Source organism: Schistocerca nitens, chromosome 2 (genome assembly GCF_023898315.1).
Source record: "Schistocerca nitens isolate TAMUIC-IGC-003100 chromosome 2, iqSchNite1.1, whole genome shotgun sequence".
Classification (NCBI taxonomy): Eukaryota; Metazoa; Arthropoda; class Insecta; order Orthoptera; family Acrididae; genus Schistocerca; species Schistocerca nitens.
In genome coordinates, this window is record NC_064615.1 from 103,665,633 (window position 1) to 104,188,493 (window position 522,861).

The 522,861-nt window shown below is 41.0% G+C and overlaps 3 protein-coding genes and 3 non-coding genes across 8 annotated transcripts; 4 read left to right on the forward strand and 2 right to left on the reverse strand.

Annotated features, from left to right (window-relative positions):
• The first annotated feature begins 61,478 nt into the window (after positions 1-61,478).
• Positions 61,479-61,551, forward strand: Trnat-agu (transfer RNA threonine (anticodon AGU)). Its single transcript has one exon. It is a non-coding gene; the product is annotated as a tRNA-Thr (tRNA).
• An 11,384-nt stretch (positions 61,552-72,935) lies between these two features.
• Positions 72,936-236,390, reverse strand: LOC126235774 (protein FAN-like). The gene is made up of 18 exons (XM_049944576.1): positions 236,238-236,390; positions 208,678-208,911; positions 200,560-200,653; positions 200,355-200,468; positions 189,909-190,094; positions 189,589-189,660; positions 172,502-172,704; positions 172,246-172,408; positions 154,915-155,069; positions 153,093-153,271; positions 152,849-152,980; positions 150,434-150,610; positions 147,977-148,277; positions 142,307-142,537; positions 122,425-122,513; positions 118,401-118,542; positions 103,780-103,889; positions 72,936-73,359 (listed from the first exon to the last, which is right to left on the reverse strand). Exons 1-18 carry the CDS (start codon positions 236,249-236,251, stop codon positions 73,265-73,267), a joined length of 2,691 nt encoding a protein of 896 aa, XP_049800533.1. The 5' UTR covers positions 236,252-236,390; the 3' UTR covers positions 72,936-73,264.
• Positions 230,230-230,304, reverse strand: Trnat-ugu (transfer RNA threonine (anticodon UGU)). The gene has a single exon. It is a non-coding gene; the product is annotated as a tRNA-Thr (tRNA).
• A 25-nt stretch (positions 236,391-236,415) lies between the features above and the next one.
• LOC126235777 (endoplasmic reticulum-Golgi intermediate compartment protein 2) lies at positions 236,416-329,476 on the forward strand. Of its 3 annotated transcripts, none has more exons than XM_049944580.1 (7): positions 236,416-236,570; positions 242,551-242,683; positions 272,894-273,049; positions 273,166-273,382; positions 299,289-299,539; positions 319,262-319,522; positions 326,926-329,476. In XM_049944580.1, the coding sequence occupies exons 2-7, from the start codon at positions 242,578-242,580 to the stop codon at positions 327,180-327,182; spliced, it is 1,248 nt and encodes a 415-aa protein (XP_049800537.1). In that variant the 5' UTR covers positions 236,416-236,570; positions 242,551-242,577; the 3' UTR covers positions 327,183-329,476. The 3 variants fall into 3 exon arrangements, with proteins under 3 accessions (XP_049800537.1, XP_049800536.1, XP_049800538.1); XM_049944579.1 differs by lacking the exon at positions 236,416-236,570 and adding an exon at positions 236,588-236,732; XM_049944581.1 differs by lacking the exon at positions 236,416-236,570 and adding an exon at positions 237,242-237,260.
• Positions 329,477-363,577: 34,101 nt separating this feature from the next.
• LOC126235776 (uncharacterized) lies at positions 363,578-444,649 on the forward strand. The gene is made up of 2 exons (XM_049944578.1): positions 363,578-363,724; positions 442,992-444,649. Exons 1-2 carry the CDS (start codon positions 363,695-363,697, stop codon positions 444,348-444,350), a joined length of 1,389 nt encoding a protein of 462 aa, XP_049800535.1. The 5' UTR covers positions 363,578-363,694; the 3' UTR covers positions 444,351-444,649.
• A 60,823-nt stretch (positions 444,650-505,472) lies between these two features.
• LOC126237721 (U6 spliceosomal RNA) lies at positions 505,473-505,579 on the forward strand. Its single transcript, XR_007545178.1, has one exon. It is a non-coding gene; the product is annotated as a U6 spliceosomal RNA (small nuclear RNA).
• The last annotated feature ends 17,282 nt before the right edge of the window (positions 505,580-522,861 follow it).

The following is a 522,861-nucleotide window of genomic DNA, read 5'->3' on the forward strand; positions in this document are numbered from 1 at the left end:
TTCACTGTTCACACAAGGGTTGAAACATTGTAGCAACTGTTCAAGTACAGTATGTATTTAGTATCGAGCTGCATTTTGGTGTGATTTGCAGACTAAAATTCATATTGTCTACGAGCAAATGGATGCTGTTTGCCAACCATATAAAACCTATTTATGGTTACGATTTCGGCTGCGCACTGCACTTACATCTACGTTAATAGTCTGCAAACAACTAGTTGTGAACGAGGATAAAATGAGAATGATGACTGTTTTCCCTTTGCGAGTTGTCGTCAGTCAATTACTGTTTAAAATTATCATCTTACGATATTAGTCCTCACTAGCTCTTCCTTACAAACTTGCAAAGTTCCGTTTGTGTGTCCAGTTAACACTAATGGTACCGTACCGATACTTATCGTAGTAAAAACAACAAATCCGATTGTTCTATGTAATGGTGGTTTTATTTCTATTACATTTTGTACTGTTACGTTATTGTGACACATTGTAATTCTGTGTTAGAGGCAGCAAAGGACATGTAAGAACAACTGAACGGAATAGACAGTGTCTTGAAACGAGGATATAAGATGAACACCAACAAAAGCAAAACAAGGGTAACGAAATGTAATCGAATGAAATTAGATGACGCTAAGGGAATTAGATTTGGAAACGAATTTTTTAAAGTACCGGTAGTTGATGAGTTTTGATATTTGGGCAAGAACAACAACTGCTGATGGCCGAAGTGGAGAGGGTATAAAATGTATACTGGCAATGGCAAGAAAAGCATTCCTGACGATGAGAGATTTGCTAACGTCGAATTTAGACGTAGGTGCTACAAAGTCTTTTCTGAAGGTATTTGCCAGGGGCGTAGCCACGTATGGAAATGAAACAAGGACAATAAACAGTGTAGACTAAAAGAGAATAGAGGCTTTAGAAATGTAGTGCTGCAGAATAATGTTGAAGATTAAATGGGCAGATGGCGTAACTGATGCGGAGGTACTGAGTAGAATTGGGGAGAAAAGGAATTGTGGCACAATCTGATTAGAAGAAGGGACTGATTGATAGGACACATTCTGAGGCATCACGGGATCACCAGTTTAGTGCTGGAGGGAAGGATGGGGGTACAAATCGTAGACGGATACCAACAGATGAATACACTAAGCAGATTCAGAAGGATGTAGGTTGTAGTAGTTATTTGGAGATGAAAAGGCTTGCACAGGATAGAGTAGGGTGGAGACATGCATCAAACCAGCCTTTGCACTGTGAACCACAATAACAACACAGGAAAATTAATTATGGTTACAAGTTTGACACTATATAGGCATAGTACAGGTTGTTGCTGCTGCTGTTGTTGTTGCCAGTCTGAAGACTAGTTGATGTCTCTGCACTAGTGTACCCTATGCACTACTCTTCTTCTCAGTATAACTGCTGTGATCTATATTCTTCTAAAGCTAATCACTGCATTAAAGCCTCAGTCTCCTATAGGTTTTACAACCTCAGAATTGCTTCCACTACAAGAGGGAGGATTCCTTGGAGCCTCGGGAAGTGACTTATCAACCGATCCTTTCTTTAAGTCTAGTTGTCCCTCAAAATTCCTTTTTTGAGGATTTGATTCAGTGCCTCCTGTACATATATACCTATACTTTTTGGTAAGCAATCTCTTTTGTAGACTGAATGCATTTCCCTGTATTCTACCAATAAACCAAAGTCTACCACCTGCTCTGCCCACAACTGATCCTAAATGATCATTCTATTTCATATCCATACTAAATGACACTCAGACATTTGAAAGAGTTAACTAATTCCAACTGTGACTCACTGATATTATAGTCATAGGATACTACATTTTTTTTCATTTTGTGAAGTGTACAGTTTAAGATTTCTGAACGTTTAAAGCAAATTGGACCACTTTGAAATTTTATCAAGAGCTAACAGCATATTTATGTCAGACAGTATTTCATTACAGATAACAGCTTCAGCTATCAACAGTGTTCTGTTACTATCAATATTGTCTGCAAGGCAATTAATATGCAACGTGTACAGCAAGATATCCCATATAATTGCACTTTTTGATGATAAGTGTAGAATGGTACTGAGTCAAATGCTTTTTAGAAATCAAGAAATACTGCATCTACTTGACTACCTTGATCCAAAGCTTTCAGTATGTCATGTGAAAAAAGTGTGAATTGGGTTTTGCATATCAGTGTTTCCAGAATCCGTGCTGGTTGGCATGGAGGAAATCATTCTGTTCAAGATATCTCATTATGTTTGAGCTCAGAAAATGTCAGTTATATTGGATGGTAGTTTTGTAGATCATTTCTACTGTCCTTCTTGTAAATGTGTGTGAACTGTGGTTTCTCCTTGCTACTGGGCACAAGTCCAGGGATCTACGATAGCGTATAGTTAAAATAGGGTCTAACTCAGCTGCAAAACCAGTATAGAATCTGATAGGGATACCAACAGGCCCTGGTACTTTCTTGTTTTAACAATTTCAGCTGTTCTGCAACGCCACTGGCATTAACACTTATTTCAGTCATTTTTTTAGTGGTATGAGGATTAAATTGAAACAATTCTCCTGAGTTTTCCATTTTAAATGAACATTTGAAGAGGGAGTTAAGCATTTCAGCCTTTGCTTTGTTGCTCTCTATTTCAGTTCCTGTCTAATTCAAAAGTGACTGTACACTAACTTTGGTACCACCAACAGCCTTTACATATGACCAGAATTTGTGTTTTGTGAAACATAATTTGGCAATATTCTGCTATGGTAGTCACTGAAGGCTTCACACATTGCTTTCTTGACAGCCAAACGTATTTCACTTAGCATCTCTCTCCCTATAGACCTGTGTTCTATTCTACACCTATTATGCAGTTATCTCTTTTTTTTTAGAAGTTACTTTACAGTGACTGTATACCATGAAGAATCCCTCCCATTATGAATTGTTCCACTGGGTACCTACTTATCTACCCAGTGCATGGCCAACTATTCCTTTAAGCTTGATCCATAGTTTGTGTATACGCTCCTGTCCTGTGCCAAAAGTTTCAGAGTCCTCACTGAAATACGACACTACTGATTTTTAACTCTAGTTTACTGAACATGTATATCTTTCTACTTGTTTTATTTGCTTTTTGTAGTTTGGTAATCACTGTTGTGACAACCAACTCATGGTCACTGATACAAGTTTCAGTGTAGGCATTCTCAAAGAGTTCAAGTTTATTTGTTGGCAATAGATCTAACATATTTCTATTGTGAGCGGGATTCTGAACTTTCTGTTGTAAGCAGTTTTCATAGAAGGCATTTAGTAAAGTTTTACGGTATGTCTTGTCATTCCTTCCACTAACAAAAATGTTATTTCCCAATTAATTGTTGGATGATTAAAGTCTCCACAGATGGCCACAGTATGATTGGGCACTTATGTAAAAGCAAAGTGAACAAACAAACACAGTCCAAATAGCCATGGAGGCCCAATGGTACCAACCAGCCACTGTGTTATCCTCAGCCCTTAGGACTCACTGGATGTGGATATGGACCAGTGCTGCTACTCCTCAATTGATCTCACGAGGGCTGAGTGCACCCTGTTTTCCAACAGCATTCGGCAGACCTGAACTGTGATCCATCCAAGTGCTAGCCAAGCCCGACAGCATTTAATTTCTTTGACCTGATGGGAACTGGTGTTACCACATGAATGGACTGAGGTGGGCTATGAAGCAGCCATTGAACATGAGCTTGTTATGGTCACCAAATGTGGTCAACACTGTTCTTGGCAACCATTTAGCGGTGGCCATCCATCCTGGAATGCAGCTGGCTGATGGTCATACCCACATAAAATGTTGTGCAGAAATTACAGCAGAGCTAGTATATGACATGGCTGCTTCCATATGTGGCAATGCCTCTTCACTTTGCTGATGGCTCCATCCATATCTGTGTCCATATCACGCCCACTAACTGCCAACAGTACCTGCTTTATTAAAGCTGTTACTCCTTTCACACTAAAAAATCACTCCCTTTTAGCCAGGCCACATGTGGATGGGGTATCTGCAGTGATGAGAATTCCCTTACCCTGTATGTTGAAGATCTAACAGAGGCCTTCACAAGTAGGTACAACTCCCAAACCCAGTCCAGTTTCTCACACCATATCTGTCCACACCCCAAATCCTCCCATCACCCCCAAGAACCAGCTGCAAAGGAGTGCCCTCATCAACCATGTCACACCAGACTGGAGCATCAGAATCATGACCTTTACTAAGGCTTCAGCTATCTATTATCGTGCCTGGAAATCAGGGACACCATACCCACTATCCTTCCCACGCCTTCTAAAGTTGTATTCCGCTGTCCAACCAACATACAGGTCCACCTGTGAAAGCAGCCATGTGGTTTACCAGCTCTGCTGCAATATCTGCTCAGAATTTTATATGAGCACGACCACCAGCAAGCTATCCACCAGAAGGAATGGCCACTGCTGAACAGTGACCTAGAATGTGGTTCATCGCTCAGTGCTACAACACCCTGCTGACCACAACATTCTCAAGTTCAATTGCTGTTTCACAATCTGTACCGTCTGGATTGTTCCCTCAAGCACCAGCTTTCGTGAAGTATGCAGATGGGATTTAGCCTTGAAATGCATCCTTAACTTCTGTAAGTGTCCTGAATTCAATCCTCACTTGCCTACTGCATCCATATTTTCTTCTCCTCTGTCCTATTATCCTCTCCAAATCCATTCCTCCACATCATCACCATCATGTGCCCCATGAACTCACTGGCTCTGGGCCCATGTGTCACATTCTTTTCCTGTGCATCTGCTGCCTCTTCTTCCCACATTCCTATCCTGCACACATGCTGCCTCCCTCCAAGCTGTCAGCTACTCCTCCCCAAACCCTCCTCCCTCATCTCACCTCTTTCCCCTACTACTCACGCTCTGACACAACCCCTTACCCCATTCCACTTGGCAAACTGCATTTTGTGTTTAGCTGGAGTGCTGCAGCTGCACAGGTGTGTGTGTGTGTGTGTGTGTGTGTGTGTGTGTGTGTGTGTGTGTGTGTGTGTGTGTACGCATGCTTAGAAAAGCTAACGAAGTTTACCCGCAGTTGTTCTGCTATTCAGTGATACATATACTGCAACATTTTTATTTATTGATTTATTTTACAAATGTGAGACCACCTGCAGATGATTCAGAAAATAATGACTAATGACTCAGCTACAAGACTCTATGCAGTACGACATTATTTCTGCACTTAGCTATTCATGTATCTTCTTTGATAGCCTGTTGTGCTACTATTGGTATTTCATATGCCCGTGTCATTCCCATGACATCCTCAAATGGTGATAATGGTGTAAGTGAAGTATTAACTGACAGTAATAAATTTCCCAATATTAATTTGTTTAATCAAAATCAGGAAATGAGGGTGGAGGTGCTGACATTATTGGCTTGTCTTGCTGAATTAACTGTTCAGCTGTTACTTGTATAGCTGGATCTGATGCTAAAGTTACTGGTTGTTTACATTTTTCATATTTATCAATGTGACTAGATTACTTCCAATCACAATTTGTTGTTGGTTTATTTTCAGGTACCCTGCAGTGGCTGCTTCTGATCAGTAATGTACAGTGTAACTTGTTTAACACTTTCAATTGCTCTCCCTCACGAAGGTACTTACGGAATATGACGTGTGAATAAATGAGTGAAAAAGATCTCACCACCACTTTAGTTTCTGGGTCAACACTAACATTTGAACAAGAGGTAGGTGTTGGTAGGCTGTGACAACGTATTTAATCATTTCTTTCTTACATAGTAGCTTACTAACTATAGCTGGCTGGAGTGGCCAAGCGGTTCTAGGCACTACAGTCCGGAACCGCACGACCACTACGGTTGCAGGTTCGAATCCTGCCTTGGGCATGGATGTGTGTGATGTCCTTAGGTTAGTTAGGTTTAAGTAGTTCTAAGTTCTAGGGGACTGATGACCTCAGAAGTTAAGTCCCATAGTACTCAGAGCCATTTGAACCATTTACTAACTATAATTTAAACACAGGCTCTATCCAACCTTACTTAGATTACTGCAGTCAACAGATAATATTTTTTTCTGTACACCAGCATCAAATGAGACAATTTGTTCTACTGTAGTGTGTAATATATAGTAGCTCACAATTGGTTCACCTCTTACTTTAAAAACAGACAGCAAAAGGTCATTATTCACAGTGTTGAGAATGGCTGTGATGTGGGGTCTGAGTGGGGAACGGTCAAATGGGGGATGCCTCAGGGATCAATGTTGGAGCCACTCCTGTTCCTTATTTATGTTAATGATATGCCCTCTAGTATTATGGGTAATTCTAAAATATTTCTGTTTGCTGATGATACTAGCTTGGTAGTAAATGATATTATGTGCAGCATTGGCTCTGTTTCAAATAATGCAGCTCATGACATAAGTTCATGGCCTGTAGAAAATAAACTAATGCTAAATCACAGTAAGACTCAGTTTTTACAGTTTCTAACACACAATTCAACAAAACCTGAAGTTTTACTTTCACAGAATGAGCATATGATTAGTGAAACTGAGCAGTTCAAATTTCTAGGTGTTCAGATAGATAGTAAACTGTTGTGGAAAGCCCAAGTTCAGGACCTTGTTCAGAAGCTTAATGCTGCCATTTTTAATATTCAAATGATATCCGAAGTAACTGATCGTTTGACACGAAAATTAGTCTACTTTGCTTGTTTTCATTCTCTTATGTCATATGGTATTATATTTTGGGGTAACTTCCCATTCTAAATGGATATTTTTGGCTGAGAAACGGACTGTTCAGGCAATTAAGTGGTGCAAGTTCGCAAACCTCTTGTCGACCAATGTTCACTAGTCTGGGTATATTGACATTGCCTTCTCAGTATATATATTCTTTACTGTCGTTTCTTGTTAACAATATCAATATATTCCCAAGAACTAGCAGCTTTCACTCAGTTAATACTCAGCAGAAATCCAATATGCGTTTGGATCGCACTTCCTTAACTCTCGTGCAGAATGATGTGCAGTATACTGCTGCATCCATTTTCAATTAGCTACCACAAAAATTTAAAAAAAACTTAGTAGTAATCATGTGCTTTCAAATAGAAACTGAAGAGTTTCCTCATGGGTCACTCCTATTCTGTTGATGAGTTTCTTGAGAAATTAAGCTGATTCTTATGTTATATTGTTGATTGCGTTTACTTAAACTTATGGCTTGACTTTTTTGTGTTCATAAACATTTCATTTTATCGGTTATTACTTTTATGTTGTAATTTCATGACTGACACGTTGCATGACCTTGGAGATTTGCTCCTCAATTTGGTCCTACAGAACTAGATGTGTAAATAAATAAAAAATAAATAAACTGCTTGACAACACTATAGTTATTTCTACTATTAATTGAGACTACATTCATTATCTCAACTAATATTGCACTACAATTAGAACTAGTTCACTACTATGTATCACTACTATGCACTATATCCAACTGAAATACATTATAAAAAAGTAACAAAATATATTATAAAAAGGTAACAACAGTTCTTTATGAGCCAGATTCCATAAGGCTCTCTATTGCTCTGTGGACTGTTGGTGCTTCCTGCTAATTCCTTGTTTGCTGTTGAATGTGTTGTGGTCAAAACTGTCTCTGCTGTGGTCTCCTGGCTCCCTGGTGGCAGGGGATGGATCATTTGTTCTGAGAGAGTGTCACTGTTGCCAGTGAAAATGCTGCCACATGATGACTCATGTCATTCCAGTACTGGCTCATCGGGTGGTGAGAGATGGGTCTATGGCATTGCTTCCACTCTGATATTACTGTTACGTTCACCGGATGTGAAATCACATTGACAATGTGATCCAATATCAGTCATGTTGTTTCACAGTGCAAATCCACCTCACATTAGGTCTTCCACACTAATAAAGTTACTAGGTATGCCTTCTACATCACAGTCATTTTTGGAGTTTTCTCTTCTCCCAGTTTGATGCCAACAGGTGGCATTAAGAGCCATAGCAGATCAAAAAAGTGTGTCAATCCTCTTGAAGAATTCAGGGGCATCCCTTCAAGACTCTCTTTTATGTTGGGGAGCAAGCTGTACATGCACCTTGAGGTGTAACATACCACTTCAGTGAAGTGATGTATTGTACAGTGTTTATGTTACTGACAATTAATGATTGCTAAACATGCAATAAATTTTCATTAGTTGGTTTAGTAAATTTGGACACACATGTTGTGTGGAGATTTCATATGATGTGTGCATATTTGTGTCACTTGCTGGTTTGTTGGCTGCTGCATGCAATTGTGGCCCTGCTTTGAAGACATGCTGTGTTCCGTGGGATACGGCACACCATAACAATGTGCTACATCATGGAAGAAAGAGAAGAGAATCAGTCTGATCTTAAGTCTGATGGAGAGTCAGCTCTGAACTGTCTATCAGCTTGTACTGCTTGATGTAATAACTGAATCTTAAGGGCAGATAGCTGTTGTATGGTATGTTTTGACATTGTGTGTGCTGGGAGTATGTAAACTTTATGACAGAAAATAAGAATAAAATTGACTTTGAGATTGTGGTGACCTTACATAATCTGACATCAGTAATAAACTTCCCAACAAGAATTACATCTGAGTGCCAAACTATGATAGACAACATTTTTTTTTAGATGTAAGTAGACATCAGAATTATACAGTCAGGCAGGTTATAAATGGACTTTCAGATCATGATGGACAAATTCTCACTCTTTATGACGTTAATCTGTTCAAAAAAGAATTTCCTCAATCAAAATTCACAAGTGTAATGAATGAAGAGGCAAACGGAACTTTCAACCACAGGTTGCAGTAAATGGATTGGTCTTTAGTATATAGCCATGATGATGTTGATACTAAATTTAACTGTTTTATAAATGAATTCTGTGCTCTTTTTGAAGAAATATTTCCCAAGAAATGGGTCAGAAACAGTGCTTCCAATTCTGTAAGTAAGCCTTGGATTAGAAATGGTATAAAACAGTCATGTAAAACCAAAAGGGAAACTTATGCTGCAATAAGATTCTGTAAAGATGTAGGAAAATGGGAACACTATAGATTATACTGTAAAATTTTGAAGAAACTAATACAGAAATCAAAAGCCCTTTATTATGAGAAGAAAATAGATAATTCTAATAATAAAATAAAAACAAGTTGGAGCATTGTAAAAAAAGAAACAGGAAGAGATACAACAAGCAAAGAAGATGTAAATAAAATCAGATATGAAGGTACCGTCGTAGATAACCCCAAAACAGTGGCTGAGATTTTTAATAAACACTTCCTGTCAGTACCTCAACAGATTGGTTGCAAGTCCAATGTTGATGAAGCTGTAACTCTTTGTCAAGCAGTATATTCAAACACAATTTCAGAAATGCACCTTAATCCTGTGTGGCGTAGAGCGCCATAAATATCAATATTTGTTCTGTGCGTAAGTGCGCTATCTTTGAGGAGCGGGCTTTGGGCAGGATGTTGGACGCTAACGGCAGTTAGCCTCCGGACTTGTATCTGTGTAGAAGCTAAGTGTGAATAAATCTGTATCTGAGAGAATTCTAGTTGTTTACCTACAACTATTCAATATTCCCTCACTGGTGACCCCGTTTTTTGTGCAATACACGTCCGAGTTACCGCCCGAAGGTTATTTACGCGCCTACCGTGTCGGGTTTCTCCGCGATCGCGAGGGCCTTTGTTCAGCTCCAGACAATGGCCTTTCAGCATTCACCGCCGCCCGGGTTTCAGCAACATCTCTCCAGCATTCCTGCCGTCATAGTGGACATGCCGCAAGAATCTTCAGAATCCTTCAGCCAGAACATGCAGTGGAATTCATCGAGTGCCGCCAGTATCTTCCAACCGCCAACGGTCATGGACTGTGGCTTTGTTAGCATGGACCTTCCCACGTGTTCTCCACAGCGTGTTGGTCGGAACATTCCTACTCCTGTGTCGAACACACAATTCAATACAGTTCGTGGCGTCGAGCAAGGTTTTGCTACTTTGGAAAATCCAGTAGTAAATTCAAACTCGAATCAGTTCCCGCCACGTGGGTATCCTTCTGCGCCGGCTAGTCAACAGCTGTTCAATCCTCGCCAAACAGCAAATATCACACCGAGTGTGCATCCTAGTGGACATGTGTGGGATCCTTGTGTTGCTTCTAATCAAGTCAACAATTCTGTGCTGGACAGTAATTACTCCGACATCTACAACCAGCCCCACCACTCACGGTCGAGTGAATACTGTGTGCATAACGGACATTCACCGGCGTACTTAAGCATTTGTGGCTTCTCTCCGAGCTACCACGTCAATGAGAATGCACATTTTGACTACGATCCTCACACCGTTTGAGCGTCCGTGTCGCTCCTCAGCAGCGCCCCCCCCCCCCCTCCGGCGTCAAGTGAATTTCGCGATTCCCGCATTACGGGAAGCCAATAATTCGGACTCGCTATCTCCTGCATGCTCTACTTCTGTCCGAAGTAATAGGCGCACCTCCGCAGTGACTGCAATGCCGAATCTGCCGATCTGCCGAGACTACCAGACTTCAAACCCGCTCACCCGGAGTTCTGGTTTAACCTGGTTGAGCAAACATTCAATGTCTGTGCTTTGGATGACGAAGCACGCTTCGCCTGCCTCATGAACCATCTTCACGACCGTGTCGATTTAATTTACGATCTGGTCAAAGCACCCCACCCCCCTAGCAGGGAAGTATGCTGTGGCGAAGCAGACGATACGGGAGTGCGTCTATATACCAGGAGAGAAAATGTACGACAGCTCATCTACGAAGAGCGTCTCGGGGACAGGTCTCCGTCCCAGCTGTGGCGGTGCATCCGTCTTCTCGCTGATGAGCAAGTTATGACTGATGACACGCTCGCAGAAATCTGGACTGAAAAGCTGCCTTTGCCTGTCCAGACTGCAATCTCCGTGTATGAAGATAGGCCAGTAAATGAACGTTTACGCGCCGCCGACAGAGCATACTCCGCCAGGCAACGTGAGCTCCGTGCACTGCTTTTTGGATGTGACCGCACTAAGACACTTTCTGACACCACGCCCTTGTCTGGTGCTGCTAACAACAAGTTTGTTAAACTAGCCGCCCTGCCTGCACCTTCAACTCTCCGCAACGACAGTGCATCGGCCTCTGTGGAAGACTCTGGGGCACATACTCCGTCACCTAGCAACTACCCACAGGAGCACAGGCCCGCCCAACCTTACTGTTTCTTCCACGCGAGATTCGGGGAGCAAGCTCGCGAATGCCAGTCACCGTGTTCTTACCCAAACTCCAACCGCAGGTAGGCTACGGTGCCACCTCCTGCGATGTAAACAATGGGCACCATCCCACGTTGCACTCCGTTTCGGACAATAACAGTAAGTGTGGTCGAGTCTATGTTCGCGATTTACGATCAGGTGTATGTTTTCTGGTAGACACTGGCGCAGACGTCTCTTTGCTGCCGGTTCGCCTAGGAACCAATAAAGGCAACACACAAAACAGTACTTCGTGCAGTGAACTTGTCTACCCTACAGCGTTCGGGTTCCACTTTGTATACAGTGAAACTTTCGCCCGAGTGCAAGCTGGAGTGGTCATTTCTAGTGTCAACAATTGAAGAACCTATTCTCAGAATTGATTTCCTCAAGCACTATCAGTTGTCACTAGATTTTGTGGAAAATACTGTGTTTTACCCCCCCCCCCCCCCTTAACAAACATATTCCTTTTGCTTCACCGAGTGACAGTTCGGCTAACACCAAACATGTGTGCTGTGCTAAGAAGTGTGTAAACCTATCCTTGGAGCTGCAATCTTGGACAAACAAGTGACTAGTGGAGTGCGCCAAGTCTTCGAAGGTGCGGATGGAACGTACGGAAATGCTGCTGCATCTCCGCGACATACACCACGAGTTGGCCTCCACACAACAACGCCTCGTGGCACTACAAGCATACGACTTGTCGGCTACAGACAAGGTCAGTCCATGCCAATCTGGTGTTCCCGTGCCCGCCCACGTTAACGACAATGTTGTGAACTCTGTAAACTGTGTCAGCATCCCCTTTTGTAATGATAGGGTATGCCCGAGTGCTCATGCTCCTTGCGTTCTGAATGGACAATTAACTTGCCAAGCTCGTGGCAATGAACTACGGCCATCTGCTGTTTGGCCACGCCCACTCGTGCCTACAGTGCTCGTAGCGGCATGGCCCGCTACCAAGAACCAGTGTACCAACCTCGCCCATGTTACCACGTGTGCGGCCTTTACGCAGCCTACGAGCGGGTGGCACACCTGTACTTCCGTGCCCTCAGCGCCACAGCTTGGCCCGTCCGCCACTTCCTGCTCCGCTTCACGGACATCTGACTGTCGTGCCGCGCCACGTATTGCAGTAGTCACTAATGGCACAGTTCATCGGTTACGTTTAACCGATGGGCCGCCCATATCACAACGCCCACGCCGCCTCAAGCCGGAATTTATGAAAATTGCAAAAGAACAATTGGATGATCTGTTACAAAAGGGAATAATTGAACCTTCTTCTGGTTGCTGGGCTAGTCCTATCCTGTTTGACCAAAAGAAAGACGGTACTTGGCGTATGGTCGGAGACTATAGGCATTTAAATGCCCGCACCATCATTGATAAATATCCGGTCCCACACATTGCAGACTTCAATCATGTGCTCGCAGGTGCAAAGTACTTCTCTGTTTTGGACTGTAAGCACGCTTTTCATCAGATTCCTGTGGCTCCGGAGGATATTGAAAAGACTGCCATAACCACTCCCTTCGGGCTGTTCCAATACAAATTTATGCAGTTTGGGTTGAAAAACGCCCCCCAAACGTGGCAGCGTTTCATCAATCAAACTTTATCCCATCTAGGCTTTTGTTTCATATACATGGACGACATATTGGTTTTTGCTTCTACTTTGGAACAGAGTGAGGAGCGTGTTCAAGTCGTGACAGATATTTTAGCAGCCGCTGGTATTGAACTGAACAATAAAAAGAATCAATTGCACCAGTCATCCGTCACATTCCTAAGTTATGTTGTGTCATCGGACGGTCTGACACCACCACAGGACAAGATCAAGCCTGTTCTCGAGATGCTATGCCCTCAGACCTATAGGGAATGATGCAGGTTCATCGGAACAGTTAATTATTACCGGAAACATTTGCCAGCCGCTTCTGCGCTGCAGGCTCCTCTCACAGATGCTCTCGCTGGCCCACAAACTTCTGGCCCCCGCCAGGTACCATGGTCACCAAACATGGACAAGGCATGTAACGAACTCAAACAGCTGTTGGCCTCCGCTGTCACTATTGCTCACCCACGTGCGGATGCCACAATGTTTATCACTACTGACGCTAGTGACAATGCTATCGGCGCAGTACTGAGTCAGACATACAACAATGTTACGACCCCGCTGCAGTTTTTCTCAAAAAAGCTAAACAATGCGCAGAAGAAATACTCAGCATTCGACAGAGAATTACTTGCAGTTTACGAGGCCATAAGACACTTCAGAACTGATGTTGAGGGACGAGATTTCTATGTGCTCACTGATCACAAGCCGTTGGTTCCTGCCATAAAAAATCCTGCGACTGATCCGCCCCCACGACGCTTTCGTCACATCGATTACATCTTGCAATTTACAAATGACATTCGCTACATCTGAGGAGTGGACAAAGTGGTTGCTGATTTTCTCTCGCGTGTTGGTGCTGTCACAACCTTAATTGACTTAACGGACCTACCTCGGTTGCAATCGGCAGACCCTGATACCATGCAGTTAATTTCAGACCACAGCTCCTCTCTCCAACCAGTACACTCTACTTTCCCTGGCATATCTGACTTAGTGTGGTGTGATGAATCGACTGGTACATTGCAGCCATTCATTCCTAAGCCCCTTCAACGCCAGGTCTTTGACAAACTACACACATTAGCACACCCCAGTGTCAAAGCTTCCACCCGTCTGGTAGCTGAACGGTTTGTCTGGAGAGACATGCGCCATGACTGTCAGTCTTAGGCAAGGGTATGCATGGTGTGTCAACAGAACAAAGTTTCCAGGCACACTACTCCACCCCTTGGCTCTTTAGCCCAACCGCCAGGCCAGTTTCACCATGTTCATGTCGACCTCGTAGGCCCTTTGCCCCCCTCCGAGGGTTTCCGTTACTTGTTTACAGCTATTGACAGGATGACTCGGTGGGCTGAGGCTGTGCCTATTCCGAACATTACCACTGAGACAGTAGGTCGAGCATTCTTAGATTTGTGGATCTCTAGATTTGGCTCACCTGTTTACCTCACCACTGACCAGTGGCGACAATTTGAGTCTTCAGTTTTCTCTGACTTATGTAAAATGTGTGGTATTGTCAAAATTCATACTTCTGCATACCACCCCCAAAGCAATGGGCTTGTTGAGCGATGGCATCGCACCTTAAAGTCTGCCCTGCGTTGCCATGACTCACTATGGACAGAGGCACTGCCCTTCGTGCTTCTTGGCCTTCATGCGACTTTCAAGGAAGACCTCAAGGGTTCCGTAGCCGATTTTGTGTATGGCCAACCTCTGGTTTTGCCTGGAGAATTAGTCACTCCCACCATACTTCCACGGCCCTCTGAACTCCCTTCACTTCTCGAGCGGGTGCGCTTGCACTGCAGCAAAATTCAGCCGCCACCTCCGGCTGCTCATACACCTCCGCGCGTGTACGTACTGCGCACGCTAGACTCTTGTGAGTACGTGTTTCTCAGAGACGACTCAGTCAATGCCCTGCTTCAGTCGCCCTACACAGGTCCTTACAAGGTCGTCAAACGCTCTGAGTATAACATGGATCTCCTCATAAAAGACTCTGTAACCACGGTCTCACTCAACCGAGTGAAACCAACTTTCATTGAGCCTCAGGTGAACATCCCTGATTCTGCCCCTATTTTTCCCACTCCTGCTTCGAGCGGCCATCCATCTTCCCATACCATGCATTCAGGTATCGATTCTCCACAGCATGCTTCTCTGTCGAGCACTGCTCCTTCTCCGCGTTCATCTAATTCGAGTGGCCAATCTTTTCGGGGCTTCACTCCTCACAGCCCTCGCAGTCGAACTGCCAACCACTCGGATTCTACCATTGTGTTACCATCTTCGTGTGACAGCTCTTTGTCACGCCGTTCAATCCACGCTGGCTCCTCGTTGCCTTCGGTCACGCTCTCTCGTCTGTCAGCTGATCGCCCGAGGTTGTCTCCTGCGCAGTCCAGTGCACCTGCCACCCCCCTTTTAGCAGATGCTTCCTCCTGCCATGGCTTTCCCACACCTCCCTGCCTCCCTACCATTGCTCGTACAGGTGCCATCCAAGAATTCACAACACATGTGCACCCTGATGACATACATAAATTATCTGTTGTCGTAGATGGCGATACGGTGTGTGTGATACTCGCGTGTGACAATATTGAGGAAGGAAGTGCAGAATCTCGTGTGGTGCGCCACTTTAAATTGAGCAGAAGTGCTGCGTGTGGCAATTTGCGTGCCTTTGTTAGGCCTTCTGGCAAGGTGATTCTCCGCCTGCCGGCTGCCAAAGTGCTACACCTCCACCCCAGGACGGGACGTCGTCTTCAGCCGCCGGCGTCGCTTGCTGACGTCACCGTCGACGTACCGGGTTTCACCCCCCGGTCTCCCACCAGTCGACCTCTTCCGCCTGACGCAGAAGAACTGTGCGTTACCTTCCTAACTTCTCACCCCCCCCCCCCCCCCATTCACAGGGACGTACCCCATACTGCGCGGGGGGGGGGGGGGGCTATGTGGCGTAGAGCGCCATAAATATTGATATTTGTTCTGTGCGTAAGTGTGCTATCTTTGAGGTGCGGGCTTTGGGCAGGATGTTGGACGCTAACGGCAGTTAGCCTCCGGACTTGTATCTGTGTAGACGCTAAGTGTGAATAAATCTGTATCTGAGAGAATTCTAGTTGTTTACCTACAACTATTCAATATTCCCTCACCTGTAACTGTAGAAGAAATTCAAAAAATCATCATGTCTCTAAAAAGTTGATAATATATCTAGTAATTTATTGAAATATTCTTGTGTGTGGATAAGGGACAGTCTCTGTCATATTTTCAATGCTTCCAATCAGAAAGGTGTTGTTCCCAGTAGACTTAAGTATGCCATTGTGAAGCCCCTGTACAAAAATGGCGATAAAGCTGAACTAACTAACTATCGACCTATCTCTTTGCTGACAGCTTTCTCCAAAATTCTAGAAAAGCTAATACATGTAAGAATTACTGATCATCTCATGAAGAATGTAGTTCTCAGCAAGAGTCAATTTGGCTTTCACAAGGGCCGTTCAACAGAAGACGCAGTCTATGCACTTGCAAATGAAATGCTAGAAACCCTTAATAAAAAAATGCCAGCACTTGGTGTCTTCTGTGATTTGTCCAGTGTTTGACTGTATTGATCACCAGATTCTCTTGAAAAAAGCAAAATTAGTAGGAATAAGTGGTGTTGCAGGCAATTGGCTACAGTCGTACCTCCAAGACAGAAAACAAAAAGTTGTCTTGAATAGCTCGGGTGGAGTATGTGGCGCTTCCTCAGATTCTGAACAGAATTTCATTACATGTGGAGTGCCTCAGGGCTCAATTCTTGGGCCATTATTATTCCCGATTTCTATAAATGATCTACCATCATGTACAAGACTGCTGTGTAAATTTACATTATTTGGTGATGATACCACAATTTTTATGAGCAGTAGAACAGACAACTATCTTGAGGAACATCACATACTCTCAGATGTGGTTAATTGGTTCAAGGTGAATGGTTTCTCATTAAATTCCAGTAAGACCAGCTTTATTCAATTCTGTACAAAAACAGAAAATGAGAGAGATAAGTGTGACATGTGGTAATCAACCAATAGAAAGAATGGAAACAACAAAATTTCTTGGAGCGCACATTAACAAGAAAATGAACTGATCTTCACATATTATTGATCTCTGTAAGAGGCTTAGCTCTGCCACCTATGCTTTATGGGTTGTCACTACATGTGTTGAACCTAACACTGCAAAAGTGGCATACTATGGCTATTTTCATTGTCTTATTGAGTACGGAATTATTTTTTGGGTCAACCAGCCATTAGCAAGGAAAGTGTTCATTGCACAGAAGTGAGCTGTAAGAATTATATGTGGATTGCGCCTAAGAGACTCGTGTAGAAATAGCTTTCGAAAACTTAAAATATACACAACTACATGTCAATATATTTTTTCTCTCATGTGTTTTGTTTGTAAAAATATAGAGATATTTCAACCAAACAGTAATTATCATGAGCATAACACACGAAGGAAGAATTACATACACAGCGAGCACAGAAATTTGAGCTTGGCACAAAAGGGTGTCCACTACACTGGAGCAAAACTCTTCAATGCTCTTCCTCCTGAAATAAAGACAGAGATTCATAACAAGAGTAAGTTTAAGAAAGAACTAAAATTATTTCTGCTAGAAAAAGCTTTTTACAGTCTACATGAATTTTTAACTAAATAAATTGTAAAATTTTAATATTATATAATACAAGTTGACTTAATGCCACTAAGAATGTTATTTAACCTGAGCTCTGTATCTGTGTGTGCTCTGTATCTGTTTCCTGTAATGCTTTAATGATTCTAAGAAAATATGTATTTTCTTTTTCTGTATTGCTGCCCAAATAATTTACTATATAAATTTTTATATAATTATGTACTCAAATTTCTGTACATGCTATAAGATTATCAGATTGTATTTGTAAAAAACTGACTCATTCCACATCCTTGTGAATCCAACACAGTTGGACCTATGGAACACGAAATAAATCAAATCAAATCAAACACATCTTGAAAGAGTAACTTCTCTTATTTAGTTGCTTTTATTAGAAATAAATAAGCACAGTTCCGTTTTCAGCACAGGCCAAATTGCACAGGAGATGACATCCTCAGAAAAGAAGAAAGAAGATATCGAGAGAGGAGATAAACACCAGATACGTAAGTCAGTAATTTTAGATTGTTACACATTAGCATCAGAATTAATAAACGAAATCCCCATCCAAGTACCTGTCCAATACAACAGGGAATCTTCTACTCCCACTAAGCATCAGCCAATCATTTCTTCATGGGAGAATTAGCTGTTAGCTTGTGGCCTCCAGCTCCTATTATTTTCTGCAGTCTCTTGTCATCCAATAAAGTTCTGCTTACTTTTGCAACTGTAGGTAGAGTGCATATACTGCAAGTATTACATGCAATGCCTGAACTGAGACAGTGCCAACAACTGAACAAGTATTCCACATTGCACCATATTAAGTGTTTGTATTACTGTTATGAGCAGAAGCCTGTGTCCAAGCACTCACACAGTATTCCATTATAATAGTTAGGACAGCATTATGATACATCATTATTCATCAGACAATGCAGACTTTTTCAGCTGATACTTAAATCCTTGGTAACTGTAGTTTTATCTACTTTAGGCAATTGTCTAGGGCTTGTTTCATATCCCCAGGGATACACCCGTATCATTCACATAGGTAAATTTGTAATATGATTGTGTAGGCCAATAATTTTGTTGATTATCTTCCTGCCACTCGTGCTCTCTTCTTTTGAGTCTGCACTATAATTTTGTCACTGGGCATGTTGTTTTATGGTTAGCCTCTTAAAATATTCCCTTTTAGTAACATGAAAATGATAGTTTCAGGCACAGTAGACAATTTGATTCAATGGTATGACTGATGTAATCCTTGAAGGACTGTTCTTCCACAGTATTTCTGGAAATTGTCTTCATAAGAGCCATTGCATTTTCAGTATATGCCACTGCTTCTTCTCTCTGTCTCTAATGACAATATGTTAAACTCTAATCTGTCTTCCTTCCTTTTGCTCCTTCCCCTGAAATTGTACTTTGCAGGGATAACCTTCCATGTCAGGGCACAGGGTAGACTGTCCTCACAGCCAGATATGGGGGAGAGTCCCTCAAGGTTTGATACTAGTCCCCTGGTGTACACTTTGTACACAGCAGATTTGCTGTTGTGCCCACTTGTGCACCTCACTCTGTATGGCGATGACTTAGTCTATATGTACACAGTACGAGTGTTTAGCTTATGCAGCACAGTCTTGAGATTTCCTGTGTTGACATGATGTCATGGGTATCAACATTGAGGTTTTCCTTCATTGCAAGGAATAGCCAAGCACACATCATGCTGGACACCCAGTCCTCATGGACTTGAGGCTGATAGACATCATGGACAGAGCTATGCAATGGGGAAGCTTGGCCATATGCCTGGTTGTCACTCTCAATAGGTGTCTTACACGATGCTAATATCTCAAAGAACTGACACGGATTACCAACTGCATTCAGAGGTTGCAAAATTGAGCTCTCATACTCGATTTGTACCTACCTCAAGATTTTCTGATATCTGTTCCTTTAAAGAAGACCATGTTGGCCAGTACTTTTATGACTGCTTCATTATACATAAAATCTTGTTGAGTAGCAGATCTGATAAGAAGATACCACTTGTAGATCTTTTTTGTAAGACCATCCTAGGCATGCCTGAGTTGTCTATTTCTTTTGGCAAATGGTTTCTGATTGTCAAAAAGTGCTGGCTACTTATTTTACCAAACACCCTAGCAATAATTATCATTGTGGTTCCAACGTATTTAAGGCGAGTGTTTTTTTGCAAACTGTATCACCTTATTTATGGCATCTTTTGTTGACTTTCCACTTCTGAAGTCATATTGTTGGGAGTTCATTGCAAGAGGCAGTATTATCTTCACAAATCTACTGCACAGCAGCTGGTCCAGCACTTTTCCTAAGATATCAAGAAGATAAATTGGGCTTTGGAGGTAGGGGATCTTGTCTTCAGTCTTTTTGAAGATAATTATATGATAATTATATTTGCCTTAATGACTTGTTTCTTTTTCTCTTTTTCCCCTAAGAAGGGCACTATCTTTTCGTGGAATGTAACATTTGCCTTCTTCTGTTACTCATTTAGCACCAACTAGGGGGCACATGTGACTTAAGTAACATCACCGATGTGAGTAACTTTGTCCCCCTACACACAACCATATTGGGAGCTAATCAGGAATAAAGTGAGAATGGAAGCAGTAGCCAACTTTTGATCAACAGTGGGATGCAGTTCTCTAGCCCAGCATCCAATCAGGCTAAGAATACTTCCCACAAATAAATATTATATTTATGGAACTGGAGTTAGGCAATCAAATGATCTACTGATATGCTCAGGTGTGGATGCTGAAGGATGGAAGGAACCCAATATCTGTGCATTATACAGAATTGCCATAAATTATGTGTTCTAACTTTTTGCAACCTTTGCTTCATTATTACACATGCGTTTCTAAGTTATTATGTACATTTGAAAATTTTGCTTGGATGCCAGAAACTGTATATTATAACATTACTGTAACTTATGTTTTATTATTATTATTATTATTTTAAAGTAATTGTATATGTAGTTGTTAATACCTTCATGCTTATATACAACTAGATATATTATGCATTAATCTCCAGTGAAGCCATATGTAGCAATAAAAACAACCTCTGCCATTTTCCAGATGATAGATAAGCATTAGGGAAATGGAACAATCATGTATATCAGAAGTGATGTAAACAGGTCCAGAGGGTTTTTCCCCCCACAGTTCTGTGTTCATCGTACAGGGTGTCCCAAAAAGAATGGCCAGATTTTAACGTGTAATAATATTGAGACAAATGTCACTAGGTAACTGAAACAGCACTAGACGTGGAGCATGCAGCCAGTCTCATGCAATATGGCATCTGCAAAACAGAAGGTGCATGGTGTTATTTAATTTAGTCATACTCAATCAGTGATCGCAGTTCAGTGGGCGTTTCCTATTCAATTTTGTTCTAAACCACCATCACCAAAGAACATTCAATGGTGGTATAAACAGTATGAAGAAACAGGGTGCCTCTGTAAAGGCAAAAGTCCTGGCTGACCATGCATTCCTGAACAAACAGTGGAACAAATCTGACGAGCATTGGAGCGGAGCCCTAGCAAGTCTACGCGTCGGGCTAGCCGAGAACTTGCGTTATCGCGCATGACAGTGTGGCGTGTGTTACGGTGTTGTTTAGCCCTAAAACCATACTGATTACAACTGGTACAAGCTCTTTGAGATACTGACAAAGTGAAGTGAGTGGACTTGAGCAATGCTATTCTAGAGGATATGGAAGATGAGACTTTTATGTCACAGTTGATATTCAGCGATGGAGCAACTTTCCATATTAGTGGTAAGGTTCACCGTCATAATGTTCATATATGAGGGCTCGAAAATCCTCATGAAACAATTGAACACAAACGTGTTTCACCAGAAGTGAATGTTTTTTTGTGCTGTTTTGCAAAGCAAGGTTTATGGACCCTACTTTTTTGAGGAAGAAACCGTAACAGGACAATCATACCTTGCAATGCTACGGAACTGGTTATTCCCACAACTTGACTCTGACAATTTAATCTATCAGCAGCATGGAGCACCACCGCACTGGCACAACAACATGCACAGTTTCCTCAATGCCAACGTGCCTCAACGTTGGATAGGGTGTACAGGACCACAAGACCAGGCTTTAAACCCTAGGCCTCTTAGGTCCCTTGACTTAACACCATGTGATTTCTTCCTGTGGGGATGTGTTAAACAATGTGTTTATGTTCCTCCCTTACCTCATGACACTGATGAACTGAAAACCAGAATATCAGCTGCTGTAGCTTCAGTGACAGAAGACACCTTACGCTCAGTTTGAGATGAATTCAGCTATCGGCAGCCAATGGAGGACATGTTGAACATTTATGATGGATTTTTATAAACTTCTGTCTTTTCTGAGTAATTTAGTATGCAATTTGTTGGTGTTAAGCCCTTCTTCCTAATAAATAATTCTATTTAAAATTGGGTCATTCTTTTTGGAACACCCTGTTGCCCTCTGCAGTATCGTGTGGAAAGAGAGTGCCCATCACTAGTCAAGCTAGAGGGCACCAGTTTTTTATCACTCTGATTCCTACTCATTTTAAAATTGATAACATTGATGGAGGTGATATTATTTGACAGATGGTTTTATATGTTGTATCCCACAGGTCAAGATGTAAATTCTGTTCCACTAATTTGTTTCAGATTTCCATTCTTTCCTACTGCAAATGGACTTTAAGTTTCTGCTGAAGTTCCCTGTCTGTGAGCTGTTTCTTCCTCACCATGGCTTTCTTGGTAAAACCTTCATGCTCTTCTGACTTCTGTTCTCAGTCTTTGGAGGCCTGCATTTCATGGTACTTTTAATTTCAATGGCATCTTATGACTGGTGTTGTATTTTGGAGTGTAACAGCAAAGTTCTGTAGCTGGACTTAGCCAAATGATCTGTCACCCTTATGCTATTTGTGATAACTTTTACCTTAATTATATCTTTTTTATGGTCACCTTTCTCAAGGTTTCTTGACATAGTGAAACTGCTGTGCAGTGCCATAAAATCTTGCTGTTTGACTTCTTCATCTTCTGCAGAGGGTCAAGGGCTGTAAGAGAGCTCCAAACAGTGCAAGCTATAGGCACAGATAGTATTGGGAACAGAAATCTGGTTGAAACTGGACGTCAATGACAACGAAATCCTAGATTGGAATGTTTATCATAAAGATAAGCTACTCGCCAGTGGCGGTGGTGTGTTTATTGGAGTAAAAAATTCGATAAAATCTAGCGAGGTTATCATGGATTCTGAATGTTATATTCTGGGTGAAACTGAATATCAAAGAACGGTCAAAAATAGTGATCAGATGCTTTTATAGACCACATGGGTCACGATCTGTAGTTGGAGGGTGCTTCAGACAGAACTTGCAGAATATCAGTAGTAATTTTCCTTACCATGCCGTTGTAATAGTGGGTGACTGCCACCTACGGGGTAGAGATTGGGAGTGTTATGCCATCAAAACTGGTGCCAGAGACAGGGATTCATGTGGCATTGTTCTGGATGTCTTGTCCAAAAATTACCTTGAGCAGATAGTTAGAGAACCAACTTGTGAGGATAACGTCTTAGACCTCTTGGCAACAAACACACCTTAACTTATCAAATCAGTTTACGTAGAGGAAGGTATCAGTGATTATAAAGCTATGACAGCATCTATGACGATGGGTCCTACTAGGAATGTTAAGAAAGGTAGGAAGATATACCTTCTCAGCAATAGTGATAGGATACAAATTTCAGAATACCTCAGCAGTCAGCATCAAATATTCAGTGATGAGGACAAAGATATGGAGAACAAATGGAAAAAATTCAAAGGCATCGCTCAGTATGCCCTAGACAAGTATGTTCTGAGTAAGTTTTTAAGGGATGGGAAAGATCCACCATGGTTTAATAGCCATGTTAGAAAAGTGCTACATAAACAAAGAGCACTTCATCTCAGATTCAAGAGAAGTAAAAACTTAGGTGACAATCAAAAGATGAACGAAGTGAAAATGAGGTTAAGGAGAGCAATGAGAAAAGTGTTCAATGATTTTGAAAGTAAGATGTTGTCAACCGACCTGAGTATAAACCCTAAGAGATTATGTAAAATCAGTAAATGGGCCAAAATCATCTATTCATTCTCTCAGCGACCACACTAGCACCAAAACAGAAGATAACAGAGAGAAGGCCAAAATACTGAATTTGGTCTTTCAACATTGTTTCACAGCAGAAGATTGTAACACTGTCCCTCCTTTCAATCATCATGTGAACATCGAAATAACAGATATTGAGATAACTGATCACGCAATCGAAGAGCAGCTACAGTTGCCTAGTAGCAGAAAGGCATCAGGACCAGATAAGATACTATAAAGATTATGTGAAAGAACTTGCTCCCCTTCTAGCAGTAATTTATTGTAGATAGCTTGAGCAACGAAAGGTACCTAATGACTGGAAAAAAGTGCAGGTCATTTCTATTTTTTAGAAAGGCCGTTAGACAGATCCACACAATTATAGACCTATATTGATGATGTCAATCTCTTGTAGAATTTGGAACATGTTTTATGCTCAAGAATTATGACGTTTTTGGAAAATGAGCATCTCCTCTATAAAAATCAACATGGATTCTACAAACCAAGATCCTGTGAAACTCAGCTCACTCTGTTCCTCCATGAGATCCACAGTGCAGTGGGCAATGGTGCTCAGGTTGATGCCATCTTCCTTGATTTCAGTAAGGCTTTTGACACTGTCCCACATTGCTGTTTAATGAAAGAAATATTAGCTTACAAAGTATTGGAGCAGACTTGCGATTGGATTGAAGACTTTCTTGCAGATAGAACTCAACACGTTGCTCTTAACAGAACAAAATCAACGGATGTAAAGGTAATATCTGGTGTACCACAGGGAAATGTGATAGGTCCGTTGCATTTACAATATATATAAATGGTCTAGTAGAAAGCATCAAATTCTCTTTAAGACTATTCGCAGATGATGCAGTTGTCTGTACCAAAGTAGCAAAGCCAGAAAATAGTAAGAATTTGCAGAATGACCTGCAGAGAATTGATGATTGGTGCTGGCTCTGGCAGTTGACCCTGAACGTAAATAAATGTAACATATTGCACATACATAGGAAAAGAAATCCACTACTGTACAGCTACAGTATTGATTAAAAACAGCTGGAACAGCATGTGCTATAGAATATCTAGGCATAACTATCCAGAGTGTCCTTAAGAGAAATGACCATATAAAACAGATAGTGGGAAAAGCAGACACTAGACTCAGATAAATTGGAAGAATCTTAAAGAAAGAAGAGCCTTATAAGAGCCTTGAAAGAAGAGCCTTATAAGGTGCTTGTTTACCTGGTTCTTGAGTACCATTCATCTATCTGTGATCCCTATCGGGTAGGACTGATAGAGGAGATGGAGAAGATCCAATGAAGAGCAGCATGTTTCGTCATGGGTTTGTTTAATTGGTGAGAGAGCGTTATGGAGATGCTACACAAACTCCACTGGCAGACACTACAAGAGAGGCATTGTGAATCACGGAGAGAGTTACTATTGAAATTTGCACATTACTGTAGATTTATTATGAGAAAAGGTGGAGTTGCAATATTTCTAAAAAAACAATGTAGTGTATAAATCTCTAGATTTAAGCAAACACTGTGATGAACAGTATTTTGAGGTGTGTGGCATTGATTTAACAGCAGACAGTGCAACAGTTATTGTACTGGCTATTTACAGGGCAACTGCTGGAAAACTGAATGTACAGTAGAGCGTCGATTATCCGAAGTAATTGGGGGACATGGGTGTTCGGAAAACTGGTTTGTTCTGATAATCGAACTGTACATGTTTATTTGCCAAAAAGAAGTACTGTACAGTAAATTTATTCATAAAAACAGGCATCTCTTTTAGTATTACAAAGTAACATACAACGGCAACTTCAGCAGGAATATATAGTATGTGGCACAGTTTATTAAACAAAAATAGATACATATTACATACGCATTTTGCATGAACAATACACACAGTATACAAAATTAAGGTTTAAAAAATCCTTTATTTTGGTCTGTCTAAGCAAGCTCTGATACTGCCGCTACTTTTACTGCCAGTGCCAAGCCGACAGAAGTGTGCTGATTGTTGAAACACAGCGACTGGTGGCTTGGCCGGTCAGCAGCACCTTGTGAAGGCCCCATTAGAAGCAATGCTCCGCCAGCAGTGGCCCAGTGCGGCGACTACTGTGGGAAACTTGGTTTGGGAGTGAGGGTGATGATGGGCGGTAGGGTGGGAGAGTAGCAGGTGCGAGCGAGTAGACAGTTCGGTTAAGCGGTCATTCGGTTGACCAACGTTCGGATAATCGATGCTCTACTGTATTTCTGAGACAAGTAAATCACTTCTGTCCCACCTATGTAGGAAAAATAAATCAACAATTGTTAGGGGTGACTTCAATGTGGACTTCTTAACAGAAAATAGAAACAAAACGGACTTTGAACACCTGATTTACTGTTACACCTTAGTACCAGTGGTGGACACTCCAACTAGAGTAAGGGCTGGTTCTAGCACTTTAATAGATAATGTATTTGTAGATAAGGATATTTACAATAATTTAACTATGAAAAATATTATATATGGCCTCTCTGATCATGAAGGGCAATTCCTCACTCTAAACCAAATACATGTACAAAAGAAAGAAAATATCATTTGGAAAAACTTTAGGATTATAAATGAACACACCATTGAAAGCTTTAATCAGCAATTACATCTAGTGGACTGGTCTCCTGTGTATGCTGCAATAGATGTTAACTCAAAATTTAATATATTTACCAATGAAGTTACAAGTCTTTTTGAAGAAACCTTTCCAAAAAAGTCAATGAGGGAAAACCTGATAAAATCTGGAAACAAGCCTTGGATTACTAAAGGCATCACAATTTCTTGTAAAACAAGAAGAGAACTACATGCAGCAGCCAAGAGATCAAATGATCCCAGTAGGAGTATGCACTATAAACTCTAAAGCAAAATTCTGAATAAGACCATACAAGCAGCGAAGAACATGTGCTTGAAGACAGAAATTGATAACTCGAGCAATAAAGTAAAAACTATTTGGAATTTTGTAAAGAAGGGAACAAGGAAAAATGCAGTTTGTAGTGAAACAAGAACAAGACTTTTGGTCAGGTGAATACAGGGTTATGAATACAAAATGAAATAGGGGTAATGCAGGAGTAGGTTTAATAATGAATTAAAAAAAAAAATAGGAATGCAGGTAAGCTACTACCAACAGCATAGTGAACGCATTATTGTGGCCAAGATAGGTACGAAACCCATGCCTACCACAGTAGTACAAGTTTATATGCCATTTAGCTCTGCAGATGATGAAGAAATTGATGAAATGTATGATGAGATAAAAGAAATTATTCAGATAGTGAAGGGAGACGAAAATTTAATAGCCATGGGTGACTGGAATTTGATAGTAGAAAAAGGGAGAGAAGGAAATGTAGTAGGTGAATATGGGTTGGGGATAAGGAATGAAAGAGGAAGCCACCTGGTAGAATTTTGCACAGAGCATAACTTAATCATAGCTAACACTTGGTTCAAGAATCATGAAAGAAGGCTGTATACATGGAAGAAGTCTGGAGATTCTAGAAGGTGTCAGATAGATTATATAATGGTAAGACAGAGATTTAGGAACCAGGTTTTAAATTGTAAGACATTTCCAGGGACAGATGTGAACTCTGACCACAATCTATTGGTTATGAACTGTAGATTAAAACTGAAGAAACTGCAAAAAGTTGGGAATTTAAGGAGATGGGACATGGATAAACTGACTTAACCAGAGGTTGTACAGAGTTTCAGGGAGAGCATAAGGGAACAATTGACAGGAATGAGGGAAAGAAATACAGTAGAAGAAGAATAGATAGCTCTGAGGGATGAAGTAGTGAAGACAGCAGAGGATCAAGTAGGTAAAAAGATGAGGGCTAGTAGAAATCCTTGGGTAACAGAAGAAATATTGAATTTAATTGATGAAAGGAGAAAATATAAAAATGCCGTAAATGAAGCAGGCAAAAAATGAGATAGAAAGGAAGTGCAAAATGGCTAAGCAGGGATGGCTAGAGGACAAATGTAAGGATGTAGAGGCGCATATCACTAGGGGTAAGATAGATACTGCCTACAGGAAAATTAAAGAGACCTTAGGAGAAAGGAGAACCACTGTATGAATATAAAGAGCTCAGATGGAGATCCAGTTCTAAGCAAAGAAGAGAAAGCAGAAAGGTGGAAGGAGTATATAGAGGGTCTGTATAAGGGTGATGTACAGGGCTATTACAAATGATTGAAGCGATTTCATAAATTCGCTGTAGCTCCATTCATTGACATATGGTCACAACACACTACAGATACGTAGAAAAACTCATAAAGTTTTGTTCGGCTGAAGCCGCACTTCAGGTATCTGCCGCCAGAGCGCTCGAGAGCACAGTGAGACAAAATGGCGACAGGAGCCGAGAAAGAGTATGTCGTGCTTGAAATGCACTCACATCAGTCAGTCATAACAGTGCAACGACACTTCAGGACGAAGTTCAACAAAGATCCACCAACTGCTAACTCCATTCGGCGATGGTATGCGAATTTTAAAGCTTCTGGATGCCTCTGTAAGGCGAAATCAACGGGTCGGCCTGCAGTGAGCGAAGAAACGGTTGAACGCGTGCGGGCAAGTTTCACACGTAGCCCGCGGAAGTCGACGAATAAAGCAAGCAGGGAGCTAACCGTACCACAGCCGACGGTTTGGAAAATCCTACGGAAAAGGCTAAAGCAGAAGCCTTACCGTTTACAATTGCTACAAGCCCTGACACCCGATGACAAAGTCAAACGCTTTGAATTTTCGGCGCGGTTGCAACAGCTCATGGAAGAGGATGCGTTCAGTGCGAAACTTGTTTTCAGTGATGAAGCAACATTTTTTCTTGATGGTGAAGTGAACAGACACAATGTGCGAATCTGGGCGGTAGAGAATCCTCATGCATTCGTGCAGCAAATTCGCAATTCACCAAAAGTTAACGTGTTTTGTGCAATCTCACGGTTTAAAGTTTACGGCCCCTTTTTCTTCTGCAAAAAAAACGGTACAGGACACGTGTATCTGGACATGCTGGAAAATTGGCTCATGCCACAACTGGAGGCCGACAGCACCGACTTCATCTTTCAACAGGATGGTGCTCCACCGCACTTCCATCATGATGTTCGGCATTTCTTAAACAGGAGATTGGAAAACCGATGGATCGGTCGTGGTGGAGATCATGATCAGCAATTCATGTCATGGCCTCCACGCTCTCCCGACTTAACCCCATGCGATTTCTTTCTGTGGGGTTATGTGAAAGATTCAGTGTTTAAACCTCCTCTATGAAGAAATGTGCCAGCACTGCGAGCTCTCATCAACGATGCTTTCGAACTCATTGATGGGGACATGCTGCGCCGAGTGTGGGAGGAACTTGATTATCGGCTTGATGTCTGCCGAATCACTAAAGGGGCACATATCGAACATTTGTGAATGCCTAAAAAAAACTTTTTGAGTTTTTGTATGTGTGTGCAAAGCATTGTGAAAATATCTCAAATAATAAAGTTATTGTAGAGCTGTGAAATCGCTTCAATCATTTGTAATAACCCTGTACTTGAGGACAATATTATGGAAATGGAAGAGGATGTAGATGTAGATGAAATGGGGATATGATACTGCGTGAGGAGTTTAACAGAGCACTGAAAGACCTGATATGAAACAAGGCCCCAGAAGTAGACAACATTCCATTAGAACTACTGATAGCCTTGGGAGAGCCAGCCCTGACAAAACTCTACCTCCTGGTGAGCGAGATGTATGAGACAGGTGAAATACCCTCAGACTTCAAGAATAATATAATAATTCCAATCCCAAAGAAAGCAGGTGTTGACAGATGTGAAAATTACCAAACTATCAGTTTAACAAGTCACAGCTGTAAAATACTAACGCGAGTTCTTTACAGACGAATGGAAAAACTGGTAGAAGCCGATCTCGGGGAAGATCAGTTTGGATTCCATAGAAATATTGGAACACATGAGGCAATGTTGCCCTACGACTGATCTTAGAAAATAAATTAAGGAAAGGCAAATCTATGTTTCTAGCATTTGTAGACTCACGACGGTCAAATGACAACCCTAAAACTTGCCAGCAGAAAAACAACACATGGCCATTGTAACCAAGTTAAACATGTTAGATCAATAAATGCTGAATCTACTTGCTTGTTCAGAAATAGTTTATGCCATGAACAATGGGAGGAAGTATACCAGGCCGACACAGTGAATGAGAAGTTTACCTCATTCCTGAACTTATTCCTTAAACATTTTGAAGCTTCTTTCCCCCAAAGACAGATTAAAATCAAACCAACCTGTAGTAAAAGGAAAGAGTGGCTAACTACAGGCATAAAAATATCATGTAACAAAAAGAGAGACCTGTATGTACAACAGAGGACTAGTACAGACCCAGCAGTAAAGTTACATTACAAGAATTACTGTAAAATTCTAACAAGTGTAATTAAGAAGGCCATACAGTTACACTATGCACAAAAAATTAGCAATTCAAACAATAAAATAAAAACCATATGGCACATCATAAAAAGTGAGACAAATAGGAACATAAAAACCTGACAATAATAAACACAAAGCTGCAGTCTCAGATTTCAACAATTTTTTTCTCTCTGTAGCTGAAAAAACAGTGAACCATAATAAACAGGCTCCCACAGAAGCTATTGAACTACTTAACCACATGCAAATAACATCTAAAGTAGCACTTCATTTCAGAAGTACAACCCCTAAAGAAATTGAAAAAACCATAAAATTACTCAAAAACTCAGATTCCTGTGGATACAATGGCATATCAAGTAGGAGTCTAAAATCATGCGCAGATTTAATCAGTTATATATTGCGCTATTTGTGTAACCAATCTATGGAAACTAGTGTGTTCCCAGATAGATTAAAACATGCAGTAGTGATGTGAATCCACAAAAGTGGAGCAAGGGATGAAATATCCAACTATCAGCCCATCTCCCTGCTGCCAGTATTCTCAAAGGTATTTGAGAGAATAGTGTATGATAGGATTTATAGTCACACTACACAAAATAGCTTACTGGCTCCTACACAGTTCGGCTTTCGTAAGGGCTCCTCCACAGACAGAGCTATATGTAACCTAACACATGAAATTTTGGGTGAACTAAATTACAAAAGGTATCCAGTGGGGATATTTTGTGACCTTGCCAAGGCATTTGATTGTGTAGATCACAACACACTCTTAAAAAAGCTTCCACATTATGGCATTAAAGACAAATCTTTGACTTGGTTAGAATCATACTTACAGAACAGGAAGCAAAGGGTTGTCTTAAGGGGGACAGGAACAGCATTAACATCAAACTGGGGAAATATAAAGTATGGTGTCCCACAGGGCTCAATTCTTGGGCCATTAATTTTCCTGATCTACATTAATGATCTGCCAATCACAATTAACGACAGAGCAAAAATAGTAATGTTTGCCGACGATACAAGTATCCTTGTAAAAGGACCCAACTCAACAATGCAGGATACAGCCATGACAGTCTCTACTCAAGTACACAAATGGTTCACTGCGAATAGCCTAACCTTAAATATTTCAAAAACCAATATGATACAGTTTCTGACAAAAAATAAAAAAATTAAAGCTCCTGAAATACATGTTAACAATCACAAAATTAATGAAACGACACATACAAAATTCCTAGGTATCCAAATAGACAGTCACCTAAGATGGAAAGAACAAATTGATCAGCTGGTCAAGAAACTTAGCTCATCGTGCTTTGCACTAAGAGCTCTCCATCAGTTAGTAGACAGAGAAATAATGTTGTTGTCATACTTTGCATATTTCCATTCTGTACTCTCCTATGGCATAATCTTCTGGGGAAATGCTGCAGGTGTTGAAAAGTCTTCAGAATACAAAAACGAGCGGTGAGGCTAATATGTGGGGTCCCTAATGGGACATCTTGCAGAGGTCTCTTCAAATCTCTCAGGATACTTACCATCACAGGTCAGTATATATACTCACTGATGTTATTTGTAGCCAACAACAGGGAACTGTTTCAGAAAAATTGTGACATCCACAACTACGACACAAAACAGGTGAAAAATTTTGATCAAGGCTCTGCATCTCTCACTAAAGTACATAGGGGAGTTACTGAGTCAGGTATAAAGGTCTTCAGTAAGCTCCCATCAATATAAAAAAAGGAAATAAATAATGTACAGGTTTTCAAAAGGAAACTAAAATTATTTCTCATCGAACAAACTTTTTATAAAATGAATGAATACTTAGAGTTATGATGTACAAGAGTGGGGGAAACTGCCTAAGAAAAGCATTCCCTTAAAGATAAAGTGTGATGCTGTTACTTGTAGTTTAACTTAAATTGTGATGATAAAATGTAAATTTATCTGTTTCATTATGAGAAAATGTGAACTCCCATGTATCCCACTCTCTTGAGCTTTCACTTAAACCTCTTCTTAAGGAATGCAGTTAAAAATTGTATTCATTCAAACCATGACCATGAAGAAAATTTACTTCCTTATATATGTCAGTAGCATAAAAATATGCACCGTCACTTATTCTACTATTTTAAACAATCACTTAAACTGTTTTTGGTATAAAGCAGGCTTTAATACTGCATGCAAGTAATTGTTCTTGTAAAATAAACCAATGTCTGTACAATGTAATATATAAATGTTAATGTACTACTGTAATTGCATCAATTGACTTGTCCTATATTACTTGTACACTAGCTGTATAATATGTAATCAACAGGACCAAATAAATAAATAAAATAAATAAATAAATAAAAAATAGAGAAAGCTTTTGACAATGTTGACTGGAATACTCTCTTTCAAATTCTAAAGGCGGCAGGGGTAAAATACAGGGAGCGAAAGGCTATTTACAATTTGTACAGAAACCAGATGGCAGTTATAAGAGTTGAGGAGTATGAAAGAGAAGCAGTGGTTGGGAAGGGAGTGAGACAGGGTTGTAGCCTATCAACTATGTTATTCAATCTGTATATTGAGCAAGCAGTAAAGGAAACAAATGAAAAATTTGGAGTAGGAATTAAAAATCCATGGAGAAGAAATAAAAACTTTGAGGTTCGCCAATGACATTGTAATTCTGTCAGAGACAGCAAAGGACTTGGAAGAGCAGTTGAACGTAATGGACAGTGTCTTGAAAGGAGGATATACGATGAACTTCAACAAAAGCAAAACGAGAATAATGGAATGTAGTCAAATTAAGTCAGGTGATGCTGATGGAATTAGATTAGGAAATGAGACACTTAAAGTAGTAAAGGAGTTTTGCTATTTGGGGAGCAAAAAAACTGATGATGGTTGAAGTAGAGAGAATATAAAATGTAGACTGGCTATGGCAAGGAAATCGTTTCTTAAGAAGAGAATTTTGTTAACATCAAGTATAGTGTTAGAAAGTCTTTTCTGAAAGTATTTGTATGGAGTGTATCCATGTATGGAAGTGAAACATGGATGATAAATAGTTTGGACAAGAAGAGAATAGAGGCTTTCGAAATGTGGTGCTACAGAAGAATGCTGAAGATTAGATGGGTAGATCACATAACTAATGAGGAGGTATTGAACAGAATTGGGGAGAAGAGGAGTTTGTGGCACAACTTGACTAGAAGAAGGGATTGGTTGGTAGGACATGTTCTGAGGCATCAAGGGATCACCAATTTAGTACTGGAGGGCAGCGTGGAGGGTAAAAATCGTAGAGGGAGACCAAGAGATGACTACATTAAGCAGATTCAGAAGGATGTAGGTTGCAGTAGGTACTGGGAGATGAAGAAACTTGCACAGGATATAGTAGCATGGAGAGCTGCATCAAACCAGTCTCAGGCCTGAAGATCACAACAGTAAAAATATCCAAATAAAAAGTGAGGGTCATCTTGTTAGCAATCCAAAAATAGTTGCAGACACATTAAACAAACATTTTTTAACAGTAACAGAAAAAAAATAGCCATCCATCTTTTGAAAGCCAGAGTACCTATCTCAGTACAACACATGAAGGTAACAACAGTCACTGTTCAAGAAATTGAAAGAGTTATTAAGTCTCTGAAAAGTAAAAACTCTACTGGGACTGACAATATTTCTAACAAATTATTAAAATACTGCTGCAGCCACGAAAGTAAAGTCCTTTGTCACATTTTTGATGCATCGCTTAAGGAAGGAATAGTTCCTGAGAGGTTTAAGTATGCAGTTGTGAAACCACTGTACAAGAAGGGAGATAAGACTGATGCTACGAATTATCCACCAATATCACTACTGACAAGTTTTTCAAAGGTTTTAGAGAAACTAATGCATGCCAGGATAGTTAAGAATCTGAGGGATCAAAATACCCTCAGCAAAAGTCAGTTTGGATTTCAGAATGGTTTGTCAACAGAAGATGCAATATTTTCATTTGCTGGCAAAGTCTTGGAATCTATCAACAAAAAACTAAAGGTGGTTGGGATTTATTATGACCTAACAAATGTGTTTGACTGTGTCAGTCACTAGATTCTCTTACATAAAGCTGCACATCCCAGTATAAGTGGTTCAACAGGGAAATGGCTTGACTCGTACCTGTCAAACAGGAAACAGAAAGTTGTAGTGGATAGTTAAAATAGAATCCCATTATCTTCAGAATAGGGTACCATCACATGTGGAGTGCCCCATAGCTCAGTTCTGGGCCCCCTACTTTTTATTATCTTTATAAATGATCTGCCTGTGTGTATGGAATATTGTAGATTCACCATTTTTGCTGATGACATTACACTACTTATTGATAATTCAGTAGAGGAATACCCGAGGAAACAGAAAATAAGGTTTTAATTGAAACAGTGAACTGGTTTAACATTAATTTTCTTTAAGTTACACTAAAACAACTATATTCAATTCCACACAACATTCAAAGATGAAGAAATAGTAGTAAAAATAGGTGAGCAGGTGATAACCTAGGCTTGCATACTTACAGCAAACTGAACTGGTCAGGCCACATCCAGGATCTATGCAAAAGATTGAGTTCAGCAACTTACGCATTATACGTTGTTTCTTCTTATAGAAGTATGGAAATCGTGATGTCAGCCTATTATGGTTATTTTCATGCCATTATGGCATATGGAATTATATTTTGTGGTAATCAGTCACTGGCTAAAAAAGTATTGTGTGCACAAAAAAGAGCCATAAGGATAATGTGTGGAGTCCATCCTAGAGCCACATGCAGGAATCTTTTTGAGAAACTTGGAATCCTTACGTCCACTGCGCAATATATATTCTCTTTGATGTGCTTCTTAAGCGAGGAAAAATCCATTTTTAAACAGAATGTATCAGAGGTGAGAAGAAAACATGATATCCACTATGAACAGGCAAATCTAAGTATGGTACAGAAAGGAGTCCATTTCACTGGCTGTAAGATTTTTAACGCCCTCCCTTCAAGAATAAAGTGTTTGGTAGAAGATGAGCTCTTGTTTAAGAAAAAATTTAAGGCAGTTCCTATTACAAGGACCATTTTATACGATAGAAGAGTTCCTGAAGTACAGCATTTAGCATTTCTTTTATTGTTAAATGCAAATATGTGCCCAAATCTACATTTGTAATCCTGACTGTTCTTTATTGTAAACACATATTTTGCGATAATTATTGTCTGTAACACTTATTATTTTGTAATATTTATTTATATTTCAAAATTGATTTTCTGTAGTAGAACCTAAGTTACTGTAATATGAAATCATTTTGTTTTGTTTTTATGTGCCACCATAGATCTCTGACAAGTTCCATATCCTGTGATACTGTCACAACATGGATCACCAGAACAAGAAATAAATAAATAAATAAATAAAAAATTTCGGGGCAGCACTTTTCAGGAGTCAGACAATATATTAGTTCCCCTACATACATGATACATATTGACCACGAGGAGAAAATTCAAGAATTTAGAGCCGATACAGAGGCTTACTGACAATAGAATAGAATAGAATAGAATAGAATAGAATATTTTTATTAGCCTTTCAGTATTTTTCATACAATTGGCTTCATCAAAGTTTACAGAGGGTTTTAGTTTCAGTATGATATTCAAATAGTTACAGAAAGGGGAGAAAAGGAACTAAAGACCTTTTTTTCAGCATTATGTAAAACAATGTTTTATACAGTAATTAAATACACACATAAGAAAAGAATCACAGTAAATAACTAGCTTATATAATATCAAAGCATTTTCTTCATAACTTAGGTAAAACATATATTTTGATGATTAGTTTCGAAGAATTCTTCAGTTGTATAGAATTCGTTGTTTTTTAGCCAGGTTTGCAATGTATTCTTATATTCATTTAGTGGTATTGTACGAGCTGAGCATGGTAACTTTTTAAAAAATTTTATGCTGAAGTACTTGTAGTTATTATGGACTACAGCAAGTCTTGTGGAAAGCAAGTCCAGCAGGTGACTGTTTCTTGTACTGTGTGCATGCACGTCACATGTCATGTTCAATTTTTTTCAGATTTTCTCTGGCATATATTAAACAGTTATATATGTACATGCTTGGCACTGTCATTACGCCAAGAGATTTAAAATAATTTCTGCAGGACTCTCTGGGTGCTAAACCTTCCATGCACCTGATTGCTTTCTTCTGCCATCTGAAAATACATTCAGCCCCTGGGAAGTTACCCCAAAGCAATATTCCATATTGCAGTTGGAAATGAAAAAAAGCATAGTATGAGTGGAGTAGCAATTGCTTGTTCACACTGTTTCTTTATTTATACGATAAGAAAAGTACTCATGCTAGTTTACTACATAGATAATTGGTGTGTCCTTCCCATGAGAGCTTTTGGTCTGTGATTAGTCCAAGTAATTTCACTGTTTTGTTTTCATTTTTAGTTACTTTGAGATTAAATATTATTTCTTCTGTTTTGTTTGATTTATGCACAGCTGGTTAGCCTGACACCAGTAATTAGCCATTTGCATCATTTCTCTATTTTTGTCCAGTACACTCTGTAAGTTCTCTCTTGTTCTTACACGGTATGTAATTCGAGAAGTCATTAACATAGACAATGAACAGAAAAGGTCCAAGAACAGAGCCTTGGGGTATTCCTCTTTCTATAGGGAGTATTTCTGACCCCTGCTTATTTGCATATACAGGTTGTAACCTATTGCTTGGATAAGATTTGAATAGACGGAGTGTGTCATCTTCAATGCCATAGTATTTCCACTTTTTGATGAGTATGTCATGTGACACCGAGTCAAATGCTTTACTTAGGTCAATAAGTGTTCCAGACATTGATACCCTTTTTTCATACCCTTCATAAACATTGCTCACCAAAGCTTCTACTGCTTTTACAGTTGATAGGTGTGACCTGAAGCAAAACTGTTGTTCATTTAAAATTTTGTTGGTTTCTAAATACCTGTATATCTGCTTATGCACACAATTTTCTACTAACTTGGATATTATTGGTACTATTGAAATGGGTCTGTAGTTATTTGGGAAGTTTCTTTCACCTTTTTTATACACAGGCAATGTAACAGTGAGCTTAAGACAGTCGGGGAATATTCCTTCATCAAGTACTCTGTTTGATAGTGAGAGAAGTGGCATTTCAATTTCTTTTGCTATACATTTAATGATGAGATTACTGAGTCCATAATAATATTCTGTTTTGGAATTACTTAATTTGTTTATTGACTTATGAATATCATTTAATGTGATTCGGGTCCAAGTGAACTTCTCACTTCTTGTCTGTTTTGCACAAGTGAGCAATGCTCCTCCATCAGAGGCAGAATTGATGGGTGGGGTGGTGACGCTATTTACAAAATATTCATTGAGAATATTGCAGTCAATAGGGATACTCCTTTCTTTATTGGTATTATTAATTTCCCTTTTAATGACACCCCAGGCAGCTTTACATTTATTTTTAGAATTTAAAATATATTCATCATTTGCACAGCGCTTAGCATTTTTTATTTCTTATCTGTAAAGGTTTCTCATTTTAGTGTAATTTTCCTTGTCCCTATCACTGTTATGAGATTTGTCTTTCATAATCATCAGAGTATTCCCACGTACTACAGGGTTGAAGTGATCAGATAGTGGTACCAAAAGTACCCTCTGCCACACACCATTAGCTGGCGTGCAGAGTATGATGTAGATGTAGATGTAAATGACATAAATGTCTTTCAATAACTCTTATGTATTTCATATCCAATGTATAAGAACTGTGGGTGTACAGATCTTGTTTCAATTCATAACTGGCATAAATTAAAGAACAGAATGACATTTTCTGTTAAGGTTTCTTCAACTATTCCTGGGTGTTGTCATTATTGATGGTGTTTCTTGCTCTATGCCTTCCAAGATACCACCAGGTTGTAACGCCAAAATATAAGTACCCACCACTGCAGGTGGAGATGCTCAATCACCGTCGCACCTTGATGATGTTCTGTGCTCATGCTACTCTTACCACCTCTGCACATACATGCTAAGAAGACTGCAGCACTGCATTGACACCACTCATGTAAATCCTTTTTGCACTAGCACACTCTTATCAGAGATAATGTGCATTTTTAGATTAATTTCATGCCTTGTCTGTTAAACAAGTCATCAGTAACCTCACAGCAGTGATACTGCTAATGCCATCTACTGCAACCCACAGTTTGTGTGCTACACTGTTGCATTTTCATTGGCATGTTAGCATGTAAGATGTTCATAGATACTTGCCAGGTCATAAAAAATAAGGGAAACTGATTAATAGTGATGGGGGTGAAAAACTTGTGTAGCATTAAGAAAGAGAAATCCAAACCATTATCTGGCAAGAAATGTGCTAAAGCCCATAACTAATAGTGAAAGTAGGTATGTTAGCCACTGGAATATAAATGGTTTAAACACTGATGGTTCAAACAATAAAAGCTCCAAAATAGATCAATTGGAAATCATTCTGTCAGATTGTGCAAATATTAGAATTGTTTGTTTAAATGAGCTCTAGTTTACTGAGGGCACAATTAAAATTCTAAGCAAAATAGGGAACTTCAGATTAGCAAGTAGCTTTTGCAGGAGAAACAAGTCACGGGGAGGCTCATGCATACTTCTACACAGTGATACAAATTATGAGACCAGAAACTGTTTCAATTATTTAAATGAAGATTTGTGTTTGGAGCTGTTGTCAGAAATAGTGGATGTCAACAACAGGGATGTCAACAACAGAACTATTCGTACCTAAGCTTCAAATTATGCTAGAAGACCTTTGTAGAGAAAAAAAAGAAAAAAATTAATAGCTGCTGATTTTAATATTGATATCACATGTGATAGTAGCCACACTTCAAGATTCACTGACTTAGTAAAGAAATATGGTTTCTGACTGAATTTGTTTGAATCTTGTGGGGGTGAACAATCAGGAAATCTGATATCCACAAAAAACAGTGATAATAAAAAAGAATATAGGACAAAACAAACATAGAAACACGATATTCAATTAAAAAAATAATGCACCAGACTATACAATACATAAAAAATAAGGTAACCCAATTAGAATTAATGCTAAATGAAGAAACTCCTGACAATCTAGCTCTGACAGAACATGGTCTAAATGAGCATGAAATTCTTAATCTTACTGTTGCAAATTACAATATAACAGCTAGTTCATGCAGGAGGAATAGTAAGGGTGGTGGAATTGCTATGCTAACCCATAACAATGTAAACAGAAACCACATAAACAGCCTTGGATTATGTAAAAAATATAACATTGAAAATGTAGTCGAAGTAACAGGCCAAAAATAGTTTTAAGTAATTCCTCACTGTACATCTTAAACATCTACAGACCGTCAAATGGATTCATAGAAACGTTCACTGAAAACATAGGAGAGCTCTTACATACCATCCTAAGCAAGAACTGTGCACTTGAACTAGTAGGTGACCTAAACATAAACACATTGCAAGACATCAATGACAGTAGGGAGCTCCTAAACAAGATGAAAACATATGGCTTATACAATGTAATAGCTACTCCAACACGTATAGCTGCATACTCCTGTACTCAAATAGATCACATCTTCACAAATTTAAGGAACTTTCAGTACAAAAGTGAAGTTATAGAAACGGCCCTGTCAGACCATGATGCAATAAAAATATGTCTAAATCATATCACCACAAATGAAAACACACAAAAATATGAGAAAAAAGAAGCTTAAATGAACAAAACTTAACAGCGCTTAGGATAAAACTTGAAAAAGAAGGATGGGAAATATTGGAAAAGACTCTCCATCAGTGGATCATAAAGTGACTCATTTTATTTATTTATTTATTTATTTATTTACTTAGCACCCTTGTATCTCATCATTATGAAAATGATATAGGATTTGTCATACATTGCCTTACATAGAAAATAGGACATGAAAAGATTTACAATTATATGTCCATAAATAAAATATTACTACATATAACATGAAACCTTATGCCTAACAACATTCATAATATGCTAAATTAGAATAATAGATGAATATAATTTAGTTTTTAATGAGCATTTTGTGTCATTACGATGAAGGAAATAAGCTATTCTATATTGAATGCTGGTGACTTAAGTATTCCTTGACACTATAAAACTCTTGCTAATTAAAATTTTTTTTAAGTTCTTTTTTGAATATGTGGAATTTTTGTATACTTTTAATTTTCTGTGGCTGATAAAGAACACTTTTTTGATACATAGCTTTTATTGGCACACTTTCCTACCATCTCAATATTATATGCCCAGTAATAAAAACTAAAGCCAAAACCACAAATAAAAACAAAAAATGGATATCAAAAGGCATTTTGGTCTGTACGGACAAGATAAAAAATGATGCACAGAATATATAAAACTAGCATTGATGAAAACTTTAAAGAGTACTACAGAAAATATAAAAGAATGTATGCTAAAGTACTGCAAACAGCCAAATGACTAGAAGCAAAAAAGTACACAGATAGGGCTGATAATAAAAGCAAGGCTTGTTGGTCTATTATAAATATGAATCGCAAACCCTCCAACTCACAGGAACACAGCAAAATACAGTTCATGATCAGCAAAAAAAGTATAACTGAACAGAATAAAATCATAAACCTCTTCAATGACTATTTTGCCACAGTAGGCCAAAAACTAAAAGAAAAAACAAATAATAAAAAAACACAATAACACCTGGAAAAAATTTGTTAATCCCCAGGGAAAAACAATGGCACTTTTCCCAGTGACAGAAGAAGAAACACTAAAGATAATAAAAAACTTAAAACAAACAAACTCATGTGGAATTGATGGAATATCAAGTATAGAAATGAAACACTGTAGGCAGGAACCCAAGAAATCTCTTACACAACTAATCAATTCATCATTCCTGTGTGGCGCCGATGAGGTCGACAACAGCATCGATATACATTTGTCTCTAGACTTTGAGCATTGTCTTTGGATGCTAATCTAAGATTATCTTTGCTCTCTTCCACCATGAGCAGTTCTTTGTAAGCCTTGCTTGTGTAAAGAGGTGAATAAATGAACTACTGTTAAAAAGGTGTTGTTTGGTATAACTGACCCAAACATCTACCTCACTGGTGACCCCGAGTTGTAACGTCTTCCGTTTTCGCTGTTTTACTGTGTCCCTGGCCTACGCATCAGTTATTTCCGTGTGTATTACATCAACACAGCAATCAAACAATGACTTTGGCCCAACGCCTAACGCCAGATTTTGTGACTGACATGCATCGTGTTGCGGGCGATGTACACCCACCAGGACTGCAACACGATGCCTCTCACTCGACGATTTCGCCAGACATTTTCGAGCCTGCAACAATAAGTGAGGTTAGGAGTGTGCATGACTCCGGCTATCAGATGCCTTTGCTCCCATCACATGTGCCCTCCCTCATCGACGGTGCATTTACCTCTTACGGATCTCAGTGCAGTGTGGGACCAATGACGATTTCTGCAAATGCTTCGTTTGACAACCTACCAGCGCCAGGAAAATGATTTGCCACGCCGCATTCCGTGCAGTACCACGTGGATTCCTGCCACGTGGCCGGAACTGCTTTGTTCACAGGTCAACCTCCTCAGCATCCGACCACACCCGCGCCTGCCTCGGTTCGGCATCAGCACATGCCTTCCTCCTTCGATACCTCGGCCTGCAACAGGAACAATAGCTTGTTATCTGTGCCTGACCCCCATCTCCGTCCCACTGCTATGCCTCAGCATTTTGTGCCATGATATTCACCTTATCCGCACACCATTTTGAGTGGAGTGTCTATGAACAGTGAACATTCACACATTCCGTCCAACATTTGACATCAAAAATGGTTCAAATAGCTCTGAGCACTATGGGACTTAACTTCTAAGGTCATCAGTCCCTTAGAACTTAGAACTACTTAAACCTAACTAACCTAAGGACATCACACACATCCATGCCCTAGGCAGGATTCGAACCTGCGACCGTAGCGGTCACGCGGTTCCAGACTGTAGCGCTCGGCCACCCCGGCCGGCGTTTGACATCATTTTCCACACCATGCTGCTGGACAGCCCGCACCTCTGCAGCCTCCCTGCAACACAGGTGGCTCCGGCTCTGATCGTATGTCGAGCTTTCCGTGGACCAGCACGCGTTTTCAAACTTTGAACTTTTCCTCACCTGTCACCCCCGCGCCAGCTCCAGTCGAGCTTCCGCTACCGTTCTCGGCACATCTCGGTGCCTCATCCATGTCGGTCTTCTGCGACGTGTCAATCCAAACACACCCGCAACGTGTTGAGCTTCTGCAACTGTAATCGACACATTACGGTGTCTCACCCGCATCGGCCTTCCGCGTCGTGACAGATAGCACTCAACCACAACGCGTCACCTTCATGCTGCCACCCATCCAGCCATCATCACCACATCCCCTGGAGGCACACTCTACTGGAATACTGCAGCAACAACAGCTCATTTCAGGCAGTGCCCCGACGAATTCAACTCTACCTGTTCTTCCGAACATTCTACAATGCTTACCGATGCTGCCGCCGTTTAATCCCAACAGGGCAACAACCTGGTTCAAAATTGTGGATGAAGTGTTCGACCATTACAAACTCGATGAGTCAATCAGATTTCTGTGCCTTATCACCCACCTGCATGACCAGGAGGACTTGATTGCTGACCTGGTTGACGCCCCAGACTCAGATACCTAGTGCACTCTAGCCAAAAAGACAGTTCTACGTCGGCTTGGACACTCAACTGAGACAGCAATATGGCAAGTGCTCCACGTCGAGCAACTAGGCAACGACAAACCTTCCCAACTCTGGAATCGGCTACGGGCCCTGGTTAGTGACAATCTTCTTTCTGACACAGCTCTCCTTGCCATCTGGTCAGATAAACTATCTCCTCACACCCGCTTTGCTCTGGCTCAGTGGTCTCCCGAACCTGTCGAGCAACGAATGACAATTGCTGACAAACTACATGATACATCACTGCTCTATTTCGCCAGCCACTGCCTACCTGGCAAGTCTCAGGTTCAGGCTCTTTGTCCCATGGCTGGACGCGGCTGGGGCCGCACTGTACCGACTGTTCCGCTTGCTCCAGGAAGCAGTAAACAAGCAGCTGGGACGTCACCGGCTCCGCCCATGGTCACGCCCCCTCCTGCAACTGAACCTGCTGCAGCCACCGAAGCTCGGCCACTGCCTCTGGCAACGAACTTTCTGCAGGAAATGCAACCGCATTACCCATACTGTTACTTCCACACACGGTCTGGTGAGGTGACATGGAACTACAAGCCACCCTGCTGCTTCCCAAACGCCAATCGCAGGTAGGTCCAGGTGCTGCCTCCTGCACACAACATGACAGGCACCCCCCAGTGCTCCATTCTCTCTGGGAACAACCGGATAATTACAGATGACTTTATATTAAAGACATTTCGTTGGGATACTTTTTCCTAGTGGACACAGGCGCCAATGTTTCGCTGCTGCCTACGTCCTTAGTGTTGTTGAACATCCGCCCTCATCATACTTCACTGCAAGCTGTGAATTCAGCTAAACTACAATGCTCGGGTTCAATCTCCCACATCGTCTCACTCTCTGCAAACTGCAAACTCAAGTGGACTTTTTTAGTGTGCAATATTGAGGAACCTATACGAGGCATTGACTTCTTGTGACAACACGAACTTTCACTGGACCTAGTGCGAAATACCGTGTTTCATCACCCATCCAAGACTCACTTCTCCTGTGCTCCGTCGAGCAAACCCCCCCGTGACACATGGGTCTCAGCTCATGTCATCCGTACATGCTATGCCTGTGTCGACGACGTTACAAGAAACAACGCACAAGTGCCTTGTCGAGCTTGAAAACGTCGCTAGCCTATGCAAGGAAAACTTCGAGCTCTCCCTCCGGCTCCACGAAACTCAGCTCCAGCTCTCTGACACAGCGAAGGACAAAGCAAGGTCAGTAAGTGCGCCGAATCTGCTTGTAGTCCCCGCAATCGAGCCTCCGTGTGCTTACCTCCCGCTACCCCTCGCAACTGTGCTATCAAGTCTGCCATAACGTGTACTGACAGTTCCACAGGGCCACATCCCTCTAACACGGCAGCATTTGACACTCGGCCGGACACGAGTGCGCATACGCGACGAGCGTCACGTGTTCCCGAACTGACAGCTCCTACCCCTCCCCACGTGGACAGCACCTCAAACTATGTAAATTCGGCTCCTGCGCACCGCCGTGCGACCGCCACTGACAACACAAACAGTGCACTTGAGATCAGTGCTTCTCCTGCGGCCGTGCTGCCACAGGCCGCGCCCTCGGACAATGGACTCACTAACGGCTCACGAGCTCTACCGAGCTCACCTGACCTTGGTGCCACTGCTTCGGATCGGCGGCCATCTTGTTGCATTGACTCCTGGGACACTTTGCCGCCTCGGCTCCCGTCGGATCCGCCAAGTGGCTCCGAACACCTAGACGACGCCTCGCCTGCCACGCCTGCCGCACATTGTAAACAAACCACCTCCCGCAACGCCGGCAACATTTCCGTCGTCACCAACGGCACATTTCACAAACTTCGCCTCACGCCAGGTCCCCCGATCTCCAGTAAACCACGTCGACTTTGTCCCGAGCGCCTTTCAGACCTTAAAAAGCTGATTGCTGAACTTCTAAGCTCTGGCGTCATCGAACCCTTTGCCAGTAGCTGGTCTACGCCCATTCATATGGCACCCAAGAAAGACGGGTCCTGGAGCATGTGCGGAGAGTACCGTCGACTAAACGCACGAACAATTATGGACACCTACCCCATACCCAACATTGCCGACTTTACCAGTTCCCTCGAAGGTGCGACCACATTCTCTGTCATTGATTGCAAATGGGCCTACCACCAGATCCCCATGGCACCTGAAGACATCAAGAAGACAGCAATCACCACCCCAATCGGGTTATTTCAGTTTCGATTCATGCCCTTCGGTCTGAAAAACCCAACCTAGACCTGGCAATGCTTCATCAACGAAATGCTATTCGACCTAAAATTCTGCTTTGCATATCTTGATGACATTCTTGTGTTCAGGTCCTCCGTTGAGGACAACATTCGACATATGCAAACTGTTATGAACACTCTCGCGGCAGCAGGTATTGAGACCAACCAGGACAAATTGCAGCTAAATCAACCCACTTCTGGATCTCGGCCCATTCCATGGACCCCAGCTATGACTGACTCTTTCACTGCCCTCAAAAATCTTCTTGCCGAGGCCTGCGCCATCGCGCATCCTCATCCCAATGCGCAGCTTTTCATCACCACAGACGCGAGCAATACTGCCATCGGCGCTGTCCTTAGCCAGACTATTGACGGCCAGACTCCGCCTCTGCAGTTCTTCTCGCGCAGGCTCACCAATGCACAACAGAAACATTCCACGTTTGACAGGGAGTTGCTCGCAGTCTACGAAGCGATCAAGCATTTTAAGACTGACATTAAGAGACGCCCTTTCTATGTTTTAACTGATCACAAACCCATGGCTGTGGCCATTGCAAACCCGCCAGCTGACCCGCCTCCTCACCGCTTCAGATACATGGACTTCATTTCTCAGTTCACCACCGATGTCAGACACATAAAGGGTGCTGACAATATAGTTGCTGATTTCCTTTCACGAGACGACGCCGTCCATTCGCTGTTAGACCTCTCTGAACTGCCTAACCTCCAACCCGCTGACAAGGATACACAAAACCTGATCTCAGACTCTACCTCTTCACTACACTTCATCTGCACCACCTTCCCTTGCATTTCTGGTGAGATCTGGTGCGACGACGGTACGGGCACGTTATGCCCCCTCATCCCAACCACGCTCCATCGAGCTGTCTTCAACGCATTGCATAATTTAGCCCACCCTGGTGTTCGTACGTCCGCCCGCCTCATAGCAGAGCACTTTGTGTGGAGAAATGTCAACAAGGACTGCCAGCAATGGGCATGCTCCTGCATCACGTGCCAGCGATACGAAGTACACAAGCACACGTCACCCCCCCTCGGCGCCTTTTTGATCGCTCCTGGGCGTTTCCAGCATATTCATATTGACATTGTCGGCACTCTACCCCCCTCCAACGACTCTCGTTATGTTCTCTCGGCTATCGACCAAACAACTCGCTGGGTTGAGGCTGTCCCCCTCCTCAATATTACAGCAGAAACAGTTGCTCGAGCTTTCGTCGAGTCATGGGTATCGCGTTTTGGATGTCAAACGCACAATAGCTGAGTTCGTATATGACCAGAACATTTTTCTCCCTGGCGAACTCGTGAGCCCTTCTGATTCTCTCCCTCAGTTTGATTTGCCTTCCTTCGTGGACCGCATCAGACGAAACTTCATCAACCTCCACATCACTCCACCCGCCAGCCATTCCCGCCCTAAGGTTCACATCCCAAAATCTCTGGACAATTGCTAGTACGTCATGCTCCGAGATGACATTGTCCGTGCTCCCTTCCAACCTCCATATACCGGCCCGTACCGAGTTCTCCGGCACTCAGCCAACACCTATGAGATCCAGATGAAAGATTCAGCTGTCGTGGCTCACAATGCTCCAACCACTCCCTCCAGGTCAGACTTACACACTCAATCGGGTGACTTCCAGCTCCAATCGTCGAGCTCTCCTCTGACCTCACCCCCTACTCCGGTCTCACGCACTCCGTCGAGTGACCCCATGCTCCCCATGTCGAGCTTACCTATGATGACGCCCTCGCTGCCTGGCGCTTTGCCGGTCCCTTTGACCTCTCCTCCGTCACATGCCTCGCCCTGTCGAGGTTTCTCACGTCCCCCCAATCTGGAACGTGCCCTCGCTCAAGGTGTTTGTGCTTGTTCTCCTGGACATAATCCATGACATCTCTATAATACTACGTGATGATACACTGTTTGTCATGTGTTTCTCTTCATCCGGTGCTCATGACACAACCTCCACCATTCCCTGCCACCTGGTGAAATGTGTTCCGCTCTTGCCCGACGTCGACCTGGACATTCTTCGTGTGTTTGCCGCGCCCATCGGAGACATCATCGTTGTCATTCCATCCCACTCGCAAACCGCCGGCCTACCTGTCGCCGCACGACCAGCAATCCCAGTATGACGCCCGGCATGCTTCAACGACTTCAGGGTTCCTTCACGTCATCTACCCATGCAGCTCCCCGACTACGCTGTCGAACTGACCATGGTCTGGACCACCCCTGCTGACGTCTTGGTCATCCCCCCCGGCCTCTCTGAGTACTCCGTACTGTGGAGAGGGGGGGGGGGGGGCTATGTTGGCGCCGATGAGGTTGACACGAGCATCGATATACGTTTGTCTCTAGACTCCGAGCATCGTCTTTGGACGCTAAGCTAAGATTATCTTTCCTCTCTTCCGCCATGAGCAGTTCTTTGTAAGCCTTGCTTATGTAAAGAGGTGAATGAATGAACTACTGTTAAAAAGGTGTTGTTTGGTGTAACTGACCCGAACATCTACCTCACCTGCAAGGAACTTTTCCAAAGTGCTTAAAGACAGTTCTGATAAAACCAATACATAAAAAGGGGAATGAATACAATCCATAAAATTATAGGCCTATAGCTTTTTTACTAGTCATATCAAAAATATTTGAATGAGCTTATGCACAGAGACTGGATGCTTTTCTGATGAAATGATCAACAAGAATCAGTTTGGCATCCAGAAAGATAAATGCACCATAGATGCAGTAATAGATCTCATCGAAAATGTCATAACAAACTTGGATTCTAAACATAAATGTATAGGAGTTTTTATGGATCCAGCAAAGGCATTCAACTGTGTAGACCACAAAACTTTAGTAGAAATATTAGGAGTATATGGCATAAGAGGAAAAGCAGGAGACTGAATTCTCTCATACCTGGCAAACAGGAGCCAATGTAGTGAAATTACAAAAACTACTGGTGAGAAAATAAGATCTAAAGCAAGAATTTTACACTTCTCTGTGCCACAAGGCTCCATTCTTGGCCCAATACTCTTCATTCTATAAACAAATCACACCTCCAAATATGGTTAGGTATGGTAGTATAGTTACCTATGCAGATGACACAACTCTTCTGTTCACGTATAAAGATACAGAAAAGCTAGAAATAAAAGCCAATGTAGAAGTAAACAATGCTGATTTATTGAATTAAACCTGCACAACAATATTACTAAAACACTTTGTATAAACTTCAGACTTCGAAACTTTCACAGTGAAGATATCAATGTATGTGTAGATGAATGCTTAGCAGAGAACACAAAATATACAAAATTCTGTGGGATAATCGTCGATGAAAATGTAAACTGGGATAAGCACGTAGAATATATAAGGGGGAAATTCAGCACAGACCTATATGTGCTGCACATGCTCAGCTACCTAAAAGATACAGGCATTATGAAAAAAATATACTGTGCATTAATTCCTACAACATTAAGTTATGGCATAATTCTGCGGGGGAGGCACCTCAAATACAAACATTAATAAAGTATTTAAATTACAAAAAAGAGCCAAAAGAATGATAGCCAGCCTTAACTGGAAAGATTCATGTAAACCAGCATTTAAAGTTCTCAAAATACTAACATTACCCAGTATATACCTGTATGAACTCCTCTGTTGGACAAAATTCAAATATTCTGCCGATACTAGAGATAACAACACAAAACACAACCATGACACAAGAAAACAGAACCTCTTCCATGAGGCAACACACAACATCACAAAATAAAAAAAAAGCCATCATATGCTGGACCAAAAGCCCTTGAAAAACTCCATTCTTGAGAGAAATAAACAATAAAAATATTTTCAAAAAATGTCTCAAAAATTTTCTAACAGAAAACTGTTATTACAGTGTTATGAATTCATGTGCCCTACAGTTCAAAACAATTGCAATACCAATAATGTATCAAAAGAAAAATTGTACAAAATTTGATTTAATATGAATTAGCCCTAGAATAAATTTGTAATAAATTATATTTTTGTTAAACAGTAGACAGTAAAAACTATGTACCTGTCGGTGCATGAAATGAAAATATATCTTGATCCATAAAATGTACTTTGTCAAAGGATAAATAAATAAATCTGCCGGAGGCAATGGGCAATCATCAACATGGATTGACAATGTTCTAACTAATTATGTGTATGAAGATGTGTATAAATTTTGTCTAGATGTAGGTATTTCAGATCATTGTGCATTGTTCATTGAGCTGCCACAAATAGACAGGAACATTTCATGTATGAAAACCCATATGAGCAAGTACTTTAGCAAAGAAAACTTGGTAACATTTAGTGAGAAGCTAAAAGAGAAAACATGGCATTTTGATCAATGTAACTGGAGCAACAAAAACTTTGAGAAATTCCTAAACAGTTTTCTTGGTGTCTTTAATGAAACATTTCCACCTAGATTCTGCAGCAATAAAATAACAAATAAAGTAAAGTGGGTTACTCAGGGCACAAAAATTTCCTGTGTAAGGAAAAGGCAACTGCACAGAGAAGTAAAATATAATAAAGATATTGATTTCATTAAATATGCCACACTCTATAAAACAGGCTAATTTTAAATCATAAAAATAAGACAAAGGCTGTGTGGTCAGTCATTAAACCTGAGTTAGGTGTTAAAACCTGTAACCAAGAAATTTAAAAAATTGACATTGAAGGAAATACTATCATCAATCCAACTCAAATACCAGAGTACTTTAATGAATTCTTTATAAATGTAGCAAAGTCCCATGTAGATGTAACAGATTATCACAATAAAGTAAATCCCTTTGGCCAAGGTGAAAACTCTGAGAACTTAACAAAATTCTTAAAATTTCTGTGGAGGATGTAGAAAATGTTATTCTAATATTAAGAAACAAAAAATCTGCAGATTAGGATTGAATACCCACCAAAGTTATTAAAGTGGTACACAATAGAATTGCAAACCCACTAGCTCAAATAATAAATCAATGTTTTGAAGAGGGCTGTTTCCCAGAGGTACTGAAATATGGTGAAGTCAAACCACTCTTCAAGAAAGGCTTTTGATACCGTTCCTCACAAGCAACTATTAATCAAATTGCATGCATATGGAGTATCGTATCAGTTGTGTGACTGGATTTGTGATTTCCTCTCAGAGAGGTCACAGTTCGTAGTGACAGATGGTAAATCATTGAGTAGAACAGAAGTGATATCTGGCATTCTGCAAGGAAGTGTCATAAGCCCTCTGCTGTTCCTGATTTACACAAATGATCTACGTGATAATCTGAGCAGCCCCCTTAGATTGTTTGCAGATGCCGCTGTAATTTACCATCTAGTAAAATCATTAGATGATCAATTCCAATTACAAAATGATCTAGAGAGAATTTCTGTATGGTGCAAAAAGTGGCAATTGGCACTAAAAAAGAAAAGTGTGGTGTCATCCACACAGGTACTAAAAGAAATCTAATAAATTTTGGGTATACGATAAATCGCACAAATCTAAGGGCTGTCAATTCAACTAAATACCTAGGAATTACAATTACAAGCAACTTAAATTGGAAATACCACATAGATAATATTGTGGGGAAAGTGAAAGAAAGACTGTGCTTTGTTGGCAGAACACTTAGGAGATGCGACGAACGCACTAAAGAGACAGCCTAAATCACACTTATTCATCCTCTGCTAGAATATTGTTGCACGGCATGGGATCCTTACCAGGTAGGAGTGACTGAGGACATCTAAAAAGTGCGAAGAAGGGCAGCTCATTTTATGCTATTGTGCAATATGGGTGAGAGAGTCATTGATATGATACGTGAGTTGGGGTGGCAGTCACTGAAACAAAGGCGGTTTTCTTTGCGGCGAGATCTATTTACAAAATTTCAATCACCAACATTCTCTTCCGAATGCGAAAATATTTTGTTGACACTCACCTACATAGGGAGAAATGATCATCATAATAAAATAAGAGAAATCAGAGCTCGAATGGAAAGATTTAGGTGTTCCTTTTGCCCACACACCATTCGAGAGTGGAATGGTAGAGAAGGAGTACGAAATGGTTCGATGAACCCTCTGCCAGGCACTTAAGTGTGAATTGCAGAGTAACCATGTAGATGCAGATCAAGAGAGGTCATGGGAAATTATCACCCTATCTCAATTCTCCCAGTCCTAATTAAAATATATGAAAAACTAGCTGTTGCACAAATCCAAAACTTCATTGCAAAATATTCTGTTATTCTAAACAATCAATTTGGTTTTCAGCAGGGGAATAACATCATAGATGCAGTAAACAGTTTCATTGAGAAAATAAGTACATCATTAGACAAGAGAAATAAGGTGGCAGGAATTTTCTGCGACCTCACAAAGGCATTTGATTCTGCAAACCATGCTTTGCTTGTTTACAAACTTGAAACGTATGGCATTAGCAGCAGGGCCCTACAATGGCTTAAATCCACCTTATCCAACAGAATGAAAAGAGTAAGCATCTCTTAAAATGGCGCGAATTATTTTTCTTACTGGAAAAAAAAAAATATCTCAGGGTGTTCAAGGCTCCATATTAGGCCCAGTCCTATTTCTCTTCTATGTTAATGACTTATGATTAAACATCAGCTCCACAACAGTTCTGTTGGCAGATGATATCTGTCTTAGTTGAAGATCAAGATTCAGAAAAAAATCCCAGATCTGTGATCAGTACTCTCAGTACCTTAGAAACTTGGTTTCAGCTAAATGGGTTGGATGTAAACATATCTAAGACTCATGTGATGCAGTTCAAAAGCAAACAGTCAAAATGTAAGCAGATTGCGATTGTACACAACAGCCAAGACATAAAAGAAGCTGACTCAGTCAAATTCTTAGCTTTAAATGTAGATAAAAATTTGAGCTGGCAGGTACACATTGAAAACCTGGCAAACAAACTGAGCAGCTTTGCATTTGCAGTGCAAATATTATCAACTGCAACTGACATGGGCACACAAAAAGTAGCATATACAAGCGACTTCAATTCCATTATTAGGTACGATATTGTTTTTTGGGGTAACTCAACAAACATAGTGCAGATACTAAAAATAAAGAAAAAATCATTTGAAATATGTGCACTGCAAATCACAAAGAACCACGTTGACCATTATTTAGAAAACTTAAAATATTAACTCTGCTATCATTATACATGTATGAGATTATTATATTTTTTTACGCCAGACATGAATTATTTGAGGGAAACCATTTTGTCTAATCACATGATACTAGAAACGAAGAAAATTTTATGCTCTCCACCCACCGCCTCAGACTGTATGCTCAGGGACCTCAATACATGGGAATGAAAATTTGAAATAAATTAAAAGGGGACAAGTTGATGCAGATGAATTCAGGTTCACTTAAAAGAAAGCTATACGAGGTATTGACAATGAAGTCTTATTAGATTAGATTAGATTAATACTAGTTCCACGGATCATGAATACGATATTTCGTAATGATGTGGAACGAGTCGAATTTTCCAATACATGACATAATTAGGATAATTTAACAACATACTTAAGTTAATATAACAACTTTATTTTTTTGTTTTTCTTTATTTTTTATTTTTGTTTTTTTAATTTTTTTTTCTTAATTTATATCTAAAAATTCCTCTATGGAGTAGAAGGAGTTGTCATTCAGAAATTCTTTTAATTTCTTCTTAAATACTTGTTGGTTATCTGTCAGACTTTTGATACTATTTGGTAAGTGACCAAAGACTTTAGTGCCAGTATAATTCACCCCTTTCTGTGCCAAAGTTAGATTTAATCTTGAATAGTGAAGATCATCCTTTCTCCTAGTATTGTAGTTATGCACACTGCTATTACTTTTGAATTGGGTTTGGTTGTTAATAACAAATTTCATAAGAGAGTATATATACTGAGAAGCTACTGTGAATATCCCTAGATCCTTAAATAAATGTCTGCAGGATGATCTTGGGTGGACTCCAGCTATTATTCTGATTACACGCTTTTGTGCAATAAATACTTTATTCCTCAGTGATGAATTACCCCAAAATATGATGCCATATGAAAACAATGAGTGAAAATAGGCATAGTAAGCTAATTTACTAAGATGTTTATCACCAAAATTTGCAATGACCCTTATTGCATAAGTAGCTGAACTCAAACGTTTCAGCAGATCATCAATGTGGTTCTTCCAGTTTAATCTCTCATCAATGGACACATCTAAAAATTTGGAATATTCTACCTTAGCTATATGCTTCTGATTAAGGTCTATATTTATTAATGGCATCATACCATTCACTGTACTCAGTGGATGAATTCATGCAGGACAAACTGGAAATTTGAGCTGGATACAAGGTGTTACACATTCTAAGAAATATCCTTATAGCATTATTCTTTATTGTAGTGCTATTATTTACTAATGTAAAAATCATTGTAACTGTATTATAAATTTTTGACATTTATTTATTTATCATGTCAAAAGTACAGTGTTGACATAATTAATTTTTGACATGTCTCCTGTACACAAACCAAATGGATTGCAAATGTATGTCATGAGATGAATAGAACACAATTAAAAAAAAATTCATGTCACCATCTCCTTTAGGGACTGGTATTGGCAACCATCCTTTAACCACCATTTATGCTCCTGCGCCAAAATGTACAATCCTTATCAAATAAAGTTAGTGAGATAGAAATATTGTTATCAGATGAACTAAAAGAAGTGTCAGATATATGTGTTAGTGAGCACTGGTTATCAGAAAATATGTTACATCACACAAGGATAGAGGGCTTTACCCTTTCATCTTTTTTTTGTAGGAAAACCTCCATGCATGTAGGAACATGCATATACATTAGAGAGGATGTCAAACACGATAATTTAAAGTTCACTAACCAGCTAGGGGAAGAGCAAAACTTCAAAATTTCTGCTACACAACTGACAAATTTAAATATAATTGTTATTTGCATATATAGAAGCCCAGATGGAAACGTAACTACTTTCATTGAAAATATTGAGAAGGCACTTAACAGTATAAAAATAGTTAGTAAAACAACCATCATATGTGGTGACTTTAATATGATTTCAACAAGAACTCAAAAGACAGGTTAAACCTTGAGGCCTTATCAAAAACCTACAATATACATACAACTATCAAATCCCCCACCAGAGTCACCAAATCGTCAAGCAGTGCTATAGATCAGATACTAATAAATACAGATAAATATTTATACATATCTTGAAATGTGAGTACAGGTTTCAGTGATCATTATGCACAGTTTATTGAATTCCCAGTAGAGACTGCAGGAAATACTGAACAATAAATGACAAGAGAAGGTAGAAATTTTAGCAAGCACAACCTGGAACACTTCAGGCACTTACTAAAAAAAGAAACATGGAATGATATAGACAACTATGAGGACACATGTAAAAAGTTTGACATGTTCATGGAAATATTCTCCCATTATTTCAATATTTCTTTTCCAGTTAAAAACCAAACATTAAAAACTAGAAAAAGAAGTGTTATGTGGCTGACAAAAGGCATTAAAATATCATGTGCTGAAAAGAGGAGACTTTATGAAATCTCAAAAACACAAAATGTTACAGAAGAATTTCTGGTGTATTTCAAGAATTATTAGAGAGTGCTTCACAAAGTCATAAAAGAAGCTAAAAAAACAACAAATGATCACCATATAAAAATGGCGAGGAACAAAATGAAAGCCATGTGGAAGATAGTCAGAGAACAAGTAGGAAATGAGACCTCCCATAATGTAAATCTCCAGGTAATCCAAGATGGCAAAAAAATTACAAACCCAGAAGAAGTAGCCAATGCTTTTAATACATACTTTGCAAATATTAGTGAAAAATTACTCTCTGACATAAAATCTTCAAATAAAAATCCTGCTACAACACCATCAAATCAAAATAGATACTGCAACTCCCTCTTTCTTACTCCAACCAACCCTAAGGAAATTATACTATCAATTAGAGAGTTAAAAACAAAATTTTCGACAGGTGTGGATGAGATTCCAGATTATGTCATTAAAAATGTGGGTGACCTCATTGCAATACCATTAGCCCACATTTTCAACAGTTCATTAACAAATGGAGTCTTTCCTTCCTGCTTAAAGACAGTGAAACTGAAACCACTGTTCAAAAAGGGTAAGAAAGGAGACATAGCCAATTATAGACCTATTGCCTTGCTATCTACATTTTAGAAAATACTAGAAAAAAATTTTCATAGGAGGTTGCTAGATTTTCTAGAAAAGTGCAAAATATTATCCACAACCCAACATGGCTTCCGGAAAGGCCGATCGACAGAAACAGCAATATATGAATTTCTGGGTGAAGTACTCGAAAAAATTGATAGTGGACAAAAAGTAACTGGCATATGCCTTGATCTGTCTAAGGCTTTCGACATCATAGACCACACCCTATTGCTGCAGAAGCTTGAAAGAATTGGTATCAGAGGTATGCCTAACAACTGGCTTAGATCATATCTTACTGACCGCAAGCAAGTAGTAGAAATACATTTTCACAAAGAAAATAAATCAACAAGACACTATTCTGATTATAAAGCAGTAAAATATGGAGTACCACAGGGCTCGGTACTGGGCCCCATCATATTTTTGATATATATAAATGACCTAACATCAACCAACCAGTACCATAGCACTATCCAGTTTGCAGATGACACAAGTATATTAGTCAGTGGGAAGACTGCAGAGATACTATAGACAAGACTGTCTGAGGCATTAACAAATGTAAACTGGGTCAACCAAAACAAACTAATAATAAATAAAAGTAAAACAGTAGCATTAAATTTTCATAATGTCAAGAGAAACACTGAAGATGATATAAGAATTCAGGTGTCAGACACAGATATTGCAAGTGTACCTAATACAAAATTTCTGGGGGTCTGGCTACAGGATAATCTTAGATGGGAAACTCACATTGACAACATATTAAAGAAGCTAAGTACCATGTGTTATTTAATGAGAGTGCTAGAAAACTGCTGTCATAAGGACTGTCTAATGACAGTTTACTATTCTAATATACATTCTGTCCTAAAATATGGGATCACTTTCTGGGGTAACTCGCCATCCTGCCTAAAACTCTTCAGGATGCAAAAAAGAATAGTGAGAATCATGGCTGGAATAAAAAGGAACAAACCATGTAGACCATTATTTAAAAGGATGGGGATTCTTCCCCTTCCATGTATTTTCCTATTTGAAAGTGCAATGTTTATAAAGAAATATACAATAGCAAATCCTAGTATCCTCCTAAAAAATGAAAATGCTCATCATCATAATACAAGACAGAAAACTGACTTTCGTGTACTCCATACAAAAACCAGTTTGTGCCAAAACCATGGAAAAATTACCTACAATAAATTGCCAAGAGAAATTAAAGTAAAGACTGATGTAAAAAATTTTAAAGCAGCATTAAAAGAATATCTGTTGACACATTGCTTTTATAGCATGGAAGAGTTCCTCCAAAATCCTCGAGAGTCTAAGTGATGATTATGCAAACACTGTAACCATTAATACTAGCCTATAAATACATTCAGATGTAATTCTCAAGTTTCTAATGGGGTTCAAGTATAAGTTGTATACCGACTTGCCCAGTATATGAAGTAAAATTCTGTGAATGTAATTCTCTAGTGTACATGTCAATTCATAGTGTAGAAGAGTTCCTCGAAAATCCTTAGAGCTTAAGTGAGGATCATGCAAATACTGTAATCGTTAATATTGGCTTATACATGTATTCAGTTGTAAACTTCAAGTTTCTAATGTGGTTTAATTATAACTTACACATTGACTTGCCCAGTATATGAAGTGTTGTAAAATTTTGTGAACATAATTTTCTAGTTTCTAAAGTGTTTTAATTGTAAGATATACTTTGACCTGTCCAATATCTGATGTGCTGTACTGTACATGTACATTTACTGGACCAATAAATAAAATACAATACAATACAATATTTGTTGTTGCAACATGTATTTTAAGTCATAATACAAATGATCTTCTGGTTTATCATGTGTCAATAAAAGAAATATTGTCTGTGTCAATCATACGCATGTTACCCAGTATTTCCTCGACCCTCTCTTGGCTTTAACTATGAGAACAGGTTGCAAAAAAAAATGGCTCTGAGCACTATGGGACTCAACTGCTGAGGTCATTAGTCCCCTAGAACTTAGAACTAGTTAAACCTAACTAACCTAAGGACATCACAAACATCCATGCCCGAGGCAGGATTCGAACCTGCGACCGTAGCGGTCTTGCGGTTCCAGACTGCAGCGCCTTTAACCGCACGGCCACTTCGGCCGGCGCAGAACAGGTTGCAGTTATCACAATGTGCTACAGGTAAAAGAAGGGATCCGGAATAGAAACATATGAATCTGGAAAGAGGGAAAATAGAACTGGTGCACCTGCAGAGAAAAAAAGGAAATATAAGAAAAAAACTTGATAGGATTAAAGACTGATTTCCATTTCACCCCAACCCCAAAATACCCTCCCTGATAGACCCTTCAGCAAGAAGCCAAAGGATGAAGTGTATTAATCATATGCTACAGAATGGACATGTCTTGGCTTCACCAGTACATGCCGTAAAAAGTGACCCTGACTCCACCCTTATGAGTAGCCAAAAGAGATTGTGTAACAACTTGTCAGTAGTAATTAATTTTTAGTCATCAGTCTGTAAGTCAGTGGTCATAGTATTTCACCACAGTCAACATATGTCAGTCTGTGGTGATGTTCAGGTATCATCTGAGCTGTGTCTGCTAAGGTTTGGATCCTTGATTAATATGCTTGTGCCATCAGAAGACATAAGAAATTTTGCTTGAGACCAATAAGTCACGATCATAATACTCATTGTAGTGCAGACATTCAGCTTAACAGTCAAGAACTGAGCGAAAGTGTACGTGGTGTAAGAAAGATGGGCAGAGTGCTTTAAAATAAATTTCCCCTATCAATTAGGGAAAATAGAAATGCATTTAGGGGAAAAACAATCTTTCTTACAATTTTTTTCATTTTCTAAAATCCAGTTTGTTCTAAAAGTTCTTGTACTTTTAGTCTACAGTATGACTGTAGGTTTTGTGCTTTATTTTTTATTTTATAGTTGCTAATTTGCAGTTAATTAAGTTTTTAACACATATCTAATCAAATCTAGTCAACAGTGTTATCTGTACAATTTATAGTTTAAAATTTGTATTTCATATTGTAAACTGAATTTGTTCAAAGAATTTAAGCTTGTCCAGTATCCTTGTACATGTACAATTTGATGGGCCAAATAAATAAACCTCCATTTGCCTATTGGCTTCTGTCTTGGGTTCTTCGGCCGACATTCATCTAATGATTTTACTGATGTTTTGCCAGCGCGAGTGGCTGGCATTGTCAAAGCTTCACCCTCCATTGCCGATGGTGAACTGGATTTGAGCTCGCGGCCGCAGACTATATGTACCTGGCGCGCCAATGTCCGAGGGCTTCTCCTCGGTCATTTCCGGTGCAGTTCTCCACTTGCTACCTGTGACGGTCGTTTGCTGCAGTACGGGAAGCCAGGATCCGTTTACCTTAAGGCTTTCCACTTTCTTGTTGAAACTGTTTGCATGTTTTTGTATTTCTACAGCTTCTTTGAACATGCCCGTGTGATAGTGCTTCTCTACAGGCAGAACTCCTGTGCTATAATATGGTCGGTCTCACTCAGTGCGTGCTCTGCCATGGCTGATTTCTCCACCTGCCCCAACCTGCAATGTCGCTTATGTTCTTTGATCCTGGTGTTGATTGATCGTCCAGTCATTCCGACATAAACTTTCCTGCATGTGCATGGTATACGGTATAGTCCCGACATTGCAAGTGGGTCCCTTTTCTCCTTTGCTGATCTAAAACACTCTTTGATTATCCTTGTTGGTTTGAAAATCATCTTTACACTGTGTTTGCAAAATATATGGCTGATTCTGTCCGTCACTCTGGGAATGTATGGCAGAAAGGCCATATCCGGCATTTATTTTTCTGATTCCTTACTTCACCGAGTGTTTGGCTCTGTTACACTTCTAATATAACTTGTGGAGTACCCATTGCTCCTCAGAACTCTTTCCAGGTGTTGCATTTCGCGTCTGAGGTGCTGCGGCTCACATATTCATCTTGCTCGTGTTACGAGCATATTAGTTATGTTCACTTATTCTGATGTTAGTTTGGTGCCAGCGATACAGATCATTAGCAAGACCTTCTTCTTTATGTTCCATGTGAGAGGAATGCTACTGATGCTGTAACATTCTAATTTGCTGAGTATAACTTGCACAATTAGAGGCTTAGTCAGAGAATATATCAACAGTATAAATTTTCTTGCTTAGTTTTGTTAGTACTTCTGTAGAGAATTGTTTTCTCTGTGGAGAATTCATTATGAAAATCATACTCAGAGGCAGTAACAAGTCCTGTTCATTTAAATGAGTGAATATTCTATCATAGGCCACTTTCTCACTTTTGAAAGAATATCAACAATATAAGGATATCGATAGATTGCTACTCACCATAAAGGTGACCCTTTGAGTTCCAGATGGTACAACAAAAAGCCTGATACAATTTAGTTTTCAGCCAGTGCTTTCTCCAGAAAATGAAACATGCACACAAGTGATGTGTGTGTGTTTTCTTTTCTGGAGAAGGCTTTGGCTGAAAGCTAAATCATAATAGTCTTTTTGTTGTGCCCATCTGCAACCCAGCATATCAACTTCACAATGAGTAGCAATCCATCCTTTCCCTTACATTGTTGGTATTCTAACCTGGAGTTTCCATTGTTTTCCTTTTGAAAAATGAAACGAATGCTATAGGTCTGAAGTGTGCCAACTGTGTTTGGTATATGTTCAACTGTAACATGTCAGTCTTCATCAATAGTGTTGTTAATGTGTGCCCTTCAAGCTAAGGCACTGACTCTTCAGCTGGTCAGCCTGGACACTGCTTGTCAGTCACTGAGGTTTGACCATTTTTCAACTGTTCTGCTCACTAATAAAATTTATGTGGTTTCTACAACTTTCACCATACTGTAATATCATTTGAGAAAAATATTTCAGCCAGCTTTCCCCCCCTTCAAAAAAAAAAAAAAAAAAAAAAAAAAAAAAAAAAAAAAAAAAAACACACACACAGACACACACACATCACTGAATGTTGTTCAACTACTGTGGAAACATCAAGCAGACAAACAATCATTAAATACAATACTGCAACTTTCAACAAAACAGGTTTTATATATCAGATGTCCTCAGCTCATCGCAGTGATATCAGCCTAAAGTCATGAAAATAGAAAACTCCTCATAGAAACTGTGTAATTTCTATATCAATTTGTCTCTGTAATTATTGAATGCTCCTTGTACATATAAATGATCTTCCATCATATGTCCTGGAAGCAGAAGTGGTTCTCTTTGCTGGTGCCGCATGGGTTACAGTCAAGCCTCATGGAGTAATTTCGACACTTGGAAATGTTAATAATATTTTCTTGAAAAATGTAACTGATTTTCTGCAAATGGACTGTCACTGAATTCCGATAAAACACAATACATGCAATTAATTACTGTTCCAGGCTCGCCTTGGTAGAGGGTTCATGGAACCAGTTTATCAATTGCTCCACTCTCGAACAGCATGTAGGAAAAGTGAACACCTAAATCTTTCTGTCAACTCTCTATTTTCTCATATCCATGACACTCTCCCTCTGCTTCATGATAATACAAAATGAAGTGGTCTTCTGATCTTTTTCGATGTCCTTCATAAATTTTAATTTTATCTTGTAAGAATCGCATACCAAGCAACAATACACTTAGCAGAGGATGGACAAACATGGTGTAGGCCATATGCTTAGTAGATCTGTTGGATCTTCTAAGTGTTCTGCGAATAAAAGACAGTCTTTGGTTGCCTTCCCACAAGATTTTCTACACGACAGTTCCAATTTAAGTTGTCTGTTATGGTAATCTATAAGTATTTAATTGAATTGACACTCTTTGAATTTGCATTATTTATTTATCATGTAACTATGCATGTCGTTTTTGGAGATGAAAATGTCAGAAAGCTGACTTACTTCTCCTATTTTCATTCATTAATGTCTAGTGGCATTATATTCTGGGGTAATTTGACATTGAGAAAAAATTGTTTGTCGTACAGAAGTGTGTAGCAAGGATAATATGCCTCTTGTAGACACCTCTTTAAACAGTTGGACATATTGAAAGCAGCCTCACAGCACATTCATTCTGTTACCAAATTGTGTTGTCAACAGTCAGTTACAGTGTGGAAACAACAGTAACATTCATAACTGTAATACTGCAAGGAGACATAATTTACACTATCCTTCACTAAAAGACTTAGTATGGCATGAAAAGGAGAGACGTTTGCAGCCATAAAAATCTCTGTCATGTACCCAGTGATGGGAAGAATTCAATGGATAACAAAACTAACTTCAAACACAAACCAAAATCGTATCTACTTGACAACTCCTTCTCCTTGACAGAATAATATCTGAATGTTTTGTTTTGTGTGTGCTTGTGTTAGAGAGAGAGAGAGAGAGAGAGAGGGAGAGAGAGAGATAAGATTTAACATTTAATTTAAGATCTATATGATCACATGTGGTACAGCACTTCCCCATTATGTCCAGTGCTGGGGTGCTATTTCAATGTCGGAGAGCCCTGGTAATAGTGACAATATAAGGGGAGATGTGAATTGGAGTTTGTGTTGGGGAGGGTATTTGACTTGGGTAGTCTGTGCAGCTATGTTGGCCATAATGCTGTGGTGGTGTAATGGTCAGCATATCTGCCTAGTAAGCAAGAAGACCCTAGTTCGAGTCCAGGCTGCAGCACAAATTTTAATTCACTTCTTCAGCGCGTTGTGATACTGGCTGAAAAATGGGGAGTGGAATTTCAACACTGACTACTATAAATAATTTAGCCGACAGGTGCACAATTGCATTTCAAAGTTCTTTACTTTCACTGTTCACAGCCCACCAATATACACTGTTAATATGGTCAGTGCACTATTGTTTAGCTCTCGATAAACCTCATTAATAGTTTTCAGGCAGATGTCAGCATACTGCTATAGTAGTTTACTGGTGAACATCTATGAGCAGTAAAAACCTTGCACAATAATACGGTATGCATTGAACAGACATTGTCATTGTTTGAACACACAGCCTATTACACTTTTTTACAGTTAAGTTGATGCATTGTTTTTGACCAAACCAGCACAGGTTTCTCATCTGAAAATCAGCTGTGGACTGACTGACTCGAGCCCAAAAATCGGGCCTTTATATAATATCACAAAATAATAGGTACTGAAACTATACATTGTTTGATGTTAAATTTACAGAAATTACAATTAAAACATACCTCATTCAATTAACTGAATACAGGGAAAAATTGGTTCTTTTTAACAGTTTCTTCTACCATGAGGGTTAAGCTGAATTATTTGTTTAAATGATGAAATAAACAGATATAGTTATACAAACAACACTTATGATGAAACTGGTAATTACCTTGGAATTAATTAGGAGCTGGCTTTGCTAACATGTTTTCAAATAAAGCCAAATAAGTACTTTAAGAATCCTAATGATTCTTTTTCCAAATGTTTATCATTATCACAGAATTTATATTTGTTTGTAAGTCAGAATAGTCAAAATAAATTAGGAAATTAATTACATACACAAAACTAAGCACAAAAATAGAACTGGTGGTATATTCTTTAAGATTGAGGGCCAACTTTTCTCTTTTATGAAAATGCAGATTATATTCACGTATGTTAATAGTAATTAGTCAAAAATGAAAAAAAAATGAATTTAAGGATTCAGATGGCAAAACAAGAGAGGAACTGAAAAGACCCCATCTTGCTTTGACACAGGTTCTTGAAACTTTGGTAATAGACTTTCTGGGGATAGTTCAGGTGTGTCTTCAAGAATCTGCCAGTTCAGTTCCTTCCGTATCTCTGTGACTCTCTCCCATACATTAAACAAACCTGTGGCCATTTGTGCTGCCCTTCTCTATACATGTTCAATATCCCCTATTAGTCCTATCTGGTATAGGTCCCACACACTTCAGCAGTGTACTAGAACTGGTCGCATGAGTGATTTGTAAGCAATCTTTTTTGTAGACTGATCGCACTGTCCCAGTATTGTACCAATAAACCAAAGTCTACCACCTACTTTACCCAAGACTGAACCTATGTGATCATTCCATTTCATGTCCCTACAAACTGTGACACTCAGGTGTTTGTATGTGTTGGCTGATTCCAACAGAGACTCATTGATATTATGGTGATAGGGTACTATGTTTTTTTCACTTTGTGAAGTGGAAAATTTTAAATTCCTGAACATTTAGAGGACATTGTTAATTTCTGCACCATGTTGAAATCTTATCAAGATATGACTGAATATTTATGCAGCTTCTCTCAGATAGTACTTCATTATTGATAACTGCATCATCTGCAAAAAGTCTGGTTTTACTATTAATATTGTCTGCAATGTCATTAATATACAACACGAACAGCAAGGGTTGCAGCATATTTCCCAGGACACACCAGAAGTTACTTCTACATCTGATGATGACTCTCCATCCAAGATAACATGTTGTGACTTCTCTACTAAAAAGTCCTTAATCCAGTCACAAATTTCACTTGATATTCCATATGATCACACTTTTGACAATAAGCTTAGATGTGGTACTGAGTCAAATGCTTTTTGGAAATCAAGAAACACTGCATCTACCTGGTTGTCTTTATCCAAAGCTTTCAGAATGTCATGTGAGAACAGTGTGAGCTGGGTTTCAAAAGATCGATGTTTTTGAAATCCATGCTGGTTAGCGCTGAGGGGGTCATTCTGCTCAAGACACCTCATTATGTTTGAGCTCAAAATGTGCTCTAAGATTCTACAAAAAATCAACATCATGGATATTGGAGGGTAGTTTTGTGGATAACTTCTACTCTTGTAGACAGGTGTGTCCTGCACCTTTTTTCCAGAGGGTTTTTTGTTTGAGGGAACTATGATATAGTTAGAAAGAGGGGGGGGGGGGGGGTAACTGACATACACACACACACACACACACACACAGTGTAGAATGACAGGGATTCCAACGGGCCCTCCAGCTTTGTTCAATTTTAGCAATTTCAGCTGTTTCTCAACAGCACTGGCACTTTTTGTTCAACCCTCCAGTGGCAAAAGGAGCAATTTTCCTGGGTTTTCCTTTGCAAAGGAACATTTGGAAATGGTGTTAAGCATTTCAGCTTTTGCTTTGCTACCCTCAGTTTCAGTTCCTGTCTCATTCGGTAGAGAACGGACACTAACTTTGGTGCCACTGAGCCTATATATGTATCACAGGATTTTGTGAAATGTCATTTGACAATATTCTGCAATGGTAGTCACTGATGGCATCATACATTGGTCTCTTGCAAGCCACACACATTTCATTCAGCATCTACCTATCTATAGCCCTATGCTTTGTTTTACTCCTATTGTTCTATGTTTCTTCAAAAGTTTCTTTACAGTGACTGTATACAGTAGAGGTTCACTCCCATTATGAACTGTTCTACTGGATACCTATCTATCCAGTGCGTGGTCAACTACTCTTTTAAACTTGAGCCGAAGTCCCTCTACGTGCTCCTGAGCTGTGCTGAAAGTTTCAAGTTCCTCATTAAGATAAGAATCTACTGATTTTTTATCTAGTTTACTGAACACATGTATCTTCCTGCTCGTTTTGCTTGTTTGGTTCTTCTTTACTAGCATGCCAATTGCGAATGGTTTTTTTCTATTGATGGAGGGCCAAAATACCATTCGGCCTTCTGTTTCCATGTTCTTCTGCATATGCTACTGCTTTCAATTTATAGCCCACACCATATGAATACTTTTTTCCCACTATGAAACTAGCTACTAACAGAAATATTGTACTGTTACCGACAACACAAATCACTTTCAATTCAAGTTCACTGACACTGTAGACAGCAATGATGTATCATAAGCTAGACAGCGTTCTAGGTTTGTGATAGTATTTTGGGAGGGAGACTGTGTTAGTAAGCTTGTGAATCACTGCAAATCATGCTCGTTGCGTTAGTGTACTGCTGCTGCCAGTTGAATTCAATGTTGCCAGATAGAAATAATTTTCCCACAACATCAAATATATGGCCATTTTTAAGACTGGTAGAAATTTTAAATCAAACACTGGATGTTTTTACATTAATTTCAAGTATAATACACACCCAAAAATTGGAGGCAAAACTGCATCTTATAGTCCACAAAATATGGTAAATGAATTAATTTAAAATGGCAAATAAACATAAGTATGTTACTAAGATTTGCAGTAATGAGGACATGACAGTAAAAAAGTAGTGCCACCTATGTATTGCAAAGAAAGTAATTAAACTAATGTATAGTAATATCTTGAGAAACCTAGGAATGTCTGTGCATGTCAGAATACCCATAGCTAAGGGAAACAGAGCTCATGTAGCTCGGGCAACAAGGACAAAAGGAGAATTCTAAAGTGTAATCACAAAATTCAAATTTCTGAACGATGGAGCGCAGGCAGAATTATACTGTTATAAAGAAAGATAGCAGTGTAAAAAGAAATTTTATGCAAGTTTCATTTGGACCGAACATTGCTTGGTGTTGGGTTAAGTCATGAGGGGAAGTAATTGGCGAAATATGAGTGAGTTGAGGGAAACGTAATGCAAAGTCCCAGAATGAAATTAATTGCAAATAAACTTAGTATTTTGTAAAGTTACAGCATTAAACAATTTTCTGAAATTTGATGTTTATTGTAAATGCATTAAACTATTAGAATTAAGTTTATGAGCTCGACATAATTTGTTTCATTGGGGGAATATGAGGAGTAACAAGTCATTTATAGAGTGAGATGTTCCACATCCTTGACATACATTGGGTGATGAAAGATGTTCATGGGCTAAGGTAGTTAGTAAGTAGGAAACACCTCACTTTTGGAAGGATTGTTGATGGTTTCTGCTGATTGGAATTGTACTGATCCCGTGCTATCGGCAATGTGAGTCATGGTCTGGCGCTTCTACCCGCTAGATGGAGTCTTTTGCTCTGAGGGGCCATGAGGGAAAGGCATGGAGTGTAATGACCTCCATGGCAGCACAGAAATCATCATGGGATTATGTTATGTTTTTATTGTACTATTATTCTGAGTCTGTGTAGTTGATTCATTAAGAGAATTTCGAGTTGTAGGAAGTACATTGAGTTCGTCTCCTCTGAGTGGGTTATACCACTAGAACAATAAAAATCTCTTTCAGAATCTTTGATGCAAGGGATCAGCATCCACGGGGAAGAAGCTGTGTCATGGTTCAAAGGTACTGAATAGTAGGATCCTTGCAGAATTGGTATTGTGTGGTGACAATAACAAAAAAAAAAGTAAGAGAAACACAAAACCTGGTGCAAGATACAGAAGTTATTGATCCACTACTGGACTCTTTCAATCACCTATTCCAAACATTCCCATTAGGGAAATAAAGATGAAGGAAACATTCCATCCTCTGTCTGTTTGACTCCCACCATCTCTCTCTCTGCCTGCCTCTTGCTTCCTGTCTCTATCCGTCTGCTCCTCTCCCCTCTCTCCGTCCATTTCCCCATTGTCTCTCTCTATCCATCCTGTACCTCTTCCTCCTTTATCTACGCTCATTCCCTCCTTCTTCCCCCTTCTCTCTCCAGATCATATGCTCATCCCAATAGGAGGTTGGCAGTCCTAACACCCGCATTATTTTTTTCCAGATTGTAACTAATACATGTACCAAATTTGGATGAAATCGTTCCAGATGTTTAGGATGAGCTTTTTACCTGTGGCTTTGCCTGCATAGGCACATGTCAACAATATTTCACATTTATTTGAACATATTTCACACATATTTGCACAGACATTTCACCTGTTTCTTCAGCGAGTTTTGCCCTTCAGCTCTATAATTGACATCGTACCTCCTGAACTATGTGCTGTACAATGATATAACTTGCACATACACCAAGTGGTATATGAGCTTACTGCCTGAAAAATGTGTTGAGTATAGAATTAGTAGTAAAGAAGTAATAAATTAAAATGTCATTGATGATGCAGCAGTTTTGCACATATCTTATGGTTTATGATTTCATATTTCCTGAACTACGTGTTGTACAATGATGTATTTTTGTAGCTGCATTCAGCAGCATACATGGATACTGTCAGAAAAATATGTTGCAAATAAAATTAGTAGTAAAGAAGTAGCAAATTAAAATGACACGTGCGATATGGCAGTTTTTCATGCATCTCTGAGACGTCATATCTCCTGAATTATCTGTCTTACAAAGATATATTTTTGTAGGTATATGCAATGGCAGATGTAGATACTGTTTGCAAAAAGTGTTGTGAATAAAATTTGTAGCAACACAGTAATAAATTTAAATGTCTTGCATGATGCAGCATTTTTTCACAAATCTCAGTGTTTATAATGTCATATCTCCTGAACTGTATGTGGTACCATGATATAATTTTTCTGATACATTCAGTGGTGCACATGAATACTATTCGCAAAATGTATTTCAAATAACAAAGTAATATATTAAAATGTCATGCTTCCTGCAGCAGCTTTACTGCATGAACAGTACAGGGGTTTATAAATGAATGTCGGGGTTTTAACGCTTTATAATACATTAAACTTACAGTTATAAGCGATATGTCAAATGAAAGAGCAGCTCAAACAGTTATACCAAGAACCTTATAAATGTTCAAAGTGAGCACCATTTGTCACATGGCACACATCAAGCCTATAGCAGAGTTCTTCCCAAACGCTGGATAGGCCGCAAGGGGCCCAATGACAAGGCTTGCTTTGCATGGCCTCTACGTTCACCTGACTTAACGCCATGCGATTTTTTCCTTACGTACATATGTACATCCATTTTTATAAAATTTATTGACAACTCCTGAGCCAACAAGCAATAATGCAGCATCTCCAGGAGCAGTGTAGGATGGATGTCAAACTGGACCATTTAAACACCAAAGAACGAGAGCGCCTGAAAGTCGTAGCAGATAAGCATTATTATATGTGGCCATTCAACTAACTTTTATACCAGGAAAATGAAAGCAAATGGGGCATTCTTTATGCTATTATTTATAGCTCTCAATTTAGTTGCACAAATCATAGACAGTTTCACGAATGAAGACATATTAGATATAGAGCAAAATAGTGGACTGGCATTCAGTGTTTCCTTATGAAAGGATATGACAATAATGAGATTGCCCTTTCACCAAAGCCTCATTTGTTGAAGAGCTTCAGTGGTACAACAAGGAAAGGATGTAAAAACATGGAAATAAGCGATGATGAAGCTTGGTTTGAAGATGTAATATCATCAGATACCACTTTAGCCCCATCTGTAATAGAGGAGTATATGAAAGGTACTGTAACCTTTTGGAAAACTGGAAAGGAGCAAAATCTTTCTTTCAATACCTTCAATAGGACAATTATATTGTTGTTTACATACTGTTTTGAGACTGCTATCATGCTTCGTTCACTGTATTAAAATGTGTGGTTTCTAACATATAGTTGGTGCCAGCAATTACATGTGAAAATTTTTATGTTGCAGTTCACAAATGCAGTGTAAATGAATGAGTGTGTCATTAAAGAAGCAGTGTAGCACTAGTCACTTATTAACATAGCTGTTGTGTGTTATCTTCTTTGCATTGTAGATCTGACACTGTTAAATAGAGTACAAGAGTGATTCAAATGAAAATCTTAAAAGTGCTATAATATTTTAAATTTTAACATTGAACAAAAAAAATTACATGTCGTTTTTTGATGTACTGGGTTGAATGCATGTATTCCACTGCTTCAGAAGTGCATAGATACACCACGATGAAGAATTCTTTTAGTCGTGCGTGTAGCCAGTCATGCGCCATGGTTTTCACCTCTTTGTCACTTCTGAAATGCCTACCCCCCTACCCACCCCGCACCCCCAAGCGAGGTGGCGGAGTGGTAAGCACACTGGACTCACATTTGGAGGACGATGGTTCAATTCCGCATCTGGCCATCCTGATTTAGGTTTTCCATGATTTCCCTAAATTGCTCCAGGCAAATGCCGGGATAGTTCCTTTGAAAGAGCATGGCCGACTTCCTTCCCCATCCTTCCCTAATCTGATGAGACCGATGACCTCGCTGTTCGGTCTCATCCCCCAAACAACCCAACCCAACCCTACCTCACACTGTTTATTTCAGTGCATCAAACAGATGAAAGTCATTAGGCGCGAGGTCTGGTGAATAAGGAGAATGTACCGGACATCCAGATTTAATTTCCTGAATAGTCTCAACTGTCTTACAGAATGTATGCACTGAGGTGTTGTCATGCTGTACCAATACTCCTAAAGTCAGAAGTCCTCATTGTTTACTCCTGATTGTAGGGCAAAGTTGATTTTTCAGCATGTCTGAATAAAAAGAGCTGGTTATTATCACTCCTCTATCCATGAAATGCTCCAAAATTATTCCATTTGTATCCCAAAAGAGAATGAGTGTGACTTTTCCAGCAGACAGTTGAGCTCGTCCTCTAACGCAGTGTTCTGTCCATCACTGAGCAGTGAGCCTGCCCTAGTCCTGGGACATCCTCCACACAAGTTAAACCACTCTTAAACTTCCTACACCACTCATACACTTGCTGCAATGACAAACATAGAACATCGTACTGTGCTGTCATTGTGCAATGAATTTTGATCAGTTTGACACCTTCACTACACAAAAAACGCATCACGGATCAATACTCAATCCCAATGCATGTTGACAGCAAGGCGGTGTAATAAAACTGGTTATGGTGAGATAAATGTATTAACCGATCTTCAGCCATATGAAATTACCAATTCCCCAGTTGAAGACTCAAAATCCAGAAATCCACTACCATATAGCTAACTGAAAATGTATAAACGTCAACATATATAAACACTTAATATAATATAATTATGATGATGAAGATTAGCAGTGATAAACAAATATTTGTACTTTATTTTTAGAATGTATGTTTCAAATATGATCTTACACAAATAGATTGATGTATGATAATACTTTCTTTGCTACACATTGTTAGAAATAAATCTTTGTCTTTGGGCAGTTAGTAGTACGAGTTTGAAGTGCGTGAACAGAGTAAAGTTACGGGTGTTGTGTTAGTATTGTGGTTGATGTTGGTTTGTATTGTGAAGTGAAATGACTGAACATATGTGTGTTCAGTTCCAGAATGTCCGCCAGCGTTCATATCACTTAACTAAATTAACTCTAGCATCCTCTAGACCAGTATTAAAAGTTACATTTTGGAATGGACTACACGTCTACAACTTACAACAAAGAAGAAGAATAAAAGATGAATATTACAAAAACTTTTTATTCAGATTCTACCTTCACTACTATCTGCAGTGTGCCACTATATCAGTGGGCTAAGTGCTGTGAAAATGTGACCAGCTGTTCAAATCATTACTTATTTCAAAATTAATAAATCAGCTTTGGGCTACAAGAGGGTGGTGGCGGTCAGAGCAGCCATTTTGTTGTGAATGCTGCTGTCTTCTCCTGCATTGTACCATCACTCTGCTACTGGTCACTCACTTTCTGAACCTCAAGGAACATTGCTGCCATCTACCTGCTAAGTCGCACAACTTTTCGAAATTTTATGGTACTTTAAAGGTTTTCATTTGAATCACCCTGCACTATTCAACATGACTGGAATGATTAAACTGCAAAGTGACATCATAGGCAACAACTTCTGTTTGAGATAAAATGTCTGCTGACACTTCCCAGTGACGCTAGGCATTTATTATTATTGGTTGTGTGCATAAGAGGGGCTGGATTATAGGCATTATGCAGCATATGGGTGCAGGGTGTGCTGCCTAAAATTCCATCATCTTCTACATGTGAAAATATCTATCTACACTTAAGAGATGCCGATTCTTGTGTTTTCTTGTTGAAAATAGCTGTCAATATTTACTGGAGTAGGTAGCATGCAGATGTAGCACACATGGTTAGTAGACCCTGCTCCTTCTAGTTCTGTGAAGTTCTATTATCACAGGGCTGGCATATTCAATAAAAAGACAACTAGCATCATTGGGGAGCACCCGCAAAGATTTTTCCTTTAACAAAAGTTGTTCCCCATGACACGATTTATCATTTCTAGACATTTGATGCAAAGACTTTGAAATACCAGCTGTGTGTGTGTGCGTGCATGCTTGCTTGCTTGCATGCATTTGTGCATGCACGCATGCATCAATATGAGATTACTGTTAAAATAATACTGAATACACATGCAAGTGAAGTTGACATTTATGTACTTATGTTACTTAGCTCTCTTTTCACATAAAATAAAGTGGTCTTAATTAAGATTTCACTCCACTGTACCAGTACTTCATCCTCAGGCATCAAACAGCTGCAGAGCCAGTGATGAATAAACAATGTACATAAATGCTTACGATATCACCTTATGAATGTACAGGTTTTGCTGTACATCCAGAACATCATAACTGCATAATATTTTGGTCCACATTTTCATTTTCGTGTAAGATCAATTTCTAGTACTGGTATCTTAAGTGTGTTTTTTTCCTATTTCCAATATGAGGTCAAGATGGTGATGTTCCCTTTTTAGGTCCAAAAAGTTACATATCAATAAACTAGTTCATTTTCTCAAAAATGCCACCCACACTGGGATATTTAATGGAAGCAGCTCTTCATGTATTGCAGGGAAATAAGCAACATACTTTGCTACACCTTGCTCCTTCTCCATGTTGTTTGCAATGAGCCTTCTTGGACTAGCAGCTATATATAGAGCTTGGTGCTGTTGACTGCAATAATCCATCCCCATAAGGATGAAATATGGTAATCACACCACATAAAACCAGTACAAAATGTGTAGTCCACTGTAATCTCTCTCTCTCTCTCTCTCTCTCTCTCTCTCTCTCTCTCTCTCACACACACACACACACACACACAGGTGCAGTTTAATCAGCTGAATGTGTCCAGAGGTCATGCCCATTATATTCACCATATCATCAGGATATAATATAATTGGATAGTCAAATATAATCTTCTCATCAACTGGCGACAGGAGAAAATGCATAAAAGTTAACGAAACGTGCAAACTTTGGGAGCCAGTGCCTTCCTATTCTGGCAGAAGGTGAAGGAAGATGGATGGAGGAAAAGGACTTTTGAATTTTAGTTAACGGGGAGAAATATAGAGAAGTCGCCCAGAACCCTTGGTCACCGGAAGTTTACCAGACAGGATGCGAAGGAATACTCTCTCCTGACCCGTTGTTCTGGGTGACTTTTCTGTTATACTCACTGTTTTCTAAACCTGATCAGTCCTTTTTCTTCATCATGCTCCTTCAAGCCCTCTGCAAGAAGAAGGAGTCACTGGCTCTAAAAGCTTGCATTTTTGTGTGTTTCCTCCTGCTGCAAATCTTTGCTTTGTGTGAGCTATAATCCTTTTTTTTCCCTCCTTCCACACCTATCCACATAAAATAACACAAACTCCATTACAGCCCTCTCCATAAGAGAAAGAACACTACAGTGCACTGATTTGCCAGCTCAAAGCCTTCACTTACGTGGGAAAATGAAATTACACAAAGTGTGTGTGTGTGTCTGTCTGCCAGGAAAGACTTTGCATTTCTGTTATGCTCTTCTGCTACATCAACAGGCCTGTCAGATTTTCCCCATTACTACAAACTGGTTTACATTCCATGCACTTTAGCAGAGTTACAGTATAGACTGCAGAAATATTTTGCAAGAATCTCTTTTATTGACAACTGCAATTTTCCTGCTTTTATTTTTTTATGGTTTGATGTAGCTCCTCATGAGTTGTTCTCCTTTGTCAATCCCTTCAATTTCACAGTAGCATTCATCCAATATTCCTAAATAAAAAGTAATAGAAGTGGTTGGGTTTCTCATTGAATGACATCTGGCAATGTCTGGCTGCACCTGTGGCTGTGAGTGCACCCCCATGGCCTGAAGCCGTTTCCAAAGTTCCCTCTGCACACTATTCTGAATATTCTTCCACCTGAGCTAGAATACAAAAATTTCAGCTTTGTGCACACAGCAGTAGGATCTTTGACAACTGTTCACTCTATACATTTGGTAACAGAATCACTCAATGACATTAACACCAAAAACACAGAAAGAGCTTTTAAAGGAAAACAATGAAATGTTTTTTTAATGTACAATAAAATATATCAATATTATGTTTCACTTTTCCTTAAAACATATAAATATGTACAAGTACACAAATATCTGTACAGATGTTCCTATGTTTTAGTTTATTTACAGCATTTATTAAAAATCTGTTTTCACTGGATGTGGCAGGAAAAGAATAATAGCCCTTCATACACATTTCATGTAAATAGCACTGTAAAACATTGAAGAAATAATGTTCATGTAGTAAATCCCAAAACATTGTTGTTAAAAGCTCAACATTCAAAAGTCGCTTTACATAAACCAGTGTTATGTATACTGATAGCATTATTAAGGCACAATTTAAAAATATATTCTGTTGGTCCACAAGCAGACTTATGAAACTCCAGACTACATAACCAGCTGTATCAGGAAGACCTTTCCCACAACACCACCCTTCGATCTTCGCCCCCTGTGACTACAAGTGATCCATCACTGCTAGCCGCTACAGCAACAACAGCTCCTGGTGTGGAAAAAAAAAAAGAGTTAATTTTTTTTCACCCATAAGATGCTAACTTTCTATTGTACACATATGACACAGAATCATGAGCTATACACTGCACAAATATGAGGGTGAACCAAATATAAACAGGACTTTTGTTCTTCAGCGTCAACAGTTAGCAGGATAGGACCTGCGCTTATAGTGAGTGTTATAGTGTTGTTGGGTGGGGCCATTAGGAGTAGGGAGAGCCGGCTGTTACATACTTCCCACAGCTTCAAAAGTAATGCTCACAATGTCAGAGCAACGGGTGTGCCTCTTCACTGTGAAACACATAATTACAAAATTTCTTGCTTGTGAAGAAGTTCAAGCTAATGGAAATTTTCCAGAGACAGACTGCACACTTTGGTGATCAAACATTCTTGAGGAGGCATGTGTTTGTCTGGCATAAAGAATTCAAGGAAGGATGAGAACATGTGGAAGATCAGCAACACAATCGCTGTCATCAGACCAGCATTACAGATGAAAACATCCATGCAGTTGAAGACATTCTTGAAGACGACTGACAGGTGAAAGTGTCAGAAATAGCAGAATATGGGAGGTGTCAAGTGGTCATCACAAATTACACACAGTTCTGTGAAGTGTGTTCCAGCTGCCTTGTCTTTTGACTGAAAATCAGAAGTTGAGATGTTTGTCCTACTCTTACAGCGAGGTTTGCAAAAGAAGGTGATGCAGTTTGAGTCAGATCGTCACCTGCAATGAAATGTGGGTCCACCACTACACTCCTGAGTTCAAGCAAGCCAGTAAGGAGTGGCAGACAAAAAGTGAGGGAGCACTGGTGAACATCAAGACTCAACTGTCAGCTATCATGGTTCTTTCAATCTTTTTTCTTTTTCTTTTTCTTTTTTTTTCCTCTTTAATTCATAAGGCATTTTGGCTCATCAACTTTTTGCATGATCAACTCACAATAAATGCTGTGTACTACTGCGGGCTGCTGAAGTTGAGGGATATGAGACCAACTGATTCAGTAGATCGTAGTCCCCCACAACAGGCCTCATATTGCAGGTCCAAAAAGTCAACAAACTACAGGAAATGCACTGGACTCAACTTGATCATCCTCTTTACAGCCTGGACCTATTGCCCTGCAATTTCTATTTGTTTGGACCACTTAAAGAAGCTCTAGGAGGGTGCCGATTTGAAGATGTCGAGGGCATGGAGAAATATGTGCCATTGGCTCCTGATGTGACCAGCTTCATTCTACGATGATACGATAAAAAGAACTTTCCTTCTCACTGGGAAAAATGTATCTCTAACGTGGGAAACTATGGAAAAATAATTTGTAACTGTCTATTATGTTTCAATAAATGAATTTTTTTTAAAAATATAATCCTGTTTATATCTGATTACTGTACCCCCTGTAAATAATTTTAAAAATATATCCATATACAATGACTTCACAGGCAAGTTTCTTAAAATTTTTGTTACAAACAACAACTGATATGGAAAAATTCTTAATATTTCAATACTCTTCCACCTGCATCTTAATACACTCATGGTGATCCCAGCAATTTTCACTCAAACTGTAAACAGACTGATGGATGGGGAATGATGATGATAATAATACTATAACAACAACAAAAATAAGATGATGATAATAATAATAATGGTAATAATACATTATTGTCATTAGGCCATTACAACAATTGACAATGTCACTCACACACACACACACACACACACACACACACACACAGTACAATACAACCGATACTTTAAAAGAATAACAGGCTAGCTATTAACACTACAGTAATATAATACACTTGATAAATTCTTTTATCTCATAGAATAGGTGGGGAAATTACCAGCCATGCAATGTTTATTTCAACACATACCTGTAATACACATTAAATGCAAGAAAACTTCTCACTTTCTGAGAGACTACAGTGCATGTGCATGTCAGGTGCAAAGGGAGGATAAAACACAGAAAAACTACGCAAATGCATAATATCTATAATAAAGCAGTGAAATTATGCCTTGCTTGGGATTATATTAGTTATCAGCTGTGCAACACAAAAGTTAAAATAAAAAAAAAAATTAATTTGTACGGGACACACACAGTCTAATCACGTTTTTTATATATAGGAGAGATCACACAGACTGGTTAAAAGAGGAGCTTGAGATATGCCAGGCTGTATAATCCAGAAAAAGGTGTTAGAATTTGGGGAATCACTAATATGATTGACAAAACAGAAAACATGGTTCTCTAGAACTACAAATAGGACAAGGAGTACACATGAGGCATCCCTTTGATTTAATAACGAAAACCTGTCACTTTGACTTAATGGACTGATGAATAGAGCTTTCTTTAATAAATGTCATGTTGTTGTTGTTGTTGTTGGGGTCTTCAGTCTGAAGACTGGTTTGATGCAGCTCTCTATGCTAGTCTATACTGTGCAAACCTCTCCATCTCTACAAAACTACTGTAACCTACATTCATTTAAACCTGCTTATTGTAGTCAAGCCTTAGTGCCTCTTAATTTTCACCTCAGCTTGATAATAAATTCAACTGGGAGGAGCACACCACAGAACTGCTGAAGCATCTTAACAAATCTCTATTTGCAATGCGAATTGTGTCAGACATAGGGGATATAAAAATGAAAAAGTGGGCATACTATGCTTACTTTCATTTCATAATGTAATATGGGATTATTTTTTGGGGTAATTCATCAAGCCAAGTTAAGGTTTTCTGGGCACAAAAACGTGCAGTAAGAGTTATATGTGGTGTGAACTCAAGAACATCCTGCAGAAGGCTGTTTAGGGAACTAGGGATACTAACTACTGCTTCCCAATATATTTATTCTTTAATGAATTTTGTCATTAAAAATATATCACTTTTTCAAACTAACAGCTCAATTCATGGAATCAATGCTAGAAATAAGAATAATCTTCACAAAGAGTTAAAGTCATTTAGTCTTGTACAAAAAGGTGTGCATTATTCAGGAACACACATTTTCAATAACTTGCCAGCAGCCATAAAAAGCTTAACAACCAATGAAATTCAGTTTAAGAGAAGCCTAAAGGATTTATAGGTGGTGAACTCCTTCTACTCCATTGATGAATTTCTCAATAGAACCAACTGATTTAAATCTAACTTCTGCACCAGTTCAGTGCAGTAATGTGTTCATTGTAAATAAATATTATAGTAGTTGTATTACATGTTTATTACCTTACAAATAAATAAAAACGTTTTATTTTAAATTCAGTGCATTAGTATTTGTAAAATGATTCTTTCATATAGCGTTCATTAAAAAATGATGATCATGCCACTTGGGACCTGTGGGATGGTACATTAGCTTATTTGTTTGAGTTGTAAATCTTTATCATGTATTGTTGTCTTTCTGACATGTTCTACATCCTGGAGGACCTCCTCACAACGGATCAATTGGAATGAAAGCAAATGTAATCTTAAAAAAAATCTAATGAAACAATGGAAAATCGAGGATGAAATGTAACAATATTAGAGAAGGGAAGTTGCTACTCACCATATAGCGGAGATGCTGAGTCACGATAGGCACAACTAAAAGATTCACACAATTATAGCTTTCGGTCATTAGGGCCTTTGTTAGCAATAGACACACACACACACACACACACACACACACGGCTGCAGTCTAAGACAACTGAAACCACACTGCGAGCAGCAGCACCAGTGCATGATGGGAGTGGTGACTGGGTGGGGATAAGTAGGAGGTTGGGGTGGGGAGGAGGAGGGATAGTATGGTGGGGTGGCGGACAGTGAAGTGCTGCAGTTTAGACGAAGGGCAGGAGAGAAGGTGGAGGGGGGGGGGGAGGTAAGGAGTGGAAAGGAGAGAAATAAAAAGAAATTAAGACTGGGTGTGGCAGTTAAATGACGGTTATGTAGTGCTGGAATGAGAACAGGGAGGGGGCTGGATGGGTGAGGACAGTGACTAACGAAGGTTGAGGCCAGGAGGGTTACGGCAATGTAGGATGTATTACAGGTAAAGTTCCCACCTGCGCAATTCAGAAAAGCTGGTGTTGGTGGGAAGGATCCATATGGCACAGGCTATGAAGCAGTCACTGAGATGAGAGATATCATGTATGGCAGCGTGTTCAGCAACAGGGTGGTCCACTTGTTTTTTGGACATAGTTTGTCGGTGGCCATTCATGCGGACAGACAGCTTGTTGGTTGTCATGCCTGCATAGAATGCAGCACAGTGGTTGCAGCTTAGCTTGTAAATCACGTGACTGGTTTCACAAGTAGCTCTGCCTTTGATGGGATAGGTGATGTTAGTGACCGGACTGGAGTAGGTGGTGGTAGGAGGATATATGGGACAGGTCTTGAATCTAGGTCTATTACAGGGGTATGAGCCATGAGGTAAGGGATTGGGAGCAGGGGTTGTGTAAGAATGGACGAGTATATTGTGTAGGTTCAGTGGAATACCACTGGAGGAGGGGTTGGAAGGATAGTGGGCAGGACACTGGATTGTACTGAGTTACGAGGGGAATGCTCTTCTGTGGCTGGACTGTGGGACTTTGGGAGGTGGTGGGAGACTGGAAAGATAAGGCACCGGAGATTTGTTTTTGTACAACGTTGGGACGATAATTGCGGTCAGTGAATGCTTCAGTGAGACCCTCGGTATATTTTGAGAGGGACTGCTCGTCACTGCAGATGCGATGACCATGGGTGGCCAGCCTGTACAGAAGGGACTTCTTGGTATGGAATGGGCAGCAGCTGTCGAAGTGGAGGTATTGCTGGTGGTTAGTAGGTTTGATATGGACGGAGGTACTGATGTAGCCGTCTCTGAGGTGGAGGTCAACATCTAGTAAGGCGGCTTGTTGGGATTAGTAGGACCAGGTGAAGCATATGGGGGAGAAGTAATTGAGGTTCTGGAGGAATGTAAATAGGGTGTCCTTACCTTCAATCCAGATAGAAAAGATGCCTCCTCCTTACCCTCACCCAGTCGCCACTCCGATCATGCACTGGTGCTGCTGCTCGCAGTGTGGTTTCAGTTGTCTGAGATTGCAGAGATGTGTGCAAGTTGTGTGTTTGTGTGTGTATTGCAGACAAAGGCCTTAATGGTCGAAAGTTATAACTGTGCAACTCTTTTTGTTGTGCCTATTGCGACTCAGCATCTCCGCTATATGGTGAGTAGCAACTTTCCTTATCATCATCATCATCTTGGACAGTTTCCAGCCACTGGCTGGGTCTGTCGGGAACACAAGCCTCTCCATCGTGTTCTGTCTTTCCACCATTCCCCCTCTTCCACCTTAGTCCAGTCCTCTCCTCTTCTCGTCACACATTCCTTCACTCCCTTCACCCATCTATCTCTTGGTCTTCCTCTGGGCCTCTTCCCCTCCAGTTGCAGATCAAACATCCTCTTTGGAATTCTTCCCTCATCCATTCTCTTCATGTGTCCATACCACTGCAGTCTTGATTTTTCTATCCTGTCCTGTACTGGTTCCTCCTTTAGTCTTTCCCTCACATACACATTTCGCAATCTGTCTCGTCTTGTTACACTCAACCTGCTCCTCTGGAAACTTCATTTCACTAGCCTGTATTCTACTTTTGTCGCTTTTGTGCATTACCCAAGTCTCACTTCCGTATGTCAATATGGGGACAAAGTAGGTTCGGTATATAATTCCCTTGGATTTCTGTGGCACCTCCTTGCTCCAAATAAGCCCCCTAATGCATTTGTAGAACTGCCCTGCTTTTCTGCACCTTTCATTTATTTCCATTGCGTTTCCCCCCTTACTTTCAATCATGCTTCCCAGGTACTTGAAGTTCTCTACCACTTGTAGTTTTCCCCCTCCACAAGTTATATCCACATTTGGCCTATTCTTCTTCCTTGTTGTGACAATTATTTCACTTTTCCTTGCAGAGAAATGCATTCCATATTGTGCTGCCGTTGCCTCCCATACATCTAACTGCTCTTGCACCTCCTTCTCGCAATTTCCCCATAACATCAGGTCATCGGCAAAAAGCACTGCTTTCATTTTATGATCTCCAATTGCATCTGATACTTGCTGTAGGATTTCATCCATAACAATAATAAACAATAAAGGCGAAAGTGCACTTCCCTGTCGCAGCCCATTTTCCAGCTTGAACCATGCAGTACGTTCCCTCCCCACTTTCACACAACTCTCACTTCCCTCATACATTTTTCTAACTTTTCGTGTTCTCTCTTCATCTATCCCTTTTGCGTTCAGCACATCCCAGAGCTTGTCCCTACATATACTGTCATACGCCTTCTCAATATATAAAAAGGCCATGATTAAGTCCTTCCCGTACTCATAGTGCCTTTCCTGCAGTTGCCTTACCGCAAATATGAGGTCCGTTGTTGATCTTCCCGGTCTGAAACCGTACTGCTCCTCTTGCAGTCTACTTTCAATACTGCTTCTTATTCTCTTCTCCAGGATCTTTTCATAGATTTTTCCACAGTGGCACAGCAGGGTGATTCCTCTGTAGTTCTCACATCTCCTTTTATCCCCTTTCTTGAAGATCGGGACTATAATTCCTTTCTTCCAACCCTCAGGAATTCTGTTCTCCTTCCACACCACCCTCAGCATTCTGTATAGCCACTGGGTTCCTACTACTCCTGCTGCTCGTATCATATCCACTGTTACTTCGTCCCAACCTGGTGCCTTGCCCCCTTTCATCCTCTTTATGGCTTCTTCCACTTCATTCCAAGTTAGATCATCAATTTCCCCACTATTATAATCGTCTGCTGCCTTAGGCTCTCCATCGCTGTTAGTTACCCGCTTGGCGGCATTCAACAGATCTTCAAAGTACTCCTTCCAAATCTTTTTGAGCTCATGCATTTCCTCCACAACTCTTCCATTATTATCCATGATCCTCAGGCACTCGCTTCTGTCGTTCCTCTTATTTCTTACCATGGTGTAAAGTACTTTTTTATTCCCTTCACTGTCCTCTTCTAGCATTCTTGTCCATTTTTCCATCCACTTCTTCTTCTCCGCCCTTACTATGGTCTGTGCCGCTTTCTTGCTTTCCTTATATTTTACCCTAGCTTCCTCTGTTCGGGTCTGGAACCATTCTCTGAAGGCTTTGTTCTTTCGAAGTAGTGCCTCTTTACATATGTTGTTCCACCATGGGGTTTCCTTACTTCTCCTCTTTGTGCTAGTTCTTCCACACACAGTCTCAGCTGCCTCAACTAGAGCCCTCTTAAAATCTCCCCATTCTTCTTCCACTGTTCCCTGATCTTCCTTTGGCAGCTTCTTCCTGATTAGTGTCTGGTACTGGGTCCTCCGTTCATTCTCTTTCAGCATCCATGTCTTCAACCTTTTCTCCTGTATATCTGTTGCCCTCCTATCTTTTTTCTCTCTCAGGGTGGCTATCAACAGCCGATGGTCACTGTCTAAGGCCTCAGATGGAATGACCTTAACATCTGTGAGGCTGCTCATCATCTGCCTATCCACTAGTACATAGTCTACTACTGAAGTTTGGGACCAGTCTCCACTGTACCAAGTTATTTTGTGGCTACTTCTCTTCTTGTACCAGGAATTTGCGATCGCCAGCCCATTCCTCCTGCAGAATTCCAGCAACAATTTTCCTTCTCTATTTCGGTTCCCCCAGCCCTCTGGTCCCATTATCTCCTCGAACCCTTTCCTGTCTGTGCCAACATGTGCATTGAGGTCCCCTATTATAATCTGATTACCTCCATTTAGCTGCTTTTGCATGTCATCTTCAAATTCCTCCTTCTCCTTTTTTGTACACCCCACCTGTGGGGCATATGCTTGGATGATTTCAATGCTTTTTCCTTTCACTCGTACTCTGGCTTTTATCATTTGATCATTGATACCTTCCACCTCCTCCTGCAGACCCTCCCTGACCACTATTGCCACTCCATTTCTTCCCCTCTCATTCCCTATCCAGTACAGTTTACATCCTTTACTTAGTGGTTTTTCACCAACTCCTCTCCACCTAGTCTCAGCAAGTCCCAACTTTCCTTCTCTAATGTTGTAAATACATGATGGAAATATGTGTAACTGGTGTAGGCAGTTTAATGAAGAAAGGACAAATGCTTGTGATGAATAAAGATCTGGATGGCCTACTGTCATGAATGAAGACTTGACATAAAAAGTTGATGAGGCAATTCACCAACACAGGCGCTTCATTAATGTTGAGTTGCATCAGAAATTGCTGCAAGTTTCAAGATCAGTAATCTTTCAATTGTTACTGAAAAACTTTACTATAAAAGAATGTGTGCAAGAGGGGTGCCTAAAATGTTGCCAGAAGAACACAAAACAAAGCAAATGGTACATTCTTTGTCCGTTTTGGAGCACTATCACAAGGATGGTGACGAATTCTTGAATCACATTGTGACTGGTGAAGAAATGAAAATTCCATACTACACTACAGAGAATAAACATCAATTCAGTGAGTGGCATCATTCGAACTCCCAGACGAAACCACGAAAATTCAAACAAGAATCTTCAACACAGAAAATCATGGCCATGGTTTTTTGGGACTGGAAAGGCATTCTTCTTTTAGACTTTTGGCCAACAGGAACAACAATAAATATGCAGAGGTACTGTAAAATTATTACAGATTAGGTGCGCTATTCAAAATTACCAACGGCGACTGCTCTCTATCAGTATTGTTCTATTTCATGGCAATGCTCAGTCTCGCGATGCAGAAGAACAAAGACGCAACTGGACAAGTTTCATTGGGAATTACTGGATCATTCGCCATACAGCCCTGAACTAGCACCATCAGATTTTCATTTGTTTCCAAAACTTAAGGAATTTCTTGGTGGAAAACACTTGGAAAATGACGACATGTTGAAAGAAATTGTTACTAACTGATTTAACGCTCGTATATTTGCCATTAACAAATTTCTCATTTTCACAAACAATTTTCTAGATATTATATCCCCTCTGCTTCTAGCCATCATCAGTTCATTTGCTGCTCAGTTAGCAAAGTCATCTACCATGCTCAGTCTCTCATTTCCTAATTTAATTCCCTCAGAATCAGCTAATTTAATTCAACTGCATTACATTAATCTTGTTTTACTTTTATTGATGTTCATCTAATAATTTCGTTTCAAGACAATATCAATTCCTTTCAACTGCTATTCCGAGTCCTTTGCCATCTTTGACAGAATTGCAATGTAATCGGCAAACCTTATAGCTTTATTTCTTCTCCTTTATTTTCAAATTTCTCTTTGGTTTCTTATACTGCCCACTCAATGTACAGATTGAATAACATCAGAGATAGGTTAAAAGCTTTGTCTACTGCTTCTCATAACTGCAGTCTGGTTTTTGTACAAGTTGTAGATAGCCTTTTTCTCCCTGCTACCTTCAAAATTTCGAAGAATATATTCTGGTTAATATTGTCTAAAGCTTTCTCTAAACCTACAAATGATATGGATAAAGGTTTGGTTATCTTCTAAGGTAAGTCATGGAGTCGGTATGCTTCATGTGCTCCTACATTTCTCTGGAATAAAAACTGATCTTCTACACAATCAACTTCTACTAGCTTTTCCATTCTTCTGTAAAGCATTTGTGTAATAATTTATAATATTCACACCTGTCAGCATCTGCTCTCTTTGTAACTGGAATTATTACTTTCTTCTTGAAGTTTGAGGGTACTTCCCCTGTCTCATACATCTTGCTCAACAGGTGGAATAGTTTTGATGTGGTTGACTCTCTCTCCCAAGGACAGGACATCAGTAGTTCCACTGCAATATCATCTACTCCAGGAGCATTATTTTGACTTAAGCTTTTCAGTGCTCTGTCAAATTTTTGTCACAGTACCGTACCTCTCATTTCATCTCATCTTCATCTACTTGCTCTTCCCTTTGTATAACATATCCTTCAAGTTCATTTCCCTTCTGTAGCCCTCCCATATATTCCTTCCATCCTTCGGCTTTCCATTCTTTGCTTAGCACTAGCTTGCTATCTGAGATGGATTAAAAAGAGATAGGTTGAAGTTAGATATAGTGGGAGTTAGTGAAGTGGTGTAGCAGAAAGAGCAGGACTTCTGGTCAGGTAAGTGCTTGAGTATAAATATGAGGAGCATCCAGAAAGTAAAGAATGTTTTGCCATATCATGATATTCTTTAGTAATGGTAATGATGATGTTAATAATAATAATAATAATAATAATAATAATAATAATAATAATAATACAGAAACTGATCATAACTATGGAAAATCCAGAATGGAATAATGACAATAATATGAAAAGGATAAATTACTTATAGCGGAGATGTTGAGTTGCAAACAGGCACAACAAATAGACTGCAGTCTTTGCGACTCATCTGTACTATACGGTAAGTAGCACTATATCCTTTTCGTAAGAAACTGAATATACAAAGGCACATACTTTGTTGACTTTTCCACATAGTTGCCATTGACATTAAGGCACTTCTGGTATCTTCACACCATTTCGTGTATATATTCAAACGGGTCATGACACCATCCTTCAGGCCACCTCATTTGCTTGCCATTTTTATACATTATGCGCCACTTTTGGACACTGATTGCATTCATTACATCTTCACTATAAATTATGATAAGTCTGTGTTGAATGTCACAGGGTCCAAGATATTACACTTGCAGAAAATGAACAACACCTTGCACCCCACAGTTGGCAGGATCCCTCCATGGTATATAATCACTGTAATGGAACTTCAAAAGAACAGAGACTACTGTGTAATACATGTAAAATGACACACAGGGCCAAAGGGTAGAGAAATACTGAATGAAACACATTTGGCTATCAAGAGAGCAATGTGGGAAGCTTCAATGACTACCATAGCAGAATACTGTCAAATGATCTTTCACAAAACTCAAAGAAATTCTGCTCATATGTAAAGGTTGTTAGTGGCACTGAAGTTAGTGTTCAGTCCCTAGTGAATGAGACAGGAACTGATATTTACGAGTATCAAGGAAGAGCTGAAATGCTTAACTCCATTTACAAATATTCCTTTACAAAAGAAAACCCAGTGGAATTGCCCCAAATTAACCCTTGAACCGCTGAAAGGATGACTGAAATAAGTGTTAGTGTTAATGTTGGTGGTGTTGAGAAAACAGCTGAAGTTGTTAAAATTGAATAAAGCTCCTTGGTCCGATGAAATCGCTATCAGATTCTATACTGATTTGCTGCTGAGTTAGCCCCTCTTCTAACAAAAAAACCACCGTGCCCAGTATCTGTAAGAAAGCACAGATCACACCTGTTTACCCTCTTCCACGAATTGATGATACACTAGATTGTCTGAAGGGGGCTAAGCTTTTCTCAACCATGGACATGTACTCGGGATACTGGCAAATCGAAGTAGATGAGGCTGATCATGAGAAAACTGCTTTCATCACCCCTGAGAGCCTGTATCAGTTTAAGGTAATGCCATTTGATTTGTGTAATGCACCAGCAACTTTTGAATGGATGATGGATAATCTTTTAAGGCACCTGAAGTGGACGATGTGGCTTTGTTATTTAGATGACATTATAGTGTTCTCAGAGACATTTGATGGATATATAAAAACACTGAGGGCTGTTCTTAAGTGTCTCCAACAAGGTGGATTGAAACTTGGTCCAAGAAAGTCCCTCTTTGGAGCAAAACAATCACTTGGACACCTTGGGTCAAATGAAGGTGTGTGGCCAGACCCAGCAAAGGTGAGACCTATAATGGAATTTCCTATTCCTAAAAGTATTAGAGATGTGAGAAGCTTCCTCGGATTATGTTCGTATTACCGTTATTTTATCAAAGAGTTTTGTATCAAAGCCAGGCCGCTCCAAGAATTGCTAAAAGCTGATGCTAAATTTATCTGGGGGTGGTGCTTAACAAGATGCTTTTGATGTGCTGCGAAAACTCTGACGACTGACCCTGTACTTGGTCTGTATGATGAGAGAGCACCTACAGAACTACACGCAGATGCCAGTGGGTATGGGGTTTGTGCTGTTCTGATGCAAATTCTGGATGGAAAAGAGAAGGTTATAGCCTATGCTTCTAGGACACTTACAAAATCTGAGAGAAACTACTCAACTACAGAAAGAGACTGTCTTGCTGTGATCTGGGCCATGTGCAAATTTCGACAGTATCTCCATGGAAGCTGTTCACAGTTGTTACAAACCATAATTCACTCTGTTGGTTGACAGGTCTTAAGGAACCAACAGGACGACTCGCACGATGGGCACTACATCTTCAAGAGTATGACATTACCATAGTGTACAAAAGTGGAAGAAAACACCAAGATGCCAACCAAGAAACCCTGTGCAAGACCATCAAGATGAAGATAGTGGCTGTCTCGCTGCACTCCAGGATCTCTCTGCTGAGCAGAAGAAGGACGCCAAGATATCTCAAATTATGCTTGCCTTAAATCGTTCAGAGGGCGTGAAAGGACAATTTAAGGTAGTTAATGGATTACTTTGCAAGAAAAACTTTCATCCGTTTGGAAAGAGGTGGCTAACAGTGATTCCTAAACACATGCTCTTAGATGTTCTGCAGAAATTCCATGGCACACCTGAGTCCGGACATTTAAGACTTATTAAGACATACGATAGAATTCGCAAGAGATTTTTCTGGCCAGATTTATTTAGGAGTGTCTGTCACTATTTGTCGCACTGTCGAGAGTGACAGGAGAAAGGCAATTCCTCAGAAAACCACCTGGCCGACTCATACAAATTCCACCAGCTGAAATTCCTTTCCAGTGTGTTGGGATTGACCTCCTAGGACGATTTCCAACGTCTGATAGTGGCAATAGATGGATTATTGTTGTTGTTGTTGTTGTTGTTGTTGTTGTGGTCGTCAGTCCTGAGACTGGTTTGATGCAGCTCTCCATGCTACTCTATCCTGTGCAAGCTTCTTCATCTCCCAGTACCTACTGCAACCTACATCCTTCTGAATCTGCTTGGTGTATTCATCTCTTGGTCTCCCTCTACGATTTTTACCCTCCAAGTTGTCTTCCAATACTAAATTGGTAATCCCTTGATGCCTCAGAACATGTCCTACCAACCGATCCCTTCTTCTAGTCAAGTTGTGCCACAAACTTCTCTTCTCCCCAATCCTATTCAACACCTCCTCATTAGTTATGTGATCTACCCATCTAATCTTCAGCATTCTTCTGTAGCACCATATTTTGAAAGCTTCTATTCTCTTCTTGTCTAAACTATTTATCGTCCAAGTTTCACTTTCATACATGGCTACACTTCATAAAAATACTATCAGAAACGACTTCCTGGCACTTAAATCTATACTCGATTTTAACAAATTTCTCTTCTTCAGAACGTTTTCCTTCCCATTGACAGTCTACATTTTATATCCTCTCTACTTCGACCATCATCAGTTATTTTGCTCCCCAAATAGCAAAACTCATCCACTACTTTAAGTGTCTCATTTCCTAATCTAATTCCCTCATCATCACCTGACTTAATTTGACTACATTCCATTATCCTTGTTAAGTTTTTGTTGATGTTCATCTTATATCCTCCTTTCAAGACACTGTCCATTCCGTTCAACTGTTCTTCCAAGTCCTTTGCTGTCTCTGACAGAATTACAATGTCATCGGCAAACCTCAAAGTTTTTATTTCTTCTCCATGGATTTTAATACCTACTCCGAATTTTTCTTTTGTTTCCTTCACTGCCTGCTCAATATACAGATTGAATAACATTGGGGAGAGACTACAACCCTGTCTCACTCCCTTCCCAACCACTGCTTCCCTTTCATGCCCCTCAACTCTTATAACTGCCATTTGATTTCTATACAAATTGTAAATAGCCTTTTGCTCCCTATATTTTAGCCCTGCCACCTTCAGAATTTGAAAGAGTGTATTCCAGTCAACATTGTCAAAAGCTTTCTCTAAGTCTACAAATGCTAGAAACGTAGTTTTGCCTTTCCTTAATCTTTCTTCTAAGATAAGTCGTAGGGTCAGTATTGCCTCACGTGTTCCAATTTTTCTACGGAATCCAAACTGATCTTCCCCTAGGTCGGCTTCTACTAGTTTTTCCATTCGTCTGTAAAGAATACGCGTTAGTATTTTGCAGTAGTTCTAATGGAATGTTGTCTACTCCCGGGGCCTTGTTTCGACTCAGGTCCTTCAGAGCTCTGTCAAACTCTTCACGCAGTATCATATCTCCCATTTCATCTTCATCTACATCCTCTTCCATTTCCATAATATTGTCCTCAAGTACCTCACCCTTGTATAGACCCTCTATATACTCCTTCCATCTTTCTGCTTTCCCTTCTTTGCTTAGAACTGCGTTTCCATCTGAGCTCTTGATGTTCATCCAAGTGGTTCTCTTTTCTCCAAAGGTCTCTTTAATTTTCCTGTAGGCAGTATCTATCTTACCCCTAGTGAGATAAGCCTCTACATCCTTACATTTGTCCTCTAGCCATCCCTGCTTAGCCATTTTGCACTTCCTGTCGATCTCATTTTTGAGACATTTGTATTCCTTTTTGCCTACTTCATTTACTGCATTTTTATATTTTCTCCTTTCATCAATTAAATTCAATATTTCTTCTGTTACCCAAGGATTTCTACTAGACCTCGTCTTTTTACCTACTTGATCCTCTGCTGCCTTCACTACTTCATCCCTCAAAGCTACCCATTCTTCTTCTACTGTATTTCTTTCCCCCATTCCTGCCATTTGTTCCCTTATGCTCTCCCTGAAACTCTGTGCAACCTCTGGTTTAGTCAGTTTATCCAGGTCCCATCTCCTTAAATTCCCACCTTTTTGCAGTTTCTTCAGTTTTAATCTACAGGTCATAACCAATAGATTGTGGTCAGAGTCCACATCTGCCCCTGGAAATGTCTTACAATTTAAAACCTGGTTCCTAAATCTCTGTCTTACCATTATATAATCTATCTGATACCTTTTAGTATCTCCAGACTTCTTCCATGTATTCATCCTTCTTTTATGATTCTTGAACCAAGTGTTAGCTATGATTAAGTTGTGCTCTGTGCAAAATTCTACCAGGCGGCTTCCTCTTTCATTCCTTATCCCCAATCCATATTCACCTACTATGTTTCCTTGTCTCCCTTTTCCTACTACCGAATTCCAGTCACCCATGACTATTAAATTTTTGTCTCCCTTCACTATCTGAATAATTTCTATTATTTCGTCATACATTTCTTCAATTTCTTCATCATCTGCAGAGCTAGTTGGCATATAAACTTGTACTACTGTAGTAGGTGTGGGCTTCGTATCTATCTTGGCCACAATAATGCGTTCACTATGCTGTTTGTAGTAGTTTACCCGCATTCCTATTTTTTTATTCATTATTAAACCAACTTCTGCATTACCCCTATTTGACTTTGTACTTATAACCCTGTATTCACCTGACCAAAAGTCTTGTTCCTCCTACCACCGAACTTCACTAATTCCCACTATATCTAACTTTAACCTATCCATTTCCCTTTTTAAATTTTCTAGCCTACCTGCCTGATTGAGGGATCTGAGATTCCACGCTCCAATCCGTAGAACGCCAATAGATGGATTATTGTTTGCACTGATTATCTGACATGCTATGCAATTACAAAAGCCGTGAAAACAGCAGAAGCATCCGAAGTGGCCAAATTCATCATAGTAGACATTGTATTAAAACACGGTGCCCCAAGGTCATTAATTACAGATCGAGGGAAAGTTTTTAAATCGAATCTTGTGACAGACATAAGCCGTCAATGCAACATTACTCACACACGACGACTGCCTACCACCTGCAAACCAACGGGCTTACTGAATGCCTTAGTAAGACCTTGGCTTACATGCTATCAATGTTCATCAATCTTGAGCCGAGCAACTGGGATGAGTTGATACCTTTTGTGACTTTTGCCTACAACACCACCAAACAAGACACCACAGGATTTACGCCATTTTTCCTGGTGCATGGGCTTGAGGCGACTACGACGATGGACACTGTGTTTCTGTTACATCTTGATGACGTGGACGACGACTACATCAGCCAGAGCTGAGGAAGCTCGGCAGTTAGCTTGACTCGACACGCTGCAGGCCCAAGAAAATGATCGCCGAAGGGAGTCTACCAGTCTGGTGACCTCATCTAGATCTTCACTCCTGTTCGGAAGGCTGGTCTCTCTGAAAAGCTTCTCAGGTGCTACTTTGGACCTTATAAGGTTGTAAGACAGTTGTCTGATGTTACTTATGAAGTTGAAGATTTTGACCCCGACACAAGACGACGAAAGATCAGAGATACGGTCCACATCCTTCGAATGAAGCCCTATAAGGATCCTGCAACCCAGGGTAAATTCGAAGCTCCAGTGACAGGCAACAAGTGGAAAGGTGACAAAGAGCATAGTGGCAAAAGAAGTTCTAAGAAGATTACCGCCAAGGCAAGAATCAGTTATCAGGAGTCTGAGTATGGAGGAACGATGACTCATTCCCAGACTAGGAAGACGTAACATCGAGATGTTGTTCTCTTAAGGAGGGAGAGATGTTGCACAAGAAGCTGAGCAGCACAGTGGGGTAATGGTTATGATGCTAAACTGTTGCATGGAGGGTCACGAGTTCAAAACTCACCTGGACTGTACAATTTTAATTTTTATATTCGGTTCAAGTACATTCTGCAAGTATCCACAAATGTCAAGAATCATTGTACTGGGATGTTCTGTAGACATATATATACTGTATGTGTTCTGGCCAGAGGCAGTTCACTCCACGCTCCTGTATGTGTCAGTGCTGAATAAACCTCCATTAAGTGAAGTTAGTGTTCGTCATTCATCTAATTACACCTTCTTCTATGTGACAATATATTATTGTATTCCAAGCTGGAGTTTCCATTGTTTAACTACACTCAGTCTTATCAACATCCCATGTCTCCATACAATATTAATCACTTCACACTGAAAGCTTAAAGGTCATGAGAACACGGCACTGATAATTAGACCAAACACGTTAGTGAGTGCAGCAGCCCAACAACAGTGAGACTCTTTCCTTCTCTCGTTACATAGTGCTATGTCAAATGTACACACAAAGCAACAATCACTATATCAGGAAGAATTACCAGTGGGCAAAGATTATTCTAAAATGCTGGGCATGACTAAACCAGCGGTAGCTGTATTGATACAACATATACTTTGTGGAGATGGCTAGCAATAAGCTTACAAATGATATAGACAATATTGTGATGTGGAAGGGTACAGGATCTTCACAAGCACTGCTCCCTAATGAACAAAATATGAACATACAGAATATCTGGCCAGATGTGTGACTGGACTGAAGAATTTTTAGCTAACAGAATGCAGCATGTCATTCTCAACAGAGAGAAATCTTCAGGTGTAAAATTAACTTTGGTACTACCTCAAGGGAGTGTTATAGGGCCATTACTTTTCACATTGTATATAAATGACCTAGTGCATAAAGTCAGAGCTTCTATGAGGATTTTTGTGGATAATGCTACTGTAAACAGAGAAATTGCAAAGCTAGAAAATTCTGACAAAATTCAGGAAGACCTACAGAGGACTGACATGCAGTGCAGGGACTGGCAATTGACTCTCAACTTAAGCAACTGTAATGTATTGTGCATAAATAGGCAGAAGGCCCCACTATTGTATGACTATCACAGGAAAATCACTGGGAGTAGTCACATCAATAAAATATCTGGGAATATGTGTACAAAGCAATTTAATGTGGAATGAACACTTAAAATTAATCACATGTAAGGCAGACGGCAGATTGATATTCACTGAAAGAATCCTCAGGAAATGTAGTCCCCACCCATAAAGGAGTAGCTTACAGAACCCCCATTTGACCAATAACTGAATACTTCCCATCAGTTTGGAACCTGTACCAGATAGGATTGACAGAGGAAATATGGAAGATCCAAAGAAGAGCAGTGTGCTTCATTATAGGCTCATTTAGCAAGTGTGAAAGCATCACTGAGATGTTAAACCAATTCCAGTTGCAGATGCTGCAAGAGAGGTGTTCTGCATCTTTACTGTTAAGGTTACAAGCAGAAAATTAACTATTTGTGCAAAAACCTTTGGGCTAGATGTCTTTCCTGTTTTCAGATTCCAGATAGTTGAGAAAGTCCATTTAATATCCCAAATAGTCTCCTTTCAAGATTTGGACTATTTACTATGGTTGTATGGCCAGCTGTTTCAAAATACCTTTATGTTGAGCAAAAAATTTTGAATCCCATAGCTTCTTTCAGCTGTCAGCAATACCTACATTCTGTCATCGCCACGCCATTCCTTTCTCCACGCATGACAATGTGACAAGGTCAGGGCAGATTTGCAGTGATGGTAGGAACTCAGTGTTGTTTCTCATATTTCGTCTAGTCGGTGGGCTACCCCTTTGTTGGTTATGCTGAAGCCACTGGCACCATGCGCCAATTTCAAACAGATCGTCAACATGCGGTCTGCTTCACATGGCAGTCTTTCTATTTCTTGCACTTCTTTTCACTTTTTTCATACATAGGAGTAATAGGATGCTGTACAAGGCATAAGAGGAAGAGAAGCACTTACACAAAGCTGATGAAAAGGGAAACTGGAGAGGTAATAATACAACCAGAGGAGATTAGGAAAGATGGAAAAAAGAGTACTCTGACAAACTGGAAAGTGCACAAAATAACAATGAAAAGGGACAGAAGCATGGCAGGGGGACCTGGACCTAGAAGAAGAGAAAGATATTATAATGTTATAAGTGGTACTATCAGTTAGAAGGATGAAAACAGGAAAGGTTGATGAGAACAACAAAATAAGTGTGAAGGTGATAAAGGTAGCTGGACATTGAGGCATAAGAAGTGAGTCCTTCCCATTTATTATTTCACCGGCTCCCAATAATTATCGACTTTTTTTGCAAGCTATTATATCTCCAAATAGTTGTTTATGTAACATGTGATAAGTAAATGAAAACCTGCAAATCAGTTACCAGGCAAAGTTCAATTTAAATTCATTGTTAAATTTATTCGTCTCACTGCACTTATTTGATTATACCATTAATTTGCCTACAGATTATGTGAATTAAAAGTTACAGAGCTAATACTACAGTTTGGTAAGTGGAAAAAACCTATGAGCTAATTAGCAGAATCCAATATGATGACAAACTGTTCAAAAACTAAGCATTTTGATTTTCCAGTAAAATTACCTGAAACTAATTATCCTCTGGAACAATTAAACTTGAAGTTTTACATAACAGCAGTTTTCACTGCAGATTTTGCCCTAAGGACTGTTAGGTTCTGACCTTCAACTATGTACTTCTGTTACTTTAATTTTTGTGTACAATATGACATACCAAACTAGTTTATTAACTCACTAATTAATAATTCCATGTGGTTAGCTATGTTTTCAATATGGTGCTTATACTTGTAAACAAGGGGATTCACATTGAAGACGCTTAATAGTGTCCATATATTATTCTACATTTACAATCAGTAACAATTCTCATAAGCCAAATTTTAGTAAAAGCTTGCAATTCATTCACAACAGTCAAATTCAACCATGCCGATTTTCAAAGTGTTACGTAGTTCACAAAATTACGAGTTTGGTCTAATGCATGTCTATAAGGTGATCTGAACTGCAGAGTCTGCAGTACGCACCCAGAAAGCACAGAAGCAACAACGATGCTGGTTGGTATGGGAAAGTTCATTGCAATGAGTGCAGTAGAAGTGACAGTTCAGCAAAATGTACCACGCTCAAGTCAGATTTCACATCCTGTCATTTGTCTCTTAATAACTCGGGGACATTACGTCAAGTTGTGTACATTCAGAGCTCTCATAAAGATAAGTGTTTAACTGTGTAATGACAATTAATTAAGCAAATATTATATCATAAATAAGTAAATTAATACCTATTGTAATCCATCAATTGAAGGTTTCATTTTTATCTACGTATTTTTCAGAAAGAGAGAACATTTCTTAGGTATGAATTTTTGCCTAGGTTTTGTTTATGTTATTGTACAATGTAAGTTGTGCGATTATTTCAATAAAGTACAGTCTGTGTTGTTAGTGTATTCTTACATGCTATCCATTTCACTCTCTACCAAATGGTCAAAGTGAAAAGTTCAGAAATAAATGAAAAGTTCATACAGTGTAGGCTCAGTTCTTTGTTTACCTTTGTTTCATCTTAAAAACAATACAGATTTAATTGTTTCTATTTCTCTGCAAATTTTGAATTAGTATCCAAACTTTAGGCCTAAACTTTCTGAGAAATTTAATATATTAATTGAGTAGTCTAGGAAGTTTTTTTTGTTTAGCTTATAGACTAACGCTAAAATTTGTTTGCCATGAATGAGAAGTGTATGACTTGCCATAGGAATGTTAGTTCCAGGCTGTGGAAACTGATGAGCCACAAGCAGAAGCAGGAGTAGACAGGGCGCAACAAACTTTCCTGTTGACTCTATAAGTAGATGGGACTATACTAGGCATGGCTTTCACTTCAACAGGGAAGAGAAGGGAAGAGAAAACTGTCTAGGCTAACAGCAAACAACTTAAGGGTGGGCACTACCACATGTGGTAAAAGTACCAGTGGCTACAAGCGACAGAACAGCAGTTTTTTTAGGGTAGGGAGGGCAAAAAGAAAAGATTTTCACAGACAGGTTGAAAATAAAATTCACATTGATAAAACAGGCAGCCTGAAAGCAAATTTTAATGTACACTATTCATGCAAACAGCCTCTGACTGGAGATATTCAAAAATTAACAGAAAAATTAGGTTCATCCAGTATAATTCAGCCAGTGCCCAAAATCAGTTATCCTTATTGCATCTGAGTATCTGAGGACTCAGGGGTAAGCTTAATGAGTTGACGAACTGCCTATTGGCTTATGTCTTGGTTTCTTCGGCCGATGTTTGTCTGATGATTATACTGACGTTTTACCAGCACGAGTTGCTGGCATTGTCAGAGCTTCACCCTCCATTGATGGTGATGAATTGGAGCCAAGCTTGCAGCTGCAGACTATATGTACCTGGCGCGCCAACATCTGAGGGCTTCTCCACGGTCATTTCCGGTGCAGTTCTCCTCTTGCTACCTACGACGGTCGTTCACTGCAGCATGGGAAACTAGGATCCATTTACCTTAAGGCCTTCTTCTTTCTTCTTGAAGCTATTCCCATGTTTTTGTATTTCTATAGCTTGTCTGAACAAGCGGGAGTGATACTACTTCTCCACAGGCAGAAGTTCCGTGTCGGTGAATTTTACTATGTAGTCGGTCTCACACGGTGTGTGCTCTATCATGGCCGATTTCCCCACCTGCCCCAACCAGCAATGTCACTTATGTTCTTTGATCCTGGTGTTTACTGATTGTCCAGGCATTCCAACATAAAATTTTCCACATGTGCATGGTATGCGGTATATTCCCGACATTGCAAGTGGGTCCCTTTTCTCTTTTGCCAATCTAAGAAATTCTTTGATCTTCTTTGTCGGTTTGAAAATGGTCTTTATGCCACGTTTGCATAATATACGGCCAATTCTGTCCATCACTCTGGAAATGTATGGCAGAAAGGTCATACCCGACATTTATTTTCCTGATTTGTCACTTCGCTGAGTGTTTGGCTCTGTTACACCTCTAACATAACTTGTGGAGTACCCATTGCCTCCTCAGAACACTTTCCAGGTGTTGCATTTCACATCTGAGGTGCTGCAGCTCACATATTCATCCTCCTCACGTTATGAGTGTATTATCATGTCTCTTTTCTGGCTGAGGTGGTGGTTTGATAGTTGGTGCAGGTATCGGTCCATGTCTGTTGTCACAGGTTTTCGCCATCCCTTGTAATCAGCACATCTATAAATGGTAGTTTTTTGTCCTTTTCTACTTCCATGGTAAATTTTATGTTGGCATGGAAGCTGTTCAAGTGTTTTAGGAAGTCACCGAGCTGTTCTTCACCATAACTCCACACAATGAAAGTATCATCGCTGTATCTGTATCTCACCTTAGATTTACAAGTCACCAGGTCCAGTGCCTATGCTTCAAAATGTTCCATGAAGAGGTTGGCCACCACTGGACAATGCCAGCAACTCATGCTGGGAAAACGTCACAAAAACCATCAGAAAAAACGTCAGCCGAAGAACCCGAGACATAAGCCAACAGACAGTTTGTCAACAAGTGGCCACGAAAGCTTAATAATCTTAATGGGTTGCTCATTCATGTTGAAGAATTAGAGTTGAGCAAACCAGTTGATATAATCTGCCTCTCTGAACATCATGTGACCACTGGTACAGATATGTTGAATGTTACAGGATTTAAGTTAGCCTCTTACTTCTGTAGAGAAAATATGAAGAAAGGAGGAGTTGGCACATTTGTCAGAAACTGTTTTAATTTCAAGAATACTGATATTAATAAATTTTGCTCAGAGTAGCACTTAGAAGTTTGTGTGACAGGAGTAGTATTTCATAATAAGTCCTGTACAACAAAATGTATATACAGAGTACCCTCAGAAAACTTTAACAACTTCTTAAAATATCCAGAAGCTCTGTTGTCCCAACTCCCAGTAAAAAACAAGTAAATACTGGTTGCTGGCGAGTTTCATGTGGATTTAATGAAAATCTCTGCCAGTGACCAATTATTGAAATCAGTAACACTGTCATTCAATTTAATTCCTACAGTGGACTTCGCTAATAGGGTATGTAAATACATTGAGACTGATATTGATAACATATTTGTAGAAAATCTAGGGAACAAAGTCATATCACAAAACCAATAGTAAATGGGCTATCTGATCATGATATGCAGCATCTTATGTTAAATGTTGAAACTTAACAGAGTAAAAATCTATTAAATCTGGCAATAAATCAGTCAAAAATTGAAAATTTTAGGAGACTGCTTAAACACACGAACTGGATAGATGTTTACAATACTTCTGTTTCAAATGGAAAATACAAAGTATTCATTAATAAAATTAGTTTCTCATCTGAAAATTGTTTTTTCCTTAAGGTAACTCAAATCAAACATAAGTCTAAAAATAAACCATGGATTACAAAAGGAATGAAAATCTCATGTGGGACAAAAAGGAGACTGTATTTACTATCAAGGAACAGCTCTGATGTTTCCTGTTAGTTAAGTAAGACTTGAACCATTCCACAGCACTGTCAGTGACACCATAATAGTCTAGTTTCCTTAAGAGAATGCTGTGATTCATACAGTCAAAGGCTTTTGAGAGGTCACTGAAAATGCCAGTAGCCTGTAATTTGTTATCTAATGAATTAAGTACATTCTCACTGTACATGTAAATAGCCTTCTCAATATCAGAATCCTTAAGGAACCCAGACTCTGATTTGGACACTATATTATTTGCAGTCAGATGCTTAAGAAGATGCTTGAATACAACCTTTTCAAATATTTTTGAAAAATCCAACAAAAGTAAAATTGGTTGATAGTTTGATGGCATCTCTTTATCCCCCTTCTTGTAAAGAAGCTTAACTTGAACATATTTTAGCCAGTCAGGAAATGTTCTGCTGATAAGAGATTGATTACACAAATAACTTAAGACAGAAATTAACTCACATGAGCACTCTTTGGTTAACTTCATTGACATGTTAGAATAATTTGGTTTTAAGGATTTTGTGTTAGATGCTACTTCTTTGGGACACTTGAGTGGTATTTCCATTTTACTGAATTTATTTGTCAAGACTGGTCTCAGATTTTCTGTTGCATTGTTTACTGAATCAGATAACACCAAGCTGTCAGTAACAGACACAAAGTACTTGTTTAAGATGTTTGCAACACTACATGCACTTGTTACCAATGTCTCATTTATTTTTAGAGCCACCTTTCCCTCTTCCTTTTTGCCCCAACCTGTCTCTGTCTTCACTATACGGGATATAGTGTTTATTTTGTTGCCTGGTGTAATCCTCTTTTTCTCATAATAAAGTTGCTTAGATTTCTGGATTACTTGCTTCAATATTTTGCAGTATTCTTTGAAATATCTGTAGAATAAGCAATCAGTCTTCATCTGATTGGGAATTAATTACATGTGTTCATTGATGTTCCCTCTTGGGCCTGTTGCTTTTTCTTGTGTACATTAATGCCCTCTCATCTGTTACATTGCCAAATGCTAAGGTTGTTTTGTTTACAGATGATACAAACATTGCAATAAATAGCAAGTCAGGTACAGATTTATAAATGGCTGCTAATCAAATTTTCACTGGCACTGATAAATGGTTTGGCACTAATTCATTGTCAATAAACTTTGAAAAGACAGATTATATGCAGTTCAGAACCTGTAAGAAATTTCCTTCCAGTCCATGTACAACATATGAGGACACACAGGTTGAAGAGGTTGACAGAGTTAAATTTCTGGGATTACAGCTTGATAATAAATTCAGTTGGGAAGGGCATACCACAGAATTACTGAAGTGCCTACACAAGTCTGAATTTGCAATGTGAATTATGTCACATGTAGGAGATGTAAGTATTAAAAAAACTTGCATACTTTGATTACTTTCATACTATTATGTCATGTGGAATCATATTCTGGGGTAACTCATCAAACCGAGAAAAAGTTTTTAGAGTGCCAAAGCGGGTAATAAGACTTATTTGTGGTGTAAATCCAAAAACATCAGGTAGAAATCTGTTTAAGGAACTAGGTATTCTAACCATTGTTGCTCAGTAAATTATTTCTTAATGAAATTTGTTGCAAATAATGTGTGTCTATTTCCAACCAATATCTCAATGCATAGTGTAGGAATCAGTACAATGTACATAAAGACCTGAAATCACTTACTGTGCCCAAAAACGGGTCCAATATTCAGAAACATACACTTTCAATAAACTGCCAGCAACTATTAAAAGCTAGGTTTACATTTTAAATGGAGCCTGAAAAACTTCCTGATAGGCACCTCCAGCTACTCTATAAATGAATATCTTAACAGGGACTGTTAGACCAACTTAAGTAAAAATGTTTGTTAGACTTCAGTTTTGACAGCACTTGGTCACATCAGTCTAAAGATTAGGTATTTTATGTATTATAAATTTATTGAAAGTACACAACTGGGTTTCACTCTGACAACATATTAATTCTGTAAACATTAGTAGTTCCAGTTTACTGTAATGTATTCACATATTTGGACAATCTCCTAACAAATGATCAGGGAACTGAGTATTATATTCAATTGCTCTATGTTTTTTATGTTTTATTTCCTGACATGTTACACAGGCATGAGGATCATCCGAGTTTTGGGTCTATGGAAAAAAACTGAATCTAATCCAATGTAATTATTTCTTATTGTGAATCTACATGTGGTGTGGTTGACTGTGTTACATCTCTACAATGATCTACTGGGACAGCGATCAATTATCACCATTGACATTGTCAACTAATAAGAACATATCATAACTGTGCCATCTTGTTTATTTTTGGTGTGTGTGCTCAACTTGAAAGACATTGTGTTATTCTACTGGGACTGTGCTGCCACTTACATAGAGTTTAACTCTGTGACTAGACTAGACTCCAAGCCAGTGAAATGAAATTCCGGAGAAATGAAAATGAGAAGAGACAGGGTGAGAAATGAAGATGTTAGGATGGAAATTGGAGTAGAAAAGTTCAATGACAGATCTGAGAAGAGTACATTAAAATGGTTTAGACAAATAGAAGGAATGGAAGATAGATTAATACCAACACCAATGATGGGGTCCAAGTTTGAGGGCAAGAGGGAGATCCAGAGCAAGATGGACTGACTCGATCACGACCAGTTTAAGAATAAGGAATCTGGACTGGATTAAAAAGTTAAAGAGGAATGGTGGAAGTGGAGAAGTGCCACAATTGTCCCATCTCTGCCTGATGCAGGATAAATGGGAAGTAAAAATGATGATGAATCATGGAATCCCTTTAAAACACACCTCTCTTACTAGAATAGAAAGAGTTGTGCATGTCTGTTACTATAACAGAATTTCTAAAGCAGTTTAACATTACAGACACATTCTATGGATGGTAAGTATCCATTTCTGTCAAAAGGGCGCAGTTTATTAACATCTTAATGGAATTCAGAGTTTTGGCAATACAATACAGATCTAAACCTGCATAAATAGTGGTACTTTCTTGAACAATCTTTCTCCTCTATAGATAAGAAAAAAGACATTCCAAGAAAGAGCCAGAGTTCCGTCACTGTTCAGCAGCCTCTTTTAAGATGCTGTTCTTTATCGACCTATGGACTTTCTAAAGCATTTTCTCAATGTAAAGATGCTTCTGGTTCCAAACTGCAAGCTTACCCCATTAGGAGTGATAAGGATTTGGAACTGAGAATCATTTTGTTTCCTTGAGTGGTCAAAGAAGTGGGGGTCAGTCAAAACAGAGCACTGCATTATGTGGGCAGGTGTAACACAACTAAGATGCAGCAGTGTATGTATGAATTTAGATCATTAACCAGAATGCTTGTGGCAGCAGGAAGTTTTATTAACCCTGACAGTACCTTCCAGTCTTACAGATCAGTTGTTACATGTTAAAAAGAGTGGGAACCAAGAACTGAAGTGTAAGGACAATGATATTTGATGTTTTCCTTCCTGGTGTTAGCTTGTTGTGTGCGATTAAGGCCATTCGTGCACCATTATTCAATGTTCTAGCAGAGAAGATAAAAAGTGGTGATCTTAATGCCATGAATATGTTTGTTGATTGATTACATGTAAATAAAATGAATAACTTTGTCAGCAGGAATCAGTGAAACTGTGGAGGATTGTTTATGACTGCTTAGCAAAAAAATGTAATGTATATTACCACCACTACTACAACTACTACTACTACTACTACTACTACTAATAATAATAATAATAATAATAATAACACAACCTGGAAAATGTCAGATTTGTCACAGGATAAAGGTTATTCATTTCAACAATGAACAACTTAATAAAGCTACTTTGGATTGTGAGAAGTATTGCCTTTCACATATAAACTGTTTCATCATTCTTGTTAATTTATCACATCTGATTTCAAAGCACAAATTCCATCTTATTTTTTAAATTCTACAGAAATCCTTACTAACAAACATCTTTAATTGGCTGCAAAATAAGTAGCTAAAGCTTTGATAATAGGCTTTCTTACATTTTTAAGCCCCCCCATGAACCATGGACCTTGCCGTTGGTGGGTAGGCTTGCGTGCCTCAGCGATACAGACAGCTGTACCGTAGGTCCAACCACAACGAAGGGGTATCTGTTGAGAGGCCAGACAAACGTGTGGTTCCTGAAGAGGGGAAGCAGCCTTTTCAGCAGTTGCAAGGGCAACAGTCTGGATGATCGACTGTTCTGGCCTTGTAACAATAACCAAAACAGCCTTGCTGTGCTGGTACAGCGAATGGCTGAAAGCAAGGGGAAACTACGGCCGTAATTTTTCCCGAGGGCATGCAGCTTTACTGTATGATTAAATGATGATGGCGTCCTCTTGGGTAAAATATTCCGGAGGTAAAATAGTCCCCCATTCGGATCTCCGGACGGGGACTACTCAAGAGGATGTCGTTATCAGGAGAAAGAAAACTGGCGTTCTACGGATCGGAGCGTGGAATGTCAGATCACTTAATCGGGCAGGTAGGTTAGAAAATTTAAAAAGGGAAATGGATAGGTTAAAGTTAGATATAGTGGGAATTAGTGAAGTTCGGTGGCAGGAGGAACAAGACAAATAGGGGTCATGCAGGAGTAGGTTTAATAATGAATAGGAAAATAGGAATGCGGGTAAGCTACTACAAACAGCATAGTGAACGCATTATTGTGGCCAAGATAGATACGAAGCCCACACCTACTACAGTAGTACAAGTTTATATGCCAACTAGCTCTGCAGATGACGAAGAAATTGAAGAAATGTATGATGAAATAAAAGAAATTATTCAGATAGTGAAGCGTGATGAAAATTTAATAGTCATGGGTGACTGGAATTCGGTAGTAGGAAAAGGGAGAAAAGGAAACATAGTAGGTGAATATGGATTGAGGCTAAGAAATGAAAGAGGAAGCCGCCTGGTAGAATTTTGCACAGAGCACAACTTAATCATAGCTAACACTTGGTTTAAGAATCATGAAAGAAGGTTGTATACATGGAAGAACCCTGGAGATACTAAAAGGTATCAGATAGATTATATAATGGTAGGACAGAGATTTAGGAACCAGGTTTTAAATTATAAGACATTTCCAGGGGCAGATGTGGACTCTGACCACAATCTATTGGTTATGACCTGTAGATTAAAACTGAAAAAACTGCAAAAAGGTGGGAATTTAAGGAGATGGGACCTGGATAAACTGACTAAACCAGAGGTTGTACAGAGTTTCAGGGAGAGCATAAGGGAACAATTGACAGGAATGGGGGAAAGAAATACAGTAGAAGAAGAATGGGTAGCTTTGAGGGATGAAGTAGTGAAGGCAGCAGAGGATCAAGTAGGTAAAAAGACGAGGTCTAGTAGAAATCCTTGGGTAACAGAAGAAATATTGAATTTAATTGATGAAAGGAGAAAATATAAAAATGCAGTAAATGAAGTAGGCAAAAAGGAATACAAATGTCTCAAAAATGAGATCGACAGGAAGTGCAAAATGGCTAAGAAGGGATGGCTAGAGGACAAATGTGAGGATGTAGAGGCTTATCTCACTAGGGGTAAGATAGATACTGCCTACAGGAAAATTAAAGAGACCTTTGGAGAAAAGAGAACCACTTGGATGAACATCAAGAGCTCAGATGGAAACGCAGTTCTAAGCAAAGAAGGGAAAGCAGAAAGATGGGAGGAGTATATAGAGGGTCTATACAAGGGCGAGGTACTTGAGGACAATATTATGGAAATGGAAGAGGATGTAGATGAAGATGAAAGGGGAGATACGATACTGCGTGAAGAGTTTGACAGAGCACTGAAAGACCTGAGTCGAAACAAGGCCCCCGGAGTAGACAACATTCCATTGGAACTACTGACAGCCTTGGGAGAGCCAGTCCTGACAAAACTCTACCATCTGGTGAGCAAGATGTATGAAACAGGCGAAATACCCTCAGACTTCAAGAAGAATATAATAATTCCAATCCCAAAGAAAGCAGGTGTTGACAGATGTGAAAATTACCGAACAATCAGTTTAATAAGGCACAGCTGCAAAATACTAACACGAATTCTCTACAGACAAATGGAAAAACTGGTAGAAGCTGACCTCGGGGAAGATCAGTTTGGATTCCGTAGAAATACTGGAACACGTGAGGCAATACTGGCCTTACGACTTATCTTAGAAGAAAGATTAAAGAAAGGCAAACCTACGTTTCTAGCATTTGTAGACTTAGAGAAAGCTTTTGGCAATGTTGACTGGAATACTCTCTTTCAAATTCTAAAGGTGGCAGGGGTAAAATACAGGGACCAAAAGGCTATTTACAATTTGTACAGAAACCAGATGGCAATTATATGAGTCGAGGGATATGAAAGGGAAGCAGTGGTTGGGAAGGGAGTAAGACAGGGTTGTTGCCTCTCCCCAATGTTATTCAATCTGTATATTGAGCAAGCAGTAAAGGGGGAAAAAAAAAAAAATAATTCGGAGTAGGTATTAAAGTCCACGGAGAAGAAATAAAAACTTTGAGGTTCGCCGATGACATTGTAATTCTGTCAGAGACAGCAAAGGACTTGGAAGTGCAGTTGAATGGAATGGTCAGTGTCTTGAAAGGAGGATATAAGATGAACATCAACAAAAGCAAAACGAGGATAATGGAATGTAGTCAAATTAAGTCGGGTGATGCTGAGGGAATTAGATTAGGAAATGAGACACTTAAAGTAGTAAAGGAGTTTTGCTATTTGGGGAGCAAAATAACTGATGATGGTCGAAGTAGAGAGGATATAAAATGTAGACTGGCAATGGCAAGGAAAGCGTTTCTGAAGAAGAGAAATTTGTTTACATCGAGTATAGATTTAAGTGTCAGGAAGTCATTTCTGAAAGTATTTGTATGGAGTGTAGCCATGTATGGAAGTGAAACATGGACGAAAAATAGTTTGGACAAGAAGAGAATAGAAGCTTTTGAAATGTGGTGCTACAGAAGAATGCTGAAGATTAGATGGGTAGATCACATAACTAATGAGAAGTATTGAATAGGATTGGGGAGAAGAGAAGTTTGTGGCACAACTTGACCAGAAGAAGGGATTGGTTGGTAGGACATGTTCTGAGGCATCAAGGGATCACCAATTTAGTATTGGAGGGCAGCATAGAGGGTAAAAATCGTAGAGGGAGACCAAGAGATGAATACACTAAGCAGATTCAGAAGGATGTAGGTTGCAGTAGGTACTGGGAGATGAAGAAGCTTGCACAGGATAGAGTAGCATGGAGAGCTGCATCAAACCAGTCTCAGGACTGAAGACCACAACAACAACACATTTTTAAGTCATTACATTTTTTAATATTTCCTATGTGTGTCTTCAGAAAAAATATCTACGCTATGAGAGCATTATGTAATATGAGAAATTATTGGAAAATAGTGCTTAGTTAATTTTGCGAATATACAATTACATAAATTAATGAGCAAAATGTGACGAAATGTCATATTATTCTGTGTTCTGTAAAATAAAACAAAACCAACAAATTACAAACCTGCATGTGCATCAATTTGTTTAAGTAGTGTAACTTGTACTAAGTCCCATATATACAGACTTCCAAGACTTCCTCCAAGAATGAGTGTCATCCCATCCCAGGCTAGACACCTGCAAATTAAATTTGTTCACTCATTAGCTTAAAAAAAAAACCAGATATATTGTACAAATAAAGTGAAGGCCACACTATGGTCTTGTTACAAAATCTTCAGCACTCTCTGTTTTCTTGATAAGTTTGAGTGGATCATTCAAAACATATGAGGCAACACAAATAAGAATAATCTTTGAGTGAATCAGTGTTACTATTCTGCAAAAAGTTCATGGAAAATAATTTTACAATTTCAACAAGAAAACTATATCATCAAGTGTAGGCTTAGAATATACTACAAGTACAATGCTAGTGCTGTCTCTGGTGCTGTGTGGGAACAAATATCCTCTTAGGTAAGTTGTGATCACTATATGATATTTTGACTCACTGCTCGCACAGTGTGGCAGGTGGCATATTGCTTTCAACTGAGAACAAAACTAGATGAAATCAAATAATAAAAAATCTTGGATGGAATATCAACAATATGAAAAGGATAGACTGCTACTCACCACTTAAAGAAGGCACTGAGTGGCAGGCAGGCAACTGAATAAGGAATGCTAGATACAATTCAGCTATCGGACTAAGTCACCCATCAGACGTAGACAAAACACACACAAACACATACAAACTTGGCCACTACCATCTCCGACTGCTAAAGCCCAACTAGGAGAGTTTGGCATGGCCTCAGTAAGAAGTATGATGGAACTGTTGTGCCATTTAGCATTTCAAGTTGGTGTGCTGGTAGCTTCTGCTCACATAGCTGTGCACAAACTAAAACCGAAACCTTACAAAGTAATAGTAAGGTGAGTGCTATCACCACAAGCACCTTGTAATTACAAGGCTTTTTTACTTTATTCAGTGGAAGAGTGGACATACTTTAGTAACTGTTCTCTGTCAATATGCTGTTGTGCTCTGCAGAAGTTTAGCACTCTTCCTCATCATTACGGCATGCCCGTGTTTTTGTTCAGATGAAAAATTACTGAATTACGTGAAGAGTTTACCAGAAGAAAATTCTGAAGAAAAAGATATTTTTGAATGTGATGAGTTGGATGACAAAGATGACAAAAATTACACAGAATATCAGCCCCACGAAACAGAATCATCAGAGTCAGAAGATGAATACTCAGAACCTGTAAAACAACAAACAAACAACCCAGTGTTTACACATTTGATTCCAGTGGTATAACAAAGTCCTTCTCAAAGCCGAGGAAAAAATCAGAAAAAAAAATCACATCCATCTCAGCATCTGGAAGTTGGAAGTGCAGACACTGCAGCTGATAGAACAGTGTGGACTTGAATTGGACAAGGGCATCCACCTGGAAGATTAGGGTGTCACAACATGTTGGTTGAAACTCCTGGGCCAAAGTGTAATACTAAGAAACTTATGGTTGCAGGCAGTTATTTGAGTGCATGGCGAGTGTTGATAAGACAGTAATATTCTACAGAACATAAAAACTTTACAGAAGTTCGAGCCTGAGAACTTCTCCAAAATGATGCATGGGTACTCAATATTGTCTAATTAGAAGCTGCTATAGCTATAATGTATGCACATGGAGTATATGGAGGAAAGAATTTCCCCTTGAAACTTCTGTGGTCTCAAGTGTGGGGGCCAGCATTATTATTCTTTTGCACTATAGGAAGAAATAAGTTCATTAAAGTTATGCCATTTTTAAGATTTCATGACAAGTACACTCATGTCGAAAGCCTTAAGACCGAAGGCTTCACAGCAGCTACCCCACATAGAATTCATAGCTAACTGTATCCAGAACTACAAACCAGGTGCATTTATAACCACTGATGAGCAATTCTACCCATGCAAAGCTCAGTGCTACTACATACAACATGAGTGCATGACTAGGGCCTCCCGTTGGGTAGACTGTTCACCGGATGCAAGTATTTCGATTTGATGCCACTTTGGCGACTTGCGTGTCAATGGAGATGAAATGGTGATAATTAGGGCAACACAACACCCAGTCCCTGAGCACAGAAAATCTCTGAGCCAGCCATGAATTGAACCCAGGCCCTTACGATTGACATTCTGTCGCGCTGACCATTCAGCTACCGGGGGCGGACATACAACATGAGTAATATACCAGACAAATTTGGTTGGAAGTCCTGGCTCGCAGCATATGTCAGTAGTAAATAAATGGTGAATGGATTTCCTTACTTGTGTAAATGAAGTGAAAGACCCAATAACATACCCACTGCAGAGCATGTTGTTACATGTCTTATGCAACATTATACTTCAAAAGGAAGAAATGCAACATGTGACAATTCCTTCACAGCAAAACGTCTTGCAGAGCAGCTGAAGTGGGAGAACACAACCATGGTGGGTACACTGCAGAAAACCGGAAGAGAAGTTTCTCCATCAGCGAAGTCTACTGCCAGATCTTTGTATGCTACTATTTTATACAAATCTGGTGACATAACAATTACCTCATATCAGGAGAAGACCAAGAAAAATGTTGTTCTGTTGAGCACAGTGTACCAGTCAGTTGCAGTGGACAAACAAACACAGAAGAAACTCCCTGAAACTGTGAGTTTCTACAATTCTAGGAAATTTGGAGTTGATATTCTGGACCAGATGTCTCGTTTGTACACTGTAAAGTTTGGCTGCCACAGATGGTCTATGCATGTGTTTTTCGGCATCCTAGGCCTTACTGGTATCAATGCCTGGATCCTTTACAGAGAGACAACAGGAGAAAAAGTTTGCCGATGAATGTTTCTTTCCTCCGCTGTACATACAATCATGGAAAGGATCTGTTCATACATTCACTGCGACCACTGAAATATGTGAAGTACCCGTGTGGAAGACCAGCCAGATAGGAGGATGCAAAAGTTCGAACAAAACTAAAAATCTGTGTGTGCAGTGCAAGAAATTCGTAGTGGTTCGTGTGCTGGAAGTGTTCTGTATGTGTGTGCAAAGCATTTTGACAAAGATGGTGGCTTTGGCTGAAAAGATGTCACATTGAGAAAAAATGTCATTTTCTTGTTATTGCAATAAAAATTTGTGCCCATTTTTCTTTATTTTTTGTACTAAATATATGTTTATAAAGTGTTTGGGGCTTTGACTGAATACATGTCATACAGATAAAAATGTTACTGTATAGTTATTTGTTTATTTTCATTTGTAAGTTTAGTTTAAATTGATTTTGTATTTACAATGTATTCTTCACTTCGATCTTTTTTATTTAATTATACATACTTTCTATAGTAATTTTTAAGCATAATGCATTTGTACGATAATTATAACACACTACTGACCTATAAAGACACTGTACTGAAGCAGTATTGCCACAAGTATCACCATGTGAAATTCTCTGGTTTCCAGACAAGTTTTAGCATTTTTCCCTGATAAATTTTGACAGCTCAAGGCTAAGTAAGACATAAGTTGACAAAAAAATGTAAGGACTTCTGCATTTCTTCTCCATGTGACCAAAAATCATAAGTACTAACATCAACATCTTTTTCAATGAACTGTTTTTAGATGGCGAAAGCAAGCAAGTCAAATGGTATGTGTGTTTTATTAAGACCACCATTGTTATTTTTTTTTCAATAAAATAAAACACATTTGGTGACAAAAATATGCATATCCTTGAAGTCACAAGCCAGATTTAAAATACCTTCACTGATTTCAGAAGTAACCTTATAAGAAAGCAGGCCTCTTGAAAGAAGTGTATAAGGCAGGGAACAGTTGTGTAAACCAACACTATAGGTGGCCACCAATAAAATTTTGGTTCAACTATGTTCGTTATTGTTGGTTATTAGTGACTGTGTTATGTCTATGATTTTACAAGTATTATGTGATTATGCTTTTGAGAAATATGTGACTACTAGTGTACAAACAGCCACCAAATGCCACAATTTTTTTCTTCTTATTGTGCATACTTTCTAATACATAAATTATTTTCAAAATGCCAAAATGTACTAGAAGAAATAAAATGTCTATAAAATGCCACACTGTACAATGTACTTGTGGTGGGACAGTCGCAGTTCCTGCAATCCACTGCCCATGGTCTCTGGCCTGCTGAGGACCACCACAGTCCTGGGTTTTTGGATAAACCATGAAAATCCGCCACATTATCCCACACACAAATAGACCCGGCCTGCAGAAAATTGGTGAGACTAGATCTGATGGTAAGGTTTGCATATTAGCGGGAAATGATGGGCTTCAGATCGGCAGGCCCAGTCTGTTAGAGATACCTGCAGAAATGGCCTGTGGTTTTGGCCCATCGTGGAAGTCCACAAGCGTGGCCAGCTATTCACGTGTCACAGACCCCATGTTGATGAAATGAAGCTGCAGTTATCAATCAATGAAACAGATAACTTGCACAAATACTCTGAGAATCAGTACCAACGAGGATAGGTATCAACTCACTGCAAAGATGATTGCTGAGGTGCAAACAGTCACACAGAAAAGACAATCAAACTCTCACAACTAAATTTTTGGCCATAGCCTTTGTCAGAAAATGAGAGCATACACACCTTTACACAATCACTCTGACACAACTCATGCACACATGACTGCCATATGTGGCCCCTGCCTCAACAATCTCTGAAAATCAGATCCAAACTGTGAAGTAGCTTAAGAAGTAAAACTGAAAACAATGAAGAAAAACTTCACTGGTTGCGGTACTTGTAGGTAGTTTGCTAATGCCAGTCCTCCTAATACTAATGGTTGTGAAGTACATATTTTGTTACACTTGGGTCGTAAGTTCTGGATGATAGGGATGATTATGATGATGATGTTGATAAGGATGGTATCAACAATATCACATGACCTCACTTCATGAAACAATGCAGGAGGTTTGGAATTTAATTAGGACGTCGGTGCGAAGACTCGTGATGAGGGACTTTAGGTCACCACCCCTCCTGTTGCCTCTGCCATATAGGTAAAAAGAACACTGTCAACAGCATGTGACATTCTGCTGGTAATTTAGCTAATATCTTCTATATGCTAAACCTGAGGTTGACATGTCTACATTGCCCCCCACCCCATCCCTAGCTCCCTCTTGTGTAAGAGAATAATTAGAGAACTGTTAAAAAGTTTTGGAAAAATTGACTGCTTTCACAAACATTCTGACAGTAACTTTGTTAGTTCCTTTTGTGTAACTTTTCCTCCAGCTCTAACCAATTTTAGTAAAACATCTGACACCTATTTCATTATACCTCGAATGGCCTTATACATCTAATGTTGTATTACTTTTGGATCATCATTAACTAAATTCACCATCAGGTTTCAAGAACTGTGTGAAGAAGATCAGCCACAATGCCATCCTCTGCCTTTGGAAGCCATTTGGATGTGGTGGCAATGGACAAGACTTCTATCCTAGCTACTTTCAACTTTCTGAAATGTGGAACCACTACTTTGCTTTCCAGTAGCTCCTCAACTGACCTCTTGAGGCTGAATGCTCCCTGTTCCAGTCTTTCCACTAAGAAAAAAGCCCCTGGCAGTAACAGGAACTGAATTAAGGTCCTTCACATAGCAGACAAATATGCTGACAACTCAGTTACGGAGGCAAAGAGGAATGGCAAAATTTACTTGATTAATTATATCTTTTACTAATTCGTCTTTTGAACTACACATATACTTAAAGAAATTTAAAATCAAACAATGGAAACAGGATGGAATAACAACAATAGAATGAAATGATAAATTGCTACTCACAATACAGAGAAGACACTGAGTCACAGACATACACAACAAAAAGAATGCTATACATTTAAGCTTTTGGTCAAAAGACCTTCTGAATTAAAAAAAAAAACATTTACACATTCACACAAGCACAAATCACACATACCTGATTACTGTCTCTGGCCACTGAGACCAGACTGTGGACTGCAACAGCACTTTATGGGGGAAAGGGGGCTGCAATGGGGAGGGAGAGACAGAGACAGCAGGATAGGTTTGGAAGAAGGTGTAGTGCTGCTTGTCGGAGTATGCAGGGAGGTGGTAGGGACAGGGTAGTGCTGCTAGGTACAGTCAGGACATTTGAGAAGGGTGAGGTGCGTGAGGTAGGGGAGGGGGGAGAGGGGTGGGAAGTGGAGTGGAGAAGTATAGAAGGGGAAAAAGATAAGTGGGTGTGCTGGTGGAATAGAAGACCGTGTAGTGCTGGAGTGGGAGTAGGGGAGGGGGATAGACAGCTGAAGGACAGGGCCCAGTGAAGGGTGAGGCCAGGAGAGTTACGGGAATGTAGGATATATTGCAGGGCGAATTCCCACCTACGCAATTCAGAAAAGCTGGTATTAGTAGGAAAAATCCAGAGGGCACAGGCTGTGAAGCAGACACTGAAGTGAAACACATTGTGAAAGGGAGCATGTTCAGCAGCTGTGTGATGCAGCTGTTTTCTTGGTCACAGTTTGTAGGTGGCCATTCATGCGGGCCGACAGATTGTTGGTTGTCATGCCCGCATTGAAAGCAGCACAGTGGTTGGAGTTAAGTTTGTCACTCTTATAACTGCTTACACAGGGAATTCCACATTCAATGACATAGGACAGGGCTTCACAACATACGTGCTCGCGGAGCAAGCTGTGAGCAGCAAGGCGCGAGCACGGAGCAGTGCGAGCACGCTACCCCCACTACCGGACCAGAGCGGAGAGTGGGGAGAGTCACGTGGGGCACACAACAGCTGCCGCCAGTCGATGTAAACCCGCGGCCACCTGCAGGGATATCACTCACGAATTATTACTGCGACAAATGAAACAAATAAAGGAGAATATACACGTGCCTCATAATTTTATTAGCTTAGTGTATGCCTCTACCATCTGTAGACACTGAAACTAAAAAATTCCATGACAATCCTATATTTTCAACACTTTCTTCAACACTACTTAAAATATCACCTCCGGTTGTAGTGTTCTTCATGGCTACTACATCGAGGAGCTCCTCCCTCACCTGAAGATCTCTATTAACACCTCTAATAAATATGGCAAGCTGCGCTGTTCCAGTAATATCAACTCTTTCGTCCAGAGCTAGAGAATACGCCATAAAATCTTTACAGATATTTGCAAACTGGCTCTGGACGTCGTCTGCCATGTCCTGTATGCGACGCATAATGGTCATGTTAGATAATGGCACAATCCGAAACTGTTCAACTTGAGATGGACACAAATGTTCCACTGCAGCTACCAAACATTCTTTTATTAAATCGCCATCAGTTAAGGGGCGCAGGGATTTTGCTAAAAGCAAAGCAGTTTTGTAACCCACTCTGAGAGCTGCCTCAGTTGATTTTTCTTCGTCGTCCAGATCTTCTTCGGATAGCTTCCTTTTAAGTTTAATAACTTCCTGTGCACGATCTGGTCAATCACATTTTCCACGTCCGTAGTCTTTCGCGTGGTACGACATATAATGTCGCTGCAAATTAAATATCGTAAAAGAATTCAGCGTTTTGTGGCATACTAATCATTTTGCAACACCAACTTTTTCAGTAAACAGGTACAATTCCTCCCAATGGGGGTTGAACTGCGTAAGCATGGTTGGGGTTACACAACGGCGACTTCACATGATTCTTAACCAGCGAAGTGACTGTTACGAGCTGATCGTAGTACTTTAAAACGTTACACAGTCGGCGCGAATTCAATAGGCACGCTGCGGCCCTATTCAAACGTGCGCGCGCATTTCCCCTCCCTCCCCTCCCTCCCCACTCCGCGACCTTGCAGCTGCTCGCGAGCAGGTGCCTGAGCAGACGCGAGTACTCGTGCTCAAAACCGGCCAGTTGTTAAGCCCTGACATAGGAGATGCCTCTGCCCAAATTGGAGTAAGTAGATGGTGGTGGGAGGATGTATGTAACAGGTCTTGCATCTAGGTCTATTTAAGGGATATGAGCCATGAGGCAAGGGGTTGGAAGCATGGGTGGAGAAGGGATAGACAAGGATACTGCATGTGTTCAGTGGGCAACAGAATACCACTGAGGTAGGGGTGGGAAGGATAGTGGATAGGATATTCCTCATTGCAGAGCACAGCGAGAGGTAGTCAAAATCATGGTGGAGAATGTTATTCAGTTGCACCAGACCTCGGTGGTACTGAGTCACAGGAGAAGTGCTCCTTTGTTGCCAGATGGTGGGAGTGTTGGAAGTGCTAGGGGACTGGAGAGACAAGGTACAGGAGATCTGCTTCTGTACAAGGTTAGGAGGGTAATTACAGTCTACGAAGGCCTCAGTAAGACCTTTGGTATATTTTGAGAGGGACTGTTTGTCAATACAGATGCAATGAGTCTGCCTCACACATTGGTCTCTGATAATGGCCCCCAATTCATGGCATCCTCTTCCACGACTTCTGTCAGGCCAACGGTATCTAACACATCCGTAGCCCGCCTTTCCACCCTTCCTCCAATGGCGCAGCAGAGAGGTTTGTCCGAACTTTTAAACAACAGTTGACAAAGGTGGTCGAAACATCTCCAATCACGACGGCCCTCACCCTGTTCTTGAGCGTGTATCACAAAACATCAATTGACGGACATAGTCTGGTGGAGATCCTCCATGGGCGACAGCTGCGGACCCTGCTAATGCCAGCACCCTCCCACCCCCTCTCCTGGCCCTCTCAGCGTTATGCACCCGGCATGGCCATGTGAACCTGCGTGTACAGGAGCTAGGCAGACTGGACGCCCACCATGGTCGTTACTACTCATGGGCAGCGTGTGACGTCAATGTAGACGTCAAAAGGGTTGGAACACCGCCATCATAATCAGCTCTGCCCGCGTACCCCCGTGGGACTCCCACAGCCATCTCCTTCAGGTACAGACGTCGTCCTCGAGTTGCTGCCACTGCCCCCGGTTACTGCCTCCTCGTGAGCCTGCCACCAGCCCTCCCCGCCACCAGGTGGACTGGAGGCTCCCTATGACGCCCTGGCCTCTGCGTTGGCCATCATGGATACCTCGGACGTTCCTTCCTGCCCGACAAAGGCAGTTGATGAGCCTGGGTCTTCTCCCACCTGCCGACCACCGTGGCACTGTCCAGGGCGTTTTTGCCCCTACGCGCAAGTTTCAGGGGGGAGGGATCTGGTACCGAGTGTCGTGGGTTTCAAATCCACGCCAGACGGCATGGAACTCGATGACCACTAGAGGTCTCTGCAGCAGTCGCGCTGCAACCCGTGGCTGCGCGCGCTCCTGGCCCCGAGTTGAACGTGAGGGCACCACTGTGGAGCATGTGGTCCCAGTGGTCAATAGCGACATACCCTGTCGTGTATTTAGGCGGCTGCCTCTCACTCAGTGAGGCAGTCTAGTACTCATGTTGAGTCAGTTCATATCTTTCTTACAGACATCGTGTTTACATAGCGTGTGCTTACTTCTCGTTTATGAGTGGGCGTTGTTTTGATTTTGTGAGGTTATCTCTTGTGACCCTGTTGCTTATTAATTTGTCATTGATCTTGGTGTCTTGCTTGGTTGTCTGTCGTCCTGCTTGTCCTTCCATTCCTGTTCGTCTGTCTTGTTTGTTCGTGGGCCACACCCGTTTGGTCCTGCCACGTTTTGTTAGCAGCAACCCCACGACCATTCCCGTCGCGGATACAACATGAAGCAAACTGGCTAGTCAGCTCTGATGGAATGACACACGATGGCTAAATCATGAAAGGAGTAGGGCAGGACTGCTCATTGTTACCGCTGATATCTGATTTGTATATTACATAGGTGATGAGGGAAGTAAAGGACTATTTCTATGTGGGAGTTGTTCAAACGAAAACTAAGGGAATAGTAAGTCCAGTATGTAGATATTCAGGATTGTTAAATGATAAACTGGGCAAGAGATCCTTAATGTGGACAAATTTTGCTATCTTGGAAGTAGAACAGAATGAAGATGCACAAAAAACATAGTAGTAAGAATTACACATCACAAAAGGGTTTCTATCAAAAGCTACAGTTGCTAACAACCAACAATATAAATCTTAAGACTTAAGAAAAAATTCATGAAATGTTCAAGTGCAAAATGAGGATAATGGAGAGGACAGAAATACAACAAAAAACTTTGGCATTTTTTGCTACAGGACATTGCCGTACATCAGACTCGTTTAGTGCCCACTGCTTCGATCGCGTAAAGTGTATGGTCTGTACAGATTTTTTGTTTTTGTTTTGTTTTTCTTTAATCTAATTAAGACCATAAAAGCATGGTTTTTTCTTAATGTACTTCTGCTCAAAAAACAATACTGGTAGCTGGAGTCCAAGGTTTTTGTTAACCATGCCTTTTGCGTTCTTGTGGTGATATTTCCATAGAAACTTTCATTCCCTAACACATATTTCTTTACATCTAACCGAGAACTGAAATACCAATTTTCATAGGGGCAGCTTTTTTTTATTATTTTTTTTAATACAACGAAATAGTTTCTTAAAAATTTTCATCCCCTATTTAATTCCTTTGAGAATTGCATTTTCTAAAACAGTGAAACTGTGTTTATTAATTTTTAACCGAAAAGTCAAATACCAGTTTTGATAGATGTAGCTTTGATAACGCTTTAGTAGTTCTTCAATAATGATTTAACTTAAAAAAAATGCACATTTTTGTAGTTCTAGCTTCAAAATTATCTTAACAGTGACATATTTTTGGAAAGCAGTTCATAATTTATTTCACCCCCTTAGGAGTGGAATTCTGAACAATCCTTTCTTAAGTGATGCCTACAGTATAAGAACAACACCCTCTCCAAATTTCAAGTTTCTATCCTTGGCAGTTTTGGCTGGGTGATGGGCTTGTTTCATCCCCTTTAGTGGCTGAATTTCTAAACACAGTGAAACATGTATTTTTCCATTTCTAACCATGAAACCAAACTCAAATTTTAATACATTCAGCTTTAAAAATGCTTTAATAATGAAATATTTTCATAAAAAAATTCATTCCTATTTCACCACCTTAGGGGTTGAATGTCCAAAAACATTAAAACATGCATTTTTCTATTTGAAAATGAGAAGTGAAATGCCAATTGTCTCTAGATGTAGCTTAAAAATATTTAGTAGTTCTTTAATGATTTATTTTTAAAAATGTATTCACTCACTATTTCACACCTACAGGGGTTAAATTTCAAAAAATGCTGAAAAACATATATTTTTTTAAATTTCTGACCAAGAAACCAAAATACCAATTGTCTTAGTTCTAGCTTACGAATTGCCTTAATAGCGACATGCTTTCAAACAACCTTTCTTCCCCTATTTCATAAACTTAGGGGTTGAATTTCAAAAAAATCCCTCTTTAAATGGTGCCTACAGCATAAGATCAACACCCTCTCCAAATTTAAAGTTTCTATCCTTAGTGGTTTTGGCCGGGTGATGATGAATCAGTCTGTCAGTCAGTCAGTCAGTCAGTCAGGACACTGCCTTTATTTATATAGAAGGAGTGATTGAATAAGAAATGAAAATATCCTGTGATGAATGGATGAGAAAAAGGCCTAATAAAGAAGCTGATGAATCAAAGAAAGAGAATGGTTGGGCACATATTGTGACACAAGTCATTGCTGAAACCTGTAGTAGAATGGGTGCTAAAGAGAAGTAATCACAACAGTAGGCCTACGTGTGAGTATATAAGGTAGATCATCAATGATTTGGGATAATACAGTCATGGTGAAATGAAGAGGAGAGATGATGTGAGAGAAATTGTCAAAAGCATCAAACCAACTATAGTCATAATAAACAAACTAATAATGTCCTTGTTATTAATCAAATCTCATAATCTACATTTATGACAATCTGCGTGATGCTTCTGCTCCCTTGTAGCTTAGTATCTATTTTTATTCTGTGTCTCTTGAGTTTATGATCACCTGAAATCCCAAAATCCCCATTATCATTTTATTCCAGGATTTGCTGTCATTCATCAGGTTCTATACCTCTTCACAGAGGACTGCTACCTCCACATAATAATGTGGACACACTGTTGCATAATTTTGGATCATTTTCACTCAATATCTTTCATCTATTTTCAACACAGGTCTCACTGTTCTGTCAGACTACTCATTTTAATCTTCCTGCTTACAATGAACCTCACACCTTGACTTCCTTCAGATTCTGTCCCTCTAGTAAATCACAAGACCTGATTTTCATTCCCCTTAAATAAATATAGCAGAAGCAGTTGCTTCTCTAAGATCTATATTACTGACTATTTAGATAAACTTCGTGTAGCAAGATGCAAGTGTAGAAGCAGCTGGGCTTGCCCCACAACTTGAAGCCACTGGGTTTCCTCAGTCCACAAACCCAATTTCTTTCACCCAAGCTGGAATACTGATGTCCCAGAACTTGAACACAGCAGTAGAGTATATGAACTCTATCCATGATTCACGAGCCTGCCTGAGTGCAAAGAATTTGATAAGACGTATGAACAACATTAAACTTCAGCAGAGCAAAACTCATAATATTATCAGCTCAGATCTTAATGCTTCTGAATTTCAATAGTCTGGGATCAACACAACCAGAGTGCATACTGATCACATGCCAGCAGAGCCCTCAGTTTACATTCAAGTTTGACATTTTTACAGCCAGTTAGACTTTGGATTGTTTGTAATGCATTTGGTCCAGAGGGCAGCAGACTTTGAGTCACCACACTGCCTGCAGTTCTGGTTAGTGAGCAGCCCTCCATATTTGTTCTCCACAGATCAATTCATAAAGACTGTTATGGGTATTATCTGCTGCAAAGTGTGAATGTCTGGATTGGACACTGGCACTCTGGTTGATTCTCTTAATCAACACTAAGATGCAATTATGGGATCTCTGTCTTTTTTAGTAAAACCCTTCAAAACTTAAGTGGTGTTAAAAGGGAAAGAACTTTTCTGTCAAGGCTTGAACATTGTTTAAGAACAGAACCTAGTGTTAAGCACAAAATAAAGGAGAAGCTAACTATATTATAACTATCTTTATGATGGTACTGTATCTACTAACCTTTCCTATGACTGCACGAGTGTGTCTGATTACATACAAAAAAACAATTCCCAGAGAATTTCATAACAAACCGGTACAGTAATTTTTATTTGTCTATTTATTTAATTTTGAGTCAATGACAAAATTACGTACAAATAAACAAAACTTATCGAAAAACAATAAAATATAATAAAAACATAGTCTCGTGAAATTACAAACTGAAAAGATAAAAGTAGTAGTAGTAGTAGTAGTAGTAGTAGTGACAGAAGAATAGAAAATGGCACATTGTTCTGCTTCTTTAAGAAAGGGGACAAACATGATGCTGACAACTGGTTGCCTCTAAAATCCTTTCAAAAATACTTCTCATTAGGATAGAGTGACCCTACATAAACAACCAGGATTCTGGAAAGGCCACTCCTGCACTGGGCAAATCCTGAATTTGAAGTCAATCATCTGTCACAGAATGCTGATTTCCAGGAAAATTGTGCTGTCTTTCATAGACTTTGAAATGACTTTTGACTTGATGGACAGAGAAGCTCTGGATGGGAACATCAGGGATTTTGGTGTCAAGCCCAAACTGGCAAACATAATCAATGAGACCTTAACAGGCACAATCTCCCAAGTGAAGTTCGTGGTAGAACCGATCCGAGTCTTTTTTTGAAATAAAGACAGGTGTGAGACAGGCGACCATCTATCATCACTACTATTCACCTGTGTTCTATAAAAGATGGTGATAGTTTGAAAATCAAAACTTGAAAATACAAGAATAAGCCCGATCTGTTAAGAATTAAAGCCAGCTGCCTGGCCTTTGTGGAAGACTTTGCGAGACTCTTCGATAGCAGAGGCACAGTGAGCATCCACACCCACACAATTTCCTAGAAAGATCTGCCTTTACAAGGGGGCTGAGGATCTCAATACAAACTATGAAATTACTGATGAATGACGAATATGGACCAAAATTCCTTGAAACGGAAATAGGCCAAAGTGAGTGTAAAGAACATACAAGAAAATGAACTAGATAAAGCTGCAATAAACAATCGGATTTAAAAAAATTGAGAGAGTGTATGGGCTGGAGAAAATTTTTTACAACAAAATGTGCATTTGCTGGAATGCCAAACTAAGACAATGTAATATTGTGGACACAACAGAATGCCTGTATGCCAATGAATGCCTTTCAATGAACTGCAAGCTAGAGAAGCTGGAGACCTCAGGAAGGAGAATCCTACAAAAAAATACGGGTGCAATTCAGGTGAGACTGGATGAAAATTTTGGAGCAACAAAAGAATCTGCCAGACTGTGGTGAGGATCTCGCAGACCATAAGCAAAATGAGGCAATGTTTTTTGGACACCTGTACAGAATGGACAAAAATAAACTGTCTGAACAAATATATGATACATTCTGGACCAAGAAGACTGCCACAACATGAATTAAAGAAGTTCAGAAAAGCCTTAAGAGGTCCAACATCCTGGAACTGCCATTTTAGAACAGGACATGTTTTGAAACAGACTATAATGTCTGGAAGATTTCGAGGTTAACAAAATTTGTGCTGGATAATGGTCTATGACTGAAACTAGTCACATATTAAAGAATAAAGTAAACAGCAGCTTATGTTGATAAGGCTTGTCATTTCTATGATTTATCAAAACTGGGAAATGATAGAAAAATATATTAAATCAAGAATGATTTTACTCTTGACACAGTATACAAACCTCAACTCCTCATCAAGTGTTTTAGAATACACTTGCATACATGAACTTAAATCAAAAATCTTGAATGTGCGATCCTCGCTGCAGGATATAAGTTTACTTTCATCAGGACTAAAACTGGCAGCAAACACTGTGCCTTGGTGACCTAGAAAGAATGGAAAAACATGCTGAGCTACTATAGAGTGACAAGGTTTGTGTAATTCGCAGAACAGCCTATTTATACATTAACAATTTTCAGTATGGTGTTGATACTTTCTTATACAGAACTAACTGAAGGGGACAGCAAAAGAAAGTGCTAACCCTCAGTGTAGTAAGGACTGATCTGATCATGTTATCTGTTGATACTGAATGCACTACATTCAGGTAGTAATTAATTTCGCATGTACTGCAAAAAGCAAGATCGGGCATATAAATTGTTTTGTGTTTTTGTATTTATCTTCTTCTTGTCTGACATCTAGAATGAACTGTCTCAAAATATGCTCCTGTGGGATAGCGCTTTCTTCCACTGATCTTTTCAATTGCAAATTGCTCAATTCAATTGAATAAATATTGCCTCAAGAACACAAATTATAGCATAAAGATACATACAGCAAAAGAGAATTTTATGACATAATATTCAGCACAATAAAGAATCTAAGAGGGACTGCAAACAACCTGATATGAAGTAATTTACCCCTGCTAGTCAAACTTTGAATTGAAGCCACACTTGTATTCAAGTAATATTAGTGTGAGTAGGCAGAAAAATACTACAGGAGAAGACGTAATAGTGAAAGAACACTAAGTAAGGGAGGGCTTATGCAACAAGCATAAATCAATCTATAAACATATTGTATTTAAAAGACAGTAGGAATAACCAATTCTGTCACAAATATTATTGCTTCACATGTAATACACTTAAGAACTAATTTTCTTTTGTCCAGAACAAGAAACATAAATTCTTTAACATTAACAATGATGTCAGCCTTTTTGAGTCATTGGCCCAAAATCATGTGAAGCTTCATGTCCTGCTGACAAGGGGAACTGACTGTCATCTATACCATCTGCCTGGATGCATATATACTGTGTAGTCAGTGGACCACCTCCTTATTAGGAGAGGTCCTAATGATTCAGGATTAACCATGAGTTTACATTGCTGTTGTGCCATGTATATATGGCACACAGTGAAGATAGCAGCATTTAGCAATATACACCTATGAAATATAGCTCTGCATCAAGGAACGGAGGGGCAGGGTTCCTAATCAGTGCCATGAAGTAGTAAGTTTTTGCACTCAGTGGCAAGAATTTGCTTCCTAAAATGTATATTGTATTTATCAATCAAGTTTGTGACTACCTGTCACCTCACTTGTCAATAAACGACCTTGTCCTTGAGGGTGTTTTTTGTTTTGAGAGTGTAAGTGAACGATAAATGACTGTAGAAACGGTAATATATGTCATGGTAAAGTGGTAAAGAATTTTAGCAACAGAACAGTTAAGACTGCAAAAGTCATTAACAAATCAGTGCGTGCTTGAGACAAATATTATGCTTCAAATTTACCACATGCCATGCTCTACATTTTCGCATGTCTTGTTGCAAGAAATTACACAGTACTGCAGAATCAAAGGAGTTATGATTTCAGTTTGGTTGTGTATTACATATTTTAAGAATCATAAAACAAGGTTGCGAAGGTAGAAAAGACCTGGAGATACTAGAAAGTTTCAGACTGATTGTGTAATGGTAAGACAGAGATTTCAGAATCAGATTTTAAATTGTAAGGCATTTCCAGAGGCAGATGTGGATTCTGACCACAATTTATTGGTTATGATCTGCAGACAAACTAAAGAAATTGCAAAAATGTTGGAAATTAAGGAGATGGGGCCTGGATAAACTGAAAGAACCAGAGGTGGTTGGGAGTTTCAGTGGGGGCATTAGGTAATGCCTGACTAAAACAGGAGAAAGGAAGACAGTAGAAGACATATGGGTAGTACTGAGAGATGCAGTAGTAGAGGCAGCAGAGGATCAAATAGGTAAAAAGCAAGGTCTAACTGAAATCCTTGACTAAAACAGGAGATACTGATTTTAACTGATGAAAGGAGAAAATATAAAAATACAACAAATGAAGCAGGAAAAAAGGAATACAAATGTCTAAAAATGAGATTACGGGGAAGTGCAAAATGGCTAAGAAGGAATGGCTCAAGGACAAATGTAAGAATTTAGAAGCATATTTCACTAGGGAAAAGATAGATACTGTCTACAGGGAAACTAAAGAGACCTCTGGAGAAGAGAGAAGCAGATGTATGAATATCAAGAGCTCAGACGGAAAACCAGTCCTATGCAAAGAAGGGAAAGCTGAATGGTGTAAGGAATATATGGACAGTCTATACAAGGGATACAAGCTTCAAGGCAATTTTATAACAATAGAAGAGGATGTAGATGAGGATGAGATGGGAGATGTGATACTAAAAAGAAGAATTTGACAGAGCACTGAATAAACTAAGTTGAAATAATGCTCCAGGAGCAAACGAAATTCCATCAGAACTACTGACAGCCTTGGGAGAGCTAGCCATGACAAAACTCTTTCACCTGGTGTGCATGATGTATGAGAGATCTGGTGTGCAAGATGTATGAGAGAGGAGAAGTACCCTCAGACTTCAAAAACATTGTAATAATTCCAATTCCAGAAAAAGCAGGTTCTGGAAGGTGTGAATATTACCGAAGTATCGGTTTAATGTGTCATGGTTGCAAAACACTAACACAGATTCTTTATAGAAGAATGGAAAAACTGATAAAAGTTGACCTTGGAGAAAATCAGTTGGGATTCCAGAGAAACAAAGGAACATATGAGGCAATACTGACAGTAAGACTCATCTTAGAAGATAGGTTAAGAAGGCAAACCTATGTTTACAGCATTTGTAGATTTAGAGAAAGCTTTTGATGATGTTGGCTGGAATACTCTCTTTGAAATTCTCAAGGTAATTAGGGTAAAATACTAGGAGCAAAAGGATATATACAACTTGTATAATAACCAGATGATAGTTATAAGAATCAGGGGCATGAAAGGGAAACAGTGGTTGATAAGGGAGCGAGACAGAGTTATAGCCTATCACCAATGTTGTTCAATCAGTACATTGAACTAGCAGGAGACCAAAGAAAAGTTTGGAGTAGGAATTAAAGTTTAGCGAGAAGAAACAAAACTTTGGGGTTTGCCGATGACATTGTAATTCTGTCAGGCACAGCAAAGGACTTGGAAGAGCAGTTAAATGGATTGGATAGTGTCTTGAAAGGATATAAGATGAACATCAACAAAAGAAACACAATGATAATGGAATGTAGTTGAATTAAATCAGGTGATGCTGAGAGAATTAAATTAGGAAATTAGACACTTCAAGTAGTACTTGAGTTTTGTTATTTGGGCAGCAGAATAACTGATGATTGCTGAATTATAGAGGATATAAAATGCAGACTGGCAATGGCAAGAAAAGCGTTTCTGAAAAAAAGAAATTTGTTGATGTCAAATGTAGATGTAAGTGTTAGGTAGTCTTTTCTGAATGTATTTGTATGAAGTGCAGCCTTGTATGGAAGTGAAACACGGGTAATAAACAGTATATACAAAAAGAGAATAGAAAATTTTGAAATGTGGTGCAACAGAAGATTGCTGAGGATTACATGGGCAGATCATGTAACTAATGAGGAGATACTGAACAGAACTGGGGAGATAAGAAATTTGTGGCACAAGCTGAATAGAAGAAGGGACTGATTCATAGGACACATTCTGAGACATTAAGGGATCACCAATTTAGTATTGGAGGGAAGTGTTGGGGGAAAAGTTGTAGAGGAAGACCAAGAGATGAATACAGTCAGCAGATTCAGAAAGATGTAAGTTGCAGTAGTTGTTTGGAGATGAACAGCTTGCACAAGATAGAGTAGCACGGAGAGCTGCATCAAACCAGTCTTCAGACTGAAGACCACACAACTAACAACATGTATTATAAAACAAACAAAAAAATTAAATAAAAAACTAATAATGAAGCAATGAAAGTAAGTATCTACCTGGCAATTTTCGCTCTAATGTGTAGTTCTCCAATGACCACAGAAGAAGATCACCATCTTTTGTTCCAGACACTAATCTCTTATTATTGCTGTAAACCAATTTCAAATTGTTAGAATATTACTCATATTGTGGAAAACCACACCAAATGAAATACCAGGCAATCAATTAATACAAAACAAATTTCAATAACCTTAAGTTACTATTATGACAGCTGAGATAAAATGTCTGCCAATTCATTGCCATATATTATACACTTTTTATCACCCCCTCATGGAATATCCCATTTCAAAAGTTTTAAAAGATAATAGTATCAGCTCCTTTTTGCCAATGAAATGCTCTTCCTTTTCATTAATAACATAGGGAAGAATATGTATAGCTAACAGACTTGCAGACAATATAATGGAACCACAATTACACAAATCCCTGTGACTACTAGTGTCAGAGAGGCACCATTTTCAGGTTAGAGTCATGGTTTAGGAAGGCAGTTCTAATGGAAATTACAATGGCAGAAGACTCCCAGGAAATATGTAAGACATCACTGAAAAGAAGTGTTTAGCTCATTTCACCAAAATATCTGAGAATTGAAAAATAAGGTAGGAAGATAAGCTTTTTGTATTCAATCAGTTTTGGGATTGCAGCCAGAGGACACTGACTTCCTGCCATGATATTTTGGCTGACAACCTTACAGCCATTTTTACGTGAGTGTTCTGCACTGGAGACTGCTAGTTCGCATTTCTAGCTTTATACCAGAAACACGTGGAGGAGTGTGCACTCAGACAGCTGCTACATGAGCAACCCCTGTCAAGTCTCATATCCTCTTCAAATATTGCTCCAACAGTAGTGTACAGGTGCAAATGTAATGGTGATATTGCATGTGCACTCTCTGTTGGAATGCGGGCTCACAGAGTTAAAATCCAGAAATCAAATTAATAAAAAGTTACTGTCACTCTACATGCCGTTAGTCATAAAATGTTTTCTTTCTGAATATATTAATGAAATCACTGGGTCCCACACCTCACCCCGCTGAAAGGTGCCATCACAACTAAGAAGATATTCCGCCAAATGTATTTATATCAATTCATTATTAACTGAAACACTGAAAGATTTTGTCAATTTCCATAACAGAATAATCCATGGAGCAATGTCCGTGGAGATACACTGCACAACTATGGCTGAATTACTGGGCTATGAAAGGCAAGGGTGGTAATCATGTTCAACAACATTGTCTGACCAAAGAAGCATTGTGACATTGGGAAGGTGATCTACAGATTCCACACCTCCACGATCCCAGATTGTCCTTTGCTGAACCGAGAAGAGCTCAAATCTTAGTAGATGGGTGGAAATTATTTTGACAATGTTTCCTTAAAATTCTGCCTAATTTTGACAAAATATTACTGACACATGGGAGGACTGCCCTGGACTTGAACTGCTCCTTCACCTCTTTGATCTTGTGGGCACTCACATTTCTTCCTCCTTAAAGATGTGCAGATTTGATGTGGAGAATATCCATTATCTTTGAATACAGATTGTAGATGTTCCAGCTCCTTTGTGTTTGGTGGAAACATCCATACAAAAGAGCTGGAATTCCTACAATCTGTGTTCAAAGATATTGGATATTCTCCACATCAGGTCGGCACAGCTTTGAGGAGAAAGGAATATGATTATTCAAAAGGAGAAGGAGCGGTCCAAGTCCAGGGCATTCCTCCCATATGTTGGCAGTATTCCATTAAAATCAGGCAGAATCTGAAGGAAACATTATGTCAAAATAATCTTCCACCCACCTACAAAGACTTGTGCTTTTGTCAGTTTGGCAAAGGATGATCTGGGATTGTGGAGGATTAGAATCAACAAAATGCTTTGGCAGTATGGCAAAGCCTACATTGGTCAGACAATGCGTACAGTGCATGAAAGGTGTTTTGAATATGATTAGCAAACTAGCCTTTTGTAGCCCAGTCAGTCAGTCATAGAGGTGCATAGTATCACCACAGGCTATTCCATAGATTATTCTGCCATAGAAATCTTGGCCTCAAAAAAATCCTTATGGAATTCAATTATTAAAGAATTGGTGGAAATGTATTTGGCGAAAGATCTTATTAATCATGATGGCACTTTTCAATTGGGTAAGGTGTGGGACCCAGCAATTTCTTTAGCATCTTCAGAAAGAAAACTTCTTGTGACTAAAGAAATGTCTAGCAACAGTTAATTTTCATTGATCTGACATCAAATTTTTAATTCCAGGAGCCTGCATTCCAACAGAGGGTGCACATACAGTATCAACGTTACAAATCCACCTGTGTGCTGTGGCACTCCTTCCATTGTCCTCCACTTGTAGCAGCAGATGACAAGTTGCAATGACCAAAAACCAGTGATAAGCAAAGTGCCTGGCAGCCTAGGTAACACCGCATCTCACCCTCGCTGGTCACTTCTACCAGTGGTAGAACTTAGACTGTCACACTTTCCAGATGCGATGCCCGCCTAGCTGTCATTCAAGTAGTCTGTTCTCCCACACTGATAAGGCAACATTTCCCAGCCTTGCTTTCGGCAGCTCTTCTCACACAAGCCAAGTGGCTCGTGTCGTCATCTGCTGCACTTCACCGGAGTAGTGCTATCACATCTTCTTCACTGCCTTCTCGAGCCAGGTTCCTTCGAGGGGACTTGCCTTAACTGCGGCTGTACAAAGTTGATGCCAGATGCCTGGTCCACGTCCCCCATTATCAGCACTGGGATTAATGTGTGCAGTTTGGAGTACTTAGTGCGGTGAAGAGCAGTAAGCACCAGGAGTACCAAGTGGGTTTACTACCATTTCATCTATGGCTGTTTTGGCACACCTTTACCGCCAAGCACGGCACTGAACTAAGTTTTTTCTCTGACCCTACTGGCTCCCTTGACTGCCAGGTGAGTCTATCTCATTCTCAAACTTCGTCCCTTCCTTTCCTATGGATTCCTTAGACTGGCGTAGAGGTGCCGTTCCAGGGATATTCTGTGTTGATGTCCCCCTTCTTGGCACTTGTCTTGTCACGCAGCCAGATAACACCAAATGAAGTACTTTAAACTATACATAGTCTGCCCTGTTCAAAGACTCCACCACAAGCGAGGATCCCCCCCCTCGGTTAAGAGGTAGTAACTCGTTAAACTTTATCATAGTTATTAGCTTTAAGAAATAATATCTCTGAACTAATTTGTGTATCTCTTTTCGCATGCCTCATTATTTATTGTTGTCTTTGGTAATTAGTGCCTCTTTAGACTTGTATGCCCCTTAGGAGCATAGAAGGGAACCTTTAAATCACTCCCTTCACAGGTGACCCAGTCTACACCAAAGCACAGAGTCTCATTACTGAAACACACTAGTTCTTCTTTTTTTTATTATTCTGATTAGCACACCTCATATGGTCACAAAACTAGTTTCCATTAGGTCATCCGGATGCATCCCGCTTGCACCCACCCCTCTCCTCTTGCCTTCTCTACTTCCCCCTCCCCCGTACCCCCACACATGCCCTCACTCCACGTGCACCACCACTCCCCTCCCGCACCCCTCCATGCATGCCCTCCCTTTGCAGGGACCACCATGCCCCACCTGTAGCTGACAGCCACCCACCCAAACAAGTGGGCTTTACTGTGCAACTTACTAAACCCTCCTTTCCGCTGCAACGAACGGCAGATATTGTATTGTTTGGTCCACACTGAGCATGTCCTGTTTACCTTCTTCTACACAACAGTGCTTGCCAGCACCACCCCACATACCACGACATTCTACTCGCACTGTTAAGTCACAATGTTGCTGCCACACATTCGCTTTCCTGTTGCAGTCACACCTGATGGGTTCTCCAGCTAGCAGCCTCCCATTACCCCTCCTGACCTAGCACCTACAAGCACTTTGGAGGTGTTAAAACTTCACACACAACTGTTAGCACTACAGAACTGCTTGACTCAGCTGACCAACGGAGCGGTATGCCTAGCACAAGCCAACTCTGAAGAGCTCCCCCCGTTGTGCAGCTGCAAACTTGCCCTCCTTCAACCCATGAGACCCATGCCTGTGGTTTCCTTCCACCGAGGCACTTTTCCAGTGTGCTCTATCATGAGCGACACCACAAAATTCGGGCTAGTTGTTGGTCACCTTATCCCAAGCACTGACGCCTGAGCTCGGGATGTTATTTCACATCCACCTCATGAAGCCAGCCCACATGAAAACAGCTGCCCCACTGGCATGGTTCTAACTAGCCCTCAGATGACCACCGCGATCTAGGTGTAATTTGCTGGTGCCACCACAGATTTGGCAAGAACTCCACAACTGCAAGACTCCGTGCTCCACCAATTCATAGTGCCTATATGTAAGGGATCTCAATGCACTAGTTCCTCTGTCCACTACCTCGTGAACACCACCTTCAGTTTATCCTTATTTTCCCACAAACTACTCCCAAATCCCCCCCTCCCCTCCAAATCACTGCCGCTAACAAGTCAGCCATCCCTATTTAGGTGTGCCTACCCAGTTGCTCGATTTCGTGTTTCTGTATGAGTTACTGTGGACCTTTGCAGCCATGGACATTACTGACCCCATTCCAGGTGCCAACTTCCTTGGTCATTACAGTCTACTGGCCGATGTAACAAAGCATTGTTCAGTCAATGACACCTCCAGTAGGTCCAGCCACTGCAGCTGCCATTCCGCCATGTGTTTCACTGTGAAACAGCTAGAGATTTCAGGCCCATATGCTCAGTATCTTGCAGAATTTACCCTCCTCATTCAGCCATCCAGTGCTCCCCAGAAAGTTCAGAATGACACTGTGCATTACATCACCATCTGGGTTGCAATGGGGTGTTTCATCTACTTAGATGACACACTCATCTACTCCAGGGACTCTATTCAATACCACCAACACATACGCTAAATTTTTTCCCGCCTACAGAAAGCTGGAGTGACACTCAACAAGGAAAAAAGCATTTTCGGGGCAAGCAAGGTTGAATTCCTCGAACACTTAGTCTCTGCCACTGGCCCCTGCCCGCTCCCCTAGACAGAACATGCAGTAGTGGACTTCCCATGCCCTACTCCTTTCCAAGACTTCCAGTGTTGTATCAGCAGAGTCAACTTTTTCCATCAACATTGTAAGCATGCCTCTGTCACCCAGGAGCCCTTTCTACAGCACTCCATGGTGATAAAAGCAAAGGCAATAAAATGGTCCCTTGGACCCAGGCCATGATCAAGAGCTTCAAAAAAACAAAACAGAATATCGCCAATGCAGACCTTGGCCCACCCCTATCCCTCTTGCAATAGTGGCAGATCAAGCCAGATGGCTATCAGGGATGTCCTACAGCAATGCTTGGGCAATGTCTGGCTACCGCTCACCCCCCCCCCCCCCTCTTTTTTTTCCTCCCCCATCTAAGCTCTCTGATGCACAATGCTGCTGTGGCACATAGGATTGCAAGCTGCTCACAGTCTACAAAGCTGTCTGCTATTTCTGATTTTCAGTCAAGGGACGTATCTTTACAATCATCACAGACCACTGCCCCCTTGCCCTAGTTTTTGCAGGAAAGACATAGACCAGATCTCACTCCGACATTTCAGACTACAGGAGTACATCACACAATTCAGTACTGATGTCCAGCATGTTGTCAGCATCGACACCATTTCGGCAGACTGCCTTAGCCACTTCTGTGCCAACACCCAACCCTTAGACTACAACATCGTGGTCTCTGCACAACAGAGATCATCAAAGCACTTGGCAGCCAATGTACCACCGCATCTCCCCAGCAACTTCGGTGGTCACTTCCACCGGAGGTGGAGCTTAGAGTCCCATGCTTTCTGGATGTGACACCTGCTGAGCCGTCACTCTTCTCCCACTCTGATGAGGCAAGACTTCTCAGCCTTGTTCTCAGCGGCTCGTTCTGTGCAATTACACATGGTTCACATTGTCATCTGCTGCACTTCATTGGGATATGTGTGGACAGCAGGATTTCGCACTGTGTCCAGTTTCAGTGCTTTTTCATGGTCCGAGTTAACGAAAGAAGAGCTGTTTTCCCAAGCCACAGTCCCTCGAGGGGTTTCTCTTGATGACGGCTGTACAAAGTCTTATGTTGGACGCTCGGTTCGCCCCCCAGTATCAGCACATGGATTACTGTGTGCCATGCAGTATACTTAGTGCAGAGAGCACCAGGAGTACCAGGCGGGTTTGTTACCATTTCATTTCCGGCCACTTTGCCCCCCCCCCCCCCCCACATTACTGCCAAGTGTGACACTGAAGCGAATCTTCTCTCCAACCATACTGGCTCCCCTGACAACCAGGCATGGCTATCTCATTCTCAAACTTCCTTCCTTTCTTTCCCATGGATTTGTTAGACTTGCAAAACACTACATTGCCATCCCCTTTCTCGGTGCATGTCTTCTCGTGCAGCCATACGACCCCGAAAAAGACTCCGCCACAAGTGAGGGTTTGCTCTTGGTAAGAGGTAGTAACTCGTTAATTTTATTGTAGTTGTTTGCTGTTAGAAATAACATCTCCAAACAAGCTCGCTTATCTCACTCTGCACACCTCGTTATTTATTGTTGTCTTTATTAATTCGCTTGCCTCTACAGCCTGTATGACCCTTAGAAGCATAGAAGGGAACCTTTAAATTGTTCCTTCAGTGTCACAGATGAAGCAATTTGAAGAGAGCATGAAACTCGACAGAGGTCACTCATGTAGCACCTGCTTTTGTGCATGCGTCTCCGTGCCAGTTTTTGATATAAAGTTAGCAATGTGAACAAGCAATATCCACAGCAAAACACCAACCTGCAGATGGCTGGATGCTTGTCAGCCAAAATATTGTGGCAAAAAGTCGTCATCCTCCGGCTGCAATCCTGAAACTGCACTGAATACTCTTTACTTCAGGAAAATTTCAAGAACCTGCTTCATGTATGTTTAGAAAGTTTACAATATCATGATAAGACAGATGTCACGTGCTTGTTTGAACAACCTTTAATGACAAGGATAGAGAAGTTAGGTATAAGCAGTGCCTGATTTGTGATGGTAAGCACTGGTGCGGTGTACTTGTACCGGTACCTCTGATTGCAAAAATCAGAACCACAAATTTTAAAACTGTTGCTGTCATTGAAGCAATGTAAAACAAATGTTACATTAATACTTTTAAAATGCTCAGAAATGTGTTAAACTAATGTTTTAAGATCTCTAAGTATCAAATACACCTCCTTGAAGATCACAATACCGGACCTCATTTTTCACAAACCGCGCACAGGGTATAAGTGATTATACACTGACATTTACCTTTGTACAATATATACGGGAAAGAAGGGAGTTACCACACACATAAAAATAGATCACAAGTTTAGAAAGATTGAAGCAAGTAAATTTTGACAAAGATCAGGAGATATAATTGTGTGTTTGTGAGCTGATGCTAAAAAAATATGTTACTTATAATCATACTTATATATAGATACACACTGGTAAATTTGAACTGTTTATTAGACATCTTGATTCCTTGTTATGGTATTTCAGACAAAAAGAAACAAATGCTGGTGTGTAGTGATCTCAGTATAGATTTTTTTAAAGGATCCTGAGAATGAAAACGACCTGGAAATGTTATTTGGATTGTACAAATTGATTTAAGTAATTAATTTTCCACTGCATTTTGCCAAGACAATACACCACTGATTGGTGATGTATTTATAAACAAAAGTCAATGAAAATAAATTTGTGTGTTAGCAGTAATTAATGGATTCTGAGACCATGATGTGAAAGTAACTGGAATGAACAATACACTGGCATATGGTCCTGAGACACCACTATGGGAATCCGTCCCGATTACTGATGAATCCAGGGCAGGAGATTTTTTAAAAATAGCTTGAAAAAAGTGGATTGGGATGAAATTTAGAGAGACAAAATTACAAACATAAAATTTAATATATTTCATGTTATATTTGTGGTATTATTTGAAAATAGCTTGCCAAGTAAACTAGTTAGAAAGTCTTTGAAAGAAATAATCCACATTGGTTGCAGAATACAATCTATTAAAAGTCATGGCCAGTTTTGCTCCACTGGAAGATGCATCCCCAGGTGAGAAAGATTCTTTTTAGTAGGTCATCTCCATCATCCGAGGATGTGTCTTCTTTTGGCATGAAACTGGTCATGACTTTTAATAAAAAGTATTCTACAGCCAATGTGGATTACTTTTTTCAAAATGTGCAGGTGGGCTGCAATTGCCTGCAATTTAAGATAACATAGCTAGAAAGGACAGCCACAAAAAAGCCATGTCTCACTAATGGAGTAAGAGTATCTTGTAAACAGAAAAGGGAAATTTGTGTATCAACAGGAAAAAGTAAAGACACTACAGTATCACAATAAATTCTTCCCTCATGATTTACTTTTTTGTAAGAAATTAATTAGATTTCAAAAGAAATAATGACACCCACAATTAAAATATTAGAAGACAAAATGATATTTATTACAGTTCTTTGAAACTGACTGTAGTTGAGAAAGAATATTATGAAAAAGATAGTCACTACACACCATATAGGGGAGATGCTGAGTCACAGATAGGCACAACAAAAATACTGTCACACAATAAGCTTTCGGTTAACAAAGCCTTTGTCAAAAATACATTACAAACAAAGAAATAAACAAACACACACACACACACACACACACACACACACACACAGCTGGCAGCTGAAGTCACACTATGAGCAGCAGCAGCAGCAGCAGCAGCAGTGCATGATGGGAGAGGCAACAGAATGAGGGTGAGGAGGCTGGGGCAGGGAGGGGGATGGATAGCAGGGTATAGGTGGGGGATGGTGCTGTGCTGCTGGGAAGAGTGCAGGGAAGAAGCGGTGAGAGGGTAGGGCAGCTAGGCGCAGTCGGGAGGTTAGACGGAGGGTGGGGGTGATGTTTGGTTTGTGGGGCACCCAACTGCGCTGGTCATCAGTGCCCGAACAAAGTCCCAATTTGTACACAGTCCAGTTTGTTCACAATACAATTTAGCCACTGTCATAAATGATGATGATGATGATGATGACGACGATAACACAAACACCCAGTCCCCGGGCAGAGAAAATTCCCAACCCGGCCAGGAATTGAATCTGGGATCCCGTGATCCAGGTGCAGTAATGCTAGCCACCAGACCACTAGCTGCGGACGGACGGAAGGTGGGGGAGAGGTGGGCTGGGGGTGGGGGTAGCAGAAAAGAAGTAAAAAGACTGGGTGCATTGGTGAAATAGAGGGCTGTGTCATGCTCGAGTGAGAACAGGGAAGGGGCTACGTGGGTGAGGACAATAACTAACTAAGGCCGAGGCCAGAAGGCTATACTGCAGGGAGAGTTCCTGTCTGCGCAATTCAGGAAAGCTGGTGTTGGTGGGAAGGATCCATATGGCACAGGCTGTGAAGCAGTCACTGAAATGAGGAGTGGTGTGTTTGACGGCATGATCAGCAACAGGGTGGTCCAGTTCTTTCTTGGTCACAGTCTGTCGGTGGCCATTCATGCGGACTGACAGCTTGTTGGTTGTCATGCTCACGTAGAATGGAGCATAGTAGTTGCAGCTTAGCTTGTAGATCACATAGCTGGTTTCACAGGTAGCCCTCTGTCTTCGATGGGATAAGTGATGCTTGTGACCAGGCTGGAGTAGGTGGTGTTTGGAGGATGTGTGGGACAGGTCTTGCATCTAGGTCTATTACAGGGATATGAGCCATGAGGTAAGGGGTTTGGAGCAGGGGTTGTGTAGGGATGGATGAGTATATTATGTAGGTTTGGTGGGCAGCAGAATACCACAGTGGAAGGGGTGGGAAGGACTGTGGGCAGCACATTTCTCATCTCAGGGCATGATAATAAGTAGTCCAAACCCTGGAGGAGAATGTAATTCATTTGCTCCTGTCCTGGGTGGTACTCAGTTACGAGGGGAATGTTCCTCTGTGGCTGGATGATGAGGCTTTGGGAGGTGGTGGGTGACTGGAAAGATAAGGCACAGGAGATTTGTTTTTGTACATGGTTGGGAGGATAATTAAGGGGTGTAAAGGGCTCAGTGAGACCCTGGGTATATTTCAAGAGGGACCACTCATCACTGCAGATGCAGCGACCATGGGTGGCTAGGTGTATGGAAGGGACTTCTTGGTATGAAACAGGTGACAGCTGTCAAAGTGGAGGTATTGCTGGTGGTTATTAGGTTTGATATGGACTGAGGTACTGGTGTAGCCATCTTTGAGTTGGAGATAAATATGGCAACGAGACAGGAGCTGTGGAGAGTTGGTGGAAGAAATTGTGGGTATCTTTTACATAGGAGGGTAGGTTCTGGGTAGTAGGCTGAAGGTGTTGGTCAATGAGAGCAGAGATTCTCTCAGTGGGGCCACAGTAACCGGCCACCATGAGGCATCCTGCGTGGTTGGGTTCGTGGACTTTAGGAAGCATGTAGAAGGTAGGGAGTGTCAGGAGTGGTAGGGGTGAGAAGAGAGATGGACTCCAGGGACAGGTTCTGGGATGAGCCTAAGGATTTGAGGAGAGACTGGAGATCCTGCTGGATTTCTGGAATTGGGTCAGTGTGGCAATGTTTGTAGGTGGAAGCATCTGACAGCTGTCGGAGTCCTTCTGCCAGGTAATCCTTGCAGTTCAAAACAATGGTGTTGGAGCCTTTGTCCGCAGGTAGGTTGGGATTAGTTTTTAGATGGTGGACTGTTGTTCTTTCTGCAGATGTAAGGTTAGTTTGCATGTTGAGGGATTTGGGGAATGATGGCAAGGCATGGTTCAAGGTTAAGAAAATCTGGGAAGTTAACAGGGGGTGATTTGGGGACAGCGGGGGGTGCATCATGGTTGAATGGAGGAGTGAACTGTTAGGCTTGGTTTAACATAAGACTTTGGCTGAGTCTGATTGATAGTGTTGGTGTCGAAAAAGTATTTCCACTCTAAGAACCAGGAGAAGGGGAGAAGGTCTTTAACAAGTCCTGAATGACTGAATTTGGGAGTAGGGCAAATCATGAGGCCTTTGGAAAGGACTGATATTTCTGTGGTGCCAAGGGTTTTGGAGGAAAGGTTCATGACTGTGTTTTGGGTCTATTTAGATTCTGGATTCTGTGTAGTGGTGGGAGGGAGTTTTGGAGGGTGGGGTAAATGTAGTCAGTCTGTGACACAGGGTTTGACAGCTACGAGGTGACGTGGGGAGGTTTGGAGGCTGTTGTAGAGCTGGTGGACAGTGGTGCTCCAAGGTGGGGGCACAAAGTGAGCAGCAGGGTAGAGAGTTTTTTGAGGTCATGTTGTGCCTGTTGCTCTAGTTCCTGGAGAGCAAGAGTTTCAATGTGCATTATGGGTTCCAGGAGAATTTTATGGATGGAGAGACAGCTTTGCAAGAAGGTTTGGACTTGGTTGATATGGTTTTTCAGGACTATGTTGGTGAGGGCTACGGATTGGCAGAATCTAAATAGATTGAGGTCATTGTGGAAGGAAGGATGGGTAATTTGATGGTAAGGTCATTTGGGGGGATTCCATGAGCTGAGCAACAAAGCAGGAACAGTATGTGGGACTGGGTTCTGGCTAGGGATAAGGCAACTTTTCTGTATTGATGCAGATGGAAGGAGCAAGGATCCATGGTTGTGGAAAAAATGCAAAATAGTACGTAATTAACATAGAACTACGTCAGAAAAAATTAGCAAAAATACACCCAAATACGTGGTAAAAATACGATAACTCTGAGGGAGTACGATGATATTGAAAGATGAAAACTCACTGAGATAGGCGTGAAGTTACAATGAGATCAAAGAAAAGATGCAAATAAAAAATATTTACTGTGGGTTGCAGGTCTGAGGCTGGATAAGTGTAAAGAAGGGGAACAGCAGATGCGATTGCATGAGATGAAATTAGTAGGTGTGAACTGGGATAGAACCGAGAAGGAGTGTGGTGTGGGGAGGTCTTAGCAGAATGGGATACAAGATCATGCGGCACCAGAAAGGTGCAGGAAATAACACTCAAAAATACAAGGGAGTGACGCAGGGAGAGTAATCAATTTGAAGGTACAGGATTAATGATATCGGTGGGAGTAATGTGGGATGTAAGATGCTGCACCAACAATCAGCATGGCCTTGTAGCTGTCAGATGTGTGTAGGCAAGACAGTTGATACAGTGTAGCTCGTAAGTACAGCATGCAGTGTGGTTTGTAAGGAGATAAGAGAAACACAGGAAAGAAGAGAAAAAAGGACGGACATTGAGTATAGTAATGCATTAGAAAATAGCAACAAAGGAAAACAGCATTGGGTTAGGATGGAAGAAAAACTGTCGGGGAAAATCAAACAATGGAAACATCCAGGATGGAATGTAACGGTATTATGAAAAGGATATGGCGGAGATGCTGAGTTACAGATAGGCACAAAAAAAGACTGTCACACAATAAGCTTTCAGCCAACGAGGCCTTTGTCAAAAATAGATGACTGACTGACTGACTGACTGACTGACTGACACACACACACACACACACACACACACACACACAACTGAACACAGACTCTGGCAGCTGAAGTTACACTACGAGTAGCAGTGCATGATGGGAGAGGCAACTGGGTGGATGTAAGGAGGAGAGGGGCAGGCTGGGACAAGGATGGGGAGGGATAGCAGGGTAGGGGTGGGGGATGATTGACGCACTGCTGGGGAGCGTGCAGAGACGAGGTGAAGAGAGAGTGGGCCACCTAGGTGCAGTTGAGAGGTTAGACAGAGGGCGTGGAAGAGGTGGGGTGGGGAGGGGGGGTAGCAGAAGTGGAGAGAAGTAAAAAGACTGGGTGTATTGTTAGAACAGAGCGCTGTGTAGTGCTGGAATGGGAGCAGGGAAGGGACTAGATGGGTTAGGGCAATGACTAAAGAAGGTTGAGGCCACACAGGAATGTAGGATATATTGCAGGGAAAGTCCCCTCCTGCGCAAATCAGAAAAGCTGGAGCTGTTGGGAAGGAACTATATGGCACAAACTGTGAAGTGGTCATTGAAATGAAGAATGTCATGTTTGGCAGCATGTTCAGCAGCATGTAGTTGAGAAACAGGTGAATAATGCAGCTGTGAAAATCTTTGATCATTTCTCCAATGATGTAAATGCCTGGCCGATTGCTGTAGTTGTCGTTGTTATCCTCAGTCCAAAGACTGGTTTGATGCAGCTCTCTATGCTACTTTATCCGATGCAAGCTGCTTCATCTACGAGTAACTACCACAACGTACATCCTTCTGACTCTGCTTAGTGTATTCACCCCTTGGTCTCCCTCTACCATTTTTACCCTCCACACTTCTCTCCAATACTAAATTAATGATCCTTCGATGCATCAGAATGTGTCATACCCTTCTTCTAGTCAAATTGTGCCACAAATTCCTCTTCCCCCCAATTCTATTCAGTAACTTCTCATTAGTTATGTGATCTACCTATCTAATCTTCAGCATTCTTCTGTAGCACCACATTTCAAAAGTTTATCTTCTTGTGCAAACTATTTATCATCCATGTTTCACTTCCTTACATGGCTACACTCCATACAAATACTTTCAGAAAAGACTTCCTGACACCTAAAACTATACTTGATGTTAACAAATTTCTCTTCTTCAGAAACGCTTTCCTTGCCACAGCCAGTCTACATTTTATATCCTCTCTACTTCGATGATCATCAGTTATATTGCTCCCCAAATAGCTATACTCCATTACTACTTTAAGTGTCTCATTTCGTAATCTAATTCCCTCAGCATCACCAGACTTAATTTGACTACATTCCATTATCCTTGTACTGCTTTTGTTGATGTTCATCTTATATCCTCCTTTCAAGACACTATCCATTCTGTTTAACTGCTCTTCCAAGTCCTTTGCTGTCTCTGAGAGAATTAAAATGTCATCTGCGAACCTTAAAGTTTTTATTTCTTCACCATGGATTTTAATTCCTACTCCAATTTTTCTTTTGTTTCCTTTACTGATTGATCAATATACAGACTGAATAACATTGGGGAGAGGCTACAACCCTGTCTCACTGCCTTCCCAATCACTGCTTCCCTTTCCTGCCCCTCGACTCATATCTGCCATCTGGTTTCTGTACAAATTGTAAATAGTCTTTTGCTCCCCGTATTTGACCCCTGCCACCTACAGAATTTGAAAGAGAGTATTCCAGTCATCATGGTCAAAACCTTTCTCCAAGTCTACAAATGCCAGAAATGTAGGTTTGCCTTTCCTTAATCTATTTTCTAAGATAAGTCGTAGGGTTAGTATTACCTCACATATTCCAACATTTCTATGGAATCCAAACTGATCATCCCCGAGGTCGGCTTCTACCAGTTTTTCCATTCGTCTGTAAAGAATTCGTGTTAGTATTTTGCAGCCGTGGCTTATTAAACTGATAGTTCTGTAATTTTCACACCTGCTTTCTTTGGGATTTGAATTATTATATTCTTCTTGAAGTCTGAGGGTATTTCACCTGTCTCACCATCTTGCTCACCATATGGTAGAGTTTTGTCGTGGCTGGCTCTCCCAACGCTATCAGTAATTCTAAAAGAATGTTGTCTACTCCTGGGACCTTGTTTCGACTTAGGTCTTTCAGTACTCCATCAAATTTTTCATGCAGTATCATATCTCCCATTTCATCTTCATCTATGCCCTCTACCATTTCTGTAATACTGCCCTCAAGTACACTGCCCTTGTATAGACCCTCTATATACTCCTTCCACCTTTCTGCTTTTCCATCTATGCTTGGAATTGGTTTACCATCTGAGCTCTTGATATTTATGCAGGTGGTTCTCTTTCCTCCAAAGGTCTCTTTAATTTTCCTGTAGGCAGTACCTATCTTATCCCTAGTGATATATGACTCTACATCCTTACTTGTGCCCTCTACCCATCCTTGCTTAGCCATTTTGCACTTCTTGACAATCTCATTTTTGAGACGTTTGTATTCGTTTTGCCTGCTTCATTTACTGCATTTTTATATTTCCTCCTTTCATCAATTAAATTCAATATCTCTTCTGTTACCCAAGGATGTCTACTAGTCATCTTTTTATCTACTTGATCCTGTGCTGCCTTCACTATTTCATCACTCAAAGCTACCCAATCTTCTTCTACTGCATTTCTTTCCCCAGTTCTTTTCAACCATTCTCTAATGCTCTCTCTGAAACACTCTAAACCTCTGGTTCTTTCAGTTTATCCAGGTCTCATCTCCTTCAATTTCCACCTTTTTGCAGTTTCTTCAGCTTTAATCAACAGTTCATAACCAACAGATTGTGTTCAGAGTCCACATCTGCCCCTGGAAATGTCTTACAATTTAAAATCTGGTTCCTAAATCTCTGTGTTACCATTATATAATCCATCTGGAACCTTCCAGTGTCTCCAGGCTTCTTCCACGTACACAACCTTCTTTCACGATTCTTAAATTCTATGATTACGTTATGCTCTGTGCAAAATTCTACCGGGTGGCTTCCTCTTTCATTCCTTACCGCAATTCCATATTCACCGACTACCTTTCCTTCTCTTCCTTTCCCCACTATCGAATTCCAGTCACCCGTAACTATTAAGTTTTCATCTGCCTTCACTATCTGAATAATTTCTTTTATCGCATCATACATTTCTTCAATCTCTTCATCATTTGAGGAGCTAGTTGGCATATTAACTTTTACTACCGTGGTAGGTGTGGGCTTTGTGTCAATCTTGTCTATAATAATGCATTCACTATGCTGTTCATAGTAGCTTACCTGCACTCCAATTTTTTAAAATTCATTATTAAACCTACTCCTGCATTACCCCTATTTGATTTTGTATTTATAACCTTGTATTCACCTGATCAGAAGTCTTATTCCTCCTGCCACCGAACTTCACTAATTCCCACTATATCTAACTTTAACCTATCCATTTCCCTTTTTACATTTTCTAAGTTATCTGCCTGATTAAGGGATCTGACATTCCACACTACAATCCACATAGCACCAGTTTCCTTTCTCCTGATAACGACCTCCTCCTATCTTCCCGAGTAGTCCCCGCCCGGAGATCCGAATGGGGGACTATTTTACCTCCGGAATATTTTATCCAAGAGGACGCCATCATCATTTAACCATACAGTAAAGCCTCACGTCCTCGGGAAAAATTATCTGTAGTTTCCCCTTGCTTTCAGCTATTTGCAGTACCAGCACAGCAAGGCCATTTTGGTTAATGTTACAAGGCCAGATCAGTCAATCATCCAGACTGTTGCCCCTGCAACTATTGGAAATGCTGCTGCCCCTCTTCAGGAATGTTCTTCCTGGCCAACTCCTATTTCACAGAAGAATTTTGATTTTAAATGTTGTAACTTAATTGAAGGAAAACATTTATGTACTAGTGTTGTTAAGTAATTGTTGTGAGCTCAACTGTAAATGGTTATATTTACATTTAATTTATGTTAATATTCTGTAAACTGACTTGTTCGATGTTGTTGCAATACATCATGGAAAACGACCCATGGAATGTGTGACTAATCAACTAGGTTTAAGATCTCAGAATGTTTCCTTAGATGAATAGAAACATGACAATGCACTTACTGATCAGCTTTTAATTCCAGCGAATAATCCAATACTCAATACATGCATCTTCTCACAAACTTAAGGTGACTGATATGCTTCGTGAATTAAAAAACTGAATGAATGTAGCTGGGTTCACGAGTGCATTCAAAACGAAATTACGTATCTATGTATAAAACAGATTTTATTGACCAATTTTACTGATTATCAGCAAAAGTTTGTGCACAGGGCTTTGTGATCTGTATAATGGGTAGTTTTCCACATTTCAAAATCCACAAGCAAATTATATCTTGTGTTGATTGGAAAGTAATTAGTCTCAGCAGAAGGCAATAAAAGATAAAATTAAAACAACTGCCTTTAATTTATCTTTTACTAGCCCCACCTCACCGTGTTACCACCAGGATTTTTTAAAAAACAAAAAATAAGTCCTAGAATGTATTTGTCCCAATCTTCTATTAGTCCATCTCCCTCTTTTGCCCATTTCTGCCATTCCTCTCTTTGAATGTCCATCTCCTCCTCTTTTTCCATCCCCATCCCCATGATAGGTAGGTATGTATAAGGTAGCCTAAGTGTTAATTCAGGGTATAAGCTACATACATTCCAAATTTCATCCAAACATATCCAGCTATTTCAGTGTGAAGGAGTAAGAAACATACTAACTCTCTCTCTCTCTCTCACACACACACACACACACACACACACACACACACACACACACACACACACACATTCATATTTATAATATATATAAGACTGTAAACAGTCACAGTTTCCTAACTACAGTCCACAATGAATGACAATGTTCAGCAGAGAGCACTGTGCTATGACTGGAATAAACATTGACTGTGTAACGTCCCACCGGTTAGTGAGTAGTTAAAAATGGTTTAAATACCTGTGAATATCTTACATTCGGTATCCCTCAACGACTGCACACATGAGCTAAAATATGCTTGTTCAATGAATACAGGATACCATAATGGACTTCAATACAATGATGTCGGCCATAACTGAAGTAAAGTAAGTACGTAGATTTATTCACTTCAAAACCTGTATCTTATGTGCTCATAATCAATCTTCAATAAGCCTCGTTGTTACTACTACAGCTACCCAATGGTAGCACATACTACACGGGTGATATTAAATAGTCCAGATGCAGTAATTTGATAGAAATGCGTGTGTAAGGTCCATTGCATTGTTCAACACTAATACTCAACGAAGTACAAATACAAAGTCACATATCATTCTGCCTTTTGTGATACTAAATCAAACCGTTTAACACTCCGAAATAATCTGTCACTACACTGTTCTACTATGCTGTCTCAGACAATGTCCAACATACAAGTTGCTCTATTGTAAATCCAAACCTGAATCATGCACCAAGAACTTATCTCAACTGTACGCACAGATCTGTCCTCTCGTGGGTCCAACACTCATCTGTCCTAACAATACTCAAGGCCAGGTATTTATACTCTTCCTACAATGTACTGGTTATAATAATGCAAAACATAATTTATAATATGAAATAGTTTAACAACATTATCAAACACACTATAATATTCGCTACTTTGCTAGAACCAAGACATTTTCTAAACACATAAAAATCACATTAATATTGAAATTGCAGAAATAAGCATTCTAACAATCCTAAATGATCAATTATCTATATCTTGTCAATTAGGCTTGAGATTTAATTCCTACCATTTACAGATGATGAAAACGAAATATATTATTCTTTTATCTAAACATTTTCCATACATTAATTTCCTGAATCTGATTTTGATTGTTTATGGTACAAAGGGTATTGTAACTACTATTGTTTGGTAGTGCTATTATTCTTCTAAAAGCCTTTTTCCTACTATTGAAAAGTAATTGAATTTAATTATAGCTGGAGATATAAGAGTATTGATCTAGTAATACATAATGCAGGGGTGGTAACCATAAGCCTGGAATGTTACAACTGGTGGACTTACTTTCAACTCATCATTCTTACTGTCATTTGAAAGATAAAAATTTGTTTATTTCTTTTTATGGTTAGTAATACATCCAACACAGCTCCATTACAACTAAAGACAAACATGTAATCCTCAACAAGATTGAGCTGATGCACAATCTTTTTCTCCTGGTCATGGTACATCTGTGTAGCACTGGACAAACATCACTAAGGAACAGGTTTTCTTTTCAATCCATATTACTATATTTATTGAAAGAAATGTAGCAAAAATTTGAAATGCAAGATTGACCAGAATCAAAAAGCTTAAAGCTGTGCATTTATAGATTATTTCTAGTGAAAGTAGCTCTTAAATTCTAATATCTAATGGCATGAAGTACAAGACAGAATTCAGAATATGGATACTAATCCAATCAGATTTGTGTTACTTGAATACCTTTTGATAACATATGAATGATCAGCAAACAATAATTATATTGGCAAACTGATATAAAGATATCTTGTTTTTAATGAAAACACTGTAATTGGTCTTGTTATGATAAACTGAGATATGCTGAAGATTAGATGGGTAGATCATATAACTAATGAGGAGGTATAGAATAGGATTTGGGAGAAGAGAAGTTTGTGGCACAACTTGACTAGAAGAAGGGATCGGTTGGTAGGACATGTTCTGAGGCATCAAGGGGTCACCAATTTAGTATTGGAGGGCAGTGTTGAGGGTAAAAATCGTAGAGGAAGACCAATAGATGAATACACTAAACAGATTCAGAAGGATGTAGTTTGCAGTAGGTACTGGGAGATGAAGAAGCTTGCACAGGATAGAGTAGCATGGAGAGCTGCATCAAACCAGTCTCAGGACTGAAGACCACAACAACAACATGATAAACTGACGAAAGATTTCTTTCGCATTTTGTAGATGACCAGTCTAAAACAACAGAGAGAATATGCCATCAATAACATACATAAGAGCACAAAGAGGTATAGCAACCAAAATGAACTCCATGCTATCCAGCATGGATTCACAAAGCCTCAGGCATGCAGAACCCAAATTGTGCTTTTCTCCCATTACATCTTGAAAGCCATGGACCAAACTGGTCAGGTATGAGCAGTATTTCTTGCCTTCTGAAAAGCAAAACTTAGTACCACACCAACACTTTATTAATAAGGTACAGCTGCGTGGGTTATCAAGTTAGCCTGTTACTTGCTGGAGGTGAGGCTCTATAAAATGTATTGGAGCTTCATTACCAAAAAGATACCTCTGGATTCTGAACTATTTGAGCGCAGAATATGACCCACAAGAAAGCAAATCAGTAAAATATCTAAAACAAGCAGTTATAACAACACAAAACAATCAACAGTGTGATGATAAAAAGTGTCTGAAAGGTTGTCAGAAAGTATGTGATCCACATTTATAATACTTCAGATAAGCATATTATAAGCTTTAACAGATTTCTCCATACGTTACAGTAAGTACTCTCACCTTGCGATGGAAAGGCATGTTATCCGAGCATCATGCTCTAGTTCAGCAACTAAGAAAGTGGCTGGTTTAATTTTTTTCCCACTGGATATGTCTTTCCATATTCTCACTGAACAGTCCCAAGAACCTGTCACAAGAATCTCTGATTTGGATCCCCAAACAATGCAGGCTACTGCATCTTCATGAGCTCTCACAGAATCGACCATTCGACCAAATTCAAGATTATACAATAACCTGGAACAGTAAACAATTAAAGAAAAGAGTTTTACATTGTAAAACTATATTCCAATAAATTTTGAAAATTAATAAGGGTAACATTTTGACAGGTATTTTATATATTATGCAACAAAAAAATTATGGTAACAGACAAGACAAGACAATATAATAGACAAGATTACATGATACACAGAATGTGATGGAGAGAAATATTAAAAAACTTGATAATATGTATTTGATTTTTGTTGCAGTTCAAAGTTCTCTTGCCACATGATGCTGGACAATTGGACTAACAGGAGGAGGAGTGTGAGAGACACAATGGTTATGGGTTTCCTGAATGACACATTCTGCCATCTTTATGAAATGGTTCTGAAAATCAACAGCATAGAAACTAATATTGCCAAATAGTGTTTTAAGAAGGAAGAAAATAAAAAAAGGTGTGACTGATAGGATCAATTGCTACAGAGTTGGGGGATAAGGTGCAAACATAAGCCACAGGGCTAAATCCATCCATCCATATGTATATAATGGATGCTGTATATATATATATATATATATATATATATATATATATATATATATATATATATATATATTACATATTTGTATGTATGCGTGTATATCCAGAATCTCCTAAATTACTGGATCAACTACAACCAAATTTGGTACACATACTGCTTATTATATGAGAATCAGCACTGTGGAGTTGGAACCACCCCTAGCTGCCATACGAGTAGAGATATGGGCACAGAACGGATCTTCTACCTAATATGCAAGCTGTCCTGCATGACAGGTGTGATGTGCGGATCGTATCAGCATGCCTTGCAGGGGATGTACTTGCAAATGGGTAAAGCTGAGTAGAGAGAGTGGGGGAGGATACAGTTAGTGAGAGAGGGGGCAGGAAGAAGTGGACAGAGAAAAGGGAGAGGAGGAGGAGGAGGAGGAGGAGGAGGAGGAGGAGGAGGAAGAGGAGGAGGAGATGGACAGACACAGTGGGGGGAAGGAGATGGACGGAGAGAAGGGGAAGGAGGTGATGATCAGAGAGAGGGGGAGGAGGTGATTAACAGAGAGAAGGGGAGGAGGCGATCAACGGGGAGAAGGGGAGGAGTCGATGATTTCAGAGAAAGGGGGAGAGGAGGGGATAGACAGAGTGTGGTGAGACGAGATGGAAGATGAACACAGAGAGTTTGAGTGGAGGATATATACAGAGAGACAGCTGAGGGAGAGATGGATGGACACACACACACACACACACACACACACACACACACACACACACTTGGTACAAATATTAAATGGACCACAGATACATATAACATGTCTACAAGGTGCCACAATAGTCAATACAGCCTAAGGAAAGTCCTCAGAATTGGGAACGTTTTGGGCAGCTTTCAACTGTGAAACGCTATCACCTACAAAATCAAAACAATAGCCATCCAGGCACCAGCAACACTAAGGCATTTCCATAGGGACATTCACAAACTTGCCTCACCTGATGCTGTGAGGCAAGCATGTGAGGCAGTGGCTAGTGAACAATATATGAGCTTATGGAATATCAGACATGCTGTGAGACTGGACTGACATCTTCCTATCAGAAGGAAAGCACAGTTCATTCTTAACTGGGAGAAGTGTTACATATGAAAGTGACTTTGGTCACACTCTGAGGGAGTGTTATAGGGCATCAGCTATTCATGAGAGACATAAATAATCTGGTGGGGAGCATTAGGACTGTGAGGCAGTTTGTGGGTGATGCTGTTGTCCACAAGGAAGTCAAAACATCAGAAAATTTGGTGAAATGCAAGATGACCTGCAGAGAATTAACACTTGATACAGGAGCTCGTAGTTGACCCTCAACATAAACCAACATGAGCCACTGCAATTAATTAGCAGAAATGCCCATATCATTCACATATACAACTGGCCAGCACTCACAGGAAAGATTAACAACCATAAAATATCTAGGAGTATATATCTGGAGTGGCTCTATAGTGGAACAAACACATAAAAGTAGTTAAAGGAAAGGCAGAAGTCAGATGAGATTCAGTGACAGAATGCTACGGAAATTTAATTCACCCATTACGGTGGTAGTTTACAAAACCTCTCATTTGAGCAGTTATTGAGTGTTGCTCGATGAGTTGGGATGCTTACTTGGTACAACCAGAAGAGGAGATAAAGAAGAACAGCAATTTTTCACCACACCTTCATTCAGTAAGTGAAAAAGTGTAATAGAGATGATCATCAAACTCCAGCATCAGATGCAACAAGATGGGGGGAAAGGGCATCACAGAAATATTTACTGTTAAACTTGCAAGAATACAAATTTCAAGAAGAGTCCATCAACATATTCTTTCCTCCCACTTACATCCCATGAAGTGACCACGATTGTAAAATCAGAGAAATCTGAAATACACAAAGGCTCTTTGACAACTGTTAAAATATGGAACAGGGAAGGAAAAAAAAATGATGCTGCTAAAGGAAGTATCCTCTGTTGTACAACATAAGGTGTCTTGCAGAGCAAAGATCTAGTTGCAGATTTTTATTTATAATGTAGAGCACTGCAGTCATTGCTAATATGAAAAATGCTGCTCCAAAAGTTTTCATTTGTAGATCATTTTAGCACAGTGGTAAATGACATTTGACTACAACTGTACAGATTTTCTAATAAAAGAGTGTAAAACAATATGAGTTAAATTTTATCTCCTCAAGAAAATAGCAATAAGATGCATCACACTTAAAACCTAAATAGTACTCAGTGTTGTTTGTGGCAATATTTATTTCATGTCACACATATATTGCAACAACAAGTAAATAACGGATTGTATGACATGTTAAAACTGTATGCTGAAGCAGCACGCATGTGCTGAAATCTGCGTTCCACAATTTGAACTATCAAAGCACATATCATGGACCAACTATGAGCTTTAAATTTGTCATTGGCTCATCATCTTTCTTTTCAGGTTCCATAGGTACACTCCAACAATGCTGTATGACTAGCACCTCTTGGAGAATAGATCCCACTGAGAATTTGGCTTTTACACAGTACCAAAAGAGTTACCAAGGGAAATTATTTTATGCTTTGCAAAGTGTATACTGTGCTGACTATATACAACAAGAAATTTCCAAATAATTGAGGCTCTGAGTGGTCGATAGGCACATAAACAAGACTGAAAATGTTGCTAAGCTGCCAGACAATGTCATACTTTGGCGTAAACTTGAACAGAATAAACATACACACACATTCATACCCATACAAGTAAATATACCTGCACAATCAAAGTGTGCTGACCAGCTACAGTGTGTGGGAACTGCGGACAGTCCTCTAAAGGAGGACATAATTTCAATGTTAGCAACATTTGAAGTCTTGAGCGTACACCCATAAATCACACAAATCCTCAGCCATACAGCAAGTGATTACGTTTCATTATTTATAATCAACAAATGAATTTTCATAACCATAAGATAAAATTTGTGTACTCAGGAGGATCAAGTGGTGTAGGACTGTTTCTAAAAGTTAAGTGTCAATAGTTGAAGTCCCAGTGTGTCAAAACATTTTATCATAATATTTTCAATAACCACAGCATATGCTTTGAAAGGTTTAAAATAAGTCCACCTACATAGCTGAGGAGCTAAGTAGTGTAACAGACACTGATGAGCCAAAACCTTATGACCACCAGCTTAATAGAATGTTGGTCAGCCTGTGGGCTGTAATACTGCAGTGATACTGCATGGCATGGATTCAACAAGTCCTTGACAGCTTTCTGGAAATATGTGGTGCCAAATGTTTATGCATGGTTCACGTACCGCAAGTAAATTACGGACTGATGGTTTGTGGGCATGCAGCTGGCACCTGGTAGTGTCTCAGATGTATACCATTGGGTTTAGGTCAGGCAAATCTGCTAGCTGTGACGTCAATATGAGATCATTATCATGCTCCTCCAACCACTGTAGCAAGATTCTGGTCTTGTCAGATGGACAGACATCCTGCTAGTAGATGCCACTGCTATCCGGAAAGACATCAAGCACGAAGGCATGCAGGTGATGCATAATAATATGCAATTTGTCCAAAGCTGTCGTGGTGTCTTCAGTTAGTACCACAGCTCCCATGGAAGACCAGGTTAATGTCCCCTATGACATAATACTGCCCCAACTGGCCTGTGTCTGCGATATGGTGTAGTTTTTGGGCAGCCATTCACCTGGATAATGCAGTATCTAGACATGAGCAACAACCTGGCATAACAATAAATGTGATTCATCCAATCAGATAATATCTTTCCATAGCTCCTAGGTCAAATCTTGATGATCCTGTACTTACTGCAATTGTAACTGAGGATGTCGTCAGGTCAAGATAGAAACCCGAAGGGGATATATACTGTGGAGCCTCATGTTAACAATGTGTGTTGAAGGTGTGCTTCAAAACACTTGTTCCAGCACCAACACTGTACTTTGTGTCATCACATGTCACAGATCATTGCTTAACCTGCTTTACACAACAGGCAAGCCTAAATCTCCACGTCCAACATCATGCTGCCCACTCATCGTTTAACAGTCCCTCAACCACTTTGTATAGATGCTCATGATAGTAGAATACAAACGGTTGATCACCTTTGCTATTTCCAAGATGCTCATTCCAAGGTACTAGATTATAACAGTCTCCCTCTGTGCAAATTTCAATGCCTTTATATTCGTGTTCTCCAGCTGCTTGGTGAGCAGATTTTTTTTATCTATCCAATTACATTAAAAAATGCCCTTTGTCAAAGTCACTTATGCCAGTGGATTGCCCCATTTGCAGCCTGTATCACTGCTAGAAGGGTTCTCCATTCATTTCTCCTCACTTATATAACTGACTTACCATGTCATGTGCTCGCAATGCCAGCAGGTGCCATTCAATTTTGCAGTGGCCTGTGCTCATAATACTTTGGCTCATCAGTATATGGTTCTTGAATAGATCTTGTGTGTGTCATACACAAAGAAATGAAGCTTAATAAAGAGATATAATGCAAGAGAATTTGTAACAGTTTTTATATGTCCTTCAGACAAGTTCTCAGTTCTCACAATGTGATATTTCAACTTCATAATTCTGCATAATCACCTTTTTATGCAAGATAAGAGTCTTTTTCTCTCTTTCTAAATGTTGACCATCTCTTCAACAGAGAGATAACATTAACCTTAAAACAATCTAGAACTAAGCAATAAAGAAGAATACGCAGAGACACAAACAAGGCCCAAATTTTGAGCTCATAGATCAGCTGCTGTATTAAAATGCATAAAATAGGCAGTACAGCTGACACACAGTAGGAAATATTTACATACTTACACCCACAGTCAGCACATATTTAAACCTATAAAAAATACCACTCTGACTTCAGGCAAAATGATAATTACAACTTTCTAAAGTAATTGCACACCCTTAATACAGTAATTTGTATCACAACTGAAAATATTTTATGTAATACATACACATTGTTATCCCATGAGCCAACAAGGAGCGTTTTGTCATCTGGGAGAATGACACAGGAAGACAATGCCATTTCTGATAATGCAACACTCCTGACTTGTCGTTTCTCAGCCACGGTGTACATTTTTAATAGTGAATCTTGCCCCACAGATACAACAAATTCCTTGGATTCAGCTATTGCCACAGCACTTACTGCTTCTTTGTGTGATTGGAATGTGCTTGCTATACTCAACCTATCCATATTCCCCCAAATTGGGCATTCTGCAGTGCTGTTAACTTTGTCTTGCTGACAACTGTTATGTTCTGTTACGAAAGAAACAAAGTTTTGTAAATAATCACAAAATTATAATTTATTCTGAAAAATAAGTTTTTTAACTTTGATGTGAAAAGGGAAAATATTCATAAAAATATAAAAATGATATAAAAATAACAATGATAATTTATTTAAAAAACACACAATTAGTCATCTTTAGATATAAGAGTACCAGTCATGCCACAGATAAACTGTTCTATTGCACCAATGGGAAAGATGCTTTTCTTTGTATTATTAACTGCATGCTTGTGTCTGACCTTCTCAAGACAAGAGACACAAGACTGCTTTTTGCATGTTAATGCATAAATGTTTTTAGACTTGGAATTGTATTCTTACCATGTCACAAGTTTCATTAAAATTAAGTGGATTTTATCTATAAGGGATGTGGTTGAACTCTGTGACTCTTCTTTTAAAGGCTAATGCTGAATAAAATCTGCCTCAATTGTAATTAGCAGCTGTTTGCGAACTACTGTTGCGAGCACCTGCGGAAAGTGGTTGAAGGCCTGTGACTGGCAACGGATTTTATTTGATGTTATCCTTCATCAAAACTGATCAACTCATTGGAAGTGGATGAGCATTTTACTATACAATGTGAGTCATTTGAGCCCACATTCATCAGTTCAAATAATTTCTGTACATCATCTGGCGTAAGGCTGTGCGAGGCCTCAGCTGTTTTTCTCTTCTGGAAGAGAGCTGGAAATACCGGTTGTAATCTGGTCATCCACTTGCATCTAGTTAATCAACTTTGATAAAACTTGGCACAGCAAAAGAATGGTGTTCGATGATGAAAACAGTTCCACACTAGTACACCACAAAAATGTGAGCAGTCTTGTTTCTTTAATGTTAAGTTAGTGTATTCTGTTTGGTGCTAAATGAAGGAATAACAATTCCATATTATGATCCAATGGAGAATATTTGTTTACATACTGTATCATATAAGTATCTCTGATGGAATAATGACAATACTATGAAAAGGATAGACTGCTGCTCACCATATTGCTGCTCACCATATAGCGGAGACGTTGAGTCACAGACAGCCACAACAAAAAGACTGCTAAACACAAAAGCTCTTGGCCAAAAGGCCTTCTTCTAAATTAGACAACACACACACACACACACACACACACACACACACAACCAGTGTCTCTGGCTGCCAAGGCCACACTGCAAGCAACAGTGCATAATGGGAGAAGCAATCTTGACAGTGGGGTAAGGAGGAGGCTGGAGAGGGGAGAGGGAGGAATAGCGGGATTGGGTTGAGCGGCAGTAAAGTGCTGCTTGTGGGAGCATACAGTGATGAGTTGGGGAGAGGGTAGGACAGCTAGATGCAGTTGAGAGGTTGGATGAAGGGATTAGGGGGGGGGGGGGGCAGGGGCAGGGAGCAGAAAAAGAGAGAAGTAAAAATGCTGTGGGTGCATTGCTGGAATAGAAGGCTGTGTAGTGCTGTTCCCACAACAGCACTACACAGCCTTCTATTCCACCAATGCACCCACAGTCTTTTTGCTTCTCTGCTTTTCCACTCCCCACCATTCATCTAACCTCCTCACTGCACCTAGCTGTCCTGCCCTCTCCTCACCTTGTCCCTGTATGCTCCCACAAGTACCACTTTAACATCCTTCACTCCTACCCTCTTATCCCTCCCCATCCACTCCCAAGCTGCCTCCTCATCCCCATCACCCAGATTGCTTCTTCTATCATGCGCTGTTGCTCGCAGTCTGGCCTTGGCAGCCAGAGACAATGGTCCACCTGTGAGTTGCATTTACACAAATGTGTACGTATGCTGTCCAATTCAGAAGGCCTTTTGGCTGCAAGCTTAATTGTTTAGCAGTTTTTCTTTAATTGTGCCTGTGTGTTACTCAACATCTCCACTATACAGTGAGTAGTAATCTATACTTTCCATGATATAGTCATATAAGATCCCTGATTGTTTAATATGTCTGTCTGTTACGTTCTAGCATGAATAAATTCATCACAACTTTATAAGATCCCTGATTGTTTAATATGTCTGTCTGTTACGTTCTAGCATGAATAAATTTATCACAACTACGTTTTCTTGCTGTATTTGTTATTTGCATCCACATTCTGCAATCGAGATGATATCTCATCAATAAAATGCAGAAAAATAACGTTTAAATTAGAAAAATACCTCTGTTCCCTTTGATGGACGGTGGAATACCAGTAATTCGCTGTGGATGTGGCAGGGAAAAAACTTGCTTAGGAATCTGACCAAATTCCATTATTTGTACTTCTAATGCATGTCTCTGATTTATGTCTTTGATGGAATCCAAATCAACTGCGCCTTCATAGCACAGATAGTAAAACACTGCAAATAACAGACATATTAACTGTGAAGCTGTTTTGTTTTGTACATATTTAAACTATTTAGGAAATGAGAACAGGTAACTGCACCTAAAAGTAAGAAAAAGTAGGAAGGAACAAAAGCCAGTGGTTATTTGATATCAGATACCTTATGTGCCTATGCAACATCCATGTCTCATCTCTCTGTGAGTGGTTGCCTGTTCTCAATCCATGCTATAATTTCATTTATTGTAATACGAGGGCTAGTCGGAAAACAAGTTCCGATCAGTCACGAAATGGAAACCAATGTGACAATCCCATGAAGCTTTGCACAGATGTGTCAAGCAGTGTCTGTAATACGCCCGACAACCCCATCACATCACTCTTTTCAATTTTGAATGCACAGTGAGCATGTAAAGATGCCTAGAAAACAGCGTCTCCCACCAGGTAAGAGGACCTAGTAAGAAATTTCTCCTGAAGCTATGCAGCCCATATAACTGTCATGCATTTCCTTCTTAAAGACAATTCTTAGCTGCATTCTGGATAGGCAATGAAGATGCTCCTGCAGCATTTTCTATGGGAAGTGTCTGATCACCCACAATACTACCCATAATTGACTCCCTCTGAGTTTCATCTCTGCTCACATGAACCACTGGCTATAACAACAACATTTTGGCGCAGACTGTGGGCACAGAGAATTGGCAGGAAACAAGTGGCAACTGCCTTCTATGACAAGGGTTTTGGAAAGTTGGTACAACACTATGTAAAATGTCTCAGTTGGTGCAGTGATATGTAGATAAGTAGCTGGAAGTTGTAGCTATCTATTGCAAATAAAATATTTTTTGATTTTCACGGTGGTTTCCATTTCGCAGCCAATCAGAACTTATTTTCTGAATACCCCTTGTACATACTAAAATCATGTACATCCATTGGCTTAGTGATGATAGGATTTTTTTCTGCAGTTTGAAGCACAGTGCCATTACTGTAATACACCTAAAATACAACAATCAGAATATTACAATTATAAATAATTATGAGTAATATTGACAGAAAAGTATTGTCTTCAAAATACTACAGTCATCTGATTGTAAATCCAAAACCAATGGAAGTACATGTGTTAACTGGTGGTCTTGAACAAACCACAGTAAAAGCATGCAGTCTGCTGAGAAACTGTCTTGTCACACAAATATCTACAAACACAATCCTAGAATACTAATTAAAGCTGAAGTCAAACATAAAAATTCAAAGTTATTTGCTGCCTGTTTTGATACCAAATGTAGAGGTCCAGGGCTGATTCCCAGTCAGTCCTAGGATTTTTTTCTGTAACTTACAATTTCTTTCACCCTTGGCAACAATATATTAATGTTAAAATGTAAAGGTGAACTATGGTTCAGAGTTCACATTAAACTGTAGATCCCCTATAACTAGCTGGAGAAGTCAGTTCAAAGGTCAGAGGAAGGCGGGAGCTTACCATCTCCTTATAACAGACTCTCCAGAGACAAAAGTGCCTTCTCTCATTCTGAATTTTATACAAGATATCAGTAGCTAAAAACCGGAACATCAGAAATTTAAAACAAGCTGTTTGAAAGCTGTGATAGCTGACAGACCACTGTACTGGTGACATATTTTATTCCTAACCACCAGACATAATTTCTGATAGCACATGGATCTCTATGGTGTGATCTTCCTATTACTCCTACATAGTATGCTTGCATTGGTTGTGTGTGTTTCTGTCTTTTAAGATGTCAATTGGCATTCAGAAAAAATGCAGTACTGTTGATGCACACAACTCATGGAAACAAAAACAATTTGTTCATTCCTTTATGGATACCATATTTGTATGTAACCATGCTCCACATTGTGATGTATGTTGGTCTATACCAATCACTGAACCCTGCACTTGCTTCACTTATCAATCCACTGTAGGTGGTAATCTTTAACTGACTTTGGCAGCTGTGCTAATGTTGCATTGTTTCCCTTACCAATAAGTGCAATTATCTGTGAGACTGAGGTATCAGCCACATAAACACTCAAAATTATCCTTTATCAAACATCAATAAATATTCACCATTCTGCATTTTGTTCAAACGCCCACTGCCCATTAATTGGATAGCACTGTTGATATTTGCTATTAAGCCACACATGAGTTGTTACAAACATCACATGGCTATATGAAGATGAGTTTACAGTTTGGTGAAGTGATCATAATGCTATGACCATTAAATGTATAAGTGTACAGACAATAAGTCTACAAATGACTCACAGTTATTTGCTTTCTCTGCTTCTATGCCAGTCTGCCTGTAGCCAAATATCAAATCAATCCAATGGTGTAAGTTTCTTGACACATATTCTGACTCCAGAGCTTCTCTCATCTTCTTTACAAAGTGTTGTGGACCTAAAGAGCAGATCCTATTAATTGATGTATTACAGCCCACAGCACAGGTGAAAATTATCAAGATTATTATCTCAATAAATGAATCATTCAGTAGCTTTAACTCTGGATCTACCATTTGCCCATGGTGGAAGATGAACATCACCAACTTTTTGACCATCATGTCGATATCCGAAGTTAATTCCAAAACCATTCACAAGAAAATCACCTCCTTGCTCTGTGTCATAAAATGCTGGGATTAATTCCTTGAAATCTGACATATTTGTCATGACATTCTTCCAAACATCAGGTACACTGAAAATAGAAACACATAATATTCATTTCAAGCACTAATAATAATAAACCATCTCACATTTTCACATATAAAACGATCACCACACTCACTCTCCCCCTCTCATTGCACACTGCATGTGCAAATGCATGCTGTCTCCTCCCCCCCCCCCCCCCCCATATATACACTCCTGGAAATGGAAAAAAGAACACATTGACACCGGTGTGTCAGACCCACCATACTTGCTCCGGACACTGCGAGAGGGCTGTACAAGCAATGATCACACGCATGGCACAGCGGACACACCAGGAACCGCGGTGTTGGCCGTCGAATGGCGCTAGCTGCGCAGCATTTGTGCACCGCCGCCGTCAGTGTCAGCCAGTTTGCCGTGGCATACGGAGCTCCATCGCAGTCTTTAACACTGGTAGCATGCCGCGACAGCGTGGACGTGAACCGTATGTGCAGTTGACGGACTTTGAGCGAGGGCGTATAGTGGGCATGCGGGAGGCCGGATGGACGTACCGCCGAATTGCTCAACACGTGGGGCGTGAGGTCTCCACAGTACATCGATGTTGTCGCCAGTGGTCGGCGGAAGGTGCACGTGCCCGTCGACCTGGGACCGGACCGCAGCGATGCACGGATGCACGCCAAGACCGTAGGATCCTACGCAGTGCCGTAGGGGACCGCACCGCTACTTCCCAGCAAATTAGGGACACTGTTGCTCCTGGGGTATCGGCGAGGACCATTCGCAACCGTCTCCATGAAGCTGGGCTACGGTCCCGCACACCGTTAGGCCGTCTTCCGCTCACGCCCCAACATCGTGCAGCCCGCCTCCAGTGGTGTCGCGACAGGCGTGAATGGAGGGACGAATGGAGACGTGTCGTCTTCAGCGATGAGAGTCGCTTCTGCCTTGGTGCCAATGATGGTCGTATGCGTGTTTGGCGCCGTGCAGGTGAGCGCCACAATCAGGACTGCATACGACCGAGGCACACAGGGCCAACACCCGGCATCATGGTGTGGGGAGCGATCTCCGACACTGGCCGTACACCACTGGTGATCGTCGAGGGGACACTGAATAGTGCACGGTACATCCAAACCGTCATCGAACCCATCCTTCTACCATTCCTAGACCGGCAAGGGAACTTGCTGTTCCAACAGGACAATGCACGTCCGCATGTATCCCGTGCCACCCAACGTGCTCTAGAAGGTGTAAGTCAACTACCCTGGACAGCAAGATCTCCGGATCTGTCCCCCATTGAGCATGTTTGGGACTGGATGAAGCGTCGTCTCACGCGGTCTGCACGTCCAGCACGAACGCTGGTCCAACTGAGGCGCCAGGTGGAAATGGCATGGCAAGCCGTTCCACAGGACTACATCCAGCATCTCTACGATCGTCTCCATGGGAGAATAGCAGCCTGCATTGCTGCGAAAGGTGGATACACACTGTACTAGTGCCGACATTGTGCATGCTCTGTTGCCTGTGTCTATGTGCCTGTGGTTCTGTCAGTGTGATCATGTGATGTATCTGACCCCAGGAATGTGTCAATAAAGTTTCCCCTTCCTGGGACAATGAATTCACGGTGTTCTTATTTCAATTTCCAGGAGTGTATATATTATATATATACTCATATAAAGGTGCTCCTGCAGCATTATATATATAACATACCTGTTGAACATTCTGTCTGGATGATCAAATCGACCATTCTGCAAGCACAACATGTAATGTGGAAATTTTCTCACTAAATAAAACAGGACAAATCCAGGAGCAGAATAATGAGATCCATACAAAAATTTTGGTGGTGACATTTCTTCGTACCGCTCCTAGAAAAAAAAAATTACATCAAATTGCAAACTTAGGAACATATTAAGATGTCCACATAAAGTAATCAGAAAGTTGATGGAACACACAAGAATATTAACTACACAAGTATGGAGAAAGAATAAGAATCTCTAGAGAAAAAATGGATGAAAAATTAAGATACAAAAAAGACAAGATGAGTAATGAATGAACCTGGAAATAACAGAAGCCAAGACAGCAACACAATGTCTCAGACAACTGGATACTACACCACCCAGCAAAATGGTAACAGCAAAACTGGGAGGGAAGGTAATGCAAAGGTATGACAAAGATGGAAGAATTGATAGTTTACAGAGGAGAGAGAATATGAAGGTGAAGGGCACAGAGTGTATGGTGAGTAAAAGAAGAGTAAGCCACAGGACAGAAGGAATATATGGCAGGGAGAAAAAGATCAGTGGTGTGAGGACAAATGGTAGGAAGAATGAGACAAATTGCTCAGATCTGGAGAAAAGAAAAGTGAAGCATAAAATGAAGCAAGGTGAGAGGGAGTGTTGTACAAGAAACAGCTGAAGACAAAAGAGGGGTTGAGAATGAAGAATAGGGGTAAATGACAGAAGGATGAAGCACAAAGAACAATGGGAATGTGAAATAGGAGAGAGTTTTCATGAATAATGAAACACAAGAATGAAGACTGATGTGCAAGCAATGGTGATTAAAGTAAGAGTGTAGTGTAGGGAATTTGAAATGGAGGTTAAGTCGTGAGATGTAGAAATGGGGACTTGGCATGATGGCGGGGTACAATGGCATTGGAGACAGAGTAACGAGCTGTAAGGCAGAGCAGGAACAGGGAATGGTCAGTAAGGTGTCGAGAACAATGAGAATACTTGTGACAGCTGGAGCAGAGAGTGGGTTGCAACATGTGATAAGCAATGGGACAGCTGAGAGGAATCCAATGTGTGAAAAACAATATGTAGGAAGAAAAGGGTACCATGTGTGGAGAATAATAAGAGCAGAGAACGAGAGTGACGTTTGAGGAATGGGAGAACGGTAGAGTTGGTGGAAATGTTTGAACAATAGTAGGAAGGTAGAGTGAGAGGTGAGGTATGAAGAACTGTAGAAAAGTGTATTGGTAAGATATCAGAAATACTGAGAATGGTTGAGTGAGAGGTGAGTTACTAGGGAGAGCGAGAGATGTAGTAGAGAAAAAATTAGAAGAGTGAGTGATAACTGATGTTCAACACATAATGGAAAGAGATATAATAAATGAGGTACAAGGAAAATCAAAAGGTAGAGTGATAAAAGATGTAGAGGGATCAATAACAAGAGAGAACAAGGCATCTTGTACAAGGAGTAATGTGAAAGGAGAGTGAGAGGTAAGATACAGGGGATATTGAAAAGGGAGTGTGAGAGGTGATGGAGGAACAAGAGACTACAATGTGATTAACATGACACAGTGAGAAGTGGAAAGGGAGGATGAGAGGGTGGAGAAATGAGAGGAAGTGGAAGAGGATGGAGGTTGGGGTTGGGGGTGTAGTGACATGCGAGAAAGTGAAAAGACATGGTGAAGGGGGTGGAAAAGTATAAGGAAGTGGAAAGGGGGAGTGAGGAGGGTGGAAAAGTGTGAGAAATTGGAAAGGAAGAGGTCAGTGGTCCAGGTAAGTGTGAGAGAGTGGAAAGGAAGGGTGAGGGGTGCAGGTAAGTGTGAGAAAGTGGAAAGGCAGGTAGAAGGAAGAGGAGAAGTGTTAGATAAAGCGCGAGTGGAGAATGAGGAAAGAGTGACACATTTCCATTCTTTCATAATTACTAATTATTATTTCATTTCCTTGCCCTGTAGGCAAGAAAGGACATCCTGGATTTATTTCTCTGCTAACAGTGTTCCTTGTACTGCTTGAAGCCAGTGCAGAATTGGTTTTCATTGCATAATGAACCTACACTGCTTCAGAATCCTCAAGATGGTCTATCATTTTGTGCACTCCACAGTAAATTAATTTGGAATGATGGGGGCACAATCAGGAAAACACACACAGCAGACAAAATAGATCATTCATTTAGAATTGCTCAGGCACATTGCGTCTTAGCTGCGATGGTTATTTCAATATTATATAGCCATGAGTTCAACCTGCAGTAAATTTAGAATAATTCTGGTTTCTCACTAAGTGACCTGAGTGATAAATGACTTTAACCTTCGATAACAAATGCAGTTTTGTGTAAAGGGATTCACTGACATTGGCATAGAGGCTGGGTATAAACTGGATTTTAGAGGAAATTATGCCTAGACTGATCTCCTAACTGACTAAAAAGCACAGCTTACTAATCACAATGAATACCTGCAATTGATTAAAAGACATCATCAATACACCACAAGCTTCATTAGAAATATTTTATTTGACAAAAACGGTTTTTGGTTTTATAACCCCTCATCTGTCTCAATGACATGCTTGTCAGTTAATACAACAGAATATGAAATATGTACTGTAACATAGTACCCAGTTCATCATGTATGTTACTGCTACCCAATTTTAGGCAGTGACAATGCTCATTAATGTCTGACGTAACTGTCATGTAGAGTAAATATGGAACTGTACGACAATTAATGTCAAAACATTATCAAGAATTGTCACTGCCTAAAATTTGACAGCAGGAACATACATGACAAACTGGGTGCTCTGATATAAGACATATTTCAGGTCCTGTTGTATTAAATAACAAGCATTTCATTGCTATAGAAGTGTATAAATATGCCACTTTTGATGGGTTATAAACCTGAAAACCAGTTTTGACAAATAAAACATGGTGCAGTTCATGGAGTATGGAAGACATGTGTTAACAAATATACGAAAGGGGGTGGTTGGGTGGTTGGTTTGGGGAAGGAGACCAGACAGCGAGGTCATCGGTCTCATCGGATTAGGGAAGGATGGGGAAGGAAGTCGGCCGTGCCCTTTGAAAGGAACCATCCCGGCAATTGCCTGGAGCGATTTAGGGAAATCACGGAAAACCTAAATCAGGATGGCCGGACGCGGGATTGAACCGTCGTCCTCCCGAATGCAAGTCCAGTGTCTAACCACTGCGCCACCTCGCTCGGTCAAATATACGAAAGCTGCGAAGCACTAAGCAGTCAAAACTTTTATCCAAAATTGAGCTGAGATTGCACAATATCTTTACAACATTGGAGCAAGAATACCTACTTTATCTGTTCCTTACAACCTGCAACTACAGCACTACACAGTGCCTTACGAGCACATGCTTTCCCATCCTTTTAATGTAGTATCCAAGGCAGTTTCTCATAAGAAATTAGATTCAGAAACCTTACTTGAGTTCCGATCGCTGTGTTGCGGAAAGGCTTAATGAGGAACAAACTATGTAAAATTCTGCAGGGCACTTTACTAGGGTACTATATCACTCATAAAAATGAAAAAGACAGTCTATCTGAAATAGTGCTTTTAGAGAGAATGTTCACTTAACCATGTTACAGAAGGTTGCCTGTTCAATAGCTATTAAATAATTCTGAGAAGAAGGGTCACACACAGACAGATATTCATTCATGGAACTGGTTGAGGAAATGGCACCCATAAGCATTATTACATGCCCTCTTCTAGACCAAAAACTGAATAGCTATTTTATATTCCTCAACTACAATCAGCTTTAACCCATTATATGTTACTGTTTTAACCATATTATCGACAATTACACAATTTTATTATGGATTCAAGTAGTTAGTATTTAGGAGCATCTTGAATGAAATTTAACTGTAATATAATTTTCAGGGTCTAAAATAGCATGTATCTGAAATTAATATTTGATTATAAGTGAATACTACAACACTACAACTGATGTTGCCTGATGGAAAAGACAGGGCAGGACAGGCAACAACTCTCTGGCATGAATGATGGGTTGGAAACATGCAGTCAGTGAAGCTGCAGCATGAACATTGAAATAAAGCAAGATGGAATAGCTCCACTTGCTATAATTCCACTTATTAAATACCTTTTTTTCGGTTTTCTGTTCCATATGTGAAATATGAACCTTAAATATGTGATAGCTCCAAACTTTTACATAAACACTATTTCACTAAACTTTATTACCAACAGTACAGTTTTTAGACTAATAGTGGTAACGGTATGGTTATTTATACAGGGTGATTCAAGAGGAATGTCATGTAATTTGTGAGCTGATTCTACACGTGAAAATAAACAAAACAAAAAAAATCCATGTACATATGTTCAATTTTCGATCATTACAGAACTGGGGCGGGTTGAAGACTACACACATCCATGAATGATGAAGATGAGTGTGAATATTATTTACCGAAATTCTGTGTAGGCACTGTGGTGGACAGAATAATGGTGGGACAGATGACTTGATCATCCTACATGAGGTGCTGAAAGGTCTCTCACCCATCTCAACGCACTTGTAAATATGTTGGAGGGGGTGTTGTGTTGCACATCAAACATCACCTCAATGGTCTTTAATGCCGGCAACAGCAGCGGTGATGTGAGTGACAAGTTTTCCATATATATCCACCTTTGTAGTGTACATATCCCCCTTTACACAGCCCCATAAACAGCAGTCTGATGGAGTTAGGTTGGGTGATCTGGCAGGCCAGTTAATGGGTCTACCATGGCAAATCCTCCATTAAGGAAATGTGTTATTCAGATACTGGCATACTTGTCTGGTACAGTAAATTGTTGATCCGTCATGTTGCACGTATGTTTGCTGTCATTGCTCTGATGTCACATATTCGAAAAGTGCATGTAGGTCTTCTCTCAGGAAATGTGAGTACACTGCAACTCTCATGTGATTTGGCAGGAACAAAGCTCCCATCACCAGATCATCAATCATACCACACCAGATGTTCACTGAGAATCTAACTTGGAATTTTGATCCCTAGTGTCATGTGGGATCTCCACTATCCATGTACGAGAATTGTGGGTGTTCATGATACCACTGTGTACAGTTGTAGCCTCATACGTAAATGAAGTGTACTGCACATCTCTGTGGACAGCCAACCGTTCACAAAATTATTGTCTGCTTACTGCGTCACCAGGATGCAGATGCAGATGGTGTGAGTACAAGCCCTCGGAATGTAATGTATGCCACACTCAAGTTTGTGGAATGCCGAGCTGATAGCTAATGCGCTGTGTACTGGTGGTGGGACTCCATTGTACCATTGCAATAATGTCTTCCCTGACTGGAGAGCCTCACATTCTGTTACATGTACATTAGGTAGCGTTCAGGATTCAAGTGACGTTTGACAAACCCTGAGAAATAACCTGCCACAGGGCGTTCACCGATCAGGGAAACTGAAAACTGAAATAAATGTTTGTAGTTTCATCATAAGTTGCTTTGAGAAGTATCCATTTTTTATTTCTAGATGGTCCATTTTCAAACCAACAGTGCTGTAAGTGTGACAAATACTGGCAATAGCCCATGCACAGAAACTACCCTTGCAGTAATTAAAGTGGTATACAGCTGACTTAATAACAGCAGATTACACCACATACGACAGACACTTAGTTCTCTAATGTCTGTCCTATGTGGTGTAATTTGTTGTTGTTGAGTCAGTCATATACCTCTTTTGTAACAAATAAAAACACCTACAGATTTTATTTTGTCGCTACCAGTTTCAACGCTTCAGTGCGTCATCTTCAGGCCTGTATGCATAAAACATTAAAGATAGCATTATCAACTTACCAATCAAGTTACATAGAAACAGAGTAAACCAGAATGAGAAACAATGGCAAGACTCTACAAATGAATTTACACTGAACATTTGACAGAAGGAACAGATATATCCATTGTCACATATCTAAAATATACCATCACGAATTTCCACTCAATACATTGTACAATTATACTATCTATTAAAACTTCTTTAAATACTATTCATGATTTTTATTGGAGAGTCTGACACACATTATCTGCACAACCCCGAAAAAACTTACTGTAAGACAAAATAACTGTAAAAGGTGATGAATGGAAGGAAACAATACCTCACAAACAAGTAAAAAGAAGGAACATGACCTATGTGTCATGTCGAAGTATAAAATGCTTAGTTGTACACAGATGAGGGGCATACACTATGTCATATCTATAAAATGAACATCCAAGACATGGTATAAACCGAATGTAGGACCCACATATATAGAACATATGAAAGCCACCCACAAGGAAACTGTTCATGATGCAAACATTCATATGCAAATGCATAATATATCGTGTACTGCCATGAAAAAATCACATGTAGGGATACCAAGTAGCCCACAATGATGCAGTGTATCATGAAGGATGACTCCACAATATATATACATACATGAAAAAACCAGAAAAGCTTACTGAGTAGCACACTGCTCAAAAAGTATTCTTGTGTGTTAAACATAAGTGATCACGAAGAAATAATTGAAATATTAAATATATAGTTATAAATAAATGCATTGCTACTAGTACACACTTAGGCCTTTTGATGACATTAAAACCAAAAGCCATTACAAGCCAGCAATTAGAAAATTTCCAGTCATTCAAATCGTGTCAAATTCAAGCCACATTATTAACTGACCAGTGAGGAGGCCACACACCATGCTCATAATTAAAACATAAGTAATTGTAATTTTTCCATCATATGTAAACTGTTAACGAGTGACAGCAATCTGTATGTTGGCAATACATACACTATTACAACAAAAACACTGGCAATGTCACGAGTCGTATGAAGTGGAATTTAAGGTAATGTAATGCAAATCTACATGAAATAGAAGACAGGTACATAATCAATATGTCATATATGACTAAAGTTATTGCATGTTACAGAAAGCGACATTTAACATACACACCTCTACACCAAACACGTAAATAAACGCTAGTGGCAGCAATGTTCACGTCAGCTTCCTGACTAGCAATCCACTCGAAAAGTACTCATATAAATGAAACCAAAGTAAACAAGCAAAAATACAACAAAATTTAAATTGCATATACTTATGAGTAAATGTATTGTAACCAATACACATCTTGGACTTTGAACTACATCAAACTTAAAAATCATATTGATTAATCAAATTTCAAAAGAGCCATACTGGCCATATACCACTTTGATTTTGCAGAGGCAGTTTCTGTAAAAGGACTACTGCATATATTTGTACCAGTTATTAGGGTTTCTTCCTGTTCCATTCATGTATGGAGCTTGGGAAGAATGATTGTTTCCATGCCTCTGTGCATGGAGTAATTATTCTACTCTTACCTTCATGATCCCTGTGTGAGCGAAACATCGGGAGTTGTGGTATATCCCTAGAGTAATCATTTAAAGCTCATTTCTGAAACTTTGTTAATAGACTTTCTCAGGATAGTTTATGTCTGTCTTCGACACACTGCCATGTCAGTTCCTTCAGTGTATCTGTGACACTCTCCCATGGAGTAAACACACCTGTGACCATTCATGCTGCCCTTCTCTGTATATGTTCAATATCTCTGTTAGGCCTATCTGATACAGGTCCCACACACTTGAGCACGTTCTAGGATGCATCGCACGAGTGATTTGTATGCAATCTCCTTAGTAGACTGATTGCACTTCCCCAGTGTTATACCAATAAACTGAAGTCTGCCACCTGCTTTACCCGCAACTGAACCTAAGTGGTCATTCCATTTCATATCCCTACAAAGCATTACACCCAGTTTGGCTGGTTTGGGAGAGTGCAGAGACCAAACTACGGGGTCATCAATCCCCTTTTCCTCATCCAAACAGGTCTCACATTAAAAACAGTCCCACCAGGAGTCAGGGAAATTAAAAGGCATAAAACCAACTTTCAATCACACTGAAAAACAAAAGGACAGCAGCCAACAGAAAGGGGAAAATGTACACTAAAAGGAACAAGTAGTGAAAGGTATTAAATGAAAGCAAGTGGCCTGGGCTGGCTGATCGTAAAAATAAAAAAGGATGAGCCAGCCTCCTTGCAACACACTAAAATCTCAAACCTGAAAGACAAGGATAGAGGAACACAGATAGGGATGAGACAAACACCAAGACAAACAAACAGCAAAGAGAGAATGAGGAAGAGTTAAAATCGAGGGAGGGTGGAGGCCTGGGAGAGAAGGCCAGACGGCCACCCTTAGACTGTGTGACAAAAATCCCTGTCACAAATAAAATGTAAAACAACATCAGCCATTAAGACATTGTGTCTGGCCGATGTGGAGCTGGCAAAGGACATCAGAGTCCCTGTGAGTGGTTCACACGGATGACTGCATCAGTCTCTGGCAGGCTGATCTGCAGAGTCGGTTTACCGACAGCCTGTTTGGCCAGCCTGTCAGCAAGTTCACTGTCCGGGATCCTGACATGTCCTGGGGTCCAAATGAAGGTCACTGAATGTCCACTGTTGCCGAGAGCATAAAGAGACTACTGGATAGTCATTATCGATTAATGGTAAGGGAAGCACTGGTCAAGAGCTTGTAGGCTAATGAAGGAGTCACTACAGATGACAAAGGACTCACCGGCACAGGAGCAGATATGCTCAAGAGTGTGACAAATGGCTACCAACTCTGCAGCAAAAACACTGCAGTCATCTGGTGACAAGCATTGTTCACTATGTCCAATATGTGTGTAAGTGAATCCAACAAGACCATCGACCATTGATCCATCAGTGTAGACTATTTATGAGCCCTGGAACTTGCCGAGAATAGAGAAAAATTGACAACAGAGGGCGTCAGGCGGAACTGAGCCTTTTGGGCCTCACGATAGGTCCAGACAAAGCTGTGGCCAAGGCATGAACCACAGAGATGTATGTAAGTGGACCTGCAGGAAAGGCAGTAGAGGGAAAGTATTGAGTCAGTAATAAGTGACCAGACACAGACTGCAAGGGGATTCTCTGTCCTGGGCCGCCGTTGTGGGAGATGGATCGCCTTGTTAGGGAAAAGGAGACTATAATTTGGATGGTAAGGCAAATTATGAATGTGGGTGGTATAATTTGCAGGCAGAAGTTGCCACCAGAGTCACAATGGAGGAATACCAGCTTCCAAGAGGAGGCCGTTCACTGCACTCATTCGGAAAGCTCCCGTCGCAAGCCGAACTCCAAAGTGGTGGATAGGGTCCAGCAGCCACAGTATGATGCTGAACCATACATGAGGCTCCTATAGTCCAGACAGGACTGCACAACGGCTTTGTGCAGCTGCAGCGGTGTAGAGCAGTCAGCACCCCAGTCGGTGTGGCTCAGGCACTGAATAATATTAAGATGGCACCAGCACTTTTCCTTTAGCTGACAAAGATAGGGAAACCAAGTTAAACGGGCATTGAAGACCATCCGCAAAAAGCGGTAAGTCTCCACTACATAATGTAGCTGGTCATCAAAGTAAAGTTCTGGATGGGGTTGGACAGTACGAAGATGACAGAAGTGCACGACGCAAGTTGAGCGCCCAAAAACTGAAAGCTATGAGTGATGACCCATGACTGTGCCTTTCATGTGGCTCCCTGCAGCCGACATTCAGCCACACCAATAGAAGAGGAGCAGAAGGAAATACAAAAATTGCCAAGCATATAGGAGGGAAGATACTTGAGGAACCCACTGCAAGTGTAAGACCATTAACAGCAATTAAAAGAGTGGGACACTCAGGACAGATCCCTATGGGACCCCTTTCTCTTGCGTAGGGGGTACACTGCGGGAAGCACCAACATGAACTCTGAAAGTGCAGAGAGACAAGAAGTTCCGTATAAAAATCGGGAGCAGGCCCCGGAGACCCCACTTGTACAAAGTAGTGAGGATATGGTGTCGCCAAGTGGTATGTAGGCCTTCGTCAAGTCAAAAAAGGCGGCAATAAGGTGCTGTCAGTGGGAAACAGCTGATCGAATGGCAGACTCCAGGTGGACCAAGTTGTTGGTGATAGAGGGCCCTTATCGAAAACCGCCCTGAGATGGAGCTAGAAGGCCCCAAGACTCAAGGAGCCAACACAATAACCATTCACCATACATTCGAGCAGCTTGTGCAGAACATTGGCGAGGCTGATAGGACAATAGCTATCCACTTCAAGTGGGTTCTTACCAGGCTTTAGCACTGGAACAATGATACTCTCCCACAACTGCGATGGGAATTCGCCGTCGCTTCAGATGTGGTTGAAGATGACAAGGAGGTGGCGCTGGTAATCCGCTGACAGATGTTTAATCATTTGGGGATGGATGTGGTCTGTGACAGGACAGTCGGCAAGGGCACTGAGAAAGTCCCACACACCAAAGAGAGCATTATATGGCTCAGGGTGGCGTGTAGCAAAAGATAGGTGTTGTCGCTCCACCAGCTGTTTGAGGAGACAAAAGGTGGGGCGGTAATTCTCAGACACAGAGGTGTAAGCATAGTACTCGGCAAGACGCTCTTTGATTACATCTGGATCAGCAGAAACAGCTCCATGTGAGGAAATTCGAGGTACACCTGCAAGTGTCTGATAGTCGTAAAGGTGTTGAAGCTTGATCTAAAGCCGGGGAAGAGACGTTCGTGTTCCAATGGTAGAGATGCATTGTTCCCAACACTCCTGCTTCCCTCATTTGATGAGTAGGCAGACCTGGGGATAGAACCATTTGAAGGCTAAGAGGTTCTCCCGAGAGGGGTGGTGTTTATGACATTGGAGGGGCCGCCTATGGTCTCTAACAGCTGCAGCGATTTCCAGCGACCACTAAGGCACTGACTTCCACCAGGGGCAAACTGAGGGACAAGGTATTGCTGATTCAGCTGCGGCAACAATGGTAGTAGTGATGGTGTGGATCACCTCATCAATGTTTCCATGCAACAGAGCTTCAACAATGGTAGTAGAGGTGAAAGTGTCCCAGTCAGCCTTGGGAAAAGCCCATATGGGCAAGTGTTCAGATGAGTGATGCTGAGGTAGGGACAGGAAGAGTGGAAAGTGGACACTACCACACAAGTGAGCTCTCCAGTGGACAGACAGGAAGAGGCCAGGACTGCAAACCGAGAGATCAATGGCCCAGTATGTGCCTTGTGCAACACTGAAATGTGTGGGCACCCGTATTTAGGAGAAAAAGGCTGAGTTGAGCCAGTAGGTCCTTGACATGTTTACCATGACCAGTAAACTTGGTTCCACCCCACAAAGGGTTATGGGCTTTAAAATCACCCACAAGTAGAACAGGCGAGCGGAGTTGAGAAATTAAGGCAGCCACAGGCGAGCGGAGTTGGGAAATTAGGGCAGCCAATACATGGGGTGGCACTTCACCATCTGGAGGGGGGTAGATGTCACAGATGGTAATATCCTACATTGTCCTCACCCTGACAGCCACAGCATGTAAATGTGTTTGAAAGGGCACAGGTTCACTACAGACAGAGGTAAGGACATAGATACAAGCTCCATTTGACACTGTCACAGTCAGGATGGTTTTTGTAGTACCCCCGACACCCGCACAGGGTAGGGTTCTGCACTGTGGGAAACCAGGTTTCCTAAAGGGCAACGCAAAAAGCAGGTATATCACTCAACAGTTGCTGTAACTCAGCCAAGTGGAAGAAAAAAAAGAGGTGTCGACGAGATCCAGGTCCTCAGGGGAAGCTAAAATCTCCACCTCATCCTCAGGCACAGAACTGGTAGGGAGTGGTGGTGCTGGGGCCACCAGAGGGTCCTGTTTCTTAGCAGACTACTACTTTGTCTGCTTGCTCTCTTGCTTATCTTTTTGGGCTTGCTGGGAGGACTTCTCCGAAGTAGCTTCAGGCCCAGAGGAAGACTGCAAAGCCCTTCGTCCAGCAGCTTGTGGCTCCTTCAGCCGCTGGTGAGTGTCCACTTTGGCATTAGTGGAGACCTTGGAAGGCAGAATCCCAAGGGACCCCTTCTGTGAGAGAGGAGCCAGAGGAGACTTGACCTCTTCCGCTGTGGGGAGGGGACCAATGTTCCCGGTGTGTGTGTGTGTGTGTGTGTGTGTGTGTGTGTGTGTGTATGGGGGAGGGGGGAATTGCTCTCGAGGTAGGTGCTTTGGGAGCAATGGAAGAAGAGGTGCCCCCAATCACCAAGAGGACAGATATATTCGCGCAGTCCGGGGCGCCCACTGAATGAGACAGAGATGCTGGAACTACCATCACAAATGACGATGACATGTCAACATAGCTGCAGCATATATAGATGTCAAGCAAATGGGGTGCAACCATTCAAATTTACATTTAGCTCTTGGAAAGTCAGCTGGTCAGGGTCTTGTACTCCATAGTTTTTCACTCCTTTTGGAGTACTGTGCAGTCTGGCTAGCAGGGGGAGTGGTGCTTCCACAGCTGACACAACTGGGTGGAGGGGCACATGGAGTATTTGGATGCACTGGACGCCTGCAGTCTTAACGTGTGGTGCTGGAATTGCAGTGGGAAGACATGCACCCCCAAATTTCAAACACTTAAAGCACCACATAGGGGGAGGGATGTATGGTTTTATGTTATATCGGTATACCATCACCTTGACCTTTTCAGGCAATGAGTCCCCCTCACAGGCCAAGATGAAGGCAGCAGTAGCAACCCTTTGTATTTAGGTCCCCTATAAACACGCCAGATGAAGTGAACGCTCCACTGTTCTAACTTGATGCGGAGCTCATCATCAGGCTGCTAGAGAAGGTTACGATGGAAAATCCCCTGGACCATGTTGAGGCTTTTATGAGGGGTGGCGGCAATGGGAGTGTCACCCAGCTGGTCACAGGCGAGCAACACCCAGGACTGGGCTGGGGATGCTGTCTGAATGATGACGGCCCCATTTCTCATTTTTGACAGCACAGCCACTTTCCCAAACTTGTCCTCCACATTTTCAACAAAAAACAGAGGCTCTGAAGCCAGAAAGGAGTTCCCATCCATTCTGCTGCAGACTAAATACCTCTTTTCCATAGTTCTACATTCCTCCCATGGTGTGGCTAGAAATGTGTTGGCTGATTCCAGCAGTGATTAATTGATATTATAGTCATAGGAAACTACATTTTTTTTCATTTTGTGAAGTGCACAAATTTAAACTTCTGAACATTTGGATGAGTTGCCAATCTCCGCACCACGTTGAAATCTTAAGATGATCAGACTGAATATTTATGCAGCTTCTCTCGGATAGCACTTCATTAAAGATAACTGCATCAACTGAAAAAAGCCTGGTTTTACTATTAATATTGTCTACAAGGTCATTAATATACAAAAAGAACAACAAGGGTCCCAACACACTTCCCTGGGGCACACCTGAAGTTACTTCTACATCTCCTCCTTCCCTTCAACCCTACTGCCAGAAGAACAAGAAGCCACTGGCTCTGAAAGTCTGCACATTTCTTTAACCTTTGTATGTGTTTTCTCTTGCCACTGTTTGGTGAATAGATTTTTTATCTCTCCAATTATATTCATAAAATAATAACCATCATTTATACCAATTCCAGAGGAAATAGCTTTCGGTTAAACAAATTTACTTCACTGCCCACTGTGTTTGTTTAGCTTTTTTTTAATTTTTTTTTTTTTTACTTTTTCTGTCTTTTATGTGAATATCTCCAGCTTTGCACTTTAACATTTAGTAATTTCTTTAGTACTTGCTTACTTACTTTTGCTTGCACCTTTGTCCTGTAGTTTCTGCAGGGTTGGCGTGGTTACAAAGGATTGGGCATGGTTAATTTAAATTGGTGGCCAGATGTCCTTCCTGCCGTCACCCCATACCCCCACCCCCAGGACAGAATCAGTGTACCCCAGCTGTCTGCGTCTAGTGTAAACTATGAAATAGTGCGAATGTGTTTCAGATGTCTGTGAGTCATGTGTCTGAGGCGAGATGTGAGGGCCAGCTCGGTGATCACCTAATGGGATGTGGAAAACTGCCTAAAAACCACATCCAGGCTGGCCGGCACACCAGCCCACGTCGTTAATCCGCTGGGCGGATTCCATCTAGGGCCGAGTCCAGTAAGCAGCACATTAGCGCTCTTCGCTAACCTGGTGGGTTTTGTAATTTCTTTACTACCTGCACCTATACATAAATAGGCTTCATGCGTAAAGTCACATACAGCCATGGTTGAGCAGTCAAGATATACGGTTTCTATTTTAGTCAGTCTGCATTCAGTATTCGTTAATTGAGGTTCTATGTCAGTCTGCAGGCATCCACCAATCAAAGAAGGAAGTTACTATGTTATTTACATGTGTTGCCACAGTGATTTTTTTTTAAACTACTCATAGACTGTGAGCATTACTAAACTGTCTTATACACAGTATATCATAGTTACTAACTAAAAGTAGATCATTGTGTGTTTAATGCAACAAGTGTAAACAAGATAAAAGTACACTTGATGGTGTTGCGTTAAATCATTATTAATTGTTAGAGTACCTCATAATCATTGGAAGAAGATTGATGAAGATGAAAACATATAATACTTATGAGGCACAAAACAGAGCAGTAAACTTTACAGCTAGTGGATGATTGGGCCACGGAGATTGAGATAACAGGTAACGTGCTGGAAGGTGGATCAGCTACAGCACATTTCAGATGAGATACTGCTTTGGATTTGGGGAAATTGGGGTAAATAAAGGTAAAGATGTGAAAATCATGGACATGAGCGCATCTGTTCAAGCTGATTTATTATAAGTAGAATGATGAACAGCCAAGTAATCTAGTACGAGAATAGGTACACTTTGGCAATGGCGAGTCATGTGGTTCATCAAGTGGTTAGTTAAAATATGGAGCACGGGAAGAAGGACCTCTTAAGTGCCTATGTGTATATTGTAACTAGTCAAGTCTTTTCTACGTGGTCTCTTTGGTAGGGATATGTTGTGGATTGTAATATATTCCTAGATTCCTCACTTCATACTGGTTGTCCAAATTTCGTAAGCAGGCCTCTGTGGGGCAGCTGGCATCAAGAGTCTGCCATTTCAAGGTTTTTCAGCATGTCCTTGACTTTTGTCCATGGGTCAATCTAACCTGTGACCATTTGTGCCGCCTCCATTGTATATGTGCAACATTCCCTATTAGTTCTACTCTGTATTGGTTCCAGACACTAGAGCAATATCTCCTATGATGGGTCACACCAGTGTCCATAGATATACTGCATTTTCCTAATGCCCAGCAAATGAACCCAAGTCAGCCACCTGTGCTGCCCATGACTGAACCTACATTATATGCGTTGACTGATTCCAATTGCGACTCACTCACTCATATTGCAGTCATAGGATATTAAGTTTTTGCATTTTGTAAAGTGCATTTGCAAGAAGTTACTATTAATATTAACTGCCAGGTCATTAACAAACAACATGAACAACAAGAGTTCCACACACTTTTCTGGAGCATCCTTTAAAGTTACTTCTTAATCTACTGATGACTCCCCATCCAACATAACATTTTTTCCCCTCCTCACCAAAAAATCCTAAATTCAATCATATACTCAGTTTGATATCTCATATGAACTTAGTTTCATTAATAAACATTAGTGTGGTACCAAGTCAAATGCTGTTTGGAAGTCAATAAATAAATCCTGTAGCCATCTGGCTGAATTGGTCCATGGCTTCCAGAATGTAATCTGAGAAAAGTGCAAGTTGGGTTTCTGAAATCCATGCTGGCTGATATTCATATAATTCCCTCTCCTCAGTGCCAATGCAGTGATGGCAACATTGTATGGGAAGCAATTGTCAACATGGAATGGATAATAGTGAACAAATGGAGGTAATGATAGTGGTTATACATTTAATATTAACAGATTAAAAAAAAAAAATCTGCTCACCAAGTGGTGGTGTGAGAAAACAGCTATAAAATTTATGGAAATTTGCAAGCTTTTGGAGCCAGTGCTCTTTCTGGAAGGACTAAAGGAAAGGAATAAGTGTGAGGGATCTTTTCATCCTGTTCAGCAGTCTCTGCTGATATGGGGTTCTGGGTGACTTTTCCATAACCCTCCCTAATTCCTAAACCTCATCAGTCATTTTTCTCCGCTCTTTTCCCTTTCCCTTCAACCCTTCCACCAGAAAAAGAAGGTACAGGTGTCCATGTCAAAAATCCAGATTATGGGGATGTTATCAATGAATCTGAACCAGACACGGAAATGATTGTAAGGGAAGATACTTTTATTTGAATTTGAGCATAGGCTAGGCCGTTCATTTATTCATCCACTCATCAATCCTTGCATTCTGTTGACACCAGCAGGGAGGAGAATCTGCAATGATTTTGAAAGAGTGGAAAATTTGCGCTGAGAATGTGGTACTATAAACTTATTCTTTATGCTGCAATGTTGTTAACAATAAAACTATTCACAATACGTTAACCAAGAGAATTTCTCTGATTCCATTGCCATTTAAAATGAACACGAACTAACATTGTAATACACAGTAAAGATGCAACTTTAGAAAAATTCTGTTGCTTTTGTCATTAAACAAATCAGTTATTGTAAAGGTTAAAGGTACGGCTTCAGTTGTAAGATTCATTTTATTATTCAGTAATTAAAGTACTGAATAATAAAAAGAACCTTACAACTGAAGAGGTACCTTCAAATTCTACTATAATGTTCAGTTTCAGATGTACCTCCAGCAGGACTGTTCTTCCCACCCACTGTGGTCTTCACATTTATTAAGCGTCTTAATATTTGTCTATACATTATAAAATTTGAATTTTGTTATATTCTACATTTCTTTTTCTTTTCTCAGAATACTGAAGTGTATTCACAGTCCAAAAATTCAGGTAATTCATAGAACTTCCCAACAGGATATAGTTTTAAATTGATATGAAATTTTTTTAAAAAAAAGAGAGGCAGAGAGAGAATTACCCCTCTTGATTCTTCACACAGTGGACACAGATAGCAACACTGACTTTCTTGAGGAACTAGAGACTTAATTACACACACCAGTATTATTGTGTTGCACACAGGTTATGCAGTATAATGATATATTTTCATAACACTGATTTATCAGAGTGGGTGAGGGTAGAGAAGACGTGGGGAGAGAGGGGAGGGTTGGGGAAGGCTGGCTGATTGCTCAGAGGGAGGCAGCAGGTGAATGAGATAGGAACGTGGGAGGGATAGGTAGCAGTACAGCCTCCTGGGCAGTTAGCCACCCTTCCCCAACCATTTTTCCCATTCCCTGTCTCTTCTCTGCCCCAATCAGCCATTCCACCTGACATCAACCCTCTCCCAGACCCCCTGATGAACTGCAGTCCCAGAATTGTGTATTTATCCATGCTTCTCAACACGACGTCCTTCATTTCAGCTTCCAGAGGGTTTCTGTCATGCGTAAGCAAGTGTACAGGTAGACTTCAAAGCTGCTTTCAATGACTCACCTTCAGTTTTTCTAATCTTGACTCATTAAGAGCCCCTATGGGCTTTGACAGATCTCTGTAAGACTTTGGATCTGTGAGATCTAACTCTGAAGAAGTGTAGTCTGCAATGATCCACGGAAAAACTGGATACTGAGTCAAATCATTGAATGTTCTGTCACCCAAGCTGTAACAAAAATTAAAACAGTTTTATACAAATTCATAAAAACATCAGCTCTTCATAAAGGAGAATACTAAAGAAATGTTGCTTCTAATATACCTATTCAGATATAGTAAGTAGTCAAAGTTAGAAAGAACTCCATTCTGCCACTGCAAAGTCATCATTTCTTGGTCTGTGTTGTCCAAATGCAATGCTGACTGAGCAAGTAACTCACTATATAAGTTGTCTCTATCTGATGCATTTTTCAGGCACAAGTAAAGGTGATTAACGTGACTACAGTTGTCACAGTAGATTTCCAGACCCTTGAAAAAATATTATGAAAATTAATGTAATTAATCCATTCTCCCTAAACATAAATTTTCACGAGTTATTTAAAATTTAAAGCTGGTACTTCTGAATTCTGCTCTATCTGTATGCATATTGGTGAGCTGAAATTTTGTGAATCATTCACTACTATCATCATTGTAGATACACATACAGAAAAAATAATAAACTTCTGAGATGCAGCACACTCTCACAAATTTCACAGTGTAGTTACCTTTCGGTGACTTAGATATATCTCAAACGTTTTAGCTGTTCATATTCTGTTAACAAATAGCAAAGCATATACTTTACAAGTGGTGGCAGGGAAACACACAAAAGCTTTTGGAGCCAGTGGTTCCTTCTCCTGGCACAAGAGTTGAAGGAGAAGGAAGAGGGGTGAAGGAAAAGGACTGGATAGGTTTAGGGAAAGGGATACAGTTCAGGGAAGTCACCCAGATCCTCAAGTCAGGGGAGACTTACTGGACGGAAGAGATAAAAGCTGCCGTACCCTGACCCAGGGTTCTGAGTGACTTCTCTGAACTGTACCCCTTTGTGTGTGTATTCCCCTGCCACTGCTTGGTGACTAGATCTTTATCTCTATCCATTTACATTATATCATCAATAACTGATTATTTTCATTGTTCTAGTAGAGAATATGCGAGGGCTATCCACAAAGTACATTACGTTTTGGAATTAAAAATAAATAAAGTACTGGAAATTTTTTTTAATTATATATAGATGAAAGCCACACTTAAATACTACTTTTCTACATAGTTGCCATTTAAATTAAGGCACTTATCGTAGCGATGGACGAGCTTGGAAATTCCTTCATCGTAAAATTCTGCCGCCTGCGCCTTCAACCACGTGGTTACCTCTTCTTGAAGCTGTGCGTCGTCATCAAAACGCTGCATAGCCAACCACTTCTTCATTGCTGGGAATAAGTGGAAGTCACTCGGTGCCAGGTCGGGACTGTACGGCGGATGAGGAAACAACTCCCACTTAAAAGATTCGAGAACTTCACGAGTGGCATTTGCCGTGTGGGCCCAAGCGTTGTCTTGAATCAGCAAAATCTTTGAGCCCAACTTTCCCCTGCACTTGTTTTGTATTGCTCTTCTGAGGTTGTGCAGAGTTTGGCAATACCTTTGAGAGTTTATTGTAGTGCCTCTTTCCAGGAAATCCACAAAAATCACACCTTTTCTGTCCCAAAAGAGGTAACCACGTAGTTGAAGGCGCAGGCGGCCGAATTTTATGACGAAGGAATTTCCAAGCTCGTCCATCGCTACGATAAGTGCCTTAACTTAAATGGCAACTATGTAGAAAAGTAGTATTTAAGTGTGGCTTTCATCTGTATATAATAAAAAAAAAATTTCCAATACTTTATTTATTTTTAATTCCAAAACGTAATGTACTTTGTGGATAGCCCTCGTACTTGAAATATATGTAAGGAGCTTATAATGACTGAAGAAAATTACAGCAAGACTGAAAGTAACCACAAAAAGAACATTGATTTTTCTCAACTTTTCAACTCAGATCTCTTCTTCTATACAACAAAGGGAAAGAGATGTGTTATGAAACACTAGATACTAGGCGGTAGACTCTTAAGTGTCTAATTGTAACTAAAACTACCACAGCTGGAATAACTAATAACAATAATTATAAAAATAATAATTTCATGCTGTAACTGCAGTCCTGTAGCTTCTGAGAATTATTGGATGAACACTGATCAGCATCTTTCCATTTTCAGTAATAAAAGGAAGAAACATAAGGGTGAATGCCATGCTCACAAAAATTGTTCAATTTATGGTCAGACAGATATAAACATAGGCAAGTATAGTGGTTTCCTGTACTTCTCAAACTTGCAGTACATTGTATCAATGACAGGCTGAGATTTATTTTATTTATTTCTTGAAATATATATTCCATAGATCCATTTTTGCGTATTAATGCATGATTGTGGAATGAGTTAAAAACATTTAATTCAATATTACATTTGTTTCCAGCTGGACAATAAACAAAGATTAAGAATATAAATTGAAAATAATAATGAAGTAACACAATTAGTAAATTCAAATTACACTCACAAACAGAGGTTAAGATATAATTTTAAGATCTTATCTAAACAATTTTTTAAGGAGTGAAAGTGAGCATCTTCTTGACTTGGAGATCACCAGTTAATCTAATTAAAGCAGCAAAATATATTGAATCAGGAATACACAGTAATACATGGTAAATAATCTTAGCTTCTTCTAAAGGACAGAAACTTTTTTCAAGCAGAATTCCTTTAGCATACTTTTAAATAGTATATTATTACCTTGTAGACTCTTAATATGATTTGGAAGTGCACTGAAGATTTTTGTGCTTGCGTATTTTACACTTTTTGCACCAGAGACTAATTTTTCAGGTCACAGTGTACATCAAATTTCCTTCTTATGTTATGATGATAGTATGTTTCATTTGTTTCATATTGAAAAGGATTGTGAAGAATGAATGTCATGACTGAAAAGAGATGTTGTGAAGTAGTGGTTAGTGTGGTTAGTATTCCTATTTGCTTAAAAAGGTTGCAACACAAGGTTCCTGAAAGCACTCCCCACAAAATTCAGACTACCTTTATCTGACATGTGAAGACTTTTTTCAACAGTGATTAATTGCCCGAGGATTATTCCATAAGATATAAGTGAATGGGAGTAGCCAAAGTAAGCAGACTTTGAGACATTGATGTCTCCAATTTTGGCGACTGTTTATCTCCTGTGGGCTTTTGTGACCAGAATGGAAATGAATGTAATTGGTTTTGCTGAGATTTATTGATACAGAATTTACTGTGAACCAATTCACAACAACATCAAGTAATTGGTTGGCATTTATTTCTAGGTCAGAGGATGTCTTAATGTCTACCGCAGTACTTCTGCAAACATTGTAAAGTTGCTTGCTTTGTTTGAGGACAAAGGTAGGTCATTGATACATATGACAAATAGCGGGGGACCAAGGACAGAACCTTGTGGAGCACCATAATTTATTGTTCCCCAGTCAGACTCTAACCCTCCTACCTGCGTACTGTTACAATCTAACACTATTTTCTGTTGTCTGCCCTTTAGGTAGGACTTGAGCCAGCTGACCATTTCTCCTCGGAGTCCATAGTGACATCCTTTCTCTGTAAGTATTCTATGATTAACACAGTTGAAGGCCTTAAACAGAGAGTAAAATATGCCCACAGACAATGTCTTCTTGTCAAGGCATTCCAAAATATTATTGTAAATGAAAATATAGCTTCAGTTGTAGAGAGACCTTCTCTGAATCCAAACTGGTTTTCACTAATTATTGCAAAGTTTTCAAGGTGACTGACTATTTTAGCATATATTAATTTTTTGAGGACCTTAGAAAATGTATTCAAAAGTGTCATTACATAATATACTTTAAAATATAAACCATCAAACCGTTGTTTCAGCTGTATTAAAACGACCTTTCTCAGAGCAAGACTGGTTTTGGAGGAGGAATGGTGCCCCTATTTATTGCAAACAATTGGTGTCAATACATCACATTTGTGAATCTTTATTGGTCCTACAATAAAATAGGCTAGTCATGGCCAGAGGGACTATCCAGCTTGTCAATTATTAGCATCTGTCTGCTGACGGGCATAATTTCTTCCTGGTCTGTGATGAAATGCACTGACAGTTTCTCTATAGCTGTTTGTTTAGATTGTCATGTCTGTGCCTGGCAGGGCTTCTGTCCCACGACCACTTGAGGTCTGTCAAACTAATATAGTCAGCAGCCAGGACACCAGAGGTTCGGAGCCATCTTCGCTTTTGATGTTGTCAGGCTGCTTAATAATTTCAATTGCATCTCATATTTTGCATTAACGCATTCTTGACACTTTTGGCAGTACACGGGCTTCCTGAATGATACATTGTCCACAATCAGGGTCATGTCACTCTATCACCAATTTATTGTGCTGTGCTAATAAAATGTAGCATTCACATTTTGTTACTCATGTGCTACTAGTCTCCCTGTCTCACCTACTTAGGCAGCTTCACACTCACAATACAGCTCGTATACTCTGGCAGAATTAACATTGTTCACTGCATCCATGGTGGAGCCTATCATGCTGTGGATCCTGTGACTGCTACGGAAAATTAGTTTAAAATGTCATTGGCAGAGAATGCTTCCTAGCTATTCACTAATACCTTTCACATATGGTAAGTGGACAAGTGGAAGCTTCTCTTCCTTGCCTCCTCCTCTTTTCTTATTCCAGTTGGTCTTCGCTGCCTGTTGTTATCATACCCATTGCCGTGAAGGGTGTGGCATAGCTTCCTCAATTCTTCTTCATTATTAGTATCACTTAACCTACATGCATGGGCGGTCAGTGCATGCAGAACAGAATATTTCTGAGCTGGGTGATGGTGCTCTCTGCATGCAGGTACCAATTTGTGTCGGATGGCTTCTGGTACTCTCTCTGACCCAGTCTGCCATCAGTGGATATATACACTATGTGATCAAAAGTATCTGGACACCTGGCTGAAAATGTCTAACAAGTTTGTGGTGCCCTCCATCAATAATGCTGGAATTCAATATGGTGTTGACCCACCCTTAGCCTTGATGACAGCTTCCACTCTCACAGGCATACGTCCAATTAGGTGCTGGAAGGTTTCTTGGGGAATGGCAGCCCATTCTTTACAGAGTACTGCACTGAGAAGAGGTATCGATGTCAGTCGGTGGTGCCTGGCATGAAGTCGCCATTCCAAAACATCCCAAAGGTGTTCTATAGGATTCAGGTCAGGACTCTGTGCTGGCCAGTCCATTACAGGGATGTTATTGTCGTGTAGTCATTCCACCGCAGGCCATGCATTATGAACAGGTGCTCGATCGTGTTGAAAGATGCAATCACCATCCCCAAAATGGTTTTCAACAGTGGGAAGCAAGGTGGTGGTTAAAACATCAATGTAGGCCTGTGCTGTGATAGTGCCATGCAAAACAACAAGGGATGCAAGCCCCCTCCACGAAAAACAAGACCACATCATAACACCACCGCCTCCGAATTTTACTGTTGGCACTACACACACTGGCAGATGAGGTACACTGGGCATTCACCATACCCACACCCTGCCATCGGATCACCACATTGTGCGCCGTGATTCGTCACTCCACACAACGTTTTTCCACTGTTCAATCATCCAATGTTTACGCTCCTTACACAAAGCAAGGCGTCATTTGGCATTTACCAGCGTGATGTGTTGCTTATGAACAGCCGCTCAACCATGAAATCCAAGTTTTCCCACCTCCCGCCTACTGTCATACAACTTGCAGTGGATCCTGATGCAGTTTGAAATTCCTGTGTGATGGTGTGAATAGATGTCTGCCTATTACACATTATAACCCTCTTCAACTGTTGGCGGTCTCTGTCAGTCAACAGATGAGGTCAGCCTGCACACTTTTGTGCTGTACATGTCCCTTCATGTTTCCACTTCACTATCACATCGGGAACAGTGGACCTAGGGATGTTTACGAGTGTGGAAATCTCGCGTACAGACGTATGACACCAGTGACACCCAATCACCTGTCCATGTTTGAAGTCTGTGAGTTCTGCGGAGGGCCCCATTCCTCTCTCTCACAACGTCTAATGACTACTGAGGTCACTGATATGGAGTACCTGGCAGTAGGTGGCAGTACACTGCACCTAATATGAAAAACGTATGTTTTTCGGGGTGCCAGAATACTTCTGATCACATAGTGTGTACCAACACATCCAAAAATGAAAAAAAAAAAACACTGTTGTTTTTGGTTGCATGCACAAAATTTATACTCTTATGCAGGCTGTTTGAGTTCTGAAGGAACTCTCACTTCTGCTTCCCATTGTGGCCAGATAACATATGTATTGCCTACACAGACTAGCCAGTATGGCAGTCTTTCACTGCACAGCTCTCTTAGCAGTTCCATGTGTCCCTAGCTCGCAACAGCTGTCTGCCAAGGCAGTGAGTTTCTCTCTTTGTGTGTTACTTCCATCCCAAGCTGACAATCCTAGTGTGTGACTGGAGATCTGCATACTACGGTCATTGGCTACCAGCTCGGTCCGTGGTGAGACTTCTGTTGACCTAGCCTCGACCAGCCTCCACCTTCTCCTCGTGGCATCACCATCAGATCCTGCTCTGCACTCACACTGCTATGGACATGCCACACACAGGGCAACACGTAGTGTGAAGTTTTGAAAGAGACTCAGGTTGCGCTGTTTCTACCCTGCTATGCAGCTTGGCATGTTAATGGTGTCTTGAGCCATGTGTTATGCTGAAGACTATTAACTCCGTGCCTCACGTTGGAATATCACTGTACTGGTGAAACTTGGGGATGGGACTAGCGACTTGCTCGGTGTCTGCCCTTTCAGTGCCAACCACACCGGCGAGTGACTTTGTTCAGAACTTACTAATTTCGTGACTATTTTGTGTGTGTGTTTGTAGTTGCATAGACCATAATTAGCTGTGTTCTCTTGACCATGTGTGAACATTGTTCTTTGTGTGGCATCTACCACACCTTGTTCTACTATTTGCTAATCGACTTAGATGTTAGGTAAGGAAACATTCCTATACTGGTGACCCGACAATAGACTTTCTGTCGATTTAATTTCCTATTCTGGCATGGTGTTGGCCGCCTCATTCCATTAGCACTTGTTTCGACTCTCACGCAAGTGTACACTCCACCAACAACTTCCATTTTTGTGCTAAAGATTTTACCATCCTTTGTTAAACGTAGCAGTCATGGCTTCCCCTCCGCCCAACCAATGCCTCACCGCACACGGCTGCTGTTCTGGTGCTACATGACATCACTGAGCTGACCATGCACCTTGCGGAACTGGATCATAGCAACACTGCCCTGCACACACAAATTACAGCAACACGACCACCACCAGCCCAGCCTCTGATGGCAGACTTCATGCCAAAACCCACACTGGCCCCTGCCTGTGCCATCTCTGCCAATGTCCCTCCCTGCCTCGACGTGCCAGTGCCCGTTGCCCCGCACGCCATCATCACTCCGTCTGGCTGTGCCATGGCTAACCTACTGCCTTTCAATCTACGGGGCTCACATCTGTGGAGTTCCTTGGTGGACACAATCTTCACTGGCTGTGGCATCACGTAGGACATCATCAAGTTTGCTATGGTGATCAGCCAGCTCGAGCCAACATAGGTAGTAGTGTGTTTGCATCTGTTGGTATTAGTTCATCTTGTAGTGAAGTTGAAATAGATAGTTCCTGTGAATTACTATGGGTAGAGGTTATACTCAACAGCTGTACCAAAATAATAATTGGCTCCTTCTACCAACCACCCGAATCAGATGATATAATAGCAGAACAATTCAAAGAAAACTTGAATCACATTACAAATAAGTACCCCACTCATACAGTTATAATTGGTGGAGACTTCAATCTACCCTCGATTTGTTGGTGAAAATATACGTTCAATGCCGGTGGTAGACAGAAAATATCTTTCAAAATTGTACAAAATGCTTTCTCTGAGAATTACTTTGAACAATTAGTTCATGAGCCTACACGAATTGTAAATATTGCAAAAACACACTTGACCTCTTAGCCACAAATATTCTTGATCTAATAGAGAGCATCATGACGGATACAGGGATTAGTGAACCCAAGCTCATTGTAGCAAGGCTCAAAACCATATCAACTAAAAATAAACGCAAAATATATCTATTTAAAACAGCAGATAAAAATTCGCTTGATGCCTTCCTAAGAGAGAGTCTCCATTTCTTCCAAACTAATTATGTAAGTGTATACCAGATATGGCTCAAATTCAAAGATACAGTATTGACAGCAATAGATGATCCATACCACATAAGTTAATAAGAGACAGGACTGATCCACCATGGTACACAAAACACATCAGAACACTGTTGCAGAAGCAACGAAAAAAGCATGCCAAATTCGGAAGGAGGCAAAATCCCCAAGACTGGCTAAGTTTAATGGAAGCTCGAAATTTAGTGCGGAGTCAATGCGAGATGCTTTTAATAGTTTCCACAATGAAACATTGTCTCAAAATATGGTAGAAAACCCAAAGAGATTCTGGTCATATGTAAAGTACACCAGTGCAAAAAAAGTCAATACCGTCACTGCGCAATAGTGATGGAAATGTTACCAATGATGGTGCCACTAAAGCGGAGTTACTAAATACAGTTTTCCATAATTCCTTCATGAAAGAAGATGAAGTAAATATTCTGAAATTCGAAACCAGAACAGCTGTTAACATGAGTGACATAAAAGCAGATATCTTAGGTGTTACGAAACAGCTCAAATCACTTAAAAAAGGCAAGTCTTCCAGTCCAGATGGTACACCAATCAGGTTCCTTTCAGAGTATGCAGACAAGACACAATAGCACCTTTCTTAACAATCATATACAGCCACTCACTTGACGAAAGGTCTGCTCCTAAAGACTGGAAAGTAGCACAGGTCACACCAATATTCAAGAAAGGAAATAGGAGTATCCCATTGAATTACAGACCCATATCACTGACCTCAATTTGCAGTAGGATTTTGGAGCATATACTGTACTTGAACATTATGATCACTTTGAAGAAAATGACTTATACATAACCAACACGGATTCAGAAAATATCATTCCCATGAAGTAATGAGTGGTGTTAACAAGGGAACTCAGATCGATTCAATATACCTATATTTCCAGAAGGCTTTTGATACCATTCCTCACAAGTGACTGTTAATCAAACTGCGTGCATATGGAGTATCATCTCAGTTGTGTGACTGGATTCGTGATTTCCTCTGAGAGGGGTCACAGTTCGTAGTGATAGATGGTAAATCATCGTGTAGAACAGAAGTGATATCTGGCGTTCCGCAAGGTAGTGTCATAGGCCCTCTGCTGTTCCTGATTTACGTAATGACCTAGGTGGTAATCTGAGCAGCCCCCTTAGATTGTCTGCAGATGACGCTGTAATTTACCGTCTAATAAAATCATCAGACTGTCAATTCCAATTACAAAACGACCTAGAGAGAATTTCTGTATGGCGCAAAAAGTGGCAATTGGCACTAAAAAAAGAAAAGTGCGAGGTCATCCACATGAGTACTAAATGAAATCCGATAAATTTTGGGTAGGCCTATATGATAAATCACACAAATCTAAAGGCTGACAATTCGACTAAATACCTAGGAATTACAATTACGAGACATAGATAATATTGTGGGGAACGCAAAACAAAGACTGCGCTTTGTTAGCAGAACACTTAGAAGATGAGACAAACCCACTAAAGAGACAGCCTACATTACACTTGTCCGTCCTCTGCTGGAATATTGTTGCACGGTGTGGGATCCTTGGCAGGTAGGATTGACGGAGGACATCGAAAAAGTGCAAAGAAGGGCAGCTCGTTTCATGTTACCGCACAACAGGGGTGAGAGTGTCACTGATATGATACGCGAGTTGGGGTGGCAGTCACTGAAACAAAGGCAGTTTTCTTTGCAGCAAGATCTATTTACGAAATTTCGATCACTAACTTTCTCTTCTGAATGCGAAAATATTTTGTTGACACCCATCTATGTAGGGAGAAATGATAATCATAATACAATAGGAGAAATCAGAGCTCGAACGGAAAGATTTAGGTGTTTCTTTTTACCACGCGCCATTTGAGAATGGAATGGTAGAGAAGTAGTATGAAAATGGTTCGATGAACCCTCTGCCACGCACTTAAGTGTAAATTGCAGAGTAACCACATAGATGTAGATCCAATGGATATCCTTGATGTTATTTCATCATCCCAGCCACAGACTGCTACAAGACACTCTGGCACCACCTCATGACAACTCACATCATCCTAAATGCAGCCCGTCTGGGTCCATCGAGCAGTGTGGGGACCAGAAACCCTCACAATTCCTGCGCCACCTCCGAAACCTGACAGAGCCACACATGGTCTCCAATGGCTTCCTATGCCACATCAGGCTGGCTTGCCTCACAGCCTCAAGACAGACAGCTGTGATATCGCACACTGACCTCTACCTCACCGACGCCACCAGCCTCACCGACCAGATTCAAGAGATGCTGGTCCCTTTGCCCGCAACTGCAACTGCTGAGCACTAGCCCCATCTCCACCAGATGCAGCCTGCTGGCTGTCATTCCATCAGCCCTGCTCTTGGCCCTCTAACAGCCTCTGGGATTAGACACACCCAGATGTTGCTCGATCTCCCAAGCACCTGTTCGTCCACGACACTCGCTCTGCCATGCCTTTCCTGATTGACATCAGCTCTGAGTTGTCTACCTTCCTCCAGCGACTCATACTCATGGTGCTGCCTCAGCCACCCTCCTGGTAGCAGCAAACAACTCCACCATCGCAACCTACAAAATACATAAATGTGTTCTCAAATGCGGCCTGCCATGGGACCTCAGCCGGATCTTCACTGTGGCTGATGTCATTGACCCCGTTATTGGAGAAGACTTCATTGGACACTACAGCCTGCTCCCTAACGTTGCAGACCAGTGCATTGTTTAAAGCAAGACCAGGAGATCAACAACGTGAACCACTCGTTTCGTTGTTCTTTTTGGCGCGAAGCGAGTGGTGTTTTTCAGCCCCTACGATGACCTACTGGTGAAATTTCCTGCTCTCACACAAAGGTCCATTGTGCATCAGGAGGTCCACCATTCAACTGTCCACTACATCGACACCACCCCCGAACCATCTGTCTTCTACTGACCACAGTGCCTATCACCGAACAAACTCAGGATCACCAAGGCTGAGTTCGATGAGCTGCTCACTGCCAGAATGTTGCATCCTTTGAAGAGCCTGCCTCTGTGGACGTTCGCCCTTCACATTGTCAAAAAGAAGGATGGCTCCTGGCATCCATGTGGCAATTACCACAAGCTAAACACCTGCATCATCCCTGACCAATACCTGGTGCCTTTCTTATACAGCTACAACAATGTGCTGGCTGGAGCTACAATATTCACCACGATTGACTGTGCCAAGGCTTTCACCCAGATCCCAGTCGCACCCGAGGAAATTCAAAAGACCACCATCATCATGCCATCTGGGCTCTACAAGAATGCCTTTATGTCTTCTGCCCTCGTAATGCTGCCCAAATGTGACAGTGTTTTTTGGTTGGTGTGTTGCAAGGCTCGCCCTGCTGTTCCACCTGCTCAGACAACATACTCAAGTTCTTCATGATACCCAAGGAAAACCGCGAGCACCTACACAGTATTTTCAAATGCCTCCAGGATGCCAGCATCAACAACACAGCAAAGTGCATTCTTGATGCCAGCAAGATGGTATTCGTGGGCCATTTCATCTCCTCTGTCAGTTCATACCCCCTGCCTGACAAGGTACAAGCCATCCTCTATTTCCCACACCCAGAGACACTGCCACTTCCTTGGCATGTTAAACTTCTTCCACAGCCATCTGAGGAATGCTGCTGCTATGCAGGAGCAGCTCACCATGCCCTCCATGGCGCCCATACAAAGGGGAACAAGCTGATGTTTTGGATGCCACAAATTGAAAACAGCTTCTCTGCTACTAAATGCTACTTGGTGGATGCTACCCTGCTCACCCAGCCCCATCCCACCACCACACTTGCCATCATGGTCGATACCAGCCAAGGCACCATCCTGCAACAGCACAATGGCGACACCTGACAGCCCCTCACTTTCGTGTCCAGCAAGCTCTCTGCCGCTCAATAACACTGGAGCATGTATGCCAGGGAGCTCCTTGCCATGTACAAGGCAATCAAATGCTTTCAGCTAAAAGTGGAGGCCAGTCACTTCACGATATTCACCGATCATAGGTCCCTATCATTTGCCCTTGCAAAAGAGTTTGACCAGTGCTCCTCACGTCAATTCTGGCAGCTGCCGTTCACACCTGAATTTACTAATGACATATGTCACATTGCTGGAATTGACAACATCACTGCTGACTGCCTCAGCTGCACCTGCACTGTCATCTCATCCATGGACCAGAAGACACTTAGGACTGCCCAAGAGCACAAAATGAAACTCACTCGCTTCCGCATGGATGCCGTTACTGGAATCCACTTTCAACATAGACTAGCTCCCAGCTCAGACAATGGTATATAGTGCGACATATTCATGGGTCACTGCACCTGTACCTGTCCACTGCTTTCTGCAAAGCCACATTGACCAGTTACATAACCTAATGCACTCCAGAGTGCTCATGTCTGCCACTCTGGTGATGGACTGCTTTGTGTGGTGAGGTATTCAGAGGGGCTGCTGAACTTGAGCCTGCACATGCCTCACCTGTCAAAGTGCCAAGGTCGGATGCCACATAGACGTCTCTGTTGCTACTTCCCAGATATCGGACATCACTTCACCACTGTTTACATGGATCTTGGCGGTCCTCTACCTTCTCTGATGGCTGCCGCTACTTCCTCACCGTGGTAGACAGGTTCACCTGCTGGCCTGAGGCAAAGCCAATATCTGACATCACTGCCACCACGGTAGGCACTGTCTTCATCTCCACGTGGATTGCCCATTTCAGCTGCCTGCAGGACATGACTATGGGCCACGGACAACAGTTTATATCTGCCCTATGTCACACACTAACAGACATCTGCAGCGCTGACCTCTGCCTGACATCAAGCTACTGTCTGCATCATATCCTGAAGGCCATCTCTCACCTGCCACAACAAAAGTAGATTGCTGTCCTGCCCTGGGTACTCCTCAGACTCCACAGTGCTCACAAGACTGACTTTTAGACATCTGCTGCCGACCTTGTTTACAGCCAACCACTCGCATCCCTGGTGACTACCTGGAGCCTGAACACCTGCCCACAGATGTCATCCCTGAGTTCGTCGCCATCTTGCAGGACTGTATGGCTCGCCTGTGACCCACGGCGAACACAGGGAATTCATTCACGGTGACCTCATGTCATGCACACATGTTATGCTGTGCATCAGTGCTAACCAGACCCAGTTTCGACTGCACTGTTCTGAAGAGGTACCCCAAGACATTTACGTTACCTCCATGGCACCCTTACCACTGTTTCAGTCAACAGGCTCAAGCCTGCTTACATGCTACTCAATCCCACATCATCCAGCCCAGCCACCATCCTTATCAAAACCCCACAGATGCCCACCTCTGACACTGCCAGCACCCCCAATGATGCCACAACCACCGATAGCACACCAAGCACTCCAGCTGATGAAGCCCCTTGATGCCAGCCTCCCACAGTATGATCAAGGACACTGTCTCACAGCACCCGGAGCAAGCACTTTCAGTTGTCAACCTATCCACATAGCCAACAGGCAATGACATTGCACTCTTGCCTCCACAGCCCCAAAGTGACAACAGTGTCCAGTGCCTGCCTACCCCTGCGCATGCAGAACTGCCACTGGCTCGGGATGATGTGACCCGGCTGCCCCATCCCATGTGCTGGCAGCTTACTCATTGCTCACATCAGCTGCTGGCACCGTGCCGCTGCTGGCTGACATGCAGTGGACCAGCACTACGACAACTGACCACCATGACCATTTCACACTCGGTGACCTGAAGTCCGGCATCTGCCCCCATTGCTTGAAAAGCAATGGCAGTTGACGACACCACCACATACGTTCTCACCGCAGGTACAAGACATGGTCCCCACCGGTACCAGACTTCACTGTCACTACCTCACTCACCACCCGCACTCTGCTCTCGTGTGGGTGTGGCACCAAGTGGCAGCCTTTCACTGCACAGCTAGGTTAGCAATTTCGAATGTCCCTAACTCACAATGGCCTTCTGCTACAGCAGGGAGTTTCTCCTTCATGTGTTACTTCCATCCCAAGCTGTCGATCCTGTCACATGACCAGATACCTGCATGCTATAGCCGCTGGCTACTGGTAGAGGAAAATCGCTCGGTCTGTGGTGAGATTTCCACCAATCTGCTGACCTAGCCTTGACCAATCTCCATCTTCTCCTTGTAGTGTCAACACTGATTCCTACTCTACACATGCACTGCTACAGACATGCCAGGTGATGACATGTACTGTGAAGTCTACCATCTCTAACCCTGCTATGCAGATGGGCATGTAAATGGTGTTTCGTGCTGCATCTTCTGCCTAAGATTATTAATTCCATGCCTCGTTCTGGAATACTGCTGTGCTGCTGAAACTCAGAGATGAGACTGTCAACTTGCTTGGCATCCACCTTTTCTAGTGCGCCATACCTCTTTTCCAGCATCAACCATGCTGACAAGTGACTTTGTTTAGAACTTACGAATTTCAAGATTATTTCATGTGTTTCTTTGTAGTCACATAGTCAGTAATCAGATGTGTTCCTTGACCACATGTGAACACTGGTCTTTGTGCGGCACCTATCACACCTTGCTCTACTGCTCTGTAATTGACTTATAAGTTAGGTAAGGAAACATTGCTAAATTAACATTGGGGGCATTATAGTGCAGAAGGTAGGGCCGTTTGCTCAAAAGTTTCCATGAAGATGACTGCGGTGGCTGGGGAGAGTGGGGAGAGCACATTGCCACTCCATCTAATTCCTCATCATATTTTCCCTGCCTGAGGAAGTATGTTGATGACAGGCATATACGTATCAAATCAAAGCTATTCCATAGGATTTGCTTATGTAGGATGTGAATTATCTCTTCTGTAGGTATATTAGTGAAGAGAGACTTGATATTAAAACCAAACAAAATGTCAGTTGACTGTGTCCACCGTTCCTTAATCAGCTTTACAAAGTGAGGAGAATCCTTTATGTAAGAGTCTGTTTGTACCACAAGGCAGTGTAATTTAGGTGCCAGATGTTTTGCTACATAGTACATAGGGCAGTTGTTCCTGTTCACTATAGGCCTCAATGACTAATCCTTCTTATGGAGTTTAAGAGTTCCATAAATTTAGGAGGAATGGGAACTGTGGTTACGAGTCTCCTTGCGATATCAGAAACAGCTCTTGAGTCCTTTATAAGGGCGTTCATATTCTTGACTATTCTAGCTGTCAGATCACTCCTTATTTCTGTGTAATGGGGTCGCACAGCAGCTCGTCCATTTTCTTTTGATATTCAGAGGTGTCCATCAAAAACGGTAGCATTTCCTTTATCTGCATGTAGCACTACAATATCCTTGTTATTTCTGAGCACTTTTATGGCCTGTCTCTCTTCACATGTAATATTATGTCTGGCTGGCTTTCCACCTTGTAGCATTCTTATGGCTTCCTGCCTTAACTTTCTGCTTCAACCTGTAGTACTTGTTGGCGCGACACATACACAGAACCAATGATATCCTCTGCAGGAATCTTTGTGGGCTCAACTGTGAAGTTTAACCCTTTGGAGGGAACTGATATTGCTGTCTTAGTGATGGTCTGCATTGAGACATTTACCGTGGCATGGGCTGCAAGAAAACATGCCCACCAAAAGCTAGCTGCTGATCTGCAGACTGTAAGCCAGACATTATGCGAGTCCCTCCCACCATGACTAGTTTATCACATTCTAGGACCAATACAATAAAGTTCCACAGATATGATGTATTGCCATCAATGATTTGCAATAAATGGGGACACCTTTCCTCCTGTAAAACCTTTGGCTCCCTTGGTGAACAACCTTTTTTGGGTACCTGACTCGGCAATTTTGAAACCAGCAGTATTTTGGTGATAAACTGATGATACATTTACAGACTGGTATCAGGATTTGGACACTTTCTGAGAGTTACTTCAACATCTTAACTCCAGACATGAAAGCATACACTTTATTATAGAGAATGAAAAACAAGATAATTCGCTGTTTTTACACGTCTTAATGAGATGCAAAATCAACGACATACTTGGACATTTGGTGTATCAAAAACCCCTTCATAAAATCTTAACTTATAGGCTATAAGTTGCCACAATCTGGCACATACAATGGGTATTCTTGGGACACTGATTCACCAAGCTGATAGCATCTCAAATGCAAACAACATGTAAGCATATTTGGAACATCTCCAAACTTGTTCCTAGTAAGTAGGTATTCATTTAATCAAAGATGATGTGACTTACCGAACGAAAGCGGTGGCAGGTCGATAGACACACAAACAAACACAAACACACACACACAAAATTCAAGCTTTCGCAACAAACTGTTGCCTCATCAGGAAAGAGGGAAGGAGAGGGAAAGACAAAAGGATGTGGGTTTTAGGGGAGAGGGTAAGGAGTCATTCCAATCCCGGGAGCGGAAAGACTTACCTTAGGGGGAAAAAAGGACGGGTATACACTCGCACACACACACACACATTTCAAACTCTTTGTCTTTAAATATGTCTGCTTGTGTCTGTATATGTGTGGATGGATCGAGCATGTCTGGGATGCTCTCGGTTGACGTACCACTGCATGTCTTCAAACCCCTATGACATTTCAGGAGCTCCGACAGGCACTGGTCCAAGAATGGGATGCTACACCCCAGCAACTGCTCAACCACCTGGACCAGAGTATACCAAACCATTGTGCGGCTTGTGTACGTGTGCATGGTGATCATATCCCATATTGATGTCGGGGTGAATGAACAGGACACAGTGGCATTTTGTAGCACATGTGTTTCAGGATGGTTTTCTCAACTTATCACCAATACCATGGACTTACTGATCTGTGCCGTGTGTGTTCCCTATGTGCCTATGCTGTTAGTGCCAGTTTTGTGTAGTGCCACGTTGTGTGGCACCATATTCTGCAATTATCCTTAATTTATGAGCATGAGTGTGGTTACCCCATGATGCACATACACTCTCTCTCTCTCTCTCTCTCTCTGTGTGTGTGTGTGTGTGTGTGTGTGTGTGTGTGTGTGTGCATACACTCTGCCCTGCTTACTGTTGCAAAAGTATATATGAATATATCTAAACAGCACTAAAGTATGAGTAGGATCTGAGTATTACCTTGACTAATATTAGGAAATCTACTATTTATCATAAACAATAAATGTACACTTACCACCTGCCTCAACAGAAATCTTCTTTTAATCAGCCTCTTTATATCCTTCAACTGAATCTTCAGTACTGGGTACTGCAACATGTACAAATAATTAACATGGAGCTTGATGTACTCTCTCTCTCTCTCTCTCTCTCTCTCTCTCTCTCTCTCTGTGTGTGTGTGTGTGTGTGTGTGTGTGTGTGTGTGTGTGTGTGTGTGTGTGTGTGCGCGCGCGCGCGCGCGCGCGCGCGCGCGCACATGCGACTGTATCAATAATAATGTCTGACATTATCAATAACAATAAAGCGAAGAACATTAACATGTGTAAAAAGATAACCTACAGGTTCAATATTATTGTAGGGTTGAAAATACAGCCTCTGCGATGTCAACAGTATCCTTCCAGGATTCACTACAAGTGGTGTTATCTTGCTTCCTTGAATTTCCATAATCACTTTTTCATACAGATCTTCCAGCCATAAAGTATCAAAACTGACACGTGACTGCCGTGAATATACAATAGTTGCTATCTGCAAAATAAAATGACATTCCATTAATTAAATATGCTACAATTATTGTAATTAGTGACATGCCACTTGCATAAATCATAAATGTAAAGTCCACATTATGAGAGAGACAGATAGCATTTTCTGAAATTATTTGCTAATGTTAAACAGACATCAGTATGAACAATTATTTGAAACAGAATAAATATTTTGTCATTGGGAACTTCAGAGAAATGAAGCACTGCTTCCCAAAAATAAGAAATTTTTACAGTAATTCTGAGCCGTGCTCCGGCTCGCGTTTGTGCTGTTGACAGGTTGACATCGTGTATTTGGATTACGACCTCTCGTTTTTTTAGTGCGTTCACTGGCGCCACTATGTTTGCAAGCTTTGTCTGTCCATGAGTGGCAGCAGCAGCGTTTATCGATAGTGAGTACTGTGGTACTATCTTTGGAGCGACCTTTAGTATTTCCAGGTTGTCGTGTGTCGGCAGTTCAGTTGGGACGGAGCAGCTGTGAGGTCGGACAACGCCAGTACTCGCTGAATGAGCTGGCAATATATGCACTGCCTGATGGAAGGATGTGGTCACGAGAGTGCATGACCACATCGAGGCCCGGATTCAGTGAGTTTAAGTTGAATGGATCGTTATATTCGAGTAGTGCAACTTTCACTTGTGTGTGTGTGTGTGTCCTTCCGTCAAAGTGACCTCATGCCATCAAGCTGTCAGTTGGCGGTTTTACACTCCAATGTTTTCCTTGCCTAACTTCATTGGCAACGGCTGATGGTTGGTCATTCGGTCGGTCGTTTCAGTGGCTGATGTGTATCTGGTCTTTCGACCGTTTCTGTGTTCTTTGCGTTCATGTCCATGTGCAATTTGTCTTGTTGCTGTATAGTGACTGTTTTAGCATTGAGTTGTTGTGGAATTGTCTTTTGCAGTTCCATGTGCATCTAGTCAGATTTTGAATAGGCAGTTTGGTCTTAACCCTGCCTGCATAGTAGGATAGTTTTTGGCTGCCTGTCTCACCGCTTATGCAGCTTTAGGGACTTTTCTCAGGTCGATCCTTGGAGCACTGTCTGTGGATCACTCCCTTATTTATTTGGTCTGATTGTGTCAATTGTTTAAAAATAATATTTTGTTTAAATTATTCCTATTACTTGTGGCCTTCAGCTGACAAATAATTGAATTCTTTCTTAATAATAACTTCAGCCGTCAGTATAGCTTGTGTTACAGTCAATTTTTTTTTAATGATTGTTTTAAAAATTATTCTGGTATTTTTAACATGTAATTGTCTTCCTCATTTGTAATTCCGACCTTCAGCCATTAATTGCTCTGAAGTATTGCTTGTGGCCTTCAGCTGACAAATAATTTTGAATTCTTTCGTAATAAGGCCTTCAGCCGTCAGTGTAACTTGCGTTACAGTCTATTTCTTTAAAATGATTGTTTTTAAAAAATTATTTCCTTAAATAAAGTGCACGTGTTTACTGTGCAACCAACGGTATCTGATTAGGCCCCATCCACACCTTTTCCTGCTTTCCCTAGGTCCCACGTTTCAAATTCTATGACTTGAAAACAACTGAACAGGATACTATATTTTCTCCTGTCAGTTTGAGGCATTGTTGCAGATGTAAATGTAGACAACAATCAAAGTAAGAAGAAGGCAGGATGGGAAGTATATAAGATTCAGGGTTACTCAGTTGTCACCTGATAAGTTGGGTTACAAGTGATAAATAGATTGATGCAAAAGTTAGATAATAACAGAGCAGTATCATCATCATCATCATCATCATCATCATCATCATCATCAACATCGTTACTTCTACTACTGCTAACAACTTCAACAAAGAGAACACCGCCACCAACAAAATGAAAGTGCTGAAACAGTAAAAGTAGCAACTTATTGTACAGTTGAGGTGTTGAGTAATGTCGGGCACATAAACAAGGTTGAAGATCACGTTCATTTTTTTAAAAAAAGACAAGTTCTGAAATTTGAAAACTTCTGATAAAACTTTCAATGTTACTTCATTTTTACAAAATACTGTTCTGAAATTTAATTTTTTTTAAACATAATTTCTTATAATCAAAACAAAACCACAAGATGTAATATAAACAACAGGCGCTAAAATCTGTTCCCATAGCAGTGTCAACTTATTCCCTACTTCTGCTCAATATATATTGGTACATGTCAGTACTGTTCGTAACTATGTCATCACGTTTTCAACTGCTACCAGCCAAAATGTTCACTGGTGCTAGAGCAGTGGCAGAGTATAGTTATATTGCAATTTAATACAAGTGTGTTATTTTATATCTCTGCTGTTTGATGAGTCCACCCCGACAGCTGAGTGGTCAGTGCAGCTGTCTGTCACGCCAAGGGGCATGGGTTCGATTGCGGCTGGGTCGGAGATTTTCTCTGCTCAGGGACTGAGTGTTGTGTTGTTCTCATTATCATTTCATCATCATCAGTGGAAGGCAACGGGAAGCCACCACTGGAATCACCGTCCTAGATGCTCATGCAGTAAACCTCTCTGACGAGGTTTCCCCCATGACAAGACCTGCCATAACGCAGAACACAAAGTTTTTGTTTGATGAAATCTGCATCGAGCAGTGGTAAGAAAAGCAAGCAGGACAGTGTCACCACACCAGGGCAAGAATGGTGTTATGAGCTACGTGACCGGGAGTAGGGTAATAGGTAATAGTGCAATAAATGCACACAAGAGCCTTATAAATAGCTGTGAATTTTTTGAGGCCACTACACTACACTAGGTGAGAAACAACTGGGCTCCACCAGCTGCAGCAGTGGGTTCTAGACTGGGTGTGTATGACCACCTCCCACACTAAGTCTACCTTGTGGGACTCAGTGCTGCTGACCTGCCTCTGTCAGACCCCTGCCAGAGGGCAGAGGGTCATGTCCCGAGCACGGCAGTTTTCACTCATCGCTACGGTAGACACGAGCTGGGCCTGAGTCACCAGGGTGCAGATGCTCTGCAGTGGAACACAGTAACAGCACAAAAAGGACTAATGTCAGGGCCCGGCCAACTGAAGATGTCCAGGATTGCTGGTGGGCTGATGTCAGCACCACATGGCGATGATGCGTGTACATCTTTGCTTGGGCAGAAGCCAGCCATACATTGGCCATCACTGCCTGCCGTGCTGGAGTGGGATGTATCTGCCTCTCACTGTCAATGACAAGATGTGTAATGGAAGTCTAGTAAAATATGGAGTGATGCCTGAAATCAGTGTCACCTCCTACAGAGTGTGTCAGGAGATCTGATGTTGCAACCAGTGGACAGTGGAAGGTGCACCGACCCATGCAGCGTGACATCCAAAGAGCTATGGTATCTTCGTTGTGGTCATGTGTGTGTGAGTTGTGCTTGTGTGAATGTGTGGGATTTGGTCTGTTTTGTTTTAAGTCACAAAAACAACTCGTGTCACATGCGCCCATGTCAAAAGTGTAGAACACGAATACAAAGAGAAGAGTTAAAAACGATTACACGTGAATCCCAATCAATGGAAGAGAAGACAGCTAAAAGCAGGTACATGGACAAAGGTCTATAAAATATGCCATAGAGTAACAGAGGTCCTGGAATAAAGATTAAATGTCTTTCGCTATATTACTGAGACAGATAAAAAGTAAAACGTGGTCGACGGCGTGCTAAAATGGCCGGTAACTCAGATGGTAAACACAAATGAGACACTAAGTGGTTCAAAAAAGGGCATTCCATCAGGAAATGGTGGACTGTTAAAGGTTGAGGACAGTGAGCACAAAAATGGTGGGGGAGCATCACTTAACAAATGGTGATGCTAAAAACAATGCCTGATGTGTAACATAGCTAAAATGATCTCCTCATGGCAAGAGGGCCAAGAGGAGGTTGTCCAAGCTGCTGGAAGAGGCTTAATAACCCAGAGCTCATTCCCATGAAGGGAGCACCAGCGGCGATGCCAAAGTGACACCACCTGCTGACAGACAGTAACATAGAGATCATCAGAGTGTAAGAAGTAGTGGGCTAAGGTACAGAACTGCAGCCTTGGCAGCAACATTAACATCCTTGTTTCCTATCAGGCCGACGTGACCAGAAACCCATATAAACAATACAGTGGCTCCATCAAGAGTGAGCAAGTGACAGCTTTCCTGGACCAGTTGTACTAAGGGATGAATGGTTTACAGCACACACAGGCTTTGTAGGGCACTGAAAGAGTTTGAGTAGATGACGCAATCAAAAAGCCTGTGTCACCAGATGTACTCCGTGGCCTGATACAGAGCCAAGAGCTCTATTATAAATAGTGAGCAGTGTTCCGGAAGCTGATACTGAAAACACTAGTGCCAATGATGAAGGCACACCTGACATCACAGTTAGTCGGAGAGCCATCAGTGTGCACAAAGGTGCTGTCACAAAGTTCCTTGTGAAGGTCATAAAACTAAAGACGATGGAGCGAGGCTGGAGTAATGTCCTCAGGAAGCGAATGAAAGCCAAGGTGCACATGGGCCCCCACATGAAGCCAAGGTGGTGAAGGGTTCACAGCAAACAGGAAAGGGGCAGGTAGCATGAAATTAAGCCGCCAGAGCACGAGCTGAAAGCGAACTCCAGGAGGTAACAGAGAAGAGGGATGTGTCCCATACTGGTGATCATAGGAGTCATCAAGGGAGGTATAGGATGTGTGGCCATGCACAGCAGACAAACAGCATGCATATCTGCTGAGGGGAAAGTCACGGTGGTAGGACACTGGTAGTTTGGCAGCTTCTGCGTACAGACTCTCAACCAGGCTAGTGTAAAATGTACCATTGGACAACAGATGCCATGATGGATAGTACTGAGACAGCATAAGAAGGATGGATATGCAGATGCATAAACAAAACACCCTAGTCTAGTTTTGAATGGATAAGGGACCAGTACAAATGGAGGAAGTATGACTCAGGACACGTAGGACACTGAGGGCTGCGTACAGCAGGCCGCCGCGTAAGACACATGGGAGGACCAAGGAAGTTTCCTATTGAGCATGAGCCCCAGGAATGTCATAGTTTCAATGAATGGAAGAGCAATAGGCCCAAGATGTAAAGACAGTGGAAGAAACCAACTGTGTGGCCAGAAATTAATACAAACAATTTTGTCAGTGGAAAAATGAAAGCCATTGTCGCTGCTCCAACAGTACAGATGATCGAGGCATCGCTGAAGATGCCACTCAATGAGACAGGTCTGTAGAGAACTGCAACAGACGGCAAAAATGTCAATAAAAAGGGACCTGGAAATGCCCAATGGGAGACAGGCCATTATAGAGTCAATGGTGATAGCAAAGAGGACAACACTCACGATAGAACCCCGAGTCACACCGTTTTCCTGGATAAAGATGTCTGACAAGGCAAAACTTGCAAGTACCTTGAAAACTTGGACTTTTAAAAGATCCTGAAGGAAATGGGGCATGCAGCAATGGAAGCTCCACACACAGAGTGTACAGATGTCATAGGCTTTCTCAACATTGAAAAACACGGCTGCAGTATGGGAGTTCTCCAAGAAACCATTCATGACATGGGTTGATAAGGTGACGAGATGGTCAACTGCAGATCAGCACACTCGAAATCCACACTGTGCAGCGGTTAGCAAATTGACAGACTGGAGCCAATATGCCACTCGGCACGAATTATGCATTCTCTCACCCTGCAAAAACAGCTGGTGAGAGAAATGGGGTGGCAGGTAAAAGGAAGGTGTTTGTCTTACCAGGCTTAGGAATGGGTATGACAGTGGCTTCACGCCAGCATCTGGGAGACATGCCCTTTGCCCAGACGCAGTTGTACATACGAAGGAGAAAGTGCTTGCTCACAAGAGGAAGGTGCTGCAACATCTGAATGTGAACATCATCTGGCCCTGGGGCGGAGGATCAGGATGAAGTGAGAACATGACCTAGCTCCCTCATACTAAAGGCGGCACAGTAGTACTGATGATTCTGAGAACAGAGGGGTATCTCTCAAGCTTTCTTCACTCATTTCCGATGGAGGAAGGCAGGGTGATAGTAGGAGCAGCTCGAAATCTCTGCAAAATGGGGCCCCAAGGTGTTGGAGATAGCAAGAGGGCCCACTATGACATTGTCTATGTCAGGCCGGAAATTGGGGAATGGACCTTGGTCCCAGAGGGCAGTCAGATGTTGGCCCATATGACAGAAGAGAACTGTTAAAAGAACTAGTAAATGAAATCCAGCTAGCTTTTTTGTTATTCCGAGGAGCACCACAACACTATGCATGCAACCATTTATAATGAATGCACTTTGTCATCGTAGTATGATGGTTAAAAATATGGAAAGCACGTCTCCGTGCATGAATGGCATCACGGCATGCATCAGTCCACCAAGGGACCAGAACACGGCGCGGTAAAGAAGTGCGAGGAATGGAATGTTCTGCAGCAGTAAGCATAACGTTTGTAAGATATTCTACATGGTCATCACAGCTGACAAAATGTTGTTGTCGAAGGTCACAAGGGAGGAGTTAAGCCTCCAGTTAGCCTTACAAAGCTGCCATTTGGGTGTGCTCATAGGTGGGGTAAGAGTCAACAATCGGATGGCACATGGGAAATGGTCCCTCGACTGTGTGTCAGAGAGAACGGTCCACTCGAGATGATGGGCAAGCTGGGCAGCGAAAAAGGAGAGGTCTGAATGGGAATAGGTGTGAGTGGAGTCTGAAAGGAACATGGTTGCTCCTGTGTTAAGGTGATTGAGAATGTCAGCCAAGATGGCACCTCGCTGATAGATTCTGGGAGAGCCCCACAGGGGATGGTGCACATTAAAGCCACTGAGCAGCAGAAATGGGTGAGGCAGTTGCCCAATAAGCTGGAGAAAGTCTGCCAGGGTGACACCAGATGACGGAGGGATGTAAATGGTATAAAGACAAAAGATCAAGTGAGGAACGAAAATGTGGACCGCAATAGCTTTGAGCCAGGTAGTCAGGGAGATGGGCTGACTATGATCATCATCCTTGATGAGCAGCATGACCCCTCCCCCTTGAGATGAAATGCCATCCTTGGGGTGAAGGTCAAAGTGGACCGGGAAGAAATGTGAGAACTCAAAGCGGCTGAGGACACAATTTTTGTTTCCTGGAGGCACAGTTCAAGAGGATGCTGCAATTCTAAGAGCAGCCATAAGTCTTCTTTGTTGGATCGAAGGCCATGAACATTCCACTGGAGAAGAGTCATGATGAGGAAAAAATGAAGAGGTGTCACCTCAGCAGCTGCTGAGTGCCAGTCTTTGAAGACTCACTGTTACAGGGCACAGGGGCAGGAGGAGCCTGCTCCACGAGCTCTACAGAGACATCAGCAGTCTCCCTCTTTCATTCTGTGGAGTACAGGACAGAAAAACGGTTGGTGGTGTGCATCTGTGACATGGAGGTCAGCCGAGCGAGGGCATCACGTGGCTACAATGTCGAAGAGGATCTCCAAATCAGCAAAGGAAAAGACGGTTTTGTTTGATTTCTTGGAGCCTTCCAAGTTGGCAGAGGAAGACTCAGATGTTTTTTGGCTGTGGGGACATAGGAAGTCTTCGCAAGAGTATTCCTTCTGTCCTTTCTGGTCTGCCGGTTGTGTAGCAGGTGACTTCGTCCGATGAGGCATAGGTTTGGTGGCTTGTTGCACAGCTGGAGGAGGAGATGGGGACACTACCATGGTGCTGGGCGATTTCACAACCATGATGCTAAATTTGAGGCCACATGTCTGCGTGGCCATGTCTTTCGTGGAGCAAGATGTAGCAAGAACAGTACTGTACGTACCAGATGGTAGACGCAGGGTTTCCAACTAGTCAACAATTTGCGAGTGACTGGGTAAGGCACTTTTCCTTCACCCGGTCTCTTGGACAGCCCGCTCATTGAGATTCTCGGGAGGTGGGGGCATAGTTTCCCTTGCAGTTGATAGTGAGGAGAAGGAGGTGGACAATTGCCCTTGTGAGCATCCCTACCACAGGTTACACATTGGGCCAGGTGTTGACAGGATTCTCAAGTGGTTGTAATGATGACACTGGTAGCAGCGCATCAGGTTTGGAATGAACAGTCATACTGTGATAACTTTGATCTCTGATGGAAGAAACCCTCTACCAAAAGTGAGAAAAAGAGTGCATGTGGGCACTAAGGATGCATTTACTTTTTTCACCACCCAATGGACTGCAATGACACCCTGATTAGAGGTACATTTGGATTTCTATCTCAGTCAGACCACTGAGCAGCCTAGTGTAAATAACACCACGGGAAGAATTAAGCATCCGATGGACCTCAGCACGAACAGGATAGATGTGGAGGAGCGAAGCTGCAAGCAGTTTTTGTGCTTCAGAATCAGTAGTAGTCTCCAAAAGCAAAGCGCCATTGTGTAAATGAGAGCAGAATTTCACAGGGCCAGCAACTGCATCAATTCCTTTCCGAAAAATAAATGGATTTACTGTGACTGATCGTCTTCAGTACATGAAACCACAAGGAACAATGGTGCAGCTACGAAGGTCTTTGATTTGTTAGTCTCATTCCATTTATGTTAGTAGACATAGACTGAGATGATGTTTGGCTCAATGCAAGAAAATCCCCACGATTGCCAGTGTCTCCGATGGCACACTCCTTCCAACTGGGAGCTCCCCTCAGAAAGGAGTCCACCTGCCTTATGTGAGTGTTCATACCTCAGGTCACACCTACCGAAAACCTGACAGACACAATCGGTAATTAAGGATGGTAGCAGCTCAGACAATCACCCCTCCCTGGCTCTGGCCTTTACCAGGGGGTACGTGCAAATCTTACCTGTCAACCCAAGTCTGAGAATTACGCACTACCCAGTCACCTGTCGCACATCAGATTCTTGGGCTGTTCTTCAGGAGTGCACAGGGAGGAAGAAGAAAAAGACGAACCTCAAATGCCAAAGTGGAGGAAGGGTAGGAGAAGGGGAATGAAAAAAGAAAGAAGGAACAAAAGACAATGGAGACACTGTTCTGATATCAGCAACTAAATATGCAGAACACATTTCCAGTAACATCCCAGATGTTCCCCAAGAGAGGGGATAAAGAATAGCAAGAGGATATACATGCAGCACGGAAACAAAAAGGTGCTGGAAAGGCTGAGGCCTTGTGGTAGCCAAGCACAAAACCGTCAAAGAGTGGAGAGACCCCTGGGGGCTGAAAGTGTGTGTATTGTCTACTTTAGAAGAAGGCTTGTTTAACAGTCTTTTTGTTGTGCCTGCCTGCGACTTAACATCTTGATATATAGTGAGTTGCAATCGTCCTTTACATAATACTGTCATTATTCCACCCTGGATTTTCCGTTGTTTGATTTTTTGAATAATAATTTAGGATGAGGAATTGGATTTGTTGAAATCACAGAGTCTAGGGATAGATTTAGCTGTTGTGAATCTTGTTACACCTTTTTCAGATATGTCGTCCAAAGATGTGTTGCATTTGTGGAGGATGACACAGGGGGTTGGTCAAACAAATAGTTATTGCAAATAGCAAGACTGCACACTGTCAGATATACATACAGTATTTAACAAAAATTCTGAATATAGCAGGTGAATTAAATAAAAACTTAGTTTACACAGGAATTCATATAACATTCTTAGAAAATGGCTTTCTAAGATTACTGACTGAAAAAACCTTTGTGATACTGACAAGCGGGGGACTGAGTCAACAATTAAATTGCTGAACACTAAGGACTCTCATGGACAATATGTAATATCCAGGATACTAAAGTACTATGCTGCATATGTTAAGCCCTTAAATTACCCACATTTGTAATTTTCGCTTTAGGAATAGTCAGTTTCTTCAATGACAAACTACTTCATAGTGAAATTGCTTTACAAAAAGGGACAAGACAACGGGATAATGTAGACAATTTTAGACATGTTTGTACTTCCTGTGTTACACTGTTGATTGTGCTAATATATACCCAGCAGCTGTTGTCTGCATAGGATATGTGCAAATTTTATTTTATTTATTATTTTCTGACATTAATTTCATGTACCGACATGTTCCATGACCATGGAGAATTGTTCCTTAAGTTGGCCCTATGGAACTAGACATGTAAAATAAAAAGAAGTACAAGCATTACACATGTTTGTGACAATCCATTAAGTTTGTAGGAGACATTCAGTTTGGATTCTTTTATAACAACAGTGCTTTATCAATAAAACTTCCTTCATGAATGGGCAAATTGTATTTTTGGTTTGTCTAAGACCATTAAAAAAATGTTTATGTGGCATATGATTCTGAAGTATGTCCCCTTTGTGATACAAAACACATTTATAATTCTGCGGATGAAGTGAACAACTTCAAGCAAAAATTAACTTACCATACTGTTCTGTTCAGCAGCTGGAAGGGTTGAAGCACGATGAAGTTGACAAATCTGCAGTAAACAATCACTCACTTTTGCATAATTGAGAAGAAACAGGAACTGCCTTTTCTCCTGTAATAATAAGATTTCATTTTATTGGATTTACAAAATATATATGTGCATATCAAAATGTATCAGTACTCTGCTCTTGTATTTGACTCACATTTTTGAACGTATATGGTGCCAAGATATTTCTTTCCAACATTTCTATATACTGATTGCATTCAATAACAATAACATTATTCTGTGCTGATATCCTGTAAACAAACAAAATTATTTTTCAGCAACAAGTAACCATTTAAACACACACACACACACACACACACACACACACAGACACACAAATAGTGGCAAGCAGAAGCTTTTATTTCATTTAATGAGACATTCTCAGTGCAGAGAAGACCTATAAATAGATAGAAGTATGGAATTTTACATCATTTTACATTACCAATGGTACTATTTATTTAATTAATAAGAGAAGTGACAATTTTAATATTATGATAGCTTTTAGCAGTTAATGTTCTCTTTTATGAAATGGAATGAAATTCTACTTGAGAGAGACAATTATACAGCAGACAATTACAGTCAGAAGCCTGGAGATAGTCAGGACAAAAGTCCTGAAAAATGATCATCACTAAAGCAAACAGAAAGCTAGTTTTGAACATAATGAATAACAACAATGCACCATACAAGTACAATTATTTGCTGATACTGGCCTGTCACAAACTGAAATTTAATTCTTCTGGAGGTAAAGTCAAAGATAAGTGAAGATTGGAGAAAAGGAAGATGATGATGAAGGCTCTCTCTCTCTCTCTCTCTCTCTCTCTCTCTCTCTCACTCTCTCTCCTCCACATGATAAACCCAGTCTAGCGGCCGCTGCTCGGCTGGCCGCTTAGGTGGCACAGCTGCTGCATGGCTGGCAGACAGCGCCGCACGTAGAGGATGCGCGTAATTGCGCGGCGGCGCTTTGAATGATCGGCGACTCACAACACTTTTCCCCCCTTTGAAATTGTTGCACAGGTCTTGATGGAGGTGTCCTGGAGATGGCTAATGTCCATGGGCGTTGTTTGACTCACCGTAAAGACTCGAGGAGGAGGCTTCCCGTACGGACAGAAGTGTCCCCGATGATAACGGATCGAGATAACAGGAGACGTAGGGGTCGAATCTGCTGGGGCCCCATGCACCAATCTGCCCATTGCGGCAAGTCCAGTTGATATGACAGGAGACATGGGTGACGTGTCGGCGTCCATTGGAGGAGGAGGCGAGTAGATTTGCTCTGACAGAGGATGGTCATCCGGTTCCTCCATGGGCACGTCTCCTGGTGGTGTCCGTTCTTGTGCTGGCATCGCGATGACGGTGAGAGGGCTGCGTTGTGAGTATTGAGAGATGCCAAGATCCCGAGCATCAGGTAGAGCCAAAGGTGGTGTAGCGGCATTCTGAACAGGCGATGCTGGCACACGAGGCCGAAGCTGGTCCGAATGATGCACTGCAACACCCGTGTCAGTCTGTATTTCATACAGGGGTCTGCCACGGTGTCTTAAGATGCGGCCCGGGCTCCATTTTGGCCACCTGCCATATCCCCGTACCCAGACGAGGTCGTCGCGGTGAACCGGCCAAGTGAAGGCACCCGCGGCCGTGAGGTGGAAGGCCGCAGAAGATGAAGTAGCGTGCGGGGCTGTCGGCCATGTAAGAGCTCAGCTGGGCTGTGGTCGCCCATGGGGGTGAAACAGTAAGACGCCAGAAACTGGAGAAGTGCATCATCAGCAGCAGAAGAAGTCAGAAGTTTCCGCATCTGAGCCTTAAATGTGCGGACCAGTCGTTCAGCCTCAGCGTTCAGCGGGACCGTGACATGCATAACGCCGTGACGAGCACAAAAATCCGCAAATTCGGAAGAGGCAAATTGCGAACCATTATCAGTAACAAGAGTAGAGGGGAGGCCTTCCAAAGAAAAAATGCGGGCGAGAGCACTGGTGGTTGCCGTGGTGGTAGGCGACGTGCAACGGACAATGAAAGGAAAGTTAGAGGAGGCGTCAATTACGAGGAGCCAATAAGTACCTAAAAAGGGTCCCGCAAAGTCAGCATGAATGCGCTCCCAGGGCTTCTCAGGCGAAGGCCACGGTGACAAAGATGACTTTGGGGCAGCGACCTGTGACGCACAAGGGCCGCAGGCAGCGACCATGTGTGCTATTTCAGAGTCGATGCCAGGCCAGAACACATGACGGCGCACCAGAGTTTTTGTGCGAGAGACACCCCAGTGCCCTTGGTGAAGGAGGCGCAAGACCGAAGCACGCAAAGACGCAGGTACCACAACACGCGGCAAAGCATTGTCAGTGGAGAGGAGGATAACACCATCCCTAGCCGTGAGGTGGTAGCGCAAAGCGTAGTAGTTCCGCAACGGATCAGAAGTCTTAGCGGGCGGGCAATCTGGCCAACCCTTCTTAATACAGCTCTGCATCGCAGTGTAGCTTGCTCGCCAGGTTTCGAGAGGGTGCGTTTCTGGATGAGGTATCGAATATATTGCTTCCCCCTACTTATACCTCCCGAGGAGATCACGAATGTAAAATTAGAGAGATTAGAGCGCGCATGGAGGCTTTCAGACAGTCGTTCTTCCCGCGAACCATACGCGACTGGAACAGAAAAGGGAGGTAATGACAGTGGCATGTAAAGTGCCCTCCGCCACACACCGTTGGGTGGCTTGCGGAGTATAAATGTAGATGTAGATGTAGATGTAGATGTAAAACCCGGGAAAGGGTAGGGTCAGAACCCGTAGCAGCCGCCAGCCTGTCTCCAGTGATGGGGAACCCGTGCACAACCCGCTGCTCGGCAACATCCAGGCAGAAACACAAAAGTTCGTCCCTATGGAATGCCTGATCAGGACCCATGGGAAGGCAAGACAGAGCATCAGCATTTGCATGTTGAGCTGTTGGCCGGAAATGAATCTCATAATTGAAACGAGACAAGTAAAGAGCCCAACGCTGGAGGCAGTGTGCAGCCTTGTCGGGAAGTGACGCTGATGGATGAAACAAGGAAACAATTGGTTTGTGATCCGTAACAAGATGAAATTTTGAGCCATAGAGAAAAACACCAAACTTATGAAGAGCATAAATAATGGCCAAAGCTTCTTTCTCAATTTGAGAATACTTTTGTTGGGCATCCGTGAGCGTTTTGGAGGCATAAGCAACGGGTTGTTCCGAACCGTCAGAAAAACGGTGCGCAAGGACTGCACCGACCCCGTATTGAGAGGCGTCTATGGCAAGAACAAGATGTTGGCCAGGTCGATAAGTAGCCAGGCACGGGGCCTGTTTCAGCATAGTCTTCAATTTCTGGAAAGCCGCTTCGCATGACGCGGACCAGTGAAAAGGCACGTTTTTATGCAACAGGCGATGCAACGGCTGAGCCACCGAAGCCGCAGATGGTAAAAGCTTGTGATAGTATGCTATTTTCCCCAAGAAGGCCTGCAGTTCCTTAACAGATGTAGGGCGAGGAAGGGCATTGATTGCAGCGACAGTTTGCTGAAGCGGACGAATACCATCCCGAGAGAGTTGAAACCCCAAGTACGTGATAGATGCCTGAAAAAATTGTGATTTCTGAAGATTACACTTAAGACCGGCAGTCTGCAAGACATGAAAAAGTGTGCGGAGATTTTGAAGATGTTCTTCAGTGGTGGAGCCAGTGACAACAATGTCGTCCATGTAATTGATACAACCAGTGACAGGGAGCAATAATTGTTCCAAGAATCGCTGAAAGAGAGCAGGGGCGCTAGCAACCCCAAATGGCAAGTGTTGATATTGATAGAGGCCGAAAGGCGTGTTAAGGACCAGAAACTGTCGGGAAGCAGCGTCGAGAGGAAGTTGATGATAAGCTTCTGACAGGTCAATTTTAGAAAAATACTGGCCTCCAGCAAGTTTAGTGAACAGTTCCTCATGACGGGGCATAGGGTAAGTATCGATGAGGCATTGAGCATTTACAGTGGCTTTGAAATCGCCACAGAGATGAATATCACCATTTGGCTTAGCAATGACAACGACAGGAGAGGACCACTCACTGGAAGTGACAGGAAGCAAGACCCCTGAAGTAGTGAGACGATCCAACTCCCGTTTTACCCGATCACGAAGGGCCACAGGAATGGGCCGAGGCCGAAAAAACTTAGGCCGAGCAGTGGGTTTGAGCGTGATATGAGCTTCAAAGTCGTTTGCACAGCCTAACCGAGGAGAAAAAAGGGACGAAAATGTCGTCGAGAAGGAATCCAGTTGAGCATAAGGAATAGCATCAGAGACAATATTGACAGAGTCATCTATGGAGAACCCAAAAACGCGAAAGACATTGAAACCAAAAAGATTTTCTGCGTTGCTCTGGTCGACCACAAATACGGGAACAGTGTGAACGACGGATTTGTAAGATACCTCAGCATTTAAGTGTCCCAAGAGAGAAATCTTCTGTTTATTGTATGTCCGTAATTGCCGAGTGACAGGTGACAGGAGTGGAGAACCCAACTGAAGATACGTCTGAGAATTAATTATAGTGGCAGCAGAACCGGTATCCACTTGCATGCGAACATCTCGACCAAGGATTTGGACAGTGAGGAATAATTTCCCTGAAGGGGAAGAAGTGCAATTGACAGACAACACAGAATCAGAATCAGCGTTATGTTCATGAACATCATGTATGCGGTCGGATTTGCAAACGGAAGTCACATGACCTTTCTTTTTGCAATTGTGACACACAGCCCAACGTTGGGGACAATCCTCATGCGAATGTTTCGTAAAACACCGCGGACATGAAGGAAGTTGCCGGGGGTTTTGCTGCAGTTTCTTAGCTGGTTGTTTACGGCTAGGCCGAGGCTGCGCGTGGGAGCGCACTGCGGCCACATTGGCCAGAGGGGACGCGCCGCACACGTCGTCAACAGCGCACAGAGGTTTTATTTCCCCGACATCACCCCACGCCTCTATTTGCGCCCCAGTGGCGCGAGAAATTTCAAAAGACTGCGCGATGGAGAGCACTTCATCGAGAGTCGGATTTGCCAACTGAAGGGCATGTTGCGCGAACTTCTTTGTCGGGCGCCAACCGGGTAATAGCATCCCGTAACATGGAATCGGCATAGGTTTCTTTGTGAACGTCAGTAACAAATTGACACTTTCGACTGAGGCCGTGAAGTTCAGCAGCCCAAGCGCGATAGGATTGATGTGGCTCTTTTTGACAACGATAAAAGGCAACACGAGAGGCGTTTGCTTTTGAAAATAGACAGACAGAAGTGAGCACATTTCAGCGAAGGACAAAGACGCAGGATCCTTCAAAGGAGCCAATTGTGACAACAACCGATACATTTGAGGTGAAATCCAAGAAAGGAACAGAGACTTACATGGTTGTTCGTCCGTGACATGAAATGCCAAGAAGTACTGTCGAAGACGTTTTTCATAATCAGACCAGCCTTCCACCGTCTCGTCGTAAGGAGGAAAAGGAGGTATAGCCAACGACGAGAAACGCCCCGCATTTGACACCGCGACGAAATCGCGAATCGCCGCTGTTAGAAGCGTTTGCTGTTCAAGGAGATTTTGCAATAGTTGCTCGACAGTAGCCATGGAACCCTGTGGGTCGACGGTGAAAAGGAAAAATCCACTACCTCATTGCCAATTGTTATAACGTCAAGTTTAACACATGTATTTCAGAACGACACAACACATATAAGTCACAGAGTAAGTTGACAAGCAAGTCATGTGTACACGTTAGCATTCGAATGAGCACTGAGTCCCAGTCTAGCGGCCGCTGCTCGGCTGGCCGCTTAGGTGGTGCAGCTGCTGCATGGCTGGCAGACAGCGCCGCACGTAGAGGACGTGCATAATTGCGCGGAGGCGCTTTGAATGATCGGCGAGTCACAATAGGGGGAGGGTGGGGGTGGGACTGAGAGGGCGAGAGAGGGAAAAGAGGTGGGGGTGGGGGGTGCCAGTTTATGGAGATCATTACAGGAGAAGCACAGTTTCAGATTGGGTGCGCAAGGGGCAGAAAACTAGCTATGGGCTTCACAGAGAAATAATTCTGTCATTTGCTCATTTACTTTAAGACTGAGAGAAGAGGAGGAGAAATTATGAAGAGAAGGTTCAATGCAGCTAGCAAATGGGAGGAACTGTATAGCTAATGGATGAGGAGAGGGCAGGGTTAGGAAAACACAAAAGCTTCCTCCTTGAAGGAATTTTGCGCACAATGAAAAGCATAAATAAATTTAATCATTTTAAAGATATCCAATAATCCTATAAAACTGAGATCATATTCCAAATAAAATGTGCCACACAACTCGTGTGTGAACACACACACACACACACACACACACACACACACACACACAAATTGATTTCATTGAATCAGCAATGTAGCTCAATTGGGTTCGTATCAATTGTATCAAGTGGTGTGGACAAGTGGAGACAGGAGAGGGAAGGAGGGTTGGAGAGAAATGCTATATCCACAAATAGCCAGATATCAGTGCACACATCAGAACCCAGGAATGAAAGACCAGAAGCTGCAAGACAGAACGACCACCTCTGGAAGGAGGCGTGGCTCCAAATCGTAGCTGAGCTAAACAGCTGACAGAGCACAGGACCCAGACAAGGGAAAGACCAAAGCAACCTATGTAAATATTGTCATGCAAAGTGGAAACCTTCATCACAAGAATGTCAACAAGCCAGAGGAGAGAAGGAGAGAGAGAGAGAGAGAGAGAGAGAGAGAGAGAGAGAGAGAGAGTCCCAATTGCGACCAGAGAGCAAAACCAAGGGCCAAGTGAGGTGGTTATCCAATAGTCCACAATAAAGCAATGATGATAACCAACAATATCAGATGCGAGTACAGAAATGACTGACCACTCGCTAGGCAGCTATATATATATTAGCCGTGAGGCCAGTGTATTCACGTGGCAAGATAAGTAACACACTCATGCTCACGCACAGTGCTGCAGTGAGACTGTGCCCTCTAATGGACATCTAGGTCAGTTGCCAGAGGTGAGCATTCGACTTACGCGGAGATGGATACCAGAGGAAGTGTGCCTGACAGATTTGAAGGAGAGGCAGAAATTGCACAGCATAGCAATGTGACTTTGGTGGGCAAGCTCTAGATAAGGCAATTGCTTGGACCACACAATGATGCGAATGAATGGAATGTTTAGGGGAGATAGAACAGAGGAAGAGGGAGAGACTGGAGAGGGTGAGTGTTAAATGAGTGAAGGGATGGAGGTGAGTGGGTGACAGAGGCTAATAGATATCAAGGCTAAGAGGACTGCAGGATTGGAGGGAAGGAGCCAGCTGGCTTGGGTTTCGAAACAGCAAGTGATGTTAGGTGGAAAACCCTGCTCTTGGTCACAGTTTGGTGTTGGTCAGTCATTCAGGTGGACAGCTGGTTGGTGGTCAAGCCCACATAAAAGGTTGTGCAAAAGGCAGTATGGCCTTATGTGGTTATAGTAAGGGACATGTGTCTGTAAACTAGATATGAAACGTAAGGCCTGTCTGTGAAGGTCTTAGTAAGACATAAGGGGTCGCTCAAAATTGCAGATGTGCTGTCAATGGGTGGTTTGACTGTATGGGAGAGACTTTTTACTGTGGAAGTATCAATATGCAGGTAATGTCAGTGTTTAGTGAGCTCGATATGGACAGAGGTTTTTTAAGGAGCCATCAACAAATGGAGAACAACAACAGGAAGGTGTCATGCTGGGCTGAGGAGAAACAAGAGAGAAGGTGTTGAGACAGTGGCAAGACAAGCACAGAGTGTCTTGGTCCTGAGTCCAGATCATCAAGATATCATCAATGAACTTGAACCAGACACGGGGTTCCCTTTCCTGGTTCAAGTTCATTGGGTGCGTTTTATCTTACAATTTCATACCATCAACACAGTCATATGGACATGTGAATGGTGCATAAATTATGGACTATGGAGATGGTGCAACAGTTGTTTATCTTTCACTTTTCAAACTGCAGTTCCCAGCTACATCCTGGACCTATCTTGTCTACAATGTATTCCGCACGACCCAGTTCTTCCAGTGGACATTCTACAATGGAAGAACTGGGTAGTGCAACAGTCATCACAGACTACACATGCATTATCTATGAGCTGGTTATCAACTTGGGCTTTGCACTTGAACGCGAATAGTTCATGGTCCAAAACGACTTGTGTTCTACTGTGAACAGTTGAACTGAGGTTATTACGGTTCATGCTTTGTTATTTTGTATAGCACTGTGTAATACAATGAACAGTGTCACAGTGCAAAAAGAACAGCATGCTTCTCTCTAAATCACATACTTACTTAGAAAATACATTATTGTTCCACTCATCTATTTTGGTGCATTCTTTCAGAGGTACTTTTATGAGAGGCTTCATGATATCTTTAGGTTCAAAAACAATGGATTTGGAACACATCTTAAGACGACCAATATCTTTTCTGCTTTCAATTTCTACTTCACTTGCATCAGAATGAAACATATATGCACTGAAGTCTTCAAAATATATTTCTCCTGGTTCCAAAAGAAGTAGCGAAAATCTGAAACATTCACAAAAGCAGAACACACATGAGAATTGTTAGATACTATTGCTTGTGAGTGTTACCCAAGTATTATTTAAAAGTAAATATATAAAAGAGGATATATTAGTTAATAAATATGTGTGAAAATTTGTCTAGGGCATGTCACATTTTTTTGGAGATCTATTAAAAGAATAAATCATTGTACATTAGTAACATTAAACTTTCCATTGCTAATACTTATCCTTCCACATTCCTTTTTCTCATTTTAACTCCTTTACACACTCTGTTTCCTACTTCAGTTTTTCTGGAAAGTTTTAAAAATGCAGTTTCTAAACTGATATGAGGTCACATAAAGAGCCAACAATAGAACAGCATAAATTACATTTTGTGACTGAGGGACTGTTTATGTGGAATTTCCATGTTGTCTGTTCCAAAACACTAAGCAATGGAGTTTCTGAGTGGTCAGGATAAGACTGGTTGTTGTTCTACAACAACATATCCTTTCATTCAATCCCCAGTCATTTTGTTTCTGGGTCTTTTGTAACTCCAAGCTTGTCCTTAGTCACAATGTAATTCAGATAGTCATTACCTTCTTCACAGTATCATATTAAACACAGTAAAGAATTTCATATTCAAAACTCTGCAAGGTTTTCTCTAAGAAAGCATGCAGTTCAGCGAACACACAGTTTGGATAAATTCATGCTATCTCACAATTTTGTTGAATAGGAAATCTGTGAAGAAGGCACAGCTCTGTCATGGAAAATCAATATCACTTCTGTCTTCTACAGTCATCTGTAATTACAGACACACATCCACTCACTTCCTCATTCTTCCCATTGGACAGTGCTTCACTGAATTGTTGTACATGTTGCCGTACTCACTGACCCCCTCTTGGTCTGCTCACCACAGAAACCACAAATTTGGTAGTGAATGCCAGTGGGTAACAGTCCATGTTATTCAGAAACTACAAGACTGTGTACATTTCCCACAGAGTAAGCATATAGATTTTCTTGTATATTACTCCAGTTCACTGTCAAGTGTCACTTGTCTGTCACCTCTAATAGTGATGTTTCTGTCACGCTGGCAGGTCTGATTACTTAGTGTACATGTACTATTTGATGAGAATTCCAAGATGAAACTGCACAGCAGTTATGGGGTGAATACAGTTCTAATTGTGATCCAGGAATGTGTTTAAAGAAAACGAGTGATTACTTACACCTCCAGAATACTTGTCAAGTATCAGAAGAATTACTCTATGACTGAGAAAGTGTGTCTTGCAGTTGATTGGGCAATCAGTAGTTCACATGGTAGAAGTGTTGGTCAACTGTTGCAGGATGGACTAGGGTCAGGTTACCAGGTCACAAGCTTTTTTAAACCTAGTGCAAGTCTGGGTCAGGTGATAGAGGATGTAGGTTCACTTTGTAAAGACTTCGCAAAGGAAGACACCATGGTAATAGAATAGAGGGTGGGGCGGGCAACAGCATAGATAGGAACCCTAGTTATTCAAACAAGAGTGACCTGGTAAAGCTAGCTTCAGCAACGAGACATACTGGTGTTAGGCTTGTGTCTGTTCTGAGGTGCCATGACTGGCCTCATTTAAACTCTTCTGTTAGGAGAGTTAATTTAGAGGTGGAACGGCTGCTTGGATCAGATATGGGGTCTCATATTGGTGTGGTTCGTGTTGACCCTATCAGCAGGTGGGACTATACTAGGCACGGCCTTCACCTCAACAGGAAAGGGAAGGGAAAACTGTCTGGGCTAATAGCAAATAACTTAAGGGGAAGCACTGCCACAAGTGGTAAAGTACCAGTGGTTACAAGTGACAGATCAGCAGTTTTTTAGGGTTGGGAGGGCAAAAACAAAAGATGTTCAGAGACAGGCTGAAAATGACATTCACAATGATAAAGTAGGCAGCCAGAAAGCAAATTTTAATGTATAAAATCCATGCAGATAGCCTCTGATTGAAACTAAAGATACTCAAAAATTGGCAGGAAAATTAGGTTCATCCAGTTGTAATTCAACCAGTGCACAAAATCAGTTATCACTATTGCATCGGATTATCTGAGGACTAAGGGGTAAGCTTAATGAGTTGCTTACTTGCGTTGAAGAATTAGAGTTGAGCAAACCAGTTGATATAACCTGCCTCTCTGGACATCATGTGACCACTGGTATAGGTATGTTAAAAGTTACAGGGTTCAAGTTAGCTTCTTATTTCTGTAGAGAAAATATGGAGAAAGGAAGAGTTGCCATATTTGTCAGAAACTGTTTTGATTTCAAGACCATTGATATTAATAAATTTTGCTCAGAGCAGCACTTAGAAGCTTGTGCAACAGAAGTAGTATTTCATAATAAGTCCTTCATAATAGTAGGTATATACAGATCACCTTCAGGAAATTTTAACCTCTTCATAAAAAATCAGGAAGCTCTGCTGTCCCATCTCATAGTAAAAAACAAGGAAATAGTGGTTGCTGGGGATTTTGTGGATTTATTGAAAAGCTCTGTCAGGGAACAATTATTGCAGTCAGTAACATTATCATTCAATTTAGTTCCTACTGTAAACTTTGCTACGAGGATATGTAAATGCTCTGAGACTGTTATTGATAATATCTTTGTAGAAAAATCTAGGGAAAAAAGTCATATCACAAAAGCAACAGTAAATGGGCTATCTGATCATGACATGCAGCATCTTGTGATAAATGCTGAAACTTGTCACGATAAAAAATCTATTAAATCTGGGTACATGAGGGGTAATAAATAAGACAACAATTGCGAAATTCAGGAAACTGCACAAAGACATGGACTGGATAGATGTTTACAATACATCTGACTCAAATGCAAAATACAAAGCATTCATTCATTAATAGAGTTGCCTCCACTTTTGAAAATTGTTTTGCCCTAAAGGTAACTCAAATCACACAAAAGTAAAAAAATAAACTGTGGATTACAGAAGGAATAAAGATATCATGTAGGACAAAAAGGAGACTGTATGAACTATCTAGGAACAGCTCTGATGTTAGGATTGTAATGTATTACAAAGAATACCGCAAAATATTGAAGCAAGTAATCCAAAAATCGAAGCAGCTTTATTATGAGAAAAAGGTAATTACATCAGGTAACAAACTAAAAACTGTATGGGATATTGTGAAGACAGAGACAGGTGGGGCCAAAAAGGAAAAGGAACAGGAACAGATAGCTCTAAAAATAAATGAGACTTTGGTAACAAGCGCATGTAGTGTTGCAAACCTCTTAAACAAGTACTTACTGACAGCTTGGGGTCATCAGATTCAGTGAACAGTGGAATGGAGTATCTGAGACCAGTCTTTAAAAATAACTTCAGTAAAATGGAAATGACACTCACATCTCACTTCTATTTTGGCTGTTAGAGGCTGACAGACCCCTTTGATTGCTTCAGTTGTCTCCAAATCCATTATGAATTATCTTCACAATACGGCCTTGCATGCACATCTGCACATGCTATCTGTGGTTTCAATATTAATTATTTCTCTGCCTGTGTGATTCTTGACGTTTTCCAAGAGAAATGAGCAATCCACAAGGTTTTGGGATTGCAGCCAGATGATGTCAATGTCCTCTGCCTGACATCCAGGCAGCTATCTTCAAGTGAATTTTACGCTGAACAATGCTGGTATGTATCACTAAGTGTACACCAAAAATCATTGTAGTGGCACATACACATAAACAACGAGTGCCCTCTGTTGAGTTTAGCACCCTCTGTTGAATATCGCTCAATCAGAGGTGCACAGGCGCAATCACAGAAGTGAAATTGCATACATGTTCTCTGTAGAATTGTGGGTCTATCAAGTTAAAATTTAATTTAGTTAGCCTTTCCTTCTCATCTTGTTCGGTAAGTCTCCCCGACATGTGATTCTGGGTGACTTTTCCAAAATCTACCACTTTTCCTAGACCTCTCCAGTGCTTTTTCTTCACTGCTCTTTCTTCCCCTTCAACCCTTCTGCCTGAAGGAGGAGCCATTGGCTCCAATAGCTTGCCCAATTATAACCTTCTTTTATGTATGTGTTCTACTGCCACTTGGTGAGTAGATTTTTTATCTATCCAATTACATTAATTTAGTTAGTTACTTACACGTTCCATGGATAATTTTGCACGACAGAACATACTGATGTAGAATGAGTCATTTTACATTTACATCACAAAGAAATTTGTGCATTCTGAATATTTCTATTTTTTCCCAAAAAAAAAAAAATGTGAATCAGTAATTCCTACCCACTATCTTTCACAAATTACAGTAACAGATATACTTCTTTGGAATAGAAGGAGTTGTCAAGAAGAAACTCTCTCAGTTTTTTATCAAGTTTTACTTTGCTGTCTGTCAGACATTATATATCACTGGGTAAGTAATCAAAAATTTTTGTGACAGCATTGTGCACCCATTTTTGTGCTAAAGACAATCTTAATGTACATTTTCTCTTCTGGTATTGCAATTATGTACCTCATTGTTCCTTTTGAACTGCAGTGGATCATTGTCCATACCACCAAGCACTAGCACCAATTATTAGGTTACTAGTGCGAACAGGCAGCTTCAACATGAAACAGAGGATGAGGACAAAGACTGCAACTGGCGCAGCACACAAAAAAGGGTATGACACTAATCAGTCCACATGGTGACACAAGACGTATTTCCAAGGAATGTGGAATCAGCCAGAGGAGTGTCATTCACATCTCTCATTAACATAAATTCTGCTCTTACCATTTGTCACTACATCAGGCACTCGGAGGACGTGGTTTCGAAAGTCATATACAACTTTGTTGGTTTGCTCTGCAGTGTCTGGGAGATACTTTTTCCAAAATGCGTTTCTTACCAATGATGCAACTATTATGAACTACAATAAAGTAAATTTAGATAACAAGCACAACTGGGCAGTCGCAAATCACCACTGGCTTATCAGATATAATACCAACAACCATGGAGTGTTAACATATGGCGTGACATTGTAAGAAATTCTATTGTGGGGACCTTGATTCAGTCAAAGCATATTAAATGGAAATACATACACACACTTTCTTACAAACATCCTACCTGTTCTTCTAGAAGAGCTACCATTGGATAAGCGACAGTGTATGTGGTTCCAACGTGACAGCTGCCCAGCTCACTCTCCTCATGTTGCAATGCAAATACTAAATGAAAAGGTTTCTGACCACTGAATAGGATGGAATGCTGCAGTATGATGGTTAGCCTGGTTGCCTGATTTGACTCCCCTAGATTTCTTTCTACGGGGGAACTCTAAAAGATACAGCCTCCTGCAAAGCCCCAAATATGTCAGATGATATGTGCCATTGAATTGCCACATCATGCAACAGAATAAAATCCAATGTATTTTCATCTATTAATCTATCTCTTGGACAGCGATTGCAGATTTGCTTTCCAGTCAAAGGTAAAAAATTTAAGCACATGTCTAAGTAAAGTGTATAATTATGTTTTGCAAAGAAGAGTATTTTTTTGTGGGTGACAAGTCATCAGTCATTCTGTATAAAATGTTTATATCTTAAAACAATATCTTATGACAGCTGCCACCCATTCCATATCAAACGCTCCCTTCCCTACAGCCTAGGTCTTCGTGGCAAACGAATCTGCTCCAGTCGTGAATCCCTGAACCATTACACCAACAACCTGAAAACAGCTTTCGCATCGCGCAACTACCCTCCCGACCTGGTACAGAAGCAAATAACCAGAGTCACTTCCTCATCCCCTCAAACCTAGAACCTTCCACAGAAGAACCCCAAAAGTGCCCCACTTGTGACAGGATACTTTCCGGGACTGGATCAGACTCTGAATGTGGCTCTCCAGCAGGGATACGACTTCCTCAAATCCTGCCCTGAAATGAGATCCATCCTTCATGAAATCCTCCCCACTCCACCAAGAGTGTCTTTCCGCTGTCCACCTAACCTTCGTAACCTCTTGGTACATCCCTATGAAATCCCCAAACCACCTTCCCTACCCTCTGGCTCCTACCTTTGTAACCGCCCCCCAGTGTAAAACCTGTCCCATGCGCCCTCCCACCACCACCTACTCCAGTCCTGTAACCCGGAAGGTGTACACGATCAAAGGCAGAGCCACGTGTGAAAGCACCCACTTGATTTACCAACTGACCTGCCTACACGGTGAAGCTTTCAATGTGGGAATGACCAGCAACGAACTGTCCATTCACGTGAATGGACACAGGCAGACAGTGTTTGTTAGTAATGAGGATCACCCTGTGGCTAACCATGCCTTGGTGCACAGCCAGCACATCTTGGCACAGTGTTACACTGTCCGGGTTATCTGGATACTTCCCACTAACACCAACCTATCAGAACTCCGGAGATGGGAACTTGCCCTTCAATATATCCTCTCTTCCCGTTACCCACCAGGCCTCAACCTCCGCTAATTTCAAGTTGCCGCCGCTCATACCTCACCTGTCATTCAACAACATCTTAGGCTCTGTACTTCCGCTTCGACTGACATCTCTGCCCAAACTCTTTGCCTTTACATATGTCTGCTTGTGTGTGTGTGTCTATATATATATATATATATATATATATATATATATATACCTGTCCCTTATTCCCCCTAAGGTAAGTCTTTCCGCTCCCGGGATTGGAATGACTCCTTACCCTCTCCCTTAAAACCCACATCCTTTCGTCTTTCCCTCTTTCCTGATGAAGCAACCGTGGGTTGCAAAAGCTTGAATTTTGTGTGTGGGTTTGTTAATGTCTCTATCAACATACCAACGCTTTCGTTTGGTAAGTTACATCATCTTTGTTTTTAGATATATTTTTCCCACGTGGAATGTTTCCCTCTATTATATTCATATCATTAATTTGAATAAAATGTTTAGTTTATATAAACTCTGTTCCATCCCACTACAATTTTGAGAATCATCTATACAAAAATCTTCCTTTAAGAAGCATTCAGGCAATTACATTTCTTTCAAATTTAAAAATATTAATTCAGTAGTTTCTTTTTTCTGTGAATGGGGCTGTCTATCATTATGAAGTATGAATGACTGATACTTCTGCTTTGACAATTTGGCAGCAAAATAGATGGTTTAAATGCAAAACTGCCTGACAAAATTACAGCTGTTCTACAAAAACCTGAAACAGTTTTCCTAGGTCCATCTGATGTGCAAGAAGCTAGCATATGCTGTACAAAAATCATAGCTGACCCTGTGTCTTGGTCATACAGGAAATGAGGTTTTAACTTATTAGCATATTCTATCTTGGTACATAGAATGTCAAAACCTGATTTGAGCGCTCTGATTGGCAGTGTTTGCATTGCAACAGTCAACTCTGCTTTCCCATTTTGTACATTTATTGGATTATTTTGTAACTGTGTCTGAGCACAAGAAGGTGAAACATATAAATAGGGGAACAAAGAATACAGACTTAGAGCAGCTAACTTAGAACTTGTACTCTGGACAAATGTTTCTTAAAACATGAACTGTAGGAACAGCTCCTCTGTTGCAACCAGACTTTAGCCATTCAAGAACTTGTTGGGTTGACTTAGTCCAGGAAGGAAGGAGTGTAGCAGCAGGGACACAAGACAGGACCTGACACCAAAATCCAAATGCATACTGAAATCTGTAAGCTCATCACTTATGCCACGCCAGCAGCTCCGTAATCATGACCTGCTCACTTGGGAAGTAGCCAGCATTTTCATACATTTGATGGCACTTAGTGTACGACATACATGACCTCAACTGCAACAAGGACTGCCTCGTCTTGTATCAAAGCTGGCTGCTTCGAATTGGCACCTGCTATGTGTCAGCGGTCGGCAGCTCGCTTTCTTGCAGTAGCGTTCTCGCTTCCCGCGCATGGGTTCGATTCCACCAGGGTCAGGTATTTTTCCTGCCTCGAGATGACTGGGTGTTGTCGTGTCATCTTCACCATCATTCATCCCCATTATGGTCAGAGGAAGGCAATGGCAAACCACCTCTGCTAGGACCTTGCCTAGTCAGCAGTGTGGGTCTCCCACATCATCTTCTACGATCCTCTGTGTATGGGACCTCATCACCATCACCATCACCATCACCATCATCATCATCATCATCATGTCACAAAGTCATTGGGGCAACTGTCAGCTCCTAACATTCGCTTCAGCTGGGCAGGAGACATCCACCCCATCAGCAGTGCGACAACATATAGCTGCCACATCTGATGCAGCACTACTGAGGTATGACGACCACGCAAGACCTTGCCACTACAGAAGTCAACCAGCTGGGAAACGTCACTGCACTCAGCCCGTCTCAGTCACAGCCTTGCAGTTGATGCTGTACTATGACGCAGCTGCCAACACTGCCCCCATGCTCTGAACCGATGACTGGTACCTCACTGCTCAGGCCCATGGCAGCCAACACACTGCCGCCACCTAAACAGAACCACTTGCTGACATATATGTCACGACCTCCTGGCGTAAAGCATGAACAGATGGGCACCCCCACAATATTGAAGATGCTGCTGACCACCTTGTGCCTGCAGTCAAGTCAAGTCCCATGGCAAGCAACTTGCATTGCAGCAGCATGTGAAGCACCACTAGCTGCCTGCCTCATCTGCTGCACTGACGGGAAATAGTTTGAGGCCGTGGCAAACTGAGCTGGAAAAGAGGGTGCACCCACACAAATTCAGTTTTAATGGACTAATAAAAAATTGTTAATGTTCGTCGATTGTTTCTCTGCAACTTCCCACTTGCCACACAATCGAACCCACAATGCCTAGGTGGGAGAGCCATCACGTTCTGACATCTAAAATGCTCTTTCACTCCTCAGTAGCAGTTATTGCACCCATGACCTGCTACACTGCTACCCATGGTGGAATGTCTACGTCAAGTCTCTAAAACTGGGTTTTAAAAATGTTTTGCAGAAATGTTTGCTACATTGTTTGCGATTTCTACTGCTTATCAATGTTTGCAACATTCTATTCACTACACAATGTGAATATGTAATGAGAAATGTTTGCCACCATCTTCAATGTTGCTGATGATGGAAATATACTCACAGAAATGATTGTTATTAGTGTGGCTGAGGACAACAAAGTTCAAACATGTTGCGGACTTCATCAGAAACAATGTTGTGAAGAAAAACACATTATTAAGTGTACACCTTAAGGCAATAGAATTTCAGAGCTATGAAAACTACTGTTAAGGCTCAGAACTTCTGATTTAATGCTCATAACTAAAACATTAATTGCGTTTTCTGTGTAAACTTCCCTGATCATAAATTTTAAATTTTTTCAACCAGGTACAAAGCTTAGAATTTTCCATTTTAGCTGGAGGTGAGGCATGGCTGTAAAATGTTAATAAAGCATTAAACTTCTTGGCTCACATGCATAAAACTTACGATAAGATCATTTCACATGATTTCTGGTGTCATCAAGAATTTAGTTACCCTTACACAGCAATTTTTTAACACATGTAAAGCACAATGGACCATGCATATTGATTCCTTAGCATGTAAGCTGTCGAAGAATGTGTTTGCTATAAATATGATTAGCAAATATTGTAAGGACATGAGTGTACTAAAAACTGTTCATCATGCCGTATTCTCATAAAACTTAAACTATGCTGTAGAAATATGGGGTGCTACAACTCAAGCCAACCTAAGTACATTATTAATACTACAGAAAAAAGTTATCAGAATTATTTGTGGTGCCAAACCTCGAGAATCATGTCGGAATCTGTTCCCAAAATTAGGTGTGCTTACCATTACAGGTGTATACATATTGAAAGTTATATTGCTTGTGAAAACAAAAAATCCCAATTTCAACTGTGACCTGCACCAGTACGATACAAGGCAAAAGTTCAGATACCATGTAAATAGCCACAGAACAGCTTTATATGAAAAAAATGCACTTCATGCTGGGCTGAAGCTAGCCAATGCCCTACCAAAAAGTCTCACAACCCTTCCTACTAACAAATTAAAAGATCAGCTACAAAGAATTCTAATTGAAAACCCTTTTTATTCCCTAGACGAGTATTATATCTGTATGAAAAGTGCTTCATAAGTATGTCAAGCTCATAGTTTTAAGTAACCTACAACTAATATAATGTTGATAAAAACAATATTTGTAATATTGTGATCGTATACTACCAAATGTAAAATCCATCAAAATCTAAAATTTATTAATACAAACAAATCTTTAGTTTGTAATTTATAAACTGATGTATTAAGAAGAATAATCTGTATGATGTCCTGAAACTGTATTATTTCTAGGGATTGTATTTGATTATTCGATGTTGAATAAATATTATTATTATTTCTTTCCTTTCTCAGACCTTAGGTCTGGTTCGAAATGAAAGTGACGCGGACCTTGATCAAGCGTGACTTCCTTTTAACTGTACGGTATATGTTACATTGCGTTTAGGAACTTTCGGGTAATTGAACATGTATCAATAACTACGGATTTCTGTAGTTCTATATATATGTTTGGATGTAGCTGTATTGCGTTGATGTACTGGTGGATATTGTGTGGTATGACTCCTGTAGTTGATAGTATAATTGGTATAATGTCAACTTTATCCTGATGCCACATGTCCTTGACTTCCTCAGCCAGTTGGATGTATTTTTCAATTTTTTCTCCTGTTTTCTTTTGTATATTTGTTGTATTGGGTATGGATATTTCGATTAGTTGTGTTAATTTCTTCTTTTTATTGGTGAGTATGATGTCAGGTTTGTTATGTGGCGTTGTTTTATCTGTTATAATGGTTCTGTTCCAGTATAATTTGTATTCATCATTCTCCTGTACATTTTGTGGTGCATACTTGTATGTAAGAACGTGTTGTTTTATAAGTTTATGTTGTAAGGCAAGCTGTTGATGAATTATTTTTGCAACATTGTCATGTCTTCTGGGGTATTCTGTATTTGCTAGTATTGTACATCCACTTCTGATGTGATCTACTGTTTCTATTTGTTGTTTGCAAAGTCTGCATTTATCTGGTGTGGTATTGGGATCTTTAATAATATGCTTGCTGTAATACCTGGTGTTTATTGTTTGATCCTGTATTGCAATCATGAATCCTTCCGTCTCACTGTATATATTGCCTTTTCTTAGCCATGTGTTGGATGTGTCTTGATCGATGTGTGGCTGTGTTAGATGATACGGGTGGTTGCCATGTAGTGTTTTCTTTTTCCAATTTACTTTCTTCATATCTGTTGATGTTATGTGATCTAAAGGGTTGTAGAAGTGGTTATGAAATTGCAGTGGTGTAGCAGATGTATTTATATGAGTGATTGCTTTGTGTATTTTGCTGATTTCTGCTCGTTCTATAAAGAATTTTCTTAAATTGTCTACCTGTCCATAATGTAGGTTTTTTATGTCGATAAATCCCCTTCCTCCTTCCTTTCTGTTTAATGTGAATCTTTCTGTTGCTGAATGTATGTGATGTATTCTATATTTGTGGCATTGTGATCGTGTAAGTGTATTGAGTGCTTCTAGGTCTGTGTTACTCCATTTCACTACTCCAAATGAGTAGGTCAATATTGGTATAGCATAGGTATTTATAGCTTTTGTCTTGTTTCTTGCTGTCAATTCTGTTTTCAGTATTTTTGTTAGTCTTTGTCTATATTTTTCTTTTAGTTCTTCTTTAATATTTGTATTATCTATTCCTATTTTTTGTCTGTATCCTAGATATTGTTAGGCATCTGTTTTTTCCATCGCTTCTATGCAGTCACTATGGTTATCCAATATGTAATCTTCTTGTTTAGTGTGTTTTCCCTTGACTATGCTATTTTTCTTACATTTGTCTGTTCCAAAAGCCATATTTATATCATTGCTGAATACTTCTGTTATCTTTAGTAATTGGTTGAGTTGTTGATTTGTTGCTGCCAGTAGTTTTAGATCATCCATGTATAGCAAATGTGTGATTTTGTGTGGGTATGTTCCAGTGATATTGTATCCATAATTTGTATAATTTAGCATGTTGGATAGTGGGTTCAGAGCAAGGCAGAACCAGAAAGGACTTAATGAATCTCCTTGGTATATTCCACGCTTAATCTGTATTGGCTGTGATGTGATATTATTTGAATTTGTTTGGATATTAAGTGTGGTTTTCCAATTTTTCATTACTATGTTTAGGAACTGTATCAATTTAGGATCTACTTTGTATATTTCCAATATTTGTAGTAACCATGAGTGGGGTACACTATCAAAAGCTTTTTGGTAATCAATGTATGCGTAGTGTAGTGACCTTTGTTTAGTTTTAGCTTGATATGTCACCTCTGCATCTATTATCAGTTGCTCTTTACATCCTCGTGCTCCTTTGCAACAGCCTTTTTGTTCTTCATTTATAATTTTGTTCTGTGTTGTATGTGTCATTAATTTCTGTGTAATGACTGAAGTTAATATTTTGTATATTGTTGGTAGGCATGTTATGGGGCGATATTTAGCTGGATTTGCTGTGTCTGCTTGATCTTTATGTTTCAGATAAGTTATTCCATGTGTAAGTGTATCAGGGAATGTGTATGGGTCTGCAATGTAACTGTTAAATAATTTAGTTAGATGTGAATGTGTTGAGGTGAACTTCTTTAGCCAGAAATTTGCTATTTTATCTTTTCCAGGGGCTTTCCAATTGTGAGTAGAATTAATAGCTTGGGTGACTTCATGTTGCAAAATTATCACTTCAGGCATTTGTGGTATCATCTTGTATGTGTCTGTTTCTGCTTTTATCCACCGTGCATGCCTGTTATGTTGTACCGGGTTTGACCATATGTTGCTCCAGAAGTGTTCCATGTCTGTTATGTTTGGTGGATCATCTATTTTAATGTGTGTGTTATCTATTGTCTGGTAAAATTTCTTTTGGTTTGCGTTGAATGTTTGGTTTTGTTTCCTTCTATTTTCACTTTTTTTGTATCTCCTAAGTCGTTTGGCCAATGCTTGTAATTGTATTATTATTATTATTATTATTATTATTATTATTATTAAGATGGTGCTAAAGATACAGCCTCAAAGATCTAGTACACATCTGTGGACTAGTAGCGGCCAAGTATTTGCTAACAAGAGAAGATACCAGTTTTGACATTACCATTCAGAAACCTGGTTTTTTAATCAATGTTTGACTTAATTATCACATTCTGTAGATGCCATCCCAGAGAAACAGCTGTCGGAAACAGATTCTGTGTGCCATAACAATGCTTAACAATAATCAAAGTTATATTCAATTGCTGCCTACACAGGTCATAAATTAAAAATTGCAAGGATGCCTTTAATGCAAGAATACATGCCCTAACGTTAACAAATCTTGAAATGAGTTAATTAAATAATTTGTATAATGAGTAGTTAATAAGATACATTTGTAACTTTTTTCTCATTTCAGGGATCAACAGCTTCTTGCTTCTATCAGTAGTGCCTTGAAAGTCTTTGTACAGAAATACAAAATGACATGAATCATAGACAAGGAGGTAAATTTTACATTTACTGTATATGAAGTCATTTAAAGTACTGAAATGATATGAATCCATCAGTGATTATGAAATTGATGAATATGCAATGGCATGAAATTAGATCAGTGCACACTGTAGTAATTTGCTGAACATGCAATGTAACAGATATGTAGCGACAACTCTTTTCCACATATTGCAAGCTGTCACTTTGACCTACAAGCTAGCTGAGAATGCTTCCAAACCTGTCTCAGGGCCGAAAGATTTTAACCTTAGGTTAAGACAGAAAATGACCTTGGATCAAGCTTAACCTCAAAATCTACACTGTATAAATGTTAATCCTATATCACATTGCTGTGAAGTTGGATCATAATTGATCGATAAAAATTCACAGTTCAAATTCGGATTCAGCTGTAATCATCAGTTTATAGTGTAGCAGCACATCAATTCATCCTTTTGTTTTTAGCGGATACCAACAAAAAAGTTGTTATTAACACAAAAAATGGCAAGTAAATATGTGAATATGCCATTCTCACACCACTGATAAGCCAAATACTTTTTTATGATCTGGAATGTTAGGTTAAGGAAATTATAGGCTACCATGTGTAATTAATGATCAGTCTGATACCAGCTGTTGGGAGATGATTCACAATTTATGTGATTAGTTCAAAGGCATTTTATACACACTTAGCAGCAGAGTAAGAAAGGAAAAATTGAAATATTTGCAGTGAACAGTAACGTATGGGAATTTTGACAGCAGCCAATAACAAATCAACATTACTTAACATATGTCTCTTTCGGCTCAAGGAGCAGTAACTGTGCAATTTGTATTAAATTTTTAAACTACCAAATACATCCTTAAACTACATGTGCATTGATAAATAGAACATAAGCAAGTGTTCTGAAATATATTAACCACAGATCCCAATTGCATTCGTCGCAGTGGATCACAGGTAGCACAGTGGACTGCAGCACAGAATGTCATGTGTTTGAACGCACCTCAATCCTTAAAATTTTTTCATTTGTTACTACTTTCTCTACTTTATTGGTCACAAAGATAATTATAACAACATTAACATGCCATTCCATACCATTGAAACCATACCATACACTCCGTTTTCCGAGAATTCTGGACCAGTTTTGGGCAAAATTCTGTGTGCAATAACCATATACGGTGTGAATTATATTGTTTTCTTTCATTTACATTACAAATATCTGAGCATTCAGATGTGTCCGCTGAAGACGATGATGACAAGACCCGACGAGCCCCCGACATGTTACGTGAAAGGGTGAACCCACTCTTGGAGTTAAATAACAAGTCAATTAAGATGAGGTTTTGTGTTGAGAAATGCACTGTAGAACAGTTGCAACTAAGGCTCACGGACTATCAGACTGCAATTGCATGCTGCTGTTAACTTTGCGATTTATACTATGTGGTGATTTTAATATTGACTTTGCAAAGGACATCAAAGAAAAGAATGAATTACTGAATCTCTTGCAAACTTTTAACATGAAATCCACCATAGAAAAAGCAACTCGTATCACAAAGACTTCATGTTCCACGATTCATCAGATTTTTGTAAATGAAGAAATGAACTATACAATAGAAACACTAAACACAGGCTTTGGGGATCACAAAGCTCAAAAACTCTCTCTGAATATGGAACAGAGCTACAGCTTAAACACTGCCTGACAACCACCAGTAGAAACTACAGTAATGAAAATATAAACAATTTTCTCCATTACTTGAGAAAAGAAAGCTGGGGAGAGACTTATAATTGCAAACACGCAGATGGAAAATATAATAAATTTATTAACAATTTTTCCTACTATTTTGAACTGTGCTTCCCTCCTACCCAGAGGAAAATATACACAAGGAAAACAAAAAATAAATGGATTACTCCTGGGATTCTAGTATCTTCAAAGAAAAAAAGATTACTGCACAGATTGTCCAAACAACTCACATCACCAGAATTTGACTCTTATTACAAAACCTATAAAAAAGATATTAAAATTTTGTCAAACAAGCAAAAATAATGGCAAATGACACATATATAAAAAATTCCACCAATAAGATGAAAGCCATATGGAATATTGCCAGGAAAGAAACTGTGGCAGAACAGATAGACTTCCATAAAACTGCCTAATGGAGAACTCAACTGTAATAACTGAACCTACAAAAATTGCAAATAAATTTAATTCCTACTTTACACAGAAGGCAACGGCCTTGCCGCAGTGGCTACACCGGTTCCCGTGAGATCACCGAAGTTAAGCGCTGTCGGGCGTGGCCGGCGCTTGGATGGGTCACCGTCCCGCCGCCATGTGCTGTTGCCATTTTTCGGGGTGCACTCAGCCTCGTGATGCCAATTGAGGAGCTACTCGACCGATTAGTAGCGGCTTCGGTCAAAGAATACCGTCCTAACGGTCGGGAGTGCGGTGTGCTGACCACACGCCCCTCCTTATCCGCATCTTCCTCGGAAGATGACACGGCGGCCGGACGGTCCCGGAAGGGCCACTTGTGGCCTAAAGACGGAGTCATCATCTTTACACAGATAGCTAAACATCTTATAAATCAAAATTTACAGTGTACTCCTATAAATCAATCCAGATGTACTATAAATAACAAATCTATTTTTCTATACCCCACCAATGAAAAGGTAATACTTTATATAATCAAAGAACTGAAGCCCAAATTCTTTGTTGGTACTGACAATATCCCTGACTACATCTTAAAAAAATGTGCTCCCCTCATAGCCAGACCACTTGTCAACATCTGTAACTGGTCTCTATCAGAAGAGGTGTTCCCAGAAAAATTGAAGATAGCGAAAGTAAAACCCCTGTTCAAGAAAGGATGAAAACAGAAGTATTAAACTACAGGCCAATCTCACTTTATCTGGTTTTTCCAGAATAATTGAAAAATCTATTATAAAAGACTAATCAGTTTCATAGAAAAAATAATTATTTCTCAAATACTCAACATGGATTCCGATAATCTAAATCTACTGAGACAGCTATCTTTGCATTCCTAAATGAAGCCTTAAATGCAATAGACAGTAAAGAACATTCTCAGCTATATTTCTAGACCTCTCTAAAGCATTCGATGTCATCAATCACAACATCTTGCTTCAGAAACTTGAATCTGTAGGTATTACAGGCCCAACCTATAAATGGATAAAATCATATCTCCAAAACAGAGAGGAATTAGTTGAGCTTATTATCCAAGAAGGGAACAAAATAAAGTGCTACTGCTCAAAAAGCAGAGCATCAAGTATGGTGTACCCCAAGGCTCTATTCTAGGACCAGTTCTGTTTCTACTCTTTGTAAATGACTTAGAACCGACTAGACCATGCCATAATTACATAAAATTTGCGGATGACACAAATGAGATAATAAAAGGAAGGACCAAAGAAGAATTACTACTTGAGATTGAAAAAAGTACCACCCACATTACAGACTGGTTTTCTGGAAACAACTTAGTAATAAACAGTTACAATGCATATACACACAGTGCAAAATAAATGTCCACTAGCACCAGAGTTGTTTACTGGAATCCTCGAAAATGTAAGCTCTACAAAACTTCTTGGGATATGAATGCAAGAAGATCTACATGCAAAATACATTACAAAAAAATTAAATACCATTTGCTATACTATCAAAATTCTTTCTGACTGCACATCAAAAGAGACACTAAAAGATGTATACTTCGCCCAGGCAGAATCCTTGTTGTGATACAGCATAATATTTTGGGGAAACGCATCTGCTAGCAAAAGTTATTTGATATGCCAAAAGAGAATTGTAAGAGCTATAGAAAATGCTGCATCAAGAAGCTCATGCAAGCCCTCATTCAAGAAACTACATATCCTTCCACTACCATGTCTGTACATTTTACTAGTAATCATATTTGTAAGGAAAATCTTAGAAAATAGTGGCAATCTTGTGTCAACTAACCAGAGTATCCACCTATATAACACAAGGAGAAAGCAGCACATACATGTTCAACATGCACACACAACACTAAAACAGAATGGACCATTGCAAATAGGAAACAGACTATACAATAAGCTACCTACAAACATTAAAACAATAAAAGACACTTCAAAATTTAAAACTGCTGTCCATAAATATTTATTGCAAAAAATGTTATAATAGTATAGATGAATATCTTGAAACATAAAAATTTATTGCCAAATACTAAAAAAAAGAACATTGAATTACTTGGGTTAAATATAATGTATGGAAGCTGAACCTTCAGTTGTGATAATATTATGCCTACATCAATGTAAATATTCTTGTATGATTTAAAAACATGTACTGTAAATCACAATGACTTGTCCAATATCATATTGTATACCTTGTACAACAAATGATCAAAAGGGACAATAAAAATGAAATGAAATGTAATGTAATGTGTTGTAATGCAATACACCACAGGTACTTTTCAAATAGTGGTCAGTGATCTATTTAAAGCAGATGTAGCAACACCTTGCAGAACTGAACATAAGATATTGGCCTCATGAGAGAATTAAAGTAACAGCAGATTCTCTCCCTGCCTTTATCTTGTTGGTCACAGTGACTTTATATGACCGCTCCACCCCCCCCCCACTCAGTTATATAGTTATATCTTTATACTGACCCAGTACTATTTCCAGCAGCAAATCTTTCTTGTATTGAGAAAAGTCTTATGATTGCTTCTTTTTCTGTTTACTTGCTCTCACGGTTATAGGATTACACATTCGACAATCTATGATGTATGATAAATATATGCAGTTGAAGCGCAACAATCACGTCAATAGCCAATTTTAGCTGTTTTGCCAATCATGTTACGTGCTACCTAAGATCAAATCTGAAACTTCTTTGGTGGATTCAAGTTTAGCATTATACAATAGCTCTGAGCCCTGAACATAATTCAATTTCTGTTTTAATGTCAAATTCGATCCTCAGTGATGTTTATACAATCGACCCTCAAACTATCATTTTCACTGCTATTTTCACCTATGTTTTTCTGACCACTACTACCAGAAGTTCTCCCAGGAGGTGTGTGAGAATCAATGAAACAATATGGTTCCAGAGACTTTCTCAAGTCTCAAACATCTATGATGTATACACGCAGACTGAAATGAAGAAAATTTGTACCAAGGTCACATTTCAAACTCAGGACTCCTGCTCACTAGGCAGATATGCTAACCGCTACAACAACCTTGCACAGTGACTTTGCACAGCTGCACGGACTACCCTAACACACCTGTCTCCTCAGATCAAATTCCCATTCACTCCTCAGTCCACCTGGTATTCTCCCTAAACTTGAGCAGCACTGCAGAGGCTCTCCAACTGTATTGAAATAGCACCTCAGACTCACATGAAATGGGAGATCCTGCCTGAAACCCAGGCATACATACTTCAATCAAATGAAACTATGTGGTTCCAGAGACCTTTTTAGGTCTCAAACACCTATGGCTTATACGAGATTTGTTAGGAAAGTATCTGACCTTTGGCTGGGGACAAAGAACTGGCTTACCTGGAGCATTGGGCTCCACACACTTCTGCCATTGGTACCGCCATAGCTGGAAGCAGGCCAAAAACACCCCTTTCAGAATGGAGTTTGGCTCAGCTGTTGGGGTTGGGTTGTTTGGGGAAGGAGACCAGACAGCGAGGTCATCGGTCTCATCGGATTAGGGAAGGATGGGGAAGGAAGTCGGCCGTGCCCTTTTAGAGGAACCATCCTGGCATTTGCCTGAAGCGATTTAGGGAAATCATGGAAAACCTAAATCAGGATGGCCGGACGCGGGATTGAACCGTCGTCCTCCCGAATGGCTCAGCTGTCATTGCAGCCATAATGTCCTCTCTTATCTGATATCACATTCCTTTCAACAGTCTCTTGAGTTTGGGGAACAGCCTGAAGTCGCAGAGGACCATATCAGGAGATTAAGGAGCCTGTTGAAGCACGGGAATCTGGTTTTTCACCAAATAAGTCTGAATCAAGTGTGAGGAATGTGCTGGAGCTTTCTCGTGACAGAGATGCCAATTTCCTGTTGACGGCAAGTCATGTCTCCTGTGTCACACAGCATCACATAGGCGACAGAGAACATCCTGGTAGCATTCTTTGGTGACTAATTGATCCTGTGGTATATACTCATGGTTTATCACACTGCGAGAGTCAAAGAAAGCAGTCGCATCACTTTGACATTGCTGCACACTTGGTGGACCTTCTTCGGCCTTGGTGACGAGGAATGCTTCCACTGTGACAACTGGGGTTTGGTTTCTGGGTCATACTCATTCACACGGGACTTGTTGTCTGTGATTATGGTGTTCACAAAGTCAAGGTCACTGTCTGTGGAGTCCAGAATGTCCTGCGAAACTTCAACCTGAAGTTGCTTTTGCTCCGTCATCGGCAGTTTCAGCATGAATTTCACCAACACACTCTTCATGCCAAAACTACAGTCATAATGGAATGTGCCAAAAAAATGCTGGTGGCCCCTCTTCCACAGTTGCTCTGATAGCCACATGATGGTCCTGAATCACCACACTGTTCATTTTGCCAATGACCTGGTCATTTCAGCATGCTGTTGGCCGACTGGAGTGTGGCTCACTCTCCACTGCTGCGCAGCCGTCTTTAAACTGGTTGTACCACTCCTTAATCTGCACAGTGCCTGCATCATCATTACCAAAAGTTGTCTGAATTTTCCAATTGTTTCCACCTGGCTGACACCCAGTTTCTAGCAAAATTTGATGATGTAACACTGTTTCAGTCTTTCCAGTATCCCTTGCAATGAAAAACCGACATGAGCACTACAACTACCTCACTCAACTGTTGCTTGCCAAGCAACTGATGCAATCAAAAGGCGGCAAAAAATTCACGCATTCACACCAAGGTAAAAAATGAAAGTGTTGGATATTTTTCTAACAGACCTAAAATATACAGACTGAAGTGACTAAGGCTGGGATTTGAACCCATATCTAGGCATGATAGGGTAGTCTATGCAGTTGTGTAAAGCCACTGTGATGTGGTAGCATAGTGATAAGTGCATCTGCCTAGTGAGCTGGAGACAGAGGTCCCAGTTCTGGCCTTGGTACAAATTTTCATTGGCCACTTCAATCTGCAGACATGTGGGAATAGCACTGCTGGGGGAAAAGTGTTGCTGGAGGACCAGCTTGCATCTTCATTAACTTCACCCTGATCAATCCATTACTTTCATTCCGGTGCACTGTGGCAGGGTAAGTCATGTTCCTCAGCTGACTCAATTCTCCCTGTGGTGCTATACCCGGATATTGGTGAACAAAACTGCATTAGTAGCATTCAAAAACCATTGATGGAAGCACCAGTGACTAAAAAAGTTTGAGTTGGGCCTGGAGGTGTGCTCAGATATCCTAATTGTCTAGTTTAAGGTGCAGTCTGGCACAGGATTACAACTGTCACTATACATTCTTTCTCGTGTAAATTGCAACGGCCAATCACTCATCAACAGTTTGACTTTCTTTCTTAAATATGACTTACCCCAGAACATTATCCCATATGACATCATGGAACAAAAATATGCAAAATATCTCAACTTACCAATCTGTTGCTCCCCAAGATTTGCAATTTCTGTGCAAATGGACTCACCAATGTTGGTTTAGGAGTTCAAAAATGTGTGGTTTATTTTTTAACTTTAAGAGAGGCTGTCCTCACATCATGTGGGCCCTCTCATCCTGAGAGCCATGTCGCATCTCTTCCTTTTTAACCATGCCACCCTACCTTGCCCTCATTCCCGAAAAAGAAACCAGTAGTTTTAAAAGCTAATACATGGTATGTACTTTCACTTTCTGAAGTTAAGCACTGGCCTTCAATTCTGTTTTTGGAATCTTACATTATTCTCATCCTCAAAATGTAAAATAAACTGAAATGATAATTAAATAGACACACTAGCTGCAAACAGGCGTTGATATACTTCACTGGGGACATGTTGAAAATGTGTGCCCCGACCGGGACTCGAACCCGGGATCTCCTGCTTACATGGCAGATGCTCTATCCATCTGAGCTACCGAGGGCACAGAGGATAGTGCGTCTGCAGGGACTTATCCCTTGCACACTCCCCGTGAGATCCACATTCCCAACATGTCCACACCACTACATTCATAGTGCGCCTAATAGATGTTTGCCCATCATACTCATTACTCGTAGCAGATTAATCTACCAAGTCCCATACGAGTTCAGGCATAGCGTGTGCGTTCACACAAGAAGGTCAATGGCCGGGAAGCCATATTTTAACTATATATGATGGTAGTATCTGTTCCCGGAGGAACACATACCATGGATGACCATGCAGCTTTGCTAGAAATGAAATGATAATTAAATAGACACCCCAGCTGCAAACAGGCGTTGATATACTTCACTGGGGACATGTTGAAAATGTGTGCCCCGACCGGGACTCGAACCCGGGATCTCCTGCTTACATGGCAGACGCTCTATACATCTGAGCCACCGAGGGCACAGAGGATAGTGCGTCTGCAGGGACTTATCCCTTGCACGCTCCCCGTGAGATCCACATTCCCAACATGTCCACACCACTACATTCGTAGTGAGCCTAATAGATGTTAGCCCATCATACTCATTACTCGTGGCAGATTAATCTACCAAGTCCCATAGGAGTTCGGGCATAGCGTGTGCATTCACACAAGAAGGTCAATGGCCGGGAAGCTATATTTTAACTATATATGACATAGTATCTGTTCCCGGAGGAACACATACCGTGGATGACCATGCAGCTTTGCTAGAAATGAAATGATAATTAAATAGACACCCTAGCTGCAAACAGGTGTTGATATACTTCACTGGGTACATGTTAACAATGTGTGCTCCGACCGGGACTCGAACCAGGGATCTCCTGCTTACATGGCAGACGCTCTATCCATCTGAGCCACCAAGGGCACAGATGGATAGAGCGTCTGCTATGTAAGCAGGAGATCCCGGGTTCGAGTCCCGGTCGGGGCACACATTTTCAACATGTCCCCAGTGAAGTATATCAACGCCTGTTAGCAGCTAGGGTGTCTATTTAATTATCATTTCATTTCTAGCAAAGCTGCATGGTCATCCACGGTATGTGTTCCTCCGGGAACAGATACTACCGTCATATATAGTTAAAATATGGCTTCCCGGCCATTGACCTTCTAGTGTGAATGCACACGCTATGCCCGAACTCGTATGGGACTTGGTAGATTAATCTGCCACGAGTAATGAGTATGATGGGCAAACATCTATTAGGCGCACTACGAATGTAGTGGTGTGGACATGTTGGGAATGTGGATCTCACGGGGAGCGTGCAAGGGATAAGTCCCTGCAGACGCACTATCCTCTGTGCCCTCGGTGGCTCAGATGTATAGAGCGTCTGCCATGTAAGCAGGAGATCCCGGGTTCGAGTCCCGGTCGGGGCACACATTTTCAACATGTCCCCAGTGAAGTATATCAACGCCTGTTTGCAGCTAGGGTGTCTATTTAATTATCATTTCATTTCTAGCAAAGCTGCATGGTCATCCACGGTATGTGTTCCTCCGGGAACAGATACTACCGTAATATATAGGTAAAATAAACTGCTAAACAATTATGGTCCACAACCATTTTCTATCAAAATCCTCCTCCATATGAACAGCCCTTGAGTATATGCCATGACAGCGTAATTTATAATGACTATTAGGCAACTCAAGATATGACTCTACTTCTTATTTACAATGTGAATAACTGTATTGTGAATGGCAACACATTTGTTTCTAGACAATTAGATCATCATTTAAAGCCAAATAATAATAAAAAATAAACAAATTTAATAAAAATAAATACTGGAATACGAAGCCGGCATACACTGTCAACTTATCATTTAGTGAAGGAGATTTTCCCAAAAGGTTGAAAATCGTCATAAGTACAGTGTAGAAACTATTGACCACTATCACTCCTTATAGTATTTTCCAAAACTTTATAAAAACTGATCAAACACTGAGTCAACAGATATCTAAATGACCATAAGGCATGTAAAAGCACAGAAACAGCAGTAAAGTGCTTCGCTGAACAATATTAGAAATTGAGGAAAAAAACAGTGCAGTAAGAATTAATTTAGATCCCTCCCATACATCTGAAACTATTAATCATGGCATCATTTTTGAAAAATTGGAAGTGCTTGGTCTTGCAAAATGTGGTTTGAATTATACCTATGAAAATGAACAATTGCAGAATTGATGTTAGCATACTCTAACAATGAAATCGGTTTAGTACCAGATATGGGAAAAAAAATAATACTAATAATTACGCTTCTCAGATAGTGCTGCTTGTGTCGCGCTATTCACAGATTATCAGGTCCTCAAGTATCTGAAACTCTTCATTCAATGCACACAGGTTGACATTAAATATCAACAAACAAATTACATGCAATTTGGAAAAAAATGAATAAGCCAAAATTTTTTTGGATGACAAAGCCTTGAACTGAGTAACAGCTACAAAACTGCTATGCAGAAAATGTGCACAGAAAATCAATTCCGCCAGTTTTGCTCTAAGAATTATCTCAGATGTTTGTATCTTATAGTGTGCTAGGAAGCCATACTTTGGTTATTTACAGTCTCTTGCAAAATGGGGAAAAATCTCTTTGGGGTACTGCCACTTGCTGCCTAAAATAATTTTTTCATTACAGATGAGGGCTCTCCAAACAACATGCATGCATTTACAAACAGACTGCAGACTAATATTCATAAAGATTTGCAGATCAACTCATATTTTCATAGCCACAACACTCAAAATGATACAGTACACCAACATAGTGAACAAAAAGAAATCACAGAGGCAGAATTGTTAAGGCTTTTGTGGCCTTTTGTTGACAAATTGCGGGTCAACGGAAGCGTCCGATCCAACCCGTCGGCTCTGACCCGTGACGTAAGGCTGTTGTGGTGTGTGACGTCACGATGGCGCGGAATTTAGTTTGTGAGAGTGGCGTGTTTGTAGGTGTCATTTTGATGCGATCAGTGGCGCTCTCTGGTGGTGTGTTAGGTGACGTTTTTTGGTTTAGTTTGCGAGTGGGGCGTCGTGTGTGAACTTTGGCAAATTGCTTTTTTTATGTCTTTGGTAGGTATGGATATGACTGACAGGGTCAACAGTTTTCAGTTGTCAGCTATGATGGGGCACAGTGCATTGTCTCTAATAAAATTTCTTCAACTATTTGGATTTTTGGATGAAGTCGTGAAATGTTCAGTATGCCGTGAATAAATGAGGCTTACTGTAAGTTCCAGCGTCTCGAACCAGGGACGGCTGTATGTGGAAATGTCATAAGGATAACAGGTCAAGGGAAGTGTTCGATCCAAATGTGTGGCTGTGAATGTTGGTATTGGTGTCGGGTGATGTTTTTGAGCTATATAGGTCAAGGGAAGTGTTAGGTCCTAATTTATGGGATCCGGAGCTGCTGTTGAGCTATATAGGTCAAGGGAAGTGTCCAATTCCAGATGATGTGTTTAGTGGTATTTGGGGAGTTTTGGGATGTCGGTTTTTTCGTCGTTTTGCGTGGTTTTGTATAGGGGTGGGTGTCTAAATTTGTTTATAATTAGTTTGTCCTCACCCAAAAAACCCCTATTTCCCTCACTTATCCCGTTAGTGTCATTAGGCTTTTTGTGGAATGTGTGTGTGTTTGTTTTTCGATGTATTTTCATCCTCATAATGTGTACGTAACGACTTTATATGCGCCATGTTGGAATCGTGGTTTATGGTCATTCCCGCCGTATTTGTGACGTCATGGGTCAAAGCAGACGGGCGGGATCGGACGCTTCCGTATTTCCCAAATTGCCTATGGGCTCTGTCTCAGGTTCTCTGACTGATGTTTGTTTGGCACTTTTTCTGTTGTTTCACAAGCATGAGTGGTGGCATTGTCAAACATCACCTTCCACTGCTGGTGAAAAACAGAAAAATCATCAAACATGTGTCAGCCAAAGGATCCGAGACATATGCCAACAGGCAATTTGCCAAAAACGCAAATGTGTGACATCAACGTTAACTTTACAATTGATTGCGTGTCTACATAGAAACTTAGAAGACAGAAATAAATTTGAAGCAAACTATGTTGGCCAATAACATTTTGCCAGTACATTTATATTAAGCCATAACTGAAATACTATCTTTTCTTCCCTTAGCATTTTCATCGTGTTTGCATATTTAACGGACAGGTGTTTTCCAATGTAATCATTTACTGGATCACTGTTGTGGGTAAAGGGTCTATGCATACGAAGAACAGCCCGTAAATTTATAGCAAGAGAAGCAGTAATGTACATAAGTTTGTATTACTGTGTACAAATCAGTTTGTATCATCTTGTGAGTATTATTTTAAGCATATACTTGTGTATTTCCTTGTTAAGAATTCACATAAAATTTTGTGTACATTTGAATAACACTCATACAGTATTTATGACCTAAGGATGGATAAAGAAATAAACAGAAACAAAATACCATTTACATCTTAATGTTCTGTACAGTAAAAGTAAGAGTTTTAAAGAGATTTCTGCAACTTATGTTATCCGCTTTGCACAATGTTCTATTAATTTTTACTTTTTAATTTTATTTAATTTAAGTGCATCATCACAGAAAATAGTTCCATAACAGAAAATGATGTATGTAACATAAGGTAGCTCCCTCAGGTTCAACTGAACAACATGAGGAAGGCTGTCCAGTGCAAAACATACTTAACAGAGTTCCTTGGAAGTCTATCACTGTGCCTATGCCATTTCAGATTATTATCCAGCTGGACACCAAAGAAATTTCCACAAGTGGTTTCATTTTGTTTAAGACCATTAATTTATGCAGGGTGTTACTGGTATAAGAGCAGATATTTTTATTGGTGCTGAGGCCAGTGTACTGAACATCATTATATCAGCATTTACTTCAATTTCAGATTAATAGCTATTATGAATATGTAGTACTTTTTGGGTTGGTTAGCACCTCCAAGTACATGGGGCCAGAGTAAGCCAGTAATGCTAATTTTTTCCAGCGCAGGAGGTCGGGTGTTGAAGTGCGGACACAAAACGGATGGTCTGTACTGACAGTAGTAGTACACTCAGTGGTACACTTACAACCATGCAGAAAACATCACGTAGTAAATTATGTGACATGTTTGTGTGAAGATGCAAATGTAGAAGTGTGTTAGGCTGGGGTGCATATATTACAGTACCAATGATCACAATATCTCTACATAAACCTCTAGCACCCTGTATATCAATACCAGCAAGCGCTATTCATTCATTCAGAAAACAAGCTTCTATTACTTGTGGACCAGATTCGTGCTTTGATATGGACAGTGTGTGGCTTGGGCGGGTTTGGGCTTTTTGATTAATGTGCTTTAGCCATTTGAAAAATTGCAGTTTTTGCGGTAGTCATTTAAGGTTGCTGGGATATTATTTATGCAGATAAAAGAGGTAAAAATCTGACAAGTTATTTCACGAGTGGAGAAACTGAAGTCAGTCCCAAAAGGTTCCAGTTACTAATAATGTATAGTTACGGGCTCATTTGAAAAAAAGCAAATGAAGGTTGTTGCGGCGACTACAACAACTGAATAGTGCAAGCGCCAAAATTTTAGAAAGGAACGAGCATTTACGGTGGGGGAAAATAAAAACTAGTGAATTGCTATCCGATGATTAGACAAGAGATTTGGGTATTTTGACGCTACCCACTTTTGACACTGTTCGATCACATTCACTTAATTACGATGCAAGATAAATCATCGGTATCCAAATGTAAAGGTACAGGACAAACGAGACTGACATTCCGGTCGTATGAAAAGGAGGGTCTCCCTTTTTAAATATGTTATTAAAGTATTAGTCAATTGCGTATATGAATTGTGCAACTTCTTTTCTAATGCTCGAAGTGAAAATACACTTCCTTTCGTACTTTACATGTTAGTTCAGACAAGTGGATTAACATAAATGCAGCTATATGACTGTACTGCATTTTAAACCATGTTTTACCGTTCTTTATCCATTCTTGTTTAATCTTTTTCTTTTTTTTTGTGAACAGCCGGCCGCGTTCTTTCCTCCTGTCCAACACCTCAATATCACCTGAAAACAAACATACACCTACACTCTTGCACGCTGCTGCTAATCTGACACTAGTACAGTACCACCAACGTAACAACGAAATCAGTAATATTGAATCCAATATTTCTATGTCTTGCAAACAATTTCAGTGAAGGAACGGAGAGAGACTGAGTTGAATGGACATAACTTTGTCATAATTTTATATGCGACATTTGAAGCAGATTCTCACTGAGAGAATTACAGCACTAGAACGTGGAATCTCCGGTAGCATTTGTTTTGTATCCTTTCACGCGCGTTGACACTTGACATCCATTGCAGAAATGCTAAAGTGATAATGTTTTGAGGTTAAGTCAAATAATGACATTGATAAACATTGGAGATGAAAATATAAAATGAATTAGAGAAGCTTTCTGTAGGAATATAAGTGTAAGTGGCTGTTTGTTATAAATCATAGTCGGGAAAGATATGGCACCTGGCATGTTGCTGTTGAAACCGCGGCAATTGTAAACCGTTAGTTGTAAATTGTTTACTTTTTTGTGAGAGGCGTTATTAATTTTAACTTTGAAATTGACACTATGCATGCACCCTGTAAGTTCTGCAAAACCTCTATAAACTGTTTACCACGTGTAATTATTTGCCGGCTTGATAACTGACATCAGTGACGTGGTATATTTTTGCAAACGACTCAGTGCTCAATTATATCGCATCGTAGAATTGACGGCTAACAACACTGAGTCAGATGCATATGTGAAACGTACGATAGGAAAAGTAATAATTCATGTGCTGTTACGTATATTTTGTGTCAATGTTACTGCGTCTCTCATTCACCATCTTTATTACACACAAACACAAAAAACCATGCTCCTAAGAATTGAAATGTGTACCAAACCAAGGTTAATGAGTTAGCAGAGGTAACCGCTAACGTGCAAGTTCCGTGACACCTACCATACCAGGGTAATATTATGTACAGCCAGACTTGTCATTTCAGTACACACCTGTCAAAATGAAACTGTTTCAATTCTAGACATTATGATATCTAAAACACCTGTAGTGTCCATCCAGGAAATACTGACATCGAACTACTAGATAGATTATTCAGGACATTTCTCGTCAGAAAGTACACAGACTGTCGAAATAAGTTTCATAATTGTCAGGGATCAAATTTATGTACTAATATGTAACACTCATACATTCACTAGAGGCTTTGTAGGCTGCCCTATGTTAATGGCTGCAAGTGGTCTTTGTATTATGCCTTTTTAATAATAACAACTGCATGAAATCAAACAAGTGGCCAAACCATCAATGCATTTGTGCTACCCAAAGAATTGCTATCAGAGTGCAAAAATATTGCGGTCATCTAAGAGGATAACATTACAAGGAGTGTCAGTGCATGCTAAAGAACTCTATGGTGTATGCATTACTTTTTAGTATGACCACTTTGCTTTAGCAAAATATGTTAGTGAATAGTTGCCTCAGATTTAGATAACTGCAAGTAAACTCTGTGATTAGCATTTTAAGTATAAGTACTCCATTGTACTACTACAGAATACACTTGCAATGAAGCTGCATTGCCGGCCGCGGTGGCCGTGCGGTTCTAGACGCTTCAGTCCGGAACCGCGAGACTGCTACGGTCGCAGGTTCGAATCCTGCCTCGGCATGGATGTGTGTGATGTCCTTAGGTTAGTTAGGTTTAAGTAGTTCTAAGTTCTAGGGGACTGATAACCTCAGATGTTAAGTCCCATAGTGCTCAGAGCCATTTGAAGCTGCATTGCATCAAAGGAAATTAATCTAGCACATTCACATGTGAACACATTAGTTGGGAGTAACCCATTGTGGAATTGAACTGACGCATATAATACAAAAGCTGAAAGTGTTGAGGAAAATCACTTATACCATAGTTAAAAAAGCATATAAAGTAATGAAAACTTTGGCATTTACATTATTGTCTGCCACAACTTAGAACCTTTTATGTTAACCTTTTGCCAAACTAGTTGCATAAAATGATTGAAGGCCACTGATATATCCATTCCACTTGTTTATTTCTTCATTTGAACTATGTGTAACGTAAGCCCCATCTTACTTACTTTGGGGCTGTGAAACAAGTTCCACCACATAAATATCTTCTCATACACAACTGTTGTTAGCTGCACAGGAAAAACAACTGCTTGAAACTAAGAAACTGTTGTAAAGCAATGAGAGCACAATGAACACACAGTCTGGTGCTGAAGTTTAATTAGTAGATGCCAGTGTTTACATGGGACAGCTCAGAAGTGCATCCAACTGCAACACCATCCTGAAACATTAACTTGTCTCATCAGTAGAGATGTGGGCTATGGGTAGATTCAGATCTCAAATCGTGTAGTTAAAACTTTTGACAGTAACAATGGTACGTCGGCAAAAGATATCATTCAAAACTTTTGCATCCATCTGGAGTATAGGATGCATGTTATCTACTGGTAGAACAACCACAGTGGTGATAAGAATAAGAGTGGTATTACTGTGCTCACCAGTCAGGCCTATAGCTGTGTGCTCAAAGGAGGCTACACGTCATTCACTTCATCATCATTACATTATGTTACAAAGCTGACATCCAGTATTGGTAGGTTCAGTTGACCCATACCTTCACAGTCAAGTATTGTGGCATTACCTGTAGCACTTGCCTATTATGCAAGTAGTGCACCATTTGCATATTAGGCTGACAGAGCTTACAAGTCAGACCAATTCCTAGGTACTGCACAAAAGCTATAGCGTGCTGTTTATTTCTGCCTGATCACAGCTCATGACTACAAATTAGTCTCTCGTTTTCAAAACTGTTGTGCCTCCCCCCATGCACACACAAGTGGCTCAGTTATTTAGCAGTTATCTGTGGGGCCTTTAAGAACCGTGAGTGAAAAGCTGTTGCTGGAAAAATTGATTAACAGAAGGAATCTCTTATGAAGATGGAGGAAGTCTTCCTCAAAGTTGAGTAAGTGGGTCAGTTTACTTTTAGAGAAGTTCTAAGATAGTAGATTATATCACCTTGTTCTTTCAATTCCATTTTAAATGGACACTACAACAGTGTGTTTGATAATGATTAGTAAAAGCAACGTACTCCCTTGGAGACCTCCAGAATTCACGTGTCAGGAGAATTCATAGCATTTCCTGGAATGGGTAAAATATGAACACCAGTGGAATTCTTTATTTATTTCCTACATGCAATATCTTGCAAATACTAGGTGCAGGTAAACAGGTAGATTCCATTTTCCTACATTTTCGAAAGATATATTAGATTCTAAACTGATAACTAAGATATAATCTTGTGAATTATTTACAGATGTTTGTGATCAGCTGGGATTTTTTAGTAATAAAACACACTACTGTGTGATGTATAAGAGGGTAAATATTAAATAAAAATGAAAATAACATCAGATATGCATTAAGGAAGCACAATAAAACTACTGATGCCCACAATATACATCAACAGTTTATCAGATAGGGTCAATCAACTCTCTCATGTTGTCTACAGGAAAGTATTATCACTGGGTGGTTGCAAGAAAATGCAGAACAACTTGGACTGCATTTCCACACTGCATATCAAATGATAGCTCTCTTTAAATGCGGGCAAATTGATTGATTGAGATCCTCTTGTTTTGAGCTAGGTGAGTAGTCTCAATCAGAGGCTCTGTTCATTGTGTGACAGTCTTAGCTGCAGATTTCTGTACCTGAACGGTGTTGTGGAGTACTCTCAGGGTTTCCAGGAGGCTAGCATGTCATTTATGTAGCTTTTATGTTTGTGTTCATAGTTTAATTCTTGTATTGTGTGCTTGCATAGCTTAATTCTCAAATTTATTGTGTATTTTTATATTTGAAAGCTGTAAGATCATGTTTTAGTGATAGTAATGTGTACATTCACACAGCTTGTTGCAGAGTAGTCATTTGTTTGTTTTTTTGTGGCCTGTGACTGTTGACCACAGCTCTGTTAGCTGCCAGCCTCCATTGTTGGAGCACCAGGAGACCAACAAGTCACATATTTATCTTTTTTGTTTGTTTTAATTGTTTAAGTCTTAAGTTAGGAGTAGTAGGATGGACAGGGTGTGCGCGGATGCAGGAGGAGCTGAGCTGACCACAGTTCACGAACAGCTGAAGATATTTATGGCCATAATTAGCTGTCTACAGGTTATGTGTGGTGGCAGCAGAGAAACTGGCATGTTGCATGAGAGACCTCAGGTGTCGCGTATTTCGTCCACGGGCTCTGCTATTGAGGCACCTTCCATCGTACTCAACATGGGGTTCCATACTCACTGCAGTGTGAGTGGCAGGTTGTTAAGCAGTGGCATCACTCGAGGCAGAGTGTCAGTGGGTAGTCTGGCTGTCTGACCTCACTGCTGAAGCAGTGTTTAGTGTCCAGGGATGGAAAGAATTCCAATGTTTACTTGGCTTATCTGCCAGGGGGCTCATCTGAAACATGGAGGAGGCCCTGCCTGTCACTATTGAGGATGCAGTAGTCTGCACGTTGTTGGTCGTGTCAGCACCAGTGACTCCTGTCGCTTGGGTTCTGAGGCCATGCATAGTTCCTACAGACAGGTGGCAGACCTGGTGACAACTGCTGGCATCACTCGTAGGGTGCAAGCAGAACTCACAATTTGCAGCGGAAATACGGAAGCGTCCGATCCCGCCCGTCTGCTTTGACCCATGACGTCACAAATATGACGGAAACAAAAACAAACACACACACTTTCCACAAGAAGCCTAATGACACTAACGGGACAAGCGCGGGAAATGGGGTGTTTTGGGTAGGGGGCAAACTAAATATAAACAAATTTAGATGCCTTGCGTAGCTACAACGTGTAAGTGAAGGCAGCCATGCATGAATACCCACCCACCTCCCCAGGGGTCGTAACCCCTGCAACCCATAGAAGGTAAAGATGCTTCAGTAGCTGATTAGTGTTTTTTGTCTTTAAAAAAAAAAAAAATCTCACGGGATAGAACGAACTGATCAGAAAGATAAATATAATAAACTAAAACAGAAATTGGAGGAAACAGATAATTAAAATAAGTAATAAGTGTTTTTAAATTTTAAAAAAATCTCACGAGATAGAACGAACAGATCAGAAAAGTAAATAAAGTAAGATAAAACAGAACTGGAGACAGCCACACTCAGACCGAACTCCACGCCGTCATGACGTCACACACGACAACACCCTTACGTCACGGGTCAAAGCCGACGCGTGGGATCGGACGCTTCTGTCGACCCTTTGCAGCATCATATGCTGAGTCGATTGGGGTCCTTTGGTTTAGAACCAAGTGTCGGGTCTCGAGAGAAATTAGGACTCAAATAGAGGCTTATATACAAGCAGTTTTTCCTTGCTCTGTTCACAAATTCAACAAAAAAGCAAAGCACTGTAATGGTACATGGTACCCTCAGCTGTGCACCGTATGATGGCTTGTAGAATACATATGCAGATGTATGCTAAAAGAGGAGTAAATTGAGAAATAAATCATTTGTTTTTTAAAACAAGAGGTTTTTGTTGGTACTTACTAAAGTACCTTCAGAGATAAAAGAAAATGAAGCTGTTGTAGCATGATAAAAGAGTAACAAAATAGAGTATGTGTTGGCGAAAACAGGATTCTTTGTAATAATTGCAGTTGGTTGACTTAATGTGATTTGTACATCAAAGATTAGAAAAATTATGGCAATTAGGAAGAATCGAAGGGTAAAAGGTGATGGAGAAATCCAATATATCAGTTTAGTTATTTGCAAGTTTCATGGTTCATGATTGTCTCTCTCTTTCTCTCGTATATACCATAGAAATTCTTTTGTGGAGTAGGAATTGTTAAGTAGACGTGATTTCAGTTTGAGTGATTAAAGTACTGAGAAGCTCCATACATATCTATCTGCATGGATTACCTACACTTCAGTTTTGTATAAAGATAACCGTTGGATCTGGGGCACTGACAGTATAACTCTTTCTAACGTATATGCTATGAACAAGTGAGACAGTACAGTACATCACATAGTACAGAAATATTTTACAATTATCAGACATGTTTTTATCCTATATCTAAACAATTTGAAACAGTGATTGAAAATAAGTGAAGTCTTGTGAAGAAGCAAGACTAAATTGATCCTTTTTTGTGGATTGGTTTTCCAGAAGAAAAGTTAAAGATGATTCTATTTTATGAAGTTTTAGTTCTGAAGTGTTTAAAATTATGCATTGGCCTCTGTATACAATATTACATGCATCTTTATCCTTGATTGTTTCAGGAGCTTCCAGTGCCATGACAGCAAATCATGTTACGTAACAGAGGGAAACGTACACTTAAAGGTGTGAAAGAGCTGGATGCATTTCCCAAGATCCCAGAGACCTATGTTGAAACATCACCAGTGGGTGGTATATGTATGTATGGTTAATGAACACTTGGAAAAATAATTTCATGTCTTTTTATTGATTGATCTTACATGAAATAAGTAGCTCTCACATTACTTGGTTTGAAACATACAGGAAAGCACAGATCTACTTGACATTATTCACACCATCATCTGCACTCATTCACCTTTTGTTCTAATTGATGAGGGCTCTGTACATATCATGCAGCTAAGCCAAATTATACGTACCCAAGTTCTTAATTAATATTTGGCTGACCACAAATTTTGTGCTAGTTCATGTTTTGCAAACTTTTAGAGAAGTTCTGTTTCAAATTCTTTAATCAGACAGTTCAGTTCCCAAGCTCTACTTTTTTGTATGTTTTCCATTTTATAGTTTACAAGCCCTCTCAGTGCTGCCGTGTCTGTACAGAACAACTGCAAGGAGGCTCATGTGGATGACAAACATCTGTATGTGTGCTATGCATGAGATAGTGCTGAACAGAATAGGGCTGTCTCCATACTACTCTTCCTGCCTGTAGCTAGATTCATTGATGTGACAAGAATAGGTGGCTTGCTGTTGTGCAGCAGCCGTTATTGAGTAACAAAATTAGAAGTCGGGGATACAATTTCAAAATGTAATTGGCATAGTGATCTTGCCATAGTCAATAGTTTTGACAATTAAAAAAAAAAAAAAAATACTCTCTAGATCAACATCTATACTCCACACATCGTAGGGCAGTGCATGGCAGAGGGTATGTCCCACTGTACCAGATGTTAGGATTCTTCACATTCCAATCACGTATGGAGCATGAGAAGAATGATTGTTTTAATGCATTTGTGCATGCTGTAATTATTCTAAACATATCCTCATGATCCATATGTTAGCAATACCTAGAGGGGTTGTAGTATAATCCTAGAATCATAATTTAAAGTTGGTTCTTGAAACTTTGTTAGCAGAATTTCTCAGAATAGTTTACGTCTGTCTTAAAGGATCTGCCAGCACAGTTTCTACAGTATCTCTGTAACACTCTTTCATGGATCAAACAAACCTGTGACCATCCATGCTGCCCTTCTATATGTTAGTATCCCCTATGAGTCCTATTTGGTACAGGTCTCACACGCTTAAGGAATATTCTAGAGCTTGCCACATGAATATTTCGTAAGCAGTTGCCTTTGTAGACCAACTGCTTCCCCGGTATTCTACCAATAAACTGAAGTCTGCCACCTGTTTTACCCATGACTGAGCCTATGTGATCATTCCACTTCATATCCTACAAAGTGTTACACCCAAGTATTTGTGTGAGTTGGCCAATTTCATCTGTGACTCATTGATACTATGAAATGATAATTAAATCAATAGCTTAAGCTGTCAACAGGCGTTGATATACATCAACAGGGACAGTTGAAAATGTGTGCTCGGACCAGGACTCGAACCTGGGATCTTCTGCTTACATGGCAGACGCTCAGAGAGCTGCATGGTCACCGATGGTATCTGTTCTTTCAGACATGTCCAAAAGAACAGATACCATCTCCATATACATATACATTAATACTAGTCATAGGGTACTATTTTTTTTTGTTTTGTGAAATGCACATTTTTATATTTTTTTAACAATTAAAGCAAGTTGCCAATCTTTGCACTGCCATGGTCTTATCTAGTTCTGACTGAATATTTATCCAGTTTCTTTCAGACAGTACTTCATTATAGATAACTGCATCATCTGCAAAAAGTCTGAGGTTACTATTAATATGGATTGCAAGGTCATTAAAATACAACATGAATGGCAAGGCTTCAAGACCCTTCCCTGGGGCACACCCGATGTTACTTTTATATCTGACGGTGACTCTCCATCTAAGATAATATGCTGTGTCCTCCCTATCAAAAAGTCCTCAGAGCCGTCACAAATTTCACTTTATACCCCATATGAGCATAATTTTGACAATAAATGTAGGTGTGGTTCTAAGTCAAATGCTTTTTGGAAATCAAGAAACGCTGCATCTACTTAACTGCCTTGATACAAAGCTTTCAGTATGTCATGTGAGAAAAGTGCGAGTTGGGTTTCACATGATCTATGTTTTTTAAATCTGTGTTGGCTTGCATGGAAGTCGTTCTGTTTGATATACCTCATTATGTTTGAGCTCAGAATATGTTCTAAGATTCTACAACAAATTGATGTCAAGGATATTGGACAATACTTTTGTGAATCACTTCTACTACCCTTCTTGTAGATGGGAATGACCTGCACTTTTATCCAAGAATTGGACATGGTTTTTTGTTCGAGGAGTCTGCGATAGATTATATTAGAAGGGCGGCTAATTCAGCTGCAAATTCACTATAAAATTTGATAGGGATTCCTCATCTTTTCAGTGGTATGAGAATTAAATTGTGGCATGTCTCTTGGGTTTTCCTTTGTAAAGGAACATTTGAAAATAGAGTTAAATATTTCGGATTTTACTTTGCTGTCCTCAATTCCAGTTTCTGGGTCATTTGTTAGGGACTGGACACGAACTTGAGTGCCACCAACAGCCTTTGCTACCAGTATAGCTAGATATATAACATAACAGATCAATTTAAACAGAATTATCAGAACTCACAGCAAGGGGATACTATCTAAACCAGATCTGAGCACACAAGCGTAATTCATCTGAGCAGTGACTATGCTTAGAACTGTCTGACAAACTGCAGCAAGGCAAGTGCTCCCTTTTAAAATTTTGGGAGTCCTTAGCTGTTTCTGAACAATAATTCAAATTTAAATGATTTCATATATCAAGAAGTTTACCATGTTTTATATACTTTAACCTTAATGATCTTAAGCCTTTCCCACAGCCCTCATAATTTATCATCATTGCTTTTTTGTAAATGTTTATTAAAAATATTTGAATAAGTTGATTGTAGCATATCGAGCCATCCCCTTGCAACATTCCTGTCTCAACTGTAAGTCACCTGCAGTGCCTGCTGGTGTAACTATGCTTAGCTTTACATTTGCCAACATGGCTCTTTCCCTTAGCATTCAGAAAAGCTTGCTGTAGTTTAATTTATTCATTATGTTCTACTGCTTTAGAGGACAAGAAGTGATGTGGAGCTGGTTTGCAAACTTCCCACCTCTCTCCCACAGGTTGACTTACTTGGTAGGCACAGCCGATCTTCTTCTTTGGATAGCCAGCCATACCGATCTCCAAAAACTTCTTCTCTGAAGAATAATGCTGGTGAAGGGAATTTATCAGACTCTCTCTCTACTCTTGAAATAACTTGGTACTCGAAGAATACTTTTAGTCCAGTCATGGTATATTTCAAATTCCACAAAAAACAAATTCACCATTTCTCATATAAATATTCGAACTCGTGCAAGTCAACCAAGTCGTCAAACATTAGACTCTATTAGGATACATTTACAACAGGGTTGGTTTAATAACCACCAGAAAAGATGATCATGTCTTGCTTCTAGCATGTCCAACACATGAATTACTTAAAAGTCTAATCTCATTTCTCCATTTGTTCTTAACAATCCTCACAGTCATAAACCAGCAAAGAATAGCACAGACTAAACCAGCAAAGAATAGCACAGGCTCTTCTCTACACATACACGGAAACTCTATGGATCGTACAGCATGTACTTGTCGGTCGCTGTTCGTCTGCCATGTCCACATTTTGCTCATGACTGTTTTTAGACCTGCACACACAAACATGCAATGCGCAGTAGGTCGGACTCGTCTTTCTCACACTTCTGTATAAAATATCGTGGGTTCGACATGGAGGAAGGCCAAGTGGTTGTAGAATTTACATGAAAATTCTTGAAGGGCTACGTACTCCCTCCTCAGATCGAATATGCGATATTTTATGTACCATCATTATGTACATTTATATCACATAGAATAACAATTCATCTTTCAACAGTATACCTTGTTCTTTTAATAACCGTGAATACCCTTTTTCATATTATTTAGCTATTTCTTTTTTTCTTTTTTTTTCTTTTTTACTTTAATTATAAAATGTTAATATTTCAATCAGTGTTGGAGTTAGCTCTTTCAATATCTAAAAATCATGTGAACCAATTTTTTTTCTTTTTTTCTGCTCTTTATCCGATCGTAAATTCCAGGTGTTTGGGACACATGAGTACTTAATTCTTTATTCTGATTCCTTGTACTATTTTTTCCTCGGTACATGCTAGTATCATTATTTATAGTAGTTTGTAGTCTGGGGGAACTCTGGGCAAAATAAAAGTGTTCCCTTTTGACACTCGTAAACTTACCTAAAGCATAAAAAGCTAGCGGTATATAGAATTCAAACTTACCAGAATAATTCCTATTAAACCTGTGACTTTGTCATGATACTGTCCTTTTGCCCTAGGATCAGTACCTATACCTTACATGTGGGTTGACCCTAAGAGTGCACTTCCTCCTTCCGTTCTGGTAGATACGCCCCTTTATAAAACATCCCTATTCGTCAGGCCACATGCCATCCTCTCTCTATGTAGGTATGCCTCCCCTACATCCTTAGCAAATGCCGGGTACGTCCCCTTTATCCTTTGTGAGTAGGCCTCATGGTTCATTGCCCTAGTATACATCTTTATGTCCACTATAATTAAATATTTCCTGGTAAAATTAAACTCTATTTTACACTTCATTCTCACTTCTTAGTACCTTCTCTAATACCCTAGAGTCCTCTTCCACTTCTCAGCTTCTATAATCTTAGTAGGTACTATATCTACACATATTATTCAACTCATGGTAGATACTATGACTACACATAATGATCAAGTCCCACTACTCTCAACATTTTAAACATGGCTGCAGCAGCAACTGTTAAAATTCTTCACACTAAAGGATGACAGCCAGAAACAGTTGCAGGATAGAATTTTTTTATTAAAATTCTTGACCACGGTTTCGGTACATATAAACATACCTTCATCAGAAGTAAAACTTCTAAAATTACATCATGCCATGGAGAATAATAAAATAATTATGCCAAAGGCGTCGGCATAATTATTTTATTATTCTCCATGGCATGATGTAATTTTAGAAGTTTTACTTCTGATGAAGGTATGTTTATATGTACCAAAACCGTGGTCAAGAATTTTAATAAAAAAATTCTATCCTGCAACTGTTTCTGGCTGTCATCCTTTAGTGTCCCACTACTCTATGACTCGTCACTTCATCAGTGTTTGCTACCCTGACTTTTCTTAAATGATTATCACGATTAACTCCAACCTTGCTTATCACTGTTTTGTAATTATTCCACAAGCTCTCCTGCTCCTATCTCTCTCTGCGCATGAGTTGAAACCAGAAAAAAAGGAACGATGTAGAACCGTCACTTAAAAAACAATGTGTGCGTCGTTCCAGATGTACACATATTTTTTTCCCATACAACCCTTGGCGGTTCTTACATCCTTTCAATCTGTAACTTCATTGTTTGTGTATTCGTATTTCTTTGTGTGTATGTGGGGCCCCTTAGGGATATGGCAGCAAGAGAGGGGAAGAAAATCAATGTGCACTCCGTGTGCATACCGGGAGGGGGGAGTCATTCCAGATGTGGAAAGGGACCTTCCGGATGCCATGAAGGGTACAGGGTGCACCCATCTGCAGGTGGTCGCTCATGTCGGCACCAATGATGTGTGTCTCTATGGATCGGAGGAAATCCTCTCTGGCTTCCGGCGGCTATCTGATTTGGTGAAGACTGCCAGTCTCGCTAGCGGGATGAAAGCGGAGCTCACCATCTGCAGCCTCGTCAACAGGACTGACTGCGGACCTTTGGTACAGAGCTGAGTGGAGGGTCTGAATCAGAGGCTGAGATGGTTCTGCGACCGTGTGGGCTGCAGATTCCTCAACTTGCGCCATAGGGTGGTGGGGTTTCGGGTTCCGCTGGATAGGTCAGGAGTCCACTACACGCAGCAAGCGGCTACACGGGTAGCAGGGGTAGTGTGGCGTGGACTGGGCGGTTTTTTAGGTTAGATGGCCTCGGACAAGTACAGAAAGGGCAACAGCCTCAAAGGGTGCGGGGCAAAGTCAGGACATGCGGGGACCAAGCAGCAATCGGTATTGTAATTGTAAACTGTCGAAGCTGCATTGGTAAAGTACCAGAACTTCAAGCACTGATACAAAGCACCGAAGCTGAAATCGTTATAGGTACAGAAAGCTGGCTGAAGCCAGAGATAAATTCTGCCAAAATTTTTACAAAGGCACAGACGGTGTTTAGAAAGGATAGATTGCATGCAACCGGTGGTGGCGTGTTTGTCGCTGTTAGTAGTAGTTTATCCTCTAGTGAAGTAGAAGTGGATAGTTCCTGTGAATTATTATGGGTGGAGGTTACACTCATCAACCGAGCTAGGTTAATAATTGGCTCCTTTTACAGACCTCCCAACTCAGCAGCATTAGTGGCAGAACAACTGAGAGAAAATTTAGAATACATTTCACATAAATTTTTTCAGCATGTTATAGTCTTAGGTGGAGATTTCAATTTACCAGATATAGACTGGGACACTCAGATGTTTAGGACGGGTGCTAGGGACAGAGCATCGAGTGACATTATACTGAGTGCACTATCCGAAAATTACCTCGAGCAATTAAACACAGAACCGACTCCTGGAGATAACATCTTGTACCTACTGATAACAAACAGACCCGAACTTTTCGACTCTGTAAGTGCAGAACAGGGAATCAGTGATCATAAGGCCGTTGCAGCATCCCTGAATATTGAAGTTAATAGGAATATAAAAAAAGGGAGGAAGGTTTATCTGTTTAACAAGAGTAATAGAAGGTAGATTTCAGACTACCTAACAGATCAAAACAAAAATGTCTGTTCTGACACTGACAATGTTGAGTGTTTATGGAAAAAGTTTAAGGCAATCGTAAAATGCGTTTTAGACAGGTATGTGCCGAGTAAAACTGTGAGGGACAGGAAGACCCAACCGTGGTTCAACAACAAAGTTAGGAAACTACTGCGAAAGCAAAGAGAGCTTCACTCCAAGTTTAAACGCAGCCAAAACCTCTCAGACAAACAGAAGCTAAAGAATGTCAAAGTTAGCGTAAGGAGGGCTATGCGTGAAGTGTTCAGTGAATTCGAAAGTAAAGTTCTATGTACCAACTTGACAGAAAATCCTAGGAAGTTCTGGTCTTACGTTAAATCAGTAAGTGGCTCGAAACAGCATATCCAGACACTCCGGGATGATGATGGCATTGAAACAGAGGATGACACGCGTAAAGCTGAAATACTAAACACCTTTTTCCAAAGCTGTTTCACAGAGGAAGACCACACTGCATTTCCTTCTCTAAATCCTCGCACAAACGAAAAAATGGCTGACATCGAAATAAGTGTCCAAGGAATAGAAAAGCAACTGGAATCACTCAACAGAGGAAAGTCCACTGGACCTGACGGGATACCAATTCGATTCTACACAGAGTACGCGAAAGAACTTGTCCCCGTTCTAACAGCTGTGTACTGCAAGTCTCTAGAGGAACGGAAGGTTCCAAATGATTGGAAAAGAGCACAGGTAGTCCCAGTCTTAAAGAAGGGTTGGCGAGCAGATGCGCAAAACTATAGACCTATATCTCTGACATCGATCTGTTGTAGAATTTTAGAACATGTTTTTTGCTCGAGTATCATGTCGTTTTTGGAAACCCAGAATCTACTCTGTAGGAATCAACATGGATTCCAGAAACAGCGATCGTGTGAGACCCAACTCACTTTATTTGTTCATGAGACCCAGAAAATATTAGATACAGGCTCCCAGGTAGATGCTATTTTTCTTGACTTCCGGAAGGCGTTCGATACAGTTCCGCACTGTTGCCTGATAAACAGAGTAAGAGCCTACGGAATATCAGACCAGCTGTGTGGCTGGATTGAAGAGTTTTTAGCAAACAGAACACAGCATGTTGTTATCAATGGAGAGATGTCTACAGACGTTAAAGTAACCTCTGGTGTGCCACAGGGGAGTGTTATGGGACCATTGCTTTTCGCAGTATATATAAATGACCTAGTAGATAGTGTCGGAAGTTCCATGCGGCTTTTCACGGATGATGCTGTAGTATACAGAGAAGTTGCGGCATTAGAAAATTGTAGCGAAATGCAGGAAGATCTGCAGCGGATAGGCACTTGGTGCAGGGAGTGGCAACTGACCCTTAACATAGACAAATGTAATGTATTGCGAATACATAGAAAGAAGGATCCTTTATTGTATGATTATATGATAGCAGAACAAACACTGGTAGCAGTTACTTCTGTAAAATATCTGGGAGTATGTGTGCGGAACGATTTGAAGTGGAATGATCAAATAAAATTAACTGTTGGTAAGGCGGGTACCAGGTTGAGATTCATTGGGAGAGTCCTTAGAAAATGTAGTCCATCAGCAAAGGAGGTGGCTTACAAAACACTCGTTCGACCTATACTTGAGTATTGCTCATCAGTGTGGGATGCGTACCAGATCGGGTTGACGGAGGAGATAGAGAAGATCCAAAGAAGAGCGGCGCGTTTCGTCACAGGGTTATTTGGTTACCGTGATAGCGTTACGGAGATGTTTAGCAAACTCAAGTGGCAGACTCTGCAAGAGAGCCGCTCTGCATCGCGGTGTAGCTTGCTCGCCAGGTTTCGAGAGGGTGCATTTCTGGATGAGGTATCAAATATATTGCTTCCCCCTACTCATACCTCCCGAGGAGATCACGAATGTAAAATTAGAGAGATTCGAGCGCGCACGGAGGCTTTCAGACAGTCGTTCTTCCCGCGAACCATACGCGACTGGAACAGAAAAGGGAGGTAATGACAGTGGCACGTAAAGTGCCCTCCGCCACACACCGTTGGGTGGCCTGCGGAGTATAAATGTAGATGTAGAAGTGTTTTCATGTAGTCTGATTCTTTGGCCTTCTTATCTGAAGATATGTTGTAGGTTATTGGAAACCATGGCAACTAGGAAGGACTTCAGTGACAGACGTAGATGAATATGGAAAGAAGGAAAAATAGATAGATCCTCAAATGAGAAGTAAGAAAGGAAAAAAGGTAGATGTGGTTGCTAAGATCGAAGAAGAGAAAGAAGACACCCCCAAAGACCTGAAACTCTTCCCACCCCCCTTCCCCAGGATCCCTACCTTGCCGGTACTTGAGTGAGAAGCCGGAGGAGGTATGGTGTTAAATCGTCTCCTACAGAACGGACATTCCCACCTTCACCCTTGAGGTCCCTGAAGAAAATCTTAGCAACCCTATCGAAACGGCAAATGGTGAAGAATCACAAACACTTGTTTGTGAGTGTCGTTTGAAAGGTGTGATTTGTGTTTTGTGTTAGTCATGATTTATCTGTTAGTGTAAATAATGCTTTTACCTACGCTACCCAACTCCTTTCGACACTGATAACTACGTCACATCTCATAAAAGGTATAAAATATTCTCTACCAAGTATAAAATTATATATTCCATTATCACAGTCATTTAGTTAATCACACAATATTATGTTTTCCACAAATATAATATTCCATTCAGTTTACTAAGAAAAGTATGCTTCAATGACTTTAACTCTATTGTCTTACATTCAGTGTGAGAATGGTGTTCTCACGATTTCAGAAATTATTTTGGAAGGTATGTGCCAGGTATGGTTCTCCCTGCTTACTTAGAACTATGTGACAAAAAAAGAATTACCTGGCAGCTTTCAAGAAAACCATTTTTGGGATCATTTTAATTATGATTCACATTTATAGAATATACAGATTTAATTATGTTGATTTCACCCAGACTTCTGCCCACAGATTTGCACAGAAAACTGGTAAAGAGATTACTCACAAGGATTAATTCAGGCAAAATTAAAACCCAACTATACATGGAGATCGCATCGGCTGCTGTCGACATTATAATTGAAACTGCAGGGGAGACTGGCTGGCTAGGCAGATGTAATCTATCTTATTTCAGGGATAATATTTGTACCAATTCCCACCTCATGTCACCGCCTAGTAAAGTCAGGATAAGTTGGGGCGAGCTGGGATGAGCCATGCAGACAGGTAGGGGCACCCCTGGAATAACCGAGGAAGACGCAATCAAAATTCCTAGCAGGCACAACTCTCTAACAACCAAGGATGACGCATTCACATACCAGGAGCAATTTGGGTGATATAATAACAAATTCTTGCTGGTATGATTTTTACCAGTATCTCTAAGTGTGGGATGATAGAATAGTTTAAGAGTTGGGGGAATTCGGTGCATGAAAATTATTACAGAAAAAACACTGAAAACAACTCAGGATCTAACGGTCGTCACTCCGCCCATTAACACAGAATGTTAACATCCCTGGGAGATATACAACTTTATGTCCTTTGCATTGTACTTTCCTTTTTCTGACCCAGTTGTAGGATTCACTAAAAATTATGTCTTGGGATGGATTACCATTTGAACCCGATATGGTCCTTCATACTTTTGGAAAAACTTACTTGTCTCTTTCTTCAGGGCAGAGCTCTGAAGATGTTGTTTTACAAGGACTAGGTCATCAGTCTTGTTCTGCAGTTCTACAGTTTTCTCATTATGCTTTCTCACTCTTTGTTGTGCATTTTCACCTAAATTTCTAGAAACTATTTGCTGATTCAGTTCGTAGTTGACAGTAAGATGTCCAGGTCCACCTCCAGAAAGTACTGTTGCAAACAGTGTATAACCACCTGTGTATTTGCTCTTTTGATAGGATATAACTTAACATATTTTGACCAGCACTCTATGATGACCAAAATGTATGACACTCCTCTCTTTCCTGTAGGAACTGGTCCAAAAAAATCCCCTGCTATAAGATCGTATCCAGTGCGTACTCTCTTTCACTTTCTGACATATTTCACAGGTCCTAATTGAAGATGCTACTTTATGTCCTAGCTTCTTAAAATAATAGAACTTAATCATATTAGCTATACACTTTTTTATTCCAAAGTTTTCATATCCTGTATGAATATACCACACAATTTCTTCTTCCATTAACTTCGGAATGCAAATGCGCCAATGTTGCGATGTTGTACTGTTTCTTCAAAACAAATTATGCCCTGTAATTTTCCACTTTCCTGCTTGATTAGGAGGTAAGGAATTCCTGATACACACAGCAAACATTTCTGTAAAATAGGGATCATGATGGATGTTTTCTGTTATTCTTTGGGCCACCTCTTGTACCCTGGTGTGCAGATATTCTACTGTCATAAAATTAATTTCGAAGATTACGCCGGGTCCCTCTGTATGTTTTAACTCTTCCACGCCTACTGGTAACCTAGACAAAGCGTCCAGTACAATATTCTCAGAACCTTTTACATACTGTATCCTAACATCATATTCCTGTAGGCACAACATCCATCACATTAATCTACTATGTAACAACCGACTACTCATTAAAAAGGATAGAGCTTGATGATCTGTATAGACATGGATTTCTGACCCCCATACTAGTGTTTGGAATTTTTGGATACTCCATACTATTGCTGATAGTTCTTTTTCAGTAGCTGTGTAGTTTAGTTCACGTTTTTTAAGACTACAGCTAGCAAAAACTATGGATCTATGATTTACATTATCTAGACCCCAATATCATTGAAAAAGTTCTTCGGCAATACCATAATCAGATGCATCAGTTGAAATTTTAAATGGCTCACCCATACTCAGATGATGTAATATGGGTGATTCTACCATTGCTCTTTTTACATTTTCAAACACATAATTTGCCTCTTGATCCCATACCCACGGTATTTCCTCTCTTAATAATGTAAAATTCTTGGGTCGTTCAGTTCTTGACCTCGTATATACCGTCTATAGTATCCGGCCATTCCTATAAATCCCTTCAACTGGCTTTCGTTTCTAGGGGGTGAACATTATTTAATAGCTTTTATGCACTCAGGATCCGGTCTAATCCCTGCACCGCTACAATATGCCCTTGAAACTTAAGCTCTTGTCACGCAAAGTGTGATTTAGACAATTTTACTGTAATACCTTTTTCTTTATACACTCCTGGAAATTGAAATAAGAACACCGTGAATTCATTGTCCCAGGAAGGGGAAACTTTATTGACACATTCCTGGGGTCAGATACATCGCATGATCACACTGACAGAACCACAGGCACATAGACACAGGCAACAGAGCATGCACAATGTCGGCACTAGTACAGTGTATATCCACCTTTCACAGCAATGCAGGCTGCTATTCTCCCTTGGAGACGATCGTAGAGATGCTGGATGTAGTCCTGTGGAACGGCTTGCCATGCCATTTACACCTGGCGCCTCAGTTGGACCAGCGTTCGTGCTGGACGTGCAGACCGCGTGAGACGACGCTTCATCCAGTCCCAAACATGCTCAATGGGGGACAGATCCGGAGATCTTGCTGGCCAGGGTAGTTGACTTACACCTTCTAGAGCACGTTGGGTGGCACGGGATACATGCAGACGTGCATTGTCCTGTTGGAACAGCAAGTTCCCTTGCCGGTCTAGGAATGGTAGAACGATGGGTTCGATGACGGTTTGGATGTACCGTGCACTATTCAGTGTCCCCTCGACGATCACCAGTGGTGTACGGCCAGTGTAGGAGATCGCTCCCCACACCATGATGCCGGGTGTTGGCCCTGTGTGCCTCGGTCATATGCAGTCCCGATTGTGGCACTCACCTGCACGGCGCCAAACACGCATACGACCATCATTGGCACCAAGGCAGAAGCGACTCTCATCGCTGAAGACGACACGTCTCCATTCGTCCCTCCATTCACGCCTGTCGCGACACCACTGGAGGCGGGCTGCACGATGTTGGGGCGTGAGCGGAAGACGGCCTAACGGTGTGCGGGACCGTAGCCCAGCTTCATGGAGACGGTTGCGAATGGTCCTCGCCGATACCCCAGGAGCAACAGTGTCCCTAATTTGCTGGGAAGTGGCGGTGCGGTCCCCTACGGCACTGCGTAGGATCCTACGGTCTTGGCGTGCATCCGTGCGTCGCTGCGGTCCGGTCCCAGGTCGACGGGCACGTGCACCTTCCGCCGACCACTGGCGACAACATCGATGTACTGTGGAGACCTCACGCCCCACGTGTTGAGCAATTCGGCGGTACGTCCACCCGGCCGCCCGCATGCCCACTATACGCCCTCGCTCAAAGTCCGTCAACTGCACATACGGTTCACGTCCACGCTGTCGCGGCATGCTACCAGTGTTAAAGACTGCGATGGAGCTCCGTATGCCACGGCAAACTGGCTGACACTGACGGCGGCGGTGCACAAATGCTGCGCAGCTAGCGCCATTCGACGGCCAACACCGCGGTTCCTGGTGTGTCCGCTGTGCCGTGCGTGTGATCATTGCTTGTACAGCCCTCTCGCAGTGTCCGGAGCAAATATGGTGGGTCTGACACACCGGTGTCAATGTGTTCTTTTTTCCATTTCCAGGAGTGTATTTTTTCAGGGTCTTACTCAAGGTTAGACAATGTTCTTCCCAGGTAGCATAGATTAAGAGGATTTCATCTACATATGTTATTAAATCCTTCAATAAATCTTTTCCTGCCCCCAGGGGCTCAGCATTCATTTGCTGGGTACGGGCTTGGCGACCCCGGGGTCCTGAGCTGGGGACTGGTCAGCGCCGCCAGTCTCCTGTCACCGTAACCCCCGGACATGCTTCAGCGACCACCGTATGGCGCGGCGGTGGAATGTTGTGTGCTGCGGGGAATGGTAATCTTGGCTTGACCGTCTGGATTGCGAGAAGGCCAACCTCTATAAAAACCCCTCAATCTTCCGGTGTGCTCCGCGCCTATGAGATGCATGGCTGTTGAGGTGGAACAGTCGCAAGCGGGCAACCTCTGGGGCACCTGCCACACCCCAGTTGTATAAGGCTTACTCAGGCACGCGGGGCTCTGTCTGAGCGGACCTTTAGTTCCCTACCTGCTCGTGGGACCGCAATGGACCCTTCGACCTCTACATTTCCCCTTACCAGTGGCTTGGGTGGGCCACTGGTAGGAAAACACACCCCATCGAAGAAGCGACTTCGTGCTGCGAGTCCTCCAGCGCCTAGTGTTGATCGAGATTTATCAGACTGTCGTAACAGAGCACATGCTGATAATCAGAATGTGTTTTTGATTATTAAACGGAAGGAGGGTAGCTTTGAGAGGGTTTCTCCCTTTTACATCCACAAGGGTCTTGAGGGAATTGCAGGAACACTTAAATCTGTGAAGCGACTGCGCAATGGGACTCTGTTATTTGAGACATCTAGTTCCCGTCAGGTCACTTCTCTTCGGAAAGCAACCTGTCTCGGTGAGTACGCTATCGAGACCGAGCTCCACTCCACTCTGAACTACAGTAAGGGTGTTGTGACATGTAGGGACTTGGTGGATATCCCCACAGACGAGTTAAAATCTGAATGGGCTGATGAAGGTATTGTTGACGTGCAGCACATCATGAAACGAGTCGATGGGATCCTTGTCAAATCCGACTCGTTTATTCTCACGTTCAGTTGCCCACGACTCCCAGAGCATGTTAAAGCGGGGTTCTTACGTTTGCCAGTAAGGCCACATTTCCCCAACCCAATGCGCTGTTTTAAATGTCAGCGCTTTGGGCATACTACGTTGGGGTGCAATGGGATAGCCACTTGTGGTAAATGTGGTCAGCCTGCCCATGAAGGAGCCGATTGTTCATCGCCTGTGAAGTGCGTGAATTGCTCTGGGAGTCACCCTGTCTGGAGCCGGGTCTGCCCCATCTATCTCGACGAACGGAAGATCCAGGAGATCAAAACATCTAAGCGCATCCCCTATGGTGAGGCCAGGAAGCTCTTTAAGGCCATGCAACCTCCTGTGTTTATGACATCTTTCGCTTCCGCTCTGAAAAACCCGGTACAGTTGGCCACTATTGCTACGCAAACGGAGGTTGCTAGTGTTAGCACTAATACCTGCGTTTGCCAGTGCACTTGTGCTGCTGCGGTTGTTTTGAAACCTGCGGCTCTCCCCGCAACGTCGGACAAGGCCGTGGTTGCTGACATTGGGGTACTTCCTGCCTCTTCCCATATGGCGCCTTCTGCCCAGGCAGGTACAGCTCCACCTGCTGCCAAGGCTCTGCCTTCTAAGCCCCCCAAGACAAAGACGCCGAAGGTGAAGGTTTTGCCACCTGAGGAGACTGGTCAGGGTCGGTCCGATGACGAGGCCATCGTACTGTCTGACATCTCCCGTGGGTCGTCATCGGAGCTGATGGACATTGATGTCGACCGGGGGCGATCTTCTCGCCCCAGGAATAAATCTCCGGCCAGTACTCGCTCTCCTCCAAAACACAGATGCAGGGTGAAAGTTCAGCCACCCTGATCACTGGCTCTCATATTACAGTGGAACCTGAATGGGTTCAGGACGCATGTAGCCGAATTACAACTCCTTGTACGAGATTGCCCTTTGTGCTTATGTCTCCAAGAGACACATTTTCGGGCCACTGATGCTCCTTCTTTACGGGGCTATACCGTATATCGGAAAGATGATCTGACGGGGGAAAGGGCAAAGGGTGGTGTTGCGGTTTTTGTCCGTGACATGCACCCCTCATCTGAGCTCCCTCTCGTTACAGACTTGCAAGCAGTTGCAGTTGACCTTCTTGTGGGTCGGAGGCTCACAGTCTGTTCACTTTACTTACCACCTCAGGATGCGATAGACTCTGAGGCTCTCACAGACCTTATTAGCCAACTCCCCTGCCCATTACTTCTTCTGGGGGGACTTCAATGCTCATAATGTCTTATGGGGCTCTTCGACTACTTGCCCCAGGGGTCGCATTCTGGAAAACCTCATGATGTCTGAAGAACTGTGCATCCTCAACTCTGGTGCTCCCACTCATTTCTGTACTGCTTCTGGGTCGTCATCAGCTATTGACCTTTCCTTTTGCTCTCCAGCACTCGTGGATTCTGCTCTGTGGGAGGTTGCTGCAGACCTCCATTCTAGTGACCACTTCCCCCTTTGGATTCGCCTCCTGGCTGAGGCTATGGCATTACCAGTGCCGCCCCGGTGGCTCCTCTGCAGAGCTGACTGGACACTTTTCAGCCAACTGGCTGTTTTGGAACACTGTGCCAGCGTCCACGAATGGGTAGACCATGTTACAGCTGTGATCTCCCATGTTGCTGAATTGTCAATCCCATGGTTATCCGGTCATCCCAAGAGGCGTCCTGTCCCTTGGTGGACCACTGAGTGCCGCTCAGCCATCCGAGCCCGCCGTGCAGCTCTGCGCCGCTTCAAGTGCCGTCCCTCAGCTGACAATCTTGCGGCCTTTCGGGTGGCAAGGGCCAAAGCGCGGCGAGTGATTAAAGAGAGCAAACGACGGTCATGGCAATCGTTCTTGAACTCCATCTCCCGTTCCACTAATTCTACGAAAGTATGGGAAGCCATCAGGAGGATTTCCGTGAAACTCGGCCAGCTCCCTGTCACGGCATTGCTGCATCAGGGAAGTCTCCTCACGGCGCCGAGAGACATTGCCCAGACACTGGCCATGCATTTTGAGGAATCTACCGCTACTGTTAACTGTGATCCAGATTTCTGCCGCTACCGCACTGCGATCGAGAGGGGTCACTTGGACTTCCGGTCTCCAAATTCTGAACCCTACAACTGCCCCTTCACAATGTGGGAACTGGATTCGGCGCTGTCTGTGGCTCATGATACTGCGCCTGGCCATGATCGAATCCGGTACAGCATGCTGCAGCACTTGTTACTGCCTTCCAAGGAAGTTCTCCTGAATTTTTTTAATATGATATGGTTATCTGGCACGTACCCTGACTCGTGGAGGGAGGCGATTTTAATCCCCCTCCTCAAACCGGGGAAGGACCGAACGCATCCCAGTAGTTATCAAAGTATTGCTTTGATGAGCTGTGTCGGGAAGACGTTAGAACGCATGGTCAACCGTCGCCTGGTTTGGCTGCTGGAAACCAGGCAGCTCCTTAGCCCCTCGCAGTGTGGCTTTCGGAGATGTCGTTCAACTATAGACAACTTGACCCTGCTTGAGGCGGCCATCCAGCAGGCCTTCCTACATAACCAGCATTGTCTCGGTGTCTTCTTTGACATTCATAAGGCATATGACACTACTTGGCGCCGCCATATCCTCAATCAACTCCACGAGTGGGGTTTTCGTGGCCGTCTCCCCATCTTCATTCGGTCCTTTCTTTCCCACCGCCTCTTTCGATATAGGGTTGGTAATGTGCTATCTGATTTGTATGTGGAGGAGAATGGTGTTCCTCAGGGAAGCGTTTTAAGTGTCACCCTCTTTGCCGTCGCCATTAACAGTATCACGTCCACTGTCCGGAGTCCTGCCCAATGCTCCTTGTTTGTGGACGATTTTGCTGTTTTCTGTTCTTCCTCCAGTCTTGTCACTGCTAGTCGGCAGTTGCAGCTTACGATACAGCGATTAGAGGCATGGACTGCGAAGACGGGTTTTACCTTTTCTGCAGACAAATGTGTGTGTGTTCATTTTAATCATTCTCGACGTCTTTTTACCTCCCCTGGATTGCGTCTGAGGGACACCATTCTTCCTTTTAGCGACACTGTGCGGTTCCTGGGCCTCACTTTTGATTCCAAGTTGTCGTGGTTGCCTCACCTTAAAGACCTCAAGGTGCGGGCCCTGAAGGCGCTGAATATTTTGAAGTGTCTGAGCCATCGGTCCTGGGGAGCAAATCGGGCGCGTCTGCTGCAGTTTTATAGGGCTTTCGTCCGATCGCGTCTTGACTATGGTTGCACCGTGTATGGGTCCGCACGGCCTTCGTATCTGAAGATCCTTGATGCAGTACACCATGAGGGTATCAGGCTGGCCACTGGTGCCTTCCGTACCAGTCCTATCCCCAGTCTGTGTGCTGAGGCAGGGGAACCGCCGCTCGCCATCCATTGGAAACTCCTCATGGTGCGACGGGTGTGTCAATTCCTTGCCTGTCCTACCTCCCCTGCGTACCCTACCGTTGCCCGACCGCCTATGGAACGTCTCTTTTCCAGTCGTCCCAGGGCAACGGGACCATTTGGGATTCGTGCCAAGCATTTGCTTGAGTCCCTTGGTGTCGAGCGTGTGGCCCACCAACGACAAGGTTTTACTCGCCTGCCTCCCTGGTTGCTCCAGAGGCCCAGCGTCCTTTTAGACTTGTCGGAGTACCGGAGGAGCTGCACTCCTGCGTTTGTTTTTACCTCCTTATTTTATGATATTTTAAACCAGCATGTACCAGTATTTACGGATGGCTCTAAACAGGGGGACTCTGTTGGTTGTGCTGTTGTTTTCCCTGATCGAGTCGTCAAGTTACGGCTTCCTGCGGCGTTTACCATCTTTGATGCCGAATTGTTTGCGATCCTGCGGGCATTGGAGCAGATGAGATGTGTTCCCAGTCGTAAGTTCCTCATCTGTTCTGACTCCCTGAGTGCCCTTCAGACCATGCAACACTTGTACCCAGCGGATACGGTCGTCCAGAACATCCATGATGCCCTACTCCACCTGCAACGGCAGGGGAAGGAGGTTTCCTTCTGCTGGGTGCCGGGGCACGTGGGTATTCGGGGAAACGAACTGGCGGATGTGGCTGCCAAAGATGCGTGTTCCCTCCCTCACGTTGTTGCATGTGCCGTCCCCCTCCATGCTGTTACCTCCCTTCTGCGTTTACGCGTTCTGCGTCAATGGGAAGAGGAGTGGCTGGCAGTCGGTGACAATAAGCTGCGTCTGGTCAAGGCCACCACGCGGCCATGGCGTACGTCCTACCAGTCATGCAGGCGGGATGTGGTTCTCCTCACTCGCCTCCGCATCGGGCACAGTCCCTTAACGCATGGTTTTTTACTCCGGCGGGAGGACCCCCCAATCTGCAGTGCTTGTGGCGTCCAGATTACTGTCCGCCACATTTTACTTGACTGTCTTTTATTCTCTGACCAGAGGGCCGTGGTTTCCTTGCCACCGGATTTGCCCTCTATTTTACAAGATGACGTAAGGACTGTAGTTAAGGTCTTACGGTTTTGTGTCCTGTCCAATTTGTTGCCTCGAATTTTAGGGAGAGGGTTTTAATGTGCTGCTGGGTGACTGGCTCACCCAGGTTTTAGGTAAGAGGTCAGCCAGTAACGATTACCTCTGTATGTGAGGATTTGAAACTGCGTCATATCTGTGTCTTTTAGCCGTTCTCCTTGTTCCCTGTCCGTCTTAGTCCCTTCACTGCATGTGTTCCTGTTTTTATGCGTTTGGGCGCAGATGACCCCGCTGTTTAGTGCCCGTAAACCTCAAACACACACACACACACACACACACACACACACACACACACACACACACACAAATCTTTTCCTAATGCCTCATACAGAGCACATGTAAATACAGATACTGAGTTATATAGTCTGAACAGTGACACATTGAAATGATATGATTTACCATCAAACAGAAATGCTGTATACTTCTTTGATTCAGGATGTAGCCTAATTTGCCAATATCCCCCCCGTCAGGTCCATCGTGTTAAAAAAACCTTGCTTTTTCAAATTTGGATAATAATTCATCGATGTTAATTGGTCTGTCTCATTCTGTCTCTATATGCTTATTCAGTGTATGCGTGTCTAGCACTAATCGCACACCTCCTGTAACCTTTTTTACCACTACTAAAGGGTTATTCATGACTCTAGGACTACGTTCTGTTATATTGTTGTCAATCAATTTGTCAGTTTCCTCCTTAACTGCTTATTTCAAACTTACTGGTATTGGATATGGCTTACAGAAAAAATGGTGTGTCCTCTTCGATTTTAAACTTACATATGTAATCGCTGATATTACTGGAAGTCTAATCTAATTTCTTCATTTGTTCTTAACAATCCTCACAGTCACTAAACCAGCAAAGAATAGCACAGGCTCTTCTCTACAAATACACAGAAACTCTATGGATCGTACAGCAGGGACTTGTTGGCCGCTGTTCATCTGCCGCGACTGTTTTTAGAGCTGCACAAACAAACATGCAATGCGCAGTAGGTCAGATTCGTCTCTCTCACACTTCTATTTAAAATATTCTCAAAGCACTACAATGTAAATAAACGTGTCTATGCAGTTTGAGCAAACATGTCAAAAGTTACTGAAGAGCTTTTTTGGTCTACAACATATAGGTTAAACAATGAACCAGAATGAATTTTGGAAAAGAAATAAAAATGTTTTAAACTGTTTGTTACAAATTGCCACTGCATATAATTAAATCTCCAAAACACCCATGGCAGTGACACCTTTTTGTGTACTTTTGTGTCATAAGAACTCTCTGACATGTTTTGTGTTGCGGTCGTTGCCACTTTGTTATGAGTTTTGAGTGTTGATTTTAGTTTCCTTTTATTCTGATTGGTTTGTAACCATCTTGGTCAATAATAAAAGTAATTCTGTACATTCTAAAACTATGTACCGTCTTTGTGTGGATAATTTATGATGTCATGTAACTGTTAATCCTGTCTAAGAGTTTCCATACTTCTCAGCAAATGGCATAAGTTGTGAGCGCTCGAGATATGCACGGGATAACCATGGACCTTGCTGTTGGTGGGGAGGCTTGCGTGCCTCAGCGATACAGATAGCCGTACCGTAGGTGCAACCACAACGGAGGGGTATCTGTTGAGAGGCCAGACAAATGCGTGGTTCCTGCAGAGGGGCAGCAGCCTTTTCAGTAGTTGCAGGGGCAACAGTCTGGATGATTGACTGATCTGGCCTTGTAACACTAACCAAAACGGCCTTGCTGTGCTGGTACTGCGAACGGTTGAAAGCAAGGGGAAACTACAGCCATAATTTTTCCCGAGGGTATGCAGCTTTACTGTATGGTTAATGATGATGGCATCCTCGTGGGTAAAATATTCCGGAGGTAAAATAGTCCCGCACTCGGATCTCCGTGCGGGGACTACTCAATAGGACGTCGTTATCAGGAGAAAGAAAACTGGCATTCTACGGATCGGAGTGTGGAATGTCAGATCCCTTAATCGGGCAGGTAGGTTAGAAAATTTAAAAAGGGAAATGGATAGGTTAAAGTTAGATATAGTGGGAATTAGTGAAGTTCGGTGGCAGGAGGAACAAGACTTTTGGTCGGGTGAATACAGGGTTATAAATGTTGTTGTTGTTGTTGTGGTCTTCAGTCCTCAGACTGGTTTGATGCAGCTCTCCATGCTACTCTATCCTGTGCAAGCTTCTTCATCTCCCAGTACCTACTGCAACCTACATCCTTCTGAATCTGCTTAGTGTATTGATCTCTTGGTCTCCCTCTACGATTTTTACCCTCCACGCTACCCTCCAATGCTAAATTTGTGATCCCTTGATGCCTCAAATCATGTCCTACCAACCGATCCCTTCTTCTAGTCAAGTTGTGCCACAAACTTCTCTTCTCCCCAATCCTATTCAATACCTCCTCATTAGTTACGTGATCTACCCACCTTATCTTCAGCATTCTTCTGTAGCACCACATTTCGAAAGCTTCTGTTCTCTTCTTGTCCAAACTATTTATCGTCCATGTTTCACTTCCATACATGGCTACACTCCATACAAATACTTTCAGAAACGACTTTCTGACACTTAAATCTATACTCGATGTTAACAATTTTCTCTTCTTCAGAAACGATTTCCTTGCCATTGCCAGTCTACATTTTATATCTTCTCTGCTTCGACCATCATCAGTTATTTTACTCCCTAAATAGCAAAACTCCTTTACTACTTTAAGTGTCTCATTTCTTAATCTAATCCCCTCAGCATCACCCGATTTAATTTGACTACATTCCATTATCCTCGTTTTGCTTTTGTTGATGTTCATCTTATATCCTCCTTTCAAGACACTGTCCATTCCATTCAACTGCTCTTCCAAGTCCTTTGCTGTCTCTGACAGAATTACAATGTCATCGGCAAACCTCAAAGTTTTTACTTCTTCTCCATGAATTTTAATACCTACTCCGAATTTATCTTTTGTTTCCTTTACTGCTTGCTCAATATACAGATTGAATAACATCGGAGAGAGGCTACAACCCTGTCTCACTCTCTTCCCAACCACTGCTTCCCTTTCATGTCCCTCACCTCTTATAACTGCCATCTGATTTCTGTACAAATTGTAAATAGCCTTTCGCTCCTTGTATTTTACCCCTGCCACATTCAGAATTTGAAAGAGAGTATTCCAGTTAACGTTGTCAAAAGCTTTCTCTAAGTCTACAAATGCTAGAAACGTAGGTTTGCCTTTTCTTAATCTTTCTTCTAAGATAAGTCGTAAGGTTAGTATTGCCTCACGTGTTCCAACATTTCTACGGAATCCAAACTGATCTTCCCCGAGGTCCGCTTCTACCAGTTTTTCCATTCGTCTGTAAAGAATTCGCGTTAATATTTTGCAGCTGGGACTTATTAAACTGATAGTTCGGTAATTTTCACATCTGTCAACACCTGCTTTCTTTGGGATTGGAATTATTATTTTCTTCTTGAAGTCTGTGGGTATTTCGCCTGTCTCATACATCTTGCTCACCAGATGGTATAGTTTTGTCATGACTGACTCTCCCAAGGCCATCAGTAGTTCTAATGGAATGTTGTCTACTCCCGGGGCCTTGTTTTGACTCAGGTCTTTCAGTGCTCTGTCAAACTCTTCACGCAGTATCTTATCTCCCATTTCATCTTCATCTACATCCTCTTCCATTTCCATAATATTGTCCTCAAGTACATCGCCCTTGTATAAACCCTCTATATACTCCTTCCACCTTTCTGCCTTCCCTTCTTTGCTTAGAACTGGGTTGCCATCTGAGCTCTTGATATTCATACAAGTGGTTCTTTTCTTTCCAAAGGTCTCTTTAATTTTCCTGTAGGCAGTATCTATCTTACCCCTAGTGAGACAAGCCTCTACATCCTTACATTTGTCCTCTAGCCATCCCTGCTTAGCCATTTTGCACTTCCTGTCGATCTCATGTTTGAGACGTTTGTATTCCTTTTTGCCTGCTTCATTTACTGCATTTTTATATTTTCTCCTTTCATCAATTAAATTCAATATTTCTTCTGTTACCCAAGGATTTCTATTAGCCCTCGTCTTTTTACCTACTTGATCCTCTGCTGCCTTCACTACTTCATCCCTCAGAGCTACCCATTCTTCTTCTACTGTATTTCTTTCCCCCATTCCTGTCAATTGTTCCCTTATGCTCTCCCTGAAACTCTCTACAACCTCTGGTTCTTTCAGTTTATCCAGGTCCCATCTTCTTAAATTCCCACCTTTTTGCAGTTTCTTCAGTTTCAATCTGCAGTTCCTAACCAATAGATTGTGGTCAGAATCCACATCTGCCCCTGGAAATGTCTTACAATTTAAAACCTGGTTCCTAAATCTCTGTCTTACCATTATATAATCTATCTGATACCTTTTAGTATCTCCAGGATTCTTCCAGGTATACAACCTTCTTTTATGATTCTTGAACCAAGTGTTAGCTATGATTAAGTTATGCTCTGTGCAAAATTCTACAAGGCGGCTTCCTCTTTCATTTCTTCCCCCCAATCCATATTCACCTACTATGTTTCCTTCTCTCTCTTTTCCTACTGACGAATTCCAGTCACCCATGACTATTAAATTTTCGTCTCCCTTCATTACCTGAATAATTTCTTTTATCTCGTCATACATTTCATCAATTTCTTCATCATCTGCAGAGCTAGTTGGCATATAAACTTTGTCTATCTTGGCCACAATAATGCGTTCACTATGCTGTTTGTAGTAACTAACCCGCACTCCTATTTTTTTATTCATTATTAAACCTACTCCTGCATTACCCCTATTTGATTTTGTATTTATAACCCTGTAATCACCTGACCAAAAGTCTTGTTCCTCCTGCCACTGAACTTCACTAATTCCCACTATATCTAACTTTGACCTATCCATTTCCCTTTTTAAATTTTCTAACCTACCTGCCCGATTAAGGGATCTGACATTCCATGCTCCGATCCGTAGAATGCCAGTTTTCTTTCTCCTGATAACGATGTCCTCTTGAGTTATAAATACAAAATCAAATAGGGGCAATGCAGGAGTAGGTTTAATAATTGATAAAAAAATAGGAGTACGGGTAAGCAACTACAAACAACATAGTGAACGCATTATTGTGGCCAAGATAGACACAAGGCCCACGCCTACTACTGTAGTACAAGTTTATATGCCAACTAGCTCTGCAGATGATGAAGCAATTGATGAAATGTATGATGAGATAAAAGAAATTATTCAGGTAGTGAAGGGAGACGAAAATTTAATAGTCATGGGTGACTGGAATTCGAAAGCAGGAAAAGGGAGAGAAGGAAACATAGTAGGTGAATATAGATTGGGGCTAAGAAATGAAAGAGGAAGCCGCCTCGTAGATTTTTGCACGGAGCATAAGTTAATCATAGCCAACACTTGGTTCAAGAATCATGAAAGAAGGTTGTGTACATGGAAGAACCCTGCAGATACTAGAAGATATCAGATAGATTATATAATGGTAAGACAGAGATTTAGGAACCAGGTTGTAAATTGTAAGACATTTCCAGGGGCAGATGTGGACTCTGACCACAATCTATTGGTTATGAACTGTAGATTAAAACTGAAGAAACTACAAAAAGGTGGGAATTTAAGAAGATGGGACCTGGATAAACTGAAAGAACCAGAGGTTGTACAGGGTTTCAAGGAGAGCATAAGGGAACAATTGACAGGAATGGGGGAAAGAAATACAGTAGAAGAAGAATGGGTAGCTTTGAGGGATGAAATAGTGAAGGCAGCAGAGGATCAAGTAGGTAAAAAGACGAGGGCTAATAGAAACCCTTGGGTAACAGAAGAAATATTGAATTTAATTGATGAAAGGAGAAAATATAAAAATGCAGTAAATGAAGCAGGCAAAAAGGAATATAAACGTCTCAAAACTGAGATAGTCAGGAAGTGCAAAATGGCTAAGCAGGGATGGCTAGAGGACAAATGTAAGGATGTAGAGGCTTATCTCACTAGGGGTAAGATTTATTTATTTATTTATTTATTTATTATTTATTTGTCCTGTAGATCAAATCAGTACAGTGGCTTGTACAACTGATATGGGATAAGTCAATACAAATACACAGTTTACAGGAGTCTAAAACAGTAAACAAGAACACAGAAGAATGATTATTTTACATTACCTACAAATTATGTTACTTAAAGTTACAGCTTTACAGAGAATTGTTACATGATGTGACAAAATTGACTTAATAACATTCAGCTTTGATACATTATCATACACTAAGACAATTTTGATTCCAAATATTCCTGGATGGTATAAAAGCAGTCTTTTATTAAAAGAGATTTCACTGTCTGTTTGAATTTATTTATTTCTTGGATTTCTTGTATAAAAGTTGGAAGATGGTTATATAATTTTATTCCCATGCACTTGACACCATCACTGTACAGTTTTGTTGAGTGGGGAAGTATTCTTAGAGAGGTTTTTGATCTTGTCACAATCGTGGTAATCCATATTTTCGCTAATTTTGTTGATACTTTTTTTGGTAAAGAATAATAATTCTAGTATGTATTGGCATGGGAGGGGCAAAATATGTAGTTTCTTAAATAATGGTTTACAAGTGTCTCTTTGTTTTTTGAACATAACTGTTCTGACTATCTTCTTTTGCAGTTTGAATATCTTAATTGATTCAGAATTTTGGCCCCAGAAGCTGATTCCGTAGTTAAGTACAGAGTGAAAGAGTGCATGGTACATTGTGGTTAGGGTACTTGTGTTAGTGACGTTCCTTATTGATCTAATCATGAAGCATACTTTACTAAGTTTTGTGCTGGTAACGTCAATGTGCCTTTTCCATGTGAGCGTATCAGTAATAGTGACCCCCAAAAATTTTATTTCATTTTCAAGTTTAACATTATTTCTTTCCAGTGATATAGTTGGTAGTAATGGATTTCTGTTTTGGGCAGTGTGGAAGGTTATTCCAATTGTCTTTTTTGCATTAAGAAGCAGCCTGTTACTTTGAAGCCATTGACTTATTTGATCTGTGGTCCTATCTATATTAGATTGGAGAATTTGTTCAGGCACAGATATGAGTACAGAGGTGTCATCATCAAACAAAAGGGTTTTTGTGTCTGGTAGGCTGTGAGGAAGGTCATTTATGTAAAGTAAGGGGCCCAGGACGGAGCCTTGGGGAACACCTTGCTTTATGGTATGTATGGAGGAATGTACAGTGCTAGCTGTACCTGAGAGCTTAGTTTCATTTAATTCGATCTTCCAGATAGATTTTAAACCAGTCATAGGCATTTCCTCTTATTCCATAGGAATGCATCTTTTGCAAAAGTATACTATGATTAACAATGTCGAAGGCCTTTGTTAGATCTAGGAAGATACCTATGGCTGGGAGTTTTTTGTCCACAAGCTCCAGTGCATGAACTAGAAATTCTTGTATTGCATCAGTTGTAGCTTTCTTACTTTGTAAGCCGAACTGAGCAGGTGACAGGATATTTTCTTTGTCTAAAAAGGACATGATTCTGGTGGCCATTATATATTCAAATACTTTACTAAAAGTTGAAAGCAGTGCAATGGGTCGATTATTACTGGGATCCTCTTTGCTTCCTTTTTTGTGGGCAGGTATAATTTTTGCAATTTTGAGCATACCAGGAAATGCACCATTCAGGAATGAGAAGTTTATTATGTGGGCTAGGGGTTTACTGATAAAGTTACTGCAATTATGGAGGAGGAAGCATGGAATTTAATCTTGTCCAGCAGATGACTTTTTTTCAATTTTGCTGTGAAGTGTCTTTTCTATTTCAATTTCAGATGTAGGCCTTAAAAATAGAGTCTCAGAGCACAAGTTTGGTTCCAGTTGTAAGATAGATATTGCCTACAGAAAAATTAGAGAGACCTTTGGAGAAAGGAGAACCACTTGCATGAATATCAAGAGCTTTGATGGAAACCCAGTTCTAAGCAAAGAAGGGAAAGCAGAAAGGTGGAAGGAGTATATAGAGGGTCTATACAAGAGCCAGTACTGACAAAACTCTACCATCTGGTGAGCAAGATGTATGAGACAGTCGAAATACCCTCAGACTTCAAGAAAAATATAATAATTCAAATCCCAAAGAAAGCAGGTGTTGACAGATGTGAAAATTACCGAACTATCAGTTTAATAAGTCACAGCTGCAAAATACTAACGTGAATTCTTTACAGACAAATGGAAAAACTGATAGAAGCTGACCTCGGGGAAGATCAGTTTGGATTCCGTAGAAATGTTGGAACACGTGAGACAATACTGGCCCTACAACTTATCTTATAAGAAAGACTAAGGAAAGGCAAACCTACGTTTCTAGCATTTGTAGACTTAGAGAAAGCTTTTGACAGTGTTGATTGAAATACTCTCTTTCAAATTCTGAAGGTGGCAGGGGTAAAATACAGGGAGCGAAAGGCTATTTATAATTTGTACAGAAACCAGATGGCAGTTATAAGAGTTGAGGGGCATGAAAGGGAAGCAGTGGTTGGGAAGGGAGTGAGACAGGGTTGTAGCCTCTCCCCAATGTTATTCAATCCGTATATTGAGCAAGCAGTGAAGGAAACAAAAGAAAAATTCGGAGTAGGTAATAAAATCCATGGAGAAGAAATAAAAACTTTTAGGTTCGCCGATGACATTGTAATTCTGTCAGAGACAGCAAAGGACTTGGAAGAGCAGTTGAACGGAATGGATAGTGTCTTGAAGGGAGGATATAAGAACAACATCAACAAAAGCAAAATGAGGATAATGGAATGAAGTCGAATTAAGTCGGGTGATGCTGAGGGTATTAGATTAGGAAATGAGACACTTAAAGTAGTAAAGGAGTTTTGCAATTTGGGGAGCAAAATAACTGATGATGGTCGAAGTAGAGAGGATATAAAATGTAGACTGGCAATGGGAAGGAAAGCGTTTCTGAAGAACAGAAATTTGTTAACATCGAGTATAGATTTAAATGTGAGGAAGTCGTTTCTGAAAGTATTTGTATGGAGTGTAGCCATGTATGAAAGTGAAACATGGACGATAAATAGTTTAGACAAGAAGAGAATAGAAGCTTTCAAAATGTGGTGCTACAGAAGAATGCTGAAGATTAGATGGGTAGATCACATAACTAATGAGGAGGTATTGAATAAAATTGGGGAGAAGAGGAGCTTGTGGCACAACTTGACTAGAAGAAGGGATTAGTTGGTAGGACATGTTCTGAGACATCAAGGGATCACCAATTTAGTATTGGAGGGCAGTGTGGAGGGTAAAAATCGTAGAGGGAGACCAAGAGATGAATACACCAAGCAGATTCAGAAGGATGTGGGTTTCAGTTCGTACTGGGAGATGAAGAAGCTTGCTCAGGATAGAGTAGCATGGAGAGCTGCATCAAACCAGTCTCAGGACTGAAGACCACAACAACAGATAACTCAAAAAAATAAAAAATAATAAAAAACCTGTCACCAGTAGGAAACAAAGTCCCACAGATGCTGACCTGTTTGACTGATGACTGTCACGTGTAAAATCACAGAATGGGTTCCAAATTTGAATGACTTGTCAATGGGAAGCACAAATAGCGGCAGTAAAATTAATGAGAAATCACTTAAAGAAATAAAGCCAAGGAAAGGAATGTCAAATTTATTGGCCAAAAACGTGAATCATTACTTAGAAAGCATTTCTGAAGATGTGTAATCTTATTTTAAAAAACGATGAGTGAGCAGACTGCAATATTGATTATAACTGATAGATACTGATTATAAGAAAAAACCTTCATGAGTCCCACATTGTTAGATAGTGTTCGTAATGCTGATTGCATAACAAATTTGGCTAAGAATGATTGGAATAATTCTTAAAACACAAAATATAAATTTCACTTCTAGAAAGCAAGAAGAGAGACTTTTTACAAAATAATATCAGTTTCTAAAAACTCATTGATTTGTGTGTGAGGAGGGGGTGAAGATGAAAATCCGCTTCTAGTTACTTCATAAAATAAATACAGCTCACTTGATCCATAGAATATGTCGGCAAATGTAAATTTCGTTAAATGCATTATGTATTCAGAAATTAGCAGCCTCATCATCTACAGGGGTGAACCTGAATCCCACAAACAAAATTCTGTAGGTTGTTCAGAGATATTTTCTAAGTATTTTTATAGAAAGTACTCAAGAGCACTGAATGTGGAGTAACTGTGTTTTGTTTGAAAATAACTGCACAACACTGTAAATGTCTGTATGCTGTGTTTCATGTTAGGAAACAAATGTATTCCACTCACTTGCTGTACAAGTTAACAACAATAATGGCCTCTGTACCCCACCCTCAAGTTTGCACTTAGTATTCCTCAGATTTATTGAGATCCTTGAAAGAGACAGAACTGTTGCCTCCTTGTGTGCAAGATATGACACAGGCGGAACACCTTCAGACTTCAAGAGGAATGTAATAATTCCACTCTCAGAGAAGACACATGTTGACAGCTGTGAATATTACTGAACTTAAAGTTTAATAAATCATTGTTGCAAAATTACAGAAGAATGGAGAAATTGGTGGAAGCCAGTCTCGGGGAAGATCAGACTGGGTTACGTAGAAATGTAGGATCACTGACCATACAACTTGTCTTAGAAGTTAGATTGAAGAAAAGTAAACCTATGTTTATAACATTTGTAGAGTTAGAGAAAGCTTTTGACAGTGTTGAGTAAATACATTCTTTGAAATTCTGAAGGTAGCAGGGATAAAATACAGGTAGCAAAAGGTTGTTTAAAACTTGTATGGAAGTTGGAACTGTCAGTAAACATGGAAGGGCAGAGTAGATAAAGAGAGCGAGACAGGGTTGTAGCGTATGCCTGAGGTTATTCAGTTTATACACTGAGCAAGCAGTAGTGGAAGTCAAGGAGAAACATGGAAAAGGAATTAAAGTTCAGTGGTAAGAAATGTGGACTTTGAGGTTTGCCGATGACATTGCAATTCTGTCAGTGTCAACAAAGGACTTTGAACAGCAGTTGAACAGCTCACACAGGTTATTGTTAAATAATCTGGACCCTTTAAAAATTATCCAGGCTTAGAAGTGTCTTCAAAGAATGTTATAAGATGAACTTAATTTCAAGTTTGTGTGTTCAGCCCCAAAGTGCTTCTTTGTCTAAATTATTTTTGATTATATGCTTCCTTAAGAACTTAAATTTTTCTACACTGCTAATGCCTTTTTTATTTTGTATGGACTGACAGAATGATGATATCATTGACATTATTATTATTATTATTTTATGCAGAATCACTTTGTATGATGTTTGTTTGATGACTGCAGTCTACATACAGTGATATTAATGTTAGGGCGATGCAGCTCCTAAAGCCGTAGCTGTTTGCAGTGAAGTTACCTGTGTTTATTGTTTATGTCTGTGAGGAACTGTTATTTTTCTCTCTTTTGCAGTGTCCTTGCTGACTCTTGTTATCATAATAATTCTTATATATGCTGAAGTGTCATATTTTCTGAGCAGTCGCTTTGTATTCAAGTTTGTACCTGATACAGATATAGATGCCAAGTTGAAAATCAACATAGATCTCACTGTAGCAATGCCTTGTGGTGGTAAGTGATCTTTTCCTAGTGTAAATGTTATGAAAATAATCGCTAAATTTAAATAATGAATGTGTTACTGAGTTAAGCTGATAATAATAAAGCATGTTTTTTGTTCTTGTTTACAGCCATAGGTGCTGATATTCTTGACTCTACTAACCAAAATGTACTTCAGTTTGGTTTGCTTGAACAAGAAGAAACATGGTTTGAACTTGACCTTGAGCAGAGGATGCAGTTTGATAGTATGCGACAGGTCAACTCCTACCTAAGAGAAGAATTTCATGCATTACAAGATCTGTTGTGGAGATCAGGCCAAAACACATTATTTGCAGAGATGCCTCAACGGTAAATTAATTCGAAATAATTCAAAATTTTAACATACGCACTGATGAATGATTTTTACAAGTTATTTAGGAATAAAAAAGACAACTCGCCGCAAAGCAAAAGCACTGTGTTGATGATAGGCACATCAGTTGACTGCCAGCTCTTACTGGCTCTTGGTGAGTATGCTGGGATGAGGTGGGGGTGTGAGGTTGGGTGGTGTCAGGAATGGGGAGAGGCGGGAGGCAGGGAGGGGGTTCGGGGCAAGCATCTAGCAGCTCAGGCACGAATGGGGAGCTGTCTGTGGGCTTGCTAGAGGTGCAGGTAGAGGAGGCAGGTGACAGATGGCTGGGCACGCAGTTTCGTAGACAATGGCATGAGATAGTAGCACACAACTAGCTGATGTGGGGACACAAATTGGGCAGGGGTTACTGGGGCATACACAAACATCTATTTATTTATTTATTTTTTATTTATTTGCATTTTCTTTGTGTGGAGCCATCATAATGATGGCTTTTGCAAACATCAGACTTAATACTATGGTTATATTTACACTTATAAAATACACTATACTCTGTAGCTGTTGCTTCATATGTCTATTTTTTATGTTTATCACATTACAAATGTTATGCTAATGCCTCATGTTACAATCACTATCTTAAAATTTGTTGAAAGAATACAAACATTTTTGTATTAGAAAAGATTTTAATTTTGTTTTAGAAACATTTCCCGTGCACGTTGTTAGAGCGTTTGGTAGCTTGTTATACCAAATCAAACTACTGATATATGGACTTCTATCAGTCATTTTTAACATTGTTCTGTTACGGAAATAGTTACACTTTGTTCTAGTGTTGTGATCATGTACATCACTGCCCTTGATAGCTTCTGTTGGTTGACTTATAAAAAATACAACTATTTTGAAGATGTACACAGAATATATTGTCAGATATTTGTGCTGCACAAACATTTTACGACATGAATCTCTATGTCCCATCCCATGTATATGTCTTATTGCTCTTTTCTGTAGTAGTAGTATTCTCTTTAAATGTACGTCAGCTGCACTGCCCCATAGTTCAATTCCGTAGTTGAGAAAGGGGTAAAGTGTTCCATAATATACTAATTTCAGTGCCTGGCTAGGAACTATCTTTTGCGAGCTGGCTGAGTAGATATATGGCACTACTGACTTTTCCGTATACGAAATTAATGTGGTATGTCCACCGCAAATTTTCATCAACATACACACCCAGGAATTTACAGTTACCATTTTCTGTTGCAGAGATATTACACACAATATTCATATTGTTGTGGTGAGAACTGCCTGTTTTAAATGTCAGTAGTTGAGATTTGGTGACATCCACATTGAGTCTCTGATCACTGAAGTATTTTGTTACTTCTGTTGCACCACTAGTAGCAAGAGATTCTAGCTTGTTACATTCACTCCCATAGAATAAGATTGACGTGTCATCTGCATAGCTTACAATATGGGAGTTAATGAGTTGTGCAATGTCGTTAATATATATAAGGAAGAGAAAGGGTCCAAGGATTGAGCCCTGTGGTGCACCTTGTGATATAGGTTCACTGGTGGACTGGAAGTTCATGATTTTATTATCTAGTTTGTATGACAATTTAGTGCTTTGCTTACAATTCAGCAGGTATGTGGTTAGAAGATTCATGGTTCTATCGACAGTACCATAAGATTTTAGCTTTTTAAGAAGTACCCTATGGTTTACCGTATCAAATGCCCTTGTCAGGTCCAAAAATATACTAGCAGTCTGCATCATCTGTCCAACACACAGTAAACTTCATGGATGAACTGTGTAACTGCTGTGGTTGTACTTAGCTCTTTTCTGAAGCCATGTTGCGAATCTACAAGCAGTTTATGTTTTGTCAAAAAGGTACTTATCTGAGAAACGATAATGCTTTCGAATATCTTACTAAAAGTGGGAATTAATTATATTGGTCTATAGTTGGAGACATCTTCTGTACTTCCCTTTTTATACACTGGTTTCACTACACTCATTTTTAGAACCATTGGATACATGTTTTCTCTAAAGCTGCAGTTAATCGGGTGAGTAAGAGGTTTAGAGATTTCTTCTAAGCACGCTTTAGTAATGGCACTGGATATGCCATCCCATCCAGATGAAAATTTTTTCTTTAGCATGTATATTGCCCTGTGAACCTCCTGCTCATTCACTTCCACAAATTCAAATTTGGTACATTGGGTGAGATAGCATCGGGTCTCTACCTGTGAATCTATAATATGGATTGATTGTTTGCCAGATGTAGTAGTTATTAAAAATATTACATATAGTATATGGGTTTTTTATAATGTTACCATCATGTCTTATGCTGAGTGGTTCCGTGTTCATCTTGTTGGGACCTTTCCGGTATTTGTCAATCAGCTTCCAAGATGCTTTGCTTACGTTGTCAGACTGTTCTATTGTTTTGCTGTTAATCTGCTTCCATAGGTTAACAATTTCAGTTTTAAAAGTTTGCTTGGCCCTATTGTATTTTTCCTCGAAAATCTGCATAGTAGTAGCTTTATAAAGCTGGTTTAGATCATGTACTTGCTGCCTGAGCCTGATCAGATTTGGTGGGAGTTTTAGTCTAGGATTACTTCCATTTTGACAGTGTTTAACTACCTTCTGGATTTCTCTGACTGGACAACTATATTCATAATGATGTAGTAGGCTTGAGTAGAATTCATTCCATTTCTCATCCTACCCTTTTACCTGGTACACAGAATCCCATTCCTCATTTGCTAGTTTGTCTTTAAGAGCATTAATATTTGAGGTATTCAGCATTCGTTTTTGTAGCACAGGTTTTGTTATTTTAGGCATAACTGAATTTATGTGTTCTATCACCTGACAGAAATGGTCAGAATAAAGAAAATTTAAGTTACAGTAATTTACCTTATTATCTATAACATCTTTGTTGATTATAGCATAATCTATTCTAGTGAAACATGTGTCTGTTCAGAGTTGTATTTACAAGATTGTATGAGGTCAGTACGTCACTGAGTTTCAAGTTTACTATACTATTTGAGTTTGCATCTATATTAAAGTCACCTAATATAGTAAGGTAATTAGAACCGCCCTGACCAACAACACTACTAAGTTTATCCATAAACAGCATTACATCAGCATTTGGTAGCCTATATACTCCAATCACTTTATGCTTTGGTAACTTAAGATAATTACTGTAGAGTACACTACCTGTCATTTCAATTGATCCTTCTTTGGTATGGTGTTCAAGAAAGGATTTTTTTTTAGCTTCTATATCTTAATTAACATAAACTGCCACACCATCACCTTTATGGTTTTGCCTAAAATAACTGTTTGCTAGTATGTAACCTTCTAATTTATAATATATTATTTCACTGCATTTTAGCCCATGTTCTGTTATTACTAGTACATGTGGCAAGTGTTCCTCTATCAATATTTGTAGTATGTCTAGTTTGTTTCTGAGATATTGCACATTCAAGTGCATTAACTTTAAGGGTGTTATCACTTCTTGTTTATTTACCATCTTGCACGAATCAAAATTGTTTGAGTTACACTTTTTATGACCTTTTGCATACACTGGTTTTTTAGAACTGTCCTGCAATGACTGATCACTTATTTCATAGCCTGGCTTTTCTTTGCGTGAACAGGACTCAGTCATGTCCTAAATACATTCCTGAAAACTATTATTATGGTCTTTTATTTTAAAAAAGTCTCGTGGTTGTAGCCCAGAGCAATTGGAGCTTTCTCCACACTGTCTTTCTCGCACAGTTTTGCCGGCTGCGGTGGTCTCGCGGCTCTAGGCGCGCAGTCCGGGACCGTGCGACTGCTACGGTCGCAGGTTCGAATCCTGCCTCGGGCATGGATGTGTGTGATGTCCTTAGGTTAGTTAGGTTTAAGTAGTTCTAAGTTCTAGGGGACTGATGACCACAGCACTTGAGTCCCATAGTGCTCAGAGCCATTTGAACCATTTTTTTTTCTCGCACAGTTTTCTTATGTGGGGAAACTAGCTTGGCCTTCCCTTTGCTGTTTAAGTGGAATCCATGTTTTGTGTGTTTATCACAATTCATCTTACTTAAGTTTATCAAATGTACATGGCTAAATTTATCACACAGTTTCTTTAGCTCGGAATTGTAGTGTCGAATCTCTTTGTTTACACACGACCACAGTGGTAAATCATGTCGCACTGGCACATTTGCGATGACAATGTTCGTTTGAAATAGTTTTGGTAATATGTTACAGAAACATTGCAGGGCTGTCTTGCTTTCGTTTTTGTATATGTCGTTGCCACCGCCATTAATCACAACGTGATTGTCTTCGTTCAGTTGACTTGTTTCTGTTGTAATATTCTCCACCACTGCATTTAACATTGCACCAGGCTTGATTTTTGCAAAAAATGAATGCTTTGAATGCATACTTTCGCGAAAATGTTTGGATAGGTCTCTTCCATGACTTTCAGCATACAGGAGGAGCCCTTTGGTGCATCTTAAGGTTGGCAAGTTCTTTTTTGGTTCTGTTGCAGGAGTTTTGTGATTACTTTCTGGTTCGATTATGTCTGTTGTGTTACCACAATCCGCTACTAGTGCTGAGAATTTGTTTGATAATGGTATCACTGGGGCTGTACTTACATGTAGTTCTTGCTTGTTTGTATTTTTCGGCACACGCCACATTTTCTGCACGGAATGACCATCAACAACGGCGTTGTCTTGAGTTAGGCAATAATTCCGATCCACTGCTTTATATTTTGTTTACAGCTCTTGATATTTCCCCATAAGTTCTTGATATTTTATATTGATTGACACTAAATCATCTGTTAACACGCCTATTATTTTTTCTCTTGTCTTTAGTGTGTTCATTATTTCGTTTTCCTTGGCACTTATAAAGCACTGTCGGCATGTCCAGTCATGTTCGTCTTTTATATATTTCAAATTGACTTTGACGCATTTATCGTGGTACCAGTACTTGCAGTCGACACACAGGATACCTCTTTTGACCTTCTTCATGCAAATTTTACAAACCTCACTATCACTTTTAAAAGAAACTGAGACATCACTACATGAAAAATGTTCACTCGACACCATCTTGTCCATGGCCTCACCGTGATTGAACATTGCCTCTCCCAACACCCTACAGATTCCAAACCCACCAATTATTTCCTTGTACACCCAACCAACTAAATTCCAACCCATAACTACTTTACCTTTGAAGGGAATGCATACAGACAAATTTGTGGCACGGGCACCCTTCTATGCCAACCTCTTCATGGGCCACCTAGAGGTAACATTCTTAGCTTCTCAAAACTCCCAAACCCCTGGTGGTCTGGTTCAGGTTTATTGATGACATCTTTATAATCTGGACCCGAAGTCAGAACACCTTATCCTCATTCCTCCACAAACTCATCACCTTCTCTCCCATCCATTTCACCTGGTCCTCCTCCACCCATCGAGCTGCCTTCCTAGATGTTGAGCTGCTCCTCTCAGATGGCTCCATCCACACCTCAGTCCACGTCAAACCCACCAATCACCAACAGTACCTGCACTACGACAGCTGCTATCCGTTCCACACCGAAAAATCTCTCCCATACAGCCTGACAAACTGTGGTAGACGCATGTGCAGTGATAAGAACTCCCATGATACTGAAGGCCTCACAAAGGCCTTCACAGGCAGGCAATACCCTCTAGACCTAATTCACAAACTGATATCACATGCCATATCCTCATACTTGATTCTTGCATCCCTCCCAAGAACCAACCACAAAGAAGCACCCCATCTCATCCCAGCACACTCACTGTGGGCCAGTAAAGAGCTGGCAGTCAACTGAGCACACTGTAGGGAGCCAGGTTTAATATGTGTGTGTGTGTGTGTGTGTGTGTGTGTGTGTGTGTGTGTAGCCATTCTCATCATCTTCTGTTTGTGTGCCTATGGACAACACAGCGTTTCTGTCTTACAGTGAGTCATCTCCTTTATTCCTAAATAATTTTTATTTTCAACCATAACTTTCTGTAGCTGATTGATTTGTGTGTGTGTGTGTGTGTGTGAGAGAGAGAGAGAGAGAGAGAGAGAGAGAGAGAGAGAGAGAGTGAGTGATTGTGATTGTGTGTATGTATTTCATTGCACTATGCATAAGAGAAAAAAGAAGGTGACTCTAAGCAGAAAGTTATTAAAACCTTTAAGATGAAAATGGTGTATACAGGGTCCAGAAGATTTTGTGGCACATTCAAGGGTTGCAGATGGTGTTTTGATTGGTGTTCTCTGAATCAGAGGATAAACATTTATTTTGAACAGGGTAAGAGTGAGAAATATTAAATGTTATCTAAGGTTGGCTACTTAGGGGAACACAAAACAGTAGCAGTGGACAATGGGATATCCTCCTGATAGACTAAATTTTCCTGGCACCCCATCTGAAACTGAGATAAGAATGTGGAAATGGTTAAAACTGCTATAGCTTGCAAAACAGTGTTGTCCCACAATTTACTTTTTGAAACCCTCTTGTTCTGTAGACATATGAGGGCATGGATTAGGGAAGGAATATTTGATAAGTCATTGCATTACAGGTGAGTTGCACATTTCTTTCTGCCTGTGGTGTTTGCCATTTGTTTGCTGAAATGGAAAAAAGATCATGTTGTTGATGAAGACTTACTTGTTGTATTTAAACAATTAAGGTTTTGATACCTCTGGCAGATACAAAAGGAAAGAATGATTTGCGTGAACATTGTACACTTGTCTCTCCCGGAGTGTTTGACCATCTTATACACGGCGAGCAATAGTAACCGTGTGGCAGGTGTGCAGTTAACTGTGAGTCACTTGTGCATATAAAAGCACCATCTCAGGCACAAACAGTTATTCAGTTGATGAAGAGCTTTCAAATCCCCAGCCAGGTGGCAGTGTTGAGATACCGCAACATGTCAATGAGTGTCATACATGTCATTCATCAGCAAAATCTTTGCTACTGCTGCTGTGTATTGTCAAGCATGTATGACACGTGGTGGTGGTGATCACTAACCTGGTTGCTGACTGTTTTTCATGAGTAGCACCTTATACTCATAGTCTCTTACTGAAAATTATTTGGTTTTTAACTAAGTTGAGCAATAACAGATGCAACACCAATGGTTTAAGGGTCACTTATTTGCACGTTTATTCTGATTAGATCACATTTGAGCGATGGCCAGTCTTCCCTACATTTTCTCATATAATTAGCAGTTTGTTGGTCAGAAATAGTACCATATATACTCATAGATGTTTGTGAGCTAGTGGCTAGAATGTAATCATCTTCTGAAACAAAAGGTAGCAAAAATATTCTGTTGGCAACCACCTACACATGAAGATATGATGATCATAATAAAATAAGAGAAATCAGAGCTCACACAGAAAGATTTAAGTGCTTGTTTTTTCCACGTGCCATTCTAGAGTGGAATGGTAGAGAAATAGCTTGAAAGTGGTTTGATGAACCTTGTGCCAGGCACTTAACTGTGAACTGCTGAGTAGTCATGTATATGTAGATGTAAAAGTATGCTAAAAAGACACAACACAGTTGAAAATTCTTACACCAAGATGTCCAAGTGGTCATAACTGATTCCAGATTTTCAAGATAAGGGACATGAAGATGTGGGTTCAGAACTGAGTGTGAACTTTTTACACATAGATGCAGACTCCAGCAAATAAATGTTGATAAAGTGGATTCTAGGTGTGTACTTTTTACACGTAGACGTTACCATGACAGTTTCCAAGCATGGACTCTCTGTGAGTCAGAAACATGTTGTAAATGCAAGGAGTGACACTGAGATGTTGCTCTATGGAATTCTACTCACAGAGTGAAGATTTCTTGTGCGGAGGAGGTGTATAAAGATGGGTATGTAGATATTTTGTGAAAATGGTAATTATATTTTAGTTTATAACAATATAAGGACCAGATTTAGCAGTCGTGTTAACATACTTAACCTAACACTAAATTCGTTTAATTGTATGGTAGATGAGTAGAAAAGTATTAAAGTCAAATGCACTATTTGATTGATACACTGTGTATCTGTGCAATAATTACTGGTTTCATGTAAAGTCATCAGGTTCATAATTTCTCCAATTCATGGGATTTCTTAATTAGAGTCTTCTTTGGGTAACCGAAGGTGCTATGTGATTCAGAAAAATTGTTGCAACAAAAGCATGATATCAAGTCTGGGAAATAAACAAGCTTAAAGATTCAAATGATGAAAATATTTTTGATGTGTCCAAATTGTAATTACAAATAATTTCTAGGTTAATGAATTTTCAGATTGAATAAGCCTTTGACTGCAAAGAGTAAAATTAGTGCTTTCTAATGAAGTAGGTTTTTTTTTTTTTTAATAAACTGTTATTAGCTCGCACTATTTTTATGACCACATGGCCTGGGAACAAGTTCAATTACCAATTTATCTTAAAAGAAAATGTGTTATGCAAAAACTAAATATATAATTGTAATCAGCAGATTGTAAATTAAAATGTGAATAATAAGATTACATAAAATACTGCACAAATAACAATTTGGCACTTTAGTGTGCATATGATGTGTGCAGTGTCTGTATAATTGAAATCAGTTGACAGAAAAGAAGAAAATAGTTATTTAACGAATAGAATTGTAGCAAAAGGAGTAATTCCACTTTTCTACATTTCATTGGGATTTTGGTATTTGGTTTTCATCACAGTTGTATTTATGCACAGTATTGGGGGGTTACACCATGTGGTAATGTGTGGGGATCAAGTGTGTGTATGTCAAAATAGATCATGGGTGATCTGCTGGATACCAGTGTCCAAAGGGCACAATATTTTGGCAAATTGCCTCATCGCCATCATCAGGTGACCTGATGGACTGACTGACGGGCAGCCGGCACTGCACTTTTATCTCCTCCCATACTTTCTCTGATCAGCCACTGCCTCCGCCATCCATGCCCAGCATCCAGTGGCTGTGTTTTGGATGGAAGGATGTGGTCATTGCATTTATTCCTTTTTGTGGCACATTACGTGGGAAGATAGGATGAATCTTCAGAAGAAGCAAGTGAAGACAGTCTTCTGCCCACAAGCCAAAACATGAGCACTGCTTGGTAGTGTGAAAGATGATCTGGGACTATGGAAATCCAGGCTCTGTCAGTTACCCTGCCAATGTGGTAAGACATACATAGGTCACACGGTGCGTATTGCCGAAGATCATTGCTGAGAACACCAACGGCACTCCACACTGCAGCAGCCTAACAAGTCAGCAGTTGCAGAACATTGCCCAACGGAATTACATGGACTGGATTATCGGCACACCAAGGTTCTGACACAGACACCCAACTTCTGGTAGTCTGTCATTAAGGAATCTATTGAGATTCGAGTAACGGAACCGCTAATAAAATGGTTCAAATGGCTCTGAGCACTATGGGACTTAACATCTATGGTCATCAGTCCCCTAGAACTTAGAACTACTTAAACCTAACTAACCTAAGGACAGCACACAACACCCAGTCATCACGAGGCAGAGAACCGCTAATAAATCATGGTAGAACTTACATTGTTAGTAAGGCATGGAACCCTACTATTAGAAAGGTCAAGAAGAGAAATGAGATACCAGACATCAGACTGACCTTGGGAGCAGGTGCAGGAACAGCAGAGCTACTGCCAACGCATACACCTGGACATGAACCAAGGATGGACTACTGTGTTGGCAGGAGGAGCAGAGGTAGGATTTGATTTCTTGCATTAACGAGAAGCAGAATCATTTGTCTATTTCCCAGCAGTATTTGGAATTGTCCAACTGCAGCCCAGATCAATTTGTGAATTCACAATTGTCAAGGCATTATTTCTAAACTTCACATAAAATAACAATCAGATAAACAGTTTCAAGGCTGCACATCATATGACATTGATATATTATTTAGAAACACAGACTTATGTTACGCAACTTAACATGGAAGCAAACTTAGTAATCCCATTCACTAAAGAAAAGATTCTGTTTTACCACAAAAATGTGTGTTTAATTGCCAGCAACTAACCTATTCAAAATTATTTAATTCTGGCACAAACTACTACTTCAACAGATTGTTTGCCAGATAGGACACCACATAAGTACTTTATCCTTATGATCTTCCAGAAATACTGGACAAAATGTACTGAACTAAAGGAGCAGGGTACTATGAAATAAATTGGATTTTGCTAATGGAAAACAATCAGATGGCACACACTTTTCAATTGACAAGAAAGTGCCATATAATAATAATAATAATAATAATAATAATAATCTCAAAGAATGGTATTCAATTGTTTTAATGTTAATTTTTATTTGATTTGTTCAAGTTAGTTTAACTCTCTTTTTCTTTTCTTTTAATGAAGTTATTGCACATGATAAAATTTAGCCCACGCGTAGGACACTTTGCGTGGCAGAAGTACAGAATGAAAACACATTTTCCTTTGAAAATTTGTGTTTCAACTTTGAATATGATTGAAACATACAAAATGGATTTGTCAATAAATTGAGGAGTAAAGGTAAAAATTCACTGAATACTAGTGGTGCTGACTTTTTGAAAGGCACATAGACAAGCCTGAGAGTTTTGGTAGCTTTAGAATCACCCTAGCTTACTACATTGTGCTGGCACTGGGGTGAAGGCTTGTATCAGAAGGACTGGGCACAGGAAGAAAGGAAGCTGGGAGTGTGATGGAGGTTTGGGCAATGTTGGGTGATGACTTGGGGGGTGGGGGGGTGGAGAGGGGGGGCAGTAAGTGCATGGTAGAATAATGTGACACTGGTCAGCTCCTTCTTGCCTCATGCAGGGAAAGTTGTGCACAGTGCCCGACGACATGGACGGGTGGATTAAGAGTAGGAGATGGATAAGGGGGAAGAAGATGTGGATTATGGGATCAAAGGATGTGTTTTGAGGACAATTTACATCTATATAATCCAGAGAAGCCAGTGTTGGGAGGAAGGATCCAAGTGACTTGGGTTGTGAAACAACCATTGAAATTGAACATGTTGCTCTCAGCAGCATGTTTTCCCGCTGGATGATTGGCTCAGGTCTTGGGCATTTTATGGCAATGGCCATTCATTCAAGTGGACAGCTGGTTGGCAATCATGCCCACATAAATTGCTCTACAGAACTTAAAGGAAAGTTGATATTGATGGGATTGCCTTCATAGCTGGCTCTGCATTTTATAGAATAGGATGTGTCAGTGACGGGTCTGCAGATTTGCTGGATGTGTTTATCAGATAGGTCCTGTACATGACTCTTTTGTAGAGACATGACCAATGTGGTAAGAGCTCGGGTGAAGGTGTGGCATAGTGGCGGATGATCTAACAGTGTTCAGAAAGGATAGATTAAATACAGTTGGTGGTGGAGTATTTATTGCTGTCAGAGGTAGTTTGCGTTGTAGCGAAACTGAAGTAGATAGTTCGTGTGGAATACTATGGGTAGAGTTTATACCTGACAATCGGACTAAGCTATTAATTGGATCATTTTACCAACCCCCCGACTCAGAATATATAGTTGCTGAACAGTTCAAAGAAAACTTGAGTCTCATTTTAAATAAGGACCCTGCTCATGCAATTATAGTCGGTGGTGACTTTAATCTACCCTAAATATGCTGGATAAATTTTACATTTAAAGCTGGTGACAGGCATAAAACGTCATCCAAAATCGTACTTAATGCTTTTTCAGAAAATTATTTTGAACTATTAGTTCATGAGCCCACTTGTAGCGTAAATGGTTGCGAAAGCATACTTGACCTTTTAGCAACAAATAATCCTGGACAAATAGTGAGTATTGTGACGAATACAGGGATTAGCGACCACAAGGCAGTTGCTGCTAGGCTGAATACCGTAACACCTACAACCATCAAAAAGAAATGCAAAGTATATCTATTTAACAAAGCTGATAAAAATTCTCTTAACACCTTTTTAAGAGACAGTCTTCAGTTCTTCTGATCTGATCATGTAAGTGTAGAAAAGTTGTGGAATGTTTTCAAAGAGATAGTGTCGACAGCCGTTGAGAGATATATACCACATAAATTAATAAGTGATGGTACTGATCCCCCATGGTACACAAAACGGGTCAGATCGTTGTTGCAGAAGCAACGAAAAAAGCATGCCAAATTTAAAAGAATGCAAAATCCCCAAGATTGGCAAAGTTTTACAGAAGTTCTAAATATGACACGTACTTCAATGCGAGGTGCTTTTAATAATTTCCCCAACAAAATTCTGTCTCGAAATCTGGCAGAAAATCCAAAGAGCTTCTGGTCACACATAAAGCACACCAGTGGCAAGCCGCAATCAATACCTTCACTGTGCGATAACAACGGTGAAGTCACTGATGACAGTGCCACTAAAGCAGAGTTATTAAACACAGTTTTCTGGAACTCCTTCACCAAAGAAGATGAAGTAAATATTCCTGAATTCCAATTTAGTACAACTACCAAGATGAGAAACATAGGAGTAGATATCCTCAGAGTAACAAAGCAGTTTAAATCACTTAATAAAGGCAAGGCCTCCGGTCCAGATTGTATACCAGTCAGGTTCCTCTCGGAGTATGCTGATAAAATAGCTCCATATTTAGCAATTTTATACAACCACTCGCTCACAGAAAGATCTGTACCTAAAGACTGGAAAACTGCTAAAGTCACACCAATACCCAAAAAGAGAAGTAGGAGTAATCCGCTGAATTACAGGCCTATATCACTAACGTCGATTTGCAGTAGGGTTTTGGAACATATACTGCATTCGAACATTATGAAGTATCTCGAAGAAAACGATTTATTGACACATAGTCAGCACAGTTTCAGAAAATATCATTCTTGTGAAACACAACTAGCTCTTTATACTCATTAAGTAATAACTGCTATCGACAGGGGATGTCAAATTGATTCCATATTTTTAGATTTCCAGAAGGCTTTCGATACCATTCCTCAGAAGCGTCTTCTAACCAAACTGCGTGCCTACGGAGTATCGCCTCAGTTGTGCGACTGGATTCGTGATTTCCTGTCAGAAAGATCACAGTTCATAGTAATAGATGGAAAGTCATCGAGTAAAACAAAGGTAATATCCGGGGTTCTCCAAGGAAGTGTTATAGGCCCTCTATTGTTCCTGACCTATATTAACGACATAGGAGACAATCTGAGTAGCCGTCTTAGATTGTTTGCAGATGATGCTGTCATTTACCATCTTGTAAAGTCATCAGATGATCACAACTTGCAAAATGATTTAGATAAGATATCTGTATGGTGCGAAAAGTGGCAGTTGACCCTGAATAAGGAAAAGTGTGAAGTTATTCACATGAGTACTAAAAGAAATCAGCTAAATTTCGATTATGCAATAAGTCACACAAATCTGAAGGCTGTAATTTCAACTAAATGCATAGGGATTACAATTACAAATAACCTAAATTGGGACAATCACATAGATAATATTGTGGGTAGAGCAAATCAAAGACTGCGATTCATTGGCAGAACACTTAGAAGGTGCAACAGGTCTACTAAAGAGACTGCTTACACCACGCTTGTCCGCCCTATTCTGGAGTATTGCTGTGCGGTGTGGGATCCGCATCAGGTGGGACTGACAGATGACATCGAAAAACTACAGAGAAGGGCAGCTCGTTTTGTATTATCGTGAAATAGGGGAGTTAGTGTCACAGACATGATATGTGAATTGGAGTGGCAATCATTAAAACAAAGGCATTTTTTGTTGCATGAAATTTCAATTACCAGTTTTCTCCTCCGATTGCGAAAACGTTCTGTTGGCACCCACCTACATAGGGAGAAATGATCATCATGATAAAATAAGAGAAATCAGGGCTCACACAGAAAAATTTAAGTGTTCGTTTTTCCTGCGTGCCTTTCAAGAGTGGGATGGCAGAGAGACAGCTTGGAGGTGGTTCTTTGAACCCTCTGCCAGGCACTTTATTGTGAACAGCATAGTAATCACGTAGATGTAGATATAGATATTGCATGGATTGGGCGCACAGCAGAATACCAATTTGAGAAAGTGAGGAGGACTGTGAGTATGGTTCAGTTGTTCCAGTGTGGGACAATATTAGGTGAAGAGAAGAGTTTGTCCTTTGCACTTAGTTCCTTTGTGCTGTGTCATCCAAACAAGACACAGCCTGGGCTAAAGCACCACAGGCCTCAAGATGCAAGCTGGTGCCAGGGCCACAGAGACTCACCACTTGTGTGAGTTCCACAGGCGGCACAGAGGATGAAGATATTGACTTCGCCTCGGCTAATTGCTGGCCGAGAACAATCCGCTGATGACCGGATGACAACGGACAGAAGCCTACTCGGAAGATAGAACAGCAGCTATTCCATAAAAACACAGGAGAACTGCTGCATATCAGTAACATCCTGCCACGATATTTCGGCGCAGAGTCTTCTGACCATCTTTTGCCCTCCTTCCAAAATTTCATCACTGGTGGGATCCGTTAAAGACGACCTGGGCCTGTGTAAACCAGGTGTTTACAAAATTCCGTGTGAATGCGGCAAATCATATATAGGGCAAACAACACGAACTGTGCAGGAACACATTGTGGAACACCAATGGCATACTCGCCTTCTCCAACCCACCAAGTCCGCAATCGCCGAACATTGTATTTCCATGAATTACAGTGACACAAAAATTTTGGCCCATACATCAAACGTTTGGAGCTCGATTATCAATGGATCTGTGGAAATAAGATTGTCTGACAACGAGACTCTCATCAATTGAGATAACGGTTATCAGCTGAACTCTGCTTGGAATCCTGTTATAGAGAAACTTCATAGTCGATGTAGTTATCTGCATAAAGATGGAAATCGACCTGACACCGATACGCCAGGCTTTCACAGTGGGGGGCGCGATGTGCAGCGCACGGAGCCGTTACGAACGTGCATGCTGAGCAGCGCATGCGCAATGTCACCTCAGTACGGCTTTAAATAGAGGAGCTCAGCACGTACTCGCCAGTACTACTACAGTGGCACTCACCTGAAGATGGCCAGAAGACTCTGCGCCAAAATATCGTGGCAGGATGTTACTGATATCCGGCAGTTCTCCCGTGTTTTTATGGAACAACCAGTACGCCAGGAAAGCTTTAAACATCACAGAACAGCAGCTCTCACTCACTTGGTTATAGATCATCATTCAGGAGTGACTTTGACAGTGAACATTGTTTAGTGAACTCTTAGAAGTGAACAGACAGTTGTTGTAAATTGCATTTACTATGAACTGTGAAGATTACCTACAATTATTTGCACTTAGCCATTGAGGGCCTTTTTTGTGTTTACAAGCAGTGTTGCAGATGTCATTATTTGACAAGCCACAAAGATAAGTAAATCTTGCTAACTTACTTGTGTGACTCTGTTACTAATTTGTTGGAGTGTTGTAGAACCTTCATTCTCCTATCCTGTTACCTGACCTGGGGGGATAGCTGTGTAATAGTGGCAGGGAGAAATTGTCTTAGCAGTGTACTACACCAGTAGCTGCTTCGCGAACTCACAAACTTGGCCTACTGTAACACAGTGGCAACTCAGTCTCCACACCAGTAGCGATGAGGCTTTTTACAAAACTGGCAAAACTGGGGGGGGCTGGAGGATTGAATATGTTTTGGCACCACTGTGCCATCATCAGTGGGTTTTCATTTTTATTGATTCTGCAATGTGAACATTTTTGTTAAATGATTATAAAATTATGTACATCTTTAGTTCAAACAACAGATTGTTTCTTTTTGTAAATACTTTTACATTCAGTGCTTGAATTTTCTGGATCACTTGTATGTTAATTACTGCAGGTAGCTTGTCATCTGCAACCAAACGATGTTGATGAGAAAGCTTTTGAGAATGTAATTTAGTTTGTTGTGATGTTTTCGTGCCTATATTCATTTTTACTTACGTTTTCATGTGGCAAGCACTTCCATTCTCCACATCATGCTGAAGTGTTGTGATGCACACCTAACTATAACAAGTATTTTCCACAAAAAACATAGTAAAAACACTTTCCACTTCACCAAAACACAGTGTGATTGTGGTTTGTTATGTGTCCCACCTCAGCCAGTGTTCATTTGTTCACCAGAGAGTTCGGTGCCAAATTTGAATTTTGTTTGCATTTTCTCTTTGTGTGTGTGTGTGTGTGTGTGTGTGTGTGTCTTTGTAGACTTTTATCTGTTTGTGCTGTTTTTATTTGTAAAGGTCCTTTTTATAATCATTTAACAAAAATGTTCACATTGTACAATAAATAAAAACGAAAACCCACTGATGATGGCACAGTGGTGCCAAAACATGTTTGGGTACTGAGAAAAAATGGTGTTTTGCATAACTGGCGGACCTCACATCTAACAATTTTAACTGCAAACATGACCAACACAAGGAGCTGCAAATCAAAATGATGAATATGGTATGAGAAATCTGCTACAGATTAAGTTTGGGAACATGCCTGCCTAAGAAGGCATTAGCGAGACCTTCAGCAAACTAGGAAAGGGATTACTTGCTCATGTCTGCAACAATGACCAGAATGTATGCGAATGACTTTTTGGTATCAGTAGCACAACAGCTATCAAAATGCAGGTACCTTTGCTGGTTATTGAGCTTGATATGGAAGAGTTTTGGATGCAGCCATCGAACAGATGGAGGTCAATTTCCAGAAGGATGGCACACTGGGATGAGGAGGACTAGGTAAAGCAGATGGAAGAGAAGGTTAGAGGCTATGGAGAAATAAGGATAGGGTGTCTTGGCCCTGGATCCAGTTCATGAAGATATCATGAATGAACCTAGACTACCAATTCGCTGACTCTTCCACCTGCATGACCTTCCATTTGACCCTATCCCAGAAATCCAGCATAACCTCCAATCTCTTCCCTAATTTATAGGCCCATCCAGAAGCTGTCCCTCCAATGCATCTACCAGTGAAAACTACTGCCACGTACATCTATTCTCTATGCACTTCCCAAAAGCCATAAACCAAACAATATTTGATGCTCCATTGTAGCTGGTTTCTGTGCTCCCACTGAAAGTACCACACAGTCCCCTTCTGTATCACCCTCTTTATGAGCTATCTGGAAGAAATGTTCCTAGCCACCCAAAATCCCAGATCCCTTATTTGGTTCAGATTCACTTATGACATTTTTATGGCCTCTACCCTGGGCCATAACCTCTCATTCCTCCACAGTGTCAATACCTTTACCACACCCTTCACTTAGTTCTCTTCTGTCCTTTGGACATGACCACCAACCTGCTGTCCACCCAGAAGAATGGTCACAACCATACTGGGTCCATGAGCAGAGTTGACCACTCATTGACAGAACACACTACTGAGCAAAATATGTTCAATCTCAGTGGCTGCTTTACAACCTATACTATCTGGATACCTCCCCCAAAATCAGTTCTCTGAATTACACAGATGAGAGTTGTCCTTCCAACACATCATTTGAGCCCATAACCCTCCTGGCCTCAGTCTCCAACAACCGTTGTATCATACCCACCTCCAGCCCTGTCCCACAACTTCATTTATCCTCCACTCGCATCCCCTTCCCCACAGTCTCCCCTCCCAATCCACTCCTCCATGCCATTGTCTGCTGTGCAAAAAGGTCCTCCCTGTGACCAGAACAACCTCACTGGTGTCACATTCTTATCCTCTGCACTTGCTGCTGTCAACCACTCTTCTCCAAGCCTCCCTACCTCCCCCTCTCTCCGTCCTCCCCTTACCCGTTCCATACAACACAACCCATCTGCAGTGGTGGAAAGCATTCATCCAAAAGCTGGCAAAATTCTCAGTCTTGTTTTGATGACTCACTGCCTCAGCTATTTGTTGAGTTTTGACCTTTACTCCTTAGATTATTTGTGTCCCACCAGGTCTTCCCTTTAATATAAAGAAATATGTCAGTTAGGTATAACATAAATAACATCAGTATGAAGTGCAATTTTACCCTGAGCAACATTATAATATACACAGTGGTGTTCTCACATATCTTCATGGTCCTTATGCGAAATATATGTTGGTGACAGTAGAATCGTTCTGCAGCCAGCTTCAATTGCCAGGTGTTTAAATTTTCTCAGTAATGTTCCTTGAAAAGTTCCCGAAGCACCTCCATAATACTTGCATGTTATTGAAATGTACTGATAACAAATCTAGCAACCACCTCTGAATAGCTTTTATGTCTTCCATTAATCTGACCTGGTATGGATCCCAAACATGTGAACAGTACTTAAGAATAGGTCACACTAGAGTCATATACACAGCCGCCTTTACAGATGAACCACACTTTCCTAAAATTCTCCGTATGAACCAGAGTCAGCCATTCGCCTTCCCTATCATAATCCTCACATGTTCATTCCACTTCATGTAACTTTGCAACATTACATCCAGTTAGTTAAACTACATGACTGTGTCTAGGAGGGCACTACTAATGCCGTGTCCAAACATGGTGGGTTTGTTTTTCCTACTCTTTACAATAACTTACATTTTTCTGCATTTAGAGGTACTGCCATTGATCACATCAACAATAAATTTTATCTGGGTATTTTTGCATTCTCCTACAGTCAGTCAACATTGACACCTTCTCGTACGCCACAGCATCATCAACAAACAACTGCAGATTGCTGCCCACTTTGTCTGCCAGACCATTTATGTACATCCAAAGTAATAGCAATCTTATCACACTTCCCAGGGGCACTCGTGACAATACCCTTGTTTCAGTTGAATACTCTCCATTGAGGACAACATTTTGGGTTCTATTACCAAAGAAGTCTTCGGGCCACTCTCATATCTGGGAATCTATTCCGTATGCTCTTATCTTTGTTAACAGTCTACAGTGGGGCACCATGTCAAATGCTTTTTAGAAATCTAGAAATATGGGATCTGCCTGTGGTCCTTCATCCTTGGTCCAAAGTATATCATGTGAGAAAAGGGCAAGCTGAGTTTCAAGTGAGTGATGCCTTCTAAAACCATGCTGATTCATGGAATGGACATAAGCTTTTTGGTCTCTAGGAGATTTATTTGTTTGAACTCAGAATATTTTCTAGTTTTCTGCATCAAACCGATGTTAAGGATAATGATCTGTAATTTTGTGGGTACGCTCTTTTACCCTTCCTATGTGCAGGAGTCACCTGCACTTTTTTTCCATTTGCCTTCACATAGACAAGAGATTCATGATAAATGCAAGCTAAGTATGGGACCAGTGCTGTTGTAAAACCGAATTGGGATTCCACTAGGACCTGGAAACTTACTTGTTTACAGCACTTTCAGTTGTTTCTCTGTGCCAGGGATGCTTATTATGTCGTCGTCCATACGGGACTGTCTGTGATGGTCAAATGATGGTATATTTGTATGATTCTCCTGCATGAACTGATTTCTTTAACATGAAATTTAAAACTTCAGCTTTCCTTTTGTTGCCATCGTCTGCCACACCAGACTGGTCAACAAGTGACAGGATGGAACCCTTTAGCCAAATTAGCAATTTTAATAGGATGAGAATTTTCTTGGGTTCTCAGCCATATCTTTTGCTAAGGTATGACAGTGGTGGTTGTTGTATGCTTCATGCATAGATCTTTTTACAGATGCATGAATATGTGCCAACCTTTGCCTGTTGTGCATTATCTTTTGAACCAAGAGTGCAGCAGCCTCTTTTTACTTTATCAGCATTTTCCGAATTTTGTTGGTAAATCACTGTGCGTCTTTTCCACCCGTAATCCACTTACTAGTCATATACTTGTCCAGAGTACAATTTACAATCTGTTTAAAGTTTGCCCATAATTCCTTTTTCTCCTACAGACTGGAACTAAATGGTGTCAGTTCACTGTCTAAGTGAGATGCTAATAGCTGCTTGTATGCTCTTTATAGCAGAAACACTCTCGTACACTTCTTGACTGATTTATTAACTTTCGTAACCAGAGTTGCTACGTTAACATCATGATCACTACTCCCTGTCTCTATATTGATGCCTTTGATAAGGTCTGGCCTGTTCGTAGCTACAAGGTCTAAGATATTTGCACATTATTTCGGCTGCTAAACTAGCTGCTCAAGATAGTTTTTGGAAAATGTGTTCAAAAGTACTTCACAGGAATGTCTGTCTGTACCCACTACAATGAATCTAATGGCATCCCAGTCTATAGTCTGTGGATTAATGGCCTCCAACTAGTATTGCAAGATCTGTGTATTTTTGTGCCACTGACAATAGACTTTGTTTGAATGATTCTAAAACAGTCACAGTGGAATTATGTGGTCAGTAAAAACATCCAACAATTAACGTTGTTTCACCTAGATGTGCTATAACTGGTGAGATATCTTCACCTTGACACCCAACTTCAACCTCAATAGAAACAATATTTTGTCAGCTGCAATGAGCACATTCCCTCCTCTGGCATCTAATCTGTCTTTCCTACATTCCTTCGTTGACTTGCTAAATATCTCAGAGCTTTCTACTTCAGTCTCAAAAGAATTTGAGCATAGAAATTACATAGAGGACAGTAAATTTGGTGACTTTGTTATGAATACTTTGACAATTTACTGATAAAATATTGACAGTCTTTCCTTTTAAAAAAATTAATCATGAAAGTGTCTCACTGTACCCATGAATTTTTAACGGTGGATACAGTGAGACAGTGCCTCAAATTCTAATGAACATCATAAGAAGAAAAGTTGATCTCAAATGAAACAGCAGATTGTTGTCTTTTTGTCTTGTTATGTGTTGTAGTAGTGTTAGGCAATAACATTTTTATACATTTTGTGTCAATGAATGAAATATCTGGAACTACAGGCATCACAAATTTGTTCTCTAGTTTCAAATTTTTCCTAAGAAATGTAACTTCGCATTCGGATGACTCTCCTGCAATTGAAAGAATTTTTCCTACATAATATGTTTTCTTTTTTGGCTCAAACTTTACTAAAACAAAGTCACCCACTTTGGGTGAGTGCAGTAAGTTTTCAAAGTTAACCATTTCCGGTTTTGGAATCAGTTGTGTCTGATCAAAGGTCTCATCATCTGAAGAATCTTGCAAAATTAATTCACTTTTGTCAGCATCAGTTTCATCAACTAGTAATAAAGCTTGCTTGTTCTTCCTTTAGGCCGTCGGTGACTGCAACTTTTTCTTGGTTTTGTCTTTGGGGAACATCGTATGTCTTCTGGAGAGAGATAAGACACTGGTGCAGATTTTCCATGTGATTCTGAAGAACTGGATGCTATAGACTGTGCTTCACTTTCATCATGTGATGGGTGTCCCACATCAGTTTCAGCTTTCATTTAGAGGTCTGTCAGTAACAGAGGATGGAAGAAAATCATCCTCATTGAACACATAGTGATCTAAAGGAAATATTCCTGTCTTCTTAAATCCAGCAATGGTATTGACAGGAGGCATTCCTCGGGGATATGCTATCCCCACACAGTGAGCAACATTATAAATTGAAAATGTTTCACCTGGTTGAAACACCGTCCATGTATCTGCAACAGCATCATAAAATGTATTGAAAGGTTTCATGACACTGACGTCAAGAGGCACCCGTTTATTGGGGCAATGAGGTGGAATTGCCAGAATTGTTATCCCATTCTCTTTGCACAGATCTATTGCCTCTATTGAGAGGTGGCTCTCATGATTATCCATCAGTAACAAAGATGGATTTGCTTTTGAGCTGGCAGAGAACTTGATGAAGTGATGAATGACCTTCACAAAACATTCTGAGTTCATCCTTTTAATGGTAAGACCTAATGTGCCAACAGGTGCTCCTAATGTCATATGATCTTTAAAATTCACATGTGGAAATATTGTGACAGGGGGTAGGCTGATACTGAGAGCATTTATAATACAACATGTCATAACCAGTGTTTCACATTCTGCACTGGTTGCTTGGTTAACTTGTTTCATACCCTTAAAGGCCAAAATCTTCTATGACTTCTGCACCGTTGTTGTTCCAGTTTCATCCAGATTGAAAATACGTGATCCATTAGTAAAATTTGGATGATGTTTGATTACTTCTTCCAGTTTATCAAAGAAATTTGACACATTAAATTTATTAAAGCCTGTAGGTCTAGATAAGCTGCATCTTTCCGGGGTTCGAAGAGACAGTTGAGGGAATCTTTGTCGAAAACCTTTCATCCAGTCGATAGATGCTTTCTCACTTTCAGTCCAGATTTTGGGTAAAACAATGTTATTTTTAATACCTGATTCATAAGCTAAGGTACAGCACTCATTCATAGTAAGTCCATAAAACATTTTAGAACACACAACTAGATATTCACACAAACTAAGCTCCAATTCTGATGCAAAACTGCGGTTCACTGAACAGTGAGGACACATGTTTGAAGTGTTATCCTCACGATATTTCTTAACGTGTCAACTAACTGTTTGAAAGGATAAGCCTTTCAACTTAGATGCACTCCTGATGTTCATTTTATTTGCGGTCACCAGCATGACAGCTTCTGTCATTGTAGCGTATGAAAACCTTCCTATTTCCGTATCAGTCTTCTTTCTCGTGGGCATGTCTCACTGTACCCTCATTATTCATGTCTCACTGTTCCCAGTCACAAACTTTTTTCAAAATGGCTCCAAACACATTCAGCTTAAAGTAACATTTCAATGAAGGGGATTAATATGTCTTGGAAAAACCATAGTTTTGAGTGACTAATGAAATGATTTGAAAATACCAGTGGTATACTCAGAAACCAGCTACGTAAATTTAGTAAAAAGATACTTTTCTTACCTCTGAGCACAAATATACCAACAATGAAATCACAACGAGAAAGTCAAGTACGAAACATGGAAATCCATAGACTAAATAATAATGGTTACCACATTCACAGTAGGTACCAACAACTGAAACCAAAATTCCAGAGATAAAACTAATGTCTCACTGTTCCCACTCTTCTGCTACTCTGCTATCCGAGCGCCCACACACACACACACACACACACAAACTATTTATGGGCGCTCTGTTTTGCACAGAAAGGTTTGGATGAAAGTGCCTCCACATAAGATTCTACTACTCCGGGTGTTAGAACTTTGTCAGGAGATGATGAATATGATATTCATAGAAGCATCATGATATCTCAGCACTGCCATCTATCTGGAAACCATAGTGCTTTTCTTCAGTAGTATACACTGGGAAAGTCTACATTCACACAAAGGGCGGCTCGCCCTTAAGGACCAGGGAGGCGTGGCCCACCAGAAATTTTGTGGTATAATTTTATTCAATGTACTTTTTTAATATTATATCAACCAGTTTGAGTATGACATGACTTTGATGTAGTACGAGCGACAGAGACCAGAGGTAATTTGGCTCAGTTAACATTGCTCCATTGAGACACTGTGTTACTCTGAGCTGCTGGTAGGAGACCAGGGCTTACCACTACTCCTCAGCGTATCCTTCCACAGTGCCAAATGTCTTTTCATATCATCACCCAATTTGTCCAGCACCAGGGCCAGTGTCTGGTGGTCCATACTCCCTCCACACTCCCGGCTTATAAGACTGCAGTCACAGTGATGTGAAAAAGCAGTTTCCCTTCCTCCACTTCACCCCTTGCTGTAGCATAGTTTAGGGCTAGCTTGGGTGGGCCTGCAGGACGGAGCACTTCATGTGTACCCGTTTCTCCGCACTCCAGTGGATCCTGCTGCATCTCTACCCTCCTTGTCGACCTGTCCACTTGTCTACAAAAAGTTTGTTGTCAGCTACTAGAGTGGACCCATAACTCCCCCCCCCCCCCCTTTCCCCAGAAAACTACCTTACTGAAATTTTTTCTACACAGATATAAGAAATTTGTAAGGTAAGTGTAGTAAAAATGAAGCATTATTGAAAAGTATTACTTAAATATTGCACACGGCAAATTTAATGTGTCATCGTAATAAACAGATTACATATTGTACAGACTGTCTAAAAGAATTGAAAGAAAAACAAAAGCTATTTTATTGTTTGTGGCAGCTACTGTACATTAATTTTATCATAATAAAGACCAGATTTTATTTGTATCTATTAAATTATTAGCAGTGTATGAACCATTAACAGGAAATGAAAGAAAAAAGGCTATATTTAAGTTTTGAGAACATATTCTTTACCAAGAATTGTGTTCTTATAATTTTACTTTCCGTTTTCTTGTTTTGAGTGCAGCAAATTGATTGATAATGTCAATCAAGTCAAATTTAGCAGCTGTGTTGTATTCAATTGACAAGAGCGCTGAATTTGGCAGTCTGCTTCACCTATACTCGACCAAAAGTAGTTTCATTATCGTCTTTAAATTGCTGAAACTGCATTGAAATTGTCATAAATATCTTCAAAGCTATTTTGTTGTTTGGATAAGACTCTCATAACTGATACATTGGCAGGGGGAGGGGGAGGATTCAAAGTATCCAAATAGGAATCTGTGTCAATGCTTGTTATCAGCTATTTCTTCTGGAATTTGAAAGCAGTTATTTCGTTAACTAGCTCTGCTATATTAATATTCCTGTTATATTTGGAACAAAATGTGCTGCATATTTTTTAAAGTGAGATTATAGCTCTCATTTAATGCTTTCCCAGGAAGAAATTAAACTGAGATGAAATGGTTAGTTATACGTGAGATCTGTTTCCATTTTCACTTATTATTCTATCAGATGTTTTGGGAGAGTCTGGCTTAAACAGTTCCACTCCGGTCCTTAGCTGGAAAAAATTGGCAAAAACAGAAAGCTTTAGGTTAAATAGCATATTACTTGCTTCCTGGCCCAGTGGTCAGATTTTGAGATCTTACAGTATTTTAGCGAAGTACCAGCAAAAATTCCATTGTTGGACATGAGCTAACTGTTTTTGCAGTAGCTGTATGAGTTAAGCACACCATTGACACACAACCCAAGTGACATATGTTCAGTTCTGCATTCCTTCCTGCCCGTCCCTCTCTACCTTTCCCCCCCCCCCCCCCTTTCTTCTCCCACTGTCATTCGTCAATGAGAAATGTTGCAAACAGCAAACAGGCTCAGTAGTGTTCCATATTATGGAGCTGTGTGATTGAAACTCACATTTTCTTACAAGTATTTTGAAATGAAGAAACTAGGTTGTTCGCTGAAAGTGCCCTTTAATTTATTAAGTTTGAAGAGAAGCTAGAAATCTGTCAGTTACCACACATCAACTAACTACAATACTACATACACATAGTTCAAAAAGAGTTCATTTCAGTGCATGCTTTATTATTAGCTACAGTATTTTGTGGATTAGGCCTATATTTATAACTGTAGAATTACCATATTTACTATTTTGTACTGTTTTCAAGCAGTAGGTTATAATGGAAGGTTATGTAACAGACAATTCAGTTATAAAGTTTATTGCCTTTTTATATGAGCACCAGCTGCCACTACTTTACACAAATCAAAACAAGTTTGTTATAATTTTTTCAAGCTCACCAAAGACTCATCTGCCAAAAGAACAATCCATCTTTGGCCTGTCATCAAGTGTACATTTTGGCATGCCCATTGCAACAGAAAAAACTATTTGTAATGCAGTATTTTTTTTTTAATTTTGCCACATTACAGGATTTTATTACCATATCAAATTGTTATCTGCATTTACGCTTAAGCTGTGCGCTTTGAGGAATAGGGCAGAGTTAACGGCTGTAAATGTCTAAATGTTGAATATTGATAATATTGAATATCTGTAATATGTTTGTAAATTGTTAGCTTTGACTGTGAACTGACTCCAGAAAGCTTAGTATTAAGAACGCACTGTGATTGTTGCTGCTTGTGCCATTTTTGGGTACTTATATTACTTGACTACTTCAATAATTCACCAAACATTTTTAATTAAGTATGTATTGCATTCATATTATTTAGTTGTCTTCATAAATTGATGTTGAGTGAATTAAGCCTGATTATTACACAATTCCAGGTTTGCCTCAGAAAGAATGTCTGTGTATGAAATCTCTTTCAATGGGCTTGCATTTTGCTTTAAGTTCAGATATTTAGCTGCTACATTTGTGTGTAAATATGCTGATATCGATTTATTTACTCATTCTTTTTACTTTCAGGAATGTTCTCCCATCAGGACCTCCAAATGCATGTAGAGTATTTGGTAGCCTAGTGCTGAATAAAGTAGCTGGCAATTTCCATATTACTGCTGGCCGTTCGCTTTCCTTACCTCGTGGGCATGTTCACATTTCAGCTTTTGTCTCGGATGCTGCATACAATTTTTCTCACCGTATTAATCGCTTCTCATTTGGGGATCCCAGTCCCGGAATAGTTCATCCCCTGGAAGGAGATGAAAAGATCACTGAGCAGAGTGAGTATACTTAACTTTTGAAATTTTTATTTCAGTTTCCAAAACTTAGCAGGATTATTAGAAAATGAAAGCTGAGCCATAAAAAAATCTTTTTCGTAAGAAATGAGAATATTAATCAGGCTGTGTCAGCAGCAGATGTTGTCAGCCAAGTTTGATTCCATCAGAACAGTTGTGTGCAACAACTGTGGTGTATTTCAAGAAAGGAAAAGGAATTCAGAAATCAGTCACAAATCCAATCTGTATTGTACTGCAGATCTAGACTTCAGCTATTGAATAGTTATCCTCTAGCTATTGAATAGCTATCCTCAGTGCTAAAAAATACAAGCAATTATACAGGAATCAGTAATTGAAAGATGTAACCTAAAACCACATTTCATGATAGTAGTGACAACATATTAAGTAACGTACTGTTTAGACTGAGTCAAGCTTGTGACGACACATGTTACTATACAACCTTAACTTGTACTTAGCCAGATTCTAACTGAGGCTGTTGCTCACAGAGCAGTTCAAGCAGCCACAGCTTAAGTCACATGGCTAGAGCAATGGCCTCTATACCACTAACATCAATGCAAAATTACTTGCTCAATTTTTTTGTGTAACATTTATTAAAATTAAAAAATGAAAACCAGGAAACCTGTATTACAGTTAAATACTTTTGGGCTAAAGGAGATCTCTTACCAAAAAGCAGGAGCATTGAGTTGTCAAGAGGCGCACACAAAAGAAAGAAAACTTGCTAGCTTTCGCAGTTATCTTTTGTCATGCTAGAGTAAAACACACACACACACACACACACACACACACACACACACACACACACACACAAAATCACCCACCTATGTCCCTTCATGGTGCCAGCTGGATTAACAGCGACAGTGCTGCATTTTGGCAGGTAGACCAGTTGTGGCTGTAGTGTTGGGTGGGGTGGGGTGGGGTGGGTAGGTAGAGGGAGAGGATGGTGTGCGGCAGGGAGAGGCACTGTGAGAGGGTGGCTAGCAGCTGGGAGAGAGGCAGCTGGTTTGTCATCGAGGAATGTGAGAGAGAAGGGTGGCAGGTGTATGATCTCAGCACATAATGTATGATTGTAAGGGCCAGCGGGAAGGAGCACAAACTGAAGGCAACATGGGGATGTGAATTGGGAGAGAGCAACAGGACAGAAGAAGGGGAAGCTGTTGGGTGAAGGATATGGGGACAGCGGGTTACTTGAGATTGCAGCTGAGACACTTCTGGGGGTGGAGGATTGTTTTAAGGACAACTCCAATCTGTGTAATTCAGAGAAGCTGATAATGGAGGGAAGGATCTAGATGGCCCGGGTTGTGAGCATTCATTGAAATTGAAATTGAGCATGTTGTACTCAGCTACATATTGTACCACCAGGTGGTCAACTTTGGTTTTGGCAACTGTTTAGCAGTGGTCATTCATCCTGGTGGACAGCTGGTTGGTAGTCATACCAACACAAAAAGCACTGCTGTTTGCTTTCACAGTTGGCCAGACTGAGGGACAGAATAAGCCTGTGATGGGACTAGAGTAGGAGGCACTGGGCGGGTGGATTGGGCAGGTTTTTCTCCATGATCTAGCACTGTGAGCGGCAGTGGCATACGGATGGACTAGGATGTTGAGGAGGTTGGATGGGCGATGGAAACCACTTTAAGAGGAGTAGGAAGGATCTTGGCTAGGATGTCCTTCATTTCGGGCAGGATAAGAGATAATCACACCTCTAGTGAAGTATTGTTCCAGTCCAGGATGATACTGGGTGATTGGGTGATGGAGGAGGGAGGCACTCCCATGTAACTGATTTTTGGGCATGGTGGGAGGATTGGAGATGTGTGAGGATATGGCACCCAAAATCTGTTTGTGAACTGGGTATTTGGAGGTACTGCCGGTTTGTGAAGACCTTTGTGAGGCATCCAACATACTGTACAAAGGAGTTTTCATCACTGCTGATAAGTCATCGATGGGTGGCTAGGCTGTATGGGAGGAAATTTTTGGTGTGGAAGGGATCGCCAAAATGCAGTAATGTTGGGGGTTAGTGGGTTTAGTGTGGACAGATGTGTGGATGGAGCCATCAGAGAGATGGAAGCCAACGTCCAGGAAGGTGACACATTGGGTAGAGGAGGACCAGGTGAAATGGATCAGATGGAAATGTAAAGGTTGTGAAGGGATGACAGTAAGGTGTCTTGGTCCTGAGTCCAGATCACGGAGGTATAATCAAAGAATCTGAATCAGACAAGGGACTGGGAGTTTTGGGAAGCTATGAAGGTTTCCTTGGGATGGTCCATAAACAGGTTGGCATAGAAAGGTGTCATGAGGGTTCCCAAGCTGTGCCATGGATTTGTTTGTGTGCCTTCCTGTCAAAGGAAAAGTAGTTGGGCAGGATATATTGGGCAAGGCATATAAGGAATGAGGTGGTGTGTTTGGAGTCTGGAAGATGTTGGAAGAGAGAGTGTTTGATTGCGTCAAGGTGATGGGCATGGTGTACAAAACCACATTATCTCCTTCAAAATACTCTCCATTGCAACTAATACATTTGTCCCATCGGCTCTTCCACTGTTCGAAACCTTTTGTGTAGTAATCTTTAGAAATGGCTGACAGCTCCTCACTTGGTTTTTTTCTTGACTTTTTCAGTGTTGTCAAATTTGTGCTCTTTCATGCCCTTTTTCATGTGTGAAAATAAGAAAAAGTCACTCGGAGCCAGGTCAGGCAAGTAAGCTACATGGAACAGCAGAACCATGCCATTTTTAGCCAAAAACTGTCTAACAGAGATGGCTGTATATGCAGGTGTGTTGTCGTGTTGGAAGAACCAATCTCCTGTCTGCCCAAATCTTCCATTGAAATTCGCTGAACCAAGCTCCAAGATAAGCCACTAATCTCTGACAGTTGATCAGTTGTCTGTCGACGGTTTGTGAGCGCAAGTTCTCGAAAATTTTCAATATTATCATTGATTCGGGCAGTTGATGGATGTCCAGAATGAGGTTTTTCATTAGTCGACATGTCGCCATTTTTAAATCGAACAAACCACTTGTACACTGTTTTGTTTTTTGCCCCCCCCCCCCCCCCCATAGCATCATCTTGGTAAGCTGTTTCCAACATTAAAACAGTTTCAGTGGCATTTTTACTGAGTAGAAAACAAAATTTCACAATGTTCACTTAAACTTGCCATCATAAAAAACAAGCCAAGCTGACAACACAGGCAGTACTGAACTAGCAATGAGTTTCGCTGTACACGCCTACTGGCAGAAATGCATACCACACAAGTTCTGCCCATGGCAGTGGTATTCCAGCCTCTTCTTCTTCTTCTTCTTCTTCTTCTTTTTTTGTATGGGGAGGTGGCATCAGCAATGATGACTAGGGATTCGAGAGGTAAAGGGGTGCATATAGTGGTGAGTTGTGAAAGAAGTGCCACTGCTCTGATTATATCTCATGCTGCCCTAAAGTGAGGGACACCCTGTACAAGATCTTTCCTACCCTGCCTGAAGTGGTCTAGTCCATCCCATCACAGGCTTTACCCTATCAGAGGGCAGGTCACCTGTGAAAGCAGCCATGTCATATACCAAATCTCCTGCAAATACTGACAGTTTTTTATGTCAGTATAACTACCAGCCAACTGTCCACCAGGGCGAATGGCCACTGCCAAACTGTTACCAAAACCACAGTTGACCATCTGGTGGCACAACATGGAGCTGAGCACATGTTCAGTTTGAATGACTGCTTCACAACCCGAGCCATTTGGGTCCTTCCTTCCACTACCAGTTTCTTGGGACTATGCAGATGGGAGTTATCCTTGCAACATATCCTCTGATTCCATAATTGTCCTGGTCCCAATCTCAGGTAAACCACTGATCCCGCACCTTAACCCAACCATTTCCCCTTTCTCCATCTTCTCATATCTCCCAATTCATATCCCCACATCACCTTCAGCATGTGCCACTCCTGACCAGCCTCTACAATCATGCATGATGTGCTGTACCCACATTCCTGCCACTCCTCCCTCCAGCATTCCTAGCCAGAAAACCGCCTTGCCTCCTCCTGAGCTGCTAGCTACCCATTACCAGTCCCTCTCACTCCCTGCTAGCTCCCTCTCCCTCTACCCACCCCATCCGACACTACCTCCCCCCCCCCCCCCCCCCACAACCAGTCCACCTGGGAAAATACAGCAGGAAAATACAGCATTGGCACTGTTAGTCCAGCCAGCAGCTGGTAGTGGCATAGGTCTCCAAAAGCTAGCAAGTTTCCTTTCTTTTGTGTGTGTGTGCGCCCATCTGCTTTTTGGTGAGTGGTCTCTTTTATTCCAAAACTATTCCCATTCTAAAGAACTTTTTACATTTATTGCACTTAAAACTTTCGGCATAAAGCAAATACATATTACAATATTACATATCACATTGAACAATGGAAAATCCAGGATGGAATGTAACAATATTAGAGAATGAAAGTTGCTACTCACCATATAGAGGAGATGCTGAGTCACAATAGGCAAAACAAAAATATTCGTTAGTCACTGTCCTCACCCATCCAGCCCCCTCCCTGTTCCCATTTCAGCACTACACAGCCGTCATTTCACTGCCACATGTAGTCGTTTAATTTGTTTTAACGTCTCTCCTTTCCACTACTTACCCCCCCCCCCCCTCGCCCTCCCCACCTTCTCTCCTGTCCTCTGTCTAAATTACAGCACTTCACTGTCCACCACCCCCACCATACTATCCCTCCCCCTCCCCACCCCAGCCTCCTCCTTATCCCCACCCAGTCACCACTCCCATCATGCACTGGTGCTGCTGCTTGCAGTGTTGTTTCAGTTGTCTGAGACTGCAGAGATATGTGCAAGTTGCGTTTGCATGAGTGTGTGTGTGTGTGTGTGTGTGTGTGTGTGTGTGTGTGTCTATTGTTGACAAAAGGCCTTAATGGCCAAAAGCTATAATTGTGTGAATCTTTTTGTTGTGCCTATCACAATTCCGCATCTCCGCTGTATGGTGAGTAGCAACTTTCCTTCTCTAATATTGTTACATATCACATTGAATTAGTGAAAAAATTGACCCACTGAATAAATATGAAAAACAACTTCAAATACTGTAGGACAGTTTTTCATGAAAACTATACCTTGATAAAAACCTAGAGTAACCAACCATACTAATTGATAATCATTAAAGTTTGGTCTCTTAAAAATACCTATCTCAGTCAAGTTGATCATTATATGAATTGCAGTGCTTTAGCTGCAGGGAAGGAAAGGTGTGACAAATTGCTTTATACCTGAACTTCTAAGAGATCAGTACAAATTGTGAGAACAAAATTTATTATTATGTGAGTATGTTGTTTGTCCTCTAATTTTTTGCTATTATCATACTTGTTAATGTTTTAATGTTAATTTCAGCTGATACATTTTCAATCAATCTCTCAGAAATTTCGGTATATGGCAGTTTGTGCACACCATTTCTGCAGCTAAAGCTGCTCTATCCATACAGTTTTATTACAATAATTAAGCTTGGTATTTTTAACAGTTGACACTGAAATGGTAACCTTTGAGTATAACTGGTTACTCTAGGCTTTTATTGTGGTATAATTTTCATGAAAAAAATGTTTTATGGTATTTTAAATTGTTTTACACATTTGTTCAGTGGGTCAATTTTTCCACCAATTCAACGTTATCTCTAATATTACAACATGTATTTGCTTTGTGCCAAAATTGTTAATTTTAGTAAAGGTTAGGATGTGTTGGCAGAAGAGCCAACACCGTGTTGCTAGAGGAGGCCTAAATGCACGCGTTTAAGCTCACGCAGACTGGCGTGAGGTCTGGAACAAGGTAAGTAATTATAGTAGCCAAAAATAGTACATAGCTTCTGGAATACTTAACTTTAATCCATAATTGGAGAACATCGCTCTTGTTGATACGTGAATTATAATCTCTATATAAACTGGTAATGGCGCCTTGCTAGGTCGTAGCAAATGACGTAGCTGAAGGCTATGCTAACTATCGTCTCGGCAAATGAGAGCGTATTTGTCAGTGTAGCATCGCTAGCAAAGTCGTCTGTACAACTGGGCGAGTGCTAGGACGTCTGTCTAGACCTGCCGTGTGGTGGCGCTCGGTCTGCAATCACTGACAGTGGCGACACGCGGGTCCGACGTATACTAATGGACCGCGGCCGATTTAAAGGCTACCACCTAGCAAGTGTGGTGTCTGGCGGTGACACCACAGGTTACTTGCTTTTAGTTTTTTAATTTAATATCAATTTCATATAAAAAATTAATGGGTAATTTTTGTTGATGATAGTGGTATAGATGGTGTTGCTCTACCCATATTGTGTAAGCAGCGCCTGTTTGTACTGCTGTATACACAAGAGCTTCAGTTAAAATCTGACTATGTACATGTGAAAGTCATATAGTAACGTGTTGTCACAAGATTGACAAGTCTATATGACTGAGTTTAAATGGTACATTAACTAATATGTTGTCACTGCTATTGTAAACTGTGATTTTAGTTTACATCTTTTAATTACTGATTCTAATATAATACTGTATCTTGGTTTTTAGCACTGAGGACAGCTTAAATCTAGATCGTCAGAAAAATACAGATTGAATCTGTGACTGATTGCTGAATTCCTCCTCTTTTTTTTTTTTTTTTTTTTTTTTTTTATGTTGTCAAGTTAAGCTTTCCATTCAGCAAACATTTTATATTTCATCATTTACAAATATCTCAGTAAGTATCACCATGCAAGGTGGCATAGTGGTTAAGGCAATGGTGTATATTCAGAGAAGAATCCTGATTCAGTTCTCCATTTAGCCACTTGATTTTAGGCTCCTGTAGTTTCCCTAAACCTTTTAAGGCAAATGCACTTATGCTTTCTTACAAAAAGCTTTGTTAGATTTGTTACTCCATAATTGTTTGGTTTAATGATGTGTTCCATCCCTAATGATCTTATTGTCTTGATAACCCTGCCATTCCTAGGGTAGTATCAGTGCAGTGTTGAAGGAAAGTCTTTACTGTGGACATGCGATAAAACTAATAAATTGCATGAACAATGAAACTTCCTGGCAGATTAAAACTGTGTGCCCGACCGAGACTCGAACTCGGGACCTTTGCCTTTCGCGGGCAAGAGCTCTACCACCTGAGCTACCGAAGCACGACTCACGCCCGGTACTCACAGCTTTACTTCCGCCAGTACCTCGTCTCCTACCTTCCAAACTTTACAGAAGCTCTCCTGCGAACCTTGCAGAACTAGCACTCCTGAAAGAAAGGATATTGCGGAGACATGGCTTAGCCACAGCCTGGGGGTTGTTTCCAGAATGAGATTTTCACTCTGCAGCGGAGTGTGCGCTGATATGAAACTTCCTGGCAGATTAAAACTGTGTGCCCGACCGAGACTCGAACTCGGGACCTTTGCCTTTCGCGGGCAAGAGCTCTACCACCTGAGCTACCGAAGCACGACTCACGCCCGGTACTCACAGCTTTACTTCCGCCAGTACCTCGTCTCCTACCTTCCAAACTTTACAGAAGCTCTCCTGCGAACCTTGCAGGACTAGCACTCCTAAAAGAAAGGATATTGCGGAGACATGGCTTAGCCACAGCCTGGGGGTTGTTTCCAGAATGAGATTTTCACTCTGCAGCGGAGTGTGCGCTGATATGAAACTTCCTGGCAGATTAAAACTGTGTGCCGGACCGAGACTCGAACTCGGGACCTTTGCCTTTCGCGGGCAAGAGCTCTACCACCTGAGCTACCGAAGCACGACTCACGCCCGGTACTCACAGCTTTACTTCTGCCAGTACCTCGTCTCCTACCTTCCAAACTTTACAGAAGCTCTCCTGTGAACCTTGCAGAACTAGCACTCCTGAAAGAAAGGATATTGCGGAGACATGGCTTAGCCACAGCCTGGGGGTTGTTTCCAGAATGAGATTTTCACTCTGCAGCGGAGTGTGCGCTGATATGAAACTTCCTGGCAGATTAAAACTGTGTGCCCGACCGAGACTCGAACTCGGGACCTTTGCCTTTCGCGGGCAAGAGCTCTACCACCTGAGCTACCGAAGCACGACTCACGCCCGGTACTCACAGCTTTACTTCCGCCAGTACCTCGTCTCCTACCTTCCAAACTTTACAGAAGCTCTCCTGCGAACCTTGCAGAACTAGCACTCCTGAAAGAAAGGATATTGCGGAGACATGGCTTAGCCACAGCCTGGGGGTTGTTTCCAGAATGAGATTTTCACTCTGCAGCGGAGTGTGCGCTGATATGAAACTGATATGAAAAGGCAAAGGTCCCGAGTTCGAGTCTCGGTCGGGCACACAGTTTTAATCTGCCAGGAAGTTTCGTATCAGCGCACACTCCGCTGCAGAGTGAAAATCTCATTCTGGAAACAACCCCCAGGCTGTGGCTAAGCCATGTCTCCGCAATATCCTTTCTTTCAGGAGTGCTAGTTCTGCAAGGTTCGCAGGAGAGCTTCTGTAAAGTTTGGAAGGTAAGAGACGAGGTACTGGCGGAAGTAAAGCTGTGAGTACCGGGCGTGAGTCGTGCTTCGATAGCTCAGGTGGTAGAGCTCTTGCCCGCGAAAGGCAAAGGTCCCGAGTTCGAGTCTCGGTCGGGCACACAGTTTTAATCTGCCAGGAAGTTTCGTATCAGCGCACACTCCACTGCAGAGTGAAAATCTCATTCTGGAAACAACCCCCAGGCTGTGGCTAAGCCATGTCTCCGCAATATCCTTTCTTTCAGGAGTGCTAGTTCTGCAAGGTTCGCAGGAGAGCTTCTGTAAAGTTTGGAAGGTAGGAGACGAGGTACTGGCGGAAGTAAAGCTGTGAGTACCGGGCGTGAGTCGTGCTTCGGTAGCTCAGGTGGTAGAGCTCTTGCCCGCGAAAGGCAAAGGCCCCGAGTTCGAGTCTCGGTCGGGCACACAGTTTTAATCTGCCAGGAAGTTTCATATCAGCGCACACTCGGCTGCAGAGTGAAAATCTCATTCTGCATGAACAATGTTTAAATTTTGTATAAACCAGTAATTAAAGGAAACAACAAGTTTACTGTTACCAGTCACTGTTTATTTATCTCCATGACGCATTTCAATGGTTTAAACCTCTATCATCAGGTGGATTTACATTTGTTAGTATGGTGTGTGTGTGTGTGTGTGTGTGTGTGTGTGTGTTGATTTTTGGAGGAACTTGTGGCAATGTCTAGTGGAGAAACAAAACACTATATTGGAGCTTGGTTTTCAGTTTCTTTCGACAAAAAATGTTTTGTCAAAAGAAACCATGCTCCGAAATAGTGTTTTGTTTCTCCACTAGACAGTGCCACAAGTTCCTCCAAAAAAAAATTGTAACACAACACACACACACACAGATGTCATACTAACAAATGTAAATCCAGCTGGTGATGGAGGTTTTAACCTTTGAAACGCATTGCAGAGATAAATAAACAGTGACTGGTAACAGTAAACTTGTTGTTTCATTTAACGTCAATAACAGTCACAGTAAAGCCTAACCTAAAATGTTCGCATTTAAAGATAAACCAGTAAAATACTCAAAAACAGTGAATGTTATATACAAAAGCCAAATGAGATTTATGGTCAATCCACAGAAGATTTTTTTTTTTTTTTTGGAAGATTTTATAAGAAAAGCCTTCAGTAACCACCGTGACAAAATCATAATACAAGGGCTGTTCAAAAAGTATCCAACTTTTATTTATAAAACAGTCTTTATTCAGATACAGTTGTTGGACGCTAGCATGTTCAGAAATCTCCTTGAGCTTCTACACATCTCTCCCAATGCTGCTGTCACTGCTGGAAGCATTGCTGGAAAGTCTCTTTTGGTATAGTGTGTAGCTACTCTATCAAAATTCTGCTTATTTTCTTCCCTATTCTGAAATATGGTCCCTTTCAGAGTCTCTTCCAGTTTAAGGGAAAGCCAGAAGTCACTTGATTCTAGGTCAGGGGAATGGAGGGGTCAGTAAACCATAGTCATGTCGTGTTTGACCAAAAAGCTCTAAATTAATTGAGAACTGTGTGCAGGTGCATTATCTTAGTGGAGGTGCCAACTGCCCGCTGTCCACAAGACCATCCGTTTGCATCTCACTGCCTCATGAAAGTGATGCAGAACCTCTTGGTAGTACTCATTATTGACATTAGTTCCTTCTGGGGGGGTTATTGATGAAGGACCACAGCATTGGAGTCAAAGAAGATGGTCAGTCATGACTTTCACATTGCTGCAGATATGCCTAACTTTCTTGGGTCTCTGGGAGGATGGATGCTTCCATTGTGACGACTGAAACATTGCTTCTAGGTTGTACCCATAAACCCAGGACTCATCTTCTGTGGTCACTGTGTTAAGAAAGTTAAGACTACTGTTCATAGTATCCTGCATACCCTGTGTGGTCTCTGAATGAAGTTGCCTCTGCTCAGTTGTTAGCAACTTTGGCATAAATTTTGCTGAAGTCAAAATGTTCCATTAAAATGGAATGAATAAATCCAGTACTAATTTAACCTTGTTTGCATGTTCTGATCAAGATTAATCAATCCTGCATCACCAGGATCCTTACTTGATCAATAACAACCTTATTTGTGGATGTTGAGGGCCTCCTTGACGTACTTTGCTGTTCACTGATGAGCGGCCATCTTTGAATTGGTTGTATCACTCCCTTATCTGTATGGTACCCATTTCTCCACCCCCAAACACTTGTCGAATCTTGCAGATTGTTTGAACTTGAGAATCGCCAAGCTTAAAACAAAATTTGATGCACTAATGTTTTTTTCCATTTTTTCTGTCATTTTGCCAACAACACAAAATCTGGCGACTACCACTTACAGGTGTTCACTTGTGAATGCCTAGCCAGCGACTGTTTGTTTCCACAGGCATGAAAAAAAATCAGGTATGTACACTATGTATGCCTACAAATATAGAGAGCAGCCGTGCCGCAGTACCATTGTTGTTTTCGGTAATAAAAAAAGGTCAGATACTTTCTGAACAGCCGACGTACAGCACTCTCCCGAAACCTTAGGATGCTTCACAATTATTTTAAGGTTGCTAGTGGCACAGCCACCAATGTTCAGACTTCTGTAAATGACACAGAGCCAAAATAAGCATAGCAAAATGAAAACCGAAATGCTGAATTCTGGTTTCAAATGTCACCCAGTATTCCTAACACTCAATTAATGTTCCAATGTAAAGATGAATTACATTGTAATAAATACTGGTCTTATTGGGAAGAGATAAAATTGCTAAAATTAAACAAGGCTGCAGGGCCTAGTGCTGTCCACCTCAAATTTTACACACACACACAAAACACACACACAAAACACACACACGCACAGAACACACACACACACACACACACACACACTGGGAAATGTGAGTGCAGGCATACTCATCATCAGGTTTCCAGTTGAAGATATCTGACCATCACAAGGGAGCATTGCCATATTATGCAATAAGCAAATTATAACCCCTTCAAATCTGTGTCTGCCATATGACAAGAAGTTACGGAGTCCCTGCAATATTCTGAGTTATCCTATACCATTGGTCAGAGACTAGCAGCAGCCGGACTAGGCATTTATCATCTGATGTGTATGCTGCCATTAACACCACAGCCTGAAAACAAGTATGAACAGCTGATGAATGCTATTGCATTGTGTTCAGTGATGAATCTTGATTCTGCACTACCCAGTGACTGTCATCAGCGCGTATTGCGGTGACCTAGGGAGAGGTCTCAATTTTCTAGTGTTTGAAGAAGCTCAACATAGTTACTACTGGTGTAATGGTGTGAGAGCCATCAGCTATGAGTTCAGGTCACGGCTAGCAGTGATTAAAGGAACTCTGACAGCAAAACGGCACATCAAAGACATCCTGAGTCCTCATATTTTACCTTTCTTGCAGTAATATCATATCATGATATCATTTTTCAATGTGACAATGCTCATCTGCACATGGCACATGTCTCCATGAACTGTCATGGTCAACAAGATCCTCAGATAAGTCCCACATGTGGGACCTGGTTGAATGTGAACTCTGTCCCAGTGCCAGTATCTGGGATACCAAGGATGAGTTACAACATTTGTGGGCCAGCTTGTCTGAGGGGAGGACCCAGTGGCTTTATGAAACCCTTCCCAACTGGATCAGTGCATGTGGCTGGGACACAAGGGGTACAATGTCATACTGATAGTGGGCTCATATTGGTGATAATGGGCTCATATTGCCAACTTCTTTGTGCCTCTGAACTTTTTATGTGAAAACTCTTAAAATTTGTTAAATATAAAAAATGTTATTAATAATCTACATCTTTGTTCTTTATGTCTGTATAATTACTTCTCAGCATAGTCACCCAGGTGATGAACACTTTTCTCCCAATGACAGACCAGTTTGAAACTGGAGGATATGACACCCAGAGGGGTAAAATGAAATTTTCTAAGGAGTAAAAAAGAAAGGGTTCAGTCGTGTTTGGGTCTTGAAACTGAAATATTTTCTAAAGATCATTATTATTATGATCACTATTTTGTAAATAGTGATTACACAAGTTACCAATAATTACATTTTTATTTCAACTGTAATTTAATGTGTATATTGAGCAAGTAGTAAAGGAAACAAAAGAAACAAACTTTCAGGTTTGCCGATGAATTGTAATTCTGTCAGAACATTGTAATTCTGTCATAGACAGCGAAGGATCTGGAAGAGCAGTTGAATGGAATGGATAGTGCCTTGAAAGGAGGATATAAGATGAACATCAACAGAAGCAAAACGATGATAATGGAGTGTAGCGAATTAAATCAGGTGATGCTGAGGGAATTAGGTAGGGAAACAACACACTTAAAGTAGTAGATGAGTTTTGCTATTTGGGGAGCAAAATAACTGATGATGGTCGCAGTAGAGAGGATATAAAATGCCGACTGGCTATGGCAAGCAAAACATTTCTGAAGAAGAGAAATTTCTTAACATTGAGCCGAGATTTAAGTGTAAGGAAGTCTTTTCTGAAAGTAATTGTATGGAGTGTAGCCATGTATGGAAGTGAAACATGGACGATAAATAGTTTAGACAAGAAGAGAATAGAAGCTTTCAAAATGTGGTGCTACAGAAGAATGCTGAAGATTAGATGGGTAGATCATGTAACTAATGAGGAGGTACTGAATAGAATTGGGGAGAGGAGGAATTTGTGGCACAACTGGACTAGAAGAAGGGATCACTTGGTAGGACATGCTCTAAGGCATCAAGGGATCACCAATTTAGTATTGGAGGGCAGTGTGGAGGGTAAAAATCGTAGAGAAAGACCAAGAGATGAATACACTAAGCAGATTGAGAAGGGTGTAGGTTGCAGTAGTTACTTGGAGATGAAGAAGCTTGCACAGGATAGAGTAGCATGGAGAGCTGCATCAAGCCAATCTTTGGACTGAAGACCACAACAGCAACAACAACGTTTCGAATACTAGAAGTAACACATGAGAAAATGTGGTGGAGCTTACAGCTTGTGAAACGAATATATAAATCATCTTCCTTATTCCTCACATACTGCACATATACTTTGTATCGTCCACCTGTGGCAGTAAAATTGATACATACACTATGTTATCAAAAGTATCTGGACACATGGTTGAAAATGACTTACAAGTTCGTGGTGCCCTACATCGGTAATGTTGGAATTTGATATGGTGTTGGCCCACCCTTAGCCTTGATGGCAGCTTCCACTCTCGCAGGCAGACGTTCAATCAGGTGCTGGAAGGTTTCTTGGGGAATTGCAGCCCATTCTTCATGAAGTGCTGCACTGAGATGAGGCATTGATGTTGGTTGGTGAGGCCTGGTATGAGGTCGCTGTTTCAAAACATTCCAAAAGTGTTCTATAGGATTCATGTCAGATCTCTGTGCAGGCCATTCCATTACAGGGATGTTATTGTCATGTAACCACTATGTCACAGGCTGTGCCTTATAAACAGGTGCTCCATTGTGTTGAAAGATGCAATCACCATTCCCAAATTGCTCTTCAAAAGTGGGAAGCAAGAAGGTGCTTAAAACATCAATTTAGGCCTGTGTTGTGATAGTGCCACACAAAACAACAAGGGATGCAAGCCCCCTCCATGAAAAACCTGACCACACCATAACACACGGCCTCCGAATTTGACTATTGGCACTACACGCGCTGGCAGATTATGTTCACCGAGCATCCGCCATACCCACACCCTGCCATCGGATTGCCACATTGTGTACTGTGATTCATCACTCCACCCAGTGTTTTCCCACTGTTCAATTGTCCAATGTTTACTCTCGTCACACCAAGCCAGGCATCGTTTGGCATTTACCGGTGTGGTATGTGGCTTTTGAGCAGCTGCTCGACCATGAAATCCAAGTTTTTTCATCTTCCGCGTAACTGTCACAGTAATTGAAGTGGATCCTGATGCAGTTTGGAATTTCTGTGTGATGGTCTGGATAGATGTCTGCCTATTACACATGACGACCCTCTTCAATTGTCGGCGATCTCTGCCCGTCAATAGACAAGGTCGGCCTGTATATTTTTGTGCTGTGCGTGTCCCTTCACGTTTCCAATTCACTATTACATCAGAAACAGTGGGCCGAGGGATGTTTCGGAGTGTGGAAATCTCACTTACAGACGTATGACAAAGTCATACCCAATCATGTGACCACGTTCGAAGTTAGAGTTCCGCGAAGCATCCCATTCTGCTCTCTCACGATGTCTAATGACTACTGAGGTCACTGATATGGTGTACCTGGCAGTAGGTCACAGCACGATTCACCTAATATGAAAAATGTGTGTTTTTGGAGGTGTCCAGATACTTTTGATCACATAGTGTATATGTTTAAATATTTCATGAAAATTTCTTCTCCAAGTTGTATGTACTTCCCACAATAAACCAGAAACTGCCTCATTATTCACTTTGCTAGAATAAATGATGTAATTGAGATCACAACGTGGCTGTAATTATGTAATGGCTTCTTCATTGCTGTGCGGCAGTGATCAGAACAAAGAATTGGCAGCATAAAGTCTTCCAGTTTCTACCATTTCAGGGCTAAGGAGTACAGGAATCTAATGGTACACAATCAGTAGGCATAATGTACACTCTTTGACTTGGTTGATTTTTAAAATAGGGTTGCAGGGTGTGAGTGAAGCAAGTGACACTAGGGAGAGGAGTGGTACAGAGGAAGCACGTTTTGTAATAAGTGTCTACCATCAATGTGGATAGTTAGCTTTCTTTTATGAGGAGGAGGAGGAGGAGGAGGAAGAGGAGGAGGAGTTGTATGTAGCACTTGCGATGCATTGATAATTACATCATCTTCCCATAGATATAAATAAAATGTTGTTAGAAGTAAGCAGTATCTATTGTCTCATTGACTCATTATTTTGCAGTTTAATAAGCCACCTACAAAAACAAAATATCATTAATCTTCTATCATCTAAAAAAATAAAAGTGTTCAAAGAAAAATTTCTTTCTTTCTAAAGTTTTGTTAGGTGCTAATGTTTTTGACAGTGTGTGTTGGGGGGGATACTAGCCAATATCTGATTGCACTAGGGATAACAGCCTCAGAAAGTTAAGGAACCACTGCTTTAAAATGTTTGACTTTGTTGACAGAGTGCCACAGTCTCACGTCTGCATGCATCACTTCATCACTATCAAAGTGAAGTCCTCGAAGGTGTTCTTTAAGTTTTGGAAACAAATGAAAATAGGATGGGGCTAAATTGGATTTGAGGATTATTGATGACAATGAACCAAAGACATTGGATTGTTGAAATGTTGGAGCATTTGTGTGTAGTCTGGCATTGTCATGCTGTAGGAGACGGTGCTCTGTGTGTGGACGGTCTCTTCAAATTCACAACTTGATTGCAGCATGCCGTTTCCACATACTAACAGTTACATTACAGACTGCCATGTTATATGCTACATTTCGGAGCCCTCATGTGGCAGAGAGCTGCAGATATGTAGCCATGAAAAATAAAGATTTAGAATGTTAATAATAATATTTGTCTTATTTAAAATGCTGTAAGAGTTTTCTCATAAAAAATTCAGAGGCATTACTTTTCAGAACAGCCTCATATATCAAGCATCAGTTCCAAAACATGTAGCTTGTGAAATTGTTTTAAAATTGTAGACATAATTTTAGATGGGTTTGTGAGGAGAGGAAAAAGCAAGGCCTGATTCACATGTAGACTGGCAGTAGATCCTGTCTACTTGTCTGCCTGACACAGTGTAAGCATCATTTTTGTGCCTTTTGGTTCATAGTAGAAATGACATGTAAAACTAACAAAAGCATAATATTTTGTGTGAGCAAAACAAATCACCTTTTATATGGGTAACTTCATTACGGATACTTATTGCTACATACTGTTTATCTTTGATATGAAACAATGGCTGCTACAGTATGTTTCATAGTTAAGATTAGCAGTGACCAGTTGTAAAATGCTGTCAGCCCAAAATCTTCTACCAGTTCAGAACTAGGGAGTACATGCCACAACGAAGTGTGCTCATAGTAGTACACTAGCTCTTATCAAAGAAAATACATTTGTGCAGTGGAAATTCTATAGGAAAGATAGATGTAATTTTGGGTGTGCTGTAGAGAAGTGTGATGGTCATACAGCTCATCTTATGTATTCATGATGTAGCAGTTAATATGTTAGTATGCAGAAAATAAGACTAGTGCAAAGATTGACAACTAGCTCTTAATGGAGAGAGATGTATGGTTGTATACTTTATGAATCGTAAAAAAGTGGTAGCTTTTGACCACATGAATAATAAGTTGCAGTTGGATTCAGTCACATCATATAAATGTAGGTGTATTCTAGATAAAAATTATATTTAAATGTCTTCGGGAAAATTTAATTATAAGATCATATAAATGTGTTATTCACATTAGGTCAGACTAACAGAAGACATCAAGTGAAATAAGAGCATCACAAATGCTCGCTGACTTATTTACCCCATGACAGAGTGTACAAGAAATGTCCTAAAAAACAAACTTATACACACTCAAAGAAGTTTGCATAATATATTGTGAAAACATAATTAAATAATGCCAGGCACTGATTTTATATGCAGAAATTACAAAATATTTTCATCACCCTACATATTGCTTCCATGTGACAGTAAAATTGAAGTAATAACATTGTGTGCAGAAGTGTAAAATCTGTCATTCTTCTCATGTTCCCCCAGTACATGTAATGATAAAAACTCTAATGTAAGTTTAATGTGTGTACTTTGATGTTCAGCAAAGTATAAATGTAGTTGCAGAAGTGTTAGAGATATAGGTAAATATTTTCTGTAGCGTAACTGAGGAAGCAGCAGCTTTTCTTCAAAATAATTTCTTTCCTGCTAATTTACTAGGTTACATGTGGTAGGCATCAACACAAGAAGTATTAAACAGTGTTGTTAACACTTTTTAAGCATTATGTTTCTAAGAGCTGGATCCCTTTTGCTAATATGTGTGCTGACTTGTTCCACATCCCTGAAGGTTCTCCTCTTTGGTGGAGTCTGTAAAATGCAAAGAATGGATCAGTTGACACACACACACACACACACACACACACACAGAGAGAGAGAGAGAGAGAGAGAGAGAGAGAGAGAGAGAGAGAGAGAGATTCTTAGCACTGCAAGTTTGGGACTACATTGTCTCACTATCAGATGTTATAAAACAAGGAAATCACTCAATAAATCACAATAGTACAGATACTGACAACCATATAAAAATATTTATATCATCCTGTAGTATAACATATCTCAAATCTTCTATGCCAGTAGTTCCCAACCTTTCTGATACTATTACCCCTGAATGCAATCAGATATTGGCTAGCAGCCACCCCACCATCAACAACATCAGAACCTAATCAAACATTAGAATGAAAAAGAATTTTCTTTGAACACTTTTATTTTTTTTTATGATGAAAGAATAATGATATTTAGGTTTTGTAGGTGCATTATTAAATCCCAAAATAATGAATCAATGAGACAATAGGTTCTGTTTAATTCTGACAACATTTTATTTATATTTATAAAAAGATGAAGTAATTGTCAATGTATTGTGAGTGCTATATACAACTCCTCCTCAGAAAAGAAAGCTAATTATTCTCATTGATGGTAGATATTACAAAATGTGTTTCCTCTGCACCAATCCTCTCCCTAGTGACACTTGCTTCATTCACAACCCTGCTACCACATCTTAAAATCAAGCAGGCCAAAGGGTGTACACTGTACCTACTGCTTCTGTACCACTGTTTTTATGGACTCTTTACCCCTGGACTGGTAAAAATTGGGTTTTATCCCTCAGAGGGTAATTACCCCAGGTTGGGAACCACTGTTCTATGCCATTAGGCACTGTTGGAAGTAAAAACCCAGTAGCAGACATGCATTGCCACACACAAAACTCTTTCTAGAACATCTCACATTGGTGTTTTGTACTCTCAAGGCACAGTTGTAAACCAAAGGCAGCTGCTTTTGCCTACCAAAGATAGTACTTTCCTGTAACACATATGTGACAGCCCCCAACAATGCTAATGCCTATCATAAAATCTATCCACATTACATATCAAGTATTAAAAAATTCTAAAAACAAATACTGTCCATGTGATGGAACATGTGCATCCATATAGAATGACCAATATAAAGTATAAAATTCAAGCTACTAATTCAGAGGGAGGGTATAAGATGAACATCAACAAAAGCAAAACGAGGATAATGGAGTGTAGTCGAATTAAGTCAGGTGATACTGAGGGAATTAGATTAGGAAATGAGACACTTAAGGTAGTAAAGGAGTTTTGCTATTTGGGGAGCAAAATAACTGATGATGGTCGAAGCAGAGGATATAAAATGTAGACTGGCAGTGGCAAGGAAAGCGTTTCTGAAGAAGAGAGATTTGTTAACATTGAGTATAGATTTAAGTGTGAGGAAGTCGTTTCTGAAAGTATTTGTATGGAGTGTAGCCATGTATGGAAGTGAAACATGGACGATAAATAGTTTGGACAAGAAGAGAATGGCAGCTTTCGAAATGTGGTGCTACAGAAGAATGCTGAAGATTAGATGGGTAGATCACATAACTAATGAGGAGGTATTGAATAGAAATGCGAAGAAGAGGAGTTTGTGGCACAACTTGACTAGAAGGGACCGGTTGGTAGGACATGTTCTGAGGCATCAAGAGATCACCAATTTAGCATTGGAGGGCAGCGTGGAGGGTAAAAATCGTAGAGGGAGACCAAGAGATGAATACACCAAGCAGATTCAGAAGGATGTAGGTTGCAGTAAGTACTGGGAGATGAAGAAGCTTGCACAGGATAGAGTAGCATGGAGAGCTGCATCAAACCAGTCTCAGGACTGAAGACAACAACAACAACAACAACAACAACAACAATACAGAGAAGTTGGTGGCTCCCATCCGTGGAGGATGACAATGCTTGCTGCTGGTATTTTCATTTTGACGGTGCCTAATAGCATAGAAGCTCTAAGGTGTTACACTACATGACAATATAAATAGTTTTATGTGGTTGCCAGTACATGTAATATTGTGATTTATTGATTAGTTTCATTGTTTTATAGTATTTGATAATTTGGTCCCAAAATATGTTGTGCTAAAAGTGTCACGTATTTGACACTTGGTGGTGTAACATTCTTAGTACCAATTTATGAGACAGTTGTAAGATGGTGTCACAACAGATACCCTGTTACCAGTTTTCAGCACTGCTACCTGTCTGGAATCTTGAAAGCTTTACATCGGCAGCAGGCCTATACACTGGGAAAGTTTACAGTCACACTTATTGTCTTTATTTTTTTCTTATTTGCAGATATGATGCTTTATCAATATTTTGTGGATGTTGTGCCCACTGATGTAGACACTTTCCTCAGAAGGATGACTACATATCAGTATTCTGTTAAAGACCATGAGAGACCAATCAATCACATGAAAGGTTCTCATGGTATCCCAGGAATCTTCTTCAAGTATGATATGAGTGCACTTAAAGTGAAAGTTATTCAAGAGAGAGATACGTTTGGACAGTTCATTGTTCGACTTTGTGCGTCTGTTGGTGGCATTTATACAACTTCTGGTAAGTTGTTTCACTAGCCTTATTATTGATGTTCCAAATATATATCAGCAGAATTATGGTATAAATACATAAGATAATTATTATGCTTTATACATGAACATATTGCGACTTAAAATTTGTAAATGACAATTTTTGTATTGGATACCAACTAAACATCTGCACCAGATATTAATCAGTACATTTATATACGAGTACAACTAACTGTTGAACCAACCATTTTACACTGAGACTTTTACATTGTGTCTACTTCCAACTCCTTATATTAAAATAATTGTATACAACTTTTGAAATGCTTTCATAGTATCAAAGTTAGAGGAAGTTAAAAAATAAGGAAGTGTACTCATAAATGGATAGGAAAAGAGCGAGGCAATTATATACTAGTTCCTTAAAGGATATGACAACAAGAAAATTTACTGTGTAATGTTTGATACACTAGGTGACAAAATTGTTAATGTTTTACACCCACTAAAATTTTGTGTACATAAATAAATTCAATTCTAAAGTATTAATGTGAGTGGATTCAAGTAAGATTCTGTGAATACTACAAATCATTTATTTTAACTTTGAAGCAATAAAAATGTACCACTTAGCAAAGCACAGGGTGTATGTTTGCAGCATAATGGATGATTCATTAAGTTTTGTGTATCCAACTTCTGTATGAGAGAAATTTGAGTTTATCAACAGTGGTTTATACACTTCGTCACATACCGAAAGATGGGTTGAGGAGTATAAGTGTAGACACTGTCTTTATCTGTATATCTTTTGACCATCTTCTGACTGAGCCTGCAGAGTGAAGCAGTGGATGTAGTCGCTTTTTCAACCTGTGTGCCATGCCTTGGCACATGCAGCTACAGAAGCTAACAGCTAAGAGATGTGTATTGGACAACAAAGAAGCAGGTCTTCTGACAGGCTGAAGAACAGATACTAAAATCAAATCAGTGACAGTGAAACAGGGATAAATTCAAGAGAGGATTGGTAAGATTATAAGATTTTTAAACTTGAAATGTTATCCTCAGTGATTGAATTGTTTGTGACATGCCTCTTTACCTGCTGAGTCTTAAAAGAATGAAGTAGATGCCAGAAGCTTGATGCTGACATAGCCACAGAATTGCCAGTATCGATATAATGTTCTGCCTCAAGCACTTCTATCAGACAGTAGAAGACAAATGTACCATTGATGTTCAACATCTTCCTCATGAACAATTGGAGTCATCATTGTTATGTATGATGAACCACACTCATAGGGGGAGCAATTAGTGTCATCTGTGTGCTGTATGAGAAGCCACACTCATATGGGAGCTTGTAAACTGCCACATTGCGGATGATCAAATCATCCATTGCAGAACAGAGAAGTGGTCCTGTCTTGGGTGAGATATGAAACATACCAGCTGGCCTTTGTATGTACGACGACTTCTATCACATGACAAGAAAGTCCAGGATGAAATAACAACAGAAATGAAAAAGATGGATTGCACAAGCACAGTTTACATATTAAAACAATAAAATATGACATAATGGAAAGTATTACTCTCATAGATGTTGAAACATGGACTTAAAATATGATGACGCATTTCTGTTTTACAACTTGTCCTAATATAATGGAGTCACAGTGGCATCATAATAAAATACAGAAAAAATCAGCTTAGCAACATTGCACATATTTAAAATGTGGTGTAAACTGCAGATTGCTACCCACTGCATAGAGGTGGTGTTGAGTCCCAGACAGGCACAACGAAAAAGACAGCTAAACATTTAAGCTTTTCGACAAAAAAGTCACTTTTACGCAATAGAAAAAAAAACACACACACACACTGCACATGACTACTGTCTCCAAGAGCTGGGGCCAAACTGCAGACTCTGACTGCGTCCAACATGTGCAGCAGTGTGCTTGGGTGTGTGGTGGGGGTAAGGAGGAGGCGTGAGGTGGGGAGGGGAAAGATGCTGTACTCCCTCTGTGAGGACTCTGTAGGAGGGATGGGAAGGATATTCCTCATTTCGGAGCAGAACGAGAGGTAATCGAAACTGTGGCGGAGGATGTGATTCAGTTTCTCCAGTTCTGAGTGGTACTGAGTCACCAGAGAAATGTGTCTTTGTGTGTGTACAGTGTGTATGTGTAAAGTAGTGAATGACTGTAGAAAGAAGACATGGGAGATCTGTTTCTGGACAAGGTGTCCTAACAGCAATTGGCTCATGGAATCACTTACCAAGACAGTTTTGCAGGGCAATTGCAGCCCCTCAGGACTGTTTTCTGTAATAGTATTTATAGCAACTGCCAGATTCACCATGCCATGAAGCCAAAAAAGCATAGGCCACGGCATTCTGAGGAAGATGAGAAACCTCCTACAATGATGTTTATCCCTCAGCTCAGGAACACATCAGTGAAAATTGGAAGAATACTTGCAAATATAACATCATGTGTGTATTGCCCCTACTTTCCAAGATTAAAGTTTTTTTTTTTTTTTGGGGGGGGGGGGGCGGGGGAGGGGGGGCTGTAAAGGACATCCTGGGACTCCAGAAAGCTGGAGTCTCTCACTTCCCATGTCAGTGGAAGAACGTTGTATAGAATAATCTGTCTGGGCAACACAAGAGCAGTGCAGATTTGTGTCATGGATAAAGAATAATCCACAAAATGAGCTTTTGCGAAATGTTCTAAAGCCGAGCATGCTCGAAACACAACAGCAGTGGGAAGATCTGCCCATTTGAAGACATAATTTCACACCAAATTGATGTGCCTCTTTCACATCAGTAATGTTCCTTTTCAGTGATGGTAGTACAATGACAAGACAGCAGCAGCTTGTATCCTGACTGTGCACCCCCTCCGTCTCCTACCTCACCAGTGGAGTTGCATCAAGGTACTGTTGGCTTCTGACAGACAGTGGGAAAGAAGGGGATATATAAATGGTGGTAAGCATCAGGACTAGCTGAAGCTGGCAGCAGTTCAGCTTGCCAAAATATCCCATATCCCACCATCTGGACAAACTCACCTGGCTGAAAACCTGGGAATGGTTCAGAAATACTGTTTATACGCAATAAGAACAGTAGTAGACCCAATATCGATCCCTGTAGTACACCTGTAGAGTTATTCTGTATTCAGATAATACTGTTTCATTGACCGTGCTCCCTGAGTTTAGTAATGCAATACTCTGCATCCTTTTAGTTAGATAGGATGAAAAGCAGTTTTATATAGAAGCTAATCCTGTAGGCTGTTCTTTTCAGCAATACTACATGCTCCAAAATTTGGGATGTCAGTGCTCTATGAAGATGGAGGCAGCTATTTACTTGCAGATGCAAATCCTTGTATACAGCTTGTGATACACTATATGTTCTACATCATTACAGTATAACAAAATGTCCAAAAATGGCAGCTAACCATCTTTAAGACTTCCATAGTATAGTTTCATGGATGCAAAGTGGTTGGTTCAAAAACACATGTAATAGTTCTTTGCCATAGACTACATGAATATACATCCAAAATACTGCAAATTTCAAACCTGTATAATACAGTGACCTTTCTTCAAGGCCCTGCATAAGTAAACGTGTAGCTAAGCATAACATGGACCTACCACAGTAATGTCAGTCTGTTGGCTAACTGAGCATGTCCTTACCACCACTTTAGGCCACAAATAGCAAGAGTCCACTTTTTAAAATTTTATTAACATATTTTGGGCATGACCCATCCTCAGAATATCAGAGAAAAACCTTATTATTAGAGTATCATGTCAAATGGTATGTATTGTAGCACTGTTGAGCACCAGTGCTACTGTAGATACATTTTGACATGATGCTCTGTATTAAGATTTTTGTCTGATATTCTGATGATCATGTCGGATGGTACCTATCATAAAATGTTGAGCACCAATGTTGTAATAGACACCATTTAACATAATACCCTGTATTAAGGTTTTTTTCCCTGATATTCTGATGATGGCCATGCCCAAAATACTTAATAAAAAATTTCAGCAGCAAGCAATATAAAGTGATGATAAAGGGATGCTCAGTTATTCTGTAATAGTATAAGGCCTCCTGTGCAGCTTTATGTTGCAATTTAAATGGTCTGTTGGCACCCTCAGAAAATAGTCAAAAAATATACAGTCAGTGAAGGCGGTGGAGCTATTGCAGCTGCACACCTGAAACTTAAAGGTTCACACATACTCTGTAGTTCATCATCAGTATTATACTTTGATCCAGGTTCTTGCTTTTCACAGGTAGCGTACTACCAATTGTATTATCCATGCATGCCTCATGGACCAACTTATTACTGTGTATGTCCCAATAAACTGCAGGAATATCTCATCTCATTAACATCCTTGGGGTTTTCATTAAGAGAAATTCTCCACTGTGTTTTGGGAGTATGGATTTTGAAAATTTTGAAGAGTAACTAGTGGCAAGTTGAAGCATTTAAGTCAGTTTATGAGGTCATAATAAATAATGGAACTGCTAGTGCTCTGTATACAACAGGCATAGACCCTGGTTGAATTCCAGACACAACACTGTTTTAACACACAAATTCATTACAGCATGTGCTCTACTAAAGAGTAAAAATATTGTTATCCCATTCTAATTAATTGGGTACCTAGTGTTAGCTCCTAGCTTTAGCATAGTGGCCTTGAATGTAGTTAATTCTTAATTCTGTAAGTCCAGAAGACTGTCCTCATTCATTGCAGATTACACCTACAGACTGGTGAATGTTATTCAAACAAGAAATGACTGCAAACCTAATAAATACAGAAGACAGGCTTTGTGTCCATCACAAACTATTTCTGTCACATATTGAAAAACACACTGTTTTGAGAGCTCACACTTCAAAGTGTTACCTTATTCGAACACTGCTTTCCCCCAAAACTTACCAAGGTTAGAGCAAAGTCTACAAAGAAGCCATGGATTACTCGAGGAATAGGGGTATCTTGTAAAACAAAAAGAAAACTGTATCTGTCACTCCGAAACATTTCCAATGTTGATGCTATAGCACATTATAAGAAATACTGCAAAATATTAAAGACTGTAATACGGATGTCAAAGCAAATATATTACAAGGAAAAGATAGTTATATCAGATAACAAAATAAAGACAATATGGGATATAGTGAAGGAGGAGACCGGTAGAACCAGGCATGAAGAGGAACAAATAGCATTAAGAGTAAATGATACATTGGTGACAGATGTGTATAGTGTTGCAGAACTTTTTAACAAACATTTTATAACTGTTACTGACAAGATGGGGTTGTCAGGTTCGGTAGATGCTGCTATGGATTACCTTAGACCAGACATTTCAAGTAACTTCCTTAATATGAATTTGACCCTCACTACCCAAACAGAAATAATGTCCATCATAAAATCTTTAAAATCAAAAACATCTAGTGGGTATGATGAAATATCAACAAAGTTAATTAAAGAATGTGATTCTGAGCTAAGTAACATATTAAGCTATCTGTGTAACCAGTCGTTTATTAGTGGAATATTTCCTGAATGGCTGAAATATGCTGAAGTTAAGCCACTGTTTAAGAAGGGAGATAAAGAAATAGCATCAAATTTCCGTCCAATTTCACTGTTGCCAGCATTCTCAAAAATTTTCAAAAAAGTAATGTACAGTCGTCTTTATAACCATCTTATCTCAAATAACATACTGTCAAAGTCACAGTTTGGATTTCTAAAAGGTTCTGATATTGAGAAGGCTATCTACACTTACAGTGAAAATGTGCTTAATTCATTAGACAAAAAATTGCAGGCAACTGGTATATTTTGTGATCTGTCAAAGGCATTTGACTGTGTAAATCACAATATCCTTTTAAGTAAACTAGAATATTATAGTATAACAGGAAATGCTGCAAAATGGTTCAAATCTTATATCTCTGGCAGGAAACAAAGGGTGTTATTAGGAAAGAGACATGTATCAAGCTATCAGGCCTCATCCAACTGGGAACTAATTACATGTGGGGTCCCACAAGGTTCCATTTTGGGGCCCCTCACTTTTTCTTGTGTATATCAATGACCTTTCATCAGTAACATTACCAGATGCCAAGTTTGTTTTGTTTGCCGATGATACAAACATTGCAATAAATAGCAAGTCAAATGTAGTCTTAGAAAGATCAGCCAATAAAATATTTGTGGACATTAATCACTGGTTCCTAGCCAATTCTTTGTCACTAAACTTTGAAAAAACACACTACATGCAGTTCAGAGCTTGTAAGGGGTGTCCCAAGAGTATATGTCTAACATACGATGACAAGAAGATAGAAGAAGTGGACAGTGTTAAATTCTTGGGATTACAGCTTGATAATAAATTCAACTGGGAGGAGCACACCACAGAACTGCTGAAGCGTCTTAACAAATCTCTGTTTGCAATGCGAATTTTGTCAGACATAGGAGATATAAAAATGAAAAAGCTGGCATACTATGCTTACTTTCATTCCATAATGTCATATGGGATTATTTTTTGGGGTAATTCATCAAGCCAAGCTAAAGTTTTCCGGGCACAAAAACGTGCAGTGAGAGTTATATGTGGTGTGAACTCAAGAACATCCTGCAGAAGCCTGTTTAGGGAACTAGGGATACTAACTACTGCTTCCCAATATATTTATTCCTTAATGAAATTTGTCATTAAAAATATATCACTTTTTCAAACCAACAGCTCAATTCATGGAATCAATACTAGAAATAAGAATAATCTTCACAAGGATTTAAAGTCACTTAGTCTTGTACAAAAAGGTGTGCATTATTCAGGAACACACATTTTCAATAACTTGCCAGCAGCCATAAAAATCTTAACAACCAATGAAATTCAGTTTAAGAGAAGCCTAAAGGATTTATTGGTGGCCAACTCCTTCTACTCCATTGATGAATTTCTCAGTAAAACCAACTGATTTGTATATAAGTACAACATAACTTCTGCACAATTTCAGTGCAGTAATGTGTTCATTGAAAATTTGTGTGTGTGTGTGTGTGTGTGTGTGTGTGTGTGTGTGTTAGTATAATCTAACTTCTGCACCATTTCAGTGCAGTAATGTGTTCATTGTAAATAAGTATTACAGTAGTTGTATTACCTTATAAATAAATAAAAAACTTTTTTATTTTAAATTCAGTGCATTAGTATTTGTAAAATTACTCTTAGTGTTCATTAAAAAATGACGATCATTCCACTTGGGACCTGTGGAATGGTACATTAGCTTATTTGTTTTAATTGTAAATATTTGTCATGTATTGTTGTTTTTCTGACATGTTCCACATCCTGGAGGACCTCCTCACTACGGATAAATTGGAATGAAAGTAAATCTAATCTAATACATACAACACTTTTATAAATTAAACATTAGTGTATGAAGTGAAGTATAAATTAGCAGAATAACGTTGCTATGCTATCAATGAGATTAATAAAATACTTAACAAATTTCAACTCTACTGTTACAGGTATCATAAACAGTGTTGTGCAACTGCTGATAGAATACCTTGCAAGCAAATTGTGGAAGAAGACAAACACGAAAAGTGATACATTAGAACATAAATTAGTGCAGGAGGAAATAAGAACTACAACCACCTCATCTCTTTTACTTCCGAACAGTGTGCCACACATTCCAAGTCAGCAAGTCATGAGTGAGGTGCCTTTGCTTGTAACAGATAATGGGACAAATGCAGAACTACCATACAGCACTTCCCATGTATCATAACAGTGTGATGCAAGCTTGTGGTGTTAAAAGCTTTGTTACGAGTGATTCAGAGATACTGTTTCACTGGGTGGTTCTGTGATGTGAAGTTGCCTTACAATTTGTATCAGCTTGTGGCAGTTGTCAGTTTAGTTTGTTTTGTAACAACACAATGAAGGAAACTCAGGTCAGAAATCAGTGCCATGACGCAAAGTAATTAAGATCACATCTGCCAATGGCATTAGTCTGAGGTATGCTATTTCACAACGGCAGATAATTTTAAATCCTACCTGAGGTATCAAATGCATGATTGAGAGATATGATAAAACATGAAAACTTAGTTATCTTTTCGTCTTAACAAAAATTACTTACTCTTTTTTTACCCCATACACATTATGGTGAGCTGATTTTGCAGTTACCTGGAAAGAATTTACCTCAGAATGAATTTCCTTCGTCCTAGGATTCTTTACTCATTTAGTTCACCAGTGCAACTCAATGAAATAAATTGTCTTTCTCCAAATAATTTTCACTAATTTACAGGACTTCATGGCTAAGAAATGGACAAAAGACACAGTCTTACAGTATATTATGTTGACAATTTTTTTGGCGTAATATGGATATGTGTGGTATTGATATTCCTTTGCAAATGTTCTACATTTGATCTCCCTGTGTAATCAAGTAAATTATTGCTTGCATGGATGTTTCAGTGTGATGTAAGGTATAAACAAACCTTTTGGAATTGTACTGCAAGCTGATGAGCCACTTTCTGTTTTGAAATATTTGGATGTGCTATTTTCAGTATATTCATTTATTTGATGGCTTAGCCGGTTACCAGTACCTATTTTCTGTATAAGAATCTTCTTTTTCTTCCATTAGTAAGTACACATTATGGTACTTTGCAGCTTCAAGTATGCACCTTGTGGATCCATCTCATTGATACATAAAGCTTATATTTTGTGCAAAACATATAGTACTCTGATGTTAAGCTGGGTGGATTCTTGCATTATTCATTGAAACAATTAAAAAAAAAAAAATTCAAACATGGTGTGTAACTTCTCAGTGTTTGGTGTGCCTACAATATTTATCAGTTAATATATTGGAAAGAAAAGAGATCTCAAATCTGATCTTGTTGCTGTATGTATCGTATGAGTGTGCTATGAGCAATTTGTTTGTCATTTTGTGATTTTTCAATGAAATGTTACATTTTGGGTTATTTGAATAACTGTGAAATTTATTTGGTTTGATTTACAAATGTATCTTACATTGTTGTGTAATGTGCAGTTACAAATACTGTGAAAGTATCCTGTTATGCTGAATACTTGTCAGTCAGTTTTGTTACAAAAAATGAAAAAAAAAGAGCAGTTGAGTGATAAATACAGTTCACCAAAGTTAATGTGGGACAGCACAAATATTATGAATGCACACTTACAAGAAATTTCATGGAAATTATAGGAAAAAGTTTGATTATTAAATTTAGGTTAATAATCAAACTAATTGTTTGAGTGAGGTAGCAAAGGAAGAAAAAAATAAAAATATTTTCATGCATGGTTTTGCAAATTGATGTTCAGTTACACTTCATTTGTATTCCTTTCCTGTTTGTGGATATTGTGTGTTGTGGGAAGTTGTTTTATTTTTTGCACTTTTATTAATTGAAAACAGTATTAAGAAATATATTTCTTCAAACATTTGCAGAAACTAAATGACTGTGTTTATATCTTTGTATAGAATGTGGCCTAGTTTCATTAGAGAAGAGAGAATGGTGTGTCCTAAAGCCTCGGATGCCTAGTGTATCTCATTTATCACATTAGTCTATCCTAAGAGTTGCTTGTAGCAGAATACTGTTCTAACTTGTGCTACTGGTTTTGTATGGACTGTAATCTGTCACTCTTCCCACACTCCATGTGTGAATGGACTGGGAAGAAGCCCTAATAATTCTTAGAGTGAGAAGTGTCCTCTGCCATGCACTGTTGTTAGCAGAGTTTATATGTAGATTATACAGGCTGGCCCATAATTATGTATATGATGTTTCAAAGATTGTGCTGAAGAACCCAGTAACATAACTTGAACACAAGCAAGTTACTCTCATACCTTTCCTCACAAGAATTTTAATCTCTGCTCTCCAGCGCATGGTCCACCGACACACTGTCCAAATATGATACTATTATTTTATGGACTGTATTAGTGTGCTACAAGCAAATTTTTTGCCATTTTGTGACTTTTCAATGAAACATTACATTTTGTGTTTGAATAATTGTGAAATGTATTTGATCTGATTTATTAGTGTGTCTTATGGAGATAAAGAGCAATGTCACATAGCAGTTTGACAGACCTGTACTGGTATCCTGTGGAACTCTTTGTGATAACTTCTTATACTTTGGCCAAGTTGCATATCTGATGTTGATACACTTTGTTCTTTGAAACACACTGACATGTTCTCTCAAACCTGGATTTTCGTTCAGCTTTCCCAGCCATTTTTCTACAAACTCAAAATGCTTATCCGGATCATCATCATTAAGATCATTTATCAAATGAGCATGATGTGGCCTTCATTTCAGATTCTTCATTATTCTCTGCAGTATTGTATGTAAATGTACAACTCTCTGGATGTACCCTTCACTTGAAAAACACTGCTAGTAGCATAAAATTTAGTGTTTATTCTGGAGATTGTTAACACAGAGGGGCATTTACTCCAAACTTGACTGCGATGCTCCACCTCACCTCTGCGTAATTGTTTGTTGCAGAACACAAATGTACACAATGCACAAACTGTTACACAGATAATAGTTCTACATCTACATACATACTCCACAAGCTGCCATATGGTGCATGGCGGAAGGTACCCTGTACCACTACAGGTCATTTCCTTTCCTGTTCCACTCACAAATTTCCTTACTCTTGGGGGTCCTTACACAAAATGCATGTTGGTGGCAGAAGAATTTTCTGCAGTCAACTTCAGATGCTGGTTCTCCAAATATTTGCAATAGAGTTACTTGAAAAGAACATCACCTTCCCTCCAGGCATTCCCATTTGAGTTCTCAAAGCATTTCCGTGACACTTACATGTTGTTCGAACCTACTGGTGACAAATCTAGCATCCCATCTTTGAATTGCTGCAGTGTCTTCTTTTAATATGACCTAGTACAGATCAAACGCTCGAGCAATACTCAAGAACAGGTCCCACCAGTGTCCTTCGTGCAATCTCCTTTACCGATGAACCACACATTTCCGAAATATTCCCAATAAACTGAAGTATGTCATTCCCCTTCCTTACCACAATCTCACATGCTCATTCCAACCATGCTGTCTTGCTCACACTAATAGTTCTAAGTTCAGTGACCATTATCCCCACTCTCAGACTGCACTATTTGCCATATCAAAACTCTTTGTTCAGAATTACAAATACTACAGTCAGTAAAATATCATCAGGGTATATACGCTACAGGACAACTGGGAAAAACCTGAGAATTTTTTCATTATTTTAGTTTTCAGTTAAATTTTTGTAGTTTTAATTTGTAAGAACTGATACTGTAACAAAGAATTTTACTTTAGCCTGTTACTGCAATATAATACTGCAGCAATAAAACACAAACAAGGAAAAAAATAAATAAAACTTAAGTTGTAAAGGAAATGCACTATTTACAGCAACAAAGCAGAGTGCACACACAAGCATCTGCTAACAGCAAAATGTGTCAAAGTCTTTAGGACGAAGACTATGCAATGCTTCATAACAACAAACTTCTCCGATGGGCATGACATCACAACGGTTAACATTAGGTTCATTTGAGCAGTTGGCAGTGGGCTTATGCACATGTGCAGTTGAGTCATGTGTACCTTCTCCCATTTCTGGCTACTTGAAGTGTGGCTGTTAGCTGTATCCAAGGTAACTAGACACGAGATGTATCAGCAGCTAGATGCTACCCGCAAACATTTTTTTGGTGCATCCAAGCTGCCAAAGTCGCGCATGCGCAGAGCAATGAGTTGTAGTGGGATGAGGAGTAGTCTTTACACGAATCTTGTTAACGTTAATTGATTTTGCTGTTTCCTCTTGGTTTACAGCTCTCAAGAACAAAATATATTTCTGTGGCTGGGAGCTATAAAGTGAATTAAAATATTAACATCATTACGGAAGGCTAAAATATGTTGTTAGTTTCAGTTTTCTGATTTTATTTTATTTCCAGGTTTCTGGCAGTTGGATGGTTCAAAATGGCTCTGAGCACTATGGGACTTAACAGCTGAGGTCATCAGTCCCCTAGAACTTAGAACTACTTAAACCTAACTAACCTAAGGACATCACACACATCCATGCCTGAGGCACGATTCAAACCTACGACCGTAGCTGTCTGGCGGTTCCAGACTGAAGTGCCTAGAACCGCTCGGCCACACCGGCCAGCAGCAGTTGGATATTAATTGCCTCGCAGAACAATGAAACTACTTTTGTTGATTTGCTAAAAAAAAATTTGGCTTTAATTAATCTTTTTCACAGAGGCAGTCAATTTATTTGGAACACTATTGGCTAGTGTCAACTGTTCATAGAATTTCAAGTGGACGTTGTTATCTTTTGGGATGTATGGAATTATGCCATAATAAAGAACTAAATGTGAGATAATACAGTACTGGTACTCCAAGAAAAGTTGTATCCTGAAAACCACACTGTAAAGTTTAATATCGGCTTGGGACCTCTGTTGTGAATCTGAATGTGCTGTTTAAGTCAAATTATGCATTTTAGTATGGTTTATGAAATTCCGATGATCTTAGAGTATCCTCTGGTGTCCTGTTTCGTTTATGACGTAATGTAAGAGCTCGTAATGCTATATACGTACGAACATACGGGTTCCCTACCTCATCGTAGCTGCGCAGGCAAAATAACGCCGTTTCTGGCGCTCTCTTGACAACTGCTGAAAAGAAATCTAACAGGTCGCGGGAAAATATTGCAATTGGTCATTTGAAAAGCATTACTTTCAGAGTACATTTTGTTTTATGCAATGTGAATTATGTTACGTGTACAAACGTGCTTTGAATTTCTTAAATCTGAGAATGTTTGATTTTTATGTAAAGCTTAACACTTTGAGGGCCAGCCACTTAAAAGAATTTCGAGCCCAGAAGACCAGACATTTACGTCATTACTTAAAATTTTACTGGCACATTTGTGTGATGTATCAAAGTGTAACACACACAAAAAAGACAAATGTTATACGTGAAAGCTTAGCTTTTCTTGTAGCTACGCTTTGTACATTAAGTTAGACCATTAACTTTTCCTATTTGTGTATTCATGCTACTTAACGGTGATCTTGCTGTAGACTGACTACATCATATGTCCTATGCTCTGAATCACTACGTTCACATGCGACACATCTTCTGAAAGACAAAAACCGAATTTGGGAAACCTTTTTTCACTGTCATGTTTACATGTTAAGTTCTGAAGCAAATTTGCTAGCCCAGTTAACTACTGCGCCTGGAAAACAGCAGATGTAGTTCATGATTTAGTCAGCACAATTGCTATTTCTCTTCTATTAGACGAGGGGTAAACAGCTTCAGTCTAATATTTCTAGTTATCCTTCACTGTACAAAATGAAAAGGCACTCCGTCAATATTAGCTGAAATTAAAAAAAAAAAAAAAAAAAAAAAAGGGACAAAACCTGATATCCCAACCATGATGTTTCAATATCGGCTGCTTTAACATGGGAGCGAAAATTGATTGCAGAATTGGGAAACCGGCAACCAGAAACGGATTTCCAGAATCGATTTTGAAGTGTCTACATGACTACCCAGAAGCGGTAATGGGAGATCAGTTCACGAAGACCTGTTCTGGGAGCCCCATGTAAATGCGAGTAATATCTGCTATCACTGACCGGTGAGTCTATGTGACATGAACTATGATTGGCTTGCATAAGCACATCGTGATCTCAATTTCAATGCTTCAGAAACTAACGTTCTGTTTTTGGTGCAATTCGACTGTATACTTCTGTAATATGAAAATATGCAGCATACACGTTGCTGCAAATCAAAGATCTTTCCGAAACCAATTTTTTTTCCCCTGGGGTTCGTTTCCTAAAGTGGCGGGAGTTTCCACGTTGGTGTATAAAACCTTTACCATTCAAATGATTGATAAGTTTTATGATCACAAGGGAAAGTATACTGTCACTTAACACAGAAAAAGCATATTTTCACTCAGGAAAAAGTGCTTTTTTTTAACCAGGAAAAACCCGGGAATTTTTTTTCCTTGTCCGCATATACACCCTCGTATAAGTAATTAAGGGCCACACTGCAGAATGAGTGCTTATGCATGCAAAAAGCCTTCAAGCAGGAGATTTAGGGATGATTTCTGTGTGTGTGTGTGTGTGTGTGTGTGTGTGTGTGTGTTTGTTTGTTTGTTTGTTTCAAATTTTACTAACAGAAATTCTGGCTAGTACTTACCTTCAGGAGGCAAGATGTTTAGCATTGCTGAGTCACATACTTACAAGTAAAAGTAATGACATTATCCTAGCCCTCGAAAATACTAGTTCCTTCCTCAGCGAGTGTAGAGAAAGAGAGGAAAAGTTTAAAAAGGAAAGGCAGGTCAATCAAACGTCAGGTTGAGGTTCCTCACATTTAAACTATTCCAGAGGTAAAACAGTTCCCAATTTGAATCTCCAGGAGGGGAGCTATTTGAGAGGAGCCATAAGAGGAAAGGAGAATGCTGGTTATGGTTAGCACATGGAATTTTAAAACATTAAAGGAGTATGGGAAATTAGAAAATATGAAGAAAGAAATTGAAAGGATGCTTATAGAAATTTTAAGAATCATCAAGATGCAATGGCTATAAAAAGAAGGTGATACAATTATTTGTACTGGATCAGATGATGGTAAGCATGGCTAGAAATAAAAATTGGCAGTAGTGAGTGAGGTGATGGCACAGTAAAACACTGAACCCAGATTTGTTTGGAGGGCAGTTTAAATCTCTGTCTGGGCACGTAGATTTAGGTTTGTGTGCTTCCTTAAATCATTTAAGGTAAATACCCTATAGTTCCTTTGAACATTATGTTGCCAATTTCCTCCTTTTTCTCACTCCCCCCTCCTCTCTCTCTCTCTCTCTCTCTCTCTCTCTCTCTCTCTCTCTCTCTCTCTCTACAGATTCATCAGTCTTCTGACTGATTTGATGCAGCCTAGTGAGACTGTGCCTCCTGTACCAACCTCTTCCTATTGGAGTAGCACTTACACCCAGTTTCCACAATTATTTGTTGGATATATTCCAAATTCTGCCTTTTACAGTCTTTGATGTCTACATCCCCCTCTAGTACCACGGTTATTCCCTCCTGTCTTAACACATGTCCTATCCTCCTGTTGATTCTGTGGAAAACCATCTGATTTTTATAGGTTCACTTAATTTTCTGCATCATTCTATAACACCACATCTCAAAAAATTGGACTGTCTTCTTTTCTGATTACAGTCCATGATTCACTCCCATACAATGCTGTGCTCCAGAGAACTACAGAAAATTTTTTCCTCAAATTACAGCTCCTCTTTGTTAGTAGTAGACTTGCTCTCTTTGCCTGTGCTACACTTGCTCTCTTTGCCTGTGCTAGTTTTCTTCTTATATCCTCCTCGTTTTGTCTACTCATTACTGTGCTTCCAAGGTAGTGGAATTGTTAAATGTCATCTAATACTCTGTCCCCAATTTTGATGTTAAATTTGTCGCTTACTATAGAATGAAGGTTTTTGTGGCATATTCACATCTTGGGTGATTTAAGTTCTATAGGCACATTTCTGTTCCTAAAATTTAAGATCCTACTGTGGAAATCAACCTCGCAGGCTATAATGATGCAATTTGTTAATTTTCAAACTTCTGCTTCTTTCCTCAATGATTTTACAAATTCTTAAGAAATGTTATTCTGCTTTGTTTAATCACAGGTCTTTCAAAGCTCTATGAAACACTGTCTCCAATATTGAATCCTGCATTTCTTTATACCTATTTGGTCTTCTATCACAGCATGCCAGTGCTTTTAATGTTTTCAAAAGTTATATTGTTTTTTCATATGCTGAATCCATCCTTTCCTTTTACATATCTCCACACATTGCTACAGGCATTTCACTCAGTTTAGCATCATGTGGAGCTTCACCAATTATTGCACAGCAAATATCGGAGCATATTTGCACATACAATATGTCTCACTCAAGTCACGTGGATCTTCGCCAATTGTTGCTTGGCTAATTTCGGATCATACTTTCATGTACAATATGTCTAGCACTTCCTAATTGATTTTATTCCTAAAAAACTTATACTGTTGTAACCCTTCCTTTTCCTGAACATTTTTGTATTCCCTTCTTTTATCAATCAGTTGAAGTATTACTCAAGGTGTTAGTTTCAAACTCCATGGATCATTTGAATGATAAATCTAATGATGTGGAATGAGTCATTTAGTATTCACGTCACAAATTATTTTGTAAATATGCATACATGCTGATCATTTACAAGCGGTTAAAAAGAGGAGACAGAGAGAGGGAAATAGATATATCTGAGTTTGTAATTTCTACCCATTACTTTTTACAAATTATGATAATAGAAATTCTTCTATGGAATACAAGTTGTCAAGAAGAAACTTTTTCAGTTTATTTTCAAATTTTACTTTCTTGTCTGTCAGAAATTATGTTTGACTAGGCAACTGATCGAAAATGTTGGTTGCAGCCTTGTGCACCCCTTTTTGTGCTAAAGATAACCTTAATGTGGCATAATGAATATCTTTTTTTCTGGTTTGTAATTAAACATATCATTGTTTCCTTCGAACTGGAGTGGATTATTTACAAACTACTTCATGAGCGAACCAATATACTCTGGAGCAGTGGGCAAACTGCATAACTCATCAAACAGATGTCTACAAGATGACTATGGGTGCGCACCACATATTATCTTTGCAGCATGTTTTTGAGCAATGAAGACTTTCTGTCTTAAAGATGAGTTATCCCAGAACATTGTTCCATATGACATTATTGAATAAAGTATACAAATTACATCATATTACCGATGTGTCTTTCCCCAAGATTTGCAATGATTTTAAGTGCAAATGTGGCTGAACTAAGTTTTTTTAGTTTTTTTTAGGAGTTCCAAAATGGCTTTTTCCAATTTAAATTCTGATCAATATGGATCCCTAAGAATTTTGAAGTTCCATTCTATTTATTATTTCCTCACTATGTGTTTCACTTATCACTGGTGTAGTACCCCTGGATGTGCAAAACCGAACATGTTGTGTCATCTTAAAACTGAGGTGAGACCATTTACAAAAAACCAGTCAATAACACTTTTAAGAACATTGTTTATCATTTCTTCTGTTGCTGTATGAATGCTTGGACTGATTACACCACTAGTGCCGTCCACAAAAAGAAGTAGTTGTGCTTTTTGTATATTAGATGGAAGATCATTTACGTATAGAATGAACAATAGCAGACCTAAGATTGAGCCTTGGGAAACCCCTTATGCCCTGGGAAACCCCTTATGCGATTTCTTCCCAGTCAGAATAATGCCCCTGGATTATGTTGGTTGAATTACTAAGCACAACTTTCTGCATCCTTTTGGTTAGATATGACATTATCCTTTGGTTGGCTACACCATCGACCCCATAAAATGTCAGTTATCTAGGAGAGTATTGTGATTCACACAGTCAAATGCCTTAGATAGCTCACAGGAAATACCAACTAGCAATATATTGTTATTTAATGATTGTAAAATTTGGCAAGTTAACATGTAAATGGCAACTTTTCTGAAATCCAAACTGTGATTTACTGAAGTGCCCAGGTGGGTTACTATTCTAGAATATGTCACCTCAAAAACTTTGAAAAATGATGCGTTTTTGAAACAGGTTGGTAGTTATTGACATCCTACCATCTTTCTTATAGCGTGGTTTAACAATAGCATATCTCATGCTCACTGGAAAAAATACCTTTAGCTGGTGATGCATTACATAGTTCAGTTAAGACAGGGCTTATTATATGGGAACAAGTCTTTAGTACTCTATTCGAAACACCGTCAAATTCAGATGAGCATTTATTTTTGAGAGCATATATGATTTTCGTAATTTCAGAAGGAGAAGTTGATGATAGTTTCATATGATTGAATTTTATGAGAGTTGCTTTTTCAACGTACTGCTGTCTGGCCATCGTGATTTTGGTTTTCCATGATTTCCCTAAATTTCTTCAGGCAAATGCTGGAATGGTTCCTTTGGAAGGGCACAGCCGACTCCCTTCCCCATCATTCCCTAATCCCCTGGTACCAATGACCATGCTGTTTCATCTCCTCTCCTCAAATCAACCATACTGCTGTGATTTTTCTCTTGAACTGTCTGTCCCTTTACTTTCTTCTGTATTTAAGAGATCGTTATTAAATATATTTGCTACCTGTGACTCATCATTTATAGCCTTTCTATTCACTTCAGTAACTGACATTAACCTGTTTTGGATCTGCTTGTCCTATCTCACATTTCACTACATTCCATATACACTCCTGGAAATGGAAAAAAGAACACATTGACACCGGTGTGTCAGACCCACCATACTTGCTCCGGACACTGCGAGAGGGCTGTACAAGCAATGATCACACGCACGGCACAGCGGACACACCAGGAACCGCGGTGTTGGCCGTCGAATGGCGCTAGCTGCGCAGCATTTGTGCACCGCCGCCGTCAGTGTCAGCCAGTTTGCCGTGGCATACGGAGCTCCATCGCACTCTTTAACACTGGTAGCATGCTGCGACAGCGTGGACGTGAACCGTATGTGCAGTTGACAGACTTTGAGCGAGGGCGTATAGTGGGCATGCGGGAGGCCGGGTGGACGTACCGCCGAATTGCTCAACACGTGGGGCGTGAGGTCTCCACAGTACATCGATGTTGTCGCCAGTAGTCGGCGGAAGGTGCACGTGCCCGTCGACCTGGGACCGAACTGCAGCGACGCACGGATGCACGCCAAGACCGTAGGATCCTACGCAGTGCCGTATGGGACCGCACCGCCACTTCCCAGCAAATTAGGGACACTGTTGCTCCTGGGGTATCGGCGAGGACCATTCGCAACCGTCTCCATGAAGCTGGGCTACGGTCCCGCACACCGTTAGGCCGTCTTCCGCTCACGCCCCAACATCGTGCAGCCCGCCTCCAGTGGTGTCGCGACAGGCGTGAATGGAGGGACGAATGGAGACGTGTTGTCTTCAGCGATGAGAGTCGCTTCTGCCTTGGTGCCAATGATGGTCGTATGCGTGTTTGGCGCCGTGCAGGTGAGCGCCACAATCAGGACTGCATACGACCGAGGCACACAGGGCCAACACCCGGCATCATGGTGTGGGGAGCGATCTCCTACACTGGCCGTACACCACTGGTGATCGTCGAGGGGACACTGAATAGTGCACGGTACATCCAAACCGTCATCGAACTCATCGTTCTACCATTCCTAGACCGGCAAGGGAACTTGCTGTTCCAACAGGACAATGCACATCCGCATGTATCCCGTGCCACCCAACGTGCTCTAGAAGGTGTAAGTCAACTACCCTGGCCAGCAAGATCTCCGGATCTGTCCCCCATTGAGCATGTTTGGGACTGGATGAAGCGTCGTCTCACGCGGTCTGCACGTCCAGCACGAACGCTGGTCCAACTGAGGCGCCAGGTGGAAATGGCATGGCAAGCCGTTCCACAGGACTACATCCAGCATCTCTACGATCGTCTCCATTGGAGAATAGCAGCCTGCATTGCTGCGAAAGGTGGATATACACTGTACTAGTGCCGACATTGTGCATGCTCTGTTGCCTGTGTCTATGTGCCTGTGGTTCTGTCAGTGTGATCATGTGATGTATCTGACCCCAGGAATGTGTCAATAAAGTTTCCCCTTCCTGGGACAATGAATTCACGGTGTTCTTATTTCAATTTCCAGGAGTGTAGCTTTAAGTCTGTTGTCAGAATTACTGATTTCTGACACAATGTGCGTGTTCCTTGATTTTTTAATAACTTTTCTTAGTGATGTTGAGCAGTTTTTGTAGTGTCCAATTACTGAAGGACCTCTGCCTATTCTTGCCAACAAATACATTTCCCTTTTACTTTCACAGGATGCTTTAATCCCTGTAGTGATCCATAGTTTTTTACATGGCTATTTAATGGCCTTTCTGGTTATTATGCAGAAAGCTATTTTCAAATAATGATATTATGAATTTGTCATGGACAAAATTCAATTTTGTGTCAGCATTTGTTTCATAATAAATTTCATCCCAGGTCATCTGTTGTAAACTATTCTTAAAGTACTTGAAAAATAAAACACAATCAGCTGTCATGTGATCCTGTAATAGTACTGTCGGTTTCACAACATTAGAGTTCCATCTTCAGATAAATCTAAGTAAAGAAGAGGAATAGAACATAGGGAAATTAGAAATACATATTGTTTTAGAAATGGCAAGAATCTAGTGAGAAGAAAATATAATGTCCTATATGGTACGTAACTGACAAAAGCAAATTTATATCAACTTACTTATTTTCATGTCATTTACATGAGAAAGTTGAGTGCATTAGATCTTTCCCCATCATTCCCAGGCAGACTATAATAAATCCATGGAAATAGCGACAAAAGTCAAAATTTAAAATGGTCACAGAGAAGAAGACAACCATAAAAGCAGGTCAGCTCTGAAAGGACAATAGAGTTGTAAAACCAGGCAAATGGGACTAAAAAATGAACAATGATTTTAGATAGTAGTAATGATCAAAAGACAAGACGTAGTGAAAAAGCACCAAAAAGGGCTATAGAATAAAATTATAATGGAAAAAAAACATGGTAAAGAGATGCAAAACAAATAAAGCCATAATTCTTACAGATCTGATGCATGTCAATATGAACCATGGTGCGCGGCTGTCAGCAGAATACTGAGTGAGTGTGCTATTCATAAAAACACTTGTTCTGTTGTCTTTAATTATTCTGATTTCCACTGTGAAGTATCAGTACTGTAAGCATTATCTTATTTATCTTAACTGTGTGTCACGATCTTCACAGTTACATTCCATGTATGTATATTTTTCTGTTCAACTTGTATGATTGTCCTTTTGAGGGATGTCTATTCCTGCCCAACAAAACTGCCTACTATTATAGTATTCAATTACAGTAGATGCACCCTCAGATAACTTCAGATTCACATGATCATCATCATTCCTCACTACATCTGTATACCGCTTCACCACATATGAACCTCCTATGAGTCTATATCTGCTCCCGGGCATGCCCTACAATTTCATATTTGATCTTTGCCTCCCTATTTTGTAATTTAGCTGGTATCTCTGAGTGTGTCTAGATCTTTTAAAAATGTGCCTTCTCCTATTGTGATTATTGAACAGTGTATTAGCTATTACTAGCTGAAATTTATTGCTGAACTCAAGGAGTCTTTCTTCTCTTTCTCTCTCACTACTTCTGCTGAGCGTGTATTTTCCAGTAACTACATCTTCTGTTCCTTCCCCCTGGTGTATTGTTTCAGTTGCCCAATCATTGTCGTTACCTTTTACAACTTGGTTACACAATTAATGCTGTTATACATCATCAGCATGTCACATTGGCAAGCAAACCTGATCTATTTTGCTTGGCACTGGTTTGCTGTTGATTCTGACAAGAATAATACTATTTCTTAAATGTTCATAGTAACACACTCTTTGCCCTACTTTCTTCCCATTAGCAATTCTACTCATGTTACTTTTTCTGCTGCTGTTGATATTAGTCTTTATTTATTTAACGAGAATTCTTTCTTTTCTTTCATGACTCCTATAGCTTCTACATTGAGCCTCCTTCTAGCTTCCCTGCCACATTCAGGCTTATGACATTCCAAGCTCTGACTCATAGAATGTTACCATTTCCATCGGCTTTTCATTCCTTTTCTGATGGCCATCTTCCCCTTGGTAACACCTCCCTCCCCCTCCAAAAGATCCAAATGAAGAACCAATCTGGAATCTTTTGTCAATGAGAGATCATTAGGCACTTTATCAGTGACAAGCCACATTTCCTGTGGAAACTCATTTATGTGTGTTCATTGCAGTGGTTAGTCCCTTCCTAGCTTTGTACTTGGCAATGTGTTATCAGTTACAGTACAGAAAGGTAATTCACTCTCTTTCCACAAAACAAACTGAAGTACTCAGTGCCGATGAAATGATAACAGTTCAAATCAGAAAAGATGTAGGGAAGGGTTGCTTATTGCCATCACTGATATTCCTTTAGTAGAAATAGGGAAATAAGGGGCTATCAGGACATAGTAATTCTTTGTTTAGGACAGAAAATCAGCATGATATCATTTGCTGATAACATAGCAGTAGTTGTTTAAAGTGAATAGGAGCTAAATTGGACACTTAATGAAATGGAACATGGGCTATCCAATGACTACAATATGCATATAAACAGAAAGATGACTAATATAATGTTGTGTGCAGCAAGTGGCTGTCGAGGATAGCTAACAGTTAAACTTGGACAATAGACTATTGAAGGGATGGATGAATTTTGCAATTTTGGAAGCAGACTGGATAAAGAAAGATGATGCAAGAAAAATGAGTAACAAGAATTGCACAGGGTAAAAGAACTTAGCTTAAAAAGAAACAGCTAGTAACATCCCAAAAATTAAACCTTGATAACAGAAAGGGATTTGTGAAGAGTTACATTTAGAGCACAGCTATTTATGAGTGCAAAGAACACTGACAGGACATTTTCTGTGATCGTGCCAAGGACTAAATTGTGAATATCACAAAAATTCTACTAGGGAAACTAAACTGGTACAGTATTAAAGTCTTTATCTTTGCATGTATGGAGTGTTGAGCTAACAATAGGAAACAGAGGCTCATATTAACGAATGATACTACAGAAATAAGACTAAATTCACAGTGGGAAACATCAAATATGGTGTCCCGCTATGCATGGCAATTTGACCACTCCTGATCTTCACCTATAGAAATGATCTTCTCAGGAAGAAACTAGTTTTAGATGACACATTGATAAATGGCCCCATATCCATACTTGGTACAGCTGGGAGGATAATGGAACAGATGGACAACTGTTCACAGCTAACAGCTTAACCCTTAATCTTACAAAAACATGTTTTATGCTATTCTAAGCTAATCAAAATTACTTACAGATACTACAAGTAGATATCAAGGGGCATACACAGAGTGAAGCCCCATGTATAAAGTTTTTAAGCATCCAGATGGATAACAAACTGAAGCAGGAACAACATGTTAATCAGAAAGCTCAGTTGTGTGTGCTTTGCAATTGTTTAGTTCTCTCATTGTGTTGACCCACGGGGAAGACAGCTGGCATGCTTTCACTAACTAGCCTCATGTACCTAATCTTCCGAAGAAATGCATCTGAGATAAAAAAAAGTGATTATTCTAGAGAATTGTGCAATAAGAATATTGTGTAAAGTTGATCACTGAAGACGCTTAAAAGGCCTAGGGATTCTTACACTGAACAGACCAATACATACTCTTTCCAATAGTGTTAATGATTAGTAACAATGGTGGATATAGGATGAACCACAATACTAGAAGTAAAAGTAATTTTCATATAAACTGTACATCCCATCTAATGTCAAGAATGAGTTTTATAATTTAGTGCAAAAGTCTGTAACAAGTTGCTCGTAAATGTCAGGTAGCAAACTGAAAATCCCCAGATATTCATCAAGAAAGGAAGATAAGACCTCGTTATCCACTCCTACCATTTATCAGAATATTTGGACTCGATGATTTAAATTGTGTATCACTCTAATATTTATATTAGATAGATCATAACTTTACACAGGCCAGCTGTCCATATACTAGCAAAGTTACATAAAAGCTTTGTTTACAGTATTAGATAAAAACATCAGTCATGTACTGTGGACACACACACACACACACACACACACACACACACACACACAGAGAGAGAGAGAGTTGTTAGCACCTGGAGATGGCAATGGCGTGTGTGTGTGTGTTTCATGCATAAGGGAATATACACTCCTGGAAATTGAAATAAGAACACCGTGAATTCATTGTCCCAGGAAGGGGAAACTTTATTGACACATTCCTGGGGTCAGATACATCACATGATCACACTGACAGAACCACAGGCACATAGACACAGGCAACAGAGCATGCACAATGTCGGCACTAGTACAGTGTATATCCACCTTTCGCAGCAATGCAGGCTGCTATTCTCCCATGGAGACGATCGTAGAGATGCTGGATGTAGTCCTGTGGAACGGCTTGCCATGCCATTTCCACCTGGCGCCTCAGTTGGACCAGCGTTCGTGCTGGACGTGCAGACCGCGTGAGACGATGCTTCATCCAGTCCCAAACATGCTCAATGGGGGACAGATCCGGAGATCTTGCTGGCCAGGGTAGTTGACTTACACCTTCTAGAGCACGTTGGGTGGCACGGGATACATGCGGACGTGCATTGTTCTGTTGGAACAGCAAGTTCCCTTGCCAGTCTAGGAATGGTAGAACGATGGGTTCGATGACGGTTTGGATGTACCGTGCACTATTCAGTGTCCCCTCGACGATCACCAGTGGTGTACGGCCAGTGTAGGAGATCGCTCCCCACATCATGATGCCGGGTGTTGGCCCTGTGTGCCTCGGTCGTATGCAGTCCTGATTGTGGCGCTCACCTGCACGGCGCCAAACACGCATACGACCATCATTGGCACCAAGGCAGAAGCGACTCTCATCGCTGAAGACGAAACGTCTCCATTCGTCCCTCCATTCACACCTGTCGCGACACCACTGGAGGCGGGCTGCACGATGTTGGGGCGTGAGCGGAAGACGGCCTAACGGTGTGCGGGACCGTAGCCCAGCTTCATGGAGACGGTTGCGAATGGTCCTCGCCGATACCCCAGGAACAACAGTGTCCCTAATTTGCTGGGAAGTGGCGGTGCGGTCCCATACGGCACTGCGTAGGATCCTACGGTCTTGGCGTGCATCCGTGCGTCGCTGCGGTCCGGTCCCAGGTCGACGGGCACGTGCACCTTCTGCCGACCACTGGCGACAACATCGATGTACTGTGGAGACCTCACGCCCCACGTGTTGAGCAATTCGGCGGTACGTCCACCCGGCCTCCCGCATGCCCACTATACGCCCTCGCTCAAAGTCCGTCAACTGCACATACGGTTCACGTCCACGCTGTCGCGGCATGCTACCAGTGTTAAAGACTGCGATGGAGCTCCGTATGCCACGGCAAACTGGCTGACACTGACGGCGGCGGTGCACAAATGCTGCGCAGCTAGCGCCATTCGACGGCCAACACCGCGGTTCCTGGTGTGTCCGCTGTGCCGTGCGTGTGATCATTGCTTGTACAGCCCTCTCGCAGTGTCCGGAGCAAGTATGGTGGGTCTGACACACCGGTGTCAATGTGTTCTTTTTTCCATTTCCAGGAGTGTATAAGAGCCAGTCAAATGAAAATGAGACAGATGGAAAAAAGTATGTAAACTGTTTATGTTTATTATTTAAAAATTAATTGCTATAACTGTCAATACATTTATCCCACTGTGAGACAAGATGCTCAATGCCCTCATGAAAAAATGTTTGCAGTTGCCTAAAGCAAATTGAGGCCATGACTGTTTTTTTATAAGGGCTTAAAAAATATGGACATCATAGGGGGATGGATGGATGGGGTTAAAGGAACCAAACTACAAGGTCCCTTGTATGTCAAGCCAGGGATAATGCCCATAGAGGAAGGACACAAAAGACAAATCCAAATGGCTTTGATTGTATCAGAGAATCAAGAAAGCCTAAAGACAGAAGCAAGTAGAAGTGAGAGAGAGAGAGAGAGGTAAAAAGAGTGAAGGTGGGAGAATTGTTCTGCCCAGAAAGGAGCTGGAGGCACTGAGGACATTGTGACTTGAGACGCACCCTCTGCATCCAACCAGTACTTCCACACCCTCCATTACCACAAGCATACAAGATACACGGACAAAATTAAATCTCAGGAAAGTGAACAATGATGACGAGTCTGTCAGCCAACAATAGATGTAAAAGATTAAGAAGATTTAAAAAGATGGAAAGGGCAGGAGCCAGGCCCCACCACCAAGCAAGAGCAGCCCTAGGCCACTCAGGTCAGAGCAGGCAATGGGGCACTCCTCCAATCCCATAAGTGGCTGATGAGGCTAATGTGCCCTATGTCACAGGGAAGTGTAAAACTCACTTTCATGAATAAAATGTGAAATGAAATCAGCCGCTAGCACCAGAGGTAGAGTGGTCGGCAAGTTAAATTGGCATCCTGGTAACCAACTTCGCCAACTGGTCTGTATGTTCATTCCCTGGGATCCCAATGTGACCAGGGATCCTTACAAAGGTAACCGACCATCCAGTGTGGGGAGGTCATACAGGAGATCTTGGATAGTCATAGCCATTGGTGTTGAGGGTAGCACTGACTGACAGCCTGAAGCCTATTCAGGGAGTCATTACCAATTAAGAATGATTTGCCAGTACAAGAACGGAGGTGGCTGAGGGCTCGCTCAGGCCTTCAGTTTTGCATTGAATACACTGCGTCCATTCAGGAGGGAGTGTAGTTCACTGCATCTCGTATGTGTATAAACTGGTTTTCCGTCGATTGTAGAGCTGTCATCGTATACCATGTCCGAGCCTGGAAATATGTCAGGGATGTCCAGAAATAGGTGCCAAAAAACCATAGTGTCTATTAAGTTTTTTGGTCCAGAGAAGAGGTCGAGGATCCAAGGACAGGGAACATACCATGAGGGCACATGTGATTTCACCCTGACAGGGGGCAACAGTGGGGAAAGATGAAGTTCAGAACAGAGAGACAGCATGCAAACTGCGATCATGAATCCAAACTTTGGCCTCTGTTGTGGAAAGTGGCTCTCCCTAACAGGAAAAAGGAAACAGTAGTTCAGATGTTCCGGGGGAGGAGTGAATGTATATTGCATAGTTGAGTAGAAGTTGTTTTCACAGAATCTTTACGGGAGAGAGTGAAGCCACCATGAGCAGATTGTTCACAGGGCTGGTCTGAAAGGCACCTGTCTCAAGTTGGACTCTACAATGGTGTATCAGATCCATCATCCACAATGATGAAGGTGGTGCTGATCCATAGGCCGGCCTCCCATAATAAATTTGGGACAGAATCAGAGCTTTGTAGAGCCACAGAAGTATAGAGAAGTCTGCATCTCAGCTGGTATTGCAAGACAACAAAGAATATTAAGGTGGAGTGGTGGCTGTTGGTAGAAGAGCACATGAACACCCTTACTTTTGGTGCCTTGCAGGTTTATTGTTTATTTTTCTCTGAATGCTGTTAAATGCAATGTATGTGTGGTCATCAAAAACACACGGTACTAAACCTATCATGTTGCGCGAAATTGTCACTCCTTTATACTCTGTGAAACTTGGTGTTAGGGTCACAAGCACAGCTTCAGTTGTGCACATTTTAAGGAGCTTTAGCGTGTGTGCAACTGGCGTGACGTAATTGCCTTATGGGCCAAATACATATGGTAGCACACTGCAGCAGTCTCTTTTCCTCATTCACTTGGCATAAATCCTGCTAGATAGTAGCCCACTTCTGAGATATGCCAATTCAATCATTATGTAGTAAAATTGATTACACATCAGTATATGTTATAGTTAAACAGATAGAAAACCTATTTTGTAAGATTCTGAATGAGATATGGTATATTAAGTTTTGGATTTTATCATACAGTAACCTGTTTGAGGTGCTGAGAACCACAAAGCACATCATTGTCAATCGTGAGACTGTGGCCCTGTGTTTTCCAGGAATAAATGAAAGTTTCCTGAAGGGGACCTATATACTGTTACAAATATAAAAGAGCCCTCCTTCAGTTTAAGTTGACAGGCACATGCTTCTATATGTTGCTCTAGACAAAACTTTTTTGTATCTAAGCTTTCTACACAGTGATAACTTTTGACATATATGGCAGGCAACTCCTCCTCTCACCTCATATGTGCAGCTAGTTTATAACCACTAATATTTTCCTTTTCCATATCAGACACAATGTGATGCTCAGACAGGCATAGTATATCTATTACATTATCAGATTCAGTGTCATCTAAACAAACCAGGAGCTCATCTACTTTATTCTTCAATCACGGAATATTTTGCTGAAAAATGGTAACATTATTTTTTACTTTACTTTTGTGAGAATCTACTTTTTTCTTTAATCCATCAATATTTTGGTTAAATGTGGTAACATTATTATTTACTTTCCTGTTGTGAGAAGTTTGTGAGTTTTGGACCTATTTAGCACCTGCCTGCCTGAACTTGTCATTGGACACTGATATTAGTCTAAAAAAGAGGTACATCCATGAGTACTAGTGTCCCCCCTTATGGATTTTGCTAACAACCCTGCCAGTTTACCCTTCCCTTTCCTATCAATACACCATGCCTTGTGAAATCCCCCCTATCAATAGCCTCGACAGGAACCAAACCAATGTCTGACAGAGTGGCCGCCCTACGCAACTGATCCAACTCCATATTAACCCTCCTGACAGAGTGTTTCAACTGGGGCTGATCATGCTGCATGAAAGCAGGCACCAGCCCAACATTGGTGTGGGTCGTTGCCGAGGCTATTTTCACCAGGTCATACTCAATACTGTAGCCCTGATCCCCATCAATACTGTTTCCCATTCCACCCACTATCATCACATGATCCTGCTTTGTGAAACCCTTGCTGAGGAACCTATATTGTATACCACCTGGCTAAGACTTGCACTTGGCTTGAAGAAGTTTGTGACCTGGTACCTGTCACCTAATTTTTCCTGCAAAATCTGGCACACACCTCTTCCATGGCTGCTACCTAGCAACAGAACTTTCCTCTTACTTTCTACTTTTTTTTTTAAAACAGTTGGTTTCCTAGTGAGATTCTGTTGCATCTTAACTACACCTACTCCTACTGGAGCCTCTTCCTTACTTAACTGTGGTAGCAAGGCAAATCTATTGCTTGTTCCAATTGGGAAACTGTCAGACACTGTCCTTTTTCTGTGGCCCCTGTTTCCAGCTACCACTTTCCACTGCTGTTTACCCTCCTCCCCCCTTAACCTCTTCAGTTGCTCCCTCACTCTCCTCCTGTTCAGCTATAATCCTATCTCTTGAGCAAACCCTGCAAAAGAATGGAAGAGTCTCGTTTGCTTCCCCAATTCCCACACCACTACAATTTCCCCAATGAAACCACCTGTCACAACAGCTGCACAAAACCCCTGAACTAACTTTCCTACTGCAGTTCAAACACTTTGTATCCATGTTAGTTTGGAAATTAGTTAAGAGATTTACTAAGTGATAACGATAATATATTAAATACAGATGCAAAAGGACACTAAATATGTTTGGAAACTAATATGTAAGTAAACTATTACCAAATGCACTTAAATTTGTTGTATAACGCTAAATATACACTATCAAAAATTAGGCCTAAACAACCGAATGTAACCAAAACAAACTTTTTGCGATAAGTGGAACAGTACGTAAATAAAAGAAAAACCTTTAATGGCAGGCTTTAAGAGCACACTAATGAACGTATTTAATTAGTTAATCTATTCCAAATGCAATTAAGATTGCAGTATAATGCTAAGTATGCACACTTGGAAAGTAAGGCAAAGCCGCGAAATATAAACAAAACGAACTTTTCGTGATTGCTGGAACAATACGCAAATAAAAGAAAAACCTATAATGGTGAGCTTGAAAGGCACCCTAATGAACGTATTTAATCAGTTAAACTACAGCAAATGCACTTCCAATTGCGGTATAATGCTAAATATGCACACTCGAAAAATTAGGCCTAAGCAGCAGTAAGTAAACCATATAGCCATATAGCATTTAAAAGGAAATTAAAAGAATTTCTTAATGGCAACTCCTTCTACTCATTAGATGAATTTTTGGATATACTAAGTGGGTAATTTCCCCAACCTCCGCAAAAAAATAAATAAATAAATAAATAAATAAAATAAAAAAAATTAAAAATATTAAGTGTCATGTAATATTTTGTGTAATGTAATATCTTGTACAGACACCTTTTATTAACCTGAAACGTTCCACATCATTATGAAGTGTCATATTCATGATCTATGGAACAAGTACTAATTGAAGCTAATCTAATTCATGCTTCTGACATCTATTGATTTTATGTCATGTAATGTTTATCTGTGCTGTGGGTCTACATCGTTTCTATGAACATTCACAAAAAGCTCTCACTGGTTTCTCTGATATTCACTTAAACCTGGGATCAATGATGATACAATTTTGGCACCTCATCTGTATTCTAGTCGAGTGACCATGTTGGTAGACATTAGACCCCCACTACTTGAATTTAAACACTTCCACAAACAGCAGTTTGTGTTTGGAGTTGTTTACTGTACGGGAATTGGCTTTTGTGAGCAGTATCATCATGAATCTGTTGAATCGGTTTTTAGAGCTAACAGGAAAAAAAAAAAAAAAAAAAAATTACCAGGAAAAGTTAGCTGCAAAGGAACTAGGGTCTCCCTGACCAGATCTGTTGACTGAGAACATGACAAAATTAAATAAATGTGACTACAAGTGAACATTTAACAAAGAAGTACAGAATAAGCATAAGTTGTTGTGTGGGTACAATGTAAGAATGTCTGATTTTCATCCTGGAAGTTAATACATTAACTAATACATGTGTTAGAGATCTTGTACATTTGTCCGAAAAAATGCAAAAGCGCACAAACTCCTTTTTACCAAAAAATGCAAAACGGAGAGTAGCGAAAGCTTAAACATTATTTTATTCTTGCCATAAACTGTACTTAATTATTAACAACACAACAAAATTCCACAAAACAATTCATTTTTCAGACAAGTTAGACACATTATAATAATAATAATAATAATAGTAATAATAATAATAATAATAATTATTATTATTATTATTATTATTATTGTTGTTGTTGTTGTTGTTGTTATTGTTCTTAGCAGTTGCTATAGTTGTATAAATATTTTAATTAGCATGTTATACAACAGATGCTATTAATTTCACACTCTCATATTTATCTGGATCTAAATATTTCTGAACATCCAGAATGCATACTCACAAGCCGTTGCTGTTAAGCTGGTGAAGATGCAGGAGCCACATCAATTGGGCATGAATGAACAATGTCAAAAGACAATAAGACTCCAACACATTGAGATCTTTGAGGTACAGTTCTGGTTGGGGATAGACAGTACGATGGCGACAGAAGTGCATGACTCATATCCTGGCGGCAGAAAATTGGAAACCGTGGGTGGAGAGCCTGGGACTGCAACCTTCTGTATGGCACCCTGCAGTACGCATTCAGCAACAGGCACAATTGAGGAGCAATAGTAGATACAAACATCATCAGCATACAGGGAGGGCGACACTGCAATCTCGAAAGCTGCAGCTAGGACATTGATAGGTGCTAGAAAAACACACTCAATACAGAGTCCTGTGGGACCCCATTCTGTTGTAATTGGGGAGTACTGTGGGAAGAACCAACTTGAACCTGAAAAGTACAGGAAGACAAGAAGCACCAGACAGAAATTGCAAATAAAAGAAAACAGTTATAAGGTGTTGATGTCAGGCAAAAGCTGACTGAATAGCAGACTCCAGGCAGACCAAACTGTCAGCAATAGAACGACCTTGGCAAAAACTGCCCTGGTTGGTTGGTTGGAAGGAAGGGGTGGGGAAGGAACTAAACAGCGATGTCTTCAGTCCCTTGTTCCCGGTAAAATAATTACACAAGGGAAAGAAGGAAAGAAAGGAGGCATACAGCACAATAACAGGAGAATGGAAAAACCAGAAGAATGACAGAAGGACAACCAACAATACTATGGACAAAACAGGAAAATAAAACCACAGAGAGAAGCAAGAAACAGGTAAAAGGGATAAAAACAAGAGATCAGATGACCGTGGTTGGCCAACCACGAGAATAAAAAGGAAAAGCCAGCCACTCTGTGACACATTAAAACATTCAGCCTGAAAGCATTAGAGGAAATCACAAAGGGACAAAGGACATGCACGAAAACTTATATAGAATGATAAAACCCACCGTCATGTATAAAACATATAACTAAATTAGCCAATGAGGCATTATCAGCTACAATTAATGGCAACAAGTCCGGTAACTGAAGAGTCCGTTGCAGGACAGCTCACCAAGATCTGGGCCACTGTCAGCTGGGTGCCGCACTGACACTGAGGTGGGACATTATGGAACAGGGGGTAGCCGTGTGTCACCCAAGCATGGCCAATGCAGAGCCGACAGAGAACCACAGAGTCCCTGCGAGAGGCCCCCGTGGAGGTCTTCCACACATTTGTAGTCTCCTTAATGGCATGCAGTTTGTTGTGTGTCCTGAGGTTATGCCATTCCGTCTCCCAAAGCCACAAAACCTTGTGGTGTAGTGCTGAACACAGATCAGTTGCAGAGAAGCCGATCTCCATAAGCGGTTTCCGTGTAGCTTGTTTGGCCTGTCGGCTAGTTCGTTTCCTGGGATTCCGACATGACCTGGGGCCCAGACAAACACCACTGAACGACTGGACCGTTCCAGGGCATAGATGGACTCCTGGATGGTCGCCGCCAAAGGATGAAGAGGTTAGCACTTGTCGATAGCTTGCAGGCTGCTCAAGGAGTCAGTACACAGAAGAAATGACTCCCCATGGCATGAACAGATGTGCTCAAGAGCACGAGATATAGCCACCAGCTCAGCAGTGAAAACACTGCAGCCATCAGGCAAGGAATGCTGTTCAATATGTCCTCCATGGACATACGCGAAGCCAACGTGATCATCAGCCATTGAGTAGTCAATGTAAACCACTTCGTAGCCTCAGTAAACGTCAAGAATTGAGAGGAAGTGGCAGCGGAGACCATGTGAAAGGTCCAGGTGAAGCCACAACCTAGGTGTACACCATGGAGGTGTACACGAATGGACCGCAAGTATAGGTGGTAAAGGTAAGGACTCCAGTTCCGAAAAATGGAATTGGACACGAACTGCAATTGTAAGTCCTGACCTGGGCCGTCAATGCAGAAGATGAACCACCGTGGGTAGGAAAAGGAGATCGTAATTCGCATGCACAGGAGAACTATGAATGTGTGCAACATAACTGGCCAGCAGTCGTGCATGCCTAACCTGCAGTGGAGGGACTCCGGCCTCCACCAGGACGCTGGTCACTGGACTCGTCCTAAAAGCTCCCGTCGCTAGTCTAGCCCCGCAGTGGTGCACTGGGTCGAGTAAACACAACACTGAGGGCGCTGTCAAACCACAAATCAGACTCTCATAGTCAAGGCGGGATTGAACAAGGGCTCTGTAGAGCTGCAGCAGCATAGAGTGATCTGCACTCCAGTTGGTGTTGCTCAGGCAGCGGAGGGCATTGAGGTGCTGCCAGCACTTCCACTTAAGTTGACGAGGGTGAGGAAGCCAAGTCAATGGGGCATTGAAAACCAGTCCTAAGAATGGATATGTCTCCTCTAAAGTGAATGGATCGTCATTAAGGTAAAGTTCTGGTTACAGATGAACGGTACAATGCCGACAGAAGTGCATAACACACGACTTTGCGGCCAAAAGCTCAAAACCGGTGGCTAGAGCCTATAACTGCACCTTGTGGATGGCTCCCTGTAGGCACCGCTCAGCAACACCAGTACTGGTGGAGCAGTACGAAATGCAGAAGTCTTCTGCACACAGAGAATGTGAGACGGACAGCCCTATAGCTGCTGCTAGACCAGTAATGGCCATTAAATATACAGATACACTCAATACAGAGCCCTGTGGGCCCCATTCTCCTGGATATGTGGGGGGGGGGGGGGGGGGGGGGGAACTATGGGAGGCACCTACTTGGACATGGAAAATACGAAGTGACAGGAAATTTTGGATAAAAATCTGGAGCAGATCTTGGAGACCCCACTCACATAATATGGCAAGGATATGATGTCACCAGGTCACATCATACACTTTTCGTAAATAAAAAAGACAGCAACCAGGTGTTGGCATCTGGAAAAGATGTTTGGATGGCAGACTTGAGGGACACAAGATTATCAGTGGTTAAGCGACCCTGGCGGACATTCCAGCAGCTTACATAAAATGTTGGTGAGGCTAAACGGCCGATAGCTATCCACTTCAAGGGGGGTTTTACTGGGTTTGAGCACTGGAATGGTGGTGTGTCAGGGCAATGTGTAAGGGCACTGAGGAGCTCTCACTCTGTAAATGGTGCGTTATAGGCTTCACTGGGGCATGTAGTGAACGAGAGGACTTACCCTCCCAGCCACCATCTGAGAGTGCGAAAGGCTGGGGAATGGCCGAGTAACTACCATGAACCCCAATGAAATGTATGGCGGCCCCGTTTTTAAGAGGCAGAGGTTGAACTGCGAAAGTAATTTTTGACGTCTCTGCCTCGGTGAGTAAGCACAGTGCCACCCCACAAGGGGTTATGGGCGTTAAAATCTTCCAAAAGTAGGAAAGGTTTATGGAGTTGACCAATCAGTGCAGCTAATACAGTCAGGGGTACTGCACCATCTGGAGGCAGATATACATAGCAGTTATTTCCTGCATTGTCCTTAATCTGACAGCCACAGCTTAAAGAGGGATTTGAAGGGGCACAGTTTCACTACAGACTGAGTTTAGGACATAAACGCAAGCTCCACCTGACACTCGATTAAAGTCGCTATGGTTCCTGTAATATCCCTTATATCCACAGAGGGCAGGGGTCCACATTGCCGGGAACCAGTTTTCCTGGACGGCAATACAGAAAGCAGGTGTAAAGCTTAACAGTTGCCGTAGCTCAGCCAGGCAGTTGAAAAAACCGCCGCAATTCCACTGGAGGATGTCGTCATCTTGAGACTGGGAAGGCATGGAACAATCAATGAGGCAGTTTAACCCTCATGGTCACCTGCTGCCACCAACTTATTGCTTGAGCAGTCTATATCCATTGTGTCTGAGGGTCCGGTGAGATCTAGGTCCTCAACAGACTCCAGAATCTTCACCTCATCTGCAGACGCAGAGCTTGTAGGTAGCGGTGGTGTGGGTGCCATCGCAATTCCCTTGGTCTTGGGGATCTTCTTTTTGGATTTCTCTCTCACTGCTACTTGGGTTTCCCTGGCTGGGAGGACTTCACTGATTCAGTCTTCGGGATTGAGGAGGAGTGTGAAGCCCTACGACCAGCTGCTTTTGCACTCTTCAGCCACTGGTGGGTGATGTCTTTCCCATTTGCAGAAACCTGGGAAGAGAGTGACCCATGGGACCCCCCCCCCCCTTCCTAGCAAGAGAAGACTTACATTTCTCAGGTGCAGAAGTGAGGAGACTCATATTCTCATTGGTTGGGTGGGTGTTGCTCCCGAAGCAGGTGTGCAGGAGCAACAGGGAGGGAAGTGATCCCCACCATCAAGGGGAAAGGTGTAGTCTTCCAGCTCTGAGAGGTGACTGGGGTTGGCAGAGCTGATGGGGCTACAACTGTTGTAACAACCGAGTAAGACGATGTCATACGTACAGCATGTAGTAGGTGTTCAAATTTCCTCTTAGCCTCAGTGTAGGTCAGTCAGTCCAGGGTCTTGTACTCCATGATTTTTCTTTCTTTCTGGAGAATGTTGCAGTCAGGCGAGCAAGGCGAATGGTGCTCTCTGCAGTGGACCAAGATGGGAGGTGGGGCACAGGGAGTATTGGGATGCGATGGGCGTCCGTAATCTCGACATGTGATGCTGGAAGTACGGTGGGAAGACATATGGCTGGACTTCCAGCATTTGGGACTTACGCATTGGGATGGGGATATAGGGCTTTACACCACAGCAGTAGGCCATCACCTTGACCTTCTTGGGTAATGTATCACCCTCGAAGGCCAAGATGAAGGCACTGGTGGCAACCTGATTATCCCTTGGACCGTGGTAGGCACGCCGAACGAAATATACACCTCGCCGTTCTAAATTGGCATGCAGCTCACCATCAGACAGCAAAATAAGTTCCCTGTGAAATATGATACCCTGGACCATATTTAGGCTCTTATGTGGCATGATGGTTACAGAAACATCCCCCAGCTTGTCACAAGGGATTAACACCCGTGACTGAGCAGAGGATACTGTTTTGATCATCATTGATCCAGATCTCATTTTGGACAAGCCCTACACCTCCCCAAACTTGTCCTCAAAAAAAAAAAACTGAGGCTTCATTGTCATGAAAGATTCCTCATCAACTCTCGAACATACGAGGTACTGGGGCAAATAAGAGCTGCTGCCATCCTTAGCCTGATGTTCCTCCCATGTTGTGGCCATGGAGGGGAATGATTTGGGATCATACTTCTGTGTGTTGAATTGAGCCCATGAATGCTTAGAGACTGCTGGTGTTTGACCTCCAGCAAGAGATTATGTACTACACTTCATTGCGTGTCATCCACCCTGATGCCACCCACTCCAACCAGGGGCCCTCCCAATTGGTGCCACCCAGCCACAGCAAAGGCCACCTGGCAGGATGGCCATTGCCGGGAGTCCCGATGCCCCAGGGTGATGGGCATCTACTCCTCGGCATACATGTGGAGTTAACAGCGCAGGCATCAGCAGAGTGATCCCTGTGTGGTCAGGGGGCTACAACCAACAGGGTACATGGCTGCCCCACCACAACAGACTAGCTACTGTGTTGGATATCAGGTGCAACCAAGCAGACAAGTCCATCATCATCATCACCGTAGAAAACGATACTGCACAGTTGATAGAAAAATACACACCCATGAGAGTGACCACGCCCGACAGTTGGAGAATGAGCGGAATTGTAGATCCACATTGACGAAGGATGCACATGATGGACACAATGGACCATGTAAGGCGCCCTTCCCCAATTGGCTCGCACTTCGGGAAAATTTTGAAAAATGGAGGTCAAACCCTACAGGGGACCATCAGATAAAGGCCGAAACATGTGAGACTCCTTTTAGTCACCTCTTACAACAGGCAGGAATACCTCAGGCCTATTGTAACCCCCGGACCCGCACGGGGTGCTGGATATGAGGTGCAAAGAATTCCATGGTCATCGTCATCACAGAAAACGACACTGCATAGTGGGTCGAGGTAAATGCACCCAGGAAGCTGTCCTTGCTCAAGAGATGGAGGATGAGCAGGACTGCAATACCATGACGAGAAAGTGGGCTAAAGATCTTAATGCATGATGGACATGATGTAAGGCACCCTTCTCCAATTGGCTTACTCTTCAGGAAAATTTTGAAAAATGGAGGTAAACCCCTACAGGGGACGATCACATAAAGGCCAAAATGTGCGAGACTTCTTTTAGTTGCCTCTTATGACAGGCAGGAATACCTCAGGCCTATTCTAACCCCCAGACCTGCTGGGGGAGAAACTGCCCTGGGACGGAGCCAAAGGATCCCAAGATTCAATGTGGCATCACAGCCGCGAGCCCACCATCCATTCCAATAACTTTCAGGGAACATTAGTGAGGCTTCTTGGATGATAGCTGCCTGTCTGAAGGGGGTGTTTACTGAGTTTCAGTGCTGGGACTCACCCTCGCTCCAGATACAGTTGCAAATGGCAATGGTAAGTGTTTGAGCATTTAGCTGTGGATGCGGTATGACCATGGAGCCATGTCAGGGCAAAGGGCTAGGGCACTGAGGAATTCCCCCCTCTGAAAGGAGCATTTCAAGATTCCAGATGACATGTAGTACATTGTAATGGAAGTTGTCCTATCATGTTTGAGGACACGAAGTGCAGGCTGATAATTCTCAAATACAGACACTCGGGCATAATGACAAGCAAAATGTTCAGCAACAGCTTCTGGGTCAGGGTAGACTCAACATTCGCAGGAATACCAGGTACACCATGGGGTACTGGTGTCCACAGAGGCATAGAATCTTCGCCCAAACTTGCAAAGGAGGGCTGTGGCCCAATATTAGCAACATACCACTCCCAGAATGTGTGTTTCTGTCATTTTATGAGGTGGCAGACCAAGGCACGGAGCTGTTTAAATGCAATGAGGTACTCGATCAATGGATGTCACTTATGGCATTGGAGAACCTGCCTGCAGTCTATAATGGCCATGGTGATTTCAGGGGTCCAACAAGGTGCTGTCTTCTGACGGGGGCATCCCAAGGAAGAGGGGATCACAGACTAAGTGCCAACAGAATGGCTGCAGTTGCACTCTGGACAACCACATCTATACCTCCGTGTGGCGGGGTGCAATGGGTGGTGGCAGTGGTGAAAGTACTCCATTCAGTTTTGGAAAGAGCCCATCCGGGTGGACGCCCGGGCAACTGATGCTAAGCAAGGGTCGAAAGATCGGAACATGATCACTATTGCATAGGTCATCACGGATTCTCTAATGGATGGATGGGAGAAGACCTGAGCCACAAATGGAAATGTCGGTGGCCAAATAAGACCCATATACCATACAGAAGTATGTGGAAACACCGCTGTTTAAGAGTCAAAGACTGAGCTCTGAGTAATTTTTTGACAGGTTCACCATGGCCAGTGGTTGTAGTTCTACTCCACAAAGGTTGTGGTCATTGAAGTCAACCAGTATTGGGAAGGGCAGGGCGAGCTGAGAAAACAGTGCAGATAATGCACTTAGGGACACCTCATCATAGGGAGAGAGATACCGTTACAGATGGTAAATTCCAGATATGTCGTCACACAAACAGCCACAGCCTCCAAAGTTGTATTGAGTAAAGTGTGTTTGCTGTAGACAGAGCCAGAATGTAATTGCAAATACCACTCGATGCTCATTCATAGTCACTCCAATTCTTAAAATAGCCCTGACAACTGTGGAGGGTAGGGGTCTGAATTGCTGTGAAACAAGGTTCCTGGAGAACAATGTAAAAATGGGAAGTGCACAAAAGATGTTGTAGTTCAGCCAAGTGGGGAAAAAACCGCTGCAGTTCCAATGGAGGATCACACTGTTAGTATCCTGTGGAAGCATGAATGGACTAAGGAGACAGGCCATGCCTCAGTGCCGCCTGCTGTCACTGGTGGGAAGATACATCATCAATACACATGAATTCCAAATCAGGGTGCTTGAGGGGAGGGGCGGGGGGTTTAGTGTCCAGGTCCACCAGAAATGCTGCCTCTCAAATACGTGTGGGGTCTGGTGGCACAGTGGCCGTTGGAACCTACCTCTTTTTGGTGAACTACTACTTGTTGTAGTTGTCCTTAGATGATCTAGACTTCTGCAAGGGCTTTTCTGCCCTAGATTCTGGGGCAGATCAGGAACATGAAGTGCTACAACCTGCAAACTGTGGCTCTTTCAATCACATGCTGGCATCTGGCTCCAGGTCAGCAGTCCTGGGAAGGGAGTGCCCCAAGGGATCCCTTACTCATAAGTGGTGGCAGAGGAGATGTTGCTTCTCCAGGTGAAGTTTGGGGACTGATGTCGACATTCAAAAATAGTGTGTGGAGGAACCAGTAGGAGGAGGGCCCCCATGGGAATGGATACAGTCAAGCAGCCCTTGAGGTTTACACGTAGAAGACACAGAGGGTGATGGCATAGATACTAAACATCATCAAAGCAGTAGCATACACCACTGTCATATGCATCAGATGTAGACAATCGTATTGCTTCTTGGCTTCTTGATATGTGAGGCACTCAAGGTTCAATATTCCTGGATTTTCTTTTTGTGTTTCAAAATGATGCAGTTTGGTGAACAGGAGGAATGGTGATCCCCACAACTGTCACAGATAGGGAAGGGGCACAAGCAGCATTCATGTGCAACTGATGGACAGAGTCTCTACAGATGGGACTGGCATTGCAAGGCTGGCATTGAAACAGAAACACGTGTCCAGATTGCATGCATTTGTAGCACCACATGGGAGGAGGAATCTACAGCTTGACATCACAGTGACACACCATCACCTTGACCTTCTCAGGCAATGAGTCACCTTCAAAGGCCAAGATGAAGGCTCCAGTATCCATTCTGTTGTCTTTTGGTTCCCGCTGGACATGACGGGCAAAATGCAGATCAGGACTGTACATGTGCAGAGGATGTGTAAGGGCTTCCCAGCAAAACTTATGGGTTGGCCCACATTTTGCCAAGGTTGTTTCCAGTATTCTGCATAAGTTTCACTGGGAAGCCCTTGCAGACCTACGTACAGTCCCGATCTCTCCCCATGCAATTTCCGAATTCTTTTGAGCCCTGAAGAAAGACAACTGTGGCTGTCAATTTGCTTTGGACAAGGAGATGCATGCCTGGGTATAACCATGGTTCCATAGTCAATCACAAACATTTTTTCATGAAGGCATCGACCACCTTGTCTCGTGGTGAGATAAATGTATTAACAGTTATGGTGATTACTTTTGAAATAATAAACAGTTAACTAACTTTTTTCCCCTCCATCTCATTTTCATTTTACTGCCCCTTATATGTGTAAGTTACGCCTATGTAAATGTAAGTGGGTATTGTCAACATCTGATGAAAGACTTGGCCCAATAGCTGGTAAAATCAAATAGTTGACTTTCAATATTCCTGTCTGCCCCACTCATTGTGTAACACAACGTATAAATGGATGAGTACAGATGTGGGAGGCGTGTTGTCTCAATTTTTCAGGCAAGGAAATGGAAAGTTGTCGTGCACAAAATGGAGACCAAACATCATTGTCATGGTCCTGACCTCAGCTGATAGTGCGTACAATAATCGCTATAGAGAAATGAAGGGAGAATGTCGCCCAACCATTTTAGGTTATGAGATAACTTCTTTGTAAGAATGTATAAACAAAACAGATTGCACACAAGGTATACACTGCACCATTTTGACAGATTAGCCTTGTATTTTGGACAATGGAGATGATTATCCAAATCTGGCCATCATGATTAGGTTTTCTGCTGTATCCCTATATTACTTCAGGAGAACTGGGGGTTTGTTCCTACTAGAAGACCACAACTGACCACTTGTCCTAACCCTGTTAAACGAGACCTGTTCATACGAACTATGTTTTTTGTTCTTCATTTGTAACACCATGAAATATCTAATGCTCTTGTAAAAGTAATCCACACATGAATAAAAATACTACTACTGCTGTTGCTGCATCACCACCATGGCCACCACCGCACAAGTATTACTGCTACTACAAGTGTTAATGAGAATTGTCCCTATCCATGGACTGGGCTGTCTGTTTGGAAAGAAGGATATAGTACTAATGACAAACATAACAATGACACTACTGTTAATATAGTAAAATACATTTAGCTGGTATAACCACATACAGTACTAAGCAATATAATGATAGGCAGCATTGTTTGCAGCAAATTTAAAGGAAGAGAGGTGAGAAGTAATTTTCAAAGCAGTCTTGATGAATAATATAAACCTTTGTTAAACATATTCCATCACCGCTCTGAACGCTGTTTCCCCCTAAAAAAATAAGCATAAATTATAACTGGAGTGGGGATAAGAAATTAATTGTACATGGGATTAAAGTGCCTTGTGTCAGAAGGCAAGCTGTAAACCAAAGTCAAAGCTTCAGTGCCACAACTAAATTCGTATTATGCAATTGATAATAAATAAAAAGTACTTATAGCTAACAGAAAGAGAGATTAATGGGCACACTATAAATGAAACTCCGTGTATAAAATTTGGGGCATGCACACAAGTAACAAACTGAGATGGCACCGACAAGTAGATAAGTGAAATGTGTGAACATGTAGGTATAATGGGACGTACGCTCTGCCACGCGCTTCACAGAGTTTAGATGTAGACAGTAACAGGAGATAGACAGTGGCTGTTTAATGAAAGTGAAAAAACAGCAGCATTTTTTTTTTCAAAGTAGTAGTTCTCCTCTTAATTTTATCATGTTAAACTAGCCTTGAGTAAGCACAAATAAACTGTTCTAAAATAATTTTGCATCTGCTGCATATCTATGAACATGTGTAAGCTAACATTAAAGGAGAGTAGAGAATGGAAAAACAAGCCATATGGGGGGAAAGACTGTAAAGTAAAAAACGAAATATTAACCCAGACTAAGGTAAACTGTGAAATAAGCATTTGCTGTAAGGCAACACTCAATATTGTGTGACCACCACATGCATTGTAACATGGTCAGATCTTTGTCATGCTGTCCACAAGGTGGTTCAGAGACTGTCTGTCTCGTCAGTAGTGGCACTCCTGAAATCCAGTCTGAAGAGTTCTTGTAATGATGCTCCACAAGTTTCAACATGTCCCATGCACACTTAGTCAGGTTAAAGCGAGCAGGTCCTGCATACAATTCCATGTGGTTGATATCGTCATATACTTTTGCCATCAATGGATGAAGACTCGTCAACTGCAGGGATGTTGGACATTGTAGGTTTAGCAGCAGTAACTATGCCATACAAGACGGTCGTCTAGGGAAATAATAATATAGTTATATAACTGGCTAGTTTCAAGTCCTGTGGTTTACCAGCAATGATTATTTGCCATGGTAAAGATGCTGTTTCGTTGTATATACTCCTTGGGCTTGTTAATAAAAAAATTAACCATTATTTTAGTTAGGTGTGATGAAAACCAGTTACCAGTTAGCTCTCTGATACCAAAGGATAATATTTGAGCTGCTCTAAAAGAAGAATTTGTTGCCCTAGAAAATGTGTTTGAGAATATAAAATAGCACAATATGTTCCAAATTCTCACACAAATATGTGTAAGCTATACAGAAAAATGGGTAATATACAATAGGTACAAGAACCAAGGAACACAGATTAGGACAGGCAAAGAGGGCAGTCCTAGCCAATAGATGCCTAATAGTATCAAACAATGGTCTCAATTGGTGGCAAAAAATTTCTGAGGCTGCACATCTGAAAAAAGTGGAAAAGAAGAGAGAGGATTTTAAAAATTATGTGGACAGATAAAATAATAAATGAAGATTTATTCACAGAATTTTCAAGGAAAGGAATATGTGGAAAACATCAATTTTAAGAAGGGGCAGGTGGATAGGATATGTCTTAACACATCAAGGAATAATTTCCAGGGAACTAACGGGAGCTGTAGGGGGTAAAATCTGTAGGAGAAGACAGAGATATGAATACATCCAACAAATAATTGAGGACTTAAAGAACAAGTGCTTATTCTAAGGTGAAGAGGTTGGCACAAGAGGAATGAAATACCTTTGACAAGCTACATCTTGGCAGTATTTTGTCCTTTGCATTGTATAATCTGATTTGTGAATCGGAAAATGAACGTTTTGAAATCCAAATTGAGACGCGACTAAGTATTTTATTTTGGGAGAGGTGTGTTATTGTTCTCTGTACATAACCTTTCCCACTGCCTTCAAGAAAGTGGCAATCTGTGAGACATAATTGTTATCTGTCGTAATGCCTTTATTGTGAAGTGGTCTGGCAATATCATATTTCAGTCTATTTGGATATATACCCTATCATAGTGAATGTCACACTTCTGGGCACAAGCAGGTACGGCAGCATGGTAGGAAACACCACCAAAGTCACTAGAATCAAGTGAACATTGCTGTACAACTGGATTATGAGCAGGAACACCTTAGCTGAAGATTTTATTTCACATGTTGCTCAACTGCAGCTACATTTATTCCGCAGCTCTGTCTTTCTGGAGAATCTACTGTGTGAAAGGCGCACGGAACACATTTGATAATGCTAAGACAGTAAGGGCAAGGGGGAACCGCCCCCTTCCCCCAGCTCTCAGGGAAAGGAAAAAAAGTATTGTGTAGTTAATTGTTTATCTTTCAAGAAACTGATTTAAAGTCGATATTAGGCGCGTTTTTGACAGGGCCGGAACTGTAACATTTTATGGGCTCTTTCAAATCGCCATTCGTCTTCCAAAATGTTAAAAATACTTCATACCCACAGGTCTAGCCCCCACCCCGTCTCAAACTACGGTATGGGCGCTCTTGAGGATGGGTATTGGTTGCTTTGGTCATACTGGATCTTAACACCAATTTCTGTGCGCCTGCAGTTGTTACTCCTTTTTTCTGCTGGTTACAAAATATTATAGCATTGGGAAGTATCCATCTAAGTGTATCTATTCAATTTCAGGGAATTATAAGTAATGTTCTAGTAAGCATACCAAGGCTGATGACAATTATACTTGTCCTTTCAATTTCCTACGTAAAGTCGGACATAGCCCTGTAACCATAGGTGAAGATAAATAATCAGAATTTTTAAAATTTAAAATAACAAGGAAACACTATTGGTAGTTGATCCGAAATTCCTGTTTCCCTAAAAATGTGTGAGATACATTGTCGTTTATAGTTTACTGAAACATATTTTGATCTAATTTCAATTAGCGAACGGTACATCTGTAAACCTGTCTATATTCTAAAAACGAGTTTACAACGAGAAGTCAGATGAGCGATGAAAGGCGTCTTCTATTTTCCTCTGTAATATTCCACCGTCCTTCAAACACAGCAAAACCACGGAAGACTTACAACCGCAGCACAGAAAAGGACCGCGTTTCTTCCCGCCACTCCATCCGAATCGCTCAGCTGTGGTTTAGCAAGTAGCGGACAGATAGCTGCTGTGCATGCGGAGCGCTGTCAGTTCGGGGTAACATACAGTAGGTGGCTCTGGTCAATGTTAAAGTCAAGACATCAAACAACTTTGTTATGCAGCCTAAGAAGCGGAGTGGATGGCTTGGCAAACGTAGGAGCGGAAAATAAGTTGCAGTTTATCAGCGTTGAAAGAGAAATGTCAAATCAATGCATCCAGTTCGTGGTACGTCTTTAAAGGTATGAATGAAAAATCATTGATGTGAAAATTAGTACGCAGGAAACTGCCACATAGTTTGTAGACCGCTTACACAGGGCAGGATTTCTTCAAGAGTGCCGGACTGTCAACCGTCCCGCCCTATACGTAACGAAAAAAAATTACAGGGCCTCTAGCTGACGATTACTTCAGTTCTCTCTTTTATGTGTAGTGTGAGTTAGCGTCGAGGCGTTAGACTGCAAAATCAAAGGCTGCTTGTACAACTTGTAATTTTGGTCACCACAATGTTTCAATGTTAATGTGTATGTACCACAGGTTTTTAGGTGATTTATTAATAAAAATGTCCCCCACCCCACATGCACGCACAAACCGCTTCGGTCCATAAACCTTTCGGTTGTGTAATAAATTGGCGACAGTACTCCAAAACCGCTCGAAAAATCTCACATTGCAGGTGCTAAGCTATTGAATTATGAAATGTTGAATAAAATCTTATTCTAATACCTCGGATTACTATATCATGTTGTTACTATACGTGCAAATACTACAGTTAGTAGCTATTAGACTGTGCACTATATTTTGAAATTTCTGGTGCAAGGAGGGGTAGGACCATACTAACTTAAGGGAGCCGGTCTTTCCTCTGGATGACGCCTAGTGACTTTGTATCAGGTGTGGTGTCGCTTACTTTAGTGACCATCACAAAGTTAAAGATACTGTTGTGAGTTAAGTGAACCTTGCTGTATAACTTTGAAACACATATTTAATAACACAGGTTATTAAGGAGAAAATTAAACAGTGCGGTTGTAGCAACTCCACCATTGTTTTTTTGGCTCCCTACAGTAATTTTTCGTTTAGAATAGTGCACAGATTACCATAGGTAACACATTCAATTGGCCAACCCAGTTGGAATATTTCATTTCAGCCTATGTTATAAGATACTGGTATTTGTTCTTGCCCATATAATTTTGTTGATTGCAGTTGCTGTTCACTGTATGGTTTGCATCCACCTCTGCAAGTGTTCATTCAGTATCCAGGCAAACTTTATTGGCAGATTAAGAGTGCTGAGCACATGCAATTGGCACAGAATCTTTAATTGTTTTCCAGTACTGATTCCCATCTGTTGGATTACATTGACAACATTAAATTACATTTATTGTTCCATGGGCCCAGTAGTTACACATCTTCATGGATGTGTCATGAAAGCATGATACATCATTAGCATTGATAGTTGGTAAGTTAAGTTGTTGTTGCTGTTCATTCCATAGACACTTAAGTGTAGAATTGTCTAGGATGCGATGGTAAAAATATACAATGTGAAACATTATGGAAAACTCTGAGGAAAAACACACACATAAATTTTACAGAACAATTTTAAAAAAATGAAGCACAGTGATTCATATTAATTGTCGTACAAGATTTTTGTAATAAATAAAAAACATGAACCTGCTGTGGGGTAAAAGAGGCAGAGCTAGTAAGTGTTAAGTACAAAAATATATTTTGTTCATTCTGAGGTTTCAGTATTTACAGAAACATGAAAATAATTCATTTTCTTACTAATTTTAAATCACTATTACATTACCTTCTTTGAAAACCCTTAAAACTTTATTTTTTAAAAATCTCCTTTTCATAACTTTTTTTCTTATGTCATTTGGCAACTTTGCAAACTGACACTAAGCTGCACAGCTGTAGGGTTTGTTTTTCCAAACAGCTAAGGCATTAAGATCTTAAATTATCTTTGAACTTTCTGGGGCTTGAAAATTATCAAAACACTTCAGTCTGCAGCTGCAAGGCATTCCTTGCTCGTGTTACTATGCCCTAAGTCTCTTCTCCGAATCTTTTTACTTTCCATGCAAATTAGATTTTATTTTCAGATGTAGATGAGCCATTTCAATGTTTTTTTCTGTTTTAATAGCAATGTGTTTTTCAGTGAAGTGTTATTAGTTAGTTTTGGTAATCGGCGGAAGATTTTTTTTTTTTTTTTGTTCTATTTCTTTTTTTCTTGCAAGATGTGTAACACAGTTTTGTGGCATATCATGCAAGAAAAAAAGAAACAGCACAAAAATCTTCCTCTGATCACAAAGACTCACTAACAACAGCACTACACTGAACAACACAGTTATTAAAACAAAAAGCATTGAAACAGAGGATATGGTTTAACATTAAGGCAGAAGTGAAGAATACAACACCTGTCTTTCTGAGTGTAGGTTGGGGAAACTCAAAATGAAGTCCACTGTTAGTATGATTCGGTGTAACATTCAGGGTTGCTCCTCTTTGCCCCCCCCCCCCCTCCAAACCCCATTGTATGTGCAGGTGCCCATAAGCTGAGGGCGACATGGCAGTCGGTGAGTGCCGTTGGGCATTCTGAGGCCTATTCGTATGGAGTCTAGTTTAGTTTTATGTGAAGGACTTACCTCCTCCTCCCCCCCCCCCCCAATGCATGTGTATTAAAATGGGCAATATTTCTGTAATGAGATTCTTTCTTCCCTAACGCATTTGTGTGCTGTAATTTACAGAACATAAGCTGAGCATGTGGATCATAAAATAACTTTGGCAAAAAAATGGTCTACCAGTTTTTTTCCTGTGGTCTTAAAATACGTCATTAAATAATTACAATGCTTGCTTAACCAAAAGAAAAGATTTTACTGAAAATTGGTGAAGGTAGCAAAATGAAGTTTAAATTCCCATAGATGTTTGAGATATGATGTAAGCAATATTCCACATGCCCTGTAGGTATCTTTAGCCAAGCTTGTGTCAAAGGATGTGTTAGAAACAACAGTCTGATTTTCAGCTGCCATTGATGTGGAGAAAATGTGTTTTGACCAGAGATTGACTGTTAGTGTTGTAAGTTGGTGGCATAATGAAGTTGTTGAAGCTTATGGCTTTGTTGAGAATTATACTGATTAATTTGACTGTGGTACTCTAATCAGTACTCTAATGTGTAAACTCACTGCTTCCTGGCCTTTGGATTCAAATGTGTGGTTACTGTCAAGGAACCTACATTATATTTTTTAAAATTTTATTATTTTTGGCTTGTAGCATACATACTTTTTAGTCATCTCAAATTAAATGGATTTACAAACATACTAAATAACATCTGACCATCTTCAGAAATATATTTTGGGGCACACATTCTTAAATTTGCCTTCAGACTGAAATTGTTGTATGTATTCCATTATGCCATTAGGAACAAGTTGACAGCTAACCACTTGTTTGTATTAAAACATTTAATTCAGTTACTCTATTAATTCAATGTCCATCATTCCTTGTAACAATCAAAATATTGATTGCTACTTACCATAAAGATGACACATTAAGTTGCAGACGGGCACAATTAAGAAACTTACACATTAGCTTTTGGCCACAGCCTTCGTCAGAAAAAAGACACCATTCATTCACATGAGCAAGCACACCTCGTGCACACATGACCACCAACTCCGGCAGCCCAGTCTGTCTTTTCTTACATTTTTCATATTACAACCTGGAGTTTCCATTGTTTCATCATTCCTTTTAGATTTTTATGTCTTCTTGTGCTATGAATCCGACTAGTGTCATCTGCACTCTTGGTTGTATGTCCAAGAACTGGAATAGTGCAAAGAGACAGACAGTGACCATGTCTCAAGATCTGCTGTGAAAATTGACTCTCATTTTCTTGTAGCAATTCCACTGATACAGGCTGTGATTTAAATAACCAATTGTGATGAACAATTGAGTCCACAGTATGCCAATTTTAAGTGGGCAGAAAAAGGTCAATGATTGAGACACGTTCTCACAATGAATGCTATTATTTTTCTTAATTTTCTGGATTTCACGGGCCATGTGTGTCGTGGTATGAGTGGCTGTATAGTTGCATAGCTTTTCCCTCTTGTTTACTAACCTCCATTCTTTTGTTGCTTTCAAAGGGGTTCAATTAATCTATTTTCAGGAGGCAGTATGTGCATGGGACTTTTATGTCCACATGTCTTCTACTGCTACTCTCATCTCTTGCTAATTGATCTGCTTCGTCATTGTTTTTATGCTGGAATGAGATTCAGCCCATGTGAATTCCATAATTTGACAAACCTGGTTTGCCTGATGATAGTGATCTAAGAGGTCCAGGATGTATTTAATTTACTAGCTCATTTGTTCCAATTTCTGCAACTAATTTATTTCAAATGCTTTCTGAGTTGATGATTATTACTGATTTGGGGATTTTGATGGATAGTGTGTATTTTAAAGCAGCAATAACAGTGAATGTTTCAGCTGGAAATATGGAAGCATTGCCTGGTAGGTGAAACATCCTTTCTTATGTAGTTTGTGGAAAGAAGAAAGTGCTTTCAGTGTGACTATCCATACCCATTTTTGAGATATATTTTGAATGAAACCCGCCAATTTGTCTTCATGGTACGATGTAAGTGAAAACTACCCGTCCTTTTCCTTTGCTAGAACAATCAACATACATTACATGAATATTTATTTTGATAGGTGTTTTGATAATCATGTAGGAACATTGAGAGTACGTCACATCTACAAATTTTATTTTACAGATATTTCCATCTTTTGTATCTTTAATAGATGTAATTCCCAATTTGAGAGCATTTCACACTTTTTTTATCAGTGGGCAGTACGTATCTGCCATTCTTTGCAAATCATAAAGATCACACTGCAGTGTTCTGCGAATATGTAGACATTTCTATTGCTTCTAGAAGGGCTTTAGTGGGAGGGAGAAAGCTTAGCTCCAAGACAAATACCTAGCCTTTTGTTCTGTAAACTGTCCAGCAGTGCTAGGTACTTTTGTCAGTGTTGTGGTAGAATGTGCATTTGTAAACTATATGGAAGGTATCAACATATGATACAAAGTAAGAAGAATGTTGGGGTGAGCTCCCCACAACAGATTACTCTTGTTGATCTCATAAGGTTCAATGCATTTTCACATGTACTGGAGAAGTGTTTTATATTAGGTCCCAAACTCATTCTTGAATTAAATGTAATGCCAAGAAATCTAGATCGTATTTTATTTGTTTTTTTTTTATGCTACGAGAATCTTACTACAATGTTCAAACAACATGGCTTAGTTCATTTTGTTACAGCAACAATTGTTGATTTTTCTGGAGGGATCTTTAACTCACAACTGTTTAATGTCTTATGCAGACACCCACCTACATAATATATGCTATATGGTATTGCACATTATTCCATGAAATATTTCATTGCAGAGATGCATCTTGACTTTTAGTATATTTTGTTCTTAGTCTGTGATGATAATGACTGTAGTCCTGCGGGTAGCATTAGATAAATCTTAGCCATCTTGTAGTGAAAATAGGATGCAGTGGCATTCTTTAAGAACGACTTTCCTGCTAATTTTTAGTATGTTTATTTAGCTTGTTTAGCACAAGTAATACTTAGCATTTTAGTTATAAACTAATTATTAATATAGTGTACGGAATCACTTTACTATTATTTATCATTATTGTTAAATTAAACGAGTGACGAGAAAAGTAGTAAAAACAGTAAAATATCAAGTAGTGGCCTTAGTGACCTGAAATGGCACAGTCACACACATCTAGTTGTAGTAAAGGCAGATGCGTGATTGTGATTTATTAACTCAGCAACTCAAAACCGTTGTTCGACCAATTCTTGACCATTGCACGCCGGTCTGCGACTCTTTGCCAGGTGGATTCAATGGACGAGATAGAGGTTCCAAGTATCCTCACGGTATCGGTTAAGTAGCGTAGAGCATTCTCATCTTACTCATTGCTAGGGACCTCGCATTCTGTATGAAGGCAAGCGGATTTTGGTGAAAATTGAAGTTTTACCTTTGGTCTCGTTATCTTAGTTTTCTTCTTGACAGGGAACATCAAGTGAGGCCTTCTGGAGCTGGTGCTAAAACTTAAGAACTACAGAGGGTCATTTAGATCTTGCACTGCCTTATTTGCAATTGATAAATAAAGCATTTATACTATCATCTTTCTTATTTGGAGGCCAGTAAGTGCTTATTCACAATATTACTTTGCCGCCTATCGTTAGAAAATACAGATGCATGCGTTTATTAAAAAAAAAACCGGAATGACTGGGATCTGTAGATTTGTGATGACCTTTGTTGCTTTGTTATAATAATCTAACCGAGAAATTCCTAAACTTATAATATCACGACTGAAGGTTGCTTCACTCGTGTCTTTGAACAAAATGAAATTTATGAATAATAACAAATAGCCACCTGGGAATGCGTCAATTGCGTACTAGGAATGTTATAGCGCCATCTAGAGTCCGTATTTTACGGAATATAAGACGCACTTTTTCCTTCGAAGAGTTGCCACCAAAATTCACGTGCATCTTATATACTCGGAATTAGTATAAAATGTCCAGTGTTTGATTTAAAATTCCCGCCAGTTTTAAAAATAGCCATATATTCAATGCTGCGGGAAACCTCTCAACCCGGCAACAGTGGATTCTCTGGTAAGATTGGATTCAACAGGCATCAACACTGCACCGATCCAACGAACGTGACTTGCGGAGATTGCCAAGCTTGCTAACACTGTCACCCTCCCACCCCGCCATCGCAAACCCAACACTGTCTAGCCTATGATGCGGTGAACTTTAAGTGAAAGTGATTAGTGTTATCAGTAACAGTACAATATTTTTGTTAGTAGCTAGTTTCGTAATGGAAAAAATAAAAGGTATTCATATGATGTGGGCAATAAATTGAAAGTAACAGTATAATTTGAAATCGGAACAACGTGGATACAGAGCAGCTGATCGGCACTTCGGCTATCCACCACCAGAAAAAAACCATTCTCGATTCGCGGGCGAGTAAAGAACAACGGAAAAAAAGAAGACTAAATGTGCAAATGGAGGATTGAATGCAAAATAGCCAAAACTAGATGCAGTATTGAAATGAATTCAAGGACACCGCCAAAATAGTATCATAAGCTAGCGTTACAGTGGAACTTAACAAATTTTAGAGTGGAGTTGGTTGATGCTGCAGGTTTATGAAGAGTCATGGACTTAGGGATGGTAATTACCTAGTCCGTGTGCTGCTGGTCTCTGATCAATGGTACGGGGTGACAGTGTTGCAGAGGATCCATTACTTGTTCTGGAATGGCGGGCGCAGATGTGAAGGTATTATCACGTGTTTGTATGGCGACGTTCTATTGTGGTGGTCATACGTGGTCGACTGGAAACGTGAGGTCGAGTATGCCTGCGCTCACGTTCCTACACAGAAACATAGGGCCACTGTCACACCTGAATTCCCCACAGATTTGGATACTGTACGATTCCTGACATCAACAGCACATTGTAATCGAATCAAAGAAAATCTCCTCGATCGAAATGGAAGGTCTTCTGGAGAAACGTACACTACGTTCACATCACGTCGGCTGTCAAATTTCATCAATGATAAATTCCTGACTAATGAAAAACTCCAAAAAGTACACCTTAATCAGTCCAACGACTGCACAGTGTATTCATATATTAATGCACAGATTTATATGTGGAACTACTTCTGTCAGAAAGTGACAGTGATAGGTGAACCCGTGCAAATGTATATACAGGGTGGTCCATTGATCATGACCGGGCCAAATACCTCACGAAATAAGCGTCAAACGAAAGAACTACAAAGAACGAAACTTATCTAGCTTGAAGGGGGAAACCAGGTGGCGCTATGGCTGGCCCGCTAGATAGACATTCCTTGGGGGAGGGGGGATGCTTATTTCATATTACATGGAATAATACTAATGCTAGTAACACATACAGAAAAAAAACTGTGTAAATCCCTGTACATTGTTCGACACTGCTAGAGGGAAAACTGATTCTTAGTCATCCGGTACGGCAGCTGCAGCGTTCTGGCGCTGCCATAGGTCAAACGTGTATCAACTGCGTTTTTTAAAAAAATAGGAACCCCATTTTTTATTACATATTCGTGTAGTACGTAAAGAAATATGAATATTTTAGTTGGACCACTTTTTTCGCTTTGTGATAAATGGCGATGTAATAGTCACAAACATATGGCTCACAATTTTAGACGAACAGTTGGTAACAGGTAGGTTTTTTAAATTAAAATACAGAACGTAGGTACCTTTGAACATTTTATTTTGGTTGTTCCAATGTGACACATATACCTTTGTGAACTTGATCATTTCTGAGAACGCATGCTGTTACAGCGTGATTACCTGTAAATACCACATTAATGCAATAAACGCTCAAAATGATGTCCGTCAACCTCAATGCATTTAGCAATACGTGTAACGACATTCCTCTCAACAGCGAGTAGTTCGCCTTCCGTAATGTTCGCACATGAATTGACAATGCGCTGAAGCATGTTGTCAGGCGTTGTCGGTGGATCACGATAGCAAATATCCTTTAACTTTCCCCACAGAAATAAATCCGGGGAAGTCAGATTCGGTGAACGTGCGGGCCATGGTATGGTGCTTCGACGACCAATCCACCTGTCATGAAATATGCTATTCACTACCGCATCAACCGCACGCGAGCTATGTGCCGGGCATCAATCATGTTGGAAGTACATCGACATTCTGTCATGCAGTGAAACATCTTATAGTAACATCGGTAGAACATTACGTAGAAAATCAGAATACATTGCACCATTTAGATTGCCATCGATAAAATGGGGGCCAATTATCCTTCCTCCCATAATGCCGCACCATACATTAACCTGCAGAACTGTACACGACGTTCAATGTCGTCGCCATGCGATTCCTGGTGCATAGAAATATGGTACGGGTGCAATCGATGTTGATGTAGCATTCTCAACACCGACGTTTTTGAGATTCCCGACTCTCGCGCAATTTGTCTGCTACTGATGTGCGAATTAGCGGCGACAGCAGCTAAAACACCGACTTGGGCATCATAATTTGTTGCAGGTCGTGGTTGACGTTTCACAAGTGGCTGAACACTTCCAGTTCGCCTATCCGGCGAACGGTTCGGACACTTTGACGATGTCGTCCAGGATACCGAGTAGCATACATAGCACACGCCCGTTGGGCATTTTGATCTCGATAGCCAGACATCAACTCGATCTCGACCTTTTCCGCAATTGGTAAACGGTCTATTTTAACACGGGTAATGTATCACGAAGCAAATACCGTCCGCACTGGCGGAATGTTACGTGACACCACGTACTTACACGTTTGTGACTATTACAGCGCCATCTATCACAAAGTGAAAAAAGTGGTCCAACTAAAACATTCATATTTCTTTACATACTACACGAATATGTAATAAAAAAATGGGGTTCCTATTTAAAAAAAACCGCAGTTGATATGCGTTTGACCTATGGCAGCGCCATCTAGCGGGCAGCCATAGCGCCAACTGGTTTCCCCCTTCTAGCATACCTTCAAACCACTCACACTTCCATCTTTCGATCCTGGTCATCCTCGTCCACAGCGTGCAGCTATCTTGAAATGTCCACTTTCCGCTTTGCAGCCTTCAGAATTTATCGTATGCCTTATCTGCTTACCTCGCTTTCACGTGCAGCGATGGAAGCTGTACTTGATGTTTTTGGTCGGTCAGACCTTTCCTTATCCACATCCTGAATAGTACCGTCGTCTTAAAATTTATCCCGAATATGATAAATCTGTTTGCGTGTTGGTGGCTGCGTTCCGTACACATTTCACCATTACCGTTTGCCTCCACCACTGCAATAAGGCCTTGCGTTGCTCAAACGACAATCTCGCTTCATTCATTGTTGCACTGTCATTTGCTGGAAAACGCGCGCCAATAGCTCTTGAAAAAACTATGGACTACGCTACCGTGCAAAATTGCAACGATATCATTTTGTTCCAAAGATATAAACAATCTGTGTGTGTGTGTGTGTGTGTGTGTGTGTGTGTGTGTGTGTGTGTGTGTGTGTACATTTTTCTGAACCCCTCTGTATGTAGTTATATAATGTGCTGATGCAACTCGAAACTCATAATAAATAAATTGGTTTTAAATTCGCAAAGAAAAAAATCTAGTGCTGTTTATTTTCACAAGTGTACAGAAGTCAACATATGTGGAAGAGGCAACGGTGCAACTCGTGCAGAAACCAAAATGTCATTTATACCTCGCTCCAGTCCGCAGTGAATTCTGAGTGTCTCACGAGTATCTCTTCAAAATTTTTAAAAAAATTGCAGCATATAGCACGGTAACAATTTATGCTCTTGACGCTCCGTTTTCTATCTGAAGATCGCCCGATGGCTGTTAAAATCTGTTCAGCAAGTTTCGGATTGTTCACCAGTATATTTTCAAAGTTCCAAACCAAAACACCCGATATTGCGGCCTGTAGTGCAGTATGACATCAGAACCGTGAACAGCCATTTTTACTTTACGATCGCCAGACAGCCGTCACAAGTCTATACACCACGTTTCTTTCACAAGTCTGTCTTCGAAATTTTAAGCTGAAATACCACAATTTGCGCGCTCGTGACTAAATATATGTAATCACTAGTTTGGAAACAACGAAACTCGGGTTGAGTAACTGAACTGAACCATAATCTGTGCAGACGCGTGAGAGAGAGAGAGAGAGAGAGAGAGAGAGAGAGAGAGAGAGAGAGAGAACGATGTTGAATGTTATCTCAGTTTTTCGTCCCAACTGTGTTTATGCAAACTTTCAGTTCGATTTGGCATAGACCCGACTTGCCCCATCGCTACTCGCTATTAACACTCTTTTGTTGTCTCGACTTCACAATGCCCCGTCCGCCGGAAAAGGTGAGGGACTGCAGAAAGTTCTAAAAGCTGCCCCCCCTGCGGGTTCGGGGGTTAGAATAGGCCTGTGGTATTCCTGCCTGTCGTAAGAGGCGACTAAAAGGAGTCTCAAATGTTTCGGCCTTATGTGATGGTCCCCTCTCGGGTTTGACCTCCATCTTTCTAAATTATTCCGAAGAGCGAGCCAATTGGGGAAGGGCGCCTTACATGGTGCACTGTATCCGTCGTGCATAGAGACCTTTAGCCGACTTTTTCGTCGTTGCAATGGTGTCCCGCTCGTTTTCCGTCTCTTGGGCGGGGATACGTCACTGGGTGCGATTACCACACTGCACTCTGCAGTGTTGCTTTTAACTGCGACGACGACCTTGGACATTTTAGCATCTAAGATCCAGCACGGTAGCCAGTGCGTTGTGGTGGGGCCGCCATGTACCCTGTTGGTTGTAGCCCCCTGACAACACAGGGATCGCTCTACTCATGCCTGCGCCGTTAACTCCCCACGTATGCTAAGGAGTAGATGCCCATCTCCCTGGGGCATCAGGACTCCCGGCAATGGACATCCTGCCAGGTGGCTATTGCTGCGGCTGGGTGGCGCCCGTGGGGAGGGCCCTTGGTCGGAGTAGGTGGCGTCAGGGCGGATGACCCGCAATGAAGCGTGGTACATCATCTCTCGCTATCGGCCAGCCGCCGGCAGTCTCTAAGCGTTCTCGGGCTCAATTTAATGCTCAAAAGTACGATCCGAAAACGTTCCCTTCTCTGGCCACGCCGTGGGAGGAGCGTAAGTCTCAGGATGGAGGTAATAGTTATTCGCCCCGATTCTTAGTTTGCACGAGAGCTGATGGGGAGTCTTTTCTATCCACAAAGCCTCAGTTCTTCGCCGAGCATTTAGAGGACAAGTTTGGGGAGGTGGAGGGCTTGTCCGAAATGCGCTGTGAGTCAGTACTGATACAAACGGCATCCTCCGCCCAGTCACGCAGGTTACTTGCTTGTGACAAGTTGGGGGATGTTCCCGTTACCATTACACCACATAAGAGTTTAAATATGGTCCAGGGAGTAATTTTCCATAGGGACCTACTTTTGCAGTATGATGACGAGCTGCGCGCCAACTTAGAGCGTAGAGGTGTTCATTTCGTCCGGCGCGTTCATCGGGGTCCGAAGGACAATCAGGTTGCTACCAGTGCCTTCATCTTGGCCTTCGAGGGTGACACATTACCGGAGAAGGTCAAGGTGATGGTCTACCGTCAAGCCCTATATCCCTCCCCCGATGCGGTGATTTAAGTGCTGGAAGTTCGGGCATATGTCTTCCCACTGCACTTCCAGCCTCACATGTCGAGATTGTGGACGCACATCACATCCCAATACTCCATGTGCCCCGCCTCCCATCTGTGTCCTGCGGAGAGCATCATTCCCCTTGCTCGCCTGACTGCAAAGTCTTTCAGAAAGAGCGCAAAATCATGGAATATAAGACCCTGGACCGGCTGACCTATACTGAGGCCAAAAGGAAATATGACAGACTACATCCTGTGAGAATGACATCTTCTTACGCAGCTGCTACAACGTCTGTGCTAGCCCCATCAGTTTCGAGACTTCCAGCCAGCTCGATAAGCAGTACGACTCCTCCTGCCCCCTTGCCCGTGGGGGGGGGGGGGCTCTACCCCACCGGTTGCTCCTGCACCACCTACCTCAGGAGAAACATCCTCCCACCCGTCGGGGACGTCCGTCCCCGCTTCTCAGCCGGAGAAGCGTCTAACTTCTTCGGCTACTCTCGCCCGTAAGAGTTCCCTTGGGACCCTCCTTTCCCAGGGTTCCACCAGCGGGAAGGATGACGGCCGACAGTGGCATAAGTCCTCACCAGCGGCCGGGCGTAGGGCTTCACGATCCTCCTCCGTCCTGGAGACTGAATCGGTGAAGCCTTCCCAGCCGGTGAAACCCAAGGTTCAGCGAGAGAAGTCCAAGAGAAAGACCTCTAAGGCCAAAGAACTTGCGGTGGCACCAACCCCACCGCACCCTTCGGGCTCTGCGTCTGAGGATGAGGTCGAGATTCTAGCGTCCGCTGAGGACCTTGATCTCGCTGGTCCTTCAGACGCCATGGATGACACTCGCACGGGTACTAAATCGGTGGCAGTGAGTGAACAAGCGGCGTAAATTGCCTTCCCAGTCCTTTCACGCCTTTCTCAGCCATGGACAATATCATCCTCCAGTGGAACTGCGGCGGTTTTTTCCACCATCTAGCTGAGCTCCAACAACTTCTCAGCCTTCACCCTTTCTTCTGCATTGCTCTTCAGGAAACTTGGCTTCCAGCAATGCGAACCCCCGCCCTCCGTGGCTATCGGGGTTATTATAAGAACCGGGCAGCATATGAAAGGGTGTCTGGTGGCGTCTGCCTCTATGTCCTTCACACTCTGCACAGCGAGTCTGTCCCTCTCCAAACCCCTTTAGAGGCTGTCGCTGTTAGGGTGTGGACGCCACAGGCTGTTACCGTCTGCAGTCTTTACCATCCAGAGGATGGTGATGTCTCGCAGCATGTCCTGGCTGCGCTGATAGCCCAATTGCCGACACCTTTCTTGCTATTGGGCGACTTCAACGCCCATAACCCTCTGTGGGGTGGGTCAGTGGCAACAGGTCGAGGCGCCATCGTTGAGCATTTATTGTCGCAGCTCGATCTCTCGATTTTAAATGATGGTGCCTTCACACACTTCAGTGTGGCGCATGGCACATACTCCGCCATTGACCTTTCAATCTGTAGCCCTAGCCTCTTACCGTCTGTCCAATGGAGTGTGCATGACGACCTGTGTGGTAGTGACCACTTTCCGATCTTTCTGTCACTACCACAGCGTCACTCTTCTGGGCGCCCTAGCAGATGGGCTATGAATAAGGCTGACTGGGACTTGTTCTCCTCCACTGCCGCCCTTGAGCCTCTCTCTAATGATGACATTGATGCGGTGGTTCAATCGGTCACCACCGGCATCGCTACTGCCGCCGAATCTGCCATTCCCCGCTCCTCTGGGTCCCCTCGGCGGCGGACTGTGCCTTGGTGGTCGCCTGAGATCGCTGCAGCGATTACAGATCGCCGGCGGGCGCTACAGTGTCACAAGCGACATCCCTGCATTGAACACCTGATCACCTTCAAACGGCTGCGTGCGCGGGCCCGCCGCCTTATCCGCCAAAGCAAGCAGGAGTGCTGGGAGCGGTACGTGTCCACATTGGCCTCCATGTCACTCCATCGCAGGTCTGGGCCAAGATTCGACGCGTCTACGGCTATCGGCCACCTGTCAGCGTCCCTGCGCTCTCACTGAATGGAGCAGTTTGTACTGACTCCGACGTCATTGCAAACCACTTAGCAGAGCATTTTGCTATGAGTTCCGCTTCTGCGCATTACCCCCAGGCCTTCCGCTCCATTAAAGAGCGGATGGAACGTCGGAGCCTTTCTTTTCGCACCCACACTTATGAATCCTACAACGCTCCATTCAGTGAGTGGGAATTTCACAGTGCCCTTGCCGCTTGCCCTGATACCGCTCCCGGGCCAGATAGCATCCACTGTCAGATGCTGAAACACCTTTCAGTGGACTGCAAGCGACGCCTCCTCGACCTGTACAACCGTCTCTGGGTCGAGGGTGAGTTTCCGTCGCAATGGTGGGAGAGCATTGTCATCCCCGTTTTGAAACCGGGCAAGAGCCCTTTGGAGGTGGACAGCTACCGCCCCATTAGCCTCACCAACGTTCTTTGCAAGCTTCTCGAACGGATGGTGAGCCGGCGCTTGCATTGGGTACTGGAGTCTCGGGGCCTTCTGGCTCCGTCTCAGGGTGGGTTCCGTAAAGGCCGCTCCGCCGCCGACAATCTGGTGAGCCTGGAATCGGTCATCCGTACTGCCTTTGCCCGCCGTCAGCACCTGGTCGCTGTCTTTTTCGACATGCGGAAGGCGTACGATACGACATGGCGTCATCACATCCTTTCTACGCTTCATGGATGGGGTCTACGGGGCCCTCTGTCGATCTTTATCCGCAATTTCCTGTCGTATCGTACCTTCCGCGTGCAAGTCGCAGCCTCATATAGTTCCTCCCACGTCCAGGAGAACGGCGTGCCACAGGGTTCTGTTTTAAGTGTCTGCCTGTTTTTAATAGCCATTAACGGGCTCGCTGCGGCCGTGGGAAATTCTGTCTCCGCTTCCCTGTATGCTGACGACTTCTGCCTTTACTACAGCTCTATTGGCATTGCAGCTGCTGAACGTCAGCTACAGGGCGCAATTCGCAAGGCGCAGTCTTTGGCTGCAGCGCATGGTTTTCAGTTTTCGGCTGCCAAGACCCGCGTTATGCATTTCTGCCGGCGCCGAACGGTCCATCCTGAGCCGCGGCTTTCTCTTGACAACGTACCTCTTGCTGTGGTGGAGACCCACAGGTTTTTGGGGGTGGTTTTCGATGCCCGGTTGACTTGGCTGCCTCATATCCGGCAGCTTAAACAGACGTGTTGGCGGCATCTAAACGCTCTGAGATGCTTGAGCCACACCCGCTGGGGCGCCGACCGATCTACCCTGTTGCGGCTCTACCAGGCGTTAATCCAGTCCCGTCTGGATTATGGGAGCCTGGCTTATGGCTCAGCATCCCCATCTGCGTTGCGGGTGCTGGACCCAATTCTCCACAGCGGGATACGCCTTGCCACTGGTGCTTTCCGCACCAGCCCTGTGGACAGCATACTAGTGGAGGCAGGCGTCCCTCCACTGCGGTTGCGACGCCAACAATTACTGGCTGCTTATGCTGCCCATGTTTTTAGCTTGCCCGGGCATCCAAATTACCGTGTCCTGTTCCCGCAGTCAGTCGTCCATATGCCAGACCGTCGGCCCCGGTCGGGTTGTCCGATCGCCGTACGCGTCAAAGAGCTCCTCTCTGGGCTTGGGTTCTTCCCTGTTCCTCCTCCTTTCCGGGCACCTCTGCGCACGCCCCCATGGTGTGTGCCCCGCCCTTGCCTTCAGCTCGACTTGGCACAGGGCCCGAAGGACTCAGTCCCTCCAGAGACCTTCCGCCGCCGCTTTTATTCCATCCTGGCCACGTATGAGGGCTCTGGAATTGTTTACACCGACGGTTCGATGGTTGCTGGTCGTGTCGGGTATCCGCTAACTCTAGGGGACCATTCCGAACAACGGTCCTTGGCGGCTGGCTGCAGCGTTTACACTGCTGAGCTGGTCGCCATCTTTCGAGCCCTAGAGTATATCCGCTCCTGCTCAGGTGAGTCCTTCGTTATCTGTAGCGATTCCCTGAGCGGTTTACGAGCTCTCGGCCAGTGTTTCCCTCGTTCTCGTCTGGTGATGGCTATCCATGAGTCCCTGCATACTCTTGCGCGTTGCGGCCGCTCTGTGGTCTTTGTGTGGACCCCCGGTCATGTTGGTATCCCGGGCAATGAACATGCTGACCGCCTGGCGAAAGAGGCCACGAGTAAATCATCTTTGGATGTTGGCCTCCCAGAGACTGATTTTCGGGCAGTCCTCCCCGAAAAGTTTTTGCGCTTTGGGACGCTGAATGGCGCGATCGGATCACGCCCAATAAACTCCGTGCCATTAAGGAGACGACGACTGTGTGGCGGTCATCCATGCGAGCCAACCGCAGGGACTCAAGTCATCCTTTGTCGGCTCCGCATTGGCCACTCCCGGCTGACACACAGTTATTTACTGCGCCGGGAGGACCCTCCTCTATGTCGCTGCGGGGCGGCTTTGACAGTGGCCCACATTTTGTTGGCCTGCCCCCTTTTAGCTGTGGTCAGGCAGACATTTGCGCTGCCTGATACGCTCCCTGCCCTTTTATCTGATGACCCTGTTATGGCTGGCTTAGTTTCACGTTTTATTCGGGCAGGGGTTTTTTATCGTTTACTCTGAGTGTTTGTTCTGTTCTTTTGTGTTGATTCTGGCCATGTTGTTGTTGTTGTTGTGGTCTTCAGTCCTGAGACTGGTTTGATGCAGCTCTCCATGCTACTCTATCCTGTGCAAGCTTCTTCATCTCCCAGTACCTACTGCAACCTACATCCTTCTGAATCTGCTTAGTGTATTGATCTCTTGGTCTCCCTCTACGATTTTTACCCTCCACGCTGCCCTCCAATACTAAATTTGTGATCCCTTGATGCCTCAGAACATGTCCTACCAACCGATCCCCTCTTCTGGTCAAGTTGTGCCACAAACTTCTCTTCTCCCCAATCCTATACAATACCTCCTCATTAGTTACGTGATCTACCCACCTTATCTTCAGCATTCTTCTGTAGCACCACACATTTCGAAAGCTTCTATTCTCTTCTTGTCCAAACTGGTTATCGTCCATGTTTCACTTCCATACATGGCTACACTCCATACAAATACTTTCAGAAACGACTTCCTGACACTTAAATCTATACTCGATGTTAACAAATTTCTCTTCTTCAGAAACAATTTCCTTGCCATTGCCAGTCTACATTTTATATCCTCTCTACTTCGACCATCATCAGTTATTTTGCTCCCTAAATAGCAAAACTCCTTTACTACTTTAAGTGTCTCATTTCCTAATCTAATCCCCTCAGCATCACCCGATTTAATTTGACTACATTCCATTATCCTCGTTTTGCTTTTGTTGATGTTCATCTTATATCCTCCTTTCAAGACACTGTCCATTCCGTTCAACTGCTCTTCCAAGTCCTTTGCTGTCTCTGACAGAATTACAATGTCATCGGCGAACCTCAAAGTTTTTACTTCTTCTCCATGAATTTTAATACCTTCTCCGAATTTTTCTTTAGTTTCCTTTACTGCTTGCTCAATATACAGATTGAATAACATCGGGGAGAGGCTACAACCCTGTCTCACTCCTTTCCCAACCACTGCTTCCCTTTCATGCCCCTCGACTCTTATAACTGCCATCTGGTTTCTGTACAAATTGTAAATAGCCTTTCGCTCCCTGTATTTTACCCCTGCCACCTTCAGAATTTGAAAGAGAGTATTCCAGTAAACATTGTGAAAAGCTTTATCTAAGTCTAAAAATGCTAGAAACGTAGGTTTGCCTTTTCTTAATCTTTCTTCTAAGATAAGTCTTAAGGTTAGTATTGCCTCACGTGTTCCAACATTTCTAGGGAATCCAAACTGATCTTCCCCGAGGTCCGCTTCTACCAGTTTTTCCATTCGTCTGTAAAGAATTCGCGTTAGTATTTTACAGCTGTGACTTATTAAACTGATAGTTCGGTAATTTTCACATCTGTCAACACCTGCTTTCTTTGGGATTGGAATTATTATATTCTTTTTGAAGTCTGAGGGTACTTCGCCTGTCTCATACATCTTGCTCACCAGATGGTAGAGTTTTGTCATGACTGGCTCTCCCAAGGCCATCAGTAGTTCTAATGGAATGTTGTCTACTGCCGTGGCCTTGTTTCGACTCAGGTCCTTCAGTGCTCTCTCAAACTCTTCACGCAGTATCTTATCTCCCATTTCATCTTCATCTACATCCTCTTCCATTTCCATAATATTGTCCTCAAGTACATCACCCTTGTATAAACCCTCTATATACTCCTTCCACCTTTCTGCCTTCCCTTCTTTGCTTAGAACTGGGTTGCCATCTGAGCTCTTGATATTCATACAAGTGGTTCTCTTCTCTCCAAAGGTCTCTAATTTTCCTGTAGGCAGTATCTATCTTATCCCTAGTGAGACAAGCCTCTACATCCTTACATTTGTCCTCTAGCCATCCCTGCTTAGCCATTTTGCACTTCCTATCGATCTCATTTTTGAGACGTTTGTATTCCTTTTTGCCTGCTTCATTTACTGCATTTTTATATTTTCTCCTTTCATCAATTAGATTCAATATTTCTTCTGTTACCCAAGGATTTCTATTAGCCCTCGTCTTTTTACCTACTTGATCCTCTGCTGCCTTCACTACTTCATCCCTCAGAGCTACCCATTCTTCTTCTACTGTATTTCTTTCCCCCATTCCTGTCAACTGTTCCCATATGCTCTCCCTGAAACTCTGTACAACCTCTAGTTTAGTCAGCTTATCCAGGTCCCATCTCCTTAAATTCCCACCTTTTTGCAGTTTCGTCAGTTTCAATCTGCAGTTCATAACCAATAGATTGTGGTCAGAATCCACATCTGCCCCTGGAAATGTCTTACAATTTAAAACCTGGTTCCTAAATCTCTGTCTTACCATTATATAATCTATCTGATACCTATTAGTATCTCTAGGATTCTTCCAGGTATACAACCTTCGTTTATGATTCTTGAACCAAGTGTTAGCTATGATTAAGTTATGCTCTGTGCAAAATTCTACAAGGCGGCTTCCTCTTTCATTTCTTCCCCCCAATCCATATTCACCTACTATGTTTCCTTCTCTCCCTTTTCCTACTGACGAATTCCAGTCACCCATGACTATTAAATTTTCGTCTCCCTTCACTACCTGAATAATTTCTTTTATCTCGTCATACATTTCATCAATTTCTTCATCATCTGCAGAGCTAGTTGGCATATAAGCTTGTACTACTGTAGTAGGCATGGGCTTTGTGTCTATCTTGGCCACAATAATGCGTTCACTATGCTGTTTGTAGTAGCTAACCCGCACTCCTATTTTTTTATTCATTATTAAACCTACTCCTGCAGTACCCCTATTTGATTTTGTATTTATAATCCTGTAATCACCTGACCAAAAGTCTTGTACCTCCTGCCACCGAACTTCACTAATTCCCACTATATCTAACTTTAACCTATCCATTTCCCTTTTTAAATTTTCTAACCTACCTGCCCGATTAAGGGATCTGACATTCCACGCTCCGATCCGTAGAATGCCAGTTTTCTTTCTCCTGATAACGACGTCCTCTTGAGTAGTCCCCGCCCGGAGATCCGAATGGGGGACTATTTTACCTCCGGAATATTTTACCCAAGAGGACTCCATCATCATTTAATCATACAGTAAAGCTGCATGTCCTCGGGAAAAATTACGGCTGTAGTTTCCCCTTGCTTTGAGCCGTTCGCAGTACCAGCACAGCAAGGCCGTTTTGGTTAATGTTACAAGGCCAGATCAGTCAATCATCCAGACTGTTGCCCCTGCAACTACTGAAAAGGCTGCTGCCCCTCTTCAGGAACCACATGTTTGTCTGGCCTCTCAACAGATACCCCTCCGTTGTGGTTGCACCTACGGTACGGCCATCTGTATCGCTGAGGCACGCAAGCCTCCCCACCAACGGCAAGGTCCATGGTATTCTGGCCATTGGCCTACGATTTTACGCTGAGTTTTTAATGTGTTCTCGGTGGTTGGCTTTTCCTTTTTATCTCTATGGTCGGCCAACCACCATCACACTCTGTGTGATTTTAATTTGTCTTGTCTGATCTCTGTAGGAGTATTTCTTGTCCTGTGTCGTCTGACGTTTTTCCTGCTGTTCGTTTTTCTTCTCTTTGGGTGGTTTTAATTTTTTGGAAAAAGGGACCGATGACCGTCGCAGTCTGGTCCCTTTCATCCCCCAAACCAACCAACCAATCTAAAAGCTGAAGGTAATGAAGGTAAATGCGCACTTATACACAAAATTGAGCGACTGCCTATACACATTATAGAGGTACTGCCTACAGACATGAAGCTAGATAATGTATATAGACAGTCTAGATACTTTGTTTCGTGTACACATTTGAATGAATTGTTCCTCGACATTTGCTGAATACGACTGACCTTATGGTCTCGGCTTGTACAGTGACAATAATGAATAGTGAAAGAAAACAAAGAGGAGACGTTGATGGAAACTTGTGCAATTTGCGGAGGGGCCTCTTTTCGGCTGTAATTTACTTTCGAGTTTGAAAGTAGAAGCAGCATGTCTTTTTTTTACATCGCCCACTGATACTTAATATTTTTTTGACCAGCTCTTCGATAACCAACTTCTTCTGGTTGCGTTTTTTTTTTTTTTCGGAATTACTAACTTCCCACAAATATGAAGCCACGTGAAAACCGTCAGTTAGCTGCAAGATTTTCTCCCTTGACTACATCTCGATAAGTGATATATAACAATAAGAGAAAGAGAAGTAATAAAAACCCTATGATGCATTTCCTTGTTTACCAACACGTCCACACTACGAAATATTGAGCAACATTGTCTAAGAATCGTCTCGTGTCTCCCATTTCAAATGGGAGTCTGAAGTACTGCGATTTTGTGCCAAAAGCGTGTCTCGAGTTTGTGTATTAGGCCTAAGGCTCGTCAGCTAGCGCCTAGTGCCAGATAGTTCCCTTGCAAGGGTATCGATCACGGTATCCTTACAACTGTCAACACCTGACACTACTTCACTCGTTACACATTGTGGACAGCTTCCCGTTCAACGGGCTAGTTTAATGGGAGGAAGATGTCCCGATCAAAGAGGTAGTTAGGGCTAGAATAAACCGTAAAGAGGGGTGGGTAGGCGAGACACATACGTGCGCAAAATAGCCTAGAAACAGTGTACATTACATGTGTTCAATCTTGGAAACTATTCGGAACAGGGCATACGTCCATATGAAGCTTTTTTCTTCAAATGAGCGTTCCTGGTAGAGCACTTGCCCGCGAAAGGCAAAGGTCCCGAGTTCGAGTCTCGGTTCTGCACACAGTTTTAACCTGCCAGGAAGTTTCAGATGTAGGTAGTTTGGCAACATTCTAAAAATTATGGTCGTTCAGTACATCCAAGGAAAAGGAGATGATAATCCAATTCTGGTAGTGGCGATGCTGTGAAAAAAGATGAAACTTTTTAATATGCCGAATAAGACATTTTTTGTATGCTACTTAATATGGACATGCTTATATTATTTTGATAAATTGTACAGTTCCTATTAATAAATTATTTTTGAAGAAAAAATGGACTCAGTGAGGTCCGTATCAAACTGTAAAGTGCTGATAATGCAGTCCCACACAATTATATGGCATTTCTGTGTTCTTCACTCTACATTACCAGGACTGGTAACAACACTAAACACAAACAACAGTACCATAAGGTGGGGAAATATAGGACACAGGGGTAATTTCGGACGGGAACAGTGTATTTCTGTTCTTAACGTTATCACTGAATGCAAGCTTTGATTTTTCGCGCGCGTTGTTGACACCTTACGTATTGCCAAGCATATACGAACACACATTGTGGCAGTTGGAAGTTGAAACAATGGTGTGTAGCGGGCTATTCGTCATTTTATAAGAAGAGAAAAAATTCGTAAGCTTAATTTGCTTAAAGTTTACTTACTTAAATGTTAAGAAGGAAATGTGAATACAATTTGTCTCCACATATCAATTTCGCTGTCTAGTGAACTATTTGCAGGTAATTGCACACGTTGGGGTAATATCGGACAATGCCGCGTACTTACAAAAGGAGGCTTGGTGCTCTTCCGAGGCGCAATTATGATCCTGAAAATCTTAAAAAGACGGTTGCTGCTATAAGATTAGGAAAACTGTCGTACAGAAAGGCGTCAAGCAAATTTAATATACCACATTCAACGTTAGAGAATGAAGTTAATAATACAAACCCTCTAGTGATTGGAAACCTCCTGTCTTAAGTAGCATTGAAGAGAACACACTTGCCCGTGGTATTTTAAGAGCTGCACATCGGGGTTTTCCTTTTATCTCTGATGATGTTAGGTACATAGTGAAAGGATATCTTGATAAATGTGGCCGAAGGGAAAAACGCTTTCCTTGTAACATGCCAGGGATTGAGTGGTCGCGTTAATTCTTACAGCGTCACTCTGCCATATTAAGCGTCCGGCTATCTGAGAATATTAAAAGACAACATACTGAAGTGGGTTATGAGACAGTGAAATCATATTTCCAGAATATTGGTGAAAAATGGAAAATATCGATCCCAAAAATGTAATCAGTTATGACGAGACCAATCGGTGTGACGAGCGTGGGAGGAAGTAAGTGATAGAAGGGGAACTAAACATCCTGAAAGGATCTTAGATTCACCGAAGAATAGTATTTCAGTAAAATGGCTGCACTCAGTTCGGAAAACTGTTACCTGCCTATGTTGTCTACAAATCGGAGCATTTATAGGACATCTGGTAAGGAGGTGGTCCCAAAGGTACCCGCTATAACCGCATTAAAAGTGGATGGTTTGATCTGACTACGTTTGCAGACTGGTGTATTACTATTGCCTTGCCTCACGTGAAATCAATAGAGAGGGAGAAAGTTATGAGAGGAGACAACCTTTCAAGTGAAATTTCGCTGCGATTAATTGATAAATGTGAGAAGAATAAAATCTCTCTTATTTTGTTACCACCAAACAGTACTCATATTTTACAGCCATTAGACGTAAGTGTCTTCAGACCTTTAAAAGCTGCTTGGCGGGCAGTGCCTACGCAATGGAAGAAAAGCTCCCGTGGGCCAATATCGAAATATGCTTTCGCTTCACTTTTGAAGGAAACGCTTAAAAATGTGTCAGAAACTGAAGAAGAAAATATAAGAAGTGCTTTCGGTGCAGTGGGATTAATTCCATTTGACCCTGAAACAGTCCTCAGAAAAATTGCCTGATGGAGATAATTCTCAAAACAATTCTTTAGAAGGCTGTTCTTCGAGCTTTGAAGACATGCTTCAGAATGTTCGCTGTGGAATGAAAAATAACACAAGTCTTCAACGAAAATTAGACGTTGCCCCGGGAAAATTCATTTTTGGCATCGATATGAGAGAGATAATGCTAACTCAGTGTCTGAATTGCTTGTGAATAATACTGCAGTACCCACTGGTGACTTAAGGCAGCAGAGCAGAGGAAGCAGTTCTGGAACTGGAGGCTTTTGTTCTTGTGGATTATCCACACATGATTGGGGGGGAAAACAGCGAAATAGGCAGTTTGTCGGAATCGCGACAGAAGTGGGTGCGAAAGAAGTGGAAGTCAGATTTCTGCGTCCATATCAAGGAAGCAAATCTGTGTTTATTTTTCCCGTCGTTCCAGACGATGATACTGTAGACAAAGGCCAAATTGTAAGAGTGTTGCCGACTCCAAGAGAAGGAAAGTGGAAGTTTTCTTTCACTGAGGACATATTGTAGAATATTATTGATTTGTTATATGAATAGATTGTCTGTATTACTGAAATATTTTGTAAATACGTCTGTGGAAGTTTTTCTAAATACGTGTCAAATGTTTACTCAAAATGTGTAGAATATTTTGTAACTATCTGTAAAAATGTGAGTATGTGCATATTTTAAAAAGATGGTCACTGTCCGAAATCAACCCATTAGAGGGTAATATGGGCCTTTGCGTGGAAATTCAATGAATATCTGAAATTGCCCCATTAAAGGGGTAACATCGGACAGTTTTATTTGTTAGATTCTGATTAATTGAAACATATTTTTGACTGAAGTTCTTTGATCATATTATTCTGCAGTGTCATCCAAAATATCTCGGGAGAATTTAATGTTCTTTACGAAGTTAACTTAAAGAATATGAAAATTCCGTCCGATATTACCCAACCTTACGGTAATGCACTCTTGGTGACCAGTCTACCCACACAGAAAATTGCAACTCTACTAATTTACGCACCCACTGACGGTGTGTGTATGTGTACGAAGTTACATTATTGACATGCAACTGTCTTGTGGGTGCTTCACTTAATCTACATCTACATACATGCTCCGCAATCCACCATACGGTGCGTGGCGGAGGGTACCTCGTACCACAACTAGCATCTTCTCTCCCTGTTCCACTCCCAAACAGAACGAGGGAAAAATGACTGCCTATATGCCTCTGTACAAGCCCTAATCTCTCTTATCTTTGTGGTATTTCCGTGAAATATAAGTTGGCGGCAGTAAAATTGTACTGCAGTCAGCCTCAAATGCTGGTTCTCTAAATTTCCACAGTAGCGATTCACGAAAAGAACGCCTCCTTTCCTCCAGAGACTCCCACCCGAGTTCCTGAAGGATTTCCGTAACACTCGCGTGGTGATCAAACCTACCAGTAACAAATCTAGCAGCCCGCCTCTGAATTGCTTCTATGTCCTCCCTCAATCCGACCTGATAGGGATCCCAAACGCTCGAGCAGTACTCAAGAACAGGTCGTATTAGTGTTTTATAAGCGGTCTCCTTTACAGATGAACCACAGCCTACCAAAACTTTTTTGTCAGGCAGTATATATTACCATACTAAATTAGTCTTCTGGTTCCTCACGTTACCACACTACAAAAGATGGATAAAAAGTAACAACACAAACGACTTTATTGAAATAACACATGAGATATAAAAATACTTATTTTTGCCACAGTCATGAACCGCGCTGTAGTTCTCAGATCCAGACAAACACTCTATCACTCATATCGGCTTCTCCCACCATCGATTTGTGACGAACGGTATGTCGCCACAGCAGTCCACCTCTGTTGAGTGTAGAACGGTGAGTGACCAGCTGTGCAGTGCTTTCAAGAGCAGAGCTCACTGAACCGTTTCTGTGTAAGGGACGTTACCAGCTGTGAAATCGGCTTCTGTAAATGCAGGGCGACAGGTGGGCCATTTGTTCATTGTTGGCTGCAGTTCGGCGTGCGACCGCTTGGGCGATGTTGCCAGGAACAGAACGCAGCTGGACCCTTTCAGCGTTGAAGTGGTCTTAACAGCTATGTTGTTGGTCTTTGCGAATACAAAGCAACAGTTGGACCGTTTGGATATTGCCGGCAGAAGAGTATCGGGGCGCCAGGAACGGCACGGAATTTCGGACATACTTGCTGTCCTGCATGATTGAAAAGACCTCCGGAAGTTTCCGAATCATCAGGTGGAACTTCGCTGAGAGAGGTGGCTGCTGGAGGTTACACCGAAGACGCTAGAGGAGGTGCCGCTGGCGGGGGTTCCTCTGAATGTGTTAATTGGAAATATGTCCGTGCTGCGCAAAGTGCAGGGGCACCCAGTACGTACGGTCCAGTATGTTAAACTTTTCGGCTTTCCCGAGTAATGAAACCTGATGAAGGTGAAACTTCGGGTGTCGGTGAGGCGCATCCCGAAGGCACTGCTGATGTAACTGGATCAACCGCATCTTGGTGTGGTACTCTGAGAGTTGTTCGTCCAGTGTAGTTTGCATTGGGGGATCTGTGTGTGGCGTCTCCGAAGGCTGTGCATCAGTGACATAAGCAGGTTTCATTCTCTTTATAGAGACTGCTGTGGTTTTGCTGTCTTGAAGTGTTACGGAGATGTGCGAGCCACTTTGTAATACCCAAAATGGCCCATTGTAAGAGGGAGAAAGCTGCGGCTTAAACTGCGTCAACATATAACCAGATGTGAGAAGTCCGCAACTCGTGGTCTAGTGGCTAGCGTTGCTACCTCTGTATCACGGGGTCTCGGTTTCGATTCCCGGCCGGGTTGGGGATTTTCTCTGCTCAGGGACTGGATGTTTGTGTTGTTTTCATCATTTCATCATCATCATCATTCGGGACAGTGGTTACGTTGGACTCTGAAAAAAATTGGGACTTTGTACAGTTGCTGATGACCGCACAGTTGAGCGCCACACAAACTGAACATCACCAGATGTGCAAACAGCTCTGAAGGTCCTTTGCAAAAATGTTTGCATGGCGCCATGATGGCCTGGAGCTGTTGGAGTGAGTCATTGCACTGTGTGTTACAATGTTTGTGCGAACTCCTACAGTGCATGGTCAGAGGACGTGGTTACTACTTGGCTACGAGGTCTGTGGGAATGTTAATTTGTTGTGCATAGACTGACTCTCGGGCGTAGGTCAATGCCTGATTTTACAGCCGTTCTTAAACCCATTAGTCTGACAGGCAGTGCGTCATTCAGTTGCTCGCGTTCCACAAGAGTGTTGCTTTGAGTATTCTGCGGAGTCGCCCAACCATTTTGTTGCTGGCAGCGTAAAGCTCGTAGTTTTGAGGTGAGAAATTCCACATAGCTTTGTGAGCTCGGTAGAAAGCGAGCAGGCAAATTATCGGCCGCATCTTTGTGACGATGGCCTGAACTCCGAATCTCGCAATCTACATGCGTACGAATTCTTTAGCCATCGTTTCTAGTGACATGCCAGTAATCGGCATAACTTGCAGCCGGTGGGTAGAGCTGTCTATTATTGTTAACAGGTATTCGTACCCGTTGGAGTAGGGAAGTGGTCCCAATGCACAATCAAGAATCTTGTTGCGGGGGCCACTATATCGCCAGTGGGTGCGAAAGTAAAAACAAGATCTTGCCAGTTACTGGCACTGTTTGTCGGCTCCTAGCCATGCAAAGCATTGAGTCACACTAGAGGGTGGGATACACTATGAACAACTTCAGGTATATTTTTGTGGTGTGTTGCGGAAATGTATGGGCATTGTTGTAACTGTAGCTGTCATTGTGTAATAACATCTGTAACACTGTGCGCTGAGCGTTCACAATGTCTGGCCATGGCGCGCAACTGATTCAGTGGCATGCTCGCGATAGACATACTGTGACAATCTTACAGAAGTTGCTTATGTGGAGGGACGTCCATTGTAAATTGTCTTATATATTGTGGGTGTCTTATACGGCGAGATGGTCTTCGCTTACTAATTTTCTGGAAGGCAGAAGGCAGTGGACGAGAGGGCGATGATGAGTGAAAGTCTATGCCTCAGTTTCACTACATAAGTATTGCCGACCAAATGGTTTGAGCTGATGTAAGAGTGCGAGAAATGAACGCTAATGCCTATGAAGTTCCCAGTACCTGTTGTTGCAGTGCCGCGCCGATGGTCGGCTGGTTGGCTAGCGTCTTACTGCCAAGGTTTAATTGTGTAGTGAGACTTGTGTGTGAGAATAAGGTAGCAGCTACCAACGCGTCGTTACGTTTGTTACAGAATTCAGCCAACGTTTGTGTCCTTGGTACCGTGCGTTTGCCGAAAATGATTTTTCCTGCTGGAATAGCATTGAGAGAGGCCTGGGTTTGTGCTACGTTTGGCAAGTGTCGTCGGTAAAAGTTTATTATGCCTAAAAACGTCTTAAATCTTGGTAAGTTTGGGTTGGTGCCTATTGGGGGTTGATTGCACATGGTCGGGAAGGGGTTTGATACCCTTTGCTGATACCTTGTATCCTAAAAAAATAACGGATGGCTTCCTTAATGTGTACGTGTTTGTATTTAGGAGTATCCTGTGCTCCTAAAGGCGTTGAGATAATAGCTGGTAGTGCTCGTCTTCATTGCGAGAAAAAAAAAACAGGAAGAGATCTACATATGCAAAAAGAAAATATGGACTTTGAAAACTTAATCTATAAAGCACTGTTACGTCTGAGCTGAAGCGCGAACCCATATGGTGCGAAGTGAAACTTGGATAACCCAAAAGCCATAGTAAAAGCAGTCTTGGGAATATCACAGGGACCACTGGAATTTGCTTATAGGCTTTTTCAAAACGAATCATTAACAGAGGAACTGTGTAACGCACTGGTAAAGCTCTGATTAAGGGGAATGATGTATCTATTTGGGACAGTCCTAGCTTTCAGGACCCTACAATCGCCACAAGGGCGTAGGTACCAACGTGTTTACTCACCAAATGAAGCAGTGGCGACCAGGGGCTGTCCGATCTGCTTATAATTCCTGCATCCAAGCGGAGCGAGACGGGGGTATTGTCCTTTTAGTACATTCTTGAATGATGTGCTGCCTTTCGGCCTGTGAATAAGTCTGGCTAATTTCGTAGTTGTTGAAATGGGTCTTCTTCACTGGTGGCGGCAGTTCTATTTGCGCCCTGTCGTCATAGTAAAACGGATTTTATGCTGAAGGTCCATCATCAGCTGATGATTTTGTACGTCAACTAGAAATTTGAAATGGTTTAAAAAATCCACTCCTAAGATGAGGTGAGAGATTTTGGCAACTGTGGAAGCCCATTCGCCGTATATTTGTTGGCTGAGTTTCACTGACAGGCGAATTGCACCTAAGGTAGGCCTGCTGATGACGTGTTGCCTTGATGCACTGTGAAGGAGCAAGATGCTATCTGAACCGTTGTCAATTATGTATTCGATGCCTACGCCTTTTACAAAAATACGTCGCACTAAAGCACTTGACACTTGTGGATACACACTCCGTGAGGAAGTGGGATTGTGATGCACTCGGTTTTGTTTAGCTTCTGTGTGGCGCTTTTAGTGTTTGCAGTCGATGACGCTTCCTATCGGTCGCTTTCGGAGTTTGGGCAACGGCACGGTTGTTCCCCCTTCTTAGATCGATCTTTAAATTTAATGTATCAGCACCACGTGGAAGTGTGATTTTTGCAACATCTCTGACTTAATGGTACGCTGTTGAAGAGAGTGGACTACATTTCTGCAGCGGTTGATAATAATTTCTTCCTCTAGAATACTGAAACGGCGCTGTAGATCTGTTTAAAATGGAGAAAAGTTTACGTTTTTCAGGATCCGCTTCAGCGCTGTAGCGACAATCTTAAGTCCAGGTGTGTTGCTTTCTGTTAACACTGGCATTGTGTTTATTAGGTGGGATAGGTCAAGAATATATGACCATCATCTCTGTTAAAGAAGACAATGGTAAAGTGTCATGTGCCGCCAAAATCATACTTATTGTTGATGAGAGGCGGTTGAGCCATATCGTACGTAGTGCGTGTTCTAAAACAGGTTCTGACCCGCCAAATTACGTAGGTATTGTAGCAGTTCTGACGGGCTCCGATTTCAGATGGTCTCTTTATATAGGATGCGAAGCGTGCGTTGTTCCTCAGGTATCTGCAGCTGTTTTATTACTATATCTTCTACGTCCTGATCTTGTTCGGAGATGGACAGCGATACTAGCTCTTCCACCACTTGAACCATTTTTTGGTTATGAATAGCGAAGATAAGATTTATGTCGTTGCACGCACCATATTGCTGAAAAATGCATGCCACTCGAAAGAACCAATCTGTTGGAAGAGTTTCCAGAAAGTCGGGTGTCCGTATTACGTTAATTGTAGTTGATGATGATGTAGCTCAACTGCACATTTGCGATGAAGTCGTCGGCAAAATCGGTAAATTGCAATTTAATGCTGCTCTTCTTGTTTGAAGCTAAGTGACAGAAGATATTGTGTTGGCGTGGTATGTTACGCGACTTAGTAGAAATTAGTTCTATACTACGAAGTCACCGCTGAGATTACTCATTCTACCCTAGTACGAAATACGGATAAACAGTTAATGCACAAACGACTTTATTGAAGTAACACTAGATGAGAGATAGTATATACAAAACACATGTTGTTGCCATAGTGTCATGGACCGTACTGCAGTTCTCAGATCAAAACAGTCTTTACATCACTCGCGTCGACTTCTCGCATTATCGATGTATGACGAACGATATGTCACCACAGTCTAGAACACTGCAGCATCTTGATAGGTTGTTTAATAATTTTTTTGCTGTTTGTTTTTAAAAAAAGTTGAAACGTCCATGTCTCACTGGAAATTCCCAGAAATGAACTCTTCTTAGGGAACTGAGCTCTTCATAAAAGTTGGTTGAAGTCAGCTGTGTGTAAAGGGGAAGAATACAACATAGATAATACTGAGCATTGTTGTATTGTCAAGAGATTTGCTGCTTTTAAGGCGTATTATTATTATTATTATTATTATTATTATTATTATTTCTTTCCTTTCTCAGACCTTAGGTCTGGTTCGAAATGAAGGTGACGCGGACCTTGATCAAGCGTGACTTCCTTTTAACTGTACGGTATATGTTACATTGTGTTTAGGAACTTTCGGGTAATTGAACATGTATCAATAATTACGGATTTCTGTAGTTGTATATACATGTTTGGATGTAGCTGTATTGCGTTGATGTACTGGTGGATATTGTGTGGTATGACTCCTGTAGTTGATAGTATAATTGGTATAATGTCAACTTTATCCTGATGCCACATGTCCTTGACTTCCTCAGCCAGTTGGATGTATTTTTCAATTTTTTCTCCTGTTTTCTTTTGTATATTTGTTGTATTGGGTATGGATATTTCGATTAGTTGTGTTAATTTCTTCTTTTTATTGGTGAGTATGATGTCAGGTTTGTTATGTGGTGTTGTTTTATCTGTTATAATGGTTCTGTTCCAGTATAATTTGTATTCATCATTCTCCAGTACATTTTGTGGCGCATACTTGTATGTAGGAACGTGTTGTTTTATAAGTTTATGTTGTAAGGCAAGCTGTTGATGAATTATTTTTGCAACATTGTCATGTCTTCTGGGGTATTCTGTATTTGCTAGTATTGTACATCCGCTTGTGATGTGATCTACTGTTTCTATTTGTTGTTTGCAAAGTCTGCATTTATCTGTTGTGGTATTGGGATCTTTAATAATATGCTTGCTGTAATATCTGGTGTTCATTGTTTGATCCTGTATTGCAATCATAAATCTTTCCGTCTCACTGTATATATTGCCTTTTCTTAGCAATGTGTTGGATGCGTCTTGATCAATGTGTGGCTGTGTTAGATGATACGGGTGCTTGCCATGTAGTGTTTTCTTTTTCCAATTTACTTTCTTCGTATTTGTTGATGTTATGTGATCTAAAGGGTTGTAGAAGTGGTTATGAAATTGCAGTGGTGTAGCAGATGTATTTATATGAGTGATTGCTTTGTGTATTTTGCTGATTTCTGCTCGTTCAATAAAGAATTTTCTTAAATTGTCTACCTGTCCATAATGTAGGTTTTTTATGTCGATAAATCCCCTTCCTCCTTCCTTTCTGCTTAATGTGAATCTTTCTGTTGCTGAATGTATGTGATGTATTCTATATTTGTGGCATTGTGTTCGTGTAAGTGTATTGAGTGCTTCTAGGTCTGTGTTACTCCATTTCACTACGCCAAATGAGTAGGTCAATATTGGTATAGCATAGGTATTTATAGCTTTTGTCTTGTTTCTTGCTGTCAATTCTGTTTTCAGTATTTTGGTAGTCTTTGTCTATATTTTTCTTTTAGTTCTTCTTTAATATTTGTATTATCTATTCCTATTTTTTGTCTGTATCCTAGATATTTATTGGCATCCGTTTTTTCCATCGCTTCTATGCAGTCGCTGTGGTTATCCAATATGTAATCTTCTTGTTTAGTGTGTTTTCCCTTGACTATGCATCCATGTATAGCAAATGTGTGATTTTGTGTGGGTATGTTCCAGTGATATTGTATCCATAATTTGTATTATTTAGCATGTTGGATAGTGGGTTCAGAGCAAGGCAGAACTAGAAAGGACTTAATGAGTCTCCTTGGTATATTCCACGCTTAATCTGTATTGGCTGTGATGTGATATTATTTGAATTTGTTTGGATATTAAGTGTGGTTTTCCAATTTTTCATTACTATGTTTAGAAACTGTATCAATTTAGGATCTACTTTGTATATTTCCAATATTTGTAGTAACCATGAGTGGGGTACACTATCAAAAGCTTTTTGGTAATCAATGTATGCGTAGTGTAGCAACCTTTGTTTAGTTTTAGCTTGATATGTCACCTCTGCATCTATTATCAGTTGCTCTTTACATCCTCGTGCTCCTTTGCAACAGCCTTTTTGTTCTTCATTTATAATTTTGTTCTGTGTTGTATGTGTCATTAATTTCTGTGTAATGACTGAAGTTAATATTTTGTATATTGTTGGTAGGCATGTTATGGGGCAATATTTAGCTGGGTTCGCTGTGTCTGCTTGATCTTTAGGTTTCAGATAAGTTATTCCATGTGTAAGTGTATCAGGGAATGTGTATGGGTCTGCAATGTAACTGTTAAATAATTTAGTTAGATGTGAATGTGTTGAGGTGAACTTCTTTAACCAGAAATTTGCTATTTTATCATTTCCAGGGGCTTTCCAATTGTGAGTAGAATTAATTGCTTGGGTGACTTCATGTTGCAAAATTATCACTTCAGGCATTTGTGGTATCATCTTGTATGTGTCTGTTTCTGCTTGTATCCACCGTGCATGCCTGTTATGTTGTACCGGGTTTGACCATATGTTGCTCCAGAAGTGTTCCATGTCTGTTATGTTTGGTGGATTGTCTATTTTAATGTGTGTGTTATCTATTGTCTGGTAAAATTTCTTTTGGTTTGTGTTGAATGTTTGGTTTTGTTTCCTTCTATTTTCACTTTTTTTTGTATCTTCTGAGTCGTTTGGCTAATGCTTGTAATTTCTAATTACTACTAAAAACAGTCTTGATCACGATTTATTTAACAAGGTGACCGGTTTCGACCACTACTGTGGTCATCTTCAGACCTATAAGTTGTATACAAAGCTCTAATTAGAGGGCTACATACATTAAACAAAATACATAAAGCTATAAAGCTATAAAACGTTGAATTACCATTGAGTAGGAACCTCTTTCTGTTGGAGAATCACTACTGGAGAAACCAGTGCACGTCTTACTATATATAATGGAGGCTCCACCCACTTCTGACTGCATGATGTCATTATTAACCAATGAGTTATAAGTCGAATTACAATTTAAAATTTCTTAGTTAAAAGAACATTGTCAAGAATTAGAAATAAATACACACTAAACTTAGCTTATTAAACAGCTATTGTCAATTAAGAAGCATTAAAAATATTTAAATATGTAGGAAAATGAACTTCGGTTTGGCAGTACATGGGTTGCCCTCTCAAGGCCTGTCAGTGAGCCATTTGGAATCACTGGTTGCTATGGTGAAGTTAGACGCCGTTGCAAAGATGAAGCAGCAGGCTTTTTTCACTGAAGTTGTCGTAGAGTCGATAGTCGAACTAGTGGTTGCCATGGTGAGGACAAACGCCAGTGCAAAGATGTGGCAGCAGGCTTCTTTCCAACGAAGTTGTTGCGAAGTAGAATGGCAAAGACTGTGGCGTCAGACGATGTATTATTGGGCAGCAACTTGTCTATATTGAAACGAAAAGAGTAAGCTACAATAATCTGTAGCTGACTTGTATACTACATGCTGCCCAAATACGATACGAAGATGTTGTCCGCATATATGAAATATTATCTACGAAGTTGATATGTAGATTACATCTTTGCAACGGCGTCTAACTTCACCATAGCAACCAGTGATTCCAAATGGCTCACTGACAGGCCTTGAGAGGGCAACCCATGTACTGCCAAACCGAAGTTCATTTTCCTACATATTTAAATATTTTTAATGCTTATTAATTGACAATAGCTGTTTAATAAGCTAAGTTTAGTGTGTATTTATTTCTAATTCTTGACAATGTTCTTTTAACTAAGAAATTTTAAATTGTAATTCGACTTATAACTCATTGGTTAATAATGACATCATGCAGTCAGAAGTGGGTGGAGCCTCCATTATATATAGTAAGACGTGCACTGGTTTCTCCAGTAGTGATTCTCCAACAGAAAGAGGTTCCTACTCAATGGTAATTCAACGTTTTATAGCTTTATGTATTTTGTTTAATGTATGTAGCCCTCTAATTAGAGCTTTGTATACAACTTATAGGTCTGAAGATGACCACAGTAGTGGTCGAAACCGGTCACCTTGTTAAATAAATCGTGATCAAGACTGTTTTTAGTAGTAATTATTTATAAGACATTGATCACTGCTGTTCCCATAATGCATTCAAAAGTAATTCTTGTAATTTCTGCTTCTTTTCGTCTAATTGCTCTGTCGCTTCTTGTTGTGAGATTTTACCTAACCTTTTTCGTTTTTTTTTTCCGAGATTTCATTTCTTATAAATTGTGTTAGCTGTCCGATGTCTTTTCTCAGTTTTTCTATTTTGATCTGTAGCCTGTGTTGCCATGCTGGTTTTGTGGGTTTCTTCTGTGTGTTGGTTGGTTCTGATGCCTGCCTAGTGTGTATATTTAGTGTAGTGAGTGCTCCTATAGAAACCAGTAGTTGTAACTCTTCCATAGTTGTGTTTTCATTTATTTTGTTGTGTATGATTGTGTTGATAGTTTTTATTGTTGTTTTGACTTGTGGGTTATTTGGTGGTCTATGCAAGAATGGTCTAATGTCTGTATTTGTGTCTTTGTATTCTATATATGTTAGCTGAAATTTTTCTTCTATATCTAACATCTGTGTCACTTCGTGATCTATTTGTGCTTGTTCTGGTGGCTGTCTTAAGATTTCGTTTTCCTCTGATTGTTTAATTGGTGCGTGTTGTTCTTTGTTTGTTTGCTCTGGGATGTTTGAGTCCATTACTGTATTTTCTTCTGATTGCACATTATTTTGTTCCAGTATTTGTTGTACTTGTTGTTTGATGTTTTCTAATTCTGACTGGGGTATCCTGTTATTTTTGATTATTACACGGATCTGATCAGCTAGTCGTTGTTCTGTTAAAAATTTTAATTCTGGGTATCTGGTAATAAATGTTGTGTATACTTGTGATCTGTATCCAGTTGTGTTGGTTCCTAGGTTTGTTGCTTGGTAATAACAGAACATGAGGTGTCGATTAACTTCATCTGACCATCTCATCCTCTGTCATTGTTTTCCTTGTAGGGTGGTTGCAGGAAGCATATCCTGCAAAACACCTCTATTTGGATTTAAATCATTTTCCAGTTGGCTAGCAGTGTCGTTACCATTGTGGGTGGGCATAGGGTTCAAGCGTCGTCCCCGACCATGACGGCGCTTGTCCGAGGCTTCTTTAGTTCTGTCCTGAACCAACTAATCACACTAAAAGGGGGGTTAGCCCTATTAGTGGTTTGTTCTTTTCGTCGCCTTTTACGACTGGCAGAACATACCGGAGGCCTTTCCTTTTCCCGGGCCTCCACGGGGATTATTATTATTATTATTATTATTATTATTATTATTGTTACTCGTGTAGAGTCCTATTTAGGAAAGAAATAGATTTCTTATGTAATTTCGACAGCCAACTTCAAGTCAGTTGTTGTCTGGGTGGGTTATAAAAGTACATCTACATCTATACTTCGCAAGACACCTTGCGGTGTGTGTTGCAGGTTACTTCTGTTACTCGCGACTGTTACGTTCGCAGGTTCGAATCCTGCCTCGGGCATGGATGTGTGTGATGTCCTTAGGTTAGTTCGGTTTAAGTAGTTCTAAGTTCTAGGGGACTGATGACCACAGCTGTTAAGTCCCATAGTGCTCAGAGCCATTTGAACTTCTGTTACTACAGTCTTTTCCTGTCTTTCCTGTTTCATTGACGATGGCGCATGGGAGAAACGACTGTCAGTAAAGCTCCGTTTGACATCTAATTTCTCTAATTTTTCCATTGGGCTGTTCTACCATAAGTATTCGTCTAATACATGAACTCAGATAGTGGAAAAATTGTCAGAATGAATATGGATTTGTTTATTAATCAGTGAAAAGGAGAATACAACAAAGAAACACAGATTTATATTTACATGAACAGAGTTAAACATTCAAAAGTAAAGATAGGCGATTTAGAATGCAAAATATGTATTCGTATGCAATACTAAAAATGACACACCGAACTTGTAATGTGCATTCAAATAAAAACAAGACAGATTAAAGAAGGAAATTGTACATTATTTCAAAAGTAATCGCCATAACCTTTAATACATCTATCTCACTGTGAGACAAGATGGTCAGCGCCTTTATGGAAAAATGTTTCCGATTTGCTACGTGGCCTCGAGTCTCCTCGTCCGAAGCGAATCAATGGCCACAGTTGTCTTTCCTCAGGGCTTTAAAAAAAAAAAAAAAAAAAAAAAAAAAAAAAAAAAAAAAAAAATTGTAAATCGGATGGGGAGAGATCGGGACTGTATGCTGGATCTGTAAGGGCTTCCCAGTGAAACTTCAGCAGTGTAGTCGAAACAACCTTGACAACACATGGGCGCGCACTATCCGGCAACGAATTGACGCCGCACGTCAACATTCCTGGCATTTGGAGTTGATGATGCGCTTCAGTTTTTACAAAGTGTCCACGTACCTTTGTGTGGTAACTGTGTTGAGTCTTGTACCATAAGAATCAAGTGAGAGGACGTTGTTTGGTGGCCGGTATCGTCTTTCTACAACACAATTGCATACATGTATTAACAGGCTTCTTTATTTACGTAAACAGTAAGCTACTTATCTTTAAGAGAGTCCATCAGTTGTGGAACAAGCTCTTCCGTAATAGTCCGTATCAGCCTCAATTGGAGAGAGAGTTGGTGCGTCAGTGACTGAGCGACTGCCTTGGAACCAGTGACTGAGCCCTCTCCAGTCAGTGGCGGTGATCTAATTATTGCTGTTGAGAGGGCGTTGCGGCGTGTTGATTGCGAGTATGTCTTTGGCCTCTCTCCTGATAGACATGCTTGGTCCAGTGACTACTATCGATCTTCTTTCTACGTCTTTGTCGATCGGTTTGCTGGCGACAGCTTACGCCAGCACAAATTTTGACGCCATTTTCCAGAAAATCAGTGAGCACCCGGCCCTTGCAGTCAAAGAAAAAGGTCACCATTACTTTCCCAGAGGTGGCGTGTCTTTTGTTTCGATTACATTGCAGAATTTTCGCTGCGAAGCTCATACACATCCTCCATACGGGACTGATCTCTCTCCTTGCGATTTTCGTATTTTTGGAGCCCTGAAGAAAGACAATCGTCTCCCTCAAATTGCCGTGGACGAAGAGGTGCACGCCTAAGTACAATCACGATTCTGTAGACAACAGTGTACATTTTCACATGAAGGCATTAACCATCTTATCTCCTGGTGGGATAAATAAATTTACAGCAATCACTTATCAAATAATAAACTGTTTACTCCCTTTTTTCCTTCTATCTCTGTTTAATTTGACAGTCCCTAATTGAATGTTATGACTAGTACTTACTAGGCCCTCCTTTCCTCTTTATAGTCTCTTGCATTCTCCTTGGCAGTGATTTCACCAGAGAGTCTGTTGTTTGCACAGTAATTTTACCCATTTCTCTAGTAGAGCGCTCTTTAGGTCCTTTCTAGTGGATATATGATTATTTCTTATATTTTCGTCGAGTAGATTCTATAATTTCTCTGTTGGATTAGTGTCTGGCGACTGCAATGGTGCCAGCATCCGGCAGTGTGTTGTACAACAGCCACAACCTTGCAACTGGAGCTGTATGTTTTGGATCATTGTCTTGTGTGAAAGTATGATCTCCAGAAAGACCCATATTATTCAGACTTCTGGGATGTTTATGTAAACCTTGTGGCCCATTAGTCCATCAGTAAAACACAAATCACCCACACCATTTACACTCGCGCAGCCCCGGACATACTGAATCTCCTCCATGCTTAACCCTAACAGTACCAACGCATTTTACATAATGCGCATTACTAAGGCGGGGAAGGGGAGGGTGAATAGTTTATGACCAGCATGAAACATTAAAAAAACGGAATTCGTTAATTGTTGTTGGCTCCTATCAACAACATACTTATTAGAGGGCTAGTGGTGATGAGTAGGGTCAGAACCTGAAAATATATTTTAGCACACTTTTAGTACACTTTCAGAAACTTGTTCTACCGGAGGAAGGGGGGGGGGGCAGGGGAGGGAGTGCTTTATGACCACCACAAAAAATACTTAACAAATACAATTGAACACGTTGCTGAACCTGAAAAATAGTGAATATGACATTCATTGAAGAAAGTATTATCTACTACTGAGACTTTAATTTTGGGTTAACTTTAACTGAAAAATTTAACATAAAACATTTATGGAATCTGGTAGCAGAATTAATTAAAAACAATAAATATTTTTCTAAATTTTAAGATATAAAATAACTCACCAGGTTACAATATTTTGTATAGCTGAACATAAAGTAGCCCACTCCCCTTGCTATTGCGAGGATTGACTGAGGCTATTGTACACCACTGGCCATTAAAATTGCTACACCACGAAGATGACGTGCTACAGACGCGAAATTTAACCGACAGGAAGTAGATGCTGTGATATGCAAATGATTAGCTTTTCAGAGCATTGACACAAGGTTGGCACCAGTGGCGACACCTACAACGTGCTGACATGAGGAAAGTTTCCAACCGATTTCTCATACACACACAGCAGTTGACCAGCGTTGCCTGGTGAAACGTTGTTGTGATGCTTCGTGTGAGGAGGAGAAATGCGTACCATCACGTTTCCGCCTTTGATAAAGGTCGGATTATAGCCTATCGCGATTGTGGTTTATCGTATCGCGACATTGCTGCTCGCGTTGATCGAGATCCAATGAATGTTAGCAGAATATGGAATCGGTGGGTTCAGGAGGGTAATACGGAACGCCGTGCTGGATCCCAACGGCCTCGTATGACTACCACTTGAGATGACAGGCATCTTAATCGCATGGCTGTAACGGATCGTGCAGCCACGTCTCGATCCCTGAGTCAACAGATGGGGACGTTTGCAAGACGACAACCATCTGTACGAACAGTTCGACGACGTTTGCAGCAGCGTTTGCGGACTATCAGCTCGGAGACCATGGCTGCGGTTACTCTTGACGCTGCATCACAGACAGGAGCGCCTGCGATGGTGTACTCAACGACAAAACCTATGTGCACGAATGGCAAAACGTTATTTTTTTTGGATGAATCCAGGTTCTGTTTACAGCATCATGATGGTCGCATCCGTGTTTGGCGACATCGGGGTGAACGCACATTGGAAGCGTGTATTCGTCATCGCCATACTGGCGCATCACCAGGCGTCTCGGTCACCTCTTGTTCGCATTGACGGCACTTTGAACAGTGGACGTTTCATTTCAGATGTGTTACAACCCGTGGCTCTACCATTCTTTCGATCCCTGCGAAACCCTACATTTCAGCAGGATAATGCACGACCGCATGTTGCAGGTCCTGTACGAGCCTTTCTGGATACAGAAAATGTTTGACTGCTGCCCTGGCCAGCACATTCTCCAGATCTCTCACCAACTGAAAACGTCTGGTCAATTGTGGCCGAGCAAGTGGCTCGTCACAATACGCCAGTGACTACTCTTGATGAACTGTGGTATCGTGTTGAAGCTGCATGGGCAGCTGTACCTGTACACGCCATCCAAGCTCTGTTTGACTCAATGCCCAGGCGTATCAAGGCCGTTATTATGGGCTAAGGTAGTTGTTCTTGGTACTGATTTCTCAGCTCTATGCACCCAAATTGCGTGAAAATGTAATCACATGTCAGTTCTAGTATAATATATTTGTCCAATGAATACCTGTTTATCTGCATTTGTTCTTGGTGTAGCAATTGTAATGGCCAGTAGTGTATTTCTCTCTTGAAGTTCACAAATACTTTTCTCCATACCGCTACTCGCCCATTTGACTTAACAGCCCAAATCAACTCTCGTCAGTAAATACAACCTCCTTCCAGCAATCAAACACATCGGATTTGTGTTCTGTTGTTTGAGTGCAACTAGCTTCCTTTTGTAGTTTTACTGATATTTGGTTTTCTACGGGCTGTTTGGACTTCATTCCGAGCTTGATAAGGCATAGTCCTTACAATCTGTATTGAAACACTATCCTACTTGCATTTTAATTGCAGTAGCGAGTTTTGGAGCCCTTAGTTTCGAATTTTTCCTGATTTTTCTGAGTAGCTGTCGTCTTTGCATCTCAGGTAGAACTGCAGGAGTACCGCTTCGTGACTGCTTTTCGCACGTTTTGTTCTGATTAAACCTGCACACAGGGTGGTCAGATATAGTCTGAATAGGTTGTAAGGGTGTTGCAGTGCAGGTTGTACTGAGAAATACTTGTCAAAAAATTCAATACGTTGCGCTGTTTACGTGTTAATTAGCATTGAAGTTACCTAATCAGGCAGTTGCGCGCCCAAATTCAAGCGACCCACCAGAGACGATGTCGCCACAAGCGTGCTTCGTTTGGTTTCCTAAAATCGAACAAGAGACCTGTACAAAAAATTAGAAACGCGACGGCAGTAAGGATTGAAACAGAGCAAAAGGTTGAGCAGTGTCGTGTACTGTTATCTACGCTATGAGAATTGGCACAATAGTATCTGGAGGGCTGCTTGAATTTGTGCCCGGAATGGCTTCATTGGCTGACTTCAGTGTTAATTCGGAAACAGCGCAACACATCGAATTTTTTTCTTAGCAGTTATCTCTCAGCTCAACCAACCGCGCAACGCCCTTACAAACTTTAAAGACTGTTTCTGATCACTTTGTATAACTGTCTTCGGTGCACTGGTATGGTTTACTTCCTTTTCGCAACAACCTGATGCAGATTTCTCGTCTCTTCTTTTGTAATTTCGCTACTTTTTCTACCCATATTACTTACCGTTCAACGGCTTTGAAAACGGAACTATCCACTACAGTCGAAGAAACATCTATATGTATATCTACATATATACTAATATATACTAATAATAAAACTGTAAAACTCTTGTCTGATTGTCTGTTTGAACACGATAATCTCCAAAACTGAGGTTTTCCCAGGTAATTTATGCGTAGCTTGGGGCAAAGTATAGGCTTTATTTCATCAAAATTAGATCACTCAAAAAGACATCCTGGTTTAAGGTTTTATCTAAAACCCCTTGGCCATCGGTTTGAACACGCTATTCTCCAAAACAACACCACGAATTTTTAAGAGGTACTCACAGTAACGTGAGTGTAGCCTGGGGCAACATATAGGGATTTATTTTCTCAAAACTGGATCACAGAAAAAGATGTCGCAATTAAGTGACGGAACCGGTTTATAGTATTTCGTGACTGAAATTACTTACAAATGATATTTCAGGTATATATATATATATATATATATATATATATATATATATATATATATATATATATATATATATAGAGAACTGGTTACCTATTGTCAGCGTAACAATTCCTTTGATCTCAAAAATGATTATCCCGGCTAATATTTATCACTCTGCTAAAGAAATCTCCACTTGACTTTGCGTAGAAATGTCTGTAAACTCGTGTGAGTGGCATTAAATTGCATATCATCAGATTTTACACAACTGTTACTTAAGATGGAAGCACTTTTCTCTAGCAAAAGAAACATTTAGTCACGAAATACTACCCGCGCACAACACTGACATATGTCTCCTATTAAAATATTTCATGTAAATCGTCCGAAATAATTAGGCTTCATACATCAGCAAATAAGAAATTGATATTACGTAACGTGCATTGAGCACTATTTTTAAAGATTCAAGCTGAGTTGAATTCTGCCTTTTTAAAGTAGATTCGGGACACCGGTGCACATTTATTTCCATTCATTTATATCTAACAACTTTTATGTTTGTTAAAATTCTCGATTCAAAACTGCCGCGGAGATAATTTTGCTAAGATGGCGGCAGACAGACGATAGTCAATTTGTCTATTGTTATTCTCGATTTCTTTTATACCAATATAGTCAGACCAAAGTGTTTAAGCCTTTTATTCTCTATCCTTTAGCATTTAAACTTATTCTCAATGAAAAATGTTTCATATTTTTTATACCAGCTACCAGTAAGCTCCGCTGTAAGTTACTAGCGCTAATGGCTGCGCTCCTAATTGCGGAACTGAAAATTAACGGGTTAAAAACATTAATTAGATGGGATTACAGATGAAATAAATACTAATCCACGCCTAGACAAAAGCTACTCTATTTTTCAAATAATAATTAACATTATAGTTACAGGCTTTCTCTTCACAGACCTCACACGTCTCACGTCCGAACAGTTCATCGGTTAGCACAGGAAGAACAACTGAACCACAAATATCACAGATAACAAGAAAAAAGATTATAATTTTCGTTGTCTATGAATGTAGTTCTCTGACAATAGTTTTAATTCACACAGAAATTAAATTATTACAGAAATAATTGTCATTTTTACACGATACAGTCTTTTTTATACGTAGTATCGATAATATTTGTTGAAGTTCGTACATTCAGTTCATTTTAACATCTTGGGGCTAGAACGTAGTGTCATGGATATTACACGGCGGCGGGGGGGGGGGGGGCATTGTCTCGTTGAAATGTAAGCTCAGAATGGCGGGCAACTAAACGGGGCGTAGAATTTTGTCGACTTAGTGACGTGCTGTAAGGGTGCCGCGAATGGCAACCATAGGGGTCCTGCTATGAAAAGACTATGAAAAGAAATGGCACCCCAGAACATCGCTCCAGGTTGTCGGGTCGTATGTCGGGCGACAGTCAGGTTGTTATCCCACCGCTGTCCAGGGCGTCATACACGTCGCTCGTCATAGTCTCTCAGTTAGAAGCGAGAGTCGTCACTGAAGACAATTCTACCCAAGTCAGTGAGATTACAACCAAGACTAATGGTCTGGGGAGCCATTTCATTTCACAGCAAGACCCCTTTGTTTGTCACCCGTGGCACCTTTGCAGCACAGCATTATGTCCACGATATTCTACGCCCCGCTTTGTTGCCCTTCATGAGAACCCATCGTGGGCTTACACTTCAGAAAGATGTGGTTACGTGTGCCCTGTATACTGATATTTTAGTGCAGCCCCCGGTCTCGCTGGAGATCTGCCTACCATCCTCGCAGATACCGATACCAGTGTTACAACAGTGGTGAAATTTTGTGAACTGTCAGGCGTCATCCCTAAATTGGTGGGGAAGGGCGGCAAACTTTAGTAAGTTATAAACTGCTACGCGTGTGGGGACAGCCTTCGTCCCCACACATGAGATTTGCATGTTGACTTCTCGTCAGGGCGCTGATCACCATGATGTTGAGCGCCCCCTCAACCCAAATAATAATAATAATAATAATAATAATAATAAAATAAACCAGGATAAAGTTGACATTATACCAATTATACTATCAACTACAGGAGTCATACCACACAATATCCACCAGTACATCAATGCAATACAGCTACATCCAAACTTATGTATACAACTACAGAAATCCGTAATTATTGATACATGTTCAATTAACCGAAAGTTCCTAAATGCAATATAACATATACCGTACAGTTAAAAGGAAGTCACGCTTGATCAAGGTCCGCGTCACTTTCCATTTTTGACCAGACATAACGTCTGAGAAAAGAAAGAAATAATAATAATAATGATTATATTATTATCATTCTTTGATATTCATGGAATGGTTTATCAGCATGTTGTACCTGCACACACATCATTAACTGGACAATACTTCAGGGATCTCCTGAAAACATTGCAAGTCCATATCAGGCGCCAAAGGCCACATTTCCGTGAAGTAGGCTGGATGCTGCACCACTTTAATGCGCGGCCGCATATTGCGAATGTTGTTGAATATCTTGCAAAAATCAATGTGAAGTGCATCCCTCACCCTCCCTTATAGTCAGGATTTAGCCCCATATGACTTTTTTTCTATTCCCTAAATGAAGAAACGCCTTCGTGGGAGGCTTTATCGGTCATCAGAAGCAGTGGTGAAAGCTGCGCAGGCGAGTTTGAAGGACCTCTCAAAAAATTGTTTCCAGCACGTATTTGAAGACAGGCAGAAACGCTGGGACAGGTGCATCGCATTCATGGGAGACTATTCTGAGAACGACCATCAAAATTATGAGGATGAGTAAAGGTATGTTGTCAAAAAAAATATGATCATTCTTAATTGAACAGCCTTCATATGAGGAATGTTGTGGATATAAGACAACAAATTTCTGGCGCAGTTGTTACATCGGTTACTGCTGCTGCAATGGCAGGTTATCAAGATTTAAGTAAGTTTAAACGGGATGTTACAGTCGGCGCACGATCGATGGGACACAGTGTCTCCGAGGTAGCGGTGAAGTGGAGATTTTCCCTTACGACCATATCACAAGTGTTCTGTGAATATCAGGAATCCGGTTAAACATCAAATCTCCGACATCGCTGCCACAGGAAAAAGATCCTGCAAGAACGGAACCAAAGACGACTGAAGAGAATCGTTCAACGTGACAGAAGTGCAACCCTTCAGCAAATTGCTGCAGATTTCAATGCTGGGCCATCAACAAGTGTCAGCGTGCGTTCTATTCAATGAAACATCATCGATATGGGCCTCCGCAGCCGAAATCCCACTCGTGTACCCTTCATGACTGCACAACACAAAGCTCTACGTACCCTCAGCCCGTCAACACCGACATTGGACTGTTGATGACTGATGTCGCGTGATCGGACGAATCTCGTTTCAGATTGTATCGAGCGGATGGACGTGTACGGGTATGGAGACAACCAAATGAATCCATCGACCCTGCCTGTCAGCAAGGGACTGTTCAAGCTGGTGGAAGCTCTGTAATAGTGTGGGGCGTGTGCAGTTGGAGTGATATGGGACCCGTGATAGGTCTAGATACGACTCTGACAGGTGACACGTACGTAAGAATCCTGTCTGATCACCTGCACCTGTTCATGTCCATTACACATTCCGACGGACTAGGGAAATTCCAGCAGGACAATGCGACACCCCACACGTCCGGAATTGGTGCAGAGTCGCTCCAGGAGCACTTCTGAGTTTAAACACTTCGGCTGGCCACTCTACTCCTCAGACATGAACGTTATTGAGCATATCTGGGATGCCTTACAACATGCTCCTCAGAAAGGTCCCCAGCCCGTCGTACTCTTACGAATTTATGGACAGCCATGAAGGATTCATGGTGTCAGTTCCCTCCAGCTCTACTTCAGACATTAGTCGAGTCCATGCCACGTCGTGTCGCGGCACTTCTACGTGCTCGCGGGGGCCCTACACGATATTAGGCAGGTGTACCAGTATTTTTGGCTCTTCACTGCATAAAACTATAAGTAACGCAGAAATGATTTTTTACCAAGTATTTTCTGTGAAATCGTGTGAGAAAGACTGCAGGGAGTGCGCCTCGATTCTGTGATCGCAGTACGTAGCCGACCGCCTGAAAGCGGGCAATATTTGCCTCCCCTTCCGAGCGAACCAATACACTCGTCCAGTGCTTTGAACGAAAATTGGTTACTGCACATCAGCCACCGTATCCCTTCCGGACTCTGTTTGGGGCTCCGTGTGATCTCAAACTTAGGTATCAGCTCTATCAAAAATGACAATTTTAGGATCTTGCCTCATCTGGAAAAAAATCAGCGGACGTTGTTGGTCTTCAGCCTCGTTTTGATCAACGAGACAAGGATAGAAAGTGAGAACGCTTGATACTGCTGGTCAGTGCCCTGCAGCAGTTTGATTGCATTCTCAAGGAGATCACACGGCAATCGGATATTCGTATTTTCCCGTAATTTGTGGCGCTTGAAGTCCAGAACACAAATATCAACCGGCCTAAGCATATAGAGGCAACTCTAAAAAAATTCTCGAGAAAATCGACTGTGAAGTTTATCGAGCGTAGAACAGGCATGGGCAACTTCCGGTGACCCACGGGCTTGGTTCACATTCTAACTTATTCTCGTGGGCCGCCTAGTAACGTGACGCGACAGCAGCGCTCCAAGCGCTTCAAGTCAAAAGTATAGCGTCTGCGACGTTAATGTTGATGGGCTTACGCACCAATATGAATGGCATCCCTTTCTCCAAACGCCACAACAGCAATTACGCCTCAGTACACGCGTTTTCGAGAGTACATTCAGTTCATGTTCACACCATTTCCAAATGTTTACATTTATTTAAGCGTTCTGAACAACTTCTTTATTTATGACGTTTTACGATAGTGTTGTAGTAACAACTTCCGTTCCAAAATCCTGAAACACCTTTACTAAAGGTGCAATGGTCACGGCGTGCAAGTAAATGTAAACAATTGAAGATGGGACCCTTGGAAAAAAGGACGCCTATAAAAGCAATTGGATGTTGCTAATTCATTATAAATTATCGTCAGTTTTAACAGTTGTAATGTTCTAATAAGCCCACAGCGGACAAGCTTTGTTTACCGATTTTAATACGCAAAAGAATAGAAAAACAAAGTACGGAAATTAGATAGGAAATTCCAGCTGACAGCCAATTCAGAGTAACTTCTCGATTTTTGACCACAGGTAGGTCATTCAAATGTTCTTCAAATACAGCGGCGGCGAAATGGCATTGCGCGTGCGATGAGTAAGCAAAACTTTTACTGGTTTGCGTCATTAGCTGCAAACCTAATGCGAGCCGAGTGTCGCCGGAAGTATCCGAAAACGCGTCCTGGGCAGAGTACATTGCGAAAGCCTCGCTCCCCCTCCCCCTTCTCTCCCCCCCTCCCCCTTCTCCCCCCCCCCCCCCCCCAGAACTCTTCCGCGGGCTGGATTGAAACAAATTGCGGGCCACATCCGGCCCGCGGACCATCGGGTGTCCGCCCGTGCGCTAGAGCAAGGGCAGTTTTCAGACAGGTGTCATGGCTCAACAGTGGTTCCTCCCTGTCACGTAGGGGGCCTAGGTTTTCCACGTACATGTTCCTGAAGCGTAAAATACATGAAGATGAAAAACATTGTTGATTGTTTTTTATTTAACCACCTTCGTTAACAATCTTTTACGAAAGATTAATAATTAAAATCTATATTTGCAATGGAAACTATTTCTATGTACGATGTGCAATTAGAAATAGGACGACATGTATCTACATAAATAACAATCGCACTTGTTGTAACTGGAATTCAGCCATAAAAGCATACTAAGCAGTAGTCTGCAGCTGTGGTCTAATGCACGTGTGTGACTAGTGATGGTTTAATGAACATGTGCATTTACAGATTGTTGTTTTACGATGTTTGTATACGCGTGCTCGCACTGTGTAACGACGACACGAATGTATTTAACAGGACTGACGACGACACACAAACGTGTCAGCTTACATTACGTTGACTTGACTTAAAGCCATAATATCACTTGATAATGGCCTAAGGCCGAAATTGCAATAGCGTAATAAAAACTTATAACAATCTCTGCCGTAAAGATGATGTCCTTCAAATAAAAATCAGGTGCCGCATGTTTGAAAGATCATCACCAGAGAACAGCTAGACCAATTTGGTTGATCTATTTTTGTTGTGCTCGTTTTTGTCCAGACGAAGTTTGCATGAAAGAAAATTTTTGGAAAATCCAACGGAAAAATCTGAAATTACCATCAGTTGTCTGATGTATGAAACACTATTAGTTAAGAACGGCTCGACCGATTTGATTGATTTTAGTTTTTTTTAAATTGTGTTCGTAATTGTGGATGGTAGTAGTATTTTTGGTATAAAAAAGAAAATAAAATAGTTGCGTTCAGTTCGACAGATCTCCTGTCACAAGTTTTAATATATGGTGATTTTTTTTCCCACCGTGTACAAACTATAGGGATTGATCAATGAGAAGATACTGAACAGAAAAGGTCTAATGAACTTATGTTCGTAAATGCATGGTTTCCATGCTACAGACCATTTTTTTCAATCATACTTCAAGCACTGTACCATGCAGCCACAGTTACACTAATGCATGTTTCCTCCTAATGGGTGATACTGCTCTTCATATGTCATGCCCTAGCGTCCTCTCCTGTCATAGTGATTGGTAATGATGTGTCCGATTAATTTTTCTTGCTGACTCACCTTGCAATGGATGTGACAGTGTTGTACACAATGGTTCCGCACTCGAGTCGAGACCTTGCCGACATGGTGTTTACTTATGGAAAGGCAAATCGGCGACGGGCAGCAAGATTGTATCAGAACTGTCCACGCCGACAGCATCACAACATTCAATGTTTGCAACAGTGTTTCGCAGTTTGTCTGAGACACGGTCGTTTCAGGAAGCAGGAACTCGTGAAGGACGTACTCGAAATGTTCGGACACCAGACTTGGAGGAAAATGCGATTAACACTGTGGAAGGCGACCGCCATGTCAGTTACCTGGCAGTTGGCCATCCAGTACAGGGTAAGCCAGAGGGCCGTATGGAACTTTCTCCATGACAGTTGTTACTACCCTTATCACTTACAGCTTGTGCAGGGATTACTAGTTCCATAACGGGAGCAGTTTTGTCAATGGTTTCTTCACCAGGCAACCACGATTCCGGGATCTGTGCCACCCATCCTATTCACAGATTAGGCCACCTTTATATAGAGTTGTATCTTTAACTCTCATAACAGTCATTTGTGGGATAGTACGCAGAACTTCCGCTGTATGGTGACAGCATATCATCATCATCGTTGCACCCAGAATGTGTGCGCCGGAATAATTGGCGATCGTATTTTGGGATCAGTCTTCCTTCCACGTCGCCTAACAGGCCGGAACTATCGGCGTTTCTTGCGGTGGCTGTCCCCCCCCCCCCCCCCCTTCGTGCTGGAAGAAGTGCCATTGATGACTGAAGGTTTATGTGGCTGATACATGATGGTGCTCCAGCCCACTTCACCTTTAAAGTCCGGACGCATCTCAATGGTGTCTTCCGTGATCTATGGATCGGAGGGGGGGGGGGGAGGGGGTCCAGCTGCATGGCCTGCTCGTTCACCGGATCCCAACTCGTGCGATTTCTGGTAATGGGGCCATCTCAAAACTATCATGTATGCCGAGCCCATTCCAGATGTGGAAACTCTGGAGCAGCGTACTCACGTGTGAACGTGTGAGAAAACATGCTACGGCGCCTACACGCATGCGTTGAGGCACATGGAAACTATTTTCAGTACATACTGTAGCTTTGGCTGCGTGATATAGCACGTATTAGATAAGTCTCTGTAACAATATATGATTGAAGTAATGGTCTCTGGCACGGAAACCATGCATTTCCGGACGTAAGTTCATTAGAACATTTTTGTTCCGTATCCTCTCATCGACCAGCCCCTGGCGGAAAAAAAATCACCCTAGAGGCAAGCTTTATTACCGAAAATCCCGAAAAGTTCGCGACTGCTTTACTGCAGATTTTTGCCCGACACTCAAATGATGGACATTCTGACGGAGATAGGCGATATATTTTTGTAATATGTTACATGTATAAATATATATGTAATACATAAAGAGCAAACGTTGTTATCAAAAATTTCTAAAATATCGTGACGGATTTACTTCAGATTTTTACACCATACTCTACCGAACATTCAGACGGAAGTGGACAAAGAGGAGGGGGGAGAGGAGATGCACAGATAGAAGAGTAGATGTACGGGGAGGGGGGTGAGGGAGAGGGGAGAGGGAGGGAGGGAGGATGGATGAGAAGATTGACAGAGAGAGGGGGAAACAAGGAATAAGGATGCATATGTAATTGCCATACACATTTATAGTGTCTTTCATAAAAATGACATATGTATCAGAACTGGTCAAGTCCCGAAATTTACGAAAATTGTTTAAAGTTAGCAGTGTAAAGTAGAAGATATTACTATCAGGTGAACAAGAATGTGCTTCAAGGCGTTCATGTCTTCGTGTTACTGACTACTAAATTCCTGGTCGTGCAACAGAATTGGACAAGTCTGGATTCATAACTGGGCACGTCAAGGAATGTGCAACAATCTTCATGTCACAGCGTTACTGTTTGCAGTTTTGTGTTGTCAGATTATGCATCAATGTGACCATATCTGCAGGCAGACTAATTCCTTATATTGTCTATTCTTTGAAGTCATAAAATTTCATTTGTACATTGGCAACACCGCACTAATTTTTGTATTTACGGACGTCTTACCTTAGAGTGAAAGCAGTCCTATTTCTTGTGTGGCTCTATTTTGTCATTATTGTGTAGTATAGTGGAACATGTTGGATTGCGTCAATGGTTCACGAAATGCTTGATACTCTAAACTAAATGAGAGCAAATTGATGACTAAAAAACATCATTTGCTAAAAAAAATTGCGTCATCAAGGAATTTCAATCCAAGCCCCTAACATGGTAGGCGAGCATTCTATTGCAAAGCCACGATATTTGTCGAAAAACTGCCCTTGCTCGGAAAACTTCTAAGTCGATTTTTCCCGAAAATTTTTGCTAGTTGCAGCGAACTGCGTTCGGGGATTGATATTTGATTTCTGAACTTTACGTCCATAAGTATTTTAAAAAATTACAAAAATCCAATTGCTATGTGGTCTCCTTATCAGATTTGAAGATGCGACCGCTGGACTCGAAATGTACAACATTATCAGTGTGCAATTAATTTTCAACTAGCGCCTTGTAGTAGCCTCGGCAATCACGAGAGAAAGGTCTCAGGATAACCGTTCAAAACTATTAGGATGAGTAAATCGCAACAAAATCAAAGACTAAACCGGACAAAATGAACCGAAGGCTTGGTCAATGTCAGCACCACAGTGCATTACTAGGCATGGTCCTTTCGGAGATTGCCATCCTCAGACCTTTGCCCTATCCTCCACAAACAGAGAGTTGCCTGCCCTCTTAGCTGTTGCGGGATGCCGTTGGGGAAAATAGAATACAGGGCTGCCCCCATGACAGAGCCGTGAGGAATCGCGACTTCTTATAGGTCTTAGTTAATTGAATAGTTTTTTTAATGGTGACAAAGATTTCTTTTGCCAAAAAGGATGAAAGAATTTTGACGAGATGCCGAGGGTAGTCAAGTTGAAGTAATTTGTAAGTAAGTCCACAATGCCATACTTTATCGACTGTTTTTCTATACCGAGAAACGGAGCATCTATGCTGTATTTGAGGCGCCGGGATGAACAAATGTGTTCGGCGAGCCGCATACCTGTGTGGACGATGCTGTGTTGATCTCAAAAGCCGAACTGCTGGGGGTAATAATGTCTCCTGAAATTAGGAATTCTCGGAGGAACTGGAAAATTACTTTCTACAAAATTTTGCCTAGACAGCTTAACAGAGAGATTTGGCCGTAATCTTGCGGAAATAGTTGATCATGTCGTGGCTTTGGTAGAGTGATCACTTCGGCGAATTCCCAGGGTTTGGGAAAATAGAGGTTTTGAAGACAAGCGTAGCAGATATTTACTGCTGAATGAGAAAAACATAAATTCTTTTGTTCTGATGGAGGAAACTGTTTTCTTAATCTGATAGGGTATTGAAGATGAAGAGGAGTCTTAGACGTCCTTTTGGTGTTTTCTTGATTCGATATCCGTGTGCTGCTCGGTCGCGGGGCATTTTGTACTTGTTTCTGCTCTTACCTATCATTTCATTCGTCGTCGCCTTATTTTTATCCATATTCTTCATCCCTTTGCCATTGGCTCCGAAGATGGGCCTGAGGTTTATAGTTCCGCCTTCAAATGTTTTTCATAGCGGATCCTGTGGGCTGTTTTGGTTTGCGTAGGTTGATGGTGAGAGGAGGCATGTAGGTACGTGCTGGTGAATTTTCTGTATAATCTGTGACCAAGTTTACCATCAGGCTTTCAATAAACTTACATTTCCAGGAAAGCCAGCATCCCATTCTTTTCTATCTCCATAGTGAATTGTACTTTGCTGTTGTGTTGATTGAGGTATTGCTGAAGTTCCGTAACTCTTCTCCATTTTACATGTTGACAACGCGGTCACATACCGTGAAGGTTTTATTGACAGCGACAACGGCCACGGAAGGCTTAGCTTAAAAGACGGAATTAGTACCATCAAGCCAAGGAGATCACGCGCCATACACTTTAACTGCAACAGCAGATGCTGGGATACTGTATTGTAATTTGTGTTTCAAATGCTTTATATTTAATCAGGCAAGCGGCTTTTCTAATTCTGCTCAAGGATGTACAAAATGTGGCAGAAATCATTCTCTGGCCAGTTGTCTTAAAACTCAGTCGCAATGTATACATTGCAACGACTCGTACGACGCGTTGAACAGAGGGCATGCCAGGAATTCTTGCGACAAAAACACATCTTTCTGGGAGGTTAAAATGGGAACTTCCCATAGATCGTAAGCAGAAACAGTATGTGCCCCGCTAAAGTCATGTGGTGAACGACCCTTTCAAGATATGACGAATGCTCCTTACACAGAGCTGAAGTCGATAAACAGCGCCCTCGAGTCGCTCACGCGGGACCCGTAAAAAACCTTTTATTGGTTAGGAATTTTGCTTCACAGTTGTGAACACCACGTATCAATATTTTACCATCTCGTACGTATTATATTATGTCATTAAGTCATACTTAAGTCATACATAAGTAAAAATAAACCTTAATAACGAAAATTTAACATTTTCATTTTTTGCTAACATGTAGTTACGCCTGAAACCTTACACTAATTTCTGTTAGCGATACAGTTTCCTTTACAGGGATTATAGTGGAACTGACGTTGAGATCATTGTCTGATTACATCACTGTACATACTGCTGCACTCTTCTGAACTATGCATGGGGAGCTGGTGACTTCCTACCTAGCAGGCCGCTGGTCCAACACTCACAGAGCGTCCTTGCGTGAATATTATAGGAAGGTAGATCAGAACCAGTCTCACACATATTAGAAACCTATATGGGATATTGTCAAACTGGAGACAGAGCATCCAGTCAGTGTACAAGATACCATAACAGTTAAACTAAATGACAATTATGTGACTGATAATTAACAAGCTACATGTAGTTTTAACAACCACTTTCTAAATGTGACAGCAAAAATAGGATTAAATTGTTCAATTGAAGAAGCAAGAAAATATATTAAAAATGCCACTCCACGAAACTTTAAGCAACAAGAAGTAGCATCTACATTCATTGAAATTAACTGTCTCATATAGTGTTGAGGGTATTTCAAATAGAATTCTGAAAAGTTGTTCCATCTTAATAAGCAGTGTCCTGAGTGATATATGTAACGCATCATTGGCACAGGGATTTTTTTCAGACAGGTCAAAATATTTGTTAAACTTCTCCATAAGATATGTGAAAAGAAAGACAAATAATTATCATCAAATTTCCTTACTGGCCTTAATGGCGGTCACAGGCATCACTGCATCCAAACACTTTGGCATTGGAAGCGATTCACCGCAGTTCTTGTTCGTCACATCATCACGTCGTCGTGCATAGTAACACAGCTCCATCGTCACGAGCAGTAACATCTTCTCAGCGTCCAGCTCTCTTACAAGAAAAGTTACTGAGTTTAAACATGCAAGTCATCAGTCTTATGACTGGTTTGATGTGGACCTCTACGAATTCATATCTTGCATCGACTTCATGTCAGAGAAGCACTTGCACTACAAGTCCTCAATTATTTAAGCGTGTATGCTGTACCTGGCATAATTTTTCAACTCTCCCCATTGATTTACATCAGTGCCCGTTCGCAGCAAATTCTGCAATTCGTTTGTGCCTCAATTACTTGTTGAATATATTCGAACCTCAGTGTTCCCCTACAATTTATACTCTCTACGGCTCCCTCTAGTGTCTTAGAAGTTATTCATTATTACCTATCATCCTGTTTCTTCTTGTCAATGATTTCCGTATGCTCCTTTCTCGGCGATACTTATGTTAATCAGTGTACCTAAGTTTGTGTCCTTCTATAGCATAACATCGCGAACGCTTCGATTATCATCTTTTCCGGGCTTCCCTCATTTCCTCTGCTCCAGACGAACATTTTCAGAAATTTCTTCATCAAATTAAGGCCGATGTTTGATACTAGTCCACTTCTCCTGGCCAGGAATGCCCTCTTTTGCCTGTACCAGTCTGCTTTTATATGCTTCGTGCTTCGTCCGTAACGTGTTTTTGCTTCTAAGGTAGCACCGTTTCTTAACGTGAGCTACTTCGTTGTCCCCAGTTTGTGTATTAAGTTTATCGCTAATCTCATTTATTCTATATATTCTTCTAATATACAATCGGTGTTGCTGAAGTAGTAACCCCGTGAAACAATTTTATTATAATGTCGCTACACAACTCCATTAAGACAACGATTAACTGCAACCAGTTGTTAGAAATGTGTCAAAAATGCACTTCCGTTTTTCAATTCTTAGATACTTAAATGCCCGTCACCTTTCATGGAGGAAACGACACAGTGATGTAGATGGTAGCCGCTTAATAATAGTAGTACAGGAGATCAGTTCAGTTCATCTTAAATGATGGTTCCTGGGCAGTGATCCAAGCTCTCAGTGAACGCATATCGGCGATTGACTTATCTTTAGTATCACCAGATTTTTGTAAGACAGCTAAGATACTCTTTGAGTTCTGATCATTACCCAATTGAAATAGTCGTCGAACAAGAATCCAGCGCAAGGAGAATATAATACGCCAGTGGCTCTAGGAAAAGTCGGGATACCTCTTAGTCTAAATATGAAGTTGTAGTAGACGAAGAGCTAAAAATGATTCGAACTCTTCATTCCTAGAAGCTTACCGCAGTTTAGTCGCAGCAGTCGAAAAGTTGGTAGAGCACTTGCCCGCGAAAGGCAAAGGTCCGGAGTTAGAGTTTCGGTCCGGCACACAGTTTTAATCTGACAGAAAGTTTCGTATCAGCGCACACTCCGCTGCAGAGTGAAAATCTCATTCTGGAAACATCCCCTAGGCTGTGGCTAAGCCATGTCTCCGCAATATCCTTTCTTTCAGGAGTGCTAGTTCTGCTAGGTTCGCAGGAGAGCTTCTGTAAAGTTTGGAAGGTAGGAGGTAATTACAGTAGTTTCCTAATATGAATCATCCTTGTAGATACTATATATCGCATTGAATGTATACTGAGGATCAATTTTTATTCAGTCGTATGATTTCTTCCATTTCCCACACTACTGATCAGCATTCGGGAGGACGACGGTTCAATCCCGCGTCCGGCCATCCTGATTTAGGTTTTCCGTGATTTCCCTAAATCACTTCAGGCAAATGCCGGGATAGTTCCTCTGAAAGGGCACGGCCGACTTCCTTCCCTAATCCGATGAGACCGATGACCACGCTGTCTGGTCTCCTTCCCCAAACAACCAACCAACCAACCAACCCACACTACTAAGTGTTTCAGCATATTGATCCAGACACTATAAGTTCCCAATGAAGAAAACCTCTGTCCACAAAAGTGAACGAGAAACTGAACTAAGATCTACTTATTGGCACTTGTCAATAAAAAGCAAACATGGGGGCGGCAGTAACAGTGTCTACAGGCGATAAGAGTGAAATCAACAATAACGATTTAACAGCGACAAAACGACTGAATGCCCCGTATGCGTCAACCGTTTTCATTCGGTTGCCCCCACAGACTGGCTTGACTAAAAAGAATGAACGAATTGCCCAGCCGCTACGTAAATCTACAAGCGACTGAATCGAGGGTTTTCATTCGGTTGTTCCCATTGATAGGTATCATGTATAATTTTGGTCTATGAATTTTTGGTATCTGAATCGACTGTTAGCGAGCAGCGATGTTGTAAGCTGTATTGCAGAAGTTAAGTGAGTACCTTTGAGCTGCGCGAGGGCGCAGTGGAGCAGATAATGTTTAGCTTTGGTAGAGAGAGCTGTCGAAGCTCAGCTGTGTTACGCAAGTGAGGAAGCTATGGCAGTATCATGATTAAAATTTAATGCTTAATTTATCATTTTGTTCAATCGACGTGATTATGAAACTGATCTGTGAAGGAAGAATGGAATGTCAGGTAAATACAATAACGATGCTAGCTTTTTTTTCACTGTTGCTGCGCCATCGAACTAACTTGTTTATTGTACTGAAAGTTGTTAGATTTGAGAGATAGGAAAGTATATTGTTTGGATGTTGAGAAGTTCATGAAATTTAAAATCTGCCTAAAAAAAAAAGTTTGACACGCGGTTTGGCGATCTTTATTTGCTGCGTAAGGGATGACCTCCCCCCATGAACCATGGACCTTGGCGTTGGTGGGGAGGCTTGCGTGCCTCAGCGATACAGATAGCCGTACCGTAGGTGCAACCACAACGGAGGGGTATCTGTTGAGAGGCCAGACAAACATGTGGTTCCTGAAGAGGGGCAGCAGCCTTTTCAGTAGTTGCAGGGGCAACAGTCTGGATGATTGACTGATCTGGCCTTGTAACATTAACCAAAACGGCATTGCTGTGCTGGTACTGCGAACGGCTGAAAGCAAGGGGAAACTACAGCCGTAATTTTTCCCGAGGACATGCAGCTTTACTGTATGATTAAATGATGATGGCGTCCTCTTGGGTAAAATATTCCGGAGGTAAAATAGTCCCCCATTCGGATCTCCGGGCGGGGACTACTCAGGAGGACGTCATTATCAGGAGAAAGAAAACTGGCATTCTACGGATCGGAGCGTGGAATGTCAGATCCCTTAATCGGGCAGGTAGGTTAGAAAATTTAAAAAGGGAAATGGATAGAATAAATTTAGATATAGTGGGAATTAGTGAAGTTCGGTGGCAGGAGGAACAAGACTTTTGGTCAGGTGACTACAGGGTTATAAATACAAAATCAAATAGAAGTAATGCAGGAGTAGGTTTAATAATGAATAAAAAAATAGGAGTGCGGGTTAGCTACTACAAGCAGCATAGTGAACGCATTATTGTGGCCAAGATAGACACAAAGCCCATGCCTACTACAATAGTACAAGTTTATATGCCAACTAGCTCTGTAGATGATGAAGAAATTGATGAAATGTATGACGAGATAAAAGAAATTATTCAGGTAGTGAAGGGAGACGAAAATTTAATAGTCACGGGTGACTGGAATTCGTCAGTAGGAAAAGGGAGAGAAGGAAACATAGTAGGTGAATATGGATTGGGGGGAAGAAATGAAAGAGGAAGCCGCCTTGTAGAATTTTGCACAGAGCGTAACTTAATCATAGCTAACACTTGGTTCAAGAATCATAAACGAAGGTTGTATACCTGGAAGAATCCTGGAGATACTAATAGGTATCAGATAGATTATATAATGGTAAGGCAGAGATTTAGGAACCAGGTTTTAAAATGTAAAACATTTCCAGGGGCAGATGTGGATTCTGACCACAATCTATTGGTTAGGAACTGCAGATTGAAACTGAAGAAACTGCAAAAAGGTGGGAATTTAAGGAGATGGGACCTGGATAAACTGAAAGAACCAGAGGTTGTAGAGAGTTTCAGGGAGAACATAAGGGAACAATTGACAGGAATGGGGGAAAGAAATACAGAAGAAGAAGAATGGGTAGCTCTGAGGGATGAAGTAGTGAAGGTAGCAGAGGATCAAGTAGGTAAAAAGACGAGGGCTAATAGAAATCCTTGGGTAACAGAAGAAATATTGAATTTAATTGATGAACGGAGAAAATATAAAAATGCAGTAAATGAAGCAGGCAAAAAGGAATACAAACGTCTCAAAAATGAGATCGATAGGAAGTGCAAAATGGCTAAGCAGGGATGGCTAGAGGACAAATGTAAGGATGTAGAGGCTTGTCTCACTAGGGATAAGATAGATACTGCCTACAGGAAAATTAGAGACCTTTGGAGAGAAGAGAACCACTTGTATGAATATCAAGAGCTCAGATGGCAACCCAGTTCTAAGCAAAGAAGGGAAGGCAGAAAGGTGGAAGGAGTATATAGAGGGTTTATACAAGGGTGATGTACTTGAGGACAATATTATGGAAATGGAAGAGGATGTAGATGAAGATGAAATGGGAGATAAGATACTGCGTGAAGAGTTTGACAGAGCACTGAAGGACCTGAGTCGAAACAAGGCCCCGGGAGTAGACAACATTCCATTAGAACTACTGATGGCCTTGGGAGAGCCAGTCATGACAAAACTCTACCATCTGGTGAGCAAGATGTATGAGACAGGCGAAATACCCACAGACTTCAAGAAGAATATAATAATTCCAATCCCAAAGAAAGCAGGTGTTGACAGATGTGAAAATTACCGAACTATCAGTTTAATAAGTCACAGCTGCAAAATACTAACGCGAATTCTTTACAGACGAATGGAAAAACTGGTAGAAGCGGACCTCGGGGAAGATCAGTTTGGATTCCGTAGAAATGTTGGAACACGTGAGGCAATACTAACCTTAAGACTTATCTTAGAAGAAAGATTAAGAAAAGGCAAACCTACGTTTCTAGCATTTGTAGACTTAGAGAAAGCTTTTGACAATGTTAACTGGAATACTCTCTTTCAAATTCTGAAGGTGGCAGGGGTAAAATACAGGGAGTGAAAGGCTATTTACAATTTGTACAGAAACCAGATGGCAGTTATAAGAGTCGAGGGGCATGAAAGGGAAGCAGTGGTCGGGAAAGGAGTGAGACAGGGTTGTAGCCTCTCCCCGATGTTATTGAATCTGTATATTGAGCAAGCAGTAAAGGAAACAAAAGAAAAATTCGGAGTAGGTATTAAAATTCATGGAGAAGAAGTAAAAACTTTGAGGTTCGCCGATGACATTGTAATTCTGTCAGAGACAGCAAAGGACTTGGAAGAGCAGTTGAACGGAATGGAGAGTGTCTTGAAAGGAGGATATAAGATGAACATCAACAAAAGCAAAACGAGGATAATGGAATGTAGTCAAATTAAATCGGGTGATGCTGAGGGGATTAGATTAGGAAATGAGACACTTAAAGTAGTAAAGGAGTTTTGCTATTTAGGGAGTAAAATAACTGATGATGGTCGAAGTAGAGAGGATATAAAAGTAGACTGGCAATGGCAAGGAAATTGTTTCTGAAGAAGAGAAATTTGTTAACATCGAGTATAGATTTAAGTGTCAGGAAGTCGTTACTGAAAGTATTTGTATGGAGTGTAGCCATGTATGGAAGTGAAACATGGACGATAACCAGTTTGGACGAGAAGAGAATAGAAGCTTTCGAAATGTGGTGCTACAGAAGAATGCTGAAGATAAGGTGGGTAGATCACGTAACTAATGAGGAGGTATTGAATAGGATTGGGGAGAAGAGAAGTTTGTGGCACAACTTGACTAGAAGAAGGGATCGGTTGGTAGGACATGATTTGAGGCATCAAGGGATCACAAATTTAGCATTGGAGGGTAGCGTGGAGGGTAAAAATCGTAGAGGGAGACCAAGAGATCAATACACTAAGCAGATTCAGAAGGATGTAGGTTGCAGTAGGTACTGGGAGATGAAGAAGCTTGCACAGGATAGAGTAGCATGGAGAGCTGCATCAAACCAGTCTCAGGACTGAAGACCACAACAACAACAATAAGGGATGACGTGTTCCATACACGCCTCATCGAATAGGTTTAGCCCCTTACCACCGCGTTCCAATCGTTTTTAAATGACAACAGTTGTTTTGTATATTGAGAAAAAATGCTCAAGGCAGATTTTAAATTTAATGAACTTCTCATCATCCTAGCAATACCATTTCCTATCTCTCAAATCTAATTACTTTGAGTACAATAGCAAAATTAGTTCGATGGCACAGCAATAGTGAAAAAAAATAACATCATTATTGTATTTACCTGACATTCCATTAGATTTTTTCACAAATCAGTTTCATAATCATATCGATTGAACAAAATTGTAAATTGAGACATTAAATTTGAATCATAATATTGCAGTTTGCAAAGGTAAGAACTACCTGTGGAAGAGGCACAAAACTTTAGATTTTCAGCTTTTCGCATAATTAACGACAGAATTTAAAAATTTAAAATGCTGTCATAATCTACCCATTAAGAGGTACAGCCTTATGTCAGAAGTTAAGCACAGTAAGAAAAGTGCTACTGTTAGAAACTGTATGGTTTAAACGGCAGTGTAACTCGTCGCGTGCAAATGCCCTGATAATATTCATCCAGTGTTTGAGGATGAGAGCACTTGGTGACCTGCAAAAAAACTTTACCCGTAATTTCAAACATTTTGAAAACTGCCACTTACTCGCATACATGGTTAACGTCAAACATTTGACACATTAACGCAATTGTAAAGTAATCAAAAGTTTGGAGCTGTTTAATACATGAGGGTTCGATTCTTTAACGGCTGTGGGGTTAAGAGACCAAACTGTTTGGTGGATACGGTTGCATGCTGTCTGCGCCGTCGAAGCTTGCCCAGTTGCTTCCAAAAAGATGGCGGCCATCAGTTGTTGTTGTTCGCGGGCAACCACTACGAGATACATATTAAATATTTTGTCTCACGATAGCGGTTGAACACTCAAATACGGGCGCTGTGGTATACACCAGTTACGCAAGCAGCTTTCGATGCGGACAATCCTTGCTGTGGAAGTGATGTTGCGCGCACGGTCTACACTTGAAATGACGAGGCTCTTCGACGCGTGTCCAGAATCAACAGTATTATCCCGTTCGTGATAGAAGACACAACGCGCTCTACGGAACTGCACTGCGAATGCAGATTTATCTTTACGTCCACTCCACAGGTACGAGGGTAATCCCAAAAGTAAGGTCTCCTATTTTTTATAAGTACATATACCTGTTTATTTCTACAATGGTTTACATCAGTTTACAGCTTGAACATTTAGCTGTTTTTCGACATAATCACAATTTCTGTCGATGCATTTTTGTAGACGCTGTGGCAGTTTTTGTATGCCCATGTCATACCAGCTCGCCGCCATGCTGTTCAGAAAGTTATGAACCTCTTCTTTCACCTCGTCGTCGGAGCTGAATCGCTGGGACCACAATTAACGCTGACAGGTACTGTGAGACTCTGAGAAAACTCAAACGGGCGATTCGGAACCGGAGAAGAGGAATGTTGAGCAAGGGCGTACACATTCTCCATGACAACGCTAGCCCACACATCGCTCGGCAAACCGTTGCTCTCCTGCAGCAGTTTCAGTGGAACATAATCTCCCACCCACCCTATAGTACTGACTTGGCGCCCAGTGACTATCACCTGTTCCCTAGGTTAAAAGAACGTTTGGCCGGAAAGCGATTCAGCTCCGACGACGAGGTGAAAGAAGAGGTTCATAACTTACTGAACAGCATGGCGGCGAGCTGGTATGACATGGGCATACAAAAACTGCCACAGCGTCTACAAAAATGCATCGACAGAAATTGTGATTATGTCGAAAAATAGCTAGATGTTCAAGCTGTAAACTGATGTAAACCATTGTAGAAATAAACAGTTATATGTACTTATAAAAAATAGACCTTACTTTTGGGATTACCCTCGTATTATGCGGACACTTTAACGTGGCAGTTTTGGTTGGTTGGTTGGTTGGTTGATTCGGGGGAGGGGGCCAAACAGCAAGGTCATCGGTCCCGTCGTATTAGGGAAGGAAGTTGGCCGTGCACTTTCAAAGGAACCATCCCGGCATTTGCCTGAATCTAAATCAGGATGACCGGACGCGGGTTTGAGCCGTTGTCCTCTCGAATGCGAGTCCAGTGTGCTAACCGCTGCGCTACCTCGCTCGGTAGCACTTTCGGGCGGTGGGTGTTTTGTACTATGGTTGCGTAAGATACCAGTAGAGGTCGGATCAGAACAACGACGTTTACGACATTGACGATTTCAGCAAACAATTGACCTCTAGCCTTTGCCGAATGTCTTATGTAGGTTTTTTTTTTTTTTTTTTTTTTTTTTTTTTTTTTTTTTTTACTGATTGAAAAGTCTATCATGATCCATGTCCGGGTTCGAGAAGGTTGTTTTATGTTTTTAACTACTGTGCAGTAGACTACTCAGTTCTCTGAGCCGGCCGGGGTGGCCAAGCGGTTCTAGGCGCTACAGTCTGGAACCGTGCTCGGGTATGGATGTGTGTGATGTCCTTAGGTTAGTTAGGTTTAAGGAGTTCTAAGTTCTGATGACCTCAGAAGTTAAGTCCAATAGTGCTTAGAGCCATTTCAGTTCTCTGAAGTTGACAGTATAATGTGAAAGCGTAAGAAAAATTTTATCCGTGATTTTGAACGCATTGCTTGAAACTACGTGTGTGGAATGTGTGTAGTCAACGTCTCTTATCCATGGATACTAAATCTGTGGGCGTGCCTCAGTAAGGTTTCGTTCTGGAAATATAAATGCCGCTAAACTTCTTCGTACAGGGTGAATCAGCTACACCCACCGACCTCAATTAGGCAACCAACAAGTCTATGAACCCAGGACTTTCTGCATGCGAAGCAGGTGCTCAACCATTTTTATTTTTTTCCGCCATTCTCAGTATCAAAATTCATTGCTAAAAATGCGACGCTACCTCTCACTGCTTCTCATCCACTTGTTAACGATCAATCTGGTCTCCAGAAACCGTGCAAGCGAGAGTCATATTCTCTCAGTCGCTACGCGCAAACTATTAGTTCTACAGAAAAAATGAGAGGACCTTTCTGTAGTAAATTTAATGTATAAAGAGTGTTCAAATGAAAAGGTACGAGACGTTGTGTAACTACCAAACCGGTTGACATTTGCGTATGGCGGTTTGGGATAGTATAGTGAGACATCTAGGGACGCAAATGTACTGTCCGGCCTGACTCTAAAGAAAAAGAAATAAAAATCAGAATCAAAAGAGAAGCGCTTGAACTTGGACGACGAGCTGAAGGGGACACTATGGAGGACTATTGGCTCCTGGCACAGCCACAGGAAGTCTGGGAGCAAGGAAACCTTCGGCTCGTAAAACAGTGGGATGGTTGTGCGTCAGGCCTTTCGTAATTGCTTCCAGACTTCAGTTATACCCACAGTCTTGCTTCGTAACTTTTCTCTTCTTCTGGACGACCCTCTTTCAGTTTTCTGCCCGGATAAGTTTTCACTGGAGGCCTCGGTTTTCGAATTATTCAAGAACAACATAGAGAAGTGACATTCAGACGCACCTCCACCCCGGCACTCATCCCTCACCGTTCAGGATTTCTAGTGCGTTCTTCGTGGTACTCCCTCCTACGGCTGTAGGTTTCCAGATATTTGACCTTTGTTGATCTATATTGATTGAGGTATTACACCACCAGCATAGTCGGCTATTTCGTTCACATTATTGATTTAAATGTGCCAGTGAGGGTAACACAAGAAATATGGTTTTTGTGACCATGACACCAGAACTAAATAACGTTGACAATTCGATCCAAACTTAAAGCTAACAAACACATTAGTTCCATAGTCAGAGGGCCTGACGACTAAATTGTCTATTTTAAGCTGTTAAAATTCACAAACTTGTTAGGTCAATTTTACAAAACGTCAGTTTTATAATTTTTAAATTCTCGACTAAGCCGGTGGTGTAACAAGTCCAGTCAATGAAGACAAAAAAAAAGTCGAATGTGGGTTTTTAATTCGCGCAGTCGCAAATATTTGTACGGTGGTGCATGAGTGCTACGAACAACATACTAGAAATTCAGACCGATTGTGGCTGAGTGTGGGAGTAAAGGTGCGTTTGAAGATCACTTTTGTACGTTTTTTCTTGAATAACTCGAAAACTACAGCTCCAGCGAAAACGTATCCCAGTACAGAATTTAACTACTCGTACATTCGATTTCCTACTGAAAGGTCCTGTTGGTTTTTTCTGTAGGTCTAACAGTTTGCCCGTAACGAGCGACAGAATCTGAAAATCTCACGTGTTGTTTTCCAAGGCCAGAAATAGAATTGCGGGTTGCGTAAAACGAGATGGAAGGTGCAGCTGAATTAACCTGTGTGTTTGTTCTTGGACCACAAACAAAGTTGAAACACTGATGAAATTCTATTAAAGTGCCTACCTCAACTTTCATGGAAATGTTCACTTTCCTTCATTTAAATAAACTCACATTCGCGTTTAAACTTCAAACGTCGCTGTACTGCGTGTGGCGGAGGGTGCATCATCCATTATCTTGGCCCCCACCCCGTTTGGTAATAGTGCGCAGGAAGAACGTCATTGTGAGATCTAAATTCCAATGTCTCTAATTTTTACCATTGTCGTAATTTCGTGACGTTTTTGTGAAAATAATACGTTGCTTGATGACCCTGTACGATCATGTGACGAAATACACAGCTGTTCTTTGAACCTTCTGTATGTCGACTTTCTGCTACGGCTGCGAGGCTGATATGTAACACTAGAGGAACGGTTGGTTTATAAGATCTCTCTCCTGTTAATGAATTATACTTTCCTACCATTCTTACAGTAACACCTGTTGCCTCTGCCTGCCCTACAACTAGTCAAATGTCCACACTCTTTTATAAAAGATTGCATTGTTTTCTCGTTACAACTGGAAAATAAATCTGGTGGGCCGAGTTATCATCAGTGGCAAAATACAACTGATATCCATGAGACATGAAAATTGTGACATTACTGTAATACAGAAGTCCCTTGTCATTGTTTCATGACTGTGTTAAGTGACATCTTCATGCTGTCAAACCGTCTCCGATGTCAGACCTCTCTCATGAACACTGCCTTACCGAAAACACATTCGTCAGTGTCGGGCGGGAAGGTTTGTTTGTTTCAATGAAGCTGTAGCCTATGTCGGCGGTAGTTAAGCTAATGGCAGGACACCCGGGGCCGAACAGACCGCAGCAGAGGAGCCAAAGTAAGTGCGGCCGACATCATAGTGCAGGCAGGCTAACATTCCTAGTGGAATAAAGCGTAAAAAATCTGTGTCCTCGAGGGTCAAGGTTGGGCGTGGGACCAACCCCACGATGGAAAAATATATTGCTGAACCGCAGGAGCCTCGAATAAGGGAGGGAACACACAGAACATGGTTTCAGCAAAGAAACAGGACAAATGATTTGGCATTCAGTAATTTCTTATACGTGAACAATGTTGAGACGTGGAAAAATGAAGGAAAAAATAGCTGAGGAGACCATGAAGTTTAAGCAAAATATTGTGGCACTACAAGAAGTGAGATGGAAAGGGCAAGGTTAGATGGATATGCCTTAGTATTCTCTGGTATAAAGTGGGCCAGAAAGAACAGCAGGTCAGTCTGGGGCAGGATTTATAACAAAAGAAATCAGGAAAAAAATTTTGGAATTTGAACCTATAAATGAGACTCTTAAATAATAAAGGGAAAATGCGGGAATGTAACGATAATATCAGCATACTCACCCATAGAGGAAGCAGAAGAAGCAATAAAAGAACATTTTTATGATCTTGAAAGTATCTGTAGTAAAGTAGAAAACTACGACCTACTGCTAGTTTCGTGAGAGTTTAATGCGCAGGTTAGGCTAAATGAAAGTGGAAGAGTATCCAGGGAGATAACCATTACATGAAGAAAGTAATGAGTATGGAGGTTTGTTACGTAGTTTACTGCTAGAAATAATTTAGTCATCAAGAGTATCGGTTTTTCACGCAAAAAAAAGTATCTTGGAACATGGAAATCAAGTGTAAATGGAGTAGTTAACCAAATAGATCATGCGTTATTGAAACATAGTATGCCATTACAGTCATGTGTGTACGGAGCTGCAGGGGTACAAACGGTGATTCAGATCAGTATGCTGTAAAAGCCGTAGTGAGATAGTTAGCTGTATTACATACAACCGAAATGGGAACGAACAGCAAATAGGAATATGCAACTATTGAGTGATCCCGAAAGCGTAAAAGCATACCAAATAAAAACGAAAGATGTCCTGACAGCCAGAGGAAATAGTGGGAAATGAATATAGATGAAACAGGACCCAGAAAGCGCTGAAAAACTCAACAGAAGAACGAACTGGGATACAAAGAAAAGAATGGAGCGATTGGTTTGAAGATGGTTGTAGATTAGCACTAGAACATAAAAATGCAGCAAGAATGCTACGGAGAGAGACAATAAGTAGTGTGGAGGTGTATAAAAAATTTTCTAATGTTCATAGCATATATAAGGAAAAGAAAAACTAATGACCGAAAGAGAAACTTCAAAAATAGAAATTATAAGATGTTACGTTATGTTAACCGGGGACCTAGAAACGACGGAGAGACTCCGTCCCCGCCGCAACCGCAGTGGTCCACAACCCCACGACGACTACCACTTCGCCCCTCCGCCGCCCCACACCGGACCCAGGGTTATTGTGCGGTTCGGCCCCCGGTGGACCCTCCTGGGAACGTCTCATACCGGACGAGTGTAACCCCAATGTTTGCGTGGTAGAGTAATGGTGGTGTACGCGTACGTGGAGAACTTGTTTGCGCAGCAGTCGCCGACATAGTGTAGCTGAGGCGGAATAAGGGGAACCAGCCCGCATTCGCCGAGGCAGATGGAAAACCGCCTAAAAACCATCCACAGACTGGCCGGCTCACCGGACCTCGACACAAATACGCCGGGCGGATTCGTGCCGGGGACCGGCGCTCCTTCACGCCCGGAAACCCGTGCGTTGGACCTCGCGGCCAACCGGGCGGGCAATTATAAGATAGTAAGCGACGAACAAAAAATATTGCAGTAATAGGCAGAATATTTTGAAGATATGCTCAGTACCAACTCACCTTGTCAGGCCAGGTATCAATGAGACCCCCCAAGAACCGGAGGAGAATATAGAGGCAAGAGGAGACATACGGGAACACGCAGAAAGACCAACAATGCAGGATACGGTACGATAAGACATTGCAGTGCCTGCGTTATTCTGATTACGATGCAAAGTGGAACAGACAATGCGGCGACTACAGCCGTCATGAAATACAGGGTGTTTGAAAAAGAACTCCCTAATTTTAAGTACAAATTTAATGGGGAAATTAATGAAAAATTACATCAGTGGGTACATATCACGAAAGAGAATTACTTCAAGTTTTGTTTAATGTTAGTAGACGTCAACGTGGGATCCATTTGTTGCCCTCCACACGTCAAGACAATATTCCACTTCTCGCCACGTATTCACCAACATTTCAGGTGTAAGTGTCCCAACCGCCGCGACGATTCTTTCCCGTAAATGATTGATGTCTCTGATCATTTCACTGTACACTTTTTTTTTTAATTGGCCCCAAAAGAAAAAGTTCAATGGGGTTAAGTCTGGACTCCGTAGTGGCCAAGGTATTGGGCCAGCCCTGCCTATCCACCTTCCTGGAAAGCGAGTTTAAAGAGCCGAAGGCACGTGGTTACTGTAAAGATGTGGGACGCCGTCTTGTTGGAAAGACACAAGCCCCTTTTTCCGCCTCAATATCGTCCATTTGGGGAAAGACGTACTCTGTCAACATGTCACAACAAACGTCCCCGTTTCTTTGTTTTTCTACAAAAATGAAAAGTCCACTAACAAGATATTCCATCCAACTCCACCAGACATTAACTTTGGGAGAGTCACGTTGATGCTGAATAACTTCATGTGGATGCTCTGCCCTCCAAATTCTGCAGTTACGACGATTGTTCACAGGACAAGTAACACACTGCGCTTTAACAATGAAGGACACGAAAACAAAAGTGAACAACAAAGTGATCAAGAGCTTTAACTTGACAGACAGAGTGAGATTGGGCGATGGTATGTCTGCAGTCCTTAAAAACAAAACAAAAAAAGGCAAGAGAGCAACAGTAACGATAAAAATCCAGTCAGGTATGTGCATATGCGGATGATACTGCAATTGTATCAAGAGACGTAAACAATCTTTAAGAAATGTATGAAATAATGGAAACAGAAGGAGCAAAAATTGGACTTACGGTAAACGAAAAACGACTAAATACATGGTAATGTCCAATTCAATGCCAAGAACACCACCTGAGGGCCTCTACTAAATGTCAGGTGCTTCCATTATTTAGGTATGCTCTTAACCAGCGACGATAATAACAGTATCAGACATGTATTAGAGAGAAGGATAAAAAAAGGAAACAGTGTATTATGCATTAGGTATTAAAGGATTCTTCAACTACAAGAACAATCAGGTTAAAAGTGTAATATTCCCCTGTGTGATCCGCTGTTACATATGGCTCAGAAATGTATACGGTGACAGGAGCAGACATGAAAACTAAGGACATTGAAAGTAAAATCCTATGAAAAATTTATTGGCCCGTGAGAGAAGCAGCAACCAAGAAATACACTACTGGCCATTAAAATTGCTACACCACGAAGATGACGTGCTACAGACGCGAAATTTAACCGACAGGAAGAAGATGCTGTGATATGCAAATGATCAGCTTTTCAGAGCATTCACACAAGGTTGGCGGCGGTGGCGACACCTACAACGTGCTGACATGAGGAAAGTTTCCAACCGATTTCTCATACACAAACAGCAGTTGACCGGCGCTGCCTGTTGAAACGTTGTTGTGATGCCTCGTGTAAGGAGGAGAAATGCGTACCATCACGTTTCCGACTTGGATAAAGGTCGGATTGTAGCCTACCGCGATTGCGGTTTATCGTATCGCGACATTGCTGCTCGCGTTGGTCAAGATCCAACGACTGTTTAGCAGAATATGGAATCGGTAGGTTCAGGAGGGTAATACGGAACGCCGTGCCGGATCCCAACGACTTCGTTATCACTAGCAGTCGAGATGACAGGCATCTTATCCGCATGGCTGTAACGGATCGTGCAGCCACGTCTCGATCCCTGAGTTAACAGATGGGGACGTTTGCAAGACAACCACCATCTGCATGAACAGTTCGACGACGTTTGCAGCAGCATGGACTATCAGCTCGGAGACCATGGCTGCGGTTACCCTTGACGCTGCATCACAGACAGGAGCGCCTGCGATGGTGTACTCAACGACGAACCTGGGTGCACGAATGGCAAAACGTCATTTTTTCGTATGAATCCAGGTTCTGTTTACAGCATCATGATGGTCGCATCCGTGTTTGGCGACATCGCGGTGAACGCGCATTGGAAGCGTGTATTCGTCATCGCCATACTGGCGTATCACCCGGCGTGATGGTATGGGGTGCCATTGGTTACACGTCTCGGTCACCTCTTGTTCGCATTGACGGCACTTTGAACAGTGGACGTTACATTTCAGATGTGTTACGACCAGTGGCTCTACCCTTCATTCGATCCCTGCGAAACCCTACATTTCAGCGGGATAATGCACGACCGCACGTTGCAGGTCCTGTACGGGCGTTTCTGGATACAGAAAATGTTTAACTGCTGCCCTGGCCAGCACATTCTCCAGACCTCTCAGCAACTGAAAACGTCTGGTCAATGGTGGCCGAGCAACTGGCTCAATGCCCAGGCGTATCAAGGCCGTTATTACGGCCAGAGGTGGTTGTTCAGGGTACTGATTTCTCAGGATCTATGCACCCAAATTGCGTGAAAATGTAATCACATGTTAGTTCTAGTATAATATATTTGTCCAATGAATACCCGTTTAACATCTGCATTTCTTCTTAGTGTAGCAATTTTAATGGCCGGTATGAAACTTCCTGGCAGATTATAACTGTGTGCCGGACCGAGACTCGAACTCGGGACCTTTGCCTTTCGCGGGCAAGTGCTCTACCAACTGAGCTACCCAAGCACGACTCACGCCCCGTCCTCACAGCTTTACTTCTGCCAGTACCTCGTCTCCTACTTTCCATACTTAACAGAAGCTCTTCTGCGAACCTTGCAGAACTAGCACTCCTGAAAGAAAGGATATTGCGGAGACATGGCTTAGCCACAGCCTGGGGGATGTTTCCAGAATGAGATTTTCACTCTGCAGCGGTGTGTGCGCTGATATGAAACCTCCTGGCACACAGTTTTAATCTGCTAGGAGGTTTCATATCAGCGTACACACCGCTGCAGAGTGAAAATCTCATTAATGGCCAGTAGTGTACAACAGCTTATACAAAGGAAAGATAAAGTTAAATTTAATAAATCACGAAGAACATGCTGGTTAGGATATGTGGAGAGAATGACAGATGACAAGATGCCCAAACGAGTAATAAAGGCAGGTTGTATTCCACCAGAAGGAAGGCCCAATCAAGAGCAAGATCACTGGACAGCCTTTTGGCTGACCTTACTAAGAAAGAGGTACGAGGATGGAAGGGAAAACGGAGAAGAGAGATATGTGGAGAAAGATTGTCGAGGTGGCCGTGGGCTGTTGGTGATGAAGAAGAGGAGGACACAATGTCAGACAGTATGTCTCTTTTGGGTTAATGGAGTCCCGAGTTCAGTAACTTTACAATACATATCCGTGTGGAAATGGAGCAGCACGTCCCCCCCCCCCCCCCCCCCACACACACACACACCAAGAAATTGTTTTCAACTTGCACACATTTGGTGATTGTGACTGCATGAGTTTTTAGACGAGTGCCTCGAGGTGGTACATATTTCATAACATTGTCATGTAGAAGAAGGTGTAATTACATGAACCACGAACGCTAACTTCACTTAACGAAGGTTCATTCTGCTCTTGCACATAAAAGAGCGCGGAGCGAACTGCCTCCGGCCAGAACACATACACTATATATACAACTATAGAACATTCCAGTACAATGATTCTTGACATTGTGGATACTTCTAGAATGTACTCGAACCTAATCTAATATATAAAAATGAATCGCAAAATGTGTTGGTAAGCGCATAACTCAACAACGCCTCGACCAATTTGGCCAAATCTTTTTTTAAAATGTTCGTTGAAGTTCAAGGATGGTTTTTACGGCGAGAAAAATTAGAATTATTGCTGGAAAAACCCTAAAAATAGCCCTTTTCTTTTTCCTATACAAATGATTTGTAACTAAAACGTAGTCAATTTGAGCTTTATTGCTATGGTATAAAGTTCATATTAAATTACAAGCACACACTGTTGTCTAAGCAATGTAGGTGTGTTCCTAACGTCAAAGATCATATCTATCAAAACAATGTGCGTGTGTGCGTTGGAGCACAGAATACATAGTTGGAGAAGTTTAATGTCGCGTTCCGAAACTCGCGTTTCTTTTGTATTAGTTTCGGCACGCGAGATAAAATGCATCAGTTTCCACGTCATTACATCAGTCAAACAAAAAACGCGTTACCAAGAGTTGCATCGAGAAAAACTGTATGATCTCAACGCTTTGAAAGAATTAATTCAAACAAATCTTCCACTGTTAACTGAACAACAGAAGTATGTATTTGAAACTCTTATGAAAGTAACAAATGATGAAACTGGAGGGATTTACTTCTTAGATGCACCTGGTGGTACAGGAAAAACTTTTTTAATTTCATTAATATTAGCAACAATTCGCTCACAAAATAAAATTGCATTTGCACTCGCTTCGTCGGGAATCGCAGCAACTTTGCTTGAAGGTGGTCGAACAGCCCATTCAGCACTAAAATTGCCATTAAATATGCAAAGCAATGAAACTCCAACCTGCAACGTTTCGAAGAACTCTGCAATGGCAAAGGTTTTGCAGCAATGTAAATTGATTGTTTGGGATGAATGCACGATGGCACATAAAAAATCTTTGGAGGCTTTAGACAGAACCTTAAAAGATCTACGGAGCAATAATAACCGATTTGGTGGTGCAATGATTTTATTAGCAGGAGATTTTCGTCAAACATTGCCAGTGATTCCACGATCAACGCCAGCTGATGAACTCAATGCATGTCTAAAGTCCTCCAATTTGTGGAAACATGTCAAAGTACTTCATTTAAGCAAGAATATGCGTGTCGAGTTGCGAAATGACCAATCTGGAAACATATTCTCTAAACAACTCATTGACATTGGTAATGGCAAATTTCCTATAGACATGTTGACTGGCTGCATTAACTTTCCTCAAAGTTTTTGTCAGTTAACTCGATCAAAAGATGAACTTATTCAGAAGGTGTTTCCAGATGTTTCTCAAAATTACAGAAACCATGATTGGTTGAGCGAACGAGCTATACTGGCTGCAAAAAACATAGATGTAAATGAATTAAATTTCAAAATTCAAGAACAAATTACAGGCGAATTGAGGATATATAAATCAGTTGATTCGGCTACTAATCAAGATGATGTAGTCAACTATCCACCGGAATTTTTAAACTCGCTGGATTTGCTAGGATTGCCACCTCACAATCTTCAATTAAAGGTTGGATCGGTGGTTATAATGTTGCGAAATATCAACCAACCGCGTCTTTGCAACGGTACACGGTTAGCGATAAAAAAATTACTAAACAATGTGATAGAAGCAACTATACTCAAAGGAAAGTATAAAGGAGAAGATGTTCTCATACCGCGCATCCCAATGATTCCGACTGATGTGCCATTTGAGTTTAAACGACTACAGTTTCCAGTGCGGCTTGCTTTTGCTATGACTATAAACAAGTCCCAGGGGCAATCATTAAGTGTTTGTGGTATTAATCTAGAAAACCCATGTTTCTCACATGGTCAATTGTATGTTGCCTGTTCCCGTGTTGGAAAACCATCAGATTTGTTTATCTATGCGCCAGGTAATCAAACAAAAAACATCGTATACCACAAAGCACTACAATGATAATAATAATAATTATGATTCACATGATTAACAATAAAGCGATTACTTACTTTTAAATCCTTATATATGTTTTATTTAATTATTTTTTATTCACAACGCCCCATCACCAGGGTGACGGTTCTGTTCAGGAGAATTTTTTTAAATACGTAGGCAAAAAAACTGCCATATTACAAATCTTTTTGACAGGACGAAGTCTGTCGGGTCAGCTAGTACAGATATTAAAATTGTACAGTCCAAGTGAGTTTTGAACTCACGACCCTTCATGCAACAGTTTAGTATCATAACCACTTCACCACTGTGCTACTCAGCTTGTTCTGCGACATTGTTCCCTCCTTAAGAGAACAGCGTCTCGGTGTGACGTCCTCCTAGTCCGGGAACGAGTCATCGGTCCTGCATACTCCGACTCCCGATGACTGATGCTCTCCCTCGTGGTGATCTTCCTAGAACTTCTTTTGCCGCTAGGCTGGCTCTTCGTCACCTTTCCTCTTGTTGCCTGTCGCTGGAGCTTCGAATTTACCCTTGGTTGCAGGATCCTTATAGGGCTTCATTTGAAGGCCGTGGACCGTATCTCTGATCTTTCGTCGTCTTGTGTCGGGGTCGAAATTTTCAACTTCATAAGCAACATCAGACAACTGTCTTACAACCTTATAAGGTCCAAAGTAGCACCTGAGAAGCTTTTCAGAGAGACCAGCCTTCCGAACAGGAGTGAAGATCCAGATGAGGTCACCAGACTGGTAGACTACCTTCGGCGATCATTTTCTTGGGCCTGCAGCGTGTCGAGTCAAGCTAACTGCCGAGCTTCCTCAGCTCTGGTTAACATCTTGCTGATGTAGTCGTCGTCCACGTCATCAGGATGTAACAGAAACACGGTGTCCATCGTCGTCGTCGCCTCACGCCCATGCACCAGGAAAAATGGCGTAAATCCTGTGGTGTCTTGTTTGGCGGTGTTGTAGGCAAACGTCATGAAAGGTAGTACCTCATGTCAGTTGGTCTGCTCAACATTGACGAACATTGATAGCATGTCGGCCAAGGTCTTATTAAGGCATTCAGTAAGCCCGTTGGTTTGCGGGTGGTAGGCAGCCATTTGATGAGTAATGTTGCACTGACGGCTTATGTCTGTCACAAGATTCGATCCGTAATTAAGTCAGATAATCAGTGCAAACAATAATCCATCTATTGCCACTAGCAGACGTTGGAAATCGTCCGAGGAGGTCAATCCCAACACGCTGGAAAGGCGTTTCGGCTGATGGATTGGTATGAGTCGGCCAGGTGGTTTCTGAGGAACTGCACTGGCATTCTCGACAGTGCGACACATAGTGACGGACACTCCTAAATAAACCTGGCCAGGAAAATCTCTTGTGGATTCTATCGTATGTCTTAATAAATCCTAAATATTCGGCCTCAGGTGCGTCATGGAATTTCTGTAGAACATCTAAGCGCGTGTGTTTAGGAATCACTGGTAGCCACCTCTTTCCAAACACATCAAAGTTTTTCTTGTAAAGTAATCCATTAACTACCTTACATTGTCGTTTCACACCCTCTGACCGATTTAAGGCAAGCATGATTTGAGATATCTTGGCGTCCTTCTGCTCAGCAGAGAGACCCTGGAGTGCAGCGAGGCAGTCACCATCTTCATCAAAGTCTTGATGGTCTTGCACAGGGTTTCTTGAGAGACAGTCGGCATCTTGGTGTTTTCTTCTACTTTTGTCCACTGTGGTAATGTCATGCTCTCGAAGACGTAGTGCCCACCTGGCGAGTCGTCCTGTTGGGATCCTTAAGACCTGTCAACCAAGAAAGTGAATTATGATCTGTAACAACTGTGAATGGCCTTCCATAGAGATACTGTCGAAACTTGCACATGGCCCAGATCACATCAAGACATTCTCTTTCTGTAGTTGAGTAGTTTCTCTCAGATTTTGTAAGTGTCCTAGAAGCATAGGCTATAACCTTCTCTTTTCCATCCGAAATTTGCACCAGAACAGCACCGATACCATACCCGCTAGCATCTGTATGTAGTTCTGTAGGTGCTCTCTCATCATTCAGACCAAGTACAGGGTCAGTCATCAGAGCTTTTTGCAGCACATCGAAAGAATCTTGATGAGCACCACACCAGATAAATTTAGCATCAGCTTTTAACAATTCTTGGAGTGGCCTGGCTTTGATGCAAAACTCTTTGATTAAAAGACAGTAATAAGAACATAATCCGAGGTAGCTGTATTTTGATTTCTTTTGCTCCAAAGAGACACTTTCTTGGATTAAGTTTCAGTCCGCCTTGTTGGAGACACTTAAGAACGGCCCTCAGTGTTTTTATATATTCATCAAATGTCTCTGAGAACACTATAATGTCATCTAAATAACAAAGCCACATCGTTCACTTCACGTGCCCTAGAGGATTATCCATCATCCATTCAAAAGTTGCTAGCGCATTACAGAAACCAAACGGCATTACTTTAATCTCATACAGGCCCTCATGGGTGATGAATGCAATTTTCTCACGATCAGCCTTATCTACTTCGATTTGCCAGTATCCCGAATAAATGTCCATGGTTGGGAAAAACTTGGTCCCCTTCAGACAATCTAGTGTATCGTCAATTCGTGGAAGAGGGTAAACGTCCTTTTTAGTTATCTTATTAAGCTTCCTGTAATCAACACAAAAGCGCCAACTGCCATCCTTCTTCCTGACGAGGACCATTGGTGACGACCATGGGCTCTGCAAAGGCTGAATGATATTCTTCATCATTTTCTCTACCTCATCGCAAATTATTCGACGTTCCGTTGCTGACAGACGGTATGCTCTCTGGCTTATTGGTTGATGGTCTCCAGTGCTAATCCGGTGCTTCACCGTCGATTTGTCAAATTTGCTCTTCACCTGTGAATTGAAGCATTCAGAGAACTCTTCAAGAATGGCAAGTAGCTTCTGTTGTTCACTAGTGAGATCTGGTGACAGTCGAGCTAGAAGATCTTGTTTCGTAGTGGTAGGGCTAATTTCGCCCACAGGCTCGGCATGGGAAGTTTCTATGATGCTCAGCTGTTCTTCAGTTAACGGCTCAGCGTTTGCTATGCACATGCGTCTTGGAAGGATCTGCGTTTCTCGGCGACAGTTAACTATCCACAATTAACCGAACCCGTTCTTAAACGTGATGACAGAGGCTAGAATGACCAAGTTATGACACTTGACAGTTACCTTTCTAGCGCTGACTGCAGGAATGATCACTTCATCCAGCACACATAGTCTCCACACACTCGGATGCGCATCTTCCTGTCCACAGTATCTCATCTCGTCTAGCATAATCTTCGAGCGACCACAATCTATAATTGCCTGAGAAGCTTTTTTAAAAGTCCGATCCGAGAATGACGTCATGACTACACTCTTGTAAGACAATGAATTCTAAGGGCTGTGTATGGCCACTTATACCTACATGAATGGTACTTCTTCCTCTAGGTTTTACATGTTTCCCATTAGCCACCTTCAGCAGAGACTTTTGCTGTAGACGAATACGGTTTTCTGCAACTGGCGACAGTACTTCTCCGAAATGAATGAATATGATTCTCCAGAGTCCACAAGAACTTGGGCTGGTCGGCCATCCATGAGGATATCGGCGTAGTTTCCTATCATTTTGTAGTGATTGACGGCGGAGGATTTTTCTCTTCTGCGGCCTCACCTCCAAGGAAGGTCGCACCCTTTAGTTTTCCTGGTTGTGGCGCCTAGGTGATCGGCTGGAGCTTCTAAACGGCGATGGAGACCTTGATCGGTGTGTTGGGGAGCGCCCTCTCCAACTGCTAGCTTGCGGCGATGGTGACCTACTTCGTCCTGCACCCACACCTTCTTGTTCATCTTCGTCGTCCCGGAGTTGGCGTCGGCTAAGATGGGTCTGCTGTCTTCCGGCGCGGGCGTCATCAAATATCCGCCGCCTTTGTCGACAATAGCGCACCACATGCCCCGGTCTTCCGCAGTGGAAACGTACTGGTTGGTTATCCTGGGTCCTCCAGACGTGAGTCATCCTTGGTGCCCAAACAGGTTCCTCATGTGGCATTGTAGGAACATAACTCCGTCTGGGTCTCGACTTTTTCACAGTTTTAAAAGGAAATGAAGGACGAGAGATTGGGTTCATTGTCTGTTCCACTTCCTCCCTTATGACCTCTTGAAGCGTTTCGGTTTTTGCTCGCCGTGCAATCCAAGTGCCTTCTGAACTTCCTCTCTCACTATCTAACGAAGAACGCTTGTGAAATCAGTTGCTTCCTCCATCACAGACATCGATACGGCGTTTGGAAGCCGTTCAAACTTCTTGCGTGTAATTGTTTCTTGATGCATTGTCTCGATATATTGGCACCATTTTATGAAGTCGTTTGCTGTCGAAATCTCCTTCAGGAGTAGGGCTTGATACATGTCCTCAGCAACACCCTTCATGAGATGCTCAACTTTACCTTCCTCCTTCATTCTAGGCTCCACTATTGTACACAGCTCCGAGACGTCTTGAGTGTAGGCTGCTGCAGTTTCTCCTGGACGCTGTGCCCTTCACTTTATCTTCAGCCTTGCACTTGTTGTGTGTCGCCGAAATACTTGCGCAGTTCCGCCTGGAATACTTGCCAGCTTGTGAACTACCCCTCGTTGTTCCCATACCATTGCGTGGCAGTGCCCTCCAAGTAGAAAAATACGTTAGCCAAACACACGGTGTCATCCCATTTGTTAGATTTGGCTATACGCTCATATACCTTCAGCCACTTGTTTGGATCTTGGCCATCGTGACCAGAGAACCCGGAAGGATGTGTCATGTGGTGGCAAGCAGTTGCTGTCAGCGTGACGTCCTCTTCTTCTTCTGTCTCCGATAGATTGCGATCTGTTGAATATGGCTCGAACTCGGGTTTCTCGCCACGTAAACGGCGGCTCTGTCGTGGTCTGATGGGAGCCACTGTGTCGTCGATAATGTGCGCTATCACAAGTTCCAGTACCCGGCGCCTCCACCAGAATAATCTCATGTAGAAGGTGTAATGAGATGAATGACGAACACTAACTTCACTTAACGAAGGTTTATGCAACACTTGCACATACAAGGGTGGGGAGCGAACTGCCTCCGGCCAGAACACATACAGTGTATATACAGCTACAGAACATTCCAGTACAATGATTCTTGACATTGTGGATACTTCTAGAAAGTACTCGAACCTAATACAGATATTAAAATTGTACAGTCCAGGTGAGTTTTGAACTCACGACCCTTCATGCAACAGTTTAGTATCATAACCACTACACCACGGTGCTACTCGCCTTCTTCTGCGACAATATCACAGTGTTAACCGCTCGCGATACGAAATCGTCTGTGAAGCGAAGTTTTGCTCAGCATAACGAAAGCAAATAATAATAATAATAATAATAATAATAATAATAATAATAAACAATACGGTTGCCTGGATACAGATGGTCAATGGGCCAGTACTCGAGATCAAGGAAATGTCACTGATAACGGTATTCAAACTGAGGAAAAATAATAATAATAATCCGTGGAGCGGATACTGAAATGAAATAATAAAATGGAGGAAAACAAGTCGAGTGCGTTTTCTTTTTGAGATAGGTTCGGAAAGGTACCAGTGCGGTGACTGAATAGAACAACCAATTTATCTGTGCTGTTTGGTTTTGCGACGAAGCCCACTTTCATTTGGATGGGTTCGTCAATAAGCAAAATTGGCTCATTTGGGGGGGACTGAGGATCCGCATTTCGCGATCGAGGTCTCTTTCCCCTTTACGGATGACTGTGTGGTGTGCAGTGTCCAGTCACGAAATAATCGGTGCGATATTCCTTTATGGCACGGCGACTACCGAACGGTACGCCAAGGTTCTGGAAGATAAACTCATCACCAGTATCCAGAGTGACCCTGATTTCGACAAGATGTGGTTCATGCAAGATGAAGCTCGACCACATCGAAACAGGAGAGTGTTTGATGTCCTAGAGGACCACTTACGGGACCGCATTCAGGCTCTGGGGTACCCATAGGCCACTGGCATGGGCCTCGATTGGGCGCCATATTCTCTGGATATGAACATATGCGACTTCTTTTTGTGGGCTATATCAAAGACAACCATTGCTGAGCTGAAAACAGCCATTCAGGATGCCATCGACAGCGTCGATGTTCCGATACTTCAGCAAGTAATGCTGAATTTCTCTATTCATTTGCGCCACTTCGTCGACAATGATGGCAGGCATGTCGAACATGTCATAACCCAAATCCGAATATCTGCAGTGACATTTACATGTTGAATAGTGTGTGCACGCCGTAGTTTGTAACTACTTTTGAGTTTTTTTTCGTGTAGTTCAATGATATTCACTATGTAGATTAACAATGTTGCAATAACTTCATTAAATATCCCATGCAGACTAATTACGAAAATTAATCTTTCAGTTAAATAATTTCTGAGTCTTTACCCTCACAAAAATCACTTTCCTGTTTCCTAGTATTTCATTATACAGCAGAATATAACTTTTACCAAAAGGAATTTAATTATGCACTTCACCTACTTCATGTATACTGAGGTAGGGGGTAGGGACGGAGGATTTGATATCTTCGCAGATAGAATTGCTCACCACATCACCATATTTATCATTTCTCGATGCCAAAAATCTTAACTGTTGCCTTCGGAACCCTGATTATTCCCAGGCATACATCTCTTCATTTGAAGTAAACTGACAACCATGAATGTCTTTCTTCAGGGCTTCAAAAATATGGAAACCACATGGGGGAGATTGGGACTGCATGGAGGATGTGTGAGGGGTTGCTTTCCATATTTTTGGGTCCCAGGAGAAATACATTCATGGCCGTCAATATGATTTGGACAAAGAAAACCACTCCTGGTTACAATCATGGTTCAGTGGGAAACTGTGAAAATTTTTTCATGAAGGCATTGGACATTTTGTCCCACAGTGAGATAGATATATTACGTTATGGCTATTACTTTCGAAATAATACAGTTTTTTTCACTACTTTCCATGTCTGGTTTTCATTTGACTCCTTATATTTTGTTTATAATTTCTCATGAGTGGAATAAAGATTTTCGCTTAAAATATTCGCAGATTTCAGATTTTCTAAACCCCCCTCAAACAGAGATCAGAAAAAATATAAGAGCTTCAATTCACAATTAGTCAATTCATTTCATTATGAGTATCTCCTATTAGCTTCTGTTCTGCTTTAGAACGTGATAGTTTATTTCATATGATGTCTACAGTCCACGTTGCTATTTGTAATGTATTAATTATGTGTGAACAAGTTTTTGCACTTTATTTCTTTTGATTTCACAGCCTTCCACTGGAGTGATGACTAAAGAGAGAGATGAAGGCAACCTTGGTAATCACCGTAGACCTGGACCTGGACCTGGTCCTGGTCCTGGCCATGGCTCTGGCTGTAACTCTGGGCGAGGCCGGGACGGTGTTCCTGAATTTGGTCGTGGTCATGGTCGTGGTCGTGGTCGAGGCCGAGGCCGCGGTCGTGCAAAAGATGCCATCCACAGATCTGAACAAATCAGTGGAGGCAGTGTTGGCAGCAGATTGTATGGTGACTCTGCTCCCAGTTCTCCACAGGGCACTGGTTTCCTAACCAGTCGGCCAGGTAAACAGACTGATATAAGTGGACTCCAAGAGCTTGTAGAGGGGTTTCATGGCAGTAAAAGGAGCAACATTCGTGCAAACAAAGGCACCAATCAGATCCCATCGGCCTTACGTAGTGCTAACAGGTGTGGTGGCCATCTGTCGTGGGCGGACATGCGTCGACAGTCCCAGCGCTCCAATTCGACTACGGATGACTCCTCAGAACCAGATGGATCCCAACGAGCCTTTCTCAGTGTCAGCGGTTCTGAAGGAGGCTGGGGTGGTCGAGGCCGTGGCAGGCTTCTGGACACAACAAATATAAGAAAACCTGACAGTTCGAAGAAACCTGCTGAAGACACCAGTGTTTGGAGTGGCCAAGGGCGGGGTGGGATTTTATATGTCCCTGGTGTTAGTTTCCACAGTGGCCCTGGTTCTCCAGGGTGGAAACGTGGTACCAGCAACAAAGGAATGCTAAACTCTAGGCATGTGATAGGAGGCCATGCCGCTAATTATGCTGGCCAGTTTTCCCAGTCATTCCAGAGAAAAGAGGTTGTAACTCCCAGCTCAGACAACAAAAACTGCCAAGGGTGGAAGAAATGCACTAAGGACAAAGAATCCAATAATGAGGCTAAGAATGAGAGTTTACAACTTGTCGAGAGCTTTGAGGAAAGGGTCTCCCGCATGCAAGGTAGCTTTGTACCTTATGTCCAGCAAAGTGACAAGGAGAGTGTTAGCAATGTTGAAAACACTGAGGATGTACCACCAGGTGTAATAGAGGGGAACAGACAAGCAAATGACATTATCTCACCTGCTGAAAGTGATGATAAGAAACTTTCGTATCAGAGGAAACACAGCAATGTAAATAATATTGAAGAAAGTTTTCAGAAACAGTTGATTGTTAGAACTGACAATGCAGTTCCTGCAGACACGGAGAAGTGTGTTGTACCCATCAGTTATTCCACTGAGCAGAAGATGGGCAGAAAGGAAATCTGTCCTCCACGTGGAGGTCGCTCTCGAGGTATTCTGCTGTTTGGGGGAAGTTTTGGCACAGATGGGGGTACTTCTGACACGTGAAATGCAGTTGCATGTAAAAATATTTTCCTGTGACTGGACATAAGATTTTTCGTTTTAAGACTGATCATAAAGTTATTCAATGAATTCATTGACATTTGAGGCATTAATTTATTAATTTTGATGTTGTACATCATTGCTTCATTGGCTAAGCTGTAAGCACATGGGTAGTCTGTATCAGAATGATTCAGATAGATAACATTTCATTTTCATCATTTGTATTGTAATTTCATTTAGTCCTAAAAAACAAAATTTAGTTTAATTATATATTATGTTGCATATCTCTTGACGAAAATTGTAAAGTTCCTAAAAATACATTCCTATAAAAATTGCTTTGTTCTCTCCTGTTTTATTTTTGCAGCAGCATATTTCTAGATACTGGGGTAAATACAGCACCATATATGATGGAACAACACATTTTTGTACAGCAGGCTAGAATGAAGACAAACTGGATGAACCCCTTAACATATTGATTTTTTAAAAAAAATTATGTTCCAAAAAAACAATAATTTTTGTATTAATGAGAAACATCCTATAATGAATGACATTACATACAGACAACTAAAGATAGCTTTAAAGCTCAAAATAATGAGTTACAAAATTTCGAAGAGCCCCAATATTAAAATCCCAAGTATACTCACACATCTTGACAAAAAATCCTGAAATCTGAAGTCCTTTTTGAGTTTCTTTGAAGCTATGAAATCTAACCATATATTTCACAATGGTTTCCTGTGAAGATAAATCTTGGAGCAGCTGGCTGGATCACAGTGGATGTATTTATCACAAAGCATTAATAAGCAATTGTCACTCAACTGATCAGCTGTCCTCACTTTCAATCTCTAATGAAGTAACATCACACCCTCCCCCTCTCTCTTCCTGAGCTGCTAAATTCTGTTTCAAACTCAGGATCACTGTAGCCATCCTTCTTTGAAAGCATTGCCTAGAGAAAAATACAGAAGAGAGTCAGAAAGAATGCTCTTTGTTGTCGAGTGTCCAAAGCTGCACACAGTAAAGATGATATCTAGTGGCAATGCTATCAACCAAACCACAACAGCAAGGTTACAAATGTAGCACCGGATACTCTCTGCTTGCTGAACACTTACCAGTGCTGAAATGGATATGTGTGGGGGTTTTATTTTTCGAAGGTGTGTTCTTAAGTTGCCCAAGTATGCCCAAGGATTTGAAGTTTTTGTCAAAATAATAAAAATGAGATAACTGGAGATTTTATGTTAAGGGGCTAAAGGCAAGTTTTTTCTACATGACCTATTGGAAACCATACTAATGTTGCATTTACGTTTCATGTGATGAATAATAATATGTATTGTAACTGTACATGTACACCATACATATACATAATGTGTAGCAATTTCAAGCAAAATTTGTACCTGATGAACCTGGCGGCCCTAGATGTACATCTATATCTATGTGACTACTCTGGAAGTGGTTCCAAATTTGCAATGCCACCTTGACATGTGCTGATGTCAAGTGAATGCAGCAGTGCTGGTGTAACAAGTGGCCAGCAGCCTGCTGGCAACAGTGCCTGAATGGTAACGCACAGTGTCTGCGACATACAAAAGGCACAACTAATATGGGTAAAGGAGGAGTTGTTCCATACATTAAGACAAAAAAAAGTGCTAAAACATTTAGACAAGTCGGTTTTGTAGTGATCAACACATAGAAGTCTGTGCATGTGAATTAATACCAAAAAATAGTTAACTTTTAATTGTAACTTTATAGATCCCCACTGGGAAATTTTGAACTGTTTGAGGAATTTGGATTCCTTACTGTGATATCTATCAGACTGGAGCAAACAGTTCAATTAGTAGTGGCTTCAGTGAAGATTTTGTAAAGGATTCTGAAAGGAAAACGATCTGGAAACCTTATTTGGATCCTACAATTGGGTTTCAGCAATTAGCTTTCCAGCACAACTGGATAAAGACATTAAGAATCTAATTGATATTGCTTCCTGTGTTGAAGCTCAAAGCAAGAAAATAACTGTTTACCAGTAACAAATGCCCTCCTGACCATGATGCATGGTTAATTTGAGATAAATAACATAGTGCCTTACAGTATGGATAATCATCAGACGAAATCAGTTAGAATAATTAATGACTCCTAGACAAATGTTTTTAAGAATAGTGAACAAGAGATGACTTGGAATTACCTTTATAATGAACCGAATGCTAAATTTAATCTATTGTATGATTAAGTCATGTCATTATCTGAAAATAATCATAAAGGGCATTTAAGCAGCCGTGTGAAAAACCATGAATCGCTAGAGGTGTTAAAGTATCTTATGAAAGGGGAAGGGAAATGTATATTGGCAAGAGTGGTAGAGATCCTATAGCGGTTGCACATGACAAAAATGACTCAAAATTACTGAAAAAGTTATTAAAGATCAAGAAACTTGCACGTCATCAGAAATCAGTAATTCCAACAGACTTATGGCTATATGGAATGTAGTGAAATGAGATATTGGACAACCAGCCCCAGAACACGGTAATACTACTATTGAACTGGATGGGTGAATGTTGAGACCTAAGGAGTGAAGAAATATGTACAATCTTGCTTGTCTGTTGTCTTTACTGCTTTTCTGTTTGCATATTTAATTTTATATCACACAAAAGAGAAAGTTACAAGGTAATAGGCAATAAAGAGTGCAAATTTTCTGAAGAGTTCTTATTCTCCCAGTCACAAATAATCCCACCGAGTATTAATCGTTTTTAACGGGGGTATGATGTCAAAGTGGCCGGATGGGAGCAGGAGTGGCAGTGTAGGACATTTTAATCTCCACTGTTCTAAATATTAGTTTGATGGCTTCCATTACAAAATGTACACATTTGAGTTCCACAAAGTGAAATGCAGTGACTTGTGATAGAAGAATGCTGTGTGAAGAGGCGTGGCACTGCATTGTGGCATGACCAAATAACCATTCTTGCTTATCCTCGAACATATATGTTTTATACATAGAACTCTTCAGAAAATGTGTGCTACAAAATAAATATATGTTTGAAACATCGATTTTTTAAAATTTCGGTGTCTAATCTCAAAATCTCAAGGGGGAGCAGGAGGGTGGGAGGGGGGGGGCATGTGCCACTCTCAAGTTTTTACCCTGGGTTGGAAACATCGTAGAACCAGGGCTGGTTGCAGTATTTGTCTCTACAAGGTGTGACAATAAAGTAATGAGACTGATTATCGTTGCAAGATGCAACCCTGCAGGCCTGCAAAGGCACAATATCTTAGACCTTGGTCTGTAAGCTGCTTCTAGTCCAAGCAGCACATCGATACAACTGCTCAGTCATGAGTTGTGCTGTAATAAGTTAACATGTGTTTGTGTCTCTTGTCATGGAAATGGAACGCATAATATTGTGCAATGCTATGCCATTTATTTTTGCGTTAAATTGGGTGAAAACGTGATGACAACTTAACGGTAAGCTTCAGAAGGCTTGTGGAGAGGAGGTTATGTCAAGAGCTCAAGTTTTGATTGGCATAAAATGTTTAGTGAAGGCAGCTTGCACGTCAAAATCAAGAATGAAATGCATGCTTGTGTGCTTCTTTGATTCCAGGGGAATTGTTCATAAAGAGTGGGTGCCTCCTGGACAAACAGTTAACCATTATTACTACAAAGAAATTTTAGGAAGGCTTCGTAAAAGAGTTATTCGTGTCCGTGCCAATATTGCTGATAATTGGATTCTGCATCACGATAATGTGCCATCCCATACTGCTCTGTCAGTACAGCAATTTTTAACCTCAAAACAAATTTCACTACTACCACAGCCACCTTATTCACCAGATATAGCTCTATGCGACTTTTTTCTATTTCCAAGAGTCAAAACAGTGATGAAGGGACACCATTTTCAAACAACACAAGAAGTCCAAAAAGCTGTGATGGGGGTCTCTGCGGATATTACAGAAGATGATTTCCAGAAATGTTACTATCAATGGCAGAAGCGCTGGAAAAAGTGTGTGCAATCTGAAGGGAACTACTTCGAAGGAGACAACACTAAACTTGACTACAATGGTAAGTAACATTTTCTTTCACATCAGTCTCATTACTTTATTGTCGCAACTCGTATGTTACGTGTTGCATTTTGCATATTTGAGTCTTATGAAAGTTGTTTAAGCATTATAAAATACAGTCACAAGTTGAGAAAGAAAGGTCTAACATTTGATACGTATTGTTCATTTTGGGTTTAATAGAATGGCCCAGGCAGTGGAGACAACTTGAAAGATATGAATTGTATGGGGGGTGAGTGATTTGGACAAATGGTGCCAGAATGATTTTCACGTTTCAAGAAACCTCATTATGGCATGAAAGATCTTCCACATTATGAAAGTCTCAGTAATTGGCATGTGATAAACTGTGACCATTTGACATTTGTGTGACATCAGCATTAAATAGGTGAGATTCAGAATTCTGGTGGAAGAGTGCTGCTTGCTCTAATTCAAAGCACAAAAATCAAAGGGATGATTATTGCTGCATTTTTGCTTGAACATTATCATTTCACTAATTGAACATTCCTATGGAATATTGTTACTGGTGACGAGTTATGATCCTTTGTTAACTTTTTAAGAAGAAATTCTGTAGCTTGGTTCCAAAAGGGCCAATGTCAAGAATATTAGTTTTGAGTTATAAGCTCCTGTATATTTTCTGTCATTTTCTGACAACTATTAACAATATATTTGGGGCCACTTGTTACTACTGTTATAATAAATCAATTTAACTATTGCTTATTCTTCAATAATGAATTTCTAGAATTTTCAACTTCAAAATTAAAGGACTTGAGAGAACATTGGCCCTTTTTAACGTCATGACCTCTCTTACATTAGCCGGCCGAAGTGGCCGTGCGGTTAAAGGCGCTGCAGTCTGGAACCGCAGGACCGCTACGGTCGCAGGTTCGAATCCTGCCTCGGGCATGGATGTTTGTGATGTCCTTAGGTTAGTTAGGTTTAACTAGTTCTAAGTTCTAGGGGACTAATGACCTCAGCAGTTGAGTCCCATAGTACCTCAGAGCCAGAGCCATCTCTTACATTATTTGACATCAGCCCGTTGGACATCAGGGTCAGGTAAACTGAACAACCAGAAACAGGTAATTTTAAGATAAATATTTCCTTGTACTCATTAAGTAAACACTTTATTCATTCCTCAAGAATTTTATAACTGATAGTAACTGTTACATGTTCCAAAAATCACATAAAAACACTGTTTGATTTTGTAATCAGGGGGAAACTGTTTATTCACATTCCTTAATATCAGACATATAATTTGCTTACACTATGGTTGATACTGTAAAAGGAGAGAGAAAAAGATATTACTCATTTCCATCACCATCCTCATCCTCCCATTCGTAAGGTATCTGTTTATCTCTTTCATCTGACTGTGTGTTGGCTCCCAGGTGATTGATGAACTGCATGTAGAAAGGACGACTGCTTACATTGATGTATGGAAGGAGATCCCTTAAGTCCTTTAATTTCTTTTCTATAATGGGTATGATGGCATCAAAGATGGGTGCAAGATTTTGCATAGACAAGTGCAGAGGTCTCTTTCTGTTCAGATTTATCATCTTGAATGGTTCTTCTGAAGAGTAACTGTGTTTGTAGGAGACAATTTCCAGCATACCTGAGTGATACTTCATCCATTTTATCTTGTTCCAAACAATAGGATTCCCTTCTGTGTTAATTTTATTGTGCAGATAATGACTTCCAACAAGTCTTTAAAGTTGTAGAAGTCCTTTTGCTTCAGCTGTGTTGCAGTTATGGGTGGCTTTTGGGGAATCGTGCGTATTAATTTGGCCCAGTCTCTTGGCAGTTCTACTTCAACAGTTGTTTTCTTTGTCTTCTCAGTGGCTGCATAAACTGAGTCAGCTTCCAAGTGAGTATGTCAGACTTCAAGAAACTTGCGGTTGATTTCCAAACGTCTTCCCTACTCATGAATTCATCCACTACTCTCAGAAACATGATGGCAATAAAAATATTTGTTTTGTCCGGTACACGAATCGCTGTACAGGGGTACCTCAACAATTTTGTCAGCCACTTTCATCAAATAATTGTATAGACAAGAAGCTATTTCTTGGCCACCTCTTCCTACAACTGTTTCATTCCATATCTAGATCTACATCCATACTCCGCAAGCCACCTGACAGTGTGTGGTGGAGGGTACCTTGAGTACCTCTATCGGTTCTCCCTTCTATTCCAGTCTCGTATTGTTCGTGGAAAGAAGGATTGTCGGTATGCCTCTGTGTGGGCTCTAATCTCTCTGATTTTATCTTCATGGTCTCTTCGCGAGATATAAGTAGGAGGGAGCAATATACTGCTTGACTCCTCGGTGAAGGTATGTTGTCGAAACTTCAACAAAAACCCTTAGCGAGCTACTGAGCGTCTCTCCTGCAGAGTCTTCCACTGGAGTTTATAATCTCCATAACGCTTTCGCGATTACTAAATGATCCTGTAACAAAGCGCGCTGCTCTCCGTTGAATCTTCTCTATCTCTTCTATTAACCCTATCTGGTACGGATCCCACACTGCTGAGCATTATTCAAGCAGTGGGCGAACAAGCATACTGTAACCTACTTCCTTTGTTTTCGGATTGCATTTCCTTAGGATTCTTCCAATGAATCTCAGTCTGGCATTTACTTTACTGACGATCAGCTTTATATGATCATTCCATTTTAAATCACTCCTAATGTGTACTCCCAGATAATTTATGGAATTAACTGCTTCCTGTTGCTGACCTGCTATATTGTAGCTAAATGATAAGGGATCTTTCTTTCTATGTATTCGCAGCACATTACACTTGTCTACATTGAGATTCAATTGCCATTCCCTGCACCATGCGTCAATTCGCTGCAGATCCTCGTGCATTTCAGTACAATTTTCCATTGTTACAACCTCTCGATATACCACAGCATCATCCGCAAAAAGCCTCAGTGAACTTCCGATGTCATCGACAAGGTCATTTATGTATATTGTGAATAGCAACAGTCCTACGACACTCCCTTGCGGCACACCTGAAAGCACTCTTACTTCGGAAGACTTCTCTCCATTGAGAATGACATGCTGCGTTCTGTTATCTAGGAACTCTTCAATCCAATCACACAATTGGTCTGATAGTCCATATGCTCTTACTTTGTTCATCAAGCAACTGTGGGGAACTGTATCGAACGCCTTGCGGAAATCAAGAAACACGGCATCTACCTGGGAACCCGTGTCTATGGCCCTCTGAGTCTCGTGGGTGAATAGCGCGAGCTGAGTTTCACACGATCATCCTTTTCGAAACTCATGCTGATTCCTACAGAGTAGATTTCTAGTCTCCAGAAAAGTCATTATACTCGAACATAATACGTGTTCCAAAATTCTACAACTGATTGACGTTAGAGATATAGGTCTATAGTTCTGCACATCTGTTCGACGTCCCTTCTTGAAAACGGGGATGAGCTGTGCCCTTTTCCAATCCTTTAGAACGCTATGCTCTTCTAGAGACCTACGGTACACCGTTGCAAGAAGAGGGGGGAGGGGGGGGGGAGGAAAGTTCCTTCGCGTACTCTGTGTATACTGGAAAACATTCTTTATGTCTCTTTACATAGATGGTCAAAATGAAGGTCCAAAGTTGTCCTTTGTAAAATGCCATACCACAGTGTACAAAAGGAGTGGGTATACATTTCTGCAAATCAAAGGCCAGGGTTACTACATTGGAATTCTGCTCAGCTTTCTTTTTATCACTGTCTTTCTGATCTTAAGTAGCCTAGGCCAAATCCTGTGATGTAACGGGCGAGTTGTGGCGCCTTGAAAATATTCTAAGTTCGGAGTTGGCGTGGCCGTGCGAGGGCCTCTCGGTGGGCCGCGGCTCGTCAGCGGTCCCGTGGCCGAGCGCGTGGCTCGGAATTCCATGTTGACGCTGTGACGAGGACTGTGCTTTGTGTAGATGAAGGTGCTTTGTGTGCTGGGAGTGCCAAAGATGGTGGACTTTGTGAAATCATAAAGGCAGACTTTTCACAGTTCATGTAGAAATTAATAATAGCCAGAGGAATCGTGATACCTTAAAAAGAAACATGTCCATTATCATTATTTGCATGACGATTCTGATGGTGTAATCAGATTTTCAATATCTTCATTAAAGTTTAGTATCTGACTGTAAATTATATAAGGTAAAACCCAGCAATGAATTTCCATAATCTGAACAGTTCATCCGATTTTGTCGATCGACATGTCTTTAAAAAGCTATTAGTGTAAACCGAAATTGGTGTGAATTACAGGCATGAAACTTGAATAGTACATCAGTTATTGGAGGTCAAAGTGGCCAATTACTACTGATCGAATCAGGCCATAAGTACTCAATATATACCGGGTGATCAAAAAGTCAGTATAAATTTGAAAACTGAATAAATCACGGAATAATCTAGATAGAGGGGTACAAATTGACACACATGCTTGGAATGACATTGGGTTTTATTAGAACAAAAAAAAAGACACGTTCAAAAAGTGGCCGACAGATGGCGGTTCATCTGATCAAAATAGCAATAATAAAGTAAGACAAAGCAAAGATGATGTTCTTTACAGGAAATGCTCAATATGTCCACCATCATTCCTCAACAATAGCTGTAGTGGAGGAATAGTGTTGTGAACAGCACTGTAAAGCATGTCCGGGGTTATGGAGAGGCATTGGCGTCGGATGTTGTCTTTCAGCATCCCTAGAGATGTCGGTTGATCATGATACACTTGCGACTTCAGGTAACCCCAACGCCAATAATCGCACGGACTGAGGTCTGGGGACCTGGGAAGCCAAGCATGACGAAAGTGGCGGCTGAGCACACGATCATCACCAAACGACGCGCGCAAGAGATCTTTCACGCGTCTAGCAATATGGGATGGAGCGCCATCCTGCATAAACATCCTACGTTCCAGCAGGTGTTTATCAGCCAGGCTGAGGGTGATGCGATTCTGTAACATATCGGCGTACCTCTCACTCGTCACGGTAGCAATTTTGCTGTCCAGCGCCATCTGTCGGACATTTTGTGAACTTTGTTTTTTGTTCTGATAAAACCCCATGTCATTCCAAGTAGGTGTGTCAATTTTTACCCCTCTATCTACATTATTCCGTGGTTTATTAAGGTTTCAAACTTATACTGACTTTTTGGTCACCTGGTACCATTCATGAGGAAACTGGTCAAATATTTACTGTGTTTTAGAAAGCATAGAGCCATTAGGCTACTTGCCACGTTTGGTTTCTATTCCTTTGATATATGTTTGATTTATTTATGTATTTAATAATGTGTGTTGGTGTGTTTATGGTCCAGCTGTATTAATATTTATTTAATTTCAAGTTATTTAAATGTAAATCCAGTATTTCGTATGTGTTTCAATATGTTTGGGAGTTTGAAGAAATGGCGGGAGCGCTCTAGCCAATCACAGTGCTCGTTAATTGGGGACTGGATGGAAGTGGAGGAGGAGTGCTGGACAGGACAAGGGGTGCTGGTCAGGAAGCAGGGACGGTCGGTCGAGGGAAATACTTGCAGAGAGGGGAGCAGTTTGCGCGTGGTCGTGGGAGATAGAAATATTTCGTAGTGCTGACTTGTGCACTTTTGAGATTTCCGTGGCTTCTGCAGTGAAGGTGTAAGATGCGTTTAGAAGTGAATATCTCGCGAGCTACGCTGTTGTTCATAACTAATTACGCGAAGTAGGAATCTATTGTTTCCCTGTTATTCAACTTATATTTTATTTAATTGCTAGACTATCTACACCAATAAGTGTTTTGCAGTAATAAACGGCATTCCTAAAAGTACATCTACTATCGAGCTCATCATTTAAAGTCGTTAAAATAGTACCTGCAGACTTTATTAATGGCAATCTTTCATTTATAAATTTCTGTGTTACATTCAAAATTCGCAATTGCCGCGTGATAGGAACCTTCGACCATTCGATTGATATGTGCATTCATATTGTATACTGTAGACTCAGCAGTATTTGGCTTGTAATGCGGCAACTATGTATCCCAGCCCTTAGACAATGAAACCACCCAAAACTTTTAATATTTCAGCTCTGAGTCGGAGGGTACGTAGTTGAGGGCCAACACACTATCATTCATTTTATTTGAAAGCTCCCAATCCAAATGTTGCCGTTGTTCCACTTCAACCTTACAATGTTCAGCATCATCAGTACAATTCCTGAGTAACATGACGTATTTGTCATATTTTGTAGAAGTGATTTCAGAACTTTAGCAGGTATAACTTTTTCTTTTGACGTCACACATTCCTTTCCTGCAGTTTTCAGTTCTTTCCTCCGATTTTTCTGCCTTAATTTTTCGTTTCGCTTTCTTTTTCTGGATGAATCCTGTGCATCACATTTCTTCCTCCTTCCACTGGACTTTATTGTTTCATTGCCAGGCTGTTGTTGAATTAGATCAATTTCTTTAATTCTTGAAAGTCTTTTAACTGTCTTTCGTACAGCTAAATTCCCTCCATCATTGCTTTCATCACTACTTTCGCCACCACTTGCAACATATTCATCGGAATCTTCAAATACATCTTAATCAGAACTTGAAATCACGTATGTCAATAACGACGAACATGCATTTCCATCTGTACTGGTACAGGGATGACCTTAAAGAAAATAAAAATGAAATGAATTTAATAGGCGGTTGGTAATATTTTAGATTGGCATTAAGTAGAGTTACCAATCAATTTATGGTCTTTTGTTGGAAAAATTAGGGATAAATGTTCCTGATACCAGTTTATTTTAGTAAACTTACCTTCAAGGCAAAGTGACGACTTCAGCGGTGATATTTCAGGTGCAGTTTGCTCCTCAAGCTCTTCCTTATCGCCTCTCTGAAACATGATGTTTGTGCCCACGAAGACTATCTAGACTCCTCACTAACAATGCGCCGAATGGTTGGGGAATTGCTAAAGTAACAACTCTTATTATTTTGTTTTCCCGCCAAATTAAAGTCCATTGTCACAGCACTGTTTCAATTGTTGAACCCATCTGTCAGCAAAAAAGGCCAAGGTCGACATTAGCCCTTCTTCGAGCAAATGTGATATAAGAGGGAGGGCCAATGTCAAGAGTGGCCTTTTTAAGTTGATTGGAAACTTGATAAAACACTTTGGGGCTTACATCTTAAAACCCTTGCATCTCTCATCCTATGTGGCTTAGACATTGGCTGTTTTAACATTATTAAGAGTACGTGAAACTATATGGTGTACACCAATAAAACCAGTTTTGACAAGTATTGACATTGGCCCATTTAGAACCAAGCCACAGAATTAATGACTGAGCACTATTAAAAGATGTCTTGAGCACAGGGCAGCGTGAAAAGCTATTACCAATAATAAAATACCAACAGCCGTTAACGTACACAATATTCACTTTTAGATAGTGGTTTCCTTCGTCTTGCTACATGAATGGACACAATTTTACTTTTACATTTTACAGTAATTCTCCTAGTGTTTTTTTTTTCCTCCTCAAAGAGTATTGTCTAATAACCACTGAGTACAGCTATGGTTTTTCAATAGCTTTAATTCCTCTTTTTGGTTTTTCGCCCTTGTATACTTACTATATAGATTACCATCACATATAGTGAACCCCTTTACAGTACATGATATAATGATCCTGTTATCTTACTTCACATATGATGTGTCGGTCCCTTTGCCCGCTTCTTTTACTTTTTGACAAAACCGATAGTCTTTTTCACGCATACCCATACATATTTGCAGACATTGGGTATACAGGACTGATTCTTGCACTGCTTTGACACATCTGTTTTGTGATTACTTCCATTAGGTTACTGATGATTTCACATTATGCATGAATATTTGGTTAATTCCTGATAGTACAGACTACGTTGTAACATGTAGATTTTAATTAAGATGGTTTTCTTTTACTTATGTAAATTAATACGTAACACATGCTTTATTTAGATAATACTCACAGACTTTTTACCATGTATTTATTGCTCTTTTGTAACCTTCACTGTATAGGCCGGAAGACGGCATAATGTAATTCCGAAACTGGTTGCCTACCAAAATAACGGCTGTTGGTATTTTATTATTGGAAGTCCCGCACTCCGGACATAGGATAGAGTTAATTTATTGAAAAGATATTATGTCGCATCTATTGTTGTGCGCTCCGAACTTCCCTTCACAGCTAGCATATGTTGCCAGCAGCTAAGGCCCCTTTTGGTTGCAGTGTAAGAAAACCGACCAACAAAACTGCATCAAGCGTTTGTGCTACACGATAATGCACTCTTCTGATTTCTCAAACTAAACTATCCAGTAGTTTATTTGGGAAGTCGTCTCTCACGCACTTAAGTTTTGACCTAGCGGCCTCAAATGTTGAACTTTACCGAGCTTTATCGATCAACAGCCAAGAAAATTCCCATCGAGACTTCAGCCAAGGTTTGACAACAACCGTAACTCACAACGGGTAGGTTTTTACGGGCGTGGAATTGGTGAACTACTTGAACATTGTCACACTGTTTTTAGGTTATGTTGTTGATAATTAATTTCTCTCCTATGTTTACTGTTGTGTTGAATCAAGTTATGAAATAACGCTAAAGTTAGTGCAGGGAAGGGAAAGTGTAATTTTTGTGTGAAAAAGTGCTTAAAAAGTTTGGGCAAATATTATGACGTTTGTGGTTTATTTAATGGGCAAATCCTGTTAGGCCCCACATGTAATCAAAGTTGTAAAGATCAATGTACGATGTTCATAACTTGGCGTATGAGTGCGGTAATGACTGGCTCAAAAACAACAGTACAGAACACCATATTGCCATCGTTCAGAGAAACCTCCAATATCTGTGACCTCTCAAAGATATTAAGGTTTGGGGGGCGATGTAACATTACATGAGCATGTCCAATATAGTCGGATCTACTTTGCGTCACGTGCGTGTAGGGGAGTCGAAACCAGTAGTGACCCATGACGTCATATCAACTTGAGCTTTTTTATATATCATTCATTTCTAAATTTTATTGATTATTTACAGAGTAAAGAATTTAATTATGTACAACATTTAATAGGTAATGAGCTTTAATGAGATAGATATAAATATATTTTGACATAGCAAATAACTTTGTTGCATTATGCATGATATGTTTTCTCTTGGTAAGAACAAGAAGTCGTCGAGTGCGGATCTGTTGTAACTTTCATGAATGGGCACATAATTGTTAATTTACAACCCGGAGTTGATTTAAAAATTATTCTGGGGAATCACGGCCCGACTTTGGTACAAACAAATCGCGCGCGAATTCTCAAATATTGGCGCGGAGTAAGGTACGCGTCTGGTTATCGGGTGTTATCGTCGCGTGTATGATTCATTAACATTAACAGAAATTTACGGTCATTAGCTTGATGATAACTATCAAAGACTTACATGAGCGGCATAGTAATCGTCTTGATGCTTAAAGCAAGCGAGAAGCAGTTAGTGTCGGGATACGACAAATATTAATCATTGCTTAGTCAGCTTGTTGATACGTCGCTTAGCAACTCATAAACGGACAGTGATAGAATTATTGAAACGATCTTTTAAATATCAGTGATCACTACACACACCAGAAACTAATTACTCTAACTGTGAGTGACTTCTGGTTTGGATGAGGTTTTTTTTTTTTATTTCAGCTAATTGGTATTAATAAATTTCTTTCGAGGTTGAAACTTCATCAATGGTGTCGCGCTCATTCAGTTTAGTAGAACGATAGATAGTACTAGCTACGCTACTATTTATAGTTTTAAAAGGAAAGAGAGCACATACCTGTTTTTCTTTTGTGAAATGTTCGTACTTCAGTCATCAGGCTTCTCAAACCAGAGGCACGAGTGACGCTCCTTCACAGCACTACGGTATCGTGAACCACCACACACATGTGCCCCCTTCTCACGACATTTCTGCATTGAAAACCCTGAGATATAGCCGCGGTACGAAGAAGGAAGAAAGAAGAGGAAAGATCAGCGAAAGAAACGGAGCAAAGAGAGAAGGGGAGGTCACAACCTGAAGATAATGTTGCACTAAATTCAATAATGTTACTTCCAACCACAGAGAATGAAGTCAATAAAAGTGTTCAAAAACTAAAAAAAAGTCAGTAAGCTTATATGAATTACCAATGTGTGTACTGAAACAATGCATGGTGATTACACAAGGCCCCTTAACAAATATAATAAATGAATCCTTCACATCAGAGACATTTCCAGAGCAGTTAAAACAGGCAAGAGTTGTACCTTTGCTTAAGAAAGGTAATGCAGAAGACATAGAACATTACTGGCCCATTTCCGTGCTGTCACCGTTCTCAAAAGTAATAGAAGCAATTATGAAAGACAGATTAATGAATTACCTGAATAAATTCAATCTTTTAAGCGAATAACAGTTTGGTCTCTGAAGTGGCAAAAAATTCGGAGTCAGCTGTAGTAGAATTCACAAAAGTTGTACCCGATGCTCTTGATATAGATGAGTGTGTGACAGGCATATTTTTGGATCTTTCTAAGGCCTGTGAAACAGTAAACGACAAGATTCTATTAAATAAATTAGAAGCATTAGGAATAAGATGGGTAGCTAATGACTGGTTTCAATCATATCTAGCAGATAGGGTACAAAGAGCAGAGATAACACATAATTCAAATAGATCTAAATATTTAGTAAAACACTTATCAGAAGCAAAATATATTAATATAGGGGTTCTGCTAGGTAGCATATTAGGACTGATACTATTCCCAGTAGTGTTACTCATGGTGAAAAAATTTAATATTGTAGTCACAGAAAACAAGAGACCTCCTTGCAGAGAAAGCGAAAGAAACTCTCACGGAAGTTTGTCTGGTCAATAAGCAATAAAGTGACATTGAACATAAAGAAAACAAATGCCATGAATTTCAATTTTAAGAGGAAAAATGACAATGTTAAATTAAATGTAGATTGCACCTCTATAGACTGTGTAACAAATGCAAAATTTCTAGGGATGAATATTGATTCTCAGCTGATGTGGTGTGAACACACAAAGGTACTTACAAACAGAATGTCATCAGCATGTTATGCCCTTAGAATCCTATCATCAGTGTGTAACATGCAGTGTCTTTTAGTTATGTACTATTCATATGTACACTCAATTATTAATTATGGCATTCTTTTTTGGGGAACAAACGCACAAAATATGAACACAATTTTCAAACTCCAGAAAAGACCCATAAGAATAATAACCAAAAATAGTAGTCAACCTCACTGTAAAGATCTGTTCAAAACACTGTGATTTTAACTGCTGTTAATACATTTACCAGTCAGTTGCACACACAAAAAATAACGTGGGTAATTACTGTACAAACAGCTCTGTCCATGACCATGGAACAAGAGCTACACTCAACTTACATTTAGTAAGAAAAAATAAACATAAAACTCTAAGCAGCATTTTCTACAAACGAATAAAACTGTACAATAAATTACGAAAAGAGATGAAAGAAATTGCAAAAATACACTTATTTAAAAAGGCAGCTAAAATGTACATATTATGCGATACTTTTGTACATTAAAGGATTACTTAGATAAAACAGAGTAGGGGTTTGGTAAAAAATGTTATACAAATAATAATAATAATAATAATAATAATAATAATAATAAAAGAATAGGCCTCCGGTATGTTCTGCCAGTCGTAAAAGGCGACGAAAAGAACAAACCACTAATAGGGCTAACCCCCCTTTTAGTGTGATTACTTGGTTCAGGACAGAACTAAAGAAGCCTCGGACAAGCGCCGTCATGGTCGGGGACGGCGCTTGAACCCTATGCCCGCCCACAATGGTAATGATACTGCTAGCCAACTGGAAAATGATTTAAATCCAAATAGAGGTGTTTTGCAGGATATGCTTCCTGCAACCACCCTAGAAGGAAAACAAAGACAGAGGATGAGATGGTCAGATGAAGTTAATCGACACCTCATGTTCTGTTATTACCAAGCAACAAACCTAGGAACCAATACAACTGGATACAGATCACAAGTATACACAACATTTATTACCAGATACCCAGAATTAAAATTTTTAACAGAACAACGTCTAGCTGATCAGATTCGTGTAATAATAAAAAATAACAGGATACCCCAGTCAGAATTAGAAAACATCAAACAACAAGTACAACAAATACTGGAACAAAATAATGTGCAATTAGAAGAAGAAGAAAATACAGTAATGGACTCAAACATCTCAGAGCAAACAAACAAAGAACAACACGCATCAATTAAACAATCAGAGGAAAATGAAATTTTAAGACAGCCACCAGCACAAGCACAAATAGAACACGAAGTGACACACATGTTAGATATAGACGAAAAATTTCAGTTGACATATATAGAATACAAAGACACAAATACAGACATTAGACCATTCTTGCATAGACCACCAAATAGCCCACAAGTCGAAATAACAATAAAAACTATCAACACAATCATACACAACAAAATAAATGAATACACAACTATGGAAGAGTTACAACTACTGGTTTATGTAGGAGCACTCACTACACTAAATATACACACTAGGCAGATATCAGAACCAACCAACACACAGAAGAAACCCACAAAACCAGCATGGCAACACAGGCTACAGATCAGAATAGAAAAACTGAGAAAAGACGTCGGACAGTTAACACAATTTATAAGAAATAAAATATCAGACAAAAAACGAAAAAGGTTAGGTAAAATCTCACAACAAGAAGCAATAGAGCAATTAGATGAAAAGAAGCAAAAATTACAAGCTTTGGCGAAACGACTTAGAAGATACAAAAAAAGTGAAAATAGAAGGAAACAAAACCAAACATTCAACACAAACCAAAAGAAATTTTACCAAACAATAGATAACACACACATAAAAATAGACAATCCACCAAACATAAGAGACATGGAACACTTCTGGAGCAGCATATGGTCAAACCCGGTACAACATAACAGGCATGCACGGTGGATACAAGCAGAAACAGATACATACAAGATGATACCACAAATGCCTGAAGTGATAAATTTGCAACATGAAGTCACCCGAGCAATTAATTCTACGCACAATTGGAAAGCCCCTGGAAATGATAAAATAGCAAATTTCTGGCTAAAGAAGTTCACCTCAACACATTCACATCTAACTAAATTATTTAACAGTTACATTGCAGACCCATACATATTCCCTGCTACACTTACACATGGAATAACTTATCTGAAACCTAAAGATCAAGCAGACACAGCAAACCCAGCTAAATATCGCCCCATAACATGCCTACCAACAATCTACAAAATATTAACTTCAGTCATTACACAGAAATTAATGACACATACAACACAGAACAAAATTATAAATGAAGAACAAAAAGGCTGTTGCAAAGGAGCGCGAGGATGTAAAGAGCAACTGATAATAGATGCAGAGGTGACATATCAAGCTAAAACTAAACAAAGGTCTCTACACTACGCATACATTGATTACCAAAAAGCTTTTGATAGTGTACCCCACTCATGGTTACTACAAATATTGGAAATATACAAAGTAGATCCTAAATTGATACAGTTCCTAAACATAGTAATGAAAAACTGGAAAACCACACTTAATATCCAAACACATTCAGATAATATCACATCACAGCCAATACAGATTAAGCGTGGAATATACCAAGGAGACTCATTAAGTCCTTTCTGGTTCTGCCTTGCTCTGAACCCACTATCCAACATGCTAAATAATACAAATTATGGATACAATATTACTGGAACATACCCACACAAAATCACACATTTGCTATACATGGATGATCTAAAACTACTGGCAGCAACAAATCAACAACTCAACCAATTACTAAAGATAACAGAAGTATTCAGCAATGATATAAGTATGGCGTTTGGAACAGACAAATGTAAGAAAAATAGCATAGTCAAGGGAAAACACACTAAACAAGAAGATTACATATTGGATAACCACAGCGACTGCATAGAAGCGATGGAAAAAACGGATGCCTATAAATATCTAAGATACAGACAAAAAATAGGAATAGATAATACAAATATTAAAGAACAACTAAAAGAAAAATATAGACAAAGACTAACAAAAATACTGAAAACAGAATTGACTGCAAGAAACAAGACCAAAGCTATAAATACTTATGCCATACCAATATTGACCTACTCATTTGGAGTAGTGAAATGGAGTAACACAGACCTAGAAGCACTCAATACACTTACACGATCACAATGCCATAAATATAGAATACATCACATACATTCAGCAACAGAAAGATTCACATTAAGCAGAAAGGAAGGAGGAAGGGGATTTATCGATATAAAAAACCTACATTATGGACAGGTAGACAATTTAAGAAAATTCTTTCTAGAACGAGCAGAAACTAGCAAAATACACAAAGCAATCACTCATATAAATACATCGGCTACACCACTAAAATTTCATAACCACCTCTACAACCCGTTAGACCACATAACATCAACAGATACGAAGAAAGTAAATTGGAAAAAGAAAACACTTCATGGCAAGCACCCGTATCATCTAACACAGCCACACATCGATCAAAACGCATCCAACACATGGCTAAGAAAAGGCAATATATACAGTGAGACAGAAGGATTCATGATTGCAATACAGGACCAAACAATAAACACCAGGTATTACAGCAAGCATATTATTAAAGATCCCAATACCACAACAGATAAATGCAGACTTTGTAAACAACAAATAGAAACAGTAGATCACATCACAAGCGGATGTACAATACTAGCAAATACAGAATACCCCAGAAGACATGACAATGTCGCAAAAATAATACATCAACAGCTTGCCTTACAACATAAACTTTTAAAACAACAAGTTCCTACATACAAGTATGCACCACAAAATGTACTGGAGAATGATGAATACAAATTGTACTGGAACAGAACCATTATAACAGATAAAACAACGCCACATAACAAACCTGACATCATACTCACCAATAAAAAGAAGAAATTAACACAACTAATCGAAATATCCATACCCAATACAACAAATATACAAAAGAAAACAGGAGAAAAAATTGAAAAATACATCCAACTGGCTGAGGAAGTCAAAGACATGTGGCATCAGGATAAAGTTGACATCATACCAATTATACTATCAACTACAGGAGTCATACCACACAATATCCACCAGTACATCAATGCAATAGAGCTACATCCAAACGTATATATACAACTACAGAAATCAGTAATTATTGATACATGTTCAATTACCCGAAAGTTCCTAAATGCAATATAACACATACCATACAGTTAAAAGGAAGTGACGCCTGATCAAGGTCCGCGTCACTTTTCATTTTTAACCAGACTTAACGTCTGAGAAAGTAAAGAATAATAATAATAATAATAATAATATAATAATAATATAATAATAATAATAATAATAATAATAATAATGATTATCAAACATCCAACATTCCACGTAACACCTTAACACTGTTTTTCTTCTTTTTTCCTTTTCTAAAAATACTTACCCCCAAGCTATGCATAGCACAATACTAACACCTCTTCCTCTTTCTGAGCTCAACATCTCACTCATTATGGAGGGATGCTGACACAGTTTTTCAGGGTAGCAAATGGGAAGTTGCAGTACAGGAAATGGCCCAGAGATTACCAGTGTGAGCGTGTTTGTGTGTATAGTGAGTGAAGCGTTATGAACAATATGTGTATAGTGTGTGCAGTGACTGATAGTGAGATATGAGTGAACAGGGTGGCATAACATTATTTAATAAATTATTTGTAAATCTAATGATTGTCTCTAACTAGAAGTCTGTAAATGTATGTGTATACGAATTAGCTTATTTTAAATTGGTCTAAACTTGTAAATACTTTGGCATGTCCTATATCCTTGTAAAAAGAGATCTGCGGATGAATAAAGCTACTACTACTACTTGGATGACACCTCGTTAAGCATTACACACAAAGGTGTTACTACTCATCAATTCTCATTTTCAGTAGGTTGCCTGCAGAACTGAAAAAAAGGAGTAACAAACCCCGAGAATCCAATTCAAAGTTGAATGGTTTCCTTGTGGCACACTACTATTCTGTACAGGGGCTCCTCACGGTAGTTGATAACTTTTCTCTTTAACGTGTTGATAATCGGTATACACCTACAACTGTTTTCGTTTTTTATTAATTCATTTGTTTATGAGTTTTCTAATCAGCTTTTTTTAAAACTATGTACTGACACGTTCCCAGACGAAGTATCTTAGGTTGGCGTGGTTTCCTGATAAGTAAATGAATAAATAACTAAAAGCCATAGTTTCTTCATTGTGTTCATTACCACCGATTAGTTCATTTCATTTCACAACATTTAACTGATTTAAGAAAGTGAAGACTTCCGGCAGTTACGGCATAAACAGTAATTTCACACAGAATAAACGAATAAATACAATCGGTGAAAGTGGGCGTAATCTTATCTTATTTGGCATATTTTGCATATATCATCTCAATAATGTCTTGTGGAATAATTTTCTATGGTAACTCATGACTTAGAAAGAAAGCATTGATTATAAAAAAGTGAGAAGCAAGAAGTATGTGTGTTCACTTTCGGACGTCATTTGTTTGCACCTGTTCAAGAAGTCACGCATTTTAACAGCACCATCACAATACAGTACATTCGCTAATGAAATTCGTCATAAATAATCCATCGCAATTTGAGAAGAATAGTGATATACATGCCTACAACAGTAGCGGAAAAAATTACCTTTACTACTCATAATTAAAGCTGTCAGTGCCCCAGGAAAAAGTTCAATATGTAGCAAAAACAATCTTTCAACATTTCTTGAATAATACAAAATGTCTGATACGTTGTGTAACGTATCCTTTCTTCCTGGCAGATAATAAAAAAAGCAAAATAATTAAATGGAGCAGAAGGTAAGCAGTGCATAAATAACGGCTTGCCTCGGGAAAGGATTACAAATGCAATGGTACGATGCGGTTCCTATTACAACACACATCTACATCTACATCCACACTCCGCACGCCACCTGAAGGTGTGTGGCGGAGGGTACCTTGAGTACCTCTATCGGTTCTCCCTTCTATTCCAGTCTCGTATTGTTCGCGGAAAGAAGGATCGTCGGTATGCTCCTGTGTGGGCTCTAATCTCTCTGATTTTATCCTCATGGTCTCTTCGCGAGATGTAAGTAGGAGGGAGCAATATACTGCTTGACTCTTCGGTGAAGGTATGTTCTCGAAACTTCTCTGAGCCTCGTGGAAGAATAGCGCAAGCTGGGTTTCACACGACCGTTTTTTTTTTTTTTTTTTTTTTTTTTTTCGAAACCCATGCTGATTCCTACAGAGTAGATTTCTAGTCCCCAGAAAAGTCATTATACTCGAACATCAGTAAGTAATTAGTTATCTTGTATTTTGTCACCTTCGTTGCATTTTATAGGCTGTCGCATATTATCTTTCTTTTGATGTATCATGGCATCATGTATTATTGCACATCTGTATTGTTTGAAAGTATTCTGATCGTTTAAATTTTAAACTTACTTCCACGTAAAAAGTGGTAATAAGTATTAGTTCAGTCTTCGGAGAAAAGAATATTCAAATTCGACTTTTTAATAATGTACAATTTAAACGGCACAATGCGATAAGCTATCGATCATTATGTCTTCAAACAAAGTGTGCACAATACATTATACGTTCATCTGTAACAAAAATGAAATTAGTATGTCATTACTAAAATGTTTCTGAAATGAATACAAACACATTTGGTTTCAATGTGATGATTATTATTCAATAAATGAGATAAATTACAGAGGTCAATCACACGTACCTCATATACGTTGGTAGGCAACATATGAAGTGAGTTACAAGAAGAGGAAGTCCTCGCTTCCAAATCTTTTGTTCTGCGAAGAATCAAATGAGGTTTACAGATTTTCTTTAACATTTCTCATATACACTGTGTCTGAATTACAACCAATATTCATCGTTTAGTCATTGATATTATGGACATATATTTATGACACGGTTTTATTAAAGATTAATTCTTTCATTGTAAGAATTAAAAAATGAAAAGTAATACGTATTTACAAGATACTTTTCAGCAGGAACGAAAGTTTTAAATCCAACCTAAAATCATTTCTCCTGAACAACTGCTTCTGTTCCGTGGACACACTTCTATTTAAAAACAGGTAGCCAGTAAAAAAAACCTAGGTTTTAAGTGTAGATGCATAAGCAAACTAAAAATGAGTTTCTTACTATTAACACTAAATATCTATCCAAGTCGTGTAAACTGTCTCATTCCACATCATTTCGGCAAAAGAATCGTTTAAATGACCTATGAAACATGTAACTTTCTTGACTGTCCCACTTGACTCACTGGACTTCCGGTTACTGGTTGAAATTTGTTCTTGCATATATTTATAATCTTTCGATTTCTGTACAAGCTTATACGTTCCTCTGTGTTAGAATAGTTATTATGAAAGCAACAAACTGTTTCAAAAAGATGAACCCGATTCCAGAAGACTGTATCTTCTACATGATTGAAGACAAAAACTTCCTTTTAGGACTACAAAGATTTTATTTTCAAAAGAACTATCCGATTTTACAAGTGTGTATCTTTTACATCCGTGTGCACACATTTTAGGGATACATTTACAATTACATTTAGAATCTAAGTTTTCTTAAACCTTACACAAATGTTTAATGTGCCTTCTACCCGATGCATGGCAAACACCAGGCGATAGTCAAACTCATTACGTACGTTTGTGAAGATGTTTGGAGTTCAAATGGCTCTGAGCAATATGCGACTTAACTTCAGAGGTCATCAGTCGCCTAGAACTTAGAACTAATTAAACCTAACTAACCTAAGGGCATCACACACATCCATGCCCGAGGCAGGATTCGAACCTGCGACCGTAGCCGTCACGCGGTTCCAGACTGTAGCGCCTATAACCGCACGGCCACCCTTGCCGGCTGAGGTGAAAAAAGTCGTGGCATACTTCCTAATATCGTGTAGGACATCCTTTGGCCCGGAGTAGTGTGCGTAGACTCAACAAGTCGTTAGGAAGCCCCTTGCAGAAATATTGATCCATGCCTCTGTAACAGTCGGTGTTAAAGTTTTGCCGGTGCAGGATTTTGTGCACCAACTGACCTCACGATTGTCACCTAAATGTTGGATGGGATTCATGACAGGCGATATAGGTGGCCAAAACATTTGCTCGAACTGTCCAGAAAGTACTTCAGACCAATCACGAACAACTGTGGCCTGGTGAAACGGCGCATTGTCATCCATAAATATTCCATGATTGTTTGGGAACACAAAGTTCATGAATGGCTCCAGTAGCAGAACGTAATCAATTCCACTCAATAATTGGTTACGTTGCACCAGGGGCCCCAGACCATTCAACTAAACACAGTCTACACCATTAGGAGCCACCAGCAGCTTGCACAGCGCCTTGTTGGCAACCTGGGTCCATAGCTTCATTGGGTTAGTGGGATCTGCGATACACTCAGCTTGTGACGTCTCCAGGCAAGACATTTGTAAAATCTGAGTAATACACGCAAAAAAAACATTTATCTGTGTTCTTGTATTTCATTTCTGTATGAACAGTTATCGATTATGTGGCTTCTGTATAAAAGAAATAATCCTTTTGCATTTTTAAGTTTGTTTAATATTATGTATGTCAATTTTGCAAATAACGTCTATGGTTGGCGAGTGTGGAAACCGACGCAGACAATGATAATTAAAAATATAACAAAGATATATATTAGCACATTAAATTGCTTATAAATAGTGGAGGCTTAGACATTATTTTGTCTGTCTTCTCGTAGCCGTGAATGTAGTAAGATACTGTGGCGCTATCTCGAACGCTTAGCTCGCTTTTATTTGTTTTTTTTGATCGAGAAAGACGCGATTGGGCACTGATGTATAAAAAAAGGTGTGTTCTTTGAATTTTATGTTAATGCTGAATATAGAAGTTGTTAAAAATACTTGTAATAATATGTAGCTCGCTTGCCCAGTATTTCGTCCTACATTTTTAGCCCTTCTCAGCGAATTTAGCATTTTTATGACGCAGTGCTGCGCCACGTTCGCGGGAGCCGCTGCCGCTTTAAATTCAAACTGTAATTGAATGAAAGCAGTTTTCCCACAACTAAGCGGGCAGGTAACTGTACATTAAAATTATTTCTTTCAGCTTCCCGGAGATCACGAGGAGAACTGCAGATTTTCAGATGGACATGGGCAACTGCTAGTACAATATTAGTGACGTAAATAATTTACGTAAATCTGAGAGTTAAAACTTTACTTGTGTGAGATCAAAGACTGCTGTATTGAAATCTGGTCTGGCTAATAATATTAAAATCATTTTCATTTTTAGTTTCATGCTCTCGTGTTAGCCGTCGCAATCAATAGTGGTCAAATATTAAAAAATCCACTGCAGCTTTTATGTCTGGCAAGCATTGCATACTGTAACTCTGTGCGTGTAATAAGAGTAATTTTCAGTGCATTTCAGAGACTAAAGCAAAGAAAGACATGTTTAATTTCGTAATCAGTTACAGTAATGATACAGTGTTTCATTTCTAACAAGCCAGATCATGGTTTTGAGAACACAGTTTTGCAAATTAAAGGTCGTACATTCACAGCAGTAAAGCTTTTAGCGTCGTGCGTATCCCCACATAATAGATAAAAGTGCAAAAGGATAAATTGTCAACTAGAGAAACAAGTAGTGAGAACTGCATTTTATCTTTTCTGTTTGCAAAGATAATCAACATTTGGTTTACTTAAAGTGCTATGCAATATAAACTGTATTATAGCCAAAGATCATAAAAGTTCAATCCATGATTTTATTACTACCAAGCAAATGAATAACATTCTTTTACATTCGATCAAACTGTATATAAAATCAAAGTGCACAGGGATACGTAACAAGCTCTTACCAACTGAAATCGGGACTTATACCACAAGACCTCTGTTTTCCAGTCGCCTAGGGTCCAGTCGATATGGTCTTGAGATTAAGAGGCGCTGTAGGTGATGTGCTGCTAGCAAAGGCACTCGCGTCGGTCGTCTGCTGCCACAGCCCATTAACGCCAAATTTAGGCGCACTCTCCTAACGGATATGTTTATAGTGCGTCCCACATTGATTTCCACGGTTATTTCATGCAAGTACTGGGTCCCACAGGGTTCGGTCTTAGGTCCTTTACTGTTCTTGATATACACTCCTGGAAATTGAAATAAGAACACCGTGAATTCATTGTCCCAGGAAGGGGAAACTTTATTGACACATTCCTGGGGTCAGATACATCACATGATCACACTGACAGAACCACAGGCACATAGACACAGGCAACAGAGCATGCACAATGTCGGCACTAGTACAGTGTATATCCACCTTTCGCAGCAATGCAGGCTGCTATTCTCGCATGGAGACGATCGTAGAGATGCTGGATGTAGTCCTGTGGAACGGCTTGCCATGCCATTTCCACCTGGCGCCTCAGTTGGACCAGCGTTCGTGCCGGACGTGCAGACCGCGAGAGACGACGCTTCATCCAGTCCCAAACATGCTCAATGGGGGACAGATCCGGAGATCTTGCTGGCCAGGGTAGTTGACTTACACCTTCTAGAGCACGTTGGGTGGCACGGGATACATGTGGACGTGCATTGTCCTGTTGGAACAGCAAGTTCCCTTGCCGGTCTAGGAATGGTAGAACGATGGGTTCGATGACGGTTTGGATGTACCGTGCACTATTCAGTGTCCCCTCGACGATCACCAGTGGTGTACGGCCAGTGTAGGAGATCGCTCCCCACACCATGATGCCGGGTGTTGGCCCTGTGTGCCTCGGTCGTATGCAGTCCTGATTGTGGCGCTCACCTGCACGGCGCCAAACACGCATACGACCATCATTGGCACCAAGGCAGAAGCGACTCTCATCGCTGAAGACGACACGTCTCCATTCGTCCCTCCATTCACGCCTGTCGCGACACCACTGGAGGCGGGCTGCACGATGTTGGGGCGTGAGCGGAAGACGGCCTAACGGTGTGCGGGACCGTAGCCCAGCTTCATGGAGACGGTTGCGAATGGTCCTCGCCGATACCCCAGGAGCAACAGTGTCCCTAATTTGCTGGGAAGTGGCGGTGCGGTCCCCTACGGCACTGCGTAGGATCCTACGGTCTTGGCGTGCATCCGTGCGTCGCTGCGGTCCGGTCCCAGGTCGACGGGCACGTGCACCTTCCGCCGACCACTGGCGACAACATCGATGTACTGTGGAGACCTCACGCCCCACGTGTTGAGCAATTCGGCGGTACGTCCACCCGGCCTCCCGCATGCCCACTATACGCCCTCGCTCAAAGTCCGTCAACTGCACATACGGTTCACGTCCACGCTGTCGCGGCATGCTACCAGTGTTAAAGACTGCGATGGAGCTCCGTATGCCACGGCAAACTGGCTGACACTGACGGCGGCGGTGCACAAATGCTGCGCAGCTAGCGCCATTCGACGGCCAACACCGCGGTTCCTGGTGTGTCCGCTGTGCCGTGCGTGTGATCATTGCTTGTACAGCCCTCTCGCAGTGTCCGGAGCAAGTATGGTGGGTCTGACACACCGGTGTCAATGTGTTCTTTTTTCAATTTCCAGGAGTGTACATTAATGACTTGCCATTCCACATTGATGAAGATGCAAAGTTAGTTCTTTTTGCTGATGATACAAGTATAGTAATGACATCCAAGAACTAAGTGATGTAATTGTAAATGATGTTTTTCACAAAATTATTAAGTGGTTCTCAGCAAACGGACTGTCTTTAAATTTTGATAAAACACAGTATATACAGTTCCGTACAGTAAATGGCACAACTGCAGTAATAAATATAGACTTTGAACAGAAGTCTGTAGCTAAGGTAGAATTTTCAAAATTTTTAGTGTGTCCATTGATGAGAGGTTAAACTGGAAGCAACACATTGATAGTCTGCTGAAACGTCTGAGCTCAGCTACGTATGCTATTAGGGTTATTACAAATTTTGGTGATAAGAATCTCAGTAAATTAGCTTGCTATGCCTACTTTCATTCACTGCTTTCGTATGACATCATATTCTGGGGTAATTCATCGTTGAGTAGAAAAGTATTCATTGCTCAAAAACGTGTAATCAGAATAATTGCTGGAGCCCACCCACGGTCATCCTGCAGACATCTATTTAAGGATCTAGGGATCCTCACAGTATCCTCACAATGTATATATTCACTTATGAAATTTGTTGTTAATAATCCAACCCAGTTCAAAAATAATAGCAGTGTCCATAGCTATAACACCAGGAGAAAGGATGATCTTCACTATGCAGGGTTAAATCTGACTTTGGCACAGAAAGGGGTAAATTATGCTGCCACAAAAGTCTTTGGTCACCTACCAAACAGCATCAAAAGCCTGACAGATAGTCAACCAACATTTAAAAATAAATTAAAAGAATTTCTAGATGACAACTCCTTCTACTCATTGGCTGAATTTTTAGGTATAAATTACGGGAGGGGGAAAAAAAACCTAACTTAAACATTAGTGTCATGCAATATTTTGTGTAATGTAATATCTTGTACAGACATCTTTTATTAACCTGACATGTTCCACATCATTACGAAGTGTCGTATTCATGATCTATGGAACAAGTAGTAATCTAATCTAATCTAATCTGTCTGCTAGCACTGACAACGCTACGCAAATGCCTCTGCTCTTGGTCGTTAAGTGAAGGCCGTAGGCCACTGTGTTGCCCATGGTAAGAGGTAATGCCTGAACTGTGGCATTCTTAGCGCACTCTTTACGCTGTGAATGTCGGAATACTGAACTCTCGAACTATTCCCGAAATGGAATGTCCCATGCGTCTAGCTCCAACTACCATTCCGCGTTCGTGGGAAACCTTCTCACAAGTATCACCAGAGTGCAAATGATATCTCCGCCAATACACTGCTCTTTTATACTCTGTGCACACGATGTCGGTATAGATGCATATCGCTATACAGAACTTTTGTCACCTCAATGTAGTTACAGCGCAGCTACTTACAGAGAGACAGCGTGAGCTGTAATTGCCGTACGACAGGGAAACTTGGTATATACTCAGTGTGTTAATACGGAACTGATTTACGCCGGAAAAAATTAGTTCCAATTTTGGCCACCTGGTGCAAATCATGCGCTATGAATGCATGAGAGACGTATAAAAATGCTTACATGTAATGGAGTAAGAAGGGACGTGGGCGGAAAATTCAAATTAATGAGAAAGGCAGAATGCTAATTTTGTTATCAACTGCCGCTTGCACAGTTTGCTCATTTTGAACACCAGAGACGTCGACGAGATGATGTACACCGCCAGATTTTCACCTGGTGGCCAAAATTGAAACCAATTTTTTCCCCTCTGTAAATCGGTTCTTCGTTAACACATTAGCATATTGTGATAAGACATACTATGGGGCCGGCCGAGCGGTTCTAGGCGCTACAGTCTGGAACCGCGCGACCGCTATGGTTGCAGGTTCGAATCCTGCCTCGGGCATGGACGTGTGTGATGTCCTTAGGTTAGTTAGGTTTAAGTAGTTCTAAGTTATAGGGGACTGATGACCTCAGCAGTTAAGTCCCATAGTGCTCAGAGTCATTTGAGCCATACTATGGGGGCACTGGTACCATGCTTTTATGTATGATATGGTACACATCCCACAGCATAGCAAATGTTAAAATACAATTTTTGGTGCTCTGAATTGTAACAGATAGCATTGTACACGAGATATATGAAATGTAACATACCCATTTAGTCAACTAGAGCGCATTTATATACAATTAACAGGAATATTTAAGCAGCAGAAAGTATGTTATTGTAATCATCAATTTTACGAAAATTACAGAAAAACTAATTACTACATTTGTGTCACATTCAGACAATAATCACGTAGAAATGTTTAGTGTTAAAATGGGAAATTAACTATCAAAATTAAATTATTTCATAAAACGTGAAAATTAATTTTTTGGGGCAGATTTCTGGCTAACTGATCCACTGAAACTTACGTTGACTCTCAAGAGATTATGTTTCTATAAAAACTCAAATCAGATTCATTGTAATTAATTCTGTAATTACGAGTACTAGAATTTTCTGTCACAAACAATTATTTCGATAATTTGGTGAAAACGATAATAAGTAAAATCTGAACCTCAAATTCTGTTTCCGCTTTATGTAAAGCACTTCAAAATATGTTAACATACAAATTAAAATTTGATAGGCAACTTTAGAAATCTCGTTTGTTATGCTCAGTTATCTTCAAAATTGGAACTGTAATTTCTTATGAAACAACCGAATTTAATAGTAACACAATTGATGTGACTTTGTTGCACAGTATTTTCAAAGAACTAGTACTGTTAAGAAACTACATAAGCAGTGAACCTAAGGGCTCGAGTGTGACAGTAGAGTGGTAGTTATTTTAAGTTAGTTCGAGTACATGATCTGTAAAGTCAGTTTCTTTGAGCTGTGCATTGTACGAATGTCCCGGAACAAGATATTAACACAAAATGCAAATTATGTGTTGGTGTGAATTTTTTAATATCATCGGCATTTCACATTGACTCCTGGGATTTCTGCAGGGAAGAATTAATATTGTGCACCCTAATTAACATTGAACTGACGGAGAAAAGTCGTCGAAACCAAGATAAGGGCACACTCCAAGGATTTCACTGAACTTAACACAATCTCGTAATCTACGAGTATGTTAATCGACGTTTTATTAGCTAGAACCTGGTAAAAAGTGTGTGTTAGAATATCTACCAAGTTTCAGTGTCACACGATGGTTTCAGCCAACACTGAACCTCCGCGAGTAGCTACACTTCAATTAGAACCACCCGGTATGTGGTCGGAAGGCTCACTTAAGTCCCCACTAACAAAGGAAAAGAAGTACTGGAGCCTCTCCACGCCCGCACTTGGGTGGTGATCATTACAAAACATTCTATTGTCAAATTTGGAAAAAGGTTAGCATTCCATGAAGAAACGACAGGATGCGGCCTTCCGATGTCTATACGTCTGGGTGTGATCACGCATTGACATACAGTACGTGGAGTCATTTGAAGGGTAGCAGTTTAAGGTGGAGGGAACAAAGTTACCACGTCAAATCGTCGGAAAAATATCTCATTGGCATTCCGGACGAATGGAGGAGGGCTGTTTGTGGATTGTCTTGGTTATGTTTTCATCACATATGACTACTCTGCAATTCACAATTAAGTGGCTGGCAAAGGAGTCATCGAACTACCTCCAAGCTATTTCTCTACCGTTCCACACTCGAACAGCGCGAGGGAAAAAAAAAAGCTTAAATCTTTCCGTGCAAGTTCTGATTTCTCTTATTTTATTGCAATGATAATTCCTCCCTACGTAGGTGGGCGCCAAGAAAATATTCTCGAATTCGGAAAAGAAAGTTGGTGTTTGGAATTTCGTGAGAAGATCCTGGCGCAACGAAACACGCCTTTGTTGTAATGATTTTCGCCCCAATTCGTGTACAGTGTTCTCTCTACCATGTTTGCCGATAATAAAAGACGAGCTGCCCTTCTTTGATCTTTTTCGATGTCCTCCGTCAATCGTGTCTGATGCGGAACCGCACGTCAGTATTCCAGAAGAGGACGGACAAGCGTAGTGTAGGCAGTCTCTTTAGTGGATCTGTTGCATACTTTGTTTTCTATCAATAAATCGCAGTCTTTGGTTCGCTTTCCCCTCAGCATTATCTGTTGTATGTGATCGTTCCAATTTAAGTTATTTGTAATGGTAATCCGTAAGTATTTAGTTGAACTGACAGCCTTTTAGATTTGTGTGATTTATCGTGGAAGAGAAATTTAGCGAATTCCTTTTAGTATTCACGTGGATGAATTCACGCTTTTCATTACTTAGAGAGAACTGCCACTTTGCCCACAGTACACATATTTTGTCTAAATCATTTTACAATTGGTTTTGATCATCTGATGACTTTACAAGACGGTAAATCACAGCACCATCTACAGACAGTCCGCGAGGGCTTGGCAGGTTGTCTCCCAAATCGCTTATGTAGATCAGGAACAGCAGAAGATCTATAAAACGTCTCTTGGAAACGCCAGATATCACATCTCTCTTACACGATGACTTTGCGTCAATTACTACGAACTGTGACATTTCTGACAGGAAATCTCGAATCCATTAGCACAACTGAGACGATACTCCGTAAGCACACAGTTTCAGTAGAAGTCGACAAATCCTCGGTCGTGAGAAACGACGTCAAAAGCGTTTTGATATTGAAATATAGAAATATGGAATTAATTTGCGCCCACTCTTGATGGCACTCATTACTCCATGTGAATAAAGAGTTAGCTATGCTTGCCAAGAAAGATATTTTCTGAATCCGTGCTATCTGTCAATAAATTGTTGCCCTCAACGTAATTCATAATGTTAGAACATATTGAATCTTCCAAAATCCTACTGGAAATCGACATTAGTGATATGGGTCTGTAATTCAGTGGATTAGTCTATTTTGTCTCATGAGTAGTGGTGTGACTTACGTAACTGTCCAATCTTTAGTTATAGGTCTTTGGTCGAGTGAGTGATTGTACGTGATTGCCGAGTAAGGATGTATTGTATCAACAAACTCTGAAAGAAACCTAACTGGCATGCTAAGTGGACTGGAGGCCTTGCCTTTAGTGAGTGATTTAAGCTACTTCACTACACTGAGAAGAACTATGTCTAAGTTACTGATGTTGGCAGTTGTTCTGGATTCGAATTGTGAAATATTTACTTCATATTTTTTAGTGAAGGAATTTCAGAAAACCGTGTTTAATAGCTCTGCTTTAGCGGAATTGTCATCAACAGCATTACAATTGCTATCGTGCAGTGAAGGTATTGCTTGTGTCTTGCTGCTGGTGTACTTTACATATGAGCAGAACCTCTTCGGTCTTTCTGCCAGATTTCGAGACCTGTGATTGTGTTGGTAATTTTCCAGGTTTATAATGGAGGACTTACTCGAATGTTTCGGGTTCCTGTACAGTCGTGTGGCTAGTTGAATATCTCCAGGATGAGCCCAGGTACCCCTAGAGATTTTAAACCGCTACCACCCATTTCGCACACAAAAACTGCACTGAGATCGACGGTATCCGAACACTGCAATACTTATAATGCGACGTGAACGTTAATGCGTAAAGGTGAATGTGCTTAAATATGTCTTTTTCAGTTGATACTTTGTAAAAAGTACAGTAATATTTGCTAACTTGATACATGTGTTAACATGACAATGTACTGACTAATACAGAAAATAAATAACAATGTACATTAAATGTGTACTACCTCGGAATCCATTCGGAATAGGGCTTATGTCCACTAAGGTTGTTTGCTTCAAACTATCATTACTCTCATATCTCTGAATATTGACTATTTCTCCTGGGACATTATGTAGTGAAGGCAACGCCTGATAGAGGGAACTGAAACTCTTGTAAGCGTTAATTGGCAACTACGCAAGGAATATTTTCGACGAATGTTTAGGTAAACATAAAGTCTAAAGTTTTAGTTACGATGGTGTGTCCGCTTGAAGAAAGCACTTTTCAAGAACAGTGTTTTGTCATCCGATTTTTACTTTCGGAGAGTGTGCAACCATCAGAAATATTGTGTCAACAAACAATAGGGCAGTAGCTGCATGAACCTTGCGAGTTTTTACGTGTGGATACAAAGGTTTGAAAATGACCGGAAACACGTAATCGACGAGCATAGCTCCAGGCGTCCGGTAGCAATATCAAACTCGGCGTTGTAAGGTCGTATTGATTCACGTATTCAAGAAGACCGACACATACAGTTGAACGAAGTGCCGAAAATGTCGAGTAAGTGATGGTTCAACTCATTTCATCATTCAAAACAAACTGAACTACCGTAAGGATTGTGCAGGTCGGGTTCCCATCACAAAAAACAAAGACTTCGTATTTGTACCGAACTAAAAAATTGTTCCGATAGCGGAAGCGATGAATTTTTGGACAAGATTTTAACCTGAGTTGCAACTTTGATAAATCATTTTGAGTTGGTATCCAAGCATTAAAACATCCTCGATCGCTTGTCCATAAAAAACTCAACCATCGGCTAGTAACGTCTTGTTAACCATCTTTCGAATCCCACCATCCGTTTTCGTATAATTTCTCTGGAGCAACAACGCACTGTCAACAGAGTATGTTACGAAGGCCTAATTGAAAACAAAGTTAAGACTGCTCTGAGAGAAATTGTCTAGGATGGCAGAGGAAACAGTGTTTATTCTTCAAGACAATGCTCGACTTCATATGGCAAAACTGAGGCTGAAAACTTTTGGCGAAGTGGGTTGGGAGCTCCTACATCATTCTCTTTACATCCCTGATCCATCCCATTCACGTTTTTATGTGTGTGGTCCGGTGCAACAAGTTTTGCATGTCATCAAATACAATGGCAACGCAGGAATAAAAAAGGAAGTACAATACGGTCAAGGTAAATAATTATTTGGGAGGATAAGAAAACTCGTAAGATGGGACAGCTGCATAGAAGCTAGTGAGGATTACGTGGAAAAATTGACAAAAATGTTCAAATGTGTGTGAAATCCTATGGGACTCAACTGCTAAGGTTATCAGTCCCTAAGCGTACACACTACTTAATCTAAATTATCCTAAGGACAAACACACACACACACACACACACACACACACACACACACACACACACACACACACCCATGCCCGAGGGAGGACAAAAACTTCCGCCGGGACCAGCCGCACAGAAAAATTGACAAAATAATTGTATAAATTTAGCATATCATTTCCGTTGTACAGCTATTTATCTCTTTGATCATTGAAAGATCCTCGTAATTACCAACAGTGTAAAGCTTTAACACATTAAAGGGAATGTCCCCGTTTGAATTTGCCACCTGTGGTTGCCACCTACGGTAAGTTCTTAGTTGGTTTTGAATGAAGCTCGTAGCACGAAAGACTCGAACACCTCTAGCTCGACATCCCTTAGCTATGTTGCCCAATATTAAATAAGGAAACTTTTTGAAGAAGAATCGAGCTAATCAGAGCAGAACCGTTGCAGGACGATACTATTTTTTTCTGTTCTTCCCTAAACCGATTAAGACAAATCCGTCTGGAGATGTCTGTCGTTTTCCTGCCATCCAGCCTTCGCCCGTGTGAGGGTATTTTGTCGTTGACGCCGGGCCGGTTTAGGTTTTTGGGATCTGTAGCACTTATGAACTGCGGGTCTCCCACTCAGGAATACGTACCTCTATTTTTAAAAATGTATCATTTAACTTATTGTCTTACGACATTACAATTTTTAACCTTCTTTGCTAACATGACCCTGAACGATTTCACTGTTAAGGAACTGACAGTTGGTAGGAGTGCGTGGGACTGCACACGAAAAGGTTTGCTGTTTGCCCAACTGCGTGAGAGCAGGTTCACCATTACCTCAGCAAATAGGTCAACTGCGCGCGAAGAGGTATGTTATGGACAGGTCGACTTCACGCTAGTGTATTATTTGCTATTTGGTAATGTTTACACTTAACTGTTGGTAGCACTGTTATCATTAGTCACTTTCTTCGAGTGCTGTGCCGTGTGAATCTGTTTTTACTACTTGTATAGTAGAATGCACATCTCATTTGACGCAGGCTCAGTGGAGGAAAATGTGGGCGATAGGACTATGTTCCGATTATGAACAAAACAACACTTGTATAGGTAAGTGGTTGGATTGGGTGTTTAGTTTGGCTTTTCTCCCTCCGACAAAGTTGAAGATTTAATGAGCATTAAACCGGAAAGTTAAAATGTTACATGTTTTTGGATTGTTTGACTACGAAATTCATACACTCAGATTGTGTTTCCGCCGGAAATTTGGACTTATAATACAAGCTCTGAAAGAGCATCCAATGCTTGTGAGGCATACACACACACACACACACACACACACACACACACACACACACACACACACACACACACATATATATATATATATATATATATATATATATATATATATATATGCTGGTTTGCATTGTTGGAATATTCGCTATTGTAGTGTTGGGCAGTTGGATGTGAACAGCGTGTAGCATTGCGCAGTTGGAGGTGAGCGGCCAGCAGTGGTGGATATGTAGAGAGAGAGATGCCAGAGTTTTGAGAACGGACGATCTGGACGTGTGTCTGCTAGAAAATGTAAAGATAGGTGTCATGAATTGATAGATACATATATATGATGACTTTTGAACATTATTAAGGTAAATACATTGTTTGTTCTCCATCAAAATCTTTCATTTGCTAACTATGCCTATCAGTAGTTAGAATCTTTTATTTAGCTGGCAGTATTGGCGCTTGCTGTATTGCAGTAGCTCGAGTAACGAAGATTTTTGTGAGGTAAGTGATTCATGAAAGGTATAGGTTATTGTTAGTCAGAGCCATTCTTTTGTAGGGATCACTGAAAGTCACATTGCGTTGCGCTAAAAATATTGTGTGTCAGTTTAGTGTTGATCAGAATAAGTAAAGAGAGAAATGTCTGAGTACGTTCAGTTTTGCTCAGCTGTTTAAAAAATCAAATAATGTAGAGGTTTTCCAGCACTGTCATTTATAAATTTTTGTAAGGGGATGTTTCAATATATATATATATATATATATATATATATATATATATATAAATAAATAAATATAATTTGGTGACGCTATCGTTCACTCTCAGATGACCGCCTACACTAAAATAAATGATACAGACAGGCCTCACCGATCTAACACTAAACGTGAAAATCATATGCAGGAATTGGTTTTAAAAGTCAGAAATGGAGCTAAGACACTTTTGAACTTTTTAAAAAGCGTTTGTTACTTTTACCCTAAGAAATGAAAATAATTTCCATGTCTTTTTAAATACTTTGTTGACAAGTGCTCCATTATGAGCATGAACATTTTATCAAGCATCTTTAATCGTGCCTATGACTTGTCCAGCTTAGCAGACAGAAAGAGTCCTAAGTCTCTGGAAATGGGAAGGAAAATGCTGTAGTGCGAAGTTGTGTTCTCGTCCGTGTTCAATTGTTTTGACTCAATTTCAAGATCTCTACGCAGTCGGGATCACCCGGGACAAATGAGTTTCATCATGTCTAGCACAACAGCCACGGTAGTGACAAGCCATGTTCGGGACTGGCGAGTGACAGGCAAGTGATTAGGAGGTTCCATAGACGGGCGTGATCCACTTTAGTAGCAAATAGCGCTGGTCATGAGCCACAAAATTACCTTTGTATCCAAAAATACGAACTATGGTATAGAAATACAACAAGCTCACCGATTTCACCAACTCAGTGTGACGACTGCAGCGCGACTAATACAGCATTTGTACACCAAAAATTATGCTTTGTTGCAAGGAATGTAATTGAATTATGTACTCCTTTTAGCGTTTGTATTTATGCTATGTAATGGAACATGATATAAACACCAGCAATAATTCAGATGATATCCAAGGATGTTATCCACAGTACTTTTGTGGTTTCAGAAGACTTCGTGAAAACTAGTCGACGTACACACGCGTCAGTGGATACAACTTCTAAGTTTTTAACTCACATTACAAGTCTCAGTATGTGCACCCTATGTGACGTGGCAGTCATTAATGTGTGCGAATAATTCATCGCGTCACAGACACGTATTGCCCGGGAAGGCATGACAGCAGCCTGCTTTGCAAATCTATTCATTGGTTTGCCTGTCTGAAGGTGTGAACTAGCTTGATGCGACAATATGGAGAGGATGAATTGTCTACATCAGGTCCGACCATGGCGTCCCAAAGTTCACGCAGACCGGGTGTGCGGACTGCGTGCCGGCCAACGCTCTGCCTGTCCCAGCTTTGCTCGTTCCTTCCCAAAGTACTCGGTGCAGCTCGACTTTACATTCAGTATTGCGGTGTGGCATTTTTCGGTCGGCACAACTCTCTTCAGTTCGGCAGAATCGCAGTGTCGGCAGCACCGTTTACCCTTCGCTACTTGTTCGTGATATCATGGACGTTCCTAGGTCCAGTGCCTGTTTACACAAAAATGAGGCAATCTAGCGATATTTCATCGCAAGCCTTTAAAAATGAGTGGGAATGACAGAAGAGAGGGATGAGAATTCTCAGTATATATTACGCAGTCGCATAAGTGGTGCGTACCGCAAATTTCGTATGAAACGATGCAGAAAGAATGTAAAGATTTAGTCGATAAAGAAAGAGTAAAAAGTTACAATGATCAACAGACGGAGTTCATTGTTCTGCACATCAACAAGTATTTTGCGCTAAATTTGCAGGCACGCAGTACGTTGACAAACTGGTGGTATGAACAGTAAAATTTCTGAAATCGCACTGATTATTCCACTGTCAATTGCAACTATTTGCGATGGAACTGAACGAAAAGTATGGAGACTTTAGATTTATTTGTTTACACGTTTATTTCCGTAGGACCAATAGTATGTTACAGCTGTAACACCACAATAGGTGTCGTTACATGACTAAAAATGAGTGCAAAAACAAACCTCCATACTACCTGACATATAATATTGTAAAATTAAATAAATTTTTATGCAACTAATTAATCTCTGCTCCGACAATTGCATGCCTGTAAAAACAATATGGGTCGACACATTTCTTTTCAGTCTTATGAGCACGTCCTGTGTCCTCATTTCCATTTCTCACCCGTCCTGAAAGTGTGTGGTCAAGTGTGAATGAATTAAGTGAAGTAGCAGACGGACCAGACAAGTGGTGGGTTTCCAAGTCTTCTACCAACTTAAACGATGTCGGTGGAAGGCTGAGAGCAGGAACAGGAGGGCTTGTCCAAAGATGAGTAAAGCAAAAACCTTTTTCGTAGCAGAGGTTGGTCATGGGCCTCCCCAACCAACTCGGCCGATTCGGATAGGGCTCCGCGCTATGGTCACAGGGAGTTGTTCGGAAGACAGGTAAGCGACCAGCGTCTGCGTCGAACGAAGGACAAAAGGTATTTGAACGTGTTAATAATTTCTAATCTCAACAATTGCTTCTCCTAGCTATTTTGAATTACCATTTAGGTTCCGGTTACAATTTTAGTTCAGATAATCAGTGGCGTAATGAGATGATTTTAGTCGCGACCACGCGGTCTCTAGATTCAGATCGTAGCCCAAGCGTTAACAATTTCGGCTTGCCATATTATTTTATTTGTGGTGGGCTTTTAAATTATCAGTAAAATTGTATAGAGCGTACATTTGGCAAAGAATGAATCGATTTGATTCGAAGCGCTTCACGTAAAGGTATGCAGCCACCAAAAATCCTGCTCGATGCCAGCCACGAGATACATACAACACTTTTTACTAAAATGCTATCAACATTTTGTTCGGCATGTGGATTTAGTGCACGTGAGTGTTTGTGTTTCGAAACTGAGCAGTGACCACGTGCTCTCCAGATTTTCCCTCCCCACAGGACTCGCCAGATTAAGGCGAACGTGAGGCCATACGTTCGTTTAAATAAATGTATCAAGAATGCTTTGTCTGTCTATTGAATAGAAAAGACTACTGTTATCATGCGAAATCTTAGCCAAAATAAATATTTCATCATTTGAAGCTATTTCCGTGCTCGTTTAATTCATCCCTTTTCAGTACGTATGAAAATAGTCACATTTGTTTCATTGATGACTGTGCTACTAAAATACGTAGCTCTTGGCACAAGTGTAGCTAACGGGACGTAGTTTTCTCTGACTGCCCCATAATAATTCATTGCGTTATCCGTTGCGACCTTTATAAACTTAACCTATGAAGGGATTGTTCCCTAAAATTTAGATGGGCCTAAACCTCTTTTCAAACAACGGACAAAGTTATTCAGAGAACCTTACGTTACATTACACAGCAAATAATTTGGTTGAATGATTTTTTGATTTAAAACTCGCTACTGTTGAATTTATGAGAGAAAAAGGAGTGCAGAAACGAGAATTAGAACATCAAGAACCGTTTATAGACCTCGCATTTTAAATGGACTTGACTGCACGCTGCCCACAGTAAGGCACTGAAAGGTAAAAAGCAACTTCTTACTGATTTCATGGAGATGCATTTAAAAACAAAAACGCGTTATAGAAGGAACACAGTAGGACAATGACAGTCCAGTTCCTTAAGTCCATTGCCATTAAAGAAAATTTGAAGTCTGATGAATTGATTGTGGCCTTGAAACAATTACAAGGGTTGTTTCCTAAACGATTTGAGGACACTGCCAATCTTGCATCCATTTTCCAGACCGTTTGTCATTTCACTTGAAACAGCCTCTGTGCGTGTACAGATGTAGCTGATTGACGCGCAAGGTAATTACTGTTTTAATGGCAAATCCTTTCACGTTAAAACTGCCCAGGACATATGCGTTGCTTTCTCAGATAGAGTTTACACATCTCTACAACGAAGTTGCAAATATGCTACAATATTTCTATCGACATATTTGTCTGAAACAACTTTTTCCATTATGAAACTAAATAAGTCACAATTACGTGAGAGCCGGCCGGAGTGGCCGTGCGGTTCTGGGCGCTACAGTCTGGAACCGAGCGACCGCTACGGTCGCAGGTTAGAATCCTGTCTCGGGCATGGATGTGTGTGATGTCCTTAGGTTAGTTAGGTTTAATTAGTTCTAAGTTCTAGGCGACTGATGACCACAGACGTTAAGTCGCATAGTGCTCAGAGCCATTTGAACCATTTTTTGAATTACGTGAGAACCTGAGTGCAAAAGTTCTGAAATTGCCTGCGTTTGTCCGCACGCCGTCAGTTTGTACCAGATAAAAATTATTTTCTGTCTTTAACGTGCCAAAGTAATTAAATGCTACTGAAAATTTGTTTTGTTTGTGATCTATGTTGTTGCGAAATTTGGAATATAAAATCGAGTCGCATGCAATGTGACTGCACTGCCATTTAAATGCAGCATGTCCATAGTTTCGCCCTTTTCCCCTTCCACGCGCTTGGACAGAATGCCGTGGCCGCAGGAGAAATGTACAGCGAGGCTGAGCACTGAGGAGCCTGTGCCAGGGCATGGCTCGAGAACCGAATTCTGGGCCACCCCAGAGCTACACGTGCTGACACGTCTGCTCTAGTGCAACTACGCGCTAGTGCGTATTACTAATCGAAACTTGGAAGACGCTGTGTGCACTGGTATGCGTCGTTTTCTGAAACGCTAGAGACACTTAGACTAACTCTTGTGGTAGACATTCTTTCTAGGAACTCTTACTAACCTCGCGATTAGTTATTACTGTCACCAAGTGGCCCACCAAAACATGAGAGCACTGGGATCACGTTATCGTCTCTGCGAGATTCCACGCATTAGGGGTATTCATTTATTCTCATCAGTCTTCTGACTGCTTGGTGCGGCCCGCCACGAATTCCTCTCCTGTGCCACCCTCTTCATCTCAGAGTAGCACCTGCAACCTAGGTCCTCAATTATTTGCTGGATGTATTCCAATCTCTGACTTCTTTTATAGATTTACCCTCTCCAGCTCTCTCTAGTACCATGGAAGTCATTCTCTGGTGTCTTAACAGATGTCCTCTCCTCCTGACCCTTCTCTTTGTCGGCGTTTTCCACATATTCCTTTCCTCTCCGATTCTGCGCAGAATCTCCTAATTCCTTGCCTTGTCTACCTAATTTTCAACATCTCAAATACTTAGATTCTCTTCTGTTCCGATTTTCCCATAGAATGCTGTGTTCCAGACGTACATTCTCAGAATTTTTTCCTCAAATTAAGGCCTATGTTTGATATTAGTAGACTTCCCTTGGCCAGGAATGCCCTTCGTGCAAGTGATAGTCTGCTTTTGATGTCCTCCTTGCTCCGTCCGTCATTGGTTATTTTTCTGCCTAGATAGTAGAATTTCTTAACTTGATCTACTTCATCACCTTCAATCCTGATGTTAAGTTTCTCGCTGTTCCCATTTCTGCTACTTCTCATTGCTTTCTTCTTCGATTCACTCTCAATCCATATTCTGTACTCATTATACTGTTGATTCCATTCAGCAGATCATGTAATTCTTCTTCACTTTCACTCAGGATAGCAACGTCATCAGCGAATCGCATCATTGATATCCTTTCATCTTGACTTTTGATTCCACTTCTGACCCTTTGTTTTATTTCCATCATTGCTTCTTCGACGTACTGACTGAACAGTAGAGGCGAAAGACTACATCTCTGTCTTACACCCTTTTTGATCCGATCACTTCGTTCTTGGCCGTCCACTCTTATTATTCCCCCATGGCTCTTGTAGATATTGTGTATTATTCATTTCTCCCTATAGCTTACTTCTATTTTTCTCAGAATTTCGAACATCTTGCACTATTTTACCTTGTCGAACGCTTTTTCCAGGTCGACAAATCCTATGAACGTGTCTATTTTTCTTTAGTCTTGCTTCCATTATCAACCGCAACATCATAATTGCCTCTCTATTGCCTTTATCTTTCCTAAAGCCAAACTGATCGTCATCTAACACATCCTCAATATTCTTTTCTATTCTTCTGAATATTATTCTTGTCAGCAACTTGGATGCATGAGCTGTTAAGCTGATAGTGCGATAATTCTCACACTTGTCTGCTCTTGCTGTCTTTGGAATTGTGTGGATGATATTTTTCCGAAAATTTTTCTATAAAGAAAATTTTTGTATAAAGAAGATGACATTTAGCTGAAGGGCAAGCATCAGAGGGAACGAAATTGCTCAACCATGTCCAGATAAACGATGCCCTGTTACTATTTTCTCGATGAAGAAAAATTATCCAACTATGCTTTGCGCTCACTACGCTTCAATCTTTCACTGTCTGACATGTTCCCGAAAACAATGAAAGTTTTCGAACTTCATGTGCGAATGTTGTGCCGATTACCTTTCCCACATGTTTGGAAAAATGCTTCGACAGAAAAAATGACGTTTCTTAGATAGTCGTGATTTGACCCAGTTGGATTCAGTATCCCAATAGCATCTACATCTTTATCTACATCTACGTGATTACTCTGCTATTCACAATAAAGTGCCTGGCAGGGGGTTCAATGAACCACCTTCAAGCTCTCTCTCTACCGCTCCACTCTCGAACAGCGCGCGGGAAAAACGAGCACTTAAATTTTTCTGTGCGAGCCCTGATTTCTCTTAGTTTGTCGTAATGATCATTTCTCCCTATGTAGGTGGGTGCCAACAGAATGTTTTCGCAATCGGAGGAGAAAACTGGTGATTGAAATTTCATGAGAAGATTCCGTCGCAACGAAAAACGCCTTTGTTTTAATGATTGCCACTCCAACTCACGTACCATGTCTGTGGCACTATCTCCCCTACTCCGCGATAATACAAAACGAGCTGCCCTTCTTGTACTTTTTCAGTCACCCGTCAGTCCCATCTGATGCAGATCCCACACCGCACAGCAATACTCCAGAATAGGGCGGACAAGCGTGGTGTAAACAGTCTCTTTAGTAGACCTGTTGCACCTTCTAAGTGTTCCGTCACTGAATCGCCGTCTTAGGTTGGCTCTACCCACAACATTATCTATGTGATCGTTCCAATTTAGGGTATCTGTAAATGTAATCCCTAAGTATTTAGTTGAATTTACAGCCTTCAGATTTGTTCGACTTATCGCGTAATCGAAAATTAGAGGATTTATTTTAGCACTCATGTGAATAACTTCACACTTTTCTTTATTCAGGGTCAATTGCCACTTTCCGCACCATACAGATATCTTATCTAAATCATTTTGCAATTCGTTTTGGTCATCTGATGACTTTACAAGACGGTAAATAACAGCATCATCTGCAAACAATCTAAGACGGGTACTGAGATAGTCTCCTATGTCGTTAATGTAGATAAGTAACAATAGAGGACCTATAACACTTCCTTGGGGAACACCGGATATTATTTCTGTTTTACTCGATGACTTTCCGTGTATTACTACGAACTGTGACCTTTCTGACAGGAAGTCACGAATCCTGGAGCACAGCTGAGGCGATATTCCATAGGCACGCAGTTTGATCAGAAGACGGTTGTGAGGAACAATGTCGAAAGCCTTCTGGAAATCTAAAAATATGGCATGAATTTGATATCCCTTGTCGATAGCACTCATTACTTCATGAGTATAAAGAGTTAGTTGTGTTTCGCAAGAACAATATTTCCTGAAAGCGTGCCGACTACGTGTCAATAAATCGTTTTCTTCGAAGTACTTCATAATGTTTGAGTGCAGCATATGTTCCAAAACCCCACTGCTAATCGACTTTAGTGAGATGGGCCTGTAATTCAGCGGATTACTCCTATTTCCCTTTTTGGGTATTGGTGTGACTTGAACAATTTCCAGTCTTTAGGTACGGATCAGTCTGTGAACCAGCGGTTGTATATAATTACTAAATATGGATCTATTGTACCAGCATACTCTGAGAGGAACCTGACTGGTATACAATCGGGACCGGAAGCCTCGCTTTTATTAAGTGATTTAAGCTGCTTTGCGACACCGAGGATTTCTATTTCTATGTTTGTCATCTTGGCAGTTGTTCTTGATATTCAGGAATATTTACTTCTTCTTCTTTGGTGAAGGAGTTTCGGAAAATCGTGTTTAATAACTCTGCTTTAGTGGCACTGTCGTCAGTGACTTCACCGTTGTTATCGCGCAGAGAAGGTATTGACTGCGTCTTGCCACTGGCGTGCTTTATGTATAAAGAGAATCTCTTTGGGTTTTCTGCCAGATTTCGAGGCAGAGTTTCGTTGTGCAAATTACCTTAAGCATCTCGCATTGAAGTACGCACTATATTTCGAACTTCTGCAAAACTTTGCCAATCTTGGGGATTTTACGTTCTTTTAAATTTGGCATGCTTTTTTTCGCTGCTTCTGCAACAGCGATCTGACCCGTTTTGTGTACCATGGGGTATCAGTACCATCACTTATTAATTTATGTGGTATATATCTCTCAACTGCTGTCGATACTATCTCTTGGAAATCATTCCACAACTTTTCTACACTCACATGGTCAGATCGGAAGGAGTGGAGACCGGTGCAGCTACAAGCCATTTCACGTAATTGCTTGGACAATTTGAATTTAGTAAGCGAGCAGGCGAATTCGTTTATGTAGCACTTCGTGAAATGATGAGCGAGTGATGATTAACTCTCGTTGCCCGACGAACTGACCTTGGTAGGTTTCTTTGAAAGGTCTCTCTGTTCTTAACCATTTCATCACATGGGCGTTTTATGTTAGAACCACTATCCTTTTTCCATCCTACTGGGTAGAAATTTGTCATACTAAGCCTTCATCGTCTCAATGTTTGCTTGCTCGCTTTAAAATTCACGTCAGAAGAGTTTTTGGCCACTATTGGGTGATTTCGTTTCCGCATACCACACCACGCTTTGGGCTCTCTCTTGAGATATAGTAATTTCTGGTAAGTATTTAGCACTTGAAACAAAACGAAATGAACCATTTAGAAAAACATCTGCATTGAAGGCATGTAAATCTCGTAGTTTTTCGTATATAACTTTTGATATCCAAATACAGCAGTGCAACCTTACCGCTAAGTGGAGTTAGCAGTGGCTATTGCTGAAGTGAGCAGTAATTATATTAGGCCGTTGTCAGCATAAGCAACGTTTTTGTAGTGCCGAAGTGACGAACCCAATTACAAATGATGATCTTGCTACATCAAATACAACCAGTAACAATCCATTGAATGTGTAGATAGTAATCATATAATAAGAATAATTAGCCTGCTTTAATTTTTAAATTAATGGCGCATCGCTTCGGTTAACTTTACTTGAATTTCATTTATTCTTCACACAAAAAACACGCAGTGTGAGTTGCGAAAGTTAACGGCGTGCTTACGCTATCACTCTGAATACTCGACTGATCACGTCACATGTAGTAACAACGTACACTTATAAATATGTAGTTTTTGCTACGATAGCACGACAAGTCGGTGGAAGGGATAGGTCAGCGAATACAAATAGGAGCAGAGAGATGTCATCGCTTGCGGCGAGCAGTGTTTGACGGCAAAAGTCCGGTGGCCGACGGAGACGCTTCAGGTTCAGACGTGCTATTATGGTGGTCTCTTGTCGTCGGGGAGGTTGAGAGTACTGTTTCATGGTGACAGGCTTTGTTCGCGGGCTGTCGTACTGTGAATCTTTCGTGCTATAAGAATAAACGCAAGTATCAACTTTAACTTTTCATTGTGGCTCACCTGAATGAGTTAAACATTAAACTACGCATGCAACTTCTACAGAAAACTGTTGAAATATTGTAGTCAAACATACAACGAGGGCAGTTCAATAAGTAATGCAACACATTTTTTTTCTGAAACAGGGGTTGTTTTATTCAGCATTGAAATACACCAGGTTATTCCCCAATCTTTTAGCTACACAACACTATCTTTCAACGTAATCTCCATTCAATGCTACGGCAGTACGCCACCTTGAAATGAGGGCCTGTATGCCTGCACGGTACCATTCCACTGGTCGATGTCGGAGCCAACGTCGTACTGCATCAATAACTTCATCATCCGCGTAGTGCCTCCCCACGGATTGCGTCCTTCATTGGGCCAAACATATGGAAATCCGACGGTGCGAGATCGGGGCTGTAGGGTGCATGAGGAAGAACAGTCCACTGAAGTTTTGTGAGCTCCTCTCGGGTGCGAAGACTTGTGTGAGGTCTTGCGTTGTCATGAAGAAGGAGAAGTTCGTTCAGATTTTTGTGCCTACGAACAGGCTGAGGTCGTTTCTTCAATTTCTGAAGAGTAGCACAATACACTTCAGAGTTGATCGTTTGACCATGGGGAAGGACATCGAACAGAATAACCCCTTCAGCGTCCCAGAAGACTGTAACCATGACTTTACCGGCTGAGGGTATGGCTTTAAACTTTTTCTTGGTAGGGGAGTGGGTGTGGCGCCTCTCCATTGATTGCCGTTTTGTTTCAGGTTCGAAGTGATGAACCCATGTTTCATCGCCTGTAACAATCTTTGACAAGAAATTGTCACCCTCAGCCACATGACGAGCAAGCAATTCCGCACAGATGGTTCTCCTTTGCTCTTTATGGTGTTCGGTTAGACAACGAGGGACCCAGCGGGAACAAACCTTTGAATATCCCAACTGGTGAACAATTGTGACAGCACTACCAACAGAGATGTCAAGTTGAGCACTGAGTTGTTTGATGGTGATCCGTCGATCATCTCGAACGAGTGTGTTCGCACGCTCCGCCTTTGCAGGAGTCACAGCTGTGCACGGCCGGCCCGCACGCAGGAGATCAGACAGTCTTGCTTGACCTTGCGGCGATGATGACACACGCTTTGCCCAACGACTCACCGTGCTTTTGTCCACTGCCAGATCACCGTAGACATTCTGCAAGCGCCTATGAATATCTGAGATGCCCTGGTTTTCCGCCAAAAGAAACTCGATCACTGCCCATTGTTTGCAACGCACATCCGTTACAGACGCCATTTTAACAGCTCCGTACAGCGCTGCCACCTGTCGGAAGTCAATGAAACTATACGAGACGAAGCGGGAATGTTTGAAAATATTCCACAAGAAATTTCCGGTTTTTTCAACCAAAATTGGCCGAGAAAAAAAATGTGTTGCATTATTTATTGAACTGCCCTCGTACAAAAGGACGCAGTGCGTAGTGTTAAAATTAAAGAACAAGATAACAGGATGTAAAGAGAGCACTAAGTGGGATATAAGGGGGAGTCATATGAAAACGAGACAGATAGAAAAAAAGGAAGTAAACTATTTGTTATTTCAACAGTAATCGCCATAGCTGTTACTGCAGTTAATCCCACTGTGAGACAAGGTGGCCAGTCGGTGGCGTACCTAGGTAGTATCGCACCAGGTTCGGAGTAAAACATGTTACCTCCCACCCCAAAACTCCTCACCCCCCCTCCCACCGTCACCACCGACCCCACAAAAACATCAAGTAATTTTACTTAGAGAAGCAATTCTTTGATACATGTGGTTATGCAAGCGAAGTATACTGTCAACTATTCTGTAAATAGTTTTCTTGAATTGAAATAGATACATAAAAAGCATTTTTATGAATATTACAGTATAATTGAATCTTAATAAATGAAGCAGTGCAGATAACCTAAGATTTCTCAGTGATTAGTAACTTTAAAATATAACTTAGAATCTCTTCCTTCTGACATCTTTTGCAGCAAATTTTGAAATTGCCCCGTCACAATCTATACTTTTAGCTACACTATTTTCGGTTGACATAATAGCCAATGCTTGATTCATAGTGGATCTAAGATAATTCTTAACCAGCTTGAGTTTTGAAAAACTCCTCTGACATGATAGTAGTGACACATGCAAAGTTAAGAGAAATCCTTACGCCAAAACGAGGTTTGATACAAACCCAGAAAATTCATATTCAATCATTAACTGTAAGAATCTTAAACATGTCTAACCAAGCTTGCATTTGCAGACACCTTCTTAGGTGTGGAATACAACCTTCAGAGATCTTATTGTAATTATCAACCAAACTTTTTACAACCGTGAGGAGTTCCATTTCCGAGGTTTTAATCAGAATACTTTAAAAAAGCGAAACAATCGGTTGTACATCCCATGGTTTTGCAACGTTTATCTATTTCTTGTAGAAGCCTGTTGATGCTCTCTAACATTTACCTTCTAGATTCCTGGTGCAAAGAGTTGGCGTTTCGTCTGCAGCCTTCTCTCCAGGTATCATTTTCTTCTTCTTGAATTTTTAACTTTTTCCACAGGAATGCTCATCTCGTCGTATCCTTCACAAATCGATGTATTGCGCCAACAAGATAATTTCTCTTGTCTTTCAAAAAGAGTTTTAGGTTTCTCGTCTTAGTAGTACACATATCGAAGCTGTCTCCAAGAATCTGCAAATACTTTTAGGCATGCTTGGCTTTTGCGAAGACAGTAGTACTCCAGAAACACAAAAACGGGAAATCAAACAATGTAGGCAACAGAGGTTTAGGAGCTTCCCAGATCCCTGTAGTTTTCGAAGAATCAGACAATTTCTCAGTGGAATCGATAACACAGGTCTGCTATGAAAAAATTGTTTCAAATTTTTACAGTAATTCTTATGGTATTTGTTGCGCTGAATACAGAAAAACTAGTGAAAAAATTCCATCACCATTTGTTTACTCACAAATCAAACATTTAACTTTTACTTTTAAGGTGTTGTTAACATATATACAAATTATAACCTTTCGGTAAAATCTAAATAATAACTTAAAAACCTTTTTTTAGGTTAATAAATTAACTTGCAAATCTAGACAATTTAAATTTAGGTTGCCACCATGATACTGCCTTTCTTCTAATACGAAAACTGTATGGTAAAACTAGTGTAATCCGGTTCATACCACATTTGCTGCCAGTATGCTGTCTGTGTCAGTACCCCTCCTACTCTACCTCCTCCCTGCACCCAATGTCTGCTCTCCACTGCAAGGTCAGGCTATTGTCAGTGTGGAAGTAACCACTCTGCTGAGCGCACTTCCATTGTTTCTCCGCTGAAATGAAATTTAGTTTTGTCTTTATATTGGCTTCTAGAGGTTGTGTTAACTCTCCTGATTGTTTCTGCTATATTTGTGAGACTTATACTGTTAAAAAGCAACACAGAAACATTCCTGATTTTATTAAAGGATGTACTTTGCGTACTTTGGTATGAAACTGGGCGATCAAGACAAATCATTGACTCATCACAAAATGTGTTCTGTGTGTGTAGAAGAACTCAGACAATGGTTTCAAGGTAAGAAGAAATCATTTCGTTTTGCAGTACCTGTAATTTAGACAGAACCGAAAAATCACAGTGAAGACGTTTATTTTTTCTATTGCTGTGTGCAGGGTTTCAGTTTTAAAAATAAAAAGGAGATTTTGTATCAGAGCATTCCTTCAGCTATGCGCCCTGTTCCTCAGGGTCTTCATTTACCCTGTCCTCCAGTTACACTTGAAAACATTTTAGGTGATGTTGATCAGTTGTCCCAAGGCAGTGATGACGATGACAATGTCGATGGCAATGATGGTAGTTATGAGCCCCTCCCCCCCCCTCCCAACCATGAGCCAAAACTCTTCACCCAGTCGGAACTAAATGATCTGCTTAGAGACTTAGGCCTTCCAAAGGATTCAGCTGAGGTTTTAGGGCTGAGGTTGAAAGAGAAAGGGTTGCTGGCGCCTGGAACATCCTTTTTTTGGTACAGGAGTAGAGAAAAAGAGTTTATGTCTTTTTTCTCTCGAGTGGGTGACCTCGGTTTTTATCCTAATGTTCCTGGATTGAAGGAGACATTCAGTATCAAATAAGAACCCGATGAACGAAGACTTTTCATTGATTCCTCCAAAAGAAGCCTGAAAGCTGTTCTTCTGCACAATGGCAACCAATATGCATCTGGTCTAGCAGAACATTCAGCTCTTTTGAAAGAATGTTATGAGAACCTTCAATTGGTCCTTAACAAGCTCAAGTACTCTGAACGGAAGTGAACCGTTTGTGGGGATCTTTAAGTGATCTCTGAACTATTAGGCCAATGGAATGGTTAAATAAAGTTTCCCTGCTTCGTCTGTGAATGAAATAACTGTGACAGTAAAAAACGTTATGTTAAAACAGGATGGTCAAAAAGAAACATTTGGTTCCTGGAGTTAAGAACGTTGAGAAGAAGAGTTAAGTGGATCATAAAAAGATTTTATTTCCGCCACTTCACAACAAGGTGGGACTGATGAAACAATTCGTCAAAACATTGTCTAAAGCTGGAGAGTGTTTTAGACATCTTTGTGAGCAATTCTCTGGTCTCTCTGAGGCAAACCTTAAAAACAGGTATTTGTTGGGCCTGATATAAGAACACTTATGAAGGATGAAAACTTCGAGTTGAAAATGGAAAATGAGGAAAGGATAGGTTGGAAGTCTTTTAAACAAGTGGCAACAAGCTTTCTAAGAAATAAAGACGACCCAAACTACTGTCAGGGAAGAACAAGGAGAACGATTCCATTAAGACATAAAAGAAATGGAACGAAGATGTCAAGGACGCTGGGACGTGAACATGATGCGTGACTACAGTCAGATGTTAAAAAGAGAAAATCCTCAGCTCCACAGCAGGAGAAGTAGAAAAAGAGATTTGTGAGGAAAAAGGAAACCTTACTACAAAGACTTGTTATACTGTTGTAATAAAGCCTTATCAAATTTTCTTACTCTATGTTTAAGATTAAACTATGTTTAAGATGGTTTAATGACATTGTACATACATAATACTGATATAAAAATAGTCTTTTTAGGATTTTTCCTAAAAGTTTTATCTCTTTATGTAGACAAACCGCAGGTGATAGAGAAAAACAATATCAGTTCTGAAATCAGCGATAAAAACTACATAAAAATCAGTTATCAAAACTAAAAAATTTTTCAAAAATATTTGTTTGCAGACCTGTGTAATCGTTTTAAAGCATGAAACACAGGCAAGTTGAGTAAAACTAGTTTTGTAAGGTCTCAAAAAAGTCATACATAATGGAACTGTTGTAAATGTTGTATTTCTGCACAGACTGATAAGAGTGGTTTTCACATGGTACAAACAATGCCTTAGGATTAAGTTCAAAAATTCTTAATTGAATTTCTGATGCACTCCAGCCGTTGTAGAAGCATTGTCGTATCCTTGTCCTCGTAAGATTGTTATATCCAAGTGTAAGACATTACAAAATATTTTTACGACGCGTATCACGAAACCTAGCAAGTTTTGTCAGTCCGACGGAGCTGTGCAGACCACAGAACCTCGCATCTCTTTGTTAGACGAGTGCTATTCATGGAAAAAATGTTTGCACTTGCCTACAGAACAATGATAGTATCCCGGCGCGCATCTCTCCGTCCGATTCAAATCCATATTTTTGGAGTCTTGAAGAAATATATTCGCGGCCGTCGATCAACTGCGGATGAAGAAATGCACGCCTGAGTACAACTATGGTTTCGAAGGCAACAGCAAGTTATCCTATCTCACAGTAAGATAAATGTATTAACATTTATGGCGATTTATTTTGAAATAATAAACAGTTTACTTACTTTTTTCCATCTGTCTCGTTTTCATTTGAATGTCTCTTATATATTGTCACTAACAGATGTTATCACTAACCTTAATAGAATATATATTATTAATAACCTTAATAGGGACGAAGAGCTGTCAGACTTCGGGAGTTTTCTTCTTGTCCAATAGGTTCGCCGAGAGCTTACACCGACAATCTAGATTTACTCCCGCTTTGCTGGCAATGTCAAGCAAATAATCTCCGCCGAAAGTATTTTCGCAATAATTCGCAGCTGACAATAATGGAAGAGAGCATGTAAATAAACCTCTTGTGCTCACGTGTAAACATTAATCATGATTAAATAAAATATTATATATACGTAGTATGTATTCTTCAAACTTTTCAAAATACCCTATCGTTGCCACTTGTCCAGAATTTGTACTTTTCTGTAACTGTCCCATGTTCCACGTGAGCACGACTGGACATCCTCAAGTCCCTACTTTTTTGATTGTTTTTACAGTTTTACTTTTTTTATATCATATTGTGTGATTAACACCTATGGAAAGTGAACGTGTTGTTAAACTATAATATGAACTGCTCAGAGTTCTGTCAGCATGTTCTACATGAGAAGAAGCTTCTGAAGGCAGCTACATCAGACAACACGTACGTCTTCAGGTTCCAGCCCCAAAGCCATTGATTTTCATCAGTTGGTAAGGTAAATACTGCTAGCATTTAAATATTTTAAGTTTCAGGTATGGTACTTGTAGTTTAGTTCTGATGTGAGTATATGAAGCTGACGAAAAAAATGAAATGAGCGTATAGCATCGTTGGCCGGGAGGCCCATATTCGGGGAAGTTCTGCCGCCAAGTGCAAGTCTTATTTCATTCGACGCCACATTGGGCGACTTGCGCGCCGGTGATGAGGATGAAATGATGATGAGGACAACATAACACCCAGTCCCCGAGAAAATCTCCAACCCGGGCGGGAATCGAACCCGGGCCCGCTTGAATGGGAGGCGAGCACGTTACCACCCAGATAAGCAGGTGGACGAAGCTGACGGACGTTAATAAGACTTGCACATATAATATATCAAGTGATACCCTTAGAAGTGTCCTGACTTTTGTCTTGCCAAAAGCGGCAACCATAATCACATTTTTATGTAAATGTTGCATTATTTCAAGTACTTTAAAAATACTCCACAATCATGCACACGTAACTGTAAGCAGTGTTACTATTTTTAATTTAAAAAGGCAAACTGCTAACTTCATCCCGAAAAAGTAGGTGGTGCCCCAGTACGCACAACACTGGCTGACAAATAGAGAATATAAAATGGGTAAATGAAAAAAAATTGAGCATAGGTGTATGGAACGGAAACAGCATGTCAACAGAATGCGGGAAAACGGGTTAGTGAAACAGCTAATCGGTTATGAACCAGTAGGAAAGACAGGTATAAGACGACCGAGGAACAGGTCGTTTCTTCAGTGAAGACTAAACTTCATGTAAACCTGCTCCATGAAGTGAAGAAGAAGAATAGTCAGTGAGATGTCTGGCCCCTTAATAAGCGTGTGGCCCGCAGTATGTGTTACACTGATAAACCGCCTGTGCGTCGATGTCGTTTTATTAAACGGTAGTGTTCCTGAAGTTATACCAGCATTAGGCCTGCGCCGTAAGGATAGGCAACTTCACGTGCCGCCAAGTCGACACGGTTGTCAACGCTTCACGGGGCGAGGCTTTTCTTGAGACTCCGTAGCTTGAAATTGTTGACAGGAGGTTGGGATACGTTGACACATACTATGCCGCTAGAAATATCTCAGTGTACAACGCAGATATTTTCAAAAGTACTGTAGGTAGTATTATACAGGGTGTATCAAAAAGAGTCACCCGACTTGGCACGTCTAATAAACATATAGAATGAATTTTGTTTTTTTTATGAGCGGGAAGTAAAAAAAATTTTTTTTTTCATATCTTTTCATAGGTGTTCAATATGCTCTCCTTGAGATGCAGTGCATATGCCAAGCGGTATTCAAATTGTTCCCACACTGCAGCGAGCTTGCCTTGAGTTACAGCTTCCACAGCTGCGCTGTTATGCGATGTCTCAGTTCATAAATTGTTGTTGGTAACGGAGGCACGTAAACGGAGATTTTATAAACCCCCACAAGAAATAATAGCATACAGTTAGGTCCGGTGACCCTGGAGGCAAGTAATGTAAGACTGAATCATTTGGTCCAGTGCGACCGATCCATCGTTCAGTAATCGTTTGATTTAAAAATTCCCGCACTTCCAGATGCCAGTGTGGCGGTGCCCCATCCTGTTGGTAAATTAAGTCGTTCATATAAGTCTCCAACTGTGGGCAAAGAAAATTCTCACCCATTTCGAGGTATGTGCTTCCTGAGCACAAAGCAAAGAAAATTGGACCATACACCTTTTCCCGTGAAACTGCACAAAACACATTAAATTTTAGACTCCCTCTCATTTTGTACAACTTCATGTGGTTGCTCCATACCCCATACTCTCACATTATGACGGCCGCCTTTCCATTTAACTGGAATGTCACTAAACACTAAGCGTGGAAGAAAACTGTCATCCTCCATGTTGCCAAGAACGAAATTACAGAACTCCACACGTTGTTGTTTGTCACCTTCACGATGAGCTTGCAGTAGCTGAATTTTGTATGGTTTCATGAGTAAACGTCGACGCAACACATACCAGACGAACGTCGAGGGCATGGTAAGCTGTCAAGCTGCACGGGGAAAGGGTTTGCGCGGACTCCTCAAGAAACTATGGCGGATGCGTTCGACGTCTGTGTCAGACACTCGGGGACGGCCCGGCGATGCCTTCACACAAACAACCCGTTTCTCGGAATTGTTCATGCCATTGTCTAATGCTCTGTGCTGTAGGAGGATCCACACCATGCCTAGTACGAAAGTCACGCTGAACAGTTATTAATGACCGGCGCTGCGCAAAACGTAGAACACAAAACGCTTTCTGTTGTCCCGACACCATTTTTACCAGAATTGAAGTGGGCGCACACTGCTGCTACCTAGCGGGAACCATGCAAAGCTTGAGAGTTTTCTTTTTCCAACAGTACATTGAACACGCACATATCTCAAATAATAGTTACATTTTTTTTTATTAAAACAGCGCAGTGTATTAGAAGACATTATTGTTCAGGAGTACAGGAATACGACCCACAGTGCAACTGCGCATTTTTAACACAATAAATGTAATAGGATTGGACCCTGGAACTTTGGCTTTAAGGAAGAAGAGAAGGTTAAGTGTCGACATCGTGGTGCTTAAAGTATTGACAGTTGAACTAACAAATACACTGATTTATTCAACACAGTCACAAGGCAGTAAGTGAAATATAAGAATTGGTAACTTTTCCATGGTGAGACATTGCCCACTAGAGGCCAAAACAGAATTAGATAGTTTGACCAGAATGTAGAAGGATCCAAAAGCATATCATTGTACAAAATTTCAAAGCCCTCCAATGGAGTATGGTGGTGCGTATCCAACTCAACAGACAACAGCAGGTTTCGTCGATTAGTAAACGCGATGCCACTGACTGCATGATGGTCTGGATTGCTCTGGCATGGCGGACGCAGACCCCTGTCTATTGGCCCCGCTCTATAGTTAACTACACGATTTGACGTGTTACGAGCACCTTCTAGCAGACCTGCTGTGTCTTACGAGAAACGCGGTTTTCGGCAAATGCCAGAGCATCGAGTAGCGCGTATGTTTTTGTTTGGTTAATGTTTTTAGCGCTGGTATCATCGGATACACTGAAACAAGTACGTTTTCATACATGGAACTACATATTTTTTATAACTGCATTCAATACCTCTTGCTGATGATGATGTTTGGTTTGCGGGGCGCCTGCGGACGATAGCTCTTGAGAAGATAATTACGGTGATACAGCGTTTGTTAATGTTGACGTTGAAATCTGTCGTTAAAAGCTGGAGAAATGTCCTAAAATGTGAGAGCACGGTGTCCGGAAACGGGATTAACGGTGCAGACACTGCTAAACAGACGTCTCGGACGAGGCTGCGTAGTTGTATACCGTAAGGTAGGTCTGCGCTGTGAGAATAAAGCTTATTTCAACTTGAACCAACTCACGACATACAGGCACGTTCACCAACGAATGTTGCATGTGGAAATACGTCGTAGGCTAGAATCCACCGTGTCACAAAGGGTTTAGGAAAACTATTTCACATTTGTATATCCTCCCAGGTTTACTTGAGCTGGAACAGAGAAATTCATTGTTCAGTGTTCAAAAATAAAGATGTCTCAAGCGCTGCAAAAAGCAACTACTGTATTAAATATTTTAGTGTTAGAAGGAAGATTTGACCTATCTTTTCCTATACCTTGCTGTGTAAAAATACATGCTGCCTGACAACTGTCTCTACCTACACTGCTCTAAATTATGTCATATGGGATACATTCATTGAACTAAACATTTTGTTAAAATTACTTTGGTGATGATCTGTAACAGCACAAAATAAATATTCTTCTTAACGAAACGTCGTTTCATTCTGAACGTAAACGCATAATGACAGTGTTACCAGCTATGTACAATACACGCTGTCGACTTATTTGACATTGCAATTCAATTTCGTACACATGTAAACGAAATACACAATTTACTAACAATGATTTGGTACCCACCCAAATTACCTAACATAAATTTTGTCTTAAAAAAAAAACTTTTCCCTTTAATTAAGCATATGTTGAAACTGTTGACCATTGACTGAAAGACGCATTTACATTCGCCGTTCGAAAGAACGATGAACAGATATAATTACAGTGGATGATGTGGCATAGCCTGTACTGGCTATTCGACGACACACATCGTCTGGTGTAGCTACGGATTCGTGATAGACTGCATCTTTGAGTGCTCCCCAAAGAAAGAAATCAAGAGAAGTCAAATCGGGGGACCTTGCAGACCATTTGACAACAGATTTTCGTCCGATCCAATGCCCAGGAAATTTCTCATTCAGTATTTGCGTTGCAACACGGGACGAGTAAGCTGGTCAACCGTTCAACCGTCTGTTACAGCCACATATTACGCAGACTATCCACTGGTACGTTTTCAAGAAGAACCGGCAGAATGTTCGTCAGAAGGAGTGTGTGCGAATGTCTATTTAAACGCCTGAGATGAAATAAGGTCAGACAGTGTAATTTCCTATGACGGATCTCTTGTTTTGGGGTACTTGAAGGCGCAACTTTATTCTACTCCACCGATGAACGTGGAAGAACTGGTAGCGCGCTTGCAAGCTGCTCTCGTAACGGTGGAGGCAGTTATGCTGCAAAGAATTCGGAGAAGCACGATCCGGAGAGTCGCTAAATGTTTGAAGATGCAAGGAGATCACTTTGAGCAGCTGCTCTGAAGACGATGTTGTTTTGTGAAAGACATTCTGTTGCTGACAGTGCATTTAAAATATTACAACAGGCCGCTCTTACTGAATAAACACAGAAGTAGCTTTCGCATGTTGTGTACTACCATATAACACAGCACGATGACGCTTGGACCATACATAGAAAGAATTGCTACATTGTAGTACAGAAGGTAACTAAAAGAAGTACACAATGAGACGAGCAGAAATGGCACTTTTATTCAATACTGAAGTCACCGTGATCCATCATCGTCTCCTAGACATTACAAACGGTGGCACATTGTATGTTTTTGGATAGGGTCCGCCTTAAGCAAAACACAATTGTGTTTTTTAACCAAAACATGTTTGACAGCAGTTGCAGCATCTTCAGTGGGCTTTTATTTTTCATCTGTTAAAAATAAACAGTGTTCTATACCGTTTGTATAAATGTAACTATTAGTTTTTAAATCGTAATTACAGATATTTGAAAAACTCATGAATTATGAATTCATACCTTTTTACCACATGGTGTGGTTTTTCTGATGTGTTGTGTTTCTACAGTGACTGTTTTGCTCCACAGTTTGTCATCTGCAACCACTTATACCTTGAAGTAGATAAATTGTTTAAGCCAAAAATTACGATTTGAAAATTGTCATTTCTTTGCCTGAAATTATTTAATTCTGTGTGTGTGTGTGTATTTGGGTAATGTTTCACTTACATTTTCTTTTTCTTCATCTTCATCACTCTCAAACACTATATATTGAGTTGCCACTGTCACTGTCACTGTCACTGTTTCACTGTTTACCAGCTGTAAAAACAAACATGGCAGGCAGTGAAACAGTTGAAGGTGTAAACGCAAGATGGCTGACAGTGGAACAGTTGAAGGTATTTGTTGTGGTTGGCAGGAGAGCCAACACCGGGTTACTAGAGGAAGCCGAAAGGCACGCGTTTTAGCTCACGCAGGCTGGCGTGAGGTCTGGAACAGGACAAGGAAATTAGAATTTATAAAAACGGACGTAGCTGGCGGAATACTTAACTTTAATCCATGAAGGATGAGCGTCGCTCTAGACGGTACATTATTCATAATATCAATAGTAACTGGTAATGGCGCCTTGCTATGTCGTAGCAAATGACGTAGCTGAAGGCTATGCTAACTATCGTCTCGGCAAATGAGAGCGTATTTTGTCAGTGAACCATCGCTAGCAAAGTCGGTTGTACAACTGGGGCGAGTGCTAGGAAGTCTCTCTAGACCTGCCGTGTGGCGGCGCTCGGTCTGCAATCACTGATAGTGGCGGCACGCGGGTCCGACGTATACTACCGGACCGCGGCCGATTTAAAGGCTACCACCTAGCAAGTGTGGTGTCTGGCGGTGACACCACAGTATTCCTGGCGGTTGTCATGAATCTTTCAGAGGCGTCTGTGACTGTGTGTGTGTGTGTGTGTGTGTGTGTGTGTGTGTGCGTGAGAGAGAGAGATTGAGTGTGACAGTAGGTTTTGGCTTTATTATTATTATTGTTCATCATTTTTTTTACTTTGTGTGTGTGTGTGTGTGTGTGTGTGTGTGTGTGTGTGTGTGTGAGGGGGGGGGGGGGTGAGAGCTTTATAGGCAGGTCTTGTCTAATAATTCTTTGAGGGCAGAGAACAGAGTGCCACTGCAGAGAGCTGTGTATTCATTCATCACTTGTTTGCCTTCCACTATGGCTTTTTGTATCTGATAATTTTCTTCAATTATTAGTTTTTGTGAGGGGCTGTTGCTGCATTTGAGAATTTTCAAATATGTGTTGTTGTTTGTTGGGTTATGTTTCTTGTCCATGAGGTGTTCAGCAAATGTGGAATGACAGCTGTTACTTTTTAATGCTCTTCTGTGCCCTGTGTATCTGACATTAAAGTTTCTGCTTGTCTGCCCTATATAAACTGTTTTTGCTAAAGGCGGACTCTATCCAAAAACATACGTATTGTTGAAGCAAACACGGAAAGTCACCCAGATGTTGTCTCCGGGTCATATTGTAATGAGGAACACTACTACAGTACCCCGTTGCTGCTCACTGATGGAAACATGCAGTCTTCTCCCGATCCTTCAACTGCCGCATTCGGCGCTCTGGACACGCAGACCTCACGCCACTTGAATTCCAGCTTTCTGTGCACGCCTGCGAGACCTCTGTCAACATTCTCCCGCACTTTCATTCATTTCCACCGAGTTGTTAATATGTTGTCCATCTCGTCCTCAAAAATTGCAGAGCAGTGTGGTGTGTATGTTTAACATCACCACATTTGTAAGTTATGTAGTTATCTTTGTCCTGTGACTGTTATTTTGTTTTTAGCTCTTCACTTTTCTGACGTCTAACCAACAATTTTATGTTCAACGTTAAGGAAACTGTAGTTGTAGGATATGTATAGTTTAAAAAAATTACAGCATTATTGGGCAGAATAAAATAAAAAAATAAAAAAAGAAGCATCTTCAACAAGAGTATTCTAAAGCGAAACTATAACCATTGTCCAATCTGGGCAGAACAACTACACAATATTGAATGTATCTATCGGATGGTTATAATTAAAGTGCAGTTACGCACAGTGGTCGATCGCATGGCAGCGAAACGTGGTAGATATTCTAATGTGTTAATGCAGACACGGTCTATGTTGGGGAAAAAATAGAATCTTGGCCACCAGGTGCAATTATGGCGCTATGAATGCAAGAAATACGTATAGAAATGTTTCCATATGTACTGGATTAGTAATGGAACGTGAGCAGTGTTATGATGCGGATCGGTAACCGTATGTTCCAAGAAGCCAAATGTTAAGTTCTCGATGCTAATGATAAGTTGGTGGAAGGTGGCCGAAAGGATCTCTCGCCGTAGGAATATGGACAGGTAAGCAAAAGACTAGTTGACACGAGCGCACTTTAAATAAATATACACTACTGGCCATTAAAATTGCTACGCCACGAAGATGACGTGCTACACACGCGAAATTTAACCGACAGGAAGAAGATGCTGTGATATGCAAATGATTAGCTTTTCAGAGCATTCACACAAGGTTGGCGTCGGTGGCAACACCTACAACGTGCTGACATGAGGAAAGTTTACAACCGATTTCTCATACACAAACAGCAGTTGACCGGCGTTGCCTGGTGAAACGTTGTTGTGATGCCTCGTGTAAGGAGTATAAATGCGTACCATCACGTTTCCGGCTTTGATAAAGGTCGGATTGTAGCCTATCGCGATTGCGGTTTATCGTATCGCGACATTGCTACTCGCGTTGGTCGAGATCCAATGCATGTTAGCAGAATATGGAATCGGCGGGTTCAGGAGGGTAATACGGAACGCCGTGCTGGATCCCAACGGCCTCGTATCACTAGCAATCGAAATGACAGGCATCTTATCCGCGTGGATGTAACGGATCGTGCAGCCACGTCTCGATCCCTGAGTCAACAGATGGGAACGTTTGCAAGACAACAACCATCTGCACGAACTGTTCGACGACGTTTGCAGCAGCATGGACTATCAGCTCGGAGACCATGACTGCGGTTACCCTTGACGCTGCATCACAGCACCACCACCTTTAGGTGGCTGTGATGACAGACAGGAGAGCTTGCGATGGTGTACTCAACGACGAACCTGGGTGCACGAGTGGCAAAACGTAATTTTTTAGGATGAATCCAGGTTCTGTTTACAGTATCATGATGGTCGCATCGCCGGCCGAAGTGGCCGTGCGGTTAAAGGCGCTGCAGTCTGGAACCGCGAGACCGCTACGGTCGCAGGTTCGAATCCTGCCTCGGGCATGGATGTTTGTGATGTCCTTAGGTTAGTTAGGTTTAACTAGTTCTAAGTTCTAGGGGACTCATGACCTCAGCAGTTGAGTCCCATAGTGCTCAGAGCCATTTGAACCATTTTTTTTATGGTCGCATCCGTGTTTGGCGACATCGCGGTGAACGCACGTTGGAAGCGTGTATTCGTCATCACCATACTGGCATATCATCCGGCGTGATGGTATGGGGTGCCATTGGTTACGTGTCTCGGTCACCTCTTGTTCGCACTGACGGCATTTTGAACAGTGGACGCTACATTTCAGATGTGTTAGGACCCGTGGCTCTACCCTTCATTCAATCCCTGCGAAACCCTACATTTCAGCAGGGTAATGCACGACCGAATGTTGCAGGTCCTGTGCGGGCCTTTCTGGGTACAGAAAATGTTCGACTGCTGCCCTGGCCAGCACATTCTCCAGATCTCTCACCAGTGGAAAACGTCTGGTCAATGGTGGCCGAGCAACTGGCTTGTCACAATACGCCAGTCACTACTCTTGATGAATTGTGGTATTGTGTTGAAGCTGCATGGGCAGCTGTACCTGTACACGCCATCCAAGCTCTGTTTGACTCAATGCCTAAGCGAATCAAGTATCTATGCACCAAAACTGCGTGAAAATGCAATCACATGTCAGTACTGGTATAATATATTTGTGCAATGAATACCCGTTTATCATCTGCATTTCTTCTTGATGTAGCAATTTTAATGGCCAGTAGTGTATTTTACTCAAGAACTGAAGAACTGCTGGATTGTTGACAATTTGTGGCAGCTGTGGATAGCTATAAGCAGAGGCCCGACACGGCTGTGCGTCGATGTACACTGAATGTTTGCCAGTAGAGCTAGCTATCAATGGCACGGTTGTAACGTTCGGCACCAACTAGCAACAAGAAACTAACCTTGAACTAGAAGAAGTTGCCCACGTGGCCGCCGCTTATAACAACCTCCTGGCGTTCTTCATTGGTAGGCGGCCTGTAGGTTCATCATTGATCAGGTCAAGCTATTGCTAGCGATGTTGAAAGCGCCGCTCGTGACGTTAGTAGACTCTGGATAGAGGCGCCGGCTACGGCAGTATCGATGAGCTACGATACTGGAGGCAAACAGGATCAAGTAAGTAAGAAGTACTCGCTTCAGCTGTACATATACTAAACTTCGAACGATACAGAGAAGATTAGCATGGCCCCTGCGCAAGGATGACACGCAAAATCGTGAAGCGTTCCACATTTTTAAAGTTGTCAGCAGCTCGTGGTCCCGGGGGGGGGGGGGGTCAGGGATTTTTCCTGCCTCGAGATGACTGGGTGTTGTTGTGTCGTCTGAATTATCATCATTCATCCCCATTACGGTCGGAGGAAGGCAATGGCAAACCACCTCCACTAGGACCTTGCCTACTACGGCGGTGTGGCTCTCCCGCATCGTCCCATACGCTCCTCAGAGTATAGGACCTCATCATCATCAAGTGAGAAAGGCATAATGTTGATTTTATTTCTAAATGCCGCTTACACAGTTTGTTCAGTGTCAGCACCGGAGGCGTCGACGAGATACTCGGTGCACAGAGCCAGATTTGCACTTAGTGGCCAAAATTGGAACTAATTTTTTCTAGCGTAAATCAGTTGCGCATTAGCATATCAAGTTTCGCTGCCGTACGATAATTACAGCCCACAATGGACCTCTGTGAGTAGCTGTACTTTAATTATAAACACTCTGTACGTCTTACATTGGGTTGGTGTAATAAGTTCATAGCGTTTTTAAACAACAGATACACAAATCGGAGACTTTAGTCATCAATAATATACACTGAAGCGCCAAAGAAACTGGTCTTGGCACGAGTATTCAAATACAGAAATATGTAGACAGGCACAATACGGCGCTGCCGTCGTCAACGCCTATATAAGACAGCAAGTGTCTGGCGAAGTTGTTAGATCGGTTAATGCTGCTACAATCGCAGGTTATCAAGAGTCAAGTGAGTTTGAACGTGGTCCTATAGTTGGCGCAAGAGCTATGGGAGATAGCATCTCCGAGGTAGCGATGAAGTGGGGATATTCCGGTACGGCCATTTCACGAATGTACCGTGAATATCAGGAATCCCTTAAAACATCATATCTCCGACACCGCAGCGGCCGAAAAAAGATCCTGCAAGAACGGAACCAACGATGACTGAAGAGAATCGTTCAACATGACGGAAGTCCAATCCTTCCTCAAATTTCTGCATATTTCAATGCTGGGCCACAACAAGTGACAGCGTGCGAAACATTCAACGAAACATCATCGACATGGGATGAGCCGAAGGCCCACTCGTGTACCCTTGATGACTGCATGACAGAAAGCTTTAACCTCGTGTGAGCTCGTCAACACCGACCTTGGACTGTCGATGACTGGAAACATGTTGCCTTGTCGGACAAGTCTCAAATTGTATCGAGCGGATGGACGTATGGGTACGGAGACAACCTCATGAATCCATGGACCCTGCATGTCAGCAGAGGCTTGTTCAAGCTGGTGGAGGCTCTGTAATGATGTGGGGCGTGTGCAGTTGGAGTGATATGGGACCTTTGAAACGTCTAGATACGACTCTGACAGGTGACACACACGTAAGCACCCTGTCTGATCACCTGCATCGATTCACGCCCATTGTGCATTCCGACGGACTTGGGCAATTCCAGCTGGATAATGGGACACTCCACACGTCCAGAATTGCTACAGAGTGGCTCCAAGAACACTGTTCTGAGTTTAAACACATCCGCTGACCACCAGACTCCCCAGACATGAACATTATCGAGAATTTGTGGGATGCGTTGCAACGTGCTGTTCAGAAAAGATCTCCACTCCATCGTACTCTTACGGATTTATGAACAGCCCTGCAGGATTCATGGTGTTAATTCCCTCCAGCACAACTCATTAGTCGACTCGTTTCCACGTCGTGTTGAGGCACTTCTGAGTGCTGGGGGGGGGGGGGGGGGGGCTCTACACGATATTAGACAGGTGTACCAGTTTATTTGACTCTTCAGCGTATCATCCTTCACTATTTACGTCTGCCAATGCTGGGGTAACTTAGATTCCGCGACTGTATACATGACATAGTTTTGAGGCGAATAACTCTTCGATCCATGTTCGGGGATCATTTTCATCCGGAAAGGAACTTCCTTGAAGGTTGTTTGAAAGAGAGCGGAAAATGTAACAGTCTGAGGACGTAAGATCAGGTGAATAAGTTGGGTGCATACTGACTTCCGAATCTAATTTCTGTTCTAACAACCCTACCACAACAAAGGTCAAATATTAATTATGATTGTAGTGTTGCTCACGCTGCTAAATATTGCATTTTCTGGCAACAACAAAGTTATATTATGTGGCAGGTGTCATTAGAGCACAGTTAATAAAGTCATTTCTTGAAATAATGGATAAACTAGGCACTCATCTTTTGGTGTTTCCCACGCTGGTCTCGTTGTGAACTTATGGCTCAATCGTCGAAAATCTAGGTAGTGATGATTCCAAGCTCGGATGCAAAGAGACCTAGGTGTTATTCTGCGATATTCAAAAGTTTTATAGATGTGTTTCATAAACCATTCTTGAAGATTAAACTTTTGCAAGTTAGGACAATGGTGATGTAAAAAAGTAATCAGCACTCCGAATTTAAGTTAAACTTCTTTTTTATTACTTTTGTTGCAATATCACGTAACTCGTTCCAAAACATCACTTCACAATATAAAACATACTTGAAAATATCTTCCTCACTGTTAAAGTTCACATTTCATAAACTGACTACAATTTGCGTCTTTTTAACATGACGACCAAAGCTTGACTCTCTAATAATCGCTTACGCGCCCAAAAATCAGAGTTACAAGTACGTCAAAGATCATAGTGACAAAAGGAAGAATACACATAAGAATAATATCATTGCAATATATACATATCGATGTATCGAAGTACCTCTACATTAATGAAATCAAATCTGAATGTTGTCACTGAAATATGTTAACTATTTTACAGAAACACAGTACAATATTGCTGGTATCGAGAGGTTGAGGTGAGGTGCCGTAATGGTTACGTAATTCAAGTACCATTACACTGTGTAGTGTTTTTTGTCAGCCAAGCACAATGCGGGCGTTGTTATCGTGGAGTAACATCACTTCACGCAGTCTTCTTGGTCCTTGTTCTTGGACTGCGTCTGCAAGACGTCTCAGTTGTCGACAATAAATATCAGCAGTGATGATTACACCTCGGGGAAGTAATTCGTAGTACACCACACCGTTGCTGTTCCACCATGTGCATAACATTATGTTTTGTCGATGCGCGCAGTTCTTTGCACGGGGAGTTGCTGCTATGTTTGGGTCAACCGTTCCTTTCCTTTCCTTATGTTAGCATGAAGAGACCATTTCTCGTCACCAGTAACGATACAGAATAGGAACGGTCCGTGTTGTTCCCAAGCAAGTTGATAATGAGCAAGGCCACACGATGATTTTTCTGATTTTGGCTTAGAGCATGCGGTACCCATACACCCGATTTTTGAACCATCCACATTGCTTGCAACTGTTGCACGGTTGTGGAATGATCACAGTTCATGATATTTGCCAGTTCTCGAGAACGCGGACGCGGATCATTGTGGTTTATCGAACCGCGAAGGTCTTCCTGAACGCAGAGAGTCAGTAATGTCGAAACGATCTTCCTTGAAACGAGAAAGCCATTTTCTTGCCGTGCTCTGTCCAGTGCCATTATCCCGGTACACGGCGTAAATGCTTGTGGCTGCCTCCGTTGCTGTCTCCCTCTACTGAACTCAAATAGAAGAATGTGTCCTGAATGTTTCGATTTCTCCACTTGGCACTCCATTTTCTAGCGTCCACAGCTCCACTCACCATCTCCAAATGGTGGAATGACAATATGTAAACTCAAATAGCAAAAGTAAACTACAAATAAAAACAGACAATCGATAAATAAACCCATTGCAACCGGAATAAGACATGCAAAACAAAAACGCTACGAAATTATGCACCTACTATTGTAGGCAGCAAAATTATTATAAGATGGGTTCGGATTGAAATGACAAGTGAGTTACAAGTGTGGCTCACCAAAGAAATTAAATTGTGAATATTAGGAAATGTGACGTGTCTGACTTCACGATCTGCTAAAATCTTACAAATAACACTAACGTCCCTTTGTTCTCAGCGAATTGCTTTGGGTATTGGCTAACATCAGAACAGTAGCTGGCTGTACCTGAACTCAGCGGCACAATTAGCTTGTTGTTAGTTCGTGTGATATTGGCAGAGTATAACCATGTACAGTTGCATAAGAAGTGACTGTGATGGCGGCATAAAAGCTATATTTTTGACTGTCAGGGCAAGTATAATTTCAGACACAATCAGATCACATTAACAAATCTTAAGTCGTGCAACTATGTCGTCTCTCACATGGGTACTGATAAGTATGATCAAGCTGATTATCTTACTATGTTTATGCTCAGTGTTGTCTTATACAGGGTGATTCAAAAAGAATACCACAACTTTAAAAATGTGTATTTGATGAAAGAAACATAATATAACCTTCTGTTATACATCATTACAAAGAGTATTTAAAAAGGTTTTTTTTTCACTCAAAAACAAGTTCAGAGATGTTCAATATGGCCCCCTCCAGACACACGAGCAATATCAACCCGATACTCCAACTCGTTCCACACTCTCTATAACATATCAGGCGTAATAGTTTGGATAGCTGCTGTTATTTCTCGTTTCAAATCATCAATGGTGGCTGGGAGAGGTGGCCGAAACACCATATCCTTAACATACCCCCATAAGAAAAAATCGCAGGGGGTAAGATCAGGGCTTCTTGGAGGCCAGTGATGAAGTGCTCTGTCACGGGCTGCCTGGCGGCCGATCCATCGCCTCGGGTAGTTGACGTTCAGGTAGTTACGGACAGATAAGTGCCAATGTGGTGGCGCTCCATCCTGCTGAAATATGAATTGTTGTGCTTCTTGTACGAGCTGAGGGAACAGCCAATTCTCTAACATCTCCAGATCTCCAGATCTGTTGAGCGGTCGCCATCTTAGCATCAACTGACGATGACGCCTAGTCAAAAGCGCCTCAAGCGAACAAATGTACAACTAAATGAAACTTTATTGCTCCCCTAATTCGCCGACAGATAGTGCCTAGCTCTGCCTTTTGTCGTTGCAGAGTTTTAAATTCCTAAAGTTGTGGTATTCTTTTTGAATCACCCTGTATAATCACAGATGGCCTTCTAGTCGCGACTGCGTGTAGAAATTTAAAAGCAGTGGAGAATCTTTTTTCTTTGAGGTGCTAAGGAGTATCAGAATTATTCTAATGTTTCTCTTGTGAAGTCCCACTTGGCAGTACATTTTGTTTGATACACCACTGTGGTCACTAGTTAGCGACGGCTAAATTGGGAACACAGTTTGAATTAGTGCCTCCATGAATTCTGGTGTGATGTTCGTTTACGAGTAACTTTGAGTTGAAATTGCTACTGATGTACAGTAACTTAAATGGAGGAGCATGGCCATGACGATATAGTTTGTTTCTACCAGCTGTACTTATTTGTTGGACAACCAGTCTCTTCACTGGCCAATTTATTAGTTCAAAGACTGTGTATGTGCTATCATTTGGAGTGCAGACCAGATAAGACTAGTGAATTTTAACAAGCAGCCGCGTCGATGATATTGACCAAGTTTCATGTGCGCTAGATCAAACACGCCAATTACTCCGCCAGTTACGGCTGTAGAGAGTTCTTACGATGTAGACGTTGCCTGCTTCTGTCCTTTTCACAAATCTTGTAAAAATCGATGCATAAATATTAATGGACAAGGTAAAGTAGATCACAAGAGTTTCGTTGTGGAAAACGTTAAAAGCGTCTTGTATTGAAGTACACGATAAGTTTCGAACACCCAAAAACTGTTGTCAGTTTTATAGATTCTGTATTCTTCTAAATCGAGCATGCTGTTTCGTTGCTTCTGCGGCACTATCCTGACTTGTTATGTACAACGTAAAGATCTGTTTCGTCTCTTATTATGTTACTTTGTATAAAAATGCTGTCAACACTTTTTATTTGCTCTGAAGCTACATTTGATGGACATGTACATCGTTTGGAAGGAATGGAGATTGTCTATTAGAAACCCATCAAGCAAATTATTATCTGCTTTTTAAACAGCTGTATTTCGTTTTTATTTTTGCTAGATCTGGATGTTACGGTAGTCAATCTCGCTACTACAACGACCTTTTGTTTTAACTCATAAGTGCTCCAGCTTTGTTTAACATCTTCACAAATGATCAACCACTACCTGAAGGAACACAGAGCTTCATCTATGCAGATGACTGTGCTATCACCGCCCAAGCCCGATGCTTTGAAACTGTTGAAGAGAATCTGTCCAAAGCAATCAGAGAACTGTCAGCTTACTTAAGGGAAAACCAGTTGAGACCAAATCCTGGAAAAACACAGACTTGTGCTTTACATCTTAAAAACCGGCAGGCAGCTAGAGCCCTCAAAATCACCTGGGAATAAACATCACTACGACACTGTACGTATCCCAAATACCTAGGGGTCACCCTTGACCGTGCATTAACATATAAGAGGCATTGCCTACATACCAAGCAAAAAGTGGCAGCAAGGAACAATATCATCAGAAAGCTAAGAGGCACAACGTGGGGAGCACAACACTGTGAGAATCTCTTGCTTTGCAATATGTTACTCTGCCGGAGAATACGCAAGCTCATTGTGGTTCAATTCTTGCTATGCCAAAACAGTAGATGAGACTTGTCGTATCATCACCGGGCACCTGAAGCCTACTCCTCTGGATAAATTGTACAGACTCGCGGGAATTGCACCCCCCGAGAGGCAGCACCAAAAAGTGATGAGAAACAATCAGAAACTTCTGAAGCTCACCCCCTATACGGCTATCAAGCAGCAAACCCACGACTAAAATCCAGAAAGAGCTTCCTCAGATCTACCGAGGCTCTAGTTGGGACACCACAGCAATGCCGAATCGAACTATGGCATGCAAGGCATACCAGTACTGTGGGATGGATTACACCGAGCGAAAGACTACCACCCTGCTACACAGAGAACTGGAGTACATGGAGATCCCTCAACAGACTACGCTCGGGTGTCACGAAATGTAAGAGCAACCTGACTAAATGGGGTTTCCTGGAGGAGCCGCCACTCTGTGAGTGTGCAGCAACGCAGACGACCTTCCGCCTGCTCCAGTGCCCCCAATGTCCAGCAACATGCACAACAGAAGACCTGCTACATGCAACGCCAAATGCAGTAGAGGTCGCTAACTTCTGGACGGCAAAAGTGTAAATAACTGTCTTGTAAATATATATAAACACGACATGTAAATATTGTATGTACATTATTTTATACATCGTAAATGCTTCTGACACGAATAAATAAAATAACGACCTTTCATTCACCAGTTCCTACATCTGTCACGACGCTCTTTGTTTGCTCAGCACTGTATGTCCCTAAGAGGTTCTACTTGTTGTCGCAACCGTTTACACCTCGCGTGAGCTCCTAAAGTAATTGTTCTAAATATCTTTCGGAGAATACTCTTAGTACAATTTCGGACGGTCCTGTTGGTCTTAGAATAAATTGGATTTGCGGAGTACAGGACACGATTTTTCTTAATACAAAATGGTCCATAGGTGTGAAAGAGCCCGTGTGAAAAAAAAGCAACTGGATAAACAGAAATTTAAAGTCATACAGTATGACATGGCAGAGTAGGAATGTATCTGAGGCTATGATACCAACATGGCGTCCAATTTGGAAGCTGCCATCTGGGATGCAACTTATAATTTTCAGACTGAAACGGGATCATGGCACACATCAGACAGTTAGAGCACTATTTGAAAACAACAATAGTGTCAATTAATCTCCACATGTTTCGTTCATTCTGAATATGTTCCGTTCTCCCTCTTCGTCTACAGTTGTTGCCGTCAGTGGCTCCCTCTGATACCACGGACATTTCTTCTTAATATTTGCCTCGTCACCCTGCCCCTACTTGCAGTCGATTTTTTCGGTATATTCTTTTCCTCACCGATTCTTCGGAAGACTTCCCTTACCTAATCAATCAGTTTATCTTTCATCATCTTTCTGTGACACAACACCCCAAACGTTTCGATTCTGCACTTTTCCTATTTTCCAACAGCCCATGATTCACAACCGTACAATGGTGATCCACAGCTGAAAATTATAATAAATTTCTTCTTCAAATCATGGCCTATGTTTGATACTTGTAGGCGTCTTTTACCCAGGAATGCTGTCTTTGCTTGCGCTGCTCTTGTTATTGTATCTTTGTCGCTTAGTCCGACATGCGCTGTTTTGTTTCCAAGCTAGCAGAAGTCTTTCGTTTTTTCTACTTCGTGGTCCACAATTCTGATGTCAGAAATAATCGAACACGTTCGTTGTAAGTGCTATTCTGAGTTGAAGAGTTTGGTTAGGGATATGAATTTCTGGTGGGTCGTTTCAAACCAGTCAAATTACTATTTTTTTTCACTCTGACCAGATTAAGTCCTATCCCTCTCATTTGTCGGACGAGGAAATTACTATTTTTTTTTCACTCTGACCAGATTAAGTCCTATCCCTCTCATTTGTCGGACGAGGAAGTATGAATATCGAAAACTACTGCTAAATATTGTTTACCAAACTTTTCAATTTTTATGCTTGCCAGTAGCTCTGTTACATGATATATAGGGGTCCAAAATTCTCACGTAGCACCTCATAGGGATCTTCGATAATGGTAGAAAGAATTTCCAAACGCTTCACTATTGAACACAGTATGTGTGCTATGGACGAGCCGAATTCATATACCCGTCCGACCTTCCTATTTACGGGTTTCCTTGGTTTCGTGAATTGCTACAGGCGATTACCTCTTCCGGCCCTGGGCAAATAAAAGTGTGTCGTTATTCCGTCTCTGATGGTGGCACCGGCACTAGCGTGTTGAAACGTTATATCCATACCATCTTCAAGCCTACTAGTAGGGGTTAATATCTATCATTTTGCCGTTGAACTGCAAATAACCTATAGATTCGAGAGATCCATTTCACAAGAATGTATCTACGTTTACCTGTAACGGAGTCTGCAATACCGTTAACTGTCATTCGTAATCTCTCAAATGTTTCAAATGGCTCTGATCACTATGCGACTTAATTTCTGAGGTCATCAGTCGCCTAGAACTTAGAACTAATTAAACCTAACTAACCTAAGGACAGCACACACATCCATGCCCGAGGCAGGATTCGAACCTGCTACCGTAGCGGTCGCTCGGTTCCAGACTGTAGCGCCTAGAACCGCACGGCCACTCCGCCCGGCCGTAATCTCTCACACAACAAGAAATTAAATTAATGTCTCTGCTTGTGGATGTGAGTTCTTTTAATAACAAGGAATAGATTCTCTTTCAGTGCCTATTCACTTTAACTGCTGTCTTTTTGAAATTTTTGTGAAAACGGAGCAGTCGTAGATTTTTACAGGCGAGCTCATTATCAAGAGACCTCCAAAATACTTTCAAATGCGACTTTCTTCTGAAGTCACCTGTCAGACATTTTAAACTGTTCCCTGTATTTCGTCTGGTTTTACAATTTCACTTCTCCCTGTGACACTTTGTTTATCCATGCACACAGTACACGTAGTACCCTTTATAATCAGCGCAATGAGTTTCTATCTTCGCCATTGTCTTCTGTGTTTCCCCCTTTAGTGCTCTATTCATTACAAATTTAAATAGTCCTGATTTCCGTCGCCTACGTTCTCCTAATGGGCTCGCAATTTCGTGTTTGTTTCCGGCTTATCTCTTTCGTAGTGTAATCTGCTTCTTATCCCCTCACTGCAGGCGCTTTCTTTTGTCAATATGAAATATCAGATCCTTCTATATCAACACAAATCAAAGGCCTCCGGTTTCCTTTGTCTGGGTAATTTATTACTCATATACGATGCAACACCACGTCCTTAGCCGTCTAGACAACACGGAAAGTTTGAGTCATTGAGTAATACCAGAGTGATGAAACTTTCATGAACCATATACACTCTTGGCACCTTGTAAGGCATTCAAAACGTTATGAATAAGCTAACGACGTTCCTCCTCTAAGTCATATATTACGAAATTGTCGTGTCTCTAACACGGCCTCGGATTTTAGTCTTCACAGTCAGATAAAAATGGAATATTCCTCGCCATTTTGCAAGTACTTAAATGAAAATCAATAAACGTCCATCGATATGAAAAGAACGCAATCTAGACCATAGCACTCGCAACTATGATGATCACCACATTAGTGTACGTTGTGATGTAGCCATTCATCGTCCAGGTGCATTCATCTTAAATTTTTAGTTTTATAAGATCGAAGGAGTACCCGCCAGGTTAGCCGAGAGCGCTAATGCACTGCTTTCTGGACTCGGGGAGGAGCGCCGGCCCCAGATCGAATTCGCCTCACGGATTAACGAAAAGGGCCGGCGTGCCGGCTAGCCTGGATTTGGTTTTTAGGCGGTTTTCCACATCCCCCTAGGTGAAAACCGGGCTGGTCCCCACGTTCCGCTTCAGTTACAAGACTCGCAGACATTTGCAATACGTTCGCACTATTTCATGATTTACACTAGACGCGCAGACATCTGGGGTACACTATTTCCATCCCAGGGAGGGGGGGGGGGGTACGGGGTGACGGCAGGAAGGGCATAAGGGCATCCGGCCACCTCTTCAAACTATCCATGCCAAAAACCGATTGTAACAATGCCGACCCTGCCAACACTTTATAGTATTATACTTACTATTCTTTGGTGTGACGTCACGTGTGCTTCACTGCTGTTGAAATAGCTCGTTAATATTCTATAAATTTTAGACTTCATTTACTCATTTTAAAGTTTATTTGTTTTAATATTTGCCGTAAAAGTAACTTATTAGTGGATTTTCATTAATCTCAGTCTTTCTTCCTGTGTTATTGACTCGAGTGGTCTGTTATTTGTGAGTCTGCTTTCGTCGTTCGTCTAAGCCTCGCGCCTCAGTAGTGTGTCTACATTTTGCGGCGTGCACTGCAGCTGTAGCGGTTATAAGCTGAGTACTGACAAACGTATTTGTGCTCTGTAATACAGTTATTAAATTTAATAGATTTCAGCGGTGTTGCGTGCCGTTTGTGGCGAAATAACGACTTAATAAACTTTTGTAATCGTTCGCTCGCTGTGTTTTAGAGACTTTTCAGTGTGTTGAAGTCGTTAGTAATTTTCGTGCTTTAGTTTTCAACTGACGTTTATTATTCTTTCTAGTGAAATATTTCAGTAAAATTTTCATATAGTGTTTTAACTTCGCTTAGTGTTACAGTGGTAGTTTTAATTTTTTGGTTGTAGCTAATAATTTTGTGAAGTTTTGCTGTGTTGTAGCAGTATTAATACAAGTAGCTGCTTTCTTAGTAGGCAGAGAATTTCGAGACCATTATTGTTAGTTCTTAAATAGTTCTACTGGTGTAACTGAACTTTGGTAACGTAGACGTATAGTTTTTTTTTCAGTAACTGTAAGATTTACAATGAGTAAAAAGTGTGGGCTCTGTCGTAGGTTTGTGAGTAGTGGATTACGGTGTGGGATTTGTTCAAAGTATTTTCATTGGGGGCTTCAGTGGGGAAGACAGTGGTCATTTTAGGGAGATCCTCTCCTGGGAATGTAGAATCTGTAGTAGAAACAAGTTAATAGAGGAGCAGGAGCGTAAGATCTGTGCCCTTCAGGTGCAGTTACAGTGCACAAAGGAGGAATTAGATAGGTTGAGGAGGGTGAAGGGTGGTGGGGAATGGGAACCGGCAGTTGGAAAGAAGGTAGCTAGGAAGAGGAGGTACTCAGACTGTTTTATGTTGCATACATGCAATAGATACGACCAACTGTCAGAGTTGAATGGAGAGGAGCCTCGTGTAGCCGTAGATGTAGGTAACTTGCAGCAGTCCTCAGCAATTAAGAGCCCTAGGTTAGTTGCAAAGTCTAGCAGAAAGAAGGTTCGGCTGCTAGGTAGTTCCCACGGTAGAGGTGTGGGCCAGCAGTTGCAGGAAGTGTTGGGGAGTGAGTACCAGGTCACCAGCATTGTGCAGGGTTGGCTCAGGTGACTGAAAGCATAGGGGAGTTATGTAAGAATTCTACGAAAGAGGATCAGGTAGTGATAGTGGGTGGAGCAGGGAACAGTCTAGATGGGGACGGGGAATATCTCAGTGGTGACTTGGTTAAGATAGCTACTCAAACTGGTGGTACTAATGTGCATTTCGTGCAACTGTTTCAGCGTCATGATCGGCCTCACCTTGAAAGGTGGCTACACTGAGTCACAGCGCCAGAGATTGCGCCAAAGAGTTTTATTGCGCCGCCTCCACTGGCAGTGCTTGTTGAAAAGTTCCCGTAGAGCTGTATAAATTTATGTTAATTGGAAGGAAGTTAACGACATGACATACCAACACTAGTGTAGACCATTGACAGTTATTACACTGCATTCTTCGTGAGAAATTGAAATAGCAAGTGACACTTGACTCAAGAAATACTCCACATGTTTGCCTCTGTTTTGCCATGATTCTTGTAGTGGTGTACACACTGTGAAATATGACGATCATTCACACTCCGTACTCGTACTTACTGAGAGTTATTCAAACTAAAGGCTGTTAGAGGTCATGTATGCATTTCTTTTATTTAATGATGGACAAGGTAACCAAAATGTATTTTTATAATTCATAATGAGTAGAAGATTTGGGTCAGATGGATTACACAGAGGTTGTGTGTGGACATTGTGTCTTCGGATTGTATGGGATGATGAATTGATGAATTGAAGTTTGCACTAGGATTTTATCTGTACTTGTTCAAGGAGACTGACTAGAGGAAAGAGTTGTTATGGAAGTGAAATGATATTGGCGATAAGGTTTATATGTGTCGACGTATTGAAGAGGTATTATTGAGGTATTGAGATTGTGTGAAGTTGATGATTATTGGAGTTTTGGTGGACAAGAGGTAAAGTAAGTGAGGAGCATATTTTTTCGTTGGTTTATACGGAACAAGGAGGATGAAGATGGCAGACTAGAACACTCAAGTAGAAGGAAGATTGTCTACACACACACTTTGTTGAATCAATAAGCAGTATATACTTTTTTTGGAGAGAGGAAGTGTTTGCATATCTTGGCACACTGACAGTTGTTCAGCAACCATACATTTTGATTTGGCTTGGCAAACATTGGTCTTGACACGATGACTATGATATTGACTAACTATTATCGACTGTTATACATTGCTGCCACTACTACTAGATACACAAGCTGAACATAAAATTTTGACAGAATTGCATTTACACAGTTAACGGTATTCAATTACACAGTAGTACTTAATGTGGATGAAAGATGAGTGAGTGTGTTTTGTGTGTTTTCCTTTCCTAATCCCAAATAATTGGTATCGACCTATTTCCTAAATATTATTTTACTTGTTTGTTGTGGCTTGCACTGACACCCATAAATATTATAGGTTAACTGTTATTTGTGTATTGTAATATTTAATATGACAATTATCTGATATCATTTGTGTGTTTGTTATAAATTGCATGTTTAGTGTCAGAGCATTGATAATAATTTTGTAAAAGCAATTGTGTGTGCATTCAAACTGTTGTTCGTGCTTGCACCTGTTCAACATTGGTGGGTGCCACTTGGAAATGTTTAATTACTGCTGATGAACTGTCTAATTAGTGACAGTGAATACTATGGACTGTTACCTGCACTTGTTCAACATGATGGGTGCCACTTGGAACTGTTTAATTACTGCTGATGAACTGTCTGATTAGTGATAGTGAATATTATAGACTGTTACCTGCACTCGTTCAACATGATGGGTGCCACTTGGAAATGTTTAATTTCTGCTGATAAACTCTGATGAACTGTTTGATTTGTTGTAGTGAATATTATGGACTGTTACCTGCACTTATTCAACATTGCTGGGTGCCACTGTTGGAACTGCTAAAACTGACATAATGTCGCTTGTTGGTGTCTGCACCTGTTCAACATTGCTGGGTGCCACTGATGGAACTGCTTCTACTGACATAATGTCACTTGTTGGTGTCTGCACCTGTTCAACATTGCTGGGTGCCACTGTTGGAACTGCTTCTACTGAAATAATGTCACTTGTTGGTGTCTGCACCTGCTCAACATTGCTGGGTGCCACTGATGGAACTGTTACTACTGACATAATGTCACTTGTTGGTGTCTGCACCTGTTCAACATTGCTGGGTGCCACAGATGGAACTGCTTCTACTGACATTATGTCACTTGTTGGTGTCTGCACCTGTTGAACATTGCTGGGTGCCACTATTGGAACTGCTTCTACTGATATAATGTCACTTGTTGGTGTCTGCACCTGTTCAACATTGCTGGGTGCCCCTGATGGAACTGCTTCTACTGACGTTATGTCACTTGTTGGTGTCTGCACCTGTTGAACATTGCTGGGTGCCACTATTGGAACTGCTTCGACTGATATAATGTCACTTGTTGGTGTCTGCACCTGTTCAACATTGCTGGGTGCCACTGATCGAACTGCTTCTACTGACATTATGTCACTTGTTGGTGTCTGCACCTGTTGATCATTGCTGGGTGCCACTATTGGAACTGCTTCTACTGATATAATGTCACTTGTTGGTGTCTGCACCTGTTCAACATTGCTGGGTGCCACTGATGGAACTGCTTCTACTGACATTATGTCACTTGTTGGTTCTGCACCTGTTGAACATTGCTGGGTGCCACAGATGGAACTGCTTCTACTGATATAATGTCACTTGTTGGTGTCTGCACCTGTTCAACATTGCTGGGTGCCACTGATGGAACTGCTTCTACTGACATAATGTCACTTGTTGGTGTCTGCACCTGTTCAACACTGCTGCGTGCCACTGTTGGAACTGCTTCTACTGAAATAATGTCACTTGTTGATGTCTGCACCTGCTCAACATTGCTGGGTGCCACTAATGGAACTGCTACTACTGACATAATGTCACTTGTTGGTGTCTGCACCTGTTCAACATTGCTTGGTGCCACTGATGGAACTGCTTCTACTGACATTATGTCACTTGTTAGTGTCTGCACCTGTTGAACATTGCTGGGTGCCACTATTGGAACTGCTTCTACTGATATAATGTCACTTGTTGGTGTCTGCACCTGTTCAGCATTGCTTGGTGCCACTGATGGAACTGCTTCTACTGACATTATGTCACTTGTTGGTGTCTGCACCTGTTGAACATTGCTGGGTGCCACTATTGGAACTGCTTCTACTGATATAATGTCACTTGTTTGTGTCTGCACCTGCTCAACATTGCTGGGTTCCACTGGTGGAACTGCTTCTACTGAAATGATGTCACTTGTTGGTGTCAGCACCTATTCAACATTGCTGGGTGCCACTGTTGGAACTGCTTCTACTGAAATAATGTGACTTGTTGGTGTCTGCACCTGTTCAACATTGCTGGGTGCCACTGATGGAACTGCTTCTACTGAAATGATGTCACTTGTTGGTGTCTGCACCTGTTCAACATTGCTGGGTGCCACTGTTGGAGCTGTTTAATTACTGCTGATGAAATGTTATGAGACTGCTATTTGCACCTGTTGACCATTGCTGGGTGCTACTGTTGGAACTGTTAACTACTCTGAGGAGTGCTACTTGTTTATTGAACTATTGAAAGGATTTTATGTGAATATTTGTATAAACTGATTTTTTTGTGCATTTACTGTTCATGAAATGTTATGAGACTCTTACCTACACCTATTCGTCATTGCTGATGCCATTGATTGAATGACGCTTGTGTAAACTATTATGTAAAATCACATGTATGAAAGCATTTGTATTCCTTACTGTATTTTTATATTAGGTTATTGAAGGGTCAGTGCAAAGCCAAAATTTATTTAGTTATGTGATATTTACTTATTAATATTACTTTTTAATTTTTGTCTGTATTTTTTGGACGAATTTGGTGGTATTTTCACCACCAATGCTGGCAAAAATACCATCAAATTCTAGCCCGTGGAGGAGGGGCATATGAAAGGTGGCTTCACTGAGTCACAGCGCCAGAGATTGCGCCAAAGAGTTTTATTCCGCCGCCTCCACTGGCAGTGCTTGTTGAAAAGTTCCCGTAGAGTGCTTGTTCAGAAGTTGCTGTGGGATGTCGATAGCTGTACTAGTTGAGGCCATGTAGTGTGCAGTTCTTTTGATGGGCTAGACACCAGATGTTGTTGGATTGGGGATGTTGTAATGATCAGAGTGTATTTTTCGTCAATATATATGAAGGTAAAGAAAATTTTTTATTTCAAATGTCTTAAATAATAATGCATCTTGGTCACAGGTTCAGTCAACAAAGCATCTGGCTCGTGTTCTTGTATTAGACTGTAATTCTGGTTTCTCTATGCAATTATTGTATTTCTGGGTTTTTTAATTACTTCAGTGTAAATGGTGTTTAAAGCATCTTGTCATATTGAGGAAGAACTGTGCCAGATGTGTATGTTGAATCACACTTCCACACACAGAACAGTTACACTTGTGCTTTGTTGTTTCGTAGCTTTTATAGTTGCTGTGGACTTAATTAATTAATTGTGTTAACGCAAATTTCCTTTCATTCTTTGTTGTTATTCTGTGCAGTCAGATTGCGGAGTAATACTAGTCAGGGCCAACCGGTTACGAGACAGCTACTAAAATTAAAATTATTTGCATTATATTTAATTAAGCCCCCATGCAACCTTAATGCGGCTGTTAGGCGCGTTAATGTGGGGCTGGGGAGGGCACTGATGGCGGAGGGCATGGATCACATCTCAGTGGTGCCAGTTGGGTCTATCAGTATATGGGGTTTCACTACGCATGGCCTGCACCTCAATAGGTATGGGAAGGGGAGGCTGGCTAAGCTTATAAGTGACAGCGTAGTGGGTGGTGGTGGTGGTAGTGGTATCACTCATGGAAAAATTCCTATAGTAGTTGGTGTTAGAGCTGCAACTTTTTAAGACTGAAGTCAGCTGATAGGTATACCTGCTTAAAGGAAGTGCCTCTAACTAAGGGTTCACCTCCAGAGGATGCAATGTTTCCAAGTAGAGAAGGAATTAGCATATTTCATCAAAATATAAGAGGTATTAGAGATAAAGTTAGTGAACTGCTAATAGATGTTAACTCTGAAATTATTGGTATATCAGAGCACCACTTAAATAATTTGATAATTCAGAGACTTCCTTTACCAGGCTACAGATTAGCTGGCTGTTTCTCAAGGAGTTCCTTGCGGGGTGGGGGACTGGCTCTGTACGTAAAAAACAGTATTTCATTTGAGTCCATAGACGTATCAAGACACTGCACTGAACAGATATTTGAAAGTTGTGCAGCATTAGTTGAATTTAGTGAAACTAAACTTCTAATTGCTGTTGTTTATAGGTCCCCTAACTCCGACTTCAGGGCATTTTTGCTTAAGTTAGAGAGGGTTCTTGATTCACTGTGTAGGAAGTACCAGAAAGTAGTTCTATGTGGTGACTTCAATATTAATTTTGTACATGACTGTGCAAGAAAAAGGATGTTAGTAGATC

Excerpts from the sequence above, each read along its gene's own strand:
- LOC126235774 (XM_049944576.1), bottom strand. Across the intron at positions 200,654-208,677 it reads AACAATAATGTATTTTCTAA|GATATCAGCACAGAATAATG; the intron begins GTAAGTATGTGA and ends GTTTGTTTACAG. Across the intron at positions 152,981-153,092 it reads TCTTCCACCATGGGCAAATG|GTCCACAACACTTTGTAAAG; the intron begins GTAGATCCAGAG and ends TCTGCTCTTTAG.
- LOC126235777 (XM_049944580.1), top strand. The coding sequence starts at position 242,578 with ATGTTACGTAACAGAGGGAAACGTACACTTAAAGGTGTGAAAGAGCTG. Across the intron at positions 273,050-273,165 it reads TGTAGCAATGCCTTGTGGTG|CCATAGGTGCTGATATTCTT; the intron begins GTAAGTGATCTT and ends TCTTGTTTACAG. Across the intron at positions 273,383-299,288 it reads TTTGCAGAGATGCCTCAACG|GAATGTTCTCCCATCAGGAC; the intron begins GTAAATTAATTC and ends TTTTACTTTCAG.
- LOC126235776 (XM_049944578.1), top strand. The coding sequence starts at position 363,695 with ATGCATCCAGTTCGTGGTACGTCTTTAAAG. Across the intron at positions 363,725-442,991 it reads TTCGTGGTACGTCTTTAAAG|CCTTCCACTGGAGTGATGAC; the intron begins GTATGAATGAAA and ends TTGATTTCACAG.